The 576,716-nt window shown below is 46.9% G+C and overlaps 2 protein-coding genes across 4 annotated transcripts; both read left to right on the top strand.

The window, feature by feature from the left end:
* Positions 1 to 231,164: 231,164 nt before the first annotated feature.
* On the top strand, positions 231,165 to 488,169 carry bmp7b (bone morphogenetic protein 7b). Its single transcript, XM_072514510.1, has 7 exons — positions 231,165 to 231,858; positions 413,799 to 413,991; positions 443,836 to 443,984; positions 463,381 to 463,578; positions 475,061 to 475,137; positions 477,175 to 477,285; positions 479,600 to 488,169. The coding sequence occupies exons 1-7, from the start codon at positions 231,465 to 231,467 to the stop codon at positions 479,747 to 479,749; spliced, it is 1,272 nt and encodes a 423-aa protein (XP_072370611.1). The 5' UTR covers positions 231,165 to 231,464; the 3' UTR covers positions 479,750 to 488,169.
* A 28,695-nt stretch (positions 488,170 to 516,864) lies between these two features.
* On the top strand, positions 516,865 to 576,484 carry LOC140428795 (uncharacterized). 3 transcript variants are annotated; one of them, XM_072515484.1, is made up of 4 exons: positions 516,865 to 517,056; positions 562,147 to 562,276; positions 573,577 to 573,698; positions 574,005 to 576,484. In XM_072515484.1, the coding sequence occupies exon 4, from the start codon at positions 574,029 to 574,031 to the stop codon at positions 576,336 to 576,338; it is 2,310 nt and encodes a 769-aa protein (XP_072371585.1). In that variant the 5' UTR covers positions 516,865 to 517,056; positions 562,147 to 562,276; positions 573,577 to 573,698; positions 574,005 to 574,028; the 3' UTR covers positions 576,339 to 576,484. The 3 variants fall into 3 exon arrangements, with proteins under 3 accessions (XP_072371585.1, XP_072371584.1, XP_072371587.1); XM_072515483.1 differs by lacking the exon at positions 573,577 to 573,698; XM_072515486.1 differs by lacking the exon at positions 573,577 to 573,698 and having other exon boundaries at positions 573,965 to 576,484.
* The last annotated feature ends 232 nt before the right edge of the window (positions 576,485 to 576,716 follow it).

Genomic DNA, 576,716 nt, shown 5'->3' with positions numbered 1-576,716 from the left:
ACACAAATAAACTACTTTTCACTGTTGGTGTGTTGCCTCCCAGGTGCCAGGGTGCGCGATGTCTCGGATCGTGTTTTCGGGATTCTTAAGGGGGAGGGGGAGCAGCCCCAAGTTGTGGTCCACATAGGTACAAATGACAGGTAGGAAAAGGGATAGGAATGTAAGGCAGGAATTCAGGGAGCTAGGCCTGAAACTTAGATCTAGGACAAACAGAGTTATTTTCTCTGGGTTGTTACCCGTGGCAATTGATAGCGAGACGAGGAATAGGGAGAGAGAGGAGTTGAACACGTGGCTACAGGGATGGTGCAGGAGGGAGGGTTTCAGATTTCTGGATAATTGGGGCTCATTCTGGGGTCGGTGGGACCTCTACAAACGGGATGGTCTACACCTGGACCAGAGGGGAACCAATATCCTGGGGGGGAAATTTGCTAATGCTCTTCGGGAGGGTTTAAACTAGTTCAGCAGGGGATTGGGAACCTGAATTGGAGCTCCAGTATACAGGAGGTTGAGAGTAATGAGGTCATGAGTCAGGTTTCAAAGTTGCAGGAGTGCAACGGCAGGCAGGAAGGTGGTTTAAAGTGTGTCTTCTTCAATGCCAGGAGCATCCGGAATAAGGTGGGTGAACTTGCGGCATGGGTTGGTACCTGGGATTTTGATGTTGTGGCCATTTCAGAGACATGGATAGAGCAGGGACAGGAATAGTTGTTGCAGGTGCTGTGGTTTAGATATTTCACTAAGCTCAGGGAAGGTGGTAAAAGAGGGGGAGGGGTGGCATTGTTAGTCAAGGACAGTATTACGGTGACAGAAAGGACGTTTGATGAGGACTCGTCTACTGAGGTAGTATGGGCTGAGGCTAGAAACAGGAAAGGAGAGGTCACACTGTTAGGGGTTTTCTATGGGCCTCCAAAAAGTTCCAGAGATGTAGAAGAAAGGATTGCAAAGATGATTCTGGATAGGAACGAAAACAACAGTGTAGTTGTTATGGGGGACTTTAACTTTCCAAATATTGACTGGAAACGCTATAGTTCGAGTACTTTAGATGAGTCTGTTTTTGTCCAATGTGTGCAGGAGGGTTTCCTGACACAGGATATAGATAGGCCAACGAGAGGCGAAGCCATATTGGATTTGGTACTGGGTAATGAACCAGGACAGTTGTTAGATTTGGAGGTAGGTGAGCACTTTGGTGATAGTGACCACAATTCGATTACGTTCACTTTAGTGATGGAAAGGGATAGGTATATACCGCAGGGCAAGAGTTATATCTGGGGGAAAGGCAATTATGATGCGATGAGGCAAGACTTAGGATGCATCGGATGGAGAGGAAAACACCAGGGGATGTGCACAATGGAAATGTGGAGCTTGTTCAAGGAACAGCTACTGCGTGTCCTTGATAAGTATGTACCTGTCAGACAGGGAGGAAGTGGTCGAGCAATGGAACCGTGGTTTACTAAAGCAGTCAAAAGACTTGTCAAGAGGAAGAAGGAGGCTTATGTAAAGATGAGACATGAAGGTTCAGTTAGGGCGCTCGAGAGTTACAAATTAGCTAGGAAGGACCTAAAGAAAGAGCTAAGAAGAGCCAGGAGGGGACATGAAAAGTCTTTGGCAGGTAGGATCAAGGATAACCCTAAAGCTTTCTATAGATATGTCAGGAATAAACGAATGACTAGGGTAAGAGTAGGGCCAGTCAAGGACAGTAGTGGGAAGTTGTGCTTGGAGTCCGAGGAGATAGGAGAGGTGCTAAATAAATATTTTTCGTCATTATTCACACAGGAAAAAGACAATGTTGTCGAGGAGAATACTGAGATTCAGGCTACTAGACTAGAAGGGCTTGAGGTTCATAAGGGGGAGGTGTTAGCAATTCTGGAAAGTGTAAAAATAGATAAGTCCCCTGGACTGAATGGGATTTATCCTAGGATTCTCTGGGAACCTAGGGAGGAGATTACTGAGCCTTTGGCTTTGATCTTTAAGTCATCTTTGTCCACAGGAATAATGCCAGAAGACTGGAGGATAGCAAATGTTGTCCCCTTGTTCAAGAAGGGGAGTAGAGACAACCCCGGTAACTATAGACTAGTGAGCCTTACTTCTGTTGTGGGCAAAATCTTGGAAAGGTTTAGAAGAGATAGGATGTATAATCATCTGGAAAGGAATAATTTGATTAGAGATAGTCAACACGGTTTTGTGAAGGGTAGGTCGTGCCTCACAAACCTTATTGAGTTCTTTGAGAAGGTGACCAAACAGGTGGATGAGGGTAAAGCAGTTGATGTGGTGCATATGGATTTCAGTAAAGCGTTTGATAAGATTCCCCATGGTAGGCTACTGCAGAAAATACGGAGGCATGGGATTCAGGATGATTTAGCAGTTTGGATCAGAAATTGGCTAGCTGGAAGAAATCAAAGGGTGGTGGTTGATGGGAAATGTTCAGACTGGAGTCCAGTTACTCGTGGTGTACCACAAGGATCTGTTTTGGGGCCACTGCTGTTTGTCATTTTTATAAATGACCTGTAGGAGGGCGTAGAAGGATGGGTGAGTAAATTTGCAGATGACACTAAAGTCGGTGGAGTTGTGGACAGTGCAGAAGGATGTTACAAGTTACAGAGGGACATAGATAAGCTGCAGCGCTGGGCTGAGAGGTGGCAAATGGAGTTTAATGCAGAAAAGTGTGAGGTGATTCATTTTGGAAGGAATAACAGGAAGACAGAGTACTGGGCTAATGGTAAGATTCTTGGCAGTGTGGATGAGCAGAGAGATCTCGGTGTCCATTTACATAGAGGTGACTTAATTGAGGCATACAAGATGATCAGAGGATTAGATAGGGTGGACAGTGAGAGCCTTTTTCCTCCGATGATGATGTCTATCACGAGGGGACATAGCTTTAAATTGAGGGGAGATAGATATAGGACAGATGTCAGAGGTAGGTTCTTTACTCAGAGAGTAGTAAGGGCATGGAATGCCCTGCCTGCAACAGTAGTGCACTCGCCAACACTAAGGGCATTCAAATGGTCATTGGATGGACATATGGACGATAAGGGAATAGTGTAGATGGGCTTTAGAGTGGTTTCACAGGTCGGCGCAACATCGAGGGCCGAAGGGCCTGTACTGCGCTGTAATGTTGTATGTTGTATGTTCTATGTTCACCTGAGACATGTAGCCAAAATTGCTGCCTGTTTAGTCGCATGTGCGGCGTCACAGAAATATGCAATAACAGAAGTGCAGATCTTATCAATAGGCGTAGTACAGCAGAGGGGAGGAGAAGGTAATAGGCGTAGTACGGCAGAGGGAAGGAGAAGGCAATAGACGTAGTACAGCAGAGGGCAGGAGAAGGTAATAGGCGTAGTACGGCAGAGGGAAGGAGAAGGCAATAGACGTAGTATGGCAGAGGGGAGGAGAAGGCAATAGGCGTAGTACAGCAGAGGGGAGGAGAAGGCAATAGGCGTAGTACGGCAGAGGGGAGGAGAAGGCAATAGGCGTAGTACAGCAGAGGGGAGGAGAAGGCAATAGGTGTAGTACGGCAGAGGGGAGGAGAAGGTAATAGGCGTAGTACGGCAGAGGGAAGGAGAAGGCAATAGGCGTAGTACGGCAGAGGGGAGGAGAAGGCAATAGGCGTAGTACGGCAGAGGGAAGGAGAAGGTAATAGGCGTAGTACGGCAGAGGGAAGGAGAAGGCAATAGACGTAGTACAGCAGAGGGCAGGAGAAGGCAATAGGCGTAGTAGGGCAGAGGGGAGGAGAAGGCAATAAGCGTAGTACGCAGAGGGGAGGAGAAGGCAATAGGCGTAGTACAGCAGAGAGGAGGAGAAGGCAGAGTCGGAGACGAACGGAGGAAGAAATCGGAAGGCCGATGATCGTACCGTAGACGAAATACCAAATCGTTAACGGAAAGGCCAGAAGGACGGAAGACCGAACATCGGCTAGACTGTGGTAACAAACTACCTTTTACCTCATTAAAAGTCTTAAAGCCACAACGGCTCTTGAAACATCCCCCTCCTAAAATGAACCAGTAAAGAAAAGGATATTCAATCGGGTGTACCGGCGCATAACATATTTTCAACAGACGTGTTGTATCGGTGTAATTTGGAATAGGGTACGACAATATCAATATTGTAATTGAATCTGCGATACATCGATACCTGAGTTCCGATTGCGACCACCTGTTTGCGGCCCAGATTAGGACTTTGACAGAAGAGTTATGGCAGACGAAAGTCCAAAGAAAGCCCATACCCCTTCTCAGGATACAGCAGAGCTCCCCACTACCTCAAGGGGGGGCCGAGCTGTACCAGAGGTATCTATTGATGATATTTTGGGAGATCTTAGATCATCTATTAATAGACATTTTAGATTGTCCAAAGCAATTCCGAAAATTGAATCTGAAGATAACATTCTTAAGGGACAATGGTCCATTGAGGACATAAAGAGAGTTTGGGGAAAAACTACATGATTGACCAATAAAAAGCGAATGAAATGGTCTTTTGTAGTAATGGGACATCTCCGTAAGCAACAAGAGACAGTCTGAAACACAAAACATGATTGCAAACTTAAATCTGCCAAAGAACAACTCGTGGCAGTCATTGACCAATAGCGAGGTGCAAAATCTAAGCTCGAAAAATTTGATCAAACTAAAACACTACCAGCAGAATTGGACTCCACAGTTTAACAGTTTGTGGTAGTATGTATTGGGGGTCATGTGGGACTGGAAGCACTAATGTCATTGGCTGACAGATCCCGGGACCTGGTTGGCCGTTGACCTCTAGCTCCGCCCTGAAGGCAGAGTATAAGAAGCCGGTGTCTTCCCCCGCAGGCCAGTTTACTATCGAGCTGCGGGGGAACAGACACGCTTAATAAAGCCTCATCGACTTCACTATATTCGTCTCACGGAGTCTTTGTGCGCTACAATTTATTAAGCATGCCTAAAAAGGACTATGGAGCTCAGGATCATTCCGGAATGCCTGAGGATCAGCCCCCACGCAGTGAACGCGGCAGCAGCCTTCAAGCACTGGCAGACTTGCTTCGAGGCCTACCTCAGAACGACCACCGGCCGGGTCTCAGAAGACCAAAAACTGCAGGTCCTGCACTCGAGGGTGAGCACGGAGATTTTCTCCCTCAGAGGAGGATTTCCAGACGGCGTTCGCAGCACTGAAAAGTCTCTATGTCCGCCCAGTTAACCAAATCTACGCTCGCTACCAGCTCGCGACGAGATGGTAAGCTCCCGGAGAATCGATGGACGAATTCTACGCCGCGCTGCTGATTTTGGGACGAGCCTGCAGCTGCCCGTCGGTGAACGCAAACGAACACACGGACATATTAATGCGCGATGCTTTTGTGGCAGGTATGCAATCCTCCCAAATCCGCCAAAGACTTCTAGAAAAAGAGTCGCTAGGACCCTCAGAGGCACGGGCCCTAGCAGCCTCCCTCGACGTGGCCGCGCGTAATACCCGCGCCTACGGCCCCGACCGCGCGGCAACCCATTGGGCCCCGTACGTACCCGTCGTGGCAAACCCTCTACCCCCCCCCCCCCCCCCCGGACACCCCACAGGCTTGCGCGGTCCAAACGCCGAGTCGCACCGGGGGCGCCCGCTGTTATTTCTGCGGTCAGGCGAAACACCCCCGACAGCGCTGCCCGGCCCGCGCAGCTATCTGCAAAAGCTGCGGGAAAAAGGGCCATTATGCGGTTGTGTGCCGGTCCCGCGAGGTCGCCGCTGTCCCGGGAGCACAGGGAGGCCTGCAAGCAGTTTACGCGCCCCAACCCCCCCAGCACGCCATGTACGACCCGCAGGCGCAGCCGCTCTGGGTCCCGACCACTGCGGTCCCGGGAGAACAGGGAGCTCTGCACGCCCCTTACGCTCCCCAACCCCCCTTCCCGCAGCCCATGTATGACCCGCCGCCGGCGCTACCGCTTTGGGTCCCGGCCAACACTCTCCATGGAGAGGAGGGAGTTTTGCGTGTCCCTAACGCCACCCTAACCCCCACCCCGCGCCCCACGCCTGACCCGCCGCGCCACCTACTTGGGCCCCGACCACCGCTGTCCCCGGTGAGGGAGCTCTGTGCGGTCCTAGCGCTCGCGGTCCTAGCGCTCGCGGTCCTAGCGCTCCCAGCCCCCCCAGCACACCATGTGCGACCCGCAGACGCCGCCATTTTGGGTCCCGGCCACCACGAGGGGAGGAGGGGCGCCGATGTGCAACCCGCAGACGCCGCCATTTTGGGTCCCGGCCACCACGAGGGGAGGAGGGGCGCCGCCATCTTGGACCACCCCAGACCTGTACGGCGCGTGGGGGCGGCCATTTTGTCCACCCCCGCCGCCATCTTGTGATCCCCCAGCCACGTGCGATGTATGGGGGCGGCCATTTTGTCCATCCCCGACGCCATCTTGGACGGCAACAACGGACCCCACTCCACTACTACAACCACGGCTCGCTTCAATTACGCTCGATCAAGCTCGGCCCCGGACACTCCAGACGACGACGACAACGGTGCTAATAAACGGCCACGAGACGCCATGCCTAGTCGACTCCGGGAGCACGGAGAGCTTTATACACCCCGACACGGTAAGACGCTGTTCCTTGACCACCTATCCCAGCGCACAAAAGATTTCCCTAGCTGCAGGATCCCACTCCGTACAGATCCAGGGATTCTGCATAGTTACCCTAACGGTGCAGGGGAGGGAGTTCAAAAACTACAAACTAAACGTCCTTCCCCAACTCTGTGCCCCCACTTTGCTGGGATTAGATTTCCAATGCAATCTACAGAGCCTTACGTTCAAATTCGGCGGCCCCATACCCCCACTCACTATCTGCGGCCTCGCAACCCTCAAGGTGCAACCCCCGTCCTTGTTTGCGAACCTCACCCGGGATTGCAAACCCGTCGCCACTAGGAGCAGACGGTACAGCGCCCAGGACCGGACCTTCATTCGGTCCGAAGTCCAGCGGCTACTAAAGGAGGGCATAATTCAGGCCAGCAATAGTCCCTGGAGAGCGCAGGTGGTAGTAGTGAAGACAGGGGAGAAACAAAGGATGGTCATTGACTATAGCCAGATCATCAACAGGTACACACAACTAGACGCGTACCCTCTCCCCCGCATATCCGACATGGTCAACCGGATTGCCCAATATAAAGTCTTCTCCACCGTGGACCTCAAGTCCGCCTACCATCAGCTCCCCATCCGCCCAAGTGACCGCAAGTACACAGCCTTCGAGGCAGACGGGCGATTATACCATTTCCTACGGGTCCCTTTTGGCGTCACAAACGGGGTCTCGGTCTTCCAACGGGAGATGGACCGAATGGTTGATCAACATGGGTTGCGGGCCACGTTCCCGCATCTCGACAATGTAACCATCTGTGGCCACGATCAGCTGGACCATGACGCCAACCTCCAAAAATTCCTCCAGACCGCCAAAGCCTTGAACCTCACGTACAACGAGGACAAGTGCGTTTTTAGCACTGATCGGCTAGCCATTCTGGGCTACGTAGTGCGCAATGGGATAATAGGCCCCGACCCCGAACGTATGCGCGCACTCATGGAATTCCCCCAGCCCTGAAACGCTGCTTGGGGTTCTTTTCATACTACGCCCAGTGGGTCCCCCAGTACGCAGACAAGGCCCGCCCCCTAATACAGACCACGACCTTCCCTCTGTCGACAGAGGCTTGCCAGGCCTTCAGCCGCATCAAAGCGGATATCGCAAAGGTCACGATGTGTGCCATCGACGAGTCCCTCCCCTTCCAGGTCGAGAGCGACGCCTCCGACGTAGCTCTAGCGGCCACCCTTAACCAAGCGGGCAGACCCGTGGCCTTTTTCTCCCGGGCCCTCCACGCCTCAGAAATCCGCCACTCTTCAGTAGAAAAGGAAGCCCAAGCCATAGTGGAAGCTGTGCGACATTGGAGGCATTACCTGGCCGGCAGGAGATTCACTCTCCTCACGGACCAACGGTCGGTAGCCTTCATGTTCGATAATGCACAGCGGGGCAAAATCAAAAACGACAAGATCTTAAGGTGGAGGATCGAGCTCTCCACCTTCAACTATGAGATTTTGTATCATCCCGGAAAGCTGAACGAGCCGTCCGATGCCCTATCCCGCGGCACATGTGCCAACGCACAAATTAACCGCCTCCAAACCCTCCACGAGGACCTCTGCCACCCGGGGGTCACTCGGTTTTACCACTTCATCAAGTCCCGCAATCTCCCATACTCTTTTGAGGAGGTCCGTACAGTCACAAGGGACTGCCACATCTGCGCGGAATGCAAGCCGCATTTTTTCAGGCCAGATGGAGCGCACCTGATTCAGGCTTCCCGCCCCTTTGAACGCCTCAGTCTCGATTTCAAAGGGCCCCTCCCCTCCACCGACCGCAACGCATATTTTCTTAATGTGGTGGACGAATACTCCCACTTCCCTTTTGCCATTCCCTGTTCTGACATGACCGCGGCCACAGTCATTAAAGCCCTGAACAGCATCTTCACACTGTTCGGTTACCCCGCTTACGTCCACAGCGACAGGGGGTCCTCTTTCATGAGTGACGAGCTGCGCCAGTTCCTGCTCAGTAAGGGCATAGCCTCAAGCAGGACGACCAGCTACAACCCCCGGGGGAACGGGCAAGTAGAGAGGGAGAACGGCACGGTCTGGAAGGCCGTCCTACTGGCCCTACGGTCCAGGGACCTCCCAGTTTCACGGTGGCAGGAGGTCCTCCCGGACGCTCTCCACTCCATCCGGTCGTTATTATGTACGAGCACTAATCAAACGCCTCATGAGCGTCTCCTTGTTTTCCCTAGGAGGTCCTCCTCTGGAACGTCGCTGCCGACCTGGCTGGCGGCCCCAGGACCCATCCTGCTCCGAAAGCATGTGCGGGCACATAAGACGGACCCGTTGGTCGAAAGGGTTCACCTCCTCCACGCGAACCCCCAGTACGCCTACGTGGAGTGCCCGCCGGCAACACGCACACCCCCCCGACACCATCAACCCAACCGCCCCCCTTCCTGCCACCACCGCACGCCGCGACCGCCCCCTTCCCTGGAGGATCGGTTCCCCTCCCCTCAGCACCGACCAAGAATAAAGCCCAAGCTGAAACCGTAAGGCTCCTGGAGGCGACAACACCGGTACAAGCACCACCACCACCGGGGCCGAGGCGATCGACACGGACGACCAGACCACCCGACCGACTCGTGGCGTCGATCTAAAACTAAATATGGACTTTTCACAAGAACATTTTGCTTTTCTTCCCATACCCTCTGTAAATAGTTGCAACAGGACAAAATTGTACAATACTGTATTGCCTTGTGAATGTTTTTTTTCCTCCCAGGACCAGCCCTGTAAACCCTTACCACCATACGAAGTATCACCCCGCCGGGTTCATTTTTGACAAGGGGTGAATGTGGTAGTATGTATTGGGGGTCATGTGGGACTGGAAGCCCTAATGTCATTGGCTGACAGATCCCGGGTCCTGGTTGGCTGTTGACCTCTAGCTCCGCCCTGAAGGCGGAGTATAAGAAGCCGGAGTCTTCCCCTGCAGGCCAGTTTACTATCGAGCTGCGGGGGAACAGACACGCTTAATAAAGCCTCATCGACTTCACTCTATTCGTCTCACGGTGTCTTTGTGCGCTACACAGTTAAAAACAGAAAACAGCCAATTACTGAAAGAAAAGTGTATTTTGGAGAATGAAATGAACAACATGAAAGGTCATTGCAAAGTGCTGACAGACAATTTAACAGCTCAAAAGTCGATAAATCTGTTTTTAAAACATCAGCCAAATCTCAATTCTCCAAAGCAAACAGCTCCGCCACAGGTGGCTGCAGAAATAATTCTAACCAAAACTGTACCAGTATCAAATCCTGCACTGTTGCAAGCTGCTACTGACATGACAACTATCGTTCTGGGTTCAAGGGCCCTTGTCCCCGAGAACGAGCTGTTATCTCACTCAAAGGCCAACCAAAAAACCAGCAATCTTCTGATTCAAAAGCCACGAGGTGCTAAACAAAGTAAACTAATTGATTTGAACATTGATAGTTACGAAAAAGACGAACCTAGTGGCAGACGAAGTGTAATATAACTTAACCCACTAAACAGTTTAAAGTTGAAGTGACAAAAACAACAGCCTGTGTTCAAAACCATTTAAAAGATCTCACAGACTATGACGAAATGTTTGAAACAGTTTGGAAGGAACTTTCCGGAATGGAATTCCAGGAAGCAGAGAGGATTTGGACTCCTCCTACTCCTCAGATCACACCAACACACCTGTTATTGTTCAGTTGAACAATTCCGGGAAAGATAAGGAATGCCTTTTTTGTAGTGAAGAGGGCATTTTGCAAAATCATGCAGTTTCAGATTACATGACTACAAAATGGATTCCTACGACCAAGATCCATCCCCTGATTACGCCCCAAGTTACTTATCACCAAGAAGGCTACAGCTACCTAACACAATAGTTCCTTGCCAGGAACTATTGACTTGAGAAGGGCAAACTGTCATTTGATGAGTGATGCTTTATTAATTATTGTAAAGAATTAAAAAGTCTTGTTAGTTCTGCTTATCAACAGATTACGGCATGGCAAGATTAACAACCTAGAGCCCGGTGAATCCATCTACAGAAGAGCATTTTTGCAGACTTTGAACCAAGGCCATTCAGAGCAAGTTGATAAGACAACCTTCTGCGATTACGAAGTTGCACTAAACATTCGCTCTTTCAACAGTTATTATGTCTGGTATTTTAAAATAATGCTTTAAAACTCTGATTTTTAAAAAAGAAATTAAAACCGCTAGGATTCAAGACAGAGGTTTGAAAAGTAATCAACCCATGTTTAAGTCAGTCTGTTCCAAGACAGTTGATAAGGACAAGTTGGCGGCAATCCAATTTTAACTCGCCAGTCCATTTCCAAGTTATCCGCCCACTCTCCGCCCCTTTTTGTTTCTGCACAGAAATTAAACAGTTCAGCAGGCATGATTGATTTGTTCTAAAACATTTGAGAGTCAGTTAACAATTCATACCTCAGGATTAACAGGCTCTAGTAATAAGACATTTTTAGACCGATGGTACATAGAAGAAATTGCCCATTATTCTTCTTATAATGAAACTTATTGTTTTTGTAACAACAAAGCATATCCCTGGCTTCCAAATTTTGGTCAGGGTCTTGTTGTTTAGGATATGCAATGACTGCTATCCGTTGTCTTCCTCTTCTTCCTTCTCGATCAGGACTACCAGCTAAAATAAATAAATGTGCCCTCACTTCACGAGATGCAATCTTTGCTAAAATTATTCTTTTTATTGGGAAGCAAAAGTTGCCACTGAATTGGATAAAAAAACAACTATTATGGAAAACGTAGCGAATTATACCACTACTGCACGAGATAAAATTTTTGACAAAATGCTAGCTATCCGAACTGTGGCTTTACAGAATGGTATGGCACTTGACTACTTGTTAGCCGAAAAAAGTGGCACCTTCACCCTGATTGGTGTAGAGTGTTGCACCTACATCCCAGATAATTCAGAAGTGAAAAATTTGGCAACACACATTCAAGAAGAAGTCAAGAAACTTTACCCACCCTCTGACAACTCTTTTTGGGGGTGGCTTTCTGGGTGGTTGGGTGCCACAGGAATGCCCATAATGCAGGGACTCCTCTTATTTTGTGCAGCTGGGTTTAACTTTTACATAACAATCTTGCTGATCAAATGTGCTGGCCAGTGTATGGCTAAACACAATGCCCCACCAATCCGAATGGTTGGCAGTAATCCAACTGCACCACCAGTCAATGAAATTGAACTAGGCTATTACCGTTGAACTGTTATTTACTGCATTACTAATGTATTGTTAACTAATTATTACTGAATCAGTAGAATCAAATTCAATTATTAATGAATTATTATTGTATTATGTAATCATTCTTTAAGAATACTTCTGTAATGCTTGAAATGGAAAGCTTTGCCCGCACTATTGTTGAAGGCTGTTTTCAAACAAGTAAACCATCAAAAACAATGTGAATGAGTTCCTCTTCACGCTTTTACCTATCCTATCGCATTTCTTTCTTACTTCTATTTTATTGTGATTCATCTCATTTAATCTTTCGAATAATCAAATGGGGGACTGAAGGAAACAAATTATTTCTTATAGGTAAAAGAGGGTTAATTAATAATTGAATTAATAATTGATTTAAAAGCTCAATCATAAGCCATTCAAAATGGATTCCATCATGACTGTGCAAAATAAATATCTGTTTGCAAAAAGCAGACAACTTGCAAAAGAACTAGGTAAATGCAACATTTCCTGCAAGGTCAGGTTGACACTAGAACTCATATGAACAATCCTTTGTTTGAAAGAAAGATTGGCCAGCATCTAATTGAGTGCCCTGGATAAAACACCAGTATATGATAAGTACAAATGTCACATACCAATACATGCCAATATATGATAAAGTCCCACTGAAGAATTTCCAGAAGCAACATAAATGTTAATTTTATGTTTGGTGAAATAATGTTACTGGATTGACAAACGCACTGATCAAATCAAATGTATTAACGATTGACTCAAACCAATCAACATGTTACAGGGGCAAGGAATAGATTGACTTAGATTAATAACAAACTTCTCAAAAAGTCTTGGTTACGGACCATAATTTTGTTCATGAATCATTCTTTACTTTTGCCTAAAAGCTATCTACCATCTAGTATCTATTGGTTTACATTCTATCTTTAAACTGCGCAGCCTGTCTTGAACTGTGCCTAAGAACTGTTACTGTATTTTGAATTCAATATATCTGTAATTAATAAGGACAATCATCTCGAAAAAGCCTTCTGCAGGCGTGGGCTAAATTGAGAACGTTTTCAATTCTGTAACAAGAACTCCTTTTATAATCAATCAATAGATACACAAATAAACTACTTTGCACCCGAGACATGTAGTCAAAATTTCTGCATGTTTAAGTTGCATGTGCGGCGTCACAGAAACATACAATAACAGAGAAGTGCAGAGACCCTACGGCCCTTACATGCAGAGTATAATGCATTGGCGCCACTGTCGAAGCACCGGAGCACGACAAACTGTGTGCCTGCCGCCGGCAACCATTTTCACCTTACGCACTATTCTCCGTCCAATCGCGTTTCCTGATTCCGGCATTAGCTGATGAAGAATCCTGCCCGTTGTGCCTGATTCAGGGACAGAATATTGGGAGGGAAGGCACACTGAGAGACACCCTCTAATCTGTTTACAATACCTCTTCAAACAGCCTTCTTCACATAAACCCCATCCAGCTACCTCGTAATAACATTCTCCACCTGACCCCTCCCCTGCACCCGCACGCCCCCCCCCCCCCCCCTCCCGACAACACTCTCCAGATAAACACTACTCTACTATTCCCCTGAAAACCCTCTCCACATGAACTCCACCCACAACCCCCTCCGACAAACCTCTCCACATGAAACCCACGCCGCTGTCCACCCAAATCCTCCCCACATGAATCCCACCCTAACCCCCGGACAACCCTCTCCATATCAACCTCACCCCACCAACACCCCGGCAACCCACTCCACATGAACCCCATTCCGCTACACATCTGACAAAACTCTCAACATGAACCACACCCTGCAACCCTCCACAAACCCTCTCCACATAAACCCCACAGGTAGCATTGTGGATAGCACAATTGCTTCACAGCTCCAGGGTCCCAGGTTCGATTCCGGCTTGGCTCACTGTCTGTGGGGAGTCTGCACATCCTCCCCGTGTGAGCGTGGGTTTCCTCCGGGTGCTCCGGTTTCCTCCCACAGTCCAAAGATGTGCAGGTTAGGTGGATTGGCCATGATAAATTGCCCTTAGTGTCCAAAATTGCCCATAGTGTTGGGGGGGTTACTGGGTTATGGGGATGGGGTGGAGGTGCTGGCTTTGGGTAGGGTGCTCTTTCCAAGAGCCGGTGTAGACTCGATGGGCCGAATGGCCTCCTTCTGCACTGTAAATTCTACGATAATTCTATGAACAACCCTCTCCACATAAACCCCACCCCACTACCTCCCAACAGCCCTCTCCACATAAACCCCACACCACTACCTCCCAACAACCCTCTCCACATAAACCCCACACCACTACCTCCCAACAACCCTCTCCATGTAAACCCCACCCCACTACCTCCCAACAACCCTCTCCACATAAACCCCACCCCACTACCTCCCAACAACCCTCTCCACATAAACCCCACCCCACTACCTCCCAACAACCCTCTCCACATAAACTCCACCTCACTACGTCCCAACAACCCCCTCCACACAAACCCCACCCCACTACCTCCCAACAACCCTCTCCACATAAACTCCACCCCACTACCTCCCAACAACCCTCTCCACATAAACTCCACGCCACTACCTCCCAACAACCCTCTCCACATAAACCCCACCCCACTACCTCCCAACAACCCTCTCCACATAAACTCCACCTCACTACGTCCCAACAACCCCCTCCACACAAACCCCACCCCACTACCTCCCAACAACCCTCTCCACATAAACTCCACCCCACTACCTCCCAACAACCCTCTCCACATAAACTCCACCTCACTACGTCCCAACAACCCCCTCCACACAAACCCCACCCCACTACCTCCCAACAACCCTCTCCACATAAACCCCACCCCACTACCTCCCAACAACCCTCTCCACATAAACCCCACCCCACTACCTCCCAACAACCCTCTCCACATAAACTCCACCCCACTACCTCCCAACAACCCTCTCCACATAAACTCCACGCCACTACCTCCCAACAACCCTCTCCACATAAACCCCACCCCACTAACTCCCAACAACCCTCTCCACATAAACTCCACCGCACTACCTCCCAACAACCCTCTCCACATAAACCCCACCCCACTACCTCCCAACAACCCTCTCCACATAAACTCCACCCCACTACCTCCCAACAACCCTCTCCACATAAACTCCACCCCACTACCTCCCAACAACCCTCTCCACATAAACCCCACCCCACTACCTCCCAACAACCCTCTCCACATAAACCCCACCCCACTACCTCCCAACAACCCTCTCCACATAAACTCCACCCCACTACCTCCCAACAACCCTCTCCACATAAACCCCACCCCACTACCTCCCAACAACCCTCTCCACATAAACTCCACCCCACTACCTCCCAACAACCCTCTCCACATAAACCCCACACCACTACCTCCCAACAACCCTCTCCACATAAACTCCACCCCACTACCTCCCAACAACCCTCTCCACATAAACTACACCCCACTACCTCCCAACGACCCTCTCCACATAAACCCCACCCCACTACCTCCCAACAACCCTCTCCACATAAACCCCACCCCACTACCTTCCAACAACCCTCTCCACATAAACCCCACCCCACTGCCTCCCAACAACCCTCTCCACATAAACCCCACACCACTACCTCCCAACAACCCTCTCCACATAAACTCCACCCCACTACCTCCCAACAACCCTCTCCACATAAACCCCACCCCACTACCTCCCAACAACCATCTCCACATAAACTCCACCCCACTACCTCCCAACAACCCTCTCCACATAAACCCCACCCCACTGCCTCCCAACAACCCTCTCCACATAAACTACACACCACTACCTCCCAACAACCCTCTCCACATAAACCCCACCCCACTACCTCCCAACAACCCTCTCTACATAAACCCCACCCCACTACCTCCCAACAACCCTCTCCACATAAACCCCACACCACTACCTCCCAACAACCCTCTCCACATAAACCCCACCCCACTACCTCCCAACAACCCTCTCCACGTAAACCCCACCCCACTACCTCCCAACAACCCTCTCCACAAAAACCCCACCCGACTACCTCCCAACAACCCTCTCCACATAAACCCCACCCCACTACCTCCCAAAAAACCCTCGCCACATAAACTCCACCCCACTACCTCCCAACAACCCTCTCCACATAAACCCCACCCCACTACCTCCCAACAACCCTCTCCCCATAAACTCCACCCCACTACCTCCCAACAACCCTCTCCACATAAACCCCACCCCACTACCTTCCAACAACCCTCTCCACATAAACTCCACCCCACTACCTCCCAACAACCCTCTCCACATAAACCCCACCCCACTGCCACCCAACAACCCTCTCCACATAAACGCCACCCCACTACCTCCCAACAACCCTCTCCACATAAACCCCACCCCACTACCTCCCAACAACCCTCTCCACGTAAACCCCACCCCACTACCTCCCAACAACCCTCTCCACATAAACTCCACCCCACTACTTCCCAACAACCCTCTCCACATAAACTCCACCCCACTACCTTCGAACAACTGTCTCCACATAAACCCCACCCCACGACCTCCCAACAACCCTCTCCACATAAACCCCACCCCACTACCTCCCAACAACCCTCTCCACATAAACCCCACCCCACTACCTCCCAACAACCCACTCCACATAAACTCCACCCCACTACCTCCCAACAACCCTCTCCATGTAAACCCCACCCCACTACCTCCCAACAACCCTCTCCACATAAACCCAACCCCACTACCTCCCAACAACCCTCTCCACATAAACCCCACCCCACTGCCACCCAACAACCCTCTCCACATAAACTCCACCCCACTTCCTCCCAACAACCCTCTCCACGTAAACCCCACCCCACTACCTCCCAACAACCCTCTCCACATAAACTCCACCCCACTACCTCCCAACAACCCTCTCCACGTAAACCCCACCCCACTACCTCCCAACAACCCTCTCCACATAAACCCCACCCCACTACCTCCCAACAACCCTCTCCACATAAACTCCACCCCACTACCTCCCAACAACCCTCTCCACATAAACTCCACCCCACTACCTCCCAACAACCCTCTCCACATAAACCCCACCCCACTACCTCCCAACAACCCTCTCCACATAAACCCCACCCCACTACCTCCCAACAACCCTCTCCACATAAACTCCACCCCACTACCTCCCAACAACCCTCTCCACATAAACCCCACTCCACTACCTCCCAACAACCCTCTCCACATAAACTCCACCCCACTACCTCCCAACAACCCTCTCCACATAAACCCCACACCACTACCTCCCAACAACCCTCTCCACATAAACTCCACCCCACTACCTCCCAACAACCCTCTCCACATAAACTCCACCCCACTACCTCCCAACAACCCTTTACACATAAACCCCACCCCACTACCTCCCAACAGCCTTCTCCACATAAACTCCACCCCACTACCTCCCAACAACCCTCTCCACATAAACCCCACCCCACTACCTCCCAACAACCCTCTCCACATAAACTCCACCCCACTACCTCCCAACAACCCTCTCCACATAAACCCCACCCCACTGCCTCCCAACAACCCTCTCCACATAAACTAATCACCACTACCTCCCAACAACCCTCTCCACATAAACCCCACCCCACTACCTCCCAACAACCCTCTCTACATAAACCCCACCCCACTACCTCCCAACAACCCTCTCCACATAAACCCCACACCACTACCTCCCAACAACCCTCTCCACATAAACCCCACCCCACTACCTCCCAACAACCCTCTCCACGTAAACCCCACCCCACTACCTCCCAACAACCCTCTCCACATAAACCCCACCCCACTACCTCCCAACAACCCTCTCCACATAAACCCCACCCCACTACCTCCCAAAAAACCCTCGCCACATAAACTCCACCCCACTACCTCCCAACAACCCTCTCCACATAAACCCCACCCCACTACCTCCCAACAACCCTCTCCCCATAAACTCCACCCCACTACCTCCCAACAACCCTCTCCACATAAACCCCACCCCACTACCTTCCAACAACCCTCTCCACATAAACTCCACCCCACTACCTCCCAACAACCCTCTCCATGTAAACCCCACCCCACTACCTCCCAACAACCCTCTCCACATAAACCCCACCCCACTACCTCCCAACAACCCTCTCCACATAAACCCCACCCCACTGCCACCCAACAACCCTCTCCACATAAACTCCACCCCACTTCCTCCCAACAACCCTCTCCACGTAAACCCCACCCCACTACCTCCCAACAACCCTCTCCACATAAACTCCACCCCACTACCTCCCAACAACCCTCTCCACATAAACTCCACCCCACTACCTCCCAACAACCCTCTCCACATAAACCCCTCCCCACTACCTCCCAACGACCCTCTCCACATAAACCCCACCCCACTACCTCCCAACAACCCTCTCCACATAAACCCCACCCCACTACCTCCCAACAACCATCACCCCATGAAACCCACCCCGTAATCTCCGACAATCCTCTCCACATGAACCTTACCCAAACCCCCGACACCCATCTCCACAAGACCCCCACTCCACTCCCCACGACAACCCTTTCCATATGAACCCCACCCCCGAAAACCCTCTCCACGTGGAACTGGCCCAGCTACTCTCTCGACATGAACCCCCCACAACTTTCTCCACATGAACCTCACCCACAATCCCCCTGTGAAATCCCACATGAACCCATCCCCACTCCCCCTGACAACCCTCTCCACATGAACCCCACACGCCAATCCCCAACTACCCTCTCCACTTGAACCCACCCCAACACCCCCTCAAGAATCCTCCCCATGTGAACCGCACCCCACTACACCCCTGACAACCCTCTCCACATGAACCCCATTCCACTACACCCCTGACAACTCTCTTCATCTGAACTCCATACGCCAACCCCCCAACTACCCTCTCCACATGAACCCCACCTTCAACCCCCTGACAACCCTTTTCACATGAACCCAGCACTGTTCCTTCCACCATCTCCTCAACCCCCCCTCCCCCCACTGATCCCCCGAAAACCCTCTTCGCATAAACCCACCCTGCTATCTGTCAACAACCCTCTCCACATGAACCCATCCCCAACCCCCCCACAACCCACTCCACATGGACTCCACCAACCCCCCAACAAACGTCTGTACATGAACTCCACCCCCTCCGACAACCCTCCTCACATGAACCACCCCCAAAACCCCGACAACCCTCTCCGCATGAAAACCAGCACGCTACCTGCTCAACAGCCCTCTCCATATGAACCCCACCCGCTACCCCGCCGACAACCCTCACCACATCAACCCTACATGCTATCCCCAAAAAATCTTCTCCACAGAACCCCACCCCTTACTCCCCCAACAATCCTCTCCACAGAACCCCACCCTCCCAACCCTCCCAACAGCCATCTCGACATGACGCCCACCTGCTACCACCCCTTCTAACCCCCATGCCCCATATTTATGGGGAGATAGTATCATAATGACAATGTCATTAAACTAGTAATCCAGTGACCCAGGCTCTGGGATCATGGGTTCAAATCACAACATGGCAGCTGGTGGAATTTAAATTAAAATATTTTTAAAATCTGAAATTGATAAACGAAAGGGTGCCTCTATATTTCTGTTATATGTTATATTCCCCCCTGGAGACTGATCCCCCGTCCCCCACCAGGACGGCCACCGCAGCCACAACGCCGAGCTCCCGCTTGGTGGAACCATGCCGGCAGGAATTCGGCCGGTCGACCACGGAGAATCGCCGCGGGGGCCTCTTTCAATGGCCCCCGACCGGTGCCGCGACAACTGCGCACGCGTGCGACTAGCGCCGATTCTCCAGTCGCCAGTGGTTCACGTATTGCCGTCGGACCGAATCGCGGGTCTGATGGCCCATTTTCCGCCCTCTCGACAAGCCCGATTTCGGCGTGGAAGCTCGGATAATCCCGGCCAATGATCCTTCCCTCCAACTGACCACATGTTCATTTTCCCGCAGGATCGCCATCTGATGGTGCAAACCCATCCCCCCCTGCTGCCCAAGAGAACACCTCGGAGGAGAGCTCCAAGGATGCAACCAATGAAGCATCACAGTTGTCATCCCCACATTCCACCAGCACAGAGGCACACATCTCGGGGGTGAATGTAATGGACAGGCTTCTGGAGCACATTCTGGTGAACACCACACAGTTGTTGATGCACATCAGGTGGAGGCAGGAACATCCAGGGGGGAACACAATCGGAGGTCTGCGAGATCCCAGGACCCAGCTGGGCCCCTGGACAAGGTTATCCCTGAACGGATGCAGATGCTACGATGCATCCGTGACATTCAGAGGGGGTTGTCAGTGACACTCCAGCAGGTCTATAGCCGATTGGAGGAGTCCCAAATAGGCAAAATATGGGCAAACCGGGAAGAGGTTGAACTGGAGCCTCCCTACTCGGAGACGACAATGTTCATCACTTTCCTGAGTCCCTCCCCCTCCTGACAATGGCACATTTCGGGGTCAGCGGTTGGAACAGGGTGATACAGTGAGGCATTTGCAACCGGCAAGGCAGCCTGGGTCCTCCAGCTCCAGGGCCCCCAGAGAATGCCAGTCAGGGGCATCAAAGGCCGCAGGCGTGGTAATCAGCAGGCTGCCGTCACCTCATGGTGCATCCTGGGGACACATCTCGATGGAGGACGAAGCAGTTTGAGGATAACCGAGAGGGGACTGGAAGGTGTGGTGATATGCATATGCACAGTAATGTATCTAGTTATCTATATATCCTCCAACCAGCAGATGGCAATTGAGATCCACCATATGACTCCAGAGATTGGGCAGTTGGTAGCAAGCCATATCAGAGGACAGTCGCATTAGAAATAGCTCCAAGAGAATTCACGAATCGTTATCGTTTGTATTACAGCTCCCATAGTTTCTTTCCGCGTGTTCATTTGTTAATAAAATATTTTACAGGATAGCACGGTGGCGCACTGGGTTAGCCCTGCTGCTCACAGCGCCGAGGTCCCAGGTTCGATCCTGGCTCTGGGTCACTGTCCGTGTGGAGTTTGCACATTCTCCCCGTGTTTGCGTGGGTTTCGCCCCCACAAGCCAAAGATGTGTAGGCTAGGTGGATTGGTCACGCTAAATTGCCCCTTGGATATAGTTAATTGGGTACTCTAAATTTATATTTAAAAATATATAAATTTTACTAGTCAATAACTAGATGTTTGGTGTGTATAAAAGCAAATTACTGCACATGCTGGATTCTGAAACCAAAAAAGAAAATGCTGGAAAATCTCAGCAGGTCTCGCAGCATCTGTTGGGAGAAAAAAAAGCTCATGTTTTGAATCCAGGTGACCCTTTTCTCTCCTTACAGATGCTGCCAGATCTGCTGAGACTTTCCAGCATTTTCTGTTCTGTGTGCATCTTTACCACAGCCACAACACAGAACATAACATGGTACCAGGTGTATTGAATAATTGAAGATAACTACGGAAAAGGCAGGACAAACAGACCGAAGGAAGAAAAAAGAAAATTCTTCTACCTACCTGGTAAACTACGGGCACTGGAACTCAACGCACAGAAGGAATGTGACAGTTAGAGATGGAAGGCACCTCACTAGCTTCAAGTCATCGGTAATTTAGATGAGAATTAGTGTGTTTTCAAGCAGCAATTCAGATTCTATGTTGCAGCCCTTGGCCTGCAGGCACAGCCTGACAAGAGGCGTATTGCGTTGCTGCTCACGGTAGCAGGTCCTCCACCCATCGAAAGTTATAATGCTTCTGTGTACGAAGGCGAGGTGGACAGCAAACGCTTTGATGAAGTAATACAATACTTTGATGAAATGTTCGAGTATTATATCTTTCGCATGCACACTCAGAGGTCAGATGAATCTTTCGATAGTTTTTGAACCAACTTGCTGTTGAAGGCACAGTCTTGCAATTTTAGTACTTTAAAGTCGCCGATGATCCGCGATCCGATAGTGCTCCCGATATCAAATGACAAGGTACGTGAGAGGCTATTAAGGGAAGAAGAGCTTCAACTAAAAAAAAGTCATTGACCAGCAGGATTAATGACAATCCCAAGGCTTTTTATACAAATATAAAGGGCAAGAGGATAGACAGGGAAAGGGCTGGCACACTCAAGGAAAGGGGAGGGAATCTATGCGTGGAACCAGAGGAAATGGGTGTGGTATTAAATGAGTACTTTGCATCTGTATTCACCAAAGAGAAGCACTTTGTGGATAATGAGTCTGGAGAAGGGTGTGTAGATAGTTTGGGTCATGTTGAGATCAAACAGGAGGAGGTATTGGGGGTCTCGAAAAACATTAAGGTAGACAAGTCCCCAGGGCTTGATGGAATATACCCGAATACTGAGAGAGGCAAGGGAGTAAATTGCTGGGGCCTTGAGAGAAATCTTTGTATCCTCACTGGTTACAGGGGAGATTCCAGAGGATTGGAGAACAGCCAATGTTGTTCCTTTGTTTAAGAAGGGTTGTAAGGATAATCCAGGTAATTACAGGCCAGTGAGCCTTATGTCAGTGGTAGGGAAATTATTGGAGAGAATCCTTCGAGACAGGGTTTACTCCCACTTGGAAATAAGTGGACGTATTAGCGAGAGGCAGTATGGTTTTGTGAAGGGGAGGTCGTGTCTCACTAACTTGATCGAGTTTTTCGAGGAAGTGACGAAGATGTTTGATGAGGGTAGACCAGTGGATGTTGTCTACATGGACTTCAGTACGGCCTTTGACACAGTCCCTCATGGCAGACTGGTACAGAAGGTGACGTCGCAAGGGATCAGAGGTGAGCTGGCAAGATGGATAGAGAACTGGCTCGGTCATAGAAGCCAGAGGGTAGCATTGGAAGGGTAGATTTCTGAATGGAGGGCTGTGACGAGTGGCATTCCTCAGGGATCAGTGCTGGGACCCTTGCTGTTTGTAATGAAATTTTGTTTATTAACCAGTCAACATCATACAAAAGTATAAAAAAAGGATAAAAAATTACATCACAGTAACCATTAATCGGCATTTGCCATCGGTACAAACACAAAGCTTCAACAGTGCAGTTATACAAGAAAACCAAATGCACATGTAAACAGTACACAGTCAACAGTATATTAAAGTCCTCTGCAGTCTGCAAGAGCATGCTTGCAGCAAACTGCTCAGTCAGATCAATTTTCCTCATTCTCCCTACGCAGTTCCTAGCAGAACTTCAAAGGTATCGTTCCAATGCCACCATCAAAGTGCTCAGTTTAGTCCATTTCCAGCGCTGGCAGCTGGTCAGCCCACATTTTCCGGAACCTCACTCCAGGCCACAGAAGCAGCAGAGCAGGCAGCAAACAGGCTCATGGCCTCCAGGTGGTAAAGGTGCCAGTGTGAAATTCCATCTGAGCAGGAGGGATGCCCTGTGGCAGTATGAACTGGAGCTACTTGAGGAGGAGGAAGGTGCAGCAGCAGAGTGTGCAGCAGCGGAGCGTGCAGCAGCGGAATAGAAGGCAGCTTCTGAAGATGAAAGTCAGCTGCCCAACAGGCTGATGAGGAGGAGGAAGTGGTGCAAAGGAGGCGCCGCATGAAGCCTCGTGTGTACCGGCAGCGCCTGTCATTTGAAGACCTGCTGGACTGGGCATGCCACCGACGACTCTGGCTGAGCAGGGGGTCAGCGCGACATATCTGCCAGATCATGGCACTGTGGAGGAATGGGGGAGGACACCCGCTCTCAGTGGCCATCAAGGTGACAGCCTCCGTGAACCTTTACACCACGGAGTCGTTGAGGCACCAGGTGGGGACCTGCCCGGATCTCAGAACTCGGAGCACAAGTGCATCTGCACCTTCATGGTTCCCTGGGAATCTCTCATATTACACGCTGATGTGTTGGGTATGCCGGGTCTGCGAGGACTGCGTTTGCTGCAGCAGTGAGAGAGACAGGCTTCCAACACTTGAAGAAATGCAACTTGATTTTATTGAACTCTTAACTATCATACATACTTTAACTGTGGGTTGACACTATGCTGACTTGACTGGAGACCTGAGGCTAACCTGACCAGACTATCTTACTACCACATGGTGTATGTTCTAGTTGCTGCTCATGGGCTCTGACTGTCTCAGAGGCTGGATCCCAAGAGAGCGGGAAAACTAGTGCTCTCTGGCTTTATAGTGGTCATGTCCTGTCTGGTGATTGGCTGCTGTGTTCTGTGTGTTCAGTGGTCATCCTGTGTGTCAATCATTGCCTGTCTGTGCACCATCATATACCTGTGTGTATATTATGACACACGCCATGTATAAATTTGCATGGCAAGGAATACGGAATTGCATACCGATTTACACTTCCAGGGGGATCGTAAACTGATTGCAATTTAGCTCAGCAAGGGAACAAAATGGAGAATAGTGCCCACAATGTTTTGGCCTCAACTGCTTTCTATGGTAGTGAAGTCTACGGACCGAACACTCTCTGGGTGAAGAAATTTCTCCTCATCTCAGTCCTAGGTGGTTTATCCTGTATCCTCAGGGACCACCTTCTTGCATCCACCCTGTCTAGTCCTGTTAGAATTTTATAGGTTCCTATGAGATCCCCTCTCATTCTTCTGAGCTCCAGAGAATATGATCCTTCCCGATTCAATCACTCCTCATATGTCAGGATGCCATCCCAGGAATCAGTCTGGTAAACCTTCACTGCACTCCCTCTTTATGAAGAACATCCTTCCTCAGATAAGGAGATCGAACATGCACACTTGCCATTGCTTTTTTCATCCAAGGATAATTTGTGGACATGTGTCTTTAAGGCAGACTTTGCCTTTAATTCAAACAAAAGGATCCAGAAGGCTGGGTGATATCAGTGATGACTCAGTTTGATTTAGCTGGTAGCCAATAAATTGTCCAAAGGTCTGTGCTCTGCCTGGTTACAGATGGTGATTGGATCTGATACCACTGGAATGTTTCCAAAGTCACGAGGTTCCAATAATATGGTTTCACTGTTGATTCTGCAGCCTGGATGGAGGATTCCAGCTAACTCTCTCCCAAAAGATCCAGCTAAACTCTCTTCAGAAGGCCACTGTGAGGGTAAGTCTCTGTCCAGCACAACTAGGTGTCATTCCTTTGAGACTGCAAAGGCTTGAAGTCAAACCATGAGCTGATGTGAAATAAAGTGTCTACACATAAAGATATAGGTCTGGATGTGAACCAGTTTGATAAAAAAAAAAAAACCGCCTCTCCGGAAGCCGCCTGCCAATAAGAACTACATTTTCTGACCTGAATGAATGACTCTGCAAAGAAGACCATTACCAGCTCTAAACTAGAGGCTCTTATCAGCCAACGTGCTGTGAGAAAAGTATGTTAAAGAACCACCATTGGAAGCAAAGATTCTGATGTTTTGACCTTCATCCTTATTATTTTCACTCCTTCCTCCCTTTGTGTTTGTCTGTCTTGTGTGTGTGTAGAGGGTGGGACACTTAAAGGGGGTAATAGGTTAGCTTGTTAACCAGTTGTATTTACTGAATATTTCATCATTAATCTTGTAATAAATAAACAGTAATTGTATTTCAACTTACAAACTTGGTGACTAATTATTGGGCAGCCAAGAGCCAATGATTTTGGGAATATTGATAAGAATTGCTAAGAATTATTGGTTCATTCACTTGTTGTGACTTTGGGGAACATGGGGCTGGAATTTACCACGTACTTGCCCAGGGTGGCATAAAACGCCTGGCACCCTGGCAGTGCCGCATTGCCAGGTTGTCACTGGATCACTTTAAAGTACGTACTCAGTATTGGCACAGTAGCTTATCTCTCCACTGATCCCAGAGTGACGGTGCTGCTGGCTGACTTCTCCAACCTTACCCCTTCCCCAAGGTCACTGAGGCCTAGTTGTTGTACTTTAGATGCAGCCAAGATTGAGATGCAACTCACTCTTGACACACAAGGGAGTTTATGTCACAGGATTAATAAAGGCCACTATGGAGTTATCAGGCTGTGGACACAGGAGAGAGCCTGTTAAGCAGAAACTGGACAACCTTAGTACAGCCAAAACATTCCAGAAAATAAAACTTCAAGCACTTGATCAAAGCCCACATTGGAATATTTTAACAGAACTCAGTAGGTCCTGAGCATGTGCTGCTGATACTCCTGTCCAGTGCTCCCTCTGCTGATATGAAGCAATTTTTGGGACTCTGTTACAATTCTGAAGTGCAGATTACTGCATTATCAACAGGATTCTTACCTGTGCTAAAAGGGTGGTCAGCAATGCATATGCCCACTCTCACCTCATTGGAATGTCTCTGAGTTTTAATGAGTTTAGTTTACTTAGTTTCTTATTTTTAGGCTTTTTAATCCCCCTTCGTCAATTAAAAGCTCCCTCTCTCCCCACTGTCTGCAAAGATACAAGTGGCGGCATCTGCCATTTTCTGCTGAGTGTCATCGATACCCAGTGCAATTCTGCACCTGATGCCACAATCAATGCTAATGCCATTCTATATTTAGTACTGTACTGTACCCAGTGCCATTTTCTACCCAAACCACTCCATACTTGGTGTGATCAATGTCACTCTATAGTCAGCGTCATTCTGTACCCAGTGTGTTTTGTTCTAACAACAACTTATGTTTATATAGTGCCTAATGAATCTTCCAAGGTGATTCAGACAAGCAAAGTATAACATAGAGCCACATAAGGAGGTATTGGGTCAGATGACCAAAATCTTGGTTAAAGAGCTGGGTGTTAGGTAGTGTCTTAAAGGAGGAAATCGAGGTAGAGGCAGGGAATCTGTGGGAATCTGTGGGGAGGGTATTCCAGAGCTTGGAGCCGAGGCAACTGAAGGCACAGCCACCATTGGGAACAGATATAATTGGGGGTGCACAAGGGGCCAGGATTAGCAGAATACAGATAACTCGGATAGTTGTGGGTCTGAAGGAGATTACAAAAACAGGCAGGGGAGAGGCCATGGAGGGATTTGTAAAAAAGGATGAAAATTTTAAAATGAGTGGGATAGATAGAGTGGACGTTCAGAGACTATTTCCTCGGGTGGATGTAGCTGTTACAAGGGGGCATAACTATAAGGTTCAGGGTTGGAGATCTAGGAGGAATGTCTGAGGTAGGTTCTTTACTCAGAGAGTGGTTAGGGTGTGGAATGGACTGCCTGCCGTGATAGTGGAGTCGGACACTTTAGGAACTTTCAAGCGGTTATTGGATAGGCACATGGAGCACGCCAGAATGACAGGGAGTGGGATAGTTTAATCTTGGTTTCGGACAATGCTCGGCACAACATCGAGGGCCGAAGGGCCTGTTCTGTGCTGTACTGTTCTATGTTCTATATTCTAATACATTGTTTTACTGGCACAACCAATGAGGTCAGTGAGCACATGGGTGACCAGTGAATGGGACTTTCTGGGCATTAAAACACAGGCAGCAGAGTTTTAGATGAGTCCCATAGGGATGTGTACAAGAAAGCTTCAAAATAAAGTAATTCATTCATAAAATTTACTTTCATTACAGCCCAAAAAAGTGTCCATTATCCAGACTCTTTAATGTATCACTAACAGAAACTGCAAGTTCTTGAAACCTCTTACCCCTGTGCAAATTGTGAAATTGACAGCAGAGATCAGAGAACCTGACTTGCCCATCAATCACTTAATGTTTTTTCTGGGGCTCACACTTCAACATAGCGTGGATATCTGCGCTAACAGCCAACCATACATGCCTTAAAAGGCATTCCTGAAAAAATGACAGCCGGGAATCAGGTGAGGAAATCCCGCAATCATGACCAACCTGCTATTTTTGAAGGGCTCTTGAGTCATTTCAACTCAATGAAAATCCATCCCAACAGATTTAACCATTGCTATATTTAAATGGAAGGAATTTCTGCTCATCCAGTATTGGATGTCAGTTGAGCAGTCTGATAATTTAGCAACAGAGGAGGAATTGAGAGAGGTGATTGTGAGGTAGAGCTGGGTGTCATCAGTGTCCATGTGAAAACTGATGCTGTATCTTTTCTGTTGATGCCGCATAAGGTCAGCATGTAGTTGAGAAATAGAAGGGGGTCAAGGATTGATCCATGGTATCCTGTGCTATTCCATACCCAGTGACATTCTGTATCCAGTCCCATTTTGTTCTCTGTGCTGTCCTGCATCCTGTAACATTCCATTATATTACGACTCCCTGGGCAGGTGCGCAGTCAATTCCAGCCCCCACTTGTCCTGGAGTCACAATACAAGTGAATTAACCAATAATTCTTATAAAATACCTGAAGTCTTTGGTCCTTGGCTGCCTAATGATAACAACCACCAGGTCTGTAAGTTGAAATCACTGTTTATTTTAACAAGAATAATGATGAAGTACGCAGAAAATACAAGTAGCTAAATATTAATAAGTACCTAACTCCTACTTTAACTTGCTTCCCACCCTCTACATACAAACAAACAAAACAGAGGGGTGGAAAGGGGTCTGAAAAACATAAGTGAAACAGAAAAGAGTTTTTGCTTCAGATTATGGTTCCTTGCATGCTTTCCTCACAGTAAGCTTGTCTTTGTTTTTCAGCCTGTACTCATAGTTTGCTGGAGAGGCTGAGTCCCTGTTTCATCAAACTTTGCTTTCAGTCATGGCCTGTCTTCAGGTGCTGTAGATTCAGGAACCCAACACCCTCACAAGCCTATCGGAGAAAGAGTTAGCTGGTCGCTTCAGCAGAGAGTTACAGACCTCACAGCAAGCTTTCTGGAGAGAGTTTAGCTGAATCTTTTTGGGGAAACCTGGCAATAGCTTTCTGGAGAGGATTTACCTACATTTTACCTCCATGTTGCCAAAATTGAAACTGAAACCAAATTCAATCCTTGGAGCTCTGAAAAACAGTCCAGTGGGATCAGACCAAGCACCACATGTTACTGGGAAAAGCACAGCATTATGGGGCAATTCATTGTCCAGCAGTCAAATCCCTCAAACCAAGGCCCAGCCAATCTCTGTCATTGGCGCTGGTCAGTCTCCAACTCCAGTGCAAACCAGCACAGGCATCTGATTGAATCATTGAATTTACAGTGCAGAAGGAGGCCATTCAGCCCTTGGAAAGGGCACCCTACCCAAACCCACACATCCACCCTATCCCCATAACCCAATAACCCCACCCAACCTTTTTGGACAATAAGGATAATTTAGCAAGTCCAATCCACGTAACCTGCACATCTTTGGACTGTGGGAGGAATCCGGAGCACCCAGAGGAAACCCACACACACACAGGGAGAACGTGCAGACTCCGCACAGACAGTGACCCAAGCCGGGAATCGAACCTGGGACACTGGAGCTGTGAAGCAACTGTGCTAACCACTATTCTACCATGCTGCCCGTTAAAGGCACAGGTCCCTACTTTCTTGTGCTTCAAATAAAGTTATAGGCTGCCTTTAAAGACACATGTTCATAAATCACCCATGGATCAAAAATGCAGTGGCAAAAATAAAAGAAATGGGAAATTAATGGAGGAAACAAAGAATAAACAGGAAGGACTCTTACAATAACCAGTATCATTCTGTATTCAGTGCTGTTCTATATCCAGTGCCGTTCTGTATCCAGTAGCATTCAATACCCAATGCCATTCTGTTCCTGGTGCAGTCTGTACACACTTGATATAATATGCACAAAGGCCGGAATTCTCCGGCCGTTCACTGGTGGAGGGGGATTCTCCAGTCCAGCTCGCAGTGCATCCCTGCCCGTGGGTTTCCCAGATGCGTGGGATGGCTTCAATGGGAATTCCCTTTGACAGCGGCGCGAACAGAGAATCCTGCCACCAACGAATGGCACGCCCCTCCCACATGTAGCTGGGAGACCGGAGAATCCCACCCAAAATATTTAGCAAATCCAATAACTTTATAATTCTCCTATCCCCTACTACAGCACTCCAACATCTCTGCACTCAATTGTCCCCCAGCGTGATGTCCCAGACCCATAGGGATTCAGTTACATGACTATTCTATCCTATTACTCCACTTTGGAAGATGTAGCAGCAACAGCCTATGCCAGGATGCCTCCTGTCAGTCAGTAATGTCCTACTATTGGAGAGACTAAAAATGTACATATATCATGAAGGTTATGCTTTGTCTGGGAACCAAACAACCCTCACAACTTATGAATTACTCAGCTCAGTTTTTCTGAAGCTGTGCCAAGCACCCTGATGGCTTGCCCTGTTCAGATACTGTGTGGGTTTCGCCCCCACAACCCAAAGACGTGCAGGGTAGGTGGATTGACCACGCTAAATTGCCCCTTAATTGGAAAAAATTAATTGGGTACTCTAAATTTATTTTAAAAAACAGCAAGATCACAGAGTCACTCTGATCGCAAACAGGTAACAATCAGGGGGAATTGTCCTGCAACATTTCATCACCCAAACTGAAAATGTAATTTATTACAAACATGTATTAAAACAGTTTACAGCGAATAAACACCCCGGGAAACATACTTCCCAACAATCAATTAGACAGTCTGCACAGATTTTTCCACTTTTCCACCCCCCACCCCCCTGCGACGAACAGCTCCTCAAACACGGTCACAAACATCCCCCACCTTTTCTCAAACTCCTCTGCTGAGCCCCTTAACTCATACTTTATCTTCTCTAACCGCAGGAAGTCATACAGGTCACCCAACCAAGCTGCAATGCCCGGTGGCGATGCCGACCGCGACTCCAGCAAAATTCGTCGCCATGCAATCAGAGAGGCGAAGGCCAAGACATCGGCCTTCCTCCTCTCCATGAGCTCCGGCTCCTCTGAAACCCCAAATATCGCCACCAAAGAGTCCGGGTCCATTTCCTTCTCCACTATCCTGGCTACGACTACGAACACTCCTGCCCAGAATCGTCCCAATTTTTCGCAACCCCTAAACATGTGCGCATGATTCGTTGTCCCCACCCACACCTTTCACACTCATCTGCTACCCCTTGAAAGAACCCACTCATTCTCGCCCGAGGCATATGCATCCTGTACATCACCTTAAACTGTATCAGGCTCATTCTTGAACAAGAGGGGGTCCTGTTTACCCTACGCAGTGCCTCACTCCACGCTCTCCAATTGATCTCCCCTCTCAACTTCCCTTCCCATTTTTCCTTGATCTTCAGCACCCACTCGCCTCCCTGCTCCGCCAGCCACTTATATATATCCTGAAGTTTTTTCTTAATGACATCTGCTGAAATCTGGAGGTGAGTCGATGTTGAGTGAAGCCAGGATCAGTTTGGCGGTGATGTATTCACAGTTGAATTGCCTATCCAGGCTCTAATTAGAGACCAGCCATTGGGTCTGTGTCTCACCTTGCCACAGAAGTGATTTTGTGATCTGGAGTCAGCGTCTGCTCCTCACCTCATATGTGCTGAGCGGGGTTCTGCCTCAGTGATCAACAGTAACTGAGCCTGTGCACTGCCTTTGGGCAGTGCCATGTGGTCGATAGTGGAACATCCTGCACAGAGAGGGACGGATGTGAAAGGACAGCAGGTGCCTGGAGCTAAGTTCCATATATTTGGCAAGAAGGGGTAAGTGGTGATAAAAGATTTATGCTTTCCAATTGGAAGATTCAGTGGTGTGGGAGTGAATCCATTCAATCCATGCGTGGCCTCTATATTAGAATCATTTCAGGAGTGGAGAAATGGAGATGCTATTTTTTCAGTAGAATTTTATGCTTGCAATTTGCGTGCTCTCTCCTTTCGCACAATTGTTGAGATGCAGTCTTTTCTGCCTCATTGACCTTCTTCCAACATGATTTCAGAAAGTGAATGTCAGCCAACTATTCAACAGGCCGGTCAGATGCTCACCCATTTCTCACCTACATTGGCTCCCATTTCAGTAATATCTTGATTTTAAAATTCTCATCTTTGTTTTCAAGTTCCTCCAAGGCCCTGCCCCTCCCTACCTCTTCCCACCTTGCAAACCTCCGAGATATCTACTCTCCGCTATTTCTGGACTCTTCTGCATCCTCAATCAGAATTGCTTCACCATTCAGTTTCCCCGGCCTTACGCTCTGGAACTCCCTCCCTATACCTCTATGCATCATTACCTCAGTTTTCTCATTTAAAACACTCTTTAAAACTTACCTCTTTGAACAAGCTTTTGGTCATTGTCATAATATACACCAGTATATCATGGTGCAGACACACACTGATGGACATGCAGTGGGACCAATCAACATACACAACACCGCAGCCAATCACCAGTGAGAGCACACGCACTATAAAGACAGGGACAGGAGAGTTCCCGCTCATTCTAGGAGCAGCCAGCTCGGAGCACAGAGCTCACAGCCTGCAACACAGACATTCACCATGTGCTGAGTGCAGCACCTGGTTAGGATTAGGCAAGGGTCAACAGGTAAAACTCGTATTGCATTTCCCCACAGTTCAAGTATGTTAATATAGTTAACCTTACAATAAAATAGAGTTGTACACTTCCAGTGTTACAAAGAACAAAGAACAAAGAAATGTACAGCACAGGAACAGGCCCTTCGGCCCTCCAAGCCCGTGCCGACCATGCTGCCCGACTAAACTACAATCTTCTACACTTCCTGGGTCCGTATCCCTCTATTCCCATCCTATTCATGTATTTGTCAAGATGCCTCTTAAATGTCACTATCGTCCCTGCTTCCACCACCTCCTCCGGTAGCGAGTTCCAGGCACCCACTACCCTCTGCGTAAAAAACTCTCCTCGAACATCTACTCTAAACCTTGCCCCTCTCACCTTAAACCTATGCCCCCTAGTAATTGACCCCTCTACCCTGGGGAAAAGCCTCTGACTATCCACTCTGTCTATGCCCCTCATAATTTTGTATACCTCTATCAGGTCTCCCCTCAACCTCCTTCGTTCCAGTGAGAACAAACCGAGTTTATTCAACCGCTCCTCATAGCTAATGCCCTCCATACCAGGCAACATTCTGGTAAATCTCTTCTGCACCCTCTCTAAAGCCTCCACATCCTTCTGGTAGTGTGGCGACCAGAATTGAACACTATACTCCAAGTGTGGCCTAACTAAGGTTCTATACAGCTGCAACATGACTTGCCAATTCTTATACTCAATACCCCGGCCAATGAAGGCAAGCATGCCGTATGCCTTCTTGACTACCTTCTCCACCTGTGTTGCCCCTTTCAATGACCTGTGGACCTGTACTCCTAGATCTCTTTGACTTTCAATACTCTTGAGGGTTCTACCATTCACTGTATATTCCCTGCCTGCATTAGACCTTCCAAAATGCATTCCCTCACATTTGTCCGGATTAAAATCCATCTGCCATCTCTCTGCCCAAGTCTCCAAACAATCTAAATCCTGCTGTATCCTCCGACAGTCCTCATCGCTATCCGCAATTCCACCAACCTTTGTGTCGTCTGCAAACTTACTAATCAGACCAGTTACATTTTCCTCCAAATCATTTATGTATACTACAAAGAGCAAAGGTCCCAGCACTGATCCCTGTGGAACACCACTGGTCACAGCCCTCCAATGAGAAAAGCATCCTTCCATTGCTACTCTCTGCCTTCTATGGCCTAGCCAGTTCTGTACCCACCTTGCCAGCTCACCCCTGATCCCGTGTAACTTCCCCTTTTGTACTAGTCTACCATGAGGGACCTTGTCAAAGGCCTTACTGAAGTCTATATAGACAACATCCACTGCCCTACGTGCATCAATCATCTTAGTGACCTCCTCGAAAAGCTCTATCAAGTTAGTGAGACACGACCTCCCCTTCACAAAACCGTGCTGCCTCTCACTAATACGTCCATTTGCTTCCAAATGGGAGTAGATCCTGTCTCGAAGAATTCTCTCCAGTAGTTTCCCTACCACTGAAGTAAGGCTCACCGGCCTGTAGTTCCCAGGATTATCCTTGCTACCCTTCTTAAACAGAGGAACAACATTGGCTATTCTCCAGTCCTCCGGGACATCCCCTGAAGACAGCGAGGATCCAAAGATTTCTGTCAAGGCCTCAGCAATTTCCTCTCCAGCCTCCTTCAGTATTCTGGGGTAGATTCCATCAGGCCCTGGGGACTTATCTACCTTAATATTTTTTAAGACACCCAACACCTCGTCTTTTTGGATCTCAATGTAACCCAGGCTATCTACACACCCTTCTCCAGACTCAACATCTACCAATTTCTTCTCTTTGGTGAATACTGATGCAAAGTATTCATTTAGTACCTCGCCCATTTCCTCTGGCTCCACACATAGATTCCCTTGCCTATCCTTCAGTGGGCCAACCCTTTCCTTGGCTACCCTCTTGCTTTTTATGTACGTGTAAAAAGCCTTGGGATTTTCCTTAACCCTCTTTGCCAATGACTTTTCGTGACCCCTTCTAGCCCTCCTGACTCCTTGCTTAAGTTCCTTCCTACTTTCCTTATATTCCACGCAGGCTTTGTCTGTTCCCAGCCTTTTAGCCCTGACAAATGCCTCCTTTTTCTTTTTGACGAGGCCTACAATATCTCTCGTCATCCATGGTTCCCGAAAATTGCCGTATTTATCCTTCTTCCTCACAGGAACATGCCAGTCCTGAATTCCTTTCAACTGCCACTTGAAAGCCTCCCACATGTCAGATGTTGATTTGCCCTCAAACATCCGCCCCCAATCTATGTTCTTCAGTTCCCGCCTAATATTGTTATAATTAGCCTTCCCCCATTTTAGCACATTCATCCTAGGACCACTCTTATCCTTGTCCACCAGTACTTTAAAACTTACTGAATTGTGGTCACTGTTACCGAAATGCTCCCCTACTAAAACATCTACCACCTGGCCGGGCTCATTCCCCAATACCAGGTCCAGTACCGCCCCTTCCCTAGTTGGACTGTCTACATATTGTTGGTGACCTGTTTGTGATCCAGAACACCCAACACATCATGGTACAAGGAGTGGTTGCATACTAGTACTTCTGAGACCCACCTGCAACTAATCAGCATTCCGGCATCCTGAAGTATGGAGAACATCGGCCCGCCGCCGCCACTCCGCATCGCCGGCACCTCAGCGTACAGTGACAACCAGCAACGATACCCAGACAAGATGTTCAAGATCCGGGTTCCGCAGCAGCTCCAGTGCCACGGCGATCTCCACGAAAACTGGCGGGCATTCCGGCAAAAGTTTGAAATCTTCCTGCTGGCAGCTGAACTAGAAGACCTGGCCGATCCTGAAAAAACAGAGCTTCTCCTCACCATCGCCGGTGCCAGAGCAGAAGAAATCTTTTAAAAATTCAAATTCTCCAAGCGGCAAAACAGGAGCGACTTCCAGGCAGTCCTGGAAAAAGTCAGCAAATACTGTGAGGAAAACACACTCCAACCAGCAAGGAAAGGTAAGAGAAGCGCCAGGACTCACCTCGAGGCCGAAATCCCAGAGCAGAGAACGATTTTGGTCGACTGCCATCTTTCTAAAGGGACTGCACTTGCGCAGTTGCGCGACGCCGCGCATGGGCAATCATGAAAATGGCCATCAGTAAAGGAACCACGATCTGCGCATGTGCAAACGCCTCCTACGTGCTACTCTGACGTCATGATGTCATAGGCCTCGGACCGCGCCCATTTAAAGGGGAAATGTCCCAAATCAAAGAAAAAATCTTTTAAAGCTGTAAAACAACCTTCCTTCACCTGGAATGACAGCACAATGCCTCAAATTGAACCAGGAAATGAAATAAACCTCCGAAGAACCCTGCAACAAGCAGTTACCTACCCCCAAACCGAGTCCGATTCCGACCTCCCGCAGACCAGTAACACCGAGGACCCGAGGGAGCCTTTTCGAGTCGCTGTTATAACAAAGAACAGGCTGTCCCCGAATCAAAACCACCAGCCGCTGTCGGTGCACAGCATTGAGCCAGACGACGAGTGGTGTGCTACCCTGACGGCCAACTGATCCCAGATACGCTTCCACCTGGACACTGGTGCTTCCGCTAATCTCCGAGCGTGGTCACCCTTTCAGACTCTTTGGGTTAAACCAACCATTCTTCCGTCGACCTGCCAACTACTGGACTATAATGGCAACGTCATTCCTGCTACCAGTTCATGCCAACTCAAAGTGACGCACAACTCGCGAAAAGCCATCCTTCCCTTCGAGATCGTGGGCTCCTCGAAGGACTCTCTGCTAGGCTCACAGGCGTGCAAACTCCTAAACCTCGTTCAATGAGTGCACTCTCTCTCTCCAGAGGACACGTCTGCCTTCCAGGATGCGGACTTCAGGGCGCAACTCAATGCCATCATCGACCAGCACCGCAACGTTTTCGAAGGCATGGGCACGCTTCCATACACTTACAAAATCCTGCTCAAGCAAGACACCACGCCTGTGGTTCATGCACCTCGCAGAGTCCAGGCACCCCTCACGGACCGCCTCAAGCAGCAGCTGCAGGACCTCCAGGACCAAGGAGTGCTCTCCAGAGTGACTGAACCAACCGCATGGGTCAGTTCCTTGGTGTGTGTAAAGAAGCCCTCTGGCGAGCTCCGGATCTGCATTGACCCAAAGGATCTGAATCGCAACATAATGAGGGAGCATTAACCTATCCCCAAGCGCGAGGAGAACACGTGCGAGATGGCTTGGGCCAACATCTTCACCAAACTTGATGCCTCGAAAGGATTCTGGCAAATTCAACTAGTCAGGTCCAGCAGAAAGCTGTGTACCTTTAATACCCCGTTTGGCAGTTACTGCTAAAACAGGATGCCGTTTGGGATTATATCGGCATCAGAAGTATTCCACCGGATCATGGAGCAAATGATGGAGGGCATTGAGGGTGTGCGCGTCTATGTTGACGACATCATCATTTGGTCCACCACCCCGCAGGAGCACATCAGTCGCCTCCAGCGCGTTTTCAAACGAATACGGGACCAAGGCCTTTGCCTCAACAGAGCCAAATGTTCCTTCGGCCAGACGGAACTCAAGTTCCTAGGGGACCACATTTCCCAGTTGGGTGTGCGTCCGGATGCGGACAACGTGGCAGCCATCACGGCCATGCAGAAGCCAGCGGATAAGAAGGCGGTCCTCTGATTTTTGGGCATGGTCAACTTCCTGGGGAAGTTCATCCCCAACCTCGCCTCCCATACCACAGCTCTTCGGAACCTGGCCAGGAAGACGACAGACTTCCAATGGCTTCCCGCCCACGAGCGCGAATGGGAGGGGCTTAAGACCAAGCTTACCACGGCCCCGGTGGTTTTTTGATCCCACAAAAGAAACAAAAATTTCAACGGATGCCAGCCAATCCGGCATTGGGGTGGTGCTCCTGCAACGCGATGAGGCCTCATCATGGGCCCCCGTTGCATATGCGTCACGTGCCATGACCCCCACGGAACAGCGCTACGCGCAGATCGAAAAGGTGTGCCTGGGCCTGTTGACTTGGGTCGACAAATTTCATGATTACGTGTACGGCCTCCCCCAATTCACTGTCGAGACCGACCATCGCCCGCTGGTCAACATTATACAAAAAGACCTGAATGATATGACCCCTCGCCTCCAGTGCATTCTGCTTAAACTCCGGCGGTACGATTTCCAGCTCCTATACACCCCGGGCAAGGACCTGATCATAGCCGACGCTCTGTCCAGGGCAGTCAACACCCCTTGTGACCCAGAGGGGTTCGTCTGCCAGGTTGACGCCCATGTTGCCTTCACGGCCTCCAATCTGCCGACCACGGGTGAACGCCTTATTCACATTTGCCGCGAGACTGCGGCTGACCCCCTACTACAGCGTGTCATGCGCCACATGACGGACGGGTGGCTCAAGGGCCAATGCCCGCAGTTCTACAATATCAGAGACGATCTGGCAGTAGTCGATGGTGTCCTCCTGAAGCTGGACCGCATCGTGATCCTGCACAGCATGCGCCAGCTCGTTTTTGAACAGCTACACGAGGGCCATCTTGGCATGGAGAAGTGCCGACAGAGGGCCCGAGAGGCTGTGTACTGGCCCGGCATCAATGAGGATATCGCCAACACAGTGCTCAACTGCCCCACCTGTCAGCGGTTCCAGCCGGCCCAACCACGTGAGACCCTACAGCCCCATGAGTTGGTCACATCCCCTTGGTCTAAGGTAGGCGTTGACCTGTTCCATGCACTCGGCATTGACTATGTTCTGATTGTAGACTATTTTATGAACTACCCGGAGGTCGTACGCCTGTATGACATCACATCATCGGCGGTCATACGTGCCTGCAAGGAGACCTTTGCTCGTCACGGCATCCCACTCACTGTGATGTCGGACAATGGCCCCTGCTTCGCGAGCCAGGAATGGTCCTACTTTGCCAGCCGGTACAACTTTGTGCATGTGCCATCCAGTCCCCTGCACCCCCAATCCAATGGCAAAGCGGAAAAGAGCGTCCACATCGTCAAACGGCTCCTCTGCAAGGCTGGCGATGCAGGATCCAACTTCTACCTCGCCTTGCTGGCCTATTGTTCAGCCCCACTCGCCACGGGCCTGTCGCCAGCCCAGCTGCTCATGGGTCGCACCCTCAGGACCACAGTGCCGTCCATTCACGTCCCAGACCTCAACCACGTTCTGGTCCTTCAGCGGATGCAACAGTCTCGTGCACAACACAAGGCGGCGCATGACGCTCGGGCGACTGATCTCCCTGCTCTGGCGTCGGATGACAACGTCCACATCCATCTTCCGGAGGGTGGCTGGTCTGCAACTGCTGTGGTTCTTCGGCAGGTGCCTCCCCGCTCGTTCCTGGTTCGTCTGCCAGATGGTTCCATTTGCCGCCGCACTCGGCTTGCTACGTGATCCTCCACCGGTGCCACGCTATCCTGTTGTCCCCAACCTGGGCTCTGCGGAGATTCCGAAAACTCTGCATCCTCCTCACTCTGCCATGGCCCAGCCCGTTCCTCAGCCGGTGGCTCCTGACCCACCCTTGAGGCTGTTATCCTGTTTCATCGTTCCAGTAGTTTGTATATAATGTTCATTTCGTTGTTAGTGTGACACCCCATTTCTCGGCAGCAGGCACCTTCCCGTGTAAGTAGATTAGCCTCATGTACATAGTCATGTAAATAACACGCACACACATAGTCAGGTACATTCACTACATGATATTTATTGTCATGCAGGCACATATTCTTTCTATAAAAGGGGGGATGTCATAATATACACCAGTATATCAAGGTGCAGACACACACACGCTGATGGACATGCAGTGGGACCAATCAGCATACACAACACCGCAGCCAATCACCAGTGAGAGCACATGCACTATAAAGACAGGGGACAGGAGAGTTCCCGCTCATTCTAGTAGCAGCCAGCTCGGAGCACAGAGCTCACAGCCTGCAACAGAGACATTCACCATGTGCTGAGTGCATCATCTGGTTAGGACTAGGCAAGGGTGTTGCTAACTTTTGGTTGGTTCAATTGGCTCTGTTTTATAGCCTTTGCTCTCGAGTCACCAGGTATCTTTATGATACCGGCACGAGGTTCAAGTCCAAGTAATGATCAATAACTCAACACCCCAGTTAGTAAGATTCAAATCAAAGCACATTTATTATACACAGTAAATCGCTACTCATGCATAAATTCTACTTCTAAGCTACTTCTACAACTAACAGGCCTATACTTAGCTTCGGACTGGCCCACCAGGTCAGGGGAACAAATGGCCTTTCGTTCGGCTTCTGAAACTGTGGGATTCAAAGCCGGTATGTACTGGTAACTAGGAGCGCCTATCTCGTAACGAGCGTCGACTTGAGACTTACTTCAGTGATGCGGCAGTTTGGACAGTTCACTCTCAAGGGTTGGTTTGCGTTGCTGAGTGACCCTGTCAAGAAGAACGATTTGAACTTGGGGGCTTTACTTTATAGGCCCCAGGGGCTTCTCGCCTTTCGGGGCGGACCCTGCACCTGGACTTTGTTCCAATCGCTTGGTTTGATTTCTCCAATACGGGAGTGGTTCCCTGATCGATGGGCGGTCTTGAGGTGTCCGTTAACCTCTTTTGTGTTGGCTCCTGCTGGCGCCGGGGAGTCTGGCTTAGCTTTGTTTGTCCCAAATGTTGCGATTGTTCCTGGGGATCGCGCATTAGTATGTAGATGGCTGCTGCATTATTATGCAGATGGCTGCTTGTATCAATGCTGTCTTGGCTTTTGCAGAGTTTAATACACAGTAAACTTGCACCTGCTAGTTTCTGCCTGTGTTGGCTTAATTTCCCTTCAGCCTTTGCTGTTCTCCATTTTAAATCGGGACTTGGCCAACTCAGGTGACTACAAGGGTCAACAGTTAAAGCTGGTTTTGCATTTACCCACAGTTCAAGTATGTTAATATAGTTAACCTTACAATAAAATAGAGTTGCACCACTTCCAGTGTTGGTGACCTGTTTGTGATCCAGAACACCCAACACATCAGTCATCTGGCTTAATATCTCTTTATGTGGATCCCTGTTATATTTTGTGTTATAAATCTCCAACAAAACACCTTGGGATTATTATGTTAAAGGACCTATATAAATATAAATATCAGTTGTTGGCAAAGGGGGCTGGTTTAGCACAGTGGGCTAAACAGCTGGCTTGTAATGCAGAACAATGCCAGCAGAGCGGGTTCAATTCCTGTACTGGCCTCCCCGAACAGGCACCGGAATGTGGTGACTAGGGGCTTTTCACAGTAACTTCATTGAAGCCTACTTGTAACAATAAGCGATTATTATTATTAGATGCACTTATCAAAGGAGCAGCTGGGTATAGGTCCCTCAGACTAGTTGAATTCATCCTCCTCCCCATGCCACCATCCCCCCACCAAAAAAACCTCCCCACCCTCCACACTCCCACTAAATCATATAAGCTGCGGCCAGTGTGGTTCCCCTTCCCATCATCTAACCAAAAGGTTTCAGAGAACAGACATTTCCTTTCTTCACCAGAGGCCACTGAACCAGAAACAGGTGCTCGCTCGTTGCAGGGCTGGGAAGCTGTCTTCCAGCCCCCAGCGCAGAGCAAGAACTTGTGCTGAACTGTACGCAGATTGCTGACAGCCAGCTTTCAGTCAACAGGGACACAGAAAAGGAGTAATCACCGATTGATAATAAATGTGAAACTGATAAAGTCTCACTAACATCCCTCAAAGCTCTATTCTGATACCAGGTACTCATTGATGTGTTTCCATCACACAGATGTCAATGATGAGTGTGTGGTTTGGCTTTTTATAAGACATTCTCCACACCTGAACCAGTAAAATAACTTTTTTACAACCTGAATCAATCTGAGTGTGCAAGTTGGAGTTGGTGGGGCTGTTAAAAACAATCTTGTCAGACAAACCCATCCTACCGCAAGAGGGCAAAGCAAACAAGACTCCTTTTGTTCCTAATGATCCCTTATACAAACGGAACCAGGAAAAGAATCCTGACAAGGCTTGACATTAAGTAGAGATTGAAAGAGACAAGCTGAGCACAGTCCTGTCCAGCCTGAGTCTGGGACCAGCTGTCTGAAAAGCTCTGGTGGTCCAGTAGCTAAGCAACAAATAATTAACCATAGTCCACAAAGGACTGTAGGCATCACTCTCCATGGAGGGAGACAACTGGTTATATAGCTTCAGGGGCACTGCTCGCAAGCATGGAGCAAGACAAAGAGCAGGCCAGAGAGTGAAGATAAGGGCCCTGATGTTTAGGCTGTTTCCAGGTCCCTTATTCCATAGTACAATGCCACCCCACCCCGCAACAACCCACCTCCTTAACCTTTCCCTTTTCTTGAAAGTCACCTTTCAAGATTCACAACCAATCAATTTATCAACAATCACAGAAAGATCCTAGTAAAATGAAATGGCCTATTGTTGGTATCTGGTTACAGACTGTGTCCAGTATATATTAGCATGGGTCATTATTATTAAGAGCAGCAACAATATTAGTTTGTGTGCATCCTATAGGCAATGTCACCATGATTATAGAGTAAACATGTAATTTTAACAGCATGGAGAAATTTGTTAATTTGACAGGAAAATGTCCCATTAGTTATTTATAACATTGGCCAGATGATAGCACTGATTTTAGTGAGGTTAGCCCTCACTAACATGTTCTGCATAGTGCACCATAAGAATATGGTGACAATAAATTCATATTTGGTGGAAATATTCAAGACTTCAGATAAACTGTACAAGGGTTTTTTCATTCTGTAGAAGAATTAGAGGGCTCAGTCCTGCTTGGTACATGATATTATTCAATATAGTTATTTCATACAAGGGGTGTAATTGGATTCTATATTATCAGTAATCTCACAGGGTAGAATGATCAAATGACTCCTGAGCAGCAAAGTGGAATGAACATAGGCATTCACTGTAAGGTGCTACCTTTAATAGGCGAGAGGACAAAGACTAAATGATCCACAATTGTATGTTTGTTTTATTGATCGGCGAATCTGGAGATTCTGCTGATTGTGGATTCTCACTAAAATATATTTTCAATATCTACTATGCAACACAACTTGATCATGATATTTTATTGATCAAAGAATTCATAAAAGCACCAAGACAGAGTGGGACAATAGGCAAGAAGACAAAAGAACAAGATTGAAGTCAATGGAAAATCTCTTGAGAATCATATGCCTTGTAAAATGTTATTTATTCACTCTAAGTCCATTCCGCGCTCCTGTCCTGGAATTTTTACCTCATGAAGGCCGCTGACAGTAACCTTACATTAGCAACAAAATAAACAGAATTCCAGCCATGTTTCCATCTGCTGTTCACAAAATAATTATTGATGACAAAGGCCAGTGAGCCCAGATCATCACATCCATCCAGAATGACACCAGGAGTAAGCCCCTTTGCCTCTTGTGTCTGCTCCATCATTTGATAAAATTGCCTACATTATACCAGTGACTACAATTCAAAAGTATTTAATTGGTTGTAAAGCAATTTTGGACATCGTGAATGGTGTTGTACAAATGTAGGTTTTATCTTTATTTCATTGCTCATGTAATATGCAGAGTGACTGCAATTGCAGGCCCAATGCTGAGTCTCCAAGTTAATTAATCACAGAGTAATCAACTGATGTTAGGGAAACGGCTACAAAGAAAGCAATTTCATTCTGTAGATAATATAACTTCACCTTATAAAAGATGTGGCTATGGGTGCCCATATGGGTCTCAGTTTTGCCTGCCTTTTGATGGGGTATATGGACCATTCCATGGTCCAGTTTTACTCAGGACCTTTCCCACAACTCTTCCACTCTTACATTAATGACTACATCAGTGCTGCTTTATGTTCCAGTCTGGACCTTGGAAAGTTTATCCATTTTGCTTCCAGTTTCAACCCCACTCTCACCTTCACGTGATCTATCTCCAGCACTTCCCTTCCTTGATCTCTGTCTCTATCTCTGACGATAGATGACCACCAAGATTCACTACAACCTCAACGACTTCCACAGCTAACTTGACTACAGTTCCTCACATCTCACTCCCTGAAAGAACTCCATCCCAGTTTCTCTGCTTCCACCGCACCTGCTCTAATGATACCACCTTTACAAACGGTGCTTCTGACATAGCTGCCTTTTTCCTCAACTGAGGATTCCAAACACCCCCACCTCTCCTGCCCCCGTGATTGACAGGGCCCTTAACCGTGTCTGATCCGTTTCCCACATTACTGCCCTCACCCCTTCCCCTCCCTCCCAGAATCAGGATAAGGTCCCTCTTGTCCTCACTTTTCAACCCACCAGCCTCCACATTCAAAGGACCATCCTCCGCCAGTTCCGCCACTCCAACATGATGCCACCACTAAACACATCTTCTCCTTCCTCCATCCCTGCCATCAGCATTCCGTAGGAACCACTACCTCCATGACACCCTGGTCTACTCCTCCATTTACGCAATCCCTTTATCCCCCTTCCCCTGGAATCTCAGAAGATGCAACACCTACCCCTTTACCTCCTCATTGTCAATTAAACATTCCTTTCAGGTTAAGCACCATTTCACTTGCATTTCCTTCAATTTGGTTTAATTGAACCAGCGAATAACTGCTCCCAATGTAGCCTCCTCGACATTGGGGAGACTAAACACAGGCTGGATGACCACTTTGTGGAGCATTTTCACACCATCCATAAGCATGACCCCAACCTTCTGGTTGCCATTTCAACTCAGCACTATGCTCCCATGCCCACATGTCCATCTTAGGCCTGCTGCAATGCTCCAGTGATGCCCAAAGTAAACTGGAAGGACAACACCTCATCTTCTGATTAGACACATTACAGCCTTCTGAACTAACATTGAGTTCAACAACTTCAGACAGTGACTTCCCCCTTCATCTTAATGCCCACTGCCCATCCCTTTTGCAGTTTATTGTCCATTGTTTGTCTGCTCTCTGGCCTACCCCGACATAACCCAACTCTTCCCCCACTTGCCACCTGTCCCTGGCTACTCAGTTGTTCCCATGAACACATTCTGCTATTTCATCTTTTGCCACTGTCTTCATCCTTAACAACATCTTTAACATTCCCCTTTGTCTTTTTCCCATGACTAATTTGTCCACATCTCCTTTGCCCCAACCTATGGTCTTCAATTCTGCTCCACTTCCTCCGCCCTGTTTCCAACTACATAATTCTGTACATTTCTACCCTTGTTTCAGTTCTGTAAAATGGTCATTTCAATCCAAAACGTTAACTTTGTTTTTCTCCACAGTTGGGGCAGTACGGTGGCACAGTGGTTAGCACTGCTGCTTCACAATACCAAGGACCCGGGTTCAATTCCGGCCTCGGGTGACTGTGTGGAATTTGCGCTTTCTCCCCCTGTCTGTGTGGGTTTCCTCCGGGTGCTCCAGTTTTCTCCCACAGTCCAAAGATGTGCCGATTAGGTGGATTGCCATGCTAAAATTGCCTCTTCCTGTCCAAAGATGTGTAGATAGGTGGGATTATGGCGATAGGGTGGGGGAGTGGGTCTTGGTGGAATGCTCTTTCAGAAGGTCGGTGCAGACTTGATGGGCTGAATTACTTCCTTCTGCACTGTAAAGATTCTATGGTTCTATGATGCCAGTTTGTCCAGCATTTTTTGTGTTTTAACCTTACCATTCTGACTTCTCTGGTGCCAACCCGCGCTATACCATGAATAGCACCTGTCTTTTTTATGCTAATGACACTATCCCCGGGATTTCTCAATTCGACTGAGGCACGATCAATTGAACAAAAACTAGAGTTGGATACAACTGAGGCTTTATTGCTGTAAATTGTGTGGCCTCCCACAGCAGCTGGCAAAATGGCTGCTGAATGGAGGACACACATATTTATACTCCACCTACTGGGTGGAGCCAGCAGGCAGGGACTACCGGCGAACCTGTAGTACAGGTCCTACCTTACATCACCTAATACATGTTTACCACATAGACATCTACCAGAAGCTCAGGAAAAAGATTGTAGATTGTATAACTTGTTTGGTAGCACAGAATTTGAGTATTACTGAGAAAATGTATTTTGTTGAAACATTTTGTCTGCAATGAATTGGACCCTGTGAATAAATATATGTCGCTTCCAGTACAAGTAAATGTGCCACACTGTGAGCCTGACTGACAGTCTTAAATTGATTGTCAGCATAACTTTTAGCACACTAAGGATTATTTAGCCACATTAATAATAAAGCAGTAAAATCAATCTCTAGCTGTTTTTTGGTACAGACTGACAGCTGAAATGGGAAGTATGTCAGATAACACAACTCCTCCATCCAGCTTCCATCTCACATAACGTCCCACTGAGCCTCTCTTTGCTGAGGCTTTGGTTGCCCACCGTTTTTGCCCTGTACCATTGCATATTTCATAGAGAAAGGGGAAGAGATTACTTTCAGTGAGAGACAGCTGAAGACTTTTAGCTGAGCTGCTACAGGGAATACATTTACACATCAAATTCAACACTTCCTGGCAGATTACTCCATAATACAGAGGTGATGATTAATGTTCTTTAAGGAAGCCCCCAATCCTGCATTAATAAAGAGGTGATGAAGTTCACTCTCCTCAATCGTCAATAAAGAGCCTTGAGATGGGTAGTTCTAGATTTCAACACTTTGATTGAAGGAACAAGGTGAAAGCGACATTTCATAGGTAGAATCAGATACTGGAATAACGTTCTCCTGTAACCAACTGAACTAAAATGGAAATATCAGAACAATATCAGTCACAGAGTCATAGAGGTTTACAGCATGGCCCAACTTGTCCATGCTGTCCAGTTTTTACCAGTAAGCTAGTCCCAATTGCCCGCATTTGACCCATATCCCTCTATACCCACACTGCCCATATAACTTTCTAAATGCTTTTTAAAGCACAAAATTATACCCGCCTCTACTACTGCCTCTAACAGCTCGTTCCAGACATTCACCACCCTAGGTTCGAAAAAATTGCCCATCTGGACCCTTTCGTATCTCTCCCCCCCCCACCTTAAACTTATGCCCTCTAGTTTTAGACTCCCATACCTTTGGGAAAAGATGTTTATTATCTGCCTTATCGATGCCCCTCATTATTTTATTGACCACTACAAGGTCACCCGTAAGCCTCCTATGCTCCAGGGAAAAAAGTCCCAGCCTATCCAACCTCTCCTTATAACTCATACAACTCAAACCATCAAATCCCAGTCGAATCCCAGTAAATCTTTTCTGTACTCTTTCTAGTTTAATAATATAATTTCTAAAATTCGTCCCCAGAGCTTTATACAGTATTCCAAGTGTGGCCTTGCTCATGTCTTGTACAACTTCAGCAATATGTCCCAACTTCTGCATTCAATGTTCTGACCAATGAAACCAAGTATGCCGATTGCCTTCTTCACCACCCTATCCACATGTGACTCCACTTTCAAGGAGGTATGAACTATACTCCAAGACGTCATTGTTCTATAACTCTCCCAAACTTGCTTTTCTACGATGGGAAGTAAGCATCACTGTCTAGACTATCATTTATTGTCCATTCTTAATTTCCCTTGAGAAAGTAGTGGAGAGCCGCCCTCTTGCACCGCTGTAATCCATGTGGTCTACATGCATCTACAGTGGCTACATGAGCAGATCAGAGGCTTTCTAGGAATTTAGTGGTGAGTATCTCTCCTCCTGGAATCCCCAAAGCTGGTCGACCATCTACAACACATAAGTCAGGTGTGTGTTGGCATACCCTTGCCTGGATGAGTGCAGCTCCAACATGATTCAAGAAGGTCACGACCATCCAAGACAAAGCAGCCTGCTTGATTGGCACTCCATCCAACTCTGTCAATATTAACCTGGGAAGGACTTCTGCCACTGGATGTAAAAGGAGGAGACGCACTGGGAGATGCTCTGACCTGACTCGTAAAGTGCATAAGTAGCGCTAGCTGCAAAAGAAATTAGACAAAAGATCAGGGGAAACATACAGTACTTTAATATGCCCCAAATCAACAGGAACAAGAAAGTGTAAGGAGCTAAATGTGCCCCTCAGACTCAGAGGCTTCGTTGGAGTCAGCAGGACACAAAATGGGGTGGCATGCAACTCTTCTCTCCAGGCGACCAGGTGGCCATCAATTGAAGACATCATCCAGACCTGACTGGAGAAATAAAAAGTTCAGTGGATGAGTCCCTGACTTAAATCTCGAGCAAGTAGGAGCAGATGGATAAATTTTTTAAATAATATTATAATAATCTTTTACTGTCACAACTATGAAGTTACTGTGAAAAGCCCTTAATCGCCAAATTCTGGCGCCTGTTCAGGTAAGCCGTTACGGGAATTGAACCCGCGCTGCTGGCCTTGTTCTGCATTACAAACTAGCTGTCTAGCCCACTGAACTAAACCAGTTTTTCACCTAGGAACACCACCACCTGCAAGTTTCCCTCCAAGCCACACTTGGAAATATATCGCTGTTCCTTCACTGTCGCTGGGTCAAAATGCCTGGAACTTAACTCCTAACGGAACTGTCACATCACATGGACAACAGCGCTTCAAGATGACAATTCACCACCATGTTCTCAAGGGCAATTAGTGATGGGCAATAAATGTCTTGGATTTTATTCTGATGTCGAGATGCTGACATTGGACTGGGGTGAGCAGTTTCGAATCACTAGCTTTTGGAGCACTGCTCCTTCCTGAGATGAAATTACTGGGGCTCTTTATTGGGGCTCCTTGATATCAGTCGGTCAAATGCTGCCTTATTGTCTAGAGCAGAGTGGTCGCAGAACAGAGCCAGTCACCTGTTCAAATACCATTACATAATCTGTCACTTGGTCCATATGAGAATGATATAACTGAGATAATAAATGACTGCTTCTTGCTATTGTACCAGTAAAGGAGAATGCAATGTTGATATGAGATAGGCTAAAAATACAGATCGGGTAGCATTTGGGCTCTGCAGCAACAGTTTTTCGGCATTATGCTGTTTCCCACTCGTGGAAAATGGGGTTGGATTTGCGTACACCCTTTCGATATCATGAAGGTAAAAGGGAACATTTTCACAGTGCCAGGGTCCCAGGTTTGATTCCCCGCTGGGTCACTGTCTGTGCGGAGTCTGCACGTTCTCCACGTGTCTGCGTGGGTTTCCTCCGGAAGCTCTGGTTTCGTCCCACAGACCAAAGACGTGCAGGTTCGGTGAATTGGCCATGATAAATTGCCCTTAGTGACCAAAAAGGTTAGGAGGGTTATTGGGTTACGGGGATAGGGTGGAAGTGAGGGCTTAAGTGGGTCGGTGCAGACTCGATGGGCCGAATGGCCTCCTTCTGCACTGTATGTTCTATGTTCTGAAATGAATTTACCATACTGACCACAAAATAATGAAGCAATGAATACCATTGTCCCCACACCCAGTTTCAGGGGTTAGTCTGACATTTCTAATATTTAAAATGTAGAAAAGTTCCCCAGTCTGAATGGGATACATTATCGGTTAGTGAGTGAAAGAAAAGGAGGAAATTGTGTCCATAATTTTCAAATCCTCATGGATATTGCCAGAAGGGTAGAGGTTTGCAAATGTTACATATCTGTTTATTAAAGGGGAGAGGGATAAACTGCAGGTCAAACAGCTCAACAACAGTGTGGTGGTACTCTTAGACACAATCATCGAGGACAAAATTAATTGGCATTTGGAAAAGTGTAGAGGGTGGATGAGGGTAGTTTACTTGATGTTTATTAATTTCTGAAGCTATTTGATAAAATGCCACATAATAGATTTAATGGCAAAATTAAGATCCATGAGTTTAAAGGGACAATGGCAGCATTGATACAAAATTGACTAAGGAACAGGAAGCCAGAGAGTAGAGGTGAACAGTTGCTTATCAGACTTGAGGAAAGTATCTAGTGCCTGATTGCCAGTATTAAAGCCATTGTTCTTTTTCATACATATTAATGACCTGGACTCTAGTATATAGTGCATAATTTCACAGATTGCATTGGATGCAAAATTCAATGGTAACCCTGGCAGCAGGGACAGACGCCAAGGCCAGAAGCCCCCATCGTACTGGTGACCAATGGGGTCAGGGGTGTGGAGGGCAGAGTGCCAGGGGGAATGGCCGGGGTGGGGGTGGGGGTGGAGGAGGAGAGGAGGTGGGGAGGGGGATATGCGGGGGCAGGGTCTGCATTGCAGACCAGGGCCACCGTGTAGCCCGGTGGACCGGGTTGGGCACACACCACGCTCACAGGTCTGACTTTCACTCTCAGCAGACATTGGCTATCCGAATCCAACCAGGAATGGTCGCCTTCATCCCGGCCAGCACAGTCCTGGGGGATGCACTGAGGCTGTACGAGCAGGAGGGGGACCCTGTAGCGGTGGAGCCTACCCCAGAAGAACATGAGCCACCTGGTGAGGATGGGGAACTGGCTGCCCAACAGGCCGAGGCGGAGGTGGGAAAGAGGCACCGCATGAGGCCGCCTGTGTACCGGTAGCGTCTGTCATTTGAGGACCTGCGGGACCGGGCATGCCATTGAATACTCCAGCTGAGCAGGAGGACAGTGCGACATATCTGCCAGATCATGGTGCACCTGGCACTGCGGGGTATGGGGAAGGATACTCACATCCAGTGGCTGTTAAGGTGGCGGTCATCCTGAACGTTTACGCCATGGGGTCCTTCCAGGTACCGAGTGGGGACCTGTCTAGGATCTCACAGTCCTCGCTGCACAGGTGCATCCTCCCCATAACGGAGGCCTGACATGCCCCGGTCGGCCCAATATACCAAGCTCATTGTGGACCGAGCCCACCAGGATGCTCTTGTTCCCTGTCATTGCCATAATGTCCCAGGTCCAGGGGGTGATCGATGGGATGCATGTCGCCCTACGAGCACCAGCCCATGACGGGCTGGTCTTCACAAACCAGAAGGGGTTCCACTCCATGAACGTGCAGCTGGTGTGTGACCATGAGATGTGATCATGCACTTTTGCGCCTGATACCCGGGCAGTGTGCACGATCCATTCATCCTGGCACACACGATAGTTCCTGATGTCTTCGAGGCGCACCCCCGGGTGAGGGTTTGGCTCTCGGGCGACAGGAGTTATTCGCTGCGGTCATGGCTGATGGTGCCTATCCAGAGGCCACAGACTGACGTGGAGACCCGTTACAATGACACCCATGCCGTGACCCAGGGCATGATCGAGCCATGTTGAGCCATCCTGAAGATGCGGTTCAAGTGCTTGGACCGCTCTGGAGGGGCCCTCCATTATAGCACTAATGGAGTCTCCCATATCGTGGTGGCCTTTTGTATCCTCCACAGCATCATGCAGCAGAGGGGCAACATGCTGGAGGTGGCGGACGAACACCTTCCAACGAGGATTTCGCGGGGGAGGGCAAGGATTATCATAGAATTTACAGTGCAGAAGGAGGCCATTCGGCCCATCGAGTCTGCACCGGCTCTTGGAAAGAGCATCCTACTCAAGGTCAACACCTCCACCCTATCCCCATAACCCAGTAACCCCACCCAACACTAAGGGCAATTTTGGACACTGAGGGCAATTTATCATGGCCAATCCACCTAACCTGCATATCTTTGGACTGTGGGAGGAAACCGGAGCACCCGGAGGAAACCCACGCACACACGGGGAGGATGTGCAGACTCCGCACAGACAGTGACCCAAGCCGGAATCAAACCTGGAACCCTGGAGCTGTGAAGCAATTGTGCTATCCACAATGCTACCGTGCTGCCCATGAGCAGGACATGGGGCCCGGGCAGTCACAGGAGGTTGCACAATATGTGTGCCTGGGCCGACGCAAACAGGTCACTCCAGGTTCACGGACAAGGGACTCTGACCAGCGGCACGGACACCCCATCCCACCCCCACATATCCCTCCCTGGTTGACCACTGACTCCAATGACAGCCTCACTGTGCACATCAGGAGTGGAGGTGGCCTGCTGTGGTTCCCACTCTGTGAACTGGGTCGCCTTTGGCAGCCGTCTTCTGGGGTGACCGGACCTGGATCGGCCTGGTGGCTTCTCGGGTGTCCTATGTGCCATGGTATTGCCCTCTTCTGCCCGCTGTCCATCAGATCAGCCAGAGTTGAGGAGTGGGGGGACATAGTCTGAGACGATGTGGTGTGCCAAAACGACTCCTGGTGGTCACCAGCACAGGCCTCATCACCTCCTCCTCCCCGGGCTACTTCTTTGGAAGGGGGTGCGAGTGGAGTTATCCCCTGAGGCTACCCCCTCCCACTGGCGCTGCCAGTCCTGGAGGCCCGCTCCTCTCTCAACAACGGTCTCAATACTCGCGATCATGGAGCACAGGCAGTGGACCATCTCCATCTGGGACTGTGCCACAGCGGCTAGTAAGTGCGCCACCTCCCTCTGAATCTGGTGTCAATTAGCCAGCACCCGGCAATGCCGCTGACCTGCTGTGACTGGGCCATGCTCTGGAGCACCCCTGCAATGTCCAGGTGGCCCTAGAACATGGCTGTCTGTGGTAGGACAACCTTGTGCAGTACCTCAGCATCCACCTACATAGAGTGCCCAGGTCTTGGACATCCTGACCCCCGGTCGATATCTTTGTCCGCAAGACCTCGACCGCGGATGCCACCCGTGCGGTGTTGGCCTGGGTGGTACACATGGTCAGCCCCGCCTCCTGCCCCTGCAGGCAGCTGGATTCCTCCAACTCCACCTGCAGGTACTGGATGGTTGCTGACAACCTCTCATGCAGTCCCTGGCTCAGCGACTGCATCTCCACTATCGATGGGACCGCCTTTTCCAGAAGACCAAAAACCACCCAGACCGTAGCTAGTCCCTGGGGTTGGGCCACCCTATGACTGTCCATCCCCTCATGGGTTCCTACTTCCACCTGATGCACTGCTGCACCTGGATGGTGCGCACCAGACAGTGCCCCAGGAGCCTCTTCGCTAAAGTGTTTAACTGAGGTGAATGTCTCTGGGTGTTGGAGACAGCTGTGCCGGGGAGTCAGTGTCATCTGGAGTCTGGGGTGTCTCGGGCTGTGCTTGTTCTCTTCCTCATTGCTATCTGCCTGGGGTTGGGGTTGGGGGCGGGGCCCGCCTCAACACCAGGTGGCCATGCAAGACACAAGACATGACACATGGTTGGATCACGGGTTGGGTGTTGGTATAGGTGGGTGTGGGGGTGGTGTGGGGGGTGGTGTGGGGTGTGTGTGCATGGTGGTGGGGGTAGTGACACACCTGCCATGGGAAACCGCAACTCAGCAGGGCCTCACTTGCTCGCCCAATGCCGACCTCCACCTCAGCAGCTGTCCTCTCTCCGAGCCCGCCAACCAGGTCCAGTGCTCAACTTCGGTGAGGGGCCACAGGTCTGACGGTCTCCCCCCAGTCTTTTCCCTCATGTGGTGTTTGTGGGCTGACACCAGCCATGGTGGTTGGTATGGGTGCTGGCTTGTGGTTTAGGGTGGGGTGTGTGCACACTACCGGCAGGTGGGGTCCAGTCACTCTTCGGCTGGTGGAGGCGGTTCAGATGCATGTGACAGGGTTTGGTGCCAGGGGCACCCTGCTGGCTTCTCACCCTGACCCTGGCCACCCTGAGGAGGTCATGCAGTTTTTTTGTGGCACTGCTGTCTGGTCCTGGCAGTGGGGCCCACGGCGCCCACGGCCTCTTCCACCTGCGCCCAGGCCTGCTGTGGCAGCCTCCTTCCCAGCCAGGGTAACCCACTTCTCCTCTATGACGTCAAGTGGGGGTCTCCAGCTCTGCGTCCACGAACCCTAGGTGCCTCTCTTATTGGATGGGATGATGTGTGTGGGGAGTGGAGTGCTTATATGCGGCTGCAGCTTGTCACCTCTCGAGTGCCAATCCCGACTCTGGCGAATCCAACACCATCTCTTATTGGAATCGATCGTGTAGATGGGCTTGAGAGTGGTTTCACAGGTCGGCACAACATCGGGGACCGAAGGGCCTGTACTGCGCTGTAATATTCTATGTTCTATGTCCTATGTGTTCCACGTGGGCGCCATTGCTAGCCCATAAACGATTAATGAATAGCTCCGGGAAGGAGCCACTTTTACTGTCATAGAACACCACCGATTCTCTCCCGCTTCGCCGGCAACACACTCACGCCTGCTGATTTCTCGATGATGTGGGGGTGGCCACAATGGAAAACCCGCTTCCGGGATCTGGTGGGTCGGAGAATCCCGCCAAAGCATTTATGTAGCACTTATACTGTAATTAAATACTCTAAGGTATGTTACAAAAGATTCAAGGAACATGATTTTACAATGAACTACAGAAGGAAATATTAAATTAGATGACCACAAACACAGTCAAAGACATGGGTTTAAAGGAGACAATTAAAGTAACAAATAGAGGTGGAAAGGCACAGAGATAGTGGGTCAGATTTTCTGATTTGGGGGCTATGTCCAGAGGATCCGTGGCGTTTTACGTGGGAAAAATTGATCCGCCGACCGGTGAGCCACCTAAACGTATGGTCTCCACAAAATAAACGGCCGGAGAATTGCTGGTTCCGTGTCCGTGCATGCTTAGGCTGTACAACATGGCGCTGGCCATGCATGGTTCTGACCTGTCAGATAATGTCCCCCTGGGCACCCCTTCGCCACCCCTGGCCACACCCTACCAGTCCCCGAAGCCCACGCCGAAGCCCGCCCGACCAGCAGCACGGCTCCTGCCTGACTTGGCGGTGCTGGACACAGTCCGCAGCTGCCACGCCGGATTCCTGCATGGCTGGGACCACACGTCCCCCGCGTCATCGTGAACTCAGCCCATCGGAGGCAGAGAATCAGGGGAGGGCCTTCAGGTGATGTTCTGAGGCCATCCCAACGGCTTGCGGTGGGCGCCGTGTTGGCGCCGCTTCGGAGGGGGCGGAGAGTGAGCAACCTGCGTAAAACAGGTGCCTCCCCCGATTCCGCCGCAAAAATTGATTCTCCGCCCGATCGGCGATTACAAAATCAGTGTCGGGGAACAGAGAATATCGCCCAGTGTGCTGAGTAATACGGTGGGACAGAAAACACACTGCCCTCAGGAATAACGTCGGCACGGTGGCACAGTGGTTAGCACTGCTGCCTCAGCGCAAGGGACCTGGGTTCAATTCGGCCTTGGGTGATTGTCTCTGTGGAGTTTGCACTTTCACCCCGTGTCTGCGTGGGTTTCCCCCGGTTGCTCCAGTTTCCTCCCACAGTCCAAAGATGTGTAAGTTAGGTGGATTGCCCATGATCAATGCATGGGGTTACGGGGATAGGGTGGGGGGTGGCCTAGGTTTCGTGCTTTTTCGGAGGGTCGGTGCAGACCCGATGGGCCAAATGGACTCCTTCTGCACTATAGGGATTATATGGATTCTATGGAATCAACATGCTCCACACTGACCCCCCATAAAGCACTAAGGGACAAACTGAGGAGTGTCAAGGGGGACTTACACCCTTCATTGGTGTGCTCGTCCCAGTTTCTGGAGCTGCCAGTTAATCTGATTCGCCGGCGGTTCCACGAATCCCAGCAGCACCAGGAAGGCATCAGTTGCACCTGCAGGGCCTACAGGATAAGAAGAGCCATGGTTACCCCGAGCAAGTAAGCCTGGGGTCTTAGGCTGGGAAGGTTTGGGTAGGTTAGGGAGAGGGGCTATGTTTAAGGGAGGGAGCTGGTGGGAAGGAAGCTGTGGGGGCGGGGGCGGCGAGAGGGCAGGCCCAGATGAGCGAGCCCCCCCCTCCCTTCCCACCTTTTAGCATTTGACTTTTAAAAATTGTGCTTCCCACTGCTGCTTGGCTGCCCACGCCAAACGTGGGCAGAATATTATCAGGGCCAATTGGTTTGAAAATAAACCTAATTGACTTTAATAATTCATTTAAATTCGTCCACATTTAAAGTGCAACTGATTTTGGAGAGTAGTCCATTCTTGGACACACTCGTCTCCATCAAGGACGGTCACCTCAGCACTTCGCTTTACCGCAAACCCACGGATAACCTCATGATGCTCCACTTCTCCAGCTTCCACCCTAAACACATTAAAGAAGCCATCCCCTATGGACAAGCGCTCCGTATACACAGGATCTGCTCAGACGAGGGGGAGCGTAACAGACACCTACAGACGTTGAAAGATGCCCTCGTACGAATGGGATATGGCACTCGACTCATCGATCGACAGTTCCAACGCGCCACAGCGAAAAACCGGACCAACCTCCTCAGTAGACAAACATGGACACAACCGACAGAATACCCTTCGTCGTCCAGTACTTCCCCAGAGCGGAGAAACTACGTCATCTTCTTCACAGCCTTCAACACGTCACTGATGACGATGAACATCTTGCCAAGGTCATCCCCACACCCCCACTACTTGCCTTCAAACAACCGCGCAACCTCAAACAAACCATTGTTTGCAGCAAACTACCCAGTCTTCAGAACAGTGACCACGACACCACACAACCCTGTCATGGTAATCTCTGCAAGACGTGCCAGATCATCGACATGGATACCACTATTACACGTGAGAACACCACCCACCAGGTACGAGGTACATACTCGTGCGACTCGGCCAACGTTGTCTACCTCATACGCTGCAGGAAAGGATGTCCCGAAGCGTGGTACATTGGCGAGACCATGCAGACGCTGCGACAACGAATGAACGGACATCGCGCAACAATCACCAGGCAGGAATGTTCCCTTCCAGTCAGGGAACACTTCAGCAGTCAAGGGCATTCAGCCTCTGATCTCCGGGTAAGCGTTCTCCAAGGCGGCCTTCAGGACCCGCGACAACGCAGAATCGCCGAGCAGAAACTTATAGCCAAGTTCCGCACACATGAGTGCGGCCTCAACCGGGACCTGGGATTCATGTCGCATTACATTCATCCCCCACCATCTGGCCTGCAAAATCCCACCAACTGTCCTGGCTTGGTACAATTCACACCTCTTTAACCTGGGGTTACCCCATCTCTGGATCTGTAAAGATTTAATCACCTGCTAATGCTCGCATTCCAAGCATTGTTTGGCATCTTTGAATTTGTCTATATATGTGTTTCTGGAACAGACCTCTTCATTCACCTGAGGAAGGAGCAGCGCTCCGAAAGCTAGTGTTTGAAACAAACCTGTTGGACTTTAACCTGGTGTTGTAAGACTTCGTACTGTGCTCACCCCAGTCCAACGCCGGCATCTCCACATCATGGCTGTTAAATGTAAGCCTTGGTCTGACTCTATACTACGGGGAAGTCTCCAGCTTGTAAAGATGTGTTGCATTAGGATCTTGGCTGTTGTTTTAGCCATGTTAGTTCTATATGGAAAAGCTTCCACCCATTTCGTGAAGGTGTCGATTACTATCAACACATACTTAAAATCATTCTTGCAGGGGGGTAGGGGTTCTATGTAATCAATTTGCAAATTCGTCCAGGGGCCATTAACAGAGCGGGTGTGACTGAGCTGACCTTTCCTTGCATATCTGTCTGGACTGTTCTGGGCGCAGATTAGACAATTTTCAATGTAATGCGTTATATTGGATTTCAAATCGGGCCACCAGCAGAGAGGTCTGAGGTGGGCAAGGGTTGCTTCTATCCCTTGGTGTCCATGGTTGTCATAGAATTGGCAGATAATTTGGTTTCTGTCTCGGGTGGGGACCACATAAATACCATCCTTTAAAATTATGCCATCATGTATCGTTAAAGTGTTTCTGTACTTATCGTAGGGGGCTGGGAAGTTATCTTTTAAAACTTCCCTGAGCTGTGCGTCTTCCTTTTGGGCCTGTGCTAAATCCTGAATGTTGGACTGTGAACCTGGACCGCGTGTACTGGGGCACTCTCGGGGGGATTCCAAAAGTGACCGTGTCTGGAACCTGCCTTTGCTGGGGCATCTGCCTTAACGTTACCAGGGGGGGAAGAACGATGGTGGCTAAGAACTTTAATGATACTGTATTTACGATCTTTAGCTGTCCTGAGGATACGCTGAAGTAATGGGGCTGAGGGTAGGGGTTTTCCATCCGTGGAAACAAAGCCTCTAGATTCCCACAGGCATAGGCATTCCGTTAAACTATTGCAGACATATAGGCTGTCGGAGTATATGTCGGCTTGGGTCGAGAACGAGTCGGGGTGCTCTACAATATATGCTACGGCTGCTAATTCTGCTGCCTGTGAACCGAGGTGTCCAGGCAATTTCAATGATATCTCCTCTAACACGCGTCCCTGCGCGTCCTCTACATAAATGCCACAACCAGTAATTTGTTTACCATTCAAAACTGTGGAGAAGCCATCCACATAAATCTTAAGGGGTGCGTCTGTGTCTGTGGGCTGGGGTCTCTGGGATGTAGTGCCTGGTTCTGGGGGAGCTGACTTGGGTACAAAGGGTCCTGTATTGTGCCTGGTGGTGATGATTTCACATTCATGTGGGGTGCCTGCGTAATGTAAATTATCTGCGAGGAACGTGTGTGTTTTAGTCCTTTTTACTGTAATGTCCCGTCCTTGTAAGAGTAGGGTCCATCATGTGGCCCGAATTTGGTTGACTGCCGTCCTTTAGTCTACCGTCTAGTAGAAGTTGGGTTGGGGTGTGCTCTGTTAAAATGGTGATGGAGTTGAGTCCTGTTATGTAGGCGAAGTACTGAACAGCCCAAAAAACTGCGAGCAGGTGCCTTTCGCAGGCAGAAAATCCTTGCTCAACTGGGTCGAGAACTCGTGAGGCGTATGCTACGGGGCCTAGAGATCGTGTCTTTCTTGGAGGAGCACAGCCGAAAGGGTTCGGTCGGTGGTTGCAACCTCAATTGCGTGTGGGGAGAGTGGTTCTAGGACCTGTAATGCGGGAGCTGTGCTGAGGGCTCGTTTTAATGTATCCACAGCATCCGTGTGCTGTGGAAGCCATTCCCATGGGGCTTGCTTTTTTAGGAGTTCGGAAAGAGGGGCTATCTTTGTGGCAAAACCGTCTATGTGATTCCTGCAGTAGCCAACCAGTCCTAGAAATGACTGGAGGGCTGTGACATTATGGGGCAAGGGTAGTTTGACAATGGAGTCAATGTGTTTCTGCTCGATCTCACGTTTGCCATGGGTGATGACTGTGCCTAAATAAATTACTTTTTCTTGTAGAATCTGGGCCTTTTTGGGGTTTACCTTACATCCAATTTCGTGAAGGAGCCCTAATAATTCGGTGAGAAGCGAAATGTGCTCTCCCTTAGTGTCCGTCTGTAGAAGCAAGTGATCTACATGCTGGACAAGGCAATTGGGTCGGGAAAAGTTTGCTAATTCATTCGCCAGCTGTCGGTGGAAAATGGAGGGGGAGTTGTGGAAGCTTTGTGGTAGCCACGCCCACGTGTATTGCTGTCCCTGGAAGGTGAAAGCGAATTTATATTGGCACGCTTTATCCAATGGAATGGACCAAAAGCCATTGCTGATGTCCAAAACCGAAAAAAGTTTTGACTGGAGTCCCTGTTTTAGCATTGTCTCGGGACCCGTGGCTACGGTGGGGGCTGCTAATGGGGTTACTTTGTTTAGTTCCCTATAATCGATGGTCAGTCGCCATGAGCCATCGGGTTTCCTGATGGGCCAAATTGGGGCATTGTTCGTTGAGGCTACTGAACGGAGTACGCCTTGGTCAAGCAAACTCTGAATGACCTTTGCAATTTGTCCCTCTGCTTGCTGGGGAAAACCGTACTGTTTTTGGGGTTTGGGGTCAGGTCCTGCAATGTTTACTAAACCTGCTATCTTGCCGCTGTCGTGCTTGTGCTGGGCAAAAGTAGCTTTGTGTCGCTGAAAAACGTCTCTAACGTCTTCGGCCTGACTAATGGATCGTGGATCGAACCAGAAGTCTCCTACTGCGCTAATCCGGTGTGCGTAGTCTCCAACTGTGAGCATGGCGGGGGCTCGTGCTGCCTTTGCCATTGTCCACACACATTTGTTTACGGGGTCAAACGAAAGATTGTGGAAGCTCATAAAGTCTATTCCCAAAATGTGTTCGGCTGTCTGGGGTAGATCTACGAGAACGACGGGGTGTTTGGTTTCAATGTTTCCTATTTGAATCGCTACAGGGGCTGTGATGTGTCCCTGCTGCATGTGTCCTGTGAAACCGATGAGGGTAATGGTGTCTATGGTGGGCCATGTGTCCCATTGGAACATTGTGGAGGAATTGAGCATGGTGCGGGACCCTCCTGTGTCCCAAAGAAATTCTACAGGGTGTCCCCAGACTGTGCCTGCCAGTACCGGTCTTCCGGACTTGTCCCAAAGTGTGTTGCAGACTCAAGTTGGGGAGTCCGAACACTATCAATCGGTGCCGTTCATGTCTGCGTTCTCGGAATGGGTGCTAACACTATGAATTGGCTTGGCTCTATTCTTATTCAGGGTATTTGCCTGCTGGTTTCGCTGTTGTTTCTAGTGGGCTTGACATTCTCAGGCGTAATGTCCTAATTGTCCACAATTGTATCCCTCGTGGGATTTAGGCTGCTGGGGGCTATTTCTTCCCTCGTTTACCCATGCGGGGTTCTGATGAGTCCTGACTGGATGCATGTTCGCATCTGCCTGCTCTTCCTCTGCTTTGCTGTAATCTGATTTTCCATGAAGGGGCTGTTCCCAAGCTCGGGATAATCTCTTTAGTACCCATTTCTCATTGTGGATCTCGTCTGAGGGGTCATAATTGGCGCAAGCTCTCTGACTTGCTTTAGTCGCATGAGAGACTAGGATTCAAGTCCATTTGGCCATATTGTCTGGTGTCAAATGGGCGCGGGCTAACTCTCCGAATGCTGCTGTGAAATGAATCCAAAGGCATCCAGCAAACGCTGTTGGGTGCTCAGTCTTTTTCGGCCTACATTTATTGAGGCCGTCTATGGAGTCTCCCTTATTGTAGCCGATCGCATCTAGGACCACAGCATGCATTTCTTGGAGGGTTCCTCCTCCTACATTTTGTGGGTTGGGAAGGGCTGCCACGACTGAGGGGTCGAGGCTCAAAACTGTGAGCTTCACTTGCTCTTTTTCATCCAGGCCGTACATGGTCGCCTGCTGTTTAACACTTGCAAAATAATGGTGTGGGTCCGATGTGGGTTGGAACCGTGTTATCTTATCGCACGCGTCCCTTAATTGGGTGACGGTTAATGGGGTGGTGTACAGAAATTCGGGGTCTCCGTCTGTTGTGGCCCAACGCTGTGTGGTGACAGGGTTCATGGGATTGTGCTCTACCTGTGAAGTCGGGGGTGGGGGTGCTTTTCTTTTCTGAGGTTTATCCTGAGTATATGTTTCATGTGTCATATTATCCACTCATGTATATAATGAGATGCAGACAGGCAGTGATCGACACATAGGATGACCAGTAAGCATACAACACAGAACAGCCAATCACCAGACTATTTATCTAGTTGAATAAAACAGTGTTGAATCTTCTCCTGTGTTAGATGTCTGTTTCTAACCTCTCTGCATTGAGTGCAGTCCACATCGAACCAACCTGCCTAACACATCATGGTACCAGAGTGATATTGATCTTGATGGACCTACCTAGAGTGAATCAGTATCGACCAGCAAGCAGCCATCCAGCGAAATGGAAAACATCCAGCCTCCTCCACAACTTCACATCTCCAGCAACCTCGGTGCCAACTGGAAAACCTTCAAGTAAAAGTTCCTCTTGTACAGCGAGGCCTCCGACCTCGAGGCAGCATCGGATGCCAGGAAGATCGCGCTATTTCTCTCCACTGCGGGGGACCACACCGTCCATATCTACAATTCGCTTACGTTCGCCGACGGCGAAGACAAAACAAAAATTCAAAACAGTCCTGCTGAAGTTCGACAGCCACTGCGACATTGAGGTGAATGAGAGCTTTGAACGGTACATCTTCCAGCAGAGGCTTCAGGGTAAGGATGAAACTTTTCAGTCCTTCCTGACCCATCTCCGCATTCTAGCACAGTCATGTAACTATGACTCGACAGCTGATTGCATGATCCGGGATCAGATCATTTTCGGGGTCCACTCCGACTCCCTGCGGCAGCAACTCCTTAAAATCAAACAGTTGACCCTCTCTGTCGCTATCGAGACGTGCATTGTCCATGAGCATGCCAAGAATCGTTACTCCCACGTCAGGGTGGCAGAAACTGCAACGCTGGCCTCCCACGAGGCAGAAAGGGTGTAGGCCATTGCACAGATGCAGGGCCTGAGCATCGAGGAGAGTGGCCGTTTTGCAGGTTCTTCTCAGATCCCTGCACATCTGACCGAGTGGATGACGAGACCGAAAACCCGACTGCGCAGGTGCGTACGTCGGACGACCGCATTGCGCATGCGCATGTGCTGACGTCAGCGTCATGACGTGTCCGAATTGTGGCTCCACCCACTTAAAGCGGCAATGTCCGGCAACAGGACGGCGATGTCTCCAGGGTGGCAAGCTTGGCCACTACGCAGCCCTCTGCAGATCCGCTCCACCGCTCAGCAGCCAGCGATCCCAGCTGCGGCGCATAAGTATCCACTCAATACAACAAGGCATGCCAGATTCTGATCCCAACAGCCCAACGGACCCTGATGCTGACTGCCTCCAGTCTCCATATCGGGTGGGCATCATAACCACACATGAGCTGGCCTCCACCACACCTGCGCCTCTCAATCTTCAGTGTGGATCCCAACGACGAGTGGTGTGCTGTCCTCACAGTTAACAAGGCTCGCATCCGATTTAAACTGGACACCGGCGCGTCTGCGAACCTCATCTCACAATCCGACCTCGACACCATCCGGGCCCGACCAAGCATACTCCCGCCACCCTGCCAGCTCCTTGACTACAATGGCAATGCCATAGCTGCCAGTGGCTCGTGTCAACTAGGGGTATCCAACAAGGCGATAAAGGCAACGTTACAATTTGAAATCGTCGGGCCTGACAGGGCGTCCCTGCTCGGTGTTCGCGCCTGCAAGCTCCTGAACCTGGTTCAGCGAGTCCACACCATGTCATCGTCACCGGCGAAGGCCTCGCCCGATGGAAATTTGCAAGCCGACATAGACGACATTATCACGCAGTACCACAGCGTATTCGATGGAATGGGCATGCTCCCGTACCGATACAAAATACTGCTCAAGCTGAACGCCGCCCCTGTAATCCATGCACCACGCCGGGTGCCGGCACCCCTCAAGGATCAAGGATCTGAAAAAGCAACTACAGGACCTCCAAGACCAGGGCATCATCTCAAAGGTCACGGAGCCAACAGACTGGGTCAGCTCCATGGTCTGCGTAAAGAAGCCATTAGGGGAGCTCCGCATTTGCATTGATCCCAAGGATCTAAACCGCAACATCATGCGGGAGCACTACCCGATCCCGAAGCGTGAAGAGTTAACCAGTGAGATGGCTCATGCCAAATTCTTCACCAAGCTGGACGCCTCCCGGGGTTTTTGGTAAATACAGCTGGACGCGTCCAGTCGCAAGCTGTGCACGTTCAACACCCCGTTCGGCCACTACTGTTACAACCGCATGCCTTTCGGTATCATATCTGCCTCCAAACTGTTTCATCGCACCATGGAGCAGGTGATGGAGGGCATCGAGTATACGAGTATACGTGGACGACGTGATCATCTGGTCCACAACGCCCCAGGAACACATCGCTCGCCTCAAGCAGGTCTTCCAGCGAATTCATGAACATGGTCTCCAGCTCAACAGGGCCAAGTGCTCATTTGGTCAATCTGACGTAAAGTTTCTAGGCGACCACATCTCGCGGCAGGGTGTGCGGCCAGACGCCGACAAGGTCTTGGCGATCAACGCCATGAAGACCGCGGAGGACAAGAAGGCGGTCCTCCGCTTCCTCGGGATGGTCAACTTTCTCGGGAAATTCATTCCCAATATGGCATCCCACACCACGGCCCTCCGCCATCTCGTCAAGAAGTCAATGGAATTCCAGTGTCTGCTCACACTTGAAGCGGAATGGCGTGAGCTGAAGGCGAAGCTCACCACAGCCCCAGTTCTAGCGTCCTTCGACCCAACCAAGGAAACCAAGATATCAACTGATGCAAGCCAGGACGGCATTGGGGCGTTGCTCCTCCAGCGAGATGACTCCTCGTCCTGGGCTCCAGTGGCATATGCCTCCAGGGCCATAACGCCCACTGAGCAATGGTATGTCCAGATCGAAAAGGAGTGCCTGGGTCTCCTGACAGGAATAGTCAAGTTTCATGACTTTGTTTATGGCCTGCCAAAATTCACGGTGGAAACGGACCACAGGCCTCGAGTCCACATAATCCTGAGGGTTTAAATGACATGACACCTCGGTTACAGCGAATTCTTCTTCGACTCCGCCGCTATGACTTCGAACTTGTCTACATGCCAGGCAAAGAGCTGATCATTGCAGATGCCCTATCCCGGTCCATCACCACACCGTGTGAACAAAGTGACTTCATCTGCCACAGAGAAGCGCAAGTGCAATTGTGTGCCACCAACATTCCAGCCTCTGACTCGTGGTCCAAACTCGTGAGGAAACAGCCAAGGATCCTTTACTGCAGCGTGTGATGCAGCACCTTACCCCTGGCTGGCAGAAGGGACAATGTCCCCAATTCTTTAATGTTAAAGACAAGCTGACGGTTGTGGAGGGAATCCTTCTGAAACTCGACAGGATCGTTATTCCTCAAAGCATGCAGGCTATGGTGCTGGGTCACTCCATGAGGGTCACCTTGGAGTCTAGAAATGCCAATGCAGAGCTCTGGAGGCAGTTTACTGGCCGGGCATTAACCAGGATATTGCCAACACGGTCCTCAACTGCCCCACCTGTCAGAAGTTTCAATCGGCTCAACCCAAGGAAACACTGCAACAGCACGTGATCGTGACCTCTCCGTGGTCCAAAGTAGGTGTAGACCTTTTTCATGCCAAGGGGCGTGACTACGTACTCCTGGTCAACTCCTTCTCCAGTTACCCAGAAGTGGAGAACCTGTCCAACTTCATGTCGAATGCGGTCATCAAAGCCTGCAAAGAAATGTTCGCCAGTCACGGGATACCGCTCATGGTAATGAGCGACAATGGTCCATGCTTTTACAGCCAAGAATGATCCGATTTTGCACAGTCCTACAACTTCCATCACATCACCTCCAGTCCCCACTACCCGCAATCAAACGGGAAGGCTGAGAAAGGGATCCATATTGTTAAGCGGTTGCTGTGCAAAGCTGCAGATTCAGGCTCTGACTTCAACCTGGCAATGTTGACATACAGGGCAACCCCACTGTCCACTGGGTTGTCTCCAGCGCAGATGCTCATGAATCGCACTCTGAGAACCACAGTTCCAGCCATCCATGTTCCAGACCTTGACCACCTCACGATACGACAAAAAGTGCAGCAGTCCCGGGCCCAACAGAAGGCCACATATGATGCTCATGCCACGGATTTACCTGAGCTGGCTCCAGCCGATCATGTTCGCGTCCAGTTGCCTGAGTGCGGTTGGTCAGCCACAGCTGCTGTTGTCAAACAAGTTGCCCCGAGGTCTTTCATTGTTCACATGGCTGATGGCTCCCTGCTACGGTGCAACAGATGGGCATTGCGAAGAGTTCCACGCCCACCACCTGACTGCAGTGCTCCGCCGGCTATCATGCTTCCTCCGGACGTACCCTGCCACGAGGCCACCGATCTGCCAGCGATCCTGCCGGCCCACGCGACCGCCGCAATGGCAGCGATCCCACCTCTCCATGTGCAGGCGGCTCCTGATCCACATCTGCGGCGATCGACAAGAATTCGTCGCCCGCCACAAAGACTGAATCTGTAGACTTAACTTTTGTAAATTTTTGTGACTGAATCCATCGACTTAACTCTTGTAAATATTGCTTAGTTTGCCATGTATCTGCGCTATCAACACCTTCCTATGTATATACGTTTGTTCAATCACCGTTTGTATATGGTCAGGCATATATATATATACACACCTCAGTATTTATTTAACTCAAAAAAAAACGGGGGGAAATGTCATAATATCCACTCTTGTATATAATGAGATGCAGACAGGCAGTGATTGACACATAGGATGACCAGTAAGCATACAACACAGCACAGCCAATCACCAGACAGGACACTACCACTATAAAGCCAGAGGGCACTAGGTTTCACGCTGTCTCGGGACCCAGCTACTGAGACAGTCAGAGTCCATGAGCTAGCAAGCACAAACACCATGCGATAGTTAGTAAGTCTGGTCAGGCTACTACAAGGTCACTAGTCATATCAGTATAGTGTCGACCCACAGCTGAATATGTACAGCAGTTCATCCAGTTGAATAAAACAGTGTTGGATCTTCTCCTGTGTTAGACGTCTGTTTCTAACTTCCCTGCATCGAGTGCAGTCCACATCGAACCAACCTGCCTAACACATCACCATGTACATAGCAATGGGCAGTTTCATTTAACTCCTGCCAATTGGGGCCATTTTCCTGATCTAACTGGGGTCTAAATGTATTCTGGAAACCATTTTGTACAGAAAGCAGGGATTGCAGGTCTGCAATTTGCTTTCGGCATTTGGCGTGGTCGACCGAACTCTGCCTTTGTTCCACCGTAGAACTGTGGAGTGCTCGTAGGGCTGCTTTTAAATCGTTACATTACTTCTTTTAATGCTCGACTTGATGTTCTGTCTCTTCTCGTACCAACACCACGCATTGCGTGTCTTGGTCGGCCTTATTGTGTTGTGACTGAAAGCTGCTTAGGTGAGCGAGACAAGATTGTGTGTCCGTTTGGCATCAGCCATCACCTTGTCCTTCGCCACTAACTGCTCTCAAAGTTGCCTGTTAACTTTTTCGTACTCGCAAACGTCTCCCGCACTATTCTTCTCTCTGTCCTGAATCTCTCTGCAGAGCGTCCTCACGACCTCCTCTGTGCTTCGCAATTATGCCAAGCAGGACACGATTGCCATCGGCTTACGAGCTTTCCCGAAGCTTTTCTTATGAATCTCGGTCAGGTTCTCCCACCAAGTATGTCCTATACCTCCGGGACTTGTTTCGTCGTTTCCACAAAATTCGCTCCAAAGGGGCCATCCTTTCCCTTATAGATATTTCTGAATTTCCTCATCCCATATGGGGGCACTGCCCTGCTCTACTGGTTGCTGCGACCTCGAATTCCTGGGGGTTCATAAGGCGTTCCATTGCCTTCATTGCCATCTCTACTGTTATCTCTGGGTCTCTACCGTAAATTTGGAACATAGAACATAGAACATTACAGCGCAGTACAGGCCCTTCGGCCCTTGATGTTGCGCCGACCTGTGAAACCACTCTAAAGCCCATCGACACTATTCCCTTTTCGTCTGTATGTCTATCCAATGACCATTTGAATGCCCTTAGTGTTGGCGAGTCCACTACTGTTGCAGGCAGGACATTCCACGCCCTTACTACTCTCTGAGAAAAGAAACTATCTCTGACATCTGTCTTATAGCTATCTCCCCTCAATTTAAAGCTATGTCCCCCTCGTGCTAGACATCATCATCCGCGGAAAAAGGCTTTCACTGTCCACCCTGTCCAATCCTCTGATCATCTTGTATGCCTCAATTAAGTTACCTCTTAACCTTCTTCTCTCTAACGAAAACAGTCTCAAGTCCCTCAGCCTTTCCTCATAAGATCTTCCCTCCATACCAGGCAACATTCTGGTAAATCTCATCTGCACCCTTTCCAATGCTTCCACATTCTTCCTATAATGCGGCGACCAGAATTGCACGCAATACTCCAAATGCGGCCGCACCAGAGTTTTGTGCAGCTGCAACATGACCTCATGGCTCTGAAACTCAATCCCTCTACCAATAAAAGCTAACACACCGTACGCCTTCTTAACAACCCTCTCAACCTGGGTGGCAACTTTCAGGGATCTATGTACATGGACACCGAGATCTCTCTGCTCATCCACACTGCCAAGAATCTTACCATTAGCCAGTACTCTGTCTTCCTGTTATTCCTTCCAAAATGAATCACCTCACACTTTTCTGCATTAAACTCCATTTGCCACCGCTCAGCCCAGCGCTGCAGCTTATCTATGTCCCTCTGTAACTTGTAACATCCTTCCGCACTGTCCACAACTCCACCGACTTTAGTGTCACCTGCAAATTTACTCACCCATCCTCCTCCAGGTCATTTATAAAAATGGCAAACAGCAGTGGCCCCAAAACAGATCCTTGTGGTACACCACTAGAAACTGGACTCCAGTCTGAACACTTGCAATCAACCACCACCCTTTGTCTTCTTCCAGCGAGCCAATTTCTGATCCAAACTGCTAAATCACCCTGAATCCCATGCCTCGGTATTTTCTGCAGTAGTCTACCATGGGGAACCTTATCAAACGCTTTACTGAAATCCATATACACCACATCAACCGCTTTACCCTCATCCACCTGTTTGGCCACCTTTTCAAAGAACTCAATGAGGGTTGTGCACGACTTACCCTTCACAAAACCGTGTTGACTATCTCTAATCAAATTATTCCTTTACAGATGATTATACATCCTATCTCTTATAAACATTTCCAAGATTTTTCCCACAACAGAAGTAAGGCTCACTGGTCTATGGTTACCAGGGTTGTTTCTACTCCCTTCTTGAATAAGGGGACAACATTTGCTATCCTCCAGTCTTCTGGCACTATTCCTGTAGACAAAGATGACTTAAAGATCAAAGCCAAAGGTTCAGCAATCTCCTCCCTAGCTTCCCAGAGAATCCTAGGATAAATCCCATCAGGTCCAGGGGACTTATCTATTTTCACACTTTCCAGAATTGCTAACACCTCCTCCTTATGAACCTCAAGCCCATCGGGTCTAGTAGCCTGAATCTCAGTATTATCCTCGACAACATTGTCTTTTTCCTGTGTGAAGACTGATGAAAAATATTTATTTAGCACCGCTCCTATCTCCTCGGACTCCAAGCACAACTTCCCACTACTGTCCTTGACTGGCCCTACTCTTACCCTAGACATCCTTTTATCCCTGACATATCTATAGAAAGCTTTAGGGTTATCCTTGATCCTACCTGCCAAAGACTTCTCATGTCCTCTCCTGGCTCTTCTTAGCTCTCTCTTTAGGTCCTTCCTAGCTAACTTGTAACTCTCGAGCGCCCTAACTGAACCTTCATGTCTCATCTTTACATAAGCCTCCTTCTTCCTCTTGACAAGTGTTTCGACTGCTTTAGTAAACCACGGTACCCTCACTCAACCACTTTCCCCCTGCCTGACAGGTACATACTTATCAAGGACACGCAGTAGCTGTTCCTTGAACAAGCTCCACATTTCCATTGCGCCCATCCCCTGCAGTTTTCCGCTCCACCTGATGCATCCTAAATCTTGCCTCATCGCATCATAATTGCCTTTCCCCCAGATATAACTCTTGCCCTGCAGTAAATACCTATCCCTTTCCATCAATAAAGTAAACGTAATCGAATTGTGGTGACTATCATCAAAGTGCTCACCTACCTCCAAATCTAACCTGTCCTGGTTCATTACCCAGTACCAAATCCAATATGGCCTCGCCTCTCGTTGGCCTATCTACATACTGTGTCAGGAAACCCTCCTGCACACATTGGACAAAAACGGACCCATCTAAAGTACTCGAACTATAGCGTTTCCAGTCACTATTTGGAAAGTTAAAGTCCCCCATAACAACTACCCTGTTGCTTTCGCTCCTATCCAGAATCATCTTTGCAATCCTTTCCTCTACATCTCTGGAACTTTCCGGAGGCCTATAAAAAGCCCCTAACAGGGTGACCTCTCCTTTCTTGTTTCTAACCTCAGCCCATACTACCTCAGTAGACGAACCCTCATTAAACGTCTCTTCTGCCACCGTAATACTGTCCTTGACTAACAATGCCACCCCTCCCCCTCTTTTACCACCTTCCCTGAGCTTACTGAAATATCTAAACCCCGGCACCTGCAACAACCATTCCTGTCCCTGCTCTATCCATGTCTCCGAAATGGCCACAACATCGAAGTCCCAGGTACCAACCCATGCCGCAAGTTCAACCACCTTATTCCGGATGCTCCTGGCATTGAAGAAGACACATTTTAAACCACCTTCCTGCCTGCCGGTACACTCCTGCAACTTTGAATCCTTACTCATGACCTCACTACTCTCAACCTCCTGTATACTGGAGCTATAATTCAGGTTCCCAAGCCCCTGCTGAACTAGTATAAATCCTCCCGAAGAGCATTAGCAAATTTCCCCCCCCCCCCCCCCAGGATATTGGTACCCCTCTGGGGGGAACAGGGGGGAATAAAGTGGTGATGCAAACATGGGTACGGCTTAAGCTATTTTCCAGTCTACAAAACTCCCCAACAGTTTTACGCAAAAAATCTATCAAGTTTACCTTATATCCCTTGTTAGTACGCATGCAAATAACACACTTCCGAATCTTGGAGGTTTGATCGATATCAGTCTTACGCTTGTGGTTTTTACTTTTCCCAATTGGGTTTCTAATTCAAAAGTTTGGATTCTCTCAGAGTGACAAAGCCACTTCTAGTTCGAGTCCCGTCAGATGTCGCCAGTAATGTTGCTCTGTTTACTTGCTATAAATATGGCGGTTAATAAGGTCGCCTTTCTTAATCCTAATTATGAGTATACTTTCAGAGTCGCCAGGTATCTCTCGATACCGCCACAAGATTCAATCCGAATACCGATCAAAGAGCCAATACACCAGTTAGTTAATGATATTTATTTACACACAGTATGATTTACTCATGCACAATAACTACAGGCAAAACTATCTCTATCACTAACACCTATACTTAACTTTGGGTGCGCACTTAGGTCAGAGGAACAATGGCCGTTATTCGGATCTGAGGCTGTTGGGTTCGAAGAGGTAACAGGAGTACAGCTAAGGTCGTCCGTCTGGTAGCGAGCGTTGACCTTGAACTTACTTGCTTCTGGTGATGCTGGTGGAAGGGTCTCTCCACTTGAGAGCTGAATCCAAGAGAGTGAATCTTTGTCGGGGGATCCTTCTTATACTTGGAGGGTCTTCGCGATTTTAGGCGGGCCTTAAACTTGGTCCCAATTAATTGGGCAGCTTCTTGATCATTGTCATCGATCTAAACCAATAAAGGGGCGGGTGCCTTATTGGCTGGGCGTGTCCTAAGTGGCCGTTGGCCTTGCTTTGTTTGTGTCTTCTGGTTGGGGTAGTGGCGCCAGAATGTCTGAGACAGTATCGGCTACCTGAGCATTAGTCCTTTGTTCCTCGGAGATGTGCTATCAATATGTAAATCGACCCAGAGTTTCGATTCCGTCTGCAAACTGCCTTCCAAATATACATTCAGGCTCTGTGCCTGCTTGTTGCTTTGCATTGTCCATATTCCCCTATAGGCTCTGCGAATGTCCATTTTATCCACTGAAAGTGGCCATCCCAGATGGCTATAGTAGGGACCCTCCAGTATGATGCTGGAATGGTCATCCGCATCATGGTGGCCGGCTGCATCCTTCACAACATGGCACAGCAGAGGGGTGACATGCTGGAGGAGGAGGAGGATGGACACCAAACCTCAACCAATGTGGAGGATGCGGGGGAGAGCGAGGATGGGATGGATATGGGGCCCGGCCAGGCACAGGAAATCGCACGACATGTGTGCCAGGGCTAACATGCTCGGGATGCTGACTGGGGGGGGTGGGTGACTGACCAGGAAACGGACACCGAATCCCACCCCAACTCACCACCCCCACCCATCGACACCACCCCCCCCCCCCCACCCTCCCCCACGGGCCAGGCCTGCAACCCCCACCCACCCCCCAGTGATACCTACCCACCACACTATGGAAGTGCGGGCCCTGGGTTGGCAGTAACAGCGGGTATGGTCCATGGGATGGAGGATGTAGACAGCCCGCTGTGCGATGAGCTCTGGTGCTCCATATCATTTGACAATGTCTGACTCCTACCCATGGTAGCACTTTCCACTGTGCATCTGGGCAATCCTTGCATACGAACTGGTCATTCCACCACACCGTCCCATCGGATCCCTCGGGTGGCAGAGGTGGGGACAGTGGGGAGGGGGGGGGGGGGGCGTTAGACAGCAGAGCAGTGAGCATTGGTCGAACTGCAGTCCCTGACCCAAGACGACAGCCAATGTCCACCAATTCCCCCCCCCCCAACCCCCCTCCCCGCTGTGCCCCTTCTGTGGCTGGCACAGACAAGTCCACCCCTCACACCCATCTGAGCATGGAGGTGAACAGGTGTTTAATGTGACAACATTTATACAGATACGTGCCCTTGCCCCTATCACTAAACTGTGCCCTGGGCCCAAGGCAACTTAATTGGTGTCTAATTTTCTGGCCTTAGGAACCCTAACACTATATGAAGGTGGATCACCAGATGGTACAGCAGGAGTGGAGGTGGCCTGCTGCGATTCCCGCCCTGTGACCTGGGTCCCCGTTGGGGTCCATCTTCGGGGCCGACCGGTGCTGAATGGGCCCGGCTACTGCTCAGGTGTCCCAGGTGGCGTGGTGTCACCCTGTTCTACCCGCTATCCACCAGATGCGCCAGGGACAGGTGGGGGTAGTCTGAGATGCTGCTGTGTTCCGGCACCTCCTCCTCCCCCGGGCTACTCCATGGGACAGGGCTGTGAGCTGAGCTATCCCCTAAGGCTACCCCGCCACCTGGTGCTGCCAGTCCTGGAGGTTCGCTCTCGTCTCAGCCAGGGTCTGCATGCTCGCTGCCATGGAACACAGGGAGTGGACCACCTCCATCAGGGACTGCACCATATCACATTGCAACTGTGCCACCACCTTCTGGGTCTGTGCCACATCAGCCGGTGACTGTGCCATCTCCCTCTGTGACTGGGCCACCTCCCTCTGTGACTGGGCCACCTCCCTCTGCGTCTGTGCCACGTTGGCCTTGGACATGCTGATCCATAGCCGCAACTATCACCCCCAAGGCCTCCAGCGCAGATGCCACCCATGCGGTGTTGGCCTGGGTTGCACGCATGGCCGGCACCACCTCCTGCGCCTGCACATGGTTGGACTCCACCACCTGTGTCTGCAGATGCCGGATCCTTGCAAAAAACCCGTCAAGTACTCCCTGACTCTGCAACAGCATCTTCATAATTGATGGGACAGTCCATTCCAGAAGCCCGAAACCAGTCCAGACAGCAGCTCGTCCCTGAAGTCGGCCCACTCTCCAACCGCCCGCCCCCTCGAGAGTTCTCAACGCCACCTGATGTACCAGAGCATTTGTGTGGTGAGCACCAGAGAGTGTCCCAGGAGCCTCTTAACTCAAGTGCCCAACCGAGGTGAGTGTCTCTGGAATGTGCAGGGTGTTGGAGACAGCTGTGATGGGAAATCGGTGTCAACATCGGGCCCGAGCTCCGGGGTGTCCTGGGTTTCGGGCATATGGGTCAGCTCCGTGTCTGTGTCGTCATCGCTGCTCAACTCCGGGTTCAGGCTGTGGCTGTAGTTGGGAGCGAGGGACACCAGAAGGGCCCGCCATATCAAAATCAGGCCGTGCAAGATAAAAGGCATGTTAGACTGCGGGCCAGGTGCAGTGGGAGAGGTGGGGGTGTGGGGGTGGTGTGAGGGTGGAGGGTGTTAAGGGGTGAGGGTGGAGTGAGGGTGGTGTGGGGGTGAGGGTGGTGTGGGGGTGTGGGTGGTGAGGGGTGAAGGTGGGAGAGAGGGTGGTATTGTGTAGTTTGGCGCATGTGGCAGGAGTGTACCATCAGCGGGACTGGAAGATCCCGCCGGTGTGTACAGCTGGAATATTCCAGCCAAGCGGGAGTGGGGGCATCCATACGGCCGCTGTCACTGTGGGCCGAGATAGGTGGTCAGTAGGTGCGCAGCAATATAGCGACCCGAATGGCGGTCAGTGCCTGTCCCATGTGGGGTCACCCCGGCCGCTCAGCCTGTTGCCCCCACGCTCCCGGCCCTGCCAGGGCCCTCCCCACCCCAGCCAGCATGGCCAGTGTCCGGGCCGGCAGCTCGCGGTCGCTCCTCTCCATGTCCTACCTCATCTCTCTCTCTCTCAGCAGCCAGCACACCAGGATCACGATTTTTGAGAGAACACGTGGACCCCGCCATCGGAAACATGGCCCATTGGAGGCGGAGATTCGTGGGTGGGCCACTAATGATATGCAAACGCTGTTTAAACGCTGCGCAGCGTGTGTCACATTTCCGCATTTTCAGGGTGCCGGAGAATCACGATTGGCGTCAAAATGGCACCTGCCGCAATTTTGTCGTTGGAGGCGATTCTCCGCCCAATCGCATTTCCCGATTTCAGCACAACTGATGAAGAATCCCGCCCCAAGTCCCCTAATTGAAGAATTCCGGACAGAACCTACACTTTAAAATGTATTTTAAGAGCAAAATGTGACAAATTTTGGATATGTAAAATCGAAACAGGGAATGTTGGAAATAGAACTGGCAGCATCTCTGTGCAGAGGAACATTGGATTATAAAGTGTAGCCACCACAACAGCATTACCTAGATTATCCAGCACCACAGGATTACACAGAGTATACAACAAACCCAGATTACATAGAGCATCCAGCACAACAGGATTGCATAGAGTACACAACACAGCAGGGTAAAAAGAGAGTATCCAGCACAGCAGGATGACATAGAGTATCCAGCACAGCAGGATTACATAGAGTTTCTAATAAACAGGATTACAGAGAGCATCCAACACAGCAGGATGATATAACGTACTCAGCACAGCAAGATTATATACAATATCCAGCAGAGCAGTATTATATCGAGTATCCTAAAAGCAGGATTATGTAGAGTATCCAGCACAGCCAGATTACATAGAGTACCCTAAAAGCACGATTACATAGAGGATCCAACATAGTAGGATTATATAGAGTATGCAAAACATAAAATGATACAGAGTATCCAACAAAGCAGGATTACACAGAGTATCCAACACTGCCGGGTTACATAGTGTACCGACACAGCAAGATTACATAGATCATCCACCACAGCAAGATTACACAGAGTATCCAACACAGCAAGATTACACAGAGTATCCAACACAGCAAGATTACACAGAGTATCCAACAAAGCAGGATTACACAGAGTATCCAACACTGCAGGGTTACATAGTGTATCCGACACAGCAAGATTACACAGAGTATCCGCCATAGCAAGATTACACAGAGTATCCAACACAGCAGGATTACACAGAGTATCCAACACAACAGGATTACATCGAGCATCGAACACAGAAGGATTACATCGAGTATCCAACACAGCAGGATTACATCGAGTATCCAACACAGCTGGATTAAATTGAGTATCCAACACAGCAGGATTACATCCAGTATCCAACACAACTGGATTATATTGAGTATCCATCACAACAGGATTACATCTGGTATCCAACACAACAGGATTACATCGAGCATCCAACACAGCATGATTACCTCGAATATCCAACACAGCAGGATTCCATCGAGTTATCAAAACAACAGGATTACATTTAATATCCAACACAGCAGGATTACATCGGTTTATCCAACACAATAGGATTACACTGAGTATCCATCACAACAGGATTACATCCGGTATCCAACACAACAGGATTACATCGAGCATCCAACACAGCAGGATTACATCGAGTATCCAACAGAGCAGGATTACATCGAGTATCCAACACAGCAGGATTATATCGAGTATCCAACACAGCAGGATTACATCCAGTATCCAACACAACAGGATTACATTGAGCATCCATCACAACAGGATTACATCTGGTATCCAACACAACAGGATTACATCGAGCATCCAACACAACAGGATTACATGGAGTATCCAACACAGCACGATTACATCGAGAATCCAAAACAGTAGGATTACATCCAATATCCAACACAGCAGGATTACATCCGGTCTCCAAACCAGCAGCATTAAATTGAGTATCCAACACAGCAGGATTACATCCAGTATCCAACACAGCAGGATTTTATCAAGTATCCAACACAACAGGATTACATAGAGTATCCAACACAACAGGATTACGCACTGAGTACCCAACACAGCAGCAGTACATCGAATATCCAACACAGCAGGATTAAATCGAGTATCCAACACAGCAGGATTACATCAAGTATCCAACACAACAGGATTACATTGAATATCCAACATAGCAGGATTACATCGAGTATCCAACACAGCAGGATTACATCGAGTATACAACACAACAGGATTACATCGAGTATCCAACACAGCAGGATTACATCGAGAATCCAACGCAGCGGAATTACATCGAGTATCCAACACAGCAGTATTACATCGAGTATCCAACGCGGCAGGATTACATAGAGTATCCATCACAACAGGATTACATCGAATACCCAACACAGCAGGATTACATAGAGTATCCAACACAGCAGGATTACATCGAGTATCCAAAATAGCAGGATTACATCGAGTATCCAACACAGCAGCATTACATAGAGTATCCAACACAACAGGATTACATCGAATACCCAACACAGCAGGATTACATAGAGTATCCAACACTGCAGGATTACATCGAATATCCAACACAGCAGGATTAAATCGAGTATCCAACACAGCAGGATTACATCGAGTATCCAACACAACAGGATTACATTGAATATCCAACACAGCAGGATTACATCGAGTATCCAACACAGCAGGATTACATCGAGTATACAACACAACAGGATTACATTGAGTATCCAACACAGCAGGATTACATCGAGAATCCAACGCAGCGGAATTACATCGAGTATCCAACACAGCAGTATTAAATCGAGTATCCAACACGGCAGGATTACAGAGAGTATCCAACACAACAGGATTACAACGAATACCCAACACAGCAGGATTACATAGAGTATCCAACACTGCAGGATTACATCGAGTATCCAACACAGCAGGATTACATCGAGTATCCAACACAGCAGGATTACATCGAGTATCCAACACAGCAGGATTACATCGAGGATACAACACAACAGGATTACATCGAGTATCTAACACAGCAGGATTACATCGAGAATCCAACGCAGCGGAATTACATCGAGTATCCAACACAGCAGTATTACATCAAGTATCCAACACAGCAGGATTACATGGAGTATACAACACAGCAGGATTACATCCAGTATCCAACAGGACAGGAGTACATCGAGTATGCAACACAACAGGATTACATTGAGTATCCAACACAACAGGATTACATCGAGTATCCAAAACAACAGGATTCCATCACGTATCCAACACAACAGGATTACATTAAGTGTCCAACACAACAGGATTACATCGAGTGTCCAGCACAGCAGGATTACGTCGAGGATCCAACACAGCAGGATTACATCGAGTATCCAACACAGCAGAATTACATCCAGTATCCAACACCTCAGGATTACATCCAGCTCAGCAGGATTACATTGAGTATCCAACACAACAGGATTACATCGAGTAACCAACACAACAGGATTACATTGAGTATCCATCACAACAGGATTCCATTGCGTATCCAACACAGCAGGATAACATCGAGTATCCAACACAGTAGGATTACATCGAGTATCCATCACAACAGGATTACATCCAGTGTCCAACACAACAGGAGTACATCGAGTATGCAACACAACAGGATTACATCGAGTATCCAACACAACAGGATTAAATCGAGAATCCAAAACAGTAGGATAACATCCAATATCCAACACAGCAGGATTATATCCGGTCTCCAAACCAGCAGCATTAAATTGAGTATCCAACACAGCAGGATTACATCCAGTTTCCAACACAGCAGGATTTTATCAAGTATCCAACACAACAGGATTACACTGAGTACCCAACACAGCAGCATTACATTGAATATCCAACACAGCAGGTTTACATCGAGTATCCAACACAGCAGGATTACATCGAGTATACAACACAACAGGATTACATCAAGTATCTAACAGAGTAGGATTACATCGAGAATCCAACGCAGCGGAATTACATTGAGTATCCAACACAGCAGTATTACATCGAGTATCTAATGCGGCAGGATTACATAGAGTATCCAACACAACAGGATTACATGGAATACCCAACACAGCAGGATTACATAGAGTATCCAACACAGCAGGATTAAATCGAGTATCCAACACAGCAGGATTACATAGTGTATCCGACACAGCAAGATTGCACAGAGTATCCGCCATAGCAAGATTACACAGAGTATCCAACACAGCAGGATTACACAGAGTATCCAACACTGCAGGGTTACATAGTGTATCCGACACAGCAAGATTACATAGATCATCCACCACAGCAAGATTACACAGAGTATCCAACATAGCAAGATTACACAGAGTATCCAACACAGCAGGATTACAGAGTGTCCAACAAAGCAGGATTACACAGAGTATCCAACACTGCAGGGTTACATAGTGTATCCGACACAGCAAGATTACACAGAGTATCCAACACAGCAAGATTACACAGAATATCCAACACAGCAAAATTACACAGAGTATCCAACACAGCAAGATTACACAGAGTATCCAACACAGCAGGATTACACAGAATATCCAACATAGCAGGATTACACAGAATATCCAACACAGCAGGATTACACAGAATATCCAACATAGCAGGATTACACAGAATATCCAACACAGCAGGATTACACAGAGTGTCCAACACGGCTTGATTACATAGAGTATCCACCATAGCAAGATTACACAGAGTATCCAATACAGCAGGATTACACAGAATATCCAACATAGCAGGATTACACAGAATATCCAACACAGCAGGATTGCAAAGAGTCTCCAAAATAGCAGGATTACAGAGAGAATCCAGCACAGCAGGATTACATAGAGTATCCAACAAAGCAGGATTACACAGAGTATCCAACACTGCAGGGTTACATAGTGTATCCGACACAGCAAGATTACATAGAGCATCCACCACAGCAGGATTGCAAGGAGTATCCAACACAGCAGGATTACACAGAGTGTCCAACACGGCTTGATTACATAGAGTATCCGCCACAGCAAGATTACACAGAGTATCCAACACAGCAAGATTACACAGAGTATCCAACTCAGCACGATTACATAGAGTATCCACCACAGCAAGATTACACAGTGTATCCAACACAGAAAGATTACACAGAATATCCAACACAGCAGGATTACACAGAGTATCCACCATAGCAGGATTACACAGAGTATCCACCGCAGCAAGATTTCACAGAATATCCATCACAGCAGGATTGCAAAGAGTCTCCAAAATAGCAGGATTACATAGCATAGCCAACGCAGCAGGATTACATAGCGATTCCAGCGCAACTTGGTTACATAGAGTATCCAGCACAGCTCGATTACACAGATCATCCCGCACCGCAGTATAACATAGAGTATTCAGCACAGCAGGATCACATAGAGTATGCAGCACAGCAAAATTACTTAGTACATCATACACAACAGGATTACATTGAGTACACATGACAGCAGGATTACACAAAGCACCTAACCTAGCACGATCACACAGAGTATCCACCACAGCAAGATTACACAGAGTATCCAACAGAGTAGAATTACATAGAGTACCACCACAGCAGGCTCACATAGAGTATCCACCACAGCAAGTTACACAGAGTATCCAACGCAGCAGAATTACATAGAGTACCACCACAGCAGGATCACATAGAGTATCCACCACAGCAAGATTACACAGAGTATCCAACACAGCAGAATTACAGAGAGTATCCAACACTGCAGGATCACATAGAGAACCAACACAGTAGGATTACATAGAGTATCCAACACAACAGGATTACATAGAGTATCCAAAACAACTGGATTACATCGAGTATCCAACACACAGGATTACACAGAGTATCCAACATGGCAGGACTATAAAGAATGTTCAACAGAGCAGGATTACATAGCTAATTCAACACAGGAGGTTAAATAAAGTATACAGCAGAGCAGGATAACATAGGGTATCCAACACAGCAGGACAACACAGAGTGTTCAAAACGGCAGGATTACACAACATATTCATCATAGCAGGATTATGCAAAGTGCCCAACACAGCAGGATTACATAAAGTATCCAACATGGCTGAGTTACATAGAGTATCCAGCACAACAAGATTGCATAGAGTGACCAGCAGAGCAGGATTATATCGAGTATCCAGCACAACAGGACTACATCCAATATCCAACACAACAGGATAACACTGAGTACCCAACACAGCAGGAATACATTGAATATCCAACACAGCTGGATTCAATCGAGTATTCAACACATCAGGATTACATTGAGTACCCAACACAGCAGGATTACATCCAGTGTACGACAAAGCAGGATTACATCCATTATCCAACACAACAGGATTACATCCAGTAACCAAAACAGGAGGATTACATCCAGTGTCCAACACAGCAGGATTCTATCAAGTATCCAACAAACAGGATTATATCAAGTATCCAACATATCAGGTTTATATCAAGCATCCAACACAACAGGATTATATGAAGTATCCAACACAAGAGGATTACACTGAGTACCCAACACAACAGGATTATATCAAGTATACAACACAACAGGATTATATCAAGTATCCAACACAACAGGATTACATCGAATATCCGACACAGCAGGATTACATAGAGTATCCAACACAACAGTATTACATTGAGTATCCATCACAACAGGATCACATCCGGTATCCAACACAACAGGATTACATCGAGCATCCAACGCAGAAGGATTACATTGAGTATCCATCACAACAGGATTACATCCGGTATCCAACACAACAGGATTACATCGAGCATCGAACACAGAAGGATTACATCGAGTATCCAACACAGCAGGATTACATCGAGTATCCAACACAGCTGGATTAAATTGAGTATCCAACACAGCAGGATTACATCCAGTATCCAACACAACTGGATTATATTGAGTATCCATCACAACAGGATTACATCTGGTATCCAACACAACAGGATTACATCGAGCATCCAACACAGCATGATTACATCGAATATCCAACACAGCAGGATTCCATCGAGTTATCAAAACAACAGGATTACATTTAATATCCAACACAGCAGGATTACATCGAGTATCCAACACAATAGGATTACACTGAGTATCCATCGCAACAGGATTACATCCGGTATCCAACACAACAGGATTACATCGAGCATCCAACACAGCAGGATTACATCGAGTATCCAACAGAGCAGGATTACATCGAGTATCCAACACAGCAGGATTATATCGAGTATCCAACACAGCAGGATTACATCCAGTATCCAACACAACAGGATTACATTGAGCATCCATCACAACAGGATTACATCTGGTATCCAACACAACAGGATTACATCGAGCATCCAACACAACAGGATTACATGGAGTATCCAACACAGCACGATTACATCGAGAATCCAAAACAGTAGGATTACATCCAATATCCAACACAGCAGGATTACATCAGGTCTCCAAACCAGCAGCATTAAATTGAGTATCCAACACAGCAGGATTACATCCAGTATCCAACACAGCAGGATTTTATCAAGTATCCAACACAACAGGATTACACTGAGTACCCAACACAGCAGCAGTACATCGAATATCCAACACAGCAGGATTAAATCGAGTATCCAACACAGCAGGATTACATCGAGTATCCAACACAACAGGATTAGATTGAATATCCAACACAGCAGGATTACATCGAGTATCCAACACAGCAGGATTACATCGAGTATACAACACAACACGATTACATCGAGTATCCAACACAGCAGGATTACATCGAGAATGCAACGCAGCGGAATTACATCGAGTATCCAACACAGCAGTATTCCATCGAGTATCCAACGCGGCAGGATTACATAGAGTATCCAACACAACAGGATTACATTGAATACCCAACACAGCAGGATTACATAGAGTATCCAACACAGCAGGATTACATCGAGTATCCAATATAGCAGGATTACATCGAGTATCCAACACAGCAGCATTACATAGAGTATCCAACACAACAGGATTACATCGAATACCCAACACAGCAGGAATACATAGAGTATCCAACACTGCAGGATTACATCGAATATCCAACACAGCAGGATTAAATCGAGTATCCAACACAACCGGATTACATTGAGAATCCAACACAGCAGGATTACATCGAGAATCCAACGCAGCGGAATTACATCGAGTATCCAACACAGCAGTATTAAATCGAGTATCCAACACGGCAGGATTACAGAGAGTATCCAACACAGCAGGATTACATCGAGAATCCAACGCAGCGGAATTACATCGAGTATCCAACACAGCAGTATTACATCGAGTATCCAACGCGGCAGGATTACATAGAGTATCCAACACAGCAGGATTACATCAAGTATCCAATATAGCAGGATTACATCGAGTATCCAACACAGCAGCATTACATAGAGTATCCAACACAACAGGATTCCATCGAATACCCAACACAGCAGGATTACATAGAGTATCCAACACTGCAGGATTACATCGAATATCCAACACAGCAGGATTAAATCGAGTATCCAACACAGCAGGATTACATCGAGTATCCAACACAGCAGGATTACATCGAGTATACAACACAACAGGATTACATTGAGTATCCAACACAGCAGGATTACATCGAGAATCCAACGCAGCGGAATTACATCGAGTATCCAACACAGCAGGATTAAATCGAGTATCCAACACGGCAGGATTACAGAGAGTATCCAACACAACAGGATTACAACGAATACCCAACACAGCAGGATTACATAGAGTATCCAACACTGCAGGATTACATCGAGTATCCAACACAGCAGGATTACATCGAGTATCCAACACAGCAGGATTACATCGAGTATCCTACACAGCAGGATTACATCGAGTATACAACACAACAGGATTACATCGAGTATCTAACACAGCAGGATTACATCGAGAATCCAACGCAGCGGAATTACATCGAGTATCCAACACAGCAGTATTACATCGAGTATCCAACACAGCAGGATTACATAGAGTATCCAACACAGCAGGATTACATTGAGTATCCAACACAGCAGGATTACATCCAGTATCCAACAGGACAGGAGTACATCGAGTATGCAAAACAACAGGATTAAATGGAGTATCCAACACAGCACGATTACATCGAGAATTTAAAACAGCAGGATTACATCCAATATCAAACACAGCAGGATTATATCCGGTATCCAAACCAGCAGGTTTACATTGAGTATCCAACACAGATGGATTACATCCTGTATCCAACACAGCAGGATTTTATCAAGTATCCAACACAACAGGATTACATTGAGTATCCAACACAGCAGGATTACATCGAGAATCCAACGCAGCGGAATTACATCAAGTATCCAACACAGCAATATTACATCGAATATCCAACACAGCAGGATTACATAGAGTATCCAACACAGCAGGATTACATCGAATACACAACACAGCAGGATTACATAGAGTATCCAACACAGCTGGATTACATCGAGTATCCAACACAGCAGGATTACATCGAGTATCCAACACAGCAGGATTACATTGAGTATCCAACACAACAGGATTACATCGAATATCCAACACAGCACGATTACCTTGAGTATCCATCACAACAGGAACACATTGAGTATCCAACACAGCAGGATTACATCCAGTATCCAATAGGACAGGAGTTCATCGAGTATGCAACACAACAGGGTTACATCGAGTATCCAACACAACAGGATTACATCGAGTATCCAACACAACAGGATTCCATCGCGTATCCAACACAGCAGGATAACATCGAGTATCCAACACAGTAGGATTACATCGAGTATCCATCACAACAGGATTACATCCAGTGTCCAACACAACAGGATTACATCGAGTATCCAGCACAGCAGGATTACATAGAGTATCCAGCACAGCAGGATTACATCGAGTGTCCAACACAGCAGAATGACATCCAGTATCCAACACCTCAGGATTACATCCAGCTCAGCAGGATTACATTGAGTATCCAACACAACAGGATTACATCGAGCATCCAACACAGCAGGATTACATCGAGTATCCAACACAGCAGGATTGCAGCGAGTATCCAACACAGCAGGGTTACATCGAGTTTCCAATACAGCAGGATTATATCGCGTATCCAACACAGCAGAATTACATCCTGTATCCAATGCAACAGGATTACATCGAGTAACCAACACTACAGGATTACATTGAGTATCCATCACAACAGGATTACATCCGGTCTCTAACACAACAGGATTACATCGAGCATCCAACAGAGCAGGATTACAGCGAGTATCCAACACAGGAGGATTACATCGAGTATCCAATACAGCAGGATTATATCGAGTATCCAACACAGCAGGATTACATCCAGTATCCAACACAACAGGATTACATTGAGTATCAATCACAACAGGATTACATCCGGTATCCAACACAACAGGATTACATCGAGCATCCAAAACAGCAGGATTACAACGAATATCCAACAGAGCAGGATTCCATCGAGTATCCAACACAGCAGGATTACATCGAATACCCAACACAGCAGGATTACATAGAGTATTCAAGACAGCAGGATTACATCGAGTATCCAACACAGCATGATTACATCGAGTATCCAACACAGCAGGATTACATTGAGTATCCAACACAACAGGATTACATCGAATATCCAACACAACAGGATTACATCGAATATCCAGCACAGCAGGATTACATGGAGTATCCAACACAGCACGATTACATCGAGAATCCAAAACAGCAGGATTACATCCAATATCCAACACAGCAGTATTATATCCGGTATCCAAACCAGCAGGATTACTTTGAGTATCCAACACAGCAGGATTACATCCAGTATCCAACACAACTGGATTATATTGAGTATCCATCACAACAGGATTACATCTGGTATCCAACACAACAGGATTACATCGAGCATCCAACACAGCATGATTACATCGAATATCCAACACAGCAGGATTCCATCGAGTTATCAAAACAACAGGATTACATTTAATATCCAACACAGCAGGATTACATCGAGTATCCAACACAATAGGATTACACTGAGTATCCATCGCAACAGGATTACATCCGGTATCCAACACAACAGGATTACATCGAGCATCCAACACAGCAGGATTACATCGAGTATCCAACAGAGCAGGATTACATCGAGTATCCAACACAGCAGGATTATATCGAGTATCCAACACAGCAGGATTACATCCAGTATCCAACACAACAGGATTACATTGAGCATCCATCACAACAGGATTACATCTGGTATCCAACACAACAGGATTACATCGAGCATCCAACACAACAGGATTACATGGAGTATCCAACACAGCACGATTACATCGAGAATCCAAAACAGTAGGATTACATCCAATATCCAACACAGCAGGATTACATCAGGTCTCCAAACCAGCAGCATTAAATTGAGTATCCAACACAGCAGGATTACATCCAGTATCCAACACAGCAGGATTTTATCAAGTATCCAACACAACAGGATTACACTGAGTACCCAACACAGCAGCAGTACATCGAATATCCAACACAGCAGGATTAAATCGAGTATCCAACACAGCAGGATTACATCGAGTATCCAACACAACAGGATTAGATTGAATATCCAACACAGCAGGATTACATCGAGTATCCAACACAGCAGGATTACATCGAGTATACAACACAACACGATTACATCGAGTATCCAACACAGCAGGATTACATCGAGAATGCAACGCAGCGGAATTACATCGAGTATCCAACACAGCAGTATTACATCGAGTATCCAACGCGGCAGGATTACATAGAGTATCCAACACAACAGGATTACATTGAATACCCAACACAGCAGGATTACATAGAGTATCCAACACAGCAGGATTACATCGAGTATCCAATATAGCAGGAATACATCGAGTATCCAACACAGCAGCATTACATAGAGTATCCAACACAACAGGATTACATCGAATACCCAACACAGCAGGAATACATAGAGTATCCAACACTGCAGGATTACATCGAATATCCAACACAGCAGGATTAAATCGAGTATCCAACACAACCGGATTACATTGAGAATCCAACACAGCAGGATTACATCGAGAATCCAACGCAGCGGAATTACATCGAGTATCCAACACAGCAGTATTAAATCGAGTATCCAACACGGCAGGATTACAGAGAGTATCCAACACAGCAGGATTACATCGAGAATCCAAAGCAGCGGAATTACATCGAGTATCCAACACAGCAGTATTACATCGAGTATCCAACGCGGCAGGATTACATAGAGTATCCAACACAGCAGGATTACATCAAGTATCCAATATAGCAGGATTACATCGAGTATCCAACACAGCAGCATTACATAGAGTATCCAACACAACAGGATTCCATCGAATACCCAACACAGCAGGATTACATAGAGTATCCAACACTGCAGGATTACATCGAATATCCAACACAGCAGGATTAAATCGAGTATCCAACACAGCAGGATTACATCGAGTATCCAACACAACAGGATTACATTGAATATCCAACACAGCAGGATTACATCGAGAATCCAACGCAGCGGAATTACATCGAGTATCCAACACAGCAGGATTAAATCGAGTATCCAACACGGCAGGATTACAGAGAGTATCCAACACAACAGGATTACAACGAATACCCAACACAGCAGGATTACATAGAGTATCCAACACTGCAGGATTACATCGAGTATCCAACACAGCAGGATTACATCGAGTATCCAACACAGCAGGATTACATCGAGTATCCTACACAGCAGGATTACATCGAGTATACAACACAACAGGATTACATCGAGTATCTAACACAGCAGGATTACATCGAGAATCCAACGCAGCGGAATTACATCGAGTATCCAACACAGCAGTATTACATCGAGTATCCAACACAGCAGGATTACATAGAGTATCCAACACAGCAGGATTACATTGAGTATCCAACACAGCAGGATTACATCCAGTATCCAACAGGACAGGAGTACATCGAGTATGCAAAACAACAGGATTAAATGGAGTATCCAACACAGCACGATTACATCGAGAATTTAAAACAGCAGGATTACATCCAATATCAAACACAGCAGGATTATATCCGGTATCCAAACCAGCAGGTTTACATTGAGTATCCAACACAGATGGATTACATCCTGTATCCAACACAGCAGGATTTTATCAAGTATCCAACACAACAGGATTACATTGAGTATCCAACACAGCAGGATTACATCGAGAATCCAACGCAGCGGAATTACATCAAGTATCCAACACAGCAATATTACATCGAATATCCAACACAGCAGGATTACATAGAGTATCCAACACAGCAGGATTACATCGAATACACAACACAGCAGGATTACATAGAGTATCCAACACAGCTGGATTACATCGAGTATCCAACACAGCAGGATTACATCGAGTATCCAACACAGCAGGATTACATTGAGTATCCAACACAACAGGATTACATCGAATATCCAACACAGCACGATTACCTTGAGTATCCATCACAACAGGAACACATTGAGTATCCAACACAGCAGGATTACATCCAGTATCCAATAGGACAGGAGTTCATCGAGTATGCAACACAACAGGGTTACATCGAGTATCCAACACAACAGGATTACATCGAGTATCCAACACAACAGGATTCCATCGCGTATCCAACACAGCAGGATAACATCGAGTATCCAACACAGTAGGATTACATCGAGTATCCATCACAACAGGATTACATCCAGTGTCCAACACAACAGGATTACATCGAGTATCCAGCACAGCAGGATTACATAGAGTATCCAGCACAGCAGGATTACATCGAGTGTCCAACACAGCAGAATGACATCCAGTATCCAACACCTCAGGATTACATCCAGCTCAGCAGGATTACATTGAGTATCCAACACAACAGGATTACATCGAGCATCCAACACAGCAGGATTACATCGAGTATCCAACACAGCAGGATTGCAGCGAGTATCCAACACAGCAGGGTTACATCGAGTTTCCAATACAGCAGGATTATATCGCGTATCCAACACAGCAGAATTACATCCTGTATCCAATGCAACAGGATTACATCGAGTAACCAACACTACAGGATTACATTGAGTATCCATCACAACAGGATTACATCCGGTCTCTAACACAACAGGATTACATCGAGCATCCAACAGAGCAGGATTACAGCGAGTATCCAACACAGGAGGATTACATCGAGTATCCAATACAGCAGGATTATATCGAGTATCCAACACAGCAGGATTACATCCAGTATCCAACACAACAGGATTACATTGAGTATCAATCACAACAGGATTACATCCGGTATCCAACACAACAGGATTACATCGAGCATCCAAAACAGCAGGATTACAACGAATATCCAACAGAGCAGGATTCCATCGAGTATCCAACACAGCAGGATTACATCGAATACCCAACACAGCAGGATTACATAGAGTATTCAAGACAGCAGGATTACATCGAGTATCCAACACAGCATGATTACATCGAGTATCCAACACAGCAGGATTACATTGAGTATCCAACACAACAGGATTACATCGAATATCCAACACAACAGGATTACATCGAATATCCAGCACAGCAGGATTACATGGAGTATCCAACACAGCACGATTACATCGAGAATCCAAAACAGCAGGATTACATCCAATATCCAACACAGCAGTATTATATCCGGTATCCAAACCAGCAGGATTACTTTGAGTATCCAACACAGCAGGATTACATCCAGTATCCAACACAGCAGGATTTTATCAAGTATCCAACACAACAGGATTACACGGAGTACCCAACACAGCAGCATTATATCGAATATCCAACACAGCGGGATTACATCGAGTATCCAACACAGCAGGATTACATCGAGTAACCAACACAGCAGGATTCCATCGAGTATCCAGCACAACAGGATTACATCGAATATCCAACACAGCATGATTACATCGATTATCCAACACAGCAGGATTACATCGAGTATACAACACAAGAGGATTACATCGAGTATCCAACACAGCAGGATTACATCGAGAATCCAACGCAGCGGAATTACATCGAGTATCCAACACAGCAATATTACATCGAGTATCCAACACAGCAGGATTACATAGAGTATCCAACACAGCAGGATTACATCGAATACCCAACACAGCAGTATTAAATCGAGTATCCAACACGGCAGGATTACAGAGAGTATCCAACACAGCAGGATTACATCGAGAATCCAACGCAGCGGAATTACATCGAGTATCCAACACAGCAGTATTACATCGAGTATCCAACGCGGCAGGATTACATAGAGTATCCAACACAGCAGGATTACATCAAGTATCCAATATAGCAGGATTACATCGAGTATCCAACACAGCAGGATTACATAGAGTATCCAACACAACAGGATTCCATCGAATACCCAACACAGCAGGATTACATAGAGTATCCAACACTGCAGGATTACATCGAATATCCAACACAGCAGGATTAAATCGAGTATCCAACACAGCAGGATTACATCGAGTATCCAACACAACAGGATTACATTGAATATCCAACACAGCAGGATTACATCGAGTATCCAACACAGCAGGATTACATCGAGTATACAACACAACAGGATTACATTGAGTATCCAACACAGCAGGATTACATCGAGAATCCAACGCAGCGGAATTACATCGAGTATCCAACACAGCAGGATTAAATCGAGTATCCAACACGGCAGGATTACAGAGAGTATCCAACACAACAGGATTACAACGAATACCCAACACAGCAGGATTACATAGAGTATCCAACACTGCAGGATTACATCGAGTATCCAACACAGCAGGATTACATCGAGTATCCAACACAGCAGGATTACATCGAGTATCCTACACAGCAGGATTACATCGAGTATACAACACAACAGGATTACATCGAGTATCTAACACAGCAGGATTACATCGAGAATCCAACGCAGCGGAATTACATCGAGTATCCAACACAGCAGTATTACATCGAGTATCCAACACAGCAGGATTACATAGAGTATCCAAGACAGCAGGATTACATCGAGTATCCAACACAGCAGGATTACATTGAGTATCCAACACAGCAGAATTACATCCTGTATCCAATGCAACAGGATTACATCGAATATCCAACACAGCACGATGACATTGAGTATCCAACACAGCAGGATTATATTGAGTATCCAACACAACAGGATTAAATCAAGTATCCAACACAACAGGATTACATCGAGTATCCAACACAGCACGATTACATCTAGATTCCAACATAGCGGAATTACATCCAGTATCCAACACAGCAGGATTTCATTGAGTATCCAACACAGCAGGATTACATCCAGTATCCAACACAGCAGGATTACGTCCAGTATCCAACACAGCAGGATTACATTGAATATCCAACAGAGCAGGATTACATCGAGTATCCAACACAACAGGATTCCATCCAGTATCCAACAGAGCAGGATTACATTGAGTATCCAACATAGCACGATTATATCAAGTATCCAACACAGCAGGATTGCATCGAGAATCCAACACAGCAGGAATAAATTGTGTATAAAACACAGCAAGATTAAATAATCTATCCTGCACAGCAGGATAACATAAGAGTATCCGTTACAGCAGGATTATATTTAGAGTATCCGACACAGCAAGATTACATGGAGTATCCTACACAGCATGATTATGCACCGTATCCAGCACAGCTGCATTATATAAAATTTCCAACAGAGCTGGATTACATTGAGTATCCAACACAGCAGGATGACATCCAATATCCAACACAACAGGTTTACCTCGAGTTTCCAACACCACAGGATTACATCGAGTATCCAACACAGCCGGATTACATCGAGGATCCATCACAACAGGATTTCATCCAGTATCCAACACAGCAGGATTACATCGAGTATCCAACACAACAGGATTACATCGAGTATCCAACACAGCAGGGTTACATCTGTTATCCATCACAACAGGTTTACATCGAGTATCCAACACAACAGGATTACAACGAATACCCAACACAGCAGGATTACATAGAGTATCCAACACTGCAGGATTACATCGAAGATCCAACACAGCAGGATTAAATCGAGTATCCAACACAACAGGATTACATCGAGTATCCAACACAACAGGATTACATTGAATATCCAACACAGCAGGATTACATCGAGTATCCAACACAGCAGGATTACATCGAGTATACAACACAACAGGATTACATCGAGTATCCAACACATCAGGATTACATCGAGAATCCAACGTAGCGGAATTACACCGATTATCCAACACAGCAGTATTACATCGAGTATCCAACACCGCAGGATTACAGAGAGTATCCAACACAAAAGGATTACATCGAATACCCAACACAGCAGGATTACATAGAGTATCCAACACAGCAGGATTACATCGAGTATCCAACACAGCAGGATTACATCGAGTATCCAACACAGCAGGATTACATAGAGTATCCAACACAACAGGATTACATCGAAAACCCAACACAGCAGGATTACATAGATTATCCAACACTGCAGGATTACATCGAAGATCCAACACAGCAGGATTAAATCGAGTATCCAACACAGCAGGATTACATCGAGTATCCAACACAACAGGATTACATTGAATATCCAACACAGCAGGATTACATCGAGTATCCAACACAGCAGGATTACATCGAGTATACAACACAACAGGATTACATCGAGTATCCAACACAGCAGGATTACATCGAGAATCCAACGTAGCGGAATTACATCGATTATCCAACACAGCAGTATTACATCGAGTATCCAACACCGCAGGATTACAGAGAGTATCCAACACAACAGGATTACATCGAACACCCAACACAGCAGGATTACATAGAGTATCCAACACAGCAGGATTACATCGAGTATCCAACACAGCAGGATTACATCGAGTATCCAACACAGCAGGATTACATAGAGTATCCAACACAACAGGATTACAACGAATACCCAACACAGCAGGATTACATAGAGTATCCAACACTGCAGGATTACATCGAGTATCCAACACAGCAGGATTACATCGAGTATCCAACACAGCAGGATTACATCGAGTATACAACACAACAGGATTACATCGAGTATCCAACACAGCAGGATTACATCGAGAATCCAACTCAGCGGAATTACATCGAGTATCCAACACAGCAGTATTACATCGAGTATCCAACACAGCAGGATTACATAGAGTATCCAACACAGCAGGATTACATTGAGTATTCAACACAGCAGGATTACATCCAGTACCCAACAGGACAGGAGTACATCGAGTATGCAACACAACAGGATTACATCGAGTATCCAACACAACAGGATTACATCGAGTATCCAACACAACAGGATTCCATCGCGTATCCAACACAACAGGATTAATTCCAGTGTCCAACATAACAGGATTACATCGAGTGTCCAGCACAGCAGGATTACATCGAGTATCCAACACAGCAGGATTACATCGAGTATCCAACACAGCAGGATTAAATCGAGTATCCAACACAGCAGGATTACATCGAGTATCCAACACAGCAGGATTACATCGAGAATCCAACGCAGCGGAATTACATCGAGTATCCAACACAGCAATATTACATCGAGTATCCAACACAGCAGGATTACATAGAGTATCCAACACATCAGGATTACATCGAGAATCTAACGTAGCGGAATTACATCGATTATCCAACAAAGCAGATTTACATTGAGTATCCAACACCGCAGGATTACAGAGAGTATCCAACACAAAAGGATTACATCGAATACCCAACACAGCAGGATTACATAGAGTATCCAACACAGCAGGATTACATCGAGTATCCAACACAGCAGGATTACATCGAGTATCCAACACAGCAGGATTACATAGAGTATCCAACACAACAGGATTACATCGAATACCCAACACAGCAGGATTACATAGATTATCCAACACTGCAGGATTACATCGAAGATCCAACACAGCAGGTTTAAATCGAGTATCCAACACAGCAGGATTACATCGAGTATCCAACACAACAGGATTACATTGAATATCCAACACAGCAGGATTACAACGAGTATCCAACACAGCAGGATTACATCGAGTATACAACACAACAGGATTACATCGAGTATCCAACACAGCAGGATTACATCGAGAATCCAACGTAGCGGAATTACATCGATTATCCAACACAACAGTATTACATCGAGTATCCAACACCGCAGGATTACAGAGATTATCCAACACAACAGGATTACATCGAACACCCAACACAGCAGGATTACATAGAGTATCCACCACAGCAGGATTACATCGAGTATCCAACACAGCAGGATTACATCGAGTATCCAACACAGCAGGATTACATAGAGTATCCAACACAACAGGATTACAACGAATACCCAACACAGCAGGATTACATAGAGTATCCAACACTGCAGGATTACATCGAGTATCCAACACAGCAGGATTACATCGAGTATCCAACACAGCAGGATTACATCGAGTATACAACACAACAGGATTACATCGAGTATCCAACACAGCAGGATTACATCGAGAATCCAACTCAGCGGAATTACATCGAGTATCCAACACAGCAGTATTACATCGAGTATCCAACACAGCAGGATTACATAGAGTATCCAACACAGCAGGATTACATTGAGTATTCAACACAGCAGGATTACATCCAGTACCCAACAGGACAGGAGTACATCGAGTATGCAACACAACAGGATTACATCGAGTATCCAACACAACAGGATTACATCGAGTATCCAACACAACAGGATTCCATCGCGTATCCAACACAACAGGATTAATTCCAGTGTCCAACATAACAGGATTACATCGAGTGTCCAGCACAGCAGGATTACATCGAGTATCCAACACAGCAGGATTACATCGAGTATCCAACACAGCAGAATTACATCCAGTATCCAACACCTCAGGATTAGATCCAGTTCAGCAGGATTACATTGAGTATCCAACACAACAGGATTACATCGAGTAACCAACACAACAGGATTACATTGAGTATCCATCACAACAGGATTCCATCGCGTATCCAACACAGCAGGATAACATCGAGTATCCAACAGAGTAGGATTACATCGACTATCCATCACAACAGGATTACATCCAGTGTCCAACACAACAGGAGTACATCGAGTATGCAACACAACAGGATTACATCGAGTATCCAACACAACAGGATTAAATCGAGAATCCAACTCAGCGGAATTACATCGAGTATCCAACACAGCAGTATTACATCGAGTATCCAACACAGCAGGATTACATAGAGTATCCAACACAGCAGGATTACATTGAGTATCCAACACAGCAGGATTACATCCAGTATCCAACAGGACATGAGTACATCGAGTATGCAACACAACAGGATTACATCGAGTATCCAACACAACAGGATTACATCAAGTATCCAACACAACAGGAATCCATCGCGTATCCAACACAACAGGATTACATCCAGTGTAAAACACAACAGGATTACATGGAGTGTCCAGCACAGCAGGATTACATCGAGTATCCAACACAGCAGGATTACATCGAGTATCCAACACAGCAGAATTACACCCAGTATCCAACACCTCAGGATTACATCCAGCTCAGCAGGATTACATTGAGTATCCAACACAACAGGATTACATCGAGTAACCAACACAACAGGAGTACATTGAGTATCCATCACAACAGGATTCCAGCGCGTATCCAACACAGCAGGATAACATCGAGTATCCAACACAGTAGGATTACATCGAGTATCCATCACAACAGGATTACATCCAGTGTCCAACACAACAGGAGTACATCGAGTATGCAACACAACAGGATTACATCGAGTATCCAACACAACAGGATTAAATCGTGAATCCAAAACAGTAGGATTACATCCAATATCCAACACAGCAGGATTATATCCGGTCTCCAAACCAGCAGCATTAAATTGAGTATCCAACACAGCAGGATTACATCCAGTATCCAACACAGCAGGATTTTATGAAGTATCCAACACAACAGGATTATACTGAGTACCCAACACAGCTGCATTACATCGAATATCCAACACAGCAGGATTACATCGAGAATCCAACGCAGCGGAATTACATCGAGTATCCAACACAGCAGTATTACATCGAGTATCCAACGTGGCAGGATTACATAGAGTATCCAACACAACAGGATTACATCGAATATCCAACACAGCAGGAGTACATAGAGTATCCAACACAGCAGGATTACATTGAGTATCCAACACAGCAGGATTACATCGAGTATCCAACACAGCAGGATTACATCGAATACCCAACACAGCAGGATTACATAGAGTATCCAACACTGCAGGATTACATCGAATATCCAACACAGCAGGATAAAATCGAGTATCCAACACAGCAGGATTACATCGAGTATCCAACACAGCAGGATTACATAGAGTATCCAACACAGCAGGATTTCATTGAGTATTCAACACAGCAGGATTACATCCAGTACCCAACAGGACAGGAGTACATCGAGTATGCAACACAACAGGATTACATCGAGTATCCAACACAACAGGATTACATCGAGTATCCAACACAACAGGATTCCATCGCGTATCCAACACAACAGGATTAATTCCAGTGTCCAACATAACAGGATTACATCGAGTGTCCAGCACAGCAGGATTACATCGAGTATCCAACACAGCAGGATTACATCGAGTATCCAACACAGCAGAATTACATCCAGTATCCAACACCTCAGGATTACATCCAGTTCAGCAGGATTACATTGAGTATCCAACACAACAGGATTACATCGAGTAACCAACACAACAGGATTACATTGAGTATCCATCACAACAGGATTCCATCGCGTATCCAACACAGCAGGATAACATCGAGTATCCAACAGAGTAGGATTACATCGAATACCCAACACAGCAGGATTACATAGAGTATCCAACACAGCAGGATTACATTGAGTATCCAACACAGCAGGATTACATCGAGTATCCAACACAGCAGGATTACATCGAATACCCAACACAGCAGGATTACATAGAGTATCCAACACTGCAGGATTACATCGAATATCCAACACAGCAGGATAAAATCGAGTATCCAACACAGCAGGATTACATCGAGTAACCAACACAGCAGGATTACATAGAGTATCCAACACAGCAGGATTACATTGAGTATTCAACACAGCAGGATTACATCCAGTACCCAACAGGACAGGAGTACATCGAGTATGCAACACAACAGGATTACATCGAGTATCCAACACAACAGGATTACATCGAGTATCCAACACAACAGGATTCCATCGCGTATCCAACACAACAGGATTAATTCCAGTGTCCAACATAACAGGATTACATCGAGTGTCCAGCACAGCAGGATTACATCGAGTATCCAACACAGCAGGATTACATCGAGTATCCAACACAGCAGAATTACATCCAGTATCCAACACCTCAGGATTACATCCAGTTCAGCAGGATTACATTGAGTATCCAACACAACAGGATTACATCGAGTAACCAACACAACAGGATTACATTGAGTATCCATCACAACAGGATTCCATCGCGTATCCAACACAGCAGGATAACATCGAGTATCCAACAGAGTAGGATTACATCGAGTATCCATCACAACAGGATTACATCCAGTGTCCAACACAACAGGAGTACATCGAGTATGCAACACAACAGGATTACATCGAGTATCCAACACAACAGGATTAAATCGAGAATCCAACTCAGCGGAATTACATCGAGTATCCAACACAGCAGTATTACATCGAGTATCCAACACAGCAGGATTACATAGAGTATCCAACACAGCAGGATTACATTGAGTATCCAACACAGCAGGATTACATCCAGTATCCAACAGGACAGGAGTACATCGAGTATGCAACACAACAGGATTACATCGAGTATCCAACACAACAGGATTACATCAAGTATCCAACACAACAGGAATCCATCGCGTATCCAACACAACAGGATTACATCCAGTGTAAAACACAGCAGGATTACATCGAGTGTCCAGCACAGCAGGATAACATCGAGTATCCAACACAGCAGGATTACATCGAGTATCCAACACAGCAGAATTACATCCAGTATCCAACACCTCAGGATTACATCCAGCTCAGCAGGATTACATTGAGTATCCAACACAACAGGATTACATCGAGTAACCAACACAACAGGAGTACATTGAGTATCCATCACAACAGGATTCCAGCGCGTATCCAACACAGCAGGATAACATTGAGTATCCAACACAGTAGGATTACATCGAGTATCCATCACAACAGGATTACATCCAGTGTCCAACACAACAGGATTACATCGAGTATGCAACACAACAGGATTACATCGAGTATCCAACACAACAGGATTAAATCGAGAATCCAAAACAGTAGGATTACATTCAATATCCAACACAGCAGGATTATATCCGGTCTCCAAACCAGCAGCATTAAATTGAGTATCCAACACAGCAGGATTACATCCAGTATCCAACACAGCAGGATTTTATCAAGTATCCAACACAACAGGATTATACTGAGTACCCAACACAGCAGCATTACATCGAATATCCAACACAGCAGGATTACATCGAGAATCCAACGCAGCGGAATTACATCGTGTATCCAACACAGCAGTATTACATCGAGTATCCAACGCGGCAGGATTACATAGAGTATCCAACACAACAGGATTGCATCGAGTATCCAACACAGCAGGATTACATCGAGTATACAACACAACAGGATTACATCGAGTATCCAACACATCAGGATTACATCGAGTATCCAACACAGCAGGATTACATCGAGTATACAACACAACAGGATTACATCGAGTATCCAACACATCAGGATTACAACGAGAATCCAACGCAGCGGAATTACATCGAGTATCCAACACAGCAGTATTACATCGAGTATCCAACACGGCAGGATTACATAGAGTATCCAACACAACAGGATTGCATCGAATACCCAACACAGCAGGATTACATAGAGTATCCAACACAGCAGGATTACATTGAGTATCCAACACAGCAGGATTACATCAAGTATCCAACACAGCAGGATTACATAGAGTATCCAACACAACAGGATTACAACGAATACCCAACACAGCAGGATTACATAGAGTATCCAACACTGCAGGATTACATCGAGTATCCAACACAGCAGGATTACATCGAGTATCCAACACAGCAGGATTAAATCGAGTATCCAACACAGCAGGATTACATCGAGTATACAACACAACAGGATTACATCGAGTATCCAACACAGCAGGAGTACATCGAGTATGCAACACAGCAGGATTACATCGAGTATCCAACACAACAGGATTTCATCGAGTATCCAACACAACAGGATTACATCGCGTATCCAACACAACAGGATTACATAGAGTGTCCAGCACAGCAGGATTACATCAAGTGTCCAACACAGCAGGGTTACATCGAGTATCCAACACAGCAGAATTACATCCAGTATCGAACACCTCAGGATTACATCCAGCTCAGCAGGATTACATTGAGTATCCAACACAACAGGATTACATCGAGTAACCAACACAACAGGATTACAATGAGTATCCATCACAACAGGATTCCATCGCGTATCCAACACAGCAGGATAAGATCGAGTATCCTACACAGTAGGATTACATCGAGTATCCAATACAACAGGATTACTTCCAGTGTCCAACACAACAGGAGTACATCGAGTGTGCAACAGAACAGGATTACATCGAGTATCCAACACAACAGGATTAAATCGAGCATCCAACACAGCAGGATTACTTCGAGTATCCAACACAGCAGGATTACATTGAGTATCCAACACAGCAGAATTACATCCTGTATCCAAGGCAACAGGATTACATCGAGTAACCAACACAACAGGATTACATTGAGTATCTATCACAGCAGGATTACATCCGGTCTCCAACACAACAGGATTACATCGAGCATCCAACACAGCAGGATTACAGCGAGTATCCAACACAGCAGGATTACATCGAGTATCCAACACAACAGGATTACATTGAGCATCCATCACAACAGGATTATACCGGTATCCAACACAACACGATTACATTGAGTATCCATCACAACAGGATTACATCCGGTCTCCAAGACAACAGGATTACACCGAGCATCCAACACAGCAGGATTACAGCGAGTATCCAACACAGCAGGATTACATCCAGTATCCAATACAGCAGGATTATATCGAGTATCCAACACAGCAGGATTACATCCAGTGTCCAACACAACAGGATTACATTGAGTATCCATCACAACAGGATCACATCCGGTATCCAACACAACAGGATTACATCGAGCATCCAACACAGCAGGATTACATCCAGTGTAAAACACAACAGGATTACATCGAGTGTCCAGCACAGCAGGATTACATCGAGTATCCAACACAGCAGGATTACATAGAGTATCCAACACAGCAGAATTACATCCAGTATCCAACACCTCAGGATTACATCCAGCTCAGCAGGATTACATTGAGTATCCAACACAACAGGATTACATCGAGTAACCAACACAACAGGATTACATCGAGTAACCAACACAACAGGAGTACATTGAGTATCCATCACAACAGGATTCCAGCGCGTATCCAACACAGCAGGATATCATTGCTTATCCAACACAGTAGGATTACATCGAGTATCCATCACAACAGGATTACATCCAGTGTCCAACACAACAGGAGTACATCGAGTATGCAACACAACAGGATTACATCGAGTATCCAACACAACAGGTTTAAATCGAGAATCCAAAACAGTAGGATTACATCCAATATCCAACACAGCAGGATTATATCCGGTCTCCAAACCAGCAGCATTAAATTGAGTATCCAACACAGCAGGATTTTATCAAGTATCCAACACAACAGGATTATACTGAGTACCCAACACAGCAGCATTACATTGAATATCCAACACAGCAGGATTACATCGAGAATCCAACGCAGCGGAATTACATCGAGTATCCAACACAGCAGTATTACATCGAGTATCCAACGCGGCAGGATTACATAGAGTATCCAACACAACAGGATTACATCGAATACCCAACACAGCAGGATTACATAGAGTATCCAACACAGCAGGATTACATTGAGTATCCAACACAGCAGGATTACATCGAGTATCCAACACAGCAGGATTACATCGAATACCCAACACAGCAGGATTACATAGAGTATCCAACACTGCAGGATTACATCGAATATCCAACACAGCAGGATAAAATCGAGTATCCAACACAGCAGGATTACATCGAGTATCCAACGCAACAGGATTACATTGAATATCCAACACAGCAGGATTACATCGAGTATCCAACACAGCAGGATTACATCGAGTATACAACACAACAGGATTACATCGAGTATCCAACACATCAGGATTACATCGAGAATCCAAAGCAGCGGAATTACATCGAGTATCCAACACAGCAGTATTACATCGAGTATCCAACACGGCAGGATTACATAGAGTATCCAACACAACAGGATTACATCGAATACCCAACACAGCAGGATTACATAGAGTATCCAACACAGCAGGATTACATCAAGTATCCAACACAGCAGGATTACATCGAGTATCCAACACAGCAGGATTACATAGAGTATCCAACACAACAGGATTACAACGAATACCCAACACAGCAGGATTACATAGAGTATCCAACACTGCAGGATTACATCGAGTGTCCAACACAGCAGGATTACACCGAGTATCCAACACAGCAGGATTACATCGAGTATCCAACACAGCAGGATTACATCGAGTATACAACACAACAGGATTACATCGAGTATCCAAAACTGCAGGAGTACATCGAGTATGCAACACAGCAGGATTACATCGAGTATCCAACACAACAGGATTTCATCGAGTATCCAACACAACAGGATTCCATCGCGTATCCAACACAACAGGATTACATCCAGTGTCCAACACAACAGGATTACATAGAGTGTCCAGCACAGCAGGATTACATCAAGTGTCCAACACAGCAGGGTTACATCGAGTATCCAACACAGCAGAATTACATCCAGTATCGAACACCTCAGGATTACATCCAGCTCAGCAGGATTACATTGAGTATCCAACACAACAGGATTACATTGAGTATCCATCACAGCAGGATTACATCCGGTCTCCAACACAACAGGATTACATCGAGCATCCAACACAGCAGGATTACAGCGAGTATCCAACACAGCAGGAATACATCGAGTATCCAACACAACAGGATTACATTGAGCATCCATCACAACAGGATTACATCCGGTATCCAACACAACAGGATTACATTGAGTATCCATCACAACAGGATTACATCCGGTCTCCAAGACAACAGGATTACACCGAGCATCCAACACAGCAGGATTACAGCGAGTATCCAACACAGCAGGATTGCATCCAGTATCCAATACAGCAGGATTATATCGAGTATCCAACACAGCAGGATTACATCCAGTGTCCAACACAACAGGATTACATTGAGTATCCATCACAACAGGATCACATCCGGTATCCAACACAACAGGATTACATCGAGCATCCAACACAGCAGGATTACATCCAGTGTAAAACACAACAGGATTACATCGAGTGTCCAGCACAGCAGGATTACATCGAGTATCCAACACAGCAGGATTACATCGAGTATCCAACACAGCAGAATTACATCCAGTATCCAACACCTCAGGATTACATCCAGCTCAGCAGGATTACATTGAGTATCCAACACAACAGGATTACATCGAGTAACCAACACAACAGGAGTACATTGAGTATCCGTCACAACAGGATTCCAGCGCGTATCCAACACAGCAGGATAACATCGAGTATCCAACACAGTAGGATTACATCGAGTATCCATCACAACAGGATTACATCCAGTGTCCAACACAACAGGAGTACATCGAGTATTCAACACAGCAGAATTACATCCAGTATCCAACACCTCAGGATTACATCCAGCTCAGCAGGATTACATTGAGTATCCAACACAACAGGATTACATCGAGTAACCAACACAACAGGAGTACATTGAGTATCCATCACAACAGGATTCCAGCGCGTATCCAACACAGCAGGATAACATTGAGTATCCAACAAACACAGTAGGATTACATCGAGTATCCATCACAACAGGATTACATCCAGTGTCCAACACAACAGGAGTACATCGAGTATGCAACACAACAGGATTACATCGAGTATCCAACACTACAGGATTAAATCGAGAATCCAAAACAGTAGGATTACATCCAATATCCAACACAGCAGGATTATATCCGGTCTCCAAACCAGCAGCATTAAATTGAGTATCCAACACAGCAGGATTACATCCAGTATCCAACACAGCAGGATTTTATCAAGTATCCAACACAACAGGATTATACTGAGTACCCAACACAGCAGCATTACATTGAATATCCAACACAGCAGGATTACATCGAGAATCCAACGTAGCGGAATTACATCGAGTATCCAACACAGCAGTATTACATCGAGTATCCAACGCGGCAGGATTACATAGAGTATCCAACACAACAGGATTACATTGAATACCCAACACAGCAGGATTACATAGAGTATCCAACACAGCAGGATTACATTGAGTATCCAACACAGCAGGATTACATCGAGTATCCAACACAAAAGGATTACATCGAATACCCAACACAGCAGGATTTCATAGAGTATCCAACACTGCAGGATTACATCGAATATCCAACACAGCAGGATAAAATCGAGTATCCAACACAGCAGGATTACATCGAGTATCCAACACAACAGGATTACATTGAATATCCAACACAGCAGGATTACATCGAGTATCCAACACAGCAGGATTACATCGAGTATACAACACAACAGGATTACATCGAGTATCCAACACATCAGGATTACATCGAGAATCCAACGCAGCGGAATTACATCGAGTATCCAACACAGCAGTATTACATCGAGTATCCAACACGGCAGGATTACATAGAGTATCCAACACAACAGGATTACATCGAATACCCAACACAGCAGGATTACATAGAGTATCCAACACAGCAGGATTACATCGAGTATCCAACACAGCAGGATTACATCGAGTATCCAACACAGCAGGATTACATAGAGTATCCAACACAACAGGATTACAACGAATACCCAACACAGCAGGATTACATAGAGTATCCAACACAGCAGGATTACATCGAGTATCCAACACAGCAGGATTACATCGAGTATACAACACAACAGGATTACATCGAGTATCCAACACAGCAGGAGTACATCGACTATGCAACACAGCAGGATTACATCGAGTATCCAACACAACAGGATTTCATCGAGTATCCAACACAACAGGATTCCATCGCGTATCCAACACAACAGGATTACATCCAGTGTCCAACACAACAGGATAACATAGAGTGTCCAGCACAGCAGGATTACATCAAGTGTCCAACACAGCAGGGTTACATCGAGTATCCAACACAGCAGAATTACATCCAGTATCGAACACCTCAGGATTACATCCAGCTCAGCAGGATTACATTGAGTATCCAACACAACAGGATTACATCGAGTAACCAACACAACAGGATTACATTGAGTATCCATCACAACAGGATTCCATTGCGTATCCAACACAGCAGGATAACTTTGAGTATCCTACACAGTAGGATTACATCGAGTATCCAATACAACAGGATTACATCCAGTGTCCAACACAACAGGAGTACATCGAGTATGCAACAGAACAGGATTACATCGAGTATCCAACACAACAGGATTAAATCGAGCATCCAACACTGCAGGATTACTTCGAGTATCCAACACAGCAGGATTACATTGAGTATCCAACACAGCAGAATTACATCCTGTATCCAACGCAACAGGATTACATTGAGTAACCAACACAACAGGATTACATTGAGTATCCATCACAGCAGGATTACATCCGGTCTCCAACACAACAGGATTACATCGAGCATCCAACACAGCAGGATTACAGCGAGTATCCAACACAGCAGATTTAAAAAGTATCCAACACAACAGGATTACATTGAGCATCCATCACAACAGGATTACATCCGGTATCCAACACAACAGGATTACATTGAGTATCCATCACAGCAGGATTACATCCGGTCTCCAAGACAACAGGATTACACCGAGCATCCAACACAGCAGGATTACAGCGAGTATCCAACACAGCAGGATTACATCCAGTATCCAATACAGCAGGATTATATCGAGTATCCAACACAGCAGGATTACATCCAGTGTCCAACACAACAGGATTACATTGAGTATCCATCACAACAGGATCACATCCGGTATCCAACACAACAGGATTACATCGAGCATCCAACACAGCAGGATTACATCCAGTGTAAAACACAACAGGATTACATCGAGTGTCCAGCACAGCAGGATTACATCGAGTATCCAACACAGCAGGATTACATCGAGTATCCAACACAGCAGAATTACATCCAGTATCCAACACCTCAGGATTACATCCAGCTCAGCAGGATTACATTGAGTATCCAACACAACAGGATTACATCGAGAAACCAACACAACAGGAGTACATTGAGTATCCATCACAACAGGATTCCAGCGCGTATCCAACACAGCAGGATAACATCAAGTATCCAACACAGTAGGATTACATCGAGTATCCATCACAACAGGATTACATCGAGTATCCAACACAGCAGGAGTACATCGAGTATGCAACACAGCAGGATTACATCGAGTATCCAACACAACAGGATTTCATCGAGTATCCAACACAGCAGGATTCCATCGCGTATCCAACACAACAGGATTACATCCAGTGTCCAACACAACAGGATTACATAGAGTGTCCAGCACAGCAGGATTACATTGAGTATCCATCACAGCAAGATTACATCCGGTCTCCAACACAACAGGATTACATTGAGCATCCAACACAGCAGGATTACAGCGAGTATCCAACAGAGCAGGACTACATCGAGTATCCAACACAACAGGATTACATTGAGCATCCATCACAACAGGATTACATCCGGTCTCCAAGACAACAGGATTACACCGAGCATCCAACACAGCAGGATTACAGCGAGTATCCAACACAGCAGGATTACATCCAGTATCCAATACAGCAGGATTATATCGAGTATCCAACACAGCAGGATTACATCCAGTGTCCAACACAACAGGATTACATTGAGTATCCATCACAACAGGATCACATCCGGTATCCAACACAACAGGATTACATAGAGCATCCAACACAGCAGGATTACATCCAGTGTAAAACACAACAGGATTACATCGAGTGTCCAGCACAGCAGGATTACATCGAGTATCCAACACAGCAGGATTACATCGAGTATCCAACACAGCAGAATTACATCCAGTATCCAACACCTCAGGTTTACATCCAGCTCAGCAGGATTACATTGAGTATCCAACACAACAGGATTACATCGAGTAACCAACACAACAGGAGTACATTGAGTATCCATCACAACAGGATTCCAGCGCGTATCCAACACAGCAGGATAACATCGAGTATCCAACACAGTAGGATTACATCGAGTATCCATCACAACAGGATTACATCCAGTGTCCAACACAACAGGAGTACATCGAGTATTCAACACAGCAGAATTACATCCAGTATCCAACACCTCAGGATTACATCCAGCTCAGCAGGATTACATTGAGTATCCAACACAACAGGATTACATCGAGTAACCAACACAACAGGAGTACATTGAGTATCCATCACAACAGGATTCCAGCGCGTATCCAACACAGCAGGATAACATTGAGTATCCAACACAGTAGGATTACATCGAGTATCCATCACAACAGGATTACATCCAGTGTCCAACACAACAGGAGTACATCGAGTATGCAACACAACAGGATTACATCGAGTATCCAACACTACAGGATTAAATCGAGAATCCAAAACAGTAGGATTACATCCAATATCCAACACAGCAGGATTATATCCGGTCTCCAAACCAGCAGCATTAAATTGAGTATCCAACACAGCAGGATTACATCCAGTATCCAACACAGCAGGATTTTATCAAGTATCCAACACAACAGGATTATACTGAGTACCCAACACAGCAGCATTACATTGAATATCAAACACAGCAGGATTACATCGAGAATCCAACGCAGCGGAATTACATCGAGTATCCAACACAGCAGTATTACATCGAGTATCCAACGCGGCAGGATTACATAGAGTATCCAACACAACAGGATTACATTGAATACCCAACACAGCAGGATTACATAGAGTATCCAACACAGCAGGATTACATTGAGTATCCAACACAGCAGGATTACATCGAGTATCCAACACAGCAGGATTACATCGAATACCCAACACAGCAGGATTACATAGAGTATCCAACACTGCAGGATTACATCGAATATCCAACACAGCAGGACAAAATCGAGTATCCAACACAGCAGGATTACATCGAGTATCCAACACAACAGGATTACATTGAATATCCAACACAGCAGGATTACATCGAGTATACAACACAACAGGATTACATCGAGTATCCAACACATCAGGATTACATCGAGAATCCAACGCAGCGGAATTACATCGAGTATCCAACACAGCAGTATTACATCGAGTATCCAACACGGCAGGATTACATAGAGTATCCAACACAACAGGATTCCATCGAATACCCAACACAGCAGGATTACATAGAGTATCCAACACAGCAGGATTACATCGAGTACCAACACAGCAGGATTACATCGAGTATCCAACACAGCAGGATTACATAGAGTATCCAACACAACAGGATTACAACGAATACCCAACACAGCAGGATTACATAGAGTATCCAACACTGCAGGATTACATTGAGTATCCAACACAGCAGGATTACATCGAGAATCCAACACAGCAGGATTACATCGAGTATCCAACACAGCAGGATTACATCGAGTATACAACACAACAGGATTACATCGAGTATCCAACACAGCAGGAGTACATCGAGTATGCAACACAGCAGGATTACATCGAGTATCCAACACAACAGGATTTCATCGAGTATCCAACACAACAGGATTCCATCGCGTATCCAACACAACAGGATTACATCCAGTGTCCAACACAACAGGATTACATAGAGTGTCCAGCACAGCAGGATTACATCAAGTGTCCAACACAGCAGGGTTACATCGAGTATCCAACACAGCAGAATTACATCCAGTATCGAACACCTCAGGATTACATCCAGCTCAGCAGGATTACATTGAGTATCCAACACAACAGGATTACATCGAGTAACCAACACAACAGGATTACATTGAGTATCCATCACAACAGGATTCCATCGCGTATCCAACACAGCAGGATAACTTCGAGTATCCTACACAGTAGGATTACATCGAGTATCCAATACAACAGGATTACATCCAGTGTCCAACACAACAGGAGTACATCGAGTATGCAACAGAACAGGATTACATCGAGTATCCAACACAACAGGATTAAATCGAGCATCCAACACTGCAGGATTACTTCGAGTATCCAACACAGCAGGATTACATAGAGTATCCAACACAGCAGAATTACATCCTGTATCCAACGCAACAGGATTACATTGAGTAACCAACACAACAGGATTACATTGAGTATCCATCACAGCAGGATTACATCCGGTCTCCAACACAACAGGTTTACATCGAGCATCCAACACAGCAGGATTACAGCGAGTATCCAACACAGCAGGATTACATCGAGTATCCAACACAACAGGATTACATTGAGCATCCATCACAGCAGGATTACATCCGGTATCCAACACAACAGGATTACATTGAGTATCCATCACAGCAGGATTACATCCGGTCTCCAAGACAACAGGATTACACCGAGCATCCAACACAGCAGGATTACAGCGAGTATCCAACACAGCAGGATTACATCCAGTATCCAATACAGCAGGATTATATCGAGTATCCAACACAGCAGGATTACATCCAGTGTCCAACACAACAGGGTTACATTGAGGATCCATCACAACAGGATCACATCCGGTATCCAACACAACAGGATTACATCGAGCATCCAACACAGCAGGATTACATCCAGTGAAAAACACAACAGGATTACATCGAGTGTCCAGCACAGCAGGATTACATCGAGTATCCAACACAGCAGGATTACATCGAGTATCCAACACAGCAGAATTACATCCAGTGTCCAACACCTCAGGATTACATCCAGCTCAGCAGGATTACATTGAGTATCCAACACAACAGGATTACATCGAGTAACCAACACAACAGGAGTACATTGAGTATCCATCACAACAGGATTCCAGCGCGTATCCAACACAGCAGGATAACATCGAGTATCCAACACAGTAGGATTACATCGAGTATCCATCACAACAGGATTACATCCAGTATCCAACACAATAGGATTACATCGAGTAACCAACACAACAGGATTACATTGAGTATCCATCACAACAGGATTCCATCGCGTATCCAACACAGCAGGATAACATCGAGTATCCTACACAGTAGGATTACATCGAGTATCCAATACAACAGGACTACATCCAGTGTCCAACACATCAGGAGTACATCGAGTATGCAACAGAACACGATTACATCGAGTATCCAACACAACAGGATTAAATCGAGCATCCAACACAGCAGGATTACTTCGAGTATCCAACACAGCAGGATTACATTGAGTATCCAACACAGCAGAATTACATCCTGTATCCAACGCAACAGGATTACATCGAGTAATCAACACAACAGGATTACATTGAGTATCCATCACAGCAGGATTACATCCGGTCTCCAACACAACAGGCTTACATCGAGCATCCTACACAGCAGGATTACAGCGAGTATCCAACACAACAGGATTACATCGAGTATCCAACACAACAGGATTACATTGAGCATCCATCACAACAGGATTACATCCGGTATCCAACACAACAGGATTACATTGAGTTTCCATCACAACAGGATTACATCCGGTCTCCAAGACAACAGGATTACGCCGAGCATCCAACACAGCAGGATTACAGCGAGTATCCAACACAGCAGGATTACATCCAGTATCCAACACAATAGGATTACATTGAGTATCCATCACAACAGGATCACATCCGGTATCCAACACAACAGGATTACATCGAGCATCCAACACAGCAGGATTACATCGAATATCCAACACAGCAAGATTCCATCGAGTATCCAAGACAACAGGATTACATTTAATATCCAACACAGCAGGATTACATCGAGTATCTAGCACAACAGGATTACATTGAGCATGCATCACAACAGGATTACATCCGGTATCCAACACAACAGGATTACTTCGAGCGTCCAACAGAGCAGGATTACATTGAATATCCAACACAGCAGGATTACATCGAGTAACCAACACAGCAAGATTATAGCGAGTATGCAACACAGCAGGGTTACATCCAGTATCCATCACAACAGGATTACATTGAGTATCCATCACAACAGGATTACATCGAGTATCGAACACAACAGGATTACATATAATATCCAACACAACACGATTACATCGAATATCCAGCACAGCAGGATTACATCGAGTATGCAACACTACAGGATTAAATGGAGTATCCAACACAGCAGGATTACATCGAGAATCTAACGCAGCGGAATTACATCAAGTATCCAACACAGCAGTATTACATCGAGTATCCAACACAGCAGGATTACATAGAGTATCCAACACAGCAGGATTACATTGAGTGTCCAACACAGCAGGATTACATCCAGTATCCAACAGGACAGGAGTACATCGAGTATGCAACACAACAGGATTACATCGAGTATCCAACACAACAGGATTACATCGAGTATCCAACACAACAGGATTCCATCGCGTATCCAACACAACAGGATTACATCCACTGTCCAACACAACAGGATTACATCTAGAGTCCAGCACAGCAGGAGAACATCGAGTATCCAACACAGCAGGATTACATCGAGTATCCAACACAGCAGAATTACATCCAGCATCCAACACAACAGGATTACATCGAGTAACCAACACAACAGGATTACATTGAGTATCCATCACAACAGGATTCCATCGCGTATCCAACACAGCAGGATAACATCGAGTATCCTACACAGTAGGATTACATCGAGTATCCAATACAACAGGATTACATCCAGTGTGCAACACAACAGGAGTACATCGAGTATGCAACAGAACAGGATTACATCGATTATCCAAGACAACAGGATTAAATCGAGCATCCAACACAGCAGGATTACTTCGAGTATCCAACACAGCAGGATTACATTGAGTATCCAACACAGCAGAATTACATCCTGTATCCAACGCAACAGGATTACATCGAGTAACCAACACAAAAGGATTACATTGAGTATCCATCACAGCAGGATTACATCCGGTCTCCAACACAACAGGATTACATCGAGCATCCAACACAGCAGGATTACAGCGAGTATCCAACACAGCAGGATTACATCGAGTATCCAACGCAACAGGATTACATTGAGCATCCATCACAACAGGATTACATCCGGTATCCAACACAACAGGATTACATTGAGTATCCATCACAACAGGATTACATCCGGTCTCCAAGACAACAGGATTACACCGAGCATCCAACACAGCAGGATTACAGCGAGTATCCAACACAGCAGGATTACATCCAGTATCCAATACAGCAGGATTATATCGAGTATCCAACACAGCAGGATTACATCCAGTATCCAACACAACAGGATTACAGTGAGTATCCATCACAACAGGATCACATCCGGTATCCAACACAACAGGATTACATCGAGCATCCAACACAGCAGGATTACATCGAATATCCAACACAGCAAGATTCCATCGAGTATCCAAGACAACAGCATTACATTTAATGTCCAACACAGCAGGATTACATCGAGTATCCAACACAACAGGATTACATTGAGCATGCATCACAACAGGATTACATCCGGTATCCAACACAACAGGATTACATCGAGCGTCCAACAGAGCAGGATTACATCGAGTATCCAACACAGCAGGATTACATCGAGTAACCAACACAGCAAGATTATAGCGAGTATGCAACACAGCAGGGTTACATCCAGTATCCATCACAACAGGATTACATTGAGTATCCATCACAACAGGATTACATCGAGTATCGAACACAACAGGATTACATATAATATGCAACAAAACACGACTACATCGAATATCCAGCACAGCAGGATTACATCGAGTATGCAAAACTACACATTTAAATGGAGTATCCAACACAGCAGGATTACATCGAGAATCTTACGCAGCGGAATTACATCGAGTATCCAACACAGCAGTATTACATCGAGTATCCAACACAGCAGGATTACATAGAGTATCCAACACAGCAGGATTACATTGAGTATCCAACACAGCAGGATTACATCCAGTATCCAACAGGACAGGAGTACATCGAGTAGGCAACACAACAGGATTACATCGAGTATCCAACACAACAGGATTACATCGAGTATCCAACACAACAGGATTCCATCGCGTATCCAACACAACAGGATTACATCCAGTGTCCAACACAACAGGATTACATCGAGAGTCCAGCACAGCAGGATTACAGCGAGTATCCAACACAGCAGGATTACATCGAGTATCCAACACAGCAGAATTACATCCAGTATCCAACACCTCAGGATTACATCCAGCTCAGCAGGATTACATTGAGTATCCAACACAACAAGATTACATCGAGTAACCAACACAACAGGATTACATTGAGTATCCATCACAACAGGATTCCATCGAGTATCCAACACAGTAGGATTACATCGAGTATCCATCACAACTGGATTACATCCAGTGTCCAACACAACAGGAGTACATCGAGTATGCAACAGAACAGGATTACATCGAGCATCCTACACAACAGGATTAAATCGAGCATCCAACACAGCAGGATTACTTCGAGTATCCAACACAGCAGGATTACATTGAGTATCCAACACAGCAGAATTACATCCTGTATCCAACGCAACAGGATTACATCGAGTATCGAACACAACAGGATTACATTTAATATCCAACACAACAGGATTACATCGAATATCCAGCACAGCAGGATTGCATCGAGTATGCAACACTACAGGATTAAATGGAGTATCCAACACAGCACGATTACATCGAGAATTCAAAACAGCAGGATTACATCCAATATCAAACACAGCAGGATTATATCCGGTATCCAAACCAGCAGGATTACATTGAGTATCCAACACAGCAGGATTACATCCTGTATCCAACACAGCAGGATTTTATCAAGTATCCAACACAACAGGGTTAAATTGAGTATCCAACACAGCAGGATTACATCGAGAATCCAACGCAGCGGAATTACATCAAGTATCCAACACAGCAATATTACATCGAAAATCCAACACAGCACGATTACATAGAGTATCCAACACAGCAGGATTACATCGAATACACAACACAGCAGGATTACATAGAGTATCCAACACAGCAGGATTACATCGAGTATCCAACACAGCAGGATTACATCGAGTATCCAACACAGCAGGATTACATTGAGTATCCAACACAACAGGATTACATTGAATATCCAACACAGCACGATTACCTTGAGTATCCATCACAACAGGAACACATTGTGTATCCAACACAGCAGGATTACATCCAGTATCCAATAGGACAGGAGTTCATCGAGTATGCAACACAACAGGGTTACATCGAGTATCCAACACTACAGGATTACATCGAGTATCCAACACAACAGGATTCCATCGCGTATCCAACACAGCAGGATAACATAGAGTATCCAACACAGTAGGATTACATCGAGTATCCATCACAACAGGATTACATCCAGTGTCCAACACAACAGGATTACATCGAGCATCCAGCACAGCAGGATTACATCGAGTATCCAGCACAGCAGGATTACATCGAGTGTCCAACACAGCAGAATGACATCCAGTATCCAACACCTCAGGATTACATCCAGCTCAGCAGGATTACATTGAGTATCCAACACAACAGGATTACATCGAGCATCCAACACAGCAGGATTACATCGAGTATCCAACACAGCAGGATTGCAGCGAGTATCCAACACAGCAGGATTACATCGAGTTTCCAATACAGCAGGATTTTATCGAGTATCCAACACAGCAGAATTACATCCTGTATCCAATGCAACAGGATTACATCGAGTAACCAACCCTACAGGATTACATTGAGTATCCATCACAACAGGATTACATCCGGTCTGTAACACAACAGGATTACATCGAGCATCCAACACAGCAGGATTACAGCGAGTATCCAACACAGGAGGATTACATCGAGTATCCAACACAACAGGATTACATTGAGCATCCATCACAACAGGATTACTTCCAGTATCCAACACAACAGGATTACATCGAGCATCCAACACAGCAGGATTACAGCGAGTGTCCAACACAGCAGGATTACATCGAGTATCCAATACAGCAGGATTATATCGAGTATCCAACACAGCAGGATTACATCCAGTATCCAACACAACAGGATTACATTGAGTATCCATCACAACAGGATTACATCCGGTATCCAACACAACAGGATTACATCGAGCATCCAAAACAGCAGGATTACATCGAATATCCAACAGAGCAGGATTCCATCGAGTATCCAACACAGCAGGATTACATCGAATACCCAACACAGCAGGATTACATCGAGAATCCAAAACAGCAGGATTACATCCAATATCCAACACAGCAGTATTATATCCGGTATCCAAACCAGCAGGATTACTTTGAGTATCCAACACAGCAGGATTACATCCAGTATCCAACACAGCAGGATTTTATCAAGTATCCAACACAACAGGATTACACGGAGTACCCAACACAGCAGCATTACATCGAATATCCACACAGCGGGATTTCATCGAGTATCCAACACAGCAGGATTACATCGAGTAACCAACACAGCAGGATTACATCGAGTATCCAGCACAACAGGATAACATCGAATATCCAACACAGCAGGATTACATCGATTATCCAACACAGCAGGATTACATCGAGTATACAACACAAGAGGATTACATCGAGTATCCAACACAGCAGAATTACATCGAGAATCCAACTCAGCGGAATTACATCGAGTATCCAACACAGCAATATTACATCGAGTATCCAACACAGCAGGATTACATAGAGTATCCAACACAGCAGGATTACATCGAATACCCAACACAGCAGGATTACATAGAGTATCCAAGACAGCAGGATTACATCGAGTATCCAAAACAGCAGGATTACATCGAGTATCCAACACAGCATAATTACATCCTGTATCCATTGCAACAGGATTACATCGAATATCCAACACAGCACGATTACATTGAGTATCCAACACAGCAGGATTATATTGAGTATCCAAAACAACAGGATTAAATCAAGTATCCAACACAACAGGATTACATCGAGTATCCAACACAGCACGATTACATCTAGATTCCAACACAGCGGAATGACATCCAGTATCCAACACAGCAGGATTTCATTGAGTATCCAACATAGCAGGATTACATCCAGTATCCAACACAGCAGGATTACGTCCAGTATCCAACACAGCAGGATTACATTGAATATCCAACAGAGCAGGATTACATCGAGTATCCAACACAACAGGATTTCATCGAGTATCCAACGCAGCACGATTACATTGAGAATCCAAGACAACAGGATTCCATCCAGTATCCAACAGAGCAGGATTACATTGAGTATCCAACATAGCACGATTATATCAAGTATCCAACACAGCAGGATTGCATCGAGAAACCAACACAGCAGGAATGAATTGAATATAAAACACAGCAAGATTAAATAATCTATCCTGCACAGCAGGATAACATAAGAGTATCCGTCACAGCAGGATTGCATCGAGAAACCAACACAGCAGGAATGAATTGAATATAAAACACAGCAAGATTAAATAATCTATCCTGCACAGCAGGATAACATAAGAGTATCCGTCACAGCAGGATTATATTTAGAGTATCCGACACAGCAAGATTACATGGAGTATCCTACACAGCATGATTATGCACCGTATCCAGCACAGCTGCATTATATAAAATTTCCAACAGAGCTGGATTACATTGAGTATCCAACACAGCAGGATGACATCCAGTATAATACACAACAGGTTTACCTCGAGTTTCCAACACCACAGGATTACATCGAGTATCCAACACAACAGGATTACATCGAGGATCCATCACAACAGGATTTCATCCAGTATCCAACACAGCAGGATTACATCGAGTATCCAACACAACAGGATTACATCGAGTATCCAACACAGCAGGGTTACATCTATTATCCATCACAACAGGTTTACATCGAGTACCCAACACAGCTGGATTACAAACAGCACAGCAGGATTACATCGAGTATCCATCAGAACAGGATTACATCCGGTATCCAACACAATGGGATTACATCGAGTATCCAACACAACAGGATTACATCGAGTATCCAACACAGCAGGATTACATCAAGTTTCCAACACAGCAGGATTACATCGAGTATCCAACACAACAGGATTACATCGAGTATCCAACACAACAGGATTCCATCGCGTATCCAACACAGCAGGATAACATCGAGTATCCAACACAGTAGGATTACATCGAGTATCCATCACAACAGGGTTACATCCAGTTTCCAACACAACAGAATTACATCGAGTATCCAGCACAGCAGGATTACATCAAGTATCCAGCACAGCAGGATTACATCGAGTATCCAACACAGCAGAATGACATTCAGTATCCAACACCTCAGGATTATATCCAGCTCAGCAGGATTACATTGAGTATCCAACACAACAGGATTACATCGAGCATCCAACACAGCAGGATTACATCGAGTATCCAACACAGCAGGATTGCAGCGAGTATCCAACACAGCAGGATTACATCGAGTATCCAATACAGCAGGATTATATCGAGTATCCAACACAGCAGAATTAAATCCTGTATCCAATGCAACAGGATTACATCGAGTAACCAACACAACTGGATTACATTGAGTATCCATCACAACAGGATTACATCCGGTCGCTAACACAACAGGATTACATCGAGCATCCAACACAGCAGGATTACAGCGAGTATCCAACACAGGAGGATTACATCGAGTATCCAACACAACAGGATTACATTGAGCATCCATCACAACAGGATTACATCCAGTATCCAACACAACAGGATTACATCGAGCATCCAACACAGCAGGATTACAGCGAGTATCCAACACAGCAGGATTACATCGAGTATCCAATACAGCAGGATTATATCGAGTATCCAACACAGCAGGATTACATCCAGTATCCAACACAACAGGATTACATTGAGTATCCATCACAACAGGATTACATCCGGTATCCAACACAACAGGATTACATCGAGCATCCAACACAGCAGGATTACATCGAATATCCAACAGAGCAGGATTCCATCGAGTATCCAACACAGCAGGATTACATCGAAGATCCAACACAGCAGATTTACATAGAGTATCCAAGACAGCAGGATTACATCGAGTATCCAACACAGCAGGATTACATCGAGTATCCAACACAGCAGGATTACATTGAGTATCCAACACAACAGGATTACATCGAATATCCAACACAACAGGATTACATCGAATATCCAGCACAGCAGGATTAAATCGAGTATGCAACACTACAGGATTACATGGAGTATCCAACACAGCACGATTACATCGAGAATCCAAAACAGCAGGATTACATCCAATATCCAACACAGCAGTATTATATCCGGTATCCAAACCAGCAGGATTACATTGAGTATCCAACACAGCAGGATTACATCCAGTATCCAACACAGCAGGATTTTATCAAGTATCCAACACAACAGGATTACACGGAGTACCCAACACAGCAGCATTACATTGAATATCCAACACAGCGGGATTACATCGAGTATCCAACACAGCAGGATTACATCGAGTAACCAACACAGCAGGATTACATCGAGTATCCAACACAACAGGATTACATCGAATATCCAACACAGCAGGATTACATCGATTATCCAACACAGCAGGATTACATCGAGTATACAACACAAGAGGATTACATCGAGTATCCAACACAGCAGGATTACATCGAGAATCCAACGCAGCGGAATTACATCGAGTATCCAACACAGCAATATTACATCGAGTATCCAACACAGCAGGATTACATAGAGTATCCAACACAGCAGGATTACATCGAATACCCAACACAGCAGGATTACATAGAGTATCCAAGACAGCAGGATTATATCGAGTATCCAACACAGCAGGATTACATCGAGTATCCAACACAGCAGAATTACATCCTGTATCCAATGCAACAGGATTACATCGAATATCCAACACAGCACGACTACATTCAGTATCCAACACAGCAGGATTATATTGAGTATCCAACACAACAGGATTTAATCAAGTATCCAACACAACAGGATTACATCGAGTATCCAACACAGCACGATTACATCTAGATTCCAACACAGCGGAATGACATCCAGTATCCAACACAGCAGGATTTCATTGAGTATCCAACATAGCAGGATTACATCCAGTATCCAACACAGCAGGATTACGTCCAGTATCCAACACAGCAGGATTACATCGAATATCCAACAGAGCAGGATTACATCGAGTATCCAACACAACAGGATTTCATCGAGTATCCAACGCAGCACGATTACATTGAGAATCCAAGACAACAGGATTCCATCCAGTATCCAACAGAGCAGGATTACATTGAGTATCCAACATAGCACGATTATATCAAGTATCCAACACAGCAGGATTGCATCGAAAAACCAACACAGCAGGAATAAATTGAGTATAAAACACAGCAAGATTAAATAATCTATCCTGCACAGCAGGATAACATAAGAGTATCCGTCACAGCCGGATTATATTTAGAGTATCCGACACAGCAAGATTACATGGAGTATCCTACACAGCATGATTATGCACCGTATCCAGCACAGCTGCATTATATAAAATTTCGAACAGAGCTGGATTACATTGAGTATCCAACACAGCAGGATGACATCCAATATCCAACACAACAGGTTTACCTCGAGTTTCCAACACCACAGGATTACATCGAGTATCCAACACAGCAGGATTACAGCGAGGATCCATCACAACAGGATTTCATCCAGTATCCAACACAGCAGGATTACATCGAGTATCCAACACAGCAGGGTTACATCTATTATCCATCACTACAGGTTTACATCGAGTACCCAACACAGCAGGATTACAACCAGCACAGCAGGATTACATCGAGTATCCATCACAACAGGATTACATCCGGTATCCAACACAATGGGATTACATCGAGTATCCATCACAGCAGGATTACATCGAGTATCCAACACAGCAGGATTACATCGAGTATCCAACACGGCAGTATTACATCGAGTATCGTTCACAATAGGATTACATCCAGTATCCAACACAACAGGATTACATCGAGTATCCAACACAGCAGTATTACACCGATTTTCCATCACAATAGGATTACATCCAGTATCCAACACAACAGGATTACATGGACTATCCAACACAGAAGGATTACATCGAATATCCAACACAACAGGATTACATCGAGGATCCAACACAACAGGATTACATCGAGTATCCAACACAGCAGGATTACATCGAGTATCCAACACAACAGGATTACATCGAGTATCCAACACAGCAGGATTACATCAAGTTTCCAACACAGCAGGATTACATCGAGTATCCAAAACAACAGGATTACATCGAGTATCCAACACAACAGGATTCCATCGCATATCCAACACAGCAGGATAACATCGAGTATCCAACACAGTAGGATTACATCGAGTATCCATCACAACAGGATTACATCCAGTGTCCAACACAACAGGATTACATCGAGTATCCAGCACAGCAGGATTACATCGAGTATCCAGCACAGCAGGATTACATCGAGTATCCAACACAGCAGAATGACATTCAGTATCCAACACCTCAGGATTATATCCAGCTCAGCAGGATTACATTGAGTATCCAACACAGCAGGATTACATCGAGCATCCAACACAGCAGGATTACATCGAGTATCCAACACAGCAGGATTCCAGCGAGTATCCAACACAGCAGGATTACATCGAGTATCCAATACAGCAGGATTATATCGAGTATCCAACACAGCAGAATTACATCCTGTATCCAATGCAACAGGATTACATCGAGTAACCAACACAACAGGATTACATTGAGTATCCATCACAACAGGATTACATCCGGTCGCTAACACAACAGGATTACATCGAGCATCCAACACAGCAGGATTACAGCGAGTATCCAACACAGGAGGATTACATTGAGTATCCAACACAACAGGATTACATTGAGCATCCATCACAACAGGATTACATCCAGTATCCAACACAACAGGATTACATCGAGCATCCAACACAGCAGGATTACAGCGAGTATCCAACACAGCAGGATTACATCGAGTATCCAATACAGCAGGATTATATCGAGTATCCAACACAGCAGGATTACATCCAGTATCCAACACAGCAGGATTACATTGAGTATCCATCACAACAGGATTACATCCGGTATCCAACACAACAGGATTACATTGAGTATCCATCACAACAGGATTACATCCGGTCTCCAAGACAACAGGATTACACCGAGCATCCAACACAGCAGGATTACAGCGAGTATCCAACACAGCAGGATTACATCGAGTATACAACACAAGAGGATTACATCGAGTATCCAACACAGCAGGATTACATCGAGAATCCAAAGGAGCGAAATTACATCGAGTATCCAACACAGCAATATTACATCCAGTATCCAACACAACAGGATTACATCCGGTATCGAACACAACAGGATTACATCGAGTATCAATCACAACAGGATTACATCGAGCATCCAACACAGCAGGATTACAGCGAGTGTCCAACACAACAGGATTACATCCAGTATCCAACACAACAGGAGTACATCGAGTATCCAACACAACAGGATTACATCGAGTATCCATCACAACAGGATTACATCCAGTATCCAATACAGCCGGATTACATCGAGTATCCAACACAGCAGGATTACATCGAGCATCCAACACAGCAGGATTACAGCGAGTATCCAACACAGCAGGATTACATCGAGTATCCAATACAGCAGGATTATATCGAGTATCCAACACAGCAGGATTACATCCAGTATCCAACACAACAGGATTACATTGAGTATCCATCACAACAGGATTACATCCGGTATCCAACACAACAGGATTACATCGAGCATCCAACACAGCAGGATTACATCGAATATCCAACAGAGCAGGATTCCATCGAGTATCCAACACAGCAGGATTACATCGAAGACCCAACACAGCAGATTTACATAGAGTATCCAAGACAGCAGGATTACATCGAGTATCCAACACAGCAGGATTACATCGAGTATCCAACACAGCAGGATTACATTGAGTATCCAACACAACAGGATTACATCGAATATCCAACACAACAGGATTACATCGAATATCCAGCACAGCAGGATTAAATCGAGTATGCAACACTACAGGATTACATGGAGTATCCAACACAGCACGATTACATCGAGAATCCAAAACAGCAGGATTACATCCAATATCCAACACAGCAGTATTATATCCGGTATCCAAACCAGCAGGATTACATTGAGTATCCAACACAGCAGGATTACATCCAGTATCCAACACAGCAGGATTTTATCAAGTATCCAACACAACAGGATTACACGGAGTACCCAACACAGCAGCATTACATTGAATATCCAACACAGCGGGATTACATCGAGTATCCAACACAGCAGGATTACATCGAGTAACCAACACAGCAGGATTACATCGAGTATCCAACACAACAGGATTACATCGAATATCCAACACAGCAGGATTACATCGATTATCCAACACAGCAGGATTACATCGAGTATACAACACAAGAGGATTACATCGAGTATCCAACACAGCAGGATTACATCGAGAATCCAACGCAGCGGAATTACATCGAGTATCCAACACAGCAATATTACATCGAGTATCCAACACAGCAGGATTACATAGAGTATCCAACACAGCAGGATTACATCGAATACCCAACACAGCAGGATTACATAGAGTATCCAAGACAGCAGGATTATATCGAGTATCCAACACAGCAGGATTACATCGAGTATCCAACACAGCAGAATTACATCCTGTATCCAATGCAACAGGATTACATCGAATATCCAACACAGCACGACTACATTCAGTATCCAACACAGCAGGATTATATTGAGTATCCAACACAACAGGATTTAATCAAGTATCCAACACAACAGGATTACATCGAGTATCCAACACAGCACGATTACATCTAGATTCCAACACAGCGGAATGACATCCAGTATCCAACACAGCAGGATTTCATTGAGTATCCAACATAGCAGGATTACATCCAGTATCCAACACAGCAGGATTACGTCCAGTATCCAACACAGCAGGATTACATCGAATATCCAACAGAGCAGGATTACATCGAGTATCCAACACAACAGGATTTCATCGAGTATCCAACGCAGCACGATTACATTGAGAATCCAAGACAACAGGATTCCATCCAGTATCCAACAGAGCAGGATTACATTGAGTATCCAACATAGCACGATTATATCAAGTATCCAACACAGCAGGATTGCATCGAAAAACCAACACAGCAGGAATGAATTGAGTATAAAACACAGCAAGATTAAATAATCTATCCTGCACAGCAGGATAACATAAGAGTATCCGTCACAGCCGGATTATATTTAGAGTATCCGACACAGCAAGATTACATGGAGTATCCTCCACAGCATGATTATGCACCGTATCCAGCACAGCTGCATTATATAAAATTTCGAACAGAGCTGGATTACATTGAGTATCCAACACAGCAGGATGACATCCAATATCCAACACAACAGGTTTCCCTCGAGTTTCCAACACCACAGGATTACATCGAGTATCCAACACAGCAGGATTACAGCGAGGATCCATCACAACAGGATTTCATCCAGTATCCAACACAGCAGGATTACATCGAGTATCCAACACAGCAGGGTTACATCTATTATCCATCACTACAGGTTTACATCGAGTACCCAACACAGCAGGATTACAACCAGCACAGCAGGATTACATCGAGTATCCATCACAACAGGATTACATCCGGTATCCAACACAATGGGATTACATCGAGTATCCATCACAGCAGGATTACATCGAGTATCCAACACAGCAGGATTACATCGAGTATCCAACACGGCAGTATTACATCGAGTATCGTTCACAATAGGATTACATCCAGTATCCAACACAACAGGATTACATCGAGTATCCAACACAGCAGTATTACACCGAGTATCCATCACAATAGGATTACATCCAGTATCCAACACAACAGGATTACATGGACTATCCAACACAGAAGGATTACATCGAATATCCAACACAACAGGATTACATCGAGGATCCAACACAACAGGATTACATCGAGTATCCAACACAGCAGGATTACATCGAGTATCCAACACAACAGGATTACATCGAGTATCCAACACAGCAGGATTACATCAAGTTTCCAACACAGCAGGATTACATCGAGTATCCAAAACAACAGGATTACATCGAGTATCCAACACAACAGGATTCCATCGCATATCCAACACAGCAGGATACCATTGAGTATCCAACACAGTAGGATTACATCGAGTATCCATCACAACAGGATTACATCCAGTGTCCAACACAACAGGATTACATCGAGTATCCAGCACAGCAGGATTACATCGAGTATCCAGCACAGCAGGATTACATCGAGTATCCAACACAGCAGAATGACATTCAGTATCCAACACCTCAGGATTATATCCAGCTCAGCAGGATTACATTGAGTATCCAACACAGCAGGATTACATCGAGCATCCAACACAGCAGGATTACATCGAGTATCCATCACAGCAGGATTCCAGCGAGTATCCAACACAGCAGGATTACATCGAGTATCCAATACAGCAGGATTATATCGAGTATCCAACACAGCAGAATTACATCCTGTATCCAATGCAACAGGATTACATCGAGTAACCAACACAACAGGATTACATTGAGTATCCATCACAACAGGATTACATCCGGTCGCTAACACAACAGGATTACATCGAGCATCCAACACAGCAGGATTACAGCGAGTATCCAACACAGGAGGATTACATTGAGTATCCAACACAACAGGATTACATTGAGCATCCATCACAACAGGATTACATCCAGTATCCAACACAACAGGATTACATCGAGCATCCAACACAGCAGGATTACAGCGAGTATCCAACACAGCAGGATTACATCGAGTATCCAATACAGCAGGATTATATCGAGTATCCAACACAGCAGGATTACATCCAGTATCCAACACAGCAGGATTACATTGAGTATCCATCACAACAGGATTACATCCGGTATCCAACACAACAGGATTACATTGAGTATCCATCACAACAGGATTACATCCGGTCTCCAAGACAACAGGATTACACCGAGCATCCAACACAGCAGGATTACAGCGAGTATCCAACACAGCAGGATTACATCGAGTATACAACACAAGAGGATTACATCGAGTATCCAACACAGCAGGATTACATCGAGAATCCAACGGAGCGAAATTACATCGAGTATCCAACACAGCAATATTACATCCAGTATCCAACACAACAGGATTACATCCGGTATCGAACACAACAGGATTACATCGAGTATCAATCACAACAGGATTACATCGAGCATCCAACACAGCAGGATTACAGCGAGTGTCCAACACAACAGGATTACATCCAATATCCAACACAACAGGAGTACATCGAGTATCCAACACAACAGGATTACATCGAGTATCCATCACAACAGGATTACATCCAGTATCCAATACAGCCGGATTACATCGAGTATCCAACACAGCAGGATTACATTTAGTATCCAACACAGCAGGATTACATCCAGTATCCAAAACAGGAGGATTACATCCAGTGTCCAACACAGCAGGATTATAACAAGTATCCAACACAACAGGTTTCTCAAGTATCCAACATAACAGGATTATAACAAGTATCCAACACAACAGGATTATATCAAGTATCCAACGCAACAGGATTACATCGAGCATCCAACACAGCAGGATTACATTGAGTATCCATCACAACAGCATTACATCCAGTATCCAACACAACAGGAGTACATCGAGTATCCAACACAACAGGATTACATCGAGTATCCAACACAACAGGATTACATCGAGTATCCATCACAACAGGATTACATCCAGTATCCAACACAACAGTATTACATTTAGTATCCAACACAGCAGGATTACATCCAGTATCCATTACAGCAGGATTACATTGAGTATCCAACACAGCAGGATTAGATCGAGCATCCACCACAACAGGAGTCCTTACATTATCCAACACAGCATGATTATATTGAGTATCCAACACAGCAGGATGACAAACACTATCCAACACAGCAGGATTTAAATCGAGTATCCGTCACAACAGGAGTACTTCCAGTATCCAACACAGCAGGATTACATCCAGTATCCAACACAGCAGGATTACATCCAGTATCCAAAACAGGAGGATTACATCCAGTGTCCAACACAGCAGGATTATAACAAGTATCCAACACAACAGGTTTCTCAAGTATCCAACATAACAGGATTATAACAAGTATCCAACACAACAGGATTATATCAAGTATCCAACGCAACAGGATTACATCGAGCATCCAACACAGCAGGATTACATTGAGTATCCATCACAACAGGATTACATCCAGTATCCATTACAGCAGGATTACATTGAGTATCCAAAACAGCAGGATTAGATCGAGCATCCACCACAACAGGATTCCTTACATTATCCAACACAGCATGATTATATTGAGTATCCAACACAGCAGGATGACAAACACTATCCAACACAGCAGGATTTAAATCGAGTATCCGTCACAACAGGAGTACTTCCAGTATCCAACACAGCAGGATTACATCCAGTATCCAACACAACAGGATTACATCCGGTATCCAACACAACAGGATTACATCGAGTATCAATCACAACAGGATTACATCGAGCATCCAACACAGCAGGATTACAGCGAGTGTCCAACACAACAGGATTACATCCAGTATCCAACACAACAGGAGTACATCGAGTATCCAACACAACAGGATTACATCGAGTATCCAAAACAACAGGATTACATCGAGTATCCATCACAACAGGATTACATCCAGTATCCAACACAACAGGAGTACATCGAGTATCCAACACAACAGGATTACATCGAGTATCCAACACAACAGGATTACATCGAGTATCCATCACAACAGGATTACATCCAGTATCCAACACAACAGTATTACATTTAGTATCCAACACAGCAGGATTACATCCAGTATCCATTACAGCAGGATTACATTGAGTATCCAACACAGCAGGATTGGATCGAGCATCCACCACAACAGGATTCCTTACATTATCCAACACAGCATGATTATATTGAGTATCCAACACAGCAGGATGACAAACACTATCCAACACAGCAGGATTTAAATCGAGTATCCGTCACAACAGGATTACTTCCAGTATCCAACACAGCAGGATTACATCGAGTTTCCAACACAGCAGGATTACATCGAGTATCCAACACAACAGGTTTACATTAAGAATCCAACACAACAGGATTACAGCGAGTATCCAAAACAGCAGGATTACATCGAGTATCCAACACAACAGGATTACATCCAGTATCCAACACAACAGGATTACATTCAGTATCCAACAGAAAAGTATTACATCAAGTATCCAACAGGGCAGGTTTACAGTGAGTATCCAACACAACAGGATTACATCCAGTATACACCACAGCACGATTACATCGAGTCTCCAACACAACAGGATTACATCGAGTATCCATCACAACAGGATTACATCCAGTGTCCAACACAACAGGATTACATCGAGTATCCAGCACAGCAGGATTACATCGAGTATCCAACACAACAGGATTACATGGAGTATCCAACACAGCACGATTACATCGATAATCCAACACAGCAGGATTAAATCAAGTATCCAGTACAGCAGGATTATATCCAGTATCCAACACAGCAGGATTACATCAAGGATCCAACACACCAGCATTACACTGAGTACCCAACACAGCAGCATTACATCGAACATCCAACACTGCAGGATTACATCCAGTATCCAACACAGCAGGGTTACATAGAATATCCAACACAGCAGGATTACATCGAGTGTCCATCACAACAGGATTACATCCAGTATCCAACACAACAGGATTACATCGAGTATCCAACACAGCAGGATTACATCCAGTATCCATCACAGCAGGATTATATTGAGTATCCAACACAGCAGGATTGGATCGAGCATCCACCACAACAGGATTACTTACATTATCCAACACAGCAGGATTACATCGAGTATCCAACACAACAGGATTACATCGAGTATCCATCACAACAGAATTCCATCGAGTATCCAGCACAGCAGGATTACATCGAGTATCCAACACAGCAGGATTACATCGAATATCCTACACAGCACGATTACACACCGTATCCAGCACAGCTGCTTTATATAAAATTTCCAAGAGAGCAGGATTACATTGAGTATCCAACACAGCAGGATGACATCCAATATCCAACACAACAGGTTTTCATCGAGTATCCGACACCACAGGATTACATCGAGTATCCAACACAGCAGGATTACATCGACTATCCATCACAACAGGATTACTTACATTATCCAACACAGCAGGATTACATCGAGTATCCAACACAACAGGATTACATCGAGTATCCATCACAACAGGATTCCATCCAGCACAGCAGGATTATATCGAGTATCCAATACAGCCGGATTACATCGAGTATCCAACACAGCAGGATTACATCCAGTATCCAACACAGCAGGATTACATCCAGTATCCAAAACAGGAGGATTACATCCAGTGTCCAACACAGCAGGATTATAACAAGTATCCAACACAACAGGTTTCTCAAGTATCCAACATAACAGGATTATAACAAGTACCCAACACAACAGGATTATATCAAGTATCCAACGCAACAGGGTTACATCGAGCATCCAACACAGCAGGATTACATTGAGTATCCATCACAACAGGATTACATACAGTATCCAACACAACAGGAGTACATCGAGTATCCAACACAACAGGATTACATCGAGTATCCAACACAACAGGATTACATCGAGTATCCATCACAACAGGATTACATCCAGTATCCAACACAACAGTATTACATTTAGTATCCAACACAGCAGGATTACATCCAGTATCCATTACAGCAGGATTACATTGAGTATCCAACACAGCAGGATTAGATCGAGCATCCACCACAACAGGATTCCTTGCATTATCCAACACAGCATGGTTATATTGAGTATCCAACACAGCAGGATGACAAACACTATCCAACACAGCAGGATTTAAATCGAGTATCCGTCACAACAGGATTACTTCCAGTATCCAACACAGCAGGATTACATCGAGTATCCAACACAGCAGGATTACATCGAGTATCCAACACAACAGGTTTACATTGAGAATCCAACACAACAGGATTACAGCGAGTATCCAAAACAGCAGGATTACATCGAGTATCCAACACAACAGGATTACATCCAGTATCCAACACAACAGGATTACATTGAGTATCCAACACAACAGGATTACATCAAGTATCCAACAGAGCAGGTTTACAGTGAGTATGCAACACAACAGGATTACATCAAGTATACACCACAGCACGATTACATCGAGTCTCCAACACAACAGGATTACATCGAGTATCCATCACAACAGGATTACATCCAGTGTCCAACACAACAGGATTACATCGAGTATCCAGCACAGCAGGATTACATCGAGTATCCAACACAACAGGATTACATTGAGTATCCAACACAGCACGATTACATCGATAATCCAACACAGCAGGATTAAATCAAGTATCCAGTACAGCAGGATTATATCCAGTATCCAACACAGCAGGATTACATCCAGGATCCAACACACCAGCATTACAGTGAGTACCCAACACAGCAGCATTACATCGAACATCCAACACTGCAGGATTACATCCAGTATCCAACACAACAGGGTTACATAGAATATCCAACACAGCAGGATTACATCGAGTATCCATCACAACAGGATTACATCCAGTATCCAACACAACAGGATTACATCGAGTATCCAACACAGCAGGATTACATCCAGTATCCATCACAGCAGGATTACATTGAGTATCCAACACAGCAGGATTGGATCGAGCATCCACCACAACAGGATTACTTACATTATCCAACACAGCAGGATTACATCGAGTATCCAACACAACAGGATTACATCGAGTATCCATCACAACAGAATTCCATCGAGTATCCAGCACAGCAGGATTACATCGAGTATCCAACACAGCAGGATTACATCGAGTATCCTACACAGCACGATTACACACCGTATCCAGCACAGCGGCTTTATATAAAATTTCCAACAGAGCAGGATTACATTGAGTATCCAACACAGCAGGATGACATCCAATATCCAACACAACAGGTTTACATCGAGTATCCGACACCACAGGATTACATCGAGTATCCAACACAGCAGGATTACATCGACTATCCATCACAACAGGATTACATACATTATCCAACACAGCAGGATTAAATCGAGTATCCAACACAACAGGATTACATCGAGTATCCATCACAACAGGATTCCATCCAGTATCCAGCACAGCAGGATTACATCGAGCATCCAATACAGCCGGATTACATCGAGTATCCAACACAGCAGGATTACATCCAGTATCCAACACAGCAGGATTACATCCAGTATCCAAAACAGGAGGATTACATCCAGTGTCCAACACAGCAGGATTATAACAAGAATCCAACACAACAGGTTTCTCAAGTATCCAACATAACAGGATTATAACAAGTATCCAACACAACAGGATTATATCAAGTATCCAACGCAACAGGATTACACTGAGTACCCAACACAACAGGATTATATCAAGTATCCAACACAGCAGGATTACATCGAGTATCCAACACAACAGGATTACATCCAGTATCCAACACAGCAGGATTACATCCAGTATCCAACACAACAGGATTACATTGAATATCCACCACAGCAGGAATACATCGGGTATCCATCACAACAGGTTTCCATCCAGTATCCAGCACAGCAAGATTACATCGAGTATCCAACACAGCAGGATTACATCGAGTATCCATCACAGCCGGATTACATCGAGTATCCATCACAGCCGGATTACATCGAGTATCCATCACAACAGGATTACATCCAGTATCCAACACAACAGTATTACATTTAGTATCCAACACAGCAGGATTAGATCCAGTATCCATTACAGCAGGATTACATTGAGTATCCAACACAGCAGGATTGGATCGAGCATCCACCACAACAGGATTCCTTACATTATCCAACACAGCATGATTATATTGAGTATCCAACACAGCAGGATGACAAACACTATCCAACACAGCAGGATTTAAATCGAGTATCCGTCACAACAGGATTACTTCCAGTATCCAACACAGCAGGATTACATCGAGTATCCAACACAGCAGGATTACATCGAGTATCCAACACAACAGGTTTACATTAAGAATCCAACACAACAGGATTACAGCGAGTATCCAAAACAGCAGGATTACATCGAGTATCCAACACAACAGGATTACATCCAGTATCCAACACAACAGGATTACATTCAGTATCCAACAGAAAAGTATTACATCAAGTATCCAACAGGGCAGGTTTACAGTGAGTATCCAACACAACAGGATTACATCCAGTATACACCACAGCACGATTACATCGAGTCTCCAACACAACAGGATTACATCGAGTATCCATCACAACAGGATTACATCCAGTGTCCAACACAACAGGATTACATCGAGTATCCAGCACAGCAGGATTACATCGAGTATCCAACACAACAGGATTACATGGAGTATCCAACACAGCACGATTACATCGATAATCCAACACAGCAGGATTAAATCAAGTACCCAGTACAGCAGGATTATATCCAGTATCCAACACAGCAGGATTACATCAAGGATCCAACACACCAGCATTACACTGAGTACCCAACACAGCAGCATTACATCGAACATCCAACACTGCAGGATTACATCCAGTATCCAGCACAGCAGGGTTACATAGAATATCCAACACAGCAGGATTACATCGAGTGTCCATCACAACAGGATTACATCCAGTATCCAACACAACAGGATTACATCGAGTATCCAACACAGCAGGATTACATCCAGTATCCATCACAGCAGGATTATATTGAGTATCCAACACAGCAGGATTGGATCGAGCATCCACCACAACAGGATTACTTACATTATCCAACACAGCAGGATTACATCGAGTATCCAACACAACAGGATTACATCGAGTATCTATCACAACAGAATTCCATCGAGTATCCAGCACAGCAGGATTACATCGAGTATCCAACACAGCAGGATTACATCGAATATCCTACACAGCACGATTACACACCGTATCCAGCACAGCTGCTTTATATAAAATTTCCAAGAGAGCAGGATTACATTGAGTATCCAACACAGCAGGATGACATCCAATATCCAACACAACAGGTTTTTTTCGAGTATCCGACACCACAGGATTATATCGAGTATCCAACACAGCAGGATTACATCGACTATCCATCACAACAGGATTACTTACATTATCCAACACAGCAGGATTACATCGAGTATCCAACACAACAGGATTACATCGAGTATCCATCACAACAGGATTCCATCCAGTATCCAGCACAGCAGGATTATATCGAGTATCCAATACAGCCGGATTACATCGAGTATCCAACACAGCAGGATTACATCCAGTATCCAACACAGCAGGATTACATCCAGTATCCAAAACAGGAGGATTACATCCAGTGTCCAACACAGCAGGATTATAACAAGTATCCAACACAACAGGTTTCTCAAGTATCCTACATAACAGGATTATAACAAGTATCCAACACAACAGGATTATATCAAGTATCCAACGCAACAGGGTTACATCGAGCATCCAACACAGCAGGATTACATTGAGTATCCATCACAACAGGATTACATCCAGTATCCAACACAACAGGAGTACATCGAGTATCCAACACAACAGGATTACATCGAGTATCCAACACAACAGGATTACATCGAGTATCCATCACAACAGGATTACATCCAGTATCCAACACAACAGTATTACATTTAGTATCCAACACAGCAGGATTACATCCAGTATCCATTACAGCAGGATTACATTGAGTATCCAACACAGCAGGATTAGATCGAGCATCCACCACAACAGGATTCCTTGCATTATCCAACACAGCATGGTTATATTGAGTATCCAACACAGCAGGATGACAAACACTATCCAACACAGCAGGATTTAAATCGAGTATCCGTCACAACAGGATTACTTCCAGTATCCAACACAGCAGGATTACATCGAGTATCCAACACAGCAGGATTACATCGAGTATCCAACACAACAGGTTTACATTGAGAATCCAACACAACAGGATTACAGCGAGTATCCAAAACAGCAGGATTACATCGAGTATCCAACACAACAGGATTACATCCAGTATCCAACACAACAGGATTACATTGAGTATCCAACACAACAGGATTACATCAAGTATCCAACAGAGCAGGTTTACAGTGAGTATGCAACACAACAGGATTACATCCAGTATACACCACAGCACGATTACATCGAGTCTCCAACACAACAGGATTACATCGAGTATCCATCACAACAGGATTACATCCAGTGTCCAACACAACAGGATTACATCGAGTATCCAGCACAGCAGGATTACATCGAGTATCCAACACAACAGGATTACATTGAGTATCCAACACAGCACGATTACATCGATAATCCAACACAGCAGGATTAAATCAAGTATCCAGTACAGCAGGATTATATCCAGTATCCAACACAGCAGGATTACATCCAGGATCCAACACACCAGCATTACACTGAGTACCCAACACAGCAGCATTACATTGAACATCCAACACTGCAGGATTACATCCAGTATCCAACACAACAGGGTTACATAGAATATCCAACACAGCAGGATTACATCGAGTATCCATCACAACAGGATTACATCCAGTATCCAACACAACAGGATTACATCGAGTATCCAACACAGCAGGATTACATCCAGTATCCATCACAGCAGGATTACATTGAGTATCCAACACAGCAGGATTGGATCGAGCATCCACCACAACAGGATTACTTACATTATCCAACACAGCAGGATTACATCGAGTATCCAACACAACAGGATTACATCGAGTATCCATCACAACAGAATTCCATCGAGTATCCAGCACAGCAGGATTACATCGAATATCCAACACAGCAGGATTACATCGAGTATCCTACACAGCACGATTACACACCGTATCCAGCACAGCTGCTTTATATAAAATTTCCAACAGAGCAGGATTACATTGAGTATCCAACAAAGCAGGATGACATCCAATATCCAACACAACAGGATAACATCGAGTATCCGACACTACAGGATTACATCGAGTATCCAACACAGCAGGATTACATCGACTATCCATCACAACAGGATTACATACATTATCCAACACAGCAGGATTACATCGAGTATCCAACACAACAGGATTACATCGAGTATCCATCACAACAGGATTCCATCCAGTATCCAGCACAGCAGGATTACATCGAGTATCCAATACAGCCGGATTACATCGAGTATCCAACACAGCAGGATTACATCCAGTATCCAACACAGCAGGATTACATCCAGTATCCAAAACAGGAGGATTACATCCAGTGTCCAACACAACAGGATTATATCAAGTATCCAACACAGCAGGATTACATTGAGTATCCAACACAACAGGATTACATCCAGTATCCAACACAGCAGGATTACATCCAGTATCCAACACAACAGGATTACATTGAATATCCACCACAGCAGGAATACATCGGGTATCCATCACAACAGGTTTCCATCCAGTATCCAGCACAGCAAGATTACATCGAGTATCCAACACAGCAGGATTACATCGAGTATCCATCACAGCCGGATTACATCGTGTATCCTACACAGCAGGATTACATCCAGTATCCAACACAGCAGGATTACATCCAGTATCCAAAACAGGAGGATTACATCCAGTGTCCAACACAGCAGGATTTTATCAAGTATCCTACACAACAGGTTTCTCAAGTATCCAACATAACAGGATTATCTCAAGGATCCAACACAACAGGATTATATCAAGTATCCAACGCAACAGGATTACACTGAGTCCCCAACACAACAGGATTCTCTCCAGTATCCAACACAGCAGGATTACATCGAATATCCAACACAGCAGGATTACATTGAGTATCCAACACAACAGCATTACATCTAGTATCCAACAAAGCAGGATGACACAGAGTACTCAACAGCAAGGTTACATAGGGTATCGCACAAAGCAAGATTACACACAGTATCCAGGACAGCAGCAGTATATAGAATTTCAAACTCAGCAGGTGTACATAGAGTATCCAACAGTTCAGGATTACATTGAGTATCAAACACAGCAGGATTACATCCAATATCCAACACAGCACGATTACATCGAGAATCCAACACAGCAGGATTATGTTGAGTATCCAACACAACAGGATTACATCCTGTATCCAACACAGCAGGATTACATTGAATATCCAACACAGCAGGATTACATTGTGTATCCAACACTACAGGATTACATCCAGTATCCAACACAGCAGGATGACATCGAGTAACCAACACAGCAGGATTACATCCAGCATCCAACAAAGCAGGATTACATTGAGTATCCAACACAGCAGGATTTGATCGAGTATCCACCACAACAGGATTACTTACATTATCCAACACAGCAGGATTACGTCGAGTATCCAACGTAACAGAATTACATCCAGCATCCAAGACAGCAGGATTACATTGAGTATCCAACACAGCAGGATTACATCCAGTATCCAACACAACAGGAATACATCGAGTATCCAACACCACAGCATTACATCGAGTATCCAACACAGCAGGATAACATCCAGTATCCAACACAGCAGGATTACTTCGAGTATCCAACACAGCAGGATTACATTGAGTATCCAACACAGCAGGATAACATCGACTATCCATCACAACAGGATTACTTACATTATCCAACACCGCAGGATTACATTGAGTATCCAACACAACTGGACTACATCGAGTATGCCTCACAACGGGATTCCATCCAGCACAGCAGGATAACATCAAGTATCCAACACAGCAGGATAACATCGACTATCCATCACAACAGGATTACATCCAGTATCCAACACAGCAGGATTACTTCGAGTATCCAACACAGCAGGATTACATTGAGTATCCAACACAGCAGGATAACATCGACTATCCATCACAACAGGATTACTTACATTATCCAACACAGCAGGATTACATTGAGTATCCAACACAACAGGACTACATCGAGTATGCCTCACAACGGGATTCCATCCAATACAGCAGGATTACATTGTGTATCCAACACAGCAGCATTACATCCAGTATCCAACACAACATGATTACATTGAATATCCAACACAGCACGATTACATCGATAATCCAACACAGCAGGATTAAACCAAGTATCCAGTACAGCAGGATTACATCCAGCATCCAACACAACAGGATTACATTGAATATCCAACACAACAGGATTACATCGAGTTTCCAACACAACAGGATTAAATCGAATATTTAAAACAGCAGGATTACATCGAATCAGCAACACAGCAGGATTACATCAAGTATTCAACACAACAGGATTACATCGAATATCCAATGCACCAGGATTACATCGAATATCCAATGCAGCAAGATTACATCGAGTATTCAACTCAGCAGGATTACATCCAGTATCCAACACAGCAGGATTACATTGAGTATGCAACACAGCAGGATTACATCAAGTATCCAGTACAGCAGGATTACATCCAGTATCCAACACAGCAGGATTACATCAAGAATCCAACACAACAGGATTACACGGAGTACCCAACACAGCAGCATTACATCGAATATCCAACACAGCAGGATTAAATTGAGTATCCAACACTGCAGCATTATATAAAATTTCAAACTCAGCAGCTGTACATTGAGTGTCCAGCAGAGCAAGATTACATCGAGTATTCAACACAACAGGATTACATTGAGGACCCAACACAACAGGATTACGTTGAGTATCCAACACAGCAGGATTACATTGAGTATCCAACACAGCAGGATTTGATCGAGTATCCATTACAACAAGATTTCTTTCACTACCCAACACAGCAGGATTAGATCGAGTATCCAACGCAACAGGATTACATCGAGTATCCAACACAACAGGATTACATCCAATACCCGACACAGCAGGATTACATCGAGTATCCAACACAACAGGATTAAATCCAATATCCGACACATCAGGATTACATCGAGTATCCTACGCAGCAGGATTACATCGAGTATCCAACACAACAGGATTACATTGAGTATCCAACACATTAGGATTACATCGAGTATCCAACACAGCACGATTACATTGAGTTTCCAACACAGCAGGATTATATCCAGTATCCAACACAGCAGGAATACACTGAGTATCCATCACAACAGGATTACATCCAATATCCAACACAGCAGGATTACATCGAGTATCCAACACAACAGGATTACATCCAGTATCCAACACAACAGGATTACATCCAGTATCCGACACAGCAGGATTACATTGAGTATCCAACACAGCAGGATTACATACACGATCCAACACAGCAGGATTTGATCGAGTGTCCATCACGACAGGATTACTTCCAATATCCAACACAGCAGGATTACATCGAGTATCCAACACAGCAGGATTGCATCGTGTATCCAACACAACAGGATAACGTTGAGTAACCAACACAACAGGATTACATCCAGTATCCAACAGAGCAGGATTACATTGAGTATCAAACACAGCGGGATTACATCCAGTATCCAACACAGCACGATTACATCGAGTATCCAACACAGCAGGATTACATTGAGTATCCAACACAGCAGGATTACATCGTGTATCCAACACAACAGGATTACATCCAGTATCCAACACAGCAGGATTACATCGCGTCTCCAACACAGCAGGATTAAATCCAGCATCCAACACAGCAGGATTACATTGAGTATTCAACACAGCAGGATTTGATCGAGTATCCACCACAACAGGATTACTTACATTATCCAACACAGCAGGATTACATAGAGTATCCAACACAACAGGACTACATCGAGTATGCCTCACAACAGGATTCCATCCAGTTTCCAGCACAGCAGGATTACATCGAGTATCCAACACAGCAGGATTACATCGAGTATCCAACACAGCAGGATTAAATCCAGTATCCATCACAGCAGGATTACATTGAGTATCCAACACAGCAGGATTTGATCAAGTATCCATCACAACAGGATTACATCGAGAATCCAACACAGCAGGATTACATCGAGTATCCTACACAGGAGGATTACATCCAGCATCCAACACAGCAGGATTACATCCAGTATCCAAAACAGGAGGATAACATCCATTGTCCAACACAGCATGATAATATCAAGTATCCAACACAACAGGTTTCTCAAGTATCCAACATAACAGGATTATATCAAGTATCCAACGCAGCAGGATTATGTCCAGTATCCAACGAAACAGGATTACACTGAGTACCCAACACAACAGGATTATATCAAGTATCCACACAGCAGGATTACATCGAGTATCCAACACAACAGGATTACATCGAGTATCCAACACAACAGGATTAAATCGAGTATCCGACACAGGAGGATTACACCGAGTATCCAACACAACAGGATTACATTGAGTATCCAACACAACAGGATTACAGAAAGTATCCAACACAGCAGGATTACATCGAGTATCCAACACAACAGGATTACATCCAGTATCCAACACAACAGGATTACATCCAGTATCCAACACAACAGGATTACGTCCAGTATCCAACACAACAGGATTACATTGAGTATCCAACACAACAGGATTACATCCAGTATCGAACACAACAGGATTACATCCAGTATCCAACAGAGCAGGATTACATTGAGTATCCAACACAACAAGATTACATCCAGTATCCAACACAGTCCGATTACATCGAGTCTCCAACACAACAGGATTACATCCAGTATCCAACACAGCAGGATTACATTGAGTATCCAACACAGCAGGATTTGATCGAGCATCCATCACAACAGGATTACTGACATTATCTAACACAGCAGGATTACACTGAGTACCCAACACAACAGGATTATATCAAGTATCCAACACAACAGGATTACATCCAGTATCCAACACAACAGGATTACATTGAGTATCCAACACAACAGGATTACATCCAGTATCCAACACAACAGGATTACATCCAGTATCCAACAGAGCAGGATTACATTGAGTATCCAACACAACAAGATTACATCCAGTATCCAACACAGTACGATTACATCGAGTATCCAACACAACAGGATTACATCCAGTATCCAACGCAGCAGGATTACATCGAGTATCCAACACAGCAGGATTACATTGAATATCCAACACAGCAGGATTACATTGTGTATCCAACACAACAGGATTACATCCAATGTCCAACGCAGCAGGATTACATCGAGTATCCAACACAACAGGATTACATCCAGTATCCAACACAGCAGGATTACATCGAGTATCCAACACAGCAGGATTACATCGTGTATCCAACACAACAGGATTACTTTGAGTATCCAACACAACAGGATTACATCCAGTATCCAACAGTTCAGGATTACATTGAGTATCAAACACAGCAGGATTACATCCAATATCCAACACAGCACGATTACATCGAGAATCCAACACAGCAGGATTACGTTGAGTATCCAACACAGCAGGATTGCATCCAGTATCCAACACAACAGAATTACATCCTGTATCCAACACAGCAGGATTACATTGAATATCCAACACAGCAGGATTACATTGTGTATCCAACACTACAGGATTACATCCAGTATCCAACACAGCAGGATGACATCGAGTAACCAACACAGCAGGATTACATCCAGCATCCAACACAGCAGGATTACATTGAGTATCCAACACAGCAGGATTTGATCGAGTATCCACCACAACAGGATTACTTACATTATCCAACACAGCAGGATTACGTCGAGTATCCAACGTAACAGAATTACATCCAGCATCCAAGACAGCAGGATTACATTGAGTATCCAACACAGCAGGATTACATCCAGTATCCAACACAACAGGAATACATCGAGTATCCAACACAACAGCATTACATCGAGTATCCAACACAGCAGGATAACATCCAGTATCCAACACAGCAGGATTACTTCGAGTATCCAACACAGCAGGATTACATTGAGTATCCAACACAGCAGGATAACATCGACTATCCATCACAACAGGATTACTTACATTATCCAACACCGCAGGATTACATTGAGTATCCAACACAACTGGACTACATCGAGTATGCCTCACAACGGGATTCCATCCAGCACAGCAGGATAACATCAAGTATCCACCACAGCAGGATAACATCGACTATCCATCACAACAGGATTACATCCAGTATCGAACACAGCAGGATTACTTCGAGTATCCAACACAGCAGGATTACATTGAGTATCCAACACAGCAGGATAACATCGACTATCCATCACAACAGGATTACTTACATTATCCAACACAGCAGGATTACATTGAGTATCCAACACAACAGGACTACATCGAGTATGCCTCACAACGGGATTCCATCCAATACAGCAGGATTACATAGTGTATCCAACACAGCAGCATTACATCCAGTATCCAACACAACATGATTACATTGAATATCCAACACAGCACGATTACATCGATAATCCAACACAGCAGGATTAAACCAAGTATCCAGTACAGCAGGATTACATCCAGCATCCAACACAACAGGATTACATTGAATATCCAACACAACAGGATTACATCGAGTTTCCAACACAACAGGATTAAATCGAATATTTAAAACAGCAGGATTACATCGAGTCAGCAACACAGCAGGACTACATCAAGTATTCAACACAACAGGATTACATCGAATATCCAATGCACCAGGATTACATCGAATATCCAATGCAGCAAGATTACATCGAGTATTCAACTCAGCAGGATTACATCCAGTATCCAACACAGCAGGATTACATTGAGTATGCAACACAGCAGGATTACATCAAGTATCCAGTACAGCAGGATTACATCCAGTATCCAACACAGCAGGATTACATCAAGAATCCAACACAACAGGATTACACGGAGTACCCAACACAGCAGCATTACATCGAATATCCAACACAGCAGGATTAAATTGAGTATCCAACACTGCAGCATTATATAAAATTTCAAACTCAGCAGCTGTACATTGAGTGTCCAGCAGAGCAAGATTACATCGAGTATTCAACACAACAGGATTACATCGAGGACCCAACACAACAGGATTACGTTGAGTATCCAACACAGCAGGATTACATTGAGTATCCAACACAGCAGGATTTGATCGAGTATCCATTACAACAAGATTTCTTTCACTACCCAACACAGCAGGATTAGATCGAGTATCCAACGCAACAGGATTACATCGAGTATCCAACACAACAGGATTACATCCAATACCCGACACAGCAGGATTACATCGAGTATCCAACACAACAGGATTAAATCCAATATCCGACACATCAGGATTACATCGAGTATCCTACGCAGCAGGATTACATCGAGTATCCAACACAACAGGATTACATTGAGTATCCAACACATTAGGATTACATCGAGTATCCAACACAGCACGATTACATTGAGTTTCCAACACAGCAGGATTATATCCAGTATCCAACACAGCAGGAATACACTGAGTATCCATCACAACAGGATTACATCCAATATCCAACACAGCAGGATTACATCGAGTATCCAACACAACAGGATTACATCCAGTATCCAACACAACAGGATTACATCCAGTATCCGACACAGCAGGATTACATTGAGTATCCAACACAGCAGGATTACATACACGATCCAACACAGCAGGATTTGATCGAGTGTCCATCACGACAGGATTACTTCCAATATCCAACACAGCAGGATTACATCGAGTATCCAAGACAGCAGGATTGCATCGTGTATCCAACACAACAGGATAACGTTGAGTAACCAACACAACAGGATTACATCCAGTATCCAACAGAGCAGGATTACATTGAGTATCAAACACAGCGGGATTACATCCAGTATCCAACACAGCACGATTACATCGAGTATCCAACACAGCAGGATTACATTGAGTATCCAACACAGCAGGATTACATCGTGTATCCAACACAACAGGATTACATCCAGTATCCAACACAGCAGGATTACATCGCGTCTCCAACACAGCAGGATTAAATCCAGCATCCAACACAGCAGGATTACATTGAGTATTCAACACAGCAGGATTTGATCGAGTATCCACCACAACAGGATTACTTACATTATCCAACACAGCAGGATTACATAGAGTATCCAACACAACAGGACTACATCGAGTATGCCTCACAACAGGATTCCATCCAGTTTCCAGCACAGCAGGATTACATCGAGTATCCAACACAGCAGGATTACATCGAGTATCCAACACAGCAGGATTAAATCCAGTATCCATCACAGCAGGATTACATTGAGTATCCAACACAGCAGGATTTGATCAAGTATCCATCACAACAGGATTACATCGAGAATCCAACACAGCAGGATTACATCGAGTATCCTACACAGCAGGATTACATCCAGCATCCAACACAGCAGGATTACATCCAGTATCCAAAACAGGAGGATAACATCCAGTGTCCAACACAGCATGATTATATCAAGTATCCAACACAACAGGTTTCTCAAGTATCCAACATAACAGGATTATATCAAGTATCCAACGCAGCAGGATTATGTCCAGTATCCAACGAAACAGGATTACACTGAGTACCCAACACAACAGGATTATATCAAGTATCCACACAGCAGGATTACATCGAGTATCCAACACAACAGGATTACATCGAGTATCCAACATAACAGGATTAAATCGAGTATCCGACACAGGAGGATTACACCGAGTATCCAACACAACAGGATTACATTGAGTATCCAACACAACAGGATTACAGAAAGTATCCAACACAGCAGGATTACATCGAGTATCCAACACAACAGGATTACATCCAGTATCCAACACAACAGGATTACATCCAGTATCCAACACAACAGGATTACGTCCAGTATCCAACACAACAGGATTACATTGAGTATCCAACACAACAGGATTACATCCAGTATCCAACACAACAGGATTACATCCAGTATCCAACAGAGCAGGATTACATTGAGTATCCAACACAACAAGATTACATCCAGTATCCAACACAGTACGATTACATCGAGTCTCCAACACAACAGGATTACATCCAGTATCCAACACAGCAGGATTACATTGAGTATCCAACACAGCAGGATTTGATCGAGCATCCATCACAACAGGATTACTGACATTATCTAACACAGCAGGATTACACTGAGTACCCAACACAACAGGATTATATCAAGTATCCAACACAACAGGATTACATCCAGTATCCAACACAACAGGATTACATTGAGTATCCAACACAACAGGATTACATCCAGTATCCAACACAACAGGATTACATCCAGTATCCAACAGAGCAGGATTACATTGAGTATCCAACACAACAAGATTACATCCAGTATCCAACACAGTACGATTACATCGAGTATCCAACACAACAGGATTACATCCAGTATCCAACGCAGCAGGATTACATCGAGTATCCAACACAACAGGATTACATCCAGTATCCAACACAGCAGGATTACATCGAGTATCCAACACAGCAGGATTACATCGTGTATCCAACACAACAGGATTACTTTGAGTATACAACACAACAGGATTACATCCAGTATCCAACAGATCAGGATTACATTGAGTATCAAACACAGCAGGATTACATCCAATATCCAACACAGCACGATTACATCGAGAATCCAACACAGCAGGATTACGTTGAGTATCCAACACAGCAGGATTGCATCCAGTATCCAACACAACAGGATTACATCCAGTATCCAACACAGCAGGATTACATTGAATATCCAACACAGCAGGATTACATTGTGTATCCAACACAACAGGATTACATCCAGTATCCAACACAGCAGGATTACATCGAGTAACCAACACAGCAGGATTACATCCAGCATCCAACACAGCAGGATTACATTGAGTATCCAACACAGCAGGATTTGATCGAGTATCCACCACAACAGGATTACTTACATTATCCAACACAGCAGGATTACGTCGAGTATCCAACGTAACAGAATTACATCCAGCATCCAAGACAGCAGGATTACATTGAGTATCCAACACAGCAGGATTACATCGAGTATCCAACACAACAGGAATACATCGAGTATCCAACACAACAGCATTACATCGAGTATCCAACACAGCAGGATAACATCCAGTATCCAACACAGCAGGATTACTTCGAGTATCCAACACAGCAGGATTACATTGAGTATCCAACACAGCAGGATTACATTGAGTATCCAACACAACTGGACTACATCGAGTATGCCTCACAACGGGATTCCATCCAGCACAGCAGGATAACATCAAGTATCCAACACAGCAGGATAACATCGACTATCCATCACAACAGGATTACATCCAGTATCCAACACAGCAGGATTACTTCGAGTATCCAACACAGCAGGATTACATTGAGTATCCAACACAGCAGGATAACATCGACTATCCATCACAACAGGATTACTTACATTATCCAACACAGCAGGATTACATTGAGTATCCAACACAACAGGACTACATCGAGTATGCCTCACAACGGGATTCCATCCAACACAGCAGGATTACATAGTGTCCAACACAGCAGCATTACATCCAGTATCCAACACAACATGATTACATTGAATATCCAACACAGCACGATTACATCGATAATCCAACACAGCAGGATTAAACCAAGTATCCAGTACAGCAGGATTACATCCAGCATCCAACACAACAGGATTACATTGAATATCCAACACAACAGGATTACATCGAGTTTCCAACACAACAGGATTAAATCGAATATTTAAAGCAGCAGGATTACATCGAGTCAGCAACACAGCAGGATTACATCAAGTATTCAACACAACATGATTAAATCGAATATCCAATGCAGCAGGATTACATCGAATATCCAATGCAGCAAGATTACATCGAGTATTCAACTCAGCAGGATTACATCCAGTATCCAACACAGCAGGATTACATTGAGTATGCAACACAGCAGGATTACATCAAGTATCCAGTACATCAGGATTACATCCAGTATCCAACACAGCAGGATTACATCAAGTATCCAACACAACAGGATTACACGGAGTACCCAACACAGCAGCATTACATCGAATATCCAACACAGCAGGATTAAATTGAGTATCCAACACTGCAGCATTATATAAAATTTCAAACTCAGCAGCTGTACATTGAGTGTCCAGCAGAGCAAGATTACATCGAGTATTCAACACAACAGGATTACATCGAGGACCCAACACAACAGGATGACGTTGAGTATCCAACACAGCAGGATTACATTGAGTATCCAACACAGCAGGATTTGATCGAGTATCCATTACAACAAGATTTCTTTCACTACCCAACACAGCAGGATTAGATCGAGTATCCAACGCAACAGGATTACATCGAGTATCCAACACAACAGGATTACATCCAATACCCGACACGGCAGGATTACATCGAGTATCCAACACAACAGGATTAAATCCAATATCCGACACATCAGGATTACATCGAGTATCCTACGCAGCAGGATTACATCGAGTATCCAACACAACAGGATTACATTGAGTATCCAACACATTAGGATTACATCGAGTATCCAACACAGCACGATTACATTGAGTTTCCAACACAGCAGGATTATATCCAGTATCCAACACAGCAGGAATACACTGAGTATCCATCACAACAGGATTACATCCAATATCCAACACAGCAGGATTACATCGAGTATCCAACACAACAGGATTACATCCAGTATCCAACACAACAGGATTACATCCAGTATCCGACACAGCAGGATTACATTGAGTATCCAACACAGCAGGATTACATACACGATCCAACACAGCAGGATTTGATCGAGTGTCCATCACGACAGGATTACTTCCAATATCCAACACAGCAGGATTACATCGAGTATCCAACACAGCAGGATTGCATCGTGTATCCAACACAACAGGATTACTTTGAGTATCCAACACAACAGGATTACATCCAGTATCCAACAGAGCAGGATTACATTGAGTATCAAACACAGCGGGATTACATCCAGTATCCAACACAGCACGATTACATCGAGTATCCAACACAGCAGGATTACATTGAGTATCCAACACAGCAGGATTACATCGTGTATCCAACACAACAGGATTACATCCAGTATCCAACACAGCAGGATTACATCGCGTCTCCACCACAACAGGATTACTTACATTATCCAACACAGCAGGATTACATAGAGTATCCAACACAACAGGACTACATCGAGTATGCCTCACAACAGGATTCCATCCAGTTTCCAGCACAGCAGGATTACATCGAGTATCCAACACAGCAGGATTACATCGAGTATCCAACACAGCAGGATTAAATCCAGTATCCATCACAGCAGGATTACATTGAGTATCCAACACAGCAGGATTTGATCAAGTATCCATCACAACAGGATTACATCGAGAATCCAACACAGCAGGATTACATCGAGTATCCTACACAGCAGGATTACATCCAGCATCCAACACAGCAGGATTACATCCAGTATCCAAAACAGGAGGATAACATCCAGTGTCCAACACAGCATGATTATATCAAGTATCCAACACAACAGGTTTCTCAAGTATCCAACATAACAGGATTATATCAAGTATCCAACGCAGCAGGATTATGTCCAGTATCCAACGAAACAGGATTACACTGAGTACCCAACACAACAGGATTATATCAAGTATCCACACAGCAGGATTACACCGAGTATCCAACACAACAGGATTACATCGAGTATCCAGCAAAACAGGATTAAATCGAGTATCCGACACAGGAGGATTACACCGAGTATCCAACACAACAGGATTACATTGAGTATCCAACACAACAGGATTACAGAAAGTATCCAACACAGCAGGATTACATCGAGTATCCAACACAACAGGATTACATCCAGTATCCAACACAACAGGATTACATCCAGTATCCAACACAACAGGATTACATCCAGTATCCAACACAACAGGATTACATTGAGTATCCAACACAACAGGATTACATCCAGTATCCAACAGAGCAGGATTACATCGAGTATTCAACTCAGCAGGATTACATCCAGTATCGAACACAGCAGGATTACATTGAGTATGCAACACAGCAGGATTACATCAAGTATCCAGTACAGCTGGATTACATCCAGTATCCAACACAGCAGGATTTCATCAAGTATCCAACACAGCAGGATTAAATTGAGTAGCCAACACTGCAGCATTATATAAAATTTCCAACTCAGCTGCTGTACATTGAGTGTCCAGCAGAGCAAGATTACATCGAGTATTCAACACAACAGGATTACATCGAGGACCCAACACAACAGGATTACGTCGAGTATCCAACACTGCAGGATTACATTGAATATCCAACACAGCAGGATTTGATCGAGTATCCACAACACGATTACTTACATTATCCAACACAGCAGGATTACATTGAGTATTCAACACAACAGGACTACATCGAGTATGCCTCACAACGGGTTTCCATCTAGTATCCAGCACAGCAGGATAACATCGAGTATCCAACACATGAGGATTACATCGAGTATTCAACACAGCAGGATTACATCGAGTATCCAACACAGCAGGATTACATCCAGTATCCAACACAACATGATTACATTGAATATCCAACACAGCAGGAATACATCGAGAAGGCAACACAACAGGATTACATTGAGAATCGAACACAGCACGATTCCATCGATAATCCAACACAGCAGGATTAATCCAAGTATCCAGTACAGCAGGATTACATCCAGTATCCAACACAGCAGGATTACATCAAGTATCCAACACAACAGGATTACACTGAGTCCCCAACACAGCAGCATTACATCGAATGTCCAACACAGCAGGATTACTTCCAGTATCCATCACAACAGGATTACATTGAATATCCAACACAACAGGATTACATCGAGTTTCCAACACAACAGGATTACATTGAGTATTCAACAGAGCAGGATTACATCGAGAAAGCAACACAGCAGCATTACATCGGGTATCCAACAGAACAGGATTACATCCGGTCTCCAACACATCAGGATTACATCGAGTATCCAACACAACCGGATTGCATTGAGTATCCAACACAGCAGGATTACATCCAGTATCCAACACAACAGTATTACATCGAATATCTAAAACAGCAGGATTACATCGAGTATCCAACACAGCGGGATTACATCGAGTAAGCAACACAGCAGGATTACATCGAGTATTCAACACAACAGGATTACATCGAATATCCAATGCAGCAGGATTACATCGAGTATTCAACTCAGCAGGATTACATCCAGTATCCAACACAGCAGGATTACATTGAGTATGCAACACAGCAGGATTACATCAAGCATCCAGTACAGCAGGATTACATCCAGTATCCAACACAGCAGGATTACATCAAGTATCCAACACAACAGGATTACACGGAGTACCCAACAAAGCAGCATTACATCGAATATCCAACACAGCAGGATTAAATTGAGTATCCAACACAGCAGCATTATATAAAATTTCCAACTCAGCAGCTGTACATTGAGTGTCCAGCAGAGCAAGATTACATCGAGTATTCAACACAACAGGATTACATCGAGGACCCAACACAACAGGATTACGTCGAGTATCCAACACAGCAGGATTACATTGAGTATCCAAGACAGCAGGATTTGATTGAGTATCCATCACAACAGGATTTCTTTCACTACCCAACACAGCAGGATTACATTGAGTATCCAACGCAACAGGATTACATCGAGTATCCAACACAACAGGATTACATTAAATATCCGACACGGCAGGATTACATCGGGTATCCAACACAACAGGATTACATCCAATATCCGACACGGCAGGATTACATCGAGTATCCTACGCAGCAGCATTACATCGAGTATCCAACACAACAGGATTACATTGAGTATCCAACACATTAGGATTACATCGAGTATCCAACACAGCACGATTACATTGAGTATCCAACACAGCAGGATTATATCCAGTATCCATCACAACAGGATTACATCCAATATCCAACACAGCAGGATTACATCGAGTATCCAACACAACAGGATTACATCCAGTATCCAACACAACAGGATTACATCCAGTATCCGACACAGCAGGATTACATCCAGTATCCAACACAGCACGATTACATCGAGAATCCAACACAGCAGGATTACGTCGAGTATCCAACACAGCAGGATTACATCCAGTATCCATCACAACAGGATTACATCGAGTATCCAACACAACCGGATTGCATTGAGTATCCAACACAGCAGGATTACATGCAGTGTACAACACAACAGGATTAAATCGAATATCTAAATAGCAGGATTACATCGAGTATCCAACACAGCGGGATTACATCGAGTAAGCAACACAGCAGGATTACATCGAGTATTGAACACAACAGGATTACATCGAATATCCAATGCAGCAGGATTACATCGAGTATTCAACTCAGCAGGATTACATCCAGTATCCAACACAGCAGGATTCCATTGAGTATGCAACACAGCAGGATTACATCAAGTATCCAACACAGCAGGATTACATCAAGTATCCAACACAACAGGATTACACGGAGTACCCAACACAGCAGCATTACATCGAATATCCAACACAGCAGGTTTAAATTGAGTATCCAACACAGCAGCATTATATAAAATTTCCAACTCAGCAGCTGTACATTGAGTGTCCAGCAGAGCAAGATTACATCGAGTATTCGACACAAGAGGATTACATCGAGGACCCAACACAACACGATTACGTCGAGTATCCAACACAGAAGGATTACATTGAGTATCCAACACAGCAGGATTTGATCGAGTATCCATCACAACAGGATTTCTTTCACTCCCCAACACTGCAGGATTACATCAAGTATCCAACGCAACAGGATTACATCGAGTATCCAACACAACAGGATTACATCCAATTTCCGACACGGCAGGATTACATCGAGTATGCAAAACAACAGGATTACATCCAATAACGACACATCAGGATTACATCGAGTATCCTACGCAGCAGGATTACATCGAGTATCCAACACAACAGGATTACATTGAGTATCCAACACATTAGGATTACATCGAGTATCCAACACAGCACGATTACATTGAATATCCAACACAGCAGGATTATATCCAGTATCCAACACAGCAGGAATACACTGAGTATCCATCACAACAGGATTACATCCAATATCCAACACAGCAGGATTACATCGAGTATCCAACACAACAGGATTACATCCAGTATCCAACACAACAGGATTACATCCAGTATCCGACACAGCAGGATTACATTGAGTATCCAACACAGCAGGGTAACATACACGATCCAATACAGGAGGATTTGATCGAGTGTCCATCACGACAGGTTTACTTCCAATATCCAACACAGCAGGATTACATCGAGTATCCAACACAGCAGGATTACATCGTGTATCCAACACATCAGGATTACTTTTAGTATCCAACACAACAGGATTACATCCAGTATCCAACAGAGCAGGATTACATTGAGTATCAAACACAGCAGGATTACATTCAGTATCCAACACAGCACGATTACATCGAGTATCCAACACAGCAGGATTACATTGAGTATCCAACACAGCTGGATTACATCGTGTATCCAACACAACAGGATTACATCCAGTATCCAACACAGCAGGATTACATCGCGTATCCAACACAGCAGGATTACATCCAGCATCCAACACAGAAGGATTACATTGAGTATTCAACACAGCAGGATTTGATCAAGTATCCACCACAACAGGATTACTTACATTATCCAACACAGCAGGATTACATAGAGTATCCAACACAACAGGACTACATCGAGTATGCCTCACAACAGGATTCCATCCAGTTTCCAGCACAGCAGGATTACATCGAGTATCCAACACAGCAGGATTACATCGAGTATCCAACACAGCAGGATTTCATCCAGTATCCAGCACAGCAGGATTACATCGAGAATCCAACACAGCAGGATCACATCGAGAATCCAACACAGCAGGATTACATCGAGTATCCTACACAGCAGGATTACATCCAGCATCCAACACAGCAGGATTACATCCAGTATCCAAAACAGGAGGATAACATCCAGTGTCCAACACAGCAGGATTATATCAAGTATCCAACACAACAGGTTCTCAAGTATCCAACATAACAGGATTATATCAAGTATCCAACGCAACAGGATTATGTAAAGTATCCAACGCAACAGGATTACACTGAGTACCCAACACAACAGGATTATATCAAGTATCCACACAGCAGGATTACATCGAGTATCCAACACAACAGGATTAAATCGAGTATCCGACACAGCAGGATTACATCGAGTATCCAATACAACAGGATTACATTGAGTACCCAACACAACTGGATTACAGCAAGTATCCAACACAGCAGGATTACATCGAGTATCCAACACAACAGGATTACATCCAGTATTCAACACAACAGGATTACATCCAGTATCCAACACAACAGGATTACATCCAGTATCCAACACAACAGGATTACATTGAGTATCCAACACAACAGGATTACATCCAGTATCCAACACAACAGGATTACATTGAGTATCCAACACAACAGGATTACATCGAGTTTCCAACACAGCAGGATTACATCGAGAATCCAACACAACAGGATTACATCGGGTATCCAACACAGCAGGATTACATCGAGTATCCAACACAGCAGGATTATGTCGAATATCCAACACAACACGATTACATCCAGTATCCAACACAGCATGATTACATCGAGTATTCAACTCAGCAGGATTACATCCAGTGTCCAGCACAGCAGGATTAAATTGAGTATGCAACACAGCAGGATTACATCAAGTATCCAGTACAGCAGGATTACATCCAGTATCCAACACAGCAGGATTACATCAAGTATCCAACACAACAGGATTACACGGAGTACCCAACAAAGCAGCATTACATCGAATATCCAACACAGCAGGATTAAATTGAGTATCCAACACAGCAGCATTATATAAAATTTCCAACTCAGCAGCTGTACATTGAGTGTCCAGCAGAGCAAGATTACATCGAGTATTCAACACAACAGGATTACATCGAGGACCCAACACAACAGGATTACGTCGAGTATCCAACACAGCAGGATTACATTGAGTATCCAAGACAGCAGGATTTGATCGAGTATCCATCACAACAGGATTTCTTTCACTACCCAACACAGCAGGATTACATTGAGTATCCAACGCAACAGGATTACATCGAGTATCCAACACAACAGGATTACATTAAATATCCGACACGGCAGGATTACATCGGGTATCCAACACAACAGGATTACATCCAATATCCGACACGGCAGGATTACATCGAGTATCCTACGCAGCAGCATTACATCGAGTATCCAACACAACAGGATTACATTGAGAATCCAACACATTAGGATTACATTGAGTATCCAACACAGCAGGATTATATCCAGTATCCATCACAACAGGATTACATCCAATATCCAACACAGCAGGATTACATCGAGTATCCAACACAACAGGATTACATCCAGTATCCAACACAACAGGATTACATCCAGTATCCGACACAGCAGGATTACATCCAGTATCCAACACAGCACGATTACATCGAGAATCCAACACAGCAGGATTACGTCGAGTATCCAACACAGCAGGATTACATCCAGTACCCATCACAACAGGATTACATCGAGTATCCAACACAACCGGATTGCATTGAGTATCCAACACAGCAGGATTACATGCAGTGTACAACACAACAGGATTAAATCGAATATCTAAATAGCAGGATTACATCGAGTATCCAACACAGCGGGATTACATCGAGTAAGCAACACAGCAGGATTACATCGAGTATTGAACACAACAGGATTACATCGAATATCCAATGCAGCAGGATTACATCGAGTATTCAACTCAGCAGGATTACATCCAGTATCCAACACAGCAGGATTACATTGAGTATGCAACACAGCAGGATTACATCAAGTATCCAACACAACAGGATTACACGGAGTACCCAACACAGCAGCATTACATCGAATATCCAACACAGCAGGTTTAAATTGAGTATCCAACACAGCAGCATTATATAAAATTTCCAACTCAGCAGCTGTACATTGAGTGTCCAGCAGAGCAAGATTACATCGAGTATTCGACACAAGAGGATTACATCGAGGACCCAACACAACACGATTACGTCGAGTATCCAACACAGAAGGATTACATTGAGTATCCAACACAGCAGGATTTGATCGAGTATCCATCACAACAGGATTTCTTTCACTCCCCAACACAGCAGGATTACATCAAGTATCCAACGCAACAGGATTACATCGAGTATCCAACACAACAGGATTACATCCAATTTCCGACACGGCAAGATTACATCGAAAATCCAAAACAACAGGATTACATCCAATAACGACACATCAGGATTACATCGAGTATCCTACGCAGCGGGATTACATCGAGTATCCAACACAACAGGATTACATTGAGTATCCAACACATTAGGATTACATCGCGTATCGAACACAGCACGATTACATTGAATATCCAACACAGCAGGATTATATCCAGTATCCAACACAGCAGGAATACACTGAGTATCCATCACAACAGGATTACATCCAATATCCAACACAGCAGGATTACATCGAGTATTGAACACAACAGGATTACATCGAATATCCAATGCAGCAGGATTACATCGCGTATTCAACTCAGCAGGATTACATCCAGTATCCAACACAGCAGGATTACATTGAGAATGCAACACAGCAGGATTACATCAAGTATCCAACACAGCAGGATTACATCAAGTATCCAACACAACAGGATTACACGGAGTACCCAACACAGCAGCATTACATCGAATATCCAACACAGCAGGTTTAAATTGAGTATCCAACACAGCAGCATTATATAAAATTTCCAACTCAGCAGCTGTACATTGAGTGTCCAGCAGAGCAAGATTACATCGAGTATTCGACACAAGAGGATTACATCGAGGACCCAACACAACACGATTACGTCGAGTATCCAACACAGAAGGATTACATTGAGTATCCAACACAGCAGGATTTGATCGAGTATCCATCACAACAGGATTTCTTTCACTCCCCAACACAGCAGGATTACATCAAGTATCCAACGCAACAGGATTACATCGAGTATCCAACACAACAGGATTACATCCAATTTCCGACACGGCAGGATTACATCGAGTATGCAAAACAACAGGATTACATCCAATAACGACACATCAGGATTACATCGAGTATCCTACGCAGCAGGATTACATCGAGTATCCAACACAACAGGATTACATTGAGTATCCAACACATTAGGATTACATCGAGTATCCAACACAGCACGATTACATTGAATATCCAACACAGCAGGATTATATCCAGTATCCAACACAGCAGGAATACACTGAGTATCCATCACAACAGGATTACATCCAATATCCAACACAGCAGGATTACATGCAGTGTACAACACAACAGGATTAAATCGAATATCTAAATAGCAGGATTACATCGAGTATCCAACACAGCGGGATTACATCGAGTAAGCAACACAGCAGGATTACATCGAGTATTGAACACAACAGGATTACATTGAATATCCAATGCAGCAGGATTACATCAAGTATTCAACTCAGCAGGATTACATCCAGTATCCAACACAGCAGGATTACATTGAGTATGCAACACAGCAGGATTACATCAAGTATCCAACACAACAGGATTACACGGAGTACCCAACACAGCAGCATTACATCGAATATCCAACACAGCAGGTTTAAATTGAGTATCCAACACAGCAGCATTATATAAAATTTCCAACTCAGCAGCTGTACATTGAGTGTCCAGCAGAGCAAGATTACATCGAGTATTCGACACAAGAGGATTACATTGAGGACCCAACACAACACGATTACGTCGAGTATCCAACACAGAAGGATTACATTGAGTATCCAACACAGCAGGATTTGATCGAGTATCCATCACAACAGGATTTCTTTCACTCCCCAACACAGCAGGATTACATCAAGTATCCAACGCAACAGGATTACATCGAGTATCCAACACAACAGGATTACATCCAATTTCCGACACGGCAGGATTACATCGAAAATCCAAAACAACAGGATTACATCCAATAACGACACATCAGGATTACATCGAGTATCCTACGCAGCAGGATTACATCGAGTATCCAACACAACAGGATTACATTGAGTATCCAACACATTAGGATTACATCGAGTATCCAACACAGCTCGATTACATTGAATATCCAACACAGCAGGATTATATCCAGTATCCAACACAGCAGGAATACACTGAGTATCCATCACAACAGGATTACAGCCAATATCCAACACAGCAGGATTACATCGAGTATTGAACACAACAGGATTACATCGAATATCCAATGCAGCAGGATTACATCGAGTATTCAACTCAGCAGGATTACATCCAGTATCCAACACAGCAGGATTACATTGAGTATGCAACACAGCAGGATTACATCAAGTATCCAACACAGCAGGATTACATCAAGTATCCAACACAACAGGATTACACGGAGTACCCAACACAGCAGCATTACATCGAATATCCAACACAGCAGGTTTAAATTGAGTATCCAACACAGCAGCATTATATAAAATTTCCAACTCAGCAGCTGTACATTGAGTGTCCAGCAGAGCAAGATTACATCGAGTATTCGACACAAGAGGATTACATCGAGGACCCAACACAACACGATTACGTCGAGTATCCAACACAGAAGGATTACATTGAGTATCCAACACAGCAGGATTTGATCGAGTATCCATCACAACAGGATTTCTTTCACTCCCCAACACTGCAGGATTACATCAAGTATCCAACGCAACAGGATTACATCGAGTATCCAACACAACAGGATTACATCCAATTTCCGACACGGCAGGATTACATCGAGTATGCAAAACAACAGGATTACATCCAATAACGACACATCAGGATTACATCGAGTATCCTACGCAGCAGGATTACATCGAGTATCCAACACAACAGGATTACATTGAGTATCCAACACATTAGGATTACATCGAGTATCCAACACAGCACGATTACATTGAATATCCAACACAGCAGGATTATATCCAGTATCCAACACAGCAGGAATACACTGAGTATCCATCACAACAGGATTACATCCAATATCCAACACAGCAGGATTACATCGAGTATCCAACACAACAGGATTACATCCAGTATCCAACACAACAGGATTACATCCAGTATCCGACACAGCAGGATTACATTGAGTATCCAACACAGCAGGGTAACATACACGATCCAACAGAGCAGGATTTGATCGAGTGTCCATCACGACAGGTTTACTTCCAATATCCAACACAGCAGGATTACATTGAGTATCCAACACAGCAGGATTACATCGTGTATCCAACACATCAGGATTACTTTTAGTATCCAACACAACAGGATTACATCCAGTATCCAACAGAGCAGGATTACATTGAGTATCAAACACAGCAGGATTACATCCAGTATCCAACACAGCACGATTACATCGAGTATCCAACACAGCAGGATTACATTGAGTATCCAACACAGCAGGATTACATCGTGTATCCAACACAACAGGATTACATCCAGTATCCAACACAGCAGGATTACATCGCGTATCCAACACAGCAGGATTACATCCAGCATCCAACACAGAAGGATTACATTGAGTATTCAACACAGCAGGATTTGATCAAGTATCCACCACAACAGGATTACTTACATTATCCAACACAGCAGGATTACATAGAGTATCCAACACAACAGGACTACATCGAGTATGCCTCACAACAGGATTCCATCCAGTTTCCAGCACAGCAGGATTACATCGAGTATCCAACACAGCAGGATTACATCGAGTATCCAACACAGCAGGATTTCATCCAGTATCCAGCACAGCAGGATTACGTCGAGAATCCAACACAGCAGGATCACATCGAGAATCCAACACAGCAGGATTACATCGAGTATCCTACACAGCAGGATTACATCCAGCATCCAACACAGCAGGATTACATCCATATCCAAAACAGGAGGATAACATCCAGTGTCCAACACAGCAGGATTATATCAATTATCCAACACAACAGGTTCTCAAGTATCCAACATAACAGGATTATATCAAGTATCCAACGCAACAGGATTATGTCAAGTATCCAACGCAACAGGATTACACTGAGTACCCAACACAACAGGATTATATCAAGTATCCACACAGCAGGATTACATCGAGTATCCAACACAACAGGATTACATCGAGTATCCAACACAACAGGATTAAATCGAGTATCCGACACAGCAGGATTACATCGAGTATCCAATACAACAGGATTACATTGAGTACCCAACACAACTGGATTACAGCAAGTATCCAACACAGCAGGATTACATCGAGTATCCAACACAACAGGATTACATCCAGTATTCAACACAACAGGATTACATCCAGTATCCAACACAACAGGATTACATCCAGTATCCAACACAACAGGATTACATTGAGTATCCAACACAACAGGATTACATCCAGTATCCAACACAACAGGATTACATTGAGTATCCAACACAACAGGATTACATCGAGTTTCCAACACAGCAGGATTACATCGAGAATCCAACACAACAGGATTACATCGGGTATCCAACACAGCAGGATTACATCGAGTATCCAACACAGCAGGATTACGTCGAGTATGCAACACAACACGATTACATCCAGTATCCAACACAGCATGATTACATCGAGTATTCAACTCAGCAGGATTACATCCAGTGTCCAGCACAGCAGGATTAAATTGAGTATGCAACACAGCAGGATTACATCAAGTATCCAGTACAGCAGGATTACATCCAGTATCCAACACAGCAGGATTACATCAAGTATCCAACACAACAGGATTACACGGAGTACCCAACAAAGCAGCATTACATCGAATATCCAACACAGCAGGATTAAATTGAGTATCCAACACAGCAGCATTATATAAAATTTCCAACTCAGCAGCTGTACATTGAGTGTCCAGCAGAGCAAGATTACATCGAGTATTCAACACAACAGGATTACATCGAGGACCCAACACAACAGGATTACGTCGAGTATCCAACACAGCAGGATTACATTGAATATCCAAGACAGCAGGATTTCATCGAGTATCCATCACAACAGGATTTCTTTCACTACCCAACACAGCAGGATTACATTGAGTATCCAACGCAACAGGATTACATCGAGTATCCAACACAACAGGATTACATTAAATATCCGACACGGCAGGATTACATCGGGTATCCAACACAATAGGATTACATCCAATATCCGACATGGCAGGATTACATCGAGTATCCTACGCAGCAGCATTACATCGAGTATCCAACACAACAGGATTACATTGAGTATCCAACACATTAGGATTACATCGAGTATCCAACACAGCACGATTACATTGAGTATCCAACACAGCAGGATTATATCCAGTATCCATCACAACAGGATTACATCCAATATCCAACACAGCAGGATTACATCGAGTATCCAACACAACAGGATTACATCCAGTATCCAACACAACAGGATTACATCCAGTATCCGACACAGCAGGATTACATCCAGTATCCAACACAGCACGATTACATCGAGAATCCAACACAGCAGGATTACGTCGAGTATCCAACACAGCAGGATTACATCCAGTATCCATCACAACAGGATTACATCGAGTATCCAACACAACCGGATTGCATTGAGTATCCAACACAGCAGGATTACATGCAGTGTACGACACAACAGGATTAAATCGAATATCTAAATAGCAGGATTACATCGAGTATCCAACACAGCGGGATTACATCGAGTAAGCAACACAGCAGGATTACATCGAATATTGAACACAACAGGATTACATCGAATATCCAATGCAGCAGGATTACATCGAGTATTCAACTCAGCAGGATTACATCCAGTATCCAACACAGCAGGATTACATTGAGTATGCAATACAGCAGGATTACATCAAGTATCCAACACAACAGGATTACACGGAGTACCCAACACAGCAGCATTACATCGAATATCCAACACAGCAGGTTTAAATTGAGTATCCAACACAGCAGCATTATATAAAATTTCCAACTCAGCAGCTGTACATTGAGTGTCCAGCAGAGCAAGATTACATCGAGTATTCGACACAAGAGGATTACATCGAGGACCTAACACAACACGATTACGTCGAGTATCCAACACAGAAGGATTACATTGAGTATCCAACACAGCAGGATTTGATCGAGTATCCATCACAACAGGATTTCTTTCACTCCCCAACACAGCAGGATTACATCAAGTATCCAACGCAACAGGATTACATCGAGTATCCAACACAACAGGATTACATCCAATTTCCGACACGGCAGGATTACATCAAAAATCCAAAACAACAGGATTACATCCAATAACGACACATCAGGATTACATCGAGTATCCTACGCAGCAGGATTACATCGAGTATCCAACACAACAGGATTACATTGAGTATCCAACACATTAGGATTACATCGAGTATCCAACACAGCACGATTACATTGATTATCCAACGCAACAGGATTACATCGAGTATCCAACACAACAGGATTACATTAAATATCCGACACGGCAGGATTACTTCGAGTGTCCAACACAACAGGATTACATCCAATATCCGACACGGCAGGATTACATCGAGTATCCTACGCAGCAGGATTACATCGAGTATCCAAGACAACAGGATTACATTGAGTATCCAACACAGCAGGATTATATCCAGTATCCATCACAACAGGGTTACATCCAATATCCAACACAGCAGGATTACATCGAGTATCCAACACAACAGGATTACATCCAGTATCCAACACAACAGGATTACATCCAGTATCCGACACAGCAGGATTACATCCAGTATCCAACACAGCACGATTACATCGAGAATCCAACACAGCAGGATTACATCGAGTATCCAACACAGCAGGATTACATCCAGTATCCATCACAACAGGATTACATCGAGTATCCAACACAACCGGATTGCATTGAGTATCCAACACAGCAGGATTACATGCAGTGTACAACACAACAGGATTAAATCGAATATCTAAAACAGCAGGATGACATCGAGTATCCAACACAGCGGGATTACATCGAGTAAGCAACACAGCAGGTTTACATCGAGTATTCAACACAACAGGAATACATCGAATATCCAATGCAGCAGGATTACATCGAGTATTCAACTCAGCAGGATTACATCCAGTATCCAACACAGCAGGATTACATTGAGTATGCAACACAGCAGGATTACATCAAGTATCCAACACAGCAGGATTACATCAAGTATCCAACACAACAGGATTACACGGAGTACCCAACACAGCAGCATTACATCGAATATCCAACACAGCAGGTTTAAATTGAGTATCCAACACAGCAGCATTATATAAAATTTCCAACTCAGCAGCTGTACATTGAGTGTCCAGCAGAGCAAAATTACATCGAGTATTCAACACAACAGGATTACATCGAGGACCCAACACAACAGGATTACGTCGAGTATCCACCACAGCAGGATCACATTGAGTATGCAACACAGCAGGATTTGATCGAGTATCCATCACAACAGGATTTCTTTCACTATCCAACACAGCAGGATTACATCGAGTATCCAAGGCAACAGGATTACATCGAGTATCCAACACAACAGGATTACATCCAATATCCGACACGGCAGGATTACATCGAGTATCCTAGGCAGCAGGATTACATCGAGTATCCAACACAACAGGATTACATTGAGTATCCAACACATTAGGATTACATCGAGTATCCAACACAGCACGATTACATTGAGTATCCAACACAGCAGGATTATATCCAGTATCCAACACAGCAGGAATACACTGAGTATCCATCACAACAGGATTACATCCAGTATCCAACACAACAGGATTACATCCAGTATCCGACACAGCAGGATTACATTGAGTATCCAACACAGCAGGATTACATACACGATCCAACACAGCAGGATTTGATCGAGTGTCCATCACGACAGGATTACTTCCAGTATCCAACACAGCAGGATTACATCGAGTATCCAACACAGCAGGATTACATCGTGTATCCAACACAACAGGATTACATCCAATATCCGACACGGCAGGATTACATCGAGTATCCTAGGCAGCAGGATTACATCGAGTATCCAACACAACAGGATTACATTGAGTATCCAACACATTAGGATTACATCGAGTATCCAACACAGCACGATTACATTGAGTATCCAACACAGCAGGATTATATCCAGTATCCAACACAGCAGGAATACACTGAGTATCCATCACAACAGGATTATATCCAGTATCCAACACAACAGGATTACATCCAGTATCCGACACAGCAGGATTACATTGAGTATCCAACACAGCAGGATTACATACACGATCCAACACAGCAGGATTTGATCGAATGTCCATCACGACAGGATTACTTCCAGTATCCAACACAGCAGGATTACATCGAGTATCCAACACAGCAGGATTACATCGTGTATCCATCACAACAGGATTACTTTGAGTATCCAACACAACAGGATTACATCCAGTATCCAACAGAGCAGGATTACATTGAGTATCAAACACAGCAGGATTACATCCAGTATCCAACACAGCACGATTACATCGAGAATCCAACACAGCAGGATTACGTCGAGTATCCAACACCGCAGGATTGCATCCAGTATCCAACACAACAGGATTACATCCAGTATCCAACACAGCAGTATTACATTGAGTATCCAACACAGCAGGATTACATTGAGTATCCAACACAGCAGGATTACAATGTGTATCCAACACAACAGGATTACATCCAGTAACCAACACAGCAGGAGTACATCGAGTATCCAACACAGCAGGATTACATCCAGCATCCAACACAGCAGGAATATATTGAGTATCCAACACAGCAGGATTTGATCGAGTATCCACCACAACAGGATTACTTACATTATCCAACACAGCAGGATTACATAGAGTATCCAACACAACAGGACTACATCGAGTATGCCTCACAACAGGATTCCATCCAGTTTCCAGCACAGCAGGATAACATCGAGTATCCAACACAGCAGGATTACATCCAGTATCCAACACAGCAGGATTACATCCAGTAACCAAAACAGGAGGATTACATCCAGTGTCCATCACAGCAGGATTATATCAAGTATCCAACATAACAGGATTATATCCGGCATCCAACACAACAGGATTATATGAAGTATCCAACACAACTGGATTAAACTGAGTACCCAAAATAAAAGGATTATATCAAGTATCCAAAACGTCAGGATTATATCAAGTATGCAACACAACAGGATTATATCAAGTATTCAACACAACAGGATTACATCGAATATCCAGCATAGCAGGATTACATCGAGTATCCAACACAACAGGACTACATCGACAGTCCAACACAGCAGCATTACATGGAATACCCAACACAACAGGATTATATCGAGTATCTAACAGAACAGGATTACATCCAGGTTCCAACACAGCAGGATTACATCCAGTATCAAACACAACAGGATTACATTGAATATCGAACACAGCAGGATTACATTGAGTATCCAACACAGCAGGATTACATCCAGTATCCAACACAGCAGGATTACATCAAGTATCCAACACAACAGGATTAAACTGAGTCCCCAGCACAACAGGATTACATTGAGTGTCCAACACAGCAGGATTACATCGAGAAAGCAACACAGCAGGATTACATCGGGTATCCAACAGAACAGGATTACATCCGGTCTCCGACACAGCAGGATTTCATCCAGTATCCAACACAACAGGATTACATCGAATATCTAAAACAGCAGGATTACATTGAGAAACCAACACAACCGGATTGCATTGAGTATCCAACACAGCAGAATTACATCCGGTGTCCATCACAGCAGGATTATATCAAGTATCCAACACAACAGGATTATATCCAGCATCCAACACAACAGGATTATATGAAGTATCCAACACAACAGGATTACACTGAGTACCCAACATAAAAGGATTATATCAAGTATCCAACACAACAGGATTATATCAAGTATCCAACACAACAGGATTATATCCAGCATCCAACACAACAGGATTATATGAAGTATCCAACACAACAGGATTACACTGAGTACCCAACATAAAAGGATTATATCAAGTATCCAACACAACAGGATTATATAAAGTATCCAACACTACAGGATTATATCCAGTGTCCAACACAGCAGGATTACATCAAGTATCCAACACAACAGGATTACACTGAGTCCCCAGCACAACAGGATTACATCGAGTGTCCAACACAGCAGGATTACATCGAGAAAGCAACACAGCAGGATTACATCGGGTATCCAACAGAACAGGATTACATCCGGTCTCCAACACAGCAGGATTTCATCCAGTATCCAACACAACAGGATTACATCGAATATCTAAAACAGCAGGATTACATTGAGAAACCAACACAACCGGATTGCATTGAGTATCCAACACAGCAGGATTACATGCAGTATCCAAAACAACAGGATTAAATCCAATATCTAAAACAGCAGGATTACATCGAGTATCCAACACAGCGGGATTCCATCGAGTAAGCAACACAGCAGGATTACATCGAGTATTCAACAGAACAGGATTACATCGAATATCCAATGCAGCAGGATTACATCGAGTATTCAACGCAACAGGATTACATCGAGTATCCAACACAGCAGGGTTACATCGAGAATCCAACTCAGCAGGATTACATCCAGTATCCAACACAGCAGGATTACATTGAGTATGCAACACAGCAGGATTACATCCAGTATCGAACACAGCAGGATTACATCAAGTATCCAGTACAGCAGGATTACATCCATTATCCAACACAGCAGGATTACATCAAGTGTCCAACACAACAGGATTACACGGAGTACCCAACACAGCAGCATTACATCGAATGTCCAACACAGCAGCATGACATCGAATATCCAACACAGCAGGATTACATCGAGTATCCAACACAGCAGCATTATATAAAATTTCCAACTCAGCAGCTGTACATTGAGTGTCCAGCAGAGCAAGATTACTTCGAGTATTCAACACAACAGGATTACATCGAGGACCCAACACAACAGGATTACGTCGAGTATCCAACACAGCAGGATTACATAGAGTATCCAACACAGCAGGATTTGATCGAGTATTCATCACAACAGGATTTCTTTCACTATCCAACACAGCAGGATTACATCCAGTATCCAACAGAGCAGGATTACATTGAGTATCAAACACAGCAGGATTACATCCAGTATCCAACACAGCACGATTACATCGAGAATCCAACACAGCAGGATTACGTCGAGTATCCAACACCGCAGGATTGCATCCAGTATCCAACACAACAGGATTACATCCAGTATCCAACACAGCAGTATTACATTGAGTATCCAACACAGCAGGATTACATTGAGTATCCAACACAGCAGGATTACAACGTGTATCAAACACAACAGGATTACATCCAGTATCCAACACAGCAGGATTACATCGAGTATCCAACACAGCAGGATTACATCCAGCATCCAACACAGCAGGATTACCTTGAGTATCCAACACAGCAGGATTTGATCGAGTATCCACCACAACAGGATTACTTACATTATCCAACACAGCAGGATTACAGAGAGAATCCAACACAACAGGACTACATCGAGTATGCCTCACAACAGGATTCCATCCAGTTTCCAGCACAGCAGGATAACATCGAGTATCCAACACATCAGGATTACATCGAGTTCTCAACACAGCAGGATTACATCGAGTATCCAACACAGCAGGATTACATCCAGTATCCAAAACAGCAGAATTACATCCGGTGTCCATCACAGCAGGATTATATCAAGTAGCCAACACAACAGGATTATATCCAGCATCCAACACAACAGGATTATATGAAGTATCCAACACAACAGGATTACACTGAGTACCCAACATAAAAGGATTATATCAAGTATCCCACACAACAGGATTATATCAAGTATCCAACACAACAGGATTTATTCAAGTATTCAACACAACAGGATTAAATCGAATATCCACCATAGCAGGATTACATCGAGTATCCAACACAACAGGACTACATCGACAGTCCAACACAGCAGCATTACTTGGAATACCCAACACAACAGGTTTACATTGAATATCGAACACAGCAGGAATACATTGATTATCCAACAGAACGGGATTACATTGAGCATCCAACACAGCACGATTACATCGATAATCCGACACAGCAGGATCAAATCAAGTATCCAGTACAGCAGGATTACATCCAGTATCCAACACAGCAGGATTACATCAAGTATCCAACACAACAGGATTACACTGAGTACCCAGCACAACAGGATTACATCGCATGTCCAACACAGCAGGATTACATCGAGAAAGCAACACAGCAGGATTACATCGGGTATCCAACAGAACAGGATTACATCCGGTCTCCAACACAGCAGGATTTCATCCAGTATCCAACACAACAGGATTACATCGAATAACTAAAACAGCAGGATTACATTGAGAAACCAACACAACCGGATTGCATTGAGTATCCAACACAGCAGGATTACATGCAGTATCCAAAACAACAGGATTAAATCGAATATCTAAAACAACAGGATTACATCGAGTATCCAACACAGCGGGATTGCGTCGAGTAAGCAACACAGCAGGATTACATCGCGTATTCAACACAACAGGATTACATCGAATATCCAATGCAGCAGGATTACACTGAGTATTCAACACAACAGGATTACATCGAGTATCCAACACAGCAGGGTTACATCGAAAATCCAACTCAGCAGGATTACATCCAGTAACCAACACAGCAGGATTACATTGAGTATGCAACACAGCAGGATTGCATCCAGTATCCAACACAGCAGGATTACATCCATTATCCAACACAGCAGGATTACATCAAGTATCCAACACAACAGGATTACACGGAGTACCCAACACAGCAGCATTACATCGAATATCCAACACAGCAGCATGACATCGAATATCCAACACAGCAGGATTACATCGAGTATCCAACACAGCAGCATTATATAAAATTTCCAACTCAGCAACTGTACATTGAGTGTCCAGCAGAGCAAGATTACATCGAGTATTCAAAACAACAGGATTACATCGAGGACCCAACACAACAGGATTACGTCGAGTATCCAACACAGCAGGATTACATTGAGTATCCAACACAGCAGGATTTGATTGAGTATCCATCACAACAGGATTTCTTTCACTATCCAACACAGTAGGATTACATCCAGTATCCAACAGAGCAGGATTACATTGAGTATCAAACACAGCAGGATTACATCCAGTATCCAACACAGCACGATTACATCGAGAATCCATCACAGCAGGATTACGTTGAGTATCCAACACCGCAGGATTGCATCCAGTATCCACCACAACAGGATTACTTACATTACCCAACACAGCAGGATTACGGAGAGTATCCAACACAACAGGACTACATCGAGTATGCCTCCCAACAGGATTCCATCCAGTTTCCAGCACAGCAGGATAACATCGAGTATCCAACACATCAGGATTACATCGAGTTCTCAACACAGCAGGATTATATCGAGTATTCAACACAACAGGATTACATCGAATATCCAATGCAGCAGGATTACATCGCGTTTTCAACACAACAGGATTACATCGAGTATCCAACACAGCAGGGTTACATCGAGAATCCAACTCTGCAGGATTACATCCAGTATCCAACACAGCAGGATTGCATTGAGTATGCAACACAGCAGGATTACATCCAGTATACAACACAGCAGGATTACATCAAGTACCCAACACAACAGGATTACACGGAGTACCCAACACAGCAGCATTACATCGAATATCCAACACAGCAGCATGACATCGAATATCCAACACAGCAGGATTACATCAAGTACCCAACACAACAGGATTACACGGAGTACCCAACACAGCAGCATTACAACGAATATCCAACACAGCAGCATGACATCGAATATCCAACACAGCAGGATTACATCGTGTATCCAACAGAACAGCATTATATAAAATTTCCAACTCAGCAGCTGTACATTGAGTGTCCAGCAGAGCAAGATTACATCGCGTATTCAACACAACAGGATTACATCGAGGACCCAACACAACAGGATTACGTTGAGTATCCAACACAGCAGGATTACATTGAGTATCCAACACAGCAGGATTACATCCAGTATCCAACAGAACAGGATTTCTTTCACTATCCAACACAGCAGGATTACATCCATTATCCAACACAGCAGGATTACATCGAGTATCCATCACAATAGCATTACTTCCAATATCCGACACTGCAGGATTACATCGAGTATCCAACACAGCAGGATTACATCGAGTACCCAACACAACAGGACTACATCGAGTATGCCTCACAACAGGATTCCATCCAGTTTCCAGCACAGCAGGATAACATCGAGTATCCAACACATCAGGATTACATCGAGTTCTCAACACAGCAGGATTACATCGAGTATCCAACACAGCAGGATTACATCGAGTAACCAAAACAGGAGGATTGCATCCAGTGTCCATCACAGCAGGATTATATCAAGTAGCCAACACAACAGGATTATATCCAGCATCCAACACAACAGGATTATGTGAAGTATCCAACACAACGGGATTACACTGAGTACCCAACATAAAAGGATTATATCAAGTATCCAACACAACAGGATTAGATCAAGTATTCAACACAACAGGATTACATCGAGTCTCCAACAGAACAGGACTACATCGACAGTCCAACACAGCAGCATTACATGGAATACCCAACACAACAGGGTTACATTGAGTATCCAACAGAACAGGATTACATCCAGCATCCAACACAGCAGGATTACATCCAGTATCAAACACAACAGGATTACATTGAATATCGAACACAGCAGGAATACATTGAGTATCCAACAGAACAGGATTACATTGAGTATCCAACACAGCACGATTACATCGATAATCCAACACAGCAGGATCAAATCAAGTATCCAGTACAGCAGGATTACATCCAGTATCCAACACAGCAGGATTACATCAAGTATCCAACACAACAGGATTACACTGAGTCCCCAGCACAACAGGATTACATCGAGTGTCCAACACAGCAGGATTACATTTAGTAAGCAACACAGCAGGATTACATTGGGTATCCAACAGAACAGGATTACATCCGGTCTCCAACACAGCAGGATTTCATCCAGTATCCAACACAACTGGATTACATCGAATATCTAAAACAGCAGGATTACATTGAGAAACCAACACAACCGGATTGCATTGAGTATCCAACACAGCAGGATTACATGCAGTATCCAAAACAACAAGATTAAATCCAATATCTAAAACAGCAGGATTACATCGAGTATCCAACACAGCGGGATTACATCGAGTAAGCAACACAGCCGGATTACATCGAGTATTCAACACAACAGGATTACATCGAATATCCAATGCAGCAGGATTACATCGAGTATTCAACACAACAGGATTACATCGAGTATCCAACACAGCAGGGTTACATCGAGAATCCAACTCAGCAGGATTACATCCAGTATCCAACACAGCAGGATTACATCAAGTATCCAGTACAGCAGGATTACATCAATTATCCAACACAGCAGGGTTACATCAAGTATCCAACACAACAGGATTACACGGAGTATCCAACACAACAGGATTACATCGAGTATCCAACACAGCAGGATTACATCGAGTATCCAACACAGCAGGATTACATCGAGTATCCAACACAACAGGACTACATCGAGTATGCCTCACAACAGGATTCCATCCAGTTTCCAGCACAGCAGGATAACATCGAGTATCCAACACATCAGGATTACATCGATCTCAAAACAGCAGGATTACATCCAGTGTCCATCACAGCAGGATTATATCCAGCATCCTACACAACAGGATTATATGAAGTATCCAACACAACAGGATTACACTGAGTACCCAACATAAAAGGATTATATCAAGTATCCAACACAACAGGATTATATCAAGTATTCAACACAACAGGATTACATCGAGTATCCAACACAACAGGACTACATCGACAGTCCAACACAGCAGCATTACATGGAATACCCAACACAACAGGATTACATCGAGTATCCAACAGAACAGGATTACATCCAGTATCCAACACAGCAGGATTACATCCAGTATCAAACACAACAGGACTTCATTGAATATCGAACACAGCAGGAATACATTGAGTATCTAACAGAACAGGACTACGTTGAGTATCCAACACAGCACGATTACATCGATAATCCAACACAGCAGGATCAAATCAAGTATCCAGTACAGCAGGATTACATCGAGTGTCCAACACAGCAGGATTACATCGAGTAAGCAACACAGCAGGATTACATCGGGTATCCAACAGAACAGGATTACATCCGGTCTCCAACACAGCAGGATTTCATCCAGTATCCATCACAACAGGATTACATCGAATATCTAAAACAGCAGGATTACATTGAGAATCCAACACAGCGGGATTACATGCAGTATCCAAGACAACAGGATTAAATCGAATATCTAAAACAGCAGGATTACATCGAGTATCCAACACAGCGGGATTACATCGAGTAAGCAACCCAGCAGGATTACATCGAGTATTCAACACAACAGGATTACATCGAATATCCAATGCAGCAGGATTACATCGAGTATTCAACACAACAGGATTACATTGAGTATCCAACAGAGCAGGGTTACATCGAGAATCCAACTCAGCAGGATTACATCCAGTATCCAACACAGCAGGATTACATCAAGTATCCAGTACAGCAGGATTACATCCATTATCCAACACAGCCGGATTACATCAAGTATCCAACACAACAGGATTACACTGAGTCCCCAGCACAACAGGATTACATCGAGTGTCCAACACAGCAGGATTACATCGAGTAAACAACACAGCAGGATTACATCGGGTATCCAACAGAACAGGATTACATCCGGTCTCCAACACAGCAGGATTTCATCCAGTATCCAACACAACAGGATTACATCGAATATCTAAAACTGCAGGATTGCATTGAGTAACCAACACAACCGGATTGCATTGAGTATCCAACACAGCAGGATTACATGCAGTATCCAAAACAACAGGATTAAATCGAATATTTAAAACAGCAGGATTACATCGAGTATCCAACACAGCGGGATTACATCGAGTAAGCAACACAGCAGGATTACATCGAGTATTCAACACAACAGGATTACATCGAATCTCCAATGCAGCAGGATTACATCGAGTATTCAACACAACAGGATTACATCGAGTATCCAACACAGCAGGGTTACATCAAGAATCCAACTCAGCACGATTACATCCAGTATCCAACACAGCAGGATTACATCAAGTATCCAGTACAGCAGGGTTACATCCATTATCCAACACAACAGGATTACATCAAGTATCCAGTACAGCAGGATTACATCCATTATCCAACACAGCAGGATTACATCAAGTATCCAACACAACAGGATTACACTGAGTCCCCAGCACAACATGATTACATCGAGTGTCCAACACAGCAGGATTACGTCGCGTAAGCAACACAGCAGGATTACATCGAGTATTCAACAGAACAGGATTACATCCGGTCTCCAACACAGCAGGATTTCATCCAGTATCCAACACAACAGGATTACATTGAATATCTAAAACAGCAGGATTACATCGAGTATCCAACACAGTGGGATTACATCGAGTAAGCAACACAGCAGGATTACATCGAGTATTCAACACAACAGGATTACATTGAATATCCAATGCAGCAGGATTACATCGAGTATTCAACACAACAGGATTACATCGAGTATCCAACACAGCAGGATTACATCGAGTATTCAACACAACAGGATTACATTGAGTATCCAACACAGCAGGATTACATCGAGAATCCAACTCAGCAGGATTACATCCAGTATTCAACACAGCAGGATTACATTGAGTATGCAACACAGCAGGATTACATCCACTACCCAAAACAGCAGCATTACATCTAATATCCAACACAGCAGGATTAAATTGAGTATCCAACACAGCTGCATTATATAAAATTTCCAACTCAGCAGCTGTACATTGAGTGTCCAGCAGAGCAAGATTACATCGAGTATTCAACAGAACAGGATTACATCGAGGACCCAACACAACAGGACTACGTCGAATATCCAACACAGCCGTTTTACATTGAGTATCCAACACAGCAAGATTTGATCGAGTATCCATCACAACAGGATTCATTTCACTATCCAACACAGCAGGATTACATCCAGTATCCAACACAGCAGATTACATCGAATATCCATCACAACAGCATTACTTCCAATATCCGACACAGCAGGATTACATCAATTATCCAACACAACAGGATTACATCCAATATCCGACACAGCAGGATTACATCGAGTATCCAACGCAGCAGGATTACATTGAGTATCCAACACAACAGGATTACATCGAGTATCCAACACAACAGGATTACATCGTTTATCCAACACAATAGGATTACATCGAGTATCCAACACAGCAGGATTACATCGAGTATCCAACACAACAGGATTACAACCAGTATCAATCACAACACGATTACATCGAGCATCCAACACAGTTCGATTACATTGAGTATCCAACACAGCAGGATAACATCCAGTATCCAACACAGTAGGATTACATCGAGGATCCATCACAACAGGATACATCCAGTGTCCAACACAGCACGATTACATTGAGTATCCAACACAGCAGGATTACATCGAGTATCCAACACAGCAGGATTACATCGAGTATCCAACACAACAGGATTACATCGAGGATCCAACACAACAGGATACATCCAGTATCCAACACAGCAGGATTACATCCAGTATCCAACACAGCAGGATTACATGCAGTATCCAACAAAACAGGATTACATTGAGTATCCAACACAACAGGATTACATAGAGTATCCAACACAACAGGATTACATCCAGTATCCTACACAGCAGGATTACATCGAGTATCCAACACAACAGCATTATATCTAATATCCAACAAAGCAGGATGACACAGATTACTCAACAGCAAGATTACATAGAGTATCCCACAAAGCAAGATTACACACAGTATCCAGAACAGCAGCATTATATAGAATTTGCAACTCAGCAGGTGTACATAGAGAGTCCAGCAGAGCAAGATTACATCACTGGATTACATCGAGTATCCAACACAACAGGATTACATTGTGTATCCAACACAGCAGGATTACATTGAGTATCCAACACAGCAGGATTACATTGAGTATCCAACCCAGCTGGATTTGATCGAGTATCCATCGCAACAGGATTACTTCCAGTATCCAACACAGCTGGATTACATCGAATATCCAACACAGCAGGATTACATCCAGTATCCAACACAGCAGGATTACATCCAGTATCCAACACAGCAGGCTTACTTCAAGTATCCAACACAAAGGGATTACACTGAGTACCTAGCACAGCCGCATATCGAATATCCAACACAGCAGAACTACATCCAGTATCCAATACAGCAGGATTACAGTGAGTACCCAACGCAGCAGGATTACATCTTGTAACCAACACAACAGGATTACATCGTGTACCCAACACAGTAGGATTCCATCGAGTATCCAACACAACAGGATTACATCGTATATCCAATACAGCAGTATCACATCGAGTATCCAACACAACAGGATTACATCGAGTATCTAACGCAGCAGGATGACATCGAGAATACAACACAGCAGGATTACATCGAGTATCCAACACAGCAGGATTACATAGAGTATCCAACACAACAGGATTACATCGTGTATCCAACACACCTGAATTACATCGAGTGTCCAACACAGCCGGATTACATAGAGTATCCAGCATCACAGAATTACCTTGAGTGTCCATCACAGCAGGATTACATCGGGTATCCAACACAGCAGGATTACATCGAGTATCCAACACAATATGATTACATCCATTATCCAACACAACAGGATTACATCGAGTAACCAACACAGCAGGATTACATCGAGTATCCAACACAACAGCATTATATCTAATATCCAACAAAGCAGGATGACACAGATTACTCAACAGCAAGATTACATAGAGTATCCCACAAAGCAAGATTACACACAGTATCCAGAACAGCAGCATTATATAGAATTTGCAACTCAGCAGGTGTACATAGAGAGTCCAGCAGAGCAAGATTACATCACTGGATTACATCGAGTATCCAACACAACAGGATTACATTGTGTATCCAACACAGCAGGATTACATTGAGTATCCAACACAGCAGGATTACATTCTGTATCCAACACAACAGGATTACATCGAGTATCCAACACAACAGGATTACATCCAGTATCCTACACAGCAGGATTACATCGAGTATCCATCATAACAGGATTACATCCGGTATCCAACACAACAGAATTACATCCAGTATCCAACACAGCAGGATTACATTGAGTTTCCAACAGAACAGGATTACATCCAGTACCCATCACAACAGGATTACATCCAGTATCCAACACAGCAGGATTACATCCAGTATCCAACACAGCAGGATTACATTGAGTATCCAACCCAGCTGGATTTGATCGAGTATCCATCGCAACAGGATTACTTCCAGTATCCAACACAGCTGGATTACATCGAATATCCAACACAGCAGGATTACATCCAGTATCCAACACAGCAGGATTACATCCAGTATCCAACACAGCAGGCTTACTTCAAGTATCCAACACAAAGGGATTACACTGAGTACCTAGCACAGCCGCATATCGAATATCCAACACAGCAGAACTACATCCAGTATCCAATACAGCAGGATTACAGTGAGTACCCAACGCAGCAGGATTACATCTTGTAACCAACACAACAGGATTACATCGTGTACCCAACACAGTAGGATTCCATCGAGTATCCAACACAACAGGATTACATCGTGTATCCAATACAGCAGTATCACATCGAGTATCCAACACAACAGGATTACATCGAGTATCTAACGCAGCAGGATTACATCGAGAATACAACACAGCAGGATTACATCGAGTATCCAACACAGCAGGATTACATAGAGTATCCAACACAACAGGATTACATCGTGTATCCAACACACCTGAATTACATCGAGTGTCCAACACAGCCGGATTACATAGAGTATCCAGCATCACAGAATTACCTTGAGTGTCCATCACAGCAGGATTACATCGGGTATCCAACACAGCAGGATTACATCGAGTATCCAACACAATATGATTACATCCATTATCCAACACAACAGGATTACATCGAGTAACCAACACAGCAGGATTACATTGAATATCCAACACAGCAGGATTCCATCGAGCATCCAACACAACAGGATTACATCGAGTATCCAACACAGCAGGATGACATTGAGTATCCAACACAACAGGATTACATCGAGTATCCAACACAGCAGGGTTACTTAGAGTATCCAACACAGAAGGATTACATCGTGTATCCAACACAGCAGGATTACATAGAGTTTCCAACACAGCAGGATTACATCGAGTATCCAACACAGCAGGATTACATCGAGTATCCAACACAGCAGGATTACATCGAGTATCCAACACAACAGGATTACATAGAGTATCCAACACGACAGGATTACATCGAGTATCCAACACAACAGGATTACATCGAGTATCCAACACAGCAGGATTACATCGAGTATCCAACACAACAGGATTACTTTGAGTATCCAACAAGCAGGATTACGTCGCGTAAGCAACACAGCAGGATTACATCGAGTATTCAACAGAACAGGATTACATCCGGTCTCCAACACAGCAGGATTTCATCCAGTATCCAACACAACAGGATTACATTGAATATCTAAAACAGCAGGATTACATCGAGTATCCAACACAGTGGGATTACATCGAGTAAGCAACACAGCAGGATTACATCGAGTATTCAACACAACAGGATTACATTGAATATCCAATGCAGCAGGATTACATCGAGTATTCAACACAACAGGATTACATCGAGTATCCAACACAGCAGGATTACATCGAGTATTCAACACAACAGGATTACATTGAGTATCCAACACAGCAGGATTACATCGAGAATCCAACTCAGCAGGATTACATCCAGTATTCAACACAGCAGGATTACATTGAGTATGCAACACAGCTGCATTATATAAAATTTCCAACTCAGCAGCTGTACATTGAGTGTCCAGCAGAGCAAGATTACATCGAGTATTCAACAGAACAGGATTACATCGAGGACCCAACACAACAGGACTACGTCGAATATCCAACACAGCCGGATTACATTGAGTATCCAACACAGCAAGATTTGATCGAGTATCCATCACAACAGGATTCATTTCACTATCCAACACAGCAGGATTACATCCAGTATCCAACACAGCAGATTACATCGAGTATCCATCACAACAGCATTACTTCCAATATCCGACACAGCAGGATTACATCAATTATCCAACACAACAGGATTACATCCAATATCCGACACAGCAGGATTACATCGAGTATCCAACGCAGCAGGATTACATTGAGTATCCAACACAACAGGATTACATCGAGTATCCAACACAACAGGATTACATCGTTTATCCAACACAATAGGATTACATCGAGTATCCAACACAGCAGGATTACATCGAGTATCCAACACAACAGGATTACAACCAGTATCAATCACAACACGATTACATCGAGCATCCAACACAGTTCGATTACATTGAGTATCCAACACAGCAGGATAACATCCAGTATCCAACACAGTAGGATTACATCGAGGATCCATCACAACAGGATACATCCAGTGTCCAACACAGCACGATTACATTGAGTATCCAACACAGCAGGATTACATCGAGTATCCAACACAGCAGGATTACATCGAGTATCCAACACAACAGGATTACATCGAGGATCCAACACAACAGGATACATCCAGTATCCAACACAGCAGGATTACATCCAGTATCCAACACAGCAGGATTACATGCAGTATCCAACAAAACAGGATTACATTGAGTATCCAACACAACAGGATTACATAGAGTATCCAACACAACAGGATTACATCCAGTATCCTACACAGCAGGATTACATCGAGTATCCAACACAACAGCATTATATCTAATATCCAACAAAGCAGGATGACACAGATTACTCAACAGCAAGATTACATAGAGTATCCCACAAAGCAAGATTACACACAGTATCCAGAACAGCAGCATTATATAGAATTTGCAACTCAGCAGGTGTACATAGAGAGTCCAGCAGAGCAAGATTACATCACTGGATTACATCGAGTATCCAACACAACAGGATTACATTGTGTATCCAACACAGCAGGATTACATTGAGTATCCAACACAGCAGGATTACATTGAGTATCCAACCCAGCTGGATTTGATCGAGTATCCATCGCAACAGGATTACTTCCAGTATCCAACACAGCTGGATTACATCGAATATCCAACACAGCAGGATTACATCCAGTATCCAACACAGCAGGATTACATCCAGTATCCAACACAGCAGGCTTACTTCAAGTATCCAACACAAAGGGATTACACTGAGTACCTAGCACAGCCGCATATCGAATATCCAACACAGCAGAACTACATCCAGTATCCAATACAGCAGGATTACAGTGAGTACCCAACGCAGCAGGATTACATCTTGTAACCAACACAACAGGATTACATCGTGTACCCAACACAGTAGGATTCCATCGAGTATCCAACACAACAGGATTACATCGTATATCCAATACAGCAGTATCACATCGAGTATCCAACACAACAGGATTACATCGAGTATCTAACGCCGCAGGATGACATCGAGAATACAACACAGCAGGATTACATCGAGTATCCAACACAGCAGGATTACATAGAGTATCCAACACAACAGGATTACATCGTGTATCCAACACACCTGAATTACATCGAGTGTCCAACACAGCCGGATTACATAGAGTATCCAGCATCACAGAATTACCTTGAGTGTCCATCACAGCAGGATTACATCGGGTATCCAACACAGCAGGATTACATCGAGTATCCAACACAATATGATTACATCCATTATCCAACACAACAGGATTACATCGAGTAACCAACACAGCAGGATTACATCGAGTATCCAACACAACAGCATTATATCTAATATCCAACAAAGCAGGATGACACAGATTACTCAACAGCAAGATTACATAGAGTATCCCACAAAGCAAGATTACACACAGTATCCAGAACAGCAGCATTATATAGAATTTGCAACTCAGCAGGTGTACATAGAGAGTCCAGCAGAGCAAGATTACATCACTGGATTACATCGAGTATCCAACACAACAGGATTACATTGTGTATCCAACACAGCAGGATTACATTGAGTATCCAACACAGCAGGATTACATTCTGTATCCAACACAACAGGATTACATCGAGTATCCAACACAACAGGATTACATCCAGTATCCTACACAGCAGGATTACATCGAGTATCCATCATAACAGGATTACATCCGGTATCCAACACAACAGAATTACATCCAGTATCCAACACAGCAGGATTACATTGAGTTTCCAACAGAACAGGATTACATCCAGTACCCATCACAACAGGATTACATCCAGTATCCAACACAGCAGGATTACATCCAGTATCCAACACAGCAGGATTACATTGAGTATCCAACCCAGCTGGATTTGATCGAGTATCCATCGCAACAGGATTACTTCCAGTATCCAACACAGCTGGATTACATCGAATATCCAACACAGCAGGATTACATCCAGTATCCAACACAGCAGGATTACATCCAGTATCCAACACAGCAGGCTTACTTCAAGTATCCAACACAAAGGGATTACACTGAGTACCTAGCACAGCCGCATATCGAATATCCAACACAGCAGAACTACATCCAGTATCCAATACAGCAGGATTACAGTGAGTACCCAACGCAGCAGGATTACATCTTGTAACCAACACAACAGGATTACATCGTGTACCCAACACAGTAGGATTCCATCGAGTATCCAACACAACAGGATTACATCGTGTATCCAATACAGCAGTATCACATCGAGTATCCAACACAACAGGATTACATCGAGTATCTAACGCAGCAGGATTACATCGAGAATACAACACAGCAGGATTACATCGAGTATCCAACACAGCAGGATTACATAGAGTATCCAACACAACAGGATTACATCGTGTATCCAACACACCTGAATTACATCGAGTGTCCAACACAGCCGGATTACATAGAGTATCCAGCATCACAGAATTACCTTGAGTGTCCATCACAGCAGGATTACATCGGGTATCCAACACAGCAGGATTACATCGAGTATCCAACACAATATGATTACATCCATTATCCAACACAACAGGATTACATCGAGTAACCAACACAGCAGGATTACATTGAATATCCAACACAGCAGGATTCCATCGAGCATCCAACACAACAGGATTACATCGAGTATCCAACACAGCAGGATGACATTGAGTATCCAACACAACAGGATTACATCGAGTATCCAACACAGCAGGGTTACTTAGAGTATCCAACACAGAAGGATTACATCGTGTATCCAACACAGCAGGATTACATAGAGTTTCCAACACAGCAGGATTACATCGAGTATCCAACACAGCAGGATTACATCGAGTATCCAACACAGCAGGATTACATCGAGTATCCAACACAACAGGATTACATAGAGTATCCAACACAACAGGATTACATCGAGTATCCAACACAACAGGATTACATCGAGTATCCAACACAGCAGGATTACATCGAGTATCCAACACAACAGGATTACTTTGAGTATCCAACAAGCAGGATTACATCCAGTATCCAACACAGCAGGCTTACTTCAAGTATCCAACACAAGAGGATTACACTGAGTGCCCAGCACAGCACCATTACATCGAATATCAAACACAGCAGGACTACATCCAGTATAAAATACAGCAGGATTACAGTGAGTACCCAACGCAGCAGGATTACATCTTGTAACCAACACAGTAGGATTACATCGAGTATCCAACACAACAGGATTACATCGTGTATCCAACACAGCAGGATCACATCGAGTATCCAGCACAACAGGATTACATTGAGTATCCAACACTGCAGGATTACATCGAGTATCCAACACAATAGGATTACATCGAGTATCTAACGCAGCAGGATTCCATCGAGAATACAACACAGCAGGATTACATCGAGTATCCAACACAGCAGGATTACATAGTGTATCCAACACAACAGGATTACATTGTGTATCCAACACAGCTGAATTACATCGAGTGTCCAACACAGCAGGATTACATAGAGTATCCAGCACCACAGAATTACATCAAGTGTCCATCACAGCAGGATTACATTGGGTATCCAACACAGCAGGATTACATCGAGTATCCAACACAATATGATTACATCCATTATCCAACACAACAGGATTACATCGAGTAACCAACACAGCAGGGTTACTTAGAGTATCCAACACAGAAGGATTACATCGAGTATCCCTCTTAACAGGATTACAAAGAGTATTCACCAATGCAGATTTTCATCGAGTATCCAACACAGCAGGATTACATCGAGTATCCAACACAGCAGGATTACATCGAGTATCCAACACAACAGGATTACATCGAGTAACCAACACAGCAGGATTACATTGAACAACAAAGAACAAAGAACAAAGAAATGTACAGCACAGGAACAGGCCCTTCGGCCCTCCAAGCCCGTGCCGACCATACTGCCCGACTAAACTACAATCTTCTACACTTCCTGGGTCCGTATCCTTCTATTCCCATCCTATTCATATATTTGTCAAGATGCCCCTTAAATGTCCCTATGGTCCCTGCTTCCACTACCTCCTCCGGTAGCGAGTTCCAGGCACCCACTACCCTCTGCGTAAAAAACTTGCCTCGTACATCTACTCTAAACCTTGCCCCTCTCACCTTAAACCTATGCCCCCTAGTAATTGACCCCTCTACCCTGGGGAAAAGCCTCTGACTATCCACTCTGTCTATGCCCCTCATAATTTTGTATACCTCTATCAGGTCGCCCCTCAACCTCCTTCTTTCCAGTGAGAACAAACCGAGTTTATTCAATCGCTCCTCATAGCTTATGCCCTCCATACCAGGCAACATTCTGGTAAATCTCTTCTGCACCCTCTCTAAAGCCTCCACATCCTTCTGGTAGTGTGGCGACCAGAATTGAACACTATACTCCAAGTGTGGCCTAACTAAGGTTCTATACAGCTGCAACATGACTTGCCAATTCTTATACTCAATGCCCCGGCCAATGAAGGCAAGCATGCCGTATGCCTTCTTGACTACCTTCTCCACCTGTGTTGCCCCTTTCAATGACCTGTGGACCTGTACTCCTAGATCTCTTTGACTTTCAATACTCTTGAGGGTTCTACCATTCACTGTATATTCCCTACCTGCATTAGCCCTTCCAAAATGCATTACCTCACATTTGTCCGGATTAAACTCCATCTGCCATCTCTCCGCCCAAGTCTCCAGACAATCTAAATCCTGCTGTATCCTCAGACAGTCCTCATCGCTATCCGCAATTCCACCAACCTTTGTGTCGTCTGCAAACTTACTAATCAGACCAGTTACATTTTCCTCCAAATCATTTATATATACTACAAACAGCAAAGGTCCCAACACTGATCCCTGTGGAACACCACTGGTCACAGCCCTCCAATTAGAAAAGCATCCCTCCATTGCTACCCTCTGCCTTCTATGGCCTAGCCAGTTCTGTATCCACCTTGCCAGTTCACCCCTGATCCCGTGTGACTTCACCTTTTGTACTAGTCTACCATGAGGGACCTTGTCAAAGGCCTTACTGAAGTCCATATAGACAACATCTACTGCCCTACCTGCATCAATCATCTTAGTGACCTCCTCGAAAAACTCTATCAAGTTAGTGAGACATGACCTCCCCTTCACAAAACCGTGCTGCCTCTCACTAATACGTCCATTTGCTTCCAAATGGGAGTAGATCCTGTCTCGAAGAATTCTCTCCAGTAGTTTCCCTACCACTGAAGTAAGGCTCACCGGCCTGTAGTTCCCAGGATTATCCTTGCTACCCTTCTTAAACAGAGGAACAACATTGGCTAATACGTCCATTTGCTTCCAAATGGGAGTAGATCCTGTCTCGAAGAATTCTCTCCAGTAATTTCCCTACCACTGAAGTAAGGCTCACCGGCCTGTAGTTCCCGGGATTATCCTTGCTACCCTTCTTAAACAGAGGAACAACATTGGCTATTCTCCAGTCCTCCGGGACATCCCCTGAAGACAGCGAGGATCCAAAGATTTCTGTCAATATCCAACACAGCAGGATTCCATCGACCATCCAACACAACAGCATTACATCGAGTATTAAAAACAACAGGATTACATAGAGTATCCAATACAGCAGTATTACATCGAGTATCCAAAACAACAGGATTACATAGAGTATCCAACACAGCAGTATTACATCGAGTATTAAAAACAACAGGATTACATAGAGTATCCAACATAGCAGTATTACATCGAGTATCCAAAACAACAGGATTACATAGAGTATCCAATATAGCAGGACAACACAGAGTGTTCAAAACTGCAGGATTACATAACATATTCATCACAGCAGGATTATGCAAAGTGTCCAACACAGCAGGATTACACATAGTATCCAGCACAGCAGCATTATATAAAATTTCCAACTCAGCAGGTATACATAGAGTGTCCAGCAGAGCAAGATTACATCGAGTATCCAAAACAACAGGATTACATCAAGTACCCGACAAAAACAGGATTTCATCGAATATCCAACACAGCAGGATTACATCGAATATCCAACACAGCAGGATTACTTCGAGTATCCAACACAACAGGATTACATCGAGTATCCAACACAACAGGATTACATTGAGTATCCAACGCAGCAGGTTTACAGCGAGTATCCAACACAACAGGATTACATCGAGTATCCAACACAGCACGATTACATCGAGAACCCAACACAACTGGGTTACATCGAGTATCCAACACAGCAAGTTTACATCAAGTATCCAACACAACAGGATTACACTGAGTACCCAACACAGCAGCATTGCATCGAACATCCAGCACAGCGGGATTACATCGAGTATCCAACACAACAGGATTACATCGAGTATCCAACACAACAGGATTACATCGAGTATCCAACACAACAGGATTACATCGAGTAACCAACACAGCAGGATTACATTGAATATCCAACACAGCAGGATTCCATCGACCATCCAACACAACAGGATTACATCGAGCATCCAACACAACAGGATTACATCGAGTATCCAACTCAACAGGATTACATCGAGTATCCAAAACAACAGGATGACATAGAGTATCCAATACAGCAGGATTACATTGTGTATCCAAAACAACAGGATTACATAGAGTATCCAATACAGCAGGATTACACAGAGTATCCAACATGGCAGGACTATCAAGAATGTTCAACAAAGCAGGATTACATAGCTAATTCAACACAGCAAGCTAAATAGAATATACAGCAGAGCAGGATTCCATAGGGTATCCAACACAGCAGGACAACACAGAGTGTTCAAAACTGCAGGATTACATAACATATTCATCACAGCAGGATTATGCAAAGTGTCCAACACAGCAGGATTACACATAGTATCCAGCACAGCAGCATTATATAAAATGTCCAACTCAGCAGGTATACATAGAGTGTCCAGCAGAGCAAGATTACATCAATTATCCAAAACAACAGGATTACATCAAGTACCCGACTACAACAGGATTTCATTGAGTATCCAACGCAGCAGGATTACATCGAGTATCCAACACAACAGGATTACATCGAGTATCCAACACAGCACGATTACATCGAGAACCCAACACAACTGGGTTACATCGAGTATCCAACACAGCAAGTTTACATCAAGTATCCAACACAACAGGATTACACTGAGTACCCAACACAGCAGCATTGCATCGAACATCCAGCACAGCGGGATTACATCGAGTATCCAACACAGCAGGATTACATCGAGTATCCAACACAGCAGGATTACATCGAGTATCCAACACAACAGGATTACAACCAGTATCAATCACAACACGATTACATCGAGCATCCAACACAGTTCGATTACATTGAGTATCCAACACAGCAGGATAACATCCAGTATCCAACACAGTAGGATTACATCGAGGATCCATCACAACAGGATACATCCAGTGTCCAACACAGCACGATTACATTGAGTATCCAACACAGCAGGATTACATCGAGTATCCAACACAGCAGGATTACATCGAGTATCCAACACAACAGGATTACATCGAGGATCCAACACAACAGGATACATCCAGTATCCAACACAGCAGGATTACATCCAGTATCCAACACAGCAGGATTACATGCAGTATCCAACAAAACAGGATTACATTGAGTATCCAACACAACAGGATTACATAGAGTATCCAACACAACAGGATTACATCCAGTATCCTACACAGCAGGATTACATCGAGTATCCAACACAACAGCATTATATCTAATATCCAACAAAGCAGGATGACACAGATTACTCAACAGCAAGATTACATAGAGTATCCCACAAAGCAAGATTACACACAGTATCCAGAACAGCAGCATTATATAGAATTTGCAACTCAGCAGGTGTACATAGAGAGTCCAGCAGAGCAAGGTTACATCACTGGATTACATCGAGTATCCAACACAACAGGATTACATTGTGTATCCAACACAGCAGGATTACATTGAGTATCCAACACAGCAGGATTACATTGAGTATCCAACCCAGCTGGATTTGATCGAGTATCCATCGCAACAGGATTACTTCCAGTATCCAACACAGCTGGATTACATCGAATATCCAACACAGCAGGATTACATCCAGTATCCAACACAGCAGGATTACATCCAGTATCCAACACAGCAGGCTTACTTCAAGTATCCAACACAAAGGGATTACACTGAGTACCTAGCACAGCCGCATATCGAATATCCAACACAGCAGAACTACATCCAGTATCCAATACAGCAGGATTACAGTGAGTACCCAACGCAGCAGGATTACATCTTGTAACCAACACAACAGGATTACATCGTGTACCCAACACAGTAGGATTCCATCGAGTATCCAACACAACAGGATTACATCGTATATCCAATACAGCAGTATCACATCGAGTATCCAACACAACAGGATTACATCGAGTATCTAACGCAGCAGGATGACATCGAGAATACAACACAGCAGGATTACATCGAGTATCCAACACAGCAGGATTACATAGAGTATCCAACACAACAGGATTACATCGTGTATCCAACACACCTGAATTACATCGAGTGTCCAACACAGCCGGATTACATAGAGTATCCAGCATCACAGAATTACCTTGAGTGTCCATCACAGCAGGATTACATCGGGTATCCAACACAGCAGGATTACATCGAGTATCCAACACAATATGATTACATCCATTATCCAACACAACAGGATTACATCGAGTAACCAACACAGCAGGATTACATCGAGTATCCAACACAACAGCATTATATCTAATATCCAACAAAGCAGGATGACACAGATTACTCAACAGCAAGATTACATAGAGTATCCCACAAAGCAAGATTACACACAGTATCCAGAACAGCAGCATTATATAGAATTTGCAACTCAGCAGGTGTACATAGAGAGTCCAGCAGAGCAAGATTACATCACTGGATTACATCGAGTATCCAACACAACAGGATTACATTGTGTATCCAACACAGCAGGATTACATTGAGTATCCAACACAGCAGGATTACATTCTGTATCCAACACAACAGGATTACATCGAGTATCCAACACAACAGGATTACATCCAGTATCCTACACAGCAGGATTACATCGAGTATCCATCATAACAGGATTACATCCGGTATCCAACACAACAGAATTACATCCAGTATCCAACACAGCAGGATTACATTGAGTTTCCAACAGAACAGGATTACATCCAGTACCCATCACAACAGGATTACATCCAGTATCCAACACAGCAGGATTACATCCAGTATCCAACACAGCAGGATTACATTGAGTATCCAACCCAGCTGGATTTGATCGAGTATCCATCGCAACAGGATTACTTCCAGTATCCAACACAGCTGGATTACATCGAATATCCAACACAGCAGGATTACATCCAGTATCCAACACAGCAGGATTACATCCAGTATCCAACACAGCAGGCTTACTTCAAGTATCCAACACAAAGGGATTACACTGAGTACCTAGCACAGCCGCATATCGAATATCCAACACAGCAGAACTACATCCAGTATCCAATACAGCAGGATTACAGTGAGTACCCAACGCAGCAGGATTACATCTTGTAACCAACACAACAGGATTACATCGTGTACCCAACACAGTAGGATTCCATCGAGTATCCAACACAACAGGATTACATCGTGTATCCAATACAGCAGTATCACATCGAGTATCCAACACAACAGGATTACATCGAGTATCTAACGCAGCAGGATTACATCGAGAATACAACACAGCAGGATTACATCGAGTATCCAACACAGCAGGATTACATAGAGTATCCAACACAACAGGATTACATCGTGTATCCAACACACCTGAATTACATCGAGTGTCCAACACAGCCGGATTACATAGAGTATCCAGCATCACAGAATTACCTTGAGTGTCCATCACAGCAGGATTACATCGGGTATCCAACACAGCAGGATTACATCGAGTATCCAACACAATATGATTACATCCATTATCCAACACAACAGGATTACATCGAGTAACCAACACAGCAGGATTACATTGAATATCCAACACAGCAGGATTCCATCGAGCATCCAACACAACAGGATTACATCGAGTATCCAACACAGCAGGATGACATTGAGTATCCAACACAACAGGATTACATCGAGTATCCAACACAGCAGGGTTACTTAGAGTATCCAACACAGAAGGATTACATCGTGTATCCAACACAGCAGGATTACATAGAGTTTCCAACACAGCAGGATTACATCGAGTATCCAACACAGCAGGATTACATCGAGTATCCAACACAGCAGGATTACATCGAGTATCCAACACAACAGGATTACATAGAGTATCCAACACAACAGGATTACATCGAGTATCCAACACAACAGGATTACATCGAGTATCCAACACAGCAGGATTACATCGAGTATCCAACACAACAGGATTACTTTGAGTATCCAACAAGCAGGATTACATCCAGTATCCAACACAGCAGGCTTACTTCAAGTATCCAACACAAGAGGATTACACTGAGTGCCCAGCACAGCACCATTACATCGAATATCAAACACAGCAGGACTACATCCAGTATAAAATACAGCAGGATTACAGTGAGTACCCAACGCAGCAGGATTACATCTTGTAACCAACACAGTAGGATTACATCGAGTATCCAACACAACAGGATTACATCGTGTATCCAACACAGCAGGATCACATCGAGTATCCAGCACAACAGGATTACATTGAGTATCCAACACTGCAGGATTACATCGAGTATCCAACACAATAGGATTACATCGAGTATCTAACGCAGCAGGATTCCATCGAGAATACAACACAGCAGGATTACATCGAGTATCCAACACAGCAGGATTACATAGTGTATCCAACACAACAGGATTACATTGTGTATCCAACACAGCTGAATTACATCGAGTGTCCAACACAGCAGGATTACATAGAGTATCCAGCACCACAGAATTACATCAAGTGTCCATCACAGCAGGATTACATTGGGTATCCAACACAGCAGGATTACATCGAGTATCCAACACAATATGATTACATCCATTATCCAACACAACAGGATTACATCGAGTAACCAACACAGCAGGGTTACTTAGAGTATCCAACACAGAAGGATTACATCGAGTATCCCTCTTAACAGGATTACAAAGAGTATTCACCAATGCAGATTTTCATCGAGTATCCAACACAGCAGGATTACATCGAGTATCCAACACAGCAGGATTACATCGAGTATCCAACACAACAGGATTACATCGAGTAACCAACACAGCAGGATTACATTGAACAACAAAGAACAAAGAACAAAGAAATGTACAGCACAGGAACAGGCCCTTCGGCCCTCCAAGCCCGTGCCGACCATACTGCCCGACTAAACTACAATCTTCTACACTTCCTGGGTCCGTATCCTTCTATTCCCATCCTATTCATATATTTGTCAAGATGCCCCTTAAATGTCCCTATGGTCCCTGCTTCCACTACCTCCTCCGGTAGCGAGTTCCAGGCACCCACTACCCTCTGCGTAAAAAACTTGCCTCGTACATCTACTCTAAACCTTGCCCCTCTCACCTTAAACCTATGCCCCCTAGTAATTGACCCCTCTACCCTGGGGAAAAGCCTCTGACTATCCACTCTGTCTATGCCCCTCATAATTTTGTATACCTCTATCAGGTCGCCCCTCAACCTCCTTCTTTCCAGTGAGAACAAACCGAGTTTATTCAATCGCTCCTCATAGCTTATGCCCTCCATACCAGGCAACATTCTGGTAAATCTCTTCTGCACCCTCTCTAAAGCCTCCACATCCTTCTGGTAGTGTGGCGACCAGAATTGAACACTATACTCCAAGTGTGGCCTAACTAAGGTTCTATACAGCTGCAACATGACTTGCCAATTCTTATACTCAATGCCCCGGCCAATGAAGGCAAGCATGCCGTATGCCTTCTTGACTACCTTCTCCACCTGTGTTGCCCCTTTCAATGACCTGTGGACCTGTACTCCTAGATCTCTTTGACTTTCAATACTCTTGAGGGTTCTACCATTCACTGTATATTCCCTACCTGCATTAGCCCTTCCAAAATGCATTACCTCACATTTGTCCGGATTAAACTCCATCTGCCATCTCTCCGCCCAAGTCTCCAGACAATCTAAATCCTGCTGTATCCTCAGACAGTCCTCATCGCTATCCGCAATTCCACCAACCTTTGTGTCGTCTGCAAACTTACTAATCAGACCAGTTACATTTTCCTCCAAATCATTTATATATACTACAAACAGCAAAGGTCCCAACACTGATCCCTGTGGAACACCACTGGTCACAGCCCTCCAATTAGAAAAGCATCCCTCCATTGCTACCCTCTGCCTTCTATGGCCTAGCCAGTTCTGTATCCACCTTGCCAGTTCACCCCTGATCCCGTGTGACTTCACCTTTTGTACTAGTCTACCATGAGGGACCTTGTCAAAGGCCTTACTGAAGTCCATATAGACAACATCTACTGCCCTACCTGCATCAATCATCTTAGTGACCTCCTCGAAAAACTCTATCAAGTTAGTGAGACATGACCTCCCCTTCACAAAACCGTGCTGCCTCTCACTAATACGTCCATTTGCTTCCAAATGGGAGTAGATCCTGTCTCGAAGAATTCTCTCCAGTAGTTTCCCTACCACTGAAGTAAGGCTCACCGGCCTGTAGTTCCCAGGATTATCCTTGCTACCCTTCTTAAACAGAGGAACAACATTGGCTAATACGTCCATTTGCTTCCAAATGGGAGTAGATCCTGTCTCGAAGAATTCTCTCCAGTAATTTCCCTACCACTGAAGTAAGGCTCACCGGCCTGTAGTTCCCGGGATTATCCTTGCTACCCTTCTTAAACAGAGGAACAACATTGGCTATTCTCCAGTCCTCCGGGACATCCCCTGAAGACAGCGAGGATCCAAAGATTTCTGTCAATATCCAACACAGCAGGATTCCATCGACCATCCAACACAACAGCATTACATCGAGTATTAAAAACAACAGGATTACATAGAGTATCCAATACAGCAGTATTACATCGAGTATCCAAAACAACAGGATTACATAGAGTATCCAACACAGCAGTATTACATCGAGTATTAAAAACAACAGGATTACATAGAGTATCCAACACAGCAGTATTACATCGAGTATCCAAAACAACAGGATTACATAGAGTATCCAATATAGCAGGACAACACAGAGTGTTCAAAACTGCAGGATTACATAACATATTCATCACAGCAGGATTATGCAAAGTGTCCAACACAGCAGGATTACACATAGTATCCAGCACAGCAGCATTATATAAAATGTCCAACTCAGCAGGTATACATAGAGTGTCCAGCAGAGCAAGATTACATCAATTATCCAAAACAACAGGATTACATCAAGTACCCGACAAAAACAGGATTTCATCGAATATCCAACACAGCAGGATTACATCGAATATCCAACACAGCAGGATTACTTCGAGTATCCAACACAACAGGATTACATCGAGTATCCAACACAACAGGATTACATTGAGTATCCAACGCAGCAGGTTTACAGCGAGTATCCAACACAACAGGATTACATCGAGTATCCAACACAGCACGATTACATCGAGAACCCAACACAACTGGGTTACATCGAGTATCCAACACAGCAAGTTTACATCAAGTATCCAACACAACAGGATTACACTGAGTACCCAACACAGCAGCATTGCATCGAACATCCAGCACAGCGGGATTACATCGAGTATCCAACACAACAGGATTACATCGAGTATCCAACACAACAGGATTACATCGAGTATCCAACACAACAGGATTACATCGAGTAACCAACACAGCAGGATTACATTGAATATCCAACACAGCAGGATTCCATCGACCATCCAACACAACAGGATTACATCGAGCATCCAACACAACAGGATTACATCGAGTATCCAACTCAACAGGATTACATCGAGTATCCAAAACAACAGGATGACATAGAGTATCCAATACAGCAGGATTACATTGTGTATCCAAAACAACAGGATTACATAGAGTATCCAATACAGCAGGATTACACAGAGTATCCAACATGGCAGGACTATCAAGAATGCTCAACAAAGCAGGATTACATAGCTAATTCAACACAGCAAGCTAAATAGAATATACAGCAGAGCAGGATTCCATAGGGTATCCAACACAGCAGGACAACACAGAGTGTTCAAAACTGCAGGATTACATAACATATTCATCACAGCAGGATTATGCAAAGTGTCCAACACAGCAGGATTACACATAGTATCCAGCACAGCAGCATTATATAAAATGTCCAACTCAGCAGGTATACATAGAGTGTCCAGCAGAGCAAGATTACATCAATTATCCAAAACAACAGGATTACATCAAGTACCCGACTACAACAGGATTTCATTGAGTATCCAACGCAGCAGGATTACATCGAGTATCCAACACAACAGGATTACATCGAGTATCCAACACAGCACGATTACATCGAGAACCCAACACAACTGGGTTACATCGAGTATCCAACACAGCAAGTTTACATCAAGTATCCAACACAACAGGATTACACTGAGTACCCAACACAGCAGCATTGCATCGAACATCCAGCACAGCGGGATTACATCGAGTATCCAACACAGCAGGATTACATCGAGTATCCAACACAGCAGGATTACATCTAATATCCAACACAGCAGGATTACATCGAGTATCTAACGCAGCAGGATTACATTGAGAATACAACACAGCAGGATTACATCGAGTATCCAACACAGCAGGTTTACATAGAGTATCCAACAAAACAGGATTACATCGTGTATCCAACACAGCAGGATTACATCGAGTATCTAACGCAGCAGGATTATATCGAGAATACAACACAGCTGAATTACATCGAGTGTCCAACACAGCAGGATTACATAGAGTATCCAGCACCACAGAACTACATCGAGTGTCCATCGCAGCAGGATTACATCGGGTATCCAACACAGCAGGATTACATCGAGTATCCAACACAATATGATTACATCCATTATCCAACACAACAGGATTACATAGAGTATCCAACACAACAGGATTACATAGAGTATCCAACACAACAGGATTACATCGAGTGTCCAACACAGCAGGATTACATAGAGTATCCAACACAACAGGATTACATCGAGTATCCAGCACCACAGGATTACATAGAGTATCCAACACAACAGGATTACATAGAGTATCCAACACAACAGGATTACATCGAGTATCCAACACAGAAGGATTACATCTAATATCCAACACAGCAGGATTACATCGAGTATCTAACGCAGCAGGATTACATTGAGAATACAACACAGCAGGATTACATCGAGTATCCAACACAGCAGGTTTACATAGAGTATCCAACACAACAGGATTACATCGTGTATCCAACACAGCAGGATTACATCGAGTATCTAACGCAGCAGGATTACATCGAGAATACAACACAGCTGAATTACATCGAGTGTCCAACACAGCAGGATTACATAGAGTATCCAGCACCACAGAACTACATCAAGTGTCCATCGCAGCAGGATTACATCGGGTATCCAACACAGCAGGATTACATCGAGTATCCAACACAATATGATTACATCCATTATCCAACACAACAGGATTACATAGAGTATCCAACACAACAGGATTACATAGAGTATCCAACACAACAGGATTACATCGAGTGTCCAACACAGCAGGATTACATAGAGTATCCAACACAACAGGATTACATCGAGTATCCAGCACCACAGGATTACATAGAGTATCCAACACAACAGGATTACATAGAGTATCCAACACAACAGGATTACATCGAGTATCCAACACAGCAGGATGACATTGAGTATCCAACACAGCAGGATTACATAGAGTATCCAACACAACAGGATTACATCGAGTATCCAACACAGCAGGGTTACTTAGAGTATCCAACACAGAAGGATTACATCGTGTATCCAACACAGCAGGATTACATCGAGTATCCCTCTTAACAGGATTACAAAGAGTATTCACCAATGCAGAATTACATCGAGTATCCAACACAGCAGGATTACATCGAGTATCCAACACAGCAGGTTTACATCGTGTATCCAACACAACAGGATTACATCGAGTATCCAACACAACAGGATTACATCGAGTATCCAACACAACAGGATTACATCGAGTATCCAACACAGCAGGATTACATCGAGTATCCAACACAACAGGATTACATCGAGTATCCAACACAGCAGGGTTACTTAGAGTATCCAACACAGAAGGATTACATCGTGTATCCAACACAGCAGGATTACATCGAGTATCCCTCTTAACAGGATTACAAAGAGTATTCACCAATGCAGAATTACATCGAGTATCCAACACAGCAGGATTACATCGAGTATCCAACACAGCAGGTTTACATCGTGTATCCAACACAACAGGATTACATCGAGTATCCAACACAACAGGATTACATCGAGTATCCAACACAACAGGATTACATCGAGTATCCAACACAGCAGGATTACATCGAGTATCCAACACAACAGGATTACTTTGAGTATCCAACAAGCAGGATTACATCGTGTATCCAACACAGCAGGATTACATAGAGTTTCCAACACAACAGGATTACATTGAATACCAGCACAGCAGGATCACATAGAGTTTCCAGCACAGCAGGCTTACGTAGTGTACCAAGCACAGCAGGATTACTTGGAGTATCCAACACAGCAGCATTACATCACATGCCCCTCTTAACAGGATTACAAAGAGTAGTCACCAATGCAGAATTACATAGAGTATCCTACACAGCAGGATTGCAAAGGGTAACCAACACAGCAGGATTACATCAAGTATCCCTCTTAACAGGATTACATGGAGTATCTACCACAGCAGAATTACATCGAATATCCTGCACAGCAGGATTACATTGAATATCGAGTACCGCAGGATTATATAGAGTGTCCAGCTCAACAGAATTACATATACTATGCAACACAGCAGTAACATATCCACTCAATGGCCTTTCGACGGACATTGACTCCTGACCACAGCCTTAACCCAAACATAAAATTTAAGTCAAACCCTGAATTCCAACTCTCATCCTAATCTTAGACATGTACCTGCACTGTACCATTATACTAGCCGAAACCAAACTATCCCAGACTTTAGCCACAATCCTAATCATGGCTATCTGGGGACCTGGACTTTAAACACTTGCCTTAATCTCAATTCTGACTCTTTGCCTCTCATTCTAACCTTAAAATCTCTAACCCTTACTCCAGCTACCCCAGACCCCAATAGTAACACTATTGCCCTCTCTCGCACCTAAAAACCCCAATCCCCATGACCCTGCATTTTACCGTTATCTTTAATCCTGACTAGCCCTCACCCCTGTCAGTAACACTACCTTTGGATCTGACCTTTAACCTGAATCCTAACCCAATCCACATTCGAACATCAGAACCCCAGCCCCCAAACTCCACCTCTTTTTATGAGGCATAACACTGACCCTACATTGGTCCCTGACCTTAACCAGAACTACCCTGGAACGTATCTACATTCCTAATTCTTGTGACATTATAGAAATGTTCAGTACACAAAGAGTTAATGTCATGATACAACTAATCACTAGATGGAGCTAGATGCAATACTATTTAAAGCATTGACTTTCAGACTTCTGGGAGAAAGAGTGAAGGCTGGCGTAGAGTACGTAGGAGTTATCTAGACAGTATCGAGTACAGTTACAGTTAGAGTGCGGAGACTAGTGTTAGTCGAGTGTAGATGACAATAATTATTATAGATGGTTACAGCATGGAAACAGGCCCAGCTGGTCCATGCTGCCCAGTTTCGATCACCAAGCTAGTCCCACTTGTCTGCATTTAGCCCACAAGACCATAAGACATAAGAGCAGAATTAGGCCACTTGTCCTATCGAGTCTGCTCTGCCATTCAATCATGGCTGATATTTTTCTCATCCTCATTCTCCTGCCTTCTCCCCATAACCCTTGATCCCCTTATTAATCAAGAACCTATCTATCTAGCTCTTAAAGACACCCAGTGATTTGGCCTCCATAGACTTCTGCGGCAAAGAGTTCCACAGATTCACCACCCTACTAGGGCTGGTTTAGCACAGGGTTAAATAGCTGGCTTTTAAAGCAGACCAAGGCAGGCCAGCAGCGCAGTTCATTTCCCGTACAGCCTCCCCGAACAGGCGCCGGAATGTGGCGACTACGGGCTTTTCACAGTAACTTCATTTGAAGCCTACTTGTGACAATAAGCGATTTTCATTTTATTTTCATTTCTGGCTGAAGCAATTCCTCCTCATCTCTGTTTTAAAGGATCGTCCCATTAGCCTGTGATTGTGTCCTCTGCTTCTAGTCTTTCATACAAGTGGAAACATCCTCTCCACATCCACTCTACCCAAGCCTCGCAGTAACCTGTAAATTTCAATAAGACCCCACCTCATTCTTCCGTGTACAGACCATTCCTCATACGACAAGCTCTTCATTCCAGGGATCATTCTTATAAACCTCCTCTGGACCCTTTCCAAGGCCAGCACATCCTTCCTTAGATACGGGGCCCAAAACTGCTCACAATACTTCAAATGGGGTCTGACCAGAGCCTTATATAGCCTCCGAAGTACATCCCTGGTCTTGTATTCTAGCCCTCTCATCATGAATGCTAACATTTGCCTTCCTAACTGCCGACTGCACCTCCACGTTAGCATTAAAAGAATCGTGAACAAGGACTCCCACGTCCCTTCGTGCTTCTGATTTCCTAAGAATCTCCCCATTTCCCTCTTTACCCACCCTGCCCATGTAACTATTGTTTACTATCGGAGTAAGTGGTTGAGCTTAATTTAAGTAGTGTAAATAAAAGTTAGCTTTGTTAACAAACCTGTAAACAAACTTAGCTTCTGTGGTCTTTGTGAACACTATGGCATCCACCCTGATAACAGCATCACAAAGAACACCACATGGTACCAGGTGGTGTGTTCCTAAAGGTATTCAGTGAGTGTAGAAAGAAAGTTCAACTTCTAAAAAGAAAGAAGAATCATCACACCATTACACAGGTCAAAGAACCAATAAGAAGTTACTGAATGTAAGATGTAAGGTCTGAAAAAAACAGAACACGTCAGGACGACCGGTAAACTAAGCTTAAACTGGAAAAATTTCGAAAAGGAATTTAAATTTTTTTTATCTGCTTCCGCATTAGAATCAGCTCTTGATCAGCAAAAAAATCACACTCCTCCTAAATTTGGCAGGCCCGCAGGCATTTGAATTATTTAATTTGTTTGAACTCACAGACAATGAGGATTTTCTAAAAATATGAATGGGTCATGGACACATTTGACATTCATTGCAAAGCGCAGGTCAATGAGACATACGAGCGCTATATATTTAATAAATGGCTGCAGCCAAAGGAGAACTATTTGACTCTTTTGTCATTGATTTGAGACTCCATGTGCAGTCATGTAATTTTTCCTCTGTTACGGATTTAGTGTTGCGAGATCAAATAGTGTTTGGTAAATATGTTGAGTGATTGCGAGAACGATTATTAAGAAGACTGATTTTGACATTAGAAGAAGTCATAAACCTGTGCAAAGCCAGTGACTAAGCCACTAACGAATATGCAGAGTTCAGAGTGAAAGAAAAAGGTGCGAACTCGAGCAACGTGGTCAGCGCCATTGACTCTGTGATGCAGTTCAGCAAACAGCGTGCCACAGATGGCGGCTATTTCGAGTATGACATCAGCAGCACATGACATGCACACGCTGTGGTCACACCCACAATAAAAAATATTGTCCGGCGAAAGGAAAAAAGTGCTCGAGATACAACAAGCTTAATCATTTTGCCTCACAATGCCGTTTTACTGCAGCATACCAGCAAATAACTCCAAACTGCCGTTCCAAAGATTTAGAAAGGTTCAGAGCACACAAAAAGAAGGAAATTAAGAACATCTTTTTACTTCGAATAACGATTCCTCAGAGTTTACTCTACAGGATACCGTTATGGTATAGACAATAACGAGAGATAATGCACCGGACACTGATGATAAAACAATATTTCAGCTCTCTGATTTAATTAAGTATTGGACTGTCATGCTTAATGTAAATGGGTCTGATGTGCAATTCAAGTTGGCTCCAGGCGCACATGCAAATTTAATAACAGAAACATATTTGAAGAAAGTAGGCATGCTTCCAAACTTAAAAAAGCCAATTTTTGATTAACAGACTACAATGGGACCGCAACGGCGCCGAAAGGTTCCTGCTGCCTCATGATGTAAAACAGTGACATATGTATGCCACTAGAATTTGATGTGGAGATGCCAGCGTTGGACTGGGGTGGGCACAGTAAGAAGTATTACAACACCAGGTTAAAGTTCAACTGGTTTATTTGGAATCACAAGCTTTCGGAGCGTAGTTTCATAAAAGACAGACAGAAAGCGCATGCAGTAAGCTTTGTGCAGGTCAAGGAGACACAGCCTGAGTGAGACACATCCAGAGTGGGAATTGGAACTTGGTAATTTGGTGCAGTGAGGTAATTCGGTGCAGAGTGGGAGAAGGTTCTTTTTCCCTACTGTTTTGTTCTCTTCTGGCATGTAACTTTTAATCTGCAGGGAGAGAACCAGAGAGCATCCTGGGAAGGTAAGTGATTTTTATTTGTATTACCTTTTCAAATTGTGTGGGGGGAAAACTGAAGTGACATCACAGTAAAGCTGTGGCCTGATTGGCTGGTTGAGAATCTGCACTAAATTCAAAAATGAAACATTGTTAAACTAATTAAACATAATTAATTAATTACTTAATTATAATTTAGAGGGGTATCTAAGCCAGAGATCGAAGAGTACTGTATTTAGCTTTCACATTTATAGTAGAAATCTAGTGCTGAAGAGTGCTGGTGTGCCAGGGTCAAAAAAGATCGAACACATGGCAGTGTCTCTCTTTATCCTTTGGGGGTTTTGCACTCTTTTGGGAGGCCTTAGCTTTGGACCCAATAATTCGGCAGGCTTTGATTACTGCCTTCGATTTGAGCCAATAAAGGGGCGGGTGCCTTGATGGCTGGGCATGTCCTGACCGGTCATTGACCTTGGCTGTTTGGGCTTCCTGGGTGAAGGGAGAGGCGCCGATGTCTCTGGAATTGTATCTGATACCTGAGTACAAGTCCTTTGTGTTAATGGAGTGGACACATTACCATTCACCTATAGAATTAAACTAAAAAATGTGCTAAACCAGTTGTACATTGTTGCCAATCGGCCCCGGAGATGCCAATAATGTTGGTCTTTTTAATGAGTGGAATAATATCCAACCAGCGTCACCAATAATGTTGCCAATTCTGGGGTATCTACTTTAGTCAGATATTAGTCTGACCGTTATTAATGAGGATGTTGCTCTCAGAGTCGCCAGGTATCAGATGATACCACCACAAGGTACAACCGGATATCGATCAAAGACCCAACAACCAGTCAGTTAGTTCAAGTTCAATAATAGTTTATTTACACACAAGATTAACTCACACATGCAACATAAAAACACTACAAGCTAAATCATACCTAACACTACAACAACCTGTACTTAACTTCAGGCACCCGGCCTTGGCAGAGGAATATGGCCTTTGTTTGGATCTGGAGTGGCTGGGTCTGGAGAAGTAACTTCGGTTCTGCTGGGCTCATCCGTCTGGTAGCGATCGTTGATCTTGAACTTGCTCTGGTCGTGGTGCTGCAGTTGGCTTCAGGTATAGGCCGGGCCGAAGAGTGCTGGTGTGCCAGGGTCAAAAGAGATCGAACACATGGCAATGTCTCTCTTTATCCTTTGGGGGTTTTGCACTCTTTTGGGAGGCCTTAGCTTTGGACCCAATAATTCGGCAGGCTTTGATTACTGCCTTCGATTTGAGCCAATAAAGGGGCGGGTGCCTTGATGGCTGGGCGTGTCCTGACCGGTCATTGACCTTGGCTGTTTGGGCTTCCTGGGTGAAGGGAGAGGCGCCGATGTCTCTGGAATTGTATCTGATACCTGAGTACAAGACCTTTGTTCCGGGGAAATGGGCCATTAGAATGCAAATCGGCTAGGGGTTTCGATACTGTCTAGTTCTCTGTTAGCAAATATACATTTAGGCTCTGAGCTTGCCTGAATCCTGTATTGGCCATATTTCCCTTGAGTCTTTGCAAGTGTACATGTTTCCTTTGTAAGTGTGTGAGCCATTTAAGCCACTTTGTAAGCCATCCCAGATGGCTACAGTCCCTCCTCTTGATCCTAAACGCGAAGCGTGGTGGATCACAATACTGATCCTTCATCTGTTCTTTGGTGTGCTGGGTACCCTTCATAGAACATTGAACATCGAACATTACAGCGCAGTACAGGCCCTTCGGCCCTCGATGTTGCGCCAACCTTTGAAACCACTCTAAAGCCCATCTACACTATTCCCTTATCATCCATATGTCTATCCAATTACCATTTAAATGCCCTTAGTGTTGGCGAGTCCACTACTGTTGCAGGCAGGGCATTCCACGCCCTTACTACTCTCTGAGTAAAGAACCTACCTCTGACATCTGTCCTATATCTATCACCCCTCAATTTAAAGCTATGTCCCCTCGTGCTAGACATCACCATCCGAGGAAAAAGGCTCTCACTGTACACCCTATCCAATCCTCTGATCATCTTGTATGCCTCAATTAAGTCACCTCTTAACCTTCTTCTCTCTAACGAAAACAGCCTCAAGTCCCTCAGCCTTTCCTCATAAGATCTTCCCTCCATACCAGGCAACATTCTGGTAAATCGCCTCTGCATTCTTTCCAATGCTTCCACATCCTTCCTATAATGCGGCGACCAGAATTGCACGCAATACTCCAAATGCGGCCGCACCAGAGTTTTGTACAGCTGCAACATGACCTCATGGCTCTGAAACTCAATCCCTCTACCAATAAAAGCTAACACACCGTACGCCTTCTTAACAACCCTCGCAACCTGGGTGGCAACTTTCAGGGATCTATGTACATGGACACCGAGATCTCTCTGCTCATCCACACTGTCAAGAATCTTACCATTAGCCCAGTATTCTGTCTTCCTGTTATTCCTTCCAAAATGAATCATCTCACACTTTTCTGCATTAAACTCCATTTGCCAACTCTCAGCCCAGCACTGCAGCTTATCTATGTCCCTCTGTAACTTGTAACATCCTTCCGCACTGTCCACAACTCCATGACTTTAGTGTCATCTGAAAATTTACTCACCCATCCTTCTATGCCCTCCTCCAGGGCATTTATAAAAATGACAAACAGAAGTGGCCCCAAAACAGATCCTGTGGTACACCACTAGTAACTTGACTCCAGTCTGAATACTTCCCATCAACCACCACCCTTTGCCTTCTTCCAGCTAGCCAATTTCTGATCCAAACTGCTAAATCTCCCTGAATCCCATGCCTCCGTATTTTCTGCAGTAGCCTACCGTGGGGAACCTGATCAAAAGCTTGACTGAAATCTATATGCACCACATCAACTGCTTTGCCCTCATCCACCTGTTTGGTCACCTTCTCAAATAAACTCAATAAGGTTTGTGAGGCACGACCTACCCTTCACAAAACCATGTTGATTATCTCTAATCAAATTATTCCTTTCCAGATGATTATACACTCTATCTCTCATAAACCTTTCCAAGATTTTGCCCACAACAGAAGTAAGGCTCACTGGTCTATAGATACCAGGGTTGTCTCTACTCCCCTTCTTGAACAAGGGGACAGCATTTGCTATCCTCCCAGTCTTCTGGCACCATTCCTGTAGACAAAGATGACTTAAAGATCAAAGCCAAAGGCTCAGCAATCTCCTCCCTAGCCACCCAGAGAATCCTGGGATAATTCCCATCCGGCCCAGGGGACTTGTCTATTTTCACACTTTCCAGAATTGCTAACACCGCCTCCTTAAGAACCATAAGCACTTCTAGTCTAGTAGCCTGGATCTCAGTATTCTCCTCAACAACATTGTCTTTTTCCTGTGTGAATACTGATGAAAAATATTCATTTAGCACCTCTCCTATCTCCTCGGACTCCAAGCACAACTTCCCACTACTGTCCTTGACAGGCCCTACTCTTACCCCAGTCATTCTTTTATTCCTGACATATCAATAGAAAGCTTTTGGGTTATCCTTGATCCTACCTGCCAAAGACTTCTCATGTCCCCTCCTGGCTCTTCTTAGCTCTCTCTTTAGGTCCTTCCTAGCTAACTTGTAACTCTCGAGCGCCTTAACTGAACCTTCATGTCTCATCTTCACATAAGCCTCCTTCTTCCTCTTGACAAGTGTTTCGACTGCTTTAGTAAACCACGGTTCCCTTGGTCGACCACTTCCTCCCTGCCTGACAGGTACATACTTATCAAGGACACGCAATAGCTGTTCCTTGAACAGGCTCCACATTTCCATTGTGCCCATCCCCTGCAGTTTTCCTCTCCATCCGATGTATCCTAAGTCTTGCCTCATCGCATCATAATTGCCTTTCCCGCAGATATAACTCTTGCCTGTGGTATATACCTATCCCTTTCCATCACTAAAGTAAACATAATCGAATTGTGGTCACTATCACCTAAGTGCTCACCTACCTCCAAATCTAACACTTTCATTACCCAGTACCAAATCCAATATGGCCTCGCCTCTCATTGGCCTATCTACATACTGTGTCAGGAAACCCTCCTGCACATATTGGACAAAAACGGACCCATCTAAAGTACTCGAACTATAGCGTTTCCAGTCAATATTTGGAAAGTTAAAGTTCCCCCATAACAACTACCCTGTTGCTTTTACTCCTATCCAGAATCACCTTTGCAATCCTTTCCTCGACATTTCTGGAACTTTTCGGAGGCCTATAGAAAACCCCTAACAGGGTGACCTCTTCTTTCCTGTTCCTAACCTCAGCCCATACTACCTCAGTAGACGAGTCCTCATCATACGTCCTTTCTGCCACCGTAATACAGTCCTTGACTAACAATGCCACCCCTCACCCTCTTTTACCACCTTCCCTGAGCTTACTGAAATATCTAAACCCCGGCACCTGCAACAACCATTCCTGTCCCTGCTCTATCCATGTCTCCTAAATGGCCACAACATCGAAGTCCCAGGTACCAACCCATGCCGCAACTTCACCCACCTTATTCCGGATGCTCCTGGCATTGAAGAAGACACACTTTAAACCACCTTCCTGCCTGCTGGTACACTCCTGCAACTTTGAAACCTTACTCATGACCTCACTACTCTCAACCTCCTGTATACTGGAGCTACAATTCAGGCTCCCAAGCCCCTGCTGAACTAGTTTAAACCCTCCCGAAGAGCATCAGCAAATTTCCCCCCCCCCCCAGGATATTGGTACTTGGTCAAGGGCAGGTTCTATACTACTCTGTCCTATGTACTGGAGCATTTACCTTCGTTTTTATTTTCAATACATCACACATTTATAAATTCTAAGGGGGCACTATAACATTTCACCATTCATTTAACTTCTTTACACAAGGGGAACCTCTAACTGTCCTTACCTAAACTACACTCATGCTGCTGACAAATAACAAAAGGAACTTATATTACAATACAAAAATTTTAAACAACAGCAGCATCACATTTCTACTTAACTCATTACATTTACAGAAAACGCAAACTTTATTCATCAGAAAAAGGGGTTTAAAATGTTTGTGGGGTCTGTTGAACTCCAAGAAAAGGGGCTCAGAGTGTATATATTGGGGAGCATGAGGCTCTCCTTCGCCATTTTCGAAGTCTAAGTGTCTGAACGACACTGCAGTGTATTGCAATTACCAATAGGGCTTCTGCCGTGTATGAGAGGGAATACCATTTTACGATGTTTTCGCACCATGTGGGGGTATCAGTGTTTATTTTCATGTGCGGTTTGGTGTCCGGGCTAGGGGTCTCATATTGTATGGTCATATCCAGGGCTGGTGTGGTGTGCGTTACAGGGGCCGATGATCATAATGGAGGTCATCAGTTCTGTCTTCATCTTCTTGTCTTTTTGTTCCTTGTATCTTCGTATATTCCTGGGGGTGCAAGCATAATATCTGTTATTACCCTTGTTTAATATCTCGTTTGTCTGTCTGTTTCTCCTTAACTTCAATTACCCATTCGAATTGTCACCATATGTGACTCCCTCATTTTGTTTTTAAAATAACCATTTTGGAGATAAGACATCCAAAAAAACCCCATTCTGTTAAAGTGCAAGGAATCTCGCAGCTTGTGATCGATGCATTGAGTGGGCGGACAATTTCTCCATCCAGTGTTGAGGTAGCAAATTTTGTTACAACCAAGTGTATCAAACATGTAAATAGCAGGTAGGGTAGCGACCAAAGAGTCGCTGAAATTAAAGAGCTGTGTGCAGAGGCTGTGGCAAAGAGCATTCTTTAAACCACACGCAAAAAAGAACAGATCAGGAGAAACAAAGACCTGCCAGAGACAGTAAAGAGTTTTTAAAAACTTTTCCAAATCAGTGATGGGAACATGGGGTGCGTATGAGCCGCAGCTGGGCAAGAATGGTTGGAATCCCCGGGCAGGGCTGTGACCAGTGCCGTTGCTCCACTGCCCGAGCTTGGCCGACTGAATGCATAGGGGGTCCTCAGGCAGGGCAGGTATTAGTGCCGTTACTCCACTGCCTGGGTGACCTTACACGAGCGGAAAGAATTTGTAACATATGGACTCCGACAATGAGCAGACGAGTAATCATGACTGCATCAAGAAATTTAGTGGAAGGGCAACATTAATTAAACATCTGAGACCGGAAGAATAAAGTGTATCAAGAAATTCCAGAAATAAAGGCAGGCAGGCCCCATCAGAAAATAGGTCACCGTAAATCTCAATCGGTTCCTTTTTCTCATCATCTGGACACCTCAGGGTTCCATTTCAAAAAGCATCGTAAAAGGGTTACCGTAACGGGAGTCAGACTCTGAGTCATCACCATCTCCCGGTTGCCAAACTCGTGTCTGGTGTTTTCGTGCCATGGCCGCGTGGGCCGTCGTGGGATCCGTATCGTCGTTCCGTATCAATCGACAAGAGATATCGCAGTGCCAATGGGGAATTCTTTGGTCAGAAGGGGCGGTAGCTGCAAAGGGCAAATTTTTATTGGTGGGCAGTGGCGGTGGCTCTGGTTGTGGCAATGAAATAAATCTACCATCAAGGAAGAAATAGCGAGGCATCTGGATGGAATTGTCCCATTGGGTAGACGCAGCATGGGTTCATAAAGGGCAGGTCATGCCTAACTAATTTAGTGGAATTTTATGAGGACATTACCAGTGCGGTAGATAATGGGGAGCTAATGGATGTGGTATATCTGGATTTCCAGAAAGCCTTTGACAAGGTGCAACACAAAAGGTTGCTGCATAAGATAAAGATGCATGGCATTAAGGGTAAAGTAGTAGCATGGATAGAGGATTGGTTAATTAATAGTAAGCAAAGAGTGGGGATTAATGGGTGTTTCTCTGGTTGGCAATCAGTAGCTAGTGGTGTCCCTTAGGGATCAGTGTTGGGCCCACAATTGTTCACAATTTACATAGATGATTTGGAGTTGGGGACCAAGTGCAATGTGTCCAAGTTTGCAGACGACACTAAGATAAGTGGTAAAGCAAAAAGTGCAGAGGATACCAGAAGTCTGCAGAGGGATTTGGATAGGTTAAGTGAATGGGCTAGGGTCTGGCAGATGGAATACAATGTTGACCAATGTGAGGTTATCCATTTTGGTCGAAATAACAACAAAAGGAATTATTATTTAAATGATAAAATATTAAAACATGCTGCTGTGCGGAGAGACCTGAGTGTGCTTGTGCGTGCGTCGCAAAAAGTTGGTTTACAGGTGCAACAGGTGATTAAGAAGGCAAATGGAATGTTGTCCTTCATTGCTAGAGGGATGGAGTTTAAGACTAGGGAGGTTATGCTGCAATTGTATAAGGTGTTAGTGGGGCCACACCTGGGGTATTGTGTTCAGTTTTGGTCTCCTTACCTGAGAAAGGACGTACTGGCGCTGGAGGGTGTGCAGAGGAGATTCACTAGGTTAATCCCAGAGCTGAAGGGGTTGGATTACGAGGAGAGGTTGAGTAGACTGGGACTGTACTCATTGGAATTTAGAAGGATGAGGGGGGATCTTATAGAAACATATAAAATTATGAAGGGAATAGATAGGATAGATGCGGGCAGGTTGTTTCCACTGGCGGATGAAAGCAGAACTAGGGGGCAGAGCCTCAAAATAAGGGAAGTAGATTTAGGACTGAGCTTAGGAGGAACTTCTTCACCCAAAGGGTTGTGAATCTATCAAATTCCTTGCTCAGTGAAGCAGTTGAGGCTCCTTCATTAAATGTTTTTAGGATAAAGATAGATAATTTTTTGAAGAATAAAGGGATTAAGGGTTATGGTGTTCGGGCCGAAAGGTGGAGCTGAGTCCACAAAAGATCAGCCATGATCTCATTGAATGGTGGAGCAGGCTCGAGGGGCCAGATGGCCTACTCTTGCTCCTAGTTCTTATGTTCTTATGAAAGGGGGTATGAGGGGCGAAACATATCTTGGTCGGGGTTCCTGGGGCTGGAGCGACTGGGGCCTGGGTGGTTGTGCCATTGGTCGTTGTTTTCAAATAAGTCTGGAGCGCTGTCGCTAGCGTCCGAATCAAATTCAAGGCGGAAAGTCGTTCCTGGGGGCGGAGACAAGGTCGGGTCTGTGGACGTGCTGTCCTGGCTGGGGGAGGATCGGAATAAGTTGTCAGTGGGCGGGGCGTAGTCGTCTTCTATTGTCAGGGAGACGTGGTGTGAGTGGCTGCACTGGGTTCCATAAACCTTAGGCGTGAATCGCACCCCCGCCGTCCTCCAAATTCACCAGCCCCCCAAAACTCATCACGGCGTGAGTCGCGCCGCCCGCCTCGGAGAATGGCGGGGACCGGCGCAACTCAATGGGCCCCGGGGCTGCCCGAATTCTCCGGCCCGCGATGGGCCAATGTCCCGCCTGTTTTTCGCCAGTCCCGCCGGTGTACATTGGAGTAGGTCCTTACCGGCGGGACCTGGCGGAGCGGGCAGCCTCCGGTGTTCTTGGGGTGCGCGGGGTGATCTGGCCCCGGGAGGTGCCCCCACTGTGGCCTGGCCCGCGATCGGGGCCCACCGCTCCGCGGATGGGCCTGTGCTGTGGGGGCATTCTATTGTTCCGCACCAGCCGCTGTAGCAGTCCGCCATTGCCGGTGCGGAAACAAAGGCTCTGCGCATTTGCGGGGATGACGGCAACACACGCGGGCACTCCCGCGCATGCACCAACTCGCGCCGGCCGGCGGAGGCCCTTCGGCGTGGCGCCAAGCCCCATTCCCGCCAGCTGGCAGGGCGTAAACCACTCCGGGGCGGGCCTAGCCCCTGAAGGTGCGTAGGATTCCGCACCTTTGGGGCGGCCCGACGCCGAACTGGTTCACTCCACTCCATCCCGCCGGAGTTGCCCGCCCTGACAATTATGGCAGAATCCCGCCCCTTAAGTTGGTTGATATGAAACCATCCTGACTTTCCATTAGGATATGTTATTTTATATACCGAAAGGCTTACTTTATCTGAAATCAAGTAGGGTCCGGCAAATTTAGGGGAGAGGAATGAACTGGGGTTGTATAGGGAATCCGTCACTTGCTGACTGACTGTATACTCTACTGGGTGTACTGTTTTATCAAAGCAGGCCTTACTCTGCTTTTTCCGAGCGCCTAGTCGGACAGCTGCAGCGAAATGGGCTGCCTTAATATTTTCCATTACTTGTTGGACTGCTTTTTCGTGGGTGAGGGTGGTGACTGTGGGGCTGGCCAAATCAAGTCCTAATAAATATTCAGTTCCTTTCATGGGCCGTCCGGTCAGAAGGGTGTGGGGGGTGAATCCTCTGGAACTTGATACCGTGTTTCTAATAAACATAAGTGCAAATGGGAGAACTGTGTCCCACGTAGTGTTGTGCTGGTGCACCATTTTCCTGATAGTCGCTTTTAGGGTTCTGTTCATACGTTCCACAATGCCGCTGGATTGTGGGTGATCGGCAATACGGAATTTTTGTTTTCTCCCAAAAATCGTCAAAACATTCTGCATCACTCTTCCTGTAAAATGCGAACCTTGGTCCGATTCAGTGCTGCAGGGGAGTCCCCAGCGTGTAAATATTTGCTGTGATAGAATCTTGGCTGTTGCCCTAGCTGTATTTGTCCTGGAGGGAAATGCTTCCACACATTTTGTGAAGGTGTCGATCACTACCAACACATATTTGAAACCATTTCTGCAGCGGGGGAGGGGACCAATATAATCTAGTTGTAAATCCGTCCATGGGCCAATAACAGGGCGGGTGTGTCTTAACTGACCTTTCCTGGAGTATCTTTCTGGATTATTTTGAGCGCAAATTAAACAATTTTCAATATAATGTGTGACGTCTGCTTTTAAATCGGGCCACCAGCACAAAGGTCTTCAGTGGGCAATGGTGGTTTCTATCCCCTGATGTCTGAGTCCATCATGAAATTGACAAATAATCTGGTTCCTGTCCTGGGTGGGGACCACATAAATTCCATCCTTTAAAATTATTCCCTCCTGTACCGTCAGTGTGTCCTTGAATTTGTCGTAGGGAGCTGGGAAGTTACCGTTGAAAATTTGTCTAAGAGTGTGTTCTGCCTTTTGGGTCTGTGCTAAATCTTGGATATTCGTCTGTGAGACCTGGACTGTTTGTACTGGGGCACTCTTGGGGGGTTGCCAAAAGTGAGCGTGTCGTGATCCTGCCGTTGCTAGGGCATCTGCTTTTGCATTACCGGGTGGGGATGAACGATGATGGCTTCTGACTTTTATTATGCCATATGTGCGGTCTTTAGCTGTTTCAAGAATGTGCTTCAGTAATGGTGCTGAGGGTAGGGGTTTACCGTCAGCAGATATGAATCCTCTAGATTCCCACAGGGGCAGGAATTCCGTCAAACTGTTACAGACATATAAACTGTCCGAATATATATCTGCGGAGGTCGGGAAAGAATCGGGGTGCTGCACTATATATGCAATTGCTGCGAATTCGGCTGCCTGCGATCCTAAGTGACCTGGTAATTTTACCAATATCTCCTCTAATGCGCATCCCTGCGCGCCTTCCACATATATACCACATCCTGTAATCTTTTTTCCATTATCAATGGTGGAGGAGCCATCTACATAGATTTTTAAAGAGTTATCCATGGTCAGGGGATTCTGTGCTTTACTACCTATACGTGGATGTAGTGATTTCGGAATAAAGGGTCCTGTGTGGTGTTTGGCTGCAATGATCTGGCATTCATGTGGGGTTCCTTTATACAGCAAATTATCTGCTAAAAATGTGTGTGTCTTTGTCCTTTTTACTGTGATGTCCCTTCCTTGTAAGAGTAGGTTCCAGCGCGCTGCTCTAATCTGGCTAACTGAACCGTCCTTTAACCTACCATCTAACAGTCGTTGCATTGGGGTGTGCTCAGTTAAAATCATTACGGCGTTGAGGCCTGTGATGTATGCGAAGTACTGAACAGCCCAAAAAACTGCGAGCAAGTGCCTTTCGCAGGCTGAAAATCCTTGCTCCACTGGGTCCAAAACTCGTGAGGCATAGGCTACGGGTCCGAAACGATCGTGCCTTTCTTGGAGTAGTACGGTCGATAGGGTTCGGTCGGTGGTCGCTACTTCTATGGTGCATAGGGAGTGTGGATCTGGTACCTGCAAAGCGGGGGCTGTACCTAGGGTGCGTTTTAATGCATCAATGGTATCCGTATGCTGTGGAAGCCATTCCCAAGGGGCGTCCTTTTTTAGGAGCTCGGAAGGTAGGGCTGCCTTGGTGGTGAAACCATCTATATGGTTCCTACAGTAACCAACCAGCCCTAAAAATGACCGGAGTGCAGTGAGATTATGGGGCAAGGTTATTTAACAATCAAATCAATCCGCTTTTGCTCTATTTCTCTTTTTCCGTGTGTGATGACTGTGCCTCAATAAAAGACCTTTTCTTTTAGGATTTGGGCCTTTTTCGGGTTAACTTTACATCCAATTGAGTGTAGGAGACCTAATAATTCGGAAAGAAGCTAAATGTGTTCTTCCTTGGTATCAGTTTGTAGGAGCAAGTCGTCCACATACCGAATGAGGCATTCGGGTCGGGAAAATTTGGATAACCATTTGCCAATTGTCGGTTGAAAATGGAGGGGGAGTTGTGGAAACCTTGCGGAAGGCATGTCCACGTATATTGCTGTCCTTGGAACGTGAAGGCGAATTTGAATTGGCAATTCTTATCTAATGGAATGGACCAGAAGCCATTGCTAATGTCCAGTACCGTAAAATACCTTGACTGTAGTCCCTGCTTTAGCATTGTCTCGGGACACGTGGCAATGGTGGGGGCTGCTAATGGAGTTACTTTATTGAGTTCTCTGTAATCGATGGTCAGTCTCCATGAACCGTTTGGTTTCCTTACGGGCGAAATTGGGGCACTGTTTGTTGAGGCTACGGGCCGAATTACAGCTTGGTCTAGCAAACTTTGAATTAATTTTGCAATTTCTCCCTCGGCTTGCTGTGGGAAGCCGTATTGTTTCTGGGGCTTGGGATCGGGAGCGGTAATGGCGACTGTTCCTGGAATTTTTCCACAATCGTGCTTGTACTGGACGAAGGATGCTTTATTTACATAGAATTTACAGTGCAGAAGGAGGCCATTCGGCCCATCGAGTCTGCACCGGCTCCTGGAAAGCGCACCCCACCCAAGGCCAACACCATCCACCCTATCCCCATAACCCAGTAATCCCATCCAACACTAAGGGCAATTTTGGACACTAAGGGCAATTTATCATGGCCAATCCACCTAACCTGCACATCTTTGGACTGTGGGAGGAAACCGGAGCACCCGGAGGAAACCCACGCACACACGGGGAGGATGTGCAGACTCCGCACAGACAGAGACCCAAGCCGGAATCAAACCTGGGACCCTGGAGCTGTGAAGCAATTGTGCTATCCACAATGCTACCGTGCTGCCCCGTTTATGTTTTCTTAGGACCTCTCTAATCGTCTTATCTGTACTAATGGCTTGCGTCTCAGACCAATAGTCACCTACTGAGCAGATTCTATGTTCGTAGTCTCCTACTGTGAGCGTGGCGGGGGCTCTCACTGTTCTAGCCATTTTCCAAACACACTTATTCACGGGGTCAAACTTGTTGAACTCATGTTTGAACTCATGAAGGCGATCCCTAAAATGTGTTCTGTTGTTTGGGGCAAATCTACTAAAACAACGGGGTGCTTGGTATTAACTTTTCCGATTTGAATATCAACGGGGGCCATACTATATCCCTGCTGGATATGTCCTGTAAATCCACTAAGAGTGATAGTGTCTGTAGTGGGCCATTTATCGTGCTGAAACATTCTGGAGGAGTTTAAAGTGGTGCAGTACCCTCCTGTGCCCCAAAGGAACTCTACGGAGTATCCCTGGACTGTGCCTGTGACTACTGGTCTACCTGATTTTGTCCCCGAGTGCGTCGCAGACCCAAGTTGGGGAGTCCGAACACCGTTAATCTGTGCTATTTATGGCAGAACTGTCTGGGCGGGCGCTAACACTGTGTGTAGGCCTGGCATTGTTCCTATGTGGGGCGTTCGCTTGCTGATTCCATTGCTGATTCAGGGGGGGGGGCATTGCACTCGCGAGCGTAATGTCCCTTTTGTCCACAATTATAGCATCCCTGTGCTCTGTGGTGCTGTCCGTCATGTCTACCTTTGTTTACCCATGCGGGGTCCAGATGTGTCCTTACTGGATTCATATTTTCTTCTGCCTTCTCCTGCTCTGCCTTTTTATGTAGGGATTGTTCCCAAGCTCTAGAAAGTCTCTTCAGAACCCACACATTATGTGTGGTGTCTGTGAGGATATAATTCGCACAGGCTTTTTGACCTGCATCTGTGGCGTGGGAGACTAAAATACGTGTCCATTTGGTTGTGTTTTCGACATTTAAGTGTGCGCGGACTAAATCTCCAAATACTGCTTTAAAATGTATCCAAAGACGTCCTGCGTATGTAGTTGGATGCTCTCCCTTCTTTTGTCTGCAGAGGGCAGTAGAGCGGAGCTGCTGATTGGCTGTTGTGGGGACAATTTGCATACATCCGGTGCAGTCACTCTAACTTGAAGGTGTACCTGTGCAAGAGACCCTAGCTGTTCAAGTGAAGACAAGCATCCAGCAGAGGGCAGTAGAGCGGAGCTGCTGATTGGCTGTTGCGGGGGAAATCTGCATACGTCCGGTGCGGTCCCTCTAACTTGAAGGTGGTTTGTGGAGGAGCTGCTGTCAAGTGACACTTAAACCCGAACCACTTCTTCAGTGTTTCCCTCCCTACCCCCTCCTCTAACCCAAAAAGAAACCAACCGCTGTAAAGATCAAGAGGAAGGCTCGAGGGCAGGTAGAAGTAGAAAGAAGATGAACCGTGACGTCACAGCCTGCAGGTAAGGGATTGGCTGGTGACTGGTGAGTAGTTTTTTCTTTTATTTTCCCTCAGGTGTTATCGTGCGGGGCGCAGAGGTTGCTGAGTGAGTGCTTGGTGAGAAGGGCAGTGAATAACAGGTAAGCTCTTTCTTCCTTTTTCTTTTTTATCTAGAGGGGATGGCAGGGAAGGTAGTGCAATGTTCCTCCTGCAGAATGTTTGAGGTGAGGGACGCCATCAGTGTCCCTGCTGATTTCATCTGTGGGAAGTACACCCATCTCCAGATCCTCAGAAACCGCATTAGGGAACTGGAGCTGGAGCTGGATGAACTTTGGATCATTCGGGAGGCCGAGGTGGTCATAGGTAGAAGCTTCAGGAATGTAGTTACCCTGAAGAATAAAGATAGATGGGTGACGGTGAGAGGGGCTGGGAGGAAGCAGTCAGTACAGGGATCCCCTGTGGTCGTTCCCCTTAGTAACACGTAAACCGCATAGGATACTGTTGGGGGGGGGGACTCACCAGGGGTAAGCCATGGGGTACAGGTCTCTGGCACAGAGTATGTCCCTGTTGCTCAGAAGGGCAGGGGGGGAGAGGAGCAGAGCATTAGTCATTGGAGACTAAATTGTTAGGGAGATAGATAGGAGATTCTGTGGGAACGAGAGAGACCTGCGGTGTGTTGCCTCCCAGGTGCCAGGGTCCGTGATGTCTCGGATCGTGTTTTCGGGATCCTTAAGTGGGAGGGGGAGCAGCCCCAAGTCGTGGTCCACATAGGTAGGAAAAGGGATAGGGATGTAAGGCAGGAATTCAGGGAGCTAGGGTGGAAACTTAGATCTAGGACAAACTGAGTTATTATCTCTGGGTTGTTACCCGTGCCATGTGCTAGCAAGACGGGGAATAGGGAGAGAGAGAGGAGTTGAACACATGGCTATAGGGATGGTGCAGAAGGTAAATGCTCCAATACATAGGACAGAGTAGTATAGAACCTGTCCTTGACCAAGTACCAATATCCTGGGGGGGGGGAATTAGCACGAGTTTTAAGGATACAAAGTAATAACATTTATTTACAATAATATATATATATAACAGCAGCAGCAACTTCCCTTGCTGCACACTCCTTCCTCCGGTTCCAAACTGGCCAGCTTTATTTATACATGGAGTTTACTAATGGTTTCTCTGCCCCCCTTATTGGGGAAGCTCATACTCCCACAGGATTGTGGGATTGTCATTAGCCCCCAGCCAATGGTAAGCAGGCAGGTTATAACAGATCGTCAACACGGTTTTGTGAAGGGTAGGTCGTGCCTCACAAACCTTATTGAGTTCTTTGAGAAGGTGACCAAACAGGTGGATGAGGGTAAAGCAGTTGATTTGGTGTATATGGATTTCAGTAAAGCGTTTGATAAGGTTCCCCACGGTAGGCTACTGCAGAAAGTACGGAGGCATGGGATTCAGGGTGATTTAGCAGTTTGGATCAGAAATTGGCTAGCTGGAAGAAGACTAGGTGGTGGTTGATGGGAAATGTTCAGACTGGAGTCCAGTTACTAGTGGTGTACCACAAGGATCAGTTTTGGGGCCACTGCTGTGTGTCATTTTTGTAAATGACCTGGAGGAGGGCATAGAAAGATGGGTGAGTAAATTTGCAGATGACACTAAAGTCGGTGGAGTTGTGGACAGTGCGGAAGGATGTTACAAGTTACAGAGGGACATAGATAAGCTACAGTGCTGGGCTGACAGGTGGCAAATGGAGTTTAATGCAGAAAAGTGTGAGGTGATTCATTTTGGAAGGAATAACAGGAAGACAGAGTACTGGGCTAATGGTAAGATTCTTGGCAGTTTGGATGAGCAGAGAGATCTCGGTATCCATGTACATAGATCCCTGAAAGTTGCCACCCAGGTTGAGAGGGTTGTTAAGAAGGCGTACGGTGTGTTAGGTTTTATTGGTAGAGGGATTGAGTTTCGGAGCCATGAGGTCATGGTGCAGATGTACAAAACTCTGGTGCGGCCGCATTTGGAGTATTGCGTGCAATTCTGGTCGCCGCATTATAGGAAGGATGTGGAAGCATTGGAAAGGGTGCAGAGGAGATTTACCAGAATGTTGCCTGGTATGGAGGGAAGATCTTCTGAGGAAAGGCTGAGGGACTTGAGGCTGTTTTCGTTAGAGAGAAGAAGGTTAAGAGGTGACTTAATTGAGGCATACAAGATGATCAGAGGATTGGATAGGGCGGACAGTGAGTGCCTTTTTCCTCGGATGATGATGTCTAGCATGAGGGGACATAGTTTTAAATTGAGGGGAGATAGATATAGGACAGATATCAGAGGTAGGTTCTTTACTCAGTGTGGCGCACAAAGACTCCGTGAGATGAATAGAGTGAAGTCGATGAGGCTTTATTAAGCGTGTCTGTTCCCCAGCAGCCCGATAGTAAACTGGCCTGCGGGGGAAGGCACCGGCTTCTTATACTTCGCCTTCAGGGCGGAGTATGAGGTCAACGGCCAACCAGGACCCGGGATCTGTCAGCCAATGACATTAGGGCTTCCAGTCCCACATGACCCCCAATACATACTACCACACTCAGAGAGTAGTAAGGGCGTGGAATGTCCACTTAGTAGTGGACTCGCCAACACTAAGGGCATTCAAATGGTCATTGGATAGACGTATGGATGATAAGGAAATAGAGTAGATGGGCTTTAGAGTGGTTTCACAGGTCGGCGCAACGTCGAGGGCTGTCTGTGGAGCGTCCTCACGACCACCTCTGTGCCTCGCAATTGTGCCAGACAGGACACGATTGCCATCGGCTTGCGAACTTTTCCTAAACTCTTCTTGTGTATCTCGGTTAGGTTGTCCCACCAAGTTTGTCCTATACTACCAGGACATTCATTCAAACAAAACTCAGACCAAAGGGGCCATCCTTTCCCCTTTAAGTATTTCCTTAGTTCCTCTTCCCATATGGGACAGTCTCTGCTCTACTGGTCGCTGCGACCTCGGGTTCATAAGGCGTTCCATTACCTTTGCTGCCATTTCTACTAGTATCTCTTTTCTTATCCTAAATTTGGGGCAGGGGGGAATAGGGCGGCGATGCAAACAGCGGGTATGGCCTAAGCTATTTTCCGGTTCACAAAACTCCCGATAGTTTTTACGCAACAAAATCTAACGTGTTTACCTTATATCCCTGTTAGTACGCATGCAAATTATTACACACTTCCGAATCTTGGAAATTTGATCGATACGGGTGTTACGCTTGTGGTTCCTTTCACTTTTCCAATTGGGTTTCTAATTCAACGTTTTGTGGGTTCTCTTGGAGTGACAAAATCACTTCTAGGTCGAGTCCATGCAGAGGTCGCCAATAATGTTGCCAATCGGCACCGGAGACGCCAATAATGTTGGTCCATTTAATGAGTGGAATACTATCCCATCAGCGTCACCAATAATGTTGCCAATTCTGGGATATCTACTTTAGTCAGATATTAATCTGACCGTTATTAATGAGGATATTGCTTTTCAGAGTCGCCAGGTATCAGATGATACCACCACAAGGTTCAACTTAATATCGATCAAAGACCCAACAACCAGTCAGTTAATTCAAGTTCAATAATAATTTATTTACACAAAAGATTAACTCACACATGCAACATAAAAACACTACAAGCTAAATCATACCTAACACTACAACAACCTGTACTTAACTTCAGACACCCGGCTTTGGCAGAGGAACAAGGCCTTTGTTCGGATCTAGAGTGGCTGGGTCTGGAGAAGTAACTTCGGTTCTGCTGGGCTCATCCGTCTGGTAGCGATCGTTGATCTTGAACTTGCTTCTGGTCGTGGTGCTGCAGTTGGCTTCAGGTATAGGCCGGGCCGAAGAGTGCCGGTGTGCCAGGGCCAAAAGAGATCGAACACATGGCAATGTCTCTCTTTATCCTTTGGGGGTTTCGCGCTCGTTTGGGTGGTCCTTAGCTTTGGACCCAATAATTCGGCAGACTTCGATTACAGCCTTCGATTTGAGCCAATAAAGGGGCGAGTGTCTTGATGGCTGGGCGTGTCCTGAGCGGTCATTGACCTTGGCTGTTTGGACTTCCTGGGTGAAGGGAGTGGCACCGAAGTCTCTGGAATTGTATCTGATACCTGAGTACAAGTCCTTTGTCCTGGGGAAATGGGTCATTAGAATGCAAATCGGCTAGGGGTTTCGATACTGTCTGGTTCTCTGTTAGCAAATACATATTTAGGCTCTAAGTTTGCCTGAATCCTGTATTGGCCATATTTCCCTTGAGTCTTTGCAAGTGTCCATGTTTCCTTTGTAAGTGGCCTTCCCAGATGGCTACAACATGCGCCCAGAAGAGCACCAGTGCCACTGAGAGACCGTCTCAAGAACGAATTAGATAGGTTGCAACAATACAATATCATTTTGAAGATGGCTGAGCCGACAGACTGGGTAAGCTCCATGGTATGTGTGTGATAACCGAATGGGGATTTAAGAATCTGTATTGATCCCAATGATTTAAACAATAACATATAAAGGGAACACTATCCCATGCCTAAGAGAGAAGAGATAACTGCAGAGATGTCACTTGCCAAGTATTTCACAAAGTTAGATCCTTCCAAGGGATTGTGGCAACTATGGCTTGATAAGTAAAAGCAGAAAATTGTGTACCTTTAACACTCACTTTGACCGATATTGCTTTGACTGATTGCCTTTTGGCATCATATCAGCTTCCGAGATTTTCCAACGTGTGATGGAAACCATCATTGAAAGAATACCGGGTGTTTGTGTATATGTAATAATATGGTCCAACATTAAGAAAGGACACTGTGAGAGGCTGATGAAAGTCCTAACAAGAATAAGTTCCTGTGGATTAAAGCTGCACAAAGAAAAATATCAATTTGGAATCCAGAAACTGAAATTCCTTGGAGATGTCATACCAAAAGAAGGGGTACAACCCAATCAAGCCAAGATTCAAGCCATTGGCCAGATGCCAATACTGAAGGATAAGAAAGCAACACTACGGATGCTAGGTGTTGTTAACTTCCTCGGTATATTTATTCCCAATCTGTCCAGCAGAACAACTGCTTTGAGATATCTGATAAAAAAGAATGTTGAATTTCTGTGGACATCTCAGCATGACGATGAATGGCAAGATAGGAAATCATCTTTAACTACAGCACCGGTCTTAGCAATTCTTGATTCCACGAATGAAACAAATATATCAACTGATGCCAGTCAGAATGGCATTGGAGCAGTTTTGTTATAAAAAGCAGAGAATAGCTTATGGAAACCAGTTGCAGATGCCTCTTGCTATATTACTCCGACGGAGCACAGATATGCACAAATCGAGAAAGATTGCTTAGTCTGTTGACGGGCATAAGCGTGTTTCATTACTATGTTTATGGCCTACCACACTTCATTGTGGAAACAGATCATCGTCTGTTGGTCAACATCATAAAGAAAGATCTCAATGGCATGTCGCCGAGGATTCAGCGTATGATGATGAAACTGTGTAGATCCGCCTTTGAATTAGTCTACACACCAGGCAAAGAACTAATTGTTGCAGATGCATTGTCAAGAGCTACGACTTAAAATGATGAGAAAGTGACAGCAGTTGTGCTCAATGTGGAAGCACAAACAAACTTTATTACTGAAATGCTACCTGTGTCGCATGCAAAGTTGAAATTAATAAGGGATTAAAAGGACAAGACACCATGCTTCAACGAGTGATCCAAAACCTACGAGAAGGATGGCCTAATGGCAGCGTTTACAGTTATCGCAGTGTCAAGGATGACCTGACTGTGATCAATGGATTCATATTGAAAGGAGACAGAATTGTGATACCATCCTCACAACGAAGAAGTATTCTGCAGAAGTTACACGAAGGGCATCAAGGGAGCAAGAAGTGTAGAAGAAGAGCCAGGCAGTCTGTATACTGGCCGGGCATTAACAGAGTTGTTGACAACTACATGCAAGAGTGTAGTGTTTATCAAACACATCAACAGTCCCAAAGGAAAGAAACCTTTGTGAGATAATCACAGTCATGGGCAAAGATCAGGATGGACTTGTCCTATTTCAGAGGACATGATTATTTAATCATAATAGATATTATTCCAATTATCTTGAAGTCATTACATTTTCAGATTCAACTGCTCACTCAGTCGTAAGAGCGGTCAAACTCTGTATTTGCGAGACACGGCATTCCATTCACAGTCGTTGCGGATAATGGACCATGCTTCAGTGGTTGGAATGGTTGTTATTTGCTGGAGCAAATAACTTCCAACACATTACCTCGAGTCCATTATATCCCCAATCAAATGGGAAAGCTGAAAAGGGAGTTGGAACAGTGAAACAACTGTTCAAAAATGCATTTGATGATAAGATGGATTTTTCGCAAACGCAGTTGAGCTACAGAGCTACTCCTCTGTTGTCAGGTTTGTCACCTGCCCAAATGTTAATGTGCAGGAAGATACGCACGACATTTAAGGCGGGTTTAAAGATTCCAAACATGGATGGCCATTTATTGCATAAAAGAATGAAACAGCAAGAAATGCAAGCAACAAGCGTATTACAAAAGAAATGCAAAGCAATTACGGCCACTGCACGAAGGTAACTTCATCAGCATTCGCAATCTAGATGGTGGCCGGATGGACCTGGCTATGGTGTTAAATGAAGTTGCACCAAGATCATATGTAGTAAAGAGAGCAGCTGGACTACTGTTTCGCAGAAAAAGACGAGCATTATTGAAATTGAAACAGCCAGTGCAATTTCCAGAGCCAACTACAACAAACCAGAACAACTTGTTTTCTACCGTTGACTTTCGCTCTGTTATTGAATTTGAGAGAGAATTCCAATGACACTGAAATGACATTGAGAAGGTCAAGAAGGAACAGAAAACCGCTGAATTGTTGAAACTAATAGATAACTCTGATATAGACAACTACAACTCTGTAATTGTAATCAAGATATGTGATAACTTTATGCATGAAGTGTATGGACACATTCTAGATTATGGGCTGGATTCTCCGTCTCACCAACCGGTTATTGGGGTTTCCCATTGTGGGCGGCCCCATGCCGTCGGAAAATCCCCAGGCTGCCAGCGCAACAGAGAAGCCCAACAGCGGAGAATCCAGCCTTATGTATGTAAATAAATGTCAGAAAAGATTCAAACATATTTTTTCAAGGAAAGGGGCATGTGGCATTATAGAAATGTTCAGTATACAAAGAGTTAATGTCATGTCACAATTGACCACTAGATAAGAGAGAGTGAAGGCTGGAGTAGAGTGCATAGGAGAGATCTGGAGAGGATACAGTACAGTTAGAATTAGAGTGTAGAGACTAGTGTTAGTACAGTGTAGATTACTATAATAATTGTTTATAATAATAATCTTTATTGTCACAAGTAGGCTTACATTAACATTGCAAGAAGTTACTGTGAAAAGCCCCTCGTCGCCACATTCCGCCGCCTGTTCGGGTACACAGAGGGAGAATTCAGAATGTCCAAATTACCTAACAACAGGTCTTTCGGGACTTGTGGGAGGAAACCGAATCACCCGGAGGAAACCAACGCAGACACTGGGAGAACGTGCAGACTCCATTTAGACAGTGGCCCAAGCCGGGAATCGAATGTGGGACCCTGGTGCTGTGAAGAAACAATGCTAACTGTTGTGTTACGCTTCTTCATGTAGCATAAGCTGCTTCCTTGATGCATACTCTGACAAAGGAAGGTTCAGACTTGGAGATAGGTTTAACACATTTATTGAACAGTTAACAATTCTCCTACTTAGAAGGGTATATCGGATGGGTACAGCTGCTGTATAGGGCTCCGGTGGTGAGCGTGGTCACAAACAGACAGAGGTCTGACTACTTCCGTCTTCATAGAGGGACGAGGCAGGGGTGTCCCCTGTCTCCATTACTGTTTGCATTGGCGATTGAGCCCCTGGCTATAGCACTGAGGGGCTCCAGGAAGTGGAGGGGAGTACTCAGGGGAGGAGACGAGCACCGGGTATCCTTGTATGCAGATGATTTATTGCTGTATGTTGCGGACCCAGTGGAGGGGATGCCTGAGATAATGCAGACACTCAGGGAGTTTGGGGAATTTTCGGGGTACAAATTGAATATGGGGAAGAGTGAGTTGTTTGTGGTGCATCCGGGGGAGTAGAGCAGGGGAAGAGATGACTTACCGCTGAGGAAGGTAACAAGAGATTTCCGGTACTTTGGGATTCAGATAGCCAGGAGTTGGGGAACCTTACATAGGCTTAATTTAACAAGATTGGTGGAACAGATGGAGGAGGATTTCAAGAGATGGGACATGGTGCCCCTGTCACTGGTGGGTAGGGTGCAGGCGGTCAAAATGGTAGTCCTCCCGAGATTCCTTTTTGTGTTTCAGTGCCTTCCGGTGATGGTCACAAAGGCTTTTTTCAAGAGAATTGAGAAAAGTGTCATGAGTTTTGTGTGGGCCGGGAAGACCCCGAGAGTAAGGAGGGGGTTCTTGCAGCGTAGCAGGGATAGGGGGGGGCTGGCACTACCGAGCCTAAGTGAATACTACTGGGCCGCCAATATCTCAATGGTGTGTAAGTGGATGGGAGAAGGGGAGGGAGCGGCGTGGAAGAGATTGGAGATGGCGTCCTGCAAAGGAACCAGCCTAAAAGCAATGGTGACGGCGCCGTTGCCGTTCTCCCCGAAGAAATACACCACAAGTCCAGTGGTGGTGGCAACACTAAAAATTTGGGGGCAGTGGAGACGGCATAGGGGAAGGACGGGAGCCTCGGTGCGGTCCCCGATAAGAAATAACCATAGGTTTGTCCCGGGGAGAATGGATGGGGGATTTGGAGCATGGCAGAGAGCTGGGGTTGTGCAACTGAGAGATCTGTTTGTAGGCGGGACGTTTGCGAGTCTGGGAGCGCTGATGGAAAAATATGGGTTGCCCCAAGGGAATGAATTTCGATACATGCAACTGAGGGCTTTTGCGAGGCAGCAGGTGAGGGAATTCCCGCAGCTCCCGATGCAGGAGATTCAAGATAGAGTGATCTCAGGAACATGGGTGGGGGATGGTAAGGTGTCGGATATATACAGGGAAATGAGGGACGAGGGGAGATCATGGTGGATGAGCTGAAGGGGAAATGGGAAGAAGAGCTGGGGGAAGAGATTGAGGAGGGGCTGTGGGCTGATGCCCTACGTAGGGTAAACTCATCGTCCTCGTGCGCCAGGCTAAGCCTGATACAATTCAAGGTTTTGCACAGGGCGCATATGACCGGAGCAAGGCTCAGTAAATTTTTGGGGGTAGAGGATAGGTGTGGGAGATGCTCGAGAAGCCCAGCAAACCACACCCACATGTTTTGGTCATGTCCGGCACTACAGGGGTTCTGGGTGGGGGTGGCAAAGGTGCTTTCGAAGGTGGTGGGGGTCCGGGTCGAGCCAGGCTGGGGGTTGGCTATATTCGGGGTTGCAGAAGAGCCGGGAGTGCAGGAGGCGAAAGAGGCTGATGTCTTGGCCTTTGCGTCCCTAGTAGCCCGGCGAAGGATATTGCTTATGTGGAAGGAAACCAAACCCCCGGGCGTGGAGACCAGGATAAATGACATGGCAGGGTTTATAAAACTAGAACGGATAAAGTTCGCACTAAGGGGTTCGGCTCAAGGGTTCACCAGGCGGTGGCAACCGTTCATTGACTACCTCGCAGAACGATAAAGGAAATGGGAAGGTAGCAGCAGCAACCCAGGGGGGAGGGGGGGGGGGGGCCGGGCGGGTCCTCAGGGGGGCTTTGTATAGATATTTGTATTAGGCTGTGTATATTGGATTGTTTGATTTTATTTTTGGAGAGTTATTATTTTTGATATGGCAGTTGCCATTTAGTTTATATATTATTTATTTATTTGTTAAAAACGGCCACTGTTATTTATACTGTTTTATTGTTGTAAAAAAGGAAAACCTTTGTATTGTTTTGTTTGGCCAAAAAATTTGAATAAAATATATTTTTCTAAAAAACAATTCTCCTACTTGAGTTTGACTCTCCTGCTGATCTCACTATTGTAACTCAATCTAATTAACCAGTCTGCTCTAATCCATGCGGTGGGTGTGATGCTTCCTGATCTGCCCCTGTCTCTCTGAGTGTCCCCTATGGAAAGAGAAAGAGCATGTGTGCCCTGTCCTTTTATATGGGTAGCCCCTTTTGTGGTGTTGTCACCTCTGTGTGTGTCTTGACTGCCCATTGGTCGTGTCCTATCTTACTGACCTATTGGTTGAATGTCTGTGTGTCATGATGTTTCTGGTGCTCCCTCTAGTGTTTACCTAGTTGCAGTGTACCTACATTAACCCCTTGTGTATTTACAGTGATGCATATCACCACACACACCCTTTTTCCATGTTACATATTTTCTGTACAGCATTAAAGAAAATTGAACAAAATAGGTAGATAAGTGATGACATGTACAAGTCATGATGACAGTGATGATTATACAATACCAAATAATATGTATGTGTCCAAGGTTCATGAATTAATATGGTCGAGTGGCTTTCTTGTTTTGTTGGTGAGGTGGTGATGTTGATGGTGGCATGGCCTTGTGAACGCCATCGGTGTCCCTGTGCTTAAGGAACCAAGAAGTGGTCAAATTACTTTGTTGTCTGATTTGGACTCTTTTTTTTCCCGATGCTTGTGGTAGCGATGTAGTCTGTAATCTGTGTTGTAAACTGGATTGCTTGTTCATAGTGGAGTAAACATGGCTGTCATGCCATGGTATGGGTATACTCTTGCCAGTATTAGGAGATGTGGCATTACATAGTCCTGCATTTGCAGAGTTGTACCATGTCGTACCAATTGTTCTGCCAGTGTTGTTGTTTTTGCCGTGCTTGTTGTTGACATTGGTGCCTGTGATACGATTCTTGTTGTTGTCTTTGTTGCGGTTTTCGTAGGTTTTGTTGTTGTGTTTGCTGCGCTCAATGACCACACCGAATGGAGAACTCGTGTCCTTCACAAAGTTACTTGTGTCAGTGTTCTTTGTGGCATCTGCTGTTTCATTGAGCGTGCCGTCTCTGATTCCTCGGTGCTCCCCGTCTGGAGTCATGTCCGGTTCACTAGAATCATCTTTGGCTTGTCGATGCTCCCCATCTGGAGTCCTTTCTGGTTCACCTGAATCAGCTTTGGTTTCTTGACACTCCCCGTCCAGAGTCATTTCAGGTTCACTTGAATCATCTGAGGTGTCTTGATGCCCATCCGGAGTCAAAACATTCAGGAATGCATTTTTTTGGGGAGAGGCTCGAGTGGATGAGGTTTGAATTAACGTGGTGTCACTGGAGTCACTAGTAACCTCACTTTGATTGTCGAGTGCCTCTGTACATGCTAGCTAAGGTCTGTCAGTCTCGCGGAGATGTCGCACATCTTGTATGGGAATTGTGAAGCCTTTGTCACTTGTCGCACAAGTAGACCTTCAGTGTCTTCTTGTCGGTTAAATGAGCTGGGTAGACTGTCAGAGTCTTCTTCTGGTGGCTCAAATAATCTGGGTAGGCTGTCAGTCTTTTTGTTGTTCACGTGAGCCTGGTAGACTGTCATAGTCATCTTGCTGTGCACTTGAGCGTGGCAGACTTGCATCGTCTGCTGCTGGTTGCTCAGATAAGGGGCGGGATTCTCCCCTACCCGGTGGGGCGGGGGTGTCCCGGCGGGATGGAGTGGTGTGAACCACTCCGGCGTCGGGCCGCCCCAAAGGTGCTGATTTCTCCGCACCTTTCGGGGCCAAGCCCTCACCTTTAGGGGCTAGGCCCACGCCAGAGTGGTTGCCGTCCCGCCGGCTGGCGTGGAAGGCCTTTGGCGCCACGCCAGCCGGGGCCGAAGGGACTCCGCCGGCCGGCGGAAGTCCGCGCATGCACGGGAGAGTCAGCGGCTACTGATGTCATCCCCGCGCATGTGCGGGGGGGCCAACTCTCCGCATCGGCCACCGCGGAGGCTATGGCTGACGCGGAGGGGAAAGAGGGCCCCCACTGCACAGGCCCGCCCGCGGATCAGTGGGCCCTGATCGCGGGCCAAGCCACCATGGGGGCACCCCCCAGGACCCCAGAGCCGCTCACGCGGCCTGGTCACGCCAGTAAGGGAGGTGGTTTAATTCACGCCGGCGGGACCGGCATTACAGCAGCGGGACTTCAGCCCATCGCGGGCCAGAGAATCGCCGGGGGGGGTGCCCGCCGACCGACGCGACGCGATTCCCGCCCCCGCCGAATCTCCGGTGCCGGAGAATTCGGCGGCCGGCGGGTGCGGGATTCATGCCGCCCCCCCCGGCAATTCTCCGCCCCCCGGCAATTCTCCGATCGCGGGGTCGGGGGTCTGGTCATAATCCGAAAATAAAGGATCTGATCCTATATACCGGGGTGCGAGCGCGGTAGGCTCTCCTTCTCCATTTCCTCAGATGAATAGTCTGCACGATGCAGCAGAGTATCGCCAATACTAGTAGGGATTCTATTAAGTAGGACAGGGAGTACCAGGTTATAAACCTGTCACACCAAGATGGTGTGGTGTCGCTTGTGACTGGGCTCTGTGTGCTGTGGGGATGTGAATCATTAACGGCTGGGGGGGGGGGGGGGTTGAGGTCAGGGGGTTCGCGTTCGTGCACAACCAAATGTCCATTAGGGTTATGAGCAACACGGAGGATGTCCTCATGGTTCTTCTTCTCTCTTTTCTCTTTTCTCTTCTCTTCTTTGGTCCTGGGGCTTCTGGAGTTCTGTGTGATCAAGCATAGTGTCTGTAACTATCTTGGTTTAATATCTCATATGATATCCTGTCTATCCTTTAGTGCCAATTACTCCCTTTATAATTGGTCACTATGTGTGACTCCCTCATTTTTCTTTCTTTCCAAAAACCGAATTTCAGGACAAGACACACTTACAAATACTGAAACAGTGCGAGCCGTCCAAATGTTTGAGGATGTAAATAGCAGAGGGCAGGAAACCTAAGGGTTACCTGAAACAAAACAAAACTTTTTTTTGAACAAAACTTGCCGAAATGAGGTGCGTATGGGCCCCGACGGGTAAGATTCGGATGGAGTCCCCGGGTAGGACAGCGACCAGTGCCGTGTGTGCTCTACTCGAGCGTAGCTGACCAAAGGGGGTGTTCCCAGGCACGGCGGGTCCCAATGCCATTTCTCCACTGCCTGAGCAACCGACAAGAACGGGTAAGAGATGTAGTCATCGTGGGGGGTTGCCGTATTGGTTCTTCCTTCGAACCAGAAGGGCAGTTATGAACGGGGATCTGTGTATCTGTCGACAGACGAGTTTCTCTGAATTGGCGTCTGGGACATTAACAAGTCTCCGCGGACAAACTAGTTCCTCTGAACTAGTGTCCGGACAAACTAATTTCTCTGACTGCCAGTGGGTGTCAGAAGGGTGGTGTCGTGGTGCCGTGGAAAAAAAATTCCAGTCTAACATACAACATTTAACAGTACAAGTACAAACAACATCAAACATGCTGCAGGTTCCATCAGAAAGGACACCGTTTTCTCCCAAGCGGTTCCTTTTTAAAACATCATCTGGACACCTCAGTTATCGGTTGCGAACAGGGTCGCAAAGGGGTTCTCGTTTTGGGAGTCAGACTCAAAGTCGTCATCTTCTCCCTGATGCCAAACTCTCGAGTGTATCAGGGCTGATAGGGCTGCATGGTGTGATGTGGGATCGCTCTCGTCATTCCGGACGAGTCTGTATGAATTATCTCGGTGCCAAAAGGTGGTGTCTAGTTCTGTGAGGACGGAATCGGGGTCGTCATTGTAGGTCGGTGGTCGGTGGGGGGGTTTGTTTAGGAAAGTGATCATGAAGGGTTCTCTCAAATCGTGGTCAGATTCGCTGGGTGTGGATCCTGTTGCATGGGGATAGTAGGGAGGCGTGCTGTGGCTATTGTCTGAGTCACAGTCGCTGTCGCTGCTGCTGCAGTCTGTGGGCGTTCCGGGGCGGAGTTTAGAGTTCGGGGGTGGAGTCGGGGTTGAGTCCGTGGCTGGGCTGGACGTGTTGGGGGAGGGTAGGGTTACGTTGGCTGTGGGCGGGCGTGGTCTGCTGCGTCGAGCATGACGTGATGTGCATGGTTACACTGTGTTCCATATGCTTTAAGCTGGTTAATATGGAACCACTTTATATTGTAGACGGAAGGGCTTACTTTGTCCGCAATAGAGTATGGACCCGAATACTTAGGTGACAGGAATGTGCTGGGGTTGTATACGGAGAGCATGACTTGCTGTCCTACACTGAACTCAGTCGCATGCACTGTCTTATCGAAACAGGCCTTGCTCTGTTTCTTTCTTGTCCAATTTCACTGTGGCTGCTACTGCTTTCTCGTGTGTGAGGGCCGTCACTTCGGGGCTGGTCAAATCTAATCCTAATAAAAATTCTGTGCCTTTCATGGGGCGTCCGGTCATGAGAGTGTGTGGGGTGTAACCTGTGGATGTTGAAACTGTATTTTGCAAAAACATCAGCGCAAAGGGGAGGACTGAATCCCAAGTGGTGTTGTTTTGCTGGACCATTTTTATGAGGGTGGATTTTAGGGTCCGATTCATGCGCTCCACGATACCACTTGACTGGGGGTGGTATGCGATGTGGAAGTTTTGGGTAATGCCAAATATCGTGAGGATGTTCTTCATGACTCGTCCCGTAAAATGGGAACCTTGGTCAGATTCATTGCTGCGGGGGATTCCCCATCCCGTAAAGATGTGGTGGGTTAAAATCTTGGCTGTGGTCTTTGCTGTGTTCGTTCTGGATGGGAATGCTTCCACCCATTTTGTAAACGTGTCTATCACCACGAGTACATATTTATAACCATTCCTGCAAGGGGGCAATGGTCCAATATAATCAATCTGGAGGTTAGTCCAGGGGCCATTAACGGGGCGGGTGTGACTGAGCTGAGCCTTTTTGGCGTATCTGTCCAGGTTGTTCTGGGCACAGATAAGGCAATTCTCAATGTAGTGAGTTACATCGTCTTTTAAACTCAGCCACCAACAGAGCTGCCTGAGGTGGGCTGTAGAGGGATCGATTCCCTGATGTCCATGACCGTCAGGGAACAAACAAATGAGTTGATTCCTGATCTGTTCAGGAACGACATAAAGGGTGTCTTTGAACACCACACCGTCATGTGTGGTCAGAGCATTTTTAAACCTATCATAGGGTGCTGGATAGTTTCCTTTTAAAATCCCCCTGAGATTGCTGTCCTGCTTCTGGGCCTGCACTAAATCCTCAATATTAGTCTGCGAGACCTGAACTGCATTCACTGGTGCGCTTTCGGGGGGTGTCCAAAAATATCCGTGCCTGGAACCTGCTTTAGCCAGTGCGTCGGCTTTTACATTTCCAGGGGGGGAGGAACGATGGTGACTTCGAACTTTAACTATTCCAAAAGTCCTGTTCTGTGCTCTCTCTAAAATGTGACGGAGTATTGGGGCTGAAGGGAGGGGTTTTCTGTCTGCGGAAACAAATCCTCTTGCTTTCCACAGGGGTAGGAATTCCGTAAGGCTGTTGCAGACATAGAGGCTGTCCGAGTATATGTCTGCTGGGCTGGGGAAGGAATCTGGGTGTTCCACTATGTATGCGATGGCCGCAAGTTCTGCTGCCTGCGCGCCTAAGTGTCCTGGAAGTTTTATTTCTATTTCTTCTAGGGTGCGTCCCTGCGCGTCCTCAACGTAAATGCCGCATCCTGTTATGCGCTTCCCTTCTAATACTGTGGAAGAACCATCCACATATGTCCTAATGGGTTCGCACGTGTCTGTGTGCTTGGGCATTGGGTTGAACTATCTATCTTTCTGGGGGGTGTTTTAGCAATAAAGGGGCCTGTGTTGTGGTGCGATGAGATAATGTCACATTCATGGGGGGTTCCGGGGTACTGTAGGTTATCGGCTAAAAAAGTGTGGGTCTTTGTCCTTTTAACAGTGATGTCCCATCCCTGCAAAAGAAGGGTCCATCTGGCTGCTCTTATCTGACTAACTGTACCGTCCTTAAGTCATCCGTCCAGTAAAAATTGGGTGGGGGTGTGTTCGGTGAGGATTGTGATGGGGTTTAGTCCGGTTATGTAAGAAAAATACTGTACTGCCCAAAAAACTGCGAGCAGGTGCCTCTCACAGGCTGAAAATCCCTGCTCCACAGCATCTAAAACGGCGTAAGCCATGGGCCTTAACTGTTCGGCCCGTTCCTGGAGGAGCACGGCCGAAAGGGTGCAGTCTGTGCTTGCTACCTCTATTGCATAGGGGGAAAGCGGGTCTGGAACTTGTATTGCGGTGGCTGCACTGAATGCTTGTTTCAAAGAGTCCACATCATCCGTATGCTGCGGAAGCCATTCCCAGGGGGCTCCTTTCTTTAGGAGGTCTGCCTTGCTGGCGAAACCGTCAATGTGGTTTTGGCAGTAGCCAACCAGTCTAAAAACGACCAGAGGGCTGAAACGTTCTGGGGAAGGGGCAATTTAGCAATCGAGTCAATCCTTTTATGCTCGATCTCGCGTTTATCGTGCGTGATAATTTTCCCCAAATATATCACCTTGTTTTCCAAAATCTGGGCCTTTTTGGGGTTGACTTTACATCCAATTTTCTGTAGAAGTTCCAGGAGTTCAGACAGAAGCTCGATGTGCTCTGCCTTGGTGTCTGTCTGCAGTAATAGGTTGCCTACGTACTGGACCAGACATTCGGGGCGATGAAAATTTTGATAATCTATTTGCCAGCTGTCGGTGGAAAATGGAGGGGGAGTTGTGGAATCCATGTGGAAGGCATGTCCACGTGTACTGTTGGTTTTTAAAGGTGAAGGCAAATTTGTACTGGCACGCCTTTGCCAATGGAACGGACCAGAATCCATTACTGATATCCAAAACCGTAAAGTTTCGGGAATTGAGTCCCTGTTTGAGCATGGTCTCGGGACTTGTGGCTACTGTGGGGGCTGCTGCAGGGGTGACTTTGTTGAGTTCCCGGTAATCGATGGTCAGTCGCCATGATCCATTGGGCTTTCTCACTGGCCAAATCGGGGCATTATTTGTGGAGGCTACTGATCTAAGTACACCCTGCTCTAATAAGCTGTCGATTACTTTTGCGATTTCTCCCTCTGCCTCTTGGGGAAATCCATATTGCTTTTGGGGTCTCGGGTCAGGTCCTGTGATTTGTACTGAACCAGTCATCCGACCACTGTCGTGTTTGTGGGTCACGAATGCTGTCCTGTTCTTTTGTAACACTGCCCTAACCTGCTTGTCCGTGCTAATCGTAGTCGGGTTAAACCAAAATTCGCCTACTGCGCTAATTTTGTTTGCATAGTCCCCTATGGTGAGCGTTGCGGGGCTCTTGCAGATTTTGCCATTCTCCAGACACATTGGTTGACTGGATCAAAGGATAGGTTGTGGGAATTCATAAAATCTATGCCCAAAATGTGTTCTGCTGTGTGGGGTAGATCGACTAAAACTATGGGGTGCTTGGTGGTGATGTTGCCGATTTGAATGGGTACAGGGGCTGTGATGTGTCCCTGCTGTGAGTGGCCTGTAAAGCCACTGAGGGTGATGGTGGCTGTAGTGGGCCACGTGTCCTTTTGAAACATGGTGGAGGAATTTATTGTGGTGGGGGACCCTCCTGTGTCCCAGAGAAACTCGAAGGGCTGTCCCCGTATTTTTGCTGCAACTACTGGTCGGCCGGACCTATCCCAAAGGGTGTCGCAGACCCAACTGGGGGAGCCCGAACACCGTCAGTCCATTCTGTTCAGGTCCGTCTGATCTGAACGGGCGCTCACACTATGTATGGGCTCTGTCTTATTCTTATTCAGGGTGCCTGCCTGCTGTGCTCTCTGTGGCTTTTGTGGGGCATTGCATTCTCTTGCAAAGTGTCCCAACTATCCACAGTTGTAACACTCCTGTGACTTTTGTGGGGGGCTGTTCTTGCCTTCATTTACCCATGCGGGGTTCTGGTGTGCCTTAACTGCGTGTATGTCTGCTTCTGCCTGCTGTTCTTCGGGATTTTTAACTGCGGGTTTGTTTTGTACAGATTGCTCCCAGGCGCGGGACAATCTTTTTATGACCCATTTCTCATTATGAGCCTCCTCTGAGGGGTCATAATTGGCACAAGCTTTTTGTCCTGTTTCTGTGGCATGGGAGATAAGGGTGCGGGTCCATTTGGCCATGTTGTCTGGGGACAAATGGGCGCGGTCTAAGTCTCCGAAAACTGCTACAAAATGGATCCACAGGCGTCCAGCCAACGCTGTGGGGTGCTCGGTTTTCTTTTGCCTGCACTTATTGAGGCCATCTACAGGGTCACCCCGGTTATACCCGATCACGTCTAGGATCGCGGTATGCATTTCTGCAAGGGTGCCTCCTCCTATATTCTGTGGGTCGGGAAGGGCTGCTACGACCGAAGGGTCTAAACTCAAAACTGTGAGCTTCACATGCTCGCGCTCATCCAGGCCATACATGGTCGCCTGCTGCTTTACTCTGGCAAAGAGAGGTGGGGGGCTGAGGTGGGGAGGAATGGTGTGATTTTATCGCATGCGTCCCGTAAATGGGCCACTGTTAAAGTGGTGGTGTACAGAAATTCCGTGTCGTCCGATGTGGCTGTGTGGTGGGTGGTTACTGGGATCATTGGAGCCTGAACTATCTGTTCTGTGGGGGGTTGTGGCGCTTTTCTCTTCTGGGGCTTTCCCTGCGCACATGTTCCCTGAACATATCTCTGCGCTGTCTCATTTAATTCTTCCCAATCAGGGCCGTCTTCCTCATCTAGCTGTGATCCAAAGGTTTCCTGGAATCCTTTTTGAACTGAAAGCAGAGATTGCAGTTCTGCAATCTGCTTCCGACACTTTGCGTTGTCTAATGAGCTTTGTCTTTGCTCCGTGGTGGCAGCATGGAATGCTCTTAACGCTGCCTCCAGGTCACTACACTGCCTCTGCAATGCCTCTACCTGCTTCTCGGTTTCTTCTCGTACCAGGACTGCACGTTGTGTGTCCAGATAGGCCTTTTCGTACTGGGACTGGAAGCTGCTTAAGTGCGCCAGACAAGACTGGTGTGCCCACTTGGCATCATCCACCTCTCCGTCTTTTGCTGCCAACTTCCTCCTTGACTCTACGTTCTCGCTTTCTACCTCACTGACATCGACCTTGCTCATTCGATGTATGCCTTCTATCTCTTTCCGGAGCATCCTAACGACCTCCTCTGTGTCTCGCAATTGTGCCAAACAGGACACGATTGCCATCGGCTTGCGAGCTTTTCCTAAGCTCTTCTTGTGAATCTCGCTCAGGTTCTCCCACCAAGTATGTCCTATACTCCCGGGACCTGTTTCCTCATTGTTACAGAATTCACATCCTTTCCCTTTGAGGTACTTCCTGATTTCCTCTTCCCAAATGGGACACTGTCCTACTCTGCTGCTGCTGGTAACTGAGACCGTGAATTCTTCGGGGTTCATGAGGTGTTGCATTGCCTGCATTGCCATCTTTCTTATCTGAATGCTTTCTTAAATTTGGAACGAAGGGTATTAAGGCGGTGCTGTAATTACGGGTACATCTTTCGCTATTTTCCGGAATACAAACTCCCGACAGTTTTGTCGCAACAAAAATCTATCAGTTTTACCTTCTTGTCCTGTTAGTTATGCATGCATTCAACACACTTCCGAATTATGAGGATTGATCAGAACTGCTGGAACACTTGTGGTTTTCTGTTCCCAATTGGATCTCTAATTCAAATTTTTGGGTTCTCCCGGAGTGGTTAAGCCACTTCTAGATCGGGTCCCGGCAGAGTCGCCAGTAATATGTTGCTAACTTTTGGTTGGTTCAATTGGCTCTGTTTTATAACCTTTGCTCTCAAGTCGCCAGGTATCTTTATGATACCGCCACAAGGTTCAAGTTCAAGTAATGATCAATAACTCAATACACCAATTAGTAAGATTCAAATCAAAGCACATTTATTTACACACAGTCAAATCTACTCATGCATAAATGCTACTTTCTAAGCTACTTCTATAACTAACAGGCCTATACTTAGCTTCGGACTGGCCCACCAGGTCAGGGGAACAAATGGCCTTTCGTTCGGGTTCTGAGTCTGTGGGATTCAAAGCTGGTATGGACTGGTAGCTAGGAGCGCCTATCTCGTAGCGAACGTTGACTTGAGACTTACGGTCATTTGGCGGCAGCTGAACAGGTCACTATCAAGGGTTGGTTTGCGTTGCTGAGTGACCCTGTCAAGAAGGACGATTTGAACTTGGGGGCTTTACTTTATAGTCCCCAGGGGCTTCCCGCCTTTCGGGGCGGACCCCATACCTGGTTCCAAGTGATTGGACTTCGTTCCAATCGCTTGGTTCGATTTCTCCAATACTGGAGCGGTTCCCTGATCGATGGGCGATCTTGAGGTGTCCGTTAACCTCTTTTGTGTTGGCTCCTGCTGGCGCCGAGGAGTCTGGCTTGGCCTTGTTTATCTCAAATGTTTTGATTGTTCCCGGGGATCGCTCATTAGTATGTAGATGGCTGCTACATTATTATGCAGATGGCTGCTTGTATCGGTGCTGTCTGGGCTTTTGCAGAGTTTAATACACAGTAAACTTGCACCTGCTAGTTTCTGCCTGTGTTGGCTGAATTTCCCTTCAACCTTTGCTGTTCTCCATTTTACGTCGGAGTTGGCCAACCCAGGTGGCTACAGTAGTGTCACCTCTGGATGTGTCTTGACTGCCCATTGGTCGTGTCCTATCTTACTGACCCATTGGTTGAATGTCTGTGTGTCATGATGTCTCTGGTGCTCCCTCTAGTGTTTACCTCGTTGCAGTGTACCTACATTAACTCCTCGTGTATTTACAGTGATGCATATCACCACGCTAACCACTGTAATGACGTGCTGTTCAGTAATTTGGACATTCTGAATTCTCCCTCGTGTACCCGAAAAGGTGCCGGAATGTGGCGACTACAGACTTTTCACAGCAACTTCATTGCAGTGTTAATGTAAGCCAACTTGTGACAATAAAGGTTATTTATTTTTAATTTATTTTTTATTTTAACTGTATTCAATCCTCTCGAGCTTAATTTAAGTAGTTTAAATAAAAATTAGCTTTGTTAATGAACTTAGCTTCTGCGGTCTTTGTGAACACTACAACATCCATCCTGAGAACAAGAGTCAGAAAGAACACCACAATCCTCACCCTAATGGCTGACATATAACTTCATTTTTGACCCTGAACCCATCTCGAACTATAACTCGAACCCCAAAATCAACCTTAACTCTAACCCATCTCCTGCCCTGGATAATAGCAATGTTCTGAGCAAAGACTGACACAGAAGCCAATGGATTCATGTAGCTCAACTCCATGCCAAGTGATCCATTTTACTAAGACAGGTTTCAGCGACTGAATCAATGTGGTCATTCATACAGGAAACTTGTCTGTAGTCATATTATCTCAACTATTTACACCCAACAAAACTGCCCGCATAGACATGATCACTGATTCAGGACACTTCTCCCTGTTATCTCAGCTCTTTACACCAGCTTCCTTGTCGGATGATTGAGGTCAGGCAATGCTACATCATCGTTCAACTATGATACTCAACATTTCTTCCCACTATGGCTCAGCCAGTGCTGAGTAGGAACGTTCTGGCCTTGTTCTCTGGCCTGGCTGAACTCAGAATGTTTGTAAATGTTACAATTGGTTTCAGTGCCATTCTGACAGAAGGGATAGTTCAGTAGGGGGTTTCAACTTCTGACTTTTTCCCAAGGATAAGTGCCAGAAACAACTGATGTGTGGACTGAAACAGGGCCGACTGTGATGATCCCCCAGAGTTCAATAACCTGCACAAACTCACCATCTGGTTTTACACGTTATAAATAGCCACTTGAGCAAGATACTGGAGGGAAACATATCTTCACAAGGGGTTAATAATGTCAGGGGATAATATGAGAGAACTTAAAGATACTTCCCCGCTAAAATTTAAAGGAGGAAATTTAATTAGTTTTGATGGATATCGAAAGATGTGGTCACAGGAAGACTTTCTTCTTCAAACAAGTCTGATTGTTGTTATAATCTTGCTATGCATGAAATTACTGCTGTGTTGGATTGCGATAACAACAGTGGCGGTCCTTTAAAGCAATTCATTGTGTATGAAGCAGGTTGGGATGTTTCTGAGAACGTGCTTTCTTCCTCTCTCTTCCTTCCTGCCCTCCTCACACATTAACAGGTTCACAGAAAGGGACATCGATAAAGCATTAGGAACAGTGTGGATAAAATCCCTGACAGCAACTGGGAGTTCAAAATAATTCCATTGGATAAAAAGAAAAAGGCAAGGAGACATCCTGCTCTATGTCTGCCTCACCCCCTCATTCTTCATCAGCAAGTAGTTAAACTCAAAAGCCCATCCCTCTCGTTTAATTACAGACGCCCTTAAGACATTCAGATAATTTGCTGTTGTTACTTTTGAGTTTAGACTAGAGGGTGCTCCTCCCACACAAGCAGCCTCCTGCTGGCTCCGTCTGAACCAGACAACTGCACAGATTTACATGCAAAGGGATCGCAACTCCTGTAGGTGAAGAAACTCTCCAGCTCTCTCGCTTAATTGTGGGAGTCAGCTCGGACAACATGGGTTCTAAACTGTACCTTTACTTGGGTAGCTTTGCCTGGGCAACCTCGACTAAGCTGTAAAGAGGGGAAAGAAAAAGTGAGAGAGAGAAAGAGAGAGAGAGAGGGAAAGTGACCATGTTTGTGTAGAGGAATCACACAGCAGCCCAACCTGAGAGTAAGAATGAGCTTCCTGCTGTTAATTAGAAAACCTGTAACAGGACTTCTCTGGAACTGCTTCTTGCTGCAGACTGTTTTGGGAAGTCTCACCACTGACAACGGGATCCATTCCAGTTTCATCTATGGTCGCCTAAAGAGCCAGGAGAGGCGGGAAATGCAGAGAGAAATCCTCTCAATCCTGGGTCTGCCTCACCGCCCCAGACCACACTTGCATGGCAAGCACAACTCAGCGCCCATGTTCATGCTGGATCTCTACAATTCCATGTTGATGGAGGAGGCGGGTGGCTACTCATATCCATATAAGGCCCTGTTCACCACCCAGGGACCTCCGCTGGCCAGGCTACATGACAGCACCTTTCTCAGTGATGCCGACATGGTCATGAGCTTCGTCAACCTGGGTGAGTCTCGACCATTCCTTCGATTCAAAATACAGTCAGCCGTGAGGATGAATCTAAATCTTCAATGGCGTTTTGTTTTGTATTCTCGGTGCCGCACATTTAGTTGTCGACAGTTGTAAAGGTTCTTGATAAAATTTGGCATTTTGAATGAGTATCCACCTTCAATAGGAACAAAATTGTTAAAATTGTAAGTGTCCCTTTAACTCGAAGGTCAGCACAGGCTGCAGAACATTTATTTAGGAGTGAGTTGTATTCCTACAATCACCCACCTTACTGTTTAATTAGTACTTTTTCCTTCTTCCTTGAGTTCACCCTTTTCAACTTCTCAAGTGGTCTTTACTAGTGAGTCTTTTGAGGTGCCTGTTCTCCAATCAGCCACTGGAAGCTACAGCCAGGATGTCAATTCCTCCTTTCCCCTCTCTCTCCACTCACTTGATTTTTTCCTCGCCTCCATCCCAACCCTCCTTTTTATAGAAAGCATTTAACTTTCTCACGAAAACAAAAGACAGACCTGTGTCGACGCAACATAACACAGGAACATACCGGTTTGGCACAGTGTCCACAGACAGAGCTTTAACACAGAAGACCTCAGAAATAAGAATTGTATCTTTAAGATTATCAGAAAAAGGACCGATGTGATGAGAGATTTTTTTTAATGCATGTCTGTATGATCTGGAATGCACTGCCTGTAATAATAGTCAATACAAATTCAATCACAAGTTTCAAAAGGATAAATATTTGAAAAGCAGAAATTTGCAGGACAATGGGGAATGAAGAGAAAAGTAGTACTAAATAGAGAGTTCTTTCAAAGAGCTCACAAAAACACAGTGGACTTATTCTCTGATTCTTCGTCAATCTGGAATAGAAAGAGTTAAGGAATTGAGTTGAAATGCTCTGATAACTGTAGGTTTGCCTCTTTGTGCTGGTGTAGCGTTTATGTTCATGCTGCACTTTAGGGGTTAAAATCTCAGCTCATAGATATATATTTGGAGGCAGGGGAATGTTTCCTGGTTGTTTCCTGGTTAAGTATTCACACTGTGGCCTGTCTCCCGGCAGTTCTGTTGTGCGGAGCTGTTGAATGTAAACCTCACTTGATGCAGTCACCTCAATCAAACTGAGCAGCTGGTAATATTTCTATTAACCCTTTGAATACTGGAGTATTCCTCCTCTTCCACCTTCCCCCCCCCCCCCTCTCCCACACTTTCCTGACACACAATGAAAACTCTTTTGTATGTGGTCCATTCTTCATACAGAATTTAAATGACCATTGTGTAAAGGCTTCACCAGTGAGCTAAGCTCTTGTCCTTAAACCAAATGTCACACGGGCACACTTTCCAACAGGGTTGAATGGTTGTAATCAGGAGCAGAATTATTTGCGTTTTATAACCCAGGCGAGCTAACATCAGTTTTAAGTTAAATTGCTCTCTTGCTGAGATTGACTAACTTAGATTCAGACCAGAACCTGACCCAGGAATTGCCCTTTGCTCCACAGAAACGTCTCTTCCCTTGCTGTCAGCCCACTTTCTATCCGTTTGATCCCAATATTTCAGCTGCTATGTATTTTAAATCACTTGGTTTGGATTCTCATTTTATAGATTATTGGAAATGTGAGTTGGGCTGTTTCCATAATGGGTAGTTAATCCACAATGCGACTTTTTCACCCAGGCAGCCACCTGAAAATATGTAACAATAATGTTGTAGCGTTTGTCAGTGTCAAACACAGTCAATGTAACTTAAGCAGAAATTCCATCCGTGGTGCGAATAGGGTTTCCAGCAAAATTACGGCGGAGCAGTGAGAATAGTCAAGGAACCTCACCCCCTAAATACGCTTTTAAATTGTGGGCAAGACTCAGGGAGTGATTTCTACTGTAGTCTCAGGAATGGACCTATGTTTGTAAATCGGAGAATGATTCTATGTCTGTAGCTGGGGGAATAATCAGAGAGATAATGACACTTCCACACTGATCAATATATTTGTAAAGATCACTCTCTAAATCCGCAATGATCAAAAAGTGTCAGCATGACCCATTACAAAAATGAACCTGATGAATCTCTGCTCCTTGTTTAACTTTGGCAGTGCTGGCAAGGCTACCTGATCTTCCTAAGGTTTTAGCTTATGATTAACACATCTGTGTTAGATCCAGTGACATAAGAACAACACAAACACAGCTTAATCTGATCACATGTACTGTTCACAGGAATTCTAACTGGCGAACTTCACAACCTTCCTTGCCCAGGATCAGGTCCCTGGTTAATTCCTGATCTGTACCCAGTAGCTGATTTTAGTTAATGCAGAAATCGAGATATTAGAAATGGTTGAGTATTCCTGGGCGAGGAAAGATTAACCAGGTGTGCCATTGTCATTTCCGTTGTCTATACTGCCCTCTAGCAGGTTGCAGAGGTTGCAGGTTACTCATGATCCTTATCCGGTAGTTGTGCTGGACAGTGTATAGAGTGAGGCCTATGTCAAACTGTGCTCTGTTCTTTTGAGAGAACATAATAAAAGCATTTCTATGGTGCCATTCATTCACTACCTTCAAACATCCCAAAGTGCTTTATAGTTAGTTAAAAACTTTTGAATTGTAGTCACTGTTCTAATTTAGGAAACATAGCAGCCAATTGATGCAAAGTAAAATCTCACAAACTGCAGTTTGATGGTGACTAATTAATGATGTTTTTAATGATGTAGATTGAAGGATAAATATTGGCCAGGACGCCAGGGATGATTCCTCTGCTCTTCTTCGAAATGGTGCCATCAGATTTTTTACATGCATCCGAGAGAACAGACAGGGTCTGGATTCTCCGGTTGCCGACGCCGAAATCACGTTCGACGATTGGCTGGAGAATCAAAGTTCCTGCCCAAATCGGGGGCGGCACCGCTTTTGCGATGCTCCGCCCCCTCCAAAGCGGCGTACTCGAAGACGTATCAATGGCCTCAGGACGTTGCCTGAGGCCCCCCTCCCCCCCCCCCCCCCCCCCGTTGCCCGTCCCCCCCCGCCGAGTTCCCGACTGCGTGGCTCTCTCATGGTCTCATCCGTCGGAAACTCAGCGCTGCTGCTGCAGACTCAGTCCAGCGCCGCCACAGTCGGGGGAGGGCCGATCCGCGGGCAGGGGGGACTTCACCAGGGGCTGAGGGCAGTGTTGGGCAGTGGTCCGGGGCGTGCGAGCGGGCCAAAGGGGGGGAACTATTTCGCAGGCCAGGTCCACAAGCGGACGGTACCATGTTGCATTCTCAGGGCCGTATTGGCAGCTAGAGCCGGTGCGCTACGTTGCCGGCATGCTAGCCCCCAGCTACATGGAGGATCGGTGGCCATTTTGCGCCACATCTTCAGGCGTAAAACGCCACCGTTCCCATGCCGGCCCCGGGTCTCAGTTTAACATCTCAACTGAAAGACAAGCTCTGACAATGTAGCACTGATTCACTACAGCGCTGGAGTGGCAGTTTATAAGTATCTATACTTCCATCTTAATTACTGCTTACGATAGCAAGTTTCACATTCTAATTGCTTGCTGGATAAAGAAGTTTTTCCTGAATTAGTTGTCAGATTTATGGCTCTAGTTTTCCATACCACTGCAAGTGGAAACATTTTCTCTACCATTACATGAACAAATACTACTCCTCATAATTTTAAAGAGCTCTCTCAATCACCCCTCAGCTTTCTTTACTACAGAAAGAAGCCCAAGTGTTTTTTGAAAAGAGGAGGGTGCAGCTGATTGTTTCATTGTTCCTCAGCACGCTGGCACCCTCCCCTCCTCAGGTTTCCACATTATGTATGAGCCTCATGTATGAGCCTCATTGCCACCTGGTTGGTTTGGCCCAACTTTACTGGATAACTGTCTGCCAATAGTCTTCAGTTGACATTGATCCGGTCATGTTGGCTGTGTTTAAATTTTGATGGAGGGGGAGAACCCAATCAAACCTTCTCCAGCCTCTTCTGCAGTTTGTGTGCAATTCTTAAGATAGTCTAGGGGATAGAAATCCAGGTCTTTCCACAGAAGGAAGGAAATTGGAAATTGAGGGATGGGCAAAGCAATCAGGTCCGGTATTTATTAGTATGGTTATATCTGCTGCTCCAAGCAGCACGGTGGCGCAGATGGGTTAACCCTGTTGCCTCATGGCGCCGAGGTCCCAGGTTCGATCCCGGCTCTGGGTCACTGTCCGTGTGGAGTTTGCACATTCTCCCTGTGTTTGCCTCCACAACCCAAAGATGTGCAAGGTAGGTGGATTGAACATACTAAATTGCCCCTTAATTGGAGAAAAAAAATGAATTGGGTACACTAAAAATAAAATTTTAAATAAAAAATATCTGCTGTTCCCACCTCCTTCAGTTAGGTGCAGCTCAGAGGATGTCCTGGGAATCTGTTGCAGCATCCACTGTGCTCAAGCTGTTTTGTGGGACATGTGTGAGAATTAGTAGCACTGGGCTCCTTCTGGAAAAGCTCTCTCAACCCAATGCCTCTCTATCCGACCGGGGGTTCGATTGGTAACTCACAAAACCAGTCTGTACCACTGTGAAATAACCAAATAAATTACCTCACTAAACCAGCAGGTTGCTTAACTATTTGGCAAATGCACTCAAATGAGGTCAGAATGTCATGACTGGATGATGTGAACCGTTGTGAGTAGGCCAGGAACCCCGGGTCAGGTGTCAGTGTACAGCACTCATTTGACTAGGTGCTGATGCCATGAAGGTGCAGTGTGATATAACTACATTTCACAGGGTCATGTCTGTCATGTTTGCATCTGAATCAGTGAATTTACCACAGCCCTGTACACTCAGTGAATTTGGAAGAAGAAAGAAGCATTTATGTAGTGCCTTTCACAAACTTGAGATGTTATAAATGGAGTTAAAATAAATTCTCTGCTCCTCTCACCCACTGTGATCTATCACCTTCTGAACTTGCTGCACTCCGCTCTCTCACGTCCAACCCTGACTTTGTCATCAAACACACCAACAAGGGTGGGGCTGTTGTTGTCTGGTGTACTGACCTCTACCTCGCACAGCTGAGTGCCAACTCTCAGACACTTGCTCCTACCTCCCCCTGGACCATGACCCCACCACTGAGCATCAAGCTATTGTTTCCAGGATTGTCATTGACCTCATCTCCTCTGGACACCTTCCCTCCACAGCTTTCAACCTCAATCTCCTACCCTGGACAGCCTGCTTCTACCTCCTCCCCAAAATCCACAAACAGGACTGTCCCAGTAGGCCCATCGTGTCAGCCTGTTCCAGCCCCAGTGAACCCATTTCTTCCTACCTTGACTCCATACTCTCCCATCTTGTCCAATCCCTTCCCACCTACATTTGTAATTCTTCCGATGCCCTACATCATATCAATAACTTCTAGTTCCCCGGCCCTAACTGCCTCCTCTTCATCATGGATGCCCAATCCCTCTATACCTCTATTCCCCACCAGGATGGTCCGAGGGCTTTCCACTTCTTTCTTGAACAGAGGCCCGAACAATCCCCATCCACCAACACTCTCCTCCGTTTGGCTGAACCTCTCCTCTCACTGAACAATTTCTCCTTTAACATGTCTCATTTCCTCCAAACCAAAGTGGTGGCTGTGGGCACCTGTAGGGTTCCCAGTTGTGTCTCTTTGTAGGGTATGTAGAACATTCCTTGTTCCAGTCCATCCCACATCTCTTTTATTGGTACATCGATGGTTGTTTTGGTGCTGCTTCATGTTCCCATCTGGACCTAGAAAAATGTATTAATTTCGCTACCAATTTCCATCCCTCTATCACGTTCACATGGTTCATCGCCGACAATTTCCTTGGCCTTTCTATTTCAATTTCTGGGGATAGACTGTCCACTGACTCCCACAGCTACCTTGACTACAGCTTTTCACACCCCACATTGTGTAAGGACTCCATCCCATTCTCCAAATTCCTTTGCCTCCGTCGCAGCAGTTAAGATGATGCTACTTTCCAAAACGGTGCTGCTGACATGTCTTCATTCTTCCTTAATCGTGGTTTCACAACCACTGTGGTCAACAGGGCTCTCAACAATGTCTGATCCATCTCCTCTGCTCTCACCCCTGCCCCTCCCTGCCAGAAATAGGATAGCGTTCCCTTTGTCCTCATTTTTCACCCCACCGGCCTCCGTGTTCAAAGAATCATCCTCCACCAGTTCCGCCAACTCCAGCATGATGCCACCACCAAACACATCTTCGCCTCACTCCCCCTGTCAGCATTTCACAGGGATCATTCCTTCTGGGATACCTTGGTCCACTCCTCCATCACCTCCAACACCTCACCCTGTTCCCATGCAATCCCAGAAGGTGTAACGCCTGCCCCTTTACTTCCTCCCTGCTCACATTCCCAGGGCCTAAATACTCTTTTCAAATGAGGCAGCGCTTCACATACACCTCCATCAATCTGTTCTATTGCATTTGCTGCTCCCAATGAGGTCGACTCTATATTGGAGAGACTAAATGCAGACCAGGTGACTGCTTTGCAGAACACCTCCAGTCTGTTTGCACGCAGGGCCCAGACCTTCCTGTCACTTGCTATTTCAACTCACTGTCCTGCTCTCATGTCCACATGTCCATCCCTGGCCTGCTGCAATGTTCCGGTGAAGCCCAGCGCGAGCTGGAGGAACAGCACCTCATCTTCCAATTAGGCAGATTACAGCCTTCCGGACTAACGAGCTCATCTCATCTGTACAGGAAGAAATCGGGATGGCATTTTTAAATAGCACCCCGATCCCTTGACCTCCCCCACCGCAGCCTCTGGACCCCCCCATTTACCAATTAGTGTGTCCTCAATCCCCCCCCCCCCCCCCTGCACACCAGCTCATAAAGGCAGGACACCCCCTGGTCCGATCCCCGACACAGGCAATATGCCACCTGGGCACCTTGACAGTGCCATTGCCAGGGTGGCACCTGGATGCCACTGAGCCAGGCCAGGTGGCATTGGGGTGCCACGGTACAAACCAGAGCACGACCACCCAGGGGCTTTCGATCGCCTGGGAGACCCTCCCATGTGACGTTATGCTTAGTCCATGTTTGTGGAGACCAGAGCTAAATGAGGTCCCTGAGGCAAGTCTGTTCAATCCCGGGCCTTGGGTAACTGCAGCCTCGGCATATTCAAGTGAGCCTAACTATTCACTTAAACCTGCAAATCTGGTTCATGCCCAGTGAGGGCGAGATCTGAATTGCAACATCTCGTGAGATCTCGTTCGATCTCACGAGGCATAACGAGCGTTGGAAATCTCACGAGATTTACTGGCCTTGTCGCATCTCAAATCGGGCACAATGAGGCTGTTAGATCGCGCCCCACTTCTTGAATATTGTGTGCAAGTTTGGTCTCCTTATTTAAGGAACAATATAAATGGTTTGGAGGTGGTTCAGAGGATGCTTACAAGATTGATACCTGGAATGAGTGGACTGTCTTGTGAGGATAGGTTGGACAGACTGGGCGTGTTTTGTCTGGAGTTTAGGAGAGTGAAATATATAAGATTCTGAACAGTCTTGACAAGGTGGACGTGGAAAGGCTGTGTCCTCTTGTGAGTGAGTCCAGAACTAGAGGGCCCTGTTTTAAAATTAGGAGTCATCACCCTTTTAGGACAGAGATGAGGAGACTTTTCTTCCCTCAGAAGGTTATGTGATTTCGGAACTCTCTGCCTCAGAAGGTGGTGGAGGCCGGGGGTCACTGAACATTTTCAAGGTGGAGGTACATGGATTTTTGACAGAAAAGGGAATCGAAGGTTATTGGGGGAGATGAGAATGAAGAATTTGAAACACAGACATATCAGCCGTAAACTTATTGAATGGCAGAGCAGGCTCAAAGGACTGAATGGCCTACCGTTCCTATTTTGTATGTTTGTTTAAGTTGTTAAGGAGTCTGGTGTCAGACACAAAACCAGCGCATCGATGTTGGGCAAATTGGGTTGGGAGAGGGAGCTGCTGTTGAACTGCCTTTCTTGCCACTAGATGTGGGATATCTCTTGGAGGTACTGAGGTACTAGTGGTGGTACTTATCCCATGCTTTGACGTGCCTGCTGTAAGTCATCCAAGTCTCCGAAGCATAAAGAAGTGTGGGCGTCCCACCAGTGCCTGGAAAATCATGATCCAAGTCCCGGGTTTGAGATCTTGGTTCTCAATACTTTTTTCCTTAGTTGGCTGAAAGCTGAGCTGGCACATTGAAGGTGATGATGTATTTTCGCATCAATATCTGCCTTCGTCTAGAGGATGTTGCCAATATACAAAAACAAATCCATGTTTTCCAGGACATTGCCGTTGATCTTAATTGAAAAGCACCAAGCACTGGACATAACTTTTTCAGTCTCACAAAAGCCTTTGACTGTCAACCGAAAAGGCTTATGGAGTATCCTCCTCAAATTTGGCTGTCCTCAGAGATTGGTCACCATCCTCTGCCTGTTTCACAATAACATGCAAGCTGTGATTCTCACCAACAGAACCACCACAGACCCTAGCTCAGTGAAGATGTATCAAACACCGTTGTGTAATTGCACCAACTCTCTTCTCTATTTTCTTTGCTGCAATCTCACATCTTACCTCCAGCTACTTACCCACAGGCTTGGAGATAATCCACAGAACAGATGGGGCACACTGTTCAACCTATACTGCCTTCAATCCAAAATCAATTCCATTCGAACTTCAGTCATAGGGCTTCAGGACGCAGATAATGTTTGTGTGCATGATCACACAGAAACGGAGCTTCATTGTTGATTCTTCTCGGAAGCATATCAGAAAATGGGCCTTTCACTACACACTCGGAAAACAAAGGTCCTCTTCTTACCAGATTCCACAGCAAAGCACCTTGACTTGTCCCTCTCTCAGGTACCCTGGCAATTAGTCTTTAATTCCTGGAACCTCTAGGGCAACTGAAAATTATCTATAGAGCAAACTGGGGTAGAGGCAATAAATGATCTTACCTGAAGGCCATTACTGAGTCAAATTGGATTTTTTACAATACAACATCTTTCATCCTTGCTATATTTACCAAATTAAATTTCCCAAATTTCTGTGGTGAGATTTGAACCTGAAGCCTCTTAATTACTAGGTTAGTATCATAAACAGAAGATTGCTGTACCCAATTTAGATAGGTGGTCACTGATAGTATCAATAGCGATGAGTAGAGATTTTTTTCAAATCTGTTTATTAAAAATTTTATATATTGAACAAAACCATCCAAAACAATTAATCAAAATTATACAATGGAAGAAAGGGACAAATAAACAAAATCTTTAACCCCAAAAAACTAAACTAAACCCCCTAACAACTGATGGTGACAAGTCCTTGAAAAGGAAATGAATGGCTGCCATCTGTGCCCTTCTACTGACCCTTTAATGGTGTACTTAACCTTTTACAAATGTAGAAAACATATGAGGTCACACAACCAAGCCGAGGCACGAGGCGGAGTAGGAGACCCCCACCCAAACAGAATTCATCAATTCACCCATGACTGAAACCACAATATGGTCACCAGCAGACATGGACCCAAATCTACATTGAGTATCTCCGACATGGTGTTAAAGAAAGAGGCCCAGAAGCTTACCAACTTGGAACAAGACCCGAACATATGAGTGCGGTCAGCTGACCCCCAAGAGTAGTGCTCACACTTGTCTTCCACCCCAGAGGAAAAGTCCACTCATCCTCGCTTTAGTCAGATGTACCACCTTAAATTGTATCAAACTTAGCCGAGCACATGAAGAATTGCGATTGACTCTGCAAAGGGTCTCAGTCCACACCTCACCATCCAGAATGGCACCCAATTCACCCTCCCAATTCACCCTCACCTCACTCAACGGAGCTGACTCCACTGAGAGGATATGGCCATATATGCCCAAAATAGTCCCCCTCTCAGACCCAGCTAAAGACAAAGTCCTCTTCAACAGGGTAGAGGTTCATGCCAAGGGAAAGCCTTGCGTGAAAAATCGTGAATCTAAAAGTACCTGAAAAGACTAGAACCAGGCAATTGGAATTTCTCTGCCAATTCCTTAAAACTGTTAAACCTCCACTCTACAAACAGATCTTCAAACCACTTGAAACGCTTCTCCTCCCATGACTTAAACATTGAGTCAAAACCCACTGGCAGGAAAAGGTGGTTGTTGCAGGTAGGGGCTAGCAAATATAGGGAACAGAGCTTGAAATGCTGCCTGAACTTTTTCCAAATTCTCAGGGTGGAGACCACCACTGGATTCAGGGAAAACCTGACCAGAGAGAAAGGCAATAATGCAGTAACTATTGCACCAAGGCTAGAAACAATGCAGGAGCTGGCAGCTATTTGTCCCCATATGGAGCCAGGATCACTGAACCACAACAATATCTCCTGAAAATTGACTGCCCAATAGAAAAACAATAAGTTGGGAAGAGCAAAGCCCCTGTCTATCTCTCAAGAGATTGTCTATCTCTTTGGACTGAAGCCCTATGGAGCCTTAGAGTCTTACCCGCCCAAATAAAGGAGGACAGTAATTTGTTGACTTTGATGAAAAAGGACTTGGGGAGAAAAATAGGGAGACATTGATAAATAAATAAAAATTGCAGGAGCACATCCATTTCAATTCTCTGAATCCAAGGATATGAGGAGATTATCTCACCTCTGCAAGTCCGACTTGACACTGTCAACCAAATTAGTGTAATTTAATTTATGAAGTGAGGACCAATTGTAGGCCACCCGGATCCATAGGAGGTGATGGAAATAGAAGGTAACATCCCCAGTTGGGCTCTCCTCCCTAGGGGGATTGACCAAGTTCAACTTGCAACCAAAGAAGGTGCCAAAAATCCTAAGCAGCTTCATTATAACTTCCGTAGGGAATACTGGGTCTGTAATAGAGAGAAGTAAGTCATCTGCATAAAGGGACACCTGATGCTCCACCCCTCCCCAATGTATCCCATTCCATCTAATAGCATATAGCGAGCAATTCTATTGACAAAGCAAACAGGCGCAGAGACAATGGACGCCCCTGACTCATGCCCCTATTCAATGGGAAGTAGCCAGAGTTCAGGCATTTATGTGAACACTAGCAATCAGGGCTCTATACAGTAGTCAAATCCAGGAAATAAACTTGTGGCCAAATCCGAACCTCTCAAGACTCTCAAACAGATACTCCCGCTTTACTTAATCAAATGCTTTTTCAGTATCCAGAGAGAAAAAAAATCATCTCCAGTTTTTTTACTTAATATTGCCGCACCCCTGGCCCTACATCAAAGCCTGAATGAAAGACTTGTCTTACCCACCTCTTCCACAGCCTTGTCTGGTCCCTGACCCGCAAATGTGTCTCTTGCAAAAAAAACATATCGGAATTTAAACTCTTGAGGCGAGCAAATACTCTCAACCTTTTCACTTGGCCTCTCAACCCCTTGACATTTGAGGTCACCAAATGAATTGGGGGTTTCCCACAAACCCCTCAAATCAGAGTCAGCCATTTCCATCAAGAGATTACCCAAAAGATGCGTAAAAGATACAGCTACCAGACCGGAGTGGACTGGGAGCAGCTACTTTTAGGTAAATCTGAGGCAGAACAGTGGGACGCATTCAAGAAGGAAATATGATGTGGAGATGCCGGCGTTGGACTGGGGTGAGCACAGTAAGAAGTCTGACAACACCTGGTTAAAGTCCAACAGGTTTGTTTCAAATCACTGCTCCTTCCTCAGGTGAATGAAGAGGTATGTTCCAGAAACATACATATGGACAAAGTCAAAGATGCAAGACAATGCTTTGAATGCGAGAATTTGCAGGTAATTAAGTCTTTACAGATCCAGAGATAGGGGTAACCCCAGGTTAAAGTGGTGTGAATTGTCTCAAGCCAGGACAGTTGGTAGGATTTCGCAAGCCCCGGCCAGATGGTGGGGGATGAATGTAATGCAACATGAATCCAAGGTCCCGGTTGAGACCGTACTCATGTGTGCGGAACCTGGCTATAAGTTTCTGCTCGGCGATTTTGTGTTGTCGCGCGTCTTGAAGGCCGCCTTGGAGAGCGCTTACCCGGAGATCAGAGGCTGAATGCCCTTGACTGCTGAACTGTTCCCCGACTGGAAGGGAACATTCCTGCCTGCCGATTGTCGCGCGATGTACGTTCATCCGTTGTCGCAGCATTTGCATGGTCTCGCCAATGTACCACGCTTCGGGACATCCTTTCCTACAGCGCAAGAGGTAGATAATTTGGCCGAGTCGCACGAGTATGTACAGCGTACCTGGTGGGTGGTGTTCTCAGGTGTAATGGTGGTACCCATGTCGATGATCTGGCATGTCTTGCAGAGATTGCCATGGCAGGGTTGTGTGGTGTCGTGGTCGCTGTTCTGAAGGCTGTGTAGTTTGCTGCAAACAATGGTTTGTTTGAGGTTGTGCTGTTGTTTGAAGGCAAGTAGTGGGGGTGTGGGGATGACCTTGGCAAGATGCTCATCTTCATCGATGACGTGTTGAAGGCTGCGAAGAAGGTGTCGTTGTTTCTCCGTTCTGGGGAAGTACTGGATGACGAAGGGTACTCTGTCGGTTGTGTCCTGATTTGTCTTCTGAGGAGGTCGATGTGGTTTTTTGCTGCGGCGTGTTGGAACTGTCGATCAATGAGTCGAGCGTCATATCCTGTTTGTACGAGTGCATCTTTCAGCTTCTGTAGATGTCTGTAATGCTCCTCCTTGCCTGAGCAGATTGTCATGTGAGAGTACCTTTAAGAAATGGGTCTTTAAGAAATGGGTGTTTATCAGAGATGTCAGAGAGTGGGTGGAGCTGGGCTGTCTGTCTGCTTTACTTTCGTTTTTGAGCAGGCTGCTACCGAGTGAGTTTTTAATTTCGTTTTCAGAGGTGACCAAATGAATTGGGGGTTTCCCATAACCCCCTCAAATCAGAGCTGCAGTGAAAGCCAGCAGATGTGCATGGATCTCTCTACAACCTAAAGTGTGTTCATTTGCGTGATTTCAAAGGGATAACTGCTCTCATTACAGAATTTAAACCAGATCTTTGTGTTAAAAGGGTTTTTTGTCTTCTGGACGTTATTTGGGAATTTATTAAGGATTACTTAGTGTTGTATTCTTTGCAGGTTGTATTTGAATTGATGGTTGCTAAGATGTTGACTGTATGTTTTAAAAAGGTTAACTTGAGTTCATAGAATAAACATTGTTTTGCTTTAAAAAAATACTTTTCGATTTCTGCTGTACCACACCTGTAGAGTGGGCCGTGTGCTCTCCATGTCGCAATCTATTAAAAGTTGTGGGTCAGGTGAATTCCATGATACACTTTGAGGTTCTCTAAAACCCTGGCTCATAAGAAATTGGGGGCTCATCCGTCATAAAAGTCTATCTATTGGATTGGCTTAGTGAACTTAAAGTCAGTGAGGGATGAGCATATTGTGGTTGCTTTTCAGGTGTGGTATTCCCGTTTAAGTGGGGAGTGTGTTGTGGACAATAGCTCTTTCAGAGGCTCTGAAGTTTTTGGGGGTGGAGACGGTCACACGCAGTACCTTACGGACAGAGACTAAAAGCAGGCTGTTAGATTTGGCAAAAACATTGCAGTTAACATTACCTGACAAAATGGTGGAAGCATTTAAAGTTGCCTGAGATACAGTTTAACTCATTGGAAATGGCAAAAATTCAGTTACAAATTAAAGAAATGGAACATGAGAAAGAATTAAAGCAGCTTGAATACGAAAGAGAGAGAGAAGAAAAAGAAAGAGATAGAGAGGAAAAAGAAAAAGAGAGAGAAGAAAGGAGAAAAGAAAGAAGGGCCCTCGCAGAACAAAAAGAAAGAGAAAGGGAGATACAGGTCCGGGAAAAAGATAAAGAGAGAGAGTTTGAACTTCAGAAAACGACCATGAAACATGACAGCCAGTTAAAATGGCCAAACGTGAAGGGAAACGTACAGTTGGATGATAGTGATGAGGATAGTGAGAAAGAGCATCATAGTCGAAGGCTTGGTGGGGATCTATTTAAATATGTCCAAGCATTGCCAAGGTTTGATGAGAAGGAGGTAGAAGCCTTTTTCATTTCATTTGAGAAGGTAGCTAACCAAATGAAATGGCCACAGGACATGTGGGTATTACTTTCAAACAAAGCTGGTAGGTAGGGCAAGTTAAGTGTTTGCATCACTACTGGAGGAGGTATCTGGGATGTAGGAGGAGGTGAAAAAATCCATCTTATGTGCATATGAACTAGTGCCTGAAGCCTACAGACAAAGGTTTAGAAATTTATGGAAAGAATTTGGTCAAACATACATGGAATTTGAAAGGCTGAAACAGAGTAATTTTGATAGGTGGATAAGGGCTTTGAAAATAGACCAACTTTATGATGCTCTCAGAGAAATTATGCTTTTCGAGGAGTTTAAAAATTCAATTCCTGATGTACTGAGAACTCATGTGGAAGAGCAGAGGATTAAAACTGTGAGATTAGCAGCAGAAATGGCAGATGATTATGAATTAGTTCATAAATCAAAGCTTGGTTTTCGACATCAGTTTCAGCCTGTGAGGGATAGAAACTGAGGACATGAGAAATACTCAAGTGGTAGAGGCAAAGGTGATCTGATGGGAGATAATAAGGAGAGTGTACCTCAGATTAAAAAAGAAATCCAGGAGGTTGGAAGAGACATGAAATGTTTCAAATGTTTTCACTGTAATAAACCAGGCCATGTAAAGTCACAGTGTTGGTGGTTGAAGAAAAGAACTGGGAAGGCTGTTGTGGTAAAACAGGATAAGACAGTGGGGTTTGTTAAAGTGGTAAAGGAAAACCCAAGTGAAGCGAAGGAGGTGCAAAAGATTGTACAGCCTGATCAAGAGGTGATTGATAAGAAGGTGCCAGATGTCTTTTAATAATTTACTTGTGTTAGTAAAGTTTACTCATCTGTATCAGGAGGAGCAGGTAAAGAAGTCACAATTTTAAGAGATACGGGAGCTAGTCAATCTTTAATGGTAAGAGATGAGGAGTTATGTAGTTTGGGAAGAATATTGTCGGAAAAAGTGGTAATATGTGGAATTCAGGGTGAGAGGAGTAGTGTTCCATTATATAAGGTAAGGTTGGAAAGTCCAGTGAAGAGCGGTGAAGTGGTAGTAGGAGTAATAGAGAAACTATCTTGTCCAGGAATACAGTTTATCTTGGGTAATGATATAGCTGGATCGCAGGTGGGAGTGCTGCCTACTGTGGTTGATAAGCCAGTGGAAAATCAGACAAGTGAAGTGTTGAAGGATGAATATCTTGGGATTTTTCGGATTGTGTAGTAACAAGGTTGCAAAGTCACAGGTTAAGATAAGAGGCAAAATCAAAGAGTGAAGATGAAATTGAAGTGCAATTATCAGAAACGATTTTTGATCAGATGGTTGGAAAAGAACAAGGGCAGGTGGAGGATGAGGCAGATATTTTAGTTCAGGAAAATTGGCGGAGTTACAACAGAAAGATGTAGAAATAAAACGGATGTATCAGAAAGCATAAACAGAAGTGAAATCTGAGTGTATACCAGACTGTTATTATCGTAAAAGTGATGCCTTGATGAGAAAATGGAGTCCTTTACACATGCAGGCAGATGAAAAGTGGGCAAAAGTTCATCAAGTAGTATTGCCGGTAGGGTATAGAAAGGAGGTGTTGCGAGTTGCACATGAGGTACCAGTGGGAGGTCATTTGGGAATAAGGAAAACTCAAGTTAAAATACAAAAACATTTTTATTGGCCTGGACTACATAAAGATGTAGTTAAATTTTGTTAATCATGCTACTCATGTCAAGTGATAGGGAAACCTCAAGCAGTGATAAAACCAGCGCCCTTATTATCCATTCCAACATTTGAAGAACGTTTTACAAGGGTCCTAATTGATTGAGTAGGACTGCTTCCGAAAACGAAAACTGGTAATCAATATCTTCTGACAATAATGGATGTGTCTACTAGGTTTCCAGAGACTATTCCAGTACATAATTTTACAGCTAAAAAGATTGTGGAGGAGTTACTTAAATTCTTTACTAGATATGGACTACCCACAGAAATACAATCGGATCAAGAAACAAATTTTACCTCAAGGTTATTCAAAGAAATTATTGATAGCTTAGGAATAACACAATTTAAATCAACTGCGTACCATCCAGAATCGCAGGGAGCGTTAGAAAGGTGGCATCAGACATTAAAGACAATGTTGAGGGCTTATTGTCACGATTATCCAGAGGATTGGGAAAAGGAATTCCATTCGTACTGTTTGCAATTAGGGATGCACCTAATGAGTCAACTAAATTCAGTCCTTTTGAACAAATTTTTGGCCATGAGGTAAGAGGACCACTTAAATTGATTAAGGAAAAATTGGTGAGTGTGAAATCGGAAATTACACTATTGGATTACGTGTCAAATTTTAGGGAACGATTAAATAGAGCAGGTGAATTGGCTTGACAACATTTAAAAGTTGCACAAAATGTGATGAAACGGGTCGCGGACAAGAAATCCAAAGTTCGTAGTTTTGTCAGTGAAGATAGAGTTTTAGTGTTGTTACCAGTGATGGGTGAGCTTTTGTAAGCAATGTTTTGTGGACCTTATCAGATTGAAAGGAAATTAAGTGAGGTGAATTATGTGGTAATAACACCAGATAGAAGGAAGATTCACCGAGTGTGTCTTGTGAATATGCTTAAAAGGTACTTTAAAAGGGAAGGAGAGAAAAAGGAGGCGGTTTTAATGATTCTAACTCAAAGTGATGAACCAAATCCAGGTGACTGTGATTTTGATGACCTCAAATTAAACTGGAAAATGAGGATGTTCTTAAAAATTGGGATAAATTGTTGAGTTACCTTCCAGAGGAAAGATGGACTGACCTGAAAGAGTTATTGATATCACGTGGGCAAGTTTGTAGAGATAAATTGGGAAGTACTAAAATGGCTATACATGATGTGGATGTGGGAAATGCTGTTCCAATCAAACAACATCCATACAGACTTAACCCTTTAAAAATAGCTCAGGTTAACAAAGAGATTGAGAGTATGCTTAAAAATGGCATAATTGAAGTGGGTTGCAGCCAATGGAGCTCACCCATAGTGATGGTACCTAAACCAGACGGTACCCACGTTTGTGTGTGGACTATAGAAAGTTTAATGCAGTTACAAGAACGGACTCATCCTTTCTCACATTTGGAGGATTGCATTGAGAAAGTGGGACAATTAGCTTTTATTTCCAAACTGGATTTACTTAAAGGTTACTGGCAGGTACCTTTTTCGGAAAGGGCGAAGGAGATTTCAGCTTTTGTGACTCCAGATGGTAGATACCAATGCAAAGTTATGCCATTTGGCATGAAAAACGCCCAAGCCACATTTCAACAGTTAACTAACAAAGTAGTTTCAGGATTACAATTGTGCGGTATACATCGACGATCTGGTAATTTTCAGCCAGACATGGAAAGAACATTTAAAGCATCTGATGGAGTTACTCGATCAACTTCAGGCGACGGGTTTGGTGATAAACCTAGCCAAACATGAATTTGGAAAAGCCCAAGTCACTTTCCTTGGCCATACAATCAGACAGGGTCGAATGGTCACACGGGATGTAAAACCAAACGTTATTGAGCAGTTTCCAATACCCTCGACACGACGGGAAATAATGCGATTTATTGGTATGAGTGGATTCTACTGGAAATTTGTGCCAAATGTTTGTAGCGTGGTTGCTCCACTGATGGACTTGCTGAAGAAACATCGGAAATTTCAGTGGACAGCGGAATTTCAACAAGCATTTGACTGTCTGAAAGCTGTGATAACCAATGCTCCTGTGTTGGAGAATTACAAGGGACTCTGTGATCAGATTGAACTAAAGTATCTGACTTTAAAGCGAAATGCTGAGGCATAGAGAAATGGATGAATCGTGCAGAGACCTTGTTGTTCAAAGAGACTGTCAATCGAGAAGGATTCCAGTTGGAGGAAGAAGAACAAAAAAAAATGGACTATATTATTAAACCTGTTTGCGTGTGTTGTTTTTGAAATGAAAAAGTATATTTACTGTGTGCATTTCTTAAAGGATTGTGAAAAGGTGAAAAATGAAATCATCTTGAAGTTGATGGTTTTTTTTTTCTTGGGGGGAGGTGTCATGTGAGAGTACCTTTAAGAAATGGGTCTTTAAGAAATGGGGGTTTATCAGTGATGTCAGAGTGTGGGTGGAGCTGAGCTGTCTGTCTGCTTTACTTTAGTTTTTGAGCAGACTGCTATAGAGTGAGTTTTTAGTTTTGTTTTCAGAGAGAAGAGCTGCAGTGAAAGCCACAGGTGTGCATGGATCTCTCTACAAGCTAAAGAGTGTTCATTTGGGTGGTTTCAAAGGGATAACTGCACTTATTAGAAAATCTAAACCTGATCTTTGTGTTAAAATGGTCTTTTGTCTTCGGGATTTGTTTGAGAATTTATTAAGGAATACTTCGTGTTGTTTTCTTTGGGGGTTGTATTTGAATTGATGGTTGCTAAGATATTCACTGTATGGTTTAAAAAGGTGAACTTGAGTTCATAGAATAAACATTGTTTTGCTTCAAAAAATACTTTTCGATTTTTGCTGTACCACACCTGTAGAGTGAGCCATGTGCTCCCCATACCACAATCTATTAAAAGTTGTGGGTCAGGTGAACTCCATGTTACACTTTGGGGTTCTCTAAAACCCTGGCCCATAACAAGATCCTGTGTATACGGAGAGCTTGTCCATAGGGAATGGCTTCTTTAATGTGTTTAGGGTGGAAGCTGGAGAAGTGGAGCATCGTGAGGTTATCCGTGGGCTTGCGGTAAAGCGAAGTGCTGAGGTGACCGTCCTTGATGGAGATGAGTGTGTCCAAGAATACAACTGATTTTGGAGAGTAGTCTATGGTGAGTCTGATGGTGGGATGGAACTTATTGATGTCATCGTGTAGTCGTTTCAGTGATTCTTCGCCATGGGTCCAAAGGAAAAAAATGTCATTGATGTATCTGGTGTATAACGTTGGTTGAAGGTCCTGTGCGGTAAGGAGGTCTTGTTCAAACTTGTGCATGAAGATGTTGGCGTATTGGGGTGCGAATCTGGTCCCCATGGCTGTTCCATGCATCTGGATGAAGAACTTGTTGTCGAAGATGAAAACATAGTGATCCAGAATGAAGCGGAAGAGTTACAGAATTGCGTCTGGAGATTGGCAGTTGTCGGTGTTGAGTACTGAGGATGTTGCAGCAATGCCGTCGTCATAGGGGATGCTGGTGTAGAGTGCCGAGACGTCCATTGTGACGAGGAACGTTCCTGGTTCAACTGGTCCATGTGTGCTGAGTTTCTGTAAGAAGTCCGTCGTGTCGCAACAGAAGCTGGGCATTCCTTGTACGATGGGTTTCACAATGCCATCGATGTAGCCAGAGAGGTTCTCACACAGGGTCCCATTGCCTGATACGATAGGACGGCCTGGTGTGTTGGCCTTGTGTATTTTCGGGAGGCAGTAGAGATCTTCAACGTGGGGAGTATGTGGGATGAGAGCATGCAGGGTGCTCTGTAGGTCTGGATCCAAGGTCTTGATCAGTCTGTTGAGTTAGTGGGTGTGTTCCTTTGTCGGATCTGCGGGTAACTGTCTGTAGTGTTCCTGGTTGTTGAGTTGTCGGTACATTTCTTTGCAGTAATCCGTTCTGTTCAGTATGACAGTGGCCCCTCCTTTGTCTGCTGGTTTGATGACGATGTTGCGGTTGGTCTTGGGAGCGCGGATGGTGTTGCGGTGTGCTTGGGTGACGTTCGGGGCTGTCTTGTGAATGCGACTGATGAATCTGGCATTGACGCGACTCCTGACGGCTTGAGCATACATGTCGAGTCTAGGGCAGCGACCTTCCGGAGGGTCCAATTCGAATCTTTCCTCTTCGGTTGCCGCACCGCAGATCTCTCGGTCTGCTGTTCTGGTTAATTGGTTGTCTCATTGGGTTCGCTATCGGCCTCTTGTGGTCTGTGAAAGAACTCCCGGAGCCTCATTCGCCTGATGAATTCCTCCGTGTCTGCCGCGAGACTGATGGGGTCCATTTTGGTGGTGGTGCAGAAATTGAGCCCTCTGCTGAGGACTTCGATTTTGTCTGGTTGAAGGGTGTAGTCTGACAAGTTGACAATAGATTTCCCTGTATTGTTTTCTACTGTGGTACCGGGGAGGCTTGGTTTTTGCTGGTGGTGATGCCAAGTTTCTCAAGCTTCCTGTTCTTGGTGTGCATATAGGTGGCATAGTATTGTTGTCTTATCTGTTTGGCGGTGTTCCGCAGCTGGTCTGCTGCATCCTGAGCACAAGTTGAGAATATGGCCTCTATCTTGGTTTCCAGGTTGCGGCGTCTGCTGTAGAGCTGGCGTACGAGGTGGTTGAGGAGTGTGAGAGAGGTGCGACGGCAGAGTCTCTCAGCATAGTCTGTGTTGTAGGTCGACTGAGTGGGTTTTTGATCTGTAGCCCTTTTGTGACCTTGTCTGCTTTCTTGCATCTTTGTGGAAACTTAATGTCAGTGTCTATATGCGCGATCTTCTTGGAGATCCTCTCCACTTTGAGCCGGCAGTTTGTGGTGTCGATGGTAGCCATGATGTGGAGATGCCGGCTTTGGACTGGCGTGAGCACAGTAAGAAGTCTTACAACACCAGGTTAAAGTCCAACAGGTTTGTTTCAAATCACTAGCTATCGGAGCACTGCTCCTTCCCCAGGTGAATGAAGAGTAATGTTCCAGAAACATATATATAGACAAAGTCAAAGATGCAAGACAATGCTTTGAATGCGAGCATTTGCAGGTAATTAAGTCTTTCCAGATCCAAAGATAGGGGTAACCCCTTGTTAAAGAGGTGTGAAATGTCTCAAGCCAGGACAGTTGGTAGGATTTTGCAAGCCCAGGCCAGATGGTGGGGGATGAATGTAATGCGACATGAATTCAAGGTCCTGGTTGAGGCCGTACTCATGTGTGTGGAACTTGGCTATAAGTTTCTGCTCGGCGATTTTGCAATGCCGCACGTCCTGAAGGCCACCTTGGAGAACGCTTACCCGGAGATCAGAGGCTGAATGCCCTTGACTGCTGAACTGTTCCCCGACTGGAAGGGAATATTCCTGCCTGCCGACTGTCGCGCGATGTCCGTTCATCCGTTGTTGCAGCGTCTGCATGGTCTCGCCAATGTACCGCGCTTCGGGACATCTTTCCCTGCAGCATATGATGTCGACGACGTTGGCCAAGTCGCACGAGTTGTACCACGCACTTGGTGGGTGGTGTTCTCACGTGTAATGGTGGTACCCATGTCGATGTTCTGGCACGTCTTGCAGAGATTGCCATGGCAGTGTTGTGTGGTGTCGTGGTCGCTGTTCTGAAGGTTGGGTGGGAAGTAGGAAGAAGGAAATAGGGAGAGTACAAGGCCAACATGTTTCAATCAAGAAAAAGGGTGGGACCGACAAATCCAGTGAACCTTGGATATCGAGGGATGTATAGCAATGGATCAGGAGAGAAAGGAAGGCTTATGGTAGATATCGAGGACTTAAAACAGCAGAAGCCCTAGAGGGGGATAGAATGTGTAAGAGGGAACTTAAAAAGGAAATTAGGAGAGTAAAAAGGGGACATGAAAGGATATTGACAAGTTGGTACTGAGCGGAGGCCTTAACCATCATATCGTAGCCATCACCACCAACACTTATTTTCACCTGTGCAGTATTGCTACCCTTCTATTACTGAAACCTTTACCATTCTTAGTCACCTCCAAGGTGCCTTAAGTTCCACAAACTGCCAGTTTCCAAGACACAGCAACCTGCATTCTGCTCCGTATTAAGTCTCGTTTGACACCATTGACCTAAGCTGGCCTCTGTCCCACAATTTATTGAATTTGAAATACTTATTTTTCTTAAATTCCATCCTGCCCCTTTCTGCACATTCCTGCAAGTCTTATACTATCTTCTGCGGCACCATAATGATGTATTGACTTTGCTAATTCCCTCCCTTCACCTCAGCAGGAATGATCTTAAGTGAGCTGGCTCCACACTCTCCGTGCCCTCCTCTGCATTTCAATTCAGCTCCACTTCTTTGAAAGTCTTATCAAAAGTTATTTATCTGGCCAGATTTCAGTCTTCTTCTATTATTTTCTCCCTCCAAGACGCCTATCCCATTCCCTGCCAACTTCCAAATGTGAAGTGCCTTGGGACATTTTTCTTTACGTTAAAGGCGCTACATGAATTCAAGTTTTTTGCTTTTCAGGTTATTGTGTTATTACATAGGATATTCAGCCTAATCAAGCGGTGTAGTTGTAATGTCACTGGACTAGTAATTCGGAGACCCAGGTTAATGCTCTGGGACATGGGTTCAAATTCCACCATGGCAGCTGGTGGAATTTAAATTAAATTCATAAATCAGGAATATGAAGCTAGTAATGGTGACCATGACAACTATCATTGATTGTTGTAAAAACCCATCTGGTTCACTATTGTCCTTTAGGGAAGGAAATATGCCCACCGTTACCCGGGTCTGGCCTACATATGACTCCAGACCCACAGAATGTGGTTGATTCTTAATTGCCCTCTGAAATCGGCTAGCCAGCCACTTAGCTCAAGAGCAACTGGGAATGTTCACGTTCCATGAAAGAGTTACAAAACAGACCGTTTCGGTGTTTATGCTCCACTCAAGCCTCGTCCATTCTTTCCCCATCTGAATGTACCATCGTAACCCTTGATTTCCTTGTCCCTGATATGCTTGTCCACTTTCCCCTTAAATATATCAATAGCATTCACTTCAGCCACTCCCTGTGGTTGTGAGTTCCACATTCTCACCACTCTTTGGTTATTGAACTTCCTTCTAAATTCCCTACTGGATTTTGTGGTGACTATCTCATATTGATAGTCTCTAGTTATGCTCTTTTCTACAGGAGGAAACCTTTCATAATTTAAAAAACTTGTCAGGGCGGCACGATGGTACAATGGTTAGCACTGTTGCTTCATAGTGCCAGGGTCCCAGGTTCGATTCCGGCTTGGGTCATTGTCTGTGTGGAGTCTGTACGTTCTCCCATGTCTGCATGGGTTTCCTCCGGCTGCTCCATTTCTTCCCACAAGTCCCGAAAGACATGCTTGTTAGGTGAATTGGACATTCTGAATTCTCCCTCAGTGTACCCGAACAGGCACCGTAGTGTGGTGACTAGGGGATTCACAGTGACTTCATTGCAGTGTTAATGTAAGCCTACGTGTGACAATAATAAAGATTATTATAATATTATTATTAGATGGAATATCATGTAGGAAAATGTGAAGCTATGCACTTTGGTAGAGAGAATAAAGGAGCTGAATATTACGGAAATGGAGGAAGACTGCAGAAAGTTGCAAAACAAAGGGATTTATGGGTCCTCGTGCACAAATCACAAAAATCTAACATGCAAGTTCAGCAGGTAATAGGGAAGGCAAATGGAATGCTGTCCTTTATTTCAGATGGAATGAAGTATAAAAATAGGGAAGTATTGCCAAATCTATACAAAATACTGGTTAGAATACACCTGGAATACTGTGAACAGTTTTGGTCCCCTTATCCAAGGAAAGATATACTGGCATTGGAGGCAGTCCAGAGAAGGATCACTAAATTAATCCTGGGTATGGAGGGATTTTCTTATGAGGAGAGGTTGAATAGGTTGGGCCTGTGTTCATTGGAGTTTAGAAAAATGAGAGGCGACCTTATTGAGGCATCTCGGGGGCGATTCTCCGAGCCCCGCGCCAGGCCGGAGAATCGGCGCAACCGCGCCACGACACCCCGATGCCGGCGCGTGATTCTCCGAGGTGCGGAGAATCAGCGCCATTTGCGGCGGCGGGGCCGCCGATTCCCCGGCCCAGGTGGGTCGCACGGCCACATGGATATGATAGAGTCCCACCGGCGCCGTTCACCCCTGGTCGCTGCCGGCGGGAACTCTGCGCGAAGGGTCGGGGGCGGCCTGTGGGGCGAGGGAAAGCGATCCTTCACCGGGGGCGGCCTCCGATGGGGTCTGGCCCGCGATCAGGGTCCACCGCTTGGCAGGCCGCCCCCCCCCCCCCCCCCCCACCACCGGGCCTACTTTCTTTTCTTTTCTCAGATGGTAGTTAATCTGTGGAATTCTTTACCGCAAAAGGGCTGTAGAGGCTGGGTCATTAATTGTGTTCAAGGCTGAGTTTTTAAAAAAATTAATCAGTAAGTGGATCAAGAGTTGTGGGTATGAGGTGGGAAAGTGGAGTTGGAGATTATCAGATCAGATCAGTCATCATTTCATTGAATGGCGGGGCAGACTCAATAGGCAGAATGGTCTACCCTGCTCCTACACCTTATGGTCTATTAGGTCACCCCTCAGCCTTCTTTTTTTTCAAGAGAAAAAAGACCCAGCCTGTTTGCCCTTTCCTAATATACACACATTTCTGGTATCATCCTTGTGTATCTTCTCTCCACTCACTCCATTGCTTCCATGTTCCTTTTCTAACATGGCGGCCCAAACTGTAAGCAGTGCTCAAAGTGGCCAACTGAGGTTCGATGCAGGTTTGATGGGGCAGCACGGTAGCACAGTGGTTAGCACAGTTGCTTCACAGCACCAGGGTCCCAGGTTCGATTCCCCGCTGGGTCACTGTCTGTGCGGAGTCTGCACATCCTCACCGTGTCTGCGTGGGTTTCCTCCGGGTGCTCCGGTTTCCTCCCACAGTCCAAAGATGTGCAGGTTAGGTGGATTGGCCATGCTAAATTGTCCTTAGTGTCCAAAAAAGGTTAGGTGGGGTTACTGGGTTACAGGGATAGAGTAGAAGTATTGGGTTAAATAGGGTGCTCTTTCCAAGAGGCAATGCAGACTTGATGGGCCAAATGGCCTCCTCCTGCACTGTAAATTCTGTGGTCTAATTGGTATAAATTCCTGACAACAATCCCACTACCAATTTATCAGATCTAATCTCTAAAGTCCTGCCACATGGTGATGGACAATTATACAGTTCATTGGAGAAGGAGAATATCTCTATTCTCAACGAAGTCCAGCACTTCAATGCATAAGACAAGGCTGAAGTATTTGCCATGAACTTCAGTCAGAACGGCCAAGTGGATGATCTGTCTCAGCCCCCTCTGTCGGTCCCCAGCATCACAGATGCCAGTCTTCAGCCAAATAGATTCACTCCACATGATATCAAAAAATTCTGAAGGCACTGGACACTGCAAAGGCTATGGGCCCTGACAACATTCCAGCAACAGTATTGAAGATCTGTGCCCCTTGTCAAGCTGCTCCAGTCCAGCTATAACACTGGCAATCCCCCGGTAATGTGGAAAATTGCCCAGGTATGTCCTGTATACAACAATCAAGACAGATCCAACCTGACCAATTACTGCCCCATCAGTTTACTCTCAATCATCAACACAGTAATAGGAGTTATCAATAGCACTATCAAGCAGCATTCACTCAGCAATAACCTGCTCAATGGCGCTCAGTTGGGTTCTGCCATTGCCACTCAGCTCCTAATCTTATGACAGCCTTAATCAAAACATGGATAAAATATTAGAACTGAAGAAGTGAGACAGAGTCACTGCCCTTGACATCAAGGCAGTATTTGACCAAGTATGTCATTAAGGAGCCCTAGCAAAACTAAAGTTAAGGAGCCCGAGTAAAACTAAAGTCAATGTGAATCAGGCAGAAAACACACCAGTGATTGGAGTCATATCGGGAACAATGGAAAATGGTCATGGTTGTTGGAAGTCAATAATTTAAGTCCCGGGTCACTGCAGGAGTTCCTCAGGGTAGTGCCCTCGGCACAACCATTTTCAGTTGCTTCATCAATGGCCTTCCTTCCATCATAAGGTCAGAAGTGAGGACTTTCACAGTTGACTGCACAATATTCAGCACCATTCATGACTCATCAGGCTCTAAAGCAACCCATGTTCATATGCAGTAAGGCCCAGACAATATTCAAGATTGGGTTACATGGCAAGTAACATTTATGCCTTCCAAGTGCCAGGCAATGGCCACCTCCAACAAGAGAGAATCTAACCATCGCCCCTTGACATTCAATGGGAGTACCATCACTGAATCCCCCACTATTGACATTCTGGGGGTTACCATTGACCAGAAATTTACAGGGCCAACCATTTAAATACTGTGGCCACAGGGCAGGTCAGAGACTGGGAATTCTGTGGAGAGTAACTCCCCTCCTCACTTCCCAAAGCCTGCCCACCCACTACAAGGTACAAGTCAGGAGTGTGATGGAATACTCTCCACTTGCCTGGATGAGTGCAGCTCCAACAACACTCAAGAAGCTCAACATCCAGGACAAAGCTGCCCATTTAATTGGCACCCATCTACCATCTTCAACATTCACTCCCCACCACAGATGCACAGTGGTCGCAGTGTATACCATCTACAAGGTGCACTGTAGAAACTCACCAAAGCTTGTATGAGATCACCTTCCTATTCCACGACCTCTACCACCTAGAAGGACATGGGCAGCAGGTACAAGGGTCCCTCCAAGCCACATACCATCCTGACTTGGAAATACATTGCTATTCCTTCACTGTGACTGGGTCAAAATCTTGGAACTCTTGCCCAAAAAGCTTGTTAGATGTATCTACAAAACATGGACTGCAGGTGGTTCAACAAGGCAGTCAATTACCATCTTCGCAAAGGCTGACACTATTGGAATACAGAGGGAGTGCTGGACTGTCAGTGGTGCTTCCTTTTCGATACAATGTTAAACGAGGCCTAGCCTGATCACTCAAGTGGACATAAAAGATCCCATGGCACTATTTTAAATAAGTGGAGTGTTCTCCATGGTATCCTGGCCCTTAATTAACTTCAGAAAAACAGAATATCTGACCATCATCATGTTTCTGTTTGTAGGGTTTTGCTGTGTTCAAATGCCTGTCACATTTCCAGCTTACAAGAGCAGCTACTCTTCCCGAAGTAATTAATTGGATGCAGAATGCTTTGGGACACCCTGTGATTTTGAAATGCAATATAGGCCGATGAGCCTCACATCGGTAGTAGGTAAATTATTGGAGAGAATTCTGAGGGACAGGATTTATAGCTATTTGGTAACAAATGGACTTATAAGCAATAGACAGCATGGTTTTGTGAAGGGGCGGTCGTGCCTCACTAACTTGATCGAGTTTTTTGAGGAGGTGACAAAGATGATTGATGAGGGGAGGGCGGAGGATGTTGTTTACATGGACTTCAGTAAAACCTTTGACAAGGTGCCTCATGGCAGACTGTAGAAAAGGTGAAGTCACACGGGACCAGAGGTGAGGTGGTAAAATGGATACAGAACTGACTCGGTTACAGAAAGCAAAGGGTAGCAGTAGAAGGGTATTTTTCTCAATGGAAGGTTGTGACTAATGGTGTTCCACAGGAATCTGTGCTTGGGCCTCCGTTGTTTGTGTTGTTCATATATGATTTGGAGGAAAATTTAGCCGGTCTGATTTGTTAGTTCGCGGATGACACCAAGGTTGGTGGAGTGGCAGATAGTGTTGAGGATTGTCAGACAATACAGCCGGGCATAGATAGGTTGGAGACTTGGGCACAGAAATGGAAAATGGAGTTTAATCTGGACAAATGTGAGGTAATGTATTTTAATAGGTCTAACATAGAGGGGAAATATACCGTAAATGGCAAAACTCTTAGGAATATAGAAAGTCAGAGAGATCTGGGCACACATGACCACAGATCTTTGAAGGTGGCAACACAAATGGACAAGGTAGTCAAGAAAGCATACGGAATGTTTGCCTTCAGTGGACGGGACATTGAGTATAAAAACTGGCAAGTCATGCTACAGTTGTATAGAACCTTGGTAAAGCCACACTTGGAATATTGCACACAATTCTGGTCGCCACACTACCAGGAGGTGGAGGCTTTGGAGAGGGTGCAGAGGAGGTTTACCAGGATGTTGCCTAGTCTGGAGGGTGTTAGCTATGTGGAGAGGCTGAATAGACTCGGACTGTTTTCATTAGAAAGACAGAGGCTGAGGGGTGACCTGGTAGAGGTCTACAAGATTATGAAAGGCATGGTAGAGTGGATGGGCAGGCACTCTTTCCCAGGGTGGAGTGATCAGTCACCAGGGGGCAGAGGTTTATGGTCCATGGGGCAAAGTTTAGAGGAGATGGGCGAGGCAGATATTTTACGCAGAGGGTGGTAAGTGCCTGGAACGCGTTGCCAAGGAAGGTTGTGGAAGCAGATACATTGACGGCATTCAAAAGACATCTTGACAAACACATGGATATGATGGGTATAGAGGGATACGGCACAAGGAAGTGCTGAGGGTTTTGGCAAAGGTTGGTATAGGGCCGGTACAGGCTTGGAGGGTCGAAGGGCCTTTTCTTGTGCTGTATCATTCTTTGTTCTATAGTAACATAGGTGGTTCTTTCTTTATGTTTTTCATTTCCTAAAGGACAGTAAAGTATGAACAGGGCAGGTTCAGCATCAAAGATCTAATACACTGCTCTTGAAGAATTTTCACTGGAAAAATTCAGCTTTCAAAAAATGGGTCAGGTTTATTAATTCGGTACTAAACACAACTCCACCCAGTCCGGGATACTGAGTCCAGCTACAGTCGTGTCCTTTCCCTTTAAGGAGATGTTCCTTTTGATGGTTCCCCACAGAGTTTGGTGAATATGACATTTGAAACTATAAAAGCAGCTCCGGGGAGCAGTTGATGGAGTGATACACAGGCTGGAGGCACGCGCAGCTGCAACCTGTGTTGTGTTAAGAGTTTGGAACATGCAGCTCTGCATTCCAACTCGCTGCAGGCTTTCACTGGAGCCTGGCCAAAGGTCAGTGTGGACATCCCACAGCCTCTCTTAAGAGCCACACTGAGTCTAGCAGTCAGCCAGCTGGGCTGGTTTAACTTAAAAGTTTGAACACTCTTAGCTGCTCGCTACATTTTCTTGTCCTGGAGCTAGGGCTGCGGCTAATTCAGGGTCGGATCCATCAATTCCATGCTTTGGAAGATGTGCCACATCGCCACGCAATCCTGCGTTTGACCTAATGCCCATGCAACAACCTGGAACTGTGGACAGGACAGTGACCCAGGTTTTCCATGTAGCTCCATGTCACAAAGAAAGGAGCAGAGGGGGCGATTTACCCAGTTTATACTTTCAGTTAACAGGAAGAGAAACAACACATGCTGTGTTAAAAAAAAACAGTTCAGCTGCGCACAATATACAATCATCACCTTTTGCTGGGCTTTTGCATATTTAATACAAAAAGACACTGGGCGGAATTCTCTGACCCCCTGCCGGGTCGGAGAATCGCCGGGGGGCAGTGTGAATCTCGCCCCGCCGCTCCGACGCTGGCTGCCGAATCCTCCGGCGCCGGTTTTCGGGCGGGGCGGGGATCGCGCCGCGCCGGTCGGGGGCCGTGGGTAGCTGCCCCCCCGGCAATTCTCCGGACCCCGATGGGCTGAGCGGCCGCCCGTTTTTGGCCAGTCCCGCCGGCATGGATTAGACATGGTCCATACCGGCGGGACCTGGCTTGGAGGGTGGTTAGCGGGGTCCTCGGGGGGGGGACGCAGTGGGGATCCACCCCCGGGAGGGGCCTCCACGGTGGCCTGGCCCGCGATCGGGGCCCACCGATCTGCGGGCGGGCCTGTGCCGTGGGGGCACTCTTTCCCTCTGCGCCGGCCTGTGTAAGGCTCCATTATGGCTGGCGCGAAGAAGAAACCCCCTGCGCATGCCCAGGAATCACGCCAGCGGTCCTGCGCATGCGCTAACTTGTACCGGCCACCGGTTGGCGTGGCGCCAACCCCTCCATCGCTAGCCTAGCCCCTGGAAGTCCGGAGTGGTTCACGCCGCTCTTAGGCGCCGGTACGGGCCGCCCCGCCAATTCCGGGTTAATCCCGGCCACTAACCTGGGATTTCCTGAACGTAATTGACATCTTCAGAATATTTTTACATTTGCTGTGACCTCTAGACTCTAGAGGGCAATGTATGGAAGTTTCCTGTGCATGCTAACTTGCATACTCATTTGTGTAAAAGTCGTGTAAGTCGAGGCAGCACGGTAGCATTGTGGATAGCACAATTGCTTCACAGCTCCAGGGTCCCAGGTTCGATTCCAGCTTGGGCCACTGTCTGTGCGGAGTCTGCACATCCTCCCCGTGTGTGAGTGGGTTTCCTCCGGGTGCTCCGGTTTCCTCCCACAGTCCAAAGATGTGCAGGTTAGGTGGATTGGCCATGATAAATTGCCCTTAGTGTCCAAAATTGCCCTTAGTGTTGGGTGGGGTTACTGGGTTATGGGAATAGGGTGGAGGTGTTGACCTTGGGTAGGGTGCTCTTTCCAAGAGCCGGTGCAGACACGATGGGCCAAATGGCCTCCTTCTGCACTGTAAATTCTATGATAATCTATGAACCTATGCAAGCATCAGAACCATTAGGAAACACCCTTAAATTACACTCTCAAGTCTGCACTATTTAGCAGAACACTGAACAACAAGAAACTCCAGTGTTTGGTGCATTCATTATGCTCTCCAATTACTTCAATATCCAACCAGCATTTTAGCTTGGACCAGAATTATAAATATACGAGTACCAATTGTGCACAGAGGACAGCAGAGCCATGTACCAAGCACTGGAGAAAATGAACAGCTTTATTCATTCAGGCCTCCATCCTGGGTATGAGTGCCACCAAGTTACCCTGAATTACCCATGGCATCTAGAGGGAAGTGGCATTAACACTCAGTTCCAATCTCTGCTAATGACCAGAACTGCAGAACGGTGCTGGTAATTCCACAGCCTTAGCAGGCCAGGCAAGATAACAAACTTGTGCCATTCTCTTTCTTTCCTTACCCACAACGGGCATCAACACCCTCTTAATCTTCGCTCATCTTTCTGGTGAAACTTTAAATTTCCAACAGCACTTGATTGATAACACTCTGTTACTTCTGTCTTCTGACACATCATAAGGCCATAAGACCATAAGACATAGGAGCAGAATTAGGCCACTGGGCCCATCGAGTCTGCTCCGCATTCAATCATGCCTGATATTTTTCTCATCCCCATTCTCCTGCCTTCTCCCCATAACCCCTGATCCCATTATTAATCAAGAACCTATCTATCACTATCTTAAAGACACTCAGTGATTTGCCCCCCTTAGCCTTCTGCGGCAAAAAATTCCATATGGTTCACCACCCTCTGGCCAAAGAAATTCCTCCTCATCCATGTTTTAAAGGATCGTCCCTTCAGTCTGAGATTGTGTCCTCTGGTTCTAGTTTTTCCTACTACTGGAAACATCCTCTCCACTACCACTCTATCCTGGCCTCGCAGTATCCTGTAAGTTTCAATAAGATCCTCCTCATCCTTCTAAACTCCAATGAGTACAGACCCAGAGTCCTCAACCATTCCTCATAAGACAAGCTCTTCATTCCAGGGATCATGAACAATACCCAAGTGAATGCACTATTCACAGTACACAAAGAGCATGTCCAACAAACACCATTGGAGTGTGTAAATGGTGTGCATGGTCATACCTTAACAGAATGGGATTGGCTTGATGGCTCTCATGGTCCTGCCATGTCAGTTTTTGTATGTTTCACTGTTCCTACACATCACACTTATTTGTTTCCATCTCTGTCACATTACAAGTGTCACACTGATTTCTGAATCACGTTTTTAAAAAGCCAGGATTAAAACTGAGTGAAAAACTATCACATTTGACGATCAAACACCTACATTAAAAACTCAGTCTGCGTTTGGTCTCACTAACAGAGAGAAAACTATATCATGAGCAGCATGCAAAGTTGAAAAAAATACCAATAAATAACTGTCTCACTTAGAAGGAGCATTTTCGGCCAGCCTTGAAGAGTGGGAAGGGGGAAGTATTTGCACGGAAGGGTGCGTTGGGGAGGAGAGGGAAGGTTGGGGATGATTGAGGAATAGACAAGGGTGTTGCAGAGGCAATGATCCCCTCAGAATTCTGAGAGGGGATAGGGTAAGATGTGGGGTGGAATTATACAGCCCCATCAGGAGCAGGTTGACAGGCAGGGGAGTGCCATCAATTCAGGTGTCACATCAGTGGCCCCATGCCTTTGCCTTAGCAGCTGATGGTAGAAGGGGGGGGGGGGGTTGAATGGCCTGCTCTCCTTTCATTGATAACACTCTGTTACTTCTGTCCTCTGACACATCATAAGGCCAGAGGACCATAAGACCATAAAACATAGGAGCAGAATTAGGCCACTGGGCCCATCGAGTCTGCTCCGCTATTCAATCCTTAGGTGACCAATTCCCCACATCAGGAGGGGATATGTGGCCATATGATGAGGATGTTTGGTAAAAGAAACCTGGGGGCTAAGGTGGAGATCCATCCTGGTTAGGCACTCTTAACTCCCCAATACTCCACTACACAGCCGGTCCAAACATGATCCCCCACCCATCCTGCTGGAGTCTTCCAACCTAGCCCCAAATTATACCCATGACTTACATGGGTCCTGGACCCATGGTTCCTTAGTGTTGGGGACTTTCTGTAGTCCCAGCTGTTTCTACTGCTTCTGTTCACACTGCTGAAACTACTGATCTGCCGGCAATCTAATTGGCCATCATGTCCTGGAGGCGGAACATCTTCCCTGAAAAGCAGTAGTCTTGCTCTGAGCTATGTAACAGCCTATCAGCCTTAAAATCACGATGGGGCAACACAGCCAAGTGGAGGTGGGATCCCCCCCATCTTCTTAGTGGGGGTTGCAATGCTACCAGTGTAAAGGTGGCCATATTTAGTCGTGGCTCAAGGTGGCAGACATGGGTAATCCATTGAATGTGGTGGCTGGTGGCTTGGAAAGTGAGGACACGGGGAACCTTATCATGGTTATGGGAGGGAGGGAAAGGAGTAAGAGAAGTTTGGAAAATGGAACAGATGCAGTTGAAGGTCCTGTCAAGGGTGGGAACATTTTTCAGTTGAGGAAAACAGGTCATACCAGAAACACTGGAGAGGCAATATTGTCAGAAGAGGCAGTGGAGATGGAGAATGGAGTAGAGTCTTTAAGGAAGTGGGCCTTTCGTGGATTTTGATCATGTGGTAGTATGCATTAGGGGTCATGTGGGACTGTGAAGCCGTGATGTCATTGGCTGACAGATCCCGGGTCCTGGTTGGCTGTTGACCTCTAACTCCGCCCTGAAGGCGGAGTATAAGAACCAGGAGTTTTCCCCCGCAGGCCAGTCTGTTACTGAACTGCGGGGAACAAGTCACGCTTAATAAAGCCTCATTGACTTCATCTCTATTCGTCTCTCGTGAGTCTTTGTGCGCTACAGATCAATAGCCTCTCCCCAGAGATGGTGACAGAGCACCTTGGGAGCAGGCTTACGAACCTTTCAGAATTTACCTGGAGTCTCCCAGAATTGAAAATTCATCTGCTGGATATCACTGTGAGCAAAATCCAAGAAAAAGCATAAGGGTGTTAAAATGTGTTTTATTAATTTGCTTTGAGCACTTACTTTACACAATACTTGCAAAATATCGGAGAACACTCTGTGAAGAATCAACCAATCAGATAATAAGAGCTTGCTGACTTTCCGATTAAACACAGAAACAGGGGCAGCACGGTGGCGCAGTGGTTAGCACTGCTGCCTCACAGCGCCGAGGACCCAGGTTCGATCCCAGCCCTGGGTCACTGTCTGTGTGGAGTTTGCACATTCTCCCTGTGTCTGCATGGGTCTCACCCCCACCACCCAAAAAGATATGCAGGGTAGGTGAATTGGTCACTCTAAATTGCCCCTTAATTGGACAACTATAATTGGGTACTCTAAATTTATTTTTAAAACGTAGGGACAGGACGAGGTCATTCAGCCCTTCAAGCCTGTCCTATCATTCAATGTGATCATGGGCTATCTGTGACCTAATTCTTTGTGTTACTTGAATACCTCAATGGAAGGCTTCACTTAAAGGAACAACACATTTTAACTTCAAAAATATACATCCTCATAGATTACTCATAGAATTTACAGTGCAGAAGGAGGCCATTCGGCCCATCGAGTCTGCACCGGCGCTTGGAAAGAGCACCCTTCCCAACCGCACACCTCCACCCTATCCCCCAAACCCAGTTACCCCACCCAACACTAAGGGCAATTTTGGAGGTGTTTTGAAGGTGTTTTAATACAATAGCCTTAGTCTGATTATCTGGGAACAGCTTCCTCCTGACTTCACCTAGCTGTCTTCAGGCCAGGTGCACAAACAGATGTGAAAAGTGTTATGTGGGAATGCGTTGTCAAGGGTACACTGTCAGAACAGAGATAAGCTGGGACATGCAGACAGAGTTCCCTCAGTTCTGTCCTGGTGGACTGGCAGAAGAAAGAATCTGTTTTTAATTAGCTTTATGTTAGACCGGTGGAGATAACATCTGTCACGTGATGAAGCAGATTGAACCACAGACCCAGAGGATCCCTGGTCTGGGGAGGGCTAATCCAGAACAAAATTAACAGTCACTTGGACAAGTGAGAATTTGTTAAGAAAAAACAGCATGGATTTGTTAAAGGCAAATCTTATTTCACTGTTTAAATTGCAGCCTATGAATCGACCCAGCGAATAAGCCAATCCCATTTTTACAGCCCCAAAAATGATGATTTTGCATTTAAACTACAAAAAGTCAACCCCTCCCCTTTTCAGGCGCTATATGCTATTCTTGCAGGAGTAGTCAGCCTCTATTGTCCATCCCACAAACATCATGTTTTACTTCCCAGAACCTTGGGCGGGATTCTCTGAGCCCCGTACCGGGCCGGCGAATTGCCGCAACCACGCCACGCCGCCCCGACGCCGGCACGTGATTCTCCGAGGAACGAAGAATCGGCACCATTTGCGCCGGCGCATTTGGCACGCCGCCGGTCATGAGCCGCTATCCGCGGCCGGGCAGCCCATTCTCCGGCCTTGATTGGCCGAGCGGCCGTGCGGAAACGGCAGAGTCCCGCCGGCGCCGTCCACACCTGCTCGCAGCTGGCGGGAACTCTGCACGCAGGGTCGGGGGCGGCCTGTTGGGGGAGGGGAGGGGGGCTCCTTCACCAGGGGGGCCTCCGATGGGGTCTGGCCGATCGGCGGGCCGGCCTCTCCAGCCCCGGCCCTATTCTGTTACGCGGCCGGCCCCTGAACCCCCCGCCATGTTGCGTTGGGGCCGGCGCGTTGAGGAAGTCCCCCACGCATGCGCGGGTTGGCGCGGAGCCCAGTTGGCGCCGGGAAGGGAGGCTGGAACGGCGTGAACCGCTCCAGCACTGTGCTGGCCCCCTGTGGGGGCCAGAATCGGTAGTGCCCCCGCCCGTTTCACACCGTCGATTCGATCGGCCAAGTGACCTCCTTCTGCACTGTAGGTATTCTATGGTCAACAATGTTAAAGCTTATGCAATAAAGGGACAGTGGCAGCATGGGTACGAAATTGGTTTAGTAACAGGAAATGGGGAGAAGTGGTAAACTGCTATCAATAATCTTTATTAGCGTCACAAGTAGGCTTACATTAACACTGCAATGAAGTTATTGTGAAAATCCCTTAGTGGCCACACTCATGCGCCTGTTCGGAGGGAGAATTCAGATTGTCTAATTCACCTAACAAGCACGTCTTTCGGGACTTGTGGGAGGAAACCGGCGCACCCGGAGGAAACCCACGCAGACACAGGAAGAGCGTACAGACTCCACACAGACAGTGCCCCAAATTGGGAACCGAACCTGGGACTCTGTTGCTGTGAAGCAACAGTGCTAACCATTGTGCTACCGTGCCGCCCATCAATCGGACTGTAGGATCATATACAGTGGAGTTCCTGGGGGATCGGTACCAGGGCCACTGTTTTTCTTGATCTACATTAATGACTTGAGCTGGAAAACCCCACAGGCAGGACCAGACAATCTCAGTCTTACACTTGGATCCTAGGGCGCAATTTCAAAATTTGCAGATGACACAAAACTTGTGAACTGAGACGAGGATAGTGATAGATTTTCAGAGGACATAGAAAAGGTGGTGAATTGACAGACAAATGGCAGATGCAATTAAATGTAGAGAAGTGTGAAGAAATACATTTTGCATTAGGAAGATCGAAGAAGGGCAATATTAAAAAGAGGGTAGAATTCCTAATGGTTGCAGGAACAGAGGGATTTGGGAGTACATGTGGACAAGCCATTGAAGGTGGAAGGGCAGTTTAAGAAAATGGTGAAAGACAGAGGGAATCCTGGGCTTTATAAATAGCATGGGATACAAAAGCAAGGCAATGATAAAATTCTGGTTCAGTCTCGACTGGAGTATTGCATCCAATTCTACACATCACTTTTTAAGGAAGGGTAGGAGGGCTTTAGAAAGGGGGCAGAAAAAATTTAGGAGAATGGTTCCAAGGATGTGGAGCTTTAGTTCCATGGATAGATTGAAGGAATTGGGACTATTTTCCTTGGAAAAGAGAAGATTGAGAGGAGATTTAATAGAGGTATTCAAAATCATGAGGGGTATAGACAGAGTAGATAGAGAGAAACTGTTCCTGTTAGCGAAAAGGTCACGAACCGGAGGACATCGATATAAGGTGAATGACAAATTCACCAATTGCAACATGAAGAAAAACCTTTTTAATGCAGTGAGTGGTTCGGATCTGGAATACTCTAGCTGAGAGTGTACTGGGAGCAGATTTAATTCTGGCTTTCAAAAGAGAATTGAACAAACGCCTGAAGAGAATAAATCTGCAGGACTATGGGAAGAGGGTGAGGGAATGAGACTAGATGAATTGGACAGGGAGCTAGCACGGACATGACAGACTGAATGGCCTCCTTCTACGCTGTAACCATTCTACAATTCTATGAAATTCCACTGTCTACTATTGCAGCAGCAACATTAACTCATTCAAAATAAACTGCTTAATCCCATTGGTAAAATAGTGTTCAAAGTTATTCCACACACTGTCACATTGATGATTGATATCACACAGGTACATTTCAATCCATCAGTAGCATCTAAATCACAGGAAACCTGGCCAGGATTTTATGGTCTCTCCTGCATGGTGGAATATTTCGGCCCCATTGAAGTAAACGTCAATTTTAACGGCCCACCACATCCGCCAGAGGCGACATATTGTGACAGGGCCGTAAAATCTTAGCCCATGTTACTATTCTCAAGAAAAGACAGCAGGAATGATTCCAAGTATCAGAAATTTTGGTTCTCTGTGAGGAGAGGGTGAGGAATGTGGGCATAGGAAGAAAAGATCCTGAGGTAATTTCATTGAAGAGCTCCTGAGGGAACTGACAAAACCAATTCAAGCAAACGTTCACTGACTAAAGGAATCAAATACCAGTGGTAGGGGCTGCTAAGCATGACAATGATTGTGGGAGCTGGCTCAACATCAGTAAAGAGACAGTAACACAGGGGAGATGTTACTGAGTGACATTGTGAGGGAGCTGGTGTCAAGATACAATCAGTAACATGGTGCACTAATGTGCGGGATATTTTTAATTGTAACAGTTCAAGAGAGCCAGATTAATATCAGTGCCAAATATTAGGGTATATTAATTTCCTACCATAATTGGGGGAAATCCTGCTCCAATAATATTAATGGCCCTTTATCCTGTTTCTTTAAAATGGCTGCCAACCCCTTCTGGAAGTTTACAAAAAGCATCTTGGAATTTTCAGATCTGACTGGTTGGGTTTACTACGTCAATGGAGGTACTGCCATTGCACAAAGGCATTGAGATTGTCCCAACTCCTTCTGTGACATACGTCAAAATTGTCATGATATGCAGGCACACACACTCATAATGATATACAGACAAACAACTAATGGACACAGAGAACAGGACATGACCAATAAGCAGGCAGGACACTCAGGGGTGGGATCTGACTATAAAAGACACGAGGCACTCACACTCCGCCTCTTTCCACTGATGAACATCTAGAGAGTCAGTCAAGGGTGTTGTTACAATCTCACACCTCCACCACGTGGCTAAGAGCTAGTCTGGTTCATTCAGACAGAGTAACCACACTTAAGTTAGCAGAGAGTCGAACTCACAGAGAACTGTGCTAGCTGTGCTATTAGTTAAATAAACTTGATTGAACTAACTTCAAGGTCTGAACTATCTTTTTGATCTAAACTGCATCCGGTTGCAGCCAGTGTGAGACCAGTGTACCTAACATAATATGATACCAGGAGACTGCTAATTTAAGGTGGCTTACCTCAGTATGTTCCGTGACGACCATCAAATGTATCCCGGCACATAGAGAAGATTCAGGCTCCTCAGCAGCTCAGGACCTCCGGCAATCTCAGTGCCAACTGGCGGATATTCAAGCAAAAGTTTCTGCTGTACATCGAAGCCTCAGACATCGAGGGTGTGTCTGATGCAAGAAAGACTGCGCTTCTCCTCTCAACAGCGGGTGATCAAGCCATCCAACTCTTCAACTCGTTTAACTTCACCGAAGGCCAGACAAGATAACGTGTCAGACCATCCTGGACAAGTTCGATAGTCACTGTGAAGTGGACACCAATGAAATCGTCGAGCGCTACATAGTCAAACAATGTCTTCAAGGTAAAGGTGAAATGTTCAATGCCTTCCTAACTAGCCTCCGCCTGCTAGCGCTGTCCTGCAACTTTGGTAATATTGCTGACTCCATGATTAGAGACCAAATTGTGTTTGGAGTTTACTCTGATCCTCTGAGAGAGCAGCTCTTAAAAATCAAGCATATGACCCTGCCAGTCGCGATTGAACCATGTATAGTGCATGAGCACGCAAAAAGTCAGTATGCCCAATACAAATCGGCTGAAAATGAGAAAATTGCCTCCCACGAGGCAGAGAGTGTGCAGGCCATCTCCTGGATGCAGCGCCTCAGCATGGAAGACAGCGGCCATTTTACGTGCTTTTCCCGGGGCCCTGCGCAAGCGCGATGCAAACGGGATAACAAAGCGGCCGACACCCACACTGCACAGGTGCAGACGTCTGCCGACCCCAATGCGCATGTGCGACAACGTACACTGCGTCACAACGTCGACGTCATGACGTGCCCGAACTGTGGTAACGCCCACTTAAAGGGACACTGCCCTGCAAGAGGCAGGCGATGTTCAAACCGCGGAAAGCCTGGACACTATGAAGCCTCGTGCAGGTCTGCACCACAGGTCAGAGGCCAGCGCTCCCAATTCCGATGACGGCGTGTCCAGAATGTGCAACGACGATTACAGGATTCTGATCCTGGCAGTACAACGGATCCAGAGGACAAGTGCCTGGAGTCCGCCCACCGAGTGGGCATCATTACTACATGTGAACATGCCACACCTAATTCATCTCGCATTCGGTCCATCCTCGCTGTGGATTCAGAGGTTGAATGGCGTGCGGTGATGCAGGTCAACCGCTGCTCCATCCAGTTTATGCTGGACACGGGTGCTTCTGCCAACCTCCTCTCACAGGCAGACTTCAAACACATCAAGAAGCCCCTCAAGGTCCTTCCAGCAGCCTGCCAGTTCCTGGACTATAACGGTAATGCCATCACGGCACTGGGGTCCTGCCATCTACCCGTCTCCAACCGGAGTACCCATGCATGGCTAAGGTTTGAAATTGTCAAGCCGGACGGGGCATCCCTACTGGGCGTGGATGCCTGCAAAAAGCTAAACTTGGTGCAGCGGATTTATTCAACAACATCCTCCAACGTGGATATTCAAGCTGGCATTGACGACATCCTCACTCAGCATCCAGATGTGTTTGACGGGATGGGCACTTTGCCATAACAGTACAAGATCCTACTGCGACCTGATGCCAAACTACACCGGGTCCCGGCTCCGCTGAAGGAGCGCCTGAAGGAACAGCTCAAGGAGCTGCAGCAGGGGATCATTTCCAGGGAAACCAAACCGATTGACTTGGTCAGCTCGGTGGTTTGTGTTAAAAAACCCTCTGAAGACCTGCACATCTGCATTGATCCCATGGATCTCAACCAGAATATAATGCGTGAACACTAACCCATCCCGAAGCGGGAGGAACTCACCAGTGAAATGGCACATGCATGGTTTTTCACGAAGTTAGATGGGACACATGGATTCTGGCAAATCCAGCTGGATGAGTCCAGCAGAAGGCTCTGCACCTTCAACACACCGTTTGGCAGGTACTGCTATAACCGTATGCCGTTTGGCATCGTCTTGGCATCGGAGACATTTCATCGCATCATGGAGCAGATGATGGACGGCATTGAAGGGGTTTGTGCGTACGTGGACGACGTCATCATATGGTCCACGACCCCTGAGGAGCATGTTTCCCGTCTCCAGCAGATATTCGCCGTGTCCACGCCAATGGCCTTAAGCTGAACAGGGCCAAATGTTGCTTTGGCATATCGACACTTAAGTTCCTGGGCGACCAGATCTCTCAGCAGGGCGTGTGCCCCGCCACAGACAAGGTCAAGGCCATCGCAGTCATGAAGGTCCCCGAAGACAAGAAGGTGGTATTGCGCTTCCTGGGCATGGTCATTTTCTGGGAAAGTTCATCCCAAACATGGCCCCACACACCACGGCCCTACCAAACCTAGTGAAGAAGTCCATTGCCTTCGAGTGGAAGGTGGCCCATCAGGCAGAGTGGTTGGAGCTGAAAGCAAAGCTCACCACTGCACACGTATTGGCATTTTTCGACAAACACAGGGAAACAAAAATCTCGACAGATGCGAGCCAGGATGGCATCTGTGCGGTCCGGCTGCAACGCGATGACACCTCACCCTGGGCGCCGGTTGCCTACGCTCAAGGGCCATGACGCCCACCAAACAAAGGTATACACAAACCGAGAAGGAATGCCTGGGTCTTCTCACTGGCATTCTCAAGTTTCGCGACTATGTCTACGGCCTGCCGACATTCACAGTCGAGACGGATCAGAGGCCTCTGGTCCACATTATCCACAAGGACCTTAATGACATGACACCTCGGTTGCAGCGCATCCTCCTCAAACTCAGAAGGTACGACTTTGACCTGGTCGAGAAGCCTGGCAAGGAGCTCATCATTGCCGATACACTGTCCCGCTTCATCACCGTGCCTAGTGAACCACCGAACGTCATCCAGCTAATTGAGTCACAGGTTGAGTCACAGGTGCAGCTGTGTGCTAGCACACTCCCGGCATCTGATGAGAAGGTGATTCGTATCCATGAGGAGACAGCCAAAGACCTGCAGCGTTTTGTGCAACACCTAGCCAATGGCTGGCAAAAAGGGCAGTGCCCTCAATTTTTCAATGCAAAGGACGACCTGACGGTGGTTGATGGTATCCTCCTCAAACTGGACCGGATTGTAATTCCACACAGTCTCCAGAGCTTGGTGCTCCATCAAATCCATGAGGGCCACCTGGGTGTGGAAAAGTGCAGACGCAGAGCCAGGCAGGCTGTCTACTGAGATCAGCCAGGACATCGCGAACATGGTCCTTAACTGTGCGACCTGTCAACACTTCCAGCCAGCGCAGAGTAAGGAGACACTTCAGCAGCATGAAATCGAAACCTCTCCGTGGTCCAAGGTTGGCATCAACCTCTATCATGCAAATGGTCGTGATTACGTGTTAATCATTGATTACTTTTCCAATTACCCTGAAGCCGTGAAGCTCTCAGACCTCACACCTCGGACCGTCAAGGCCTTTAAGGAGACGTTCTCCAGGCATGGTATCCCACTCACTGTCATGAGTGACAATGGCCCGTGCTTCAGCAGCCATGAATGGTCTCTGTTTGCCCAGTCATATCAGTTCAAACACGTCACTTCCAGCCCACACTATCCGCAGTCAAACGGAAAAGTTGAGAAAGGGGTACACAGAGTGAAGCAGCTCATCTGCAAGGCCGCAGATTCTTGCGTACAGGGCGACCCCACTGTCCACTGGAATGTCGCCGGCTCAACTCCTGATGAACAGGGACCTGCGAGCGATACTTCCAGCCATTCACATGCCTGACCTCCCGGTGCTGCAGAAGGTGCAGCAACTCCGAGACTGGCAAAAACAGGGCTATGATGCTCATGCCACCGATTTGCCCATGTTATCCCCGTCAGACACTGTTCGGGTCAAGATCCCTGATGGAGGCTGGTCAGCTCCAGCTGTTGTTGTCTGACAGGCTCGTATGTTGTGTGTCTGGCTGATGATTCTGTTGTGCAACGAAACAGACGGGTACTGCGCAAAGTTGCCTGCCCGCAACCACATTCTTCTCCGTTTCCTTCTGTTGTTTTGCCACCTCCTGATACCTCGACTCACGAGGCCACCAGTCAGGCTTCAATCCCGCCCATCAAGGCGCTGTCGTCCCCACCACCACCTCTCCGGCGGTCGACCAGGATCAGATGCAAGCCACAGAGACTGGACTTGTGAACATTTTTTCTATTTGCTATGTTCTGTGTTCTCACATTAGACAGCTGTTTTCACATGTACATATGTTCACACCCACTGCATGTATATATGTTAATATTGGCCTATTCTTGTAAAAGCTCACATATGTCATCCAAATATTTAAAAAAAGGGGAGATGCATGCAGGTACACACACACTCAGAATCATAGAATTTAGTGCAGAAGGAAGCCATTCGGCCCATTGAGTCTGCACCGGCTCTTGGAAAGAGCACCCTACCCAAGGTCAACACCTCCACGCTATCCCCATAACCCAGTAACCCCACCCAACATTAAGGGCAATTTTAGACACTAAGGGCAATTTATCATGGCCAATCCACCTAACCTGCACATCTTTGGACTGAGGGAGGAAACCGGAGCACCCGGAAGAAACCCATGCACACACAGGGAGGATGTGCAGTCTCCGCACAGACAGTGACCCAAGCCGGAATCGAACCTGGGACCCTGGAGCTGTGAAGCAATTGTGCTATCCACAATGCTACCGTGCTGCCCTGCATGATATACAGACAAGCAGCTAATGGACACAGAGAACAGGACATGACCAATAAGCAGGCAGGACCCTCAGGGGTGGGATCTGACTATAAAAGACACGAGACACTCACACTCCGCCTCTTTCCACTGATGAACATCTGGCGAGCCAGTCAAGTGTATTGTTACAATCTCACACCTCCACCACGTGGTTAAGAGCTAGTCTGGTTCAGTCAGACAGAGTAACCACACTTAAGTTAGCAGAGAGTCGAACTCACAGAGAACTGTGCGAGCTTTGCTATTAGTTCAATAAACCTGATTGAACTAACTTCAAGGTCTGAACTATCTTTCTGATCTAAACTGCATCCAGTTGCAGCCAGTGTTAGACCAGTGTACCTAACATGGCAAAAATGACCCCACATTCACCTACATCACAAGAAACATTGTGTTAGCACAATTATCAGTGATATGCCAAAACTCTTACTGGGAACTCATTTAAGTATAATGCATGGCTTTGAGCAGATTGGTTCGAGTCTGTATTTTACATTATGAAGGCATAAAAAGATTATTTCAATGAAGACTTCAATCAGGTTACTATAAATTTAGACAGCTGGTTTAATGTTCAGGTTAGTAAATATGATGTACAATTGCTTCATTACTCAGTGTGCAGGAAACCACGACCTAAGTCACCAAGATATCAACAGCAACATCAATGTCCGTACACTATTGTCTTCAATTTCCCGACCAAATTGCAGACTATACTGACCCCCATATAAGCTAGTCACTGATGGGTCAAAATCCTGGAATTCCCTACCTTAATTCATCAGGGAAGGCCCAACATCACAAGAAAATTAGTGTTTCAAGGAGCAAGCCCAACATTACCTACGTAAGGCAGGCATGGTTGGGCAATAAATGAAACCATAAACATCCACATCCCGGGAACAAAATAAAACACGATGTACACCTTTTACACATTATTTTAAAAAGGCATCATCAAAGGAATGAGGGGGAAAAAAGCAATTTGAGGGATTATTTAAAGGCATTGAGAGGACAAATGGTATATCCTTATAGGAATGTTGCTGAATGTATAGGATGAATACACAAATGGAATTAACAAACACAGGCTAAATCAAGAAACTGGAACAATGGTTCAGATGGCTGTAAAAAAAATCCCAAGACACAAAACAAAAAGAGCAGTGGATTTTCCTACTGTTCCAACCATCAATCTTCCCTAAATCTATGAAATCTAAAGGGGATTTATTTCATGCTCTCCATGGTTATATTGTTATACTCAAAAAGACGCCCAACAATCACCTACATCACTAGAAACAGTGCATGTGAAGGGTTTTCCCATATTTTGCAGCAATGTGACAATATAAAAATGCTTATTTATGAACAGGAAAAAAAAAAATCACCACAAGAAGAAAAGTTGGGGATGAGGTTACTAAGGTCATGTTCAACCTCTGTACACAACACGTTGATAAAGGAACTGTTATAGTGCTAGCCTGTGCAGATCAAATCTTCCAACACTAGGGAAAATTCACACCAGATTGAGATAGTTGGCAATGACTGTGTGTTGTCCTGACAGTGTGGTCCAAAATTGCCATTGAGTCAGAAGACCAGGGGTTATAGTCTTACTCTACACATAGGTAGAGAAGGCAGCATGGTAGCATTGTGGACAGCACAATTGCTTCACAGCTCCAGGATCCCAGGTTCGACTCCGGCTTGGGTCACTGTCTGTGCGGAGTCTCCACGTCCTCCCCATGTGTGCGTGGGTTTCCTCCGGGTGCTCCGGTTTCCTCCCACAATCCAAAGATGTGCAGGTTAGGTGGATTGGCCATGATAAATTGCCCTTAGAGTCCACAGTTGCCCTTAGTGTTGGGTGGGGTTACTGGGTTATGGGGGTAGGGTGGAGGTGTTAACCTTGGGTAGGGTGCTCTTTCCAAGAGCCGGTGCAGACTCGATGGGCCGAATGGCCTCCTTTTGCACTGTAAATTCTATGAATTCTATGAAAGACATACTGCATGCTTGCCTTCATTGGCCAGGGCATTGAGTATAAAAATTGGCAAGTCATGTTGCAGCTGTATAGAACCTTAGTTAGGCCACACTTGGAGTATAGTGTTCAATTCTGGTCGCCACACTACCAGAAGGATGTGGAGGCTTTAGAGAGGGTGCAGAAGAGATTTACCAGGATCTTGCCTGATATGGAGAGCATGAGGTAAAAGGAGAGGTTGAATAAACTTGATTTGTTCTCACTGGAACGAAGGAGGTTGAGGGACGACCTGATAGAGGTCTACAAAATTATGAGGGGCATAGACAGAGTGGATAGTCAGAGGCTTTTCCCCGGGGTAGAGGGGTCAATTACTAGGGGGCATAGGTTTAATGTGCGAGGGGCAAGGTTTAGAGGAGATGTACGAGGCAAGTCTTTTACACAGAGGGTAGTGGGTGCCTGGAACCTGCTGCCGGAGGAGGTGGTGGAAGCAGGGACGATGGCGACGTTTGAGGGGCGGCTTGACAAATACATGAATAGGATGGGAACAGAGGGATACGGACCCCGGAAGTGTAGAAGATTTTAGTTTTGACGGGCAGCATGGTCGGCGCAGGCTTGGAGGGCCGAAGGGCCTGTTCCTGTGCTGTACTTTTCTATGTTCTTTGTTCCTTGTTCGAGTGATTTGAGATGCCGAGTCACACCTGGTAGGGTTTAACACAGAGGCGTCCACTGAGGGAAGTGTTATCACCTCATGGGATGGAAACTGCAAAGAAAAATCTAGTGCAGTACTGAAGGAATGCTTTAGTGCTAGAGGTGCTGGGTGGAATTACCGGCTGTTCATGCCGGCAGGATATTACGTTCCCACTGACGGCGCACTGGTTTCCAGGCAACACCGGGTGCAGTCAACAGGAAATGATGGGACTAGAAAATTCCACTGGCGGGTCGCTTTTGCCGTCGAAAAACCCGCGGTGGGTTGCGTGGTAAATTCCACCCCAGCAGCTGGATCCTCCGTTCCTGAGATTAAGTGTTGATGCCAGGGCAGGATTCATGAACTTCCATGGCAGCAAAACTGGCGCCGAACCTGGATCAATTCAGCGACCCACAGCCCGCCCCCTGGCCAACCCCCCGGTACTCCACTTGGCCCTGGCAGAAGCCCCCGGCCAGCGGCACGACTGTCAGAAAACTATGGTGATATTAGACACTTTCCATACCCCCTCTCTCCCCTTCAGCAGCCACGGCGTCTGTTTCACAACTTTTAAAAGCACAAATGAACCTCGTCGTCAGGAATTCGCCCCAGTAGGGGCGGAGAATCGTGGAGGCCCCGGAGAATACTGGGTCAGGCCTGCTAATGATCTGCCAAGGGTTTTTACTCTATGTGCGTTCTGGAACGCATTGACACCATTTGTTGAGGCACCGAAGAATTGCGATTTTTAGTGACACCGGCGCCCGCCACGTTTTCAGTGTCAAAACTGATTCTCCGTCCAGTGGTGTTTCCCGATTTCAGCGTTGGCCAATGGAGAATCTCACCCTTGATCTTTTCAGGTGAGACAATAAGGCAAGTCCTGCCTGCACTTCCAGATGGAAACAGCGGCAAATGAATTAAATCCTGCACAGAGGAGCTGGATTAAACTGAAGAACTGTTTTCATCTTCTATTAGATGGAAATGGGGAACTCCTGGGACTTTGAGAGCTGTTGGAGGATGGAGGATGTTGTGGAACATGCATCAGCCTGAAGAATATTTAGGAGGTGTCATGTGTCTTTTAACAGGAGAAGCTAATTCCTCCAGAATTAAAAACCCACACCCAGATCAGAGACACAGAAACCACACTTTTCAAAGTGGCAAGTTCCAACAATCCTATTAGTGGGTTGTTACAAAGAAAAACAATCAGTGTGAAATGATTTTCTTTATACAAAAGGTTTCATTCCTTAATCAGAGTTTGTCGCTGACTGGCAAATGTACCAAAGAACAACGAACAAAGAAAAGTACAGCACAGGAACAGGCCCTTCGGCCCTCCAAGCCTGTACCGACCATGCTGCCTGTCTAAACTAAAATATTCTACACATCCTGGGTCTGTATCCCTCTATTCCCATCCTATTCATGTAATTGTCAAGATGCCCCTTAAATGTCACTATCGTCCCTGCTTCCACCACCTCCTCCGGCAGCGAGTTCCAGGCACCCACTACCCTCTGTAAAAAACCTGCCTCGTACATCTCCTCTAAAACTTGCCCCTCGCACCTTAAACCTATGTCCCCTAGTAATTGACCCCTCTACCCTGGGGAAAAGCCTCTGACTATCCACTCTGTCTATGCCCCTCATAATTTTGTAGACCTCGATCAGGTCGCCCCTCAACCTCCGTCATTTCAGTGAGCGCAAACCGAGTTTATTCTACCGTTCCTCATAGCTAATGCCCTCCATACCAGGCAACATGCTGGTAAATCTCCTCTGTACCCTCTCTAAAGCCTCCACATCCTTCTAGTAATGTGGCAAACAGAATTGAACACTGTACTCCAAGTGTGGCCTAACTAAGGTTCTATACAGCTGCAACATGACTTGCCAATTCTTATACTCAATGCCTCGGCTAATGAAGGCAAGCATGCCGTATGCCTTCTTGACTACCTTCTCCACCTGTGTTGCCCCTTTCAGTGACCTGTGGACCTGTATAACTAGATCACTCAGACTTTCAATACTCTTGAGGGTTCTACCATTCACTGTGTATTCCCTACCTGCATTAGACCTTCCAAAATGCATTACCTCACGTTTGTCCGGATTAAACTCCATCTGCCATCTCTCCGCTCAACTCCCCAAATGATCTAAATCCTGCTGTATCCTCTGACAGTCCTACTCGCGATCCGCAATCCCACCAACCTATGTGTCGTCTGCAAACTTACTAATCAGACCAGTTACATTTTCCTCCAAATCATTTATATATACTACGAACAGGAAAGGTCCCAGCACTGATCCCTGCGGAACACCAATGGTCACAGCCCTCCAATTAGAAAAGCACCCTTCCATTGCTACTCTCTGCCTTCTATGACCGAACCAGTTCTGTATCCATCTTGCCAGCTCACCCCTGATCCCGTGTGACTTCACCTTTTGTACCAGTCTACCAGAGGGACCTTGTCAAAGGCCTTACTGAAGTCCATATAGACAACATCCACTGTCCTACCTGCATCAATCATCTTTGTGACTTCTTCGAAAAACTCTATCAAGTTAGTGAGACACGACCTCCCCTACACAAAACCATGCTGCCTCTCGCTAATATGTCCATTTGCTTCCAAATGGGGTTCGATCCTATCTCGAAGAATTCTCTCCAGTAATTTCCCTACCACTGACGTAAGGCTCACTGGACTGTAGCTCCCTGGATTATCCTTGCTACCCATCTTAAACAAAGGGACAACATTGGCTATTCTCCAGTCATCTGGGACATCGCCTGAAGACAGTGAGGATCCAAAGATTTCTGTCAAAGCCTCAGCAATTTCCTCTCTAGCCTCCTTCAATATTCTGGGGTAGATCCCATCAGGCTCTGGGGACTTATCTACCTTAATATTTTACAAGACATCCAACACCTCATCTTTTTGGATCTCAATATGACCCAGGCTATCGACACACCCTTCTCCAGACTCAACATCCACCAATTCCTTCTCTTTGGTGAATACTGATGCAAAGTATTTATTTAGTACCTCGCCCATTTCCTCTGGCTCCACACATAGATTCCCTTGCCTATCCTTCAGTGGGCCAACCCTTTCCCTGGCTGCCCTCTTGCTTTTTATGTACATGTAAAAAGCCTTGGGATTTTCCTTAACCTTATTTGCCAATGACTTTTGTGACCCCTTCTAGCCCTCCTGACTCCTTGCTTAAGTTCCTTCCTACTTTCCTTATATTCCACACAGGCTTCTTCTGTTCCCAGCCTTCTAGCCCTGACAAATGCCTCCTTTTTCTTTTTGACGAGGCCTACAATATCTCTCGTTATCCAAGGTTCCCGAAATTTGCCGTATTTATCCTCCTTCCGCACAGGAACACGCCGGTCCTGAATTCCTTTCAACTGACATTTGAAAGCCTCCCACATGTCAGATGTTGATTTACCCTCAAACATCCACCCCCAATCTAGGTTCTTCAGTTCCCGCCTAATATTGTTATAATTAGCCTTCTCCCAATTTTGAACATTCACCCTAGGACCACTCTTATCCTTGTCCACCAGCACTTTAAAACTTACTGAATTGAGGTCATTGTTCCCGAAATGCTTCCCCACTGAAACTGCTACCATCTGGCCGGGCTCATTCTCCAATGCCAGGTCCAGTACAGCCCCTTCCCTAGGTGGACTATCTACATATTGTTTTAAGAATCCCTCCTGGATGGTCCTTACAAACTCTGGCCCGTCTAAGCCGCTGGCACTAAGTGAGTCCCAGTCAATATTGGGGAAGTTGAAGTCTCCCATCACAACAATCCTGTTGTTTTTACTCGTTTCCAAAATCTGTCTACCTATCTGCTCCTCTATCTCCCACTGGCTGTTGGGAGACCTGTAGTAAACCCCCAACATTGTGACTGCACCCTTCTTATTCCTGATCTCTACCCATATAGCCTCGTTGCCCTCTGAGGTGTCCTCCCGTAGTACAGCTGCGATATTCTCCCTAACCAGTAGCACAACTCCGCCACCCCTTTTACACCCCCCTCTATCCCGCCTGAAACATCTAAATCCTGGAACGTTTAGCTGCCAATCCTGTCCTTCCCTCAACCAGGTCTCTGTAATGGCAACAACATCATAGTTCTAATCCAAGCTCTAAGTTCATCTGCCTTACCCGTAATACTTCTGGCATTAAAACATATGCACTTCAGGCCACCAGACCCATTGTTGTCAGCAACATCTCCCTGTCTGCTCTTCCTCAGAGCCATACTGTCCCTATTCCCTAGTTCTCCCTCAATGCTTTCACCTTCTGACCTATTGCTCCGGTGCCCACCCCCCTTCCATACTAGCTTAAACCGTCCCGTGTGACACTAGCAAACCTCGCGGCCAGGATATTTATGCCTCTCCAGTTTAGATGCAACCCGTCCTTCTTATACAGGTCACACCTGCCCTGGAAGAGCTCTCAGTGATCCAGATAACGGAAACCCACCCTCCTATGCCAGCTGTTTAGCCACGTGTTTAGCTGCTCTATCTTCCTATTTCTAGCCTCACTGGTATGTGGCACAGGGAGTAATCCCGAGATTACAGTCCTCGAGGTCCTGTCTTTTAACTTTCTGCCTAGCTCCCTGAACTCCTGCTGCAGGACCTCATGCCCCTTTCTGCCTATGTCGTTCGTACCAATATGTACAACGACCTCTGCCTGTTTGCCCTCCCCCTTCAGGATGCCCGCTACCTGTTCTGAGACATCCTGGACCCTGGCACCAGGGAGGCAACATACCATCCTGGAGTCTCTTTCACGTCCACAGAAGTGCCTATCTGTGCCCCTAACTATAGAGTCCCCTATGACTATTGCTCTTCTGCGCTTTGACCCTCCCTGCGGAACATCAGAGCCAGCTGTGGTGCCACTGCTCTGGCTGCTGCTGTTTTCCCCTGATTGGCTGTCCCCCCCCCCGACAGTATCCAAAGGGGTATATCTGTTCGAGAGGGGGACAACCACAGGGGATTCCTGCATTGACTGCCTGCCACTTCTGGTGGTCACCCATTTCTCTGCCTGCACCTTGGGTGTGACCACATTTATATAACTGCTATCTATGACGCTTTCCGCTACCTGCATGCTCCTAAGTACATCCAACTGCTGCTCCAAATGAACCATGTAGTCTGTGAGGAGCTCCAGTTGGGTGCACTTTCTGCAGATGAAGCCACCCGGGTCGCTGGAAGCCTCCCGGACCTGCCACAGTCAGAGCACTGCACTCCTCTAATTGACATTGCATCAATTAATTAGTAAATTAAATTTTAAAACATTTTCTTTTAAAGTTACTGTCAACTATATGTTTCCTAGCACTAGATTTCTACTATAAATGTGAAAGCTAAATACAGTACTCTCCGATCTCTGGCTTAGATAACCCGCTAAATTATAATTAAGTAATTATGTTTAATTAGTTTAACAATGTTTAATTTTTGAATTTAGTGCAGATTCCCAACCAGCCAATCAGGTCACAGCTTTACTGTGATGTCACTTCCATTCCCCCCCCCCCCCCCCCCACACAAGTTGAAAAATAAAAATCACTTACCTTCCCAGGATGCTCTCTGGTTCTCTCCCTGCAGATTAAAAGTTACAGGCCAGAAGAAAAAGAACAAAACAGTACGGAAAAAGCACCTTCTCCCACTCTGCACCAAATTACCTCACTGCACCAAATTACCAAGTTCCAATTCCCACTCTGGATGTGTCTCACTCAGGCTGTGTCTCCTTGACCTGTGGAGCAAGGTAAGTAGTTTCATTACTGCTGTTGTCAAAGCACAAACCAGTGCTCCAAGTGAAACAGTCATATTGGTTTACAGCAGAATCAAGCACAATTATCATAATGTTTGCAACCTTGTTCCAAAGTCATTGCTCCCCAGCCAATCTGGTAATACACAAAACATGTTGCAGAAGTATTTAATTCATAAATATCCCTGAAATCATTCTAGACCACTAAAGACTTTCCTGCAATATCAGGGATAGTACTGGAAATGTCCTGATCGATGATAACCTCGGCCTCTGACCTTATCAGCATGTATGATTGCCTCTCAGCCAAGGATCTGTTAAATTCTTTCATTGCACTTTGATGTTTTCCCATTTGTCTGTTTGACATGTGGGTGGAATACACATCAAGAATAGGACAGGTGCATATCGGTGCCAGAAGTAATGAGCAGGAAAGTAAAATGGAAAGTGCCCTTTATCCCTAATTAAAAAAAGAAGAGGTGTCATTCTTTGCACATATTTTTATTCAGACACAAAAGCATTTTTCATTGGTTCTTGAGAAGTTACATCCCTGGTTCGGACAATATTTATTGCCCATCCCTAATTGCCCTTGAGAAGGTGCTGGTGAGCAGCCTTCTTGAATTGCTGAAGTCCATCAGTGTAGGTACACCCACAGTGTTGTTAGGCTGGGTGTTCCAGGATTTTGACCCAATAACAGTGAAGGAATGGCAATTTAGTTCTCAGTCAGGATGGTTTGGGGTTTGAAGAGGAACTTGTATGGTGTTGTATATTGTCCTTGACCTTCTAAGTATTAGAGGTTGTGGGTATAGAAGGTGCTACAAAGGTGCGTCACAGCAGCAATTAGGAGAGCCACTGAACACTGCAGGGCATTCTGAAGCAGAGGGTGAACAGTCAGAGGTTGTGGTTTACATTCGTGACACCACGAACATCGGTGGAAAGAGGGATGAGGTCCAAAAACAAGAATTTAGGGAGCTATGTAGATTGAAAAGCAAGATCTCAAAGGTTATGATCTCTGGATTACTCCCGGTGCCATGTGTGAGTGAGTATAGGAATAGAAGGATAGAGCCGGTCAATGCGTGACTGAAAGAATGGTGGAGGAGGGACTGCTTTAATTTCCTGGATCACTAGGTCCATTTCTGGGGAAGGTAGGACCTGTACAAGTCGACAGGTTACACCTGAATCGAAATTGGACCAATATCCTAGCGGGGAGGTTTGCTCGTGCTGTTGTGGGGGTTTAAACTAATGTGGTAGGGAAATGGGATATGGAGTGGAGGTACAGTAGGGGGTCATGCACAGATAAATGCAGAAGAAAAATCAAGTCAGTCTGGAAGGTAGAGCAGTACTGACACGTTAAGGCACAAAGGAATATGGCAAGGCTGGATTGCAATTATTCTAATGCAAGGAGTCTTACGGGCAAGGCCGACGAACTGAGGACGTTGTTTGACACACAGGAGTATGATATTATTGCTATCACAGAGACAGGGTTGAGAGAGGGGCAGGACTGGCAGCTCAATATTCCTGGATATAGGAACTTCAGGTGAGATGGGGTGGGGTGAGGTGGTGTGTAAAAGAGGAGGTGGTATCACAATATTGATCAAGGAGTCAGTTACTGCAGTGAGGAGGGATGATATCTTAGCAGCCTCCTCAATATGGGTGAATCTTAGAAATGTAAAAATAATGGGGCAATAATAGTAGGTGATTTCAACTTCCCCAATATTGGGGCAGCACGGTAGCATAGTGGTTAGCACTGTTGCTTCACAGCTCCAGGGTCTTAGGTTCAATTCCCGGCTTGGGTCACTGTCTGTGCGGAGTCTGCACGTTCTCCCCGTGTGTGTGCGTGGGTTTCCTCCGGGTGCTCCGGTTTCCTCCCACAATCCAAAGATGTGCAGGTTAGTTGGATTGGCCATGCTAAATTATCGTTAGTGTCCAAAAAGGTTGGGTGGGGTTATTGAGTTATGGGGATAGGGTGGATGTGTGGGCTTGGGTAGGGTGCCCTATCCAAGGGCCAGTGCAGACTCGATGGGCTGAATGGCCTCCTACTACACTGTAAATTCTATGATTCCATGCTCTGGTTTCATCCCACAAGTCCCGAAAGACATGGGCTGGATTCTCCGCACCCCGATGGCGAAATCGCGGTTGGCGTGGGGGCAAATAATCCATTTTCCCCGCAAGGAATCGGGACCGGCACAGGTTTCCCGATTCTGCGGGCCCTGAAAAGCCGAGTACTCGGGGAATACGCCATGCTGTCTAGGATCTACCTGGGGCCATTGACAGAGGCCCGCTCTGCCATTCTCTGCCCTCAACCGGCCGAAGCCTCGACAGCGTGGATTGAATATGGTCCAGCCGGTCGGGATACTCGCATGGCGGCTGCGGACTGAGTCCGCAGCCATCGTGTGGGGGGCGGGCCTAACGGAGGGCAAGGGGGGCCTTATAGGCAGTCGGGAAATGCTTGTGCGGGCATTGAGGGTCGGGCACGCGGCCGATCGGGGTTTTATTTTTCGGGTCGAGCTCCGCGGTCCGAGTGCACCATACAGCACGGCGCGGCCGCTGGAGGCGGCCGCCATGCGCATGTGCAGCATCTGACTCTGAGGTGCAGCGGCCCGTATCTGCAGCAAAAGCTGCTAGATCTACACCGGGTCCCTCCTAGCCCCCTGCAGGGCAAGGAATTTGTGACCCTTTCATGCCAGTTTTTCTGGCGGGAAACTCCACTGTCGTGGGGACACAGTCCCAATAACGGAGAATCCAGCCCGTGCTTGTAAGGTGAATTGGACATTATGAATTCTCGCTCTGTGTACCCGAACAGGCGCCGGATTGTGGCGACTAGGGGCGTTTCACAGTAACGTCACTGCAGTGTTAATGTAAGCCTACTTGTGACAATAATTAAAGATTATTAGATTATTAGAGATTATTAGATTAATTAGAGAGTCAGAGTGTGAAAGGCTGAGAGGTGGGGGGGGGGGCTTCTTAAAGTGCATCCAGGAGAGATTTTTCAGCCAGCACGTAGAAAGCCCTACAAGAGATGGGTGGTACATGACCTAGTTTTAGGGAATGAAGCTGGGGGCAGGTGGTAGACGTGTCAGTGAGGGGGCATTTCGGTGATGGTGACCATAACTCAGTAAATTTTAAGCTAGTCATGGAAAAGGACACAGATGGACCGGAAATAAAGGTTCTGAAATAGAGGGAAGGCTGAATTTAATACGATAATACAGAATCTAGCAAAGTAGATTGGGAGCAGCGACTTGTAGGAAAATCCAATCAAAGCTGTGGGAGTCAGTCAAAAGGGAAATAGAGAGAGAAAAGCCAACATGTTCCCGTAAAGGTAAAGGGTACGACCAAAAATCCGAGAAAACCCTGGTTGTTAAGGGAAATACAGCATTGGATGAGGAAGAAAGGAGATGCATATGGTAGATTCAGAGGACTAAAAACAGTAGATGCCTTAGAGGAGTGTAGAAAGGTGGTGGGGTGAGGGTGTGGATACTTCAGGAGAGCGAAGGGAGGGAATGAAAAACACTGGCAGGGAAAATAAAGGAGAAGCCCAAGATGTTTATAAGTATATTAAGGGCAAGAGGGTAACCATGGAAAGAGTAGTGTCCATTAGAGACCAAAGTGGCAATCTCTGTGGCCAAAAAACATAGGTATTAAATGAGAATTTTGTATCTGTGTTCACTATGCAGAAGGACAATGTAGGTATAGAAAGCAGCAAAGGGGACTGTGAGAGAATTGAATAGATTAGCAAGGAGAGGGAGGAGATGTTAGTGGTTCTGGTGAACATAAAAGCTTAAGAGTCCCACCTGATGAAGGAGTAACGCTTCAAAAACCAGTGATTCCAAATAAACCTGTTACTCTTTAACGTGGTGTTGTAAGACTTCTTACTGTGTCCACCTCAGTCCAACGCCGGCATCCACGGATCATGGCTACATTAACACTGCAATGGAGTTACTGTGAAAATCTCCTAATCGCCACACTCCGGCACCTGTCCGGGTACACTGAGGGAGAATTCGGAATACCCAAACTACCTAACAGCACGTCTTTTGGGAATTGTGGGAGGAAACCGGAGGAACCTCTGGTAGACACGGGGAGAATGTGCAGACTCCGCTCAGACAGTGACCCAAGCCGGGAATCGAACCTGGGACCCTGGCGCTGTAAAGCAACAGTGCTAACCACTGTGCTACCATGCAGTGGGCAGCACGGTAGCATTGTGGATAGCGCAATTGCTTCACAGCTCCAGGGTCCCAGGTTCGATTCCAGCTTGGGTCACTGTCTGTGCGGAGTCTGCACATCCTCCCCGTGACTGCGTGGGTTTCCTCCGGGTCCTCTGGTTTCCTCCCACAGTCCAAAGATGTGCAGGTTAGGTGGATTGGCCATGATAAATTGCCCTTAGTGTCCAAAATTGCCCTTAGTGTTGGGTGGAGTTACTGGGTTATGGGGATAGGGTGGAAGTGGTGACCTTGGGTAGGGTGCTCTTTCCAAGAGCCGGTGCAGACTCGATGGGCCGAATGGCCTCCTTCTGCACTGTAAATTCTATGATGCCGCCCATAATCACCGTGTTAAACAGGTACCTTTGCATAATCACAGATGTCTTGGGGTCGTCGCAGTCCGAAACCATCGCCACAAGATCATCAAATGATCTGAAATCTGGTGCAGCCGGATAGGTCAAGCTTTTGATGATCCCAAATGTCTGGGTCCCGCAGGCGGTCAGAAGAACAACTTTTTGTCAATGGCATCCAATTTACTGAACAACGGCATTTTAAACAATACGACGTATCATACTCAACGCATACTTCCGGCAGATAAGATGAACCAACGGGAAAGTTGGGAGTTTCGTCGTGAATGTAATAACTCATAAGGAAGCTGTCATTAACGAAGATGGATTTATTTACGTATTTTTATTTATAAAAGGTTTTTCCGAACTTGTCATAACTCCACGAGGACCACATATTTACAATCGCCTGTGTAATACAGCATCCCAGTGCAATCCTAACTGGGAGGATTTGTTACACCAGGCCCTGAGTTAGGCCTGCTTTTATATCTTGCTCATAACGAGTCCCAGGTGGTTGGCCACCGCCCCCTACCTAGGGAGTTTGTACTTCACAAGTCCCACAGGGAGATCAATGATTGTTTCTCCATGGTCCTCGTGAAGTTATGACATGTTCGGAAAAACCTTTTGTAAATAAAAATCAATATAGCATTGGAAATGCAGGCAGCATAAAGTCCTGAGAACGGCAGCATCAGCAACCCCTCTTCAACATTTCATGGGCAACAGCAAAATAAATACTTCCACTGCCCTTCTTAAACCCCAACTTCTCCCCCTAAACTCCAAAGTGCCATATTTTTCATTCCTCACTTTAGTAACCCTAGTGATGTCTCGCAGTTGCCAAGTTAGAGGTGAATTTGGGCAAAGAGCCTGTACAGCACTGGGAAATAGGCCGGGCACTGCCAACATTATGGGCCAATGAGCACCCGGAGGAAACCCACGCAGACTCGGGGAGAATGTGCAGACTCTGCACAGACAGTGACCCAAGCCAGGAATCGAACCTGGGACCCTGGAGCAATGGAGCAACTGTGCTAACTACTGTGCTACCATTCTGTTGAAGATAAGGGCCGAGATTCTCTGAAAATACGGCTAAGTGTTGACGCCGGCGTAAACACCGGAGTGTTCCACGCCGGCGTCAATGGGCCTCTTGGCCCAGCGATTCTGTTACCCACAGGGTGCCAGCACGATGCTGGAGTACTCCGCAGCCCTGCACTGCTCACTGTGGGTCCGCGCATGCGCGCAGCGGCGGCTTGCATGCTGGAGCCATACAGCGGGCCGGCGCGGAAGAAGCTAGGCCCCGCCCGGATCGTGCATGCCCCCCGATCGGTGCCCCCCGATCGCGGGCCTGGCCACCGTGGAGGTCTCCCCTGGAGACTGATCCCCCCCACCCCCCCACCCCCACCAAGATGGCCACCGCAGCCGCGACGCCGAGCTCCCGCCGGGTGGAACCATACGGGAACCACACCGGCGGGTCGACCGCGGAGAATCGGCACAGGGGCCTCTTTCAACGGCCCCCGACCAGCGGCGCGTCGACTGCGTGCACGCTACTGCCGCCGAATCTCCAGTCGGCGGAGAATCGCGTCCCGTGCCGTCTCGGCGACAACTCCGATTCTCCTTGCCGGCGCGGGCCTAGATCTTTACTGCAAAGGCTTGTGTTCTAACCATCTCCTTCATTTTTCGTTGAACAGATCATGAAGGATTTATAATATGAGATTCAATTAATGGCAACATCACACAAGCAAAGTCTTAGTAGAGCTAGCGTGGGCGGTGGAACTGACACATTTGAGGAGTAAGCGAAAGATCGCCTGAGGTCAAAGATGGAACATTTTGTTAGGGCCGTGCAGAGAGAAGCTTTGCTTGGGAGTGGACAGATGGTAATTACAATGCCCAGAACTTCGAATGAACAAGCACAAGCCTGCATCAACTCTGATAGTGGTGTGGGGTACAGTCCAATTGCTGTTTGCCTGACTGCAGCATCAACCAATGAAGCGGAATGGGCTTGACAAATCAAAAGAATCGTCTCATCCCATTCCACACATTCTTTTAGATACCAAAAATCTCTCAGATGTAGCAGCCCTCAGGCTGGATTCCAAACATAAATTAAAATGATGACATATTTACAGATTACCCATTGCTAGCATATCATTATATTTAATACCATGGATGCTGGTTGCACAGCAACAGAATATCCAACACATTGGATGTTTACTTCAAAACGTTTCTAGTTGTGTATTTATTGCTTTGTGTTCTTTCTCTCTGTTGGGAAGAGGCTGAAACTCCATCCTTTTTAGTATCAGCCACGGTTCAGTGACAGCCTCCTTGGCTCTGAGTCAGAGGGTAAATTCCTCTCCAGGGACTCCAGTCCATAATCAAAGCTGCCAGAAGTGCCATCTTTCAGATGAAAGGTGGACCCACCTGCCCTCTTAAGTGGATATTCAAGAACCCATGGTACTATTTGATAAAGAGTGTACTCCTTCAAGTTCTAGTAAATATTTATTTTTCAAAACATCTCACAAAAACAGATTATCTGGTCATTAGTCTAATTGATCTTTGTGGGAGCTTGCTTTGTGCAAATTGGCGGTCATGTTTCCTACACTACAATAGTGACTGCTCTTCAAAAGTACTTCATTGGCTGTAAAGGACCAAAGGATATCCTGAGGTCATGCAAGGCACAATACAAATTTATCTTTCTTTAATGTGATGCTGAGGACGTTTTATGCTCTGCTGGAATGATACAATGGTCCACATGTGAAGGGTTTCGAACTAAGCATTTCAACATTGTGTATAAGCAGCAGCAGCTGGGTGACCTGCAGTGTACAGGGATCAACATTGTGTATAAGCAGCAGCAGCTGGGGTTATCTGCAGTGTACAGGGATCAACATTGTGTATAAGCCGCAGCAGCTGGGGTTATCTGCAGTGTACAGGGATCAACATTGTGTACAAGCAGCAGCAGCTGGGGTTATCTGCAGTGTACAGGGATCAACAATGTGTATAAGCAGCAGGAGCTGGGTTACCTGCAGTGTACAGGGATCAACATTGTGTATAAGCAGCAGCAGCTGGGGTTATCTGCAGTGTACAGGGATCAACATTGTGTATAAGCAGCAGCAGCTGGGTTATCTGCAGTGTACAGGAATCAACATTGTGTATAAGCAGCAGCAGCTGGGTTTTCTGCAGTGTACAGGGATCAACATTGTGTATAAGCAGCAGCAGCTGGGGTTATCTGCAGTGTACAGGGATCAACATTGTGTATAAGCAGCAGCAGCGGGGGTTATCTGCAGTGTACAGGGATCAACAATGTGTATAAGCAGCAGCAGCTGGGTTATCTGCAGTGTACAGGGATCAACAATGTGTATAAGCAGCAGCAGCTGGGGTTATCTGCAGTGTACAGGGATCAACAATGTATACAAGCAGCAGCAGCTGGGGTTATCTGCAGTGTACAGAGATCAACAATGTATATAAGCAGCAGCAGCTGGGGTTATCTGCAGTGTACAGGGATCAACAAGGTATATAAGCAGCAACAGCTGGGGTTATCTGCAGTGCAGAGGGATCAACAATGTGTATAAGCAGCAGCAGTGGGTTTATCTGCAGTGTACAGGGATCAACATTGTGTACAAGCAGCAGCAGCTGGGGTTATCTGCAGTGTTATCTGCAGTGTACAGGGATCAACAATGTGTATAAGCAGCAGCAGCTGGGGTTATCTGCAGTGTACAGGGATCAACATTGTGTATAAGCAGCAGCAGCTGGGTTATCTGCAGTGTACAGGGGTCAACAATGTGTATAAGCAGCAGCAGCTGGGGTTACCTGCAGTGTACAGGGATCAACATTGTGTATAAGCAGCAGCAGCTGGGGTTATCTGCAGTGTACAGGGATCAACATTGTGTATAAGCAGCAGCAGCTGGGTTATCTGCAGTGTACAGGGATCAACATTGTGTACAAGCAGCAGCAGCTGGGGTTATCTGCAGTGTACAGGGATCAACAATGTGTATAAGCAGCAGGAGCTGGGTTACCTGCAGTGTACAGGGATCAACATTGTGTATACGCAGGAGTAGCTGGGGTTATCTGCAGTGTACAGGGATCAACATTGTGTATAAGCAGCAGCAGCTGGGTTATCTGCAGTGTACAGGGATCAACATTGTGTATAAGCAGCAGCAGCTGGGTTTTCTGCAGTGTACAGGGATCAACATTGTGTATAAGCAGCAGCAGCTGGGGTTATCTGCAGTGTACAGGGATCAACAATGTGTATAAGCAGCAGCAGCTGGGTTACCTGCCGTGTACAGGGATCAAGATTGTGTATAAGCAGCAGCAGCTGGGGTTATCTGCAGTGTACAGGGATCAACATTGTGTATAAGCAGCAGCAGCTGGGTTATCTGCAGTGCACAGGGATCAACATTGTGTCTAAGCAGCAGCAGCTGGGTTATCTGCAGTGTACAGGGAGCAACATTGTGTATAAGCAGCAGCAGCTGGGGTTATCTGCAGTGTACAGGGATCAACATTGTGTATAAGCAGCAGCAGCTGGGTTATCTGCAGTGTACAGGGATCAACATTGTGTATAAGCAGCAGCAGCTGGAGTTATCTGCAGTGTACAGGGAGCAACATTGTGTATAAGCAGCAGCAGCTGGGTTATCTGCAGTGTACAGGGATCAACATTGTGTATAAGCAGCAGCAGCTGGAGTTATCTGCAGTGTACAGGGAGCAACATTGTGTAGAAGCAGCAGCAGCTGGGTTATCTGCAGTGTACAGGGAGCAACATTGTGTAGAAGCAGCAGCAGCTGGGGTTATCTGCAGTGTACAGGGATCAACATTGTGTATAAGCAGCAGCAGCTGGGTTATCTGCAGTGTACAGGGATCAACATTGTGTCTAAGCAGCAGCAGCTGGGTTATCTGCAGTGTACAGGGATCAACATTGTGTACAAGCAGCAGCAGCTGGGGTTATCTGCAGTGTACAGGGATCAACGTTGTGTATAAGCAGCAGGAGCTGGGTTACCTGCAGTGTACAGGGATCAACATTGTGTATAAGCAGCAGCAGCTGGGGTTATCTGCAGTGTACTGGGATCAACATTGTGTATAAGCAGCAGCAGCTGGGTTATCTGCAGTGTACAGGGATCAACATTGTGTATAAGCAGCAGCAGCTGGGTTTTCTGCAATGTACAGGGATCAACATTGTGTATAAGCAGCAGCAGCTGGGGTTATCTGCAGTGTACAGGGATCAACATTGTGTATAAGCAGCAGCAGCGGGGGTTATCTGCAGTGTACAGGGATCAACAATGTGTATAAGCAGCAGCAGCTGGGTTATCTGCAGTGTACAGGGATCAACAATGTGTATAAGCAGCAGCAGCTGGGGTTATCTGCAGTGTACAGGGATCAACAATGTGTATAAGCAGCAGCAGCTGGGTTACCTGCCGTGTACAGGGATCAAGATTGTGTATAAGCAGCAGCAGCTGGGGTTATCTGCAGTGCACAGGGATCAACATTGTGTATAAGCAGCAGCAGCTGGGTTATCTGCAGTGCACAGGGATCAACATTGTGTCTAAGCAGCAGCAGCTGGGTTATCTGCAGTGTACAGGGATCAACATTGTGTATAAGCAGCAGCAGCTGGAGTTATCTGCAGTGTACAGGGATCAACATTGTGTAGAAGCAGCAGCAGCTGGGTTATCTGCAGTGTACAGGGATCAACATTGTGTATAAACAGCAGCAGATGGGGTTATCTGCAGTGTACAGGGATCAACATTGTGTCTAAGCAGCAGCAGCTGGGGTTATCTGCAGCGTACAGGGACCAACAATGTGTCTAAGCAGCAGCAGCTGGGTTATCTGCAGTGTACAGGGATTAACATTGTGTCTGAGCAGCAGCAGCTGGGTTATCTGCAGCGTACAGGGATCAACAATGTGTCTAAGCAGCAGCAGCTGGGGTTATCTGCAGTGTACAGGGATCAACATTGTGTATAAGCAGCAGCAGCTGGGGTTACCTGCAGTGTACAGGGATCAACATTGTGTCTAAGCAGCAGCAGCTGGGTTACCTGCAGTGTACAGGGATCAACATTGTGTATAAGCAGCAGCAGCTGGGGTTACCTGCAGTGTACAGGGATCAACAATGTGTATAAGCAGCAGCAGCTGGGGTTACCTGCAGTGTACAGAGATCAACATTGTGTATAAGCAGCAGCAGCTGGGGTTATCTGCAGTGTACAGGGATCAACAATGTGTATAAGCAGCAGCAGCTGGGTTACCTGCAGTGTACAGGGATCAACAATGTGTATAAGCAGCAGCAGCTGGGTAATCTGCAGTGTACAGGGATCAACAATGTGTATAAGCAGCGGCAGCTGGGTTACCTGCAGTGTACAGGGATCAACATTGTGTCTAAGCAGCAGCAGCTGGGGTTATCTGCAGTGTACAGGGATCAACATTGTGTATAAGCTGCAGCAGCAGGGGTTATCTGCAGTGTACAGGGATCAACATTGTGTCTAAGCAGCAGCAGCTGGGTTATCTGCAGTGTACAGGGATCAACATTGTGTATAAGCAGCAGCAGCTAGGTTATCTGCAGTGTACAGGGATCAACAATGTGTATAAGCAGCAGCAGCTGGGGTTATCTGCAGTGTACAGGGATCAACATTGTGTCTAAGCAGCAGCAGCTGGGTTATCTGCAGTGTACAGGGATCAACATTGTGTATAAGCAGCAGCAGCTGGGGTTACCTGCAGTGTACAGAGATCAACATTGTGTATAAGCAGCAGCAGCTGGGGTTATCTGCAGTGTACAAGGATCAACAATGTGTATAAGCAGCAGCAGCTGGGTTACCTGCAGTGTACAGGGGTCAACAATGTGTATAAGCAGCAGCAGCTGGGTAATCTGCAGTGTACAGGGATCAACAATGTGTATAAGCAGCGGCAGCTGGGTTACCTGCAGTGTACAGGGATCAACATTGTGTATAAGCAGCAGAAGCTGGGGTTATCTGCAGTGTACAGGGATCAACATTGTGTATAAGCTGCAGCAGCTGGGGTTATCTGCAGTGTACAGGGATCAACATTGTGTCTAAGCAGCAGCAGCTGGGTTATCTGCAGTGTACAGGGATCAACATTGTGTATAAGCAGCAGCAGCTAGGTTATCTGCAGTGTACAGGGATCAACAATGTGTATAAGCAGCAGCAGCTGGGGTTATCTGCAGTGTACAGGGATCAACATAGTGTATAAGCAGCAGCAGATGGGTTATCTGCAGTGTAAAGGGATCAACATTGTGTCTAAGCAGCAGCAGCTGGGGTTATCTGCAGTGTACAGGGATCAACATTGTGACTAAGCAGCAGCAGCTGGGGTTATCTGCAGTGTACAGGGATCAACATCGTGTCTAAGCAGCAGCAGCTGGGGTTATCTGCAGTGTACAGGGATCAACAATGTGTATAAGCAGCAGCAGCTGGGGTTACCTGCAGTGTACAGGGATCAACATTGTGTCTAAGCAGCAGCAGCTGGGTTACCTGCAGTGTACAGGGATCAACATTGTGTATAAGCAGCAGCAGCTGGGGTTACCTGCAGTGTACAGGGATCAACATTGTGTCTAAGCAGCAGCAGCTGGGTTACCTGCAGTGTACAGGGATCAACATTGTGTATAAGCAGCAGCAGCTGGGGTTACCTGCAGCGTACAGGGATCAACATTGTGTATAAGCTGCAGCAGCAGGGGTTATCTGCAGTGTACAGGGATCAACATTGTGTCTAAGCAGCAGCAGCTGGGTTATCTGCAGTGTACAGGGATCAACATTGTGTATAAGCAGCAGCAGCTAGGTTATCTGCAGTGTACAGGGATCAACAATGTGTATAAGCAGCAGCAGCTGGGGTTATCTGCAGTGTACAGGGATCAACATTGTGTCTAAGCAGCAGCAGCTGGGTTATCTGCAGTGTACAGGGATCAACATTGTGTATAAGCAGCAGCAGCTGGGGTTACCTGCAGTGTACAGAGATCAACATTGTGTATAAGCAGCAGCAGCTGGGGTTATCTGCAGTGTACAAGGATCAACAATGTGTATAAGCAGCAGCAGCTGGGTTACCTGCAGTGTACAGGGATCAACAATGTGTATAAGCAGCAGCAGCTGGGTAATCTGCAGTGTACAGGGATCAACAATGTGTATAAGCAGCGGCAGCTGGGTTACCTGCAGTGTACAGGGATCAACATTGTGTATAAACAGCAGAAGCTGGGGTTATCTGCAGTGTACAGGGATCAACATTGTGTATAAGCTGCAGCAGCTGGGGTTATCTGCAGTGTACAGGGATCAACATTGTGTCTAAGCAGCAGCAGCTGGGTTATCTGCAGTGTACAGGGATCAACATTGTGTATAAGCAGCAGCAGCTAGGTTACCTGCAGTGTACAGGGATCAACATTGTGTCTAAGCAGCAGCAGCTGGGTTACCTGCAGTGTACAGGGATCAACATTGTGTATAAGCAGCAGCAGCTGGGGTTACCTGCAGCGTACAGGGATCAACAATGTGTATAAGCAGCAGCAGCTGGGGTTACCTGCAGGGTACAGAGATCAACATTGTGTATAAGCAGCAGCAGCTGGGGTTATCTGCAGTGTACAGGGATCAACAATGTGTATAAGCAGCAGCAGCTGGGTTACCTGCAGTGTACAGGGATCAACAATGTGTATAAGCAGCAGCAGCTGGGTAATCTGCAGTGTACAGGGATCAACAATGTGTATAAGCAGCGGCAGCTGGGTTACCTGCAGTGTACAGGGATCAACATTGTGTATAAGCAGCAGAAGCTGGGGTTATCTGCAGTGTACAGGGATCAACATTGTGTATAAGCTGCAGCAGCTGGGGTTATCTGCAGTGTACAGGGATCAACATTGTGTCTAAGCAGCAGCAGCTGGGTTATCTGCAGTGTACAGGGATCAACATTGTGTATAAGCAGCAGCAGCTAGGTTATCTGCAGTGTACAGGGATCAACAATGTGTATAAGCAGCAGCAGCTGGGGTTATCTGCAGTGTACAGGGATCAACATAGTGTATAAGCAGCAGCAGATGGGTTATCTGCAGTGTAAAGGGATCAACATTGTGTCTAAGCAGCAGCAGCTGGGGTTATCTGCAGTGTACAGGGATCAACATTGTGACTAAGCAGCAGCAGCGGGGGTTATCTTCAGTGTACAGGGATCAACATCGTGTCTAAGCAGCAGCAGCTGGGGTTATCTGCAGTGTACAGGGATCAACAATGTGTATAAGCAGCAGCAGCTGGTGTTACCTGCAGTGTACAGGGATCAACATTGTGTATAAGCAGCAGCAGCTGGGGTTAACTGCAGTGTACAGAGATCAAAATTGTGTCTAAGCAGCAGCAGCTGGGTTACCTGCAGTGTACAGGGATCAACATTGTGTATAAGCAGCAGCAGCTGGGGTTACCTGCAGTGTACAGGGATCAACATTGTGTCTAAGCAGCAGCAGCTGGGTTACCTGCAGTGTACAGGGATCAACATTGTGTATAAGCAGCAGCAGCTGGGGTTACCTGCAGCGTACAGGGATCAACATTGTGTATAAGCTGCAGCAGCAGGGGTTATCTGCAGTGTACAGGGATCAACATTGTGACTAAGCAGCAGCAGCTGGGTTACCTGCAGTGTACAGGGATCAACAATGTGTATAAGCAGCAGCAGCTGGGTAATCTGCAGTGTACAGGGATCAACAATGTGTATAAGCAGCGGCAGCTGGGTTACCTGCAGTGTACAGGGATCAACATTGTGTATAAACAGCAGAAGCTGGGGTTATCTGCAGTGTACAGGGATCAACATTGTGTATAAGCTGCAGCAGCTGGGGTTATCAGCAGTGTACAGGGATCAACATTGTGTCTAAGCAGCAGCAGCTGGGTTATCTGCAGTGTACAGGGATCAACATTGTGTATAAGCAGCAGCAGCTAGGTTATCTGCAGTGTACAGGGATCAACAATGTGTATAAGCAGCAGCAGCTGGGGTTATCTGCAGTGTACAGGGATCAACATAGTGTATAAGCAGCAGCAGATGGGTTATCTGCAGTGTAAAGGGATCAACATTGTGTCTAAGCAGCAGCAGCTGGGGTTATCTGCAGTGTACAGGGATCAACATTGTGACTAAGCAGCAGCAGCTGGGGTTATCTGCAGTGTACAGGGATCAACATCGTGTCTAAGCAGCAGCAGCTGGGGTTATCTGCAGTGTACAGGGATCAACAATGTGTATAAGCAGCAGCAGCTGGGGTTACCTGCAGTGTACAGGGATCAACATTGTGTCTAAGCAGCAGCAGCTGGGTTACCTGCAGTGTACAGGGATCAACATTGTGTATAAGCAGCAGCAGCTGGGGTTACCTGCAGTGTACAGGGATCAACATTGTGTCTAAGCAGCAGCAGCTGGGTTACCTGCAGTGTACAGGGATCAACATTGTGTATAAGCAGCAGCAGCTGGGGTTACCTGCAGCGTACAGGGATCAACAATGTGTATAAGCAGCAGCAGCTGGGGTTACCTGCAGGGTACAGAGTTCAACATTGTGTATAAGCAGCAGCAGCTGGGGTTATCTGCAGTGTACAGGGATCAACAATGTGTATAAGCAGCAGCAGCTGGGTTACCTGCAGTGTACAGGGATCAACAATGTGTATAAGCAGCAGCAGCTGGGTAATCTGCAGTGTACAGGGATCAACAATGTGTATAAGCAGCGGCAGCTGGGTTACCTGCAGTGTACAGGGATCAACATTGTGTATAAGCAGCAGAAGCTGGGGTTATCTGCAGTGTACAGGGATCAACATTGTGTATAAGCTGCAGCAGCTGGGGTTATCTGCAGTGTACAGGGATCAACATTGTGTCTAAGCAGCAGCAGCTGGGTTATCTGCAGTGTACAGGGATCAACATTGTGTATAAGCAGCAGCAGCTAGGTTATCTGCAGTGTACAGGGATCAACAATGTGTATAAGCAGCAGCAGCTGGGGTTATCTGCAGTGTACAGGGATCAACATAGTGTATAAGCAGCAGCAGATGGGTTATCTGCAGTGTAAAGGGATCAACATTGTGTCTAAGCAGCAGCAGCTGGGGTTATCTGCAGTGTACAGGGATCAACATTGTGACTAAGCAGCAGCAGCGGGGGTTATCTTCAGTGTACAGGGATCAACATCGTGTCTAAGCAGCAGCAGCTGGGGTTAACTGCTGTGTACAGGGATCAACAATGTGTATAAGCAGCAGCAGCTGGTGTTACCTGCAGTGTACAGGGATCAACATTGTGTATAAGCAGCAGCAGCTGGGGTTATCTGCAGTGTACAGGGATCAACATTGTGTAGAAGCAGCAGCAGCTGGGTTATCTGCAGTGTACAGAGATCAACATTGTGTCTAAGCAGCAGCAGCTGGGGTTATCTGCAGTGTACAGGGATCAACATTGCGTATAAGCAGCAGCAGATGGGTTATCTGCAGTGTACAGGGATCAACAATGTGTATAAGCAGCAGCAGCTGCGGTTACCTGCAATGTACAGGGATCAACATTGTGTATAAGCAGCAGCAGCTGGGGTTATCTGCAGTGTACAGGGATCAACATTGTGTATAAGCAGCAGCAGCTGGGGTTATCTGCAGTGTACAGGGATCAACATTGTGTATAAGTAGCAGAAGCTGGGGTTATCTGCAGTGTACAGGGATCAACATTGTGTCTAAGCAGCAGCAGCTGGGGTTATATGCAGTGTACAGGGATCAACAATGTGTATAAGCAGCAGCAGCTGGGTTACCTGCAGTGTACAGGGATCAAGATTGTGTCTAAGCAGCAGCAGCTGGGGTTATCTGCAGTGTAAAGGGATCAACATTGTGTATAAGCAGCAGCAGCTGGGTTACCTGCAGTGTACAGGGATCAACATTGTGTATAAGCAGCAGCAGCTGGGGTTATCTGCAGTGTACAGGGATCAACATTGTGTATAAGCAGCAGCAGCTGGATTACCTGCAGTGTACAGGGATCAACAATGTGTATAAGCAGCAGCAGCTGGGTTATCTGCAGTGTTCAGGGATCAACATTGTGTATAAGCAGCAGCAGCTGGGGTTATCTGCAGTGTACAGGGATCAACATTGTGTATAAGCAGCAGCAGCTGGGTTATCTGCAGTGTTCAGGGATCAACATTGTGTATAAGCAGCAGCAGCTGGGGTTATCTGCAGTGTACAGGGATCAACATTGTGTCTAAGCAGCAGCAGCTGGGGTTATCTGCAGTGTACAGGGATCAACAATGTGTATAAGCAGCAGCAGCTGGGGTTACCTGCAGTGTACAGGGATCAACATTGTGTCTAAGCAGCAGCAGCTGGGTTACCTGCAGTGTACAGGGATCAACATTGTGTATAAGCAGCAGCAGCTGGGGTTACCTGCAGTGTACAGGGATCAACATTGTGTCTGAGCAGCAGCAGCTGGGTTACCTGCAGTGTACAGGGATCAACATTGTGTATAAGCAGCAGCAGCTGGGGTTACCTGCAGCGTACAGGGATCAACAATGTGTATAAGCAGCAGCAGCTGGGGTTACCTGCAGGGTACAGAGATCAACATTGTGTATAAGCAGCAGCAGCTGGGGTTATCTGCAGTGTACAGGGATCAACAATGTGTATAAGCAGCAGCAGCTGGGTTACCTGCAGTGTACAGGGATCAACAATGTGTATAAGCAGCAGCAGCTGGGTAATCTGCAGTGTACAGGGATCAACAATGTGTATAAGCAGCGGCAGCTGGGTTACCTGCAGTGTACAGGGATCAACATTGTGTATAAGCAGCAGAAGCTGGGGTTATCTGCAGTGTACAGGGATCAACATTGTGTATAAGCTGCAGCAGCTGGGGTTATCTGCAGTGTACAGGGATCAACATTGTGTCTAAGCAGCAGCAGCTGGGTTATCTGCCGTGTACAGGGATCAACATTGTGTATAAGCAGCAGCAGCTAGGTTATCTGCAGTGTACAGGGATCAACAATGTGTATAAGCAGCAGCAGCTGGGGTTATCTGCAGTGTACAGGGATCAACATAGTGTATAAGCAGCAGCAGATGGGTTATCTGCAGTGTAAAGGGATCAACATTGTGTCTAAGCAGCAGCAGCTGGGGTTATCTGCAGTGTACAGGGATCAACATTGTGACTAAGCAGCAGCAGCTGGGGTTATCTGCAGTGTACAGGGATCAACATCGTGTCTAAGCAGCAGCAGCTGGGGTTATCTGCAGTGTACAGGGATCAACAATGTGTATAAGCAGCAGCAGCTGGTGTTACCTGCAGTGTACAGGGATCAACATTGTGTATAAGCAGCAGCAGCTGGGGTTATCTGCAGTGTACAGGGATCAACATTGTGTAGAAGCAGCAGCAGCTGGGTTATCTGCAGTGTACAGAGATCAACATTGTGTCTAAGCAGCAGCAGCTGGGGTTATCTGCAGTGTACAGGGATCAACATTGTGTATAAGCAGCAGCAGATGGGTTATCTGCAGTGTACAGGGATCAACAATGTGTATAAGCAGCAGCAGCTGCGGTTACCTGCAATGTACAGGGATCAACATTGTGTATAAGCAGCAGCAGCTGGGGTTATCTGCAGTGTACAGGGATCAACATTGTGTATAAGCAGCAGCAGCTGGGGTTATCTGCAGTGTACAGGGATCAACATTGTGTATAAGTAGCAGAAGCTGGGGTTATCTGCAGTGTACAGGGATCAACATTGTGTCTAAGCAGCAGCAGCTGGGGTTATATGCAGTGTACAGGGATCAACAATGTGTATAAGCAGCAGCAGCTGGGTTACCTGCAGTGTACAGGGATCAACATTGTGTATAAGCAGCAGCAGCTGGGTTACCTGCCGTGTACAGGGATCAACATTGTGTATAAGCAGCAGCAGCTGGGGTTATCTGCAGTGTACAGGGATCAACATTGTGTATAAGCAGCAGCAGCTGGATTACCTGCAGTGTACAGGGATCAACAATGTGTATAAGCAGCAGCAGCTGGGTTATCTGCAGTGTTCAGGGATCAACATTGTGTATAAGCAGCAGCAGCTGGGGTTATCTGCAGTGTACAGGGATCAACATTGTGTATAAGCAGCAGCAGCTGGGTTATCTGCAGTGTTCAGGGATCAACATTGTGTATAAGCAGCAGCAGATGGGTTATCTGCAATGTACAGGGATCAACATTGTGTCTAAGCAGCAGCAGCTGGGGTTACCTGCAGTGTACAGGGATCAACATTGTGTATAAGCAGCAGCAGCTGGGGTTATCTGCAGTGTACTGGGATCAACATTGTGTCTAAGCAGTAGCAGCTGGGTTTTCTGCAGTGTACAGGGATCAACATTGTGTATAAGCAGCAGCAGACGGGGTTATCTGCAGTGTACAGGGATCAACAGCTCAAAGAGCCTTCAAAATCCATCTTAATTATATCAACAACAAAAATTTTTTTTGAATAATTTTTATTAAAGGTTTTCATAAAATATCAATAACAAAATGAAAAGAAAAAAGTACCCAACAGGGTTAAGTACAATACACAATCTAAAAAATCAACCCCCCAACCCCTCCCCCCCATACATAAATAATAAATTAACATTAACACCCCGACTACAACAGTTGTATACACCCCCTCAGACCCTCCAGTGAAAATAACATAAACAAAAATAAAGTAAATCCCCCCCCCCCCGAGCTGCTGCTGCTGACCATTGTCTATCGTTCTGCCAGAAAGTTTAAGAACGGTTGCCACCTCCTAAAGAACCCTTGTACCGACCCTCTCAAGGCGAATTTCACCCTCTCCAATTTACTGAACCCTGCCATATCGCTGATCCAGGATTCCATGCTTGGGGGCCTTGCATCTTTCCACTGAAGGAGAATCCTTCGCCGGGCTACCAGGGACGCAATGGCCAGAATTCCAGCCTCTTTCGCCTCCTGCACTCCCGGCTCCTCTGCCACCCCAAATATTGCGAGCCCCCAGCCCGGTCTGACCCTGGATCCTACCACCCTTGACACCGTCCTCGCTACGCCCTTCCAAAATTCCTCCAGCGCTGGGCATGCCCAGAACATATGGGTGTGATTTGCTGGGCTCCCTGAGCACCTAACACACCTGTCCTCACCCCCAAAGAACCGGCCCATCTTTGTCCCGGTCATGTGTGCCCTGTGCAGCACCTTAAACTCTATGAGGCTGAGCCTCGCACACGAAGAAGAAGAATTCACCCTCCCTAGGGCATCTGCCCACGTCCCCTCTTCGATCTCCTCTCTCAACTCCTCCTCCCACTTACCTTTCAACTCCACCACCGAGGCCTCCTCCTCCTCCTCCTGCATCACCTGGTAAGTTTCCGAGATCTTCCCCACACCCACCCCCCCGAGAGCACCCTGTCCTGTACTGTGTGTGGCAGTAGCCGTGGGAATTCCACCACATGCCGTTTGGCAAACGCCCTTACCTGTAAGTACCTGAAGGGGGGAGCCAGTACTTCTCCTCCAGCTCACCCAAGCTCGCAAACTTCCCGCCCACAAACAGATCCCCCAAATTTCGTATCGCTGCCCTGTGCCACCCCGAAAACCCTCCACCTGTTCTTCCTGGGCCTAACCGGTGGTTCCCCCATAATGGGGTCCATGCCGAGGCCCCAACTTCCCCCCTATGCTGCCTCCACTGCCCCCAAATTTTGAGGGCCGCCACCACTACCGGGCTCATGGTATACCTCCTTGGAGGGAGCGGCAGCGGTGCCGTTGCCAGCGTCCCCAGACTCGTACCCACACAGGATGCCGTCTTCAGCCTCTTCCATACAGCCCCCTCCCCGTCCATCACCCACGTGCGCACCATCATCGCATTGGCGGCCCAGTAGTATCCACAGAGGTTGGGCAGCGTCAGCCCCCCCTATCTCTACAACGCTCCAGGAACACCCTTCTCACCCTCGGAGTCCCTCGCGCCCACACAAACCCCATTATACTCCTGTTAACCCGCCTGAAAAAAGCCTTCGGGATAAACACGGGGAGGCACTGGAACAGGAACAAAAACCTTGGGAGCACCGTCATTTAGATTGACTGCACCCTACCTGCCAAGGACAGCAGCAACATGTCCCACCTCTTGAACTCCTCCTCCATTTGCTCCACCAGCCTTGTAAAGTTAAGCCTATGCAGGGCCCCCCGCTCCTGGCCACCTGGACCCCCAAATATCTGAAGCTCCTCTCCGGCCTTTTTAGTGGGAGCTCGCCAATCCCCCTCTCCTGGTCCCCTAGCTGAACTACGAACAGCTCGCTCTTCCCCATATTGAGCTTGTACCCCGAAAAGTCCCCGAATTCCCTAAGGATCCTCATTACCTCTGGCATTCCTCCCACCGGGTCCGCCACATACAGCAGCAGGTCGTCCGCATAAAGCGACACCCTATGCTCCTCCCCACCCCGCACCAACCCCCTCCAGTTCATCGACTCTCTCAGTGCCATAGCTGGGGGTTCAATCGCCAGTGCGAAGAGCAGGGGGGAGGGGACACCCCTGTCTCGTCCCTCGGTGCAACCAAAAGTACTCGGACCTCCTACTATCTGTGGCCACACTCGCCATCGGGACCTCATACATCAGCCTAACCCACCTGACAAACCCCTCCCCAAACCCGAACCTCTTCAGCACCTCCCACAGGTACCCCACTCTACCCTATCGAAGGCTTTCTCAGCGTCCATCGCCACCACTATCTACGCATCCCCCTCCCTCGCCGGCATCACGATAACGTTCAAAAGCCTCCGCACATTCGCGTTCAACTGTCTCCCCTTCACAAACCCCGTCTGGTCTTCATGGATGATCTGCGGCATACAATCCTCAATCCTCGTGGCTAAGACCTTCGCCAGCACCTTGGCATCTACATTTAGTAAGGAAATCAGTCTGTAAGACCCACATTGCAGGGGATCCTTGTCCCGCTTAAGGATCAAGGAGATCAGTGCCCGGGACATCATCGGGGCAAAGCCCCACCCTTCCCTTGCCTCATTGAAGGTCCTAACTAGCAACGGGCCCAACAGGTCCAAATTTTTATTTTAGAACTCGACCGGGAAACCGTCCGGCCCCGGTGCCTTCCCCGCCTGCATGCTTCCTTATCCCTTTGATCAGCTCCTCCAGCCCAATTGGGGCCCCCAGTCCCGCCACCAGTCCCTCTTCCACCTTTGGAAACCTCAATTGGTCCAGGAAACGGCCCATCCCTCCCTCCTCCCGTGGGGGCTCGGATCGGTACAATTCCTCGTAGAAGTCCCTGAAGACCCCATTGATGCCAACCCCACTCCGCACCACGCTCCCTCCCCTGTCGTTAACTCCCCCGATCTCCCTAGCTGCGTCCCGCTTCTGAAGCTGATGCGCCAGCATTCGGCTTGCCTTTTCCCCATACTCGTAGACCGCCCCCTGGGCCTTCCTCCACTGCACCTCCGCCTTCCTGGTGGTCACCTGGTCGAATGCAGCCTGGAGGCTGCGCCTCTTCCTCAACAATCCTTCCTCAGGCTCTTTTTCATGCCACTTGTCTACCCTCACCATCTCCCCCACCAGCCTCTCCCTCTCCCCCCGCTCCCTCCGCTCCTTGTGGGCCCTAATGGAGATCAGCTCTCCCCTCACCACCGCCTTCAGTGCCTCCCATACCATCCCCACTTGGACCTCCCCGTTGTCGTTGGTCTCCAAGTACCTCTCTATACTCCCTCGGACCCGCTCGCTCACCTCCTCGTCCGCCAACAGCCCCACCTCCAAGCGCCACAGCGGGCACTGGTCCCTCTCCTCCCCCATCTCCAAGTTCACCCAATGCGGGGCGTGGTCCGAAATGGCTATTGCCGAATACTCGGTATCTTCTACTCTCGCTATCAGCGCCCTACTCAAAATGAAAAAGTCGATTCGAGAATAAGCCTTATGGACATGTGAGAAGAATGAAAATTCCCTAGCCCCCGGCCTTGCAAATCTCCAAGGGTCCACCCCTCCCATCTGGTCCATAAACCCCCTCAGCACTCGAGCCGCCGCCGGCTTCCTACCCGTCCTAGACCTGGAGCCATCCAGTGCCGGATCCAGCACCGGGTTAAAGTCTCCCCCCATTATCAGGCCCCCCACTTCCAAGTCTGGGATCCGACCCAACATACGCCGCATGAAACCCACATTGTCCCAGTTCGGAGCATACACATTGACCAGTACCACCCTCTCTCCCTGCAACTTACCACTTACTATTATGTACCTACCGCCATTATCTGCCACAATGCTCGACGCCTCGAATGACACCTTCTTTCCCACCAAGATCGCCACCCCTCGATTTTTGGCATCTAGCCCCGAGTGAAACACCTGACCTACCCACCCTTTCCTCAATCTTACCTGGTCTGCCACCTTCAGGTGTGTCTCCTGGAGCATAACCACATCCGCCTTGAGCCCCTTCAGGTGCGCAAACACGCGGGCCCGCTTAACCGGCCCATTCAGTCCCCTTACATTCCAGGTTATCAGCCGGATCGGGGGCTACCCGCCCCCCTCCCTCGCCGATTAGCCATGACCCCTCCTCGGCCAGCCACCCGCCCGCACCCCACACCCGGCCCGTTCCCCACAGCGGCATACCCCCGTCTTGACCCACCCCACTCGCTCCAGCTCCCAGCTCCTCCTTTATCTTAGCTGCAGCAACTCGATCCCCCCCCCCCCCCCCGGCTAGGACCCATCCTAGCTGGTTTACTCCCCCCATTGCACTTCCACAAGTCAGCTGACTCCTGCTGACCCCGGCCACTCCCGCCTCCCCTTCGACTCCTCCAATTGTGTGGCACACCCTCCTCTCCCACTCCCCATCCACAGGTTCTCCCCGTCCCCCTCCGTTCAAAGCGCGGGAAACAATCCTCGCTTCCCCGCCCCGGCCCCGCCCCCCCAGTCTTTGGCACGGGAAAAAAGCCCGTGTTCTCCACCTACCAGGCCCCGCCACCAACCAAAACAGTGCCCAACCCGCCCCATCCACCCTCCCCAACCCGAAAGAGAAAAACACAGAGAAAAAGAAACCCAAAACAATGCAAAGGCCCCCCCCCCCGAACCAAAAATAGGCATAACATATCCACCGCAGTCCCCAATCGCCCATCCCGACCCTCAGTCTGTGTCCAGCTTCTTGGCCTGAACAAAGGCCCACGCCTCCTCCGGAGTCTCAAAATAATGGTGCCGGTCCTTGTAGGTAACCCACAGTCGCGCCGGCTGCAACATGCCAAACTTCACCCCCTTCCTGTGCAGCACCGCCTTCGCTCGATTGTACCCGGCCCTCCTCTTCGCCACCTCCGCACTCCAGTCCTGATATATCCGAACCTCCGCATTCTCCCGCCTGCTGCTCCTCTCCTTCTTGGCCCACCTGAGCACACACTCCCGATCGACGAACCAATGGAACCGCACCAGCACCGCCCGCGGAGGCTCGTTAGCCTTGGGCCTTCTCACCAACACTCTATGGGCCCCTTCCAGCTCCAGGGGCGCCTGGAAGGACCCCGCTCCCATCAGCGAGTTCAACATGGTGACCACATAGGCCCCCACGTCCGGCCCCTCCAGCCCCTCCGGGAGGCCCAGAAACCGCAGATTCTTCCGCCTCGACCGATTCTCCATCTCCTTGAACCGCTCCTGCCATTTCTGGTGGAGCGCCTCGTGCGCCTCCACCTTTACCGCCAGGCCTAAGATCTCGTCCTCATTGTCAGAGATCGTTTGTCGAGCCTCTCTGATCGCCACCCCCTGGGCTGTCTGTGTCTCCAGCAGCTTATCAATAGAAGCCTTCATCGGCTCTAGCAGGTCCGTTTTAATCTCTCTGAGGCAGCGCTGGATACCCTCCTGTTGCTCCTCCGCCCACTGCCTCCATGCTGCCTGGTCTCCGCCCGCCGCCATTTTGTCCTTCTTCCCTCCCTTCTTCTGGTCCACCACCACCGTTTTTGTCGCCCCGCTCCTAGTTAAAGCCATATACTGATGGGGAGCTATTATTAACTCTTTCCCACACTGGGAAACGTCGAAAAAGGGGCCCTTGGGAGCCCTGAAAAGAGCCCAAAAGTCAGTTTTTGCGGGAGCCGCCAAATGTGCGACTTAGCTCCGCATAGCTGCAACTGGAAGTCTCGAGAGGGAATCCTTTTGGCAGTGTTTGCTTCACCAATCTGCCCCAAAAAGTCTGTGGAAACTCCTGAAAAAGATCTGAGAGTCCGTTCCAGACGGGAGCTGCCGAATGTGCGACCTACTCCTCCATGGCCGCCACCGGAAACCTCGTCCCCGCTTCTTCAATGGCCTTGGTAGATCTTTTCACAGTTGTTCCCTCTGCTGCTAGAATTCACCTTTAATAAAGGCCCTCAAGTCAGCTTGCAGCTTTAAGCTTGCCCTTCCCCGGCCTGCATGCTGGAAGAGGCTTTGTTTATCCTGCAGTTAAAGCCAAATCTTTTACTGTTTCTGCCGGGTCTGGTAACCAAGCGACATACCATTTCTGGGGGACACTGTCGGGGGAATGTTGCAGTCTTCTTCCCACACCGGGAAATGTCAAACAAATGCCGTGGGGGCCCTGTAAAGTGCCCAAAAGTCCGTTCCAAGCGGGAGCTCCGAACATGTGACCTAGCTCTGCATAGCCGCACCCGGAAGTCAATTATATCCAAAATGATGGTCAGTTGGTGATGGTGGATTGTACAGTGCTACCCCTTGATACTGGACAGAGATTTCTCCTCAAAATAACCAGCCTATCTTCAATCCTATACTATAATTTGATAATCATCATCATTTCATAACCAGATAAAACTCACAATGTAACAATATCTGACTTTCTGATGCCTCATCTATCCTCTCAAGGGATGCAAAAAAGATCCCATAATACTAACTGAAGAAGAGTAGGGGAGTTTTCCCAGTATCCCGGGCAATATTTATCCCTCAGCCACCAACACTATAACAGATTGTCTGTCCTTTAGCACTGCTGTGTGTGGAATCTTGCTGTGCACAAATTTGCTTCTGCATACCCTGCATTACAACAGCAAATAAACTTCAAAAAGTCTTTAAATTGCTGTAAAGTGGCTAAGGACCGCCTCATGTGATGAAAGGCACGATATAAGTTCTTTCTATCTGATGTCCCGAGGAACAAGATAGACAACTTAATTTTAATTTATTTCAATTTTGCTTTCTTGGTTTTCAATATCACAGGCTCCTATCCCACCTGCCATTAAGTGAGAAAAGGCAACTGCTAAACACTTGAAGGATCAGGACACAGGCCAGTGTGACTCAGTATCTTGGGCTATATGAACCTAATGGCCCCAGCTGGGAGGAGTGCTCAGGTTAAATGCTAGTTTTAAATGCTAGCTTTACATTCTGTATCATTTTACTCTCTGCTCACTTCAATGCAAAGTAAAATTGAATGTGGTTATAGAGAGTGTAGTGGCCGAAGGAAGAGACTTCATGGAACGCATGATAGGCTGGATAAGAACAAGGTTTATTTACACTATACACAATAACCACAATGTGGTATTATCATAAATGAAAGAACTGCAAAGGTTAATGAAATGTCTAGATCAGCCACTAGAGGGAGCTAGAGCTACAAGTATATTAGACATTGATGCTAAGCCTTGGGGGGGAGAGAAGTGAAGGAGTTAGCTAGAGTACAGACTGAAGGAAAGGTAGTGTGAGTGAGAGCAGATCATAGTTTATAATAGTGTAGAGATTAGTTGTAGACGAGTGTAGATTATAGTTAATTATCAACTGTGTATTATTTTGGAGTACATGGGCAGCACAGTGGCACAGTGGTTAGCACTGCTGCCTCACAGCGCCGAAGTCCCAGGTTCGATCCCGGCTCTGGGTCACTGTCCGTGTGGAGTTTGTACATTCTCCCCATGTCTGCATAGGTTTCACCCCCACAATCCAAAAGATGTGCCAGGTATGTGGATTGGCCACACTAAATTGCCTCTTAATTGGAAAAAATGAATTGGGTACTTTGAATTTTTTTTTTAATTTAGGAGTACATGTCGAATTCAACTTTGTAGTGTTAATAACTTTATAGCTTTGTCAAAGTTAAAGCTACTTTGTGGTCTTTGTGAACACTACGCCAACCATCCTGAATTTAGCAACACAAAGAACAGCACATGGTACCAGGTACTTATTTCTCCAATTAATAAGTAGTTAGATTAGGCAAGTTAGCTTTAAGAAGATTGAAGAAAACAATCATGCCGCTACACGGATCAGAAAATCTACACAGAAGACAAATCATAAGATGGAAAGTCTCAAGAAGCCTGACTATTTCAGGACAAACGGTAAACTATGTCAAAACTGTGCATTCTTTAAACAGCAGTTTGAAGTTTTCCTATCTCTCTCTGCCCTAGAAGATTTGGCTGGAACGCCAGCATTAGAGCTTGATAACTCCCTTGAATCTACAGGATAAAACAAAATATAACATAGTGCTACAGAAGTTCAATGCACACTGCAAGAAGAAGGTGAATGAGACCTATGAGCGCCATAAAGCAAAGAGTGAGGATTAATGGTGTTTCTCTGGTTGGCAATCAGTAGCTAGAGGTGTCCCTGAGGGATCAGTGTTGGGCCCACAATTGTTCACAATTTAAATAGATGATTTGGAGTTGGGGACCAAGTGCAATGTGTCCAATTTTGCAGACGACACTAAGATGAGTGGTAAAGCAAAAAGTGCAGAGGATACTTGATGTCTGCAGAGGGATTTGGATAGGTAAAGTGAATGGGCTAGGGTCTGGCAGATGGAATACAATGTTGACAAATGTGAGGTTATCCATTTAGGTAGGAATATCAGAAAAAGGGATTATTATTTAAATGATAAAATATTAAAACATGCTGCTGTGCAGCGAGACCTGGGTGTCCTCGTGCTTGAGTCGCAAAAAGTTGGTTTACAGGTGCAACAGGAAATTAAGAAGGCGAATGGAGTTTTGTCCTTCATTGCTAGAGGGATGGAGTTTAAGACTAGGGAGGTTATGCTGCAATTGTATAAGGTGTTAGTGAGGCCACACCTGGAGTATTGTGTTCAGTTTTGGTCTCCTTACCTGAGAAAGGATGTACTGGCACTGGAGGGTGTGCAGGCGAGATTCACTAGGTTAATCCCACGCTTGAGGTGGTTGGATTACGAGGAGAGGTTGAGAAGACTGGGACTGTACTTGTTCGAATTTAGAAGGATGCGGCGGGATCTTATAGAAACATATAAAATTATGAAGGGAATAGATAGGATAGATGCGGGCAGGTTGTTTCCACTGGTGGGTGAAACAGGAACTAGGGGGCATAGCCTCAAAATAAGGGGAAGTAGATTTACGATTGGGTTTAGGAGGAATTTCTTCACCCAAAGAGTTGTGAATCTATGGAATTCCTTGCCCAGTGAAGCAGTTCAGGTTCCTTCATTAAATGTTTTCAAGATAATGAGAGATAGTGTTTTGAAGAATAAAGGAATAAAGTTCGGGCGGGAAAGTGGAGCTGAGTCCACAAAAGATCATCCATGATCTCATTGAATGGTGGAGCAGGCTAGTTCTTATGTTCAGAAAAAGGCTGCAGCTAAAAGGGAAATCGGTAGATTCTTTCATTTCAGATTTAAAGTTCAGAGCGCAATCAGGTAACTTTTCCTCCGCTGCCGATTCAATGCTTCACGATCAAATTGTATTTGTGATAAATGACAAACGTTTGCCTGACAAAATGCTAAGATGACCGATTTTACCGCTAGAAGATGCGATTAATATGTGCAAAGCCAATGAACAAGCCTCCTCTGAATATGCGGAGTTCAGGGCAAAAGAAAAAGTCGCGAAGTTGGGAAACGTGGCTGATGCCATTAATGCTGTGTCGCAGCACAGAAAACTGCGTAAAATGGCTGGCGGCCATTTTGATGACATGAGCATGATGACATGCACACGCTGTGGCCATGCCCACAGTAAAGAAAATTGTCTGACAAAAGGCAAAAAATGTTCCAATTGCAAGTTCAAACACTTTGCAACACAGTGTCGTTTTGTTGCTATTTGTTTCTCTTGGCTCTGAATATGGCGGTCAATATGGTCGCCTTCCTTAATTCTAATTACGTTTTGCTCTAGAGTCACCAGGTATCTTTCGATACCGCCACAAGGTTCAAACCGAATACTCATCAAAGACTCGATACACCAGTTAGTTAGTTCAAAGTCAAATGCTTATTTATTTACACACTTAAATATACTCATGCACAAATACTACAGACTAAACTATCACTACTGCTAAAGCCTATACTTAGCTTCGGGCACCCACTCAGTCAGAGGAACAATGGCTGTTGTTCGGTTCTGAGGCTGCTGGGGTCGAAGTGGTGAAGGGGAACAGCTAAGGTTGTCTGTCTGGTAGTGTGCGTTGACCTTGGACTTACTTGTTCTGGTGCAGTTGTTGGGCAGGTCTCTCCTCGGTGAGAGCTGGAGCCAAGAGAACGACTCTCTCTTGGGGGCTCTTTCTTATACCCAAAGGGGCTTCGCGCTCATTTGGGCGGGCCAATCAATTAGGCTGTTTCTCGATCGTTCCTGTCGATTTCATCCAATAAAGGGGTGGGTGCCCTGATGGCTGGGCGTGTCCTAGGTGGCTGTTGGCCTGATTTGTTCTGGTCTCCTCTAGCACTGGGATGTCTCCTTAGTATCGGTTACTTAAATGTTACTCTTTTGTTCCCGGAGATGGGCCATTAGTATGCTAATGTGCTAACAGTTTTGGTCTTGTCTGGGAGCTGCGGCTCCAATATACAGTCAAACCCTGAACCTGCTTGTTTTCTCAGTATTGTCCATTTTCCCTGCAATCTTTGCAAAGTGTCCATTTTGTAATCGGGAAGTGGCCATCCCAGATGGCTACAGTTTCTCAACAGCTTCTCCAGTAACCAAATTTTTAAAATCCTACCATGACTACAGAAGGATCCAAAATGTTCAGGGTGAAGGTCACAAATCAAATATCTTAACTGATAATGAAGATTTCTCACCATACACGCTAAAGGATACATTCATGATTGAAGCAGTAACTAGGATTAATGCGTTGGATTGTAATGACAAACCAGTACAACAGCTCTCAAAGATAATTAAAGAGTGGACTGTATTATTAGAAATAAATGGCTCAGATATACCATTTAAAATTGATACAAGCGCACACGCAAATCTTATCACAGAAAAGAATTTAAGACAAGCATATAGTACACCGCTAATACAGAAATCTACTTGTCGGCTGACCAATTGCAATGGTAACACTAAAGCTACAAGAGGATCCTGCCATCACATTGTTAGAAATGGCGACATCAAAATGCCAATGCACTTTGAGATAGTGGAAGATGATAAGTCATCGATAATTGGGGTGGCTGCTTGCGAAAAATTAAACCTAGTTGAAAGGCTTCAACTCAACCAAGACTTTGACTGACCAGCATGAAGAGCCAAGGGAAGACTTAGTTGTTGTGGATACCTTATCCAGAGCTTCCACTGATACTGAAACATCAGATACAGATATAATACACATAGTGAAAGCACAACCCTCATTCATTGCAGAGATGCTATCAGTGTTTAACTGAAAACTACGAATCATCAAAGAAGAAACAGAGAATGATTTGACGCTCCAGACGATAATCAAATATCTCAAAGAACGATGGTCCAATGGATGTTGCTCTGCCTTTTGAAGTATCAAAGATGACCTCACAGTAATAAATGGATTCCTACTCAAAGGGAATATGATAGTTTTCCTGCATCCTCCGACAAGGAATTCTGCAACAGATTAACGAGGGTGATCAGGGTGTAGAAAAATATCGTAGACAGGCAAGACAATCTGTGTACTGGCCTGGAATTAACAGTGATGTCGACAATTATGTACAGGCATGCACAATCTGTCAAATGCATCAACTTGAGGGCAGTACAGAGGTGCAGTAGTTAGCACTGCTGCCTCACGATGCCGAGGTCCCAGGTTCGATCCCGGCTCTGGGTCACTGTCCGTGTGGAGTTTGCACATTCTCCCCGTGTTGTGAGGGTTTCGCCCCCACAACCCAAATGTGCAGGGTAGGTGGATTGGCGACGCTAAATTGTCCCTTAATTGGAAAAAATTAATTGGGTACTCTAAAATATAAAAAAATAAAATTTTAAAAATGCATCAACCTGTGCAATGCAAAGAAAGTATGGAAGAAAATGAACTCATCACCAATCCATGGGTCAAAGTTGGTATGGATTTGTCCTATTTTAAATGCCGTGGCTATCTCGTCATTGTTTAGCACAGGGCTAAATCGCTGGCTTTGAAAGCAGACCAAGGCAGGCCAGCTGCATGGTTCGATTCCCGTACCAGCCTCCCCGAACAGGCGCCGGATTGTGGCGACTAGGGGCTTTTCAACTTCATTGAAGCCTACTAGTGACAATAAGCGATTTTCATTTCATCGACTATTATTCCAACTATCCCGAGGTGATGACGCTGAATGATTCAACAACAAGGGCCGAGATTCTCCGATCCCGTGCCGGGTCGGAGAATCGCCGGGGGGGGGCGCGAGAATCGCACCACGCCGCTCTGACGCCGGGCCGCCTATTCTCCGGTGACCGGAGAATCGGCGCCCATCGTACCCGCGGGGTTGCCGCCTCGCCGGTCGGGGGCCGTTGAAAGCGATTCTCCGTGCCTCGACAGGCCGAGTGCCCGCCGTGTTTGGCCGAGTCCCGCCGGTGTGGGTTCCGTATGGTCCTACCCGGCGGGACCTCGGAGTTCTGGCTGCGGGGGCAGTCCTGGTGTGGGGGGAGGGGGGATCCGACTCTGGGGGGGGGGCCTCCACGGTAGCCAGGCCCGCGATCGGGACCTACCAATCGACAGGTGGGCTAATTCCTGTAGGGTTCCGCCATATTGCCCGGGGGCCGGTGCAGAGACGGCAACCCATGCACATGCGCGGACCCGCGCCGGCCGTGGCACGTATGCGCGGACCCGTGCCGGCCGTGGTGCGTAAGCGTTCGAGCGCAGGAGCAGCGGACACCACTCGGGCGCGGTACTAGCCCCCTAGGAAGGGGTGAATACCTGGAAGCCCTTTGATGCCGGAGTCAGAACTTGGCCACAGGATCGGCGAATCTCGGCCAAGATCTGTCATACGTACAGCAAAATCCATTTTTGCACGCTATGGGATACTATTACACATTGTCTCTGACAATGGTCCTTGCTTCACAAGCTGGGAGTGGACACGTTTTGCAGAGAAGTACAACTTTAATCACATCACATCAAGCCCACTGTATCCTCAATCAAATGCCAAAGCAGAGAAGGGCGTTGGATAACCAAAATTCTTTTCCATAAAGCAATCGATGACAACAAAGATTTAGCTTTGACACTGTTAACGTGCAGAGCAACACCATTGTCATCTGGATTATCACACCACGATAATCCAGATTCGCACCACGTTACCTGAGATAACTATTCTAGATTTGGATCATCAAGAGATACACAACCATTAATCAGATTAAGTAAACAGAAAGAAAAAAAGAACTATGACAAACAAGCAAAACTTCTATCAAAATTAAAAGAAGGAGACTACATTGTATACAAAATCCTGATGGTTGATGGAAACACAGAGCTAAAGTTCTGAGACAAGTTGCACCCAGATCGTTCTTAGTTCAGACTGAACAAGGTTCTATGTTCAGACAACATAGGAGAGCACTGTTGCGGATAAAACATCATGTTGAAAAATGAAATGAAATGAAAAATGAAATGAAAATCGCTTATTGTCACAAGTAGGCTTCAAATGAAGTTACTGTGAAAAGCCCCTAGTCGTCACATTCCGGCTCCTGTTCAGGGAGGCTGGTACGCGAATTGAACCGTGCTGCTGGCCTGCCTTGGTCTGCTGTCAAAGCCAGTGATTTAGCCCTGTGCTAAACCAGCCCCTCTCAACCTCCATCTCAACCTCATCTTGTTGTTGATCAAGATAACATCTTCAAGGACATTGACTTTCCTAATCCTTACTTGTCACCAATACAGCAAGACCTCGGCACCGTGAGCCAGCAGTGCTAGCCACTGCGCCACCGTGTTGCCCTCCAAATGAGTGTAAATACATTTATAGCTTTGTTCAAGTTAAAGTTATTTTGAGATCTTTGTGAACACTACGCCAACCATCCTGAATTTAGCAACGCATAGAACACCACACACAAGAACGACAACTCCTCACCGCAAAGGATCATCCTCCCCGACCTGCACCCAGGCTGGGGCTTATATCCTGTGACGCTCCTCCCAGTCAAGGGGAGTCTCCGCCCCCTCAATTACTGGGCAAGTTCATATTCCATGATGTAGGAGGGGAATCAGATACAACATAGTGCTTGGTCTCTGAGGATGCCGGTTACTTCTGACAATTGAGGGGGATGGGAGTGCTGAGCTGATTCCACCCATGGGTTTATGTTTAAATTCCCTCTCCCAGCTCCTCTTGCTTGACATTACATTGTGGAAACTGTCAGAAGTAATCGGCATCCTGCCATTCCATGTCACATGATCACAGCTTCAATTCAGTAAACAATTCTTATGCTTAGGATCTTATCATAAAATCATAGAATGAAACAGGAGACTAATTGACGCATTATGCCTGCGCCAGCTTTCAAAGAGGTAGTCATATAGTCCAACTCCTGTGCTATTTCACCAGAGCCTTGAAACATTTTCCAAATATTTACCAAATTCCCTTTTGAAAGTTAACATTGAATTTGCTTCCACCACCTCACCAGGCAGTGCACTCCCAGATCACAATAACTTGCTGTGTGAAAACAAGTCTCCACATATTCTCCCAGCTCTTTGCGAATCATCTTAAATAACCTTTAGTTAAGTTTATTTAAGTCAAAAGGCAGGAAATGAATGATTTGAGCTGTTTATATGATGAGCATAATAGTGTCAGTGCTGAAAACAGCATCGAAATAATGCTTGAGAATTCAAGTCAAGGGAAAGACCAGTTCACTCAGTGTACGTATACTGAGATTTAATCCTTCCGGCGCAACGCACACAATCAATAAGTCCAGCCAACTCTCAAGCTCATAATTTGGCTGGTTGGAAGTTAGTAGATGGCTGAGGTTTAGATTGTATTATCATTCCTCTGGCTTTTATTCAACGTGGAGGAGACACAAAGCGAATCAAGCACTCACTCTGTACATTCCAATGTGAAGTCAAGGGTCTTGATGTGACAGATGGTTGAAGCCCTCTGAGGGTTTGCAGAAACCCTTTTAAAGTAGAATCAAAAATGTTGTGAGCGTTGTATTTCAATTTAGATCCAGAATTGAAGGATGAAAGGACACAAAGGGCACTCGCTCAAGCAAAACAAGGCCAGTGAATAGCGGGAGTGGCCAAAAACGAGAACCGCACCAGGCGCCAAACAGATGGCGATGCAACCAGCCCGCTCCCGTAGGCGAAATCAGGATCACGCTGTAGCGATAAACCAATTTCATCACTTATGCCCTTTTCCACACAATTAACAAGAGCGACCCCATATCCAACGGCCTCCTGTTACTCCTCAGCCTCCCAGCAAGTGGTCATGCTGGCGCCGATAAGTACTCCTTTTGAAAACCGTGAACCTGGCGGAAGGGCTTCCGGGGGGAGCCGAGGAGGTGAGTAGCCATTTTGCTCACAGGCAAAGAACCCGGGGGCGCTGGGCTTGCTGCCCCTGTGCTCAGTTGGGGACCCTCCGCAGGGATAAACTGCCATGGGAGGGTGGCGGGGAGGCGTTGGGGGGGGGGGGTTGGGCAACTGGGGGGAAACCGTTCAGAGCTCCTCCATGCCGCGGGGCCGCGCCGCACTTGTTGGCGTCACATGCACAGCCATGCTGCCCTGTCCCATGTGCTGACTGCGAGACACGGCCTCATCAGAGAGGTGAAACTCGGGGGAGCTGATGGCCACCATTCGCACTCCAGGGGACGCCTCCGTGTTGGCGCTCAGTGTCCCCTCTTCCTGATCAGTGCCCATAAGGTCCTGGGGTTTACCATGGGGCACAGGGGCAGCTGGTTCGAGCCCCGGCTACCTGCAACACCTGGCGCTGCCAACACTGGCAGTTGCCCATGGTCTTCACCATCATGTCGATGCCTCGGCGATGCTTCTCAGTGACTGGGCTATGTTCTGCAGCACCTCGGCAATGCCCACCTGTGACTGGGACAAGCTCCACAGCACCTCAGCCTGTTCCATCTGATAGCCGGACATGTCCATCAAGGTCAGCCTGGTACTGGGTGACATCCCCCAGTGAGGCAAACATTCTGGGAGACCCTCAGCCATGGCCGTCACCAACTGCACGATGCCTTGGACACCTTCACTAATGGTGCTGACATCATGCACCAGGCTCTGCACTCCGGTTGCCACCTTAGCAGTGTTGGTCTCAGTGCCACTCATTGCCAGCGACATCTCCTGCGCCTGTAGCCTCTGAGACTACTCCAAGCGGCTATGGATCTACTGGATTAACACCGACATCTCCCTTTGAATGTCCCAGCCACTCCCTAACGTCTCCGTCAGCTCCGGGTAACCCTGTTACACAGGCTCAGTATCAGGCTGGGACACAGCTGGGTCCTGGCATCCGGCAGCCCTCCGACTGCTGTCTCATTTGGGGGTTCCTGCCACCACCTGATGTACATCAGCCGCAGTGTGGTGCTCACCAGATTGTACCCCGAAGCCTGACAACTTACATTTCCCAACGAGGTATGTGTATCTGAGCTGGTGGAGAGTGGGGATGACAGCTGCGCTGCTCTCCTCCGAGGTGGTCTCCTGGGAGCCTGGAGAGGGTGCCGGCTAGGGTGGGCTGGTGCCTTCGGCTGGAGGACATGCGGGAGAATGGACATGTGGTCAGTGGAGGGATGGGTCAGTCAGTAAGGCAATAATTACTCCCAGTCACCGCCAGGGCATGCCCCTCCAAGGAGGTGAAGATTCTTAATCTGAAATTGAAAAAAATTGAAATTGAGAATCGCTTATTGTCACAAGTAGGCTTCAAATGAAGTTACTGTGAAAAGCCCCTAGTCGCCACATTCCGGCACCTGTTCAGGGAGGCTAGTACGGGAATTAAACCGTGCTGCTGGCCTGCCTTGGTCTTCTTTCAAAGCCAGCGATTTAGCCCTGTGCTAAACCAGTCCCACCGAGCACCCCTCCGCTAGTCTGGGCCCTCCCCGACAATTATGGGAGAGCTTTTCTTGAGGAGACACGGAGAGGGCATCATTAGCCACACGCATGGTTCACAGTGGTGGGAGGGGGTTGTGTGAAGGGAAGGTTGGGGGGGTTGAAAGGGGAGGGGGTGGAGGGAGGGTTAGGGGTCGCATGGGGAGTTTGGGGTTGGATGCTCCCGCAGAGGCGGACAGGTCTCAGGGGCGGGGGGTGTTGGTATCTACTCACTCGTGCTGCCTCGTTGACCATTTTTCGGCACTAGAGGCCAGTCCTCCTGGTCACACCCCCGGCACTCACAGCTGCCGCCACTTCGCCTCAGGCAGCACTGGCTGCCATGTGGCCATTCCTCCGGGACCCTCGGGGGAACACAACGTCCCTCCTGGTCTCCATGGCGTATAGAAACCTTCTAAGATCAACTTCCCCGAATCTTGGCGCTGGCCTCATCGGCGCCATTGTTGCGAGCTGGCTGGAGTTGGCTAAGCAGTGCAGCTTAAGTGCTGCTCGACCTTGTTAGCAGGGGACTGGCGAGCGCGGTGCCGGCGAATTGGCTGGTGAGCCTTCATTTGCGCCGAGAAGCCTGTGGGACTCATTAAATGGACCAATTAACATTGAATAGCGTTGCCGGCCTTGCTGGGCCGCGTGCCGCGAAACACATGGCAATCCCGCTCGCTACAACACTTGGAAATCTTTCCAGAGAATCGAGCCTTCTGTTTTTGGCAGATGTTAGTTGTATCTTTCAGATAATTTTCAAAAAAAGCTGAAGGGAGATGTAGAGAATTATTTTTCTATGATGAGTTGTCATATCTGGAATATCTGAAAGAGTAATGAATCTGATCCAATAGTAACTTTTAGACCAGTGATGTATTGTGTAGGAGATAGGATATAGGTCTGCATACTTATAACATGTTGAGTTTTTGCTCTGGGCTAGTTCTGGGGCCAGTGTTGAATTTTGTGCTGCAGGATTCTCTGACTACATGGTACTGGTTATCAGTCCTAGCTGTGTGAAAGATGTTGAGGATGATGTAAATATATCTCTTGTCTGGAAAGTGTCATATTGAAGGAAGAGATGTGACCAGGCTAAGTAGGGATGTTACCTTTGATGACACTAACGTCTGCGTACAAAGAATGTGGATATTATCGCTGAATTAATTTCAAAGTGGAGTGAAAATATAAAGCACACATTGAAAAAGTTTAGATTTTCTGTTGGAACACGTTATTCTGGGTTCCAAATAAATCCCTTGTCTTTTTAAATAAAATCTTTTTATTGGCATTTCTCATATTTATAAACAGTTGTATACATACATTACATTTTTCTTGCTCGCGCTAATTTACTGTATTGTACAGAGAGGTTTATTTTGTCCTTCGTTTAACTGACCCTATGTGCATTTTGCTGCCCTCTGGATCGGTCTGTAGTTCCCCCCTTCCCCATTGTAACCTTCGGGGTATCGGAGCAGCCAGAGTTACACATGGGGAAGGGGGCTAACACTCTTGCTTTCGCTTCCCTAATCGCACGCCGGAGAATCCTGCTCGGCTGGCGATTGGCAGCACCACCCACAGCTGCAGACTGGCTCGCTGACCTTTCGAAATTTCTCCACCTGGAGAAGATTAAGTATGCCACCCGAGGATCGGAGGAAGGCTTCCTGGATACTTGGGGGCAGTTTGTCGGCCTGTTCCAAATCCTGTTCGAGGCCAGCAATGAGGAGTAAGCTAAAAATAAATCCCTTGCCCGATAGCATTACTCCTGAAAAGAAAGAACTTGCCCCTGCAAAGAGGTCACAGTGGATCAGAGTGAAAACTTGTCATCAGCAGTTTGTCTCTCCCTTTCATTTTACGTGTGAGTTTCGGAGAACTTCTGCTTAGTCTTGGCTCTGCGCTTTGAAATTCCTCAACCCTGTTTCACTGCTGGTTCCAAGTTTAATGATTGCCATGTGAATGCAGCAATGTTGATGAGTAATTGTGGATTGCTGCCTGTGGGTTGAGCTCTCCTGGGATCCATTCTGTTGGAACAGGTGCAGGAGGAAACAGCAGTGCCAGGACTGCCAGCCTCCTGTCCATCGAACAAACCGTGTGGGGCTTTTGGATCAGGGATTTTAAAAGGCTCGTTTGGACCAAGTCAAAAGAAAGAAGGAGCTTTAGGCGAGCTGAGAGAGGAACTTCGTCAGATTCCTGTTATCAATTCTTCAGAATACTGACCGATAGAAATTTAGGAATGCACTCCCTTTGTGAATTGTTCAGTTTACCAGTTGCAGCAGACAGGATTTGTGGAGAATGGGATTGGCTATATCACTGCCCAATAGATCCATTCGGTTCCTGGATAAAGGCACCTAATTCACTGTCTAAGATCAGGTAATAAGTCCTTCACTTTGCTCATAGTTTTGACTCTGCACTGTATTCCACCAGACACAGCATGGGAGTGGGGGCCAGAGGCGGAGGGACTGGAAGACAGCTGCATGATGGAATGCGGCAGATGAAAAGATAAATTCAGCAGACACAGTAATTTGATGCTCTGCATCCCAATTCCTTCACTGCATCTGGAACTTCTAAATTATGAAACCTGGACCACCACAACTATCACCTCAACCCAATCTCAACTACCATCTCCACCCAACACGAATAATCAACCGCTCCTCATACCAAATATCATTCCCTCCCAAACCTAACTATCATCCCCACTTCACCCCAACTATTATCCCCCCCAACCCCAATTACCATCCCCACCCATCCCTATCAACCCACATCACCCCAACTATCACCCCCACCTCACCCCAACTATCACTCCCACCCAACCCCAACAATCACCCCCACCCGACCCTATCAACCTCTCCTCACACCAAATATCATCTCCACCCAACCCTAACTATCATCTCCACCTCACCCCAACTATTATCTCCACCCAACCGCAACTATCATCCCCATTCCCCCAACTATCACCCACAGCTCACCCGGGGATAACTGCTCTGCTTTCCTTCAAAATAATGCCATAGGCTGTCTTACATCCCGCGAGCAGCCAGATGAAGCCTTTTTCGCATTAAAAAACACCTCTAGCAGCACAGCACTGCAGTTTTAGTCTTGATTTTTGTGCTCAATCCCTTGAGTAGATTTGAACCCAGAACCCTGTGATACAGGTTCAAAAGTGCTACTTGCTGACCAACAATTATCAGAGGAGTGAATTAAGAGTATTCAGGAGTAAACTGCCCTTACATCTCTATATCCTACTCCTTGTACTCAAATATATCATATTAACATTCATAGCTGTCACTGGAGTTTGAATGACACAGTATGCATCAGATGGAATGCACCTTAATGCAAATTGGTGGGAGAGATACAGCTTAGTGTAGTGAAGGGGCTTATACTGAACAGTGCTCAGGACATCTCTTGCTCAAGCCTTGTAACTTTGGTAATGCCATCCACGGACACTAACATAAAGTCACCATAGCCTCAGATACCGACCATAGGCTACTTTCTCCTTTGAGGGGAAGAGCTGACTGGTGGTGATTTAACGTGAGGGTCACCACAATTCAGGCAAGGAGCAAGGCTGAGAAGGCGGGGCGGGTCTTCATAAATAACCTCAGCCGGTATGGGAATTGAAACTGTGCTGTTGGCCCCTCTCTTCATTATAAAGCAGCTGTCCAGCCAGCCAAACTGGCCCCCAGCCATGGACCGTAAGGTGGGACTGACAAAGAATCACTCATGTTTACCGTCTCAGGGTGTTTATTTTAACTCTGTTGCCTTCAACAAGGTTACCCAAGGCAGGCGGGGGGCCAAATTAACATTCAAAAGACAAGGCCTGCTGATGTTCAACAATTTTGTGTTAGTCAGGACAAACCTGTACTGTGGAATTAAGTAAGTTTGAGGTGGGAAGAGCCAATTGCCCAAGGTAAACACCAGATCTGCTCTTTTATCTGTCCTTGGGGGTCAAGCTAATGCACCCCCAAAACCTCACAAAGGATGCCTCACCTCTCCACCTGTGAAGCATACAGGGGTGTAGACTCACCTCTCCACCTGTGGTGGAGAGGTGAGTCTACACCCCTGTATGCTTCACCCGATGCCGGTGTTATGTAATTACGTTGTGCACCTTGTGTTGACATATTATGTATTTTCTTTCATTTCTTTTTCTTTTCATGTACTTCATGAAACTGTTGAGCTGCTCGCAGAAAAATACTTTTCACTGTACCTCGGTACACATGACAATAAACAAAACAACAAACAGAACAATGATAACTAATTTTTCATCATCTCTCCTGACCTTTCAAGCCCAAGTCACAGCCCAGAGTTTTTCCTGCCAAGGGTTGTGCCCACAGATTTGCAGCTGTGGCTTCCTGTCACTCCTTACTGACCAACCTGTCGGCCAGCAAGTTAGTGGCACATGGCAGCACGGTAGCATAGCAGTTAGCACAATTGCTTCACAGCTCCAGGGTCCCAGGTTCGATTCCCGGCTGGGTCACTGTCTGTGCAGAGTCTGCACGTTCGCCTTGTGTCTGCGTGGGTTTCCTCCGGGTGCTCCGGTTTCCTCCAACAGTCCAAAGATGTGCGGGTTAGGTGGATTGGCTATGCTAAATTGTCCTTAGTGTCCAAAAAATGTTAAGTGGGGGTTATTGGGTTATGGGGATAGGGTAGATACGTGGGCTTCAGTAGGGTGCTCTTTGTAAGGGCCGGTGCAGACTCGATGGGCCAAATGGCATCCTTCTGCACTGTAAATTCTATGACTCTAATGTAGCCTGCCATCAGGCAGCAAATAGAGCCACAATCATTCAGATAAGATCCCACCGTTAAGATGGCAGGGCATCTCAACCCTGCATTTACTTTCAGCTTCCATCACACCCTGCCCATTAATATCAGGGGCATTTGTCTCTGCATGTAATGGTATTTACATGTTAATTTGTTCATAATTTGTGCAAGCTGGTATGTTCCTGTCTCCATGTATGCATGTCTGTATGCTTGTACATTCATATGCACATGATATTGTGTATGTAGGTTTGTTTGGGTCATAAGTGTGCACAATGGAAGCCGGAAAGGTAATATTAATCAGGAATTGATTACACATTTTCCATTTGCATATATTATACTAATCAGAACCTCCTGCAAATCCAGTATGAGGGTATAGAAAACAGAGTGTCCTGTGGTTTGCAAAGTCCTAGGCCTATTTGATTTAGCAGAACCAGTTCAAGCTGCTTTGCGAATGTAAGTGACAAGCGAATAATTTGAGCTGCCAAATGGATCTGTTTCTAACAGTCTCTCAGTAAAGTATTAATCACAATCCCTGTTATCCAATGTACTGCCCCTGTGTAAATACAAACCAGCGGTGGACTCCTAGGCAACTGGGCACACTTACTTAACATCAGCAACAGCTGGGTCCTGAGTCACTCATTACACCTACTGCCATGGCAACTTGCAGGCCCAGCCTACAATGTTCCAGAACATTAAAGTCATCTGGGACCCAAATTCTCGTTTTCACCAAGATGATATATTGGAATAAAACCTTTAAAACTTTCTATCCAATTTCAATGTGAAAGGTTTTGATTTTCTTTTGCACATCATTAATGAGTTCAAAACACATGTAATGAGCTGTTTGAATTCCTTTTCTAGATAACAAGAGGCACGGTTACATATTTATAATATATTAGAAAAACATGTAATGCCAAAGGCTGGTAGATAGCTAACATTATACACATATTTAAGGAGGAGGATAGAAATTGTCCAGGGGGTCACGTGATGTGAGTGTGGAAGCCGCTGCGTTTTCACAAAATCTGGCTCTGCTTATCTTTTAATCATTTATTTTATCCTAATGCACATCCCATAATTATTTATTTTGGGGATATCTATCTTGTACTATGTTCCTGTATGGTCCAGGCTGGAATTTGGCAATGAGTTAAATCAGAGAGAATCCTTGTTTGTTTGAGGCAGTTGGGGGCGGCTGGCATGTGGTCCAGCTTTGCTGGTGAGCGGGCCTACGCCTCAACAGCGCTGTCGGCATCAGGACGATGGCTGCCATTACAATGATATTTTGGATGGTGAACTCGGCTCCGTTGTGCAGGTTATTGGTGCTCACTTTGATGAACTGTGGAATATTCTGGAAAAAGTCGTGGAAGCACAGAAATTAATTCTGATATTTGATAGGGCAATTACCCTTGTGAGGGCTCGCCTTCAGTCCTTGGAAATCCTGCTGCATGGTGTGCCGTCTATCCTGACCCGCTCGGGGAGTAGGGGCCTCACAAGGAGTGTCCATGAGCCTGGTCTTTTACGAGGAGTGGGGGTGCGAGTTCCCGACTGATTTTTAGAATTGGCTGGCATGTTATCCTGTTCTCAATGCTCGTTGTGAGGAGTTGGAGGAGGCTGGACATGTCGAATCAACACCCCCCACCCCCGGCACATAGGTTCCTTGCGACCTGGGCGTTGGCATGGCGGAGTGAAGGTGCTTTGTTCAATGAAACTTTGGAGGGATCCAGAAGGTTGCTCAACGATTCTGTCATCCTGTCATGTTGCTTTGGCCTTTCCAAGCAACATGGATGGTGTTACTATCTTGTAGTTCATCAATAGTCCTGAACTTTATTCCCTTGTAATTATGCTGTTAGTTTCATGTTATTGTCTTTTCTCCTGACAAGTGTGTGCAATATTTGAGCACAAGGCAAGGGTCGTCTGTCATTCTATTTTGGAAAAAAGCATATTGAGCCGGGAAAGTGATATGTTTTTGTGCATAGTCTTGCCCCTGTTTTTTTGTTTTTATTCTCCTCCTTTTTCACATTTTCTCCCACATTTACATCCATCAACAATAAACAATAATCAGCAAGATAGTCAGTCCCCATAATAACGATCCCTTCTACCCACCAACCCCCAAACCTCAACCCGCATGTTTACATAAACAAATGGCAAAAAGGAATCAGGGATTACCCGTAGTCACCCTTAATCTTACACAGCTCTCTTCCCCCCCCCCCCCCCCCCCCCCCCTACCCCCACCGCAGGTCTCCAGCTCCTCCTGTCCACTGCCTCTTGTAAAACTCCTCCTCCCAACCTCGGTTCCTTCCCCCCAACTTTCCACCCTGGCTAGACCAATCGGACCCTGTTCTGCCAGGCTCCGATGGCCGCAGCCCCTCCCCCCACCTCACTCCCGTTCACTGGCCGGCACAAACCGGCCAGCGTGGAGGCCCCCGCCCGGGTCCCTTTCCCACTTGCCCGGCCCTAGGAAAGCCCAAAGATATCCTTTTAGCACACACACCCCGCATATCCACCTACACCCCAAAGAACTCTCATTTCGAGTGAAAGTCCCGTCCCTTCCCTTGTCCAAATATACACCACATTGGCTCCTTTAATCTCTACACCCGCGCGCAGTGATACAAAAAAGAAGAAAATACAGTCATGAGGTTACATCGGCACATGACCATTCCTCAATTTGTCAGTTCTGCCACAGTTCTTCTGCTTTTGCAAACTCCTCCGCTGCTTCCGCCGTTCCAAAATAAAAGTCCCTGAGCTTGTAAGTCACCCTCAGCTTCGCTGGATATACAATGCCGCACCGCACCTTGCTAATGTACAGTGCCCTCTTCACCCAGTTGAAGGCAGCCCGCCTCCTTGCCAGCTCCACCGTAAAGTCCTGGTATACACGTATACCAGCTCCAGCCCACTGCACCACCCGCTTCTGCTTGGCCCAGCTCAGGACCTTCTCCTTCACCCTGTACCTACGGAAGCACAGAGTCACTGCCCTTGGCGGCTCACTCGCCTTTGGTATAGGCCTCCACGACCGATGAGCCCGATCCAGTTCATATCGGGAGGGATCCTCCCCCTCCCCCAATAGTTTTGCCAGCATCGCGGCAAAGTACTCAGTCGGCTTCGGTCCTTCAACTCCTTCGGGCAGCCCCACAATCCTCAAATTCTGTCGCCTAGATCTGTTTTCCAGGTCTTCCATTTTTCCTCGCAGATCCTTGTTAGTATCCATCACCTTCCGCATCTCTTTCCCCATCGAGGCAAGTTGATCACCGTGCTGCAATAACGTCTCCTCCACTTCCTTCAGCGCCTCCCCTTGCTCTCGCACCTCCGCCACTGCGCTCGCCACCTCCGTCCTCACCGGGGAAACCGCCTCCTCCACCAGCACACTCAAAACCTCCCTCATCTCCTTCCTCACCGTCTCCATGCATTTCGCAATCTGCGCCAACTGCTTTTCAAATTCCGCAGCCATCACCTTAGTTATTTCTTCAGCCGTAAGCAGTGCGGCCTTCCCTGGTGCTCCAGCCTCCATTTTTCCTGGTGACCCCGCGGTGACCTTTCCACTCCCCGACGGACCTCCAGCTGTTTATTTTTCGGCCGTTTTTTTGCTCACCCTTGACATTTTTCTCTGTGCCTTTTTTCCTCCTGTGTCTTCACTGTGCCTGCTCCGTGCCTTCTCCCTTCTTCTGCTGCCTCCGCGGACCCTGGGACCGGGCTTAAAGCCCCGAAAATGCCGTTGTCGACCGGGAACCCTCCATTGTGCGGCCGCCTCCCGCCCGCCGTCACCGGAAATCCGTCTTGCCCCTATTTTTAATGTGCTGTAATCCTTGCTTTTATGAGAAGAGAGTGCATTTTACTCATCCCTTACCTCGTATACAGAGAAGATGAGTAGAGCCATGGCGGGGTGATGGGTGGATGGTTGGTGTGAAAGTGGATGGTAGGGTTAGAACATTGAACACAGAACATACAGTGCAGAAGGACGCCATTCAGCCCATCGAGCCTGCACTGACCCACATAAGCCCTCACTTCCACCCTATCCCCATAATCCAATAACCCCTCCTAACCTTTTTGGACACTAAGGACAATTTAACATGGCCAATCCACCTAACCTGCACGTCTTTGGACTGTGGGAGGAAACCTGAGCACCCGGAGGAATCCCACGCAGGCACGGGGAGAAAGTGCAGACTCCGCACAGACAGTGACCCAGCAGGGAATCGAACCTGGGACCCTGGCGCTGTGAAGCCGCAGTGCTAGCTACATATGCTACCGCGCTGCCCTTAGATAAGTTAGATAAGTCCTCTCTTAGATTGAGGAAAGGCCCCAGCTCGAGCTCTTTGTATTGAGTTTTTACTTTGCTTTTTTGTTATTTTGAACCTTTATCTCCTGTGAAGGAGAACCTTATCTCCTGTGCAGGACAGAGCATGTGTCCGAGAGAGGACTGGGTTCCTTGTGAGTCTTCTCCGTGGTCAGTGTTTTTGGAGCTGTTGGATTGGTGAAAATGGGTGGTTCCGTGCACCTGGGTGTGGTCGGTTAATCCTTGATCGATTTGTTGAAGTGATTGTCTGTATGCTGTGGATCTGAATTGTGAGAGCCACTCTTCGGTCTTGATGAGAAAGTTAGTTGCCCTCCCCCAAGTGATCTTATATGGTGGTTTCCTGAGTGACTTCCTAGTTGAGTTGGGTCTTCCATGGGAGGCTTGTTTTTGTATTTGTTGAGGAAGCTCTCTCTTGTATCCCAGTACCTCCTTGAAATAGAATACAGTGCTGGTCTGTATCCAACATTTTGTAGTCAATTTGGGCTCTTCCTAACCTATGGGGGTTCATTATCTTTATCTGGGTGAGCAGCATGCGGATCTGGGTCCTTGTTTTGATTTATTGGTTTATGGGGGTGGTTTCCCTTGTAGTATTGGGCGGAGGGGAATTGGCCCCTCTCCCGGGATGCTCAATTAATGGTTATCTTGACGATTCTTTGCCTCCTCAGTAGTGGGGTCTCCTCGATTAGGGTTGACGTGAGTTTTCTAGTGTCAGCAGGGCTGGTGCACTCAGTGAGGTGTGGTGCCGGCTTGGTGGTAAGTCTTGGCATGCACTCGATGCACTGACTCCTATGTGCAAGAATGAGCTGGACTAGGCCAGGTCTGGTATTGTGGCTGGAATCCTGTTGCCACCTTATGCTTGGAATGCCCCTTCTCGAAGGTACTTGTTAGGGATGGCCTGAGAGACTGAGTCTTGATGTGTTTTGAACATTCTTGGTTTACTGATTCCTAAGTGCACGTGGGCCTGGGGCTGGGGCTGGTCCTGTACTGTGGTTGATATCCTGTGGCTGCCCTTATGGTTGGGATGTTCCTTCATCTGAACAAACAGATTTTTCTCTTCTTTGTCATATGGTAGAGGGTGTGCGCCTGAGGAACACAGGCCCATGGCTGTGTCTTGGTGCTTTTTATCCTGAGGTCCTCTGCTCCTGGTAGTTTTCCTTTTATAAATAGTTTGCTGGGAGGCACTGACCGCATTGACTACATTCCAAATCTATTGTATGATTATTTGGCTGGTCCTCTCTGTATAAATATATGGAATGATGATTGTTCTGTACTGTGCTTGAGTTTGGGATTTTGTTGCATCTTGAAGCATAGAGGAAAATATCTTTTTAGAATTGGGATTCTTTGTATCTTTTTTATTTTTCTGATGGTGGGGTTAAAGAATCCGTGATTGGCTCCTGCACGTGATTAGACAGGTTTAATGTCTGAGGGGAGGATGTTACAGCCTGCTATTGGTGCCTCTAGTGTTGCTGAAGTTGAGGGAGATACGTTCTGGCGCGTGCCCTAACATGGCGCAAAGATCTTATCCTGAATTCTGGTAATCACTGCAAGCAATCGCCACGTGGGAAGGTGTGCATCTTTGCACATGCAATGTTTTCATTGTCTTATCCTTCTCTCCGTTGTTCTCTGGTGGTGCAAAAAGGGGCATCAAGTTGAGTCTAATGATTTCCCTGGGCCAGTCATACTGCTGTTCTCCATATCAATTATTGCATTATTTGTTAAAATTGAAAAACTTCAATAAAAAAATAAATTATCCGTGGAATTATAGGCCAGCCAGTTTAACAGCAGAATAGGAAAAATAATGGAATCCCTTGTAAAGGAGGAAATAGAAAAACATCCTGAAATCAAAAATAGAATAATGTATAGTCAGCATCAATTTGATGAAAGGGACATCTGTCTAGACCTACGTCAGTGAATTCTTTGAACAGAGTAGACCGAGTAGATTTATAAGTGTGGATGAAGCATGGTCGGATTTTGATAAGTTCCAGAAAATGGAGGATATCTCCATGGAAGACTATATAATGGAATTTGGCAGGCTATATAAAAGGCTGCAGAAACACAACCTGGAATTTCCACAATCTGTGTTGGCCTTTAAATTACTTGACTGTGCTTGAGTGAGCAACATGGATAGGCTCCTGGTTTTGACAGGAGTTCAGTTTACTGATAAGGATACCTTATTCGAACAGATGACAAAAGCTTTACAAAAGTTTCTGAGGAAACATTCGATTCCGATGGCTCTGATGACCCAAATAGGTCAGCCTGCAATAAGGCAGAATATGGAAGATACACTACTAACAGGATGGCAAAATCGTATGGCTACGAAAAGGGCTCAGGACTATAGAAGGAGACCGAGACAAGGAAATTATGAAGACAGAAACCCAGTTAGAACCTACAATAGGAAGATGAACCCCAGAAATGCACAGGGCATGATAAATTGATGTTTTCGATGTGACTCTCAATACCATTATGCTTTCAACTGTCCAACTCGTTATGATAGAGTGTTTGAAGCGACACACGACATGGAACAGTCAGAAGAGGAAAAAGATAGTGACCAGAAAGAAGTCATTGTCCTATTGACTAGCAGTTTTACGCCGGTAATGAGGGTGTTTGTTGCAGAATCCTTCAACTGTACTGTATTGGACAGTGGCTGCACATCTACTGTGTGTGGAATTGACTGGTTAAAATATTACCTGGACTCTTTGAATGCTGCAAATCGTAACAAGGTTAAGGAATTTGAAAGTTCCACAAGTTTCAGGTTTGGGGATGATAATACTCTGAAGTCGCTGAAAAGAGTGGTGATCACTTGCAATATTGCCGGAGTGAATCATTTCATTAGCACGGATGTTGTATCAAGTGAGATACCTTTGCTTCTGAGCAGACCGTCGATAAAGAAAGCACACATGAAACTGGATATGGAACAGGATAAGGCAACAGTTTTTGGAAAGACGATGGACTTACAATTTACACAGTCGGGACACTATTGTATTCCATTACTGGAAAATAATATTTCAAGTAGAGTGGTTAAGGATGTGTCAATGGCAGTTGAAAATGGGACTTTAGCTGATAAAAAGCTTGTGGTATTAGGCAATAATTAGTGCATAGGCAATTTACACATCCGTCTCCTCGGAGGCTGAAAAAATTATTAAAGGATGCAGGGGTAAGGGATGACGACTATACTAACCTGATCAATCAGGTTAGTGACCGCTGTGAAGTTTGTAGGAAGTACAGAAGGACACCAGCACGACCGATAGTAACCCTACCTTTGGCCAGGGATTTTAACGGCATTATGGCCATGGACCTTAAGATCATGGATAAAGCAAATAATATATTTATTTTGCATTTGTAGATTTAGCAACCAGATTTAGTCAATCAACGATTGTACAAAGTAAAGAAAAGAGAGTAATTCTGGATCAAATCGTGGAAAAATGGATAGGGACATGAATGGGTCCACCGGCAAAATTCCTTACGGACAATGGGGGAGAATTTGCTAATGGTGAGTTTAGGGATATGTGTGAAAACATGAATATCAGAGTTATGAATAAGGCTGCAGAAAGCCCATTTAGTAATGGTGTCTGTGAAAGAAATCATGCTGTCAAAAAATGACATGCTTCGGAAAATCTTGGCAGATCGACCAAATTGCAGGCTAAATTCAGCTTTAGCATGGGCAGTACATGCAAAGAATTAATTGCAGATGGTTAGGGGGTATAGACCTTATCAATTAGTGTTTGGTAGAAATCCTAAAATTCCGTCCATTTTGGATGACCAGCCTCCAGCTTGGGAGGGGACTACAATTAGCTCTGGTTTTGCTGAACATTTAAATGCATTACATAGCAGTAGAAAAGCCTTTTTGGAAGCAGAAGTCTCTGAAATAATTCGCAGAGCTTTAAGACATAACATGCGGCCATCAGATTCCGTTTTTCAGCAAGGAGGCATGGTATACTATAAGAGAGACAATTCCAATGAATGGAAAGGCCCAGGGAAGATCATAGGCATAGATGGCAAAACAATTAATCAAACTGTTAGGGTACATTCATCAAGGATAATAGGTACAGATTACAAATTTTCAAATTTAGACAGAGGAGACATGACGAAGAACCAGAGTCATCTGGTACGCATGTGTTACAGAACTATGAGGACCAATTAACTGATATAGACAGGGTTTCTGTTGAGGAACACAACACTTCTGATGAATTAGAACAGGTAATTTTTCCGAAAGGGCAACTGCCAAAAGTTGGTACAAAAGTGACATATTAGCCTGAAGGGTCTAGTCAATTGAAGGATGCAACAGTTATTATTAGAGCAGGGAAGGCCACTGGAAAGTATAAACAATGGTTGAATGTACAGCATTCAGGGGAAGAAGTCAAGACAATGGATTGGGAAAACGAAGTTCAAAAATGGAGGGCACAGAAACGCAGTGCCAGTTCAGATAATACATCAGATAGTGAACAGATCCGCAGGAAAAGGTCGAGAACTATTGAAAGGACATTCCATAGCAGAAGGGAAAGATCAAGCAGTAGCAGTACAGAACGAGATACCAGGCGGGAGAGGGGACGTAGTTTATCAAGATCTCGGAACATGAGTAAGACTACGAATACTAATAGGAGTAGAAGCCCACATGCACGTGAGACTTTGGTGGCTTCAAAACAATTAGATGAAAAAGTTATCAAAGAAGCTAAACAGCAAGAATTGCATTGTTGGAGTGAATCCGGACGTACCGGATAGGGTACAAAGAGTTCTATCCCACAGATGGATTTGCACGGAAAAGGTTCTTCCGAATGGAACTTATAAGGCAAAGGCCAGGCTTGTGGCAAGGGGATTTGAAGAAAACTTAGAAAATCAGGATTTAAGGGTAGATTCACCTGCAGCAGGAAAGGTTATTTTAAAGATTTTCTTGGCTCTATTAGCCACAAAGGCATGGGAATGCAAATCTATAGATATAAAAACTGCCTTTTTGCAGGGGCATCAGCTCCAGAGAGACATTTTTCTCCGTCCTCCTAAAGAAGCAGCTAACACAGACGGGGTACTCTGGAAGTTGAACAAATGTGTATATGGATTAAATGATGCACCTAGAGTCTGGTATTTTTCGGTAAGGTCAGTTTTGTTAAAGTTAGGCTGTTGCCAGTTGAAAGCAGATCCGGCAATGTTTTACTGGCACTATAAAGGAAATCTTTCTGGCATTTTTATGATGCATGTCGATGATTTTTTGTGGGGTGGGGCTAGTGATTTTGAAGCTATTGTAATCTCTGGTTTGAGGAAAGAATTCAGGGTTGGAAGTCAGGCTTCCGGTGCATTTAAATATATTGGACTGGAAATTGGACAGACTAAGTTAGGGGCAACTTTACATCAGCAATCTTATTTGGAAAGCATCAGCCCAATAGCAATTAGTCGTGGCCGAGTTTCACAAAAAGACGCAATGGTTTCAAAGATAGAAAAATAGCAACTGCGAAGTTTAATTGGGCAACTGAACTGGCTAGGTAGACAGACTAGACCGGACGTGAGTTTTGATGTCTTAGAGTTGAGTACAAAAATGAATGATCCCAAAGTGGAAGACATAATCAGAGCGAATAAAGTGTTGGCCAGACTAAAAATGCAGGAGTGCGTTTTGAAATTTCCAGTTTTAGGTGACCTGAGGCACTTGAAACTCATGGTTTATAGTGATGCGTCCTATGCAAATTTATGTGATGGGGTTTCAAGCGCAGGAGGTTTTATAATTTTCCTTTTGGGGAACAATGGTTAATGTTGCCCGCTTGTGTGGGAAACAAAGAAAATAAGGAGAGTGGTAAAAAGCACTTTGGCTGCTGAGACGTTAAGCCTTGTCGAGGCGGTGGATATGGCCTTTTATATAAGTATGATGTTGACAGAAATTTGGGGATTAGGGGATTTGGGTAATATACCTATTGACTGTCACACTGACAATAAATCCCTGTGGGAAAATGTGCACTCTACAAAAAGTATCAATGAAAAGAGGTTACGGATAGACATCGCAAGTTTGAAGCAGATGTGGGACAGAGGGGAAATAACAAAAATTAAATGGGTCGACAGGAGCTATCAACTGTCAGACTGTTTTACGAAAAGAGGGGCGAGTTCACAGAAACTTTTGGGTATTGTTAATGAAGGGCGCTTGTTTCTGTGACTTCTTTCTCTTTCCCATCCAAACAAAAAAAAGGGGTGGGGAAATCATGTGTGTGTTTTTGAGTTTCTTGAAATTTTGTTTTCACCTAATTTTTTTTTTTCTCCAAGGAAGGGGAGACTGTTAAGTAATGGGTTAAGAGACATTGCAATTAGTTGTCTCATTTATGTTAAGTATCCATTAATTGACACTGATATGTAAAGGGGCTTCAGGTGGCCTCTGTCAGGTGATGTATAGTTAGAGTTTTGTGCAAAGGCTGTTGGAAATAAATAAATGTGTTTGTGAAAAAGGAACAGAACTTTAGACTCTTCATATTACATCAACTAAAACGTCTAACACTCAGTGCTTGCACAACTATTGTTCACAATTTATATTAATGATATAGACTTTGGAATCAGGAACACTGTAGCCATATCAGATGGCGACCTGCAAAGGACCATGGGAATTATGGCCAACCCAGGACTCAGACAGACTCAGAGCTTGTGTGTGTGTTTGCAACCCAGATAGCCAGACGCAATCGAAACCCCCAGCTTGTTTGCATTCTAATGGCCCAATTCCCCAGAACAAATGGACTGTACTCAGGTAACCGATACAGATGCAGATTAACTGGTGCCACTCCCTGTGCTAAGAAAGCCCAAACAGCCAAGGTCAATGACCGCTCAGGATATGCCCAGCCATCAAGGCACCCGCCCCTTTATTGGCCAAAATCGAAGGCAGCGATCGAAGCCTATCAAATTATTGGGTCCAAAGCTAAGGACCGCCCCAAAGAACGCAAAATCCCAGAGGGATAGAAAGAGATACAGCCATGTTTTCGGTCTCTCTTGGCCCCGGCCTACGCCTAAAACCAAGTGTAGCACTACAACCAGAAGACAAGTTCAAGACCAACAATTGCTACCAGACAGATGTGCCCAGCAGAAACAAAGCCACTTCTTCTACCCAGCCACGCAAAACCTGAACAAAGGCCTTGTTCATTTGCAAAGAGCCGGTTGCCCTGAATTGAAGTATAGGTTATTGTAGTTGTTAGGTGACGTTTAATTTGTAGTGTTTTATGTTGCATGTTGAAGTAATCCTTGTGTGTAAATAAACTATCTTTGAACTTGAACTGACTAACTGGTTGTTTGGTCTTTGATCGATATCCGACAAAGCCTTGTGGTGGTATAATTTGATACCTGGCAACGCTGAAAAGCAATATGTTCATTAATAACTGCCATATCTAGTTAATTTAGCAACATTATTGGTGATGCTGGTGGGATAATATTCCACTCATTAAAAACAGCAACGTTATTGGCGTCTCCAGTGCCAATTGGCAACAACACAATTTATTTAACGCATTTCCAGAAGGCCTTGGACAAGGTGCCGCAGAGGAGACTGTTAAATAAGTTAAAAGCCCATGGTGTTAAGGGTAAGATCCTGGCATGGATAGAGGATTGGCTGACTGGCAGAAGGCAGAGAGTGGGGATAAAGGGGTCTTTTTCAGGATGAGAGCCGATGACTAGTGGTGTGCCTCAGGGTTCTGTGCTGGGACCACAACTTTTCACCTATACATAATATACATAAATGATCTGGAAGAAGGAACTGAAGGCACTGGTGCTAAGTGTACAGATGATACAAAGATCTGTAGAGGGACAGGTAGTATTGAGGAAACAGGCGGGCTGCAGAAGGACTTGGACAAGCTAGGAGAGTGGGCAAGGAAGTGGCAAATGAAATACAATGTGGAAAAGTGTGAGGTTATGCACTATGGAAGGAGGAATTTAGGCATAGACTATTTTCTAAATGGATAAGTGCTTAGGAAATCAGAAGCACAAAGGGACTTGGGAGTCCTTGTTCATAATTCTCTTAAGGTTAATGTACAGGTTCAGTCTGCAGTTAAGAAGGCAAATGCAATGTTAGCATTCATTTCAAGAGGGCTAGAATACAGGACCAAGGAGTACTTCTGAGGCTGTAGAAGGCTCTGGTCAGACCCCATTTGGAACATTGTGAGCAGTTTTGGGCCCCGTATCTAAGGAAGGATGTGCTGGCCTTGGAAAGGGTCCAGAGGAGGTTCACAAGAATGATCCCTGGAATGAAGAACTTGTCGTATGAGGAACGGTTGAGGATTCTGAGTCTGTACTCGTTGGGAGTTTAGAAATATGAGGGGAGATCTTATTGAAACTTACAGGATACAGAGAGACCTGGATAGAGTGAATGTGGAGAGGATATTTCCACTTGCAGGAAAACCTAGAACCAGAAGACACCATCTCAGAGTAAAGGGACGATCCTTTAAAACTGAGATGAGGAGGAATTTCTTCAGCCAGAGGGTGGTGAATCTGTGGAACTCTTTACCTCAGAAGGCTGTGGAGGCCAATCATTGAGTGTCTTTAAGACAGAGATAAATAGGTTCTTGATTAATAAGAGGATCAGGGGTTATGGGGAGAAGGCAGGAGAATGGGGATGAGAAAATATCAGCCATGATTGAATGGCGGAGCAGACCCGATGGGCGCAGTGGCTAATTCTGCTCTTATGTCTTATGGTCTTATCAATTTGCAGACAATACCAAACTGAGGCCATAGCCTTTGGGACTCCTCCAAACATCTATGTACTTGCTGGAGTGTCGCTGACATACCCTTCTGAATCTCAAGGCCATGTCCTGGCATCCACATCAGCTCCAGGATAACCTTGTCCAGAGGCTCGGCATCTGACTGACGCCCAGCTGCATCCTTGGACACAGCAGACCTCCGACTACTGACACCCTCGAATGTTGCTGCCTCCACCTGATGTGCATCAGCAATTGTGTGCTTCTGACCAGATTGTGCCCCAGAAGCCTATCCTCTAATGGCGCCCAGAGTGTTTGCATATTGCTTACAAAATAAGAATCTAAATGGTTAGGGATCTGAGCATAGAAATACGCAAATTAGTAAATGCTGCAATGTAGATCAATAAGAATATTAAAAAACAAACATGGGTTTATTTCTAGGGGATAAAATTGAAGAGTAGAGATGTTATAAAAAACTTATATTGAACCTTGTTAACACCACATTTGGAGCACGAGGCACATAGATCAATGATGAGGATGTAGGACTAAGAGTTGTATATCCAAATTTGCAGATTGCACTATTTTACCAGGAACAGTAAATTACAAAGGGACATGGGCAGATTAGTCCCTGATTTTATGGTGGGGTCAGGCTATGCAAAGGAGACAGGAGGTTGTGTGATGGTGAGGCCTGAGACAGATGGGAGAATCCAGTCTAGGGGTGCAACATCTTAAAATTGATGCTGGGTTTTTTGGGAGTAAAATCAGGAAGTGCTTTTTCACACAATCTAGTTCCTTCTCCCCAAATAGGTTGTTGATGTTGGGTGGGGAGGGGGGGCGGTCAATTAATATTTTCAAAATAGAGACGGATAGATCTTTGGTAACATGTGGCGCGATTCTCGAGCCTCGTTGCAGTCTCGCTCAAGCGTATTGACGCCAGTGAATAGCAGAAGAGGCCAAAACCGAGACTTGCACAGCCTCCAAACAGTTTGCGATGCAACCTGCCTCCTCCTATAGGCAAAATCAGGAACTCGCCATAGCAGGCTAGAAACCAATCATGACCACTTAAGCCCCATTTCTATATATTCAACAGGGGAGACCCCATATCCAATGACCTCCCGTCATTCAGCGGTCACCCCCCAGCATGTGCTCACCCTGGCGACGATTAGTACTCCTTTTGAAAAATATCAACCTGGCTTCTGTAGGGTGTCGAGGAAGTGAGAAGCCATCTTTGCTCACAGGCAAAAAACCCGGGTGCGCTGGGATTGCCACCCCAGAGCTTGGTGGGGGTTGAGGGATCCTCCGCAGGGGTGGGCCACCATGGGAGGGTGGGGGGGAGGTGCTGGGGGGGGCAACCAGAAGGCAATCACTTGCGTCACCATCATGCCAGCCCCTGAATCGTGATACCTCTTCCGGGCGCAACCCTTAGCATAGATCATAGAATTTACAGTGCAGAAGGAGGCCATTCGGCCCTTCGAGTCTGCGCCGGCCCTTGCAAAGAGCACCGTACCCAAGCCCACACCATCACTCTATCCCAGTAACCCAGTAACCCCACCCAACCTTTTTGGACACTGAGGGCAATTTATCATGGCGGCTGAAGGCTATTGCAAATAGGGAATTGACAATCGTAGTTAAGTGAGCACTTGACACATGCCAAGTGGATTCCCTTGGGTGGGCGGGCCATGTAGCATGCTGGTGTCATTAACGAGCATCCCAATCACACCTTGATGCCTGGACACTGTGCGTGAACCCTGCGGGAGGCAACACTACACATCCAACATCCGAACATCCAGGGGATGTGACACAGTTTGGGTACATGTCCACGGCGGGAGGATGGGTGAGCACCACGGGAAGGTGGGGGGAGGGGGGGGATTTCTGAAGAGATGGGCAAAGGGCCTGGGGGTCAGCCCGAATTGCGAAGAAAGTGACAGAGTCATAATAATGGTTGTTTAATCGTGTTTAATGTGTTGTGCAATACCGCACTACCGATGGTGCCGCCAGTCCCCATCCCCCAAATCCCCCTCCCCAGCCCCTATCTCCACCCACCCCCTCCCCGGTGCCCTCAGTGTTCCTCGATGTGCTTAGCCTTCCCAGCTATACCACTATATCTAGGTGTTTCCCCAGGATGCACATCAGAGGTGGAGACAGCCAGCTGCTTACCTCATCACGTTGTCTTTGATGCCTTGGGGTAGAGGGCCCCGGCTCACTTGTCGGCAGCACATGTTCAGCTATGCCACCCTGTCCTGTGTGCTGACCCCGGGACGTGGCCTCATGAGAGGGGCGGAAGTCGGGGTAGCTGGTGCTCACCGTCACCACTCCATGGGATGGGTCTAGCTTCACACCCAGCGCCCCATCCTCCCGATCGGTGCACGTAAGGCTCTGGGGTTCACGTTGGGACAGAGGGGCAGCTGGTTTGAGCCCCGGCTGCCCCAGCATCATCTGACTCTGCCAGCTCTAGCGGTTCCCCAAGGTCTGCACCATTGTGTCAACGCCCTCAACAATGCTCCTCGGTGACTGGGACAAGCTCCACACCGCCTCGACCATACCCATCTGTGAGTGGGACCTGTCCTGCAGAACCTCATCAAAGGCAGCCTTGTGCTGGGTGATAACCCCCAGTGAGGCAGTTATTCTGCCGAGAGCCTCGACCATTGTCATCACCAACTGCACAACGCCTTGGTCACCTCCACTCATGGTTGCCGACGTCGTGCACCAGGCTCCCAATGCCGGCGTCACCCTAGCAGTGTTGGCCTTGGTGCCACTAATTGCCAGTACCATCTCCTGTGACCGTAGCCTCTGGGACTCCTCCAAGCTGCTATAGATCTGTTGGAGCGTTGCTGATATTTCCCTCTGAACGTCCCGGTCTCTCCCTATCGTCTTCACCATCTCCGGGTAACCCACTTCCACAAGCTCAGATCAGGCTGGGAGACAGCTGGGTCCTGGGATCCAGGAGACCTCTGACTGCTATCTTGCCAGGCGGTTCCTGCCTCCACCTGATGTGCATCACCAGAAGCCTGTACACTAATATTTCCCCATCACACATGAGATGTGTGTATCTGCGCTGATGGGGAGTGGGGTGTGTTGCTGCTTCTTTTAGTCTGTCTTTTCCTGTGGCTCTGTTCCAATTATGGCAATCAGTGGGTTTGCCCTCCTTTCTTTTGATATCTATGTTCTAATGCTCAGAGTCGCCAGGTGTCAAATGATACCACCACAAGGTTCAACCGGCTATCGATCAAAGAGTCAAACACCAGTTTGTTAGTTCAAGGTCAAGGGTACTTTATTTACACACAATTAGTCATGCAATATAAAGACTACACCTATCGACTAAGACAACCTGGACTTAACTTCGGGTACCCGGCTTAGGTCAGAGGAACAATGGCCACTGTTCAATTCTGGATCTATCAAGTCCGAAGGAGTAACTGCTGCTCAACTAGGTCATCCGTCTGGTAGTGAGCGTTGAACTTGGACTTGCTTCTGGTGTTGCTGCAATTGGAGGTGGTCATGGCTGGGCGACAGGTCCTAGAGAGGACGAACATATGACAAACTCTTCTTCTTATACTTGGGGGTTTTCGCACTCTTTTGGGCGGTCCTTCAGTTTGGACCCCACTAATTGGGTGATCCCTGATCACTCCGTTCGATTCCTAAATAATAAGTGGGCGGGGATCTGGATGGCTGGGCGTGTCCCAAGCGGTCACTGATCCCGTTGTTGACGCTTCCCCCGAACAGGGAGTGGCGCCGGAATGTCTGGGACTGCACCGGTCGCTCGAGTACCAGTCCTTTGTTCTGGTGAAGATGGGCCATCAAATGCTAATCGGCCCCATTACAATGCTAATTGGTCAGAGTTTCGATACCGTCTGGACTTCTTGCTTGCAAATATACATTTCAGGCTCTGAGCCTGCCTGAGTCTTGCCTTGTCCATTTTACCCGCTAGGCTTTGCGAGTTTCTCTGTCCCTAGTTGTAAGTGGCCATCCCAGACGGCTGCACTCTGTCCTCTTGTGCCTCAACGGGAAGCGTGAAGGATCACAATACTGGGTCTCCTTTGTTCTCTGAAATGCCGGGTACCCTCAATCAAAAACAGGTTGTACCCTACTCTGTCCTATGGGTCAAAAACATTTACCAAAATTTCCCTAATACAACACATATCTAAAAATTCCTAAGGGGCCATTTAACATTCAATCCTATATTCCACTCTCCTTATAAATAATAAAAAGGGAACCTCTAACTATCTCTAACTAGACTACACTCATGTTGCTATTTAACAATCAAAGAACTTATCTTACAATACAAAAATCCAATAGCAGCATCACATTTCTTCTTATCACTAACATTCACACACAGAAAAATAAGCTTTATTAACAAAACAACAACCGCGGGATTTATGAAGGAGAAAGGTTCAGAAACAGTGTGGGGTTTCCTGGAGTCCAAGGAAAGGGACTCTAAAGGTGTATACTGGAGAGCGGGAGGCTCTCCTTCTCCATTTCCGCAGTCTGATTGTCTGGATGACACTGCACAATATGGCTATCACCAGTAAGGTTTCCATTGTGTATGACAGGCAGTAACATTTAATGAGATTCTCACACCATGTGGGGGTATTGGTGGCTGGTTGTGTGTGCGGTGTAGTGTCCAGGCTGGGGGTGTTGTGTTGGGTAGTCGTGTTCGGGGCCTGGGTGGTGAGGAGGTAGAGGTAGGTAATGCGCGCAACTGTACTGTTCCAGCGACGATCATGATGGAGATCATCAGGTCCGTCTTCATTTTGTTTGTGTTTTTCTCCGTCTGTAAGTATCTTTGTATCTTCCTCGTGGAACAAGCATAATATATGTTATTATCTTGTTGCTTAACATCTCGTTTGTCTGTCTGTTTCTTTTTAACGTCAATTTCCCATTTAGAATCGTCACCATATGTGACTCCCTCATTTGCGGAGACCAGACATCCGAAAAAAAAATTCTGTCACAGTGCGAGCACTCTCACAGCCTGTGTTTGATGGGCTGAGTGGGCGGACAATCTCTCCGTCCTCTGCAAACTCGTTTTTCCAACCAAGCGATTCTGACATGTAAATAGCAGGTGGGGGGGTATAGCAACCGAAGGGTCGCCGGAAAGGGGCAAAGTTGCGGCAAAATGCATTCTTTAAACCACAGGAATTAAAAAGAACAGCAAAAGAGTTTTGAAAACAATTCTCCGAATGGGGTGCGTATGATCTGCAGCAGGGCAAGAATGGGTGGAATCCCCAGGTCGGCCAGAGATCAGTGCCGTTGCTCCACTACCCGAGCTTGGCTGACCAAATGTATAGGGGGTCCTCAGGCAGGGCGGGGATCAGTGAAGGTCACCACTGCCTGAGTGACCTTCCAAGAGCGGTACGAATTTGGAAATATATGGGCTTCAACAAACTTGCTTCTTTAACTGCCATGTGGCATCAGAAGAGTAACTATGACTGTATCAAGAAATTATCCGTGAGGTTGGCACACAAAATCGTACAAGGGAGAACGTACAACATTTAAAAACAAACTAAAGATAAAAGCGGGCAGGTTCCATCAGAGTATAGGACACCGTAAATCACATTTGGCCTGGGGTGTAACTCGCATATGGAGTCAGTGTAGTGTGACTGAAGAAGAGAGGAGGGAGGAGAGAAACAAAAATGAAGTGGCATTGCTGAGGTGTCCCTGCCATGAGAAGTGGTGGGTAAGTGCTCACAATTTGCATGGGGCAGCTGGGACCTTGTAGCTGCTGTGGGTGGTGTTCTCTTTCATATCTGGGGGCTAGTCTAGCTGGTGCGGGTCTCCTGCAATCTCGAGCGAAGTGTCCTGACTGCCCACAGTTATAACATGACCCCTGGGGCACGTAAGGTGGAGCAGGCTCTCTGGTGTATTGCTCCCTTGGGTATGGTTCCCTGGGTGAGGGATTGGGCTGTTGGTGTCGTTGCTATTTCGGGGGGTGCTTGGCATTCTCGGGCGTAATGTCCCTTATGTCCACAATTGTAGCATTCCTGCACTTTAGGGTGCTGTGTGGTACTTCTGCCTTCATTTACCCATGCGGGGTCTTGGTGTGCCCTTACTGGATTCATGTTGGCGTCTACCGTTCCCTGGTCTGTCTTTTCCTGTAGAGACTGTTCCCAAGCTCTCGATAATTGTTTCAGTACCCACACTTCATTGTATGCCGGGTCTGAGGGGTCGTAATTGGCACATGCCTTCTGTCCTGCCTCTGTGGCATGGGATACTAGAGTACGGGTCCATTTGGCCGTATCGTCTGCTGATAAACGGGCGCAGGCTAATTCACCGAATACAGCGGTGAAGTGGATCCAGAGGAGTCCAGCAAACGCTGTTGGATGCTCTCCCTTTTTCTGTCGGCACCGGTTGAGTCCTTGTACCGGATCTCCTCTATTATAGCCAATGGCATCTAAAATGGCTGTTTTCATCTCTTGGAGGCCAACTCCTTCTACATTTTGTGGGTCGGGAAGGGCTGAATTAACTGACGGGTCACGGCACATAACTATGAGCTTTACCTCTTCCTTCTCGTCTAAACCGTACATGAGGGTCTGTTGCTTCACTAGCTCGAAAAAGTGGTGTGGGTCTGATGTGGGGTAGAAAGTCCATCTTATTGCGGGCATCCCTTAACTGGGTGATAGTTAATGGGGTTGTATACACAAAATCAGGTTGGTCTTCTGTGATGACCCTGCGCTGTGTGGTAATGGGGTTCATTGGGTTGGGTGCTGCCTGTGCAGTCGGTGGTGCGGGTGCTTTCCTTTTCGGGGCCTGGGGGACTCTATTTTGATTTTCGGTCTCACTCACGTACCGTTGGGCCGTTTCACTGAGTTCCTGCCAATCGGGGCCATCCCCCTGGTCTAGCTGTGGGCCAAAGGTGTCTCTGAACCCATTCTGAACAGATAGCAGGGATTGCAATTTTGCAATTTGCTGCCTGCACTTGACATGATCCACCGAACTCTGCCTCTGTTCAGTGGTGGAACTGTGGAGTGTTCAGAGGGCTGCCTTCAAATCATCGCACTGTTTCCTCAATTGCTGTACCTGGTTCTCTGTTTCTTCGCTTACCATTACAGCACGTTCTGTGTCCTGGTAGGCCTTGTCATATTGAATCTGGAAGCTGCTAAGGTGGGCGTGACAGGATTGATGTGCCCTCTTGACATCATCCATTTCCTTGTCCTTCGCCGCTAGCTGCTCCTGGAGCTGCACATTTGATCTCTCGCTTTCACTAATATCTCCCTCTCTACTTCTCTCCTTCTCCTCAAGCTGCTTACGGAGCGTCCTCACGACCTCCTCTGTGCCTCGCAATTGTGCCAGCAGGGACACGATTGCCATCGGTTTACGAACCTTACTTAAACTTTTCTTGTGGATCTCGGTCAGGCTGTCCCACCAAGTCTGTCCTATGCTGCCAGGACCTGTTTCCTCATTTGCGCAAAGTTCCGACCATAGGGCCCATCCTTTCCCCTTTATGTAGCTCCTAAGCTTTTCTTCCCAAATGGGACACTTTTCTGATCTATTGGTCGCTGCGGCCTCGGGCTCTTGTGGATGCATAAGGCGTTCCATTGCCTTCATGGCCATCCCTACAATTACTTCTGTCTACCGGAAATTTGGAACAAGGAGGAATAAAGCGGTGGTGCAAACACGGGTACGGCACAAGCTATTTTCCGGTTTACGCAACTCCCGAAAGTTTCACGCAACAACATTTAGCGAGTTTACCTTATATCCCTTTGTTAGTACGAATGCAAATTACACACTTCCGAATTCTGGAGGTTTGATCGATACTGGTTTCGCTTGTGGTTTCTTTTACTTTGCCAAATTTGGATTCTAATTCAAACACTTTTGTGGGCTCTCTCCGAGTGATACAGTCACTTCTGGGTCGAGTCCCGTCAGATGTCGCCAATAACTGTTGCCGCTTCTTTTAGTCTGTCTTTTCCTATGGCTCTGTTCCAATTATGGCAATCAGTGGGTTTGCCCTCCTTTCTTTTGATATCTATGTTCTAATGCTCAGAGTCGCCAGGTGTCAAATGATACCACCACAAGGTTCAACCAGCTATCGATCAAAGAGCCAAACACCAGTTTGTTAGTTCAAGGTCAAGGGTACTTTATTTAAACACAATTAGTCATGCAATATAAACACTACTAGTAAACTACACCTATCGACTAAGACAACCTGGACTTAACTTCGGGCACCCGGCTTAGGTCAGAGGAACAATGGCCGCTGTTCGATTCTGGATATATCGAGTCCGAAGGAGTAACTGCTGCTCAGCTGGGCTCATCCGTCTGGTAGCGAGCGTTGAATTTGGACTTGCTTCTGGTGTTGCTGCAATTGGAGATGGTTGTGGCCGGGGCGCCAGGTACAAGAGAGGACGAACATATGGCGAACTCTTCTTCTTATACTTGGGGGTTTTCGCACTCTTTTGGGTGGTCCTTCAGTTTGGACCCCACTAATTGGGTGATCCCTGATCACTCCGTTCGATTCCTAACCAATAAGTGGGTGGGATTCTGGATGGCTGGGCGTGTCCCAAGCAGTCACTGACCCTTCCCCTGAAAAGGGAGTGGTGTCGAAATGTCTGGGACTGTACCGGTCACTCGAGTACCAGTCCTTTGTTCTGGTGAAGATGGGCCATCAAATGCTAATTGACCCATCAAAATGCTACTTGGTCAGAGTTTCGATACCGTCTGGACTTCTTGCTTGCAAATATACATTTCAGGCTCTGAGCCTGCCTGAGTCTTGCCTTGTCCATTTTACCCGCTAGGCTTTGCGAGTTTCTCTGTCCCTAGTTGTAAGTGGCCATCCCAGATGGCTACAGGTAACAGCTGTGCCGCGACCACAGTGGCATCATCGGAGCTCTCTTCTGAGGTGTACCCCTCGGAGTCAGGAGAGGGTGCCACCTGGGATGGGCCGGCGCCATAGGTTGGAGGGCCTGCGAGAGAGTGGACATGTGGTCAGTGGGTCCTCTAGGTGGTGCCCGGTGGATCCTCACCTCTGGTAACCGTGGTATAGGCAAATCAAATGGTGAGCCTTCATTTGCAGCAAGAAGCCCATGAGGCCTCGTTAAGTGGACCAATTAACGTTGAATTGCATTGCCGGACTCACTGTTCTGAGCGCCGGGAAGCTCGCGGCAATTCCCGCTCGCTAGCTCACTTAGAAATGTTTCCGTTGAATCGCGTCCTAAGGATATCAAAGGATGTGGAACAATGGCAGATCAATGCGGATGAGATACAGATCAACCGTGAAATAGCTATGAACCATAACAGACTCAAAAAGGTCCTCTATCCAAAATCAGAGTTGCATTAGGATACCGTCTTCTACCCATGTTACAATGGGACAGGAGAAATTTCAGAACATGAGGTCAGACTCTAAATGTGAGTAGAGACTGCTGGACACAAGGAGAAACCCTTGGACATGAGAAGAAAACCTCTGGGTACAAGAATAAACTGTGTGACACACAGTGAAACCGCTGGACATGAGCAGAGACTGGTAGACATGAGGAGAGATTAGTGACGTGAGGAAAAACCACTGACATAAGGAGAGACCATATTTGACATGTCGAATGTTCCCACTCCCATGGGGCATCCCTGGAGATGGGCAGTACGGTAGCATTGTAGATAGCACATTTGCTTCACAGCTCCAGGGTCCCAGGTTCGATTCCGGCTTGGGTCACTGTCTGTGCGGAGTCTGCACATCCTCCCAGTGTGTGCATGGGTTTCCTCCGGGTGCTCCGGTTTCCTCCCACAGTCCAAAGATGTGCAGGTTAGGTGGATTGGCCATGATAAATTGCCCTTAGTGTCCAAAATTGCCCTTAGTTTTGGGTGGGGTTACTGGGTTATGGGGATAGGGTGGAGGTGTGGACTTGGGTAGGTTGCTCTTTCCAAGGGCCGGTGCAGACTCAATGGGCCGAATGGCCTCCTTCTGCACTGTACATTCTATGAAAAGAGGAATATCAGACACAAAAGGATCAGGTCAACGGGTTGATCATCTCGGAGGCTGGTCATTACTGGCAGAGGGTACCCACTGGGTGATTGAGTCACCACTGGGATCTTTCCAGCAGCAGTTAGGACTTCCACTGATGACCAAGTCTGGTAGGTGCCTGACCTAGGAGACCCACATGGCAACCTTCAGTTATCCCCATACAAGAGCCATGAGCTTGACATTCTGTGTAGGGGCTTTCTGACAGTTGCAGTCACTTAGTATTTTATTGAATTGAATACCCTGTATCAGAGGGGGGGTCTTGTGGTGGAGGTACCCTTGCTTTCCCCTCTCTCAGTGGCTGTTCCACCTCTGGTGGTAGGGATGCTGCTCTTCTTCCTACAGTTACCCACCTGACTCTTTTTAGCTCCCTGGGAAGACCTCCTAGGTGGGCACCCTGACAGCCAGAGCAGGGTCAGGACTCAGAAAGATCCTTACTCTCCTACATGTTTAGAAGTATACAAGCTTCCACTGAATGAAACTGCACGCAACCAATTCCTCAGGCATTTAACTATATCATGGACAAAAGATTGCACTTTTCCCAATCACAATCTAGATTCCAGTTCAAGGCACAAGGAGAAGCTGCTTCTACCATCTGGACTGAAAGCTGTTCCTACTTTTGATTCATTTTATGTTTCCGATGTCAACATCAGGGCACAGTGAAAATACACAGAGTGAAGAGATTTTTTTTGGCTGCTCTACATAACCATAAAGTCGCAAGAAGGAGATTTTCCCTCATATTTCATAAGACCCCTGGACTTTTGCTGGTCAAACTGACATGGCCAGCAGTGCTGAAGGAGATTCCAAAAAAAGGATCTGAAATGTCAGGACTCATCAAATTATGGACTTTCCATGTACAGGATGTTCCCTGGAGGAGGGCAGGGTGAGCTCATTCCATCCATTTCAGTCCACTCAATGTGCTCTCTGAACTTGCCCTGTATTTATAATGATTAACCTTACTCATTATATTGACTTTTTTTTGAAGAAATCTTTTTATTTTCAGAACACAAAATATTTAGTCTTCCTGCATCAGCATCTGTTTGTACTGGATGTGGTAATGGAGAGCCAAACAGATGTGAATGTTTAATGATTGCGCAAGACTATGTTGGGAGGGAGGGGTGGGGGTTGCAAGTGGGGGCCGCAGGGAGGGAGAAGGCAGTAAACATAGCCTGACCGTCAGTCTAAAACCCACTGTAAGGTGATGAGCACAGACTGGGAAAGGCTGGGTCAGTACTCCTGATGTTGGGTACATTTCTAATGTATGAGGAAAAACAAAAAGAATCTTTCTGTTATAAACGCTTCATAGGAAAGAAAATGCATCAGGTTTCTGTTAAAGATGCTGGAATATCGGAATATTCAGTTTGGGTTCTAAACAGAGATAGTGAATAATTATGTTTGGGGAAAAATAAAAGCTTAGAAGATCTAAGTATGCCATTCAGATACACTAAATCACTTCCCATTCATTCCCTTAAAGAGCAGCTTCATCCCAGTCTAACACATTTCTTGGCAAAGTAACTTTGCGTTTATCACAGTTGAACTGGAGATGGATGGTGTTGATGACTGATACCAGGTCTTTCTGATAAATGATTTCCCACAATATATTCTACTTCTCTGGTGAATGAAAATGATTCAATATGCTTTCAGACTACACCATCAATCCTCAATTAGAAATTAAGCGGCTGATTCAATCGGATGGGGAGATAGAGCAACTTTGATTCACTTTTACACACATTCAGTGTGTCACTCATTGAATAGGACTGTCAGTGGAGAGAGAAGGAGGGAGAGAGAAACTATCACTCAGGGAGAGAAAGTGGGAGAGTGAGAGGTAAAGAGAGAGAGAGAGAGAGGCAGACAGACTGTCACTCAGGGAGAGAGAGAGAGAGAGAGTGGGAGAGGGAGGGATTGTCATTGAGGGAGCGAGAAGGGAGAGTGAGAGAGAGAGAGAGAGAGAGAGAGAGAGACTGACATTCAGGGAGAGTGTGGGGGAGCGAGAAAGAGAAAAAGAGGCTGCCACTGAGGGATAGAGAGAGAGAGAGAGAGAGACTGTCACCCAGGGAGAGAGATGGAGAGAGAGAGAGAGACGATCATTTAGGCATACAGGGAGAGAGTTTAATAAGGACACAGGGTGCCCACTCCGAGTAAAGTAACGAACTAGACTTACTTACAAGACTTACATAAATTGTAACTCTCGACCAGGTTTCTCTCTTTCTGGTTGGTGCCTTACTAGCCGACCTTATATACATTGGTTGATTAGGGTTTCCCCGCCCCTAGCAGGGCAAGTGATACTCCACATGGACCACAGGGTAGATAATCATCCCGGCCACGTAGGTACCTTGCGCAATCTTATATTCCTCCCCCAAAAGTCCGAAGACCCCCTTGACGGCCGATGAGGAGAAGGAGGAACAGATGGAGGATGTCGGACTCTCTTCGGCTCCGGCAAATCATCATGTACCTGAAGCACTGGGTCAATCAACGTATACCTCGCCGGTGAACGTCGTCTGCGGCAAGAACGCTGTGGTGGACTATCATCAGGAGGTGGCTGAACTGTTGAATCGGTGTCCAAGACATCAGGGACGGGAATCTCCGTTGGCTGACACCGGGATCGGAAAACACAATTGGGCGGAGAATAGGTTTTGAAGCTAAACTTGTGGAGGGTGTCGGTTTCACGCCAAATCGCAATTCTGCGGTGCCTCAACAATGGAATTAATGTGTTCCACTCTGCACGTACAGTAAACAACGTTGGCATATCATTAGGCTTGGATTTGTTTTATTGTCACGTGTACTGAGATACAGTGAAAAGTATTGTTCTGCATTCAGTACAGACAGATCATTGCATACATGAATAAAAATAGGACATACGATAAATACATAACGTAAATACGTAGACACAGGCATTGGGTGAAGCGAAAGGAGTGCGGTACTACTCAGTAGAAAAGATGATTGAAGGGATCAGATCAGTCCATAAGAGAGTCATTCAGGAGTCTGGTAACAGCGGGGAAGAAGCAGTCTTTGAACCCGTTAGTGGGAATTTTCAGACTTTTATATCTCCTGCCCAATGGAAGAATTTGGAAGAGTGAATAACCTGGGTCGGAAGGGTCTTGATTATGCTGCCCACTTTCCAAAGCTGCGGGAGGTGTAGACAGAGTCAATGGATGAAAAGCCGGTTCACATGATAGATTGGGCTGTGTTCACGACTCTCTATAGTTTCTTATGGTTATGGGCCTGTGGTATTATCATAAATGTAAGAACTGCAAGGGTTAATGAAATGTCTAGAATACCCACTAGAGGGAGCTACAGTTACAGATATATAAGGCATTGATGCTAAGCCTTGGGGGAGTGAGTAGTGCAGGAGTTAGCTAGAGACAGACAGAAGTAAAGATAGTGTGAATATTGGCAGATCCTAGTTTATAACAGTATAGAGATTAGTTGGAGATGAGTATAGTTTATATGTTAATAATCAACTGTGTATTATTTAGGAGTATGTGTCGAATCCAAATTAGTAGTGTCAAGAATTTAAAACTTTGTTCAAGTTCAAGCTATTTTGTGGTCTTTGTGAACACTACGCCAACCATCCTGAATTTAGCAACATAAAGAACACCACACGGTACCAGGACTTTATTTCCACAAGTATGAAGCAGTTAGATTAGAAAAGATTAGCATAAGAAGATTGAAGAAACCAATCAAGATGCTACAAATCTCTGAAAACCTACAACGATGAGCACTACATGTTCAGAAAAAGATTCTTTCATAACAGCTTTAAAGTTAAGAGCGCAATCCTGTAACTTTTCCTCAGCATCCAATTCAATACTGCGTGATCAAGTTGTTTTGGGGATAAATGATGAACGTTTGCATGGAAAACTGCTAAGACAACCGATTTTAGCCCTAGAAGATGCGATTAATATGTGCAAAGCCAGTGAACAGACGTCATCTCAATATGCAGAGTTTGTGGCAAAGGAAAAGAGCGCAAAATTGGGAAATGTGGCTGACGCCATTAATGCTGTGTCGTAGCAAAGAAAACTGCGTACAACGGCTGGTGGCCATTTTGAGAGTGACATCACGAGCGTGATGATGCACACACGATGAGGCCACGCCCACAGTAAAAAAACATTGTCCGGCAAAAGGCAAACAATGTTCCAATTGTTGCAAGTTGAACTACTTTGCAGCGCAGTGTCTTTCTCAGCAGCTTCTCCAGTAATTACATTTTAAAAGTCCTACAATGACATCAGAAGGATCCAAAGTGTTATAATAATAATCTTTATTGTCACAAGTAGGCTTACATTAACACTGCAATGAAGTTACTGTGAAAAGCCCCTAGTCACCACATTCCGGCGCCTGTTCGGGTACACAGAGGGAGAATCCAGAATGTCCAAATTACCTAACAGCCCGTCTTTCAGGACTTGTGGGAGGAAACCGGAGCACCCAGAGGAAATCCACACAGACAAAGGGAGAACGTGCGGATTCCACACAGACAGTGACCCAAGACGGGAATAGAACTAGGGACCCTGGAGCTGTGAAGCAACAGTGCTAACCACTGTCCTACTGTGCTGCCCGTTAAGAATGAAAATAAAAAATCTAATATCTTGACTGACAGAGAGGTTTGCTCACCATACATGCTAAAGGATACTTTCATGATTGAAGCAGTCACTTGGATTAATTTTCTGGATTGCAATGACAGACCAGTACAACAGCTCTCAAAGATAATTAAAGAGTGGACTGTATTATTAGAAATTAATGGCACAGATATAGCATTTAAAATTGATACAGGAGCACATACAAATATTATTACAGAAAGATATTTAAGACAGGCTTATAGGACACCACTGAGAAAGAAACCTACTTATCGGCTGACCGATTACAATGGTAACACTATAGTCACAAGAGGATCCTGCGGTCTTGTTGTCAGAAATAGTGACATCGAAATGCCCATTGACTTTGAGATAGTGGAAGATGATATGTCATCGCTAATTGGGGTGAATGCTTGCGATAAATTGAACCTGGTAAAGTGTATACATACAACCTATAGGATGAAGGACATGCTACAGGATGAAATTGGGCAGCTTTTGGACAAGTATGCTCATGTCTTCTCAGAAATGGGCACTGTACTCTCTACATACTCAATTAAGTTAAAAAAGGATGCTAAACCGGTGATATATGCGCCAAGACGAGTGCCAGCTCCATTAAGAGAACGGCTCAAGACCGAGCTTGACCGCATGCAACAACAAGATGTCATCTCCAAGGTCACGCAAACGACAGACTGGGTTAGTTCAATGGTATGCGTATGCAAACCTAACGGGAGACATAAAGATCTGCATCGATCCAAAAGACCTGAACACCAACATTATGAGGGAACACTGCCAAATTCCCAAGAGGGAAGAAATCACTTCCGAGTTGGTGCATGCCAAGCTATTCACCAAGTTGGAAGCCTCTAGAGGCTTTTAGCAGCTCAAACTGGACGTTTGAAGCTGAAATTTATGCACATTCAATATGCCTTTCGGAAGGTATTGCCTTAATCGGCTACCGTTTGGAATAATATCGGCATTTGAGATATTTCATAGGGCCATGGAGACTGTAATCGAAGGGATTCCAGGAGCACAAGTCTACGTTGATGATATCATCATCTGGTCCAACACCCCAGGACCAAGGCAGCCAGCAGCACGATTCAATTCCCGTACCAGCCTCCTCGAACAGGTGCCAGAATGTGGCGACTAGGGGCTTTTCACAGTAACTTCATTTGAAGCCTACTTGTGACAATAAGCGATTTTCATTTCATTTCATTTCATAACATCATTTTAATTGGCTCAAGAAGGTGTTTGACAGAGTTTAGCGCTATGGTCTGAAACTGAATTGTGACAAGTGTCAGCTTGGAATCCACGAGTTAAAATTCGTAGGCGATATAATATCGCAAGGGATCCGACCAGATACAGACAAGATCAAGGTCTTTGGGGAAATGTCTGTTCCAATGGACAAGAAGGCGATTCTGCAAATGCTTGGTGTGGTGAACTTCATGGGGAAGTTCATTCCCAACTTGTCAAGTTGCACACTGACTCTAAGAAACCTCATAAAAAAGAATGGTATGATGATGATCTTCTTGAAGTAGGTGGGGAGCCCAGAACGGAGTAGGGAGAGGTTGAAGGTGCCCGTGAACACACCCGCCAGCTGGTCCGTGCAGGATCTGAGTGCATAACCAGGGACCCTGTCAGGACCCGTTGTTTTCTGAGGGTTCACTTTCAAGAAGGTTGATCTGACTTTGGATGCTGTGACGGTGGTTTTGGGTGTGTCCGAGGCCACTGGGCCAGTTGACAACGGTTTGATTGTTTCCTGCATAGAATGCATTGAGTTCATCGGGGAGGGATGCGCTGCTGCCACAGATTCTACTCGGCTTTTCTTTGTAGCCTGTTATGTTGTTTAAGCCTTGCCACAACCGACGAGAGTCCGTGAAGTTAGTCTGTGACTCTAGCTTAGTCTGGTATTGTCTCTTGGCATCCCTGGTGACTTTGTGGAAGTCGTACCAGGATTTCTTGTATAGGTCAGGGTCGCCTACATTTAATGTCTCAGACCTGCCGTTCAGTAGGGAGTGCATTGCCCGATTAAACCATGGTTTCCAGTTGGGAAACATACGTACTACCTTCTTTGTCATGCAGTCTTCTACACACTTGCTGATGAAGTATGTGACGGTGGTGGCATACTTGTTTAGGTTGTTCGCTGAGTTATTGAATATGGACCAGTCCACTGACTCCAAGCAGTCACGTTGGAGCTCTTCTGTTGCCTCGGCAATGCATGACCTTCTTAACCGGATTCTCCCGCTTAAGTTTCTGCTTGCACCGTCTTATGATCCAATTTTCCGAAACGCGGTCGGGGGATGGATCAGTAGGTGCCCTTGATGTGTGTGTAGCAATGGTCGTGAATGTTTGTGCCCCTGGTGGGACAGGTGTATTCGTGGAAATTTGGCAGTACATTCGAGGGCCTGGCCCGGTATTCTCCGGGATCTCCACGATTCTCCGTTTCCACCAGGGTGAATTCTCGCTGGCGAGAATAACTTGTGCTTTTAAACATCGGGAAACAAGTGCCGTGGATGATGAGGGACAGAGAGGAGGTAAGACATGGAGAGGCATGACTGTGGGCTACCAGTCCTGACACTCGCCGAAATGGCGGAGGGTGTTGGAGACAGGAAATCTGTGTCATCATCGTGCTCGAGCTCTGGGGTGTGCTGAGTCTCTGGTTGATGGCCCCCCTACGTATTGGAATCACCCTCGTCGCTGCTCAGCACCTAGGGCTCTGGGTCTGGCTGAGGCTGGGGGCCAGAGACACCAGAAGGACCTGCCTCATCACCAGCAGGTCCTGCAAGACACAAGACAGGACGCATGATTAGACCACAGGCCGGGGGCTGTGGGAGTGTGTAGAGCGGGGGTGAGCGGATGGTGTGTCTGTGAGGGTGGTGTATGGGTGGTGTGGGGGTGAGGGTAGTGTGGGGGTGAGGTGTTGTGAGAGTGTGGGTGATGTTAGGGGGGGTGACACATGTGTCACTGGGAACCACAACTCAGAGGGGTCTCACTTCCTTGCCCAAGGCCAATTTCCACCCTGGAGACTGCCCTTTCTTCGGGCCCGCCAACTACGCCCCAGACCCGCTGCTCTGCTGCGGTGAGGAGCCGCAGGTCCGGCGGTCCCTCTCCAGTCTTCTACCGCTCCCGCCGGTTATGGGCAGCTTTCTCCAGGAGAGGGGAAGGGGGAAACGCAAAATGCAGTGTTAGACAGTCTGACGCATGCAGCTCAGGGTTTGGGTTCTTCAGTGGCCAGGGGACTCGGTCTTGGCGATCAGTATGGGTGTGCCGGCATGTGGTGCAGGGTGGGGGTTCTGCCACCCTCCGAGTGGCTGGTGGCAGGGTTGCAGGTGTGTAGGAGGGGTTGGCATTCCTAAGCAGCCATTAACAAGGCCCAACGCTGAATCCTTGAGGAAGCTATTGGTGGGATCACCTTGCCTTCACGGAATAGGGCAGCAATGGCTTGTGGTCCATGACTGTGGTAGTCTGGGTGTATTTTCTTTCAGAGTCCGGGAGTCAAAAGTGGTCAGACGTTCACGGTCATCGCTCATCCGATGAGACAGGACTGCCCCAATCCCATACGGCGATGCATCGCACCTGACGAATAATGGTTTCTAAGGGTTGAAATGCGTCAACACCACCGAAGTGGACAACTGCTGTTTCACCTTCTTAAATGCCTCATCCTGGGCATTGCTTCATTCACAAGGCTGGTGTTTCTTGAGGAGCAAGTGAAGGGGAGTCAGGACAGTCACCAAATTAGGGATGAACCGGCTGTAGTAATTGGCCATTGCAAGAAAAGATTGAAGCTCTGTGGAATCTCGTGGAGCCATTTTGATGGCTCTCACTTTTTCGGCAAGCAGGTGCAAGCCTTCATGGTTCACCCAATATCCCAAATATATGACTTCTTCGTGCAATGCAGGTGGTCCCCAACACTTCAACACTGCCTCGAGACTCTGCAAATGTTCTTGTTCCATGATTCCTGTAACATTGTCAAAATAAACTGCAACGCATGGCAATCCATGCAGGATGTTCTCAATGACATACTGAAAGACTGCGCAGTCCAAGGATACTCCGAATAGGAGCCGGATGTACTCATAGAGTCTATTGTGCGTATTGACCGTGATGTACTTCCATGGGAACCACGGTAGCACAGTGGTGAGCACAGTTGCTTCACAGCTCCAGGTTCCCAGGTTCGATTGGGTCACTGTGCGAAGTCTGCATGTTCTCCCCTTGTCTACCTGAGTTTCCTCCGGGTGCTCTGGTTTCCTCCCACAGTGCAAAGATGTGCAGGTTAGGTGGATTGGCGATGCTAAAATTGCCCTTGGTGTAATAAGGTTGGGTGGGGTTACTGGGTTACGGGGATAGGTTGGAGGTGTGGGCTTAAATGGGGTGTTCGTTCCAAGGGCCGGGGCAGACTCGATGGGCCGCATGGCCTCCTTCTGCACTGTAAATTCTATGATGATGGTTTATCAAGCTTCAGCTGTAGATAAGCGTTGCTCATGTTCAACTTTGTATATGTACAGCCACTGGCCAATAGAGCATAAAGGTCCTTGTTGCAAGGTAAAGGATTATGGTCCCACTTCTTAGCCGTGTTCACTGTCAATTTAGTAGTCATTGCAGAGGCGGACTGTCTTATTTGGCTTCATGGCGGGGACCACGCAATCAGCGAAGCACACAGATCCAATGATGCCCAAACTCTCTAAGCGAAGAAGGTCGGTCTTGACTTTCTCCACTAAAGGGTAGGGAACTGGATGGGAACGAATATATTGGGGTTGGGCCCCCCGGTCCTCCTGGATCTTGGCCATGGTCCCTTTAATTCTACCCAAGCCAGGCTGGAAAACTTTGTGGAACTTGCTCAGTTCAGCACACAAACCGCCAGATTCAACTTGGAGGATGTGTTGCGAATCCAACTGCAACTAGTGTAGCCAATCACACTTCCTTGCATGACAATAAGACCATAAGACTTGGAAGCGAGCAGAATTAGGCCATTCCGCCCATCGCTTCTGCTCTGCCATTCAATCATGGCTAATATGTTTCTCATCCCCATTCTCCAGCCATCTCCCCATGACCCTGATCCCCTTATTAATCAAAAACCTATCCACCTCTGTCTTAAAGACACTCAATTATTTGGCATCCACAGCCTTCTGCGGCAATGAGTTCACAGATTCACCACCCTCTGGCTGACAAAATTCCTCCTCAACTCTGCTTTAAAGGATCGTCCCTTCATTCTGATGCTGTGCCCTCGGGTTCTAGTTTTTCCTACTAGTGGAAACATCCTCTCCATATCCACTCTATCCAGGCCTCTCAGTATCCTGTAAGTTTTAATAAGATCCCCCACTCCTGCTGCCTGCGATTAGGTCTTCCGCCTACACTTCACCCACGGGCCAGAATCACTTTCAACCAAGTTAGGGGATGTCCCACATAGAATTTACAGTGCATAAGGAGGCCATTCGGCCCATCGATTATACACTGGCCATTGGAAAGAGCACCCTCCACCCTATCCCCGTAACCCAGCAACCCCACCCAACCCTTTTGGACACTAAGGGCAATTTTAGCATGGCCAATCCACCTAACCTGACATCTCAATGGCTGGCTCTTTGTCCAGAGGATAGAGTTGCTGCGGCAGTCGGTCTGGACCGTGATGATACCGTGTGAGGGGCTACACCCCAAAACATTCACCTCTGTCCCTTGTATCTGTTGGATGCCGGGTTCCGTGTTTTCTTGGGACAAGGAGATCGGCAGTACCTATTGAAAAGTCAGGGACGTTTCACCCAAAAGTTGAAACGGGGGGGCGCAGGGAGGATCCGGCCCCGGGATTGGCCCCCACGGTGGCCTGGCCCGCGATCGGGGCTCTCTGATCTGCGGGCAGGACTGTGCCATGCGGGCACTCTTTCCCTCCGCGCCGGCCTTTGTAAAGCTCCGCCATGGCCGGCGCGGAGAAGAAGCCCCCTGCTCATGCGCAGGAATCACGGCAGAGGTTCTGCGCATGCACCAGAACACGATGGCGCTCCTGCACATGTGCCAACACGCGCCGGCCAGTGGAAGTCTTTCGGCGGCGGGTGGCACGGCGCCAACCACTCTAGTGCCGGCCTAGCCGTCGAAGGTGTGGAGGATTGTGCGGCCCGACGCCGGAGTGGTTCACGCCACTCCTTGGCACCGGTACGGCATGCCCCGCCGGATACCAGAGAATCCCGGCCTATGTGTTTGCTTTCAGTTTCGTTTTGATCAAGAAGCTGGAGGGTAAATGCTCTGATACCTCTCTCTAAAGATCTGAAGAAAAGGCCTTTCTCCTTCTCTCCCCACACAGCCAGTTTAACCTGCAGGGAAATCCAGTCCCGCACAGCTGCAGGCAGGATGTGTTGCTTGAAAACCTTTTTCAAAATCTCGATGAGATTCTCCAATCCTGCAGCAGAGTGTCCACGCCGTTGTAAATGTCGTCGCGTTTTATGACGGCGTGAACGGGCCGCTGCCAGGACTAATTCTGCCCCCTACAGGGGGCCAGCACGATGCTGGAGCGGTTCGCGCCGCTCCAGCTGCCGATCCCGGTGCGAACTGTGCGCCGCGGGATCCACACATGCGCAGTTGCGCTGACACCAATGCGCGCATGCACAGTGGCCTCCTTCAACGCGCCGGCCCTGACGCAACATGGCGCAGATCTACAGGGGCACCCGGTGCATAGGAAAGGAGGCCCCAGCCAGAGAGCCTGGCCCGCTGATCGGTGGGCCCCGATAGCGGCCAGACCACATCGGAGGCGTCCCCCATGGTCGGACCCCCACCCCCCCCCCCCCCACCCGCCCCCCCCCCCCCCCCCCCCACAATCCACCACCCGACCCACCAACGCCAAGGTCCCGCCGGCTCAGAGCAGGTGTGAACAGCGCTGGCGGGACTCGGTTTTTTTCTAACGGCCGCTCGGCTCATTCGGGCTGGAGTGTCGGTGGGCCGGTCGCGTAGAGCGGTCCGTGACCGGCGCCGCGCCAACCACACCGGCGCCAATGGCACCGATTCCTCACTCTGCGGAGAATCGCATGCTGGCGTCGGGGCGGCGTGGCCCAGTCACGAGGATTCTCTGGCTCGGTCCAGGTCTGGGAGAATCACGCCCCCTGTGTATAAACTCTGTTCTTACAATGGAAAGGCTGCTAGGCCTTCTGGGGGAGCTGGAAACAAATGAGAATTCCAAAGGCTGGGGCTGTTCTTTTGATTGAAGGCCCAGGTTAATAAAAGTGAAAGTGACTCCCCAGAGGAAATCTTAAGCCTAATATTTCTGACTGTATGCACATGCCAGAAGATCCAATCCAACTGGTGGTTTCAACACTCCGCAACCTGGGAAGATAGCGAGCTACAACAATTTCAATATCAGCTGGAATTATATTTATCTCTCTTTCTTTCATTTTAATCCCTATCATTTTACCCCTTTCCCCTGTGTGTGTCTGTTTTGCTTGTGATTGGGTAGAGGGTATGGCGGTAAAAGAGGGGAGTAATAGATCAGGTGGTCGATATTCTATTATAATTATTGCATGCCTTATCTCTATTGTTGCTATAAATAAAGTTTTGTGTTTTACTTACAAATCTGGTGCCTATAAGTCATTGGAGCAGTCGAGGAACAAAAATCTCAGGACCGTTATGCGGACCATTCTCCACTATTTACCTTGGGCAGCACAGTGGCACAGTGGTTAGCACTGCTGCTGCACAGTGCCAGGGACACGGATTCGATTCCAACCCTGGGTGTCGACTGTCTGTCTGGAGTTTGCGCTTTCTCCCCGTGTCGGCATGGATTTAATCTGGGTGCTCCGGTTTCCTCCCACAGTCCAAAGATGTGCAGGTTAGGTGTGTTGGACATGCTAAAATTGCCCCTTAGGGTGAGGTTACAGGGTTGGGGATAGGGCCTAGGTAGGGTGGTCTTTCAAAGCGTAGGTGCAGACTGATGGGGCAAATGGCTTCTTTCTGTATTGTAGAGATTCTATGAATTATTGGTTAATTCACTTATGTTGGGAGTCTGGGCCTGGAATTGGCCGTGCATTCACCCAGGGGGTCATAACAATGGACATAGTCATAGAATCATAGAATTTACAATGCAGAAGGAGGCCATTCGGCCCATCAAGTCTACACTGACCCTTGGAAAGAGCACCCCACCTAAGCCCACACCTCCACCCTATACCTGTAACCCAGTAACCCCACCTAAGCTTTTTGGACACTAAGGGTAATTTAGCATGGCCAATCCACCTAACCTGCACAGCTTTGGACTGTGGGAGGAAACTGGAGCACCCGGAGGAAACTCAGGTAGACAAGGGGAGAACATGCAGACTCCGCACAGACAGTGACCCAGCGGGGAATCAAACCCGGGATCCTGGAGCTATGAAGCAATAGTGCTAACCACTGTGCTAACATGCCGCCCTTTAAAAAAAAAAACAATTTAAGTAACCAATTCATTTCTTTTTCCAATTAAGGGGTAAATTAGCATGGCCAATCCACCTATCCTGTACGTCTTTGGGTTGTTGGGGTCAGACACACACAGATACAGGGAGAATGTGCAAACTCCACACGGGCAGTGACCCGGGGCCAGGATCGAACCTGGGTCCTCAGCACCGTGAGGCAGCATTGCCAACGACTGCGCCACCATGCCTCTGTACAATGGACATAATCCTAAAGGTTTATTGGCATCTGATATAAAACAGGTCCCGAGGCATTCAATTTGCTGGACTCTCCACTATGCATTAAAAGTGCACCACTCACCATGCTGAATTAGATGCCGCCATCAGTGTTCAGAGAACTGTAGAAAGTTTTAAAAACTATCACTGAAATATTAAAATTAGAGTTTGACAGTCGTTGTAGGGCCCTTGTATGGTTTTGCTATGACCCTCATACCTGAATTTCCACATAATAGACACAAGCAATATATGGCTATAATGAGCAGCAAGGACCCTTCGGCAGCGCTAATTACATTACTCATCCACTTACTTACAAGTCAGTCTCTTGTTTGTCCATCCAAGAGGCTTCCATCTGAACATGATATAGCCTCAGTTTAAAACTGTAGCTTTGTCAATGCAGTGTTTCCTCGCTACTTAATTGAAATGTTTTTTTTCAATTTAGAGTACCCAATTCATTATTTTTCCAATAAAGGGCAAATTAATGTGGCCAATCCACCTACCCTGACATCTTTGGGGTTGTAGGGGTGAGACACACGCAGATACAGGGAGAATGTGCAAACTCCACACGGGCAGTGACCCGGGTCCGGGATTGAACCCGGGTCCTCGGCACCGTGGGCAGCAGTGCTAACCACTGCCCAATCATGCTGCCTTTACTTCAACCTAAGTTGTGTTTTTAAGTCTTGCGGCTGCTATTGCTGTGGGACCATCCCCCAGGGAGGAAAGAGAAATAAATTATAATAGAACTACACTAATGCAGTGTGTCTTGTTCAGAGGAATCAATCTGAAAGGATTGTAATACTCAAAGGCCATCTGTTTGGGATTTTAGTAAAACATTAAGTGTAGGTCAGATTATTATATAAATAATGGCTCTATGAGAACAGCTCTTCCAGATGAAGCAAATCTCACAGACTGCTGTCATTGTAGGACTGAAATTATTAATTATACATTAGGCAAGATGGTGCATTTATTAAATATTTTCATAAATATGTTTGAAAAACAATAAGACTGGCTGGCTATTTTTTGTAGCATCTCCTGAAAGATTTTGTAATCAGTGTGGCAACAATACTTCAGAAGTTGAAAGGACTTTAAGAAGAAGAATAAAATGTAAACCCTGGCAAGCCAGGGTTCCAAAATAGGTGAGTGTTAACCTGAACGGGTGTAGACAGGTATAGGGAAACAATTCAAGGCATCATCAGAAGCAAGTGAGATTCTGGAAATAAATGAACATGATGCCTATCTATTTTGCTTATTAAATAAATATTTGGAGTTAAGTGTACCCATGGTCTGTCAAACCTCCTAAGCAGAATTCTCCCATGCAGTTTGGAGGGGGAAAGAATTTGGTGAGAGGCCCAAAAATGGGCTGGAGGTTGGACTGAAATTGATTTGCATTCCGCTAATGGGATGGGAATGATGGCCTGACTGGAATCTTGCCCAAATGCCTGATTCGCTGTTACACCAGCGGAAAATTAAGCCAGTTCAGAACCTGTGCAAACGTCAGCCCTTAACTGATGCCTGGGGCTGCCACAGTTCAGGATGGCATCCACCAGTGACACTGGACCTTGGAACACCACAGCAGTGGGTGAGGGAAGCATCTATTAGGTAGATCTTCTAGCTTCAGTGTCTTCGAGGAGGTCCATCTCCCAGCTTCAAAGTGTTCCTGGAGATTCACGTTTTTCGTCAGGAGATCCACCTTCTTCAATGGTGGCTGTTACAATACCCTGGGGTGATGTGTGGTCAATTCAAGCACCACATGCCCCGGAGTCACAACACAAGTGAATTAACACAAGTGAATTATTTTTAAAATTCCCAAAGACTTTGGTACTTGGCTGCCCAATAATCACAGTCACCAGGTTTACAAATGTAAACATGATTACTGTGCATTTATAGCTCGCTGATCTCGAGCAGGATGGTTGGGGGGAGGGTGTCTCCATCGGAGGGCTCCTTCAAACTTGGGGCATCTTCCACATGGACTGGGGACCTCCAGCCCATCCTCCAACATAAGCTGCCCCCAGCCTATCCTCCGACAGCGAGATCGTCCCCCTCATAACCCTCCCCACGTTATCCCCTACCCTCCCTGGGTCCTCTGGTATTTACCAGCACTGCGGTTCCTGGGACTTAGTCTCAGGCACGACATTGCAGTACCTCTTCCTGACACTGCAGCACTGTGCCTGGATTGGCTGGAGAGCTGTCAGCCAATCTGATTGGCCAACAGCTCTTCAAGGTGGGGCTTCTGTTCAAGTGACGATGGAAGTCCCAGCTGCTGCCAATCAACACTTATTTGGCCTTGAAGTGACAAAATGGCAGGGGGCCTGTTGGACTCGGTGGGGATGGTTTCCCATTGACTCCCGGGATCACGGGTGCTGAGTGCTCACCATCCTGAAAGTTCAGCCCTTTTTGTTTGCTCTCAATCACAAGTTAAAACATATAAAACCAATCAAACTTCCTACTGACAATCAACAAACAACAAACCAGTGCCAAATGCAGCAAAAGATTAAACAATTAGATCACTCCAGATAATTTGGGAAATTATTTTTCTGAAAATCTTGAATACCAATACCAGTGATAAGATAGAAATAAAATCCAGTTGTAAAATCATTACATTTACAAAAAATGTATTTATATCTACAACAGGTTATCTGCTTAAAATGTGACTAAGAAAGACTAACTTTCCATTTGAGGTCTTTGTATCCCTGAAAATTCTGAAGTCAAGTAACAAAGAACAAAGAACAATACAGCACAGGAACAGGCCTTTCGGCCCTCCAAGCCTGCGCCGATCGTGAGTCCTATCTCGACCAACCGCCTGTATCCTTCTACACCCTGTCTGTTCATGTGCTTATCCAGATAAATCTTAAAGGTCGCTAACGTATCTACCTCAACCACCTCACTTGGCAGTGCATCCCAGGCCATCACCACCCTCTGTGTAAAAAAACTTCCCCTGCACATCTCCACTGAATCCTTTCCCCCTCACCTTGAACTTGTACCATCTTGTAATTGTCATTTTCGCCCTGGGAAAAAGCCTCCAATTGTTCGCCCTATCTATATCCCTAATAATTTTATATTGGGAGTATCCCAAATACATCAAGCAGCACTTTTCTCGAGCAGCACAGGGATGAAATGAAGGGTCAGGATCAGTATCAGGGAGAGGGGGAGGGAGAGAGGGAAAGGGAGAGAAAGTGTAGGGATGAGTATGAGATAAAGAGAGAAAGGAAGGACAGGGATCAGAATCAGAGACGGAGGGATAAAGAGCATGGGCAAAAGAGAGAAAAAGTTGGGATGCTGAAGGCTGTCTGTGAGAAACTGCCTGTATAAGAATGGAATGTAGATGCCTCTACCTATGGCAAAAAAAACATGGGAGGAAAAGCATTGACATATTGTAATAAATACAAAGGGCATTATTTAAATAGATATGTCAAAAGATACCACAATCCTGCTTGTTCAACGAAAGCATGCTCACACATGGAGCTAAAGGTGATTGGAGTGAGTGGCTAATTTAGATAAAAGCTGGAATAAAAGATGCCCTGGCTTTGTCTTTATATGGTGGAGAGAAACTATCCAAGACAAGAACGAAAAGACAAGAGAGATATATATGTAACCTTTATTGTCACAAGTAGGCGATCGAGGGGGTTAGATGGAGCGGCGCTGGGAAGATCGTTGGGACCTTGTTTGTTGGTCCAGGTCCGGCGACTAAGTCTGCCACCCTGGCCGCCGATAAGGCCACCCCCCCCAGTACTTGATCCCCCCGCCCCCCACCAGGGTGGCCGCAGACTGTGTCTGCAGCCGACGCGCGAGAGTCCTGACCGGCCAGACGTGGTTAGAACCATGCCGTCGGGAATTTGGCCGGTCGGGACCGGAACATCGCTGGGAGGGCCACTGGCAATGGCCCTCCTGCGTAAATCGCGAGGAAGCGATTCTCGTGTAAAAATGAATTCTCCACCCCCGCGCCAAACGTAATTTCGGCGTGGGGCTGCGGAGAATCCAGCCCAGGATTGTGATTCCTGCAAGACTTCGTCAAGAAATTCTGCAACAGATTCACGAGGGTCATCTGGGCATAGAGAAGTGTCGTAGAAGGGCTAGACATTCGGCATATTGGCCGGGAGTCAATAGAGATGTTGATCAATATGTACAAGAATGTACAATCTGCCAGATGCATCAGCCAGTACAGAGCAGAGAAAACATGAAAGAAATGGAAATCATCAACAGTCCATGGAACAAAGTGGGCATGGATTTGTTTTATTTCCAAGGTTGTGACTATCTAATGGTCATAGACTATTACTCCAACTACCCAGGGGTGATGATGCTGAATGATTCGACAGCAGGATCTGTAATAAGAGCAACAAAATCAATTTCTTTGAAAGCCATGGGATACCTTTACTGCCCCATATATAACTTCATGATGGCATAACCTATACGGGACCCCTTTGGAATCAGAACTGGATAACCAAATGTCTTTACTTGTGCTCCTAAACTATTTTAGAAATAGACCAGAATATATCTTTGGTAAAACCATGCCATTTACAAATCTTTGAGCTGTGTTATTTCACATTACATGATCATGCAGGTCCACAGTTATGATTGATAAGCACTCACTTCAATCAGTACAACATGCAACTCTGCCTCACACCAGTATTGTTTCATTTGTTTGAAACAAAGTAACTTCAAACATACAAATTAGAAGCAGGAGTAGATCATTCAGCTGCTCAAGCATGCTCTGTTATTGAGGTACCCTCAATAATGATGCTTAGAGATTAAACTGTAAAGAAGGCTTTATTAGGCTAATAACTATGCTACAGATTTGGACGAGAGCTGACTGCTATACAGACCATGAGGCAGGCCTTTATGTATGGCTCCCAGATGGGCGGAGCCAGAGGCGGAGTCCCCAGGGTTCCAAACCTGGTCTTAAAGGGGACATCACCTTACATGATGATAAGGCAGTAACCGTTCATCACATTCACCCCCTGTTTAAAAAGGAGTCCGGCGGGAGTGAAGTGCCATCATAGGTCCATCCGCCTCGGCGGCCGGATCGTCCTCCTCGATCTCCTCAGTTCGGGCGGTGGTGCGGCGGGCACGGACATCCCGGTTGAGGGCACATCCGGGAGCACAGCGGTCGGAGCTTCGGTCCGGGTCGGGGCAGAGGAACTAGGCAGGGCCGGGGGTAGCGGAGCCGGCGCCGGCGAGGTGTGTAAAGGGTAGGAGCTCACCAACGGGTGATAGGGCTGGAAGGGGGTGTGTTGTAGGGGGCGACGGGTCCTGCAGGGGAGCGGCGCGGGAAGGGGCGTCTGTGGTGGAGGATCCAGCGGGCGCCAGATCCCGGAGGGAAACCGTATCTTGCCTGCCGTCGGAGTACTCCACGTAGGCGTAACTGGGGTTGGCGTGGAGCAGTCGGACCTTTTCAACTAGGGGGTCCGTTTTATGGCTCATCGCGTGCCTCCGGAGAAGAACAGGTCCCGGAGCCGTCAGCCAAGGTGGAAGCGAGACCCCGGAGGTAGACTTCCTGGGGAAGAGGAACAATCGCTCATGAGGGGTCTCATTTGTGGCCGTGCAGAGGAGTGACCTAATGGAGTGTAGGGCATCGGGTAGGACCTCCTGCCAGCGGGTGGTTGGGAGATTTCTCGACCGCAGGGCCAGAAGGACAGCCTTCCACACGGTTGTGTTCTCCCTCTCCACCTGCCCGTTTCCCCGTGGGTTATAGCTGGTCGTTCTGCTCGAGGCGATGCCTTTGCTGAGCAGATACTGACGCAGTTCATCGCTCATGAACGATGTACCCCGGTCGCTGTGGATATAAGCAGGGAAACCGAACAGGGTGAAGATGCTGTGCAGTGCCTTAATCACCGTGGCTGAGGTCATGTCGGTGCAGGGAATGGCGAATGGGAAACGTGAGAACTCATCGATCACGGTGAGGAAATAGGCATAACGGTTGGTGGACGGGAGGGGCCCCTTGAAGTCCACGCTCAGTCGCTCAAAGGGGCCCGAGGCCTTCACGAGCCGAACCTTGTCTGGCCGATAGAAGTGCAGTTTGCACTCCGCACAGACCTGGCAGGCCCTGACCATGGCCTTGACCTCCTTGGTTGAGTAAGGTAGGTTGCGGGACTTGATGAAATGGACGAGCCGGGTAACCCCCGGGTGGCAGAGGTCATTGTGGATGGCTTGCAGGCGGTCCTCCTGCGCATTGGCGCATGTGCCACGGGACAGGGCATCTGGGGGCTCGTTGAGCTCCCCTGGACGATACTTGATATCGTACGAGTAGGTGGAGAGTTCGATCCTCCACCTCAAAATTTTATCGTATTTTAATTTGCCCCGTGGCGTGTTATCGAACATATAGGCGACCGACCGTTGGTCGGTGACGAGGGTAAACCTCCTACCGGCGAGGTAGTGTCTCCAGCACCGCACAGCCTCCACAATAGCTTGTGCCTCCTTTTCGACTGCAGCGTGTCGAATCTCGGAGGCGGTGAGGGTTCGGGAGAAGAACGCTACTGGTCTGCCTCCTTGATTGAGGGTAGCAGCCAGGGCGATGTCTGATGCATCGCTCTCTACCTGGAAAGGGATGGTTTCGTCCACCGCGTGCATGGCGGCCTTGATGATGTCGGCCTTGATGCGGTTGAAGGCCGATTGAGCCTCAGCCGAGAGGGGAAAAGTGGTGGTCTTTAGGAGTGGGCGGGCTTTGTCCGCATACTTGGGGACCCACTGGGCGTAATAGGAGAAAAGCCCCAAGCACCGTTTGAGGGCCTTGAGGCTGCGGGGGAGAGGGAGTTCCTTAAGGGGGTGCATGCGGTCGGGGTCGGGACCTAGGACCCCGTCTTCCACGACATAGCCGAGGATGGCCAGCCGGGTGGTGTGGAAAACGCATTTGCCCTCGTTATAGGTCAGGTTAAGGGCTCGGGCGGTCTGGAGGAACTTTTTGAGGTTAGCGTCATGGTCCTGCTGATCATGGCCGCAGATGGTGACATTGTCCAAGTACGGGTATGTAGCCCGCAAACCGTACTGGTCCACCATTTGGTCCATCGCCCTTTGAAAGACGGAGACCCCATTTGTGACACCAAAGGGGACCCTGAGGAAGTGGAAGAGCCGGCCGGCTGCTTCGAAGGCAGTATAGAGGCGGTCTTTTGGTTGGATGGGGAGCTGGTGGTAGGCAGGTTTGAGGTCGACCGTGGAAAAGACTCGGTATTGGGCGATCCGATTGACCATTTCCGCGATGCGAGGAAGTGGGTACGCATCAAGCTGCGTGAATCGGTTTATGGTCTGGCTATAATCCACGACCATCCGTTTCTTCTCCCCGGACCGGACTACCACCACTTGCGCTCTCCAAGGGCTGTTACTAGCCTCGATGACCCCCTCTCCCAGTAAACGCTGGACCTCTGACTTGAAAAAAGCCATATCATGGGCACTGTAGCGCCGGCTCCTGGTGGCGACGGGCTTACAGTCGGGAGTGAGGTTAGCGAATAGCGAGGGGGGTGCGACTTTCAGTGTCGCAAGGCAGCATACCGTGAGGGGGGGCAAGGGTCCGCCGAACTTCAGTGTCAGGCTTCGGTGGCTGCACTGGAAATCCAGTCCGAGCAGCAGGGGGGCACAGAGGTGAGGGAGGATATAAAATTTGAAACGGGTGTATTTGGCACCCTGGATCGAGAGATCCGCAATACAGTACCCCGTGAGTTGTACCGAGTGGGACCCAGATGCGAGGGCTATGGTTTGGGATGTGGGATGGATGCGTAGGGAGCAGCGCCATACCGTTTCAGGGTGGATAAAGCTCTCCGTGCTCCTGGAGTCGAAGAGGCATGCAGTGTCGTACCCGTTGACCTAGACCTGCATCATGGAGTTCTGCAGGTGTTTTGGCCGAGTTTGATCGAGGGTGATCGCACCCAGTCGCGGGTAGTCGGAGTCGTAAAATGGCCGCTGCCGTTGGTCGCACGTGTCGGGTCGGGAAGATGGCCCCCGACCAGATGGCCGCTCCCATGATTCGCACGAGGCAGATGACGCGTCAGAAGAGGACGTGTCGGGTCGGTACGCAGCAGCATTGCGAGGCCTACGGGCCTGAGAGCCTGATTTTCGGGCCGGCTGTTCTTTGTTTTTCTGGCCCCTGGGTCTGGCCAGGCAGACCCTCGCAAAGTGCCCTTTCATCCCGCAGTCGCTGAATATCGTGGAGCGGGCTGGGCAGCGTGGGCGTGGGTGCTGGCCCTGCCCGCAGAAGTAGCAAGGTGTGCCCCCATGGTGAGCGGGTCGCCGCGTGGCGCAGGCCTGTAATACGGGCGAGTCTGAGGAAGTCCGGGGGGGGCTGGCAGAGTCCGCGGGGTACGTACCCAAGTTATGTCGGGCCACCTCCAGCGAGGAGGCGAGCGTTAGCGTCTCCTGGAGGTCTTTTGCCCCGTTTTCGAGCAGTCGCTGCCGGATGTAGGTCGAGCGGATGCCGGACACGAAAGAATCTCAGATGTGCAGGTTCATATGGACTTCCCCTGTCACATCCTGATGGTCACAATCCCTGGCCAGCGCGGTGAGTTTCTCAACAAACTCGTCGAGCGATTCCCCCGAGCGCTGCCGGCAGGTAGAGAGCAGATGCCGGGCGTGCACCTCATTGACGGGTTTGACAAACCGCTTGCGGAGCAACTCAATCGCTTCCTCATAAATCGTCGCCTTTTCGAGCGTGGCGGAGATTCTGTGACTCACGCGGGCGTGGAGTAGACGCAGCTTGTGTGGCCCCAGGATGGGAGTCTCTGCGGAGTCCAGGTAGGCCTCGCACCGCAGCCAGTATTTAAAAATGTCCTTTGCCTCCGGCGTACGTGCTTCCAGATTGAGCTTCTCTGGTTTTAGGCCTGCATCCATCCTGAATCTAGTTTAGCCTAATAAATTGAGGTACCCTCAATAATGATGCTTAGAGATTAAACTGTAAAGAAGGCTTTATTAGGCTAATAACTATGCTACAGATTTGGACGAGAGCTGACTGCTATACAGACCATGAGGCAGGCCTTTATGTATGGCTCCCAGATGGGCGGAGCCAGAGGCGGAGTCCCCAGGGTTCCAAGCCTGGTCTTAAAGGGGACATCACCTTACATGATGATAAGGCAGTAACCGTTCATCACAGTTATTTCATAAAATCTTGGCTGATCTGATGAAGGTTTCAACTCTACTTTCCTATCTACCCCTGTACCTTTGATTCACTTGTTAACCAAGAATCTAATATTCAATGACCCTGCTTCTACTGCTCTCTACCGAGGTGCCGAGAGAAAATAATTCTCATCATCAAATTGAATGGGTGATCCCTCATTTTTAAGCTGTGTCCCATAGTTTTAGTCTCTCCCACAAGGGGATCAGCATCTACTCTGCCAAGATCCCTCAGGGTCTTATGCATTTGAAAGAACATCTCTCATTCTTCTAAACTCCAATGGATATGGACCCAAGCTGCCCAACCTTTCCTCATGAGATAATCCCTTCATCCATTGGAGTTTAATCCGGTCAAATGTGAGGTAATGCATTTTGGAAGGTCTAATGCAGGCAGGGAATATACAGTGAGTGGTAGAACCCTCAAGAGTATTGAAAGTCAGAGAGATCTCGGTGTACAGGTCCACAGGTCACTGAAAGGGGCAATACAGGTGGAGAAGGTAGTCAAGAAGGCATACGGCATGCTTGCCTTCATTGGCCGGGGCATTGAGTATAAGAATTGGCAAGTCATGTGGCAGCTGTATAGAACCTTAGTTAGGCCACACTTGGAGTATAGTGTACAATTCTGGTCACCACACTACCAGAAGGATGTGGAGGCTTTAGAGAGGGTGCAGAAGAGATTTACCAGGATCTTGCCTGGTATGGAGGGCAATAGCTATGAGGAGCGGTTGAATAAGCTCGGTTTGTTCTCACTGGAACGAAGGAGGTTGAGGGGTGACCTGATAGAGGTCTACAAAATGATGAGGGGCATAGACAGAGTGGATAGTCAGAGACATTTTCCCAGGGTAGATGGGTCAATTACTAGGGAGCATAGGTTTAAGGTGCGAGGTGCAAAGTTCAGACGAGATGTATGAGGCAAGTTTTTTTACACAGAGGGTAGTGGGTGCTTGGAACTCGCTGCCGGAGGAGGTGGTAGAATCAGCGACGATAGTGACATTTAAGGGGCATCTTGACAAATACATGAATAGGATGGGAATAGAGGGATACGGACCAGGAAGTGTAGAAGATTTTAGTTTAGACGGGCAGCATGGTCGGCGCAGGCTTGGAGGGCCGAAGGGCCTGTTCATGTGCTGTACTTTTCTTTGTTCTTTATTCTATAATGTCACATCGCCCTTTTTTTGAGAAACAAAAATTTGTTATACTTTTTTAACACACATAGTTGATACTATTTTTATACATTTCACGCTTTGAAGTTATTTTACATATCATAATTTAAGTTTCTTTAGAGTTACAGTCATAAGAACATCAGAACTAGGAGCAGGAGTAGGCCATCTGCCCCTCGAGCCTGCTCCGCCATTCAATGAGATCATGGCTGATCTTCTGTGGACTCAGCTCCACTTTCCGGCCCGAACACCATAACCCTTAATCCCTTTATTCTTCAAAAAACTATCTATCTTTATCTTAAAAACATTTAATGAAGGAGCCTCAACTGCTTCACTTGGCAAGGAATTCCATAGATTCACAACCCTTTGGGTGAAGAAGTTCCTCCTAAACTCAGTCCTAAATCTACTTCCCCTTATTTTGAGGCTGTGCCCCCTAGTTCTGCTTTCACCCACCAGTGGAGACAACCTGCCCGCATCTATCCTATCTATTCCCTTCATAATTTTATATGTTTCTATAAGATCCCCCCTCATCCTTCTAAATTCCAATGAGTACAGTCCCAGTCTACTCAACCTCTCCTCGTAATCCAACCCCTTCAGTTCTTGGATTAACCTAGTGAATCTCCTCTGCACACCCTCCAGTGCCAGTACGTCCTTTCTCAGGTAAGGAGACCAAAACTGAACACAATACTCCAGCTGCGGCCTCACTAACACCTTATACAATTGCAGCATAACCTCCCTAGTCTTAAACTCCATCCCTCTAGCAATGAAGGACAAAATTCCATTTGCCTTCTTAATCAACTGTTGCACCTGTAAACCAACTTTTTGCGACTCATGCACCAGCACACCCAGGTCTCTCTGCACAGCAGCATGTTTTAATATTTTATCATTTAAATAATAATCCCTTTTGCTGTTATTCCTACCAAAATGGATAACCTCATATTTGTCAACATTGTATTCCATCTGCCAGACCCTAGCCCATTCACTTAGCCTATCCAAATCCCTCTGCAGACTTCCAGTATCCTCTGCACTTTTTGCTTTACCACTCATCTTAGTGTCGTCTGCAAACTTGGACACATTGCCCTTGGTCCCCAACTCCAAATCATCTATGTAAATTGTGAACAGTTGTGGGCCCAACACTGATCCCTGAGGGACACCACTAGCTACTGATTGCCAACCAGTGAAACACCCATTAATCCCCACTCTTTGCTTTCTATTAATTAACCAATCCTCTATCCATGCTCCTACTTTACCCTTAATGCCATGCATCTTTATCTTATGCAACAACCTTTTGTGTCGCACCTTGTCAAAGGCTTTCTGGAAATCCAGATATACCACATCCATTGGCTCCCCGTTATCTACCGCACTGTTAATGTCCTCAAAAAATTCCACTAAATTAGTTAGGCACGACCTGCCCTTTATGAACCCATGCTGCATCTGCCCAATGGGACAATTTCCATTCAAATGCCTCGCTATTTCTTCCTTGATGATAGATTCCAGCATCTTCCCTACTACCGAAGTTAAGCTAACTGCCTTATAATTACCCGCTTTCTGCCTACCTCCTTTTTTAAACAGTGGTGTCACGTTTGCTAATTTCCAATCTGTCGGGACCACCCCAGAGTCTAGTGAATTTTGGTAATTTATCACTAGTGCATTTACAATTTCCCTAGCCACCTCTTTTAGCACTCTGGGATGCATTCCATCAGGTCCAGGAGACTTGTCTACCTTTAGCGCCATTAGCTTGCCCATCACTACCTCCTTAGTGATAACAATCATCTCAAGGTCCTCACCTGTCATTGCATCATTTCCATCAGTCTCATCTGTCATTGCCTCATTTCCAGCAGTCCTTAATTATTTTTATTTTTTTTACATATTTAGCCTATTTGGTGATCTTCTCGTTCTTTTCGATCTTCTTAGTGCACTTGTAGTGCCATCAGACTTTTTGTCATCTGTTCTGTTTGTGTAGTTGATAATAACGCCGTTGGTAGGACAATGCTGGTAAACAAGGTTTCTGGATTTGTCAAATTCGGCTCTGGAAATTTCATCGAACTTTTTTAACTTTTAACTTTTAGTGATGCTCATCTATTTCTGCGAAACAGTGTTCGAGCCTCAGTTTGTACCACATATGATCTTGGTTATCTTCATTTAAGTCTTTAGCTGCTTCTGACCAGCCACCATTTGGATCTTTTATCCTTACAATGTCACCTTCTTTGAGTTGCGGTAGCGGTTTTGCTTGCCTATTATAGTAGACTTGCTGTTTGCATTTCTTTTGGCTTATACGTTGATGCGCTAACTGTTCGTCCTCGTTAGGAATGGTGATGACAGGCAATGTTGTTCGAATCTTCCTTCCCATGAGCATTTGGGCAGGCGACAATCTGACGATAACGGAGTGGCTCTATAACTTAAGAGTGCTAACCGGGACCTTGGATTCATGACGCATTACATTCACCACCCACCATCTGGCCTGGGCTTGCAATGTCCTACCAACTGTCCTGGCTTGAGACAATTCACACCTCTTTAACCTGCTCCATCTGGACCTGTAAAGACTTAATTGCCTGCAAAGACTCGCATTCAAATATCGTCTTGCATTTTTGACTTTGTCGATATATATGTTTCTGGAACCGACCTCGTCATTCACCTGAGGAAGGAGCAGTGCTCCGAAAGCTAGTGATTCGAAACAAACCTGTTGGACTTTAACATGGTGTTGTAAGACTTCTTACTGTGCTCACCCCAGTCCAACGCCGGCATTTCCACATTACTTTTAGGTATGGGATAGTGTTCTCGTCTTATATTATTGTTCAAGTCTTTTGGATTGATGCATACTCTCAGGTACCCATTTGGTTTATGCAGACACACGATAGAACTTACCCAGCCTGTCGGCTCAGTTACCTTTGATATAATGTCGCATTGCTGCTTTCTATCTAATTCGTACTTGAGACGGTCCCTTAATGGCGCTGGCACACTTCTGGGTGCATGTATTACTGGCTTAGCATCCTGTTTGCATTTGATGCTGTACGTGAATGGCAAGTGCCCATTCCATTAAAGACATGCTTGTATTTGCCCAAAATGGCTTCAATTCGATCATTTAGAGATCCATTTAAACTGCTGGCCATGTGTATTTGTTGTACTAACTTTAGTTTAATGCATGGCTCTACACCAATTAGCGACGACCTGTTGTCATCCACAATTTTGATGTCTACTGGCATGCAGATGCCACCATGCTGCATCATAAGGCAGCAGGAACCTTTGGTCAGTATGGCATTGCCATTGTAATCTGTCAATCGACAACTTGATTTTCTTATTTTGGGAGTTTTGTGCACTTGTCTCAGATCTGCTTCAGTGATTAAATTTGCATGTGCGCCCGTGTCCAGCTTGAATGGAACACTGGTGCCATTTATATTTAATGTCACTGTCCAATTTTTTATTAAGTTGTAAATTTGAAAAATTTCTTTTTCATTATTATCCGGTGTATTAACTCTGGTTACCACTTCTGTAGAAGAAAGTTGGAGGATCATGTACATTTAAAATGTTTTCATTGTGTCCTCTATATGTGCTGGACCTTCTTCTTTGTGTAAAATGATTTTTTTGCATTGTTTGCCTGTATCGCTGAAGTGAGGCAAAATGATTGAACGTATTACATCGCAAGCATTGTTTCCCTTCCGCTGGACAATTTTTTCTAAAGTGGGCGTTGCCACAGTGGGAGCACATCATCACGTTCGTGATGTCACTTTCAAAATGGCTGCCATCAGTGGCGCGCTTTTTTCTGAACTGGGCTACAGCATTAATGCATCGGCCACGTTGCCCGGGTCCGTGCCTATTTCCTTAGCTCTGAGCTTGGCTCCTCTGAAGCTAGAAGGCTCCTGATTGCCGTATCCCCCCCCCCCCCTCCCTCCTCTCTTCAAATGTTGGCCACTGCTTGGGAAAATCTTAACTTTAATCAGTTTTCCATCAGAGATGCTGATCCCAAAACAAACCTGGCTCCTATTTCCTGTCTATGGCAAAAATGCAGTGCAATATTTCAGCTCATTGATCTTTCATTAGCGCAGATCTCTCCAATGGAAAGTCATCAAGCCAAAATTTTCTCTCAACAGATGACACTGGATCTGTTGAGTATTTTCTGTTTGCATTGCAGATTTACAACAGCATCCATGGTATTTTGCTTTTGCAATTCTGAGGATGTGTTGGACAAACCTTTCCTTCATGTGTTTAAATTTCTCTCCATCCCAACTGAAATTAAAAAAAGGTTTGTGAACATGCTACAAATCTTTAAGATCAGTTTGCACTTAGTCACTTTGATGTGAATTTCACAATTCTCTCTGTCTCTCTCTCTATAGATATGTCTGTATATGTAATAACCCTCACGAGACCCACGAGAATGACCCATTTGAACTCCCCATGATGGGCAGAGGCCTATCAGCTGGGGCTCATAGAATCAACCCTTAAAAACCAGCCTGGATTGGCACAAGCATGATCGCTAGTCCCTGTTGGGATCTATGCGCTGTGTGCCTCATTGCAGCCTTTTGGTTTCATTGGAATCACTTTCTCAGGCCTCCTGAGCTTTTATAATACATCTGTAAAAGTTAGGAATGAAGCCAAAGTAACTGGCACGATATTTTGGAAGTAGCTTAACTCTGTAGTGATTTTGGTAACATTGAAATTCCAGAGGAGGCCAGAAACTCCATTCACACTCAAATAGTCAGCCTGCAGTGGATTGAGACACCATGAGCGGGATTCTCCCATTCGTCGGCAGAGTGTCCACGTCGTCAGAAATGCCGTCGCGTTTCACGACGGTGTGAACGGGCCGTTGGGAGTACCAATTCTGGCCCCTACAGGGGGCCAACAGGACGCTGGAGCGGTTCACGCCACTCCAGCTTCCCATCCCGGCGCAAACTGTGCGCCGTGCCAACCTGCGCATGCGCGGTGGCCTCCCTCCGGGAGGCATGCCGGCCCCGACGCAACATGGCGCGGGAGTTCAGGGGCCGGCGCGTCAGAAAATAGGCCCGGGGAGCAAGAGGCCGGCCCGCCGATTGGTGGGCCCCAATCGCGGGCCTGCCCCATGTTTAGCATGACTTCACTAGATAGCCCTGTCTACAAATCAATTCCTTTAGTGGGAGGGGAGTAATATTGTGTGGAATTCACAATGTTAAAAGAAAGCCGGCAGCTGTGCCAGAATAACTGGTAATCCTCGATAAATCCTGTAGTGCTAAGATATTCTCCAACAACCTGAGGCTCTAACAATCCAAACTATTGTCACCTGCCCTTCTCCGGGAAGGGCAGGTGACAGAAGTTAGTGAGGGTTCGCTTTGGGACCAGTGACCATAATTCCATTAGGTTTAAGATAGCTATGGAGAATGATAGGTCTGGCCCAAAAGTTAAAATTCTAAATTGGGGAAAGGCCAGGTTTGATGGTATGAAACAGGAACTTTCAAAAAGTTGATTGGGGGAGTCTGTTGGCAGGCAAAGGGACAGCTGGTAATGGGGAGGCTTTCAAAAGTGTGTTAACCAGAGTTCATGGTAAACACATTCCTTTTAGAGTGAAGGGCAAGGCTGATAGAAGTAGGTAACCCTGGATGATTCGGGATATTGAGGCCCTGGTCAAAAAGGAGGCATATGACATGCAGCGGCAGCTGGGATCAAGTGGATCTCTTGAAGAGCATAGAGGTTGTCAGAGTAGAGTTAAGAGAGAAATCAGAAGGGCAAAAAGGGAACACGAGATTGCTTTGTCAGATAAGGCAAAGGAAAATCCAAAGAGCTTCTACTAGTACATAATGGGCAAAAGAGTAACGAGGGAGAGAGTAGGGCCTCGAAAGGACCTATAAGGTAATTCATTTTTTTAAAATTTAGGGTATCCAATGCACCTTTTTTGCAATTAAGGGGCAATTTAGCGGGGCCAATCCACCTATCCTGCACATCTTTTGGGTTGTGGAGGCAAAACCCACGCAAACACAGGGAGAATGTGCAAACTCCACAAGGACCCAGAGCCGGGATCAAACCTGGGACCTCGACGCCGTGAAGCAACTGTGCAAACCACTTGCACCACCGTGCTTCCCTACAAGATCATCCATGTGCAGATCCACAAGAGATGCATGAGATCCTAAATGAATATTTCTCATCGATATTTACTGTTGAGAAAGGCACAAATGTTAGGGAACTTTGAGAAATAAAAGTGATGTCTTGAGGAGTATACATATTACAGAGAAGGATGTGCTGGAAGTCTTAAAGCGCATCAAGGTAGATAAATCCCTGGGACCTGATGAAATGTATCCCAGGACTTTGTGGGAGGCTAGGGTAGAAATTGCAAGTCCCCTAGCAGAGATATTTGAATAATCGACAGCCACAGGTGAGGTGCCTGAAGATTGGAGGATAGCAAATGATGTACCTTTGTTTAAGAAAAGCCACAGGGAAAAGCCTGGTAACTACAGACCGGTGACCCTTATGTCTGTGGTGGGTAAGTTGTTAGAAGGTATTCTGAGAGACAGGTTCTACAGGCATTTAGAGAGGCAAAGAATGATTAGGGATAGTCAGCAAGGCTTTGTGAATGCAAAATCGTGTCTCTCGAATTTGATTGAGTTTTTTGAAGGGGTAACCAAGAACGTAGATGAGGGCAGTGCAGTCGATGTTGTCTACATGGACTTTAGCAAGGCCTTTGACAAGGTACCGCATGGTAGGTTGTTACATAAGGTTAAATCTCACGGGATCCAAGGTGAGGTAGCCAATTGGATACAAAATTGGCTTGATGACAGAAGACAAAGGGTGGTGTAGAGGGTTGTTTTTCAAACTGGAGGCCTGAGGCCTATGACCAGCGGTGTGCCTCAGGGATCAGTGCTGGGTCCATTGTTACTTGTTATTTATATTAATGATTTGGATGAGAATTTAGGAGGCAAGGTTAGTAAGTTTGCAGATGGCACCAAGATTGGTGGCATATTGGACAGTTAAGCAGGTTTATCTAGGATTGCAATGGGATCTTGAGCAATTGGGCCAGTGGGCCGATGAATGGCAGATGGAGTATAATTTGGATAAATTTTGAGGTGATGCATTTTGGTAAATCGAATCGGAGCAGGACCTACTCAGCTAATGGCAGGGTGTTAGGGAGAGTTATATAACAAATAGATCTCGGAGTATGAAATGAAAACGCTTATTGTCACAAGTAGGCTTCAAATGAAGTTACTGTGAAAAGCTCCTAGTCGCCACATTCCGGCGCCTGTTCGGGGAGGCTGGTACGGGAATTGAACCGTGCTGCTGGCCTGCCTTTGTCTGCTTTCAAAGCCAGCAATTTATAGGTTCATAGCTCCCTGAAAGTGGAGTCACAGCTGGACAGGGTGGTGAAAAAGGCATTCAGCATGCTTGGTTTCAATGGTCAGACCATTGAATACAGGAGTTGGGACGTCTTACTGAAGTTGTACAAGACATTAGTAATTCACACTTATAATATTGTGTACAGTTCTGGTCACCATATTATAGAAAGGATATTATTAAACTTGAAAGAGTGCAGAAAAGATTTACTAGGATGCTACCAGGACTTGATGGTTTGAGTTATAAGGAGAGGCTGGATTAACTGGGACTTTTTTCCCTGGAGTGTAGGAGGCTTAGGGGTGAACTTATAGAGGTCTATAAAATAATGATTGGCATAGCTAAGGTAGATAGTCAACATCTTTCCCCAAAGGCAGGGGAGTCTAAAACTAGAGGACATAGGTTTAAGAGGGGAGAGTCAACATCTTTCCCCAAAGGCAGGGGTGTCTAAAACTAGAGGGCATAGGTTTAAGGTGAGAGGGGAGAGACACAAAAGTGTCCAGAGGGGCAGTTATTTCACACAGAGGTTGGTGAGTCTCTAGAATGAGCTGCCAGAGGCAGTAGTAGAGGTGGGTACAATTTTGTCTTTTAAAAAGCATTTAGACAATTATATAGAAAAGCTACATATAGAGGGATATGTGCCAAAAGCGGGTATTTGGGACTAGCTTAGTGGTAAAAACTGGGCGGCATGGACAAGTTGGGCGGAAGAGCCTGTTTTCATGCTGTAAACCTCTATGACTATGACTCTACTTCTGCCTTCCTAAAGAAAGAGATATCATAGAATCCAAAGGCACAGGAGGAAGTCATTTGTCCATCATGCATGTGCTGCCTTTTGAAAGAGCTAACCAATTACTCTCAATGACCTGCACTTTACTCATAGCCATGTACATTTTCAGATGTTCATAAGTTTATTGCTGTTACACGGGTGGGGTCTGTGACTAAGGCAAGTTTTGCTGCTTCCTGTAACCTGATTTTGAACTCAAAGTAGAGCTGCCCTGACTTGCAATATGCAGGGTGTCCATTCTGCATGTGGCTGAACATTTTTTAAAGCATTCATGAAACTTGGCCTGTTGAAACTGACGAGGAGAAATGGATGGGTCTGCTGGTACAGAGATAGGACGGTGAGTGTTACAGAGCTGGGGTGATGGTTGATGGGGTAAGCAATGTAGCACCTGGCAGTTCATTGTCAGGTTAATGACGTAGTGAGTAGTGTAAAGATACAGTAATCGGTAACACTCAATTTCAGACCTCTATAAAGGATGCATCTGATCTATAATACACCTTCCCCACAGTCTGACTGTAGTTAGAGACTGGACACGCTGGTAATGAAAATACTTCCTTCTTTTGTGGCCTTGCTCTGAGTTAGTGATGCAGCAAGAACACGCTCACACACATACATTCACACGCACACACACAAACATACACCTACTCACACACACATACACCTACTCACACACCTGACAACATGCACTAACAGTTTGAAAAACAGCTTCTGCCCCACTGTTACCTGGCTCCTTAATTACCCTCTTATGGACTGAACTGATCTCTCCATGCATCTTATCTTCTGAGTAGTAATGCACTCCTTATGCTTCACCTGATGTCTGTGTCTGTGTATTTACATTGTGTGTTTATTGTAAGTTCTATGTTTTTTCATGTATTGATAGATCTGCCTGGATTGTATGCAGAACAATACTTTTCACTGTGCCTCGGTACACGTGACAATAAAACAAATCAAATCAAACCTACTCATACACACATATACCTACTCACACCCACACATCTGTGGTGATATGCCTATGGGCTATATCATTGATGGATGGTGTGAGACCTCCAACCAGCAGGTGGTGGTACAGACACACCATGCGGTCTCTAAACCATCACTCCCATATAAGGGCAGACACATCAGGCCATCTTAAGAAGGAAATTGATAGGGTAATAAGACATACAAGTGAATGGTCAGTACTAGGTGTAGATTCCAGAGGAGTAATTAGCAGACTCCATGATAACGTGCTCTGTATCAAATTGCTATCTTATCACATGAGACTCAATATAAGATTCTGGTTTGGACAAGTCAAAGTGTTTGGTGGATTCCTTCGTAAGGTACAAAGGACCAAACACATCAACGCCTACTCACACACACGTACTCACACCTACATACACCTACTCACACCTACATACACCGACTCACACCCACATGCAGCTACTCACACCTACTCACACGTACACACAGCTACTCACACCCACATATACCTACTCACACACATACACCTACTCACACACACATATACACCTACTCACACACACACATACACCTACTCACACACACACATACACCTACTCACAAACACACACTCACACACACATACACCTACTCACACACACATACACCTACTCACAAACACACACACACACAGACACCTACTCACACACACACATACACCTACTCACACACACACACATACCTACTCACAAACACACACTCACACACACATACACCTACTCACACACACACACATACACCTACTCACAAACACACACTCAAACACACATACACCTACTCACACACACACACTCAAACACACACACATACACCTACTCACAAACACACACTCCTACTCACACACACATACACCTACTCACACACACATACACCTACTCACACACACATACACCTACTCACACACACATACACCTACTCACACACACACATACACCTACTCACACACACACATACACCTACTCACACACCTACTAACACACACAGATACACCTACTCAAAGAACAAAGAACAAGAACAAAGAAAATTACAGCACAGGAACAGACCCTTCGGCCCTCCCAGCCTGCGCTGATCCAGATCCTTTATCTAAACCTGTCACCTATTTTCCAAGGATCTACTTCCCTCTGTTCCCCGCCCATTCATATATCTGTCTAAATGCATCTTAAATGATGCTATCGTGCCCGACTGTACCACCTCCGCTGGCAAAGTGTTCCAGGCACCCACCGCCCTCTGCGTAAAAAGCTTTCCACGCACATCTCCCTTAAACTTTCCCCCTCTCACCTTGAAATCGTGACCCCTTGTAATTGACACCCCCACTCTTGGAAAAAGCTTGTTGCTATCCACCCTGTCCATACCTCTCATAATCTTGTAGACCTCAATCAGGTCCCCCCTCAACCTCCATCTTTCCAACAAAAATAATCCTAATCTACTCAACCTTTCTTCATAGTTCGCACCCTCCATACCAGGCAACATCTTGGTGAACCTCCGCTGCACCCTCTCTAAAGCATCCACATCCTTCTGGTAATGTGGCAACCAGAACTGCACGCAGTATTCCAAATGTGGCTTAACCAAAGTCCTATACGACTGTAACATGACCTGACGATTCTTGTACCAATACCCCGTCCGATGAAGGCAAGCATGCTGTATGCCTTCTTGACCACTCTGTCGACCTGCGTTGCCACCTTCAGGGTACAATGGACCTGAACTCCCAGACCTCTCTGTACATCAATTTTCCCCAGGACTCTTCCATTGACCGTATAGTCCGCTCTTGAATTGGATCTTCCAAAATGCATCACCTCGCATTTGCCTGGATTGAACTCCATCTGCCATTTCTCTGCTCAACTCTCCAATCTATCTATATTTTGTTGTATTCTCTGACAGTCCCCCTCGCTATCTGCAACTCCACCAATCTTAGTATCATCTGCAAACTTGCTAATCAGACCACCTATACCTTCGTCCAGATCATTTATGTATATCACAAACAACAGTGGTCTGAGCACAGATCCCTGTGGAACACCACTAGTCACCTTTCTCCATTTTGAGACACTCCCTTCCACCACTACTCTCTGTCTCCTGTTGCCCTGCCAGTTCTTTATCCATCCAGCTAGTACACCCTGAACCCCATACGACTTCACTTTTTCCATCAACCTGCCATGGGAAACTTTATCAAACGCCTTACTGAAGTCCATGTTTCTGACATCTACAGCCCTTCCCTCATCAATTAATGTTGTCACTTCCTCAAAGAATTCTATTAGGTTTGTAAGACATGACCTCCCCAGCACAAAACCATGCTGCCGATCACTGATAAGTCTATTTTCTTCCCTTAATGTGAATAGATCCTATCTCGCAGTATCTTCTCCAACAGTTTGCCTACCACTGACGTCAAGCTCATAGGTCTATAATTCCCTGGATTATCCCTGCTACCCTTCTTAAACAAAGGGACAACATTAGCAATTCTCCAGTCCTCCGGGACCTCACCCGTGCTCAAGGATGCTGCAAAGATATCTGTTAAGGCCCCAGCTATTTCGACCCTCGCTTCCCTCAGTAACCTGGGATAGATCCCATCCGGACCTGGGGACTTGTCCACCTTAATACCTTTTAGAATACCCAAAACTTCCCCCTTCCTTATGCCGACTTTATCTAGAGTATTTAAACATCCATCACTAACCTCAACATCCGTCATGTCCCTCTCCTTGGTGAATACTGATGCAAAGTACTCATTAAGAATCTCACCCATTTCCTCTGACTCCACGTATAAATTCCCTCTTTTGTCTTTGAGTGGGCCAATCCTTTCTCTAGTTACCCTCTTGCTCCTTATATACAAATAAAAGGCTTTGGGATTTTCCTTAACCTTTAGTCAAAGATATTTCATGACCCCTTTTACCCCTCTTTATTGCGCGTTTGAGATTTGTCCTACTTTCCCGATATTCCTCCAAAGCTTCATCAGTTTTAAGTCGCCTAGATCTTATGTATGCTTCCTTTTTCATCTTAGCTGGCCTCACAATTCCACCCGTCATCCATGGTTCCCTAATCTTGCCATTTCTATCCCTCATTTTCACAGGGACATGTCTGTCCTGCACTCTATTCAACCTTTCCTTAAAAGACTCCCACATTTCAAATGTGGAATAACCCTTAAACAGCTGCTCCCAATCCACATTCCCTAGCTCCTGCCGAAGTTTGTTATACTTGGCCAATCCCCAATTTAGCACTCTTCCTTTAGGACCACTCTCATCTTTGTCCATGAGTATTCTAAAACTTACGGAATTGTGATCGCTATTCCCAAAGTAATCACCGACTGAAACTTCAACCACCTGGCCGGGATCATTCCCCAATACCAGGTCCAGTATGGCCCCTTCCCGAGTTGGACTATTTACAGACTGCTCTAAAAAGCTCTCCTGGATGCTCTTTACAAATTCTGCTCCATCTACACCTGGAACACTACATGAGTCCCATTCAATGCTGGGGAAGTTAAAATCTCCCATCCTATTGCTCCTACATTTTTCTATAATCTGTCTACATATTTGTACCTCTACTTCACGCTCGCTTTTGGGAGGTCTGTAGTAAAGTCCCAACAATGTTACTGCACCCTTCCTATTTCTTAGTTCTACCCATATTGCCTCAGTGCTCGAATCCTCCATCGTGCCCTCCTTAATCACAGCTGTGATATCATCTCTGACCAGTAATGCAACTCGTTCACCCCTTTTACCTCCCTCTCTATCCCTCCTGAAGCATCTATGCCCTGGGATATTTAGTTGCCAATCTTGCCCTTCCCTCAACCAAGTCTCAATAATAGCAATAACATCATATTCCCAGATACTAATCCAAGCCCTAAATTCATCTGTCTTACCTGCTACACTTCTCGCATTAAAACAAATGCACCTCAGACCATCTATCCCTCTACTCTTTCCCTTAGTCACAATGAGTTTATCATCTAGTACCTTACTGGCTTTATTTGCTGCCTCTTTACTGACCTCTAACTTCCTAATCTGGTTCCCATCCCCCTGCCACATTAGTTTAAAACTTCCCCAACAGCGTTAACAAAAGCACCCCCTAAGACATTAGTTCCAGTCCTGCCCAGGTGTAGACCATCCGATTTGTAATGGTCCCACCGCCCCCAGAACCGGTTCCAATGTCCCAAAAATCTGAACCCCCTCCCTCCTGCACCATCTCTCAAGCCACATATTCATTCTGACTATTCTTGAATTTCTACTCTGACTGTCTCGTGGCACTGGTAGCAATACTGAGATTACTACCTTTGAGGTCCTACTTTTTAAACTTATCTCAAACTCCCTAAATTCTGATTGTAGGACCTCATCCCGTTTTTTACCTATATCGTTGGTGCCTATATGCACCACGACAACTGGCTGTTCACCCTTCCCCTTCAGTATGTCCTGCAGCCGATCTGAGACATCGCTGACCCGTGCACCCAGGAGGCAACATACCATTTGGGAGTCTCGTTTTCGACCACAGAAACGCCTGTCTACTCCCCTTATGATGGAATCCCCTATGACTATAGCCCTGCCAGTCTTTTTCCCGCCCTTCTGTGCAGCAGAGCCAACCTCGGTGCCATGAGCCTGGCTACTATTGCCTTCCCCTGGTGAGTCATCTCCCCCAACAGTATCCAGAACGGTGTACCTGTTTTGGAGGGAGATGACCACAGGGGACACCTGCACTGCCTTCCTGCTCTTTCTCTGCCTTTTGGTCACCCATTCCCTGTCTCCCTCACCAATCCTAATCTGCGGTGTGACCAACTCACTGAACGTGCTATCCACGACTTCCTCAGCATCGCGGATGCTCCAAAGTGAGTCCATCCACAACTCCAGAGCCGTCATGCGGTCTAACAGGAGCTGCAGCTGGACACACTTCCGGCACATGAAGGAGTCAGGGGCATCGTCCGCGTCCCTGAACTCCCACATTGAGCAAGAGGAGCATAACACGGGTCTGGGACCTCCTGCCATTTTTACACTTTACCTTAACTGATTACAAATATAATATCAAATAATGAATAAGTGAAAGAAATAAAGATTTTACTTGCCAATCACAATACTTACCAACACACGAAGAGTCAAATTTCTCCCAGCTACTGCTAATTGGAGCACTTTCCTTACCAGCCAATCAGGTCACTGCTTTGCTGTGATGTCACTCTTCAAATTTATCCCCAAAGACCCTGTGGCCGCTTTTTAAGCAGCGAAGCAGCTAATTTAAATATTCACCGCTCGACTCTGTAGCTCCGCCCACTCCAACAGCTGAATCCGCGAAGCAGCTAGTTTAAATACTCACCGCTCGACTCTGTAGCTCCGCCCACTCCAAAGCTGAATTCCAGCCGAAAAGACTTGAATCCGCGAAGCAGCTAGTTTAAATACTCACCGCTCGACCCTGTAGCTCCGCCCACTCCAACAGCTGAATTTCCGCCGAAAAGACACATATACATACTTACACACACACACATCTACTCACACACATACACCTATTCAGACACACATATAACTATTCACACACGGAGAAAGGCGCCCTCGAGGAAGCAAGTCGCAGGTCGGATCGCTCCTGCCCGCGATGGGCAAACGGACCTGTTAAACGGACTTTTGCGGGACCTGGCGGCCTGGTTAGGTTGAGGAGACGATAGGGAAGAGGCCTCCCCCTCTGGGGTATGAGCAGCTAGACCAGAAGTGGTTGAGTGGAGCGGCAGGCCTCGAAGCGGGAGCAGCGGGGACCACAGGCCGGGTGGCGAAACATGGCGGACGGCAGGGACCAGGGAGCGGAGGCTCACTGGCCAAGGGAGCAGCAGATGGAGTTTTTGCCCTTAGTGTTGGGTGGGTTACTGGTTATGGGGATTGGGTGGAGGTGTTGACCTTAGGTAGGGTGCTCTTTCCAAGAGCCGGTGTAGACCCGATGGGCCGAATGGCCTCCTTCTGCACTGTAAATTCTATGATAATCTATGCTTCGTCGAATTGAAGAAGGACACGTTGGACCCGATGAGGGCGGTAATAGACTGAACGGTCGAGGCGCAGGCGGTCCAGGAGAAGGCGCTCAGGGAGGTTGAGGGGACGCTCTCCAGCCAGGCGGACACGGTGGCAGAGTTGGAGCACAAGGTGGAAGAGCTGAACGCCCGCCAGAGGAGGATGCAGGAGCAGCTTGAAGAGCTGGGAAACAGAGCCAGAAGGCAGAATTTGAGGATTGTGGGTCGGATGTGGGTGCATACGTGAAAGGTATGTTTGAGGCGCTGATGGGGCCGGAGGCCTTCCCCCAACCCCTGGAGTTGGATGGGGCGCATAGAGCCCCATCCAACAAGGAAGCCCAGGACAGGTGACCGACCGAGGGCCTTGATGGTCTGCTTTCACCGGCTTGCTGACAGGGATCGTGTGCTGCGATGGGCCAAGGCAGAGAGGAGCAGCAGATGGGGGAATTGCGAGGTGCGCATTTACCAGGACTTGGGTACGGAGCTGGCCAAGAGGCGTGCATGATTCATCAAGGTGAAGGCAGCCCTCTACAAAAAGGAGGTGAGGTTTGGAATGTTGTATCCGGCGAAGCTGTGGGTTATGTTTGAGGAACTCCATTACTATTTTGAGACACAGGAGCAGGTTTGGACTTTTATCAAAGAAAAGAAACTGGACTTGAACTTAAGGGCACTTAGCTTTTTCAGTGCTGCACAGTGGCGGCGGTCTGTTAACCTAACTTGCTTTGATTAGGAGTAATTTTTTTTTCTTGAAAGGAGAAGCTGGTCTTGAACTAAAGGACTCTGGGCTCTCAGAGCTTCTGTGTGGCGACGGATTGTTAGATTATTCTGTACTGTAATGTTCTATTCAAGATTGTTTTCAGCCGGGACAGGGAGCGGGGGCTGGAGGGCGCATTGCGTGGGGTGTTAGTGGGAGATTGCGTCGAGGTGGAGGGGGGGGGGGGGGGGGGGGGGTAGAGAGAGGGGCCTGCAAAGGGGGTCCCGCGCTTGGTACGAGATCAGGGCCTCGGAGAGGGGGATGGGCTAGGGGCTGGTCAGGGGACTTGGAAGGGCACGGGGAGATACGATCAGGTTAATGGGTCCTTGGTGTGTGGGGGGAGGGCCCGAGTGCTCGGGTGGGAGACAGTCAGGTGCCAAGGGCAGGGGCCAGCGTAGCTAGCGTAGGTCAGGGGGCACCAGGGAGGGTAGGAGGAGGGGCGGGCTAGGGCCAGGCGCGGGGCTGGCCTGGCAGGTCAGGCCTCGGGGGGGTGGGGGAGGTTAGACGGGAAGGGGAGCAGAGGAGACTTAAGGGGCAAGGGGGGGGGGGGGTGTTGAGGGATCCCATGGGGGAGAGAGTCGCTGCGAACTCTCAGGGAGTGGCGCAGGAAACCGATAGCAGCAGCACCCGAGGGGGCGAGGGTTAGAGCCACGTTAGTTTAGTTGAACACATGGGGCATGGCAAACAGAGTTGATAGGGGAAATGCTTTGTTAACATGTTTATTCTTTCCTACTGTTTGTTTTCACTGTGTTAAGACCCTTTGCAAAGGCCCTGTTTTCTCTCTGGAAATGTTACAAATTTGTTTTGAATAAAAACTTTTTTTTAAAACAAATAAAATAAAAAATAACTATTCACACACATGCACCTACTTACACACACCTTCTCACGCACACAGCTACTCACACACACCTACTCACACACACAGCTACTTATACACACCTACTCGCACACACAGCTGCTCACACACACCTACTCACACACACAGCTACTTACACACACAGCTACTTACACACACCTACTCGCACACACAGCTACTCACACACACCTACTCGCGCACACATACACCTACTTACACACACACAGCTACTTACACACACCTACACCTACTTACACACACACAGCTACTTACACACACACCTACTCACACACACAGCTACTCACACACACAGCTCCTCACACACACAGCTCCTCACACACACAGCTACTCACACACACAGCTACTCACACACAGCTACTCACACACACAGCTACTCACACACACAGCTACTCACACACACAGCTACTTACACACACAGCTACTTACACACACAGCTACTTACACACACAGCTACTTACACACACCTACTCGCACACACAGCTACTCACACCCACCTACTCGCGCACACAGCTACTCACACACACCTACTCGCACACACAGCTACTCACACACACAGCTACTTACACACACCTACTCACACACACAGCTACTCACACCCACCTACTCGCGCACACATACACCTACTTACACACACCTACTCGCACACACAGCTACTCACACACACCTACTCACACACACAGCTACTCACACCCACACCTACTCGCGCACACATACACCTACTTACACACACCTACTCGCACACACAGCTACTCACACACACACACATATACCTACTCGCACACACAGCTACTCACACACACCTACTCACACACACACACCTACTCACACACACACACCTACTCGCACACACACACACACCTACTCACACACACCCACCTACTCACAGACACATAGACCGACTGACACCCACACACACACCTACTCACACCAACTCACACACACATACAATGAACCGATTCTCCGTCGGCCGAGGCTGGAATCGAGCGTGGAATCGGTTCTGACGTCAAAATCGCAGCTGTCGCCGATTTCACGCCAAATCTCAATTCTCCGTCATCTCAACAGCGGAGTCAATGTGTTCCAGAACGCACGTACAGCAAACGTTGGCATATCATTAGCGGGCCTGACCCGGTAAGCTCCGGGGCTTTCGCAATTCTTTGCCTAAAATAGACCGAAGTCCCGCCGGCGAGGTTCACTTTGTGCTTTTAAAAATCGTGAAACAGACATCGTGGCTGCTGAGCGAGAGAGAGGGGGTACAGAAAGTGTCCAACATCACCGTAGTTTGCCAACAGTTGTGCCACTGGCCGGGGGGCTTCTGCCAGGGCTGGGGGGAATAGCGGGGGCTGGCCAGAAGGTGGGCTGTGGAGTTAGGGTGGATGGGCATGGAACACCATTGCCGCAGCCGGCAAGGCAGCCACGCAGCTGTGCCCGCCGCTGACTGCTCACTGTGAAGTTAGGACCACGGGTCGTATGGGTGTCCCCCCAGGCCAGGCCCCTAGGTACCTTCTGGCCCCAGCAGACCCATCGGCTGTATGGGTGTGCTCCAGCGCACCCAGTGCCATCTTGTTGGCAGGGATGGTGTGTGTGGGGAGTGAAGTGTGTAGAAGTGGCTGCAGCTTGTCGGCCTCCTGAGTATCAATTTCGAATCCTGCGAATCCAACACCGTTTTTCATTGGAATCAATTGTATTTCTCGTGGTACCAGTGCTGGCCCCTCAATGGTAATTGAATCGGTCCAGATGCAGTGCCAGTTTTGCTGTCGTGGATGTCCACAAATCCTGCCCTGGCATCAACACTTAGTCTCAGGAACCCATACAGCTGTGCGGAGTCTGCACGTTCGCCCAGTGCCTGCATGGGTTCCCTCCGGGTGCTCCAGTTTCCTCCCACAGTCCAAAGATGTGCAGGTTAGGTGGATTGGCCATGCTTAATTGCTCTTAAATTAGGTGAGGTTACTGGGTTAAGGGGATAGGTGGAGGTGTGGGATTGGGTCGGGTGCTCTTTCCCGATAGGCCTCCTTCTGCACTGTAGACTCTAGAATTCTATGAACAGAGAATCCAGCCGGTGAATTTTCATACTATCTTACACACAGTTTGACTGTTAATTTTAGTGAATTTCAGAGGTGCCATGAGCCTAATGTGTAGCTTGGTTGTGTACATAGGATCTAATTTAGAATACTTGCAAAAGAGCCTACATGTAATTTGAAATATAACTTATATAGTTATATCTATAACTTATATACATGTGTTTTTAGGTATATATGCTTGTACTAACATGCACGCACACAAATATACATACAAAAGGAAGGTTCATTATCCACCTCTATGGGTTCAAAGCAACCCTGATATGTTAATTGGGCTGTTCTTGGCTATCATCACTTGTGCTTCTAAAGCCACTTCTTAACTGGTGTATGTGTTCAAAGTATAATTTTAATCTGCCTGTCAGTGAAAGCATTACAGGTAAACTGCAAGTAAAACATGAAAGGACTGGCATCATTGAGGATTCAGTCAGTATTGGAAAGTTAGCCTGCTTGAATTTGTAAGAAAAATCCATCCTTGTTCGCATTACCCAAACAATATTTACTGAGGGAACTGCAGGCATATTAATTGTTACTGTGTCATCCACTTTGAAAAAAAATCCCATTAAGAGTTAATTTCTGTAAGTTTTGGCATGGGTTTAGAGAGGATGAAAATATAGCTCTGCCACTAATTATTTTACTTTTCTTTGATTTCCTTTTATCTTCCTACACCTGTCTCCATTCCTGAATGTATGGTGGTTGCCCTCTCAAACCTTATCCAAAGCACATTCTACATTTGTGAATTTAGAGAATGTACGTTGGCGGGTTATTTAATCAGGTAGGCATGAGAACTGATGCCAATCTTGCTGTCATTCCAGGTCCACATATGTGCATCATGTAGTGAACACGAATGGGAATCTGGATGATTAGTACCTCAACCTGATGTAGCAAAGCCAGGGATCAATCCTGGAATCTTCCTGATCTGTATGTTGGTATGACCCCCCTGGGCTAGTGAGTGGTAAATTCCAGCCCCACTTGACTAGGAGTCACAACACAATGGAAATTAATAAATCATTCTTAGAAAAACAGCTGAGGTTTTTGGCTCTTAGCTGCCTAATAACTACAGTCACCAGGTTTATAAAATTAAATACAATTAATTTTATTTATAACAATAACTATAGTTACATTTGCAGTAAATACAACAGGTTACCTTTTATCTCATTCCTAACCCCCATTTAACCCTCCTCCACCCTCCACACACACACATACACACACATACACACAGCAGACAAACAAACACAGAGGGGAAAAGGGGTGTACAAATAATAAGTAAAAGGGATGAGTCCTTATTTAAGATGGTTGTCTTCTAGCATACCTTCCTTTAATCTAGGCTTTCAGTTCAAAGTTTCTGCTTTCAGTCTGCAAAGATTTTCACTTTAGATTCATTCAGGTCTCTGCAGTTTCAAAAATACAGCAGCTATACAGCTTTTCTGGAGAAAACAAGAGCGAGAGGGAGGGAGAAGCCCCCTACCTCTGAGTGTCCAGGACCTGATTGTGCTTTCCTTGGTTCTCTGAAAAATCATCCCACTTAGGTAGATCCAATTACCGCGTGTTACCGGGCAGAATACGGCCTTTTGGCCAATTCATTGGCCACCAGCCAAGCAATCGAACCGAGTCACACCGATCCCTCGGGTGCCAAAAAGGCTGAGTTCTGCTGTCAGAAGGCTAGCACAGTGTACAGTTTTGTAACTTTTAATTTCCCCACATCCTCTGCTCGACTTAAAGATCCATTAAACATCCATGGATATAAATGTTAACGGCAAAATTTTAAAAATGGGAAATAAGGAAATCAACAGAAAGGGCCCTCACAATGACCAGACCAGCTATCAAGAGAGCTTTGTCTTTGCTTGTTTAAGTGAGTATGTGCATGATAGTATGTATGTACAGTCAATAAGTAATACAAGTCCTGACAACTCACCTGTAATGCTGTCACTGACAGGCAGATTTAATGTATACTGTACCTTGAACACATACATGGGCTAAGAAGTGTATTTTGGAGCATAAGATAATGAGAGTCTGGAACATATCTGCATTATATGATTAATTTTGAACCAAGACAGCTGAATTGTTCTGCCCCACAGACACACTGGTCCAATTCACAAGCTGGGATTCATGTCATTTGACCTGTGCATGGACTTCTTTCAGTCGGTCGATTTGAAGTGTTCCTAAATTGTCTACTTTCCTTGGGTCAACTAATTTCTTATCCAATCCAAAGTCATCTAGTTATTTTCTCCTCTCTTCTTATGAACTCTGCTCATGATGCCAGCTTGCCTTTTGTGCTTCTCCCAAGGAACCTTCTACCTCTGGGTCAGAAGATTCTGGTTTCAAGTACTACTCCAAAGACATGATCACATAATCTAGGTTGTCACTAGAGTGCTGCTGGAAGTAGCACCTTAGGGATGAAATGTTAAACTGAAGCCCTGTCTGCTACCACAGGTGTACATGAAAGATCTTGTGCCACAAATTCGAAGAACAGAAGGACAGTTCTCCCAATATCCTGGCCAATATTGACCCCAGAACCAACATCATGACAAGAAATTATCCGGTCATTTATTTTATCTTTGTTTATGGAATCTTGCCACATTAAAACTGGCTGCACATTTCCTACCTTAGAACAGATACAACAGGCGTGATTTCCCAAAAGGGAACAAAGGCCCTGAAATAGCGCATTTAGCCGCTTGTTTCCAGGTATTGGCAGTGGTGAGAAGCACATGGCTATTCAACACTACTCACGTTGAATAAGGGGTCAAAACGGGGAACGCGCGGTCGTGGATCCACATAGCCCATTTTTTACAACAGGCAGCTCCGCTCGCCAAAACTCCCCGTTGTAGCGAGAGGTAGGGACGCCCTTTTTAAATGGCATCCTGATCTCCGAGGCCCACAAAAAAAATCCCCAACCTCTGCCCAACTCGTTCGTAACATGGGAGGGTCCCCCTGCCCTCCACCTCAACCCCAACACCAATGGCGGGCAACCCTGGCCCAATCGCACGCATGCAAAAAATGCCATCTTGGCACCTTGCCAGCTGCGCACTGCCAGGCTGACACCCAGGTGGCACTGCCACAGCATCAGGCTGGCACTGCTATCAGGTGGCACTAGCAGTGCCAGAGCACCAAAGGGCATGCAGTTGGGGGCCCCCGATCCCCTTGGAGACCCCACAAGTGCCATTCCATCTGGTCCCCAATCGTGGGGACCAGTACCAAATAATAATAATAATCTTTATTGTCACAAGTAGGCTTACATTAACACTGCAATGAAGTTACTGTGAAAATCCCCTAGTCGCCACATTCCGGCACCTGTTCAGGTTCACTGAGGGAGAATTCAGAAATTCCAAATCACCTAACAGCACATCTTTCGGGGCTTGTGGGAGGAAACCGGAGCATCCGGAGGAAGCCCACGCAGACACGGGGAGAACATGCAGACTCCGCACAGAAAGTGACCCAAGCCGGGAATCCAACCTGGGTCCCTGGTGCTGTGAAGCAACAGTGCTAACCACTCTGATACCGTACCGCCCACGGTGCTCGCCCAAGGTTCCTGAGGCGAAGGGAATCCCAATGCCTCAGGTACTTTGGGAATCTGCACATTAGAGTAAGGCTTACTGCCTCGCTCTAATATGCAGACTTGCCAAAACTGATCCTGCCCATTGTGGGCGGAATTCTCCTTGCAAGGTCTTGCGAAATTCAACACAATTTCACAAGGCGTTGCGAGTGGGGTTTCCCAGCTTTTACTGGCCACGCTGCGCCACGGCGAGATGCTTTTCCGGCGCAACGTGGCCGGAAGAAAGCATGCAGCATTTCAAAAATATTTCATTGGCTGTAAGGCACTTTGCGACATCTCAAGGTCATGAAAGGCACTATAAAAGTGTAAGTTCTTCTTCTGTGGGTCTGTTGTCACAATAAGTGTCTCTAATTTATTTTACCATGACAGGAGGTGCAGTATCACAGCCCATCCTGGTCTTGATTGGGGGCGGGGTTGGAGCAAGGAGCTGCTTTTATTCATAAACCTGACCAAAGTTGTGATGTTAACCAACAATATAAATGGAACCAAGGTTTAATGACTAATAGAGAATAACATGGCATTCGGCTCATACAACAAAGTAATTTCATCTTTCAAAATTAACAATAATGGTAGGAGCCATCTGAGATGATGAAATACACATGTATATCAGCACAACATTAAAAATTACTGCAGAAAAACATAGCAACTTTTCTCAGTAATGCATTCATGCTAATCAACTGAATGAATTCAGTGACAACACCGTTCACAACAGCCAAGGTAAAATCTAAATGCAGTCTTTCAGGCTGTATTTCATTTTTTTCACAAAATTGCTAGCAGTGACAGTGTGTCATTGTTGTCGGTTTTCTTTTATCCATTTGTTGCGGGCAGGAGATACAAAAGTCTGAGAACACGCATGAGCAGATTCAAAAACAGCTTCTTCCCCACTGTTACCAAATTCTTAAACAACCCTCTTATGGACTGACCAGATTAATACTACACTCCTGTATGCTTCACCCGATGCCGGTGTCAATGTATTTACATTGTGTACCTTGTGTTGCCCTATTATGTATTTTCTTTTTATTTTCATGTACTAAATGATCTGTTGGAGCTGCTCGCAGAAAAATACTTTTCACTGTACCTCGGTACATGTGACAATAAACAAATCCAAATCCAAATTGGTTGTGGGTGTCACAGGCTAGGCCAGCATTTATTGCCCATCTCTCTTTGCCCTCAAGAAGGTGGTGGTGAACCACCTTCTTGACCCACGGCAGTTCATGTGGTGTAGTTACACCTACAGTGCTGTTTTGACCCAGGGACTTTGACCCTGCGACAGTAAAGAACAATGATAGAGTTCCAAGTCAGGATGGTTTATGGCTTGGAAGTTTCAGCTGGTGATGTTCCCATGCATCCGATGTCTTTGTCCTTCCAGATGGGAGAGGCTATGGGTTTGGAAGATTCTATCGAAGGAGCCTTGGTGAGCTTCTGCAGTACATCTTGTAGCTGGTACACACTGCTGCCACTGTGTGTTCGTGGTGGAGGGAGTCAATGTTTCAGGTGGTAGCTGGGGTGCCAATTAGTCGGGCAACTTTGTCTTGGATGGTGTTGAGTGCTTTGAGTGTTGTTGGAACCACATATATCCAAGAAAGTGGAGAGAATTACATCACACACCTGGCTTATGCTTGGTAGATTGTGGCTTTGGGAATTCAGGAGGTGAGTTACTCGTCACAGAATTCCCAGCCTCTGACCTACTCATGTAGCCAAAGCCCCCCCCCCCACCCCCCACCCCCCCGGCCTCAGCAACACAGATCTCATTGAAGCTTATTCTCTAATAATAAGAACATGAAAACAATATGTCTCTGGATCATTTTATGAACATTTGTCTGAAATTGCACTTGATTGAAATCTGTATCTCATTCACAATCCTGTGGATATGCCACAGGCCATAAAATCGATACAGCTTAATACGAAACAGGTTTAAACACACACAAGCCAGATGTCTTCAAATTCAGACACTTCAAAGCTGCTCTTGCAATTGGTCTTATTTTCAACTACTTCTGTTATCTTCAATCACTCCAGTTCAATCTCATTCCACATTACATGTTCGGTTCCTGGCACTGGATTGAATAAGTGCTGCTGATACAAGTCATGCAGCACCACACTGTTAACAGAGGCATTTTAAGGGTTGCCTCAGATGCTACCAGGTGCCTAATTAAAGCACAACACACAAGGACAAATTCTTGATGCCTTCTGCCCACAGGCGACGGAACTGCAGCCTGGATCAGTTTTGAAGAGAATAATTCTCTCCACATTTTCAGTATATCAGTGGTTCATAATAGATATAATATAATGGATATTCCTCAAAGTGTCAATCAACCTCAGATTACCACTCCATACTGATTTTGCTGCACTAAAAGCGCCAGTCGCGCCCAACCTTCCGGACTCAGGCTGGGTGAGAATCAGGCAGCGCAGCACTGCCCCAGATCGAGAGTATAAGTGTAAAAGAAGCAGAGCAAATAATGAAACAGCCGTTTTTAAAGGCAGCAGCTGCTGTAAAGCAGGTGAGTTTAAAGATCCCATTGAAAATAACATACACAAGAGAAGGGAAGTGTCTCAGGTAAGCGGATGGGATGTGGGGAGTAGAGGTTTGGACATGGTCAGGGGGCTGGACTTCATTGGGGAGGATCAGACATTCAGGGAAGTGAGGGGGTGGGGGTCAAGATTTGGGGAATCAGAGTCCGACATTCGAGGGGGTGAGGGTGGTCGAGCATCGGGGATTGGGGGTGGGTCAAACATACATTCGAGGTGGTTCGGGGGGGGGTCAAGCATTAAGGGCGAGAGTCAGACATTTGGGGGAGTGGAGTGGGTTGGGTGTTGGGGTTGGATGAGGGTCAGATATGGGGGGGGCGGGGTTGGTATCAGGTCAACAAGAGGTGTGGAATCTCATGTGGGTGTGGCGTGGTGGGGAAAACCATGGGGGGATGGGTGCTTAGTTGTTTAGAATGATGTGGGGGAGCTCATTCAAAGGGTCAGGAGTGGTCGACCTGGGTATTTAAAATAGTTACTCTGAATTTAGAAGTGCTTTTATTTCTTCTAACTCTTTCAGAGTAATTATTAGTCTAACACTGGCAGAACCGTCTAAAGTTAGCGATTTAAATTGCTTTGTCGTATAGTTCCGAGCACATCAAAAGCATCTGAGGGTGTTGTACCTAAATGCGCGCAGTATACGGAACAAGGTAAATGAGCTTGTTGCGCACATTGAAATTGACCGGTACGATGTTGTGGGCATCCCAGAGATGTGGCTGCAAGGGGATCAGGGCTGGGATCTAAATATCCAAGGATATATGTCCTATCGAAAGGACAGGCAGATGGGCAAAGGGGGCGGGGTTACATTGTCAGTAAGGAATGAAGTTAAATCAATAGCAACGAGCAATATAGGATCAGAAGGCATAGATTCTCTGAGGGTAGAGTTGAGGAATCGCAAAGGTAAAAAGACCCTGATGGAGTTATGCACAGGCCCCCTAGCAGTAGTCAGGATGTGGGGCAGAAAATAAATCAGGAAATAGAAAAGGGATGTAAAGAAGGCAATGTTACAATAATCATGGGGGACTTCAATATGCAGGTGGACAGGGAAAATTAGGTTGGTAGTGGATCCCAAGAAAAGGAATTTGTGGAATGTCTAAGAGAAGTTTTTTGGAGCAGCTTGTGACAGAGCCTATTAGGGAACAGGCAATTCTGGATTTGGTGATGTGTAATGAGGCAGACTTGATTAGGGAACTTAAGGTGAAGGACCCCTGAGGGAGCAGTGACCACAATATGATAGAATTTACCCTGCAGTTTGAGAGGGAGAAGCTGCAATCAGATGTAACGGTATTCCAATTAAATAAGGGTAACTACAAAGGCATGAGGGAGGAGCTGGCCAGAGTTGATTGGAAAAGGAGCTTAGCAGGGAAGACAGTGGAACAGCAGTGGCAAGAGTTTTTGGGGGTTATTAGGGAGGCACAACAGAAATTCATCCCAAGGAGGAGGAACTAAGGGGAGGACAAGGCATCCATGGCTGACGAGGGATGTCAAGTACAGCATAAAGGCTAAAGAAAAAGCATACAAAGTGGTGAGGATTAGTGGGAAGCCAGAGGATTGGGAAGCCTTTAAAAGCGAGCAGAGGACATCTAAAAAATCAATAAGGGAGGAGAAGATGAAGTATGAGTGCAAGCTAGCTAGTAATATAAAGGAAGATAGGAAGAGTTTTTTTCAATATATAAAAGGTAAGAGAGAGGCAAAAATAGACATTGGACCACTGGAAAATGTGGTTGGAGAAGTAATAATAGGAACCAAAGAAATGGCAGATGAACTGAATAGTTACTTTGCATCAGTCTTCATGGTGGAAGACACCAGTGGGATGCCAGAGCTCCAGGAGAACCAGGGGGCAGAGTTGAGTGCAGTGACCATTACTGAGGAGAAGGTTCTCGGGAAACTGAAAGGTCTGAAGGTGGATAAGTCACCTGGACCGGATGGACTACACCCCAGGGTCCAAAAAGAGATAGCTGAGGAAATTGTGGAGGCTTTGGTGATGATCTTTTAGGAATCACGGGAGGCAGGAAGGGTCCCAAAGGACTGGAAAGTGGCTAATGTAACACCACTGTTTAAGGAGGGAGGGAGGCAGAAGACAGGAAATTATAGGCCGGTTAGCCTGACTTAGGTCATTGGTAAGATTTTAGAGTTTGTTATTAAAAATGAGATCGCGGAGTACTTGGAAGTGCATAGTAAAATAGGACTGAGTCAGCACGGCTTTGACAAAGGGAGGTCATGTCTGACAAATCTATTAGAGTTCTTTGAGGAGGTAACAAGGGAGTTAGATAAAGGAGAACCAGTGGACGTGATTTATTTAGATTTCCAAAAGGCCTTTGACAAGGTGCCGCATAGGAGACTGTTAAATAAGTTAAAAGCTCATGCTGTTAAGGGTAAGATCCTGGCATGGATAGAGGATTGGCTGACTGGCAGAAGGCAGAGAATGGGGATAAACAGGTCTTTTTCAGGATGGCAGCCGGTGACTAGTGGTGTGCCTCAGGGTCTGTGCTGGGACCACAACTTTTCACAATATACATCAATGATCTGGAGGAAGGAACTGAAGGCACTGTTGCTAAGTTTGCAGATGATACAAAGATCTGTAGAGGGACAGATAGTATTGAGGAAACAGTGGAGTTGCAGAAGGATTTGGACAAGCTTGGAGAGTGGGCAATGGAGTGGTAAATGAAATGCAATGTGGAAAAGTGGGAGGTTATGCACTATGGAAGGAGGAATTTAGGCATAGACTATTTTCTAAATGGGGAAATGCTTAGGAAATCAGAAGCACAAAGGGACTTGGAAGTCCTTGTTCACTATTCTCTGAAGATTAACCTGCAGGTTCAGTCTGCAGTTAAGAAGGCAAATGCAATGTTAGCATTCATGTCAAGAGGGCTAGAATACAAGGCCAGGGAGGTACTTCTGAGGCTGTATAAGGCTCTGGTCAGACCCCATTTGTAGTATTGTGAGAAGTTTTGGACCCCGTATCCAAGAACGCACTGGCCTTGGAAAGGGTCCAGAGGAGGTTCACAAGAATGATCCCTGGAATGAAGAACTTGTCATATGAGGAACAGTTGAAGACTCTGGGTCTGTACTCGTTGGAGTTTAGAAGGATGAGGGGAGATCTTATTAAAACTTACAGGATACTGCGAGGCCTGGATAGAGTGGACGTGGTGAGGATGTTTCCATTTGTAGGAAAATCTAGAACCAGAGGACACAATCTCAGACTAAAGGGACGATCCTTTAGAACAGAGATGAGAAGGAATTTCTTCTGCCAGAGGGTGGTGAATCTGTGGAACTCTTTGCCGCAGAAGGCTGAGGAGGCCAAATCACTGAGTGTCTTTAAGACAGAGATAGATAGATTCTTGAATAATAAGGGGATCAGGGGTTATGGGGAGAAGCCAGGAGAATGGGGATGAGAAAATATCAGCCATGATTGAATGGCAGAGCAGACTCAATGGGCCGAGTGGCCTAATTCTACTCCTATGTCTTATGATCTTATGGGAAGTTAGTGTTTCTGGGCATAACTCTTACCTGGAAAATTCTGAGTTTCCGATTCCCCAGTGCATCTTTGGGGTACCGTCCAATGCAACGTTGCGGAGCCATGAGGTTACGGGAAATTATTTAGACACAAACACGGGAGAAAAGGTGTGCTGTTGATACTGTTAGTGAACATGGAAACCTGTTCAGAAAAGTGCTAATGCTGGTGGTGAGCTGCTTTCTTGAACCGCTGCAGTCCATGTAATAGTCACACAGCGCAGAAAAGGCCCTTTAGCACATTGAGGCTGCACCAACAATAACTACCCTAATCTTATGCTAATCGCACTTACCAGCACTTGGTTGAATGTGATGGTGTTTCAAGTGCTCATCCAAGGTCTTTTTAAATGTTGTTAGGTTTCCAGCCTCCACTACCTTCCCAGGCAGTTCATTCCAGATTCTCACCATTCCCAGGATGAAAAAATATTTTCTCAGATCCCCTTGGAATTTGTTGCTCCTCATCCAGAACTATGCTCAACCAAGGGGAAAAACTGTTTCCTATTGACCCTGTCCAAACCCCTCATAATCTTATACACCTCAACCGTATCCTCCCTCAGCCTTTTCTGCTCGAAAGAAAACAATCCAAGACTATCCAATCTCTTCTTGTAGCTCAGATGTTCCATCCCATGCAATATCCTGGATAATCTCCTCTGTACCCCCTCCAGATAATCACCTCCATCCTATAGTGAGGTGACCAGAACTGCACACATTACTCCAGCTGTGGCCTAATCTTTTTTCCCCGGGACACACGATTACCAACCAACCAACCTTCGGGACCCACGCCGGCTAACACTCGCGACGCACATCGGACGACCTTCGGAAACCACCATTTTTGCTTACCTTTAATGCGACAGGTGAGCCTGCTTAGTCCTCACACTCTCACTTGCTTTGACATTCAATGTTACGTTCCTGCTTAGGATTTCAGCTGATGACTTAAGTTCTCACTGCATCTTTTGAAAAAAATCAGGAGGTTTGTCCTCGATCTCGCCATGCTTCAAATGCCTTTGACATTTTGAGGATTTAAACTTTCATTTGCTTGTATACCCTGCATATAATAATATAATAATATTGTCACAAGTAGGCTTACATTAACACGGCAACGAAGGTACTGTGAAACTCCCCTAGCCGCCACACGCCATCGCCTGTTCGGGTACACAGAGGGAGAATTCAGAATGTCCAATTCACCTGACAAGCACGTCTTTCGGTACTTGTGGGAGGAAATCGGAGCACCCGGAGGAAACCCACACAGACACGGGGGAGAACGTGTAGACTCCGCACAGATAGTGACCCAAGCAGAAATCAAACCCCGGACCCTGGTGCTGTGAAGTAATAGTGCTAACCATTGTGCTACCGTGCCACCCTACAGCATGTGCACTTTGTATCCTGATTTGCAATGGCTCAATTAATAAAGCCATATCTCAAGCAATCATCTTTATAATCTTTTGTTCCCGATTTCAGCTTCTTCTTAGTGGGTTGTTCATCAGTGGATCTGGAGCTCACACCAGCACTGCTTTGTCCTGCCGTTGGCAGTCCTGAGACGCTCTCTCCATGAGATTCAGTTGTGAGATCCTGGCCTGTTTGTGTCTCTGGCCCTCTCTTCCTTACTAAGAAATTATCCATTTTCCTTCTTCCACTTGGGCCACTTTATCAAAAAATTCTATCAAACTTTGTAGGCATGACCTCCCTCTGACAAAGCTATGCTGACTACCCTAATCAACCATGTCTTTCCAACTGGAAAATAATTCTCTCATTCAGAATTTTCTCTCATACTTTCCCTACCATTGACATGAGACTCACCGGTCTATAATTCCTTGGTTTATCTCGACCACCCTTCTTGAAATGTGGAACAACATTAACTGTTCTCCAGTCCTCTGGCGTTTCCCCCATTGGCAGAGGGGAATTAAAAACTTGCGTCAGAGCACCTGCAATTTCCTGCCTCACCTTCCAGAGCAGCCTGGGATGCAATTCACCCGGACCTAGGGATTTGTCTATTTTTAAGCTCGTCAAAACCTCCAATAGCTCCTCACTGTTAGCTTCTGGCTGCTGTTGAGTAAAGAGTCAAGGGTTCTTCTCCTTTTCCCAAACACCTTTATTTTCCTTGAACACACTATACAGAACTCTATCACCACACCACATCCCACAAGAGCCAGCTGCAACCCCTTTATATCAGTGTCAATTATTGGATACTTAACATCAATGAGACATCTAATTGGAATGAATGTCTCTAAAGCCATTCCTTAATACTCATCTCCTATGTCACACTGTTCAAGGTTCTCACAGTTCCATTTCCTGAATTCTGACCTACGTGAATTCTGACCTACGTGAATTCTGACCTTCTCCTCGTGAAGACCGATGAAAAGTATTGATTTAACACATGTGTTGTAGGTACACCCACAGTGCAGTTAGGGGAGGAAGTTCCAGGATTTTGAACCAGTGACAGTGAAGGAACTGCAATATAGTTCCAAGTCAGGATGGTATGTGGCTTGGAGAGAAATTTGCTGGCGGTGGTGTTCCCCTGTGTCCCTCACCCTTGTCATGGATTTGGAAAGTGCTGTTGAAGAGGCTTGTTGAGTTGCTGCAGTGCATCTATGCAGATTGTACACACTGCTGCCACTGTGCACTGGTGGTGGAGGGACTGATTATTTAAGGTGTGTGGATGGGATGCTGATCAAGTGGGCTGCTTTGCCCAGGAGGATGTTAAGCTTCTAGAGTGTTGTTGGAGCTGCACTTATCCAGGTACTCCTGATGCCTTATTGATAGTAGACAGACTTTGGAGAATCTGGAATTCCCAGTCTGATCCACTATAGTCTACCTGCTTGTCTCTCTGTCGAACTGTTCAACAATCTCACAGCCTCTCTGTCAATGATGGATATAGATCTCTCGGGTAGGAAGATAGTTTTCCAAGGAAACCAACCCCAGCCTGAGTCTTTTCTCATAGCTAAACTTTTCCAGCCCAAGGAATATCTTCACAAATCTCCTCTGTCCTCTTCTGTTTAGCAGTGACCACAACTTTATGCTGTATTTTACCTGTGGCATCACTGGCATTTTATATAATTCTAGCATAATTTTACTTCTTGGGGTCCCGGCTAATAACGGAAAGTAAACCATATGCTTATTGACCACCTTATCTACCTGCTGCTTCCTTTTAAACGTCAATCCAGGTGGTGTAGGTAGACCCACAGTGCTGTTAGAGAGAGTATTCCAAGGGTGTGATTGTCCGGCCTCGTTATGCTCTCGCTCAAGCGAAACGAGGCCGGTGAATAGCGGGAGAGGCAGAAAACGAGAACCGCGCCAGGCGCCAAACAGTTTGCGTTGCAACAGGCCTGCTCCCGTAGGTGAAATCTAGATCTCACCATAGCGAGGAACCAATTATCACCACGTAAGTCCCATTTCCATGCAATTAACGAGAGCCATCCCATATCCAACGGCCTCCCGTCTGTTCATTGGCCTCCCCAGCAAATGCTCACGCTGGTGCCGATTAGTACTCCTTTTGAAAAACATGAACCTGGCGGAAGGACTTCTGTGGTGAACCAAGGAGGTGAGTAGCCATCTTTGCTTACAGGCAAAGCGTCTGAGGGTGCTGGACTTGCAACCCCAGTGCTCGATTGAAGGCAGGGGACCCTCCGCAGGGGAGGGCAACCGGGGGACAACGGCGCACAGAACAACCATGTGTACCTGTTCCTGGGACAACCTTGTGCCTGCCTGTCTGCCCCACCAAACACCCAATACCCCCACCGATTGCCGAGGCCTCTGGCCATATGGCTGAAGACTATCGCTAATAAGGAATTGGCAATCGTGGTTAAGTGAGCACTTCACACAACTCAAGTGGATCCGCGTGGGTGGGCAGGCCATGGAGCATGTGGGAGTCATTGCCTAGCATCCCAATCACACCTTGATGCATGGACACTGTGCTTGAACACTGCGGGAGGCAACACCACACACACAGCAGCCAACATCCGAACACCCAGGCATGGGACACAGCTCTGGGGACATGTCCACAGCTGGAGTGTGGGTGAGTGCCACGGGGAGGGGGAGATGCCTGGAGAGATGGGTCAAGGGCTCAGAGGTCAGCCTGCATTGCGGAAGAAGGTGACAGAGGCATCATACTAGTTGTACACAAAGGTGTTTATTGTGTCTGACAATGCCCTCCCGATGGTGCTGCCCCCTCCCCCGCCCCCAGCCCCTTTTCTCCTGCCTACCGCCCTCCTCCCACCCCCCACCCCAGTACCCTCTGTGATTCTCAATGTGCTTTGCCCTCCTAACTCTACCACTACGTCTAGGTGTGTCCCCAGGATGCACATCAGAGGTGGAGGCAGCCAGCTGCTTACCACGTGCCATGGCCTTCGATAACCGTGACGGGCATCCTCCGGGGGCTCTGCGGCCGGAGGGCCCCGGCTCACTTGTCGGCAGCTCATGGGCAGCCGTGCCGCCCTTTCCCGTGTGCTGACTGCGACACGTGGCCTCATCAGAGGGGTGAAACTCGGGGGAGCTGGTGGCCACCGTCACCACCACATGGGACGGGTCTGGGTTGGCACCCAGTGCCCCCTCCTCCCAGTCGGTGCCCATAGGAACTGGGGTTCACCTTGGAACAGGCTGGCAGCTGGTTCGAGCCCCGGCTGTCCCTGCATCATCTGGCTCTGCCAGCCCTGGCGGCTCTCCATGGTCCGCATTATGTTGATGCCTTCGGCGATGCTCCCCAGTGATTGTGCCATGCTCTGCAGCACCTCAGCCATGCCCACCCGTGACTGGGACAAGCTCATCAGCGACTCAGCTGAGAGCGGGACATGTCCCGCAGAACCTCATCAAGGCCAACCTGGTATGTGTCACTGACTGAGGCATGCCTTGGATACCTTCACTAATGGTGCCGACATCGTGCACCAGGCTCTCCACTGCAGTCGCTGATCTATCATGTTGGCTTCGGTGCCGCGCACTGCCAGCAACATCTCCTGCGTTCGCAGCCTCTGAGACTCCTCCAAGTGGCTATGGATCTGCTGGAATGACAGTGACATCTTCCTCTGAATGGCCCGGTCTTACCCTAATGTCTCTATCAGTTACGGGATGACCTCTTCCACAGGCTCAGCATCAGGCTGGGACGCAGATGGGTCCTGGGATCCAACAGACCTCCGACTGTTGACTCAGCTGGGAGTTCCTGCCTCCACCTGATGTACATCATCAACGGTGTGGTGCTCACTAGATTGTGCACCAGACGCCTGACCACTAATACGTCCCACTGAGGTGCGTGTATCTGCGCTGGTGGAGGGTGGGGATGACAGCGCGGCTAGTACAGTGGCATCCTCGGAGCTCTCCTCCGAGGTGTTCTCCTGGGAGGCTGGAGAGCGTGCCGTTCGGGATGGGCCGGTGCTGTCAGCTGGAGGATCTGCGGGAGAATGGATATGTGGTCAGAGGGAGAGATGGGTCAGTCAGTAAGGCACCAACAACTCACATTTGACAAGTCCTTCGGGTGGAGGCCGGTGGTTCCTTACCTTTGCAGCATCCGTCAGCCTCTGCGTTGGTGACCGCCCTGTCCTCGGCCCATCAGTCACCTCCTCGAAGGCGGTGAGGACCCTGATGGTTGACACATTACCACAGTGTGGGTCCACTCCCAGAGATTGTGGGTAAGCTTTTCCAGAGGAGAAACAGAGAGAGCATTGTTAACCACACACATGGTTCACAGTGGTGGTAGGGACGGGGACGGGGGGGTTGTGATGGAAGGGTTGTGACGGTGAAGGGAGGAAGGGTGGAGGAAGGGTTGCGGGGTCGAAGGGGGAGGAGGTGGACGCTCCGTAGGGGCGGAAAAGTCTCGGGGGGCGGGGGCGTTGGTCTCTACTCACTCATGTTGCCTGGTGTAGGTCATTGCCCTTCTTCCTGCACAGAGGCCAATCCTCCTAGTCACGCTCCCTGAGCTCACGCCCGCTGGCCCCAGACCACACTGGCTGCCCTTTGGCTGACCCTCCTGGACCTTTGGGGGAACAGGACATCCCTCCTGGCCTCCACAGAAGCCTCCCCAGATCTGCATCCCCGAATTTTGTGGCCGGCTTCCTGGGCGCCATTGTTGCGAACTTTCTGTGGTTGGCTGAGCAAGTGCAGCTTAAGTGCTGCTCGACATTGTTAGCGGGGAGCTGGCAAGCGCAGTCCAGGCGAATCAGCTGGCGAGCCTTCAGTTGCAGTGAGAAACCTGTGAGGCCTCGGTAAGTGGACCATTTAATGTTGAAATAGCATTGCCAGCCTCGCTGGGCCAAGCGGCAGGAAGCTCACTGCAATTCCCTCTGGCTACAACACTTTGAAATCTTTCCAGAGAATCGCACCCCTAGTTTTTTTAAGCAGTGACAGTGAAGGAACTGTTTTATATTTCAAAAGGAGGATGGGGTGTGATTTGTGGGGAACGTGCATCTGCTGCCCTTGTCCTTCTAGGTGGTGAGGGTTGTGTGCTTGAAAGATGCTGTCAAAGGACCTTGCCAAGTTCTGCATCTTGTAGATAGTGCACACAGTTGCTACTGTTTGGGGGGTGGGGGGTGGGCTTTCACTGTCATTCGCCACAGGTGAAAATACCTGTGTAGTGAAAAATTACGCAAAAACAAGAATTTGGCTGATGAGTTTGCGTTCTCATGCTTTCCCCACCCCTTGCCTGTGAGGCAATGGGGGTCCCACCCAGACCATCTTTAAATACATTTAAATAAATATAAACATATTTGAAGGGCTTCCCCACAATATGTTCCCCCGAGGTAGGGAATTGCCAATCACAGATGTGATGTTACATCAGCAAGATTTACAAAAGCTTCGGCAAGACTTGAAGCTGTCGAGGGGAACGCGGCAGGGGCGCAAAAGTCAGTCTGGTGCCGCAGGGGGGATGGTTATACCGAGTAGTGCCCTAGCACTGGCCCAGCAGTGTCAAGGTGGCAGTACTAGGGGCCTGTGCCTGGGCGGGCCCTCTGGAGAGCCCCAAGGGTGACGGGGGTGTTCTCCTTTTGTGGGAGGGTGGAAGCGAGTGCCTCGATACCTGTTAGCGTGCGGGGTGCAGTGCCCTGATGCTTGTCAGGGTGGGGGTTGTCATCCCGATAGGGGGGGGGGGGGGGTCACCCCGATGCTTGTGGGGGGAAATCCTCACTGTCCATGGGGGAGTGTCATTCTAATGCTGATTAAAAGATGGTGCCTCGCTCTCTTTGAAGCCAGTGTTGCCATCTCTATCGGGCACCGCCAGAGTGATGGAATAAACCAGGCTCCCAGATTCTCTGAGCATAGAGTGTCAACGAATCTGGAGAAAAACCTCTCCTGTGCAACTGGAGGTCTACATGCGGTTTTCTCCCTGAAACTGACATCTGACAAATTATTGGGAAGATTCCGCACTGTATATCAGTGGTTGAAGGAATAAATGCTTAAGATGGTGTATGGGGTGCCAATCAAGTGGCAGCATTGTTTTGGAGGACTTAAAGCTTCACGAGTGTTGTTGGAATTGCACTTATAGAGATAAGGGGCGAGATTCACCGACTCCCCGCCGGGTCGGAGAATCGCCGGGGGCAGGCGTGAATCCCGCCCCTGCCGGTTGCCGAAGTCTCCGGCACCAGAGATTCGGCGGTGGCGGGAATCGCGCCGCGCGGTTGGCGGGCCCCCCCCGCTCGATTCTCCAGCCCGGACGGGCCGAAGTCCCGCCGCTAAAATGCCTGTCCCGCCGGCGTAAATTAAACCACCTACCTTACCGGCGGGACAAGGCGGCGCGGGCGGGCTCCGGGGTCCTGGGGGGGGCGCGGGGCGATCTGGCCCCGGGGGCGGTGGCCTGGCCGCGATCGGGGCCCACCGATCCACGGGCGGGCCTGTGCCGTGGGGGCACTCTTTTCCTTCCGCCTTCGCCACAGTCTCCACCATGGCGGAGGCAGAAGCGACTCCCTCCACTGCGTATGCGTGGGAAGCTGTCAGCGGCCGCTAATGCTCCCGCGCATGCGCCGCCCGGAGATGTCATTTCCGCGCCAGCTGGCGGGGCACCAAAGGCCTATTCCGCCAGCTGGCGGGGCGGAAATTCATCCGCCGCCGACCTAGCCCCTCAATGTTGGGGCTCGGCCCCCAAAGATGCGGAGCATTCTGCACCTTTGGGGCGGCGCGGTGCCCGTCTGATTTGTGCCATTTTGGGCGCCAGTCGGCGGACATCGCGCCGTTTCCGGAGAATTTCGCCCAAGGATCCAGAATTTTTTAATGAAGTATCTCCCTTTCTATCTTAAATGTAATTATATATGTTTTGATCACAAAGGTTCAACTCCATCCTTAAATCTCCCATGAGCCTTTGTTGCTGCAAGGAGCTTCTCAGCTTCTTGAGCAAAAAATTATTTCTCAACAGGGACTTGAAGCCTGAATCTACAGATTAAAAGTCTGAGCGTGTTTCTCAGCGGCAGCAGGGTTGTCTACGGCTGCCGCTTGTCAATGGTATTCCCTATTGTTGCCACCCCACGCCATCGGGAAACCTGTAGGCAGGGGTGCACTGTTGGCAGAAACACAGAATCCCAACAGCCAGAGATCTCGGCCTGATCCTTTACCAACTGAGCTCTCCAGGCTTAAACCACAGGCCTCAATGGGATTGTGGGATTGGAGAATAGAATGGTTACATCACCAGAAAGTAGTCATTCAAACTGGTTCTTTGCAAGAGAAATTTAACTCGTCCCATTCCAGGGCCCTTTCCCGATACCCCTGCAATTTTATCCCCTTCAGGTTCGCATCCATATCCCTTTTGAAAACAATGATTGAATCTTTCTGAATCACAATTTCAAGCAGTGCATTCCAGATCAAAGTCACTGACTGCATAAAAAGGCTTTTTCCTCCTGCCTCCCTTGGCTCTTGTGCCAATTATTTTCAATGCATGTTCTCTGGTTCTCAACTCTTGTGTCAATGTAAACAGCTTCTCTCTATCTGATCTGCCTTGACCCCTCATGATTTTGAACACATCGATCAAATCTCCTCTCAACATTCTCATCTGTAAGTGAAAACAAACCCAGCTTCTTCAATCTATCCACATAACTGAAGTCCCTCAACCCTCAAACCTTTCACATGATTCTTTTATGCACAGGGCAGCACGGTAGCATAGTGGTTAACATAGTTGCTTCACAACTCCAGGGTCCCAGGTTCGACTCCCCGCTGGGTCACTGTCTGTGCGGAGTTTGCACGTTCTCCCCGTGTCTGCATGGGTTTTCTCCGGGAGCTCTGGTTTCCTCCCACAGTCTAAAGATGTGCAGGTTAGGTGGATTGGCCATGCTAAATTGCCCTTAGTGTCCAAAAAGGTTGAGTAGCGTGGTTACGGGATAGGATGGAGGCATGGGCTGAAGTGGGGTGCTCTTTCCAAGGGCCGGTGCAGACTCGATGGGCCAAATGGCCTCCTTCTGCACTGTAAATTCTATGATCTATAATCTAGTTTGCAACTAATACCCTCTCTAAAGCCTTCACATCCTTCCTAAAGTGCAGTACTTAGAACTGGACAAATCTGTGCATCTCAATCAAGACCTCACCTCCAACTCTCTTTGCACCCTGATAACCTGGGCTGGATTCTCCGTTCCTGAGACTAAGTGTTGAGACTAAGCTGGGACAGGATTTGTGGGCTTTCACGACAGCAAAACTAGTGCCGGACCGGGACCGATTCAGCGACTGTTGGGACACTAGCACCAGCTCCATGTGGAACACAATCGATTCCAATGAAAAACGGTGTGTGATTCACTGGGTCCGAGGTTGACATTCAGGAGGCTGACAAGCTGCAGCCGAATAGACACACTTCACTCCCCAAACACACCATCCCAGCCAACAAGATGGCACTGGTTGTGCTGGAGCATGCCCATTCAGCTGATGGATCGGGTGAGGCCAGAGGGCACCTAGGGGGTGGCCAGGGGAGGATACCTATATGAACCCTAGGTTCACAGTGGACTGTCAGCGGCATGCATAGCTGTGCCCATCCACCCCGACCTCACAGCCCATCTCCTGGCCACCCCCACTTCTCCCCAACCCGCTGGGCCTGGCAGAAGCCTCCCGGCCAGCTGCACAACTGTCAGCAAACTATGGTGACGTTGGACACCTTCTGTACCCCCTCTCTCCCTCAGCAGCCACGGCGCCGGTTTCACGATTTTTAAAAGCACAAGTGAACCGTGCCATCGGGAAATCGGCCCATTGGAGGCGGAGAATTACGGGGACCCCGGAGAATACCGGGTCACGCCCGCTAATAATATGCAAATGGTGTCTACTGAATGTACGTTCCGGACCGCATTAACGCCGCTGTCGAGGTGACGGAGAATTGTGATTTGTTGTCAAATCGGCGCACACCGTGATTTTGTCGTCGGAACCTATTCTCCGCCCAATGGCATTTCCCGATTTCGCCGTCAGCCAATGGAGAATCCCACCCCCTATTTTTGTCTGCATGAATCTAATCTTCCTATATCCCAACAAGACTTATTTATTACCATCCTCACTTGCCCTGAGAAGGTGGTGATGGGTCACCTTTTTGAGGAACCTGATACAACCAAATGGCATGCTCAGCTTTTTCAAAGGGTGGTTAAGAATTAATTACATTGATGTTGACTGGCATCACATATAGGTTGGACTGGATCAGGGAACCAGCTTTCCTTCCCTAATTGGCATTAATAAACTAATTGGGATTTTACAGCAATCTAACAGCTTTATGGTTACTTTTACCGATACTAACATTTATTTTTAAGAACTGAACTCAAATTGTCCAACTGCCAAGTAGGTTTTGAGCTCACGTTGTCGGATTATTAGCTGTGTAACATGATTACTACAATACCCAGGATTCCTTAAATTTGGACTCTATCAATGAGAAGAAAAGTGGAACATTTTCAATGACTACCTAACAATGGCAAGGAGACACAGAATTATGGAAATTACAGCCAGATGCAAGAAATAGAGAGTAGTGATAACGGCATCTTTAATTATCCTAATATAGACTGGGAAAGTAAAAATGAAAGGGCAAAGAGTGGGAGAAATTTCTGAAGTGTGAAAGATAATGTATTCCTCGATTGATGTATTTTCAACCCAAAAAGAAACCGTTCTGGGAGTGAACTGAAGCAAGTGGAGCATGTTTCAATGAGAGCATTTGGGGATCACTGATTACAACGTCATCAGGTTTAGAACAGTCATGGAAAAGGACAAGATATATCTAATGTAAAAATATTTAACTGGAGGGGGGCTTACTCCAGTGAGTTGAAAATGGATCTGGCCTAGATGAATTGGAATCAGAAATTGGAAGAGAAATCAGTAATTGAACAATGGGAGATCTTCAAAAATGAGATGGTTTGGATACAGAAAGGACACTATGAGGAGGAAGGAAGGCCATTCAAAGCTCGGATCGTGTTTTCGGGATCCTTAAGGGGGAGGGCAGCCCCAAGTCGTGGTCCACATAGGTACCAACGACATAGGTAGGAAAAGGGATAGGGATGTAAGGCAGGAATTCAGGGAGCTAGGGTGGAAACTTAGATCTAGGACAAATAGAGTTATTATCTCTGGGTTGTTACCCGTGCCACGTGCTAGCGAAACGAGAAATAGGGAGAGAGAGGAGTTGAACAGGTGCAGGAGGGAGGGTTTCAGATTTCTGGATAATTGGGGCTCATTCTGGGATTGGTGGGACCTCTACAAACAGGATGGTCTACACCTGGACCAGAGGGGTACCAATATCCTGGGGGGGGGGGGGGAAATTTGCTAATGCTCTTCGGGAGAGTTTAAACTAGTTCAGCAGGGGATTGGGAACCGGAATTGTAGCTCCAGTATACAGGAGGTTGAGAGTAGTGAGGTCATGAGTAAGGTTTCAAAGTTGCAGGAGTGTACCGGCAGGCAAAAAGGTGGTTTAAAGTGTGTCTTCTTCAATGCCAGGAGCATCCGGAAAAAGGTGGATGAACTTGCTGGGTTGGTACCTGGGACTGCGATGTTGTAGCCATTTCGGAGACATGGATAGAGCAGGGACAGGAATGGTTGCTGCAGGTGCCGGGGTTTAGATATTTCAGTAAGCTCAGGGAAGGTGGTAAAAGTGGGGGAGGGGTGGCATTATTAGTCAAGGGTAGTATTACGGTGGCAGAAAGGACGTTTGATGAGGACTCGTCTACTGAGGTAGTATGGGCTGAGGTTAGAAACAGGGAAGGAGAGGTCACCCTGTTAGGGGTTTTCTATAGGCCTCCGAAAAGTTCCAGAGATGTAGAGGAAAGGATTGCAAAGATCATTCTGGATAGGAGCGAAAGCAACAGGGTAGTTATTATGGGGGACTTTAACATTCCAAATATTGACTGGAAACGCTACAGTTTGAGTACTTTAGATGGGTCCGTTTTTGGCCAATGTGTGCAGGAAGATTTCCTGACACAGTATGTAGATAGGCCAACGAGAGGCAAGGCCATATTGGATTTGGTACTGGGTAATGAACCAGGACAGGTGATAGATTTAGAGGTAGGTGAGCACTTTGGTGGTAGTGACCACAATTCGATTACGTTTACTTTAGTGATGGAAAGGGATAGATATATACCGCAGGGCAAGAGTTATATCTGGGGGAAAGTCAATTATGATGCGATGAGACAAGACTTAGGATGCATCGGATGGAGAGGAAAACTGCAGGGGATGGACACAATTGAAATGTGGAGCTTGTTCAAGGAACAGCTACTGCGTGTCCTTGATAAGTATGTACCTGTCAGGCAGGGAGGAAGTGGTCGAGCGAGGGAACCGTGGTTTACTAAAGCAGTCAAAACACTTGTCAAGAGGAAGAAGGAGGCTTATGTAAAGATGAGACATGGAGGTTCAGTTAGGGCGCTCGAGAGTTACAAGTTAGCTAGGAAGGACCTAACAGGAGAGCTAAGAAGAGCCAGGAGGGGACATGAGAAGTCTTTGGCAGGTAGGATCAAGGATAACCCTAAAGCTTTCTATAGATATGTCAGGAATAAAAGAATGACTCGGGTAAGAGTAGGGCCAGTCAAGGACAGTAGTGGGAAGTTGTGCGTGGAGTCCAAGGAGATAGGAGCGGTGCTAAATTAATATTTTTTGTCAGTATTCACATAGGAAAAAAACAATGTTGTCGAGGAGAATACAGAGATTCCGGCTACTAGACTAGAAGGGCTTGAGATTCATAAGGAGGAGGTGTTAGCAATTCTGGAAAGTGTGAAAATAGATAAGTCCCCTGGGCCGGATGGGATTTATCCTAGGATTCTCTGAGAAGCTAGGGAGGAGATTGCTGAGCCTTTGGCTTTGATCTTTAAGTCATCTTTGTCTACAGGAATAGTGCCAGAAGACTGGAGGATAGCAAATGTTGTCCCCTTGTTCAAGAAGGGGAGTAGAGACAACCCCGGTAACTATAGACTAGTGAGCCTTACTTCTGTTGTGGGCAAAGTCTTGGAAAGGTTGATAAGAGATAGGATGTATAATCATCTGGAAAGGAATAATTTGATTAGAGATAGTCAACAAGATTTTGTGAAGAGTAGGTCGTGCCTCACAAACCTTATAGAGTTCTTTGAGAAGGTGACCAAACAGGTGGATGAGGGTAAAGCAGTTGATGTGGTGTATATGGATTTCAGTAAAGCATTTGATAAGGTTCCCCATGGTAGGCTACTGCAGAAAATACAGAGGCATGGGATTCAGGGTGATTTAGCAGTTTGGATCAGAAATTGGCTAGCTGGAAGAAGACAAAGGGTGGTGGTTGATGGGAAGTGTTCAGACTGGAGTCCAGTTACTAGTGGTGTACCACAAGGATCTGTTTTGGGGCCACTGCTGTTTGTCATTTTTATAAATGACCTGGAGGAGGGCGTAGAAGGATGGGTGAGTAAATTTGCAGATGACACTAAAGTCGGTGGAGTTGTGGACAGTACGGAAGGATGTTACAAGTTACAGAGGGACATAGATAAGCTGCAGTGCTGGGCTGAGAGGTGGCAAATGGAGTTTAATGCAGAAAAGTGTGAGGTGATTCATTTTGGAAGGAATAACAGGAAGACAGAGTACTGGGCTAATGGTAAGATTGTTGGTAGTGTGGATGAGCAGAGAGATCTCGGTGTCCATGTACATAGATCCCTGAAAGTTGCCATCCAGGCTGGGAGGGTTGTTCAGAAGGCGTACGTTGTGTTAGCTTTTATTGGTAGAGGGATTGAGTTTCGGAGCCATGAGGTCATGTTGCAGCTGTACAAACACTGGTGCGGCCGCATTTGGAGTATTGCGTGCAATTCTGGTCGCCGCATTATAGGAAGGAGATGGAAGCATTGGAAAGGGCGCAGAGGAGATTTACCAGAATGTTGCCTGGTATGGAGGGAAGATCTTATGAGGAAAGGCTGAGGGACTTGAGGCTGTTTTCGTTAAGAGAGAAGAAGGTTAAGAGGTGGCTTAATTGAGGCATACAAAATGATCAGAGGATTAGATAGGGTGTACAGTGAGAGCCTTTTTCCTCGGATGGTGATGTCTAGCATGAGGGGACATAGCTTTAAATTGAGGGGAGATAGATATAGGACAGATGTCAGAGGTAGGTTCTTTACTCAGAGAGTAGTAAGGGCGTAGAATGCCCTGCCTGCAACAGTAGTGGACTCGCCAACGCTAAGGGCATTCAAATGGTCATTGGATAGACATATGGACGATAAGGGAATAGTGTAGATGGGTTTTAGAGTGGTTTCACAGGTCGGCGCAACATCGAGTGCCGAAGGGCCTGTACTGCGCTGTAATGTTCTATGTTCTAAGCTCGAGCTCCCTGGATGACAAAAGATTTAGAAGCTAAAATGTGATTGAAGAAGAGATTTATCATATGTAAGGTTCACTGTGCAATAGAGAACCAAGTTGAATATGGAAAGTACAGAGGAAATCTACAAGGGAATAAGAGAGAGTATGAGAAAATGTTCAAGGCGAGCAGAACGGGGAACTCAATGACTTTTATAAACAGATAAATTGTGAAATATTAATTCAAGAAAGGTGGGCCAATTAGGAAATAAAATGAAATCTTCTTGTCGAGATATGAACATGGAAATGTAGTAAACAGGCATTTGGAAGACTTCAAGAGGACGCAGGCAGACTGAAATGGGCTGATGTATGTCAGATTTAATGGTATAAATTGAAAGGGGTGTCAGTTAACTCAGTTGGCTGGACCGGCGTTCATGATAGGTTCAATTTACATACTGGCTGAGGTTATTTAGGAAGGCTCCACATACTCAATCTTGCCCCTCGCCTGGGGTGTGGTGACCCTCAAATTAAATCACCATCAGCTCTCTCTCAAAGGGGACAGCAGCCTATGGTCCTCTGAGACTGTGGTAACCCTTAAATTTATAACTTTAAAGATGATGCAGACAGACCAGAGAGTGTAAATACACAAATCTTATAAGGTGGTAGGGTAATAAGAAGGCTGTTATAAAAATGGAACCCTGGGCTTTATTTAAGGAATAAAGCACAAAATCAAATGTATTATGCTAAACATTTATAAAGTACTGGTTAGGTCCCAGATGGAATACTCTCTTCAATTAGGGACACCACACTTTAGGAAAGATGCTGAAGCCTCGGAGAGATTAAAAAAGAGAATTACTGGAATGACGCCAGTGATTTCAGTTATATGAAGAAGCTGAGGTTGTTCTCCTTGGAGCGGAGAAAGGCAAGGTAAGGTTTGACAGAGGTGTTCAAAACCATGAACGGTTTTGATAGAGTAAATATCAAAAAGCTTTTTCTAGTGGCAGAAGGGTCAATAACTAGAGGGCACAGACTTAAGATAAAATAGAAACAACAAATGCTGGAAATACTCAGTGGGTCTGACAACTTCTGTGGGGAGAGAAATAGAGTTAATGGTTCAGGTTAATGACCTTTCAACATACCTGTTGTCAATATTGAGAAGTAAAATACCTATGATTCACAATTATTTACTTTTATACAGCAGCGGTAATATATAAAAAAGATCCGAAGGCTCTTCATAGAGGGTTAATCAGACAAAAATAATGGCTTTCCTTCTAAATATTTTATTTTCCAGTATGGACACGAAATGGAATATATGCCCCAAAACCTCTAGCTTCAGATTCAAAACATGAAAATGTCTAAAACCTTGGTCAGTTGAATACTAAATTTACACTTGCACCAGTTAAAACACATATACAAATACAGAAAAACCTTTACTCTGCTTCTTTACAATGCAATAAATGTAACAGATGCGAGTCTGTTTTCAATGCAGTCTGTTTCTCTAAAGTGAAGATTTACAGCTGGTTACAGGGTGCAGTACTACATACGTTCTGTCTGTTGAATATCCTCCTGTGCTTCCTGTTTCTAGTGGAATATGACAAGGAGATTTTCCACCAGCGGCGACATCACAGAGAGTTCAAGTTTGACCTCTCGAAGATCCCAGAGGGGGAGGCCGTGACAGCAGCAGAATTCCGAATCTATAAAGATTATACCAGGGAACGCTTTGTAAATGAGACCTTCCAGATTACAATTTACCAGGTGCTGGAGGAGAACACAGAAAGGTGAGTGAAGAAGGAGGAGGAATATGACGGCTGGTGTAAAAGTAACTCAGAGAGTCTCGCAGTACATGTTGACTAGAGTACATGGTACTGATCTAGGCATTTAGAGATCATGGGCGGAATTTCATCCAGGAAACTAGGGTCCCACCAGTGGACTGGAAGTCAGTGGGATTCACAAGCGAGGGGGAAGGGGTTGGTGCCTCTGGTGCCTGCTGACATTTCCCTCAGTGCAGCTCTGCTCATGTATCCGCCATTGTGATCTCCACTCAAAAAAAATGAAGGCCGGGTTGTACTGTTCATAGAAAGAACAGCAATAATCTTGTCCCTTACTGTAAGATTAAGTTCTGTAAGATTACTCTTAACAAACAAAATTGGGGATTGTATTCTATATGCAAAGTAGGGCTACTGTTGGATCATTTTGTGGTAGCAAATATTTCTCACAACCCAAGTTCCAATGTCAGATGTTATGGACCAGGGTTTAGATAACTCCAAAGTATATTTTGGAGTTCACCTGACCTATAACTGTTTATTGATTTTGGTTATGATGAGCACAAGTGCCTGCCTTTCAGGTGTTATGCAACAGAGTTCCTAGGCACTCTTAATCAAAAAGCAAGCTTTATTCTACGAATTTAGTTAACCTGGGTATTACCCTGGGTCTCTGGATTACTAGTCCAGTGAAAATACCACTGCGCTACTACCTCCCTGTAAACAAGGAATGAGCTTTGGGTGCTTGTACAATACTTCTGCTTCCTGAACCACTCTGGAGGAGCCCTGCAGTACATGGAAGATTGATTATGTTCTTTTGCATCCTGCACAACTTCAACATCATGAGGACACAACGCTCATCGCCACATATACTTAGTGCTGACACATTAGACAAACACAAAACTCTTAGGGAAATGTATATGATAAAATGACAGATTCCCACCATTAATACTTTTTAGTATGGAATATCTAGCTGATTACTTCAAAGAAATGTCTGTAACATCAAAAAATTTGCATAAAACAATAATGTCTGCTTTAGTTGAGAGAGCAAATATGAATCCTGAGGACAAAATAAGATATCAATTGTTGACATGCATCTTCTGATCAAATGATAAACCTATTTCAGCCAAAGTCGGCAGATAATGATAAACCTATTTCCACCAAAATCTGAGGATTTGTGAATGGTATTGAAAATTGTGCAATCAACAGCAAATATCCCCAATTCTGACCTTCTATTGAGAGAAAATAATTGATCAAGTGATTATGTGCTCAAGCATCCCGAGCAGGGCGTGAACCACAGCCTTCCTACTGAGTCAAGAGTGCATCACTGAGCCACTGCCGACTACCTGGATGCTGAGGTGCAAAAGTTTGGAGAAGCGAGGGAATGGGCTTCAATGGGACAAATGACCTTTTCTTCTCATTGATTCTTTGTTTATAATATAAATCAGGTGGCCTTCAACTGCAAAGGTAAACCCTGGATTATAATAGTTGAGGTCTTTAGTTTTATGAATAAAATCAAATACAGATGACAATGGTTAAGGGACCCAAATGATGGCAAGCCCTGCTTGGGTGCACTGTGGTTCATGTCATTTTATTACTGCATCAATACATGCATTTCAAGCTGACATCAAATACTGAAGCTTTGGCACCGAGCCTTCGTATAAGCCATTGATGCCAACAGCACTTTGTTTTTCTTGAAAGGCGCATTCATCAGTTGATGATCTGAAAAGTATGGTTTTATTACCACTGTGGGGGTCATGCACTGTGCTGGCGGACTGTGAATATTTTCCATTTAGTGCAGTTCTTAATTTTAAATGAATGGATTCTATTAAACATCCACTCATGGTCACATCTGCATTACATTTTGAAAGATGATGCTAGGCTGCTTTTGTTTTGATATCAATCCACAGGGACAAAGTATAATTTCAAAGTCTAAGCCATATGAGATTAAAACAATTCAGTTCCTGATGATTATTTATTCAAGCTGACTATCAGGTACTGGGTGTAATACAGGGTGTACGTCAAATGCTGGGTAAATGTCACATACCAGTTGTACATCATCTACTGAGTGTATATCACTGACCATGTATATCACATACTGGTTATATACTGGGTGATTAGGCTCTCTTGCTGGAGATGGCCATTGTCTAGCATATTTATGGTGTGAGTGTTACTTGCCATTTTTCAAACCAATCCTGCACGTTATTCAGGTTTTGCTCCATGCAGGTGGGCGTTGATTCATAATCTGAGGAAATTAAAAGTAACTGTTATAACCTGCCCGGATCTTTTTGGCTGGGGACAATTGGTTATCCAATGACCCTTGGTGAATGTGAGCTTCCCCTAATGAAGGGGGTGGGGCAATCACTGGTTGTTGCAGCTGTATAGATAGAGTTGGCCAATGCGGTATCGGCTAGAGAAGGAAGTAGTAGTGAACCACTGCTGCTGTGTACATATTGTTGTCAATAAAATTACTTTCTGTTTGACTCTACAAACTCGTGCTGGATTCTTCGGGGCCCTCACAAAACTGGTGAGGGAGATTAAAGTTGGATAGCTGTCTACACTGCTGAAGCCACCTCCTTGGACTTATTGTTGGATACAGGTTGTGAGGTTTTTTTTTCTGTTACACAATGCCTCTTTACGGACATCTGGATGTATTTGATACTGTGCTGGAGAGTTGGAACAAATATGCATAAAGAATGTGTTACTACTTCCGGGTGAAATGGGGTGGCACAGTGGCGCAGTGGTTAGCACTGCTGCCTCCAGCACTGAGGACTCGGGTCACTGTCTGTGTGGTGTTTGCACATTCTCCCGTGTCTGCGCGGGTCTCAGCTCCCACAACCCAAAGATGTGCTGGGTAGGTGGATTGGCCATGCTAAATTGCCCTTTAATTGGGAAAAAAAAGAATTGGGTACTCTAAATTAAAAAGAAAGAGGAAAAAAATAATTAATTTTAAAAAAACTACTTCTGGAAGAATAAGAACACTGAAAATGAATGGCAGGTGGTCGTTTTGGTAACCGCATGTAGCGCACAAACGTTTGGGGTGATAAGAAGCCTTACGTATCCAGCCGCACCTGACAGTAAAACATTTGTTGAGCTTGTGACTTTGGTGGGGCAGCATTTTAACCCAACCCCATCTGCGATAGCCCAACGTTACCAGTTTAACAACGCAGAGAGGACCCCTGGAGAATCCCTTGCTGAGTTCTTATCCAGGCCACGTAGGATTGTGGAGTACTGTGAATATGGTGACACTTTGTCAGAGATGTTATGAGACCGTTTGATTTACGGCATCAACAATGCAGCCACCCTGAGGTAACTGTTAGCCGAGCTGACGTTGACTTTTCAACAGGCCATCCAGGTAGCGTTCTCCCAAGAGAGCGCAGAATGGGGAGCGCAGGAGCTACAGGGAATGGAGGTGCTTATCTTTGGGGTGTGCTCCCTTCTGTCCAAAAATGTCTCCCTGTACCCCCACCATACCTTGGACGGGTGCCATAAGGACCTCGCCAGTGGTCAAAAGTTCCTCCCCAAAGAGAACCTTCTCCAGAACCAATGGTCGAGGAGCCGTGTCGGTTTAGGGTTTATGGCCGCTGACCCTGAAGGGACGCTATTCCTGGCTGCGTCAAAGGGCCAGTCATTCCAGCAGGAGCTGGGGCCAACCCAGGGCCCGTACTTACCATTCAAATGAACCCTAGGTTGCTGCTCCCGAGGATGAGGAGATGGAGGATGACTGCCTGCAACTGCATAGCGTGGCAGCCCCCGAGTGGCCCCCATTAAGAGGACTGTATGGGTAAATGGTCACCCGCGTGAGATGGAGTTGGACAGCGGGCAGCGGTGGTTGGACAGACGACTTTGACCGCATCAAGCAGGTTATACAGACCCTTGTATTGACTGATACACAGGTCAGGTTGGCCACCTATAGGGGAGAACCATTGGGCATTGCTGGGACTATGATGACCCCTGTCACTTACAGACGCCTGGTGAAGCGTTTCCCGCTTATCATAGTGCGAGACCACGGGCCCAGCCTGCTGGGTCGGGTCTGGTTCTGCCATTTGCGGCTGCAATGGCAGCACAGTCTTCAAATAGATTCTGGTGGTTTTGCTGAGGTACTAGGAAGATACCCAGAAGGAATCCAGCCCGGTTTGGTGAGGATGTAGTAGCCCCTATTCCGGTTGGCCAGGAAGTCACTCCATGGTATTTCCGGGCGCACCGGTAATAAAGCCAGATAACACAGTTTGCTTATGCAGCGACTACAAACTAATGGTGAACACAGCTTCCCGGCTAAACCGATACCCATGCCCAGCATAGAAGATCTCTACGCGAAGCTCACAGGCGGCCTCTTGCTCATGAACTTCGATACGAGTCATATGCAGCCAGATTTGGATCCTGCCTCCTGACCATATGTTACTATCAATACACACACAACAACAACAATATCACAGGAGCCTGCATGAGTATTTCAATGCGTCATGGACAGCATCTTGCGAGGGTTGGCAAGTGTCGCTGTTTATTTAGACGGCATCTTGATTACGGAAGTTTTGGCAGGCAAGCATTTAGATAATTTGGAGGCTGTGCTTAAACATTTCTCGGAGATTGAAGTCCGTTTTCGTCATGCAGTGTGCATCTTTCAGGTGAGGGAAGTGATCTACCTTGGTTATCGGGTGGACTGCGAAGGTTTGTACACCGTCGTGGAGAAGGTGCGCTCAATCCAACCTGTCTTTGTGGTGAACCGCTTCTATCAATATGTTTACGGCCACCACTTCACTATCATGACCGATCATATGCCTCTGCTTGGGCTTTTCAAAGAGGATAAGCCAATTCCGCCCATTGCTTCCGCAGGGATCCAGCGCTGGGCTTTCATGATCGTAGCCTACAGGTATTCTTTGGAGCTTAAACCAGGAATCCAGATTGCGAATGCTGATGCACTGAGCCGGTTGCCTTTGTCAACCGACCCCTTGTCGATCCCCACGATGGGTGAGGTGGTCGTGACCCTGAATTTTATGAAATTGTTACCTGTCACAGCATCGCGGATCCGTGAGTGGACCCAGACAGATCCAGTCCCATTCAAGGTTTGGCACGTCATCCTATTTGGTGGGCAGCATAGACAGCTCCCAGGTGAGTTGCCGGCATTTTCCTCCAAGTTGTCCGAATTCAGCATTGAAGGCAGTATCCTAGTTGTGGGAGTCGTGTGTGGTCATCACAGATAAAGGGCAGGAGCTGATACTAAAGGACCTCCACAATAGTCACCCAGGCGTGACAAAAATGAAAATGTTGATGCTGTGTTATGTCTGGTGGCCAGGCCTCAACACCGACATTAAGATGGCCCAACATTGCTCCATTTGCCACGAGCATCAGAAGCTTCCGCCAGCCACGCCCCAGCATCACTGGGAATGGCCAGGCCAGCCTTGGGTGTGCTTACATGCCGATTTTGCCAGCACTTTTCAAGGGTTTATGTTCCTCTTATTGATTGATGCCCAATCAAAATGACTCAAGGATGTACATAGGATGGGGGCAACAACGTTCTGTGCAATCATAAAGAAAAGCGTTTATCTTTTAGCACGCATGGCCTCCCCGAGGTGCTGGTCACTGACAATGACTCTCCTTTCACAAGTGAGGAATTTGCAGTTATCATGAAGGTGCGTGGTATACAGCATATTCGCACCGGCTTCCAATGGGTTGGCTGAGCGCGCAGTGCAGACACTAAAACAGGGCATCAAGCAACAGTCCTCTGGGTCCATGGAGGACTGCATGCAGTGACTAGGATAGCTCCCACAGAATCCCTAATGAGCCACAGACTTCGTACCCACTTCAGCATGGTTTTTCAGCACATTGGCGCGAAAGTGCGTTGAAATCAGGAACGGCAGGGGCAAGGCCCTTCGCGACATCGACCGATCCAGCAGTTTGCGCCCAGAGATCTAGGCCGGGATTCTCCGCTCTGCCGCGCCATATTTTTGCCCCGACCCGCCAGCAGGATTCTCCGTTACGCCGGTGGTCAATGGGGTTTCCCATTGTGGGGCAGCCCCATGCCGTCGGGAAACCCCCGGGTGCCGGCATAACGGAGAATCATGCCGGCGGAGAATCCCGACCCTAGTGTTTGTTCGTCATTTTGCTGGTGGTGCCCAGTGGATCTCCGCCGTTATCCTTTGACCAATCTCTTACCAGGTGCAAGCCCAGGGTCGTATTCAATGCAAGCATTTAGACCATAGTCAATCCAGAAGGCCGCCTCTTCCACAGATTCCCCGTCCCTGGTAATCACCACTCCAGCCGTAGCAGCTACCGGATTCGGATGCAGTAGATTTTCATCCTCAAGATCTCCCTCTGGCACCGCGCTCATGGCCTGCCCAGGTCACTACAGAACGATATAGGGACACCAAGATGACTGAGGTTCTCGACTCCGACTCTGAGATGGACACACAGCAGGATGGCTCCACGGACCTGCAGCCATCACGCCGTTCGTCTCGAAATCGTCGTTCGCCTTCTCGTTAAACGCCGCCCAATCCAACGCCTCGTGTGCATGACGCCCAGCCTGCTGTAAAACATGTCCGATACCCTCCTTCACCTGGGTCTTCATCGGATTCCTCAGACTTTGAGGGCGGGGATGATATAACCTGTACGTATCCTATTGGCTGGGGACAATTGGTTACCCCATGACTCTTGATGAATATGAGCCTCCCGAGCGAGGAGGGCGGGGCAATCACTAGTAGTTGCAGCTGTATAAATAGGGCTGGCCAGTGTGGTACTGGCTAGAGAGAACTACTGCTGCTATGTACATAAAGTTACGACAAACTCGGGGTGGATTCTTGGTGGCCCTCACAAAAGTAACTCAATATTGCACAGTCATCTGTGAACATCCTTACTTCTGACTTTATTATGGTGGCAAGATCATTAATGAAGTAGCGGAAGGTGGTTGGTCCTGGGACACTACCCTGAGGAACTGTTGAAGCAATGTTCTGGGACTAAGATGGTTGATTTCCAACAACCACAGTTATCTTCCTTTGTGCTAGGTATGACTCCAACCAAAGGAAAGTTTTCCCCTTGGCTCTCATTGACTTCAATTTTATTAGGGCACATTGCTGCTATACTTGATCAAATGCTGCCTTGATGTCAAGGGCAATCACTCTCACCTCCCCCAAGAATTAAGCTCTTTTGTTCATGATTGGACCAAGACTATAATGAGGTCAGGGCTGAATAGCCCTGAATTTCTGAATAAATGCTATTCGAAGTCATCTTCCATCACTCCACTGATGATTGAGATTAGGCTGATGGGGCAGTGATTAGCCAGCTTGATTTGTCCTGCTTTTTGTGGACAGGAGCTAGCTGGACATTTTTCCACTTTGTTGCCTTTATGCCAGTATTGAACCTATACTAGGTCAGCTTGGCTAAAATGATGTGGAAATGCCGGCGTTGGGCTGGGGTAAGCACAGTGAGAATTCTTACAACACCAGGTTAAAGTCCAACAGGTTTGTTTTGGGCCACTAGCTTTTGGAGCACAGCTCATTCACGGAGAGGCAGCACGGTTTTGTGAAGGGGAGGTCGTGTCTCACTAACTTGATAGAGTTTTTCGAGGAGGTCACAAAGATGATTGATGCAGGTAGGGCAGTGGATGTTGTGTATATGGACTTCAGTAAGGCCTTTTACAAGGTCCCTCATGGCAGACTGGTACAAAAGGTCAAGTCACACGGGATCAGAGGTGAGCTGGCAAGATGAATACAGAACTGGCTAGGTCATAGAAGGCAGAGGGTAGCAATGGAAGGATGCTTTTCAAATTGGAGGGCTGTGACCAGTAGTGTTCCACAGGGATCAGTGCTGGGACCTTTGCTCTTTGTAGTTTATATAAATGATTTGGAGGAAAATGTAACTGGTCTGATTAGTAAGTTTGCAGACGACACAAAGGTTGGTGGAATTGCGGATAGCGATGAGGACTGTCAGAGGATACAGCAGGATTTAGATCGTTTGGAGACTTGGGCGGAGAGATGGCAGATGGAGTTTAATCCGGACAAATGTGAGGTAATGCATTTTGGAAGGTCTAATACAGGTAGGGAATATACAGTGAATGGTAGAACCCTCAAGAATATTGACAGTCAGAGGGATCTAGGTGTACAGGTCCACAGGTCACTGAAAGTGGCAACACAGGTGAAGAAGGTAGTCCAGAAGGCATACGGCATGCTTGCCTTCATTGGCCGGGGCATTGAGTACAAAAATTGGCAAGTCATGTTGCAGCTGTATAGAACCTTAGTTAGGTCACACTTGGAGTATAGTGTTCAATTCTGGTCGCCACACTACCAGAAGGATGTGGAGGCTTTAGAGAGGGTGCAAAAGAGATTTACCAGGATGTTGCCTGGTATGGAGGGCATTAGCTATGAGGAGAGGTTGAATAAACTCAGTTTGTTCTAACTGGTACGATGTAGGTTGAGGGGTGACCTGATAGAGGTCTACAAAATTATGAGGGGCATAGACAGAGTGGATAGTCAGAGGCTTTTTCCCAGGGTAGATGGGTCAATTACTAGGGGGCACAGGTTTACGGTGCGAAGGGCAAGGTTTAGAGGAGATGTACGAGGCAAGTTTTTTTACACAGAGGGTAGTGGGTGCCTGGAACACGCTGCCAGAGGAGGTGGTGGAAGCAGGGGCGATAGTGACATTTAAGGGGCGCCTTGACAAATGCATGAATAGGATGGGAATAGAGGGATATGGACCCGTAAGTGTAGAAGATTTCGTTTAGACGGGCAGTATGGTCGGCGCAGGCTTGGAGGGCCAAAGGGCCTGTTCCTGTGCAGTACTTTTCTCTGTTCTTTGTTCTTTGTTCACCTGAGGAAGGAGCTGTGCTCCGAAAGCTAGTGATTCAAAACAAACTTGTTGGACTTTAGCCTGGCGTTGTAAGACTTCTTACTGAGCTTGGCTAAAAGGAAGGCTAGTTCCGAAGCACAGGATTTTAAAAAAATTAATTAATTTGATGTGAGCATCAATTATAAGGACAGCGTGTGCTGTCCAATCTTAATTGCTCTTGAGAAGGTGGTGTTGAGCCACCTTAAGCTGCTGTAGTCCATGGTACAGATACAACCACAGTACTCTTTGGAAGAGAGTTTCAGCAACAGTGAAAGCTCTGGGGCGGGATTCTCCACTCCCGCGCCGAAATGCCCACGTCGTCGTGAACGGCGTCGAGGTTCACGACGGCGTGAAACGGCCCCGATCGATTCAGGCCCCGACAATGGGCTAGGATCGGGGCCGCGTCATCTACACGCGCCAGGCCTTGTCGCCGCGTAAAGGCGGCGCCGCATAGATGACGCGGCCGGCGCCGCATTACTGCCGTCAAACGCGCATGCGCGGGTTGGCCGGCGTCAACCCGCGCATGCGTGGTTGCCGTCCTCTCTGAGTCCGCCCCGCAAGCAGATGCCGGACGGATCTTGCGGGGCCGCGGAAGGAAGGTAGAGTGAGGAATATACCAGGCCTGAGGTTACAGCTTTTAGTGGAATACAATTCTACTGCCACAGCTTTTCATGGAGATTACAGTTGCTCTGCTCTGCACCTATTCCATTTAGCACTGTGTCACTGTCAAACAACACAATGGATGGTATCTTCAATATGAATCGAGCACTTGGTCTCCACAAGGACTGTGTGGTGGTCACTCCTACTGGTACTGTCATACACATATGTACCTGCAGCAGGTTGATTGGTGAGAATGAGATCAATTCGGTTTCTCCCTCTTGGTGCTTCCCTCACCACCTGCCGCAGGCACAATCTGACAGAGACTCCTTTCAGACTTGGCTAGTTCAGTCAGTGGTCTTACTAAAGAGCCACTCTTGGTGGTGAACATTAAAGTCCTCCATCCAGGGTACATTTTGTTTCCTTGCTGACCTCAGAGCTTCTTACAAGTAATGTGCAACATTAGCTGAGGGGGGAAGATAGGTGGTAATTAGCAGGAGGTTACCTTGCCCATGCTTGACCTGATGCCACAAAGACAGCACTGGGTCTGGAGTCAGTGTTGAGAACTCCCAGACCCACTCCCTCCTGGCTGTAGACCACCTCTAGTGGGCCTGTCTTTCCAGTAGAACAGGGCATAGCCAGGGACATTTGTCAAAGAGTATGATTTGGTGAGTATGACTATGTCAAGCTGTTGCTTGACTAGTCTGTGGGACAGCTCTCCCAATTTTGGTACAAGTCACCAGATGTTGGTTACTCACCAGTGAGGAGGGTTTTGCAGTGCTGAACGAATAGGGTGTACCTTTGCTGTGTCTGAATTCAGTGCTTATGTTGGTGCTGGGCTGTCCATCCTGTGGCCTTTCTGATACAATTGTTTGGCTTCCTAGGCCACTTGAGTTTAGTGAACAGTCCATTGATGTGGATTTTGAGTCACAGTATAATATGGCAGGTTTCCTTCTCTCATGGAGTTTAGTGAGCCAGATGGGTTTTTAAACAGTTTAAACAGTTTGCGGTCACCATTAACAATGCTAGATTTTTATTTCAGATTTATCTAATAAACTGAATTCAAATTCATTAAATCCACAATGGGATATGAACACACTTTTCTGAATCATCAGTTGAGGTCTCTGGATAACTGGTCCAGTAATAAACACAATGCTATACAGTATCCTCAGTACTTTGAGTATATATGGGACTGAGTTCACATCAGGTACAGTGTGTATTTAAGGTGTTGGGTAAATATCAGATCCTGACTCCCCTGCCATCGGGGTCATTCTTCCTGCATCTGCGCTGTGTAGTCCTGTTAGCCTTTTTATAGGTTTCTATGAGATCTCCCCCTCATTCTTCTGAATTTCAGCGAATATAATCCTAACCGACTCAACCTCTCCTCAATCGTCAGTCCCGCCATCGCAGGAATCAGTCTGACAAACCTTGGCTGCACTCCCTCTAGAGCAAGAATATTCTTCCTCAGATAAGTAGACCAAAACTGTATACAATATTCCAGATGTAGTCTCACCAGGGCCCCGTATAATTACAGCAAGACATCCCTGCTCCTGTACCCTAATCCTCTCACTATGAAGGCCAACATATCATATGTCTTATTTACCGCCGACTGAACTTGCATGCTTATTTTCAGCGACTGATGTACAAGGACACCTTGGTCTTGTTGTACATTCCCCTCTCTCAATCTGTAGCCATTCAGATATGATCTGCTTTCCTATTTTTGCTATCAAAGTGGATAACCCCATAATTATCCACATTATACTGTATCTGCCATGCATTTGTCCACTCACTCAACTTGTCCCAGTCACACTGAAGCTTCTCCACATCCTCCTCATAGCTCACCCTCCCACCCAGCTTTGTGTCACCTACGAATTTGGAGATATTTCATTGCGTTCCCTCAACTCAATCATTAATATATATTGTGAACAACTGGGTCCTAACACTGATCCCAATTCCTTGAAATAAACAATAAAAGGTTGTCATTGCTGATAGAACCTCTCAATTGCTTCCCTCACAGTGTACTTAATTTTCGTGAGATATAAGAACTTCATCAGATCTCCCAGACACTGGGTGGAGATGGGGACCTCCATCCGAGCAGTACTCGCCACCGAGCAATCAGCAAGGAGAGGGCCAGGACTTTGGCATCCACACCTGTGTGCAGTTCTGGCAAACCTGACACCCAAATATGGCCACAAAAGGACCGGGTTAAAGCTCAATCTTCAGAATCGACAACAAGGTTCTAAAGGAGACCCAGAAACTCACGAGCTTGGGACAAGACCAGAACATGTGCACATGGTTGGCCTGACCACTTGAATAGCATTCACACCTGACCTCCATCCCTACAAAGAAACAACTCATTCTGGACTTGGTCAGGGACACGCTAAAAATTGCCTTAAGTTGGATCAAATCAAACCTCTTGTACGAGGACATGACGTTCACCCTGCAAAAGGCCTCACTCCACACCTCATCATCAAATATGGGCCCCAACTCCTCCTCCCGCCTAGCCTTAACTCCCTCCACGGCACCGACTCTTCCCACAAAATTTGTCTATAAATACCAGGAGCCCCTTCCTCCAACCCCGCAGAAAGAACCCTCTCCATTAGAGATGTTGGGGGCACCACGGAGAATGTCGGGAAAATCCGTCTTGCAAAGTTGCGAACTTGGAGAAATCTGAAAGAACTTGAAATCGAGGGCACAAACATTTCTGTCAATTCCTCTAGACTGGCAAGCCACCCCTCTAGGAACAAATCAGCCCCTTCGCTTCCCATCTCCTAAACGTGACATCTAATCATGTTAGCGCAGTGGTTAACACCGTTGCTTCACAACACCAGGGACCCGGGTTCGATTCCTGGTTTGGGTCACTGTCTGTGCAGAGTGTTCACGTTCTCTCTGTGTCTGCATGGGTTTCCTCCCACAAGATGGGCGTCATTCTCCGACCCCCCGCCGGGTTGGAGAATCGCCGGGGGCTGCCGTGAATCCCGCCCCCGCCGGTTGCCGAAGTCTCCGGTACCGGATATTCGGCGGGGGCGGGAATCGGGCTGCGCCGGTTGGCGGGCCCCCCCCGCTGGATTCTCCGGCCCGGACGGGCCGAAGTCCTGCCGATAAATTGCCTGTCCCGCCGGCGTGGATTAAACCACCTTTTGAACGGCGGGACAAGGCGGCGTGGGCGGGCTCCGGGGTCCTGGGAGGGGCACGGGGCGAACTGGCCCCGGGGGGTGCCCCCACGGTGGCCTGGCCCGCGATCGGGGCCCACCGATCCGCGGGAGGGCCTGTGCCGTGGGGGCACTCTTTCCCTTCCGCCTCCACCACGGTCTCCACCATAACGGAGGTGGAAGAGACTCCCTCCACTGCGCATGCGTGGGAAACTGTAAGCGGCCGCTGACGCTCCCGCGCATGCGCCGCCCGGGGATATCATTTCCGCGCCAGCTGGCGGGGCAACAAAGGCCGTTTCCATCAGCTGGCGGGGCGGAAATTCCTCCGGCGTCGGCCTAGCCCCTCAATGTTGGGGCTCGGCCCCCAAAGATGCGGAGCATTCCGCACCTTTGGGGCGGCGCGATGCCCGTCTGATTGACACCGTTCTGGGCGCCAGTCGGCGGACATCGCGCCGTTTCGGGAGAATTTCGCCCGATGTGCTTGTTCGATGAAGTAGACATTCTGAATTCTCCCTCAGTGTACCCGAACAGGCGCTGGAGTATGGCGACTGGGGGATTTTCATAGTAACTTCATTGCAGTGTTAATGTAAGCCTACTTGTGACAATAAAGATTATTATTATAATCTCGCCAGTTCGAACAGATGATTAGCACAGACGGGAGCCAGCTTCAACCTTGACCCCAATTTAAAATGTTGTCAAAATTGTCTCCATATCTTCAAAGTGGAAAAGACCACTGGATTTGACAAATACCTTGTCGGTGAGAACAGGAGTGAGGCTGTCACTAATGCCCCCAGACCAGACGCCCTACATGACCTTGATTCTATCTGCACCCATGTAGCCCTGAATCACTACAAACCCAACACCTTTTCTGTATTAGTTACCCAGTAATAAAATATACGGTTCAGCAATGCTAGGCCCCCCTGACTATCTATTCCTTTGAAGGACTGCATTGCGAATCCTCGAGGTCTTGACCGTCCATATGAAGGATGATATCAACTGCTCGACCCTTCCAAAAAAAGATTTAGGAAGAAAAAGCGTAGATACCAGAACAAAAACAGAAATCATGGCAGAATGTTCATGTTGATCACTGGACCCTGCCCACCAAAGACAGGGGACGGTTATCCTATCTTTGCAGGTCGGTCTTGACTCTACTTTTTCAGTAGAAAGGAAATCGATGCCTGTACCAACGTCGCTGGAAGAGAGCCTGGTGCTACAGAATCTTCAAACATTCCTATTGGTACTGGAAGCAACTGTCCAACAAACGTCTTGTAAAACTCCATCGGGAACCTGTCTGGCACCGGGGCCCTATCTCTGCCAGGGCCTCCTCTTGACCCAACGGCGTCTGCAGCTCCTTTACGCTTTTCCTCCCCCACCTCAAGAAACTCTAATCCCTCCAAAAACTACGACATATCCCTCTACCCCCATCCCGCCCTCCCAGCAGCTCTGACCTATAAAGGTTCTTATAAAAGTTTTGAATGCTTCATTAACTTTATCTGGACGGACACCAACCTGCCGCTCAGGTCTCTGACCTGGATACTCTCCTGTGGGACTGCCTGCCACCTCAGCTTGTAAGCCAAGAGACGGCTGACCTTCCCCCATATTTAAAAGTAACCCCCCATGATCAACACAACTGGCGAAATGCCTTGTCCATAGACAACAGGTCAAACTACATCTGCAGCTTTTTCCTGCTTGCCAGGATCTCTAGGGTTGGGTCATTCGAGTATCTGTGATCACTTCCAAAATGTCATCCACCAACTCCTGGCACTTCTCTCTAGCCTCCTGATCCATATATGCTTTGTGCAATCTGATCTCCACTCTAATCACCGCTTTCTAATCACCTCACAGAATGGAGGGCGATACCGGCCCATTCCCATTAAACCCCACGTACTCGTCTATAGCCTTCGATATCCGTCCACAGAAACCCATGCCCGCTATAACCCCACATGCAGCATCCATGCCAGGGGCTGAGCTGACCCAACCTCTAATACCAAATCCACTGATATGCTTTCCTCACCCCAGGAAGAAGAGAGACCTTCTCATCAGGAAAAGGTCTATCCTAGAATATACTTTATGTACTGGGGGAAAAAAAATGAAAATCCCTTACTCCCAGGGTGCATAAACCACCATGGCTCTGCCCTCCCTGTCTCTTCCATAAACGCAATCACGCCTTCGCCACCTCTGAAGGGGCCAATGGCTTTGGCCTCGATCGGTCAGGTTTAGGGTTCAAAACACAATTTAAATTGGGCAGCATGGTGGCACGTGGCTAGCACTGCTCCATCACGGCGCCAGGGACCCGGGTTCAATTCCGACTTGGGTCACTGTGTGTGGAGTTTGAACATTGTCGCCATGTCTGCGCGGGTTTCCTCCGGTGCTCCAGTTTATCCCACAGTGCAGGTTAGGTGGATTGGCCATGCTAAATTGCCCCTCAATGTCCAGGGATGTGCAGGTTAGGTTATGGGGGTAGGGAGGGTTCATTGGGTGAGTGGATATGGGTATGGTGCTCGTTCAAAGAGTCGGTGCAGACTCGATGGGCCAAATGGCCTCCTTCTGCACCTGAGGGGTTCTATGGATTCTATGAAACCTCCCTCCCCCGCAATGTGCACAAATCCAGTATTGCAGCCAACAATCTCCTCAGAAACGTTACATCATCCCAATTTGAGGCATATACATTCACCAGCACCAGTGACTTACCTCCTAGTGACCCAGTGACTATCGCATACCTGCTGCCCTGATCCACCACAACCCTTGCCACTAGAAAACAGGCCCTGTTATTAATTAAAATTGCCACTCCCCGGGCCGTGCTACCGAAGTCCGAGTGGAACACATGGCTCACCCAATCCTTCTGGAGCCAAGTCTGATCCCTCACCCGTAGGTTGGTCTCCTCCAAAAGCACCACATCTGTCCTTAACTTCTTCAGGTGAGAAAAAACTCCCAACCTTTTCACCTGGCCCCTCAGACCTCTAACGTTCCAAGTGACAAGTCTGATAGGGGATCTCCCACCACCACCCCCGCCCCTCACAAATCAGCCATTTTCTCTGCAAAGAATTGTCCCATCCTTATTCCAAATTCCTAGACTCAATGCCCACTCGAGCTGGTCGCAAATCCCACCCATAAGGTGATAGAAAGAAAGACCCCTGGTCACCGTCAGCACTTTATCCGTTCCCCTTCCCCAACTAAATAACCTGCAGACTACCTATCGAAGTACAGTACTCCCTCTTAACCAACCACCTCCCCCACCAAACAAATGCACTGGGTGCAGTGAAACCCATCTAAACAGGTCGCACAGGCCAAAGCTCCTCCCCCACCTCACTTCCAGTCACTAGCTAAGATCTAACTGCTCGTGAGATAGCCCTCACCAGGGCCCACACCTAAAGGACAAAGGAAAAAGAGAAGCTCACCCGACCACCCCTGCTGCAAAGGAATAACCAAAACCAAAGCTTGTAATCCTCAACATCCCACCATGCGCCATGTATTATCCATATGGCTGCCTTACCCATTAACCCCAACCACCACCCCCCCCCCCCCCCCCCCATCCCTTCCCAAACAACATTTACACTGGACACTCCCTGCCCTCTTCAGTACAAAACAAGAAACCCCAAATAATCAAAAATATGTACAGAATACTGAAACATCCCCAAGCAAACCCTTCCCATCCACACCCATTAAAGTCCCATTCAAACACTTTCAATTAAGTCCTTGTTTCTTGACAAAAGCCTCAACCTCCTCTGATGTATTCAAAAAATCTTTTGATTTATACGTAACTCTCAACCTCGCCAGGTACACCACTCCAAAAAGCACTTCACTCTTTTATATAGGGTCGGCTTCGCCCTATTAAAGGCTGCATGCCTCTTCGCTAGCTCTTACCAACGCCCTGGTAAATCCGGATGTTGCTTCATTCCCACCTCACATCCCAGTTCTCTTTGGCCCATTTCAACACTCGCTCCTTCTTCTGGAAGCTTTGAAAATGATTTATCACCATCCGTGGTGGCTCATTCGCCTGAGGCCTTGGTGTTCGGTGGGCGCTGCCTAGCTCAGGAGGAGACATCTGTTCATCCTCCCCATCCCCCACTACCACCACCAGCTTCGTAAACATCTGGGAAAATACTTGGTTAGACTTGGGCCGTCCAGCCCCTCCGGCAGCCCCACGAACCTGAGGTTCTTTCTCCTCGACCTGCTCTCCAGGTCCTCGATTTTCACCCTCCAGCTTGTGTTTCTCCTCCACCAGCAACATCTTGGTTTCCAACAAAGCAATTTGGCCGCTATGTCATGACGAGCTGCGCTCCATACCTTTCAGCACCTCTCCATGCTCTTTCATGGCCTCCAAAGTTTTTACCAACTTTTGAGGGTCTCCATAATCTCCCTTCCTTGCCTTTCAAAATATTTATTAAATTGTTTTCTGAATTTGGGTGCCATTACCCCAGTCAGCGCTTCCACTGTGATAGGAGCGGCCACATCCACCCGGGCCGTCTCCGCCACCTTCCCTCCCAATGAGCTCTGAGCTCTCGCTGGCTCTGTCGAAGACTACCACTCATACTCTTCTTTCCAGCAGACTTTTATGTAACTTTTGACATATTTTTGTTGACCAGTGCCTTATACAATTAGATGGGTCAGGTTTGCCCACCAAATTCCCCAGGAACCGGACAAAAAAGACCAAAAGTCAAGGATCCTGGTGGGAACTAACTTATGCGACCTTCTCCTATATGCTACCACTGGAAATTTCCAAATGGATTGATTTTAAGAGCTAAAGGCTAGCTCGAACACACTCTAATCTCACATGCATAAAAGTTCCTGTTGTACATGCAACGAGTCAGTAACATAGATTGCAGATAGAAATCATGGAAATTAGGAGGTAGCACCAAGTTTGCATGCTGTCTGTCTCAATGGGAAGGTGAGGCAGATTGTGAGTCATGACAACAGTTAGGATACTGGACCAGACCCCCAACTTTAGTTAGGATAGTGGATGAGAACGCCAGATGATTTTTCCATTTGTAAAACTGTGAGGAAAGGATACTTCACCCCAGGAGTGATGACTCTGACCAATTGGAGTCTTTTATGTTCGAACAAACTTTAATTTGAACATAGAATTGAACCTATGGTTAACTGTTTTTTCAACTTAAAATCTTACAACAGACTGCTAAACTACAGACAAACCTGGCTCCTCCTATTAATTATATCATCTGTACCCAACTAAGTTCTATGACCTGCTTAGCTTGGACGAAACACCACTCACTCATAAATTAACTACACTCCAGGGAATCTCCAGCAATGAAAACACGATTCCATTAGCCCTTTATCTGTAACCGTGTAAGTGGTTAGAATCAATAACTTCCTCACCTTTTCAACTCTTTAATTATAGCTTTAGCAGACATACTGCCTGTATGTATTTTAAACTAGGGTTTTTAATAACATTACTGACACAAATATAAAATATAATGGGCGTGATCCAGCGGCCTCGTCATGCCCGACTTTGTGTCAGCTGTCTGGCATTCTGAGTATTTCCAGTATTTTCTGTTTTTAATATGCAATAATAAACAGCTCATTTTCTGGTTGGCAAGCAGTAACTAACAGGGTACCACGAGGAGCAATGCTTGGACCTCAGTTATTTACTATCTATCTTACTGAATTAAATGAGGAGCAGAGTTTGAAGTGTAATAACTTTGCCAAGGCCAGTCCTCCAGTAACAAGCCCCTTATTGCAGTAACCATAAAGTCGACTATCGCGACTTACAATTCATGCATCCAAGCCCGGAGACCTACAGAGATGCCAGTCCAGGTTGGAACTATAACTTTTAAACTGCCACCATACATTTCCTCTTGGGCGAGCAGCTGCCCGCTTAATAGGGGAATTCATATTCTACGAAGCCCACGGGACGATTTATTGACATTCCTCCTTGTCTTTCATGTCAACTATAACATCCATCATTATTCAAGTCTATTTCTCCTTCAGTACTCCCACGGTGAAAAAATCTCTTCTGCCTCTTTGCAATTGGTCTGAGGTCCATCCAGGGTTGAACTGGATCAGGGGGCATGAATTGAATGGAGACCTTCGCTTCAGGAATGAGGACCAGAGAGTTACCGACGCGGATTCCTCCTGGTGTCTTGCACAAAGCCATCGTCCCATTACCAGTTCTGCTTAGGCGAATCCTGTTGTAGTATGAGGAGTGGTCCTATAATCAAATAAAAACCATGCCAATTTGGTCAGAAACTAGGACTTCCAGTGCATGCAAAAGTTCTGCCATAGTTTCTCGATCATAGAGTCGGAGGTCACGGAGCCCATGCGGGGTATCCAACCATTTGGAATGGGCATTTACCAAGATAAAAATATGAAACTCAGAAAAGGCCCAGCAAAGCCCACATGCATTCTCACCCAAGATGTATCTTGCCACGTCCATGTGAGGCTAAAGGAGGGAGTTTCTGATTCTCCTGGCATGAATAGCACTGTTTTGCAAAGTCTGTCATAGTGGCACAGTGGTTAACACTGTTGCCTCACAGCACCAGGGACCTGGGTTCAATTCCAACCTTAGGTGACTGTCTATGTGGAGCTTGCACGTTTTCCCCGTGTCTGCCTGTGTTTCCTATGGGTGTTCCGGTTTCCTCCCACAGTCCAAAGATGTGCAGATTATGTGGATTGGCCATGCTAAATTACCTCTTAGTCTCCAAAGATATGCAGGTTAAATGGGGTTACAGGGATAGGGTGGGGGAGTGGGCCTAGATAGGATCCCCTTTCAGAGGGTTGGTGCAGACTCAGTGGGCCAAATGGCCTGCTTCTGCACTGTAAATTCTATGGTTCTAAGTCTGAGTCAAGACCAGGCCACCAGAGATAGCTCCTCATTTTAGAGACCCCAGGGTGACCATTATCAGGCTCCAGTAGGATCAGGTGCCGCCCTGGGTGGGGGGCAACTACCCAGGACTCGCAAAGTATGATACTATCCTCAACACTGAGTTTGTCTTTTGCGTCAGATAAGGTTTCATGTCATCTGATGGTTGTCCACTGACTCCTCCGTTCAGGCTGATGTGCTTCAATTTTGACAGTGTTGGATCATTTTGGGTCCAGGTCTTGATTTGCATTGAGGGCGCTAGAAATGTCTTTTAAAAATTTAGGGTCACCGTGACCTCTTCCAACGCTTGCAAGGGAGTCAGGTTTGTGGGCAGTGGGAGATGACTCGAGGCATCAGCGTTAGCTATTCACGTTCCAAAGCGGTGCTCTAAGAGATATTCATAAGCCACATGTAACAGAACCCACTGCCGTATCCGGGTGGATGCAATAGAGTATGGGATTATCCTCTCAAAAGCCCCAGTAAGGGCTTCTGGTCAGTCGCTATTATAAAATGCATGCTATCGACATACTTGTGAAATTTGTGAATATCTCTGCTCAGCATCTGAGAGTCCTGGATGCCTAGGTGATGGGCCTTTCTTCCTGTCTTTCCAGCGGTGTGAAAGTACCACTCCAACCCTGTTAAGTAGTAGCATCACATGTCAGGATGATTCCTTTTTGTGGTCGAAATGAGCCAATAAATTGGACAACAGCAGCTATTGTTTTACTTTCTCGAAGACCTCCATCTGTGGCACTTCGCAAGACCATTACTGGTACTTTTGCAGTGGATGTGTAATGGAGACAGCAGGAGGCCTAATCCGGGATAAACCTACCATAATAATTGACTTGTCTGAGGAAGGATATCAATACCATGGTGTATCTTGGTTCTTCCCTGATATTTTTTAAAATATTTTTTAAAAGGGCTACATCCAGTAGAGGACAAGGAGAGGGCCTCCTTGTCCTCTACTGGATGTAGCCCTTTAAAACAAAATTTTTTTTTCAAGGCATTTAACATATATACACATAATACAGAATATCAGAAGAACACACCAACCCAACAAACAACCACAAACCTACAATCCCCCTGATACCAATGCCCCACCCCGCCCTGCCCTCCCCAATTTAACCCCCTTCCCCTTGCTGGCCCCTCAATTCACCTTGAAGAAATCACCTCTGGGTGAACCCCTCTACTGACCCCTGCAGAGTGAAGTTGACCTCCAACCTCAGGAATTCTGCCAGATCGCCCACCCACACTCCTGTCTTCGGAGGCTCCAAGTCCCTCCAACCCAACAAAAACCGTCTTCGGGCTATCAGGGAGGCAAAGGCCAATACATCGGCCTCTCTGTCCCCCCACCCCCAGCCCCAAATATCACCACCTCCGGACTCGGGACCACTCCCACACCCAGCAACTCTGACATCACGTCCGAGAACCCCTGCTAGAGCCCCCTCAGTCTTGGACATGCCCAAGGTGGACGTGATTCGCAGGCCCCCCTGCACACCGCCCACACCTATCATCCACCCCCGCAAAGAACCTCCTCATCCTCGCCACCGTCATGTGGGTCCTATAGAACAAAGAACATAGAACAGTACAGCACAGTACAGGCCCTTCAGCCCACAATGTTGTGCCTGTCATGATATGCACTCATGCACATAATGAGATACAGACAGGCAGTGACAGACACCCAGTACAGCCAATCAACACACAGGACAGAACACAACCAATCACCAGGCAGAACACTAGAAGCTGGTCTCCCACTATAAAACACACGAGGCATCAAAACTCTGCCTCTTTCCATTGGTGACAACTGGAGTGGCAGTCAGGGTGTATATATCAGTTAGCACCTTCTACACGTGGCTCAGAGCTAGTCTGGTCTAGTTAGTTATAGTAAGCACGCTTAGATTAGTAGAGTGTCAAACCCACAGCAAACTGTGTGCACTGCTTAACAAGTTCAATAAAGCGTATTGAACCAACACCAAAGTTTGGAGTCTACTTTCAAGTACAACTGCATCCAGTTGCAGTCCGTGTTACCCCTGGGTGATTAGCACAACATGGTACCAGTAGTCTCCTATCTCTAAGTGGTTTACCTCGAGTGATTCCGTGATGACCAGCAAGTGCCTTCCAGCGGCATGGAGAAGATCCAGGCCCCTCCACAGCTATGGATCTTCGGCAATCTCGGCACCAACTGGCGGGTCTTCAAGCAAAGGTTCCTTCTCTACATTGAGGCCTCTGACCTCGAGGATGCGTCCGATGCCAGAAAAACTGCGCTGCTCCTATCAACTGCGGGGGACCAAGCCATCCAAATCTTCAATTCGCTCAATTTTACCGATGGCCAGGACAAGACCAAATTCAAGACCGTTTTAGAGAAGTTCGACAGTCACTGTGAAGTCGAAACAAACGAGAGCTTTGAGCGCTATATCTTCCAGCAACGCCTTCAGGGTAAGGATGAACCTTTCCAATCCTTTCTAACTCATCTCCGTATATTAGCGCAGTCCTGCAATTATGGTGCAACCGATGATTCCATGATCAGAGATCAGATCGTGTTTGGGGTGCACTCCGATTCCTTGTGGGAGCATCTCCTCAAAATTAAGCACATGACCCTGCCAGTCGCAGTCGAGACGTGTATAGTGCATGAGCATGCGAGAAATCGGTACTCCCGTTTCAAATCAGAATACAAAAAACTTGCCCCCCACGAGGCAGAGAGTGTACAGGCCATCGCCCGGATGCAGCACCTCATATCGATGAAGGCGGCCATTTTACGCGCTTTTCCCGGGTCCCCATGCATGCGCAACACGAACGTTAGAACGAAGCGGCCGAAAACCAAACTGTGCAGCTGCGAACGTCGGCTGACCGCACTGCACATGTGCGACGACGCACAGAGCGTAACAACGTCAATATCATGGCGTTCCCGAACTGCGGCAACGGCCACTTAAAGCGGCAATGCCCTGCAAAAGGCAGGCGATGTTTAGATAGCGGGAAGCCTGGACATTATGCAGCCTTGTGCATGTCTGCACCACCAGTCAAGGGCCAGCGATCCCAATTCCTACGCAAGCGCGTTTGATGTGTACAGCAATGTTTACTGGATTCTGACCCTGGTAGCACTACGGATCCAGAGGACGACTGCCTGGAGTCCCCCTATCGTGTGGGCATCATCACTACATGTGAGTATGCCTCTTCAAATTCAGCAAGACGCCTATCAACCTCAATGTGGATTCCATGGACGAATGGCGTGCTGTCATACAAGTTAATGTGTGCAGTTCTGGTCACCTCACTATGATGTGCTCATCATAGACTACTTCTCAAATTACCCGGAAGTTGTGAAGCTGTCAGACCTCACATCAAGGACAGTCATCAAGGCCTGCAAGGAGACATTTGCCAGACATGGTTTCCAGTCACTGTCAGGAGTGACAATGGTTCCTGCTTCCACAGCCAAGAGTGGTCCAATTTCACCAAGTTGTACCAATTCAACCACATTACCTCAAGCCCACACTACCTGCAGTCCAACGGGAAGGTTGAGAAAGGGGTCCATATAGTGAAGCAACTGCTCTGCAAGGCTGCGGACTCTGCTTCTGACTTCAACTTTGCGCTGTTGGCGTACAGGGCAACCCCTCTGTCTCCGGCTCAACTCCTCATGAATAGAGACCTGCGGACGACTGTTCCAGCCATACACTTACCAGACCTGGATCACCTCCCAGTGCTGCAAAAGGTGCAGCAACTCAGGAACCGACAAAAGCTGACGTACGATGCTCATGCTACTGATTTGCCTGTGCTATCTCCGGAAGATGCTGTTCGGATCAAGCTACCTGATGGTTCGTTGCCGAGCACCAAGTCCAATATGGCCTCCCCACTAGTCGGCCTATCTACATATTGAGCCAGGAATCCTTCCTGTACAGACCTGACAAAATCTGTTCCATCCAAACCATTTGCACTAAGGAGGTTCCAGTCAATATTAGGGACGTTGAAGTCACCCATGACAACAACTCTGTTACTTCTGCACTTTTCCAAGATCTGACACTCAATCTGTTCCTCTATCTCTCTGCTGCTATTGGGGGTCTATATTAAAACTCCCAATAAAGTGACTTCTCCTTTATTGTTTCTGACTTCCACCCATACTGACTCAGTAGACAAATCCTCCTCAACTACCTCTTTTTCTGCAGCTGTTGTGCACTCCCTAATTAACAGTGCCACTCCCCCTCCTCTTTTACCTCCCCCCCTATTCTTCTTAAACATCTAAACCCTGGAACATCTAACAACCATTCCTGCCCCTGTGAAATCCATGGCTCCGTAATGGCCACAACATCATAGTTCCAAGTACTGATCCATGCTCTTAAGTTCATCTCCCTTATTCCTGACACTCCTTGCATAGAAACAGACACACTTTAACCCATTCCACTGAGTGTAACTTTGCCCTATCAACTGTCTATCCTTCCTCACAGACTTGCTGCCTGACCAACAGATATCCTATCCTCTGATCCATAGCTCTGGTTTCCATCCCCCTGCCAAACTAGTTTAAACCCTCCCGAAGAGCTCTAGCAAACCTCCCACCCAGGATATTGGTGCCCCTCCAGTTTAGGTGCAATCCGTCCTTCATGTACAGGTCCCACCTTCCCCAGAAGATATCCCAATGATCCACATATCTGAGCCTTCCCGCCTGCACCAGCCCAGTAGCCACATGTTCAGCTGCACTCGCTCTCTGTTCCTTGCCTCACTTGCATGTGGCACCGGTAGCAATCCTGAGATCACTACTCTGCTTGTCCTGCTCTTTAGCTTCCAACTTAACTCCCTAAAATCACTTTTTAGACCATCAGCCCTTTTCTTAACTATGTCGTTGGTGCCTATGTGCACCACGACTTCTGGTTGCTCCCCCTCCCCCTAAAGAATCCTGTAGACTCGATCCGAGACATCCCTGGCGCTGGCACCTGGGAGGCAACATACCTTCCGGGAGTCTCGCTCACGACCACAGAATCTCCTATCTATTACCCTAACCATTGTTTCTCCTATCATTATTGCTTTTCTATTCTCCCCCTGTTGTTGAAAACTCACCACTATTCTTAGAAGTCCCCCTATACCAAAAAGGGCTGACATTCTAAATGGTGAACAGGGATTCTCACTCCCTGACTCCGATGCAGGCTTCAGTGGGTGCTATTCAGGTCAAACTATGTTTTCAAGTTATCCCCCGGTGTAACCCATACCTTCACCGAAGATTTCATCTACTTACCACTTAGTAGCATCGATCCTGGGTCCCGCATTGTTAAGTAAGTAAAGTAGACTTTGGAATAACCACTATTTTAGGTTAAATTAAGTTATTTTATTATTATATTTTTTCTTTTAAAAGCTGCAATTACTGTCTTTACAGAAAGGAAAAAGATCTTGCTTCTGGATCCTTCTGGTTGGTTGAAGGGACCTTCAAGCCCAACTTGACAATCAATCTTCTTTTTAAAATCTGGTCTTCTTTAGATGTATTCGCTGGTTAGCTCGGTTGCTATGTCCTTTGTTTCCCATGTACCGAGCTGTGAGAGCTGACTCTGCTGTCTATCTCTGAGCTGACTCTGAGCTGACTCTGCCTACTCTTTAAATTTTAGTCTTCCTTAGATGTATTAGCTGTTTTAGCTCGGCTGCTTTGCCCTGTCCCTTTCCCATGGCCGTGCTGACTGTAATCTAACTCTGAGCTGCTTGTTCCTTCTCTGCTTCTCCGCCTCTCTGCCTCTGAGTTCTGGTAGTTCCTACTCTCGTCTCTAGGTTTATATTCTCTTTCTAACAGTTATTAAGTTTTTATGACTTTATTGTAAAGTAACTCTTGATTTTCTTTGATTGTAAAAAGTACCTTTGATCTAAACTTTCTAATCCAACTAAGTATTCATTTTGACATGACTTCATCTCATAGGTCTGATTACATTGTGTCCTTTGTGATATTCAAAGTTCCTTTGTGATATTCAAAAATGCTTTGGTTTCAAGGGGTGTTACTTTTCATTCCTGTCATTTCTATAGTTTTATTTTCCAATTGTGTCCTCAGCTCATAATTTTGACTTTGATTTTGGCTTTAAATTATGTTTCTCGTAGACTGATAGTCTCCAGTTCTCTTTAATTTACCTGGTATTAGCAAAATTTCACACCTAGAGTTGTCACCAAATTCAACTGAACCGCATCCTTTCGTTTCCAGCTGCTTACTAAGATAGTTACTTTCAATGACGGTGTGAGCCATTGTTTTTGCCTTCAAGCAAAAGTCCTGTTTGTCTTGTTTGCTAAGCCTGCTTGACCAAGGATATCTGCATTTTACAATCCTGCTCTTTGCAGCTGCTGTTAACCCTTTGTGGGATCTTTCCCTGTATCCTCTCATGTGTCTCTCAGACCAGATGTTGCCAGACTTCCATGTTTCAAATGACACATCGTTCCATATTATCAATTACACCCCTTCCCTTCTGAGCCCCAGAGCCAGACTCAGTGCGAGAGACCTGGCCTCTAGGGCCTTCCCCCGTTAGGCCATCCCCCCCAACAGCATCCAAAACGGTATACTTGATTTGAAGGGGAACGGCCATGAGGGATCCCTGCACTGTCTGCCCGTTCGTTTTCTTTCCCCTGACTGTAACCCAGCTACTCTTGTCCTGTACCTTGGGTGTGGCTACCTCCCTGTAACTCTTCTCTATTACCCTCTCGGCCTCCCGGATGATCCGAAGTTCATCCAGCTCCAGCTCCAGTTCCCTAACACGGTTCCCTCTCTGAGGAGCTGGAGTTGGGTGCACTTCCCGCAGGTATAGTCAGCGGGGGCACTGGTGGTATCCCTCACCACCCACATCCTACAGGAGGAGCATGTAACTGCCTGAGCCTCCATCCCCTTTTACCTTACAGAATATAGCTGCCCTGTGGACCAACTGGAACTCCGCCCTCTGACTCTGTTCCCAGTCAGCTGCATTCTATGTAAACTCCCGGCTCCCTTCACGCTCTTTTGGGAAATGTAGGAAATGAAATGAAAGGAGCACCTTACTCCCTCCTCACCTAACTCCCTCCTCTCAGTCCCTAAACTCTCACTATTGCACTCAAATGCACCCAAATTCAGCACACCCTCAGTCACCAAACTCTTACTATAGCACTCAAATGCACCCAAATTCAGCACTCAATCAGTCACCAAACTCTCACTCTCGCACTCAAATGCACCCAAATTCAGCACTCAGTGCAAACAAAGTCTGCACTGTAGCTGGCTCACCTTTATACTGTGAATCTAGCCTCTGAAAACTGGCCTAATCCAATTAACTAATTAGCAAGCACCAGCTGCAAGTAACTACAAGTAATGAAATGAAATGAAAATCGCTTATTGTCACAAGTAGGCTTCAAATGAAGTTACTGTGAAAAGCCCCTAGTCGCCACATTCCGGCGCCTGTTCGGGGAGGCTGTTACGGGACTCGAACCATGCTGCTGGCCTGCCTTGGTCTGCTTGCAAAGCCAGCGATTTAGCCCTGTGCTAAGTAGAACCTTTGTTTAAAGCTGATTGAAAATCCACCTTCTTCTAAACCAAACAGTAACTTTTAAGCTAATTATCTAAATAAAAGAAAGACTAGACGTTAGATAAAAATGAACCCTTAATATCCCTCAGTCACCAAACTCTCACTATAGCACTCAAATGCACCCAAATTCAGCACTCAGTGCAAACCGAGTACCACTTTAAACTGGATGAGGCTTAACCTCGCACACGACAAGGACGTGCTTCACCCACATCCTGGCCTGCACCTCCACACCCAGCTCCTCCTCCCACTTATGCTTAATATTCTCCAACGGAGCATCCTCTCTTTCCATCAATTCCTTGTAAATATCTGACACCTTCCCTCTCCTATTTCGTTCTCCAAAAACAGCTTGTCTTGCAACACCAGAGATGGCAGCCCCAGGAAGGGCGGCACCTCTCTCCTCACAAAACCCTATACCTAAAATCATTCCACTTGGACAACTCATACTGTCATGTGAGGGTACCTTTAAGACATGGATGTTTAAGCAATGTACCTTTAAGAAAACAGTGATATCAGAGAGTGGGTGGGGCTGAGGTCAGGTCAGCTATTTTAAGGTTCCAGCTTAGTTTTGCAGTTTTGAAAAGAGTTGGTGTGTCTGTGTGTTTCCAGAGAGCTGCAGTTAGTTTGAAAAGAGCTGGGTGTGTGTCTGTGTTTTGCAGTGAGCTGGATCTCTGCCATGTAAGACTATCTCTGGATCATTTGGGTGATTTAAACTTATAATAGTGAAGCCTTTAACCTGATGTGATTTTGTTCAAAGGTGTTAAGTCTCTTGGAAGTTTGAAGGAATATTTTAAGGAATTATTTACTGTTGCAATGTTTTCTGAGTTATCTTTGAAGTAAGGGGTGTAAAGAGATCCAATGTTTATTTAAGATGTTAAGTTGAGTTCATGGAATAAACAGTGTTTTGTGTTTAAAAACCCATGTGTCCATAATTGAAATACCACACCTAGGGAACAAGCCGTGTGCCAGGAAAAGCAACAAATCCATTAAAGGGAGAGGTAGGTTGAACACCATGATACATTTTGGGGTTCTGAAAACGCCTCGCCCATAACAATACATTTTCTCCAACTCCTCCAGCCCTGCGAATTTGCCCCATATAAACAAGCCCCTGAAAAACTCAATTCCCACCTGCCGTCAACCCCGAAAACACGCGGCCAGCCTTGCCAGCACAAACCTATGGTTGTTGCAGATCGGCACCCACAACAACATAACCTCCAACCCAAAATGTTGCCTTCACTGCCTCCACACCTTTCTGCCTGCCACCGTGCCGGCTTGCCCTTCCACACCACCATCCTACGCCCCCCTTGCACAGTTCTCCTTTCACATTGCTCCCCTTTGTTTTTGCACCCTATCTACCCCCGAAAAATCTTCAGACCGCTGTAGTGGCGAGTCCAAAAGTTCTGCAGCACAATGCTGTCCATAAAGACCAGCTCGGCATGGAGCTGGAGGGCACGTACTGGGGTGCCACAGCAGTGAGGCATTCAGCGAGAGTAACAGGAGCAGCACAGCACTATGGTACTTGGGTTGTGTTGCACTCACATCGAAGTCTTGAACGAACTGAGGTGTGCGCTTTTTCAAATGCGTTTGATGCCAATGTGATTTCTTGCGAGCATGCGCAAATTTGGAATGCCTGACAAGATTTCAGCGAAGACTGTTTTAATTAGCATTCATGAGATGCAAATAAATGCAAATAGAGTTTACGCCACCAGGCAGCAGGAGAACTGACCCGGGAGAATTGCAAACTGTTTTTTTACATCAGCAGGTTTCCGACTTTTTGGCTCCCACTGGATTCTCCACTCTTGCCTGCCACCAAACCAACCATGGGCAGAATGGGAGAATTCTGCCCTTAAGTAAAAGCAAAATACTGCAGATGCTAGAGATCTGAAATAAAAAGAGAAAGTGCTGGAAAATTTCAGCAGATCTAGTGGCATCTTCAAAGGGTCATTTTGGACTCAAAAAGTCAACTTTGGCCTGAATACCACGTTCAGGGCACACCCTTAGTTGGCGCAGACAGGAACGGATGTGAAACCAGCTACCCCCCCCCCCCCCCCACCACCACCCCTAGATTACATCGACTGGCCAATGAACGACCAACCAGTGTGAAACGTGCTCTGTCAAAGGCTGAGTGCTGCTGGGGTGGGTGGGAGAAGGGTGGGCACTGAGAAAAGGGAGCTTGTGGGCTGGTGACTCCAATGTACTCCCTCAAGGAACAATCAGGGCGGAGCTGTCTGAGGGAGCAGCTAAACTTTAGAAAAATAAATAGCAGCGGAAAAACTATGCCATGAGAGTCTCGGGGTCACGATCATACACAGACCTTAGTCCTGAGACACATTTGTTAATTTTATTTGGGCCCTGACTTTCACCCCGCCCTGGATTGAGGTTGCAGCTTATATGTAAAGGTCGCCTGGCCAATCAGCCCGTCTGCCAATCATTTCTGCAAACAAGCAATGTAAAGTCCCAGTCAATTTCTGTTTAACTGATTCAAATTGGTTTCTTGATTGTTGGTGGGCACACTTCACTGACTTGTGCTTGCACCTGCAGACCAGAATATTGCATAAGGGCGTGGTGACTTGAGTACACGCGGCTGCCACCTTCTTGTGCGATTCTACGCAATTTCAGGTCGAACACGCACCCAATCGAACAACATAAAATTCCGGCCTCTGTTTTTTTCGCCACAGATGCTGTCAGGCCTATTGAATTTTCCCAGCAGTTTCTGTCTCCCTCAGGAACTTGTATGTTTCAATAAAATCTTATTCTTCCAAACTCCAATGGGCATAAACCATCCTGCTCAACCTTTCCTCATGGGATAACCTCTTCATCCCAGGAATCAGTCCAGTGAACCTTCTCTGAATTTCTTCCAATACAAGCTCCTTAAGCATGGAGCCCAAAACTCTACACAGTGTTCTAGGCTGCGGTCTCATCAATGCCCTGTACCTTTTTTATCACAAACTACCAGGAATTTGCGTAATATCCTTTTATTTTCTTTCAGTGAGTCCGACTTGTTTCCCCTGGATACTAGGACTATCTGGGCTGCAGAAGAAGGGTGGCTGGTATTCGATATTACAGCCACGAGTAATCATTGGGTGGTGAATCCAAACAATAACCTGGGCCTCCAGTTATTTGTGCAGACAACAACCGGTAAGATTCAGAATTTGGCACTGTTGACTATCCTACGTTTGCTGTATGGAAATATTTTGAACAGAAAGCTCCATTTGTGGCTGAACCTTTGTCTGCATCTGTAATCCAGTATCTGTGTCGTTGTACTTGTGCCCGAACCGATATCTACACCTGCATCCATACAGGCAGTGGAGGTAATTTTAATCCAGTATGCTCAGTGAAAGATGGACGGGAATGGGCCATCGGATCATTTTGCTTTCCCAGCAGATGATCCAGCCTCTGAACTGTTGCTTGTGGAATTGCTTAGCTCTGTCTCTTACTTTCTCCTTAAGCTGTTTAGCATGCAAGTGTTGTAGCTTCACCAAGGTGTCACCCCGTTTTTAGGTATGCCTGGTGTTTCATTGAACCAGGGTTGATCCCCTGGCTTGATGGTAATGGTAGGCTGGGGGATATGCCGGGCTATGAGCTTACAGATTGTGGTTGAGGACAATTCTGCTGATCTATGGACCTCAGGGAGTAGCAGGGAACATCTTGGTGGCAAGTGCGTGGCCTCAGGGATCGGTGTGCCTTTGGCTGAGACCCCCCATTGCAGCATTATTTCATTTAAACCCATGCCTAGCTGCAACTTACAGGCTCCTGGCTGTTCACACTGCTGACTGCCCACCGTATCCTGCATATGCTCAGAGGACCTCTGGTCAGATGGGAACCCACCCAACCCGTCCCTCTGTAAACCGTCAGACCCCAGCAGTATCATCAACAGGATGGGCGTGGCCACGCTCAATCGCCGGTCCACCACGTGTTGGCACACCTCAGTGCACTCCTCAGAAGCGCTGCCCCACAGCAGAGGAAGCAGGGGATTAGCAGAGCTCACCCCAAAGGACACATGCACCATGGCTGTTGGAACCTTCCCTGGCACACAGTCCGTCTCGGAATAAAAGCCTCACCAGTGACATTATCAGCTCGCCCACCCCTGAAGATCACAAACTGTCTCCAAGATCTGCCTGTCCACCATGCCCTGATCACATGTATCCTGCCCCCAGGCAGGAAACCTGACCAGCTCTCTGTCACAACCTGTGTGTTAAACCCAGGCAACACTGAATACTTCAGCTAAGATATCAGCAAACATACACAAAACCCTCGCTCACCTTCATCTGTAGGACCTGCACATACACAAGTCTCTTAGCATGGAGATGACTGGCAGCACAAGTTGACAATCTCCATCACACAACCAGTTGCCACCCTGCTAGCATGACAACACATAGGCCACCCAGTGAAGAGCCCCACAGTAGACCCCACTGGGAGAAATAGGACAGGGGCCACAGAGACTATCGCTAACACAGGTCACGGCAGCCACCGGTAACCCTGTTGGCAGGGACAGGTGGTGGGGATAGAGGCTATGGAGAGGTAGTGGGGTAGTGATATTGCCACTGGACTAGTTATCCAGACACTCAGGGTAATGCTCTGGGGTCCTGGGTTTGAATCCCACCAATGGCAGATGGTGAAATTTGAATTCAATAAAAATCTGAAATTAAAAGTCTAATGATGACCAGGAAACCATTGCTGACTGTTGTAAAAACGTTGGCTCACTAATGTCCTTTAGGGAAGGAAATCTGTCGTTCTCACCCAGTCTGGCCTCCAGACCCATACAGCGATGTGGTTGACTTTTAACTGCTCCCCACGGAAATGGCCAAGCAAGCCACTCAGTTCCAGGGCAATTAGGGATGGGCAACAAATGTTGGGCCAGCCAGCGATGCCCAAGCCCCAAGAACAAATTTTGAAAAGAGGCTCCCCGCATCACAGACTCTCAATGATGGGGCAGGTTTGCAGGGTGGACAACATCATCTCAAAGGAGGCAGGGGGGTTCACAGGTTGAGGGTGGAACTGTCGTCAACTCAGGGTGACCATGTAAGCTGGTGGTATTGGATGATCAAGGAAATCCTTGATATTGCTAACATTCTCGTTCTCTCCCCCCTCCACCCGCAGATGCATGGATATTAGACTACAGCCAGCTATTCTCGCTATCTACCTGGCCTCTGCTGCTATTGCAGATGCACGAATGCTGGAGGAGCAGGGCCAGTCCAGAAAGGACCCTGCACAAGTGGAGCCCATTCCAGAGGAGCAGGAGCCAGCCGGTGAGGCTCAAGTGCCGGATGCCCAACAGTCCGAGGAGGAGGTACAAAGAGGTGCCACATCAGGCCACGAGTGTACTCCCACCAACTCCCGCTCACCAGGGAGACTGTACATCACCTGTGCCAGATGGTGGCACACCTGGCATCACAGAGGTTTGGAGAGGATACACGGTCCCGGTGGCCATCAAGGTGATGGTCGCCCTGAACGTTCATGCCTCTGGCTCGAGTGGAGGCCTGAGTGGGATATTGCAAATGTCCACACAGGTTCATCAGCACTGTAATGGACATCCAACTACATCACCTTCAACGTGGACCAGGTCCTCCAGGAAGCCTGAGCAGCAGGATGTGCTGCCATTGTTGGCATTCCCCAGGTCCAGGGAGTGATCAATAGTACATACATCACACTCTGAGCACCGGTTCAGCGAGGGGTGCTTTCGTCAATAGAAGGTGCTCGAATCCATGGATATGCATTTGGTGTGCGGCCACCAGCTGCACATCATGCCCATCCTTGCCTGATACCCAGGCAGCGTGCACGATGCATACATCCTGGCACAGTCATCGATTCCCGGCACCTTCGAGCAGCTCCCACAGGTGAGGGGTTGGTTATTGGGCGACAAGGGTTACCCGTTGAGGTCATGGCCAATGACTCCTGTGTGGAGGCTTCAGACCAAGGCGGAGAACCATTCTAACGACACTGATACAGCAACCAGGAGCATCATCAAATGGTGCATTGGCTTGCTCAAGATGTGCTTCCGATGCCAGAGCTGCTCTGGTGGGGCTATCCAATATGCCCGCAGGAGGGTCTCTAACATGTCCTGGCCTGCTGAGCCCTGCACAACATCAATTAGCAGCGGGGCGAAATGATCAAGGAGGAGGAAGAATGGCAGGCCTCATCTGTCGAGCAGGATGAGAATGGAATCCAGGATGATCTGGGCGTGGAGCCAGAGCCGGCACGGCGGGTCGCCCAATGTGTGATCCAGGATTGCCACACATGGGACAACCTCATCGCTTCCTGATTTACCAACTTTTGGCCTGGCCATGAGCAGCACTGCCACCTTGTCCCATCTCTGTCCCCCCCACCCCCTCCCACCCAATTCATCCCCCCTAACGCACAGAATTCCCCCTTCCCTATAACAACTCACCTCTTTCCTGTACCTCAGTCCTTCACTCCACCCTCCCTGTCCCTCAGTCCTTCACTCCACCTTCCCTGTCCCTCAGTCCTTCACTCCACCTTCCCTGTTCCTCAGTCCTTCACTCCACCCTCCCTGTCCCTCAGTCCTTCACTCCACCTTCCCTGTCCCTCAGTCCTTCATTCCACCTTCCCTGTTCCTCAGTCCTTCACTCCACCCTCCCTGTCCCTCAGTCCTTCACTCCACCCTCCCTGTCCCTCAGTCCTTCACTCCACCCTCCCTGTCCCTCAGTCCTTCACTCCACCTTCCCTGTCCCTCAGTCCTTCACTCCACCCTCCCTGTTCCTCAGTCCTTCACTCCACCCTCTCTGTCCCTCAGTCCTTCACTCCACCCTCCCTGTCCCTCAGTTCTTCACTCCACCTTCTCTGTTCCTCAGTCCTTCACTCCACCCTCCCTGTCCCTCAGTCCTTCACTCCACCCTCCCTGTCCCTCAGTCCTTCACTCCACCCTCCCTGTCCCTCAGTCCTTCACTCCACCCTCCCTGTCCCTCAGTCCTTCACTACACCCTCCCTGTCCCTCAGTCCTTCCCTCCACCTTCCCTGTCCCTCAGTCCTTCACTCCACCCTCCCTGTCCCTCAGTCCTTCACTACACCCTCCCTGTCCCTCAGTCCTTCACTCCACCTTCCCTGTCCCTCAGTCCTTCACTCCACCCTCCCTGTCCCTCAGTCCTTCACTACACCCTCCCTGTCCCTCAGTCCTTCACTCCACCCTCCCTGTCCCTCAGTCCTTCACTCCACCCTCCCTGTCCCTCAGTCCTTCACTCCACCCTCCCTGTCCCTCAGTCCTTCACTCCACCCTCCCTGTCCCTCAGTCCTTCACTCCACCCTCCCTGTCCCTCAGTCCTTCACTCCACCCTCCCTGTCCCTCAGTCCTTCACTCCACCCTCCCTGTCCCTCAGTCCTTCACTCCACCTTCCCTGTTCCTCAGCCCTTCACTCCACCTTCCCTGTTCCTCAGTCCTTCACTCCACCTTCCCTGTTCCTCAGTCCTTCACTCCACCCTCCCTGTCCCTCAGTCACTCACTCCATCTTCTCTCTTCCTCAGTCCCTCATTCCACCCTCTCTGTCCCTTATTCCTTCACTCTAACTTCCCGGTTCTCAGTCCTACCACCCCTTCCCTGTCGCCCAGTCCTTCCACCCCTTCCCGTCCCTCAGTCCTTCACTCCACCCTCCCTGTTCCTCAGTCCTTCTACCCCTTCCCTGTCCCTCCACCCCTTCCCAGTCTCAGTCCTTTATTCCACCTTCCCTGTACATCAGTCCTTCGCACCACCTTTCCTGTCCCTCAGTCCTCCACTCTACCATTCCTCTCCCTCAGTCATTCACTTCACCTTCCCCCTAGCATTCAACTCCTTTCCACTACCAGAGTTCTCACTCCACCCTCCGAGGGTCAAAGCAACATCACCATAAGGTGATGTCTGCGTTGTCAGTATCAGTGGGTCTTGTCCACGGGATGGAGGATGATGACGACTCGCTGTGAGATGAGCTCTGCTGCTCCTCATCGTTTGACAAAGTCTGACTCTTGCCTGTCGGATCACATTCCACTGTCAGCCGGGTGATCCCTTCACGTGTGCAGACCAATACATCTCACGGGCTCACATACCTTTGGGTGGCGGGGAGGTTGCGGGAGATGGTGAACGGTTAGGGTTCATTCACTAGGGATGCTGTTATGCAAGGCGGGCTCACATCTCTGGCCTGTGCCCTGCCACATCTCGCTGAGGGTGATACCATGTGAGATGTTCATTTGTCATGTGCCCCTGCTCGGTCCATCATTCAGCCACCACACCTCGCCCCACCTGCCACATCCTCTACACCCAGGCCCAGTCCATCCCAAACATGGATCAAACAGAGCTTAAAGGCAGGTCGGTCTGCTGGTGCAAAAGTGTTTAATAGTGAGTATATACATTGTTGTGCCCGAACTCCAAACTATAGTCTATGTGCTACACCCATGTCAATTCAAGTGTTATCTAACTTCCTTATCATGCGTGCTGTGCCACTCGTTCTAGGCGTAGCCCCAGCAATCAGAAGTTGAGGCAGGCTGCTGTGTATCTCACCCTTTGACCTGTGATGCCCTTGGCTGCCGTCCTGTGGAGGGCCTGGGCCTGAATGGGCCCAGCAGACTTTCGGGTGTCACAGGTGACGACTTGTCAGCTGTTCTGCCCACTGCCTATGAGATGCGCCAGAGTCAGGTGGGGGGGATTCGGAATGGTTGAGGTGTTCCAACAACTCCCCTGTGGGAGGCACCGGCATGAGAGCTATCACTTCCTCCTTCCTCGAGGTGTTTGATTGTTCCCAGGCTACTACATGGGATGGAGTTGAGACCGGAGTGAACTCCAGAGGCTCCACCATCACCTGTTCCTGCCAGTCCTGGAAGGCCACCCTCGGCTTAGTCATGGTATCGATGTCCTCAGCCATGGAGCACAGAGACCAGGACATGTCCCTCAGCCTTGGTCATGTCACACTAAGCCTGTGACAAGTTCCTCTGTGGCTGGCTACGGTCAGTCAGCACCCAGCCAATGTGACCCCACAGCCCACGCCCTGGCCACCCCCCACCAGTCCCCCAGCCCTAGCAGAAGCCCCCCCCCCGGTCACGGCAAGGGCCTCGGCCGAGTGTGGCGGCGCTGGACACGAACTGCAGACGGTACGCCTGGTTCCCGCACGCTTGGGACCACATGTGACCCACACCGTCAGGAACCCAGTCAATCAGGGATGGAGCATCGCGGGTGTGTTAGCTGATGATGCTCCAATGGCGTTGAAACGTAGCGCCCATCAAGATGATACCGGTTTGGAGGGGGTGGAGCATTATGGACCAGCGTCAAACCGTCGGCGGCCCCGATTCCGGCGCGGAATCCATTCTCCGCCCGATCGCGGATCACGATTTCGGCGTCGGGCTACGGAGAACAGCCCTAAGTGGTGATCCCAATGGAGAATCCGTGGACTTTTATGACAGAAACATCGGCGCCGCAACTGGACCGATTCCGTTACCGTTGAGTGCCGCGTGGAACACACTCGATTCCACTGAAAAATAGTGTGGGATACGCTGCGACCGTGATCGACACGCGGGAGGCTGACAAGTTGCAGCCACACATACACATTACACTCCCCACACTTACATATCCAAGCCAAAAATATGGTGCTGGTTGTGTTGGAGAGAGCCCAATCATATTTCCCGATATTGGCGTGGTTTAACGGAGAAACCCGCCCCTTAACTTTGTGTAAACAAGCACGGTGAAATTGACTTTTATTTTGATACTTTAAAAGGTTGAGATTTCAGTATGGACCATTTTGGGAGTAGTGACCATAATTCCATAAGTTATATAGATACCTACATAAAAGATAGGAGCAGGAGGAGGCCTTTTGGCCCTTCGAGCCTGCTCCACCATTCATCATGATCATGGTTGATCATCCAATTCAACAGCCTAATCCTGCTTTCTCCCCATAGCCTTTGATCCCATTCGCCCCAAGTGCTATATCCAGCTGCCTCTTGAATATGTTAAAAGTTTTAGCATCAACTACTTCCTGTGGTAATGAATTCCACAGGCTCACCACTCTTTGTGTGAAGAAATGTCTCCTTATGTCTGTCCGAAATGGTTTACCCTGAATCCTCAGACTGTGACCTCTGGTTTTGGACACACCCATCATTGGTAACATCTTCCCTGCATCTATCCTGTCTAGTCCTGTTAGAATTTTATAAGTCTCTATGAGATCCCCCCTCATTCTTCTGAACTCGAGCAAGAACAATCCCAACCTAGTCAATCTTTCCTCATATGACAGTCCCACCATCCCTGGAATCAGCCTGGTAAACCTTCGCTGCACTTCCTCGACATCCTTCCTCAGAGAAGGAGACCAAAACTGCACACAATACTCCAAGTGTATCCTTATCAAGGCCCTGTACAATTGCAGCACATCCCTACTTCTAAACTCAAAACCTCTCGCAATGAAGGCCAACATACCATTAACCTTCTTTACCACCTGCTGCACCTGCATGCTTACCTTCAGTGAATGGTGCACAAGGACACCCAGGTCCCGCTGCACACTCCCCTCTCCCAATTTACAACCATTCAGGTAGTAATCTGCCTTCCTGTTTTTGCTTCCGAAATGAATAACCTCACACTTATCCAAATTATACTGCATCTGCCATTGATTTGCCCACTCGCCCAACCTGTCCATATCCTGCTGTAGGATCCCTGCATCCTCGTCACAATTCACCCTCCCACCTAATTTGGTATCATCTGCAAACTTTGAGATGGTATCATCTGCAAACTTTGAGCTGTTACATTTTGTTCTCTCATCCAAATCATTAATATATAGTGTGAATAGCTGGGGTCCCAGCACCAATCCCTGTTGTACCCCACTAGTTACTGCCTGCCAATTTGAAAAGGACCCATTAATCCCTATCTTTGTTTCCTCTCTGCCAACCAGTTTTCTATCCACCTCAATACATTTCCCCCATTCCCATGCACTTTAATTTTGCACAATAATCTCTTACGCGGGACTTTGTCAAATGGCTTCTGAAAGTCCAAACATACCACATCGACTGGCTCTCCCTTGTCACCTGTACTGGTTACATCTTCAAAGAATTCCAACAGATTTGTCAAGCATGATTTTCCCTTCATAATCCATGCTGATTCTGGCTGATCCTGCCACTGCTTTCTAAATGTTCCGTGATAAACGCCTTGCTAATGGATTCAAGCATTTTCCCCACTATCGATGTTAGGCTTGCTGGTCTATAATTCCCAGCTTTCTCTCTATCTCCCTTTTTGAATATCAAAGTGACGTGAGCTACCCTCCAATCTGCAGGGACAATTCCTGGGCGGGATTCTCCCAGCCCCGTGCCGGGCCAGAGAATCCCCGCAATCACGCCATGCCGCCCCGACGCTGGCAGCGATTCTCCGCAGAGCGGAGAATCGGCACCATTGGCACCGGTGCGTTTGGCGCGGCGCCGGTCGCGGGCCACTCTACACGGCCGGGCCGCCGATTCTCTGGCCCGGATGGGCCGAGCGGCCGCTCTAAAAAGGCAGAGTCCCGCCGGTGCTGTCCACACCTGGTCGCAGCCGGCGGGAACTCTGCACGCAGGGTCGGGGGCGGCCCAATTGGGGGGGGGGGGAGGGGGTGAGGGGGGCTCCGACCCCAGGGGGGGCCTCCGATGGGGCCTGGCTCATGATCTGGGCCCACCGATTGGCGGGCTGGCCTTTCGCTCCCGGGGCCTATTTTCTTACGCGCCGGCCCCTGAACCCCTGCGCCATGTTGCGTCGGGGCCGGCATGTTGAGGGAGGCAATCGCGCATGCGCGGGTTGGCACGGCGCACAGTTCGCGCCAGGATGGGAGGCTGGTGCGGCATGAACCGCTCCAGCGCCGTGCTGGCCCCCTGTAGGGGCCAGAATCGGTACTCCCAACGGCCCGTTCACACCGTCGTAAAACGCGACGGCGTTTCCAACGGCGTGGACACTCTGCCGCCGAATGGGAGAATCCTGTCCCCCAGAGTCTATAGAATCCCGGATGATGACCACCAATGCGTCCACTATTTCCAGAGCCACCTCTTAAGCACTCTGGGATGCAGATTCTCAGGCCCTGGGGATTTATCCGCCTTCAATCCCATCAATTTTCCCAGCACCATTTCTCTACTAATGCTGATCTCCCTCAGTTCTTCCCTCGCACTAAACCTTTCATTCTCCAACATTTCTGGGATCTGATTTGTGTCCTCATTTGCGAAGACAGAACCAAAGTATGTATTCAATTGCTCAGCCATTTCTTTGTCCCTTATTATGCATTCCCCTGTTTCTGTCTGTAGGGGGCCTCCATTTCTCTTTACCATCTCTTTCTCTTCACATATCTATAGAAACTCTTAGTGTCAGTCTTTACGTTCCCTGCAAGCTTCCTTTCGTACTGTACTTTACACTTCTTAATCAATCCCCTCGTCCTTCTTTGCTCAATTCTAAACTGCTCCCAATCCTCAGACCTATTATTTTTCTTGGCCAATCTGTATGCTTCTACCTTGTATCAGATATTATTTCTAATTTCCTTTGTAAGCCATGGATTGGCCCTGTTACTCCCTTTGCTTTTGTGCCAGACAGGAATGAACAGTTGCTGTAGTTCCCCCAAGCGATCCTTGAATTTTTGCCATTGTCTATCCACTATTATCCCTTTAACTAACTCTCCCCAATCTATCAAGGCCAACTCACGCCTCATATCCTCATAGTTCCCTTTATTAAGATTCAGCACCCTAGTCTCCGAATCAACTACTTCACTCTCCATCTTATTAAAAAATTCTAGCATTCCCATCCCTGTTCATCCTGCAGCCATGTCTCCGTAATCCCAGTTATATCATACCCATTTATATCTATCTGCGTGATTAGTTCATCTACTTTATTGCAAATGCTCCGTGCATTCAGGCACAGAGCCTTTAAGTTTGTCTTTTTCACAATGTTTGTCTTGCTCCGAATATTTTTCTCTACTGCCCTGTTTGAATTTTGCCCTTGGTTTCTCCACCTATCACTTTTCTTATTCACTTTTCTATCTTTTGCTTTTGTCCTTGCTCCCTCTTTCTCTGACACCTTGCAGAGGTTCCCATCCTCCTGGCATAAACCCTTCTCAACTGCTCTAGCAAATAGCCCCCTTAAGACATCAGTTCCAGTCCTGTCCAGGTGTAACCCGTCCAGTTTGTACAGGTCCCACCTCCCCCAGAACCGGTCCCAATGCCCCAGGAATCTGAAGCCCTCCCCCTGACACCATCTCTTCAGCCACGCATTCATCCTATATATCCTTTCATTTCTACTCTGACTAGCACGTGGCACCGCTAGTAATCCTGAGATCACTACCTTTGAGGTCCGATTTCTTAACTTTCTTTTAGGTTACTTTTGGACAGGGATGAGGATTGTGGTGATGTGCATCAATGTAAATACATGTAGGCTAGCTAGACACTAGAGGGAGCACCGGAGACATCACTCACACACACTCAACCAATAGATCAGTTAGATAGGACATGACCAACGGACATTCACGATACACACAGAGGTGACACGACCACAAGAGGGCATTACACCAACCCATATATAAAGGACACCACACTCATGATCTGCCTCTTTCCAGTGGAGACAGTCAGTGAGTAGAGACACAGGGTTGATTCAATATTACACCCACCACGTGGATTGCAGCAACTGGTTAGTCAGTCTGGGTAGCTATAGTGGGATTAGCAGTAGTGTCGAACCCAAGTAATAGAAGCATCAGGAATAAGGTGGGTGAACTTAAGGCATGGATCGGTACTTGGGACTACGATGTGGTGGCCATCACGGAAACTTGGATAGAAGAGGGGCAGAAATGGTTGTTGGAGGTCCCTGGTTATAGATGTTTCAATAAGATTAGGGAGGGTGGTAAAAGAGGTGGGGGTGGCATTGTTAATTAGAGATAGTATAACAGCTGCAGAAAGGCAGTTCGAGGAGTATCAGCCTATTGAGGTAGTATGGGTTGAAATCAGAAATAGGAAAGGAGCAGTCACCTTGTTAGGAGTTTTCTATAGGCCCCCCCAATAGTAGCAGAGATGTGGATGAACAGATTGGGAAACAGATTTTGGAAAGGTGCAGAAGTCACAGGGTAGTAGTCATGGGTGGCTTTAACTTCCCAAACATTGAGTGGAAACTCTTTAGATCAAATAGTTTGGATGGGGTGGTGTTTGTGCAGTGTGTCCAGGAAGCTTTTCTAACACAGTATGTAGATTGTCCGACCAGAGGAGGGGCAATATTGGATTTAGTACTTGGTAATGAACCAGGGCAAGTGATAGATTTGTTTGTGGGGGAGCATTTTGGAGATAGTGACCACAATTCTGTGACTTTCACTTTAGTAATGGAGAGGGATAGGTGCGTGCAACAGGGCAAGGTTTACAATTGGGGGAAGGGTAAATACGATGTTGTCAGACAAGAATTGAAGTGCATAAGTTGGGAACATAGGCTGTCAGGGAAGGACACAAGTGAAATGTGGAACTTGTTCAAGGAACAGGTACTACGTGTCCTTGATATGTATGTCCCTGTCAGGCAGGGAAGAGATGGTCGAGTGAGTGAACCATGGTTGACAAGAGAGGTTGAATGTCTTGTTAAGAGGAAAATGGAGACTTATGTAAGGCTGAGGAAACAAGGTTCAGACAGGGCGTTGGAGGGATACAAGATAGCCAGGAGGGAACTGAAGAAAGGGATTAGGAGAGCTAAGAGAGGGCACAGCTGCAAAGTGGCCCTTTTTACTGCAGGCTTTACAAACTGCAGTACGGGCCGGGCAGTGTTGGCGGGGGTGCTTCTGCTGATCGCAGAAGTAGCAGCGGGGACCCCCGGGGTGCGTGGATCGGCGTGCGGCGCAGGCGTATTGCGAAGGCAGGGCCCCAGCTGAGGAGGTCATCGGCGGGGTCCAGGAGGGGTAAGAAGGGGTAGAAGGGTGGGCAGCGCGGCGGGAGAGGTACGATTGTACGTTACGGAATGTGACCATCATGGAGAGCGCCAACGTTTTTGTCTCCGCCAGTTCGAGCGTGGCCCCTTCCAGCAATCGTTGTCGGATGCGGTCCGACGCAATCCCCGTCACGAAGGCATAGCGGATGAGGAGATTCGCGTGTTCGGCGTCCCGGACGAGTGGAATTAGGGCCTGCCAGAAGTCTTCGATGGACTCACCAGGTAGTTGCGAGCGGGTGGCAAGTACATGCCTGGCGAAGAGCGTGTTTGCCTTCTGTGTGTCGTGTTCTTTGAGGAGTTCCATCGCTTTTGTGTAAGTCGTGGCGTCTTGGATCAACGGGAACACGCTGCAGCTCAGTATGGAGTACAGGCCATTTATCTTCGGAGCCTCCGTTGGCGCGGGGTCCGCCATGTTGATGTAAGCCTCGAAACATGCTAGCCAGTGAGTAAAGTCTTTCCTGGTGCCGGGCGAGTGCGGATCCAGCTGCAGGCGATCGGGCGTAATTCGGATATCCATTCTGTGGAAAATCTGACAGTAATAAATTGATGCACGATCAATTGCACAAAGACTAAAATTGGGTACAACTGTGGCTTTATTACAGTCAGATGCGAGGCCTCCTGCTGCAGCTGGCAAAATGGCAGCGCACTGGAGGTCATGCATATTTATACAGTCCTCCGTGGGCGGAGCCAGCCGGCAGGAGCTACCAGCGAACCTGTAGTGCAGGTCCTACCTTACATCTCCAATTACAGTGGATCACCACAAGCATCCCACTTCCCATGCAAGATGTGCAAAGTGACAGACCTCTGCTAGTGTCTACAGAAGCGCTCGACGATCACTGTGAGACCACTGGTGACTCCGGTGACACCACGATACTTTCACCCTCATTCGCTCGAACCTCTCCACAAGTCAATGCATTCCTGCATGTTCCGACTCCAGACGTGCAGCTTCAAGAAATCTCAGCTGACTCCAGTGAACCTGCTAAGATGGGGAGCATCAACAAACCAACACTGACTCAGTTAAAACAGACCAGATTCCAGATGGGGAGCAACCAAACGCCGACTCTGATTCACGTAAGCCGGACTTTACTCCAGACAGGGAGTGCCGCAACCTCAGTGATGGCACACTCAGGGTGACAGCAGATGCCACAACGACAGGAGATGGATCACTTAACAATTACACTGGGTCAGTAATAACAAGCAGCGGCTACAGTCCAAGAGGAATACACCAATATTCACCACAGCAATATCCACACATTCTTTCCACACCAGCAGTGCAGCCAATGACAGCTCATGCTGGACAAACCCAGTATTTAGGCATGCAGCAGCCAGCAGTCTATGCAGCATATTCTCAAACAGGCCAGCACTACGGATTGCCCACTTATTGAATCAAGACCGAAGGAGGACTACCGCAAGCACAATTTGCACTACAGACTGGATGCCTTAGTTACAGCTCAGGATATGCTGCACCCCAGCCTGGCCTGACAGCATATTCCTATCAGATGCAAGGTTCTAGTTTCACACCATCACCAGGCATTTATGCGAGCAGCAATTCTGTTTCCAATTCGACAAGCTTCAATGGTTCTCAGCAGGATCACCCTTCCTGCATAGCATGTGGCCAGAACCAGTATGGACAGTCTTATCCAACTTCAACATATGGTACATCCATGACCTGGAATGATACTGTTGATGGTACCTCTTCAACGTCAACACCTTATCAGCTACAAGATGCCATCCGCCAGCACCATCACAAACATCGAAAAAAGAAAGGGACTCCAAATCAGACAGCGAAGTGATTTGACCACTTCTTGGTTCCTGTGGCACAGGGACGTTGATGGCGTTCATAACCAAGAGAGACATTTGACCGTGATGATTGATGGTTTTTGAACTCACACGAATGATTTGGACTTATTGTTTAATCACTGTTCCCATGACTTGTATATACCTTAACCTATCTACCTGTTTTTTGTTCAATTTTCTCAAAGTGTGCAGAAAATATGTAACATATAAAAAAGGGGGGATGTGGTGATGTGCATCAATGTAAATGCATGTAGGCTAGCTAGACACTAGAGGGAGCACTGGAGACATCACACACACACACTCAACCAATAGATCAGTTAGATAGGACATGACCAATGGACATTCACGATACACACAGAGGTGACACGACCACAGGGGGGCATTACACCAACCCATATATAAAGGACACCACACACATGATCTGCCTCTTTCCAGTGGAGACAGTCAGTGAGTAGAGACACAGGGTTGATTCAATATTACACCCACCATGTGGATTGCAGCAACTGGTTCGTCAGCCTGGGGAGCTATAGTAGGATTAGCAGTAGTGTCGAACCCGAGTAATAGAAGTGTAAATAGTTTAATAAACGTGTTGAAGTTATCTCCACGTCTGAACCTTCCTTTGTCAAGTGCATCACAAGGAAGCCGCTTATGTTACACCTACAACATAACAAATCATGGATAACCCTCGTCTTAAGGTGCTAAACTGGGGAAAGGCAAATTACGATAATTTTAGACAGGAATTGAAAAATTTGGATTGTGTGCGGCTGTTGGATAGTAAATCAACATCGGACATGTGGGAGTCTTTCAGGCAACAGTTGATTAGGATTCAAGAAAGTCACGTTCCTGAGAGAACGAGGAATAAGTATGGGAATTTTAGGGAGCCTTGGATAACGAGGGATATTAACCTCGTCAAAAAGAAAAAGGCGACTTTTGGACGGTCTAGAAGGGTGCGGCCAGTCAAAACTCTTGAGGAGTAAAAAGAAAGTAGGAAGGTACTGAAGCAAGAAATTAGGAGGGCTAGGAGGGGTCATGAAAAGTCCTTACAAGTAGGATTAAGCTGAATCCCAAAGCTTTTTATTCATATATGCCCATACCCAGGGCAACTTCAGCTCCTGCCTGGACACAGCCCCGTCCATGATAATATGGCGAACGTCACTTTAACTCCCACTGACTGTGGCTACCTCTGGCTGCACAACTGAAGGCTATCGCTAATAGGGAATTGGCAATGTTGACTATGTGAGCACTTCACAGCTCCCAAGTGGATTCCATGGGTAGACATGCCATGTTGCAGGCAAATGCTACTGCCTAGCATCCCAATCAGACCGTAAGGAATGGACACTTTGCCTGAACATTGGAGGCTTTAACGCCGTCAGGGCAACAGCCAACAATCAAACACCCAAGAGCTGGGCCGCAGCACTGAGGATACGCCATCGACCAGAAGGTTGTTTTGTGGATCGGTAGGAGAGGGCGGGGCATGGGGGAGAGGGGGAACACCTGAGCCCAGTCCCAGATGTGTTACTGGCGGGAATCTGAGGTCTGGGGTTTGGGGTGCAGTGCCCAGGGGCCCCGCTGTTTCCAGGGGTGCATGTGCAGGGTACGGTCTCCCAACACAACCGGCTCATTGGATTGCACCCTGAGAGATGGCGGGGAATGTAAGGGTGGGGGAGGCGTGGGGAATTCGAAGGTACCAGGGTGGAGGCCCAAATTGATTATTGGTGTCACGCCCTCTTCAATTCCTAACGGATATTACAGTTATGGATGATATTGTGGACCCCGCAGCAGCTGCCCTCACAATGGTGTTGGCAGTCGAGGTGGCCAGACGCCAGAGAAGGGAGCGGCAGCAACGTCCACAGAGAGTCACGGCGGCAGCCCATATGCAGGAGCCTACCTCACACCCTGAGTACTCGGCCGCCAATCAGGCCAGGGAGGGACCGGAGTTGGAGGTCGGTGACAGCCCATGGTGTTCAGACGTCAAACAACAAACAATGACCAAAGAAAAGTGCAGCACAGGAACGGGCCCTTTGGCACTCCAAGCCTGCACCAACCATGCTGCCCTGAAACCTCGAAACCTAAAACCTTCCAGCTATGAGAAGAGTTTGGGTAAACTCGGCTTGTTCTCACTGGCTTGTACCCTCTAATCATATCCTAAATATATTTTTTTTTTCAAGACGTCCCTTAAACGTCACTATTGTACCTGTTCCCACCACCTCCTCCAGCAGCGAGTTCCAGGCACCCACTACCCTCTGTGTAAAAGAATTCCCTCGTACATCTCCTTTAAACTTTGCCCCTCACACCTTAAACCTATGTACCCCAGTAATTGACTCTCCACCCTGAGAAAAAGCCTCTGACTATCCACTATGTCCATACCCCTCATAATTTTGTAGACTTCTCTCAGGTCGCCCCTCAAACTCTGTCGTGCCAGTGAGAACAAACCAAGTTTATCCAACCTCTCCTCATAGCAAATGCCCTCCATACCAGGCAACATCCTGGTAAACCTCTTCTGTTCCCTTTCCAAAGCCTCCATATGGCACCATGTGAAGGAGGACGATACCAACTGGTCCCTGTCTCTGAACTTTTACCCCTTTCATTCCAGGGCTCGAGCAGGCACATGTGTGGCATGACGTAGCCAACAGCGTTTGCCCGTGCAACTGACTGTATAACCTTTGGCCTGGACTAGGCCCATCAAGATTGCCGTGCACCAGGATCCTCCACCATCGCCAAGATGCCCCAGGTGCAGGGAGTAACAGATGGCACACTTGTCATCTTGCATGCATTGGGCAGTCTCGGAGCGCACTTCACGAACAGGAAGGGGTTCCACTCCTTGAATGTTCAACTTGTGTGCGACCACCACCTCGAGATCATGCACGTGTATGCAAGCTTCCCAGGGAGTGTGCAGGACAGCTAGATCCTGGGACACTTGGAGATCCCTGGCATCTTTGAAGGACACCCCAGGGTGACCGGTTGGCTCTTGGGATTTCAGGGGTTCCCGCTTGGGTGCTGGCAAATGACGCCAGTGTGGAGGCCAGTGACCGATGCGGAGACACGATATAACGAGGCCCATGTTGCCATTTCATGCTGTGATTGAGCAGTGCATCGGACTGCTTAAAATGTGGTTCAGATGCCTTGAGCGCTCTGATGGTGCACTGCAGTACACCCCACGGAAGGTCGCCCACTTTGTAGTGGTCAGCAGTGCCCCTCCACAACCTGGAACAGCACATGCTGTGCTGGAGGTGGAGGGGGAAGGACATACAGCCTCATCAGAGAAGGAGGACGAGGAGAAGCCAGACCAGGAGGGGTGTTGGGAATGTTCCCAGGGAGGACATTCAGGGCCAGCCGGAGGGTGGATGCTCGGAGGGCCAGGGGGCCTTCATCTTTGCCCGCTTCTCATAGGACGTGGCTTTGTCCATCATCTCATCCCCTCCGCCCTTCTTCCAAATCCATCCCCGCACCTGTCCCCACCCATCCCCCCATCACCCCTCCCGGCCCATTTCTCTCGCCGTCATCTCCCTGTAGGGCAGCTCCGGGTTGGCATCCAGATCACCCTCCTCCCTGTCAGTGCTCATAGAGCTTGGGGGTCACCCTGGGATGGAGGGGCAGCTATATTGAGCTCCAGAGGCCCCTGCGTTATCTGGCTCTGCCAGCCTTGGCGGCTCCCCATTGCCTGCAACATGGTGTCTATGGCCCCAGCGATTCTCCTCTGTGACCGGGCCACACTCTGCTGTGCCATGCCAATGTCCACCTGTGTCTGGGACACATTCCTCAGCGACTGGTACATGCTCTGGAGTGCCTCGGCAATGCCCACCTGACACTGGGACATGTTCTGCAGCGTCCAGCAAGGTCCATCCTGAGACTGGGACGGACCCCAGTGACTGGGACATGCTCTGGAGTGCCTCGGCAATGCCCACTTGAGACTGGGACATGTGGGACATGCTCGGCAGCGCCTCGCCAAGGTACACCTGCTTCGGGGTCACGTTTCTCAGCAAGCAGGACATGCTGTCGAGGCCCACAGCCATGGTGTCCACTGACTTAGAAATGCTTTGGACACCACCACTCATGCTTCTGATGGTGTGCTCCAGGCTTTCCACTGCAGTCACCACCCTAGCAGCATGGTGGTGCATTGGTTAGCACTGCTGCCTCCGGCACTGAGAAGCCGTGTTTGATCCCGGCCCCGGGTCACAGTCCGTGTGGAGTTTGCACATTCTCCCTCTGTCTGTGTGGGTCTCACCCCCACAGAAAAAGATGTTCAGGTTAGGTGAATTGGCCATGCTAAATTGCCCCTTAATTGGAAAAACAGAATTAGGTACTCTAAATTTATTTTAAAAAGATCCTGCCCTACATTTTTGTTTGATGTCTTGAAAGCAGACAACTTCCCTGAGGGCCCATGAACCACAACTCTTCAAAAACTCAGCCTGACTCCCTGAATATTGCAGAGGAGGAGGACATGCCTATTTCCACAATGGAGCTGGCCATGTTGGGAGTGCCAGATGAGGGCTTTTGATAGGAACCAATCCACACCCTTTAAAGGCACTCTTGAAAATCCTACATCTCGAGAATGGGGTTGGTAATCCTGGAATTGGATCCTCTCGCCATTTTTAAAGGGTTCCAAATCATCCCGACTTGGCGAAAATCCAGCCTGTGTCTCTTACTTACTCTCATAATTTATTTTCTCTTGTTTATCAATATTTTGGCCCTACTTTTCTGAAGTCTAAAATCCTTCCAATCCCTGTTTATTATTCTTTTATAAATATAAAATTATCTAATAATATTTATCACTTTTCTTGTTAGCAATGGTCAAACTTCTTTTCCTGAGGAATTTTATTCCTTGAGGGAATATATATGTTTATTATGTACGATTTTTAAAAATGTTTGTCAATCAGAAAGAATTTCGATAGAACTCTCCCTCAGGAGATTAATGAAGAGGTAAGGTTGACTATGTATACAGAGTCTGCATTCGGTATGGTTGAAATTTGATGGATCAAAAACCTTTTGTGATTTAATGCTTTACTTTGTTATTTTTGTTCTTGATCCCACATTCCTTCATTAACCTATATTTCAAGTAATTTTGAAAATGCTTTCTAACCTGCAGTCAACCCAGCATCATTACATTCCATTTATCCACATGTAATGCTTCCATAATTTAACCATAGCAAGCTTTATTTTCACCATCAACTTTAGCAGGAGCATGTAACAAATCCCAAGGTGCTCTGCAGATCGAAGCAGGCCATTTAGCTCATCAAATCTCTACTGGCTCTTTCGGTGAGCTAGTGAGTTAATCCCTCGCCTCACGATCTTTTGACATATCTCTGCAATTGTTTCTCATTCAAATATTTATCCGATTCCTTTTGAAGGTTGCTACTGAATCTGTTTCCACTCTCCTATCAGCTAGCATTCCAAACCCTAACCACTCAAAGTTTTTCTTCCAAGTTAACTTTTTTTTTGCCAGTCTCTTTAATCTGTGTCTCTGGTTATCAACCATTTAGACATTGGAAACACTTTTCTTTCTTTACTCTATCTAAATGTCCATGGCTTTGAACACCTCTATCAAATCTCCCCTTGCCATTCTCTATTCTAAGGCGAACAAGCTATTTCCTTTTGTCTCTTTATGTAACTGAAGTCTTGAATCCCCAGTAAATCCCGTCTGCGTCGTTTTCAAGGCCTAGAATATCTCTCTTTACAATTTTGGTTCCCAGTCAGCTATTTAGATGAGGAAAGAATGGTCATTAGATCTTCTCTAAATTGGTACGCATTTGTGGTGGCCTGAGGAAAGTTAATGCTGCAATTACACAGATAGAAGAACAGCAAAAGCAGCAGAATTGTACATAGGTAAAGACGTACGTAATGGTGAATAAACTAATTTTTAAAAATTTGTTTTTAAAGGACAAAGTGTCAATCCCAAGATGGCAAGCCTGATAGGAAGACTTGGGCCTCAGAATAAACAACCATTCATGGTGGCCTTCTTCAAAGCCACGGAGGTCCACATCCGGAGTACACGATCAGCAGGTGGCAAACACAAGAACCAGGGTCGTTCTAGGTCTTCCAAGAGTCAGGAATCTTTAAGAGCAACAAGTTTAGCAGGTAGACATGCACTTTGCGCACAGCTCTAATGTTAAAAGTCAGTTTTACTTGCCCAGCCTAAAACATATATTGATGGAGCCATTTCACCAGTTAAACATCTGAATCCACAAAAGAATCTGTGAACTACAGTCTCAGAAAACCAGACAGCAGTTAAGACCTTGATATTAGCAAGTGTGATATTTATGTTTTGAAGAGGTTTAGGTGAAGCATTTCATGAGGGGTGGGGGGTGGGGAGCCAGATTCAACATCTTCAATCACTGGGCAAACGATGTGAGAATCTAGCCAATTGGAATCTGGATGTATAACAATTAGAATTTTGATCTAGAAGGTCTAAAATTGGAAAACTAAATAACCTGTCTGAAGCATTAGAAGTCAGGGCAGCACAGTGGTGCAGTGGTTAGCACTGCTGCCTCACGGTACCGGGGACCCAGATTCAATCCTGGCCCCGGGTCACTGCCCATGTGGAGTTTGCACATTCTCCCCGTGTCTGCGTGGGTCTCAACACCAAAACCCAAAGATGTGCAGGGTAGGCTGATTGGCCACGCTAAATTTCCCCCTAATTTGAAAACATTTTTAAAATTCTTCACAAATTTGAAGCACGTACACGTCAAAGAAAAACCTTCCAAATTGGATTTTTAGCTGCTAACAGCATATCACTGGCACTAAACCCTGCCAGTGATAGGAACTCACTTTAAAATAAACTCCTTTGATGCCTGGTTGCTTGAGAATATGCAAATTATGTGTTTAATTGACTAATCATTATGGCCAGAAATTGCATCACCATAACCCCTAATGGCATCCTCCGACTGTTCCCCACCCCCGCCCCCAACCCAGATCTAGCCCTCAGGCTCTGACTATCCCAACCCTAAGCCCCAATCTCCACCCAGCCCTGATCCCTGACGCACCCCCCAAAACCTTGAATTCAGTGTCACCTCAAACTAATTCCTGAACGCTACGCAGCCCTAACTCTCGATCTTGCTCTAGGCTCAGACCCCTGATCTCCTCCAAAACCCCGATAGCCTAACCTCTAATGTCCCACCTACTGTCCTGACCCCTGATCTCCATCTCCTCTGGAGCTCTGACTCAAATCTCCATTTCTCTCTGTGGAGTCCTCCAACGACTCCTCCTCCTAGCCCTATGCCGAGCTTTCCCCATGCCCCAATCCCAGAATCCTGACCTCCACCCACACCTTCCCCTCCAAGCTCACAACCCTAGAGCCTTAACCCCAATCTCTCCTGCCATACATCAATCTTTTCCCCAAAAACCCTGACCCCAATATTCCCTTGCCAAGTCCTGATTTTGATCTCCATGCCCCATAGCCATGACCCTCACCTTCACTCCCAAGCCTTGACTGCAATCTCCATGCCTCCCCCCCCCCCCCCCCCCCCAAGTCGTGACCTCAATCTACCCCTGGCAATCCCTGACCCCAATTTCCACACCTCCACACCCATGGCCCAGATCTCCCCTGCAACGCCTGACACCAATCTCTGCCCCGCCCAAGATCTGACCCCAATCGGCCCTCCCAAGCCCTGCCCCCAATTTCCACCATCACCCCAAGCTCGACCCTAATCTATCCCCACTGGAGCCCTGACAATACACAATGCCTGCTGCTGGCACAATTGGATCAGGTCGTAGCAGTGGCTCTTGGCACGGCTCTCCCCCATGCAGGTGGGTCTCATGCTTCTTTAAAATCTTGTACTGCACTTTAACCTCATAGGACACCAGCCCTGTTCTGGCCACAACAATTCCTGGAACCCAGTTTGGTCCATTAATGAAATTCACAAACATTGAATCCTCTACCTCGAATGCTCTTGCACTTTTAAATGAATTGTGGTTCCTCTTCTGGTTCTTCTGGCTTGTTTCCACCCTCCCTGCTAAATTTAGGAACACCAGATTTAACCTGGTGCTCAACCCACAACCCATCAGCAGCTCAACGCGAGAGACTCCAGTAGTCATATGCAGGGTGATCCTATATGATAGCAGGGACTAGTCAACTTGATGTTTAAAGATGAGCGGGTGGTTGAGTCTTCCAGTCAGCCTTGAAAGTCTGCACTGCCCTCTCGGCCAGACCATTGGATGAAGGATGGTACGGTGCTATTCTGATATGTTTTATTCTGTTAAAAGTCATAAAGTTCTGAAACTCAGCACCAATAAAAGTCGTTCTGCTGTCTGAAACAAGGTCTTCTGGCATCCTGTGGATTGTGAAACCTGGTGCAGCTTCTCAACTGTGGCACAAACAGTTGTGCATCTCACCTCAAACGCCTCTATCCACTGAATGGCATTCACCAAATAGTCCCACATAGTCGACATGGACCCTAACCCACTGTCGACTTAGCAATTCCCATGGATGTAACTTCTGCTGAAATTGGCGCTGATTGTAGTGCTTTAACCACTCTGATTATAGCATCGATGCCAGGCCATCACATGTAGCTTCTCACTGGAATCTTCATTCTAGATATGCCCGGATGGGCAATCTGTAACTCTTTCGGTAATAGTTCTCTTCCTGGCTTGGGAACAACCACTCTTGTTCCCCAGAGGACGATACCCATCCTCACAGCTAAGCTGGGCTTTCATAATCTGGTCAGGCTTTATTTCCTCTGAAGCTTCCTCATTCCTCTATCCATACAGTATCACCTGTTTCACCTTCGGCTCCACTGAGTTTCTGTTTGTCAGCACTCAATCTATTGAGCCGACACTGACAAATGTGGCGAGTGTGGTGAACTCAGCCCAACGCATTACACAAGCTTGCCACCCACCCATTGATTCTCTCTGCACCTCACGTTGCCTCAGGAAGGCAGACAGCATTGTCATTGACCCCTCATTAATGCCACGACTAAACGATCTCTCAACAGCTCATTTAAGGTACTCCCAAAATTGCAATGCTTCAATTTTTTTAGCTTTGCCACGAAGGCTGAAATTGTCTCCCCTGGGGCTCCTTTGGTCGAATTAAATTTGTAATGCTGTAGAATTACTGGGGGCTTGGGGTGGTACTACCCTTTGAGTAACCCTATGAGGCGGGATTCTCCATCATGCTGCACCCGCCAGCAGCGGTATTCTCCGTCCCGGCAGGCGGCCATGGGGTTTCCATTGTGGGCACCCCCATACCGCCGGGAAATCAGTGGGCATGAGTGCGCTGCCGGCGAAAGGGAAGATCCCACCGACGGAGAATCTAGCCCATGATCTCTGTGAATGTTTTACTATTGGAACATCTGGGGACATTAAGCTTAGAATCAGACTATTGGGGGATTCTCCGACCCCCCCGCCGGGTTGGAGAATCTCCGGGGGCTGCGCATATTCTCCGATGCCGGTTTTTGGGCTGGGGCGGGGTTCACGCCACGCCGGTCAGGGGCCAATGGCAGCGCCCCCCCGGCATTTCTCCGGGCCCCGATGGGCCGAGTGGCCGTGGGTTTCTGGCCAGTCCCGCCGGCGTGGATTGGACATGATCCCACACGGCGGGACCTGGCAGGTAAGTCGGCTGGTGCAGACCTCGCAGGGGCACGGGGGAACCGACCCCATGGAGGGCCCCCAAGGTGAACTGGCCCACGATCGATCTGCGGGTGGTCCTGTGCCGTGGGGGCATTCCTTCATTCTGCGCCGGCCCCTGTAGGGGTCCGCCATGGCCCGCGCAGAGAAGAAAACCCCCCCTGCGCATGCGCCAGAATACGCCGGCGGTTCCGCGCATGCGCAGGATCACGCTGGCCCTTTGGCGCATGCGTGGACTCGCGCAGTCCCTTCGCCGCCGGCTGGCACGGCGCCAACCCCTCCGGCGTCCACCTAGCCCCCGGAAGTGCAGAGAATTCTGCTACTTCCGGTCGACCCGATGGCAGAGTGGTTCGCGCCGTTTTTGACGCCGGCGTTGGGCCATTGCGCCAATTGCGGAGAATCCCGCTGTATATGTCTGTACCCCACAGGCAATTAACAAAATTATTCTTTGCTTCCTCCTCCCCCTTAATTTCATTCGCACGGAAAAGTAATTTTAAGTGTTGCACATGGGCGAAATTCTCCCCCAACGGCGCGATGTCCGCCGACTGGCGCCCAAAACGGCGCCAATCAGACGGGCATCGCGCCGCCCCAAAGGTGCGGAATGCTCCGCATCTTTGGGGGCCGAGCCCCAACATTGAGGGGCTAGGCCGGCGCCGGAGGGATTTCCGCCCCGCCAGCTGGCGGAAACGGCGTTTGTTGCCCCGCCAGCTGGCGCGGAAATGACATCCCCGGGCGGCGCATGCGCGGGAGCGTCAGCGGCCGCTGTCAGTTTCCCGCGCATGCGCAGTGAGGAGAGTCTCTTCCACCTCCGCCATGGTGGAGGCCGTTGCGGAGGCGGAAGGGAAAGAGTGCCCCCACGGCACAGGCCCGCCCGCGGATCGGTGGGCCCCGATCGGGGGCCAGGCCACCGTGTGGGGAACCCCCCGGAGCCCGCCCACGCCGCCTTGTCCCGCCGTTCAAAAGGTGGTTTAATCCACGCCGGCGGGACAGGCAATTTATCGGCGGGACTTCGGCCCATCCGGGCCGGAGAATCCAGCGGGGGGGGCCCGCCAACCGGCGCGGCCCGATTCCCGCCCCCGCCGAATATCCGGTACCGGAGACTTCGGCAACCGGCGGGGGCGGGATTCACGGCAGCCCCCGGCGATTCTCCAACCCGGTGGGGGGTCGGAGAATGACGCACCAGATGAGTGAACTGGCAGAGCCAATTCTTGAAGTTGTTACATTAGCGCTTCAGATTGCAAGTATTTGTCAAAAAAGCCCAATTGCAAGAGTTAACATAACATAGATTAACATAGAACATACAGTGCACCTTTGGGGCGGCGCGATGCCCATCTGATTGGCGCCGTTTTGGGCGCCAGTCGGCGGACATCGCGCCGTTTCGGGAGAATTTCGCCCCTGTTCTGTATTGAATGTATATTCCATCAAAATTTGCATCAATTGCTGAATGATTTTGCAGCTTTTTAACATCCATTAAATATACTCTTGGAATTATTTACATACAGGAACATCAAAAGATGAGGAAGATGCAGGGGAAGGGTGGGGATGGGCAGGATATGAGGCCTGGGCAGGCAAGGAAGGCTGCACAACATGTGCGCCAGGGTCAACATCCCTCCAGGTTCACCGACTTGGGGACGGAGGGGGGGCTGCTGGTCGGGGGCACATACACCGCATCCCATCCCCACATCAACCTCAGCCCTCTTTCCCCCCCCAACCTGCAACCCCCTCTGTGATACATACCTGCCACACACCCCAGCAGGTCCTGCAACACACAGGACAGGATGTATGATTAGACCATGGGCCCTGGGAGAGTGGGGGTGGTGGAGTGAGGGTGAGAGTGTGGTGTGGGTGCGGTATGAGGGTGGTGTGAGGCTGAGGGTGCTGTGGGGTGAGGGTTGGGTGGGGTGAGGGTACTCCAGCGCATTACTGAGGGAATAGGAAGACAGATTATTTTTTGAATAGGTGTAAATTGAAGCAGATACTCAGCGAGACCTTGGTATCCCCGTGCATGCATTGCTGAAAGTAAGCGCGCAGGTACAGCAAGCAATAAAGAAGGCAAATGGTATGTTGGCCTTCATAGCGAGAGGTCTTGAGTACTGATGCGACCATCAATTCACACAAGACAGAGAGTTGAAGTGAACAGTGGCTTTAATCAACTAGAACAGTGCCTGCCTGCGACTGCTCTGCAATGAGAGCCACATACAGGGCAGCTGCTCTTTATACCTCCCCTCAAGGGGGCGGAGCCAGGGGCGGAGCCCACAAGGGCACCAACATGATACAATCAGTGTAGTACAGCACAATGGTCCATAGGTGAAGCCCACAAGGGCACCAACATGATACAATCAGTGTAGTACAGCACAATGGTCCATAGGTGGAGCCCACATGGGCACCAGCGTCGTACAATGTAGTACAGTGGTGAATGGTTATTATAATACGTTTACCACATTCACCCCCTGTTAAAAAATTGAAGTCCGGAGGGGGTGAAGGGCTCACAGGTTCAGTCTGTCCGGCGCCCTGATCGTTCGCTGCGATCGCCGGAGCTCTGGTTTTGTAGCGGGCATGGGTGTCGAACTTGTCAGTGTGGGCAAGGGTGGTGAACTCGTCGATGCGGGCACAGGTGTGGACTCCGGGAGCGTGTCTTCAGGAACATCATTCCTGTAGGTCGGCGAAGGGGGGAGGGGGTATAGGAGGGAGTATGGAGGCCATGTAGGGCTGGGTGTGCTGTTCGGTGTAGGTTGGGGGGGGGTAGGTTGGGGTGATGCTAGGGGATCCTGCAGGTGCCAGGTCCTGGAGGGAGACCGTATCCTGTCGGCCGTCGGGGTGCTCTACGTATGCGTACTGGGGGTTGGTGTGAAGGAGCTGGACCCTCTCGACCAGGGGGTCGGACTTATGGCTCCTTACGTGTTTGCGATGTAGGACGGGCCCCGGTGTCTTAAGCCAGGACGGAAGTGAGACCCCGGAGATGGATGTCCTGGGGAAAACAAACAGGCGGTCATGAGGGGTCTCATTCGTGGCAGTGCAAAGGAGGGACCTAATGGAGTGGAGCGCGTCGGGGAGGACCTCCTGCCAGTGGGAAACTGGGAGACTCCTAGACCCGAGGGCCAGGAGGACGGCCTTTCATACCATCGCGTTCTCCCTCTCCACCTGTCCGTTTCCTGGGGGTTGTAACTGGTAGTCCTGCTCGAGGCGATGCCCTTACCGAGCACGTACTGATGCAGTTAGTCGCTCATAAACGAGGAGCCCCGGTCACTGTGGACGTAAGTGGGGAAACCGAACAAGGTGAAGATACTATGTAGGGCCTTAATGACGGTGGCCGTGGTCATGTCGGGGCAAGGGATTGCAAAGGGGAAGCGGGAGAACTCGTCGATGATGTTGAGGAAATATGTGTTGCGGTTGGGAGAGGGGCGGGGCCTTTTGAAGTCGATACTGAGGCGCTCAAAGGGCCGGGAGGCCTTCACCAGGTGGGTCTTATCCGGCCGATAGAAGTGCGGCTTACACTCCGGGCAGATTTGACAGTCCCTGGTCATGGCCCTGACCTCCTCGGTGGAGTAGGGCAGGTTGCGGGCCTTGATGTAGTGGAGAAGCCGGGTGACCCCCGTGTGGCAGAGGTCATCGTGGATGGCCCGGTGTCGGTCATCTTGAGCGCTGGCGCATGTGCCACTTGACAGGGCATCTGGGAGCTTGTTGAGCTTCCCAGGATGATACACTATATCGTAATTATAGGTGGAGAGTTCAATCCACCGCCTCAAGATCTTATCGTTCTTGATCTTGCCCCGCTGTATATTGTCGAACATGAAGGCTACCAACCGTTGGTCGGTGACGAGGATAAATCTCCTACCAGCGATGTAGTGCCTCCAGTGCCGTACAGCTTCCACGATGGCTTGAGCTTCTTTTTTGACTGAGGAGTATCGAATTTCAGAGGCGCTGAGAGTACGGGAGAAAAATGCTACTGGCCTGCCCGCCTGGTTAAGGGTAGCGGCAAGGGCGATCTCTGACACGTCACTCTCCACCTGGAAGGGGACATATTCTTCCACCGCGCGCATCGCAACTGTGGCAATATCTGCCTTGATGCGGCTGAAGGCCTGGCGGGCCTCAGCCGCCAGTGGGAGGATGGTAGCTTTGATCAGTGGGCGGGCTTTGTCCGCATAGTTGTGGACCCACTGGGCGTAACAGGAAAAGAACCCGAGGCACCTTTTCAGGGCCTTGGGGCAGTGGGGAAAGAGGAGTTGCAGGAGGGGGCGCGTACGGTCGGGGCCGGGCCCTGGAACTCCATTTTCCACGACATAGCCGAGGATGGCTAGTCTGGTTGTGCGGAAAATGCATTTCTCCTTGTTTCAGTGAGGTTAAGGGCTTGGGCAGTTTGGAGAAACTTCTGGAGGTTGGCGCCATGGTCCTGCTGATCGTGGCCGCAGATGGTGATGTTGTCCGGATACGGCAATGTGGCCCGCAGCCTGTACTGGTCCACCATTCGGTCCATCGTTCTTTGAAAGAACGAGACCCCGTTGGTCTCGGGGGACCCGGAGAAAGTGGAAGAGGCGGCCGTCTGCCTCAAAGGCCGTGTAGTGGCGGTCCTCCGGGCGGATTGGGAGCTGGTAGTATGCTGACTTCAGATCCATCGTGGAGAACACCCGGTAGTGTGCGATTTGATTAACCATGTCCGCTATCCGGGGAAGGGGGTACGCATCGAGGTGCGTGTACCGGTTTATGGTTTGGCTGTAATCTACAACCATCTGGTTCTTTTCCCCGGTCCTGACAACCACCACCTGAGCTCTCCAGGGGCTATTGCTGGCCTCGATGATCCCTTCCCGCAAGAGTCGGACCTCGGACCTGATAAAAGTCCTGAACTGGATACTGTACCGCCTGCTCCTGGTGGCGATGGGTTTACAGTCGGCGTGGTCAGAGGTGGTGGTGTGGTCCCAAGATGGCGGCCCCCATTGGTCGCACGTGTCGGGCGGCGTTGCAGGTGGTAGCCAAGATGGCGGCCCCTGTGAGTCGCACGTGTTGTGTGGAGTCGAAGATGGCTGCCCCCACGGACAGCACGAGGCAGATGACGTGTCCGAAGGGGGCGGAGCTGGCAGGCAGGGCCTGTGAGCCTGAGGGTCGGGCCTGTGATTTGGAGGACTTGGACCTGACCAGGCAAACTTTGGCATAGTGTACTTTCTTGCTGCAGTCGCTATAGTTCGCGTTTTGAGCCAGGCAACGCTGCCTGGGCTGCTGGTTCTCGTCGCAGAAATAGCAGGGTAGCCTCCCGGGTTGGGCGGGTAGCCACACGGCACAGGCCTGGGGTACTCTCTGGTCGGGAGTCCACGAGGGGGTCGCGTGATCGGAAGGGAATGCGTTGAGGCTTTGAAACGCTACTTCTAGGGAGATGGCAAGTTTTACCGTCTCTTCTAGGTCGAGGGCGCCCTTCTCGAGCAGGCGTTGCCTGGCGTAGTTGGACTGGACTCCAGCCACGTAGGTGTCCCGGACGGCGAGCTCCATGTGTTGGGAGGCGGTGACGGCCTTGTAGTTGCAGCTTCGCGCGAGGACTTTGAGGTAGCATAGGTACTCCTCCAGCGATTCCCCAGGGCGTTGGCGGCGAGTGGTGAGGAGATGCCGCGCGTACACTTCGTTCACCGGCCTCACATATAGGCGCTTCAGTATCACGAGGGTGTCTGTGTTTGTGGTCGCTTCCTCGAGTTGTACGGAGGTTTGATGGCTCACCCGGGCGTGGAGGAGGCTCAGCTTCTGTTCGTCGGTGACGGAGGGCGAGGAGGAGGCGGCGAGGTAGGCCTCGAAACATCGGAGCCAGTGTGAAAAAATACCTTTGGCTTCCGCGGTCTGTGGGTTGAGTTCCAGTCGGTCAGGTTTGAGGGCTGTTTCCATCGCGGTGTTCTAGTTGATTAAATTGATGCGACCATCAATTCACACGAGACAGAGAGTTGACGTGAACAGTGGCTTTATCAACAGAACAGTGCCTGCCAGCGACTGCTCTGCAATGAGAGCCGCCTACAGGGCAGCTGCTCTTTATACCTCCCCTCAAGGGGGCGGAGCCCACAAGGGCACCAACATTATACAATCAGTGTAGTACAGCACAATGGTCCATAGGTGGAGCCCACATGGGCAACAGCGCCGTACAATGTAGTACAGTGGTGAATGGTTACTATAATACATTCACCACAAGTAGGAATAAAGATGTTTTACTCCAATTTTATAGGACATTGGTGAGGCCACACCTGAAGTATTTTGTGCAGTTTTGGTGTCCTTATCTGAGGAAGGATGGGCGTCATTCTCCGACCCCCCAGCGGGTCGGAGAATGGCCGTTGGCCGCCGTGAATCCCGCCCCCGCCGGTTGCCGAAGTCTCCGGTACCGGAGATTGGGCGGGGGCGGGAATCGGGCCGCACCTGTTGGCGGGCCCCCCCGCTCAATTCTCCGGTCCGGATGGGCCGAAGTCCCGCCGAGAAATTGCCTGTCCCGCCAGCGTAAATTAAAGTAGGTATTTACCGGCGGGACCAGGCGTCGTGGGCGGGCTCCGGGGTCCCAAGGGGGGGCGCGGGGTGATCTGACCCCGGGGGGTGCCCCCACGCTGGCCTGGCCCATGATCGGGGCCCACCGATCCGCGGGCGGGCCTGTGCCGTGGGGGCACTCTTTCCCTTCCGCCTCCGCAACGGCCTCCACCATGGCGGAGGCGGAAGAGACTCTCCCCACTGCGCATGCGCGGGAAACTTTCAGCGGCCGCTGACACTCCCGCGCATGCGCCGCCCGGGGATGTCATTTTCCGCGCCAGCTGGCGGGGCAACAAACGCCGTTTCCGCCAGCTGGCGGGGCGGAAATCCCTCCGGCGCCGGCCTAGCCCCTCAATGTCGGGGCTAGGCCGCCAAAGATGCGGAGCAGTCCGCACCTTTGGGGCGGCGCGATGCCCGTCTGATTGGCGCCGTTTTGGGCGCCAGTTGGCGGACATCGCGCCGTTGGGGGAGAATTTTGCCCGATGTTCTTGCTATGGAGGGAGTTCAGCGAAGGTTTACCAGGCTGATTACTGGGATGGCGGAGATGTCATGTGAGGAGAGACTAAGTCGGTTAAGATTATATTCATTTATGTTTAAAAGGGTGAGAAGGGATCTCATGGAAACTTGTAAAATTCTAACAGGATTAGACAGATTCAGAAAGAATGTTCCCGATGGTGGGGGAGTCCAGAACTCGGGGTCATAGTTTGAGGATAAGGGATAAAACTTTAGGACTGAGATGAGGAGAAATTTCTTCATCCAGTGGTAATCTGCGGAATTCGCTACCACAGAAAGTAGTTGAGGCCAAAATGTTGTGTAATTTCAAGAAGGCATTAGATTTAGTTCTTGGCATTAAAGGGATCAAGGGATACGGGGGGGAAGACGGGATCAGGGAATTGAACTTGATGATTAGCCATGATGATAATGAATGGTGGAGCAGACTCAAAGGGCTGAATGGCCGCCTCCTGCTTCTTTTTTTGTATGTTTCTATGAATACTGCATTGTCAAAGCTGCTACCTTTCAAGTGATTATATAAACTCTGCTCTGTAAGTGAATGTAAAAATTTCCATGGCACTATTTCAAAGAATAACAGAGGGGCTCTCCCCAGTGTCCTCGGCAATATCTATCCCTCAATTAATATCACAAAACAGATTATCTACTCATTAGAACATTGCTGTTTGTGGGAGTTTGCTGTGTGCAAATTGGCTGCTGTATTTCTCACATTACACTTTGGCCATACTTAAAAAATACTTCATTGGCTGTAAAGCACTTTGGGATATCATGAGATTGTGGAAGGTTAATAGAAATGCAAGTCTTTTTCTTTTCTCTCTGCAAAGCTCTGTCACCGTGCAATCTCTGCAAGAATTGAATAGCTCTTTCCTATTTGAGACATGCAGATGCCTATAAATATCCTGCTCTCCTTGCCAATTATTTGACACAGGAACTTAGTGGTGATAGCTGAGGCAGATGTTGTGTTGATATCCTGTTGATAACGGCCTATATCTTTTATGATCACTAGAGAACAGTAGCAGTGACCAACGCCAGGCCTGCATGAAGCATGAGCTGTATGTCAGCTTTCGTGACCTGGGATGGCAGGTAACTTCAGAACATTAAGAACTCTAAAAGCATGTTTGTTTCTTGCCAAAATCATTTCAGAATGTTCCAACTGGTGTGGATTTTGTTTAAATATATTATTTCATAGTTACCTTTTAGCCAGCGCAGCTCTTGCAAAGAATATTTCCACAACCTGTATTTCAGAGAACAATGCCCCCTTAGAGGACACAAATTTAAAGCTGCTCCATTTTCAGATATCCATAACAATTCTGGATTCGCAGAGAGCTTAGTCCCTTTCATTCCTCACTATCCGGGGCTTTATAGTGTAAACATGCAGACCTTAGCATGCAGCATTTTCCAAGTTATGATTTTGAATCTTTGGAATCTCAATCAGACTTTTGAACCTTCATTGTAATATCCAACCTCAGTATCAGCTTAGCTTCTTTGATAACACCGGGCAGCATGGTGGCACAGTGGCTGGCACTGTTGCCTCACAGCTTCAGAGTTCCGGGTTCAATTCCAGCCTCAGGTGACTGTCTGTGTGGAGTTTGAACTTTCTCCCCGTGTCTGCATGGATTTCCTTCGGGTGCTCTGGTTTCCCCCCAGTCCAAAGATGTGCAGGTTAGGTGGATTGGCCACGCTAAATTGCCCTTTAGCGTCCAAAAGATTAGGTAGTGTTACTGGGTTACAGGGATAGGGTGGAGCCGTGGGCGTAAGTAGGGTGGAGCCGTGGGCGTAAGTAGGGTGCTCTTTCCAAGGGACGGTGCAGACTCGATGGGCCAAATGGCCTCCTTCTGCACTGTAAATTCTATGATCGATGATTTTACTGAGTTAATTGTTTGAATGTTCAAGTGCCACTTCAGTACATACCAGCACTCCAGTGCAGTTCTGAGAGAGATCTCAGAGACATTACATTGACTAACAGATTTGATGACACTTTGTAGAAGTTTGGGGGAATCTAGTTGGTATTTTACTCACCATTGTCTCTGGGTAATGTGTTTGAAAGAAAAAATTATAAACCTATTTAAAATGTGGAAAGTAAAATCCTGCAGAATCAACGTATAAATATTTGAAATTGAACCTTAGAAGAATCCCAGTAAATTAACAGGAAACTTTAATTCAACCTGGATTAGTGGAACCGCCATTAGCATACTTTAAGTGCCAGCAACAAAATACTGTCCTTAAGCCCAGTGAGAGAGACTGGTGGGATTGTCACAATTTTAATATGGAAATATTTTAGAACTATCTAATTACACTGCCGAGTAAAATTTTGTGGGACCAGATTAGAAACTAGAGCCTAGATTTTCTGATTGGCATGTTATTTTGTGACTGACTGCAATGCATTTGAGCAAATGAGTTACTGTTGGCACAGGTAGGAAAAGCAAAGTTTAGCTTTTCACCTCTGGGGCCTGATTTCAAATCTAGTTCAGATTGATGAAATGAAAGGCTATTCAATCTGCTGCCAGTGAGCATCTCATGTGACTCACCTTGAGTTGCGTCGCAGTCCGATTCCTAGTGAGCATAGGTTCATGACCCAAACTGGACCCTAATTAGCTGTCTCACGCAGACAGACTACAGCATGACTGCCTGCTGTGAAAAAGGACAATTGTCACATTGATGCAACAAGAATTAGATTAAGGCATGATTTTAAGCTATATAGAGGGAGTTTTACTTTGCATCTGACCTAGGAATGCGTGAGTCTCACTGGAGTGTTCCATTTCCTAGCAATAATCTCCTTCATCTTGATAAGTATGACGTCTCACAATAAAATCCATCTTTCATGACATCTAATGGAATTCTGTGCCACCAGTAATTGCTGTGGAGTTTGCCATAATTACAGTATAAATGTTAAATCTGAACTCCAGTCCAGCATTATTCGCTTTCTTTTGAATGAATGCTGTAAGTAGTTTCTTCTTTTTCTCTTGATGTTCACAATTAAACTGACATTTAAAGTGAAGTGTATTTTTTTAAAATATATCGTTGCATGCTGGTTTTTAGAAAGATGTAGAACCAGACATTCAATGGCAGCAATATTCAGAAACTCTGTACTGAATGTGTATCCCGTTTCTCTCCTTGAAGGACTGGATCATAGCTCCCGAAGGATATGCTGCATACTATTGTGAGGGAGAATGTTCATTCCCACTGAACTCATACATGAATGCTACAAATCATGCAATTGTTCAAACTCTGGTAAGTGCTGTCTAGCTAGTGTACAACACAGGAAGAAATAAGGTGACATCTTACAATGTATGCAAAATTAAAACCTGAAAATTCGAAATAGTGACCTCCCCCCATTAAATCTAATAATATTGCCATGCCTTGATATTTTTTTTAAATGGACATAAATTATGGACTCTTTACCTTCAGACCCTAAAGTGCAAGGTGATGGAATACTCTACCAAAGTTAGTTGCCGGAGGAGAGATGTTAGTATTTAAAAATAGGTTAAATAGGCAGATGAAGGAAAGGAGAATGAGTGACATGGGAACATATGGCAAGATGGGGTTACAATTAATCTTCTTTTTTTGAGTGTGCAGCTGATTCATTTAAGTGCACAGTATCTTTAAATTTTCTTCATGACCACACACACAAAGGTGCCAACTTGTGCATGTCCTGGTTGAGAACCCCTGCGTTGCTGCAGAGTTGTGCAGCTACAGGCATAAAGGAAACATTGGTGCAGGATAAACACCAACATGGACTGGTTGGGCCTAAAGATAGTTTCCATGTTTAACACCATGTGAGTTCTTATCCATTTCTTTGATCAGGAAATAGCCACAGGTGTTGAAATGTCTTTGGCAATGGCACAAGCCAGGCGGTAGCAAATCAACAGTTAATTTTACAGTCAACCCAAATTTAGTTTCTATTGACTTGCAAGGAGGCCTCCAACTCGATATTACCCATTTCACATTTCACCCAATGATTAAAGACTAAATTCACTCCAACATTGTCACTGCACCTAACTGAAGCATTGCTGCTGCAGTCAGGATCAGAAGTCCCAGCTGGAAGAACACAAAATAATAAGAGCTCAGAGATCATAGCAGTCAGTGGCGATCACCCCAGAATCGCTGCTGACAAGAAGATCTAGGCCATGGTCATGGTTTATCTAGAAGAGGTGTAAATGGGGGCAGTACAATTGGCACCTACAGCTGACACCCGAGAAAATGGGGGCAGAGGATATGATCTTAAATTGTTGAACTTGACATTGAGTCGGGAAGGCTGTAAATGCTTACTGAAAGGTGAGGAGTTGTTCTTCAAGCTTATGCTAAGATTCACTGGAGCAGGTTAAGGGGCAGAGGCAGAAAGACCAGTATGGGACCAAGAATTGAAATAACAAGTAACTGGAGGTGTTCCACAAAGCGACCACCCAATCTGCATTTGGTCCCCCAATGTACAGGAGAGCAACAAAAACAGTATACTAAATAAAAATAAGTATAAGCAAGTCACTGTTTCAATTGGCATGATTTCCATTGCGATCTTCCCACACTTAATCATTTTTTTTGGAGGGGGGGCATGATTTGCACCGGCATTGAGAGGGCAGGGCCTAAATACGCTGACATGCCACCTCATTTTAAAGGGCATCCTAATCTCAGAATAGCTCTGTAGACACCCCCTTTCTTGCTGGCTCAAATCACTGAAACCAGGAATTCCCCTCAATCGCCAGTATCAGTGCACCCCCCTCCCTCAGGAGAGTGGCATCCTGCTATGAGGTCGTCAAATACCCGATCCCCTTAGGGCCCCCTGGGCACTCCACCTGGCAACACGGCAATGCCAATCTGGAAGTGCCAGGCTGGCACTGCCATGGTTCCGGAGGCAGTGCCTCATGTCTCCGACCACCCGAGGCCTACAACAGCCTCCAAGTCTCCCAACATAGTTATCACAGTTGGTCTCCATTTGTGGAGAGCTGCAGTAATTCGCGCCAGCCTCACGCTGCGCCGAAGGGTGGGAGATTGCGGGAACCGGGAGAACCCGGTTTAAAACAGACCCTGCATATTATGCTAATCTGTTTCACACCCAACGAGGGTGTGTTTGAGATTACATCTGCTGGGAAGGCCTGGGTACATTGTGAACTATTTTGTACTCGGCACAAATCCCGTTTCGGGGTTCACACAGTATTTTCCCGACTTAGTGGGATTTGTGCCGGGTACAAGGTGTTGAAAAATCACCCCCAATGTGATTAATGGTGATGCCACACCGGAGTGGGCAGAAATTGCACAGGATGAACAATTGGATATGGAGGCTGGGGGGATTGAAGGTGAGGGCAGGGGGAACCCTATCATGGTTCTGGGAGGGATGGGAAGGACTGAGAGCAGAAATGTAGGAAATGAACTGGACATGGCAAGGGCACTGTCAATCAAGTGAAGGAGAATTCTTGGTTGAGATAAAAGGTATATCAATTCTTGGTTATCATTATATGTGTATGTATTGTGTTGTATGGACAGTGTGCATAGTTAACTGTATTTATGATTGTCCTTGAAATGCTGCTTTCTCTCTTAATTTTACATTCAGGTTCATTTAATAAACCCAGAGAATGTCCCGAAGCCATGCTGCGCTCCCACACAGCTCAATGCCATATCCGTGCTTTACTTTGACGACAGCTCAAACGTCATCTTAAAAAAATACAGGAATATGGTGGTCAGAGCATGCGGCTGTCATTAGTATAAGAGAGAAGAAAAAGCTGTATCTGATGGGTGTTGGAAAGACTGCAAGTCACGGATCTCTCGTGATAATTTAACTTGCCAAATGGTCTGAAGTTGTTTAAAGGAAAACCTAATTGTAAATTGAGAATTCTTTTAATGATCTTTATTTTTCAAGGCTGACTGTACATTAAGTCTTTGTATACTTAGAGCAAGAGCAGCAAAATTTCTGAGTAGGAATGGCCTCTGAAAGACCCACATTTTTAAAAGTATTTGCTGGTAGAGTTGCAATTTTTAGTGGGGAAAGGACATTTCCTGACAATGATTTATTCCTTTTCCATTAATTACTCAATCTGAGCAGGAAGAAAATCCATATACGATGTCTGAGGTGAAATATAACTGGATACTTCTGGGTTAATGCCCAACTGTGACCCCTAGGTTGGAATTTTACATTTAAATTTCGCGCACGGGCTCGACCTGGAAGAATATAAAATCGCACGAAAAGATGGCCCAAGATCATCGCTTCCTCATGTTATATTTCATTCAGCGGTCATACGTGTGGCTCAGAGGCACACCCACCAACAATAAAGAAGCAAATTTAACCTATTTAAACAGCAATTGACTGGGACTTTATGTTGCCATCTGCCTTTAGAGTTGGCAGGTGGGCAAGGCAGTCTCTATGTTTAAGTTGCAACCTCCATCCAGTACGGAATGGAAGTTGGGCTCAAATAAAATTAACAAATGTGTCTGGTGACTGAGGTCTGTGTATGATGGTGATGCCTAGACACTCAACATCTTGACTTTACCGGTCAGAAGCTTCACAGCGGCTGTCCCCCTGAGGGAGCATGTTGGGAGCACCAGCCTGCACCTTTTCTGTGTGCCCACTTTCTTCCTGCCCTCCCCTACAATGTTCAGTCTTTCCCGGAGCGTGTTTCATGCAGGATGGCCGGTATTTGGTCAGATAGTATAATATTGTACTAATGACGCAATCTCACATCCACTCCCACCCTTGCCGACTTTGGTTGTGCCCCAAACATAAAATTCAAACCATAATCTCACTGGAGGCTCAGCAGTTCCGTGACTGACTCCATGAAAAATTCTTGAAATACGGGGAACAAATTCACCACAAAATGAAATATATGACAGTTAATGTGCAGGAATGTTTTGTTTTTTCATGCCAGGGATACAAAAATCTCCAATTGCTAGGAATATTAGACTTATAGTTAATAAAACTCAGTTGTGCATTGGATTTAGGGACTGGATTTAGGGAAATTTGGACCACTTTGATACCAAGTCTATGCTGAGTTAACTGATGTTGACAGAGAGGTGTGGGGCATTACATTTGGCCTTAGCACTTCCTGGGGGTGGAAGGGGGGGGGGGGAGGGGGATAAGCAAGATTAATAGCAACCAGAACTCTCATTGGTGCATTCTGTCCAATGAAACCTGTGGAATCGTATTTAAGAGAGGATTTCAGTTATGATCAAATGGCCTACATTTAATATTTTGCCTCACTTAACAGGAGTAGTCTGAACTGGGGTGACACAGTGGCACAGTGGTTAGCACTGCTGCCTCACGGTACCAGGAACCCGAGTTCGAGTCCAACCTTGGGTGACTGTCTGCGTGGGTTTCCTCCGCATGCTCCAGTTTCCTCCCACAGTCCAAAGATGTGCAGGTTAGGTGGATTGGCCATGCTAAATTGCTGATTTGTATCCCTTAGGGTAGATGGAATTACGTGGACAGGGCAGGGGTATGGGCCTGGGTAGGGTGCTCTTTCAGAGGGTCTGTGCAGACTCGATGGGCTGAATGGCCTCCTTCTGCGCCTTAGGGATGCTGTGTTTCTATGATTAGATCATCATGTGCAGCGAGGGTCAGCGAGCAGCTAGGGGTAATTTCCAACTGCACAGTTTGAAGTGCACAGCAGATGGTCTCTGCCTCTGTAATTTGATGCCTCAGCCAACTTAGCACCCAGAAGACAAGCTTGAAAATGACACCCAGCAGCCTCAGAAGTTTAGTTGTGAAAACTGGAAAAATACAAATGAAAGTTGATTTTTGGCTGCTTAGTGTAAGCTGAATGGCAATTCTGCAACTGAGAAGCTTTGGCTGAAGTGTGAAGCCTGAGACATTCATAGCCAAGTCACCTGAGGAGGATTTTTCTGTTCCTTTGTGTGCAACCTTGCAGCATGGTTTTTATATTACAAAAAGGATTTGGAGGCACTGAGGAGGTGTGAAAACGATACACAAGGATGATGCTAGAACTGAGGGAATACGCTTATTTAGAAAGGCTGAATAGAGTTGTACTCTTGTCTCTAGGAAAGAGAAGGCTTAGATGTGACCTAAAAGAGGTAGTTAACAATTAGAAAGGGATTTAATAGGGTAGATGTAGAGGAAATGTTTCAACATGTGGGGAGACCAAAACCAGAGGCAGTCACCAATAAATCAAAAAGAGCATTCCAGGGATACATCTTTATATGGAACTCGGTGAGGTGAATTGAATACGTGCATTTAAGGGGAAGCTAGGTAGACAAATGATGAAGAAAGAAACAGTTATATTGATGGGGTTAGATGAAGTTAGGCAGGAGGATGTTTTTAAAAACTGGCACAGACCACAGAGAAAATAGAGGAGTAGGCCATGCAGTCCTTCAAGCCAGCTCCACCATTCAATGTGATCATGCCTGATCTTCTATGTTAACACCATACTCCCATGTTCTCCCCATACTCCTTAACGCATTTGGGGTCTAGAAATCTACATATTTTCTTCTTAAACGTATTTAGTGACTTGGCCCCCACAGTCTTAAGTGATAGATAATTCCACAGGTTCTCGACCCTCTGGGTAAAGAGGTTGTTCTTCATCTCAGCCCTAAATGGCCTCACCCATATCCTGAGACTGTGAAGCTGAGACAGGTTCTGGACTCCCCCCAGTCAGAGGAAACAACATCCCTGCATCCAGCCTGTCCAGCCCTCTCAGAATTTTATACGTTTCAGTGAGATCCCCTCTCATTCTTCTAAATTCCAGTGAATACAGGCACAGTCAACCCACAGTCAACTCCTCATACGATAATCCTGCCAACCCACGGATTGGTCTGGTGAACCTTCACTGTACTCCGTCTATGGAAAATATATGGGGCTGGATTCTCCGCCGGCGGGATGCTCCATTTTGCCAGCAGCCCGGGGTATTCCAGACAGCGTGGGGCTGCCCCACAATGGGAAACCCCATTGACCGGCTGGCGTAACAGAGCATCCCGACGGCGGGGTGAACCTGAACTGTGGTGTGGTAGGGCGGAGAATCCAGCCCATGTTTTCTTAGATAACAAGACCAAAGCTGCACACAATATTCCAGGTGTGGTCTCACCAAGGCCCTGTAATGTTGTAGCAAGACATCCCTGCGCCTGTACTCACATACTCAAGTTCTCTTGCAATGAAGGCCAACATACCATTTGCTGTACCTGCATAGTTGCCTTCATTGACTGGTGTACAAGGACACTCAGGTCCCTTTATATATCAATATTTCCCAATCTATCTCTATTTAAATAAAACTCTGCATTCTGTTTCTTCATCGGAAGTGGATAACTTCACATCTATCCATGTTATACTGCATCTGCCATGCATTTGCCAAATCTTTGGGCTGAATGGCCTGTTTCTGTGCTGGATTATCTATGTAGTTCTATGTAATCAGAAACTTAGGAATATAGGATTTAGGAGTAAAAGTAGGCCAGTCAGCTCTTCAAGCGTGCTCTGCCATTCCATAAGATCATAGGTGATCCGGTTGTAGTCTCAACTCCACTTTTGCATCTGCCCCCATCACACTTGACTCCATGATCCATCAAAAATCTGTCTAACTCTGCCTTGAATAAATTCAATGAGAGAAAAACATTCTCCTGATCTCTGTCTTAAAAGGGAGCCCTCTTATTCTTAAACTGTATCCCCTAATTCTAGACTATTACGCAAGGGACACAGCAAGTCTCTCCCTTCCCCCATCTCTCCCACTGCATGCGCTTTTCCATGCCTCTCGCAACGTGTTTTCCATAGAATCCATAGAATTCCTATAGTGCAGGAGGTCAATTGGCCCATTAGTCTTCACCGATCCTCTGAAAGACCCTACCTTGGCCAACTCCTTGTAACCCCATCTAACCTGCACGCCTATGGACATTAAGGAGCAATTTTATCCTGGCATATCCACCTAACCTGCACAGCTTTGGACTGTGGGAGGAAACCGGAGCACCTGGAAGAAACCCAAGCAGACAGGAAGAACATGCAAACTCCATACAGACAGTCACCCAAGGCTGGAATCAAACCCAGGTCCCTGGTGCTGTGAGGCAGCAGTGCTAACTACTGTGCCACTAAGCGCCCCGTTCTATGCATCACCCACAACCAGGAAACCCCCGGCGGGGTTCACCATCAGCAGAACCAGTACATCCCACCGGCGAGAATGGCCGGGAAATTCCGGCCAATGATTTGCAGCCCAGAAGCCTAGCATTGTATTTATATTTTCCCCTCACATGTAACAATCCATCTATCCAAAGTAAACTTACCCGTTTAATCAATATTCAGTATCTGTGTATCTGGTTACCTGCAATAATCTGAAGCTGTTCATTCCCCCTGAATACCAAGAACAAAAAATCTTGCACTTGTATGGCACGTTTACATTCTAAGGTGCTTCACAGGAGTAAAATCAAATCAAATAACACCAAGGGTATATTAGAGCAGGTGACCAAAACCCTGGTCAAAGAGGTAGATTTTAAGGAGCTCCTTGAAGGAGAAAAGTACAGAGCTGGAAATATACAGCGAGAGGATTCCAGAGTTAAGGGCCTAAACATCTGAAGACATAGCCATCAACAGCCAATGATTAAAATAGGGAATGAGCAAGAGGCCAGAGTTGAAGGAGCACAAGATCTCAAAGGACTGTGGAGCTGGAGGAGATTATAGATGTCAGGAGGAGCAAGGTCATGGAGGAATTTGGATACAAAGATGGGAATTTTAACATTGGCGTGTTGCCAGATCAGGATATTCTAATTTTACCCTGATTTTCTTATTTACCCTGATAAGGAATCATCTAAAGCTGCCATATACCACTGATAACCTGAACCTACTTTTTTTCCTGATTACCCAGTAGCAATCAAAAACACTACTATTACTCATGAGGGATTTACACTTAAGTTACCAGTAGGAAATGCCCAAATACTATAGATACCTCTAAAATGAAACTATGATGAGATTGCACCTTGGGTTAAATTTCTAATTGTGTGCAAACTCCAGTTCACACTGTTCTTCAGAAATCATTTACATTCCAATGTTTGATTTATTCCAGATTTTGCAATGAATCGGGAAAAATCTCCACTAAATTACTGTGACACAAGCCTGTTCTAAATAAAGCAATCATCCAATCTTCATGATTTTTTTCAACTTTAATTCAAGATCACCATCTTGAGTAACATTTTTAGGTACTATTTTCCATTTCTGACTTAACTTGGTCAGTAATCTCTCACAGATCAGTGAACCCTGCTATTTTCTGGCAATGCTACTTTGGGTGCCACACACCACAAACACACCTTTGAATAGGCATTTGTTTACTGGGAACTGCTTCATTTGAAGTCACATTTGTACATTATCTCTAAACTGTAATGGAGAATTTTACAGAAACCCATGAGTGATTCTCAAATAATAGTGCAAAGTGTGTCTAATCATATGCTGCAGCTTGTTTGATGTTGTACACAGGCTGCAGTTCCCAGTGGGAATTTAGTAAATTCACTTAGCGTAGTCACCCTATGCTTCTCTTCCAAAGAAGGATTGTGTTTTTGAAGGATGCACCTGCCTTTACACATACAACATATACATAGGCCATGGTTTTATGGGGGCTGGCCCTGTCCACTGGCTGGAAAGTCAGGGGCAACCTTGCCTAGGCTGATTATGGAAGCCCAACCCACCTTTGCATGCAGCAGGAAATTTACTGCTTGCAGTTGGGACACGCATTCCTTTATGGAAAATGAACTGATTTCCCCCCTCCTCCCTCCCCCACAAGAGCTCCTGGCCAACTGAATGGGAGTGGTGGTAGCTGCAGGAACGGCAACCGAGCAGCAGTAGCATCACGAAAGAAAGCTTGGAACCCAGGGAACTGTTGTCGGGCTCAACGGGAACACTCAGGCAGGGATTGGCAAAAGGGTGGAGTGAGTCATTCTTGAAGGTAGAGTGGTTGATATTGAGGGGATGGTTCTTGCCACAAATGGCCCTCCAAAGGGCATCATATGAAGCCGATCCACCATTGGTAAAACACCAGTAGCAGTGGCAAAAGGCCAATAAATATTCTAAAGTTGGCAATTTAATCACCTCAAGTGCCCACCACCACTCTCTGCGCTGCTGGTAAAAAGCAAGTGATGGCAGGAAGGTGATAATCCATAACCCCCGCCCTCCCAACCCCTTCAAATCTGATATTTTGCACCCTCCCTGCCTCGATGCTTTCAATGTCCCATAAAATGTTTGATATGGTGTATTCACAGGCCTATATGCGGCGCGTGTCTGGGTGTCTCTTAACAGATCGATGTTAGTTGCATATTCAGACATATCTATGTGAACAGGCAAGCAATTTTCGGACTCGGATATAATGAAATATCATGTCCCTATATATATAAACGGCCTTATGGGTAGAAACAGTCTGGGATTTGCAGGAGAATAACAAATTTGCCAAGCTCTGAATCAGACAATTTTGTGATTAGGATTTGTAGGGTGGCAGTTTTACGTTGTGTCCCCAACATGACAGATTGGAAGAAGCAAGAGCACAGCAGGAGTGGCTGCATCAGTGGTATTGACAAACTGATATTTACACTGAAGATCTATGGATAGAATATCAACCATCCTGACATGTCTGCACAGATGCTTCAGGCAATCACGGCAGACCACTGCTGACATCTGTGTCCTCACTCAGAACACCTTCCCAGGTGAGCATGCATTGCCAGTAGTTGACAAGATGCCTGGCACTGGATGTTCACCCACCACCAAGCTAATCCAGCGATCGGGTTTACAACCCAAAACCAGTCCTGGTTTCCAAGAAGAAAACTAAGGTGAGAAGATTCCTCCCATCACAATTAAATATCACCCACCAAGATTAGAAAGGAATAAATTGCTAGGCTTATGACAGTGAAAAGGATAACAACATTGGATGTAACTCAGTACAGAATGTCATAATTGTGTACTCAATTCATTTCTCCCAACACACACCCATCAGCTTATTGACTTTCCAGATATGCTGCATACACCACATACACATTCTACTATTCTTGCTTATGCAAGATGACTTCGCACTGTAGCCGAAATAAGCCACCCAATAAAACCATATATCAATATTTTACCGGTATAACGATGTCAAGGGCCACCTATTATAAAACAAATTACAACTCCAAATACGAAAACAATTGAACGTTAACAGTCAACGATTAAATTAGGAATAGGTATATCAATTAGTAAGATACCCCAGCATCAATCCAGAATAATTACTCATATTATTCCAGATGACAAACAAGCACTAAGGTCAGGCTGAGGTAGCAGTTGAGCCTCCTTAATTTTGAGTGCCATCATTTCCTTTGGCCTATACAAGCATATTGCCTGATCTTTTGCGTTGCCGCTAACAATGCCTTAATGCATCATCTGGTCCCAGTTGGAGGGCAGAGTTTACCTTCTTTATTTTAATGTATGGTATTAGTGGCAGGAATATCAGACATCTGTGTCCAGTGGCAGATTTAACACTCTGAAATATAAAAGCCTGCACCGTCAGCTGAGAGATAGTGAGGTTGGAGTACATAATGTTACTCATGATTCTTTGTTTAAGCATATACACATGAAGCTGATTTTAACATAATTCAGTGTGCGGTACAATCTAGTCCACCATCTTCATCTGTTTTTAGTTAAAATGCAGCTTGTGTGCTCAAATTAAAAAGGGATAATGTAGCCTATATTTTGGTTTTAGTCCAATGTAATTTCATTTTAAAATTCCTTCTTGACTAAAGCCACCAAATCATTAAATGTGCCTGAATTTTCTGATTTGCAGTAACTCTGTTCAAAATAAATCTAAGAAAGCAGATGCTTTTACTTGAGACCAAATAGTTTTGGTTGCTGTGTAATGGCTAGGATATGTGTTGTGCGTGTGCTGCGTGTATGTTGTGTGTGTAATATCTCATGTAAATAGTTTTTCACAGAACAAAAGAAATTATTTATTTCTTTAGTGGATTCAGATTCTTTCCTGTGACCCATACCAAGATGGGGACTTTTGCATTCTGGACAAAAAAATCCTTTCTTATTTAAAACCATATTTATTATAAAATGGACTGGCAGAATGTATATACACAATACTGTTCCATCCCTCAATAAAGTCAAGTTTGAAACGGTTTCCTTGTTTCTCAAATACAGTGGTTTGTAAAAAATTAGTTGAATAAACAAGTCCTACTCCAAAAATATAGATGTCTGTCTTTGTTTTATTTACAATATGTTGTGGGCAGGATTCTCCTTTTGCGAGACTATGGGTGGGATTCTCCATCGCGGGACGCCCCAGAATGTGTTCCCCAATGAGACGGAGAATTGGGCATTGGGGAAAAATCAGGGTCGCCGCCCACACAACGCTCCAACCCCCTGCTGGCGGTGTGAACAAGGACCAAAATGCGCTCCGGCAGGGGGATGTAAATAAATGAAAATGGGTCTTAATGACCAATTCATTCAGCGGACAAAGTGCCCTATGCTCCGGCCTCCCACGATTCTCTGGTCCCATGGCTGACAATCACGTGGGGGTGGGTCATTTGTGGTCTCTATCAGCATGGCCCTGGCATGGTGGACCTTGCAGTGCCCTTGCCCACCATGAGGTCCACCACGCCAGGGCCACGCTGGTGGAGACCATCCGAGGGCAGCCCCTCCCCAACAATGCACTACCTGCCCACCCTTCCTTTACCAGAACCCCTCCACACACCCCACTGACCCCCCCCCTCCCCGCTAGAACATACATATGCAAAACATCACAATCCCCCAACAAACACAAAGAAGAAAAATTTCACCCACCATCCCCTATTAAGAACAATGTTAACCCGCAAACCTGTGGCTGGAAACTAGAGAAGAGTCCAGTCAGGTGCTGTGGGAAGCATTATATCTGTAATACTTACCTTGCAGATCCACATTTCCATTCCTGGAAGGAGAACGGCTGCACCTGGTCTGGTTCCTACAGATCCATTAGCTGCAAGCCATTTGTGGCTTTCTGAGTAGTAGTCGATATTGACAGCTTCTACAAACCATCTGCAGCTTTGATCATTCATATCCCTTCAAGTTTTAGTGGCCTAAGCGGTGAAACACCAATGTTTGTAAATATTGACCACATCAAAGAGATGTAAGTGCATTTCGAGCACCGAGTGCATTCCAATCACTGAAGGATGTGATTTCACTAGACTTATCTCTCTTCCATGTACTTACCTAGTTTTATGTTAAATGCATTAGCGCTGCTTCCCTCAATTTCTTCAATTTTCTTCACATGGTTACACATGTCTCCAATGTTACACATTCTTATAATTTTTTGGGTAAAGAAGTTTCTCCTGTATTCCTGATTATTTTTGTCAAGTCAATCACAAGTAATCATGAACCTATAAGAGTCCATCACAAGTAGGCAGTAACCTATACAGACCATGACCAGTAAGTATTAACCAATTGAAATTATCAGGGGTGAGAGAGAGAGAAACACGTGTCGGGTAAAACCGTTCCAAAATGGGAAGATTTGAAAATAAATGGCGGGAAGGAATGGCGAGCGGCCAGTGGAGAAGAAGGGAAGCAGTCACGAGGTTAGAGTGTGAACGCTGGAAGTGGGCAATGGAATCCTTTGATAAGGGTAGTTCTTGATAACTAACATTGACATTCAAAGCTTCAATTATGTTGATGAATGTGGTCGCCGGTTTTTTTGCACCCAGCAAGATTTGACAAATTTCAAGGACATTTGAATGGATATTATTTGAAAGAGCTTTGGATTAGAGCTCTTGGAGCTTTATCCTCCAACAGGAATTGTGCCAGGGGGCAACAGAGTGTGAATCATAACGGAATATAATTTTTTAAAAGGCCCCATTATAAACAAATACGATAGGGAGGTTGTTCAATTTTATCTCTCCCAAATAATTGTCATGGTGGACTCCAAACTTCAACAAAGACGCTGCCAGACTTTCAGGCACTTCCGTTTTTATTTTAGATTTCCAGCAACTGCAGTATTTTGCTTTTATTATAGAACATAGAACATAGAACAATACAGCGCAGCACAGGCCCTTCGGCCCACGATGTTGCACCGAAACAAAAGCCATCTAACCTACACTATGCCATTATCATCCATATGTTTATCCAATAAACTTTTAAATGCCCTCAATGTTGGCGAGTTCACTACTGTAGCAGGTAGGGCATTCCACGGCCTCACTACTCTTTGCGTAAAGAACCTACCTCTGACCTCTGTCCTATATCTATTACCCCTCAGTTTAAAGTTATGTCCCCTCGTGCCAGCCATATCCATCCACGGGAGAAGGCTCTCACTGTCCACCCTATCCAACCCCCTGATCATTTTGTATGCCTCTATTAAGTCTCCTCTTAGCCTTCTTCTCTCCAACGAAAACAACCTCAAGTCCGTCAGCCTTTCCTCATAAGATTTTCCCTCCATACCAGGCAACATCCTGGTAAATCTCCTCTGCACCCGCTCCAAAGCCTCCACGTCCTTCCTATAATGCGGTGACCAGAACTGTACGCAATACTCCAAATGCGGCCGGACCAGAGTTCTGTACAGCTGCAACATGACCTCTCGACTCCGGAAAATATATATTGCATTACCCCTTCTTGCCCACTCCCTGCAATCACTGATCCAGTTCACCAAATCATTTAGTCTCAATGTCAATGCTGGTAGAATTGTCACCACCTGGTTCACTTTTAATTATAGCAAAGTCTTATGCAACTACTTCTGTTATCATCCAATACTACTGGGGGACTTCCGGTGGAGACATGTAGGAGGAGGTTGCACGTTGGGTAGCTCCCGCTAGAGTCCTTATTATTTTGGCCCTTTTCACCAGATTTTTGGGACGAATTTGTATGCAAACTTGTCCTAATTTGATTTGGTTGGTAAAGGATGTCCAAGAACCAAATAAAGAATATTGGGAAGAAAGGTGCGAACGCTTGCCCACCGGCAGAGTCAGGCATGGTGCAGAGTGCATTCGGAGGGCAGATGGCAGGGGCAAGCTTGCCGGGTGGAGCCACTCCTATTATCGTGGATACGTTGGTGGAGGCGATGGCGGCTGAATTCGAACGGCAGTTCAGCAAACAATTTGAACGGCATGGGAGGGAGATGCTAGAGACCCTCAAGCAGTCGGTGGAGGACTCACTGGCCCCGATAAAGGTTGCCTGAGAGCCCAGGCTGAGGATCTGGAAAATAGGTCGCGACAACAGAATATAAGGATCATGGGGCTGCTTGAGTGGGCAGAGAGCCCGAGGCCAACAGAGCACTTTTCAATGTTGGTCGGCAATGCCCCCCACCCTTTAAGCTCAATAGGGCCCACAGGTCGCTTTGGCTGAATGAGTCACCAAGAGCTGTGATAGTCGGTTTTCATAGCTTCCACATGAAGGAGAAGGTACTGAGATGGCCAAGCAGAATCGTGAGGTGAGGTAGGAAGGCAGTGGTATTTGAATATACCAAGATGTTGCAGTGGAGCAGGTGAGAAGGCATGTGGCCTTTAACAAGGTGAAGGCAGCACTTTATAAGAGCATTTTGGAGTAGTCTACACGACAAAGTTGAGGATCACACATAACGCCAGGGATCACTTCTTTGAGATGGCGGCGGAGGTGTTCATGAAGGCTGAAGGCTTTGGACTGAACTGAGAATGGTGTAACTTTGCTGCTGCTGTTGGGATGGGTTTGTTTGGGATTTTTGTAGAAATAGAGGGTGTCTTTTCTTTTGTTTACTTTTTCTGGTGCCCCTTATTCTCTCTGTACATGGTTATTGTCAATTGAAAGAATGTTTGGGGGATTGTTCTCTTTGCTTTGGTTGCTTCTCTCCTTCTCTTGAGGTTCCATGGGTTTCTGAGGGAGTATGGAAGCAGAGAGGGGAATAGAAGTTGTTGGGGTGGTGTAGGGGGCGGGGGAGTTTCAATACTTTGAGGTGGATGGTGTGGGGTTGTGGGTATGGTTTTCTTTTGTTGTCTTTCTGGGGGAGAGGGACTCTGACGGTGGGGGGGAGCTACCATGGTAGCAAACTGTAGTTTGCTAATAAATGGGAGCGAAGTGGAAAGGCTGCGGCCTGCTGAACCCGTTCAGGCAGGTTTCGACATCCTAGGAGGTGTGAATGATGGGGCGATGGGGATAGTGGAGATAGATGCTGTTTCAAGAGGAAGTGGTTGGGGGATTTCTGGGAAGAGGGATGGTGAGAGACTCCCGATCATTTTGGTCACACCTGGATGCCCATTGTGCAAGTCTCTTAGTATCAGCTCCTGCCCTTTTTCCGGGACAATCACACGCATCCCCCACAAGAGGATGCCGTCTTCCACGCTGAATTCTGACAGCTTGGAGGAAAATACCCGCAATTCGCCTGGGAGCTGTCTATGCTGCCCACCATACAGGACTATGTGCCGAACCTTTGACAGGACTGGCTCCTTCTAGGTCCACTCATGGATCTGTGATGCCGTGACAGGCAAGGTGTCCATAAAATTCAGGGTTGCAACCACCTCACCGGTCGTGGGGGTCGACATGGGGCCGGTCGATAAAGGCAATCGGCTCAGTGCGTCGGCATTCGCTCTCTGCGTTCCTGGTTTGTGCTCCAGAGAGTAGTCACATGCAGCGAGCAACAAAGCCCAGCGCTGGATCCGTGCGGAAGCAATGGGCGGTATTGGCTTATCCTCTCTGAAAAGTCCCAGCAGAGGCTTATGATCAGTCACGATAGTGAAGTGGCGGCCATACACGTACTGGTGGAAACGTTTCACCGCAAAGACCACTGCCAGGCCCTCCTTCTCGATCTGCGCGTACTTTTTTTCCACTGCAGTCAATGTGCGGGAGGCGAAAGCTATCGGCCGCTCAGCCCCGTTCTCCATCTTGTGGGACAGGACGGCCCCAATACCATACGGCGATGCATCACATGTGACGAGCAAAGGCTTTCCAGGATCATAGTGGGTTAGTAACCCAGATGACGACAATTGTTGTTTTACCCGCCGGAAAGCGGTTTCTTGCGGCTGACCCCAAACCCAGGTGTGATTTTTCTTTAGCAGAAGGTGCAACGGGGCCAGCGTAGTTGCCAGATTGGGGAGGAACTTCCTGTGATAGTTTACGAGGCCGAGAAAAGAACAAAGATGCGAAGTGTCAGTCGGGGCGGGGCCTGTTGAATCACGCGCACCTTCTCTGCGACGGGGTGCAAACCTTCGCGGTCCACCCAATAACCCAGGTAGACTACTTCCTTCACCTGAAAACGCACTTTGTGCGACGTAAACGGACTCCAGCCTCCGAAAAGTGTCTAAGGACAGCCTCCAGATTTTCCAAATGTTCCTGCTCCGACGTACCTGTGATCAAAACGTCATCTAAGTCGACAGCGACATGCGGTAAACCTCTCAAAATGCCCTCCATAACGCGTTGAAAATAGCGCAGGCAGAGCTACTCCAAAGGGCAAACGTGTATATTCATACAGGCCCCGGTGTGTATTAATCACACATATTGTCGGGAGGCAGGGTCCAGCTCCAACTGTAGGTAGGCGTGATTCATATGGAATTTTGTGAACGAGAGTCCGCCTGCAAGCTTCGCGTAGAGATCCTCTATGCGAGGCGTTGGATATCGGTCGAGTTGGGAAGCTGTATTCACTGTAAGTTTATAGTTGCCGCACAAGCGAACTGCGGCATCTGGCTTCATTACAGGTACAATTGATGCTGCCCAGTCAGCGAAACGGACGGGCCTGATGATACCCAAAGTCTCCAAATGAGTGAGCTCCCCTTCTACCTTCTCAAGCATGACGTAAGGCACCGGGCGCGCCCGGAAATAGCACGGCATGGCTCCTGGTTCGACTTGGATACGGGCTATGGCCCCTTTTATTTTCCCCAAACCGGGCTGGAATACATTTGGGTATCGTCCTAGCACCTCAGTCAACCCTCCAGAAACTGTTTGGAGGATGTGCTGCCACTGCAACCGCAGATGGCGCAACCAGTCCTGACCCAACAGGCTGGGCCCATGGTCGCGCACCACGATAAGTGGGAAACGCCCCTCCTGGCGTCCATAAACACCAGGGGTCAACGTAGTTCCTGCTATGTCCAATGGTTCCCCCATGTAGGTGGCCAACCTGACCTGTGTGTTGGTTGATGTAAGGGTCTGTATACCCTGCTTGACGCGGTCGAATGTCCTCTGGGCGATCACGGAGACCACTGTGCCAGTGTCCAACTCCATCTCAAGCGGGTGACCATTGACCCGTACTGTCACCTTAATGGGGGCCACACGGGGAGCTGCCACACAATGCAGCTGCAGGCAGTCGTCCTCCATCTCCATGTCCTCAGGAGTAGTCACCGCAGGTTCATCCACATGGAAGGTACGGCCCCTGGGCTGACCCCAGTTTCGGTCGGAAAAACGGTGCTCTGGCGCCCCCAGAACCGGCGTCCGCAACGGGGTCGGCTCGTACAAGTCTGACACGGACATGGCTCCTCATCCATTGGTTCTGGAGAAGGCTCCCTTTGGGGAGGAATGTCCGATAGCCACTGCCGTCGATCCGGACGTCGCCTCGCCCAAGGTACTGCAGGAGTGCGGGGGGACATTTTCGGACGGAAGGGGTTGCGCCCCAAGGCATGCACCTCCATTCCTTGTAGCTCCTGCACTCATCGTTCTGCGCTCTCTCGGGACAATACTATTTGAATGGCCTGTTGAAAAGTCAATGTTGGCTCAGCGAACAACTTTCTCTGGGTGGCCGCATTGTTAATACCGGAAACCAAACGGTCGCGTAACATTTCTGACAAGGTCTCACCATAGTCACAATACTCCGCAATCCTGTGTAGCCTGGATAGAAAGTCGGCAAGGGATTCTCCTGGGGTCCTCTCAGCGGTATTAAACCGGTAACGTTGGACTATCGTGGACGGAGTTGGGTTAAAATGTTGCCTCACTAAATTCACAAGTTCATCAAACGTTTTGGTGTCCAGCGCAGCTGGGTACATAAGGCTCCTAATCACCCCAAACGTATGCGGGCCGCAGGCGGTGAGCAATATGACCACCTGGCGCTCGTTTTCGGTGATATTGTTTGCCCAGAAATAGTAACGCATCCATTGTGCTTACTGGTTCCAGCTTTGCAGCACAGCATCAAAAACATCCAAACGTCCGTACAGAGGCATGGTGTAATACAAAACAACTTCCAACCTGTATCCAACAAAAATCCAGGGAGGTGGCTTCAGCAGTGTAGGCAGCTATTCACTTTAATCCTCGTCGCCAGTTTTGTGAGGGCCACGATGAATCCAGCACGGGTTTTAAGGATACAAAGAAATAACATTTATTTACAATAACATATATATATACAACAGCAGCAGCAACTTCACTTGCTGCTCACTCCTTCCTGCTGGTTCCAAACTGGCCAGCTTTATTTATACAGGGAGTCTGCTAATGATTTCTCCACCCCCCCTCATTGGGGAAGCTCATACTCCACAGGATTGTGGGATTGTCATTAGTCCCCAGCCAATGGTAAGCAGGCAGATTATAACAGGTATCTAGGCATCCAAGTGACGCGGGAATGAGTCCGGCTCCATAAATTAAATCTGGCCCGACTAGTAGACCAAATGAAGGACGATTTTCGGAGGTGGGCGCACTCCTATTGTCACTAGTTGGGAGGGTGCAGACGGTGAAGATGACGGTCCTCCTGTGATTCCTGTTTGTATTTCAGTGTCTCCCCACTTTTGTTCCGCGGTCCTTTTTTAAACGGGTCAACAACGTGATCACTGGCTTTGCATGTGCGGGTAAGACCCCGCGAGTAAGGAAGGTAATGCTTGAGCAGAGTCAGGGAGAGGGCGGGTTGGCGCTGCCTAATTTTAGTAACTATTACTGGGCGGCATATATAGCCATGGTCAGGAACTGGGTGGTGGGGGGGGGAGGTTCAGCATGGGAGCGTATGGAGGTGGCTTCATGTAAGGGCACCAATCTGGGGGCATTTGTAATTGCGCCTCTGCCGTTCCCGCCGGCACGGTAATCCACCTGCCCCATGGTGGTGCCAGTCCTGAGAGTCTTGGGGCAATGGAGGAGACATGTGGGAGCAGATGGAGCATCGGTTTAGGCCCCAGTCTGTAATAATCACCGGTTTGCCCCCAAAGTATGGATGGGGGGTTCCGGATGTGGCAGAGGGCAGGGATTGAGAGGATGGGGGATATGTTTATGGAGGGGAGCTTTCTGAGTATGAGGGCGCTGGAGGAGAAGTTTGGGTTGGCGAGGGGGAACAAATTCAGGTACCTGCAGGTGCGGGACTTCCTGCGCAGACAGGTGTCAACCTTCCCACTCCTACCACCTAGGGGGATTCAGGACAGGATAGCTTCCAGAGGGTGGGTGGGAGAGGGGAGCGCCTCTGACATTTATAAGGAACTTATGGGGTCTGAGGAGACGCAGACTGGGAAGAGGAGTTGGGAGGAGAGGTAGAGGATGGTCTCTGGGCGGACGCCTTGAGTAGAATCAACGCTTCCACAACATGTGCTAGGCTCAGCCTGATACAATTCAAGGTCATTCACCGGGTGGCTCACAGGACAGTGGCCCAGATGAGCAGATTCTTTGGGGTGGAAGACAAGTGTGCAAAGTGTGCAGAGGGCCAGCGAACCATGTCCACATGTTCTGGACATGTCCGATGCTTCGGGGATTTTGGAAGGGGTTTACAGATGTCATGTCCACGGTGTTAAAAACAAGGGTGGCACCAAGTCCAGAGGTGGCGATTTTCGGGGTGTCAGAAGATCCGGGAATCCAGGAGGAGAAAGAGGCAGACGTTCTGGTCTTTGCTTCCCTGGTAGCCCGAAGACGGATAGTATTAGCTTGGAGAGACTTGAAGCCCCCAGAGTCGGAGACCTGGCTATCTGACATGGCTAGCTTTCGCTGTCTGGAAAAAAATTAAGTTCGACTTGAGAGGGTCAATGTTAGGGTTCGCTCGGAGGTGGCAACCGTTCGTCAACTTCTTTGCGGAAAATTAATCGTCAGCAGAAGGAGGGGGGGAGTTTAGTTTAGAGTAGGGGGTTAATAAAGGTGGGGCCTGTAAGGGAGGAGACGTCTTTTGCACTATGTTTATAGATTCATGTACATTGTTTATTTTGTTGTTGTTGTAATACCTCAATAAAATGTTTATTAAAAAAAAGAATCATAGAATCCCTACAGTGCAGAAGAAGATTGTTCAGTCCATCAAATCTACACCGACCCTCTGAAAGAGCACCCAACCTATGCCTACTCTCCTTCTCTTTCCCCGTAACCCCACCTGTACACTCAGCGCAATTTTATCATGGCCAATCCATCTAACCTGCACATCTTTGGACTATAGGAGGAAACTGGAGCATCTGAAGGAAATCCATGCAGACACGGGGAGGACATGTAAACTCCACACAGTCACCCAAGGCGGGAATTGAACCTGGGTCCCTGGCACTGACAGGCAGCAGTGCTAACCACTGCACCACCGTGCCACCATCCAGTAGATGGAGAAAAAAATATTCCCTCTGGGAAGTGAGCCAATAGCCAGAGGTTGCAGGTTGTAGATGTAAAAATCAATTGGCAGTAGATCTAGAAGAGAGATGAGGAGAAATTGTTGAGATCTGGAACATTTTATCTGGTAACATGCTGGAAGCTGATTTGATGAATAATTTTAGAAGCGAGTTGGACAGGCACAGTAGCACAGTGGTTAGCACAGTTGCTTCACAGTTTCAGGGTCCCAGGTTCGATTTCCGGCTTGGGTCATTGTCTGTGCGGAGTCTGCTCGTTCTCCCAATGTCTGTGTGGGTTTCCTCCAGGTGTATCGGTTTCCTCCCACAGTCCAGAAATGTTCAGGTAAGGTGGATTGGCCATACTAAAAATTGCCCATAGTGTTCAAGAAGGTTGGGTGGGGTTACTGGGTTGTGAGGATAGGGTGGAGTTTGGGCTTAGGTGGGTTGGTTTTTCCGGTGCGGACTCGATGTGCCAAATGGTGGGATGGAGTGGCGTGAACCACACCGGCGTCAGGTCGCCCCAAAGGTGCGGATTTCTTCGCACCTTTAGAGGCCAAGCCCTCACCTTGAGGGGCTAGCCCCGCGCCGGAGTGGTTGGCGCACCACCTGCCGGCGGGAAAGGCCTTTCGCGCCACGCTAGTCGGGGCCGAAAGGACTTCGTCGGTCGGCGGAAGTCCACACATGCGCGGGAGCGTCAGCGGCTGCTGACCTCATCCCCGCGCACGCGCGGGGGGGGAGGGTGTTTTATGCGTCGGCCATCACAGAGGCTGTGGCCAAGGCGGAGGGAAAAGAGTGCCCCCACGGCACAAGCCCGCCCGCGGATCGGTGGGCTCCGATCACAGGCCAGGCCACCGAAGGGGGCACTCCCCCGGGGCCAGATCGCCCCGCGCGCCCCCGCCAGGACCCCGGAGCCTGCCCGCGCCGCCAGTCCGGCCAGTAAGGTAGGTGGTTTGATTCACACTGGCGGGACTGGCATGACAGCAGCGGGACTTCGGCCCATCGCGGTCCGGAGAATCACTGGGGGGGGCCCGCCGACCAGCGCGATTCCCGCCCCCGCCGAATATCCGGTGCCAGAGAATTCGGCAACCGGCGGGGGCGGGAGTCACGCCAGCCCCCGGCGATTCTCCGACCCGGCGGAGGTTCGGAGAATCCCACCCCAGGTGAGAGTGACTGCTCCCGTTTGACAAAATATGGCATAAAGGAGCCCGAGCAAAACTGGAGTCAGTTGGAATCGGGGGGAAACTCTCTGCTGGTTAGTCATATTGAGCACAAATGAATATGATTATTGTTGATGGAGGTCACTCATTCCAGTTCCAGGATGTGACTGTTGGAGTGCCCAGGGTTGTGTCCTAGGCTCAACCATCTTCAGCTGCTTCATCACTGACATTCCTTCTGTCATAAGGTCAGAAGTGGGGAAGTTCACTGATGACTGCTCAATGTTCAGCACCATTTACGACTCCTCAGAGACTAAAGCAGCCCATGTCCAAATGCAGCAAGACCTGGATAACATCCAGGCCTGGGCTGACAAGTTGTAAGTAACATTCATGCCACACAATTGGCGGCAATGACGATTTCCAACAAGAGAGAACCTAACCTTTGACATACCTGAAGCCCTGCTGTCAACATCCTGGGAGTGACCATTGACCGAAAATTGAACTGGACTAACCACACAAATACTGTGGTAACAAAGAGCTGGTCAGAGGCGAGGAATCCTGCGGCAAGTAACTCATCTCCTGACTCCCCAAAGCCTGTCCACTATCGACAAGTCAAGATCGAATACCTTTCACTTGCCTGGATGAGTGCAGCTCCAACAACACCCAAAAAGCTTGACACCATCCAGGACAAAGCAACCTACTTGACAGACACTCCATTCACCACCTTCAACGTTCACTCCCTCAACCACTGATGCACAGTAGCAACAGTGTGTCCCATCTGGAAAATGCACTGTAGGAACTCAACAGGCCTACTTAGATAGCACCTTAACAACCCACAACCGCTATCATCTAGAAGGACCAGGGCAGCAGACACATGGAAACACCACCACCTGATGATCCCCTCTAAGTCACCCAATATCCTGAATATGGAAATATATTGCTGTTCCTTCGTAGTCACTGGGTCAAAAGCAGTAATTCCCTCTCTACCAGCACTGTGTGTGTACCTACACCACATGGACTGCAGCAATTCCAGAAGGTGCCTCACTATCACCTTCTCAAGTGAAATTAGGGATGGGCAATAAATGCTGGCCCAGCTGACGCATTGGAGTCGATGTTAGATTTTGTCGTCAATGTCTGCTCACACCAACAGGAGACTCCCAAGGTATGGGAAATGATTCACATTGAACAAGGGCTCACCATTGATCTTGCTGAGGTTGTGGATGACTCGCTGCAACAGGGGATCTTTGGCCGTCTCTTCTCGGATGAGAACGATCTTCTCATCTGTTGCCGGGAGAGTGCTTGCACACAGTTGTACCTGCAATTCAATGTGTTGGATGATCTCCAGTGGTTCACTGGGTGAGTTGACGGAGCGGGACAATGCATAGGCTGTCATGATATTCAAACATACATCATAACACATACATAATGATAGACAGACCAACGGACCAATTAGCACACATAACACGACAGCCAATCACAGACAAGAGCAGACACAGTATAAGACAAGAAACACAACACTTCTGGGGCAGTCCATCGGGAGACAGCACAGGGCCAGGACCTCATAGCAAGACACTCACACCGTCACAATGTGCTGAGTACCAAGTCTGATGTATAAATAGTTAAATGGAATAAAACTGCGTTGTACCAATCGCAACCGTGTTGGTTCGTCTGTACCTCAGAGCACTCAACACTTCATGATACCAGGAGTGAATCGATACCTACCGGCAAATCTGCCATCCTGAGCCATGGACACCCGCAACAAACCGCAACCGTTGCAAGTCGCTGGGAACCTGGGCACAAATTGGAAGCTCTTCAAGCAGCGCTTCGAACTCTTCATGCAAGCCAATGAAAAACAGGGCACCTCGGAGGAAACAAACCTCCTCACTACCGCAGGTCAGCACGCCATCGATGTATACAACTCCATGGTGTTCGCGGAAGGCGAGAACAAAGCTAAGTATGACACGGTCCTCCTCAAGCTCGACAAGCACTTCAACGTTGAGGTGAACGAAAGCTGTGAGAGGTATGTCTTTCAGCAGCGCCTGCAAGGTAAGGATGAGCTCTTTCAGTCCTTCCTGACGCACCTCCGCATACTCGCGCAGTCCTGCGGTTACGACACTACCTCCGAGTCCATGATCCGGGACCAGATCGTTTTTGGCGATGCCTCCAGTGGCCTACGCCAGCAGCTTCTAAAAATTAAAGGCCTGACCTTGGCATCTGCAGTTGCAGCCTGTGTCCTGCATGAGAATGCGACCGGCCGCTATGCCCAATTTCAGGCGACCGAATCGGCACGGAGGGGGTCCCACGCGATCGAATCGGCAAGCCAGGCCGCCCACGAGGCCGAACGCATCCAGGCAATCGAGTTTCTCCCGGCCCGCGGCCCGGACGACGGCGGCCGTTTCGCACGCTTTTTAAGGCCTCCCGCGTTTGTGCGTGCCAAAACCTACGGCAACACTGAGGGGCGTTCTGCGCAGGCGCGCCCGACGCAAGACCGAACTGCGCATGCGCAGTGGCGTAATGAACGCCATGACGTCATGACGTGCGGCAACTGTGGAGCTGCTCATTTAAATGGGCAATGTCCTGCAAAAACCTGACAATGCCTACGCTGTGGCAAGATGGGCCACTACGCTGCCTACTGTCGAGCGGCTCAACCTGTTGATCTTCCACATCTCCGACAACCTCGCAGGAACGTGCGGACCATTCAGCTTCCACATCACGACATCCAAACCGACGACACAGATGACCAAGACGCCTTCCGGGTTGCGGTCATTGATGTGAACCGGGTCAACACCATCAATCCGGGTGATGAATGGAGTGCCACCCTAACGGTCAACCGATCGCCGATCACTTTCCGCCTGGACACTGGCGCCTCCGCCAACCTCATAGCATGGTCAGCCTTCTACGCCATGAAGGTCAGACCACCAATCCAGCCATCCCGGTGCAAGATGGTCGACTACAACGGGAACGTTATCCCGGCCATGGGATCCTGCCAGCTCCAGGTGACACACAAAAAACACACGGCCACACTCTCGTTCGAGATAGTTGGCTCATCGAAGGACTCCCTGCTGGGCGCACAGGCATGTAGCTTTTCTAATTGGAGGGCTGTGACCAGTGGTGTTCCACAGGGATCAGTGCTGGGACCTTTGCTCTTTGTAGTATATATAAATGATTTGGAGGAAAATGTAACTGGTCTGATTAGTAAGTTTGCAGACGACACAAAGGTTGGTGGCATTGCGGATAGCGATGAGGACTGTCTGAGGATACAGCAGGATTTAGATTGTCTGGAGACTTGGGCGGAGAGATGGCAGATGGAGTTTAACCTGGACAAATGTGAGGTAATGCATTTTGGAAGGGCTAATGCAGGTAGGGAATATACAGTGAATGGTAGAACCCTCAAGAGTATTGAAAGTCAGAGAGATCTAGGTGTACAGGTCCACAGGTCACTGAAAGGGGCAACACAGGTGGAGAAGGTAGTCAAGAAGGCATACGGCATGCTTGCCTTCATTGGCCGGGGCATTGAGTATAAGAATTGGCAAGTCATGTTGCAGCTGTATAGAACCTTAGTTAGGCCACACTTGGAGTATAGTGTTCAATTCTGGTCGCCACACTACCAGAAGGATGTGGAGGCTTTAGAGAGGGTGCAGAAGAGATTTACCAGAATGTTGCCTGGTATGGAGGGCATAAGCTATGAGGAGCGATTGAATAAACTCGGTTTGTTCTCACTGGAACGAAGGAGGTTGAGGGGCGACCTGATAGAGGTATACAAAATTATGAGGGGCATAGACAGAGTGGATAGTCAGAGGCTTTTCCCCAGGGTAGAGGGGTCAATTACTAGGGGGCATAGGTTTAAGGTGAGAGGGGCAAAGTTTAGAGTAGATGTACGAGGCAAGTTTTTTACGCAGAGGGTAGTGGGTGCCTGGAACTCACTACCGGAGGAGGTAGTGGAGGCAGGGACGATAGGGACATTTAAGGGGCATCTTGACAAATATATGAATAGGATGGGAATAGAAGGATACGGACCCAGGAAGTGTAGAAGATTGTAGTTTAGTCGGGCAGTATGGTCGGCACGGGCTTGGAGGGCCGAAGGGCCTGTTCCTGTGCTGTACATTTCTTTGTTCTTTGTTCTTTGTAAGGCTCTCCACCTTGTGCAACAAATTCTCTCTCTCTCTCCAGACGGCACGTCTGACTTCCCGGATGCAGAGTTCTACGCACAACTCCAATCGCTCCTCGCCCACAACCAGGAGGCATTCGAGGGCATGGGAACACTGCCATACACCCACTGAATTCACCTCAAACTGGACGCCATCCCGGTCGTTCACGCACCTCGCAGGGTTCCTGCGCCACTTAAAGACCGCCTCAAGCAGCAGCTGCAGGATCTCCAGGACCAAGGGGTCCTATCCAGGGTCACGGAGCCCACGCCATGGGTCAGCTCCATGGTGTGTGTCAAGAAGCCCTCTGGCGAGCTCCGCATCTGTATAGACCCCAAAGACCTCAATAATAATATTATGAGGGAACATTATCCCATACCCAAACGGGAGGAGATCACCAGTGAAATGGCCCAGGCGAAGATGTTCACAAAACTGGATGCTTCTAAAAGATTTTGGCAGATCCAACTGGACCCGTCCAGCCGAAAGCTATGTACCTTCAACACCCCTTTCGGCAGGTTCTGCTACAACCGGATGCCATTTGGCATCATCTCGGCATCCGAGGTCTTCCATAGAATCATGGAGCAGATGATGGAAGGCATCGAAGGGGTGCGCGTATATGTGGACGATGTCATCATCTGGTCCACCACACCGCAGGAGCACATACATCGTCTCCAACGCGTTTTTGCCCGCATACGGGAAAACGGCCTGCGCCTCAACCGAGCCAAGTGCTCCTTTGGCCAGACCGAATTGAAGTTCCTGGGGGACCATACCTCCAGGTCAGGGGTCCGTCCGGATGCAGACAAGGTGAGCGCCATCACAGCCATGCCACAGCCGGCCGACAAGAAGGCTGTCCTACGCTTCCTTGGCATGGTCTACTTCCTGGGGAAGTTCATTCCCAACCTTGCCTCCCACACGACGACTCTGTGCCACCTCGTCAGAAAGTCCACAGAGTTCCAGTGGCAACACACACACCAGCTGGAATGGGAGGAGCTCAATCGCAAACTCACTACGGCACCAGTGTTGGCGTTTTTTGACACGTCTCGTACCACCAAAATCTCAACTGATGCCAGCCAATCCGTCATTGGAGCAGTACTCCTGCAGAGGGATGACACGGCATCATGGGCCCCAGTGGCCTATGCATCGCGGGCCATGACCCCCACAGGGCAGCGCTACGCGCAAATCGAAAAATAATGTCTGGGCTTGTTAACCGGTTTAGACAAGTTCCACGATTACGTCTATGGTCTTCCACGGTTCACGGTCGAAACTGACCACCACCCCCTGGTCAGCATAATAAACAAGGACCTGAACGAGATGACCCCTCGCCTGCAGCGCATCCTACTCAAACTCAGGAGGTACGACTTCCAACTGGTCTACACTCCAGGGAAGGACCTCATTGTGGCGGATGCCCTATCCAGAGCAGTGAGCACACCGCCAGATGCGGAGGGGTTCGTATGTCAGGTCGAGGCACAGGTGGCTTTTACAGCGGCAAATCTGCCGGCTGACGACTCCAGTCTGGCCCGTATCCGCCGAGAGACTGCGGCTGACCCCCTTCTGCAGCGAGTGATGCGCCACATGACGGGAGGATGGCCCAAAGGGCAGTGCCCGCAGTTCTACAATGTACGAGACGACCTAACCATCATTGATGGTGTCCTTCTGAAGCTGGACCAGATTGTGATTCTGCACAGCATGCGCCAGCTGGTTCTCGACCAACTACACGAAGGCCACTTGGGGGTCGAGAAGTGCAGATGGAGGGCTCAAGGGGCGGTATACTGGCCGGGCATTAGTGACAATATTGCCAACATGGTGCTCAACTGTACAACCTGCCAAAGGTTTCAGCCGGCGCAACCTCCTGAGACGCTTCTGCCCCATGAGCTGGTGACGTCCCCCTGGGCGAAGGTGGGTGTCGACCTATTTCACGCGCTCGGCATGGACTATGTCATCATAGTTGACTACTTTTCAAACTACCCAGAAGTCATACGCCTGCACGATTTGACGTTGTCTGCTGTCATCAGGGCCTGCAAAGACACCTTTGCTCGCCACGGCATTCCGATGACTGTCATGTCGGACAATGGGCCCTGTTTCGCCAGCCATGAATGGTCGTCCTTTGCTGCTTCGTATAGCTTCACACACGTGACGTCCAGCCCTCTGCATCCCCAGTCCAATGGAAAGGCGGAGAAGGGCGTTCACATTGCCAAGCGGCTCCTCTGCAAGGCAGCTGCTGCCGGGTCGGACTTCTACCCCGCCCTGCTGACCTATCGCTCGGCCCCATTAGCCACTGGTCTCTCACCAGCACAGCTGCTGATGGGTCGTGTCCTCAGAACCACTGTGCCTTCCATTCTGGCACCAACAATAGACCATGCTCCGGTACTGCATAGGATGCAACTGCAGCGCGGTCACCAGAAGAGGTCGTACGACATACAGGCATCATACGTCCGCATCCACCTACCAGACGGTGGCTGGTCAGCACCTGCCGAAGTTCTGCGACGCGTGGCTCCCTGCTCGTTCCTGGTACGCATGCCGGATGGATCCGTGCGTAGGCGCAATTGCCGAGCCCTTCGCTTACTTCCACGTTCGCAATGGGACCTCACACTGACGCCGTGTCCTCCACTGGTTCCTGATACCGACTTCGTGGAGCTCCCATATACCATGCCCCTTCCGTCGCCGCCCGTGGCCAGGCTCGCACCTCAGCCGGTGGTTCTCGACCCACCCTTGAGGCGGTCAACCCGAATTCATCGCCCACCTACTAGACTGGACTTATGAGACTATTCACACGTCAAACATTTGCAACAATTGTTTTATAACATGTCACTGTTTTATCGTTACAGGCCTCGTTTGATCGTTCCAAATTTCAACGTTGTTCTTTTGTTATGGTACAACCTCGTTAGCATGTACACCTGACATCGCCCCTTGTATATAGTTAAGCCCCATGTACATGATGTAAATATTACGCACACACACCTTTAGCTGCACTCAGGACACATTTATATTTATAACCACGTAGGCACATAATCTTGTAAAAAAAGGGGATGTCACGATATTCAAACACACATCATAACACATACATAATGATAGACAGACCAACGGACCAATTAGCACACATAACACGACAGCCAATCACAGACAAGAGCAGACACAGTATGAGACAAGAAACACGACACTTCCGGGGCAGTCCATCGGGAGACAGCACAGGGCCAGGACCTCATAGCAAGACACTCACACCGTCACAACGTGCTGCGTACCAAGTCTGATGTATAAATAGTTAAATGGAATAAAACTGCGTTGTACCAATTGCAACCGTGTTGGTTCGTCTGTACCTGAGAGCACCCAACACTTCATAGGCGATGATGAGCTCCTTGCCAGGTGTGTACACCAAATTGAAATCATACCTACGGAGTTTGAGCAGGATTCTCTGCAAACGAGGCGTCATGTCGTTCAGGTCCTTTTGGATGATGTGGACCAGAGGCCTATGATCCGTCTCAACAGTAAATGTTGGCAAGCCAAGTAATGCCTCCAATGCCGCACAGTTTCAACGATGGCTTGGGCCCCTTTTTTCGACGGAGGAATGCCGAATTTCGGAGGCATGAAGGGTTCATGAAAAGAATGCCACGGGTCTGCCTGCCTGGTTGAGGGTGGCGGCTAGAGCGACGTCTGATGCGTCGCTCTCGACTTGAAATGGTAACGTCTCATCGACTGCGTGCATCGCAGCCTTGGCGATGTCAGCCTTAATACGGTTGAAGGCCTGGTGAGCCTCGGCCGTTAGGGGAAAAAGAGTGGATTGAATGAGTGGGCGGGCCTTGTCCGCATAATTTGGGACCCACTGGGCGTAGTAGGAGAAGAACCCCAGGCAACGTTTGAGGGCCTTGGGGCAGTGGGGGAGGGGGAGCTCCATGAGGGGGCGCATGCGGTCGGGATCGGGCCGCAGAACTCCGTTCTGGACCACATAGCCGAGGATGGCTAAGCGGTTCGTGCTGAACACGCACTACTTCTTGTTATAAGTTAGGTTGAGGAGAGTGGTGGTGTGGAGAAATTTGGCAAGTTTGGCGTCATGGTCCTGCTGATCGTGGCCGCAGATGGTGACATTGTCTAGGTACGGGAAAGTGGCCCGCAGCCCGTACCTGTCAACCATTCGGTCCATTTCCCGTTGGAAAACCGAGACCCCGTTGGTGACGCCAAAGGGAACCCGAAGAAAGTGGTAAAGGCTGCCATCTGCCTCGAAGGCAGTGTATGGGCGGTCCGCCTTACGGATGGGGAGCTGGTGGGAGGCGGATTTTAGGTCGACAGTTGAGAAGACCCGGTACTGTGCAATCTGATTGACCATATCAGATACGCGTGGGAGGGGGTATGCGTCGAGCTGCCTGTACCGATTGATGGTCTGACTGTAGTCCATGACCATTCTGTGTTTCTCCCCAGTTTCCACAACTACCACTTGAGCTCTCCAGGGGCTGTTGCAGGCCTCAATGCTGCCTTCTCGAAGCAGTCGCTGGCCCTCGGACCTGATGAAGATCCTGTCCTGGGCGCTGTACCGTCTGCTCCTGGTGGCGACGGGTTTGCAATCTGGGGTTAAGTTTGCAAATAGGGAAGGTGGGTCGACCTTTAGGGTCGCGAGGCCGCACACAGTAAGGGGTGGTAGGGGCCCGCCGAATTTCAGGGTTAGGCTCTGGAGGTTGCACTGGAAGTCCAGGCCGAGTAGCAAGGCAGCGCAGAGGTTGGGGAGGACGTGGAGCCGTAAGTCGCTGAACTCCATGCCCTGGACAGTGAGAGTGGTGATGCAGTACCCCCCGGCTCGCCACGGAGTGGGACCCGGAGGCCAGGGAGATTCTCTTGTTGGCGCGAGGGAGCAGCATCTCACCGTATCAGGATGGATGAAGCTCTTGGTGCTCCCGGAGTCCAGCAGGCAGGAGATCTCATGCCCATCGATATTCACGTTGGTAGAGGCCATTGCTAGGTTGCATGGGCGGCACTGGTCAATCGTGACCGAAGCGAGAAGCGGCTGGTCGTCGATGGTGGCAGATGATGGGGTGCCCGGGGGGGGGGGGGGAATGGGTCCTGGTATGATGGCGGTGCCCACGGGCTACACATGTCGTGGCAGAAAAAGATGGCGGCACTTGGTGATCCTGGGGAGGACAAGATGGCAGCGCCCACGGGCCGCACGTGGTGGGGGTCTAACCAGATGGCGACGCCCATGGGCTGCACGTGGTGGGGGTCGAACAAGATGGCGGTGCCCACTGGCCTCACGTGGTCCGGGGAGAGGAAGATGGTGGTGCCCACTGGCCTTACGTGGGGGGGGGGGTCGGAACAATAGCGACGACTGCGCGGGCCTGGTACACCGCAGCAAAGCGTCCCTTCTTGCCGCAGGCCTTGCAAAGGGCGCTCCGGGCTGGGCAGCGTTGTCAGGGGTGTTTTGGCTGCCCACAGAAGTAACATTTAACATTTAGGGCCACCGGGGTTGGTTGGCTGCCACGCGGCACAGGCATGGGGTTGGCTGAGTGGGGTCCCCGATGGGGCGGCCGTCTGCGGAGTTCACAATGCGTAGGAGGGGTGGGCTGCGCGGCTGGGGGTGTTGTCCTGGATGTTGCGCGAAGCGACCATCAGCGAGAGCGCTAGCTTTTTGGTTGCCGCGAGGTCGAGCGTGGCCCCTTCTAAGAGGCGCTGGCGGATGTAATCCGATCCTATCCCCATAACAAAAGCGTCTCTCATGAGCAAGTTCGAGTGTTCTGTGGCCGTGACGGCCTGACAGTCAGTCTCTAACTAGGAGAATTAGAGCACGCCAGAAATCTTCCACTGACTCACCAGGAGGTTGACTATGAGTGGAGAGGATGTGTCTGACGTAGAGCGTGTTAGTCCGCTGAGCGTAGTTTTCCTTCAGTAGCGCCATGGCGTCTTCGTAAGTCAGCGCGTCCTGGATAAGTGGAAAGACGTTGGAGCTCAGCCGCGTGTAGAGGATCTGAATCTTCTGAGCTTCCGGAATTGGGTCTGGTGCAGACCTGATGTAAGCTTCGAAACAGGCTAGCCAGTGTTCAAAGTCCTTTTTGGCGTTGCCTGATTGCGGATCCAGCTGCAGGCGATCCGGTTTGATGCGGAGGTGCATCTTCTGAAAACTTTAGTGTAATAAATTGATGCACGATCAATTACACAAAGACGAGAGTTGGATGCAATCAAGGCTTTATTACACTAAGATGTGTGGCCTCCTGCAGCAGCTGGCGAAATGGCTGCTGTACGAGGAGCACACATATTTACACTCTGCCTACTGGGCGGAGCCAGCAGGCAGGGAACTACCCCTGTACCTGTAATACAGGGCCTTACCACAAAGCACCTAATATATACATCAGTGGTGACTACCATAGACACAAATCCCTTCTCTTCCCTCCATCAACTGTTCCATGATGCGATGGAAAATCTCTGATGCCGAGATGATGCCAAATGGCATTCAGTTGTAGCAGAATCTACCAAAAGGAGTGTTGAAGGTGCAGAGCCTTCTGCTGGATTCTTCAAGTTGGATTTGCCAAAATCCTTGGGCTGCGTCCAGCTTTGTGAAGAAGCGCGTGTGTGCTATCTCACTTGTGATTTCTTCCCACTTCGGGATGGGGTAATGTTCCCGCATAATGTTTTTGTTTAGTTCCTTGGGGTCAATGCAGATGTGTAGGCCCCCCGAAGGCTTCTTTACGCACACCATCGAGCTGCCGCAGTCGGTTGGTTCAGTGACCTTGGAGATGATGCCTTTTTGTTGTAGACTTGTGAGCTCTGCCTTCAGGCGCTCTCTCAGTGGAGCAGGGGCACGTCGTGGTGCGTGGACCACTGGCTTAGCATCAGGCCACAGTAGAATCTTGTACTCGTACGGTAGCATGCCCATCCCGCTAAATACATCTGGGTACTGGGTTAGGATGTCGTCGATGTTGGCCTGACGATCCGAATGGGACGGCGTTGTGGTGTAGACCCTTTGAATGAGGTTCAGTTGCTTGCAGGCGAGCGCACCTAGCAGGGATGCCCTGTCTGGTTTAACAATCTCGAAGCGTAAGCTTGCTTGTGTGTGTCGGCTGGACACCTGCAGTTGGCAGGACCCCAGTGCCTTGATTGCGTTTCCATTGTAGTCCAGGAGTTTGCAGGCAGCTGGAAGGATTGTGGGGGGCTTCTTGATTCTCTTGAAGTCCACCTGTGAAAACAGGTTGGCGGAGGCACCTGTGTCCAGTTTGAACTGGATGGGGCAGTGGTTGACCTTCATCACTGCATGCCATTCGTCCTCGGAATCCACGGCCAGGATTTATTGGACATGCGATGTGTCCGGTGTGGCGTATTCGCACTTCGTAACAATGCCCACTCGGTAAGTGTTGTCCAGGTATTCATCATCTAGATCTGTCACACTGCCTGGATCAGAGTCATGCATTCGGTGTCTGATGCGCCGCTGTCGGAATTGGGAGGGCTGGCTCCTGACTGGTGGTGCAGATCTGCACAGGGCTGCATAGTGGTTTGGTTTCTCACAGTTTAAACAACGTTTGCCTCTTGCAGGGCAGTTTTTTTAAAAATGGGCGGTGCCGCAGTTCGCACACGTCATGACGTCGGTGTCATGATGTTCAGTGTGTCGTTGAGCATGTGCAGTGCGGTTCTCGGACGTCTGCACCTGCACAGTGCGGTTTTTGGCCCCTTCGTGTTCCCGATCGCATTGCGCATGCGTCGGGCCCCGGGAAGAGCGCGTGAAATGGCCGCTTTCAGCAATGTGGAGGCACTGCATCCGGGAGATGGCCTGAACACTCTCCACATCGTGGGAGGCGTGTTTTTCACCTTCTGCCATTTTGTAATGTCAATAGCGATTTTTAGAGTGCTCATGCACAGTACACGTTTCAATCGTGACTGGCAGGGTCTTGTGCTTGATTTTCAACAATTGCAGAGGATCAGAGTGGACTCCAAAAACAATTTGGTCTCTGATCATGGAGTCAGTAATATCACCGAAGTTGTAAGATTGCGCTAGCAGTCTAAGGGTAGTTAGATAGGACCCGCAGTGGCTGTCGAATTTGTCCAGGCTGGTTTGGTACTTTGTTTTGTCCTGCCCTTCGGAAAAGTGAAAAGAGTTGAAGATCTCTATCGCATAGTCACCCGCAGTGGTGAGTAGAAGGGCTATCTTCCGAGCATCGGTCGCACCATTGCGGTCGGATGCTTCCACGTATAGTTGAAATTTCTGCTTGAATGATCGCCAGTTGGCGCTAGGATTGCCGGTAGTCCTGAGCTGATGAGGAACCTGAATCTTGTCCATTGTGCCTGTATTCAGTAGCTGCTTGTCACGGATTTTGCTGAGTTGAACTAAATAGATTGAACAGTCACTCCTGGTATCATGTTGTGTTCTGCTGCTTTGGATAACACAGGCTGCTTCTTGATGCAATCTTACTTAAAGGATGCTCGAGACTCTGAAATGAGTTCAACGTGTTTATTGAACTATTAACACAGTTCTCAAATGAGTTTGATTCTCTGCTAATCTAACTGTAGTAACTCAGTCTAACTGCACCAGCTTGCTCTAAGCCATATGCAGAGGTGTGATGCTGCTGATCAACCCTGTCTAACTCTCTAGATGTCTGTCTGTGGAAAAAGGCAGGATGTCAGTGCCTCATCCCTTTTATAGTGTTTATGTCATGCCCCCTTGTGGTGATGCCACCTCGGAGTGTCCTGACTGCCCATTGGTTGTGTCCTATTCTGAGTGTTCATTGGTTGCATGTCTGCATATCATGACACCGTCCTAACCTTTTTGGACACTAGGGGCAATTTATCACGGCCTATCCACCTAACCTGCACATTTTTGGACTGTGAGAGGAAACCGGAGCACCCGGAGGAAACGCATGCAGACACGGGGAGAACGTGCGGACTCCGCACAGACAGTGATCCAGCAGGGAATCGAACCTGGGACCCTGGAGCTGTGAAGCCACAGTGCTAACAACTATGCCACTGTGCTGCCCTTCCCTAATGGATATTAGGGATCAAGATGAGTTTTATGACAATTTAGAATTTTCATAACCATCATCACTACTGATTTTCAATTCAATTTAAAACAATTTAAGTTCCCCAGTTGCTTGCAGGCCTCTGGATTACAAATCCCACAATATCACCACTGTGCTACCATACCCCCAAATGTTATTCCGTCTTTTGCGACTGAAACTTCATGGAAGAGGCAGTAGAAGATGCTGCTCAAGTGGCATCTATCCATGTGTTGCAGGATCAGCATTTTGCAGATGTGGTTTTAAACTAAGGCTGAGAACAATGCGAAGGATCGAAAAATGTGAGGAAAACAGAGTACTATCAGAGGTTGTACGGGGTACTTAAGAGTTGTAGGGGGGGCTAGACTGTTCAAAGGCTGAGTCAAAGAGCTGCACCACTATGAGAGGATGTGAAGAAATTATATATCTTTGATAAAACTTTAACATTTTCAACAACATTTGAAATATGTTGCACTTATTTACCTTGTAGAAGAAGGTTAATAAGGTGTAACCAGGAAAAAGCAACACATCATGATTTGTGGCACACTACCACCCAATGGTCAGTCTCGAAATACACTATTTCCTCGCATTTTAGCATTGTTGGTACCATTAAGTCAAAATTGGAAACACTCATTACAATGCCACCTGCATGCAGAACATATACTGCAGCTTTTAGCACAGGCTTTCCCACTAAGATAGTGTGATCTTCAACAACTTGCATTTATATCGCATATTTAATGTAGTAAAAACAAACCAAGGCACTTCACAGCAGTGTTGGTGTAGTGGCTTAGGAATCTGATACACCTTGAAATACAACTTTGTGACTACAGAATTATTTTAAAGTAAAATAGATTCGTAATGAAATCCTTATAGCAGAGAACGCAAAGAGTAGGTTTGAAAGTGATATTAAAAATCATGAAGGGTTTTGATAGAATAATTAAAGAGACTCCGATCCCACCGACTGAAGGGCCAGTAACAAGAGGCCACGGACTAACGATAACTGGTAAAAGAAGCAGAGGTGGCAGAGGTGGAAGAACCACAGGCGGCACGATGGCACAGTGGTTAGCACTGCTGCCTCACAGCTCCAGGGTCCCAGGTTCAATTTCGGCCTCGAGTGACTATGTGGAGTTTTCATTTTCTCCCCCTCTCTGCATGGATTTCCTCCGGGTGCTCCAGTTTCCTCCCACAGTCCAAAGAGGTGCAGGTGAGGTGGATTGGCCATGCTAAATTACTCCTTAGTTTCCAAAAGGTTAGGTGGGGTTACTAAATTGCAGGGATTGGGTGGAGGCATAGGGTGCTCTTTCCAAGGACCGGTGCAGACCTGATGGGCTGAATGGCCTCCTTCTGCACTGTAGATTCTATGATTCTAGGTGAGATCAGGGGCTGGTTTCTCCGGACCCTTAGCCGCGTGTTTCTCGGCGGTGCACCGTTTGCTGCTGCTTATCAATGGGATTTTCCATTGAAACCAACCCACGCTGTGGGGGAACCTGCGGGCACGGGTCCACTGCCAGCGGGAACAGAGAATGCCAGCGGCTGGAGAATTCAGGCCAAGATTTCCTTTTAATGGAGTGAGTTGCTGTATTGTGAAATGCGCTGCCTAAAATGTTTTATTTTTAAAAAGGTATATATGTTCTTGAAGGCAAAACATTTCAGGTCTAAGAGGAAAGGACAGAGGAGTGGCTGAATAGCCTCCATCTGTGCTGTATCATTCTAGCTCACCCCTCAACCTTCTGAACTCCAGGGAATAGCCTGCCCTCATAACATAACCCTTTAAATTATGATCATCATTTCTAAGGCCAGTATGGCCCTTAACCTCCTCTGCGATCCTGGACTTAAGTCACTGGACTGCCGCACATGAGTGGCGATGACCCGGAAGTGCGGACAAACGGGTATGCGCTTTGGAAGCGAACGGCATTCAAACATTTTTTTGACAGATTGGGTGAAGCACAGCATTGGAGCTGCTGAATGTAAATTAAAGGGGCAGCGCTAACTTGGTCGACTTGCCCTGATGTTAGGTAAGTTTTTACCCCTTTTTATTTGTACTTTTATTTCTCACTCCAGGATCCTCGAGAAGAGGCAGGAGATATAGTGAGATATTTGTTTGGTAGGTTAATGCTTTACATTAACAGTGTTTGGCATTTATAAGTATGTTTAAAATGCCAATAAAGTGAAAGAAAAATACTTTTTGTTTTAACTTTAGTTTGTCATGAGGCTGTTAATTCCCTTAAAGAGATACTTTATTGTATAAAGTGAATTTGGAGTCACAAAAAGTGAAAGATTTTTGTTTAAACTTTGGTTTGTCATGAGGTGTAGTCCATTAAAGGAACTATAATAGATAGAATGTGGTGATCATTCACTAACGAGTATGATTGTCCACTGAAGATACTCCATGTTACTGGTCATGGGTTATGTGGGTTCTTGTGTTGCTGCTGAGTCCGATCCCAGAGCCAAATCTTCAATCACTCACTTGGCAAGAGTTATCTAAAAGGTGGGATCGGTCCTTGAGTGCTAGGGCTCGGGTATTCCTTTCTCAGGCCCCTTTTCCGGGCCTCCTCTTGCCGTCAGATCATCTCAAAGAATTGTGTCTCTTCAAATAGGACATTCCTCCAAGTACCTAAAGAGAAAATGCTGAAAACTCTCAGCAGGTCTGGCAGCATCTGTAGGAAGAGAAAAGAGCTAACGTTTCAAGTCCAGATGACCCTTTGTCAAAGCTAAAAGGCATAGAAGGTGGGAGATATTTATACAATGGGGTGAAGGAATGAAAGATGAGTCATAGCCATAGAAACCAAGGGAAAAGAGGGATTTGGCCACCGAAACCCAGGGGAAAGAGTGCTAATGGCACTACCCAGAGAGAACAAAAGGTGTGAAAGGCCAAACAGCAGAGAAACTAAAATCAGAGGGTAAGCTGTGACAAATGTAGGGGGGGGGGGGGGGAAGTAAAGGGGAGAAAAGATAAGGACAGGGGGGGATAAGATGGGGGGGAAGAATATATATAAAAAAAGACAAGAAATAAATAAAAGGTCATGCCTGGAATTCATTGAGGTGGGGACGTAAGGGTATAAAGCTGAGTCCTTTGCTGAAAACAGCACGCTCAGCCTCAGAGAGGAGAAGGTCGGAGGGTATGGTGAATACGCAGCATGGGTTGGGGCTAGAAGAAATGGTGTATGAGAGAGTGGGACTGGTGGAGAGCTTAGGATGGGAAGTGGTGCCGATAAGTTGTTGAAGCTTGCGTTCCTTAACATCTGCAAGAAACATGAAAAGTTTCTTGTTAAGGCGTCAAATGATGCGAAGGATGAAATGAAATTGGGGACAGGGACAACTTTGAGCGAGTGTAAGATGGTGCTGCTGGAAAGAGATGTTGAGTGTCTTAATGTGGTGGCGCATGGCACTGAGTGTGGCTTTCAGGGTGCGGCGAGAGCAGCAGTTGGAAGAATGCTGTATAACCTGGAGGTACCTGTAATCCTGGAGGTTACATGCAGGGTAGAGTTTAAGTTGAAATCCCCATGGGGTAAGTCGGAGATGAAGACAGTCACTGAGGAGGAAAATATGGCTGTGGAAGCGAGTCTTGGTAAATACCTTGTCCAACACTAAGAGAGAAATGGAAAGTAGTGAAGGTGGATAGCGGGGAGGGACATATGGGAATCCTCCACGTAGGTCTCTTCTGAGCAAAGTCTGCCAGGCATTGACGTCTATGTCCCATTTCTTGAGGTAAGCTTTCAAGATATCTTTAAAGAGCTACCTTTGTCCTTGTCTTGTTTGGGATCCTTCCTTGAGCTTGGTGAAGAAGATTTACTTTGGCAGTCGAGACTCTGACATCCTAAGCATATAGGCCGCCCAGCGGAGTTGGTTTTGGATGATTATGGCCTCGATAATTGTGCTATTGACTCTTCAAGCACGCTAATGTTAGCACGCCTGTTCTCCCAGATGATTCAGAACTAAAATACATTTGGATTTTGCAATGTATTTTAAGATGTGTTGTTTCTCTGCTGCCTCAGTGATTACTTCAAATACTCTAACAAAGTTTAAAGCCTTAGTTGATGTATGCAAGCCTCCTGAGATGTGAACTATCTCTCTGATAGGTATTGCAGAATCTGTAGTCATGCTTCACCGCCACTGGGTTACCAGATGTTATAAGGACAGTGACAGCAAATAAAGCCCTGGGACGCTTTTAAAACCTTATGACCATGCTCTAACATAGAACATACAAACACATTTAAGCATGCCACACATAAAGTTACATAATAATATAGTGTAGATTTAAATAGTTTCACAGATTTAAAAAAATAACCAAACCCATGTTCACTTAGAAATAATCACCTTTAATCATAAAACCAAAACAAAAATTATTTTGAAAGAACCAATAACAGGGCAGCATGGCGGCGCAGTGGTTAGCACTGCTGCCTCACGATGACGAGGACTCGGGTCCGATCCCAGCCCCAGGTCTCTGTCCGTGTGGAGTTTGCACATTCTCCGAGTGTCTGCATGGATCACACCCCACAACCCAAAGATATGCAGGGTAGGATGGAAGGTCCTCCATCCGTCTCCTGGTGGGGAGAGGGAGGCACATCGCCATACCGGAAGTCCCAAATGGCTCCAGACATGAGGAACTAAGAAGATAGATTGGAAAGTTGGGGATGTTTCCCTTAAAGAAAAGAAGGCTGAGAGGGGATTTGATAGAGATCTTCAAAATCATAAAGGATCTGGACAGAGTAAATCGGGAGAAACTGTTCCCACTCACAAAAGGACGGAGAACAAGATTGTACTGGGTATTAATAAAAAAAGCAAAAGTGGTACGAGGAGAAATAGTTTTGCAGAGCGAATGGTTAGGATTTAGACTGCCTGAGAGTGAGGTGGAGGCAGGTTAGAAGGAAGCATTCAAAAGGCAATTAGACTGTTTTCTGAAAAAAAAGCAATTGAAGGGTTACAGAGAGAGGACGGGAAATGGGACGAGATGTTCATTTGGAGAACCAGTGTAGGCACAATCGGTCAAGTGGCCTCCTTCTGCACTGTAACCATTCCGTGATATCACCTGTTTTACACCATCACTGAAGACCAATTTGATAGTGATCCATTTTCTGTCCAATGATACAATTTCATGCCTGGCAAACATCAAATTTGTAAAACCTTTTCATGTCATACACTGATTACATCATAAAGACAGTAGTCATCACTGTCATGCTGATTACATAATGCAGCCAGCCCTGATATCATTCCTGCCACATACTTCACCTTCTGTCCCACTGTAAATCCTGTCACAAACTGTGCATATTACAACCTACCCCATTACCCTATCCCTGCCATTCCTACCATACACTGATTACACCATAAAGGCTGCTTCACGATTATTCCTGTTACATCTGAAGAATTTAGTACGTACGATAAACAAAATCAAAGACTTGCTGCTGATTCGGCTAGATGTCAATGGTAAGTGATCCGTGGATAATCAGAAACATACCTCGAACAGGCGCTGGGTAGTTGTGTAAAAAAGTGAAAGTTCTGTGTTTGTCCCAGAAATAGGATTTTGTTCCTTTAGAAAAGATCTTTGGACCCATTTGAAGTTTAAGATGGGGAGAATTTGACATCACTGCTCCAAACAAAGGGTGGGATTCTCCATTGACCAACGCCGAAATCGGGAAAGGTGATTGGATGGAGAATAGGTTCTGATGCCAAATCGCGGAGGCGCTGATTTGATGCCAAATCGCAATTCTCCATCACCTCGACAGCAGCATCAATGCATTCCGGAATGTACGCACAGTAAACACCATTTGCATGTCATTAGCGGGCCCGACCCGGTAGCCTCCAGGGCCTCCTCGGTGCTCTGCCTTTGATGGGCCGAGTTCCCGATGGTGCGGTTCACTGTGCTTTTAAAAATCGTGAAACCGTCGTGGTGGCTACTGAGGGAGAGAGAGGGGCTACAGAAAGTGTCCAACATCGCCATAGTGTTATATTACCATGATTGGTAATATGTTGTATTCTTTGTCCTTTCTTCCAGAATGATCCAATGTAGTGTTGACAAAGAATATACCAATCAAAAGATTGAAACAAAACTAATTTATTATTACACTACTAATTAAATGAAGTTCACACACTCTACTGAGCTACCGAAAATAATTAAGTGACATTGAATCTGTCTTACAGTACTCAATAATCTAATTAGTCACTAACTACATTACGATCTAACATCGTGCTAACTGTATCCACTCTAATCTTCTTCATATGCTTTCATCATGCTTTCTCCTTATGCTACTGCCAGAATTCCCTCAGAGTCTGACTTAAATATAGAGAAGTGGTAACGCCCTGTAGTGTTTGATTTACACAGAGATAGAACATAGAACATAGAAAAATACAGCACACAACAGGCCCTTCGGCCTACGATGTTGTGCCGAACTTTGTCCTAGATTAATCATAGATTATCATTGAATTTATTGTGCAGAAGGAGGCCATTCGGCCCATTGAGTCTGCACCAGCTCTTGGAAAGAGCACCCTTCCCAAAGTCAACACCTCCACCCAACACTAAGGGCAATCTTGGACACTAAGGCCAATTTATCATGGCCAATCCACCTAACCTGCCCATCTTTGGACTGTGGGAGGAAACCGGAGCACCCAGAGGAAACCCACGCAGACACGGGGAGGATGTGCAGACTCCGCACAGACAGTGACCCAAGCCGGAATCGAACCTGGGACCCTGGAGCTGTGAAGCAATTGTGCTATCCACAATGCTACCGTGCTGCCCTTAAGAACAAATAAATCTACACTATATCATTTTACCGTAATCCATGTACCTATCCAATAGCTGCTTGAAGGTCCATAATGTTTCCGACTCAACTACTTCCACAGGCAGTGCATTCCATGCCCCCACTACTCTCTGGGTAAAGAACCTACCTCTGACATCCCCCTATATCTTCCACCATTCACCTTAAATTGATGTCCCCTTGTAATGGTTTGTTCCACCCGAGGAAAAAGTCTCTGACTGTCTACTCTATCTATTCCCCTGATCAACTTATAAACCTCTATCAAGTCGCCCCTCATCCTTCTCCGTTCTAATGAGAAAAGGCCTAGCACCCTCAACCTTTCCTCGTAAGACCTACTCTCCATTCCAGGCAACATCCTGGTAAATCTCCTTTGCACCTTTTCCAAAGCTTCCACATCCTTCCTAAAATGAGGCGACCAGAACTGTACACAGTACTCCAAATGTGGCCTTACCAAAGTTTTGTCCAGCTGCATCATCACCTCACGGCTCTTAAATTCAATCCCTCTGTTAATGAACACTAGCACACCATAGGCCTTCTTCACAGCTCTATCCACTTGAGTGGCAAATTTCAAAGATGTATGAACATAGACCCCAAGATCTCTCTGCTCCTCCACATTGCCAAGAACTCTACCGTTAACCCTGTATTCCGCATTCATATTTGTCCTTCCAAAATGGACAACCTCACACTTTTCAGGGTTAAACGCCATCTGCCACTTCTCAGCCCAGCTCTGCATCCTATCTATGTCTCTTTGCAGCCGACAACAGCCCTCCTTACTATCCACAACTCCACCAATCTTCGTATCGTCTGCAAATTTACTGACCCACCCTTCAACTCCCTCATCCAAGTCATTAATGAAAATCACAAACAGCAGAGGACCCAGAACTGATCCCTGCGGTTTGCCACTGGTAACAGGGATCAAGGCTGAATATTTGCCATCCACCACCACTCTCTGACTTCTATCGGTTAGCCAGTTCGTTATCCAACTGGCCAGATTTCCCACTATCCCATGCCTCCTTACTTTCTGGAGAAGCCTACCATGGGGAACCTTATCAAATGCCTTACTAAAATCCATGTACACTACATCCACTGCTTTACCTTCATCCACATGCTTGGTCACCTCCTCAAAGAATTCAATAAGACTTGTAAGACAAGACCGACCCCTCACAAATCCGTGCCGACTATCCCTAATCAAGCAGTGTCTTTCCAGATGCTCAGAAATCCTATCCTTCAGTACCCTTTCCATGACTTTGCCTACCACCAAAGTAAGACTAACTGGCCTGTAATTCCCAGGGTTATCCCTAGTCCCTTTTTTGAACAGGGGCACGACATTCGCCACTCTCCAATCTCCTGGTACCACCCCTGTGACAGTGAGGACGAAAAGATCATTGCCAACAGCTCTGCAATTTCATCTCTTGCTTCCCATAGAATCCTTGGATATATCCCGTCAGGCTCGGGGGACTTGTCTATCCTCAAGTTTTTCAAAATGCCCAACACATCTTCCTTCCTAACAAGTATTTCCTCGAGCTTACCAGTCTGTTTCACACTGTCCTCTCCAACAATATGGCCCCTCTCATTTGTAAATACAGAAGAAAAGTACTCGTTCAAGACCTCTCCTATCTCTTCAGACTCAATACTCAATCTCCCGCTACTGTCCTTGATCGGACCTACCCTCGCTCTAGTCATTCTCATATTTCTCACATAGGTGTAAAATGCCTTGGGGTTTTCCTTGATCCTACCCGCCAAAGATTGTTCATGCCCTCTCTTAGCTCTCCTAATCCCTTTCTTCAGTTCCCTCCTGGCTATCTTGTATCCCTCCAACGCCCTGTCTGAACCTTGTTTCCTCAGCCTTACATAAGTCTCCTTTTTCCTCTCAACAAAACATTCAACCTCTCTTGTCAATCATGGTTCCCTCACTCGACCATCTCTTCCCTGCCTGACAGGGACATACATATCAAGGACACGTAGTACCTGTTCCTTGAACAAGTTCCACATTTCATTTGTGTCCTTCCCCGACAGCCTATGTTCCCAACTTATGCACTTCAATTCTTGTCTGACAACATCGTATTTACCCTTCCCCCAATTGTAAACCTTGCCCTGTTGCATGCACCTAATTCTCTCCATTACTAAAGTGAAAGTCACAGAATTGTGGTCACTATCTCCAAAATGCTCCCCCACTAACAAATCTATCACGTGCCCTGGTTCATTACTAAGTACTAAATCCAATATTGCCCCTCCTCTGGTCGGACAATCTACATACTGAGTTAGAAAAGCTTCCTGGACACACTGCACAAACACCACTCCATCCAAACTATTTGATCTAAAGAGTTTCCACTCAATGTTTGGGAAGTTAAAGTCACCCATGACTACTACCCTGTGACTTCTGCACCTTTCCAAAATCTGTTTCCCAATCCACATCTCTGCTACTATTGGGGGGCCTATAGAAAACTCCTAACAAGGTGATTGCTCCTTTCCTATTTCTGACTTCAATCCATACAACATCAGTAGGCTGATACTCCTCAAACTGCCTTTCTGCAGCTGTTATACTATCTCTAATTAACAATGCCACCCCCCCCCACCTCTTTTACCACCCTCCCTAATCTTATTGAAACATCTATAACCAGGGACCTCCAACAACCATTTCTGCCCCTCTTCTATCCAAGTTTCCGTGATGGCCACCACATCGTAGTCCCGAGTACCGATCCATGCCTTAAGTTCACCCACCTTATTCCTGATACTTCTTGCGTTGAAGTATACACACTTCAACCCATCTACGTGCCTGCAAGTACTCTCCTTTGTCTTTCCCTTCCCCACTGCCTCATTACACGCTTTGACGTCCTGAATATCGGCTACCTTAGTTGCTGGACTACAAATCCGGTTCCCATTCCCCTGCCAAATCAGTTTAAACCCTCCCGAAGAGTACTAGAAAACCTCCCTCCCAGGATATTGGTGCCCCTCTGGTTCAGATGCAACCCGTCCTGCTTGTACTTCCGGGAGTCTCGCTCGCGACCACAGAATCTCCTATCTATTCCCCTAACCATTGAATCTCCTACAACTATTGCTTTTCTATTCGCCCCCCTTCCCTTCTGAGCCCCAGAGCCAGATTCAGTGCCAGAGACCTGGCCGCTAGGGCCTTCCCCCGGTAGGCCATCCCCCCCCAACAGCATCCAAAACGGTATACTTGGATGTAATTATTTATTTATTTTTTACAAATTTAGAGTACCCAATTTTATTTTATTTTTCCAATTAAGGGGCAACTTAGCATGGCCAATTCACCTAGCATTGCACATCTTTGGGTTGTGGGGGTGGGACCCATGCAAACACGGGGAGAATGTGCAAACTCCACACAGACAGTGACCCAGAGCCAGGATCGAACCTGGGACCTCGGCGCCGTGAGGCATCAGGGCTAACCCACTGCGCCACCAGACTGCGCGCAGAGATTAATTATTAACCCTTCACTAACCTGACTATATACATATCATTACATCCCACGTATTTTTTTAGATATTTCTTTTCTATTATCAAAAGGAAAAAATGTATAACATCGGGGGACAATGTGAGTGAAAAAAAATCAATAATTAAATAGTCCAACAGGTACGATTCACAAATTGAGTCTGTCCGGCTTCCTTCTATTTCTGGTTGACCTTCTCAAACCACGAAGAGAAGAGTCAGAACTTTTTAACGTCTTCTGTGATTCTTCAATAAACTTGGAAGGTGTCATTGTATTGCGAAAGAGACTTTCACGCAGTTGTAGATCTGGAAAAATCTTGTCAGGTGGTTTGATTTTCAAAAGTGCTCGTCGATTACGTCGAACAATTGAACCTTCATTCGTTTGAATGATATTGGAGCGTGGTGCTGCTTGACGAATAACTTTGGCAATGGCAGACCATCCTCCATCAGGAATTCAAATCCTGACTTGATCCCCTGGATTCAGTGTTTCCAGTGTAGTTATATGTTGATTGTAGTATAGTTGTATATCTTGTTGACGTTTCATCTTTTTGATTACGGGTAGATGATCTGGATCAGGTAGCCTAATGGATGGAAGAGTCGTCCTCAACTCCCTGTTCATCAACAATTGTGCTGGTGACAAACCCGTGGCAAGCGGAGTTGCTCAGTAGTTGAGTACAGCAAGGTTCATGTCAGCATGAGAATCAAAGGATTTATGAAGTTGTTTCATTATGTGAATCCCTTTGTCAATTTTCCCATTTGATTGGAGATAGTGCGGACTTAATGTAATGTGAGCAAAATTATATTCTTTGGTGAATTCAGCCCATTCATGACTATCAAAGCATGGTCTGTTATCAGACATGACAGTGTTCGGAATACCATGTCTCCCAAAGATTTCTTTTGTAGCCTTTATAACAGATCGAGAAGTTAAGTCTAACAACTTGATGACTTCAGGATAATTCGAAAAGCAGTCTATGATTAACACGTAATCATGGCCATTGAAATGAAACAAATCAATTCCTACTTTTGACCATGGAGTTTTCTCCAATGCAACGTGGAAGAAGTTTTTCTTTGCATTGTGCAGGTTGGAATTTTTTGACATTTTCACACTCGGGTATAAGATTTGTGATGTCTCGGTTGATACCAGGCCAATAAACAGCTTGTCTTACTCTTCTCTTGCATTTTTCAATGCCGAGGTGACCTTCGTGTATCTGGTTCAGAATCATGGGTCTAAGTGATATAGGAATCACTATGCGATCAAGTCGAAATAACAATCCATCCACAACTGTTAGTTCAGCTTGTATGTTCCTATACTTGGAATAATGTCCATTTGGCCAATCATTGTTTAAATGGCCTATGACATGAAGTAACATTGAATCTTTCTTGGTTTCTTCACGGATGAGTTTCAGTTTGTCGTCTGAGGCAGGTAAGGTTTCAGCTCGAAGCAACACTTGAGCTTCTATGTGCTGAATAAATTCAGATGGTTGCTCTTCTGAATTAACAGAATGTGATAACACGTCAGCAATTATCAATTCCTTGCCTGGAGTATATACAAGTCGAAATTCGCATCTACGTAGCTTCATCAGGATACGCTGTAACCTTGGTGGCATATCATTCAAATCATTGTGAATGATGTGAACAAGTGGTCTGTGATCAGTCTCGACTGAAAATGTAGGAAGACCATATACATAATAGTGAAACTTGAGAATTCCTGTATATCTAAGCATTCCCTTTCTATTTGGGCATACCGCTGTTCAGTTGGCGTCATTGCTCTTGAAGCATAGGCAACTGGTAACCATAAATAATTGTCATCTCTCTGCAGAGGAACTGCTCCAATTCCACGTTTACTTGCATCCGCTGAGATTTTTGTTTCTCTGTCGGGGTCAAAGAAAGAAAGAAGAGGTGCAGTAGTAGTCAATTGAGACTTCAGATCAATCCATTCATTTTGATGAGTGTCAGTCCATGCAAATGTGGTAGACTTTTTGATGACATGTCGCAAAGAAGTAGTTCTGGATGAGAGGTTAGGAATGAACTTTCCCAGGAAATTCACAACACCTAAGAGTCTCAACACAGCTTTCTTGTCCTCTGGGACTTTCATTTTCTATATGGCAGCAATCTTGTCGTCATCAGGTCGCACACCATGTTCCGAAATTTGATCTCCAAGAAACTTCAGAGTTGAGATACCAGAACTACATTTGGCTCTGTTCAGTTTCAAACCAAATTTATGTACTCGTTGGAATACTTGCAACAGCCTTGCATTGTGTTCTTCTCTTGTCGATAACCAGACAATTATATCATCCACATGTACTCATACACCTTCAACTTCAGTCATCTACCCCATCACTCGATGAAATATCTCCGATGCTGAAATAATACCAAATGGCATTCTGTTGAAACAGTATCTACCAAACAGTGTGTTGAACATACACAACTTCTTGCTCGTGTCATCTAACTGCATTTGCCAAAATCCTCTGGAGGCATCCAGTTTGGAAAAACTTCTATCATTCGCCATTTCGCTGGTGATTTCTTCCCACTTGGGTATAGGATGGTGCTCTCTCTTAATATTTTTATTAAGACCTTTAGGATCGGTGCATATCCTTAATTCCCCAGAAGGTTTCTTTACACACACCATTGAACTGACCCAGTCAGTCGGTGCTGTTATTTTGGATATTGTGCCAAGGTTTTGCATACGTGCAAGCTCGTGCTTCAATTTTCCCGAAGCGGTACCGGCAGAAACTCTTCTCGGCGGGTGTACCACTGGTTTGGCATCTGGCTGTAACTGAATTTTATATTGATAGGGAAGAGTACCCATGTCTTCAAAGACGTGCAGAAAGCAATCAAGAATTTCTTGTATGTCGTCTTGGACAGGTGGGTGAGATGAACTTGTGCTATAACTTCTCTGAATTAGGGAAAGATCCTTACAGGCTTGTGCAGCTAAGAGTAAAGATTTGTTTGAATCAACAATCTCAAATCTTAGAGATATGGCAGAGTCGTTCGGCCCATCGAGTCAGCACTTTCCCACTCCTCCACCCTATCCCCGTAACCCAGTAACCTCACTCAACCTTTTTGGACATGAAGGGGCAATTTAGCATGGCCAATCCACCTAACTTGCACATCTTTGGATTGTGGGAGGAAATCGGAGCACCCGGAGGAAACTCACGCAGACACTGGGAGAACGTGCAGACTCTGCACACAGAGTGACCCAAGCCGGGAATCGAACCTTGGACTCTGGCGCTGTGAAGTCACAGTGCTAACCACTGTCCTACCATGCTGTCATGAAGCAATCAATCGATTCCCCATTATTTTGCATCCTTTTCTGAAAGACAAAACACTCAAATGTTCCATTAATCTGTGAAGATCAAATTTTGCTATGACTACATCATATTTAGTCTTATCTTCGACCATAGCAAATTGAAATGAGTTACATAGTTCTATGGCTTGTGGACCAGCCATCGTTAGAAATAATGCTAATTTCCGATCATTATTCACATCATTTAAATCAGAAGCTAACAGATATAACTGAAACTGTTGTTTGAACACTCGCCAGTTAACATCTAGTTTACTGGTGATCAGGAGTTGTTGTGGAGCGTGAGCTTTCTCCATGAGTCCTGGATTCTTCTCACAGTAACAGGTCTGTTCTTCAAAATTTGAGTTGCGTGTTAGTTTTTTGTTGACTAGATTCTGACTAAACTATTTATATAGCTTCAGAGTCACCTGGTACCATATTATATTACCACAATATGTTGTTGTAGCACAATCAATTACTCACGAGACGAGAAGAGATGAAGTCAATCGAAGGCTTTATTAAGCAGACTTGTTCCCCAGCAGCTCAGTTACAGAATGCGGCTGCTGGGAGATCGCGGGTTCTTATACTCCGCATTACTGGGTGGAACCAGCAGGCGGCAGATCCAATCAGGACCCAGTGTCTGTCTACCAATAGCCTCGCGGCATCACAGGGTACCGTACTACCCTAATACGTACCACCACATTCACCCCTTGTTAAAACAGAACCCGGCGAGGTGGTGGGTCGCATGGTGGTAGGGGTTTACAAAGCTGGTACTGGAATTCCCTTAACACAGTGGCTGTGCATTGATATCAACGGTTAACTATTTACACTGCTGCTTTTACTGGGCTATTGAATTATTTACAGATTTTGCAGTGTCACGCGGATTCAACGAGTCGAGTGGGTGCCCTGGTCGTCCTTGTCGATCGTCTCAGCCCCGGTGGTGGTGCAGGTGCTGGCTCGGGCACTGTCGTCTCTGGGAGCGTTGCGCTGTTTGTTCCTGTTTCACTACTCCTGGGCGGGCACAGGAGGAGGACCGATCCACCTGGGAAGGGAGCGGCCGTGGGGTGCGCCGGCGGGAGGGAGGGGGTGATTGGTGTTGGGGGGGGGGTGTGGGGAGTTCCTGCGGGCACCAGGTCCCGCAGGGAGACCGTGTCCTGTCGGCTGTCGGGGTATGCCACGTAGGCATATTGAGGGTTCGCATGGAGAAGATGAACCCTCTCGACCAATTTGTCTGATTTGTGCACCCGCACATGCTTTCGGAGCAAGATGGGTCCTGGGGCTGCCAGCCAGGTCGGAAGTGACGTTCCGGAGGAGGACTTCCTAGGGAAGACAAGGAGGCGCTCGTGAGGCGTTTGATTAGTTGTGGTACACAGCAGCGACCGGATGGAATGGAGGGCATCCGGGAGGACTTCCTGCCAACGGGAAACTGGGAGACCTCTGGACCGTAGGGCCAGTAGGACGGTCTTCCAGACCGTTCCGTTCTCCCTCTCTACCTGACCGTTTCCCCGGGGGTTGTAGCTGGTCGTCCTGCTCGAGGCAATGCCCTTGCTGAGCCGGAATTGACGCAGTTCGTCGCTCATGAAGGAGGACCCCCTATCGCTATATATGTATGCGGGGAAACCGAACAGTGTAAAGATGATGCAGACGGCTTTCATGACCGTGGCCGCGGTCATGTCGGGGCAGGGGATGGCGAAAGGGAAACGAGAGTATGCGTCCACCACGTTTAGGAAGTACGTGTTGCGGTCGGTGGAGGGGAGGGGGCCTTTGAAATCCAGACTGAGGCGCTCAAAGGGACGGGAAGCCTTTATCAGGTGCGCTCTATCTGGCCTGAAAAAGTGCAGCTTGCACTCTGTGCAGATTTGGCAGTTCCTGGTGGCTGTTCGGACCTCCTCAATAGAGTAGGGGAGGTTGCGGGTCTTCACAAAGTGATAGAACCGAGTGACCCCTGGGTGGCAGAGGTCCTCGTGGAGGGCTTGGAGACGGTCTACTTGTGCGTTGGCACATGTGCCGCGGGATAGGGCATCGGATGGCTCGTTCAGCTTTCCGGGACGGTACAAGATCTCATAGTTATAGGTGGAGAGCTCGATCCTCCACCTCAAGATCTTGTCGTTCTTGATTTTGCCCCGCTGTGCATTATCGAACATAAAGGCTACCGACCGTTGGTCAGTGAGGAGAGTGAATCTCCTGCCGGCCAGGTAATGCCTCCAATGCCGCACAGCTTCTACTATGGCTTGGGCTTCCTTTTCCACTGAGGAGTGGTGGATTTCTGAAGCGTGGAGGGTCCGGGAGAAAAAGGCCACGGGTCTGCCCGCTTGGTTGAGAGTGGGCCCCAGAGCTACGTTGGATGCGTTGCTCTCGACCTGGAAGGGGAGGGACTCATCGATTGCGTGCATCGTGGCCTTTGCGATATCCGCTTTGATGCGGCTGAAGGCCTGGCGGGCGGGCCTCTGTCGACAGGGGGAAGGTCGTGGACTGAATTAGCGGGCAGGCCTTGTCCGCGTAGTTGGGGACCCACTGTGCGTAATAAGAGAAGAAGCCCAGGCAGCGTTTCAGCGCTTTGGAGCAGTGGAGGAGGGGGAACTCCATAAGGGGGCGCATGCGTTCAGGGTCGGGGCCTATCACTCCATTACGCACTACGTAGCCAAGGATGGCTAGACAGTCGGTGCTAAACACGCATTTTTCCTTGTTGTAGGTGAGGTTCAGGGCGTTAGCGGTCTGGAGGAATTTGCGGAGGTTGGCGTCGTGGTCCTGCTGGTCGTGGCCGCAGATGGTGACGTTGTCGAGGTACGGGAACGTGGCCTGCAAACCGTGCTGGTCAACCATTCGGTCCATCTCCAGTTGGAAGACCGAGACTCCGTTAGTGACGCCAAATGGGACCCTTAAAAAGTAGTAGAGCCGCCCGTCTGCCTCGAAGGCAGTGTACTTGCGGTCGCTCGGGCAGATGGGGAGCTGATGGTATGCAGACTTAAGGTCCATGGTGGAAAAGACCTTGTATTGTGCAATCCGATTGACCATGTCGGATATGCGGGGGAGAGGGTACGCATCTAGCTACGTGTACCTATTGATGGTTTGACTATAGTCTACGACCATCCTCTGCTTCTCCCCGGTCTTTACAACTACCACCTGAGCTCTCCAGGGATTATTGTTGGCCTGGATTATGCCTTCCTTCAGCAGCCGCTGGACTTCAGACCGGATAAACGTTCGGTCCTGGGCGCTGTACCGTCTGCTCCTAGTGGCGACGGGTTTGCAATCCGGGGTGAGGTTCGCAAACAAGGAAGGCGGTTCAACCTTGAGGGTCGCGAGGCTGCAGATAGTGAGTGGGGGTATAGGGCCGCCGAATTGGAACGTCAAGCTCTGGAGGTTACATTGAAAATCTAACCCTAGGAGAGTGGGAGCGCAGAGGTGGGGGAGGACATAAAGCCGATAATTCTTAAACTCTCTCCCCTGCACTGTTAGGTTCGCGATGCAGAACCCTTTGATTTCTACGGAATGGGATCCCACAGCCAGGAAAATCTTTTGGGTACTCGGATGGATTGAAAGAAAACAGCGTCTTACCGTATCCGGGTGGATAAAACTTTCCGTGCTCCCAGAGTCGATCAGACATGGCGTTTCGTACCCATTAACCAGCACCGTCTTTGTTGCCGTTTGGAGCATCCGGGGCCGCGACTGGTCCAGGGTCACCGAAGCCAGTCGTGGTTGCTGCATCGGGGCGTTTTCTTCAGGCCCCATGGAGCTCCATGCTGGGGTCCTTGGCTATCAGCCAAGATGGCGGCGTCCACGGATCGCACGCGGTCGGGGGTGGACAAAATGGCCACGCCCATGGATCGCACGTGGCCGGAGGGTCACAAGATGGCAGTGCCCATCCCCCCCAAGTGGAGTCCAGGACCCAAAATGGCGGTGCCCGTTGGCCGCACATGGATCGTTGGGGGGGCCCCAACAGCCTGCTGTCCCCATTCTCCCCCGGAGATTGCGGCGACCCCCCGGGACTGGCACACCGCTGAATAGTGCCCCTTCTTGCCGCAACTTTTACAGATGGCCGAGTGGGCCGGGCAGCGCTGCCGGGGGTGTTTCGACTGCCCGCAAAAATAGCAGCGGGGCCCCCCCCCCGGGCGGTCTGGAGCTCTGGCCGCGCAGGCTTGCGGGGGGGTGCCGGGGAGTCGGTCGCAGCGGGGGTCCACAGAGCCCAAGGGGCTGCCGCGCGGTCGGGGCCGTAAGTGCGGGCATTTTGTGAGGCCACATCGAGGGAGGCCGCAAGGGCCCGTGCCTCCGTGAGCCCCAGTGAGTCTCTCTCCAGCAGTCGCTGGCGAATTTGGGATGAGGTCATACCTGCCACAAAAGCATCCCTGATTAGGAGCTCCGTATGTTCGTTTGCGCTCACCGGTGGGCAGTTGCAGCTCCTTCCCAATGTTAGCAGCGCGCTGTAGAACTCGTCCAGTGATTCTCCGGGGACTTGCCGTCTCATCGCGAGTTGGTGGCGTGCGTAGACTTGGTTTATGGGCCGAATGTAGACTCCTTTCAGCATGGTGAGCGCCGTCGGGAAATCCTCCGCGTCTTCGATGAGCGTGTAGATCTCCGGGCTCACCCTGGAATGCAGGACCTGCATTTTCTGGTCTTCTGTGGTCTGGCCGGGGCCTTTCGGAGGTATCCCTCGAAGCACGCTAGCCAGTGTTTAAATACGGCCGCTGAATTTGCTGCATGGGGGCTGATTCGCAGACATTCCGGGGCGATCCGGAGCTCCATAGTCTTTTAAGTCTGCTTAATAAATTGTAGCACAATCAATTACTCACGAGATGAGAAGAGATGAAGTCAATCAAAGGCTTTATTAAGCAGACTTGTTCCCCAGCAGCTCAGTTACAGAATGCGGCTGCTGGGGGAACCCAGGTTCTTATACTCCGCCTTACTGGGTGGAGCCAGCAGGCGGCAGATCCAATCAGGACCCAGTGTATGTCGACCAATAGCCTCTCGGCATCACAGGGTACCATACTACCCCTAATACGAACCACCACAGGTGTATTCTTTGTCCTTTCTTCCAGAATGACCCGATGTAGTGTTGACAAAGAATATATCAATCAAAAGATTGAAACAAAACTAAATTATTACATTACTAATTAAATTAAGTTTGCACACTCTACTGAGCACAGATAATAATTAAGTGATATTGAATCTGTCTTACAGTACTCAATAATCTAATTAGTCACTAACTACACTATGACCTAATCTCATGCTAACTCTATCTATTCTAATCTTCCATGCTTTCACCATGCTCTCTCCTTATGCTACTCCTAGAATTCCCTGAGTCTGACTTAAATACAGAGAAGTGGTAATGCCCTCTGGTGTTTGATTTACACAGAGATGTAATTATTAACCCTTCACTAACCTGACTATATACATATCATTACAGTGTGCTGACAGTTGTGCTGCTGGCCGGGGGGGCTTCTGCCAGAGCTGGGGGGAGTAGCGGGGGTGGCCAGCGGGTATACGGGCACGGAGCACCATTGCTGCAGCCAGCAAGGCAGCCAGGCAACTGCACACGCCACTAACAGTCCACTGTGAACTTAGGGCCACGGGTCATATCGGTGTACCCCCCATGGCAACCCCCTAGGTGCCCTCTGGCCCCTGCCAACCCATCAGCTGTATGGGCATGCTCCAGCACAAGCAGTGCCATTTTATTGGCTGGGACGAGTGTGTGTGGGGAGGGTAATGTCTATGTGGACACAGTGGCGTTTTATGACAGACAAAATGGCGCAACGGCTGTACCGATTCAGCTACTTCAAATGGGCCAGCACCATCGCCTCTTGGAATGCAATCAATTCCATGGAAAATGGTGCCGGATTTGCTGGGTTCATGATTGGCGCTCAAGAGGCTCACACACCGCAGCCGCACTTAAACAATCCTTCCGCACACACACCTTCCCAGCCAATAAGATGGCTGGAAGGAGAGCAGCGCCATGGTTCAGGGACACTGAACTGGACACCCTCATGGACGCTGTGTAGGAGAGGTGGATGACCGTGTAACCCGGCCCGGGACAAAGGCTGTCATCGCCGCCATTCGTCTGCCTGGGCGCAGGTGGCAGAGGCTGTGGGCAAAGTCGCCCGGACTGGCATCCAGTGCCGGAAGAAATTCCATGACCTACGCAGGGTGGCCAGGGTGAACTCACCCTGGGGCCGCTCCATGCCCCTGGCACTAACCCCGCCCCCCCCACTCACCCGTAACCCGGCATCTCCTCCCTCCGGGGGACGGCCAAATCCCCACCTTGCACCACATGCCAACCGCCATGGCCAGGTGCCCTTGCCACTGAGGCCACCATCTACCCAACCCCTGGGCTGCATGGACGGAACGTCTAACGGTTTTGCAGTTTGTGTCCCTGAACCACCCCCCCCCCCCCCCCCACCCCAGGAGAAAACTGCACACAACCTCCGGGAGTAGGAGAAGACCGGAGGGGAACACCAGAACTGCGGCCCTTGACCATGCCTGAGAGGCGGGCACTGGACGTGGTCGGCGGCCCGGTAGAAAGGGAGGTCGGTGAGGCGGAGTTCAGTGGTAGGTGAGGAAGTGAGACCCTGCGCAATTGCGGATCCCCATGACACATGTGTGGTGGACACCCCCCCCCCCACTCCCCTCACCCCACACACCCCCTCGCCCCCCCCCCCCCCCAATCCCACCCCCTCCCCCCCGGCCCGCTGCCTAATCATACATGTTGTTTTGTGTCTTACAGGACCTGCCGGAGATGGGCTCAGTCTATCCGGAGTCCCCAGCCCCCAGCCAGTGCTAGAGCCGGTGCCCCCCAGCCAGCCCAGCACTGACGGGTAGAGCAGCCCGAACACCAGCCACGCGCCTGAGACTCAGGACACCCCGGAGATCGGGTCGGAGGAGGACCCGACTTTCCGTCACTGCTGCCTCCAACACCCACCACCATCCCATGAGACTATCACCTTGGTTGGGCACATTAGCGAAGAGGCTCCTGGGACACTATCTGGTGCACACCACACATCGCATCCAGTACAGCGGGTGGAGGCAGGAGCAGCGGAGGGGCCGGACGGTCGGAGGGCCGGCCCCAGGAACCAGCTGCCGCCCAGACAGGTCCCGGGCATCTGGAACATCCAGTCCCAGCCACAGTGCAGATGCAGTCAGAGACCCAGGGACTAGAGGAGGGGATGACGGTGGGCTTCCAGCACCTGCAGGCGCAAGTGGAGGAGTCCAACCGCGTGCAGAAGCAGGGGGTGGTGCCAGTCATGTGTGCCACCCAGGCTGACACCGCACGGGTGGCATCCGCGGTGGCGGCATTGGGGACGACAGTTTCAGCTATGGATCAGCGTGTCCAAGGCCTGGTGGCTGAGGCCCAGGACACAGCTGCCCTCTCACAGGCAGCCATGTGCCAGAGCCACCTGGACATTGCAGTGGCGCCCCTCAGTGTGGCCCAGTCACAGCAGGCCATTGCTGGGAACATCGGCGGCATTACCCAGACGCTGTCCGGCATTGCACAGACATTGGGTGGGGTGGCCCAATCCCAGAGGATGGTGGCCCAGTCACTGGCTGATGTGGCACAGTACAGTGTGATGTGGCGCAGTCCCAGATGGCGAAGGTCCACTCCCTGTGCTCCATGGCCGTAAGCATGCAGACCCTGGTCGAGACCAGAGCGGGCCTCCAGGACTGTGTCCCGACCGTCCCCAGCACCCACACCCCAGGGATTCGACGTGCAATGGCCTGGCCAGCTCGCATGCAGGACCACCCAGGTGGAAGGTGCTACTGTAGCCCTGAGTCAGACATCGTCATGCGATGTGGAGCACCAGAGCTCATCGTAGAGCAGGTTGTCACCATCCTCCATTCCATGTACCAGACCCGCTATCACTGCCAACCCAGGGCCGCACTTGAAACAAACTCTTTCAAAGGCTGGACTTTGCCCAAGGCCATATCAATTGCTGCATTTCTGACACAAGATGGCGGCTCCGGTCAGCCTCATAAAATGGCCAACCGCACTGAGACCACGTTTCTTCATGACATGCGTCACAGCACTAATGGCGCTGTCGTATTCCTCTGTGTTGGCGCCACAATGTCTCGAGCTGAGAGCGCTGTTTTGCTGTGCAGCCACCTCACTCGCAAGACACATCTGAATATGGCTTTTTGATTGAAGCCTTTCTTTCTGGCTGTACATACTAACTATGTCACATTCACATGCTTCATTATTTTCCATAGTGCAATACCGATCAAAGTACTTTAATGCTTCATCTTGGCTCTTGTTCTGCTCTTTGCTGCCACAGGCAAAGGTATTATATAGTTCTGCTGCTTGAGGACCTGCTGCCGCAAGCATCAACGCAATAAGCCTGTCGTCAGGCTGTGCCTACAGGCCCAGGGTTACAATATAGAATCCAAATTGTTGCTTAAAAGCAAGCCGATTTTTTTCTACGTTACCCGTGAATTGAAGCTAGTTGGGGTCCTTTTATACAGTCAATCTCTAACTCCATCCTTCGATTGCGCTGAGTCTCCAATGGTCACAGTTCAACAGGTCAGTTCGTCCATCAAATTTTAGCTTTGTCACTGCCATCGTTACCTTCAAATTGTCAGCACTCTGGTACCGTGTTGTGTTCGATGCCCAGCAAAGAATCCACAGAACTTCTTGTGACTTGCCCAAACCAGGATCAAACCAGGAGGGGCTGTTTAGCACAGGGCTAAATCGCTGGCTTTGAAAGCAGACCAAAGCAGGCCAGCAGCACGGTTCGATTCCCGTAACAGCCTCCCCGAACAGGCGTCGGAATGTGGCAACTAGGGGCTTTTCACAGTAACTTCATTTGAAGCCTACTTGTGACAATAAGCGATTTTCATTTCATTATAAATCACACTTGGTAAGGTAATTATCTGATACAGAGCAAATTATCATGGAGTTTCTTTATACTCCCCTGGAACTACCCCTAAGCACGACTGTCCTCATGTATGTCTTATAACCATCTCCCAATCATCGGATGTGCCCGCACTTAGTGCCTGTTCACATGACCACTGTCTCGGTGGATCTGTACCCCCACCTACTGGTCGGAGGTTGCACCACCATCTATCTGCAATATTGTTTACAAGCATATCACCGGGGGGCATGTTCACGATCCAAAGAGAAAATGCTGGAAAATCTCAGCAAGTCTGGCAGCATCTGTTGGGAGAGAAAAGAGCTAACGTTTCGAGTCCAATGACTCTTTGTCAAAGCTTTGTCAAAGCAAAAGGCTCCTCGGGGACAAGGGGATATGGCTGCTGACCTGTGCGGAGGCCACAGAATGCACAGAGCATGTCGAAGTGTAGCAGAATGTTTGAGCTGGTGGCTGTGGCTAAGGTGGGGCATCCTATAAAGCATCCTAGCAGTCACTCAGTCACTGACTAAAATCACCAAGAAATCGCCCAAGAAGCGGAGGCAAATCTGCAAACAGAGGTACTTTCACCTACATGTACCGAGTGCTGAACCCAGGTCCACCCTTCCACCCAGATCTCATTCAAGGCCATGAACATCATAAGCTCCTTTTTGAGATTTTCGAGTGCATCGCCTCCAGGGCCTCACTCAGTACAACAAGTGGCACATCATCTCAGCCCAGGAGATCCAGAGCATCTTTTGCCTCATGCTGCCAGGGGAACTAGTCAAACATGCCATCTCCGAGGGCACAAAGTGGTCACCAAGTACACCAACTCTGGTTAGGCCGTCCATACTGAAAGATTATAATGAAGCTCATGCTGCTACTCGTGCTTTGGTAGAACAGGCAATCAGCCTGCTGAAGGTATACATTTCAGGTGCGTGGACCGGTCAGGTGGAGCCGTCCAGTAAAGCCCCCAGAGGGATTTGCACATTGTTGTGATGTGCTGTGCCCTCCACAACCTGGCACTGCAATGGGGCGAGCAGCTGGCAGAGGAGGAGAAGGATGAGCAGCACATCTCTTATGAGGAGGACATTGAGGAAGATGCCAGATAGGAACCCCTGGAGGAGGGAGAAGAAGTCTATCAGGCAATGGCGAGGGCCTTTTAAATAAAATATCTTTTTTTTAAAACAATGGCGCGGGCCCGAATAGAGAGGAGAGCTTGGGATGCCCTGGTAGCTTTCCACTTCACTGATGACCAGGACTAGGGTGGGCAATGAGGTTCCAACATGGGACGTGGTCCTTCTTCACTGTGTGGAGATAACACAATTACAGCCCTGAGACTGATTGCTCCAACCCCATAGGGGACCAACAGCTGCAAGGGCGTTGCGCTGTTGTGAAGAAGGACCACGTCCCATGTTGGAACCTCATTGCCCACCCTAGTCCTGGTCATCAGTGAGGTGCGGGACGTGCGGGTTATAACATCCCTCTCCCACAATGTCTGAAGATTCCTCTGATGACTGTGGAGTAGGATGGTGTTGGACTCTCTTCACATTTGGCTGTGCTTCTTCCACTCGCAGTGCTGGATGTATATCTGGATGGCGATCGATGTTTCCAATTGGAACGTCATGGTGGATTCACTGTCTGAGGCTGCTGCAGTGTTTGCTCCCCGTTGGAGACCTCCGATTCCTGAATTTCCATGTCTGAATCTGTATCTACGACCTCTCTCATGTCGGCATCTAAACCCCCTTGGGGCAATACTGTAGCCTCTTTGGATATCAGATAAGGTTTGACAATAACTTTCCTCTCCTGAGGAACTTTACAAAGAACTGGTCATCTGGACTGCATGTGATCAAGGCGCTCCTGCGCTTGATAAGATACCAGCCCTGTCTGGTGAACAATTGACCCGAAGATCCACTGGGCCCTGTCTGCAAAGTTTCCAACATAGACTGCGTCACCTGGTACAAAGAGTCTAGGCGGTTTTCGTCGAACAGCGCAACGCCCTTGCAGCTGTTGGCTGAAGCGCACTTTCCCACCTATATCAGGGAAAACCATACTGAGATGGGTCCGAAGCTTCCAGCCCACCAGCAATTCAGCCAGCGCCAGCCCGGTTGCAGCATGCGGAGTGATCCTATAGCAGAACAAGAACTTGGCCAGCCTTGTGTCTAACGATCACGAAGACTGCTTTTTGAGTCCACGTTTGAATGTTTGTACCACCCTTTCTGCCAGCCTGTTTGAGGCCGGGTAATACAGGGCCATACAGATGTGCCCCATCCTCCCAACAACTGCTAGGAATCACTCACTTAGTCAGTCATCACACTCCATTCCCCTTCAGAAGTCCAAAGTCCTTCAATGGAGCACTACAATACTCTCGTACAACACAAATGGACAAAAGAATAGTATTTTCCATAGCTACTGCTAACCTGATAACCTACTTCCTTTTTATTATTAATAAGTCCTTCAGACATATCCCTCATCTTCAATATGTTGTCTGCAAATGACTTGTAATTGTTGCCTGATTATCAGCTATGTTATGTTGGCAACCTAACGTCTAATTATAATCTATACCATTTTGTCAGTTAAAACATTGTCTAACTATTATCTAATTTTCAACTGTATTCTGTTGACAGTTACAATAGTGTCTCGTTATCATTATTACTTGCTGTACAGAAAGGAAGGCAGTATTTTGTGGTGCTGGCTGTGACATCGTCAGGTTGCCAAGTAGCCTTTTTTAGGATACAGATAGGAAAGAAGAAAGACTCACATTCATGTAGCACCTTTCATGGCCTCAGAATGTCCCAAAGTGTTTCACAACCAATGGGATAGTTTTGAAATGTAGGAAGACTACAGGAGGAACTGGTACCAAACACAAGTGACAAAAAAAGACGGGAAAGGGATAAAGGACCACAAGCTTTTGAAGCATTTGGTTATTGTTGTAGACTGCCTTCTTCGAAGCAATGTCCAAAGTGGTGGGGGTGAGGGTGGAGCCATGCCCGAAAGTGGCCGTCTTCGGGGTTTCAGACCAGCCAGATCTATTCCTGGGGAGGAGGGAGGACGCCCTTGCCTTTGCCTCCCTGATCGCTCGCCGTAGAATCCTGTTCGGCTGGCGGTCAGCAGCACCACCCAAAGCTGCTGACTGGCTGTCCGACCTCTCGGAATCCCTCCAAATGGAGAACATTAAATTTGCCATCCGAGGGTCAGACAACGGCTTCCACAGAACGTGAGAGCCATTCACCCAATTGTTCCGGGACTTGTTTGTGGCCAACAAACAAGGAGAAGAATAGCCAGGCAGCCAGGAACCAGGGGAAAGTAGCCAAAGCATGAGAGGGGGGGAGATAGAATGGGAGAGGGGGGACAACAACTCATTCTAAGAGGAAGGAAAAGGGAACCACGGGGCGGGGGGGGGGGGGGGGGGGAGGAGGGAAGAGACAGGGAACAATAGAGGAGAGCCCGGGAGGCAGAGGGTGGGTGAGGCAGGGAAACGTTAACCAACCTGACATCCACAGGAACAGAGAAAAAGGAGAATACAGGCAGAGGGCGGGAGGGCCGGCTGAAGCGGCAGTGTGCACGAGAAGACAACGGCGGCGAGATCCGACCGGGCGAAGCGAGGGGCAACACTGGCACCAGACCCACCCGAGGATTGCCCTCCGGAAGTCCCTCGCCGGCACAAACGGATGCCTACTTACATATATATAAATATATCATATCCTGTGTACATCACGGCAAAATATACTCTGTGCAAAAATCCAATAAAAAACATTTTTTTAAAAAGGATGTCTCTGAACGAACACAGGACATCCTATAAGACCATAAGACATAGGAGCGGAGGTAAGGCCATTCGGCCCATCGAGTCCACTCCACCATTCAATCATGGCTGATTTCAACTCCATTTACCCGCTCTCTCTCCATAGCCCTTAATTCCTCGAGAAATCAAGAATTTATCAACTTCTGTCTTAAAGACACTCAACGTCCCGGCCTCCACCGCCCTCTGTGGCAATGAATTCCACAGACCCACCACTCTCTGGCTGAAGGAATTTCTCCTCATCTCTGTTCAAAAGTGACTCCCTTTTATTCTAAGGCTGTGCCCCCGGGTCCTAGTCTCCCCTGCTAATGGAAACAACTTCCCTACGTCCACCCTATCTAAGCCATTCATTATCTTGTAAGTTTCTATTAGATCGCCCCTCAACCTCCTAAACTCCAATGAATATAATCCCAGGATCCTCAGACGTTCATCGTATGTTAGGCCTACCATTCCTGGGATCATCCGTGTGAATCTCCGCCGGACCCGCTCCAGTGCCAGTATGTCCTTCCTGAGGTGTGGGGCCCAGAATTGCTCACAGTATTCTAAATGGGGCCTAACTAGTGCTTTATAAAGCTTCAGAAGTACATCCCTGCTTCAATATTCCAAGCCTCTTGAGATAAATGACAACATTGCATTTGCTTTCTTAATTACGGACTCAACCTGCAAGTTTACCTTTGGAGTATCCTGGACTAGGACTCCCAAGTCCCTTTGCACTTCAGCATTATGAATTTTGTCACCGTTTAGAAAATAGTCCATGCCTCTATTCTTTTTTCCAAAGTGCAAGACCTCGCACTTGCCCACGTTGAATTTCATCAGCCATTTCTTGGACCACTCTCCTAAACTGTCTAAATCTTTCTGCAGCCTCCCCACCTCCTCCATACTACCTGCCCCTCCACCTATCTTTGTATCATTGGCAAACTTAGCCAGAATGCCCCCAGTCCCGTCATCTAGATCGTTAATATATAAAGAGAACAGCTGTGGCCCCAACACTGAACCCTGCGGGACACCACTCGTCACCGGTTGCCATTCCGAAAAAGAACCTTTTATCCCAACTCTCTGCCTTCTGCCTGACAGCCAATCGTCAATCCATGTTAGTACCTTGCCTCGAATACCATGGGCCCTTATTTTACTCAGCAGTCTCCTGTGAGGCACCTTATCAAAGGCCTTTTGGAAGTCAAGATAGATAACATCCATTGGCTCTCCTTGGTCTAACCTATTTGTTATCTCTTCAAAGAACTCTAACAGGTTTGTCAGGCACAACCTCCCCTTACTAAATCCATGCTGACTTGCCCTAATCCGACCCTGCACCTCCAAGAATTTAGAAATCTCATCCTTAACGATGGATTCTAGGATCTTGCCAACAACCGAGGTTAGGCTAATTGGCCTATAATTTTCCATCTTTTTTCTTGTCCCCTTCTTGAACAGGGGGTTACAACAGCGATTTTCCAATCCTCTGGGACTTTCCCTGACTCCAGTGACTTTTGAAAGATCATAACTAACGCCTCCACTATTTCTTAAGCTATCTCCTTTAGAACTCTAGGATGTAGCCCATCTGGGCCCGGAGATTTATCAATTTTTAGACCTCTTAGTTTCTCTAGCACTTTCTCCTTTGTGATGGCTACCATGTTCAACTCTGCCCCCTGACTCTCCTGAATTGTTGGGATATTACTCATGTCTTCTACTGTGAAGACTGACGCAAAGTATTTATTTAGTTCCTCAGCTATTTCCTTGTCTCCCATCACTAGATTACCAGCGTCATTTTGGAGCGGCCCAATGTCTACTTTTTCCTCCCGTTTGTTTTTAATGTATTTAAAGAAACTTTTACTGTTATTTCTAATGTTACTGGCTCGCCTACCTTCATATTTGATCCTCTCCTTCCTTATTTCTCTCTTTGTTATCCTCTGTTTGTTTTTGTAGCCTTCCCAATCTTCTGACTCCCACTACTCTTTGCCACATTATAGGCTTTCTCTTTTGCTTTGATACATTCCCTGACTTCCTTTGTCAGCCATGGCTGCCTAATCCCCCCTCTGATAACCTTTCTTTTCTTTGGGATGAACCTCTGTACTGTGTCCTCAATTACTCCCAGAAACTCCTGCCATTGCTGTTCTACTGTCTTTCCCACTAGGCTCTGCTCCCAGTCGATTTTTGTCAGTTCCTCCCTCATGCCCCTGTAGTTACCTTTATTTAACTGTAACACCTTTACATCTGATTCTACCTTCTTTCTTTCAAATTGCAGACTGACGTCTACCATATTATGACCACTGCCTCCTAAGTGTTCTCTTACTTTAAGATCTTTTATCAAGTCTGGCTCATTACATAACACTAAGTCCAGAATGGCCTGTTCCCTGGTGGGCTCCATCACAAGCTGTTCCAAAAAGCCCTCCTGTAAACATTCAATGAATTCCCTTTCTTTGGGTCCACTGGCAACATTATTTACCCAGTCCATCTGCATATTAAAGTCCCCCATGACCTTGCCTTTCTGACATGCCCTTTCTATTTCGTGGTGCATTTTGTGCCCCTGGTCCTGACCACTGTTAAGAGGCCTGTACATAACTCCCATTATGGTTTTTTTGCCTTTGTGGTTCCTCAACTCTACCCACACAGACTCCACATCATCTGACCCTATGTCGTTTAGTGCTATTGATTTAATTTCATTCCTAATTAACAAGGCAACCCTGCCCCCTCTGCCCACCATCCTGAAGGGGGAGGGTGAACAGCCAAAGGTCGTAGTACACATAGGTACTAATGACAGAGGCAGGAATAGCAACGAGGTCCTACAAAAGGAGTTCAGGGAGGCAGTAAGCTAAAAGGCAGGACCTATAGGGTTGTAATCTCAGGATTACTCCCTGTGCCACGTGTCAGCGAGGCTAGAAATACGAGGATAGTGCAGCTAAACACATGGCTGAACTGGTGGTGTAGGAGGGAGGGTTTCAGATACCTGGACCATTGGGATCTCTTCCGGGGCAGGTGGGACATGTACAAGAAGGACGGGTTGCATCTAAACAAGAGGGGCAACAATAGCCTGGCTGGGAGGTTTGCTGGAGTCACTCGGGAATATTGATACTAGTATGGCAGGAGAGTGGAACCAGAATGTGAGCTTAGAAGGTGTAATAACTGAATGGGCAATAGAGAACAAAAATAAGAGAACAAAACCCTCAGGCAGAACAAAATGGGTGACAAGTGTGAGAAGGGAGGTGGTCAATGCAGGATTGAGGGTGTTGTACTTAAATGCGCGCAGTATACAGAACAAGGCAAATGAGCTTGATGCGCACATTGAATTTGGCCGGTACGATGTTGTGGGCATCACAGAGACGCGGCTGCAAGGGGGTGAGGGCTGGGATCTAAATATACAAGGATCAAAAGAACAGGTAGGTGGGCAAAGGGGGAGGGGTTGCATTGTTAAATGACCCTGATGGGAGTTATGTTCAGGCCCTCTAGCAGTAGTGAGGATGTGAAGCAGAAAATAAATCAGGGAGATAGAAAAGGCATGTAAAAAGGCAATATTACAATAACCATGGGGCACTTAAAAATGCAGGTGGACTGGGAAAATCAGGTTGGTAGTGGATGTTGCGACCATCAATTCACTCGAAGATACGTGGAGAAGTAAACCGTGGATTTAATCAGCTTAGAACTGTGCCTGCCTGCGACCGGTACAATACTGAAGGCGGCCCCGCAGGTTAGCTGCTCTTATACTTCCTCTAAAGGGTTGGATTGGATTGGATTTGTTTATTGTCACGTGAAAAGTATTTTTCTGCAAGCAGCTCAACAGATCATTAAGTACATGAGAAGAAAAGGGAATAAAAGAAAATACCATAATAGGGCAACACAACATATACAATGTAACTACATAAGCACTGGCATCGGATGAAGCATACAGGGTGTAGTGTTAATGAGGTCAGTCCATAAGGGTCATTTAGGAGTCTGGTGGCAGTGGGGAAGAAGCTGTTTTTGAGTCTGTTCGTTAGTGTTCTCAGACTTCTGTATCTCCTGCCCGATGAAAAAAGTTGGAAGAGTGAGTAAGCCGGGTGGGAAGAAGCTGTTTTCGAGTCTGTTCATGCGTGTTCTCAGACTTCTGTATCTCCTGCCCGATGAAAGAAGTTGGAAGAGTGAGTAAGCCGGGTGGGAGGGATATTTGATTATGCTGCCTGCTTTCCCCAGGCAGCGGGAGGTGTAGATGGAGTCAATGGATGGGAGGCAGGATTGTGTGATGGACTGGGCGGTGTTCACGACTCTCTGAAGTTTCTTGCGGTCCTGGGCCGAGCAGTTGCCATGCCAGGCTGTGATGCAGCCCCATCGGATGTTTTCTATGATGCATCTGTAAAAGTTGGTAAGGGTTAATGTGGACATGTCGAATTTCCTTAGTTTCCTGAGGAAGTATAGGCGCTGTTGTGCTTTCTTGGTGGTAGCGTCGACGTGGGTGGACCAGGACAGATATTTGGAGATGTCACCCCTAGGAATTTGAAACTGCTAACCATCTCCACCTCGGCCCCGTTGATGCTGACGGGTGTGTACAGTACTTTGCTTCCTGAAGTCAATGACCAGCTCTTTAGTTTTGCTGACATTGAGGGAGAGATTGTTGTCGCTACACCACTCCACTAGGTTCTCTATCTCCCACCTGTATTCTGACACATCGTTATTCGAGATCCGGCCCACTATGGTCGTATCGTCAGCAAACTTGTAGATGGAGTTGGAACCAAGTTTTGCCACACAGTCGTGTGTGTACAGGGAGTAGAGTAGGGGGCTAAGTACGCAGCCTTGCGGGGCCCCGGTGTTGAGGACTATTGTGGAGGAGGTGTTGTTGATCATTCTTACTGATTGTGGTCTGTTGGTCAGAAAATCGAGGATCCAGTTGCAGGGTGGGGAGCCAAATCCTAGGTTTTTGGAGCTTTGACATGAGCTTGGCTGGGATTATGGTGTTGAAGGCGGAGCTCAATAAATAGGAGTCTGATGTAGGAGTCCTTGTTTTTGAGATGCTCTAGGGATGAATGTAGGGCCAGGGAAATGGCGTCTGATGTGGACCGGTTGCAGCGGTATGCGAATTGCAGTGGATCAAGGCGTTCTGGAAGTATGGAGGTGATGCACTTCACGATCAACCTCTCAAAGCACTTCATTACGACTGAAGTCAGGGCCACTGGACGGTAGTCATTGAGGCATGTTGCCTGGTGGTTCTTTGGTACCGGTATGATGGTGGTCTTCTTGAAGCAGGTGGGGACCTTGGAGTGGAGTAGGGACAGGTTAAAGATGTCCGCGAGTGCCTCTGCCAGCTGGTCCGCGCAGGCTCTGAGTGCACGACCAGGGATCCCGTCCGGGCCCATCGCCTTCCAAGGGTTCACTTTCAGGAAGACCAATCTGACTTCGGAAGCTGTGATGGTGGGTATGGGTGAGTTATGGGCTGCTGGGGCACTCGACAGTGGATTGTTGACTACCTGCTCGAACCAAGCATAGAATGCATTGAGTTCATCGGGGAGGGGTGCACTGCTGCCAGAGATACTGTTCGGCTTCGCTTTGTAGCCCGTTATGTTGTTTAGTCCTTGCCACAACCGCCGAGAGTCTGTCTGTGACTCTAGCTTGGTTTGATATTCTCTCTTGGCATCTCGGATGGCTTTGCGGAGGTCGTACCTGGATTTCTTGTATAGGTCAGGGTCATCTGTCTTGAACGCCTCAGATCTGTCCTTCAGTAGGGAGTCAATCTCGCGATTAAGCCATGGTTTCTGGTTAGGGAACATACGTACTGCTTTCTTTGGCACGCAGTCGTCCACACATTTGCTGATGAAGTCTGTGACGGTGGTGGCATACTCATTTAAGTTGGTCGCTGAGTTCTTAAATATGGACCAGTCCACTGTCTCTAAGCAGTCACATAAGAGCTCTTCTGTGTCCTCGGACCAGCACTGCACAACCTTCTTAGCTGGATTCTCCCGCTTGAGTTTCTGCTTGTATGCTGGGAGAAGGAGCACCGTCTTATGGTCTGATTTCCCAAAGTGCGGTCGGGGGATGGAACGATAGGCGTCTTTGATTTTTGAGTAGCAGTGGTCAAAAGTGTTGTCGCCCCTGGTGGGACAGGAGATGTGCTGGTGGAATTTTGGCAGTACACTCGTGAGGTTGGCCTTGTTGAAGTCTCCGGCCACGATGAATAAGGCCTCCAGGTGTTCTGTTTCGTAGTTGTTGAGAACTGTGTGTAGTTTGTCCAGCGCCTTCCTCACTTCTGCCTGGGGTGGGATGTAGACTGCTGTGATAATGGCTGAAATGAACTCACGTGGAAGATAATATGGGCGGCATTTCACGGTCAGGTATTCCAGGTCTGGGAGCAGTAGGTCAGCAGAGTCGCCACATCCAAGCGCCAGGAGGAGTTGATGAGGAGGCAAACCCCTCCACCCTTCGCTTTGCCTGATGATGCCATGCGGTCCGCCCGGTGAATTGAGAAGCCTTCAGGTTGTATGGCACAGTCCGGTGAGGCAGGGGTGAGCCATGTCTCTGTGAAACAGAGCACACAGTCCCTTTTTTCCCTCTGAGAGGTAAGTCTGGCGTTAAGTTCATCCAGCTTGTTTTCGATCGCTTGGACATTTGCCAGGAGTATGCTGGGGAGAGGGGTCTTGAAACCACGTTGCTTCAGTCTAACCTGCAGACCTCCACGTTTCCCTCGCTTCCTCAGTCGGCGGCTGCTGCTGGATGAACCTGGGATCCGATGGGAGATGTCAGCTCTTGTGGAAGGTAGGTAGTTGCGTCTGGCGGGGTCCAGGGCGCTGTTTACGTATCTGGGGTCACGTCTGGCAGGGTCCCGGGCACTGGTTGAGGTAGAGGGGTTGCTAGGGGGGCATGTTTGCGATCCAGATGGGTCCCGGCATTCTGCGGGCACGGGAATATCTTGCAACGCGTTTGGGTCCTCGAGCGGAGTCTCCGCCGTTTCACGGGTCCTGGGTCGTGGGCAGGGGCTTCCTGAGGCAGGTTGGGCTGGGTCCCATGGTCTGTTCCCTCCCTGGGCGCTCCTGGGGTCGGATCTTGAAGTAGACCCGGTCGGGCCTCCACGTGGATTTTTCTTTCTTCCATCACCAAGTAGGTCGGGTTGTTGGGCGGGCCTCTCCGGGTCAGGTCGCTGGGCGGGTCTCTCGGGGTCTTGCCATCGGGGGTCGACTCGGGAGCTCCGGGAACTGGGCAAGGCGATCCGGGGGGCTGGCGTCGGTAGTTAGGCCGGGTTGGGAGCTCCGAGGTCCGGGTCGGCTCCAAGTAGAGGTCGGGGCTTCACTTCCGGTTTGGGCCCGATCTTCTTCCAGGTAGCAGAGGTCAGGTCGGGTTGGGTCAAAAGGTCTCCAAGGGCCTCGGAGGATGTTCAAGCCTGCAAGAGAAAATAAAAGGGAGAGATTAGTAATAATGTTAGTTTTAGAATTAATTTTTAAAAGATTAGAACGAGTATAAGTTAAGCAAAAAGTGGATCTGTTGGGCAGGACTCGCAGAGAGTCGCCTCGCTCCGGCGCCATCTTGGAGCCATGAGCGGAGCCCGCACATGCCCCAACATATCCCCCTGTGGGAGCAAGCCACACTATGGCCCATAGGTGGAGCCCACAGGGTTAATAACATAACATAACACAGTGCACTGGTGAATTATCAGTAATTATGCATTCACCACAGTGTATCCCAAGAAAAGGAATTTGTGGAATGTCTAAGAGATGTTTTTTGGAGCAGCTTGTGACAGAGCCCACTAGGGAACAGGCAATTCTGGATTTGGTGATGTGTAATGAGGCAGACTTGATTAGGGAACTAAAGGTGAAGGATCCCTGAGGGAGCAGTGACCACAATATGTTAGAATTTACCCTACAGTTTGAGAGGGAGAATCAGATGTAACGGTATTACAATTAAATAAGGGTAACTACAAAGACATGAGGGAGGAGCTGGGAGCTAAATATACAAGGATCGAAAGGACAGGCATTGACCACCTCCCTTCTCATACTTGTCACCTTTTTTGTTCTGCCTTGAGTTGATTGGAAAAGGAGCCTAGCACGGAAGACACTGGAACAGCAATGGCAGACGTTTTTGGGGATTATTCGGGAAGCACAACAGAAATTCATCCCAAGGAGGAGGAAACATGCTGAGGGGAGGACAAGGCATCCATGGCTGACGAGGGAAATCAAGGACAGCATAAAAGCAAAAGAAAAAGCATACAAAGTGGCTAGGATTTGTGGGAAGCCAGAGAATTGAGAAGCCTTTAAAAGCGAGCAGAGGATAACTAAAAAAGCAATAAGGGGGGGATAAGATGAAATATGAGTGCATGCTTGGTAGTAATATCAAGGAAGATAGGAAGAGTGTTTTTCAATATATAAAAGGTAAGAGAGGCAAAAATAAATATTGGAAAATGTGGCTGGAGAAGTATTAATAAGAAACAAAGAAATGGCAGAGGAACTGAATAGTTACTTTACATCAGTCTTTACGGTGGAAGACACTCGTGGGATGCCAGAGCTCCAGGAGAATCAGGGGGCAGAGGTGAGTGCAGTGACCATCACTAAGGAGAAGGTTCTGGGAAAACTGATAGGTGTGAAGGTGGATAAGTCACCTGGGACCAGATGGACTACACCTCAGGTTTCTAAAAGAGATAGCTGAGGAGATGGTGGAGGCATTGGTGATGATCTTTCAGGAATCACTGGAGGCAGGCATGGGTCCCAGAGGACTGGAAAGTGGCTAATGTCACATCGCTGTTTAAGAAGGGAGGGAGGCAGAAGACGGGAAATTATAGGCCGGTTAGCCTGACTTCGGTCATTGGTAAGTGTGGTATTATAGGTATTACGGTACCTGAGAGGCTAAAGCACCATTGGTGGAAACTGTATGCTTGCTATTGGTTAGAGTGTATGATAGCTCCGCCCTGATAGGTGGGGTATAAGAACCCGTGCCGCCCCAGCAGCCCTCATTCTGTACCTGAGCTGCTGGGGGAAACACTGGCTGGCGTGCTTTAAAAGGTATCTCGAGATGGCCGAAAACGCACCCACGGGAGAGCAGAAACTGCACGTCCTGCACTCAAGGGTGAGCCCGGCGATTTACACCTTCATCGAGGAAGCGGAAGACTTCAATGCAGCAATAGAGCTGCTAACAGGACACTATATTCGCCCGGTAAACCAGGTCTACGCCCGGCACCTGCTTGCAACAAGGCGACAAACCCCTGGGGAATTGCTGGAGGAATTCTACCGTGCACTCCTGGTGTTGGGCAGAAGCTGCGGCTGCCCGCAAGTTTCGGCAAGCGAACACACGGAACTCTTAGTCCGGGACGCTTTTGTGGCAGGTATGCTATCGTCACAAATCCGCCAGCGCCTGTTAGAAAAGGACACCCTGGGTCTCAGGGAGGCACGGGCCCTTGCAGGCTCCCTGGACGTGGCCTCCAGGAACGCCGCGCTTACGTTCCCAACCGTGCGGCAGCCCCCTGGGCAGCGTGGAACCCCTCCGCGGCCGACCCCGAGACTTCCCCCATTCCCCCACAGGCCTGCACTGCAAGGCGGCCTGGCAACCCCGAGTGGCCCCGCTGCTACTTTTGGGGGCAGGCCAAGCACCCCCGCCAGTGCTGCCCGGCCCGCGCATCCACCTGCAAGGGATGCGGCAAAAAGGGCCATTTCGTGGGGGTATGCCAGGCCCGAGCGGTGGCCGTGGTCTCCAGCGGTGAATGCGGACCGCAACCACAGACTTCTCCACGGGCCCCGTGCGGCCAGCGGGCGCCGCCACCTCCATATCCCAGGGCCACTTGCGGACCCCGGGCGCCACCATCTTGTTCAGCGGACGCCACGTTGGAGGGATGGGCGGCGCCATTTTGTGCACCCCCAGCCATGTGCAACCAATAGGAGACGCCATCTTGGATGACCCCCCAGGACCCCAGCTCGGCTGACCACACACTGCCCGAACAGAACTCTCAACTACTGCGATTGGCCTCGGTGACTCTGGATCAGTCTCGGCCGCGAACACTCTCAACCGCTACGACGACCGTATTCATCAACGGGCACGCGACGTCCTGCCTAAACGACTCTGGGAGCACGGAGAGCTTTATACATTCTGACACGGTAAGGCACTGTTCTCTCCTCATCCACCCCGTTAATCAAAAAACTCTCACTGGCCTCCGGTTCACATTCAGTGGAGATAAAGGGGTTTTGTGTAGCAAACCTCACAGTGCAGGGAAGGGAGTTCAAAAATTTCCGTCTCTACATCCTTCCCCAGCTCTGCGCGGCTATACTCCTGGGTTTAGACTTCCAGTGTAACCTTCAAAGTCTGACCTTCCAATTCAGCGGCCCTATACCCCCCCCTTACTGTCTGCGGCCTCGCGACCCTTAAGGTCGACCCGCCTTCCCTGTTTGCGAACCTCACCCCAGATTGCAAACCCGTCGCCACCAGGAGCAGACGCTACAGTGCCCAGGACCGGATCTTTATTAGGTCAGAGGTCCAAAGGCTACTGAGGGAAGGGGTCATTGAAGCCAGGAACAGCCCCTGGAGAGCTCAAGTGGTGGTGGTAATGACTGGGGAGAAGCATAGGATGGTCATCGACTACAGTCAAACCATCAACAGGTTTACGCAGCTGGACGTGTACCCTCTCCCCCGCATATCCGACCTGGTAAACAGGATCGCGCATTATAAGGTCCTCTCCACAGTGGATCTCAAGTCCGCCTACCACCAGCTCCCCATCTAGTGACCGCAAATACACTGCCTTTGAGGCAGATGGGCGGCTCTATCACTTCTTAAGGGTTCCCTTCGGTGTCGGTCTCGGTCTTCCAGCGCGAGATGGACCGAATGGTTCACCGGTACGGTTTACGGGCAACATTCCCGTATCTCGATAATGTCACCATCTGCGGCCATGATCAGCAGGACCACGACACCAACCTCCGAAAGTTTCTCCAGACCGCTAAAATCCTTAACCTTACATACAACAAGGATAAATGCGTGTTTAGCACCGACTGTCTAGCCATTCTCGGCTACATAGAGCAAAATGGAGTTATAGGCCCCGACCCTGAATGCATGCGCCCCCTTATGGAGTTCCCCCTCCCTCACGGCTCCAAGGCCCTGAAACGCTGCCTAGGGTTTTTTAGCTACTACGCTCAGTGGGTCCCTAACTACGCGGACAAGGCCCATCCCCTGATCCAATCCACAGTTTTTCCCCTGTCGATAGAGGCCCGCCAGGCCTTCAGCCACATCAAAGCAGACATTGCAAAGGCCACGATGCACACCATCGACGAGTCCCTCCCCTTCCAGGTCGAGAGCGATGCGTCCGACGTAGCTCTGGCGGCCACCCTCAACCAAGCGGGCAGACCTGTGGCCTTCTTCTCCCGTACCCTCCATGCTTCCGAAATCCGCCACTCCTCAGTCAAAAAGGAGGCCCAGGCCATAGTAGAAGCTGTGCGACATTGGAGGCATTACCTGCCGGCAGGAGATTCACTCTCCTCACTGACCAACGGTCGGTGGCTTTCATGTTTGATAATGCACAGCGGGGCAAGATAAAAAATGACAAGATCTTTCGGTGGAGGATCGGCCTTCCCACCTACAACTACGAGATCTTGTATCGTCCCGGGAAGCTAAACGAGCCTCCTGACGCCCTGTCCCACAGCACATGTGCCACAAGTGGATCGCCTCTGAGCCCTCCACGAGGACCTCTGCCACCCGCGGGTCACTCGCTTTTTCCATTTTGTCAAGACCTGCAACCTGCCCTACTCCATCAAGGAGGTCAGGACAGCCACCAGGGACTGCCAAATCTGCGCGGAGTGCAAACCGCACTTCTACCGGCCAGAGAAAGCGCAGCTGATAAAGGCTTCCCGTCCCTTTGAACGCCTCAGCATGGACTTCAAAGGCCCCCTCCCCTCCACCGACCGCAACACGTACTTCCTGAACGTGATTGACGAGTACTCCCGGTTCCCATTCGCCGTCACCTGCCCCGATATGACCGCAACCACCGTCATCAAGGCCCTCCATAGCATCTTTGCACTGTTCGGGTTCCCCGCTTACATACGCAGTGATAGGGGGTCCTCCTTTATGAGCGACGAACTGCGTCAATTCCTGCTCAGCAAGGGCATCGCCTCGAGCAGGACGACCAGTTACAACCCCCGGGGTGACGGACAGCTAGAGAGGGAGAACGGAACGGTCTAGAAGACCGTCCTACTGGCCCTATGGTCTAGGAACCTCCCAGTCTCCCGCTGGCAAGAAGTCTTCCCGGATGCCCTCCACTCCACCCGGTCATTGCTTTGTACGACAACCAATCACACACCTCACGAACGTCTCCTTGTCTTCCCTAGGAAGTCCTCCTCTGGGACCTCGCTCTCGACCTGGCTAGCGACACCCGGACCCACCCTGCTCCGAAAACACGTACGGGCGCACAAGTCGGACCTGTTGGTCGAGAGGGTCCATCTTCTCCACGCTAACCCCCAGTACGCCTACGTGGCATACCCCGATGGCCGACAAGATAGTCTCCCTACGGGACCTGGCACCCGCCGGAACCCCACGCACATTCCAGCCACTAGTCCCACCCTCCCCTCCACCGCAGCACCTTACAGGAGGATCGGTCCTTCCGCCGCCCCTGTCTCGGCCCCCCCACCCACCGACGCCTCCCGCAGGCGCTCCCTTCACAGGTCAGCCGTTTTCCCCACCAGCGTACCTAGGGGTGACGAAGCTGCCATGGAGATCGAAGCCACGCTCCCGGAGTCACAGACACCCGAGCCTTCACCGGAGTCACCACCGAAGCTCCGACGATCACAGAGGACGACCAGGGCCCCCGATCGACTGATTGCTTCATTTTAACTGTAATCTGTAAATATAAACCATCAAATGTACATAGCTACCAGACTTGTAAATAGTTACTGAACACTGTACAGAGGTATTACGTTACCTCCATAACTAATTATACCATGTTGTTATGTTTTGTAGTTTCTGGCCACCACCCCCGCCGCAGGGCGGACAGGGGGTGATTGTGGTATTATAGGTATTATGGTACCTGAGAGGCTAAAGCACCATTGGTGGAAACTGTATGCTTGCTATTGGTTTGAGTGTATGATAGCTCCGCCCTGATAGGCGGGGTATAAGAACCCGTGCCGCCCCAGCAGCCCTCATTCTGTACCTGAGCTGCTGGGGGAAACATCTAGCTTATTAAAGCCTTCAGTTGGACTACAACCTCGCTTTAGTGGTCATTGATCGTGCATCAGTAAGACTTTAGAGTTCATTATTAAAGATGAGATTGCTGAGTACTTGGAAGCACTTGATAAAATAGGACTGAGTCAGCATGGCTTCATCAAGTGGAGGTCATGTCTGACATATCTGTTAGCGTTCTTTGAGGAACTAACAAGGAGGTTACAAAGGAGAATCAGTGGACGTGATTTATTTAGTTTTCCAGAAGGCCTTTGACAAACTGCCACATATAGGAGACTGTTAAATAAGTTAAGAGCCCATGGTATTAAGGGTACGATCCTGGCATGGCTAGAGGATTGGCTGACTGGTAGTAGGCAGAGAGTGGGGATAAAGGGGTCTTCTTCAGGATGGCAGCCAGTGACTAATGGTATACCTCAGGGATCAGTGCTGGGACCACAACTTTTCACAATATACATTAATGATCTGGAAGAAGGAACTGAAGGCACTGCTGCTAAGTTTGCAGATGGTACAAAGAGGGACAGGTAGTATTGAGGAAGCACGCTGGCTGCAGAAGAACTTGGACAGGCTGGGAGAGTGGGCAATGAAGTGGCAGATGGAATAAAAATGTGGAAAAGTGTGAGGTTATGCACTTTGGAAGAAGAAATGGAGGCATAGACTATTTTCTAAATGGGAAGATGCTTAGGAAATCAGAAGCACAAAGGGACTTGGGAGTCCTTGTTCAAGATTCTCTTGAGGTTAACGTGCAGGTTCAGTCGGTAGTTAGGAATGCAAATCCAATGTTGCCATTCATGTCGAGAGGGCTCGACTCAAGACCAGGGATGTACCTCTGAGGCTGTATAAGGCTCTGGTCAGACCCCATTTGGAGTATTGTGAGCAGTTTTGGGTCCCATATCTAAGGAAGGACGTACTTGCCTTGGAAATGGTCCAGAGGAGGTTCACAAGAATGATCCCTGGAATGAACAGCTTGTCGTATGAGGAACGGTTAAGGACTCTGGTTCTATACTCATTGGAGTTTAGAAGGATAAGGGGATATCTTACTGAAACTTACAGGATACTGCGAGGCCTGGATAGAGTGGACGTGGAGAGGATGCTTCCACTTGGAGGAAAAACTAGAAGCAGTGGACACAATCTCAGACTAAAGGGAAGATCCTTTAAAACAGAGATGAGGAGGAATTTCTTCAGCCAGAGTGTGGTGAATCTATGGAACTCATTGCCTCAGAAGGCTGTGGAGGCCAAATCACTGAGTGTCTTTAAGACAGAGATAGATAGATTCTTTAATGATAAGGGGATCAGGGGTTATGGGGTGAAGGCTGGAGAATGGGGATGAGAAAATATCAGCCATGATTGAATGGCGAAGCAGACTCGATGGGCCGAATAGCCTAATTCTGCTCCTATGTCTAATGGTCTTATGGTCTGGCTCTAATTGGATTCCCCAATCTGTACCTGATATGTTTTTCTTATTATCTTGAGAATCTCAATCAATGTCCTTTTATCCTAAATTACAGGAAATACCAATTTGTTTGATCTCTCCTCATTATCTACACTGCGCTCCCTCCAGGATCAATACTTCTTCCTAAATTGCGGTGTCAGGATTGCTCAGAGTACTGCAGGTGTATTCTAACCAGGGTTTCGTATAACTGAAGCATGATTTCTCCCCCCTTGTATTTTACTCCTCTGGATATAGAGGACAGATTCTGTTCGTATTTTTGATCATTTTCAGTACATTTTCATGACATTTTAAGGATCCCTTTACCTGGACCCCTAAGTCCCTTTGATTACCCATTATCTCTAGCTTTGCATCATTTACAAAGGGCCTTCTCTAGCCTCTATAGATCCAAAGTCGATGATCCACGTTTACCTGCATTTAAATCCATTTGACATTGTTTTGTCGATATCTCATTATAATTTTTTTTTTTAATTTAGAGTACCCAATTATTTTATTTTTCCAATTAAGGGAAAATTAAGCGTGGCCAATCCACCAAGCCTGTACATGTTTGGGTTATGGGACCCACACAAACATGGGGAGAATATGCAAATTTCCCACGACAGTGGCCTGGGGCCAGGATCGAATCCGGGTCCTCAGTTCCGTGAGGCAACAGTGCTAACCACTACGCCACCATGCCGCCCCTATCTCATTATAATTTTAATCTTTCATCGGCACTGATTATAATACCACCTATCTATGTATCATCAACAAGTTTGAATATGTTGCTTTCTGTCCCATCATCTAAGTCATTGATAAATACAATTGAGGCCACAAAACAGACCTTTGCAGATACCCTGCCAATTAGAGTACCAGCCCATGATCACAACTTCAGTTTCCTTCTGCTCAACCAATTTAGTAAACCGGTCATTAATACGCTTTCAATTCCAATAGTTTAATTATAGTTAATAGTCTCATAAAACTTACAGTGCAGAAGGAGGCCATTCAGCCCATCGAGTCTGCACCAGCCCTTGGAAAGAGCACCTACTTAAGCCCACGCCTCGACCTTCTCTGCATAATCCAACCTAACCTTTTGAACACTAAAGGGCATGTCCAATTCACCCAACCTGTACATCTTTAGACTGTGGGAGGAAACCGGAACACTCAGAGTAAACCCGCACAGACACGGGGAGAAAGTGCAAACTACATACAGACAGTCACCCGAGGCCGGAATTGGAACTGGGCCCCTGGAGCTGTGAGACAGCAGTGCTAACCACTGTGCCACCGTGCATCAAATACCTTTAGAAGTCCATATAAATAGCATCCAAATTGACATCACCATCCTCAGTGAGACTCACCTTCCTGGGGAGAGACAGCTGAAGGAACAAGCAGAAGGATACACCTTCTACTGGCTGACAGTGACTGTTATGTCCACGGAGTTGAGTTTTCTATCCGGAATAGGATCTTGGATGCACTGCCAGAACTCCAGAACTTTATAAATATGAAAGGCTCATGGCAGCTCAGCTGTAATCAGTATGTTACGATCATCAATACTTATGCCTCAAGCTTTGCCTCTGACTTGATGAAATCCTCACTGCCTTCTCAAAAGGGGTAAAGATGATCCTTCTATGAGAACCTTAATGCCGTGATTTTCCATGACTCCGATGACCGGAATAGAACCATTGGGAAAAACAGGTGGGAAAAGCCAATGCAAATGGCACCCTCCTGTTGACAATGTGTGCTCAGCATGGTCTCAAACACCCTTTTCTGCCAGAAGGGTAAATACAAAACCACATAGAGTGTTCAGTAACGGGTTAAGAGACATTGCAATTAGTTGTCCCATTTATGTTAAGTATCCATTAATTGACACCGATATGTAAAGGAGCTTCAGGTGGCCTCTGTCAGGTGATGTATAGTTAGAGTTTTGTGCAAAGGCTGTTGGAATGAAATAAATGTGTTTGTCAAAAAGGAACAGAACTTTAGACTCTTCATATCACAGCAACTAAAACGTCTAACAATTGGTAGCAGAGGATGTAAATGTGAAGGGTTGAAAGATATAACTTTTCCAGATCAAACCAAGGAGTGAGTGAGAAAAGAAAAAAAAAGGGATATATGGCTGAACCGAGGATAAAGATGGGTGGATATGAGTATCCTCCCTTATTTTCTGAAAGGGAATCGTACGACCAATGGAGAAGTGCAGTAGTTATGTGGACTAAGGTAACTGCTTTGGGAAAGAGAAAACAAGGTATGGCATTGACTCTTTCTCTACCATATGGCAGTAAAATTACTTGACTGTGCTAGAGTGAGTAACATGGATAGGCTCCTGGTTTTGACAGGAGTTCAGTTTACTGATAAGGATACCTTATTCGAACAGATAACAAAAGCTTTCCAAAAGTTTCTGAGGAAACATTCGATTCCGATGGCTCTGATGACCCAAATAGGTCAGCCTGCAATAAGGCAGAATATGGAAGATACACTACTAACAGGATGGCGAAATCGTATGGTTACGAACAGGGCTCAAGACTATAGAAGCAGACCGAGACAAGGAAATTGTGAAGACAGAAACCCAGTTAGAACCTACACTAGGAAGATGAACCCCAAAAATGCACGGGGCATGATAAATCGAGGTTTTCGATGTGACTCTGAAATGAAATGAAATCAAAATCGCTTATTGTCACAAGTAGGCTTCAAATGAAGTTACTGTGAAAAGCCCCTAGTCACCACATTCCGGCGCCTGTTCAGGGAGGCTGTTACCATTATGCCTCAATATACCTCAATACCATTATGCTTTCAACTATCCAACTCGTTATGATAGAGTGTTTGAAGCGACACATGTCACGGAAGAGTCAGAAGAGGAAAAAGATAGTGACCAGAAAGGAGGCATTGTCCTATTGACAAGCAGTTTTACGCCGGTAATGAGGGTGTTGGTTGCAGAATCCTTCAACTGTGCTGTTTTGGACAGTGGCTGCACATCTACTGTGTGTGGAATTGACTGGTTAAAATGTTACCTGGACTCTTTGAATGCTGAAAATCGTAACAAGATTAAAGAATTTGAAAGTTCCACAAGTTTCAGGTTTGGGGATGATAATACTCTGAAGTCGCTGAAAAGAGTGGTGATCCCTTGCAATATTGCCGCAGTGAACCATTTCATTAGCACGGATGTTGTATCAAGTGAGATACCTTTGCTTCTGAGCAGACCGTCAATGAAGAAAGCACACATGAAACTGGATATGGAACAGGATAAGGCAACAGTTTTTGGAAAGACGGTGGTCTTACAATTTACACAGTCGGGACACTATTGTATTCCATTACTGACAAATAATATTTAAAGTAGAGTGGATAAGGATGTGTTAATGGCAGTGGAAAATGGGACTTTAGCTGATAAAAAGCTTGTGGTATTAAAACTGCATAGGCAATTTGCACATCTGTCTCCTCGGAGGCTGAAAAATGTATTAAAGGATGCAGGGGTAAGGGCTGACGACTATACTAAACTGATAGAACAGGTTAGTGACCACTGTGAAGTTTATAGGAAGTACAGAAGGACACCAGCACGACCGATAGTAACCCTACCTTTGGCCAGGGATTTTAACAACATTGTGGCCATGGATCCTAAGATCTGGGATAAAGCAAATAATATATTTATTTTGCATTTTGTAGATTTAGCAACCAGATTTAGTCAATCAACGATTGTACGAAGTGAAGAAAAGAGAGTAATTCTGGATCAAATCATGGAAAAATGGATAGGGACAGGAATGGGTCCACCGGCAAAATTCCTTCTGGACAATGGGGAAGAATTTGCTAATGATGAGTTTAGGGATATGTGTGAAAAAATGAATATCAGAGTTATGAATACGGCTGCAGAAAGCCCATTTAGTAATGGTGTCTGTGAAAGAAATCATGCTGTCACCGATGACCTCTTTTGGAAAATTTTGGCAGATCTACCAAATTGCAGGCTAAATTCAGCTTTAGCATGGGCAGTGCATTCAAAGAATTCATTACAGATGGTTGGGGGCTATAGTCCTTATCAATTGGTGTTTGGTAGAAATCCTAAAATTCCATCCATTTTGGATGACCAGCCTCCAGCTTGGGAGGGGACTACAATTAGCTCTGGTTTTGCTGAACATTTAAATGCATTACAAAAAAAGAAATTACATGAACAACTCATAACGATCTGGGAAATCCATTGTTATAATCTCCATGGATGTCAAGAAATAAGGACAATCAGATTCCCCGTGACCTCCACACAATATGTACTTCCACGGTAATAGGGGTGGCGGGGCTTCCTCTGTACAAAGGGAGCCCTCACTATATAAAAGCCTGATCTGGGTGCAAGTCAGGGAGGGAGGCCCTTCAGGGAATGGAGAATTGATTGTATTGCTAATAAACCTTGTTCATCGTTTTCTACCTGCTGTTTCATGCATGCTGCTTTGGCAGATCCAACATCTACACAATCCAACTCAATTGCAGAACATTAGGATCAAATAAATTCAGCTTCTGGGCCCAGACAGTTGGGTTCAAGCATCATCTTCACTAAGGTTGGTCTGATTACAATGCTGAAACATAAATGAGCAGCCACAAATCAAGAAGGCAGCACTGCAGCAGCTCAAGGCTGATGTCCAAAGACAAATCCAGAAGATAAAGGACATGTAGTGAGAAGAGAAAGCCTGAGAGATTCCCAGTGGGTCAGAATGGAGGAGAGTTTGTGTAGGAGGTCAGGATTGAAGGCGCTAGCAACAGCACCGCTCATGGTGGCCTAGGGGAAATACTCAGGGAGTCCGGTAATAATAACTTCATTGAGAATTTGGAAGCAGTTTCGCCAACAGTTTGGGTTGGGGGCAGGGTCAATGGAAATGCCGATTCGGGGGAACCACAGATTTGAGCCAGGGAAGTGGGACGGAAATTTTCAGAAATGCGAGGAGTAGGGGATTAAGACACTAAAAGATTTGTTTCTTGGGGGTCGGTTTGCAGGATTGAAGGAGCTGGGAGCGAAGTATGGGCTGGAGCACCGAGAAATGTTTAGATACATGCAGGTTCAAGATTTTGTCAGGAAGGAGATACAAAGCTTCCCAGTGGAGCCGGCCTCCACATTGCTGAAGGAGGTGCTGACGACAGGGGGACTGGAGAAGGGGGTAGTGTCGGCGGTTTACGGGGCTATTTTGGAAGAGGAGAAGGCACCACTAGAAGGAATCAGAGAAAAGTGGGAGGAAGAGTTGGGAGAAGATATGGAGGAGGGGTTCTGGTGGGAGGTGCTCCGGAGAGTGAACACCTCCAACTCGTGCGCGAGGTTGGGGCTGATACAGCTGAAGGTGGTATATAGAGCACACCTCACAAGGGCAAGGATGCGGCAGCTCTTTGAGGGGGTGGAAGATGTGTGTGAACGTTGCGGGGGTCCCCGCAAACCACGTTCATATGTTTTGGTCCTGTCCAAAGCTGGAGGATTACTGGAAGGAGATTTTTGGGGTAATCTCTAAAGTGGTGCACGTGAAACTGGACCCGGGTCCTCGGGAGGCCATATACGGGCTGTCGGACCAGCCAGTGTTGGAAACGGGAGCGGAGGCAGATGTTGTAGCCGTTGCCTTGTTGATCACCCAAAGGCAGATCCTGTTGGGATGGAGAGCAACCTCTCCACCCTGTGCCCTGGCGTGGCTGGAATTCTTAATGCTTGAGAAAGTTAAGTTTGAACTGAGGGGAAGGATGGAGGGGTTCTACAATTCATGGGCGTTATTCATTATGCACTTTCAAGAATTGGATTCCATCGAATATTCGGGGGGGGGTTGGGAGATTTGTGGGGAGGGGGACTGTATGTGTTAATGGTGACTATGGGTGATTCCTTTTTGTTATTTGTGTTAACATGCGGGCAGTTGTTTAGAGGGGTTGGTGGAAAGATGGGATTGTTGTTGATATGTGGATTGATATATTCGTTACTGCTTATTGTTTATTGTTGGTGGGTGGAAATTTGGGAGAAAATGTGAAAAGGAGGAGAATAAAAATATATATTTTTTTTTTAAAGGATGGCAAAGTCATCCTTCAATGCTGGAAAGAACATTTTCACCAACTCATGTGAATCCGCAGTGGCAGCTGATACTTTCCAAGCTATTCCCTGTTCTGTAGACTGGCCGAAGTGAATGATGAACTACAGAGCATCTAGTTTAAATAATTTATTATGAAACAACTGCAGATTGGACACTGCATCTGGATAGCCAAAAATCTTCTCCCCTGCCAGGTCCTGTTTCTCAATTGTCAAATGACCACCATTCCTGGGAGGACAAAGAAAATGCTACAAAGGCACGGAAGCTCTTCTTGAAGCACGGCAGGACTGGCTCTAATGATTGGGAGGAGATTAGCATATGTGACCTGACTTGGGTATTTGTCCACTGGCTTGGAAATATAAAACTGTTCCATCATGTAGTTGCAGGATCAAAATCTTCGCAATCACTACTTAGCAGTATTGTGGATGCATTTTAATTGCATGGACTGGAATGGTTTAAGAAGAAGGTCCACTGCCACCGCTAAGTTTTGACGCCGGCGTCAGAATCGGCACAAGCGACGCCGGCATCAATGGGCCTCCAGGCCAGTCATTCGCCCCTTCCTCAGGGGCCAGCATGGCGCCGGAGTGCTGTGCAACTCGGCGCGGGCTCGGAGAATCCCGCCCAAGGAGTATATATCGTCACCCTTGCCAATGAGACATACATCTGGAGAATTACTTTATTTTTAATTCACCATATTTATTTATCAAAAATATCTGGATACATTAGTATTAACACATGTATTTTCCTAAATGCCACTGTCTGCTCTGCAACCTATTCTTGTGCTTCTTCCAGATCTATCTGAGAAAGCGATACCAGATACTTGATGCCTTCGAAAATATGAACTCTTTGGAACTGAAGTGGCCCTGGCCTTCTGGCTGTTGAGTCCCAGGACATTTTGATGCAGGCTGCATGTTCACTGATGTTGCTGCATCGGCCGCCGAGGCCAATCTTCATTCAGTCATATAAGCAGACATCAAAGAGAACTGACTGCATAGCCCATCAGACAAAAGAGCACATCAAGCTGCTGATCTCTTTGTATGCATTTGTACAGTTGAAATGTGCACTTGTACCCTGGAACTCCCTTCCAAACAGCACATGAACTTCAGTGGTTCAAGATGACGGCTCACAACCACCTTCTCAAGGGCAATTAAGGATGGGCAATAAATGCTGGCCCAGCCAGCGATTACCACATCCAATACAAACATGTTTTAAAACTGTACAACTGTCAACCCATGAGCAGGACAGGAGAGCTGGTGGTAACAATTAGCTCCTACAATTCCTCGGAGATTCTGCTCCAATGCTCTCAAAAGCCATTCATCATTGTCTCCTGTGGACTCCCAGCTCCAATTTAGAGACATGACTAATCTGGAGGCCTCCCTAAAAGCTGGATATTCCTGGAGCTACAGCATGCTCCAGGAATGGCACAAGGGATGGCATTGTAATTGTTTTTAATGACTCTACCTAGCTGTGATGCACATCTAGCAACCTTGGGCTTGATTCTCCACTTGGAGTATTCCTGCCGGGACTGAATAGTGTGTGATTAGCTTTTCCATTGGAGATGCTATTCGTTCAATGATTCAGGACATGGAAATGGATCAATTCTCTGCCGGCGTGAATTGGAAGCTCAGAGGAGCCAGAATTAACGTTAAAGAGCCTAACAGTTTTCAAACACTCCACGCATCACACATGCATTGCAACCATGGAGATCGAAGATGGCTTAGAGAAGACCTGCCCCCCCCCACAAACACACACACACACTTTCAGGAGTCCGTGATAGACCCACTGCTCAATCAATGAGGAGAATAGGGACACTCTTTTTGCAGGGTGGGCTGCAGACTCCAGCCCACCCTCCTGAACAGTGTCTTCAAGCTGGTGGCAGAGGTAGTCAATGCTGCCAGCCTCACCAGCCCATGATCTGAGGGGTGGGGGGGCTCTGGTGAGGCCTCTGCCCTGAGAGGGGCAAAGAACCAGGAAGGGTTCCAAACGCCATGGTGTAGGTGTGATGAGCTCTGCTGATCCCCTGATTCCTCTGCAATGGGGCAGCACTTCTGAGGAGTGCCAACACCCACTTATTGAACTTTGCCATGCCCATCCCCTTGTTGAAACTGCTGGGGTATGAGGGTATCCAGAGGGGTGGCCTGGGTGGGCTCCCACATCACCAGAGGTTCTGTGAACATTTACATGACACAGTAAGCCGTCACCGGAGTGAACACCAGGGGCCTGTACGTAGCACCAAAGGTGTGCGTTTAAAAGACATACTGCAGCAATGGAGGTCTGAGCCAGCCCACCTCAATCCTGAGGGGGATACCCCGAGTCCACGGGCTTGGCACCAAGCCATACTTTGCACTTCCCTGCCCCCCCCCCCCCCCCCGCCCCCCTCCACCACCACCGGCCAGGGCAGCCACTCCCCAGCAAACCCGACAATTTTTGAGAGGTTTTAAGAATTTGGTTTAGCCTCCTGCTGCCCCTCAACAGCTATGGTGCTCAGGCCCTGCTGGTAAATACTTCCACCAATTCACACCTGATAGGGGTGGAACATCATGGAGGGGTGGAGAATGAAGTGTCCAACCCACTAATGATATTTAAATCCATGCAAATGATTGTTTTGCATGGACCCGACAGCGCAACCTCAATAACGCTGCTAGCTGGGGCCGGAGCATAGCGATGGAATCAGCGCTTGGGGCAAATTGCAATTTTTCCATTGCACGCTATTCTCCTCCCGATCGCAATTGTCGCTGCCGACGTAACGAAGCAGAAAATTCAGCCCCTTCTATTTAGAAAAGAACAACTAGGAACGCAATCCATAGACCCCATCTCCAAGGCCTTAATTCAGCAATATCAGATTCCACTTATACTGCTCATTCCTAGTGTTATGTTGGTCAATAAGTGGCATATCCTCAAAGCCATTTGAATTCACTCCAGGTATATCTTTCAGCTGATGTGTGTGAGAGCAAGAGTAAATGTTGGCAAGACGAGGATGTGATAATCTGACGTGTGACAGAAGGTCCTTGGCCATTTGTTCACCTTTCTGCTGTGACTTATTTTTCTGCTTGCCTGAAGGAAATGAAGATGAAGAGAAGTTAAAATATTAGCACAAAAGTTGAAGTGTTTTGTGCAGCATTTGCAGGTGCATGAGCAAGTTGCAAAATGCAACCAGTCCTGAACCATAAACTGTAGAAGTAGCAGACATTCCAACTGCCTTTGTTCTGCCTACTTTGCTCCCACAATGGCCTTTGCAATGTGCCTATGCTGTGCTTCTTCCTTGTGAATGGTGAGAAGTATATCATAGATTATCATAGAATTTACAGTGCAGAAGGAAGCCATTCGGCCCATCGAGTCTGCACTGGCTCTTGGAAAGAGCATCCTACCCAAAGTCAACACCTCCACCCTATCCCCATAACCCAGTAACCCCACCCAACACTAAGGGCAATTTATCATGGCCAATCCACCTAACATGCACATCTTTGGACTGTGGGAGGAAACCGGAGCACCCGGAGGAAACCCACGCACACATGGGGAGAATGTGCAGACTCCGCACAGACAGTGACCCAAGCCAGAATCGAACCTGGGACCCTGGAGCTGTGAAGCAATTGTGCTATCCACAATGCTACCGTGCTGCCCTTGCTATATGTTGGAGAATGAGAATTCCATCATGAATCAGGGAATGAGGAAACATCTGAGAATGTTGGTCATAAATGATGGGCTATGATATGACATGTGTAAGTATGAACTGTGAAAGTTGAACAAAGCATTCATGAGAAAAGTAAGACACATCGTGCAATAATAGGATCTGCAAACAAGAATGGACAGTTTTGGTGTTTGGCAGGACTTTCTACTAATGTAAAGGTTGCATGTATGTTACAGTGATGGAAGTGTACAGTACAGCTTGCTGGAGAAGCCCGTGAGCAGAGTAAGAGTAAGGCATGAAGGATTACCACATGTGTGAAGAACATTGAAGAAAAATATGGAGGAAAATACAAAACAATATGCCCTGGTGAGTTAATTGTATATTTTCCAGCACTGGAATAGAAAACTGGAGGGGGATCAATATCCTGGGGGGCAGATTTGCTAGTGCTACAAGTGTTATGGGCCAGGGTTTAGAGAACCCCAAAGTGTAGCATGGAGTTCACCTGACCCACAATTTTTAATAGATTGTGGTATGGGGAGCACACAGCCCACTCTACAGGTGTGGTACAGCAGAAATGGAAAAGTATTTTTTAAAGCAAAACAATGTTTATTCTATGAACTCAAGTTAACCTTTTTAAAACATACAGTGAACATCTTAGCAACCATTAATTCAAATACAACCCTCAAAGAATACAACACTAAGTAATCCTTTAAGCTTTGCTTTTAACATCCATATGACTTAAAAACACCTTTTAACAGAAGCACGTTAGGTTTACATTCACTACTGAGATCAGTTATCACTCTGAATTCACCAAATGATCAAGAGAGTGGGCGCGATTCTCCCCCTCCCACACCGGGTAGGAGAATCTCCGGGGCGCCGCGTGAATCGCGCCACGCCACCCCGACCCCCGCACGCGATTCTCCCACCCCTCCCAAAACCAGCGGTGTGCGATTTGTGCCAGGCCGCTCAGGGAATCGCCGCAAACGGATGGGCCGAGCGGCTGCTACGACACGACAGGTTCCCGCCGGCGCAGTCCACCCCTGGTCGCTGCCGGCGGGAACTCTGCGGAAACATTGGGGGGGTGTCCTGTTGGGGGGTTGAGGGGGGGCTCCTTCACCGGGGGCGGCCTCCAATGGGGTCTGGCCCACGATCGGGGCCCACCGATCGGCGGGCCGGCCTCTTACCCCCGGGCCTACCTCCTTCCGCGCGCGGCCCCAGAACACCGGCGCCGTGTTGGTGAGGGGCCGGCGTGCGTAAGAAGTTCCCCGCGCATGCACAGGATGGCACGGTCCAACTGCACATGCGCAGGATTGGGCTGCCCCAACTGCGCATGCGTGGGTTGGTGCGGCGCCCATTTGGCACCAGGTAAGGACGTTGGAGCGGCGTGAACTGCTCCAGCGTCGTGCTGACTCCCTGTGGGGGCCAGAATAGGTCATGCCCGGGCCCTGTTCGCGCCGTCACGTTTCACGACGGCGCGGGCACTTGGTCTGCACCACGGAGAATCACCCCCATAGCCTTTTCATGGCTGAGAGATCAACAGTACACTTGATCTATCTGGCTTCAGCTCCAACACTGAAAACAAAACTAAAACACACCCTGCAGCCTGCTCAAAAACAAAAGTAAAAATCTGACAGACAGCCCAGCTCCACCCACTCTCTGACATCACTGCATTAGTAAACACCCATTTCTTAAAGATACTGTCACGTGAGAGTACCCTTTAAGAAATGGGTGTTTAAGAAATGTACCTTTAAGAAATGGAGCTGCTCATGTTACTGGAGTGATGTCAGAGTGTGAGCTGAGCTCTACTTCTGCTTTTTCAGTTTCAGTTTGAGAAAGCTTGGGTGTGTCTGTGAGCTGCACTGCTGTTGATCTCTGCCATCCAAAAACTATCTATGGATCATTTGGTGAATTCAGAAGAAGTATAAATGTTTTCAGTCTTGAATGTAAACCCTGATGAGCTCCTGTTTGGAGGTTTGTTAAGTCTTTTGGATGTTAACAGAACAGCATACAGATTACTTAGTATTGTATTCTTTGGGCGGGGGAGGGGGGTTGATTTACTGGTTGCTAAGATGTTCACTGTTTGTTTTAGAAAGGGTAACTTGAGTTCATAGAATAAACATTGTTTTGTTTTAAAAACCACTGGTCCATTTTCTGCTATACCATACCTATTGAGTGAGCTTGTGCTCCCCATACAAGAATCTATTAAAAGTTGTGGGTCAGGTGAACCCCATGATACACGTTGGGGTTCTCTAAACACTGGCACATAATAATTTGGGGCTCAAGGGGGATAAAAGTCTATCTATTGGATTGGCTTAGTGAACTTAAAGACAGTGATGGGTGAGCATATTGTGGTTGCTTTTCAGGTGTGGTATTTTAGTTTAAGTGGGGTGTGTGTTGTGGACAATGACTCTTTCAAAGGCTCAGAAGTTTTTGGGGATGGAGTCGGTCACACGCAGTACCTTACGGACAGAGACTAAAAGTAAACTTTTAGATTTGGCAAAAACATTGCAGTTAACATTACCTGACAAAATGTGAAAAGATGAGGTAATTATGGCGGTGGTTAAGCATTTAAAGTTGCCTGAGATACAGTTTGACTCATTGGAAATGGCAAAAATTCAGTTGCAAATTAAACAAATGGAACATGAGAAAGAATTAAAACAACTTGCATACGAAAGATAGAGAGAGGAAAAAGAAAAGGAGAGAGAAGAATGGAGAAAAGAAAGAATAGCCCAAGCAGAACAAAAAGAAAAAGAAAGGGAGATACAGATCAGGGAAAAGGATAAAGAGAGAGAGTTTCAACTTCAGAAAATGGCCATGAAACACGACAGTCAGTTAAAATTGGCAGACGTAAAGGGAAATGTACAGTTGGATGATAGTGATGAGAATAGTGAGAAAGAGCATCATAGTCGAAGGCTTGGTGGGAATCTATTTAAATATGCCCAAGCATTGCCAAGGTTTGACGAGAAGGAAGTACAAGCCTTTTTCATTTCATTTGAGAAGGTAGCTAAACAAGTGAAATGGCCACAGGACATGTGGATATTACTGATTCAAACAAAGCTGGTAGGTAGAGCTAGTGAAGTGTTTGCATCACTACCGGAGGAGAAATCTGTGATGTATGAGGAGGTGAAAAAATCCATCTTAGGTGCATATGAGCTAGTGCCTGAAGCTTACAGACAAAGGTTTAGAAATTTAAGGAAAGAATGTGGTCAAACATACATGGAGTTTGAAAGGCTCAAACAGAGTAATTTTGATAGGTGGATAAGGGCTTTGAAAATAGACCAAACGTATGAAGCCCTCAGAGAAATTATATTTTTGGAGGAGTTTAAAAATTCAATTCCTGATGCAGTGAGAACTCGTGTGGAAGAACAGAGGGTTAAAACTGTGAGATTAGCAGCGGAAATGGCAGATGATTATGAATTAGTTCATAAATCAAAGCTTGGATTCGGACATCAGTTTCAGCCTGTGAGGGATAGAAACAGGGGACATGAGAAATACTTAAGTGGTAAAAGTAAAGATGATCTGATGGGAGATAATAAGGAGAGTGTACCTCAGATTAAAAAAGAAATCCAGGAGGGTGGAAAAGAATTGAAAAGTTTCAAATGTTTTCACTGTAATAAACTAGGCTATGTAAAGTCACAGTGCTGATGGTTGAAGAAAAGCACTGGGAAGGCTGATGTGGTAAAACAGGATAAGACAGTGGGGTTTGTTAAAGTGGTAAAGGAAAACCCAAGTGAAGCGAAGGAGGTGCAAAAGATTGTACAGCCTGATCAAGAGGTGATTGATAAGAAGGTGCCAGATGTCTTTAAAGAATTTACTTGTGTGGGTAAAGTTTACTCATGTGTATCAGGATGAGCAGGTAAAGAAGTCACCATTTTAAGAGATATGGGAGCTAGTCAATCTTTAATGGTAAGAGATGAGGATTTATGTAGTTTGGGAAGAATGTTGCCAGAAAAGGTGGTAATATGTGGAATTCAGAGTGAGAGGCGTAGTGTTCAATTATATAAGGTAAGATTGGAAAGTCCAGTGAAGAGTGGTGAAGTGGTAGTAGGAGTAATAGAGAAACTATCTTGTCCAGGAATACAGTTTATCTTGGGTAATGATATAGCTGGATCGCAAGTGGGAGTGATGCCTACTGTGGTTGATAAGCAAAATCAGACAACTGAAGTGTTGAAGGACAAATATCCTGGGATTTTTCCGGATTATGTAGTAACAAATTCGCAAAGTCATAGGTTAAGACAAGCGGAGAAATCAAAGAGTGAAGATGAAGTTGAAGTGCAATTATCAGAAAAGATTTTTGATCAGATGGTTGAAAAAGAACAAGAATAGGTGGAGGATGAGACGGATATTTTTAGTTCAGGAAAATTGGCGGAGTTACAACAGAAAGATATACAAATAAAACGGATGTATCAGAAAGCACACACAGAAGAGGAATCTGCGTGTCTACCAGAGTGTTATTACCGTAAAAATGATGTCTTGATGAGAAAATGGAGACCTTTACATATGCAGGCGGATGAAAAGTGGGCAGAAGTTCATCAAGTAGTATTGCCGGTAGGGTACAGAAAGGAGGTGTTGCGAGTTGCACATGAGGTACCAGTGGGAGGTCATTTGGAATAAGCAAAACTCAAGCTAAAATCCAGAAACATTTTTATTGGCCTGGACTACATAAAGATGTAGTTAAATTTTGTCAATCGTGTCACACATGTCAAGTGATAGGGAAACCTGAAGCAGTGATGAAACCAGCGCCCTTAATACCCATTCCAGCATTTGAGGAACCTTTTACAAGGGTCCTAATTGATTATGTAGGACCGCTTCCTAAAACAAAAAGTGGGAATCAATATCTTTTGACTATAATAGATGTGTCTACTAGGTTTCCAGAGGCCATTCCAGTACGTAATATTACAGCTAAAAAGATTGTGGAGGAGTTACTTAAATTCTTTACTAGATATGGAGTACCCACAGAAATTTAATCGGATCAAGCATCAAATTTTAGCTCAAAGTTATTCAAAGAAGTTATGGATAGCTTAGGAATAAAACAATTTATATCAACTGCATACCATCCAGAATCGCAGGGAGTGTTAGAAAGGTGGCATCAGACATTAAGGACAATGTTGAGGGCTTATTGTCAAGATTATCCAGAGGATTGGGATAACGGAATTCCATTCGTACTGTTTGCAATTAGGGATGCACCTAATGAGTCAACCATTTAGTCCTTTTGAACTAATTTTTGGTCATGAGGAAAAATTAAATAGAGCAGGTGAATTGGCTAGACAACATTTAAAAGTTGCACAAAATGTGATGAAACGGGTAGCGGACAAGAAATCCAAAGTTCGTAGTTTTGCCAGTGGAGATAAAGTTTCAGCGTTGTTACCAGTGGTAGGTGAACCTTCAAAAGCTAGATTTTGTGGACCTTATCAGATTGAAAGGAAATTAAGTGAGGTGAATTATGAGGTAAAAACACCCAGTCTCTTTGAACAAGAAGGTCTCTGCACGATCCGTCCATTGCTCTACACCTCGGCATTTCTCTTTAAAGTCAGATACTTTAATTCAATTTTATCACAGAATCCCTTGCAATTCTCCAACACAGGATCATTGGTTAGCACAGCATTCAGGCTGTCAAATGCCTGTTGAAAGTCTGCTGTCCATTGAAATTTTCAACGTTTCTTCAGCAAGTCCGTCAGTGGAGCAATCGTGCGACAAAACGTTTTCACAAATGTTTGATCAAATCCACTCATGCCTAGAAATCGCATTATTTCCCTTTGTCTTGGGGGTATCGGAAACTCTTCAATAACTGTTGATTTCACATCCCGTGTGACCATTCGACCTTGTCCAATTGTATGGCCAGGGAAAGTGGCTTGAGCCTTTCCGCATTCACTTTTGGCTAGGTTTATCACCAAGCCCGCCTCCTGAAGTCTATCGAATAACTCCATCAGATGCTTCAAATGTTCTGTCCATGTCTGGCTGAAAATTACCAGATCGTCGATGTATACCGCACAATTGGGTAATCCTGAAACAACTTTGTTAGTTAACCGTTGAAATGTGGCTGGAGCGTTTTTCATGCCAAATGGCATAACTTTGAATTGGTATATACCATCTGGAGTCACAAAAGCTGAAATCTCCTTCGCCTTTCGGATAAAGGTACCTGCCAGTAACCTTTAAGTAAATCCAGTTTGAAAATAAAAGCCGATTGTCCCACTTTCGCAATGCAATCCTTCAAACGTGGGTTAGGATAAGAATCCATTCTTGTAACTGCATTAACCTTTCTATAGTCCACACACAACCGTTGGGTACCGTCTGGTTCTAGCACCATCACTATGGGTGAGCTCCATTGGCTGCAACCCACTTCAATTATGCCATTTCTAAGCATACGCTCAATCTCTTTGTTAACTTGTGCCAATTTTAACGGGTTAAGTCTGTATGGATGTTGTTTGATTGGAACACCATTTCCCACATCTACATCATATATAACCATTTTAGTACTTCACAATTTATCTCTACAAATTTGCCCATGTGATATCAATAACTCTTTCAGGTCAGTTCGTTTTTCTTCTGGAAGGGAACTCAACAATTTATCCCAATTTTTAAGAACATCCTCTTTTTCCAATTTAATTTGAGGTATGTCAAATTCACAGTCATCTGGATTTGGTTCTTCACTTTGAGTTAGAATCATGAAAACCTCCTCCTTTTTCTCTCTTCCCTTTCAAAGTACCTTTTAAGCATATCCACATGACACACTCGGTGAGTCTTCCGTCTATCTGGCGTTTGTACCACATAATTCACCTCACTTAATTTCCTTTCAATCTGATAAGGTCCACAAAACCTAGCTTTTAAAGGTTCACCTACCACTGGTAACAACACTAAAACTTTATCCTCACTGGCAAAACTGCGAACTTTGGATTTCTTGTCAGCTACCCGTTTCATCACATTTTGTGCAACTTTTAAATGTTGCCTAGCCAATTCACCTGCTCTATTTAATAGTTCCCTAAAATTTGACACATAATCCAATAATGTAATTTCCAATTTCTCACTCACCAATTTTTCCTTAATCAATTGAAGTGTTCCTCGTACCTCATGACCAAAAATTAGTTCAAAAGGACTAAATGGTTGACTCATTAGGTGCATCCCTAATTGCAAACAGTACAAATGGAATTCCGTTATCCCAATCCTCTGGATAATCTTGGCAATAAGTCCTCAACATTGTCTTTAATGTCTGATGCCACCTTTCTAACGCTCCCTGCGATTCTGGATGGTACGCAGTTGATTTAAATTATTTTAGTCCTAAGCTACCCATAACTTCTTTGAATAACCGTGAGGTAAAATTTGATCCTTGATCCCATTGTATTTCTGTGGGTAGTCCATATCTCGTAAAGAATTTAAGTAACTCCTCCACAATCTTTTTAGCTGTAATATTATGTACTGAAATGGCCTCTGGAAACCTAGTAGACACATCCATTATCGTCAAAAGATATTGATTCCCACTTTTTGTTTTGGGAAGCGGTCCTACGCAATCAATTAGGACTCTTGTAAAAGGTTCCTCAAATGCTGGAATGGGTATTAAGGGTGCTGGTTTTATCACTACTTGAGGTTTCCCAGCACTTGACATGTGTGACATGATTGACAAAATTTAACTACATCTTTATGTAGTCCAGGCCAATAAAAATGTTTCTGGATTTTAGCTTGAGTTTTCCTTATTCCCAAATGACCTCCCACTGGTACCTCATGTGCAACTCGCAACACCTTCTTTCTGTACCCTACCGGCAATACTACTTGATGAACTTCTGCCCACTTTTCATCCGCCTGCATATGTAAAGGTCTCCATTTTCTCATCAAGACATCACTTTTACGGTAATAACACTCTGGTAGACACGCAGGTTCCTCTTCTGTGTGTGCTTTCTGATACATCCGTTTTCTTTCTATATCTTTCTGTTGTAACTCTGCCAATTTTCCTGAACTAAAAATATCCGTCACATCCTCCACATGTTCTTGTTCTTTTTCAACCATCTGATCAAAAATCGTTTCTGATAATTGCACTTCAACTTCATCTTCACTCTTTGATTTCTCCTCTTGTCTTAACCTGTGCCTTTGCAACCTTGTTAACCACACAATCCAGAAAAATCCCAGGATATTCATCCTTCAACACTTCAGTTGTCTGATTTTCCACTGGCTTATCAACCACCGTAGGCATCACTCCCACCCGCGATCCAGCTATATCATTGCGCAAGATAAACTGTATTCCTGGACAAGATAGTTTCTCTATTACTCCTACTACCACTTCACCACTCTTCACTGGACTTTCCAATCTTACCTTATATAATTGAACACTACTCCTCTCACCCTGAATTCCACATATTACCACCTTTTCTGGCAACATTCTTCCCAAACTATATAAATCCTCATCTCTTACCATTAAAGATTGACTAGCTCCCGTACCTCTTAAAATGGTGACTTCTTTACATGCTCCTCCTGATACATATGAGTAAACTTTACCCACACAAATAAATTATTTAAAGAGATCTGGCACCTTCTTATCAATCACCTCTTGATCAGGCTGTACAATCTTTTGCACCTCCTTCGCTTCACTCGAGCTTTCCTTTACCACTTTAACAAACCCTGTTTTACCACATCAGCCTTCCTAGTGCTTTTCTTCAACCACCAACACTGGGACTTTACATGGCCTAGTTTATTTCAGTGAAAACATTTGAAACTTTTCATTTCTTTTCCACCCTCCTGGATTTCTTTTTTAATCTGAGGTACACTCTCCTTATTTTCTCCCATCAGATCACCTTTGCCTCTACCACTTGAGTATTTCTCATGTCCCCAGTTTCTGTCCCTCACAGGCTGAAACTGATGTCGGAAACCAAGCTTTGATTTATGAACTAATTCATAATCATCTGCCATTTCTGCTGCTAATCTCGCAGTTTTAACCCTCTGCTCTTCCACATGAGTTCTCACTACATCAGGAATTGAATTTTTAAACTCCTCCAAAAGTATAATTTCTCTGAGAACTTCATATGTTTGGCCTATTTTCAAAGCCCTTATCCACCTATTAAAATTACTCTGTTTGATCCTTTCAAACCCCATCTGTGTTTGACCAAATTCTTTCCTTAAATTTCTAAACGTTTGTCTGTAGGCTTCAGGCACTGGTACATATGCACCTAAGATGGATTTTTTCACCTCCTCATTTGTCCCAGATACCTCCTCCGGTAGTGATGCAAACACTTCACTAGCTCTACCTACCAGCTTTGTTTGAATCAGTAATACCCACATGTCCTGTGGCCATTTCATTTGTTTAGCTACCTTCTCAAATGAAATGAAAAAGGCTTCTACCTACTTCTAGTCAAACCTTGGCAATGCTTGGACATATTTAAATAGATCCCCACCAAGCCTTCGACTTTGACGCTCTTTCTCACTATCCTCATCACTATCCTCCAACTGTACATTTCCCTTTACGTCTGCCAATTTTAACTGACTGTCATGTTTCATGGCCATTTGCTGAAGTTCAAACTCTCTCTCTTTATCTTTTGCCCTGATCTGTACCTCCCTTTCTCTTTCTTTTTGTTCTGCTTGGGCTATTCTTTCTTTTCGCCTTTCTTCTCTCTCTCTTTCTTTTTCCTCTCTCTCTCGTTCTTTTTCCTCTCTCTCTTCCTCTCTCTTTCTTTTTCCTCTCTATCTCTTTCTCTCTCTCTTTCTTTTTCCTTTCTATCTCTTTCGTATTCAAGCTGCTTTAATTCATTCTCATGTTCCATTTGTTTAATTTGCAACTGAACTTTTCCCATTTCCAATGAGTCAAACTGTATCTCAGGCAACTCTAGTGCTTAGCCACCACCATAATTACCTCATCTTTTCGCATTTTGTCATGTAATGTTAACTGCAATGTTTTTGCCAAATCTAACAGTCAGCTTTTAGTCTCTGTCCGTAAGGTACTGCGTGTGACCGTCTCCACCCCCAAAAACTTCTGAGCCGCTGAAAGAGACATTGTCCACAACACACTCCCTACTTAAACTAAAATACCACACCTGAAAAGCACCCACAATATGCTCACCCACCACTGTCTTTAAGTTCACTAAGCCAATCCAATAGATAGACTTGTATCCCCCTCAAGCCCCCAATTTGTTATGGGCCAGTGTTTAGAGAATCCCAACGTGTAGCATGGAGTTCACCTGACCCACAACTTTTAATCGATTGTGGTATGGGGAGCACAGGTGTGGTACAGCAGAAATGGAAAAGTATTTTTTAAAGCAAAACAATGTTTATTCTATGAACTCAAGTTAACCTTTTTAAAACATACAGTGAACATCTTAGCAACCATTAATTCAAATATAACCCCCAAAGAATACAACACTAAGTAATTCTTTAAGCTTTGCTTTTAACATCCATATGACTTAAAAACACCTTTTAACAGAAGCACATTAGGTTTACATTCACGACTGAGAACATTTATAACTCTGAATTCATCAAATGATCAAGAGATAGTCTTTTCATGGCAGAGGGATCAACAGTACACTTGCTGTCTGGCTTCAGCTCCAACACTGAAAATAAAAATAAAACACACCCTGCAGCCTGCTCAAAAACTAAAGTAAAAAGTTGACAGACAGCCCAGCTCCACCCACTCTCTGACATCACTGCAGTAATAAACACCCATTTCTTAAAGGTACTTTCACTACAGATATTTATATACACACCCATTTATAAACACCCATTTCTTAAAGGTACTCTCACTACAGATATTTATATACATACCCATTTATAAACACCCATTTCTTAAAGGTACTCTCACATGACACAAGGGAGGGTTTAAACTAGATTTGCAGGGGGTGACTATGAAATTCTATGAAATCTCCCCTTCCCAGCCTTGTCCAATTCAGAAATTTCATAAGGTTACATCTCGACTCTTCTGTTTTTTGACTCTGATGTAGCATAACTGTGGTCTGGCAGCCTCCTTTTCAACAGTTTTCTCATCTTTAATTGTTTAAATAAGCTAATTTAATAGCTTTAACAGTCAAATGCATTCTAAGATGCTCTACAGCCCTCTGGAGAATCTTTAGACCAAATACGTTTCTCCAATGTACCTATAGAATCCCTACAGTGCAGAAGGAGGGCATTCGGCCCATCGCGTCTGCACCAACCCTCTGAAAGAGCACCCCACCTAGGCCACTCACCCGCCATATACTCGTAACAGCACCTAACCTGCACAGCTTTGGATACTAAGGTGCAGTTTTAGTGTGGCCAATCCACCTAACCTGCACACCTTTGGACTGTGGGAGGAAGCCGGACCACCTAGAAGAAACCCATGCAGACACGGGGAAACCCATTGCAAACACCACACAGTCACCCGAGGTCAGAATTAAACCCAGGTCCCTGGCACTGTGAGGCAGCAGTGCCAACTACTGTGCCACCTATGAAGTCTGGAATTACATATTGACCTATTCTTCAAAAATTTAGTTCTCCTGCACACTCCAGAGTTGTAAAATTGACCATTTGTACAAGTGATAATGTGAATGCTTAAAAGGTATGAAGACAGCATCTTACAGCTGCATCCTGAGTTGCAAATTTATTTTACTTTCCTTTACCATTATTCATTAAATTCATTGTTACTTGTTAAATTCATTAAACTGTTTCAAAAGCTTTCTCACCAAAAGCAAAACTATTCACCTGATGGATTTCTTTAGAAAAAAGGATGTGATGATCATGTAGCCAGAGGAACTGAATCTGCAACAAAGAGATGGAATAACTGGGCCTAATATTCTGTACCTGTTTGGAGAGTTTACTACTTTAAAGATGTGATATAATTGTAAGTTGTTCATGTTCCTAAAATTTCATCCAATACTACGTTCCTTGGTGCTAAAGTTTAGGACACCTGTCTGTCCAAGGGCACAAAAATCTTAGTTTGACCTTTCAATTGTAAAGAAGATTGTGCATGTAATATAAGTAACAGCGACTAGTTTGAATTATGTTTTACAAGATAATGACACAACCAGAGAGTTTAGATGGTTTTGTAAACAGCCTTCAGCTGTAGTCTGTAACACCATTTGAACCTGATTGTGTAACATACTGCAGAACCAGCTGTTACCTAAATAATAGATGGTGAATTCTTCAGGAATATGAAAAGGCATCATATCCTATGGGGACCTATGCCACATCTCAGTATCCTGTGAGAACCTATGCCAAAATTCCGTATTCTGTGAGGACCAGTGCTACACCTCAGTATCCTGTGAGCACCTATGCTCCATCTCAATATCCTGCAAGCACCTTTGCTGCACTTCAGTATCCTGTGTATCCTGTGTATCCTGCGAGTACCTATGCTGCACCTCAGTATCCTGCGAACATCTATGCGACACCTCAGTATCCTGCAGGCACTTATGCTACACCTCAGTATCCTGCGAACAGCTATGCTACACCTCAGTATCCCGCGAACAGCTACGCTACACCTCAGTATCCTGTGAACACCTATGCTACACCTCAGTATCCTGTGGGGACCTACATCACATCTCAATATCCTGCAGGAAACTATGCCACACCTCAGTATCCTGTAGAGACCTATGCTACCTCTCAGTATCCTGCAGGAACCTATGCTGCCTATCATTATGCTGTTAACTACACCACAGCTCAGTATCCTGTGGGGACCTATGCTGCATCTCCGTATTCTGTGAACTATGCCACATCTCAGTATCCTGTGGGGACCTATGTCGCAGCTCAGTATCCATTCAAGACCTATGCCACATCTCAATATCCTGTCAGGACCTATGCCACATCTCAGTATCCTATGAATCGCTACACAACAAATCAATATCCTATAAGGAACTACATCATGGGCCAATATGACATGGGCGCCTACAGCCTATTTCCATATCATAGGAGCTACATCACGGATCAGTATCCTCCGATGGCCTACATCATGCAGCAGAATCCTATGAGGAATGACATCATAGCTCCTGATTCTGTGCAAAACCAAAGCACATATCAGAATCCAATGCAAAAGTCTGCAACACCTTATGATTCTACAAAGACTGATGACATGAGTCATAATCCTGTGATAACCATTGATACAGTTGAGGATCTTACAAGTACTAACAGCACGGAAGATGATTTTGACAGAGTCGATAGTGCTAACGATCTTGAAAGAATCAGTAGTGCAGACCGGGATTTTGAAAGGGTCAACAGTAAAGATAAAGATCTTGAAAGAATCGACAGTGCACAACGGGTTCTTGATCAGGTTGACAGTGCCGGCCAGGATCTTGAAAGGTTCGACAGTATAAACGGAGATCTTGAAAGGATCGACAGTGACGATCTGGATCTTGAAAGAAGCAACAGTGCAGACCAGGATTCTATGAATGCTGATAGCAGAGACCAGGATCCTACAAAGACCAACAGCAAAGATGAGGATCTAATGAATGCAGGTCAGGGCAAAATAATTACCAACAGTGTAGACCAGGATGTGGAGAGAACACAAATTAAAGCAGAGGGTCCCACGAGGACAGTGTTCATACCTCAGCATCCAGAAAACACTTACCACAAAGGCCAGTTTCCTGTGATGGCCAACGTTGCAGGCAAGTATCTTGTGAGGGCTTACTCTCTACCTCAATATGTTATGGCAGCATACATTTCAAGCCCTGTTCCTGCAAGTGTAGATACGGAAGTCCAGGATTCTATTCCGACTGTAGGCTCAAACCAAGATCCTGAAAAACAAAGAAGTTCAACCCAGAGCTCTGTAAAAACCGGAAGTCCATTCCAGAGTCCTGGAAAGACCAGAAGCCAATCCCAGACTTCTGCGAAAACCAGAAGCTCCTCCCAGAGTCCTGTGAAGACCAGAAGTCCATCCCAGAGTCCTGTGAAGACCAGAAGTCCATTCCAGAGTCCTGTGAAGACCAGAAGTCCATCCCAGAGTCCTGTGAAGACCAGAAGCCCAACCCAGAGTCCTGTGAAGACCAGAAGTCCATCCCAGAGTCCTGTGAAGACCGGAAGCCCAACCCAGAGCCCTATGAAGTCCAGAAGCCCATCCCAGAGTTCTGTGAAGTCCAGAAGTGCATTCCAGAGTCCTGTGAAAACCGGAAGTACAGCCATGAGTTCTGAAAAGACCGTAAGTCCATCCTACAGTCCTACAATTATCAGAAGCTCATTCCAAAGCCCTGTGAAGTATCGCAGCCAAGAACAGGGTTCTGTGATAAGCACAGACCCAGAATCTGAGGGCACTAATGTCTCTTCTCGTTATCCTATGGCATTCCATTTTCCAAACTTTTATCCGATTAAGAGCTACATAACTCAATATCCTTTAGCCACCTACTTTACACCTTGCTATCCTTTGAGGAACTGTGTCACACCTCAATATCCATTGCAAGCCATTGGTTCACCACAACATCCTGTGAGACCGTTGAAAGGTGCTTCGAAGACCACCACTGGACTTAAGTATCCTGTGAAGTCCATCAGTGTTTAGACATGGCATCAATAATCCTATCAGGACACCCATCATACCTTAGAATCCTGTGAATGCCAACCTCATAGGAAAGATAAGCAGTCACCATTAATAAACACAAAAATGAACTTACTGAAAAGAGAATAAAGCCAGTCCTGACCACTCCACATGCATGTTTATTTTTTAATATATGTTTTGTGCTCATTAAAGTGAAGGATGTTAGCTCTGTGGAATGGAATACCATTACCATTGTCAGCATGTATTGCTCCCAACTCAGACAATTGCAAAATAGAGATATCTTTCTTGAGTATCCAGCACTGTGGCTTGCTGCAACTTTAAAGATCGCACTATGCTGCAATGGGTGCAACATATTTCCCATTCATCCTATGGCACCACTGA

This window comes from Scyliorhinus torazame, chromosome 8 (assembly GCF_047496885.1).
Source record: "Scyliorhinus torazame isolate Kashiwa2021f chromosome 8, sScyTor2.1, whole genome shotgun sequence".
Classification (NCBI taxonomy): domain Eukaryota; kingdom Metazoa; phylum Chordata; class Chondrichthyes; order Carcharhiniformes; family Scyliorhinidae; genus Scyliorhinus; species Scyliorhinus torazame.
Note: the sequence above shows the minus strand (reverse complement) of the source record. Positions and strands in the feature narration are given on the sequence as shown.

Coding starts and splice junctions, on each gene's coding strand:
- bmp7b (XM_072514510.1), top strand. CDS start 231,465: ATGAGCTTCCTGCTGTTAATTAGAAAACCTGTAACAGGACTTCTCTGG. Junction 231,859..413,798: donor CATGAGCTTCGTCAACCTGG/GTGAGTCTCGAC, acceptor TCCTGTTTCTAG/TGGAATATGACAAGGAGATT. Junction 477,286..479,599: donor ATGCAATTGTTCAAACTCTG/GTAAGTGCTGTC, acceptor TTTTACATTCAG/GTTCATTTAATAAACCCAGA.
- LOC140428795 (XM_072515483.1), top strand. CDS start 562,247: ATGGAGGAAAATACAAAACAATATGCCCTG. Junction 562,277..574,004: donor ATACAAAACAATATGCCCTG/GTGAGTTAATTG, acceptor TGAATTCTTCAG/GAATATGAAAAGGCATCATA.